Source organism: Neofelis nebulosa, chromosome 7 (assembly GCF_028018385.1).
Source record: "Neofelis nebulosa isolate mNeoNeb1 chromosome 7, mNeoNeb1.pri, whole genome shotgun sequence".
Taxonomy (NCBI): Eukaryota; Metazoa; Chordata; class Mammalia; order Carnivora; family Felidae; genus Neofelis; species Neofelis nebulosa.
In genome coordinates this window covers 7,078,421-7,650,430 of record NC_080788.1, presented here as the reverse complement: position 1 = coordinate 7,650,430, position 572,010 = coordinate 7,078,421, and the positions used below count along the sequence as shown (strand labels likewise).

The 572,010-nt window shown below is 49.4% G+C and overlaps 8 protein-coding genes and 2 long non-coding RNA genes across 32 annotated transcripts; 4 read left to right on the top strand and 6 right to left on the bottom strand.

Annotated features, from left to right (window-relative positions):
- Positions 1-14,880: 14,880 nt before the first annotated feature.
- On the bottom strand, positions 14,881-102,958 carry LOC131516055 (uncharacterized). The gene is made up of 3 exons (XR_009263829.1): positions 102,801-102,958; positions 26,308-26,362; positions 14,881-15,158 (listed from the first exon to the last, which is right to left on the bottom strand). It is a non-coding gene; the product is annotated as an uncharacterized LOC131516055 (long non-coding RNA).
- Positions 102,959-133,688: 30,730 nt separating this feature from the next.
- MRPL46 (mitochondrial ribosomal protein L46) lies at positions 133,689-143,496 on the bottom strand. The gene is made up of 4 exons (XM_058736643.1): positions 143,226-143,496; positions 141,740-141,929; positions 140,793-140,966; positions 133,689-134,069 (listed from the first exon to the last, which is right to left on the bottom strand). Exons 1-4 carry the CDS (start codon positions 143,451-143,453, stop codon positions 133,816-133,818), a joined length of 846 nt encoding a protein of 281 aa, XP_058592626.1. The 5' UTR covers positions 143,454-143,496; the 3' UTR covers positions 133,689-133,815.
- A 273-nt stretch (positions 143,497-143,769) lies between these two features.
- On the top strand, positions 143,770-154,803 carry MRPS11 (mitochondrial ribosomal protein S11). Its single transcript, XM_058736644.1, has 6 exons — positions 143,770-143,910; positions 144,037-144,159; positions 149,663-149,761; positions 152,536-152,665; positions 153,659-153,724; positions 154,419-154,803. Exons 1-6 carry the CDS (start codon positions 143,846-143,848, stop codon positions 154,524-154,526), a joined length of 591 nt encoding a protein of 196 aa, XP_058592627.1. The 5' UTR covers positions 143,770-143,845; the 3' UTR covers positions 154,527-154,803.
- DET1 (DET1 partner of COP1 E3 ubiquitin ligase) lies at positions 153,354-221,845 on the bottom strand. Of its 12 annotated transcripts, XM_058736637.1 has the most exons (9): positions 221,721-221,845; positions 220,818-220,876; positions 215,662-215,809; positions 211,099-211,138; positions 204,824-204,947; positions 203,855-204,705; positions 200,875-201,062; positions 192,105-192,296; positions 182,147-182,559 (listed from the first exon to the last, which is right to left on the bottom strand). In XM_058736637.1, the coding sequence occupies exons 3-9, from the start codon at positions 215,664-215,666 to the stop codon at positions 182,367-182,369; spliced, it is 1,593 nt and encodes a 530-aa protein (XP_058592620.1). In that variant the 5' UTR covers positions 215,667-215,809; positions 220,818-220,876; positions 221,721-221,845; the 3' UTR covers positions 182,147-182,366. The 12 variants fall into 12 exon arrangements, 10 of the variants coding, with proteins under 10 accessions (XP_058592622.1, XP_058592621.1, XP_058592619.1 ...); XR_009263828.1 differs by lacking the exons at positions 182,147-182,559; positions 215,662-215,809; positions 220,818-220,876; positions 221,721-221,845 and adding exons at positions 155,891-157,105; positions 160,028-163,785; positions 165,814-166,032; positions 170,598-170,736 and having other exon boundaries at positions 203,855-204,947; positions 211,099-211,134; XR_009263827.1 differs by lacking the exons at positions 182,147-182,559; positions 215,662-215,809; positions 220,818-220,876; positions 221,721-221,845 and adding exons at positions 159,129-160,169; positions 163,623-163,785; positions 165,814-166,032; positions 170,598-170,736 and having other exon boundaries at positions 203,855-204,947; positions 211,099-211,134.
- Positions 221,846-261,448: 39,603 nt separating this feature from the next.
- Positions 261,449-270,263, top strand: AEN (apoptosis enhancing nuclease). Its single transcript, XM_058736631.1, has 4 exons — positions 261,449-261,531; positions 266,406-267,018; positions 267,464-267,664; positions 268,216-270,263. The coding sequence occupies exons 2-4, from the start codon at positions 266,455-266,457 to the stop codon at positions 268,450-268,452; spliced, it is 1,002 nt and encodes a 333-aa protein (XP_058592614.1). The 5' UTR covers positions 261,449-261,531; positions 266,406-266,454; the 3' UTR covers positions 268,453-270,263.
- A 5,088-nt stretch (positions 270,264-275,351) lies between these two features.
- Positions 275,352-285,999, top strand: ISG20 (interferon stimulated exonuclease gene 20). Of its 3 annotated transcripts, none has more exons than XM_058736629.1 (4): positions 275,439-275,608; positions 275,895-276,146; positions 284,375-284,575; positions 285,737-285,999. In XM_058736629.1, exons 2-4 carry the CDS (start codon positions 275,919-275,921, stop codon positions 285,857-285,859), a joined length of 552 nt encoding a protein of 183 aa, XP_058592612.1. In that variant the 5' UTR covers positions 275,439-275,608; positions 275,895-275,918; the 3' UTR covers positions 285,860-285,999. The 3 variants fall into 3 exon arrangements, with proteins under 3 accessions (XP_058592611.1, XP_058592612.1, XP_058592613.1); XM_058736630.1 differs by lacking the exon at positions 285,737-285,999 and adding an exon at positions 284,713-285,524 and having other exon boundaries at positions 275,446-275,608; XM_058736628.1 differs by lacking the exons at positions 284,375-284,575; positions 285,737-285,999 and adding an exon at positions 282,634-284,338 and having other exon boundaries at positions 275,352-275,608.
- LOC131516048 (uncharacterized) lies at positions 285,909-425,331 on the bottom strand. Of its 2 annotated transcripts, none has more exons than XR_009263825.1 (4): positions 425,160-425,331; positions 323,334-323,439; positions 291,917-292,396; positions 285,909-291,810 (listed from the first exon to the last, which is right to left on the bottom strand). It is a non-coding gene; the product is annotated as an uncharacterized LOC131516048 (long non-coding RNA). The 2 variants fall into 2 exon arrangements; XR_009263826.1 differs by having other exon boundaries at positions 285,909-291,626.
- Positions 425,332-425,348: 17 nt separating this feature from the next.
- ACAN (aggrecan) lies at positions 425,349-492,688 on the top strand. Of its 7 annotated transcripts, none has more exons than XM_058736621.1 (20): positions 425,349-425,518; positions 453,545-453,621; positions 455,999-456,382; positions 457,470-457,644; positions 459,742-459,869; positions 461,158-461,451; positions 463,082-463,483; positions 465,527-465,701; positions 466,209-466,336; positions 467,339-467,632; positions 469,473-469,682; positions 472,142-472,693; positions 472,808-473,064; positions 473,179-475,852; positions 486,194-486,307; positions 489,333-489,491; positions 489,870-489,952; positions 490,562-490,706; positions 491,637-491,819; positions 492,249-492,688. In XM_058736621.1, the coding sequence occupies exons 2-20, from the start codon at positions 453,552-453,554 to the stop codon at positions 492,323-492,325; spliced, it is 6,504 nt and encodes a 2,167-aa protein (XP_058592604.1). In that variant the 5' UTR covers positions 425,349-425,518; positions 453,545-453,551; the 3' UTR covers positions 492,326-492,688. The 7 variants fall into 7 exon arrangements, with proteins under 7 accessions (XP_058592604.1, XP_058592602.1, XP_058592605.1 ...); XM_058736619.1 differs by having other exon boundaries at positions 472,142-472,750; XM_058736622.1 differs by adding an exon at positions 476,704-476,817 and having other exon boundaries at positions 472,142-473,064.
- A 2,312-nt stretch (positions 492,689-495,000) lies between these two features.
- HAPLN3 (hyaluronan and proteoglycan link protein 3) lies at positions 495,001-513,060 on the bottom strand. Of its 2 annotated transcripts, XM_058736627.1 has the most exons (5): positions 509,828-513,060; positions 501,283-501,456; positions 497,691-498,059; positions 496,076-496,378; positions 495,001-495,430 (listed from the first exon to the last, which is right to left on the bottom strand). In XM_058736627.1, exons 2-5 carry the CDS (start codon positions 501,395-501,397, stop codon positions 495,144-495,146), a joined length of 1,074 nt encoding a protein of 357 aa, XP_058592610.1. In that variant the 5' UTR covers positions 501,398-501,456; positions 509,828-513,060; the 3' UTR covers positions 495,001-495,143. The 2 variants fall into 2 exon arrangements, with proteins under 2 accessions (XP_058592610.1, XP_058592609.1); XM_058736626.1 differs by lacking the exons at positions 501,283-501,456; positions 509,828-513,060 and having other exon boundaries at positions 497,691-499,732.
- A 12-nt stretch (positions 513,061-513,072) lies between these two features.
- On the bottom strand, positions 513,073-527,104 carry MFGE8 (milk fat globule EGF and factor V/VIII domain containing). Of its 2 annotated transcripts, XM_058736623.1 has the most exons (9): positions 526,942-527,104; positions 524,304-524,429; positions 523,805-523,936; positions 521,048-521,229; positions 520,419-520,574; positions 519,574-519,718; positions 515,166-515,350; positions 513,874-514,029; positions 513,073-513,756 (listed from the first exon to the last, which is right to left on the bottom strand). In XM_058736623.1, the coding sequence occupies exons 1-9, from the start codon at positions 527,012-527,014 to the stop codon at positions 513,619-513,621; spliced, it is 1,293 nt and encodes a 430-aa protein (XP_058592606.1). In that variant the 5' UTR covers positions 527,015-527,104; the 3' UTR covers positions 513,073-513,618. The 2 variants fall into 2 exon arrangements, with proteins under 2 accessions (XP_058592606.1, XP_058592607.1); XM_058736624.1 differs by lacking the exon at positions 524,304-524,429 and having other exon boundaries at positions 513,074-513,756.
- Between the last annotated feature and the right edge of the window lie 44,906 nt (positions 527,105-572,010).

The following is a 572,010-nucleotide window of genomic DNA, read 5'->3' as shown; positions in this document are numbered from 1 at the left end:
ATGCTTATGACGGCACACATTGCTGTCTCCCTTGCATTAGCTCAAGCTGGTTTAGCACTGTCTTGTCTCTCCCTCTAGAAGGTGGGCTCCTTGGGGGCAGAGTTCATATCCTATCAATACTCAGACACCTACATACACACACCACCTCCAGAGTCCACAGGGAGCATCTGGAGCTTGCTCTAGAAATTGGGCCGTGGTCCCGCCTTGCCTAGACCGGTTGGGGGAAGGGGGAGACAGTTAAGAAGATTCAACAAATCTCTAGCAGGGAGGTTGGGATGCTGCCAGGAAGGCTTAACTAGGGGCCAACGGGTCTCCCAAGGTAACTTCTGCCCCAGCCAATTCACCAAAGCATAAATCGAGGGGCTCAGAAACCTGATGTGTTAACACACTAATAATCAGTCTGTCATTTGGCAACAACTAACATCAGCTGAGTTCTTCAAATGGCTATTCAAACTGGGCCCTGTTAATTCACATTGAAAAATGTGTCAACGTAATGGTAATACAGACTAGAGCGCCTGAATCTGGCTGACAAGTGTGATCGTTCCTGGATAAGGTCCTTCCCATCAGCATTAAATAATGCTCAAGCCTCTCTCCTCTGAAAAAGAACAACAGAAATAATCTACCCCCCACCACACACACATACATACTCTGGGACTCATATCTTCCCATTTCTGCCTGTCTCTTCAGAAATGAAGTTCTATAAAGAAGTGTGCATTGTTATTATTGCTGTTTATTCACTTCTCGATCCACAGCAGTGACATTCAAGACACTTAGTTTCCAATATGGCCTGGAAACCTACCAACTAAACCTAGGGTTCAGGCAGGGTCCTTGAGAACCCCTGCTGGAGGCTGACTTTGTTAATGGATTGTGCGGAGATATTGGAGGGGGGGGAGGGGGCAGAGAAAGGGCCAATGGGCTGGGATGGTGGAGGATCATTTAAGGGGCTCGGGTGGTAGCTATTTACCAACCAATACATACATATTTCAATATTCTAATAACCAGCACGACTCTATTAGGTATGGTGTACACACCAGCCGTGCTCTGTCACTCCATGTAAATAGCTCCTGCTAAGGTCATCGGTGACCTCCATGTTGCTAACTCTGGTAAGGATATTTTTCAGTCCTCACCTCACTTGATCTGCCAAATGTGTCTGACACTCCTGACCGTGCCCTTCTTCTTGAAACACTCCTTTCTCCTGTCTTCTCTCACCTCACGCTTTCTTGGGGTTCTCGTGCAGTTTGGGCAGCTCTTTTTTAATCTCCTATTCCAGATCATCCCATCCTACCTGGCGAGTAAGTTCGATAAATCCTAAAGTCTCCATCTTCAGCTATGTCCTTTTTCAATGCTATTCTTCCTCCTTCAACAACTGTACCCATGCCCATGTTTTCAATTTCAATTTACACAACAATTATGCCACAATTTATGTCACTAGCCTAAGACATTCCTCACTTTAGTGTCTCAAAAGTACTTTAGGACAAAATATTTATAAGACACATATCTGATAAAGGACTTTTATCCAGAATATATATTTTGAAACCCTCAAAAGTCAACAGTAAAAAAACAAGCCTGGAGCACCTGGCTGGCTCAGTCGGCAGACCACGCGACTCTTGATCTCAGGGTCATGAGTTCGAGCCCCACGTTGGGTATAAGGCTTAGCTTAAAAAAATTTTTAATAGGCAAAAGATATGGACACTTTAAGAAGATATACAGGTGGTGCATATCAGCATATGAAAAGATGCTCAACATCATTAGTCACTAGGGAAATGCAACACTAAACCACTACATACCTATGAAATGGCTAAAATAAAAACATAATGCCAACACCCAGTGCTGGCAATGATGTGCAGCAGCTGGCACTCTTGTGAATTGCTAGCAGGAATGCAAAAAAGGTACAGCCACTCTGGAAAACAGTTTTGCAGTTTCTTACAAAGTTAAACATATACCTATCATTCGACCTAGCAGTCCCCCTCTATTTATAATCACTATTTATTCAACAGAAATAAAAACATATGCTTACGCATAAATCTGTATGTGAACACTTACAGTGACTTAATCATAACTGCCCAAATATCGGAAACAACTCAAATATCCTTCCACTGAACTGTATGAGCAAACAGCGAGACATCCATGTCACAGAATAATACTTAGCTATAAAAAGGAACAAACGATTGTTACATACAACAACAGCGATGCATTTGAAATTCATCACGCTAGGGCGCCTGGGTGTCTCAGTGGGTTGAGCGTCCGACTTTGGCTCAGGTCATGATCTCCCAGTTTGTGAGTTCAAGCCCCACATCGGGCTCTGTGCTGACAGCTCAGAGACTAGAGCCTGCTTCAGATTCTGTGTCTCCCTCTCTCTCTGCCCCTTGTCTGCTCATGTTGTCTCTCTCAAAAATAAATAATCATTAAAAATTAAAAAAAAAAAAAAAGCATCATGCTAAGTGAAAGAAGCCAGATTCAAAAGGCTACATTCTGTATGATTCTGTTGAAATGACATCAGGAAAAGGCAAGCTATGGGGACAGAAAACAGATCAATGTTGCTGCCAAGGGGTAGGGGGGGGGGACCTTTTTGGATTAGTGGGAAACAGGACCAGCTACATGATTTTCAGGGCCCAGTACAAAATGAAAATGCAGGATGCTTGTTCAGAAAGTATTAAGAAATTCAAGAAGGTGACAGGAAAGCATTTAAGGAAGCACAGGGCCCTTCTAAAGCCAGGGCCTTATGCCACTACATAGGTCGCATGCCCACGAAGCCAGCCCCTGATGGAAATGTTCTACTTCTCTATGGTGGTGACTACACAGTGCGATGCAGTTGTCAAACCTCACAGAACCACGCACTGAAAAGGATGAATGTTACTGTATGTAAATTAAGCCTTGATAAATCTGATATTTTTTTTAAAAACCGAGTCTTATCGAGAGGAAGCCTCACGCTAATGCAGTCTGAGGATCACCCTATGGAAGGACAGGTCTGTAACCTTCAAACTGCACCTGAACATCAGGGAAATACTGAGAGAATATTCCAGACTGGAGGAGAGTGAAACAGGGTAGTGGCCGTATGTGACATGTGTTCCTGGATGGGCCCCTGGGCCAGAACTGGGGAAAGACCTAGATGAGGTGGTCAGTATAATGTGAATGAGACTCTTGGTTTTATGTCCTGATTTGAGGTCAGGTGTGGTAGGAATGTGTCTTTGTGAGGGTGGATTTCAGGGTGATGGAACAAATGCGGTCAAGGCTAACTACTGGGGAGTCTGAGAGAAGGGGACACAGGAGTTCTTTGCACTGTTTGTGCAACTCTTCAAGTTTGGTATTATTGCAAAATACATTTTTTAAGTACTCCAGAATCAATAGGTGCAAACCAAGCCTCATGATATCTCCCAAAACCTCACCCCTGAACTTTGTCCCTCTCAATGTGCCCTTCTCACTTGAGAAATGACCCCACCGGCTCCTGGGGAAGTGAGCTGGAATCTGGAAGGTTCCCCTGGGGCTCCTCTTCTCCCTTGGCCCCTGCTCACCTTCCAGCTTCTTCCCACACCTTCTTACCTCACCTCTAGCCAGACTGGCCTCTGCCTCCCCCACCGGCGAATGCCACTTCCTCAGGAAAGCCCCAGGACTCCCGGCTAGGCCAGGTCCTGTGCTGTGCTACTACCCCGTGGCCCCCTGGCCTTTGGGCACACTGTCTCTCCTCGGGCGTCTCACAAACACCTGCGTGATCTACATGTGCTGGGTTCTTCCATCAACACTTGCCTCCATCACGAGGCCAGGTCTGGTCCTGCCCACCACTGTTCCTGGCACTGCTTCACACACGGGAGGGGCTGATCAATGTATGGGCAGTGAATGAATCCTCACACATCTCTCGGGGGGCGGGGGGCAGATTCTCATCAGAGAACTGCTCTGGTCGGTTTCAAGTCAGGAAGGAGAGTGAGCTGGCTGTGAGATCAGAAAGCAGAATAGACTTCTTCAGGTTTGGTTTCTCCATCTTTGCCTCCTAAACTCTGGTTTTCCCTCTTTTAGGCAGCCCAACCCCCTCCTGACGGATTCTCCTGTAAGTGTGTTAATTTACCCAGACCCTACTAGCCAAGCTTGCCTTGTCCCGGGACCTCTCATTTTGCCCATCATTCACAAGTGTACATGTCTTTTGTGGGGGCTTAACTCTTCCCAGGCAATGAAATTTTCCTTTACTAATAAGTTCCAGAATGCCATATAACAGGGCAAGACTTCAGATGGGAACCCCTGCCCCAGCTCCCCCTTCTCTTCCCACACCCACTCATTCTCACAAGGGGCCCAGGGCCCTCCTGCCTGTGGACTCTGAGTCCTGCACAGCCAGGCTCTGTCCATAGCCCCATCGTGTGCCCCAACCCTGGGACACCCCTGGAGTTGGAGGTAAACATACCAGGGAGCCCATCCTGGGGAAGTGGCCCAGGAACAGATGCCTACACCGGCCCTAGAAGTCGGCGCTGAGCATCCAGGCAGCGAGGTCAAGAAGAGAGTGTAGGGTTCCTGTATGTGTATCCCCTTTAGCGCCTTGGGAGGGGCACAGCCAGAAGAGGACCAGAGTGGGGTAAGGGTTGGGACAGGAGCCTGGGCTATCAGATCTAAGGACAGTCCTGCCGTTTGCTACCGGTATGCACTCCCTACCTCGGCAATTTGTGTTCTGGTCTATTTATTTAGAGGGTTGCCAGGGCATCCATTATGGAAGGTAAGATGCACGGCGCTGGAACATACATATCCCACTAATTGATACTGAACGCCGATACTTGTCTCAGTGAGTGATGAGGTCTGAATACAGAGCATAAGGAAAGACATAAAAGAAGGTTAAAATCACAGGGGCCCAGTCCAACTCCCTTATTTTAAAGAAGAGTAAACTCAGCCCCACAAAGTCGCAGCAACTCTCCAAAGCTGAGCATCTAAGTGGCAATGCCATGTCCAGAACCCGAGGCCCAGAGCATCCCTGGCTGGGCACCAAAGCGCCTAATACCTGGGGCCAGGGGGGACAGTGTCACGCAAGGGCAAAGTGTGGGGGCACCAAGCACCACGCTGCCTGTCTCTTGAGAGACGCCAGACCCTGGGACAAATGACTCAGTCGTGCTGAGTTTGATATGCTCATCTGTAAAATGGGTGTGGTGTGAGTCCTGGATCCACTTGGTTCAGATGCTGGAAGGATTAAAAAAAAAAAAATCCAGGCAAAGTAGGCAGCACAGTGTCTGGCGTAGAGAAGACAGCTAGAGAAACGTTGAGTCACTGTTAATTTTTATGACGGCAAGGAGGATGATATTAACCAAATATTGTTGTATCCACAGGCTCTTGGGAATGAAGGGCTGAGTGCGGATTGGGTTTGCTGTCACCACCCTTGGTGTGGGGAGAGTTCTGGAGGCTTCTGCATCTCAAGCACCTGCATTTCCAATTTCCTCCCCACCACCCCTCGCTGTGGCAGCTAATTTATGCCATCTCGATTTTCTCTCCCACTAATCTCTCTCCCTCCCCTCATCAGGCTCTCAAACCAGATTCACCTATTTTACCCGTCCTTTCAAGGAATAAGCTTTTGATTTTATTTACTCTTTCTTTTTTTTTTCTTTTTTTTTTAATTTTTTAACGTTTATTTATTTATTTATTTTTTTGAGACAGAGAGAGACAGAGCATGAACGGGGGAGGGTCAGAGAGAGAAGGAGACACAGAATCTGAAACAGGCTCCAGGCTCTGAGCTGTCAGCACAGAGCCCGACGCGGGGCTCGAACTCACGGACCGGGAGATCATGACCTGAGCCGAAGTCGGCCGCTCAACCGACTGAGCCACCCAGGCGCCCCTTTACTCTTTCTAATATACGTTTGTTTTTATTTCATTAATCTCTTCTCTGCTTTCATCCTTAATATCATTTTCCCTTTTTTGTTGTTTGTGTTTATTCAATGTTCCTCCTAACTTCTTAAGATGACTACCTAACAGCACACCTTTGTTGGGAGAGCAGGACGGGGGGCTCTTTATTGCTAATGAATGCATTGGAGGCTATAAATTTCCCTCTGAAAACAGCTTTCACCGTGTGTTAGATCTGGGGGCTTACACCCTTCGTAAAAAAAAAAAAAAAAGACTTCTGGACACAAGTAAACTTCAGCTCAGGCCTTCAAAAAAAACAATCACAAATTCAAAACTAATGAGACGCGTGGCTGATGGGTTAATGCTTGAAAGCCCATCCTCAAAGCTCTTCTTCCTCTTCCCACTGATCCCAGCCCGGCCTTGAAGGCCCAGGCCTGCAGCTCCCTTCCCTGAACTTGTGCACCAGCTGCTAATGACTTCCTGCCTCCAGCTCCTTCTCCACAGCGTGGCTTCTGTGACCTTTCCAATTCACAAGTGTGTTGTCATTGCTCCTCTGCCCAAAACCCTTTAGTAAGTTCCTCACTACAGGATGGACTTGGCATGGTGGATGGGACCCCTTGTGTGAACACCGGCCCATCTCCGGCCTCAAGCAGGCTCACCCTCCACTCCACCCACCCTTACCCTTCATCCTCGGGCAGAACCGTGGTTTGTACTCCCCCACACGCCCCGCTTGCTTCAGAGCTTCGTCTCTTTGCTCTGCGGCTCCCTCCGCCTGCCGTGCCCGCCACGTATCCCCTGCCAACCCTGCTCTGTGACCACCTCGTCTGGACTTGAGAGCCACTGGCTTCCGGAAGCTTTCTCTGGCACTCTCCCTGGGCCCTGGCAAAGCGCCACCGGCCTCATACAGCCACCTGGACACCGCTCTCCCCTGTGCCTTACCACACAGCATTAAAATAACGTTTGCTTGTTTATCCATCACTTCACCGTGAGCCAAAGACAACGTTCTCTTTAACCTGGGTCCCCAGCCCCTCGCTCAGTGCCAAGTTTGATTGCATCTGATCAGCGTCTCTTGAGCCATTGGCCATAAGGGGGCCAATCGGGGTTCTGGGAAGCAAACACGCACACTAGAGCAGATGCAGGTTCCCTTCCTAACCGAAGGCACGGCCTCTTGAGCACCGAAGCACAAGAGGTGGTCCCCCCCCAGTCTCCATAAAGCCTCATTGAGTCCTAGGGCTCAATGACAGGCAGACTGGCTGGTCCTTCCATTGGGGCAGATGACATTGGTTAGGGGTCTAGCCTCTATTGGGCATTTTCTGTTTGGCAAGAATGTTAGGGGCGCATGGGTGGCACAGTCGGTTAAGCGTCCGACTTCAGCTCAGGTCACGATCTCACGGTTTCGTGAGTTCGAGCTCCACATGGGGCTCTGTGCTGTCTGTGCAGAGCTCACTTGGGATCCTCTGTCTCCCTGTCCCTCTGCCTCTCCCCTGCCCACACTCTCTCTCTCAAAAATAAATAAACATTAAAAAAAATGAACGTTATATGGTGCACCTCATTTGATTCCACAAAGTATTCCCATTTTCCATGACAAGAAACTGAGGCTTACAGCAGTAATCCTCAAACTGTAATTTGCACAGGAACCACCTGGAATCTTGTTTAAAATGCAAACTCTGGCTCAGTCAGTCTGGGCTGCAGCCTGGGAGCCCGAATTTCTAGTAAGTTTTCGGGTCAGCTGACACTGGGATCCGTGGACCTCCCTTTGAGTAGCTAGGGCTTAAAGAACTGAGTGGAGGCAACTCCCTTCCCATCATACAACGTCCAGAACAACACTGACAGGACGTTGTGCAGAGATGGAAATGTTCTACAATCTGCACTGTCCAATACGATGGCCACGAATAGCTAGTGTGACTGAGGACCTGACTTTTTCAATGTTTGACTTCATTTGAATTCTTTAAATGTAAGTAGTGACATGTGGCTAAGTGGTAGCTACCATATTGGGTCAGTGTAGCTCTAGACAAAACTGAGGAGAGGAAGGGGTCGAAGGGGTCGAAGCCCTTCCCCAACAGGAGTCCAGGGGTGGAATCGGTCAGAAGCTCAGGCCTGGGAAGGCTCAGATGCAGGAACCACCCTGAGCTTCCGGCTGGCATCTGGGACAGGGTAGGGGCTGGCACTGCCCACCTGGGCACTGGGAGGGAAGAAACGTGCTTCACAGCATGCTCTGCTTCCATGAAGTAATAAGCTCCCTGCCCTGAGTGGTGCCTGCAGGAAGGCTGAGGAACGCAGGGGAGGCCTTCGCCCCTCACAGCAGGCCGAGGCCAGGGGCAAGACTGCTACTAAACACTCGTCTCTGTGCCAGGCACTCTTGCAGGCACAGCACATATTGGTTCATTGTAATCTCTACAGCAGCAATTTTCCCTTTGTGCAGATAAGGCACAGAGAGGTTAAGAAACTTGCCAAAGGTCACACAGCTTGTGAGTGGCAGAGCTGGGGTTCAAAGCCCAGACATCTAAGCCTTTGCTATTGCCTGCATGCTAAAACTGAGGAGGGGGTGGTCCATCTGGCTTGGAAATGATTGCATTAAGGAATGTCTAGACCTCTGGCATCCCAGTGTAGACCCTTTATTAGGGCTCCAGAGCTCTCCTATGCCATTTGTTCCAGTGAGATGGCAGGTCCTGGTGAAGACCAGTGGCCAGGACTGAGGCCATTACCAGCATCACCAGGGTAGGGAGCCCAGGAGCCCACGCCAGGGGGGCCCGGGCAAGTCCTCTCCTCCTCCTCCTCCTCCTCCACCACACTGTCTTCAGCTGTGTTCGGTCAGACAAGAGAGCACTCGGCCTCATCTGACTAAGCTGTAAGTTGCGAAGAAGGTCCCAGAGGAGAAGGGTGCAGGATCAAGTAAGGTGGTGTCCATGGGGTAGAAGATTCTATTTCATACCCACAGGGCACCCCAGGACACAGGTCAGAGAGAGGCTCCCTCCCTGGCCTGTCTCAGAGCCCACCTCAAAAGTACTCAGGCAGCTGCTGGCCCTTTAAATGGAGCCAGCTCCCACTGGGCACTCTTAAAGCTCACTTCATTCATGAATTAAGTCCCTGACATCCCATATCTGTATGATCAATATGTTTGTTTATTAGCAGCAGCTGCTGTGTTTTAGCGGAGGCGGTGGACCCCAGTGAGAGGGCTGCTCTGTAACCACAGAGCAGGGTCTGGGATGGGGAGCAGGAAGGCCTCCCACTGGCCGATGGGAGCTGGGGCTGGATAGGGTTTCATGATAATGGTCCTTTAATTGAAATCACTGGTTCAGTAGGACCATTGGGTCAGGAGCTGTGTTGATGGCTCCTGGCTCAGCCCCTCTTCAAGAGGTCCATTAACTGGTGGATGTGCTCCCAGCTGCTGGGCTAGGAGAGTAGCAGGAACATGGCTGGGGGGGCAGGGGGACAGGGGTTGGGGGGAGGCGGCTGCTCAGGCAGCCCAGCAGCATCAGCCATCAGCTTCAGAGTAGCTGCCGGGGGGGGTGGGGGGGGCAGAGGGGGTGGGACTTCGGGTAAGACCCGCCCACTGCGCCTCCCTGGCCTGGTCCCAAACCCAGCTCAGCCCCAATGTCCCTGTCCTGAGTTCATTTCTCCCCAGTGACTCAGGAACCTCACTCCCAGCTGACTTATGCTTTTCCAGAAGAGGACTCATCATTTTCCATTTCTGATATCTGCCCTGTTGATGATTCAGGATCCCTGCCTCTTGTGCATTTGTGGTGCTGGGAGGTCCAGGGAGCAATCCCCAAATCACTACTTCGTTCCTTCATTCATGTGCTTGAAGAACATTTAACAAGCAATATCTATATGTCAAGACCTGTGCTAGGTTCTGGAAACACAAAGATAAAACAATGTACTCTTGTCCTAGAGGGATTTAAAGTACTGTGGGGTAAAAGCATGTGAATATTGAGAATACAAGAAACTAGCAGTTTTATTGGGAAGTATGTGTGATGTATGGTGGGAAAACAGGAGATGGAACCTCTGACCCTTCCATCAGGAAGGTGAAAACCAGGCAGGTGTCAGCTGACCTGAAGGAACCTGTCCTAAGCTTTTAAGTTAGCAAATTTCCAGCCCCACAAGCCTCTTCCATTTCTTTAGACCCCTCCAACATTCCAGTCCGGACTAGCAGGTCTCCTCTACACACCATAACATGCACTGTGAACCACAGCCTGGCACAGCCTGAGAAGGCAGTGCTTCTCAACTGGGGGCAATTTGCTCCCAAGGGACATTCAGCAATGTCTGGAGGCATCTGTGGTTTCACACCCAGGAGGGTGGGAAGGGGGAAGTACCACCAGTATCTAGTGGGTAGAGACCAGAGATGCTGCTGAACATCCTACAATGCACAAGACAGCACCTCTCAACAAAGAATTATTTGGTCCCACATGCCACAGTAATGCCAAGACTGAGAAACCCTAGGCTAGGAAAATGTCTTCATATTTTATTCTGCGTGAGATATAAACACAAGCACCTTTACCATTTCTGCCTCATCCATCCATCCATTCATCCATCCATCCATCCATCCATCCATCCGTCCATCCCTACTTCCAACATGCAACCAACCCTTCCAATGGCTAGGCTTGCTGCCTATTCTGCCTTTCACATTGTTATCTTGACCTTTGGGTTTGATATTGGTTATCACCTTCTATGACAAGACCCTGGCTATTTCCATCTCTACCCCCGGAATCCTCTAATCATAGGGCTGTCCTCCTGAAAGTTGTTCACAATGAGAAACATTTCCCATTTCCCTAGACATGCACTACCTCCACTCCCATCCTTGCTCTCCTGCCTCCACCCCCTATTCAGCTTTAAGTGTGGACACATGGCTAAGAACACCACTCCCTATGCCTATCACCAGAATCCTATCCTCCCAAAGATCTTGTCTTCAGCCCTACAATTCACTTGGGCATGAACACAGGTCATCCTAGCACACAGACAAAGGTCAGGTGAATAGGTGTCACCAATTCATCACACCACATTTGCCAGCCCCTAACTTAGGGTACTGACCCCATGATATGCCTACACCCAAAAATTCTGAGTTACCTTCAATATCTATCTCAGTAAAATATGCTGATGCTGAGAGATTCCATCCTGATTTTTTCTGTACAGGATGCTCAACAGAAAATCCCAGGTTACCAACTCACTGCGTACTGGCCAACTTCTAGGAGGCTATAGAAAAGGTCAACTGTTGCCCTTAAAATTTCTAAACCAAAGATGACAAATAACCACCTCCAATAAACTGATGGTAGCTGCTGGGAGTAATGTGTTGGGAAGGATTCTGGGGCAGTGGAGGACCAAGGAAGATCCTTTAGAAGGGGCTTTTTGGAGTTCTTAGTCATTTCCTCCTCCACTCTTTAGCATAATTCAGTTTTGATCCCACAACTCACTTATACTTCAACGAGGCAGCTGGCCCTAAATCTCTCCTATTATAAAAATTCTAGAACCTTAACCATTTGAGGCCAAGTTTTGGGGAGAGTCAAGATCAATTAGCAATATTTTTACATGCATACAGGTGGGAGGAGTAGAGGTGCTAGGTGGTTGCCATTCTTGCATCTAAATGGAAAATGAATTGTAATACATTCTTCATGCTCTTTTCTTAGTAGGAGTAACTATAGTTTATGGTCAGTGTTTGGGTCTTCATGAGAGACCCAAACCAGTAGTGAGATTGATTACATATTAAATGAAGTTGACAATGCATTCTCATTGACTTTCACCCATGATAATGTACACAGAAAATAAACCTGTCTTCAGTCTGCACATTTCAAGGACCCACTCATTGGAGAGGCACCAAATCTGCGACTTTGTTTCCCTGACTGTCAATATGCATATACCATAGAATATCCCAATAATCAAGGATTTTGCAAGTCCCAAAGGACTAAATCAACCACTTAACCAATGTTTGAGTATACTCGCCAACATTTCTGCCAAGTTGTTGTATGAATAAGTCCACAGATGAGGATTCACAGTCTTCTGCCCAATGCAGCCCGTTTGGCCTGGGCTCAGCCAGAAGCTCTGGTTGGTTAAACATCTTCCTTAAAGGGAACAAAACCTATAGATCTATACTTTCTATCCTTCAGCCTCACTTCTCCCTCTTGAGGACCCTCAGAACAATCCAGTCCTCTTTCAGACATTCCTTCAGTTATCTCATGATGGGATCCTAGACTAGGGATCAGCAATCTATAGTCCAGGGCCAAATCTGGCCCTCCACCTGTTTTTATAAATAACCTTTATTTGAAACACAGGCACACCCATTCATTTATACATTGTCTACAGATGCCTTCACACTTCAACAGCAGAGCTGAGTAGCTGTGACCCAGACCATACAACATACAATACTTAAAATATTTACTATCTGGCCCTTTATAGAAATATTTGCCGATCTCTGTTGTAGACTACAACTTCTTCAGCACCAGCTGAACAAACCAGCTCTCATTGGTGATCATCCTTGGCAAGGTTGTGAGTCTTTTCATCCTTACCCTCCTGCTCACTCTCTTTTAACAGCTTCTTTTAATTTATGTTCATTTTTTTAAAAAGCAGATCCAAAAAAATAAATAAACAAATAAAATAAAAATAAACAAATAAAAAGCAGCTCCAGAACTATGCTCCTGCAGGGGCTGACCAAAGCTAGTATCCTTGCTTTTCCTTAACAGTAAGCCCTTCCTTCTGGAAGATTGCATTTGCTTCCTCATGGTCAATAGTCACTGCTGCTTTACAAGGTGTCCCCTGTTGACAACAAAATCACACCACCATTACTAGCTAACATGTACTGAGCACTTGCTATAAACCGGGCCAGTGATCAGTATTTATTTTATATCATTGCTTTGATTGTTTCCACCCAATTGCCTTACAACGGAACCCTATCATTATCCCCATTTTATAAATGAGGAAATTGGGGGCTCAGAAAATTTAAGTAAATACCCAAGGTCACACATTCTTAAATGACAAAGTTAGACCTTAAGCTCAGGCTCCACTGACTCCCAAGCTCCTCTTGTAAGAATGGCTTTTCCCTTCCCAGGGGCTGGGACTTTGTTGGGTGGGATTTGGCTGTGGTGCCCAGAAAAGTAAACCTTGACTTTGACTCAACAATTTAGTTCACTTGCATTCATTCATGCATTCAATCATTTATTTATTCAAGAGATGGCCCATTTGAACAACTACATATGCCAGGCCTTGTTCCAGGCGCTGGGATAATAGCAGTGGACAAAATAAAGAAAATTCACTACCCTTGTGGAGCTCACCTTCCAGCGGGGTGGGGGAAAGGGGAAGAGGCATAAATAAAATAAATATAAAAAACATATATCAGAAGCTGCCAAGTGCTATAAAAACAACAAAGCAAGGAAGGAGCAGCTTGCTGGAGTGAGGCAGGGTTACAGGTCTAAGCAGGGTGGTCAGAATAGCTTTGGTGTGAAGGGAATGCACAGGTGGTGAAGGGTTGAGCTGTGTGGGTACCTGGAGGAAGTGCCTTCTGAGCAGAGGAAGTGTAATCGCAAAGACCCCTGGGGCAGGAATGTGGCTATCACAGTCCCGAAGTGGCAAGGAGCCCACGTTGGCCAGAGCAAAACCAAGGGGATAGTAGTAGAAAGTAAAGTAAGTACAACAGATTCAATGTTTATCTCTCCTCCCTGGTCCACCCCCCAAAATTCATATATTAAATCCTAATGCCTAGTGTGATGGTATTTGCCTTCAGAAGATGATCAGGTTATGAGGGGAGCCCTCATGAATGGGATTAGTGTCTTGATAAGAGATCTCAGAGAGGTCCTTCACCCCTTCCCACCAAACAAGGATGCAGTGAGAAGACGGCCATCTACGAACTAGGAAGTGGGGCCTCGCCAGACACTGAACCTGCCAGCCCCTTGATTTTGGAGTTCCCAGGCTCCAGAACTGTGAGAAAAAAAATTTCTGTTGTTTATTAGCCACACAGTCTATGATATTTTGTTATCGCAGCCTGAACGGACTGGGACAGTGAGAGAGGTAAGAAGGAGCCAGACCCTCTAGGGCTTGAGGCTTCAGTAAGGTTTTCAGGCTGTAGTTTGAAAGGTCAGACGATAAGCCACTGAAGGGATCTGAGCAAAGTGGGGATGGCATCTGACTTAGGCTTTATTTTTTTTCAAATTTTTATTTAAATTCTAGTTAGTTAACATACAGTGCGATATTGGCTTCAGGAGGAGAATTCAGTGACTCATCACATATGACACCCAGTGTTCATCACGAGTGCCCTCCTTAATGCCCATCATGCATCTAGCCCATCCCCCACCCACCTCCCTCCATCAACCTTCAGTTGGCTCTCTATCGTTAAGAATCTCTCGTGGTTTGTTTCTTTTTCTTCTCTTCTGCCCCATTTCCCATATGTTCATCTTGTTTCTTAAAGTCTACATATGAGTGAAATCATACAGTATTTGTCTTCCTCTGACTGACTCATTCTGCTTAGCATAATATACTCTAGCTCCATCCACATCAGTACAAATGGCAAGATTTCATTCCTTTTTTTTGCTGAGTAATATTCCATTGTATCTTCTTTATCCATTCATCCTGACTCATGCTTTATTTTTTATTTAAAAAAATTTTTTTATTAGTTTATTTTGAGAGACAGAGAGCATGAGCAGGGGAGGGGCAGAGAGAAAGAGAGAGAGAGAGACAGACAGACAGACAGACAGAGAATCCCAAACAGGGTCCACACCACCAGCACAGAGCCTGACTTGGGGCTCGAACTCAGGAACCATGAGATCATGACCTGAGCTGAAACCAAGAGTCAGACACTTAACCAACTAAGCCACCCACCTGCCTGTGACTTATGCTTTAAATGGCTCCCTCTAGCTGCTGGTTTACAGTGGACTTTGGGGACAAGAGTAGAAGCAAATGGGGCAGTGAGGAACCTACTGAAATGCCACAGGAAACAGATCATGATGGCGTGGACCGGGGTGGATGTGGGGAAAAGTGACCAGATATGTTTTGGAGAACTCCTCATGGATAAAGGATGCCACCAAGAATTCCTCATGGATAAAGAATGTGGCATGTGAGAGGAAGAGGGGAGTCGAGTCGAGAATGCCACCAAGATTTCTGCCCTGAGTGACAGGAAGGATTGAGCTGTCTTTAATGGAGATGGGAGAAGGTTGTCCAGGGTCAGGTCTGGAGGGGACAACTGGGAGTCAAGTTTGGGCACACTCAGTGTGGGATGCCGATTACACAGCCAAGTGGGGGCGCTGAATAACCAGTAGGCTATGAGAATGGAAGTTCAGGGAGGATCTTCTAGTTCATTCAGCCCTTCATTTGTTCACAGCTGTTCATTGAGTGTCTACTTCAGTTCAGCTAGTTGCAAAGGCATGAAAATGTTTCTGGAGAAAAAATACACTTGTATTTATATTTAGATCAATGCTAAATGGCACATCCTACTATCTTAGATTATTAACACCTATCACTCCTCCATCAGCAGCACGAGCACGCCCTCTACACAAACATACACATGCACACGCACACACGCACACACACATGCACACACACACACACACACACACACACACACAAACCACAAGAGGATGGAGCCTCTGCAGAGGAAATCTGGAGTGAAGAGAAGGTGAGAAGATGAGTAGACATTTCCTGGATGGAGGCAGAGAGAGCTCTCTCTAAGAGCTCACTGCTTCTGCCCTCCTGTGTCTGACACTTAGCTCCTGCAACTTGGGAATCTCCCCACCCACCTCAACCTCTGCCTCCTTGCTCATCTGGCCTGGCCACCTTATCTAAGAGGAATGGCATGGCTGTCCAAGGAAGGTGTGTGGCCACCTTCTAGCACTGCAGTGAGGGAAGATCCCTATGGTCTTAGATGACATCTTTTCTTTCTTTCTTTCTTTCTTTCTTTCTTTCTTTCTTTCTTTCTTTCTTTCTTTCTTTCTTTCTTTCCCTTTTCCCTTCCCTCCCCTCCCCTTTTCTTTTCTCTTTCTTTTCTTTTCTTTTCTTTTCTTTTCTTTTCTTTTCTTTTCTTTTCTTTTCTTTCCCTGGTTTAATTATGGCTTCTGGCAGAGAGGGCTCAGCTGGTACAGAAATCCGTACTCCAAACTCGTTGGCACAAAGGTTCCAGCCAGACAGACCTGAGGAGGCTTTTCTCTTGGACTTAGGCAGGGAGATGGAGACTTTTTAATTAGAAGTTGTTATTAATGGGAAATGCTGCAAATTAAAACTAGGCCTCCTCCCTCTCCCTCTCCCTCCTTCCCCACTATATTTATCTCTGATCTCAATTAGAAAGTTCAGGGACTCTCTGCTGAATAGAATTTGCGGAGATGAAAGCTGCTGGAGACACCAGGGGTAGGGGAAGACATGGGAGCGGATTGTGGGGGTGGGGAGCGGAGGGGGAGGGGCTAGCTGTGACGGGGCGGGGCCGCGGAGTCCTGGGACCTCTGGCCAGCTCTGAGCTTGGGAGAGGGTCCTGGAACTGCCCCAGAAAAGGCCTCCTCAAAGCTCTTTGTGTCCCTAACACTGCTGACAAATATCTCCCCCACTCTCCCGCGAGGGAGTTACTAGTCACCAACACAGGGATGAGACATCAGAGACGGCTGCGCTCCGAAGAGGGCTGTGTTCAGCAACAGTCAGTGACGCCTTCGATTTGGGCTGGTGTACACATTTCCCAAAACTTTCAACTAGAAAACGACCTTATTTTTCCCACTGCAAAGATAGTGCATGGTTGTTACTTTCAAAAATTTCCATGTTACAGGTAAGGTTAAAGTGGGGGAAGAAAAGAAAAAATTATTTGAAATCTTGCCACCTAAAAAGATTTACACTGCTAATCGTTTTGGTGAACATCCCGCTTAGTCTCCATCTCTGTGTCTCTTTCATAATTTTGTATCTTGGGGATAATGCTATATATACCAAATGTCCTGAGGCAAGCTTTTCCCTCAACAAAGTATATTGTGAGGTATCTTTCTATATCAATCAACATAAATCTATGTCATAATTTTTAATGGCTACATGGCATTCCATTATGTGGGTGTACCATCATTTATTCAACCAGGCCTATCTTGGTGGCCATTTAGGTTGTTTCTAGGGCGCATTCTTGCAAACAGCACTGTGCCTCCCCTCTCCCCTTTTATTTTTTTTTTAATTTTTTTTTTAACATTTATTTATTTTTGAGACAGAGAGAGACAGAGCATGAACAGGGGAGGGGCAGAGAGAGAGGGAGACACAGAATCCGAAACGGGCCCCAGGCTCCGAGCTGTCAGCACAGAGCCCGACGCGGGGCTCGAACTCAGGATCGTGAGATCGTGAGATCGTGACCTGAGCCGAAGTCGGCAGCCCAACCGACTGAGCCACCCAGGCGCTCCTCCCCTCTCCCCTTTTAACACTATTTTCATAAACATTTTTTGGAGGTATAACCGACATATAACATTACATTAGTTTCAGGTGTACCGACAACGATTCCATATTTGTATACACTGCGGAGTGATCACCAAAATAGGTCCCTTACTATCTGCCATCATACGAAGTTACACATTTTTTTTGCTTGTGATAAGAATGTTTAAGATTCACTCTCTTGGTGACTTTCAAATACACACTACGATACTGTTATCAGTATGTTATAGTGATATGACTATAGTCCCCATGCTGTACATTACTTCCCCATGACTTGGAATCTTGTCATTTGCGACAACAATGGACCTAGATGGTATTGTGATAAGTGAAATAAGTCAATCACAGAAAGATGAGTACTGTATGATTTGACTTACAGGTGGAATCTTTAGAATAAAACAAACAAAACAAAAGGAGATACAGCTAACGGAATGGTGGTTGCTGAGGTGAGAGGGAGACGAATGGGTAAAGGGAGTCAGGAGGCAACAATTTCCAGTTACAAATAAGCCTCCCCTTTTACAGAGCTGAGCAGGGACAGACCGCCTAGCTCCCTCCTTCCGTCTACAACATGGGACTTCCCAGGGTCCAACAGCTCCACCTACGGGCTGGAAGACCCCAGAGCAGTAGAATTTTCTCAGCCACCTCAGCTGAGAGTTAGAAAGTCTAAGGGCAGAACCTCCAGCCCCTAACATTCTGCCTGGTGGCCGAGAGCTGTAGAAAGTTGCATGGTAAGAGGATCTAGAACAACAAGCAACCTCCCTTCAGGGGCTAAACCCTTAGATGGACCTTCAGATGGGTAATAGCCCAAGCTCAGCACATTCAATATGGTTTTCTCTGATTATTCTATCCAACCATGAGATATTTGGAAGCATGATCATGATAATCTAATTCTACCAAGGGGGTAGGGGCAGCTTCAGAGCTGGCCAGCCCAGGAGCAAATCCCCAGCCTCGCTGTAGGACAGAGGTCAAGTGACTTGGTCTGAGTGTCATTTCCTTCATTTCAAAATGGTAATAATGATCCCAACCTTGCAGGTTTGTTTGAGAATTAAAAGTAATGTCTTGAGAGGCTCACCATATGATCAGTGCAGTAGTAGCTTTAATTACGATTATTATTAGCATTAGTTATAGTAGCAGAATAACAAAGTATTAATACAAAATTTCTCTCTATCATGCCTTCTGCTGGTCTTAACCAAGGAACGTGTACAAGACATGGGCCCTGCCCTCAAAGCAGACACAAATCTCTCCGCAGGCAACTCTCTCAGGACGCAGGTCATTAGAGAGGCACAAGGTGGCTGTGGGGAGTGAGTGGCTTCCTGGAGGAGGCAGCACAGAAGATAGAAAGAAAGGAATATGTGGCACAATGAGGGAAATTTAGGAGTCAGGAAAGAAACGCAAAGGCCACGAGGTCTAGCTCCCTGTTCCCACACGCCCGTCAGGCCTTCTCTGTTTGCCCAACTGCAGGGATGAGCCACAACCACATCTGGGAATCAGCACTTTCCCTCCGCCAACAGCTCAGCGTTGGAAAATTCTCATGCTCAAAGCTGAGGAAGCTCTAGCATAGGATTGCTAAACTGTCAGGATGATTAAACGCAGACCTCTGCGGGGAAGAGAGATTGTGGAGCCATAAACACGCTAACCGACCATGGTCTTGGGTGGCTTAGGCTATCATCTGCCAAGAGCAAGGACTAGTACAAGTGACCAGATGACCTCCTGGCTACACCAGCCTTGTGCTCCAAATTTTATACACATGTTGCCCACCATCCGTGTTTCCAATCCATGCTGAGGACCTCAGAGCACACCCGTGACAGCCAGTGTGGTGGTGCTGGAGACGAAGCAGTGGATGGGGCCGGGGGTGCCCTCTCCATCCTACACCACTGCCCCATTTCAGACTCCTACTGCCTCTTCTATGGGCTACTATAACCATCTGTGGCTGGATCCAGCAGTCTTTGCCTTTCCACTTCATCTTCCCCCACTCTGCTGCCAGATTACTCTATTGCAGCTACTCCCCAGCTCAGAAACCATCCATGGCTCCCAACTACCTGCAAATTGACCCAGCAAACAAAACTCTCCATTATCTGACCCCAACTCTTCCCCCAACCCAACTTCCTCTCCAGACATACAGAAAGGCCCCATGTCTCCCGGACACATCCCGTGCTTTCCCACGTTCCTGTCTTTGCTCAAATAATACTCTCTCTTGACAGTCTCTTCCTCCAGACCTCTACACGCCCAAATCCTCCAAGGTGATACCTTTGCTGGTCGGCCATTCAGAAAGCCATTGTGGCTTTCGTTTGTATCTTCCATATGGAAGTTAGCATTTTAAATCTTTCATAATTATTAATGATTCTAGAGTATGGGCTTCATAGACTCATCCTGGAGGACAGGGACAATGGCATTCATATCTGTCTTAATACCCTAACAATGACCTCTATCTGGCAGATGTTCAGGACACACACCCCCCCCCCCGGGTCTTATCAACACACCCCCTTTGTCTCATCAACTATGTCCTCAACTAAGTCACAGTCAAAAGCCTCAGGTTTCTCGTCTGTAGAAGAGGGGGCTCATATCATCTTCCCAGGGTGACTTATCCATCACAAAGCTAACAAATAGGATCCTACACTCCGTGACAAAATCAGTGCAACCGACAGGGCGATCTCTAAGTAGGTGTGTGGGATGGAAGAGAAAGAACTGAAATGGGGTTGTCTCTGTTCCTTCGCCCGGAATCCAAGCAAAGTTCACTGCCTTCCCAAAGGTGGTGCTCTGGAAGGTGTGGCCGGGAACCACTGGAAAGCAACAGCTTCATTTTATCTCCCTTCCGGAGATCCCGCCTCCTTGCCTGTCCCTCAGAGGGCAGATGCGGGACCTCTGGTCCCTTGCAGAAGGACACATCCCGGTCCCGTCCCTCTCCCTGCGAGTAGGAGTAGCCCTTCCCTTCCTCTCCCCATCCAGGGTCCCGGGCCTCTCCTGCCCTCTGCTGGGGGACTGGGCTCTCCAGGCAACAACGTCAAGGTGCTCACTCCCACGGAGCAGCCCAGACTCTGAAATTACCCCTCGGCTGCTAATTGCTCGCTGCTATCTCTCCCTCTCTGCAGGAATATCATTGCCAGCAATTAGCACAAAGATCCTTTCTCACTCTGGTTAAGATCCCAAGCTGCAGTTAAATGCTCCCAGATCCCATTTAAATGATTTCAAATGCAATTCATTCTGGCTCATTAAATAATTCCAGGGCTGGCTTTCGTCCTCTTACCACCTTAGGAATCTCTTTTTCCAGAGAAGAAAACTAAATGAGGGAGGGTTGATAACGGGAGAACTGCTCTGGCCTGGGAGAAGGAAGGAGAAGATTTTCTGTTCTGGCCTCTCCAGTGCCTTGTTTTGCATTTCGCTCCCTCCCTCTGGCTCCCGCCCCGAGCTCCCCCTCCAGCTCTCTCCCTCCATCCCTTTCTCTCGGAAATGACTTCACCTGACAGCTATGGATTTAGAGCTTTTTTGCCAATTACTTATGCCCAGTGAGAAAATAGGTTTTTAATGTCTGTCCTTGTTCCGCCCAGCCGGGCTACCTCACGGGGAAGTGAGCCCACAGCCCTCTCTCTCTGACCAGACTATGCTCGCTGCCCAAGCTGCCAGGCTGGGGAGGGCAGAGTGAGGATGGCTGGAAGGAGGGGCGGGGAGGAGTGTTGGTCACAGAGGCTCTGTTCATGGAGGCAATACCCATGCTCCTGAGGTCGTTCCAGCCAGTGCAATCCACACCCCGTGCAGCTTGGTTCATCGTGCATTCGATCATTCCTTCATTCTTCACTAATTACTATGTTTACTGAGCACTTACTATATGCCAGGTACCAGGAGAGCATTTTACATTTGTTACTTTGCTAACTCCTTGGAACAACCCCATAACATAGATATTCTTATTAAGGCAGTTTTACAGAGAGGGAAATTAAGGCTCCAGAGAACCTTCATAAATCACCCCAATTCACACGACTAGTAAGTACCAAAGTGAGGACTTGAACTCAGGCACTGTTGTTCCTAGATGGGCATGACCCTGTGCTGCAGTGACCTACCTATGCAGGGCTCTGGCACACCTTGGGGGGCCTGCCCCGGCTGAGCTCCCTGCCCCATCACAACTCACTTGCTACCTGGGGAGATAAATACTTAAACTACTTTTTCTAGAACACGGCGCACGGACTGTGAGGGCCATGATCAAGGTCTATGCAAAGTGCTGCTGGAACTCAGGGAACAGAGCCATCCGTTCTGCCCTGGGAAGGCAGAGTGCAGGCTGGGATGGGCTACTGGAAGAGGTGGCCTGTCATCCAGGCTTTGAAGGCTGAGGAGGAAATCAGCAGAGGAAGGAGAGAGGGGAGAAGGTATTCCCAGGAAAAGAGCGTGAACAAAAGCTGGAGGCTCAAAAGGGCCTGGCACGATTCCACAGCATCATCCGAGGCAAGACACAAGCTGTACATGACCGAGTGGCCTGGAGATTTGTTGCAAAAATGTTTCTCTATCTAGGGCAGGGGTTCTCTCTGGCAGGGGATTCACTCTGCCCTCGCCCTCCAGTGGACTTTGGGCCAGGTCTGGGGACATTTTTGGTTGCCACAGCCTGGTGGGGAGGCACTACTGGCCATCTAGTGGGTAAAAGCCCGGGATGCTGCTAAACTTTCTACAGTGAGCAGGACAGCCCCCACAACAAGGACTCATTCGGCCCCCAAATCTCAATAGAACACAGGCGGAGGAATCCTTCCAGAGTGAGGGTGCTATGGCACTCAGAGCCTAGTGAAATCAATTCTAGTTGAAGAAATCAGAAAAGCGTTTGTGGAGACGGGGCATTCTTGGAAACAGGCATGATGGACATGTGGGGATGGGGATAGGAGAGAGCATGAGCAGGACCCAGGAGGTGGAGAGTGAAGGACACATTCAAGGAGCTGGCCAGACTGGCTGGTACAGGGTCCGTGAGGAGCAGGCCACAGAGAAGGGCTGAAAACTAGCAAGGGTTAGATCCTCGTGAGCCTTCAAGCAATTGTGAATGATTCAGTAAGGCAATGGGGAGCCGTGGAAGGGCTGTGAGCATCAGGAGACAGGGTCGGAAATACACTTTAATTCATCAGGCTCTGATTAATTAATCAGGCGATGTAGGTAGAAGCTAGAGGATGGGAGAGCAGTTGGGAGCCGTTTCCATATTCCTGGCAGGAGTTCTGCCAACCTGACCTTGGCTAGCGGCAGCGGCAGCCACGATGAGGAGAAAGGACAGTCCCATGAGACTCTGCGAGGGAGGGGAGGGCTGGGACCCGCAAGGCCCTGGAGACCGACTGCATGCAGGGGAGGAGGAGAAGGAGGAGGGCAGGAGGCTTCAGGGAGGGATCTGCATCCCCGGGGAGCAATCAGCAATACAGGCCACGCAATGGCAGACGCTGAGGGAGTCTGCAGGATCGCTTCCCCCCGACCACCACTTCTGCCTCCAGGAGAAGCTGGCAAGTGGGAAACGCCAGCCACCTTGCTCACTGGCAGTCACAGGGGTGGCACAAAGGGTGGACCCAGGAGGATGCAGCAGAAAGACCTGCTTGGCAGGGCCTCAACAGCATCCCGCTGGCAGAGAAGAGCAAAGACTGAGCGTCCAGACGTTGATGGGGACGGTAATGACCACAGAAGTTACCATTTGCCAGGAGTTTACCCTGGGCCAGGCCCGTCCTAACACAAAACACAACACTGAGGCATAGCTGAGCCCCATTTTACCCACCAGACAGTCCTCTAGGAGATACAAAAACCAAGCTCCTATTAATTACTTTAAAATTTAAATGTAATTTGATATTTTAATTTGTTAAAACAAGCATGCATTACTGTTGCAATTAAAAAATATAAGGATTTAACGGGGCGCCTGGGTGGCGCAGTCGGTTAAGCGTCCGACTTCAGCCAGGTCACGATCTCGCGGTCTGTGAGTTCGAGCCCCGCGTCGGGCTCTGGGCTGATGGCTCGGAGCCTGGAGCCTGTTTCCGATTCTGTGTCTCCCTCTTTCTCTGCCCCTCCCCCGTTCATGCTCTGTCTCTCTCTGTCCCAAAAATAAATAAAAAACGTTGAAAAAAAAATTTAAAAAAAAAAAAAAAAAAAAAAAAAAGAAAATAAAAAAAAAAAAATAAAAAATATAAGGATTTAAGAGGCACATGGGTAGCTCAGTCCGTTTTGATTTTAGCTCAGGTCATGATCTCAGGGTCATGATATCAAGCCCTGCATCGGGATCTGCATTAGGCACGGAGCTTGCTTAAGATTCTCTCTCTCCTTTGGGACGCCTGGGTGGCTCAGTTGGTTAAGCGTCCAACTTTGGCTCAGGTCATGATCTAGCAGTTCACGAGTTCGAGCCCTGCCTCGGGCTCTGTGCTGACAGCTCAGAGCCTGGAGCCTGCTTCGGATTCTGTGTCTCCCTCTCTCTCTGCCCCTCTCCCACTTGTGCTCTATGTCAAAAACAAACAAACAAAATTTTTTAAATGAAAAAAAGATTCTCTCCTTCTCTCTCTGCCCCTCTCCCACTTGCTCTAGACAAACTTTTTTTTAGACAAGCTAGGTTTTTTTTTTTTTAATATGAAATTTATTGTCAATTGGGAAACCAAGATTTATGGGCAAATATATTCACTACAATATTTTCTAGAATGGCAATGTGTTTGCCATCAGTGATTCACCAACTACGTGTCAGACATTGCATGAAAACAAACAGCTATTCTCTTTATAAATAAATAAATAAATAAATAATAAATAGAAGTTTGCTAATTTTTTAATGTTTATTTATTTTTGAGAGAGAGAGAGAGAGAGAGAGCAGGGGAGGGGCAGAGAGAGACAGAGTCACAGAATCTGAAGCAGGCTCCAGGCTTTGAGCTGTCAGCACAGAGCCTGATGCGGGGCTTGAACTCACGAGCGGTGAGATCATGACCTGAGGTGAAGTCAGGCACTCAACCAACTGACCCACCAAGGTGCCCCAATAAGAGTTTGCTTTTAGTGAACTAGCATACAGTAGCAGGTCAATAAAATGTGTTGAATGGATTATTCAATTCACCCCAATTAGAACAGAAGGGCACCTGCCTGGGCCTAGGCCTCAGGTATAAGCCAGAAACAGCAAGTATAAATCTGAGTGCCACATCATGCTTGGTTTGCCTCTAAAGTGAGGAGACCTGGATAATGGGAAGTGGGGTGAGAGCCACCTCAAACCCTCTTGCTCCAGATCAAGTCCTGGAGCTAGGGGCTGAGTCTATGACAGGGGAGCAATGCCCCCAGGGAGTCAGGAAGAGAGATGCTGAGGAAGGGACCGGTGAATGACAGGGCAGGTGAAAGGTTTTGTGAAGTGCGGAGAGCTTTATTGAAGAAGCACTGTAGACCTCGGCTGCCATGAAACAGGGCACCTATAAGTCTTGGTGGCATACCATAACTAGCCTGACTTTGTCACTCGTGAGTCAATGGGTCAGCAAAGGGGTGGGAGCAGGGAGCCCCCCAGCCAAGTTTTTCTCAGGGCAGTGACAGAGATCAGGAGGGCAAGGCCAGCTGCACAAGGTATTCCAAGCTCCTTCTGGAATCCGCTCTGCTAATATCCAACCAGTCAAAGCAAGCCACATGGCTGAACCCAAAGTCAGAAAGCAGAGAAACACACTTGCCCTTTTGTGGAAGGAATTACAAGGCTTCAGAGCAAAGGATATATTCAGTGACAGAGAATTAAGGGCAACCATCAACTACGCAGTCTCAGCTCAGAGCCCGTTTGCAATTTCTTACTCTTATGTACCAAATTTTCCCAAAGAGGGCGCTCAGAGAGGGGCTCTTTGTAATGGGTGAGTGCTCTCTGCCCTGAGCAGAGAATCACAGAAGAGAAGGAGGGCATAGGGAGAGATCTGGTCCATGAGCTGGAAGCCTTGCATCTTTTCACTGCTCTTGGTGCTCAACCCTATTGAACTTTAGCTTCATCTGATGCTAACCTAAAACCAACCTTAACCTTAACTCTTAGATATTGTTGATCACCTAGTTCTTTATGAAACTGAAGAATGTCATTCTCTCGCTGTTTTTATCCTGCCCCCAGCCCAACCCAAGCAGTTCCTTCTCAATCTTCTTTGAAGGTTTTCCTTTGACCACCTGCCCCTGAAAATACTGGTGTCCTCCAGAATGCTGCCTTAGATTTCATTTCTCTCTCCACACCATGGATGAGCTTCAGAGCACTTATAAACCCCAAGAAAGTTATTTAAACCCTTTAAACTTTTTTCTGTTTGTAGATTTCTGAATTGAGGGTTCATGGGTTTCGAGGGATTTCAGATTACCCATAGGCTGCCCCACCACTGCTCTGTACTCTGACTCTCATCTTCCTTCAGTCTTTGAATAGCATCTAGACCCTAATACCTCCCCTCCCACCCTTGATTCCACCCAAACCTCCCATCTCTCTCCACGCAACTGCCCACTTAGTCCCACAGGTACCTCAGAACAAACCCAAGACAGAGTTCCAAGACAGAGTGTATTATCTCCTCTCCTCACAGATTCCCAAACTCAGTGGCAGCATCAGACTGCCCTATCCTCTACAAAGACTTTGCAGAGTTGTGTCTGCCTTTAGCCTTCCTTTCCAATTATTTCTTAAATCCATACTTTCCCCTCCTTCCCAGCTCTCCTCAGTGTGGGCCCCAACACCTCCTCCCTAAAATGCACCAAAGGTTCCCCACTGCCTTCAGGATAAAGAACAAAGTTCTTGGCCGGCCATAGAAGTTCGACTATGTGAGCTGGTTCGCACCCACAGATGCAGCCCAGGCTCTCCCAACAAGCACCACGGCCGATTACTCACAGCTCCCAGAGCATAGCATAGTCCCTCTAGATTTTCATACAGGCTGTGCCCTCTGCCCTGCTCCCAAACTTTCGTTCTTCCTGTAAGATTCAGCTTTGACATTATCTCCTCCAGGAAGCATTCCCAAACCGCACACTGGGCAAGTGCCCTTTCTTTGAGGTCACATAGAACCAAGGGGTGATTCTGTCATAGCTCCAATGAGATCATACTATCCACTGATTTATAAATACCACATGAGCAGGAATATTGTGTTTGCTCCTCAAAGGCCTTATAGCATATGATACAATAGCAGGTGCCCTATAAATGTTTGTTGAGTGAATGAATAATAATAGATAAATGGATGAAATGTTGGTTGTGCCTCTTACCTGTCTTGTGATGTTGGGTAAATCTCATATCTCCTATAGACCTCAGTTTCTTCATCTGCAAAATAGAAATAATAGTCTAAATATTAGTACTGAACAATGAATGGTAGCCCAGTCGCACAACTGAAAATTACATAATCAAAAAATGTTTATCAAGACTATGTAGTGACATGGACAATGTGTATGATGTTAAAGCAAAAGAAGGACAGAAAAGTAATTTACTGTGATTACAACTACATAAAAACAACAACTGTGCACACAAACACATCCGCACATACACAAGATGGAAAAGACGTGTCCTTGGGTGATGTGCCCCTGCGTGATTTCTCCTTCACTTTATATCCCCATGTTTTCCACATTTTCTTTAGAGAATGTGCATTATTTTTATGATGAACATTAAACCTTATTACGAAAAGAAAAAAGGAAAGAGGTTTCTAAGAAAAGAACTCCGCATCCTCCTCACTTGGCAGTGTGTCGAATGCCTCCCGCACACTCAGGGACGCAACTCACCACGTCGCTCCCAGGTCTTCTTACTCCTGTGCGGAAGCATGTCCCTCCCCCGCACCCCCCGGCCCTCCCACGGTGCTCACAGGCAGTGCCTGGCGCCTAGACGCATGTGCGGGGGTGCGTATGAGCACCACGCCTAGAAACGAACTCTGTCCCTGGTCTCCAGACGGTGGGAGGAAATGCAATGCAGCCTCAGATACTTCCTCTGACCTACAATTCAGCGCAGGATGGACAAACATATTTCTGAGCCTTGATGTGTGAGAACACACCCCTGGAACCAGCTCTTTGGGACTGCCTGTTTTCGGGGTCTCAAGCTGTGCCCTTAAATCCCAGGAAGGGCAGCCCATTTCATCTTATTTAGAGCCATGGAACTGCTAAAGTCAAAGGTATTGGTCTAACCCGCATTGGGGAGGCTTCTAGGAAACCCACAGTCTCATCCAGTGCTGGTGGAAGCCAAAAATGGCACAGTCTTCCTGTTGAGTCATTTGGCAAGATGTATATGACCCTGATTTCCACTTCTAAGCGTTCATTCAGGAATGCGGTGAAAGGCAAAACTCAAAGGATGTTCATCAGACACTATAATATTAAAAAACTGGAAACAACGTAAATTCCAAAATAGGGATTAAATAAATTATGATATACTCATTAAATGGGTTGCCATGCAACCATAGCAATATAACAAGGTAGGGAAATCACCCACTATTTAGAAAATTTGTGGAATACCGTTAAGACTGGAAAATAGTCTATACATATAATCCGGGTTTGCGATATGTATAAATGTATCCTCAATGTATCTATAAGCATAGAGAAGAGACTGATAGGATAAACAGGAAACTGTGAGTGGTTATTTCTGAGTAGTAAAATTTCAAATGGCTTTTCTTCTTTTGGCTCATTTCTATTTTCTACATTTTCTGCAATTAGTTTGGATTGCTTTTGTAACATGGAAAAATATTTTAGAAGATTTCTATTTTTAACAATCTTCGAATTCCCTTGAGCCATCTTATTTTCTAAGTCTTGCGTTATGGATTTGGCCACCTTTTCTTCAGTTCTACTCAGCTCTACCTTCTTACGGTTTCTGATTATGCCCAGTTTCATCCACTCTCAGATAGACTGGGAGCTTCCCAAAGACACTGGCCATTTCTTCTTTATCAACCAATTTCTGTTTATCAGTTCAAAGACTAGAGTCCTAGGACCCCATGAGTTTCCACCTGTCCAACAGATGAATTTAACAGGAAGGGAGTTCTAAAGGTTGTCAGAGACTCGGCCTGTAGTTGAATGGGATTTCAAGCTGGGTGGATTTCCCCATCCAGAGCTGCCTCACTCTTGCACAGGTTGTTCACTGCACAAGGCACCCACACATCCAAGGGGGCAAGTGGAGGCTAAAACCCCAGCCTTATTCTGCTCACTGAGTCTCATGCTCACTGGGCTCACAGGGTACAAGGGGTCCTTTTTAAAATTCAGAGGTCAAGGGGCGCCTGGGTGGCTCAGTCGGTTAAGTGGCCGACTTCGGCTCAGGTCATGATCTCACGGTCCGTGAGTCCGAGCCCCCCATCGTGCTCTGTGCTGACAGCTCAGAGCCTGGAGCCTGTTTTGGATTCTGTGTCTCCCTCTCTCTGACCCTCCCCCATTCATGCTCTGTCTCCCTCTGTCTCAAAAATAAATAAACGTTAAAAAAAAATTTTTTTTTAATAATAATAAAATTCAGAGGTCAAATACTATATGATCTCACTCATCTTTGGAATTTAAGAAGCAAATGAGCAAAGGAAAAAAGAGGGGTGGGGGGGAGAGAGAGAGAGAGAGAGAGAGAGAGAGAGAGAGAGAGAGAGAGAGAGAGAGAGAGACCAATAAACCGACACTTAACTATAGACAACAAACTGATGGTTACCAGAAGGGAGGTGGGTGGAGGGATGGGTCAAATAGGTGATGGGGATTATGGAGTACACTTACCATGATGGAAAAATAAATAAATAAATAAATAAAATAATTTTTTTTTAAATGAAAGAAAGCAGGTGATCAAATATGAGGGGAACACGTCAAAAAGGCAGTCCTGCTGGCCAGATCTGGGACAATGTAAGCATCAAATAAATAATAAGGGTAACAACAGATTATAAGCCGCCGAATAAACTATGAATCGTGTATACCTCCTGATATCAATGAAAAACAATTAAAAATAAAAATAAATAAATGTTGTTAAAAAACATTCTTGGATATAAGTGCAGGTCTCTCTAAATGTCCATCCAGAAGTAATATTTGCATCTTGCCAGCAGTACCTGATGGTCAAAACTTGTTTGTTGTGCTTTTATAAGTTCTGCCAGTTTGATGGGTGTGAAAGGGCATCTTACGTGAAAAATCTTAGAATATTGCCTGGTTCATAGTAGGGTCTCAGTAAGGTTGAGTTACCATTTTAATTAACATTTCCATAATCAATATGGACATGGGGCACCTTTTCATTTGCTTGCTGATCATGAAAGTTTCCTCTTTGGTGAAAAAATTAAATTTTAAAATTAAAAAATAAATAAAATTCAGATGGGCAACCATCCTCCTGCCAATCATGGCACCTACAGGGCTGAGTCTTTCTAGAGGGGATGTGTTTCTAATTTGCACCAAAATGCCGTGTGCTAGCAGTGGCCTTGTCCCCAACACAGTCTGCATCGGGAAGCCAGTACTGATTTCCTTCGTCAGGCTTCTATACGGATATTAGATCTCTTCCTTTGTCCTATCATCTCCTCGAATGCTTTCTAATTTGTTTCTACCCTGAGTTCCTCGACTCTCTCCTGGAGCAAGCAACAGCCTTGCACGCCACCCCATGGAGGGGGAGTGGGGCCCTGCTCAGGTTCTCGGCCCTGGCTGCATATTAGAATCCCTCAGGGAGATTCGTAAAGTCTAGATGCCTCGGCCACACCTCAGACCAATTAAATCAGAAGGCCTGACGTGAGACCCAGCCAGAGTTGGAAAGCACTATAGCACTGGAAACAACTTGAATTAAAAAAAAAAAAAAAAAAAAAAATCCTGGGTTTAAGGCTCAGCTCCTCTCTGCTTCTCACCACACAATCCTGGACAAATTACTTTACTTTTTTCTGGCCCAGTTCTTCAACTGTGAATCCACCAGGTCAGTGTCTTCCAGTCAAAGTTAGAATGTGACCTGGTAAACCCTCTGACTGTCCTATCGCTGACCCCAGAATGAGACAGTGAAAGAGATCCAGCCACCGTGACTGAGAGAGAGGGGTGCAGTTGGGAAACGGGGGGAGGGTACGGGCATGAGGTGCTAAAATTTCGGCTCACCAGGCCATAAAACAGTGGTTGAGAATTCTAAGTCTAGATGCTCCCTGAGAGTCCTCTCCTCCCTAACAATTGGTATTCTGTACATGTGTACGAAGCTGGCAGGAAGATAAAACTGTGCTTCCACATGGCTCAGAGGGGATTGTGAATTGCCTAAATATGACACCATTTATTTCTCCCAGATTCAGGTCATCAGGCTCAGAGAATTTGCTGCTCCTGCCACTCCCTCCCTCCGCCATCTTGAGTCCTCCCTCCCCTTGTACTGGGGAAAACCTTTCAGCTACTGCCAGCCATTGCCAACCAGCTGGCTCCACTGAGAGATCACCAAGAGAAACAAAGTCACCGGGCCAGGAAAGTAACAACCCTTCAAGGAATTCGTCAAATCTCTTAACCTTTTCCCACTTTTTCAGCTCCTCCCACAAAGACAAGCCACATGCCATTTTCTCCACACTGAGAAGCTACCCTGTCGGATGATGTGATATAGTAGAAAGAATGGTGGGTGAAGCCCCAAAAGACTTGAGGTCAGGACAGAGCTCCACCACTTCCTAATTGCTTGAAGAAGCATACCCTCCATGAGCCTCAACTTCCTCATCTGTAAAATGAGGTTGATAATATCTGTTTTACTTTTCTCACAAGGTTTTGTAAGGATCGGTTGAAAAAGTGCAGCTAAAAGCAATTAACACACTCTTGTTATTGCAGCCTAGTTTCCCAGCCTACATCCTGCCACCCTTAGACTCTGTGGTTCAGTGGGGCCAACAGCATCCCCCAACCATGCTCACTGGACAAGGGATGGTCATATGACCTAAGCTGGCCAGTGGGCCTTTTGCCGGTTCTACTACAGAACAGTCCTCTCTGCTGGGAGCCATCTTGTCCCCCCACAGGAAGAGGTATTCCAAAGAATGCAAGCAACACAGAGAGAAGCAGAACAGGAGATGTTTCAGAACAAATTTCCCATGATGTCATTTGAGCACCTGCATGAACTCATTCATTCATTCTTTCATTCAACAACTAGTCATTATGTCCGTCCTATATTCCATGTCCATTTCTGGATGCTTGGCATTTTGTGGTGAACAAAAGAAAGACTCTACCCACCTGGAGCCTGCATGCCAGTAGGAATCCCAGGCAGTAAACAAATACCAAGTATATACATAACATAATGCCAAGTAATGATAAGTTATGAAGGAAAATTAAAGCAGGGTAAGTGGATGAACACAGAAGGGAAGATGCTGTTTAGATAAAGTGACTGACTCCAGCTCTCCCTACGGATTTTCAAGCTCCGTGAGCCAATAAAGCCTCATTGTGTTAAGCGAGCTTGAACTGGGTTGCCCTCGGTGCCACCAAGATTCCTCATGAACACAGATTTACAGATGTAAGCATTGGTAATGCTGCTGCTGCTGCTGATTACTATAATAGCAACAAAACAGCCTCTTGAGAAGGAACTGGACCACACCCTTGGGAATGCATATCTAAGATATTTATGCCCATTGAATAACCCAAGGACAGGAAATTATCAATCGATTTCCAAAAGTATTGTCTGTGGAATTAAACACATACAAAGGTCATTCCTCTAGATTCATCCACTCCATCAGTTGACTTAAAAGTCAGAAACTTATGGGGCGCCTGGGTGGCTCAGTCGGTTGGGCGTCCGACTTCGGCTCAGGTCACGATCTCACCCTCTGTGAGTTCGAGCCCCGCGTCGGGCTCTGTGCTGACAGCTCAGAGCCTGGAGCCTGTTTCAGATTCTATGTCTCCCTCTTCCTATGACCCTCCCCTGTTCATGCTCTCTCTCTCTGTCTGTCTCAAAGATAAATAAATGTTAAAAAAAAAATTTTTTTTTTAATTTAAAAAAAAGTCAGAAACTTAAAAAAAATGTGTTTAGGTCAACTACACTTGAATTAAAAAAATAATAATTTTAAAAACGTGCTTAGAAAATTGGAGTTGATCATTGAGTGAAATAAACTGTTAGGTTGGTCCATCTGTGGCCAGTTGGCTATCGAAATATTGCCAGCACGAACACCTACCACTTACATAGATTTAAGGGACACTCTAAGGGCATGAGGAATAATTCAGTTACAGAGCATCCACAGCCAGTATTCGCGGGGAGCTGACTCCCTGTGGTTCTTACAGAGTAGTTAGAGGCTGATAGTTGCAAACTCTGACCTCACATAACCAGTTGCCAAGGGTAAGAATGCAAATGCCCAATAATATCAGCATTCCCACAAAAGTTTTCAAACTTTCATCCCTTTAATTTTAAGTTCCTAAAACGCAGGACATTTTTCATGCCTTCTAACTCACCCCATGCCCCCTCACATACATAGACACATAGGCACACAATCTCTGGAATTCTGATGTGATGATTAGTATTTAAGGGGAGCTCCAAACATAGGGTCTCTTAGCTTGAACTCTTAGAAGGACTTGGGAGCATCCTATATCACTTTGATGCACAGGATGTATAACCAAATAAAGAAAAATGTGAAACTGGAACTTCTATCATTGTCCTCCTGGGCTGCCACACCCACACTGTGAATAATAATTTGCTTTACTCAGATTAAGACATGTGCAAGCCAAGATGAGCCTACTCAAAAAAAAACAAAGAAAGTGCTTCAAGCCTTCCTGTAGCTGCTGGAGTTTCCTCATGTTTCTCTTCCACAAACTGCAACCATTGTGGAGATATCACATTACCTGCTGGGGAAAGGTGTTCAGTAGCACTGAACTAGACAGCATGAGGACCCTTTCCAGAATGTCTAGCAGGCATTGTCTTCTGTAACTGGGCTGGTTTAAAGTATTGCACACCAGGACTGAAATGAGCTTTGCAAGGGCGGTGTTCTGTCAGAGGTGCTGTGACTATGGTTTTGGCTCCTTTTTGTACCTGAATCTTGACTCCAAGAAACGTTTATAATCTACCTGATAAATATATATCTCAACATGTCCCCAAAAATGTTGGAACACAGGCTGTTACATGAGGAAAGAGTTCTATGGTCAAGGAAGTTTGAAAAACACTAGGTTTTCTTTTTAAAAAAAGACTTTTTAAGTGATAATACCCATTGGTTACCCAGAGCCTTTTAAATGGTAATACACATTGTGACTATCCCAGAGCGAGGTATGCCAGCGCTCCTAATTTTTTTTTATCACAGATATTTTTTAGGTAGGAGCACCTGTTAACACCCCGCAGAGCACAATCTGAGACAAAGCGAATTGTGACCATATTCAGTAGAATTCTTTATTCCCAGACATTGGGGCTTCAACACAAAGGGATAAATGAGAATGTTTGAACTAACACACTATGGAAAGAGATTAAAAAGAGATTATACTCTGGTTTTAACTTAAGTATAATTAAATTCAACAAATTACAGATTAAAAATTTTGAAAACTTCTCTACTTATGAATGTCCAAGTTACAAACTTTCATGGAGACAAAGCTGCAACACATCAGCTCAACCTCCCACCAGCAGATGGCAGTAGTTGTAGTGCAAGGTCCTTCCAGTTTGGACCATAGAGTCCTTTGATAGCAAGCAGCAATCTTGCCAGGGTTCTACTTAGTTTTGCAAACGTGGTTAATCCCACTCTATCCAATGAGTACAAGAACAGCAAATGTTTTAAATAAAAGGTGTGCAATTGCAATGGAACTGAAAGAAGAGATAATAAAAGACTGAAAGTGCAGAGAAAAAATAAGGACTGTTGTGCTCCTGGCGCTGTGATTCATCCCAAGAGGAGGCATGGTTTGGGAGAATGCTTAGTATAAGCCCCGCTGCACATACAACTTCCATGACAATCAGCAAGAGAGGAGGGGAAAGAACAAACGCCAGGGGGCTTGAGAGCAGGGGGCTGCAAGATGAGCACCGACATGGGCTTCCCATAAGCCAGATGTCAATTCAGAAGAAAGCTGGGACTTGGCTCAAGGACCCAACGGCAGAGCATGGTGAACGTGCTGTTGTTGAAGTGTGTATTCATTCATTCAGCACCTGTTTTACTGAGCGCCTAATACGACCCAAACATACTTGCTGGCTACTGGCAACACATTAGTGACTAAAACAGATATGTCCCCACCCTTGAGAAACATACATACTATGGGAAGATGCGGAGAGAAACAGGCAATAAACACACAAAAACATAAAAGTGTACATGTTGGTGAGTACTATAAAAGAAGCAAAATGGAAAACAGTGGTAGAAAGCAAGAGAAGTGAAGGTGGGGTGCTGGTGGTGTAGATGTGGTCCTCAGTGGATAACTGGGGGTGGACCCTAAGTTTCGGTCCCTCCAAATCTTCACAACATCACATTGAGTGGGGAGGTGGAAAATGTAGCTACCATGGCAGCTTAGGGGCTCCACAGGAGGCAGGTGGAGGTGGGAGAGTGTCACCCAGATCCACAGACCTCCTAGTACACTGCACTGATCTACTTTGGAGAAAAGATGGCCCAGGAAATATTTATCAGCACAAAGAAGAAGCATCTGCTGGTTTTCAAGTTTCACAAGACTCATACTCCAATTAAGTGGAAATGGTCCCAGGGCCTTGGTTCCCCTGGACTCAAACAAACAGACTCACAAAGAACGTAACCCTCTCTCTTAAGTAGAGGAACTTCTGTGCTACCTAGCAAGGCTGTGGTGTTATTTTTTAACTTCTTATCACTTAATAACTGAAGACATGTTTTAGTGGATTTAACTAAAAGAACCATCTGTTAACCTGATCTGGATTTTTTCTTATCTTGTGTACCAAGGAGTCTGCTGAGCCTCTTCTATTCTTCCTACACTGATCTTGACCCACACTTGTCTGCACTTCCTGTGTCACAGCCTTCTATTTGCAGACAGCCCCCGGTTTTTATTTCACATGTCAAAATCACATTCAGCATTTATCCATTATGATGCTGTGTTTGCTAAGATTAGGTTTGGCGATGAGTAGTAGCCAATTCAGAATAACAATGGCTTAAAAAGACAGAAGTTTATATTTCTCTCTCAAATAAGCATTGAAAGACAAATAGTCCAAGGATAATGACAGCTCTGCTCCACAAAATCCTCATGAAGCGAAGCTCCTTTTCTCTTATAGCTCCAGCAAGCATGGCCTCTGTTTACTCAGGAGCCAATATGGCTGCTACAGCTCCAGCCACCACATCTGCATTCTCAGATAGGACAAAAAAGGAAGAACAGTCCCTTTGTGGACCCTTCCCAGTAGTTGCACTCACCTCTTCCACTTACATCCCATTGCCTAGTCATATGCCCAGACTTAGCTGCAAGGGAGTCTTGGAACTTATTCTCCATCAAAAATAAAAGGGCTGTCTCAGCCAACAAGCTCTACAAGTTGTCTGTTACTAGTTTTGATGGCTCTGCTGTGTTGTTTTTCATCTGTATTCCTACCTTAGCTCCTTCTGGGTTCTGTGCTCTATGAGAAGTCATATCTCCCTCTCCTCTGAGGTGAAAAGACACAGTGTGATTTTCACAGGGCTAAAAATGGCACATTGGGCAAACACCCAAACACCAGGATATACCCTAAGTATTATAAGAAAATAATTTGTCTAGATTGCAGCAGCTTACAAATTTGCTATTTAAAATCATCATGTCCAGGGTGCCTGGGTGGCTCAGTTGGTTAAGCATCTGACTCGATTTTGGCTCAGATCATGATCTCACATTCATGAGTTCGAGCCCTGTGTTCGAGTCTTGACTTGGGCTCTGTGCTGACAGCATGGAGCCTGCTTGGGATTCTCTTTCTCTCTTTATCTCTCTCTCTCTCTCTCTCTCTCTCTCTCTCTCTCTCTCTCAGTAAAATAACTTAAAAAATAAATAAAGGTAAATAAAAATAAAATCATCATATTCACTGTTCTAAGGACTGAAGCAGTAATTTTAGTAAAGGGTCTGAACAAGGAGGCAAAGATGGGAAATAATTTTAATGAAAAAAACCACGTTATACCACACATAAGCTCAGAAGCACTTTACCCACTTACAACCTCCAAGAAATAATTATTGCCTCAGAGACATTCATTAACTGTATTACTTCATTCAACACCTACTTCTTGAGCACGTGCTATGTGCCTGACACTGCTCTAGCCATGGGGCATGCAGCAGTAAACAAGACAGGCAGGGTCCCTGTCCTCATGGTTCTTGTATTCTAGAAGAAGAGAGGAAAATAAGAAATAAGAAAATAAAATAATCACACATTCTTGCATAGTGGATAAGAGGACAGAATGGCAGGGGTTAGTGAAGGTAACATGTTATTGACTAATAGTAATAGCTAACTCTTACAAGAACTTACATGGGATGGGCATTATCCTGAGACTTGACAGACACTGACTCATTTAATCCCCACAACAATTCAGGCACATCAGGCACGTGGAGCCATTACCATGCTCAAGGTGGCAGAGCTTAGATTTGAACCGAGCCTGACTGGCTCTAGAGTTCTCGCTGTTAATTCTACATGATAATATCCTCCTGAAAGAATGAGTAGAAGGCTGCCATGTGAAGAACTGGGAAAGAACATTCTAGAAAATGGAATAAACTTCAGTATGGGCCCTGAGGTTAGACCAATCCAAGATGTTTAGAGAACCATAGGAAAGGAAGCAGGATTAGAGACTGGAGGTGGTGAATGAGGTGGAGAGTGACATAAATAGGCCAGGTCCACTGACACAGGGCCTGGAAAGCCAGCCCAGGTAAGGAATTGCCAGAGAGTCACAGAAGCAGGTCTTTGTGCCACTTTCTTCACCACCACTCATCCTCTCTCAATGTGACACTGCCCGAGAGATGCTGAGCTGTGCTCAGCCAGAAAACACCCATCTGCTTCTAGTCGAAAGCAAGGTCATCTACAGAGGGACATTATGCCAACATTGGCTCAAAAGCCCTATTGTTAAGCTCTTGGAGTTAAGAAGAGTCGCCATTTTTTTCTTTTATAATCTGTCACATTTTTTTTAATGTTTATTTCTTTGTGAGAGAGAGAGAGAGAGCACAAGCAGGGGAGGGGCAGAGAGAGCGGGAGACACAGAATCCGAAGCAGGCTCCAGGCTCTGACCTGTCAGCACAGACCCCGACATGGGGCTCGAACTTGTGAACTATGAGACCATGACCTAAGCTGAAGTCAGACACCTAACTGACTGAGCCACCCAGGCACCCCTGGAGCCTTGTACTAAGGCTGATAGCAGGCACTTTCAGGGCTCCTCAGAAGAAGAACCCACAGCTCCTATCCATTCCTCTGTAGGTACTGCAGAGTCTCGGCATGGTATTTCTGCCCTCTTGATGACGTGAAGGAGAAGCAGTGGGAGGCAGGAAGTTCTGTGTGATGGAGTGGCCTTCTCCCACACCACTGGGCCTAGGACAGGCCTCTTCCCTTGGAAGTGCTGGCCATGGCCATGGAGTTTACCTCCTCAGGTGGGTTGATAACACCACACAATAATGCCCCTGAATCAATACTCACTGAGGTCTGGGGCTGGCTGCCGAGAAGTATCCTTAGAGAACCTGCCTGAAGGAGTCAAGCCAGTAACAAGGGCTGTCTGTCCACAGTGGCCTCTTATATTGGGAAGTCATCCACATGCTTGTTCCACGAGACAAACCTCACCTTCTTTTTTCTTTTTTTTAGTGTTTATTTATTTTTGAGACAGAGAGGGACAGGGCATGAATGGGGGAGGGTCAGAGAGAGAGGGAGACACAGAATCTGAAGCAGGCTCCAGGCCCTGAGCTGTCAGCACAGAGCCCGACGCAGGGCTCGAACTCACAGACCGTGAGATCATGACCTGAGCCGAAGTCGGAAGCCCAACCAACTGAGCCACCCAGGTGCCCCAAACCTCACCTTCTTTCTCATCCTGCTACCTCAAAACCTTAAAGGCTCCCATTCCTATAAAATAGAGCAAACACTCCCATTGTGTGTACGTGGCTTTTTAATGACTAATTGCTGCTTCACTGTTCAGGTTCATCTCCCCCCCCCACCCCCCCGTCCTCCATCATGCCCACTTTCCTCCCTCATGTCAAATACTCTATTCCTCAAACACATGTCCATTGGTTCAGGCTCTGCTCTCTACCTAGACTGTCTTCCCATCTTCCAGAGAACTCCATCCTTCATGGTTTTCATTCGAAGTCCACATCATCTGCAGAACCTTCTCTGACTTCCCCAGGCACAGGGGACATTCCTTCCCCATCCTGGTCAAATAGCTCCTTGCACACTGCACTATCAAGTTTATCTGCCACTGCCTCCACATGCACTGGTTGAGACAGGGTCCAGTTTTTACTTACCTTTGTCCCCCAGTAAAATTTTAGAATTTTCTCCATAAAGGTCTGGCATATATCCTGTTTAAGATTATTCTCAGTGTTGGGGCACTTGGGTGGCTCAGTCAGTTGATCTCACGGTTCATGAGTTTGAGCCCCACATCAAGCTCTGTGCTGACAGCTCAGAGCCTGGAGCCTGCTTCAGATTCTGTGTCTCCTTCTCTCTCTGCACCTCCCCTGTTCTCTCTCTCTCTCTCTCTCTCTCTCTCTCAAAAAAAAATTTTTTTTTTCCTGGGTACCATTATAGAAGTTTTATTTCCCTAGTGAATGGGACTTTTTTTCTGTATTATATATTCTGGTCAATGATTACTCATATATTAGGATTTTTTTTTTTGCTTTTACTTTTATCAATCTATCAAGCTATTGTATTCATCTATCAATCTATATTGGTAAACATAAAAGTCTTTGAACAGTCATCTGGTTCAAAGACTTTTTCTTAAAATAAACATGAAGCTTCAGTCTTCCTTCTCCCCTACCTCTTTAACCCATTGCCACAGACAACTTTTCATTTTTTTAGATGATTCTTTTGGTATTTACCTTGCGATCTCTAAATACCATGTTTCTACTGCTATTTCTTGATATTACTTGTAGAAATTATCTGTTAACTTCCCCCTAACCTTCCCCTGACCAATATGCACATACTCCCCATCCACATTAGTTTACTAGGGCTGCTGTAACAAAGAACAACCAACTGGGTGGCTTAACCAAGAGAAATTTATTGTCTTGTGGGTCTCGGGGCTAGAAGTCCAAAATCAGGATGTCATCAGGGGTGGTTCTTTCTGAGGGCAGTGAGGAAGAATTTGTCTCATGCCTCTCTCTTAGATTCTGGTGGTCTACCACCCGTCTTTGGCATTCCTTGGCTTGTGGACGTAAAATTCCAATCTTCATGTGGCATTCTCACTGTGTGTTTGTCTCTATGTCCAGATTTGCCCTTTTTATGAACACACCAGTCATATCAGATTAGAGCCCACCCTAATGACCTCCTCTTAATTTGATCACTGCAAGACATTATGTCTAAAAAAGATCACACTCACGCATAGTAGGAGTTAGGACTTCAACATATTTCAGAGGAATACAATTCAACCCATAACACCATCCTTTCAAAACTATATAATTATATCATCACACTGTTAATGTTCAGTATTTACACTGTAATGAACCTATAGCTAGGCAGAGCTAAGCCATGTAGCTCTATTCCCTTTCCTGAATAATTTTGTTATATCCCTGGAGTTAACAATTATATTTTATTCTGTTTGATTATTTTTTTGTGTGTTCTTATCCCTAGCTCAACTGAAAACTCCCTGCCAGTTGGCTAATTTATTTTTCATCATATTCCCCCACCTCAGCTACTGTATCAATTTCATCATGATGAATTTCCCCTTCCCGAGCCTTCTGTCCGGCACTAATGTGGCCAGATTACTCTTTGGAGGATGTCCCTTCACCACTATGCTAGAGATTGTCCTTATTTCCTGTTTCTTGGATCAGATATCTTCCCTTTTTTAGCTACTCCCTTGATTTATATAGTCTCCAATAGTTTCCTAAGAAAAAGTGTGCAAGAGATAAATATTTGAGGCCTTTTATTTCCAATAATATCTGTATCCTACTTTCACATTCAATGGATAGCTTGACTGGGTATAGAACTGTAGGTAAGAAATCATTTCACTTCAGAATTATGACAGCAATAGCTCCAATACCGCTATTCAGAAGGCTGAATCACTCTGCTTCCTATTGTTTGTGTGAACCTATTTATTTATAAGAGCTTCTTTTGGTTTTTTTTCTTTGTTTGTTTGTTTTTCAGTGTAGTTAGAACACAGTGTTACATTAATTTCAGGTGTACAATATAGTGATTCAACACTTCCATATATCACCCAGTGCTCATTACAAGTGCCCTTCTTAACCCCCATCACCTTTTCCCCCCATCCACCCACCTCCCCTCTGGTAACCAGCAGTGTGTTCTCTATAGTTAAGAGTCTGTTTCTTGGTTTCTCTCTCTCTCTCTCTCTTTTCTTTTCTTATCTTTCTTTGCTCATTTGTTTTGTTTCTTAAATTCTACATATGAGTGAAATCATATGGTATTTGTCTTTCTCTGACTTATTTTGCTTAGGATTATACACTCTAGCTCCATCCACGTTGTTGCCAATGGCAGGATTTCATTCTTTTTATGGCTGAATAATATTCCATTTTGTATATATACCACATCTTCCTAATCTATTCATCTATCAGTAGACACTTGGGCTGCTTCCATATCTTGGTTAATAATGCTGCCATAAACATTGAGGTGCATGTATCCCTTTGAATTAGTGTTTTTGTATTTTGAGGGTATGTAAGAGCTTTGTTTGATCAACAGTTGTGGTAGGCAGAATTCTAAGATGACCACCCAGTGATTTACACCCTTATAGAATCTGAATGTGAGTAGAACCTGTGATTTACTTCTAGCCAATAGATTATGGAATGGTAACTTCCTTGATTAGATGACATTCTATGACAAAGGTGAGGGGCTAATCACTCGTGATTGTATTATATACATAGAAGGTTCTGTCTTAGACTGGAATGGGAGATTTTCCCATAGGCTCTGAAGAAGTAAATTGCCATATTGTGAGAGGGCTTGTGAAAGGGCAGTGTGGCAAGGAACTGAGGGATATCCAGGAGCTGAGGGTGACCTCTAGCTGATGGCCAGAAGGGAAGCAGGGATCTCAGCCCTATGATCACAAAGAACTGACTTCTGTCAACAACCACATGAGCTTGGAAGAGAACTCCAAGCTCCAGACTGGAATGTGGCATAGACTGCAGCCTTGGGAGCCCCTAAGCAGAGGACCCGTCTAACCCATGCCCTAACCCCTGGAGACTGTGACATAAGTGTACGTTCACTTGAGATACTTACGTGCATGGTAATTAACTACAGAGTGATAGGAAACTAATACAATAGTACTCTAAAATTTCATGATGAAAAGCTTTTAGTAATGGTTTATTTTCATTTTCTTAAGTAATGAGAAATTTTCTTGAATTATTTCACCAATTATTTTCTCTTGTCCATTTTCTTTGTTTCCTCCTTCTGACTCCTATTATTTGGATATTGAATATCCTAGGTTGATTTACATGTAGATGTATATATTATTTCTCTTCTACTTTGCATTTTTCTGTCTTTTTGTTATACTAGCTGAGAGATCTGCTCAGCTTTATCTTCTAACCCTTCCATTGAGTTTTTCATTTCTGCTACCATGATTTTCATTTATAACAGCATATTTTGTTATTTGAATATTCTTTCTTCAGAGGGCATTATGTTCTTGTTTCATAGACGCAATGTCATCTGTTATGTCTCTAAGGATATTTATGATAGCCTTTTTCATTGACATTTTCTTCTCCCTTCAAAATTTCTATTTTCTCCCTGTTGCCTCCCTATAAGCTTGTTGGAGTTTCAGTCTTTCATATCAGAATCTTTTCTCAGATCTCTGGTGGCCATATTTAAGAGTAGGGGCCTAAAGCACTGACTGGAAGCTCTGAGCCCATTGGTGGAACTTGCTGGTTGTGAACAACACTGTCAAATGATATGGCTGAGCCATTTGCTAGGGAACCTCAACATCAGTCCTTCAATGTTAGCTTCTTCTGGAGCTACTCAAATTTCACAGAGAAGAGTTTTCCAATCTCCTGCTATGCAGTTGAAGGCCTGTGTTTGGGGATTCAAGGAGGGCAAGGTGTAGGAGAGAAGGCTGGGAGTCTTAGCATTTGGTTTGTGCTCAGTTATTTTTGTCCCCCTATTTTCAGTATGTACCCCTGAGTTCAACTGTGTCTGGACCCTCTCTTTTACCTGTCCATAAAATAAGCCACTTGTACTTTGGCCAGGATGGGAGAACTTCCTACCCGGCAGCAAGAAGAAAGGGAGGGGCTGTAAACGTCTGACTACTTCTTTTATTATTGTGGTAAAACATATATAACATAAAATTTGCCACATTAACCATTTTTAAGTGTACAATTCAATGGCATTATTTATATTTACAATGTTGTGCAACAACTGCCCCTACCTATTTCCAAAAATTTTCATCACAGAAATTCTGTACGCATTAAGCAAAAACTGTCATTCCAACTGCTTTTTAAACAGCTTTCCACCAACCCTCTTTATTCCCCCTTCTACCTCCAGTCTCAAAAGTTTCCAGTGCCACTGATCCCTGAGTCTTTGAGGATGCTGCAGTGTAAATGATTGGTTCTTAGGACTTTTCTTTGTTATGTTAGTTACAAAAGCTATCATTTTCCCATCTGCTTTCTAACTTCCAAAGTGATGTTGTCTCCACTCTCACTGTAATCCTTGCAGATTTATGGCAAAAAAGGAACTCTTTACTGGTAGTTTTAGTGGCATTTCAGGACAGTACAAGTTAGATGAGTGTGCTTAACCCACCATTTTTACTAAAAATTTGATTGGGTATGCAGATCTTATATCTGACCACCTTGCCAAAATGCTCTGATTTCCAACTACTTTCCAGTCCATTTCTTAAGTATATGATCATGTTGTGTACAAATAGTGAGAGCTTTAAGATTTCTTGCAACATGGTCTGCTGAATTGATGCAATTCCCCCATCAAACTACAAATATGTAGAAAATTCAAGAGCTGTACTTGAAAGAAGGAGAAATGCCATGGTGTCAGAAATCAAGAGAAAAGTCAGAACTAAAAAAGTACAGGAAAGGTAATAACCACCCACAGAGGGCTTGGGGTTATGGCCCAGGGTCAAACACTCACATAAGACAAAAGATGCTGCCTTAGCTCTTGAAGTGGGGACTCTGGAACTGAGCTGTAAGAGGTGCTTTTTGTGTCCTGTGTTATATTCTTTGGCCAGCCCCTGGTTTCCATGTGACAACATGACAGTGTCCCATGTCTAGTGTGCACCTAAGAGCAGAAGCCAGGTCATGTGGGGCCTAATAGACCAAGATAAGAAGTTTGGAAGGTTTTTGCATTGCAGAATGATAGTATCTTATCTATGTTTCCAAAACATGCCTGTGGCTGCTATTAGTGGGAGCAAGAAAATAAGTTGGGAGGCCACTGTAGTTGTCAAGGGGACTGCTCTGATCTATTATCTATTGCTGGATAACAGACCAAATTTAAGTAGCATTAAAACAATAACCATTTTATTATACTCACGGATTCTCTGCATCAAGAATTCAGAAAGGGTACAGTAAAGAAAGCTTACTACTGCTCTGTGAGGTCTGGCTCCTCAGCAGGAAAGTCAGATGAGTGTGGATGATTTCAAAGACTAGCAACTATGAAAGTGGGACTTAGCCAGAATTGTCAACTGGGCCACCTACATGTGCCTCTCTTGGGCTTCCTCACAGCATGGCAGCTCAGTCAAGAGGGAGCATCTGAAGGGAGAATCCAAACAGGACCAAACAGAAGACTCGTATGATCCATCCTGAGAAGTCATGTAGCATCACTTCTGCAATACTCTATTGGTCACCATAGTCCTAGGCCCATCCAAGTTCAAGGGGAGGGAACATCACCACCACCTCTCAATGGAGAAGCATCAAAGAATTTGGAGGATGTGTTTTTAAAGCACTAAGGGAGAGATGACTGTGGCTACCACTAATACAATAGCAGTGGAGATGGTGGGAGAAATCAGATTCAAGAGACATTCAGGAGCCAAGCCAAGGAACTTGCTATTGAATTGTGTGCCAGAAAAAGGTGGAGTGCTATTTTAAAAATGAATCAAGGGTAGCTCCTATCCTGGGCATTTGGGTAAATGGCAGTGCCATTTATGAGATGGGGGGTGGAGTTATCCCAGAAGGTTTTATTTCATTCCAAAGGAAAGGTTAAAAGAAAATTACATTTTTGACCACCTAATATACACAGATTTTGCGCTTGAAATGTGTCTTTTCATTTAATCTTTGAAACACCTCTGCGAAGTAGGAATATTTACTTACATTTTTCAGATGTAGTAACCAAAGCCCCAAGGATAAGCTACTTGCATAAGGTTGCGTGGAAAGTGAGGGTCAGAGCCAGGATTCAAACTTTAGACTCTACTCTCTCCTCAACAATCCTCCCTTAGCCAAGCTCACATAGCTAGGAAATGGAAGAACTAGACTTTGGAATAAATTCTAGCCCTAAAGCTGCTGCTCTTAACAGTGCAGGTCGTGACTGAAGGCAACACAGCAGGTTTACCACTGGGACCCAGCCCATTCATGGAAGAATGCTAACTCTCTGAATAAGAATGTCAAGGCCCCACACGATGCCCAGGGCTCCCTGGACAGTCCCATGCACACCAGGATGCTCTGTGGATCGTAGATGATTTTCCATTTCAAAAACAGAGAAAGAAGAGGAAAAGGAAGAAAAATGCCTGCCCTTGAACACCTTGACCTAGAAGTCACTACCTAAAACTTGCCCACAGATCATCCATCCACCCAGGGTATGGTCTTATGGACGTTCTTTGAAGACACAGAGCTGTATGGGTGTTAACCCAAAGGGAACAGCAGTATCATCAACTTTTGAAATGCGAGAGAAGAGGTGTTTGTTTTGCTTAAGTCCCAAATCTTTGATCATCTGCATCACAAATTTTTGATGCTTCTGGCAGTCTGCAATTGGTGAAAATTAACACTCAGGTAGGAAGCAGGTTAAAGAAGCTGCGAGAAGTGAGATTTAGGTCTTAGATCTGAACGGCGGCACCCTTTATCTCCACCCTCTTCCCACTCAGAAGCTGAGGCTTGTTTATTGTCTCTCTCTTCCACTGGAAGTGAAGTTTCTTGAGGTCATGAACTTACCTGCCATGTTCATTCACTCTCCAGCACCTAAAAAAAGGGATCTAGTATGGACTATGTCCTCAATAAGTACTTGTTAAATAAATGAATCAATAACCTAGTTACTTTTCTTTCCTCCTACACTAGAGAGTAGCATCTCCTGCCTATGGGTGAAATCTCAGGGCGCCAAATCAGTGCCAGACTTCCCATCCCGACTGCCCACAGCCCGAACCAGGATAACTTCAGCCCAAGAACAGCACTAGGCTTCCTGATGGCTGGCACACTATCAGGCGGGCATCCCTCCATGCATGATCCTGTTGGAGCCTCCATGTAACCGGCAGTCCCCAGCTCAGGGAGTGTCAGAGGAACCAGGAAACCAGAGAGGGAAGTTCCACCTGTGTCTCTCCAGGATGCCAGTCCTACAGCGAGAAGCAGACGGCACACATCCTGTGCTATGTCCCCAGCCTATCCCCATCCTGCTCACCCCATCAGCCAGCCTTGGCTTCATGCCCACAGCTGACACCAGCCTACCCAGAAAAATGCCTACTGGGCTACTGGATTCAGTGTGATATTCAACTCAGGATATTTGATAACCTTAGACAGCAGTAAGGGTGAAAAGAGAAAGCAAAGGGCAAGAAGGAGGAAGAGAACAGGGAAATTAAAAATGGACATTGGTTTCAAAGGGAATGGGTTTCTGAGGGAGGAGAGGAAGAAACGAAGTGACAAATTCTTCCTCCTTATAATGGATTTTCCCAAACCTAGTAAAATTCTTCTCTAGAAACTTAAATAAGTTGTGATCAAAAGGTCCTCATGAGTTTTGGAGGCAGACAGACCTGGTTTTGATTCCTGGCTATGGCATCTGCTTGTTCTGTGGCTTCTGTGGCTTCTGTGGCTTCTCTGGATCTATTTCTTCCCCATGAAAGTGTGGAAATTACTTGTAGGGGGGCTATGAAGATTCAGTGAGGGATGGGAGGTGAACTCGCCCCGTGCACCTCATAGCCACTCAAAAAGGTATTTAAGTTTTTTCTTTCCTTGCTCTCCGCGCACTCCCCACCCCACGTTGAAACCCCGCCTTTGGTTGTCCTCTATTTTTGATTGTGGGTTTGCCTGTTCCAAAGTCTCTCACAAGCATCTGACCCTGGATTGTGAGCTCAGGAAATAAATCCGTCTATGAAGAAGCCCTGTGATAAATAAGTTGTTACGCCCCAAGCCAGCAGTCAGCTGAAAATGGTCCCAGGAACATACCTGCCTTCAGTGGGACTGCAAGTCTCGTGGTGAGGTAAATCAGGAGGCAGCACGGGGACAGTGAGGTCTTGGGGTGGGGAGAAATAGGGGAGGAAGAGGAAACTGAGGCCCAGGGCGGTTAACAAGCTCACCCATGTGAGTTAGTAGGTGGCAGAACTGGGATTCCCAGTCAGGCCTGTTGAAACCTGAGCTGACCTCATAGCCTCTGTGCTGGAGGCCTCTGCCATGTGTGATGCAGAAAGAGAAGTCCACGGAGGACCAGGAGGCTGTGTGTGTGCTGTACAGGGACAGACACCAGACGTCCCCATGCAAGCAGCAGAGCCTTCGGGGATGCAGGGAGGAGAAGTGGCAGGGCAGACTGGGTCCCGGACCACAGTCCCAGGGGACCCTGGGAACTCTTCGGGAGGGATTTGGGGGTGGGGATGGGGGTCAGAGTGTGACTGTCCCTGAAGTTCTATGGACGGGAGCTGTACCCTTCAGGTCCTTTGATGCAGATAATAAAAGCCAGCTCTGATTAGCATATCTTACACAGGAAAGGAATGTGCTGGAGGAGATCAGAAGAACTAATATGAATCCTCGAGAACTTGGCTCAAATCACTAGGGGCCTGGCAGCCATGAGTTCCTGTAAGTCCACCCAAGTGAAAAGCTGATTGGGACCATGCTGATGGAGCATCCATCCGTCACCCCAGCACCCACAGACGACAAGTGATGCTGGGCTCTCCTCAGCTGCCCGGCCCCGGTGACTGATTCCAATACTCCTATGTCACCACTCTGTCCATGTTCGCAACTCCAGCAGCATCCCCCAGGAACCCCCAATAGAAGCTGTGTGTTGGGGGTGCCTGGGTGGCTCAGTCGGGTGAGCGTCCAACTTCGGCTCAGGTCATGATCTCGCAGCCTGTGGGTTCGAGCCCCGTGTTGGGCTCTGTGCTGACAGCTCAGAGCGTGGAGCCTGCTTCAGATTCTGTGTCTCCCTCTCTCTCTACCCCTCCCCCACTCACGCTCTGTCTCTCAAAATTGAATAAATGTTAAAAAAAGAAGTTAAAAAAAAAGAAGCTGTGTGTGTGTGTGTGTGTGTGTGTGTGTGTGTGTGTGTACACGATGAGGGTAGATTTCAGGAGAGGAGATTCCACAGTGGCACTCTCTGCCTCCCACAGTGACAGGTTGGTTCCTGCCTCTCACCAAGTTCCTCTCGATGCACGGATTTTCCCAAATAAAAACGTGTCTGGATAGGTGGTAGACAAACCAGGACAATGTCCACCTCAGATACTGACCCACCTTCCATCCTAGGCTGTGACTCTGCCACAGAGCTCACAGAAGATTTTCTCAGACAATCACTTCTGGGAGGTAGACAGAGCAGATATTAGGATTTCCAGCTCTGGATGGAGACACTGAGATTCAGCTTGCCCACAGGCACCTGGCCAGCTGATGCAGGGCAGGAAGGAGGACCCACAGGTCCCCCAGTGCCCAGAGCAGCAACCCTGCCTCTGTTCCACACAATGCCTCTCCCACAACAGGGGCTGACACGTCCACCTATAACCACAGCTCCCCCGGAAGCTCCCTGATGTCACCACAGGGTGCCTCCGAGGAACCTGCCCATTCAGTCACCTGGCAGACAGGCCAGCCAGCACATGGCAGAGGGCAGAGAAGACCTCCTGGTTCCTCTCTTTCTTATGACAAGCTCAGCATAGTTCCCGGAGACCCTCTCCTCCATCCCCTCTGAACGCTGGGAAATGCAAAGAAAGGGGGCCATGGAGGTCAGAAAAGGGAAGTCGGCTGTCACGTGACACCACGGGCTTACCCGCTCCCGTATTATATCTGTGGTTCATGCCGAGATGTGGTGCCAGACCCAGAGAGCAAATGTCAGCTCCTCGCCAGATGTGTGACCTTGGCATGTCACGTAAGCGGCAGCCTGTTATGTCAAATGTGAAACAGTAAAACCACCGTTCCCCTCACAGTGTTGTGGCGATAATTGAATGAGGGAAAGATGCACCCTGGGTATGACCCTGAAGGGCACGATGATTGTAACCGGCTCCTCGGACTAGCCTCATCTGGTGGTTTATAAACACAAACAGCTTTGCTTGATCTTTTTCTCCTTTCTACTGTCTACTCTCCTTTCTCTGTCCCTGATATATTGAGCAGTTCACATATATTTTCTGGGGTTTTTTTCCAGGTTTTAACAGTTCTTAAATGTAGTAAAAGTGTGGAGGAATCTAACAGAAAATCTTCGCTCTCATCTGATCTAAGTGGCTCCCTTCCCAGTGGCCGGAGGCCACAGTGGGAAAGAAGACATCTTGGGTTTCTCCATCCTTCTTGTTCAGTCTCTACCCCATTCACTCAACTGCTTGCACCACATGTAGGAATGGGGGCGAGTTGTGCGGAAGGAAGGGAAATAAAGGTCACAGAAGCTTTCACTTGACTTGTACTGTTGCAGTCTGTCATGGATGCCCTTCTAGGGCTTCCTGGCTCCCCTCCCCTCCCCTCCTCTCCTCACCTCTCCTCTCCTCTCCTCCCCTCCCCTTTTCTTTCCTTCCTTCCTTCCTTCCTTCCCTCCTTCCCTCCCTCCCTCCCTTCCTTTTGTTAATTATTCCAGTAAGGACATTTAAATATTATGGCATGAGACCTATCCTTAACAAAATTTTAACTGCACAGTGCAGTATTGTTAACTATAGGCACGATGTTCTACAGCAAATCTCTAGAACTTATTTGTCTTATGTAACTAACACTCATATCCACTAAACAGTGACTCCTCACTTCTCCCTCCCCTCACCCCTGGCAACCACCCTTCTATTCTTGGTTTCTATGAGCTTGACTATTTAGATTCCTCATATAAGTGAGATTATGTAGTATTTGTCCTCCTGTGTCCAGCTTGTTTCACTCAGCATATCCTCCAGGTACCTCCATGGTGTGACATATGGCTGGATTTCCTTCTTTTTTAAGGTTTAATAATACTCTATCACACACATGCACATGTGTGCATACACACACACACACACACACACACACACACACACACACATCTTTTATCCATTCATCCATCAGGGGACACTTAGGTTGTTTCCACAACTTGGATCGACTTGAACAGCGCTGCAATGATCATGAGAGTGCAGATAGCTCTCTGAGATCTTGATTTCAATTCTTTTGGATATATACCCAGAAGTGGGATTGCTATATCAAATGGCATTTCTATTTTTAATGTTTTTAGGAACTTCCATTCTGTTTTTCGTAGCAGTTGCACCATTTTGCCTTCCCACCAACAATGTGCAAGGGTTCCAATTTCTCCACATCCTCGCCAACACTTATCTTTCGGTTTTGTTTTGTTTTGTCTTGTTTTTGATAACAGCTACCCTAACAGGTATGAGGCAATATCTCATTCTGGTTTGATGTGCATGATTAGTAATATTAAGCATCCTTTGGGGTTTTGTTTGTTTTTGCTTCCAAGTTGTAGGAACCTATAGAGATTCTGTGAGCCCTGTCCTCCCCGTTTGGGAACCTCTCTGTGCGTGGCATCTCTGTGCAAGGGAAGTGCTCTCAGGTGACCTCCTTCTAGAGCCCACATCCAGTGACACAACCTACACAACCTCTTTTTGTTGGGGAAGTCCTCTTGCACAGGGCCCTTTCCAAATGCCATCACCCTTCTTAAAAACTCAGAACCACTCAACTGAAAGAGGGAAGAGCCCCACCCACTCAAGAAAAGCCCAAGGAAACTACAAGCTTCCCAGAGACGTGTGTCCTCCAAATGCTCTGCACGTCCAGGAGCACCTCCCCAACCAGGACCCATGGATGGAGCGCAGCAGGGCTGGGGTGACACACAGAGCTGGGCTTCTCCTCCTCTCAGATGTGCTCAGTGTCTAGGAGTAGAGATGGCCCCTGGGCTCCTGCACATGAGGACCTGAGGAGCAGGGCAGCTCCTGTGGGAAAGTGCGGAGCAGGGGGCAGGGGCGGGGGTGGGGTGAGCCATGAAGCCAGAGACAAGGCACTCAGGAGCCCTTGAGTTTTCATCCCCCAGCACACCTGCTGGTCCTCACAGAGGGCCCCCCTCAGGTCCTCACTGTTTCCCTTTCGCAGAGCAAAGAAGAGAATGGGGGAAAAAGTGACCACATAATAATAATAACAATAATAATGGCAAAGCAGCTGTAATTTGCTTAACTCTTATCACAAGTCAGCACAGGCCCAGGCTACACGGACTGTCGCATTCAATGTTCATGACATTCTGAGGCAGTGGGCAGGCAGAATAATGGCCCCCAAAGAGATTCCTGATCCCCAGAATCTCTGTATGCTCTGTTACATGCAAGAAGGAATTAAGGGTGCATATGGAATGAGGGCTGCTAATTAGCTGACCTTGAAATAAAGAAATTATCTGAGTGCCCCAATGTAGTCATGAGGGTCCTCAAATGGGGCAGAGGGAGAAGAATGAGTGTCAGAGTGATGTCACGTGAGAGACTCAACTGGCTATTGCCGACTTTGAGGACAGAAGGGGCCACGAGACAAGGGATGGGGGTAAGGAAAAGGCAAAGAAACAGATTCTGCCCTGGAGCCTTCAGATGGGAGCCCAGCCTTGCCGACACCTGAATTTTAATCTAGTAAGACCTCTTTTGGACTTCTGACCTCTAAAAACGTAGAATGAGAAACTTGTATTGTTTTCACCCATGCAGTTTAGGGTAATCCGTTGCAGCTCGTGGGTACTCTTATCAGATGGGAAAACTGAGGGTGGGCTTCTTCCAACTGTGGGCCCAGGGCCAAAGACTTCCCCCCTTTCAGGTCCTGTATCCAAGCCTTCTCCTCCTCTTTCAGACTCTGAGCTTCTCTCCCTGATTCAAGACCTAAGACTGTGTTGGCAAAGGGGAAGATGCCACCTCGTGGGAGAGAAAGAGGAGAAGTGAGGGGGGGGGGCCGGCCAGCACAGGTGTATGAAAGGAAAAAGGAACATCTCCCCAGGGCTCTGCAGGCTGTCTCTGAGCAGATGATGCAGAGTGTGTGAGGGAGGCTGCTGCCGCCCCCCAGCCCATCACCATTCTCCCTTCTGCCTCCCTGCCCCCTCCCCGCCTCCTACTCAGAACCAGTGACTAATTGCATTGCATTTCTCTTTGACTTGCGTCACCCAGCAGAGAGTGTGTGGTTGTTTTTACAGCTTATTCTTTCAGGGATTCTAAGTGACATTTTTAAGTGCCCTTCCCCTGTCTTGGAGCCGTACACCCTCCTCTGCTCTCTCCCCCTCGCTCCTTCCTTCTTCCGGGGGCTGCAGGTGAGAAGAGGCCTGCCCCCAGGCCTACAAAAGCAGCAGAGGGGCTCTCCTGCTCCCTGATCGTTGGGAGAGCCTGGCAAGGGTGAGCCCCTCAGGAGGCACACCCCACCCTGCAAGAGAAAGCCCACACCTGGGTTCCTTCTGTCCTTCTTCCCCTCTTTTCTTTTTCCCTCCCTCCCTCCCTCCCTCCCTCCCTCCTTCCTTCCATGAATGTTTTCTGAGCACCAGCTAATTGCCAGCCCCAAGTACAGAGTGGCGAGCAAAACAAACATAATTTCTGCCCTTGAGGTGATAGGCGGAGGGGGAGGTCCACTGTTATCCATCAGGAAACTGGCTGTTCTAACACAGTGGGTATATATATGCTTCAATCTGGAAGGCTATAGGGGCCATTGCATTGCATTGAGTAGGGACCAAACCAAACCCAGGAGAGGAAGGATGATCAGGGGAGGCTTCTAGGAGGTGATGTTACAAAATGAGGATGAGAGGGGCGCCTGGGTGGCTCAGTCGGTTGAGCGTCCGACTTCGGCTCAGGTCGTGATCTCACGGTGTGTGGGTTCGAGCCCTGCGTCGGGCTCTGTGCTGACAGCTCAGAGCCTGAAGCCTGCTTCAGATTCTGTGTCTCCCTCTCTCTCTGCAGCCTCCCCCCCCCCCACTCACACACTGTCTCTCTCTCCTTCAAAAATAAAATAAACATTAAAAAAATTAAAAAAATAAAACAAAACAAAATGAGGATGAGATGTTGGAGGAAAAGGGGAGGGAATGAACAGAAATAAAACCCCCAAAACTATCATCATGGTTAGAATACGATAGAAAAAGCAAAGGAGTGAGATGAACAGTTCAGTGTGAGCCATCAAGCAACCATCTGTGGTCCTCAAGTTTCCTCCCCCACAATGTAAAGAATTTAGGCCAGATGACCTCTAAAATCCCCTCTAGCACTAAAACTCTGGTAGTCAGGACGTTCTACCATTTAAAAAAAAAAAAAAAAGGCAAATACAGCAAATGACAGAGAGCTGTAGAGTGAAAGGCAGTGGGTGGGCTTTGTTTCTGAGGACCTGTATTTAAATCCAGGGCACTTGCTACCTGTAAAACTTGGGCAAGATCGATATGCTACTTGAGCCTCACTTTCCTCATTTGTAAAATGGGATGAGAATGTTACCTGTTTCACAGGATTATCAGTAGAATTATCCTGTGAAGTGATAATGAGAGACTGTTTACAAGTGTGTATTGAGTGCCCAGTGACTAAGTTCTCAGCACCTGGTGACTAAGTTCTCAGCACCCGGTGACTAAGTTCTGAGCTACCACTGCCAGGGGTGTGCCTACTGGCCCACACAGAACGTTAAGGACACGGGGATCTCTTTTTTGTTCGAGTTTCAAGCAGAGACTCTTCACATCAAAAGAAAGGAGGTGCTTAAAACCCCAAATTCCAGTCAGAGAGCCCAGGAGTACAGTCAACAAAACATTGCTGATCCCAAAGGACTTTTTAATTCCTGCCAGAGAAGCCACTGATGGGGCGGGGAACTGTAACATCACAGGACCCTCCACAGATTAGATGACCAAAGACCTCCCACTCCCAGGGCCTAACGAGCAGGCATCCCAGCACAGAGCAGACCATAAGGACAAGAATACAGAGGGGCACTCAGACCAAAACCCACTGCCAGTCTCGAATCTGCTAAGCCTTACCCGCTCCTTCGTGAGGAAGATGCAGAGACCAACATCGGGACCTGCGTATGGGGATCCCTGGTCAACCGTCACAAGAGTAAGCCCTTCCCAGGAAATAGTTTGGACAGTATCCAAAAGTCCCCAGTGGAAGAAGAGCTCTTGTTCCACATGCATACCTGAGCGTGCCAAGAGGGAGTAAATCCAGGTAGGCCACTCCCTTCCCGAACTCTGTCTGGGGGTGTGCCGCTCTGACAAAACATCCAGCATAGCACTCAGCACACAGTAGCACACAAATGTTACCTGAACAACATCTCACTTGTGTCTGCTATTTGCAAAGTGACTTTGTATCCATTACCCCCTTTAATCCCTACAGTAACCCTATGGGGAAGTTGCTATTATAATACTCATTGTAGGAGCCAGTGGTGCTGTTCACCAAATGCTTCCATATCTCCCCCTCTCTGGGCACATGTTAAGACCGTACTTCTCTGCATCCTTGGAGTTAGAGGTGGCCATGTGACTTGCTCTGATCAATGAAACATGAACAGAAATGACTTGTGTTACCTCCAGATGGAAGTGGCGTGAACCACTGTGCCATTATTTGCCCCCGTTCTCTTTGTCCAAGTGTCACAAAAATTGGAAACATTTCTGATGATAAATTTTTTTATCAATCTGAGTCCTAGAATGAAGGCAACATGTAGCAAAGCCATACATAAGTCCAAGATGGACATGAAAAGTGAATAAGAAATAAATCTTTGTTGCTCAATGTCACTCATCATCAGGGAAATACAAATCAAAACCACATTGAGATACCACCTCACACCTGTCAGAGTGGCTAAAATTAACAACTCAGGAAACAACAGATGTTGGCAAGGATGTGGAGAAATGGGAACCCTCTTGCACTGTTGGTGGGAATGCAAATCGGTGCAGCCACTCTGGAAAACAGTGTGGAGGTTCCTCAAAATATTAAGAATAGAATTACCCTATGACCCAGCAATAGCACTGCTAGGAATTTATCCAAAGAATACAGGAGTGCTGATTCATAAGGGCACGTGTACCCCAATGTTTACAGCAGTGCTTTCAACGATAGCCAAATTATGGAAAGAGACTAAATGTCCATCAACTGATGAATGGATAAAGAAGATGTGGTTTATATATACAATGGAATACTACTTGGCAAAGAGAAAGAATGAAATCCTGCCATTTGCGGCAACATGGATGGAACTGGAGGGTATTATGCTAAGTGAGCGTGAGCTAAGTCAGAGAAAGACAGATATCATATATTTTCATTCATATGTGGAACTTTAGAAACTTAACAGAAGACCATGGGGGAAGGGAAGGGGAAAAAATAGTTACAAACGGAAGGGAGAAGGCAAACCATAAGAGACTCTTAAATACAGAGAACAAACTGAGGGTTGATGGGGGGGGGGGGCAGGGGAGAGGGGAAAATCGGTGATGGGCACTGAGGAGGGCACTTGTTGGGATGAGCACTGGCTGTTGTATGTAAGTGATGAATCACAGGAATCTACCCCAAAACCAAGAGCACACTGTATCCACTGTATGTTAGCCAATTTGACAATAAATTCTAGAAAAAGAAAGAAAGAAAGAAAGAAAGAAAGAAAGAAAGAAAGAAAGAAAGAAAGAAAGAAAGAAAGAAAGAAAGAAGGAAAAAAGAAAAGAAAAGAAAAGAAAAGAAAAGAGAAAAAATCTTTGCTATGTTAAGCAATTGAGATTTGGGATTATTTGTTACTGCAGCATGAGCCTACACTGACTGATACACCCATGTCACAGATAAGAAAACCAAGGCTGAGTTAGGTTAAGTGAACTAACTTGCCTTAAGTAACACAGCAAGATAGGAGCAAACCCAGAATTTAGAGGGTGTTCTTGCTGATCTTAAGTCCAAAATTGCAAAACTGTTTCGAATCTTGAACTTTGTCCCTTTGGAACTAGAACCACAGGACTTCTTTATCCTTGTCATCAGTCCCTAGGATCTTGGCTTCTGGTGAAAAAGAACACATGAAACAAGTCAGTTCATGACTACCTTTTCTGGGTTGAAATTTCCAAGAGATTTGGAACCTCCCAATTGTAGTCAAAGCTCATGCCAACAGTAAGATGACAAGGATATGCCTCAGTTTCTCTACTAATGACAGAGAAGATGGCTTAGGTCACCAGCCCTTTCCTATCTAGAGCTATGAGAGGAGATAAGTATAGGCATATGGGAAGAACCAAGTAATGACTTAAGCAGGGAAGGCCAAAAGTCCCACCCACAAAGAATAACATTCACCTGAGCCCCAGACCAGACCACCAGACAACTCTGGAGAAGACTACCAGGTCGAGGATGGCTGGGGGATAACGGTCAGTGGAGCTCACCGGTGACAAAAGTGGACTAGGGTCTTAGATGTACAGCTGCATCCAGCATGGATTATTCTTCTAAGAAGAGAAATAGATACAGCTCCATACTTGGAGTTAAAAATATCCCAGAGTCACTGCTCTTGGCTTAGGCTGCTAGCCCAAGACTTTTAATGGAGGACCTTGGTACACCGCATAGCCAGCCTCACCCCAGCCCAGGCCTGCATAATGACCTCCCAGGCAGCCTGTCGGACCTGTAGTCCCTTATAATGTCCTTTATAGGTGCTCTGGGTTCACTCAGCCTTATCCAGCAGTCCTAACATACTAGGGTAGCAGGACGGCCACCCAGGAGTGGCCAGACAGGAAGGGTCTGGTGTAAATCGAGCATTTACCAGGTGTCAGGCACCGCCCTGGACATTTTACTTACTTAAATCATCTAGACTTCACAGGCTCTCTGTTGAACTGATGCTGTTTTGTTCATTTTGTGATGAGGAAACTGAGGCTCAGAAGACAAGTAACTTAGCACAGTGGCCTCCAAGAATGAAGTATTCACATAAACATTCATTCTTATTATTGTTACTGTCATCATCCTTGTTTTCATCATTCGGAAGATCCAGACTTCAAAGAATTCCATGGTGTCTCAAACTCCCTCTTTTAGACATCAGTAAACTCTTTAGATCAAAGTTTCTCAAACTTGGATGCAAATCAGAACTATTTCAGAAGTTCTAAAAAATTGCATATTCATGGGTTCTACCTCAGTCCAACTAAATAAAGATCTACAGGTTTGGGTCACAGGCCATGGCACTTTATCTTACCTTCCCTATAACTGTAATAGCCCTCCTAGATTGGAGAACCACTGACCCGGTGGAAGAAGTTTTACAGCCATCTGGCTACTCACCGACACCTCTACTGTCTCACTCTCCAATGCAGTGGGGTGGGGTCTCTAAAGTCTGATTTCTTCTGCCTGAAATCTTAGAAGCCTAATCTCTGATCATTAGAGATTGGTCCTTCGGTAGGGAAGTGGTGTGTGTGATTGCTGAAGTAAGCAGTCTCTAAAATGGCCCCCAAATTTGATTCCCTCCCCCCACTGCCGCATTCCCAATAGTCACACCCTTTGCAACCCCCCTCTCCATGAGTGGATTTATTCATTCATTTCTAACAAAGAGAACATGGCAGAAGTGATGGGATGTCATTTCCAGTACTGGGTTATAAAAAGATGGGGGCTTCCATTCTGGGGGCCCTCTTTTGTTCTCACACTCCCTCACTAGGAAGGAATTCAGCTGCCCTTAGAAAGCAACTCACCCACTCCCCCCATCAAGCCTTGAGATGACTACAGCTCCAGTTGACCTTAATTATAGCCCTGTGAGAGACCCCACACCAGGAGTAACTGAATTTCTTACCAACAGAAACTGTGAAACAGCAAATGTTTCTTGTTTCAACCATGAAATTTAGAGGTAATTTGTTAAGAAGCAATAGATAACTAATACAATTACCCTTAGGGTGACAGTATCATCGTAGGCAGAATAACAGCCCCCAAATGGCACCCACATCCTACTCCCTGGAACCTGTGAATATGTTACTTTACATAGCAAAAGGGATTTTGTAGATGTGATGAGTTAAGGACCCTGAGATGGGGAGATTTCCCCGGATTATCCTGGTAGGCTCAGTATAATCACAAGTGTCCTTAAATGGGGAAGAGAAGGACAGAAGAGTCAGAATCAGAGATGTGCATGGCACAGTAAGAAAGGCTCGACTGGCCATTGCTTGCTCTGAAGACAGAGGAAGAGACCACAGGCCAAGGAATTTAGGTGCCTCTAGGCAAAGAAACAGATTCTCCCCAGAGCCTCCAGAAGGAATGTGACCTTGACAATACCTTGATTTCAATTCATTGAGATCCAATTCAGACCTGTGACCTCCAGAACCATAAGATGATACAACTGTGATTTTTTTTTAAGCCACCAGGTGTGCTAATGTATTACAGGAGCCAGAGCTGTAATACAAGCATGTAATAGAAACTAACGCAGGCATGAACAGCACTGGGAAGTGTTTTTCTACCCAAAAATGTTAGCCTTGACATCCCTGTAGGAAGCCAGGCTTCGGCTAGCAAGGGTACTGGGATGAAGCTATGGGGCACAGGAAGATAAGGATGAAGTAACTAGTCTGCCCTCTTAGGGGGAGACCAACTAGGCACTGGCCTGACACACACCAGCTATCACTCAAAAGCACGCCCCAGATGAAACCTTTGAGAGACTTACTAAGAGGGTAGGACTCATTCAGGGTAGCGTCTGTGCCTTTCAAGGTGTCTACACCACCATCTCCGGGTACCAGCAAGGCACAGAGCTGCCCGTGAAATTCTCAGCCCAGTTCCCTACTGGTACCACTCACTCCCATCCCGACTTCCAGAAAATGGAGGTCAAGAGTAATGGGGCAGTATTGGGGACCCCCTAAACCTCAAGTCCACTGAAATTTTCACAGCCATGTCTGACTTTTCTTTACTCAGATAAGAAATCTCCCCACCCCCACCCCAGATGGCCAGGGAGTCTGCCCAGTGGATTGCTGTTATTGTAAGATCTCTCACTTTACTGATCTAACTTTGTCCCTAATCAATCAATGAAGTAAGTGGAGAAACTAAGGCTCAGAGAGGTTAATGGATTTCAGAGCCAAGACTAGAATCCAGATTTCCTGATTCTGGCCCTACGTTCTGTCTAACAGACCACACTTTTGCCCACTTTTAGCAAAAGAACTCGAATTAAAATCTAATCTATAGGGCTGTGAGACAGACCACTAAGTTCCAAGCCTGGCTCAGTCACAGAAGTGCTGTCTGTCACTTCCCTGTGCCTCAACTTCCTTGTCTATAAAATAAAGATCTACGGGGCACATGGGTGGCTCAGTGAGGTAAGTGTCTGACTTCCGCTTAGGTCATGATCTCGTGGATTGTGAGATCAAACCCTGCATTGGGCTTGCTGCTGTCATACAGAGCCCACTTCGGGTCCTCTGTCCCTCTCTCTCTGCCCCTCCCCTGTTTATCCTCTCTCTCTCAAAATAAATAAATAAACTTAAAAAAATAATAATAAAATAAAATGAAGATCTATGGGGCCCCTGGGTGGCTTAGTCGGTTGAGCATCAACTCTTGATTTTGGCTCAGGTCATGATTCCAGGGTCAGGAGATGGATCCCCGCATCAGGTTCCGTGCTGAGTGTGGAGCCTGCTTAAGATTCTTTCTCTCTCTCTCTCTCTCTCCCCCTCTGCCTCTCCTGCCACTGTGCTCTCTCTCTTTCAAAAGTAAAATAAAAATAAATAAATAAATAAATAAAATAAAATAATAAAATAAAATAAAATAAAATAATAAAGATCTAACAGGAAATATGAAACAGAGTGTGTGGTGATGTCAGGGAGCTGAGGAGGAATACAGAAATACCCAAAAAGTCAGTAGTCACCCCACTCAATTTTCCAGACCCAAAGCTAGAAACCATGAGGAAAAAAAAAATTCTCCAAAGTTTTTTTAGAATAAACTTTGAAAACTAGAATGTGGGTGTGAGCACTACTTTAAGGGTTTATGAAGTGACACGTGGATCACCTGTCAGGGAGCCAGGATTAGAATGCTGGGTTTAATTACACCGAATATTCCGCTTTCTTATGCAGAGGCATAATCAATTATCTTATTTAAAGGCATTACGATAATGTGTGTGTAAAATGGAGCCATTCCCTGTATTGCATTAGATTCTACTAATTATAGGAGAATGTTTGGAGCTAAAATGTCAGCTTGTCATCCGGATGGCTTGTAATTCAGGGTTTGCATTCACAGGTGAGAAGGGAACTATGACAAAAATCGCATTCAGCCCGAGTCTGGCCTCCGCCCTCACTGGCTCTAGCAGTGTGGGGAGCACTGGTCTTTGCTCTGCCCCCACCCCGCCTTCCGGGTGTGGGGAGGGGGGGCTCCACCCCCTTTCTTCCCCCCAAAGGGCAAGACAGTGAGGAAGGCGTAAGGGCAGGATCAGAGCACAGCAAACCACACCAGCCACAAAAATGGAAGAGCAAAATCCCCCTCAACCCCCTCCTCTCCTATTTTGTTTTTTTCCTAGTAACCGAAATTCCAAAAGTGGTGGGTGCTTAAAGAGATTCGGGTTCCAAAGAATTTGTGATCTTTGGCTTTCTTGGGACTAGCAATCTGATTCGATTTAATTCAATGCAACAGGCATTTCACGAGCACCTACTACATGCAGCACGCCAGGAATCTGGCTCAGGCGGCACTGGCTACTAGTGCAGGCTCTGGAGCAGGCTACTGCTGCCACATCGGCCTCTAGAACTTCCTGGACATGAACTGTGAGCCGAGTTAGCTCTCATTCATCTGAGTCCCTGTCTGTAAAGTGAGGATGGCGAGGTCACTATCGAGGTGGAGATAGATGATCTCTGTGGGATGCTTAGAAGGAGGCTGACGTCAGTCAAGCAGTCAGCAAAGCTTAGCTGTTACTGCATCATGTTACGTGACCATGACAGTCCAGGAGGACAAACAGGCACTCAGCAAGGGAGGGCTTCCTGCCCTCGTAGGGGTAATCACACTAGTACTCACTTTCTCATAACCATCTGCTTTACAGCGAATTATTTCAATGCCTGTTTCTCACTTTATCCTCCCAAAACTCAAATGATGACTCCTCCTCCCCCCAAAATAAAATGGACCTTCCTGAGCAGTGGAATAAGTGGGTTTTCCTTTCGAGAGAACCCCTCTGCCAAGGGGGAGCAGGATAACAGCCCATCTGGACAGAAGCGGGTTTCCATTCAAAGTCTCCTTCCCGTGGTTGCATTCTCGCACATCTTGTCCCAAGCTATCTGGAGGGTGGAGAACCAGGGCTGGGCCACACCAGGAGTCCTGCCCCCAGTGGCAAGCAGAGGACAGAAACAGCCTGCCCCAGCTGGCTGACGTCAGGGGGCCAGAGGGCCCTCGAGGGGGGATGTCAAGCTCCAGTGTCCCTCTCCACAGTGGGCACTGCTCCTGGACCCACTCCTGGTCAGTGGGCTATTGATTCCTGCTCAACAGGCCCTTCTCACCTCCCCACTCCTGCCCAGGACCCCGGGCCAGCTTCCTTGGCACCCATCCCCCTCTCGGGACTCTGAGCAAAGCTTCAGACTTTCACCTGACTGCCACATGAGACGTCGTGCCTCCATGCCTCCCCACAGGACTCAGGGACTTGGTCGACTCAGTTGACTTCCATTCTCTTGATTGAAAAGCCCAGCCCCATGGATTGGTCACTTGGACATGATCTGCTGCTGCCTAAGAACTCCCAAAATGGTCAGGCTGACTATGACCAACTCAAAACTATGTACCTGGGGCGCGTGGGTGGCTCAGTCGGTTAAGCATCCGACTCTGGTTTCAGCTCAGGTTCGATGGGATTGAGCCCCACGTCGGGCTCTGCACTGACACCGTGGGGCCTGCCAGAGACTCTCTCTCTCCCTCTCTCTCTCTCTCTCTACTCACGTGCGTTCATGCCCTGTCTCTCTTAAAATAAATAAATAAACATTAAAAAAAAAAGTTAAGTGCCTAAAACACCAGCTTGGCCAAAAAGCCAATCAAGATCAGGTTACTTTACCCACCCTTTCCCAGATGCTGTCACTGTCATTCCTCAGCTGCCCTTAGACTCTCAGAAGACCCATCCGAGTCCTTGGGCTCCAAGGAGAGAGACCAGCTTCCCCCATTCTGTCTTCCCTGGGCTTCACTCTTTCATGGGGTCCTGGTGTTTGGAAGCAGAACCATATCTGGGGCACCCCTTCTCCTCAAAATGAAACTCTTAATCTCTGGTCTTAAACCTTCTTCTTTTGATTTGTTTTTATAATTACTTTTTGTTCTTTAAAAACTATCGTATGCCAAGAAAAGTATTAAATGCTCGCTGTAGAAAATTTGGAAGGTCCAAAAAAGTAGAAAAAAGAGGGGGGGAAAGTCACCATCACTCTTTGGCCAGGAGGCCACTACAGTTAGCATCTCCTTGTTGAGTTTTATAGATGGGCTTTCTAAAATTAAATCAGATCACAGACTGAGGTTGGAAATTAGCTGCACTCAGATCACTGTGGAAGTGTGGGATCCACTCCCCTGTGAGGACCACTTGATAGTTTGCATTTCTTCCCCAGACAAAGAATTTCCCGTGGTCCGATCGCCTGTAACAAATCTTTAGGGATGGTTAGCCAGGCTGCTCTTGAGCTATACTTTACTTTTGTCCCTGGAGAAACCTGGTGCCTGTGTCCCTAACCTAGCCCTCTTGAGTCATCGCTATGGTCCCAATGTTTGTGGCCTGGCTTCAAAATTCATATGCTGAAAGGCAATAGTATTAGAAGCTGGGACCACTGGGGGGCAATCAGGTCATGAGGGTGGGGGTCCTGTGGATGCCCTCAGTGCCCTTCTGCCACGTGTGGACACAATGAGAAGATGCCAGGTGATGATCCAGGAAGCAGGTCCCCACCAGACACACAACCTGACTGTCCTGGCACCCTGATCCCTGACTTCCAGCCTCCAAAACTGTGAGAAATAAATTTCTGCTGTTCCCAAGCCAGCAAGGCTATGGCACGTCGTGATGGCGGCCGGAACGGACGAGGGCGGCCACCCTCCAGGTTCCAGGGGGCCCTGCTCCATTTGAGTCCCACGCCCTCAGCCCTGGCCAGGGCCCCTCCCCTGAGCCCAGATCCACGTGTCCGAGTGCACCCCAGTGTCTCCTTGTCACACCCAGCTGCGCAAAGCCCAACTCGCTCATCTCACCCTGAGACCTGCCCCCCCACCTTCCTCGGCAGCATTGTTTACTCAGCGCAGCTGGCAACCTCCAAGGCATCTCTGACTCATCCTTCTTGCTCGTACCAGTCACTCATCAAGTCCCAGTGTTTTGTCTCGGAAATATCTTGCACGTCACTCCTGTCTCCTCCTACCGCCACCACTGCTGTCACCTCTCCTGTGGCAGTCAAGGCCCTTTCTCAGCAGCCTCAGTCTCCCTTCCCAGTCTCGTTGACAGTACGTCTCCCCAGACAGACTTCGTACTTTCCAGGTACAGTCCCAAGCGCCTGTCATTGGCGTCCCCTGCCCTGTGACAAGGTGCTCCTCATCGGGCCCGTGCTACATCTGAGAATCCAAGGGTCAGAGGAATCAAACGTCTCGGTTATCTATGAGTCAGTGACAACAGATCCTCAAACTCAGTGCCTCGAAACGTCAATGATTTTTTTTCATTTCCCACAATCCGGGCTTACAATCTGGGGGGTCCTTCTGCAGGTCTCACCCGGGGTCACTCAGCTGCCAGCTCCCCCGGAGCTGGAAGAGTGCCTCACTCGTGAATCTGGCAGCTGGTGCTGGCTAGGAGCATGGTGTCTGGTTCTCTTCCACATGGGCCCTCACCCCTCACCAAGCTAGACAGGCTTCCTTCCATGGTGGTCTCGGGGCAGCGTTCCAAGACAGTGGAAAGCAAAATCTACAAAGTCTCCTGAGGCCCAGGCTCCAGGACTCACCTGAAGACTCATCCACCATATTCCAGTGGTCAAAGTGATGAGCCACGGGCCAACCCAGTGGGAGGGAGATGGAGAAGTGAACTCTTCTCTCGGAGGGAGGAGTGGTGACATCTCAGTGCAGAAGGGACACAGGGAGGCCTGTCTCTTTGGCCTGTCCAGGACCATTTTTAGAATAAGCTACCATACCAAAGAACCTGTCCACAGTCGCTCACTCAACCCAAAAGCCCCAGCATATGAGCCAGGGCTTTCTGATGCCTATGTGCTCCCATTTTCACATCTACCGCCAAACCTGCTTTCTACCAAGAGGAGGCCATCAGGGGACAGGCCACCCAGAGGAGTCACCGTGGTGACACTGCCCGCTTTGCCACCCTGGATGAGAGTGGCTGTCCAGTGGGCCGGCACCACCTCACCTTCCAGTGGCACTGGCTATGACAGCAGCTGCCCATCCCGCCTTCCCACCACCGCATCCAGCTTGGCTCCAGCAAGCAGCATAATGCGGGGCTTGAGATCTCCCCCAGGTCCCCAGACTCCATTAAGGAGCTGATTAAAGTTTGATGCTCCCATTTAACACCTATTAGCAAACCCAGTGCCCTCCTGCTTGGAGAGAGAACTTGGAAGAGGGGGCCTCCCCAGCTCCCAGCGGCACCCTTCCTGCCAAGGTGGCAAACCATTAGATGGAAGAAAGCAGAAGCAGAGCTGGGGGGCGGGGGAGGACCAGCCCTTCCTGAGCCCCAAAGAGGGACTGAGAGCTTAAGTCCTCAAGTGCAAGTGTCCCACAGTGGATGGTGGGACTGGGCAGAGATGAGACATTGGCATCCGAGAAAGTGAAGCATAAGGCATAGTGAGAGGCCCCCTTCTCTCCCCTGCCTTACCACAAGGAAAAGATCTAAATTGTCCAAGATCATGAAAAGATGCATCACGGGAATGAGTGTCATCAGGATACAAATGCTCCAGCAGAAAGAAGTGGATCTCTGTTCCCAAGGTCAGGTATGGGAACTCCTTGCAAAAACTTCCAAAGGAAAGGGGATCTGAGAGAAAATGACAGCATCCCGTCTCTCCCTCCTAAGCAGAATGACTTAAGGGCAGCGCATGTTGAATCGGGGCTAGGAGGGAAGAGATAATCAGCCGAGTGTTGACTGAGCACTTCATATGTTAGTCCCTGGCACGAAGGGGGGCTTGCACAAAGCAGAAAGCAATCTCTACCCTCAAGGAGTGTATAATTTCACAAGGCTATAGGTGCACACACGCCTGCAGTTAAGTACCACTACAAGGTGTTGAAAGCAACAGAGAACCAGGATTTGACACCCAAGCTTTTCACTTACTAGTTGTGCGAAAAGCTTCTAAAAAGCTAATTCAAGCCCTTCTGGTTAGCACTTGGCAAACACAGTGCCCTGACGCTCTGAAAGGGAACTCAAAAGGGGGCTTCCCCAGTGACCTTCAAGGCCACAGTGCCAGCCATTAGGAGAAGCCTAGCAACTCACACTTCATCTCAAACCTCAGCATCCTCATCTGTAAAATGGGCATGATAATACCCATTGAATAGGGGGTGATTAGGATGATGGGATGATATAATGCACACGAAAGCACCTTGTGAATGTTCGAGGGCAATTCGAGGTCACTGAACAACACTTATGGTTGTTATGACAAGTGCTTGGAGAAGAACCCTTCTCCAACCCTCCAGGTTGTGGACCTTCCTGGGGTCACTGTAATAACATGGAAATTGAGATGTTTTAAGGTTTATCCAGTTAACTTTATTCCCTATGAGGCCCTCTCCCTGAGATATGAAACCTTTCCAGTCCTACCCAAAAACTGTGGCCTTGGCTATATGCCATAATAGGTGTTTTCACAGCAGAGCCTGGAGGAACCCTGTGATGACCCTTGTCCATAATATGTATGTGCCCCCAACACACCCACCTCCCTCCCCCGCAGGATCCTGTGGTTGACCCATGGCTCCCGTTATCTCTGCTTCCTCTTTTGGCCTTTTCCTCTATCCAGGGCTCTTTTGCTCTGAGACTCAATGCCCTTGGCCTCCCTTTTACCTTGGCCAGCCCTCAGCACCACTTCCTGGGGGGTCAGGCTGACTTCACATCACTATGGCATCAGGGGAGGGCTGGCTGGCCAGGGAAGGTCCGGAGAGAGGCAAGGGCCTGGTGTACCTTGAGGAACACATCTCCTTGAGTTTGGAGGGATGGGGTGGCCTCGGCAGAAGGGCTGTTGTGCCTCTCTGGGGGGCCAGGACAGCGGAGGTTCTGTCGGGAATGGTATCAAGCGGACTTGAAAGAGAAGCCCAGGGCCCTGTGGTGGTCGGACCTTCCCTGCCAGGCTGGAGAGCTACGTGTGCTCTGTAGATAGTGGCAACACGGGGTGCCCGGGTGGCTCAGTCGGTTAAGATAGTGGCAACACACTGCAAATCGGGCACGTCTGAGCAGTAGAGGGATGGAATGGAATCACAGCGGTCCCCCTCATCCACGAAGGAAACGTCCCAAGACCCCCCAACAAAGCCTTCCCTGTACTCCCAGTGGACTCTACTGTTTTTCCCTCTATGCCAGGGGTCTGCAAACTACAGCCCAGATCCCGCGGACCACACGCTTTTCTCTGGAGCACGAGCTGAGAATGGTTTTTACGTTTGTAAGCGTCCGAAAAACATCAGAAGAATCGTATCAGGATACAAGAAAATGGTGCCGAGGTCAACTTGCAGTATCCATAAACAGTGTCGTCAGAGTCCAGGCACGCACACTCGTTCACATGTTCTCAGGCTGCTTTCGTGCAACCGGGGGAGAATTGAGTAGCGGTGAGAGACCACGTGGCCCACAAACTCAGAAACATCTACTCTCTGACCCACCCCCACCCCCACTCTGTGTTGCTATGGTTTTCATTCGCAACAGCTCCGGTCCTAGGAACCAGCCGTCTTTTCCGTGGACCGGGAGCAACTTGAGGAAGAATCCGGTTCAACTCTATCCCCGGGGCCTGTCCCAGTCCCTGGCAACAACAGACACTCAATGTTCTGTTCCCACCAAAAATACCTCTTCAACGGCCCCGGCCCCTGCAGGCAGGCCCGTGTGCCTGGGGTCTGGCGTTGCCCCTTGCCTTTGGCCCTCCAGCCCCGGCAGTGGCGAGGTCTGCTGAAGACCCTTACGGAAGCAGACAGCAGAAAGCGTTCCGCTCACCGGGACACGGAAACCGCAGCCTGACGGAGCGAGCCGGCTTTCCTAAGATCACACAGGTAGAAGGGCCAGAGCAGAGACCCGAGTCCAGACCCTTCCCCGCAAACCTTGTCCGAACACGGCCTGGGGCCGCGCGGAGGGACCCGGAGAGCCCTTCAGCTCTGGGGAGCCGGGATTCCCTCGGCAGCAGAGTCCCGGGACCGCAAGCAAACGCCGCGGGAGTGTTTGTTGCGTGGGGTTTATAAGTAGCATTTGTCTAATAAAGTAATTTCTGAACATCTCACATCCCCTAATTACTTGTCACAATAATGTGAGGCATCTCCCGGCATGCTTGTTTTTCCCGTTGCTGGCACAGAGCGGGAGCTCCTGGGCCCAGGAGGCGGAGATAAATATAGCCACTCATTTACCCACCAGTTGGGTTGCCGGAGCGCACAACCATCCACGTGGCCACCCCACACACGCCAAGCCCGTGCGCGCATGCACCAGGAGTGACGCTGCTCGCGACGCGTGACATCACTGTCGCTTCCTGGACCAGCCCTAATGTGGAAAGGGGCGCAGACTTGTCTGCCCAGCATGGCGCCGACTGGCCACAACTGGGACCATTTTGGGGGAGTTACTGAGGGCAGTGATTTAAGAAGGAAACTCTCTCGTGATAGGAGACACTTAGTGATGCCCAACCAAGGGCATTTGTCACTAGGCAAGGACGAGTTACCTTCTAAGGTTCTCAGAGTTCTCAAGCCCAAGTCCTCCCACAACGTTTACCCAACCCGTGACTTTCTTTAGGGTCTGCTGAGGATCCTGTCACTAGCTCTGCCTCTTGGGAGGATCAAGAGCAGGGCCATGAGGTGGTGATGCACGTGGTCTCAGTTCTTTCCTTTCTGGGTCCACACTCCCATCCTCCCTCAGCGACCCCTTTCTGGTGTGCCCAGTGTCCCCACAACTCTTGAACTCCCAGCAGCCCCTCCCCAGAGTCTTGACCAGAGCCTTTATTTCCCCACATCATGGTCTGGAGGCCCCAGATAAAGTGCTTCAGAAAGAACGTATGTGTTCCCCCTCTTTCCACGCATGTGCATGAACAGAGCTGACCCCAAATTGTCTAGAAAACAGCCCCAATCTAGAAAGGCAGAAAACTGCTTCCTGCGGGCAAATTCTCATTTCTCTCAAATGGTCTTGCTCAAAGGGTCCTTCTTGCTTGCAAGTCTCCAGGTGGATACAGAACTGAAATACCTTGTTGCATGGTATTTGTCCAGCTCCTCCCAATGTAGGGATCATTCCCGGGGTGGGGGGGAGGTCACAGGATTCCCCTGCTCTCTGGTGTCATTCTGTGAAACTCCAGGACTTGTGTGTGTTCAAAGCACCCTGTGAGCCCAGTCGTGTCAGGCAAAATACAATGGCATTTGCCAAACATTAAGACTGGCTGGAAGAGGCTTTGGGCAAAACAGACAGGTAGTGCCACTTGGAACAGATTAAAGAGGCCAGGTCTCTTCAGTGTAGATGTGTCCCTCAGACAACCGTGACTCCCAACACTTCTGCCCAACCACCTGAGGTCCATCTGAGGTTTACCCAGTCAGTGGCTTTTTTCTCACTGGTTATTCCAGAAGACCAGATTTTTTTTTTTTTCTCATCATTCCCTACCCTGTTCCCTTCTACTCCCTGAACAAGCTGAAGTTTCCTGCAGTCCCCTGTCAAGCCTGAGAATCAAGGCAGAATGAAGAGTGAGCCCAATGTGGATTGACATTGCATCTCTGCTAAATCTTAACTGTGTTAACCTGTTACAAGCCACTTAATCTCTTTTAGGCTCAATTTCTTCATCTATAATATGGGGGTTGCAATATCTATCTCTAATACACAACTACCATTTTTGCCTATCCAAAAACCATTCTCCCATCTTCTGGTGTCAACCCCATTGTTTTCTTTTGAGGAAACCACATCTTTCTCACTCTAAATCCACGTAGTTTAGACGGGGCAGGCACCCCCATCACCGTAAGAGGGCAGATTGCCCTGGGTTGGCAGTGAGAGTACAGCCAACAGCCTGGCCATAGTGATTGGCTCAGGAAAGGCCATGTGACCAGGCCAAGCCAATGAGAGTCAGCCCTGGGATTTTTGCTGAGGACACTGCTACAAAGACAGAATGGAAATGTAGAGCTGGCAGTGGTCACCTTTGCCACCATGTGAGGCACGCCTGCCAGAGAATGAAACCAATACAGAAAAAAGCAGAACCGGGAAATACAGAAAGAAATTCCTCAGGACACTATTTAAAGAGCTAGACCTAGGGGCGCCTGGGTGGCTCAGTCGGTTAAGCGTCCGACTTCGGCTCAGGTCACGATCTCGCGGTCCGTGAGTTCGAGCCCCGCGTCGGGCTCTGGGCTGACGGCTCGGAGCCTGGAGCCTGCTTCCGATTCTGTGTCTCCCTCTCTCTCTGCCCCTCCCCCGTTCATGCTCTGTCTCTCTCTGTCTCAAAAATAAATAAACGTTAAAAAAAAATTAAAAAAAAAAATAAAGAGCTAGACCTAGCCATATCTGAAGCTCATCCCTAAGCCTCCCAGTGACGTGAGCCAATTTCCTCTATGCTAGTTTAAGTTGGGTTTCTTTCACCGCAACTAAAAGTCCTGACTGATATTCTACCTCCGGGCTTTTGTCAGAAGCAAATGAAACAGCATATGCAATCACCTCGCAGACCTGCTGGCACATAATAAGAACTCATTAAATATTAGTCACCTTCCCAACAAGAGGAGGAAGGGAAAAGTGCCAGTGGACACAAGACTGAGAAGACAAGAAAGATATATCCTCAACAGAACAAGAGCCCAGAAGAGCCAAGAAGGGATGAGATCAATGCACGGGTGGAAGGCTTAGCCTAAGCAGGGACAGAGCAGGGAAAGGGACACTCCTTTTGGGCGGTGAGGTGAAGAAAGTCCAGGGAACTCAGAAAGACTGAGGCAGGGAGCAAGGACAGCAGCCTGGTTTGTTCAAGCTCGGGTTTGGGGTCCTCTGCTGAGTGGCCACATGGGTAGCCTCAAAGGCTGGAGGACAGTGGGGACAGGCTGGATGGACTGCTATAGCAAGAGAAAAATGGCGGACTGCTGCAGAGCAAGAAGCCTGCTGCCCGTGGCTGCTGCCGACCTGATCCACACGGTCTTGTGCCTTTTTTCCTATAACGTTTCTTTGGTTCTCATCCTGTCTCCCTCTTGATTCTGAAAAGAAGAAACTGCACCTTGCTTCCCAGGAGACGAGCTCTAGGACCCACGACCAGGAACTCCCTGCCCCCAAAACACACAGCCCTTGTTGGCGGGAGGGCCCTCCTCTCTTCTGCTCCTCTGGGAAAGAGAGAAGTTGGTTCTTGATGGAGGTCGCTCCTCCACTCAAGCTGTCTCTGCTCGTGCTCTCTTTCACTTGCCTACAGTAACCACCCTCCACTAGAATCCAACACATCTAAGACCTCCGGCCTCCTTATCCTCAGCCCCTCACCCGAGGTCGCCCATGGGAATCCTACTCAGCACTCAAGGCCAGACCCACAGCAAATCCTTCTGAGTTCCCAGGGCAACCTCTTTTCCTCCAAATCAGAGGTTGGCAAATTTTTCCTGTAAAGGTCCACAGAGTAAATACTTTAGGCTTTCTGGGCCCAATGGCCTCTGTCACAAGCAACTACTCAACTCTGCAGTTGTGGAGCAAAAGCAGCATAGACAACACATAAACAAATGGGCATGGCTGTGTTCCAATAAAACTTTATTTATGACACCGAAATTTGAATTTCACACATAATTTTCACGTGTCATGAAATATTACTCTCCTTTTGATTTTTTTTTTTCCGAACCATTTAAAAATGTAAAAATCAGGGGCATCCGGATGGCTCAGTCCGTTAAGCATCCGACTTTGGCTCAGGTCATGATCTTGTGGTTCGTGAGTTCAAGCCCCACATAGGGCTCTATGCTAACAGCTCAGAGCCTGGAGCCTTCTTCAGATTCTCTCTCTCTCTCTCTCTCTCTCTCTCTCTCTCTCTCTCTCTATCTCTCTCTCTCTCTCTCTCTCTCTATCTCTCTCTCTCTCTCTCTCTCTCTCTCTCCCCCCCCCTCCCCCTCTCCTGCTCACGCTCTGTCTCTCTCTCAAAAATAAATAAACATTAAAAGAATAATAAAAAAGTAAAACTCATTCTTAGCCTTTGGGCTGTACAAACCTGTCAGTAGAATGGTAACAATTTGCCAACTCCTGCTCTCAAAAATGAATGCCAATGGCTGCCATTCATTAAATTCCTGCTCCGCACAACATCTACTTATATTTCCTTATTTAATCATGGCCCCAGCCTTATTAGATGAATAGGATTATCCCTATTTTACAGTTTAGAACATCTGAGTTTCAGAGAGCTTCTGTGACTTGCCTCACAGTATCCAATCCAGCCCACGGGTGGCGAATCTGGGGTTACAAACCAGGTCTGCTGTCCCCAAAGTCTGCTCCTTCATCAAGCTCTTTCCAAAGCCCCTTGCATCTTTCTGAACGCTCCTCCCTGCGTGGTCCCATTGGTCTGATTTATAGCTGTTTGTTATCTTGACTTAATTCCCCTGCAGAGGTATACACTGCCAGAGGGCAGGGACACGACTCATTTACACACACATCCCCAGGCATTACTGCTGAGCCCTTGGCCAACCCTTCTTAGTCACTCAACGAAGCAAACCACATGGTGAGGCTGGTGTTCCTCTAAATTCAAGACCACAAAGCATCCTCAGCGCTGCCCAGCAATCCTAGCATGTTTCTCTAGAAACTTCTTTTCTCACTCTCTGAACTGATCATTGAATACCTCTTCTTCTCTCCACATCCCTCCATCCCCTGCTCCCTAAGTCCCCCTCACTCTCAGCAGCTGATCTCACCTGGTGTTTCCTGCTTAGTTCAGAAACAAAAGCCACACCTGGGTACCCTCTTAGCTGCCATCACCAAATCCACAACCGTCCCTCTATCCAAACCCAGAATCTCTTCCACGAGCCCCTTTAGGATCTGGCACTGGCTCCCTCGCTAACCCCATTTCCCCACCTCTCCCCACACTCATGCTCTTCCTTGAACAGATGGTGCACATTCCGCTGGGGCAGGGCGGGGTGGGGGAGGGGAGGGGAGGGGAGGGTCTTGGCCTCTCTGCCCTTCCCCCGCCACCTGCCACCTGCCTCGTTCACTCCTTCACTCCCTCCAATCTTGGGGCAAAGGTCACTTGCTTGAAAGTCTTCCTGGGCCTAAAACCAACCTCCCTTGTCTATCTCTTAATTTGGCTTTATTTTTCCTCTTGCAGGTCCTACTCCCTGACAACATACCACATATACACCTGCACACGTGCTTCTTTTGTGTCCCCAAGGCAGAGTGTGAGCTCTGCAAGGGCAGGGAAGGCCATGCTCCATTTTGTTCAGTGGTGGACCTCCACCATCTAGAACAAGCAGCCACAGCAGGTGCTCAGTAAATATTTCTGAATGCACTAAGAAAACTCAGAATCCTGGAAAAACTTCTGCCAAATCCCCTTTCCTAAAACTTGCCATCTCTATGGGGGCCTGGGTGGCTCAGTCAGTTGAGCGTCCGACTTTGGCTCAGGTCATGATCTCGCGGTCTGTGAGTCTGAACCCCGCATTGGGCTCCGCTGACAGCTCGGAGCCTGGAGCTTGCTTCAGATTCTGTGTCTCCCTCTCTCTGCCCCTTCCCTGTTCACACTCTGTCTCTGTCTCAAAAATAAATACACATTTGGGGCGCCTGGGTGGCGCAGTCGGTTAAGCGTCCGACTTCAGCCAGGTCACGATCTCGCGGTCCGTGAGTTCGAGCCCCGCGTCAGGCTCTGGGCCGATGGCTCGGAGCCTGGAGCCTGTTTCCGATTCTGTGTCTCCCTCTCTCTCTGCCCCTCCCCCGTTCATGCTCTGTCTCTCTCTGTCCCAAAAATAAAAATAAAAAAACGTTGAAAAAAAAAAATTTTAAAAAATAAAAAAATAAAAATAAAAAAATAAATACACATTTAAGAAAAATTTTTTTTAATTAAAAAAAACTTCCCATCTCTAGAATTCTCCTTCTGGTGTCCCAGAGGCCTCCCTTCCTGGTCCCAGGGGTGCTGACAGGGATGGGAGACTCCCAGGGATCCTTCAGGAAACACTCTCCTCCCTCCGCTGCCCTGGTCCACATCTCCAGAGCCTGATGCCATCAGAGCTATTTCCGGGGCCTTGTAGACTTTCTTTAACTTGGGAAGCCCAGGGTGGTGCTAGAAACCAACAGAGCAATTAGAGGGCTTTTAAACTGCCAGGCTCCTCTGTGCTCCCTTCCCCAGGGGCCTCTCCGAGGCCAGGACGGGGTTAGGCCAAGAGGGAGGAGGAGAGCACGCTCATCTCCCCCAGGGCAGAGCATGTCTTCAGCTAATGCAGCAGCTGCCTGCTCAGGGCCTCAGAGGATGGGCACCCAGGGAACGGCTCGGACCGGGCAGTGGATCCAGGCTCCCACACCCCCAAATTGGGACCCGGAACTGGCTGCGGTGGGAGGGTCTCCACCAGACCAGGGATAGTTGGGGGCGGGGGGAGGCACTGACCTCAAAGTTAAACCCGTGTCCTTGGCAGAAAAGCCTGAACTGGCTCTGCCTACCTCTCTAGCTGCATCCCTGGGGGGCCATCTGGCCCACCAGGCACAGGTCTGTCCGTCAGACGGCCAATGACACCGAAAAGCTCTTCCTGGCTTACGAGTCTGCCTGCTTCCTCTACAGCCCCCTTGATGCTCATGGGCTGTGACTTTTTGTCCCCAGAGTGGGTGCTTAGTCAATGTTTGCTGAATAAAGAAATGGCCCAGGAGAAGCAGGTGGGGTAGGAAAGGGGTGCCGAACAAGTCCACCTCATATACGGCCTGGTGTATCACAGGCCGTGAACTGCTCTGCAGCTCACCAGTCTTCAAGTGGGGTCCGGAAGGTGGGGAATTTGATACGGAGCCAGCTAGAGCTCACTCTTGCCTCGAGCCCAGTCACCTCCTGGAATGCAGGGTTAGATGTGGCCCCCGGAACAATAGCCCCTCAGCTCCACCGTTCTGGCCTACCCTCCAGGACAGGCTTATCTGTGCCACTAAGAGCTCAGCCACCCCAGGACACAGCTGAGTGCCACTTCTCCTGAAAGCACAGAGTGTCAGAGCTGGAGGGGCCCTCAGGACTCCTCGAGGCCAACTTCCTCAATCAGAAATGCTGGACGTGGGGACACCTGGGTGGCTCAGCCAGTTCAACATCCAACTTCAGCTCAGGTCGTGATCTCACGGTTCATGACTTCGAGCTCACATCGGGCTCTGTGCCAACAGCACAGGGCCCACTTTGGCTCCTCTGTCCCCTTCTCTCTCTCTACCCCTCCCCTACTGGTTCTCTTTCTCTCTCTCTCTCTCTCTCTCTCTCTCTCACTCTCTCCCTCTCTCAATAAACAAACTTAAAAGCAAATTGTAAAAAAGATAAAAGGAAAGAAATGCTGGAAGTGAATCCCCAGAGCTCCTGGTACCCTAGCAGGACCACCGGGAATGGGGTGGCCTCACAGAGACCATGGTGCCGGGGGAAGAGGCTTTCATCCCTCGCGGCTTGAGCAGCTCTGACCCTGTGGGTCTGGGGCAGGCCCCCAGAATCTGTAGTTAACAAGCCCCTCAGAAGAGGCTGAGGCAGCCCGATCCACCTCTGTTGGGGGATGTGTGCCACTGGGTTCACTCTCTTGTGAAGACTGATAAACCGCCTAGAGACACCGAGCGATGCCATGCTAGGAGGCTTGCCCTTCCTCAGCCCCTCTCCTGGGAACCATGTGGATGGCTCCCGAGGTGTGAGTAGGGGCACAGAGGAACTTCCCCAGGCTCTCTCTGGCTGAGAAGACAATGTCCTTTGGAGGGATGGGGCAGGAGCCTCTCTGAAGCTGCCATCCTCTGGGGTGACCGAGTGGCCCAGTCTCTACGCTTGGGGACGATGTCCCACTGGGACTCACACCTTCACACAAGGAGGAGGGCCTTATCCAACTCAAAGCTCTGTGCTGGGCGGGGGTGGGGGAGGGGGAAGAACAGAGGAAGCCCTTACTAGGCCCCTCTGAACCAGCTCTCAGTGAATAGTCACAACCACCCGGGGGAAAGGCTGTTACTGCCCCCATTTTACAGGTGGGCAAACTGAGGTTCTGAGAAATGCAGTGGCTTCCCCCATGCCATCCACCTGGCATGCGGCAATGGCCAGAGCCCAGAGCTTCTGGCCCAAGGCTGGTGCGCTCAGCCTCCCCACTCAAGGCCTAATGGCGATCACCATTCTGACTGCGGATGAGGCTGCTTCCCCCTCAAAGGGCTGAGAGACAGCCGAGACTGGGTAAAAGCTGTGGGTTCTGACCCCAGTGGAGCCTCTAGGGCAGTATCTAGATCACCGCCTCCGGCCACACCCCTGCCACCAAGTGAAGAGGGAGATTTTGCTGGTGCGGCGGATCTCCCCACGTCCGGCTGTGAATCAGGGAAACAGAGCTCACGAGCCGAAAGCGCAGGCTGAAAGCCCATTAACAACCCTCCTGGCAAGGCCTGACCTAGGCTGCACAGGGGGGTGCCATTCATAAGTCTCTGGCTTGGGCTCCAGCTTCTGCACCACAGCCTGTAGGGAAGGGATGATTTGGCGTGAGCAGCCTCCAGAAGCGACTGGGAGAGGAGCCAGGGGTGTGCTGAGCCCCCGGAGGGGGACCTGAGAGCCTCTTGTCCCCCACACCCTTCTCCCCAGACTCCACAGCAGCGGGAACCAGGAGGGACGCCTGACCATTCTTTTCCAGGCTATCCAGGGAAGCTGCACGCTTCATGGTCGAGGATGACCTCCAGCCTGGAGCTCTGGGACCACAGGCAGGTGCTGAGCTGATCTCGTCCAGGACTGGTGACAGCTAAGACCCTTCCCTTCCAACTCCACTATCCTCGGTGCTTACACAAACCTAACTGTGAAACTCGGTTTCCCTCTTGGAGGGTAAGGAACTAACATTTCCAGAATAACCACCAAGATCTAGGCACCCTGCGTGCTCTACTTCAGGGAGTCTCCCCAATAACCTGATGAGGCAAGTGCAGAGGTGAAAACCGAGGCTCACAAAGTAAAAAGAACTTCCGCGGAATCACAGATCTATTAACGGACTGGCTTAGCCACTCAGATCCTTTCGGAATGTGACAGAGAATCAAAGAGAAAACAAAAACTCACACGGAGGTAGAATTCAAACCCGGCTGCTAGGCCTGCTAGCCCCTGTGCCGCCCCAGAGCTTCTTCCTCCTCACCAGTGGTCCTCGGCAGAGACATGGGGCAATGTAGGGAGATGTTTTCGATTTTCACAGCTCAAGAGATATGGTGTACAACTGGCATCTAACGAGTAGAAGCCAGGGATGCTGCCCCAAATCCTCCGGTAAACAAGACAGTTCCTGTAATAAGACCACCAAAACCAAAAAGTACAAAGCACCACAGTGGAGAGACCCAGACCTAGAGCCCCTGAAGACAGGACAGAACTGTGCTCTGTCTGGGCTTTCACTGCACAGATCCTCTGAGACAGGGCCAGAGAGCCCCGACCGACGGTTTCCAGAGTATCCTGTGGGGTGCACTGGGTGCAAATGGGAACGCCTATTGTTGGCAGATTCTTGTTCGTGCAATTTTAGGAAACAGAGGGCTCACCAAAGTGAGAGTGACTTTGGTGTAGGACTTCTCAGTGTGTTTATTTGTGTGGTCAGTTTTTATACGTCAACATGCCTGGACAGAAGCCCTGGTTATTCAATCGAGCATTAATCTAAGTGTTCCTGTGTAGGTATTTTGTAGATGAGATTAAAATCCATGATCAGTTGCCTTCAAGTAAGAGACATCATCCTTGGCCATCTGGGTGGGCCTGAGTCAACCAGTCCAAAGGCCTCAGGGGCAAAACTGAGTCTTTCACGAAGAACAAAGAAGAACAAAGCCTGCCCAACTGAAACTGCACCCAGTGCCCGAGGGTTCCAGCCTGCCCTTCCTGACAGCCAGCTTGCCCTGCAGCCTTTAGACTTGCCTGGGCACCCCTAAATTGTGCAAGCCGATTTCTTGCAATAAATCTGTCTGTCTGTCCGTCTATCTGTCTGTCTATCCCATCTATCCATCCTCCTGGTCCTATTTCTCTGGTTGAACTCTGCCTCATCCAATTTTTATCATGATTCATAACCTCCAAGAGTAGAACATAGTTTTACGACAATTCTGAAACAGATTTAGCCAGTGGGGCCCTGAGCTGGGGAGCATCTCATGGGATTCATGCTGGGCAGATGTCTCTCTCTCTCTCTCTCTCTCTCGGTCTGTCTCTCTCTCTCTCTCTCTCTGGCAAACCCTGGTTTAGGCAAGCTGGACGAGCAGACCACAAGGGAACGCCAGCTCCCCATGACAGCTGGCATGATGGTGTTGCCCCCACAGTGGGCAGGGCATCCTCACCGCTGTCATGTCAGCCTCCAGTCACGGTCCCGGTGGCTAACAAAGCACATCCTCCACATCAAGTCAGGTGGGACTCCCTGGGACACCACTGGGCCCAGATGTTTCTCTCAGTCAAGGACCTTGTCTATAAAGCAGAGCTAACAGCCCCCAGCCCTTCGTGGAGGGCACAGAGACAAAATGAGACCGTGCATGCAAAGGACCTGGCACACAGAGGGTGGTGGGTGCCAATCCCTCCTCCCTCCTCCCCCTGACAACGCACTGTGCTAAAACAGGCCTCCTACTATATAAGGTATGAGCAATGTTTCAAAACCACTCAAAATGTTCAGCAGTTGCCAAAAGATGCTACGGAGCTCTCCCAGGCCCGTGGCCCACCCTAAATTTAACAGGCCCGTGTTTACAAACCCAAATGCATGCATCTCCGAGGCTCCCACACACAGCCCAGCTGCACTTCTCAAGAACTCCATTTGGAGCGTCTGTGACAGCGTCACCGCCAGCTGGTGCCTCTCAGAGTGTTCCTGACACTCAGCCTGGGCTCCAGGAAGCCACTCGCGGGTGGGAGAGAGTGGGAACCAGGAGACACTTCTGCTGTCTAAGGACCACTGGGACCCCACGCTGGAGGGTTCGGGCCAGAGCTCTGAAACCAGGACACGGGGTAAACCCTAGCAGCTAAGCGCAGGGAGTGGAGCAGGAGACCCACATCTCTCTGAGCCCTGGTTTTTTCTCTTTCTACCCTTCCTTCCTCCCTCTGCATGCACACGGGCACAGGCGCACAGACTCCATCCTAGGACTCAGCCACCCTGCAACAATCCAGTCACACTGCACAAGAGCTGGGACCCAGGGAGAAGCCCCTTGCTTGGACAGAACACAGATTAAAGTGCCCGCAAGTCTGCACACAGCAGAGCACCTCAGCCCTCGCTGGACCCTATTTATCCTTCCTCACAGCACTGGTCCTCCGCCGGCAGGGACAGCTGCACCACCAGGACAGCTTGTTAAATACAGCTCCTGGCCCCACCCACAGAGTTTCTGACTCAGCAGGTTTGGGAGGGAGCCCGAGAATTTGCATTTCTAACAAGTTCCTAAGTGAAGCCCAGCTGCTGGACCAGGGGGCTGGCTCTGAGGATCATCCCTTTCCAGTTTAGAGAAAACAAGTCCACTGACTCCCCAGCACTCCTGGCCCAAAACACCAGCAGCTAGAAAACTGGAGCACAAAACTAAGATGAGAAAACCGTGCTTTCCATAGTTGATCGGTTTACCTGTAAATAGAGGGCATTAATGAGAATCAGCCTGAGCTACTGGTTGGCAGGAACCGCCTCTGGGCTGGCAGGGGAAGTGGAGAACTGCTCCCTCCTGGCACAACGGGCTGCATTAGCCAAGCAAGACTCGAGGACATGGGGAGACTCCCCGCCAGGCTCCCCAGGCTGAGGACCCATCTTCTTCTCCCCAGCTCCATCACAGCCTTGAATCCATTTCTTGAGAACTCTACAGAACTCCTCAACTTGCCAAGAAGCCCAGCAATGTGGACATGCAAGTGTGCTATAACCTAGCAGCTGCCTCACCCACGAAGACAGTTTTCCTCACTTCTCCTCGGGCGAGATTCAGATGGGTTCTGATTCTCCCAAAACTTCTCTCAAGGTTTTTCCATGGGAGAGTAAAACTTTTTAAGGCGGTAGTTTTCCCTATTTACCACCAGTCCGAATGGCACGTTTCTCAGACAGACTTCCTTCTCTCACATAGAGCCAGGGTGTACTACATTATGCGCTGGTAACAAACTCCCTAAAATCTCCTTGACTCTCGATCACAAGATTATTTCCCACCCCTGCAGCATGTCTGTCCCAGGTCAGTTATGGTTCTGCCCCAAGAACCAGGCTGAAGGAGCAGTCACTCCTGGAGGCTGACGATCACCAGGGAAGAAGGAAAGTGAACTTGGCAGAAGCACCTGCTGGCTTCTAGAGCTTCTTGATTGGCTAGAGCCAGTCCCATGGCCATGTTGAGGTTCAAAAAGATAGGGATAGGGGGCGCCTGGGTGGCGCAGTCGGTTAAGCGTCCGACTTCAGCCAGGTCACGATCTCGCGGTCCGTGAGTTCGAGCCCCGCGTCAGGCTCTGGGCTGACGGCTCGGAGCCTGGAGCCTGTTTCCGATTCTGTGTCTCCCTCTCTCTCTGACCCTCCCCCGTTCATGCTCTGTCTCTCTCTGTCCCAAAAATAAATTAAAAAAAAAAAAAACGTTGAAAAAAAAGAATTCAAAAAGATAGGGATATATAATCCTTCCCCAGCGAAGAGTGCTAAAGAGAAGGACACCAAACAGGAGTTACATAGTTATACAACCCACCACACCCTTGACTTGCCAGGCTGCCATCGTCCTTATAATAATTTATAACCCATCACAAGCACACAAACACCACCCACACCATCATCACTCTGCACCCCCACCACCACACTCACCCCCCTCATCACACCCACATCAACACCCTCCTCAACAACGCGCTATTGTTATTACTATCTGTCTTCACCCAGGGCTCCTGGAGAAGAGATCCTGCCTGGGAGGAAAGCTTACCTACTAACATTTGGTTGGAGAGTGCAATACCAGGGAAAAGGAGACTGAGGCAGGGAAAGTGGGGGAGCAAATAAAAGAGGATATTTAAGAAGCACACCACATTTCACAGCAAACGCAAATGATTACTGATAGGTCAGCCTGTTTGTTTTTTTTTTTATGTTTATTTTTGAGAGAGAGAGAGAGAGAGAGAGAGAGAGTGAGAGAGAGAGAGAGGGGGGAGGGACAGAAAGAGAGGGTGACAGAGGATCCAAAGCGGGCTCTGCACTGACAGCAGTCAGCTGGATATAGGGCTCGAACTCACGAATTGTGAGATCATGACCTGAGCCAAAATTGGATGCTCAATTGACTGAGCCACCCAGGCGCCCCCCAATATTTTAGTCTTTCAGGTCATCTTCAGATCTTTTTTGTTTTTTCATTCAAGATAGTTAACGTACAGTATACTCTTGGCTTCAGGAATAGAGCCAGGCGATTCATCTCTTACATGTGACACCCAGTGCTCATCCTGAAAAGTGCCCTCCTTAATGTTCATCATCCATTTAACCCCCCCCCCCACACACACACACACTCACCTCCCCTTCCAGCAATCCTCAGTTTGTTCTCTGTATTTAAGAGTCTCTGATGGTTTGCCTCCCTGTTTTAAATTATTTTTCCTTCCCTTCCCCTATGTTCATCTGTTGAGTTTCTCAAATTCCACATGAGTAAAATCATATGATATCTGTCTTTCTCCGACTGACTTATTTCACTTAGCATAATACCCTCCAGTTCCATCCATGTTGTTGCAAATGGCAGGATCTCATTCTTTTTGATCGCCGAGTAGTATTCCATTGTATATATACCACATTCTCTTTATCCGTTCATCAGTTGTTGGACATTTGGGCTCTTTCCACAATTTGGCTATTGTTGATAGCACTGCTATAAACATTGGGGTGCATGTGCCCCTTTGAATCAGCATTTTTTTATCCTTTGGATAAATTCCTAGTAGTACAATTGCTGGGTCGTAGAGTAGTTCTATTTTTAATGTTTTGAGGAACCTCCATACTGTTCTCCAGAGTGGCTGCACCAGTTTGCATTCCCACCAACAGTGCAAGAGGGTTCCCCTTTCTCCACATCCTCGCCAACATCTGCTGTTTCCTGAGTTGTTAATTTTAGACATTCTGACCTGTGTGAGGTGGTATCTCATTGTGGTTTTGATTTGTATTTCCCTGATGGTCACCTTCAGATCTTAACAGTTGCTCTGCCGCACCTCTTCCTGGTTCATTTGTGGAGAGGAATGGAAAATAATGTATCTATTGACTCCCTCCTGGCCCCCATATCCCATTGGTCAAAGTCAACTCTGTGAAGCATTTATCCACTTGCTCTTCTAAGATGTGTGACCTGATCTCCCCAGGAAACCTCTAGAGAAGCTTCTGGGGATCTGGGGCACAGCAGTCAATATCATTATGCAGTCTTGTCTTCAAGGATCCTCCATCCATAGTGGTAGTGATGACACAGCCAGAGAACTGGCTTCACTGTTGTAACAACATGTGAGGCTCTTGCTGACTCTGCTTGACTGGAGAACAAGGCAAGTTACCAAGGCCCAGGAAGAGGGAAGCTGTGGCCACATGGGCCTGGGGTGGCATACAACCAGAGTCCAGTACAATCCACCCCTTGTGCCTTTTGGATCTACTCATTCCAATTTATAACAGGTATCTCATATCAGAAAAAGATACCTTCAACTCATCCCAAGAAGTGAGATGAAATCCAGTTCTTCAAGGTGACAGCAGTTTTCAATCTCCTAAAAAGACTTAAAGAGGGTTAGTAGGCCAAACTTGCTACATCTGCATTATGGCAGCTGCTCCTGAGTTGTTATAACTGATACTCACCATCACTTCATTCAGGATCCATTTCTGCTTGCCTGGTGCAGTGACCTAGACCTTCTACCCCCAAGGAGTCTGAATCCTTAGTTGCCCCAACCTTGTAGAGCCACCATTGCTAGGGTTTCCCACAAGCACAGTGGCACCAAAATATGCCCCCAGTGAATTATCTAAATTCCTGAAATACTCTTCCCTGTCCCCATTATGTAAGAGCAAACCTGGCCCCCATGACAATCAGAGTCAATTACTCCCCCTACCCAGTGACTTCTTGCTTTTCCTATTGATTTCATTGCCATAAGGACCTGTGATGCTTATTGCTAAAAAATACTAACCATTATCTGAGCTTTAGGTGAGTTATAACCACTGATCACAGAATACCATAACAAATACAATAAAGCAAAAGTTCAAAATATTTCAAGAATCACCAAAATATGAAAGAGACACAAAGTGAGCAGCTGCTGGTGGAAAAATGACACCAACAGAAGCTCAATGCAGGGTTGACACTAATCTTCATCTTGAAAGAAAAAAAAAAAACCCACAATATCTGTGAAGCACAATAAAGCAAAGCACAATGAAATGAGGCATGCCTATATTTGTCCTTGCGATTCACTGATCTTGAATCTGTCCATTTATGTCTTCACAAAATGGAAATTTTCAGCCATTTGTATCTTCAAACATTTCCTTTTCTGCCCCATGTTCTCCTTCTGGGACTCCAATTCTACAGATGTTGGACATTTTGATGTTGTCCCTTGGGTACCTGATGCTCTAGTCTATGTTTTATTCAGTCGTTTTTCTCTATCTGCTTCAGATTATACAATTTCTACTCATCTGTCTTCAAGTTCACTAACTCTTCTGTTACCTCCATTTTCTTGGACTCTTTTTACTTCATTGATTTCTACAATTATGTTTATTATTTCCTTTACACTATTTACTTTAGATTTAATTTACTTTCTTTTTTCTAGTTTCTTAAGGTGGAAGCCAGATAAATGATTTTAAGCCTTTTCTTAATATGAGCCTTTCAAGCTATCATGCTTTATTTTTATCCCACAAATTTTTACATGTTCTGTTTTCATTATCATTCAATACAAAGTACTTTAAAATTTCCCTTGTGATGACTTCCATGACCTATGGCTTTCTTAAAAATACAGTTTAATTTCCAAATATTTGGGGATTTTCCAAATATTTTATTGTTACTGATTTCTTTTTTTTAAGTTATTCATTTATTTTGAGAGAGGCAGAGACAGCACAAGTGGGGGCAGAGAGAGACGGAGAGAGAGAATCCTAAGCAGGCTTGGTGCTGCCAGGGCAGAGCCTGACATGGGGCTTGAACTCACAAAACTGTGAGCCAAACCTGAGCCAAAACCAAGAGTCAGAGGCTGAACGGACTGAGTCACCCAGGTGCCCCAGTTCTTACTGATTTCTAATTTAATTTCACTGTGATCAGAGAACACATTCTGTATTATTTCATTGTTTTTTTATTTAAATCCAAGTTAGTTAACATATAGCGTAATAATGGTTTCAGGAGTAGAATTTAGTGATTCATCACTTACATGTAACACCCAGTGCTCATCCCAACAAATGCCCTCCTTAGTGCCCATCACCCATTTAGCCCATCCCCCCGCCCAATGCCCCTCCAGCAACCCTCAGTTTTTTCTCTGTATTTAAGAGTCTCTTATGGTTTGCAGTTTGCCTTCTTCTCTGTTTTTATTTTTCCCTTCCCTTCCCCTATGTTCATCTGTTTTGTTTCTTAAATTCCACATGAGTAAAATCAGATGATATTTGTCTTTCTCTGACTGACTTATTTCGCTTAGCATAAAACATTCTAGTTACATCCATATTGTTGTAAATGGCAAGATTTCATTCTTTTTGATTGCCAAGTAATACTCCATTGTGTGTGTGTGTGTGTGTGTGTGTGTGTGTGTGTGTGTGTATACATATCACATATTCTTTATCTATTTGTCAGTCGATGAACATTTGGGCTTTTCCCATAATTTGGCTATTGTTGATAGTGCTGCTGCTTTTTGAAATTCATTAAGACTAGTTTAATGGCCCAGTATATGTTCTGTATAGTGCACATTCCATATGCACTGGAAAAGAATGATTGTACATTCTACAGATGTTGGATGCGCTGTTCTACAATTATCAGTTAGATCAAGTTAGTTCATAGTGTTTAAATTTTCTATACACTTACTTATGTTTTAGTTATGGTTCTCGAATTACAGTGCGGTGATATTAAATATCCAACTACAAATATTGATCTCTTTTTCCCCCCTTTATTTCCATCAATATTTGCTTCATGTGTTTTTCCAGCTTCTTATTAGGTGGGTACACATTTAAGATTATTAGATCTTCTTGATGAACGAGACCTTTTATTATTATTAAATGATCCTCTTCTATCTGTAATATTCTTTAGCTTGTCTGATCTTGATATACTAACAGAGCATCTTCTAATGCTGAGTGTCTACAATTTATATACTGTTCCATCTTTTACTTTCAATCTGTCTGTCTTTAGATTGAATGTGGTTTTCTCATAAACAGCATATAGTTCGGTCTTACTTTTTTTTATCACTCTGATGATCTCTTTTAGTTGGAGTGTTTAGGATTAGTCCATGTACATTTGACAAATGTATTGATACGGTCGATTTAGTTCTATCATCTTACTATTTTTTGCAATTGTCCCTGTGTTTTTCATTTCTCTGTTTTTCCCTTTCCTACTGCCTTTTGAGTTAATCAAATTTTTTAGTATTCCATTCTGTCTCTTTCACCTCTTTGCATTACTTTTAAGCCATACCTCTTTGCATTACTTTTTGGTTCTCATAGAATTACAATATGCATACTTAATTTATCACAGTGTACCTTGAATTAATGTTATGCTACTTCACATATAAGAATTTATAACAGTAAAGTTCCATTTACTTTCCCCCCTTTGTTGTCATATATTTCCCTTCTACATAGTACATGGTTGTTATTTTTATGCTAAAGAATTATCTTTTGGGGAGCCTGGCTGGCTCAGTCAGTCAAGCATCCAACTTTGCTCAGGTTGCGATCTCACGGTTCATGAGTTCAAGCCCCACATCAGGCTCGCTGTTGTCAGTGCAGAACCCACTTCAGATCTTCTGTCCCCCTCTCTCTGCCCTCCCCCACTTGTGCTCTCTCAAAAATAAAAACATTAAAAAATAACTCACTTTTAAAGTAATTTAAGAAAACAATCTTTTCCCATATATTTATCATTTCAGCATTCTTTATTCTCTCCCATAGATTCAGATTTCTACCTGATATCATTTATCTGATAATACCTTTATTTTTTGCCTTCATTTTTCTCATTTATTTTGTCTTCATTTTCAAAAGATTTTTATACTAGACATGGAATCCTAAGTTGATAGATTTTAATATGTCATTACATTCTCTTCTTGAATGACTTTTATGAGAAGTCAGCTGTTATTCTTATCATTCCCCTGTATGCTGCCTCTCTAGACTTTTTACCGGGTTGCCTTTAAGACTTTTTACTTATCTATTGCTTTCATCATTTTGATCATGTGTGATTTTCTTTATATTTACCTCCTTTGGGGTTGGCTCTCCTTTTTAGATCTGTAAATTGCTGTCTTTGATCAAACTGGGAATTTTGGGTCAATATCTGTTCAAATATTTTTCCTGCCCTATGCTTTTGGGCTCTTGGTTTTGTTGCCTCCCCCACCCCCACCCCCATCCCCACCCTGCCACCTCAGGACTCCAAGTACATGTTTTCTAAACTCCTTAATATTCCTTACAAAGGTTATTGAGACCTTATTATTTTATTTTCATTTTTTTCCCTCTTTGTTTCAGTTCAGATCATTTCTATTGGCCTGTCTTGAAGTTCACTCATCTTCTTTTCTGTTCTGTCCAATCTGCTTTTAATCTCATCCAATAGATTTTAATATTTTATTTTTGTAGTGTTAGCATTTCTATTTGGTTTTGTTTTATAGTTTTCAAATATGTTTTGAAATTCTCCTTCTTAGGGAGCCTGGGTGGCTCAGTAGGTTGAGCATTCGACTTTGGCTCAGGTCATGATCTCACAGTATGTGGTTCGAGCCCCGCCTCGGGCTCTGTGCTGACAGCACGGAGCCTGGAGCCTGGAGCCTGCTTCGGATTCTGTGTCTCCCTCTCTCTCTCTGACCCTCATGTTCTGTCTCTCTGTCTCTCAAGAATGAATAAACATTAAAAAAAATTTTTTTAATTCTCTTTCTCATCACCATTATATCATCTTTTACTATAGATTCTAACATACTAATTACAATTATTTTGAAGTATTATTTACTAAAGCTGACATTTAGAGCAACTCTTGATCTGTTTCTATTGACTTTTTTCTCTTCACTATGTGTCCCATTCTCCTATTTCTTCTCATGTCTAATTTTTGTTTAGCAAGCATTTAAACTACTGGCAGATAACCTTGGTCTTTTGGAGGCTTTATTTTAAGCTTTGTTAGGATAGGTCTTTTCAGTTTTTCATTTTTCCCAAGGAGCAGCCCATAGTCCTTGTACATGGCCCTTATGCCTAGAGTTTTACCCTTTGACATTTTAATAGAAAAGCTGAGGCATTTGTCAAACTCTTTTAACTTGGCAGAACTTGAACTCTAAACTGTGTATCCACAGAACTGGGGAATTGCTGTAATATCTCTTATAGGAAGTTCCCTAGAGTTTTCTTATAGGGTTCCTTAGAGTCTTGCCCTGTGTCTTCACAGTTCAGGGGTCAACCAAGAATTTGAGAGCAGACTGTATGCAGATTTAGGGGTTTGCTCTCACATAACTCTCTCTTTTCCTCAATATCACCCTTCAATTTTCAGCCATTTAGCAGCCCTGACCTCCAACCTCTGTCTCCTCAGTCCATTTGGAATTCTATACGAGCTCTTGTACATTAAGCAGACTGGGGAATGCTCTCAAGTAAAAACAAAAACAAAAACAAAAAAAACACATCTCACCTAGGATGTTTCCCTTTTTCCATGGGTTGTAGCCCCTCCAGTTTCTACCTGCTTTTGGTCACTCTATGGTGCCTTCAAACAATTATTTTTTGTATTTTCCAAGAATTTTAAGTTATTGTCACTGGGAAAGTTGATCTGATATAAGGTCCTCTTCCATTTGAAGCCAGAAATCTCTTGAAATATTTTTATTATACAAACTGAGAAACATTCTAGTCAGTTGTCCATATATCTTACTACTTGAAACCCAGCCTTTAGATTATCTGTCATTTATTTGGGCAGCATGTCAATATCCTTGCAGATAAATCCATTTTGGTTTGAATTAGCCAGAGTAAATTCTATTATTTACAATCAAGGGCTGGGACTAATACCTCAGGTTTATATTGACTGGATGTTGCTCAAATCTTGCCTACATATGTGGCTTCAAAGACCTCTCCACAACCACTGGCCATCCATGACCCTTTGAAGATATTATCCCAGATCACTGCTGCCTTTAATTTTTTCAATTTTTCATTTTCTTAATTAACAGTTCGACTTAAAATATTTTATTTTATAATAATTATATTCCTGCATATGACTAAATTTATTTCTCCCTGATACTATGAAATCATTTTACCCCCAGGTGTGCATAGTGCTTCACTAGCCCCTTCAACCTGTACCTTATTGGTCAGAATTCCCCTCCTTTACATGAGTTCTAAGGGCCTATAACACCCTCATTTAACCATCTGCGTTGCTCTCCACTCATGCATACGCATGCACGTGCCCACACACAGACACATATGTCAGATGCGTATGTAAAGGCAGATGTTCCAAATTTTCACACCCTCTCCTCCCAGTGACAGGCAGAGAAGACTTCCAGACAATTAGTAAAAGAGAAAAAGAGATGTATATTTGGAACATGGTGTATGACATCAAAGGCAGAAGTCAGGAGTGAGAAAGAATACTGTGAGTGCAAGAAAGCTGATCTAGGGAATTTCAAGAAGTCCTCATGAGCTCATTTGGTTGTGCACTGTCCAATCATTTTCAGAATTCCAAACAAAGTGCTGCACTTGTTAATGAGTATGTTAATGACCCTTCAATTTACTCAGTGAAGACCAATTTATAAAATATTCATGCTCCATTATGCAGGGTTTCCTTTGTATCTCTGAAGTGAATCTTTCTCTCCTGAGAGAGACCAAGAATGGGAATGGGCAAAGTCTTTTAAAAACTGGGTTCCTGGATCACTCTTCCTGCTGAAGTCAAGAATGGATGAAGAAGAGGAGAACAAATTTTGGTAGTACCAGGCCTAAAGTTAAGTCTCCACTCAGCTTCTTACTAATTTTGTGGCCTTGGGCAAGTCAATTATGAATAATAATAATAATAATAATAATAATAGCTAACATATACAGAATATTGAGAGCTATGTGTTATTCAAATACTCTAAAAGCTTTTCTTTCACTTAATCCTATAACTATTGAGGTAGTTACCATTACTATTCCTACTTCACAGATGAGAAAACAACATCATAATAACATGTTATCTGAGCCCTGCCAGAACAGACAGCTTTTATTCACAGTGTTTGATCCTTGGTTTCATAAATGCTGTGCATCAGATGAAAGCAGCAGCAGGATTGCAGCTATAACGGTTTCATCGTATGGTTGGACATACCTCCCGGTTGTGTCGATTCTGGCTTTGTAGCTTTCAAGCTTGGATCCTGGACCTTCTAAAATTCTGTAAGCGTGCTAGTATACTGCATTGGTTTTCCATTGCTATGTAATACACTGTCGCAAACTTAGTGGCTTAATACAGCCACTAACATTAAAACATTAATTATTTCATAATTTCCGTATATCAAGAGTCCACCATATTTTACCTAGGCCCTCGGCTCAGGACTTCATAGAAATCAAGGTGCTGGCCAGCTATATCCTCTTTAGGAGGCTTGACTAGGGAAAGATCAACTTTCACTCTCTCAGGTTATTGGCAGAATTAATTTCCCTACGGCCATGTGATATGGTCTCTATTTTCTTAACTGTCAGCTGGGACCATGACCAGCTCCCAGAGACTGCTTTTGGGTCCTTGCCACATGGCCATCTCTACAATATGGCAGTTTGCTTCCTCAAGGCTGACAGGAGGGCATCTGTTATTTCTTCTCATATCTTTCAAGGGATTGGGAATTGAGTGAACTGTTTTGGTTTTGGTTTGGTTTTTTTAATAGTCTTTTTTTTTAATAAACTTTATTTATTTTGAGAGAGAGAGAGAGAGAGAGTGAGCACATGGGGGAGGGGCAGAAAGAAGGGGAGGCAGAGAATCCCAAGCAGGCTCCACACTGTCAGCACAGAGCCTGATGTGGGGCTTGAACTCACGAATTGTGAGATCATGACCTGAGCCAAAATCAAGAGTTGGGCACTTAACCAATTGAACCACCCAGGTGCCCCTGGTTTGGTTTAAATGAAATGTTTTAAAACTCAATGGATGACCCACAGCAGAATTGGAAGATAATAATATAAAGGTATTAATTCTCATCAAGTTGATCTACAGGTCCATTTAAAATCCTAGCAGAAATTTTCATAGATATAATCAAGTTAATTCTAAGGTTTATACGGAAGGCAAAGGAATTAGAATAGCCAAAACAATTTTGGAAAAGAAGAATAAAGTTGTAGGAATCACACTACCCAACTTGGAGACCTACTGTAAAGCTTTGGTAATCAAGGCAGTGGAATAATGGTAAAAGGATAGGCAAATAGGTCAGTGGAACAGAACAGGGAGATGAGAAATCAACACACATATAGGGACAATTGACTTTTTTTTAAACATTTAAAAAAAATTTTTTTACATTTATTTATTTTTGAGAAACAGAGTGAGACAGAGAGTGAGCAGGGGAGAGGCAGAGAGAGAAGGAGACACGGAATCTGAAGCAGGCTCCAGGCTCTGAGCAAGCGGTCAGCACAGAGCCTGATGTGGGGCTCGAACCCACGAACAGTGAGATCGTGACCTGAGCCGAAGTCGGACGCTCAACCGACTGAGCCACCCAGGCACCCTGGGACAACTGATTTTTAATAAGGATGTAAAACCAATTCAACAAAGAAAGTATCTCATTCAACAAATTTTGTTAGAACAACTGGAAATTCGTGCTCAAAAAAAATTTTTAACCTCATTCTAAACCTCACAACATACCAAAAAAATTTTTTTTCAGTGGAATAGAGATCTCAATCTAAAACTTAATACTATAAAACTTTAGAGGAAAACATAAGAGAAAACCTGGGTTTGACCAAGATTTCTTATATCTGACACCAAAAGCATGATCCGTAAAGAACAATTTACTTCATCTAAATCACAAACTTGTGCTCTTTGAAAGGCATTGTTGGGAGAGTGAAAATACAAGCTACAGACTAGAAGAAAATATGTGAAATCATGTATCTGACAAAGGACTTCTTTCCAGAATACAGATATCTTTAAAAGCTCAACAGTAAGAAACCAGACAACTCAATTTTAAAATGGGCAAAACACAGGGCGCCTGGGTGGCTCAGTTGGTTAAGGGTCCAACTCTTGATCTCAGCTCAGGTCTTGATCTCAGGGTCATGAGTTCAAGCTCTGCATTGAGCTCCATGCTGGGCATGAGGCCTATTTAAAAAAAAATAATAAAACAAAATGGGCAAAACATTTGGACAAAGGAAATGTATGGATGACTAATAGGCACACAAAAAAGATGTATATCATTGACCATTAAGGAAACACAAATTAGAACACACCTATTAGAGAGGCGGGCATAAAATAAAAACCTGACAGTATCAAGCAAGTTGGGAAGAGTGGGGAGGAAGTAAAATTTTCATACGTTGTGAGCAGAAATGCAAAATAATGTATTCACTCCAGAAAACACTTGAACAGTTTTTTAATAAAGTTAAACATACACCTACCATATGACCCAGCAATCCCACTCCTCAGGTATTTACCCTAAAGAAATGAAAATTTATGTTCACACAGAAACCCTCACATGAATGTTTAGAGGAGCTCTAGTCATAATTGCCAAAATCTATAAGCAACCAGAATGTCCTTCGGAGCTGAGTGGGTGAACAAACTGGCACATCCACACAATGGAAAATTCACCAATAAAAAGGAGCAGAGTACTGATACACACCAACAATGTGGATGAATCTCAAGTGTGTTAAGCCAAAGAACCCAGTCTGCAAAAACTACATACTATGCGATTCCACTTATATGACATCATCAGAAGACAAAACTACAATGATGGAGAGCAGATCCATGGTTTCCAAGAGTTAGGCGTGGGGGAAGTGTTAAGACTGCACAGGGGTAGTACAAAGATTTGGGGGTGATGGAATTATTCTGTGACTTGATTGTGGTGGTATCTACATGAATCTATATGTGTATTAAAACTCATAGAATTATACGCCAAGAAAGTTCATTTTGCTGTATGTTAATTTTTAAATTAAAAAAATATTTATGAGGAACATGTGTGGGAATGGAGCCTCGTGGACCTGGAACAGGGAGAGAGGAACTTAATTTTAGATTAGGTTAAATTTTCAATGTGTGAACACCTACTAGAGACTCTGGATGCAAAATATTGACTCAAGCAACTGGGAAGGATTCCATTTATTTGCCTGGTTGATGGACTAAAACTAGAGTCAACAGTAGCCTATGTGAATTTGAAATGCCAGAAAGAACTTGATATAATATAGAGGAAAGAACCCTAAAAGCTGCGGAGATGAGACTATAAGAGCAGATTTCTCATATGTTCACAATTCCTACCCTGAAAATAACCCACACGAGGGCCCAGAAGACAATCTTTTCACCATAGTATTGAAAAATATGTTGTCAACAAAGAGCAGCAACATCCTTTAGAAGCACGTTAGTAGCTATCCACTGTAGATAAAGTATAAAGGTAGGAAAAGCTGCCATTATAATGATCTCCTTAATTTAGGTGACATGATGGAAACTTAGAATAACAAAGATCTAGCAGGTGTACTCAACTACCCAAGCAAATGTAGAGTAGTTCCCAAAATACACAGCAGAGCCAAAATAACAAACGGATTGGTTTTACCTATAGGGATGTTTGGAGATAATTAGATCTCTATGACTGAATTAAATGGGCTACCGAAGTTTTACTTAATGTGCATGACCAAAAAACAACAACAACAACAAAAACCAACCAAAAAACCAAAAAACAAAACAAAACAAGAAACCCTAGGCTTAGTAAGCAGAAAAGATTGATTTGAGCCACCACTCTAGAGACTCACTACATCACTACTATAGAGACTCCCAGACCTAAATCAGTTCAAGGAGCCAGAGCTTTCTGATTGAAAAGGAGATTGGGTATCCTTTAAAAGAATTATGTGGTAACATCAAAGCACATACCATCAAACGTTACCAAAGGGACATAAAATACATTTCAGCATAACTGTACACTAGAGAAAAAACAACTCTTAGGACTTTGGGGGATTATTTGATCCTGGCTCTGAGCTAATACTAATCTCTAGCAACACAGAATATTGCTCTGGTCCACTGCCAAGGTAGAGGCTTGTGGAAGTAAGGGTGACCGGAGTTGGGTGTGAGTCCCACCTCAGCTATTCCACCAGTTCATGACAGTGTAGTTGAAACAGGTAAGACTTACCCACAAGGCTGCCTGCTTTGTGTGGAATACAAAGCAAGAGAAGGCTGTGTGGAAGGCTCTGGATGAAGTGCAAAACTATGCCACTAGGCCTGCATGTCTTGGCAGATTTGTGGCTGACTGAGAGCTGTGTGGAGCCGGTAGCCAACCCCAGTAAGGGAACCACAGCTGAGGCAGCTGGAGTCTTGAAACAAAGCCATGCCCTTTCAGTGGGCAGATTACACTTCGTGGCTTCCATGTGTTCTTGTCAGCCTTTCTATTCAGATGGGCGGGCTACAGGTGCCTGGTCAGACAGCACCACTGACTTCGTTCTGCAGATGAGCAAAGTGCTGGTCAGGACACTACTTGAGCTCTGCAGGGAGGAACCGAGTCTGCTTAGGTCTCGGTGTGGGTTGTTCCAACCCTCTGCTTCTCCAGCACAGTCAGATTCCCAGGGGGAGCCCTGAGGATCCCCTGCCATCCCTATGGGGCACACCTGGAGTGGAGACCCCAAGAAGCAACCCACAATGTTAGGGGAGCTGGATGTCCTCCAGGGGTGCTCTTTTCCCACTGGAAGGACTGTGGGCTCTAGGAGACCTCTCTATTAGGTGCTGAACCATTCCCTGCTGCCGTTCCTCTTCCCTTCCTGCAGTCTGGCTAGATCTCTGTGTGCAGGGGTGCCTCAGCCTCACCCCATGTTCTAGGATTCTCTCAGGGGTGTCTTGCCCATGAATAGTTGTTAATTGTTCTTGTGAGGGAGAGCAAAGTCAGGATCTGTGACGCCATCTTGTTGATGTCACCTCAACCGTTCATGGCTTGCTATTGGCAGAGGCAGAAAGTCCAACCATGAGAAAACTGGAGGCCTTGCAACTAAGCTGCCCATCGTGAACTAGAGATTGCCAACCAGTGTTAGGGTGGATCCAAAAACACTTCATGACCAGATGGAAGTGGTATGCAATGTATAAACTTAGCTGATCCAAAAGACACAAGAAATTTGCATGATCTCCCAGGGTATCTACCTTCTCCACATTTCCATCCTTTATTCAACCCATGCCATAGCCTTAAGAGGTGCTCCAAATGATGGGGCACCTGGGTGGCTCAGTCGGTTAAGCACTCAACTCTTGATTTCAGCTCAGGTCATGATCTCATGGTTCATGAGACTAAGCCCTACATCAGGCTCTGCACTGTTAGCTTGGGATTCTCTCTCCTTCTCTCTGTCCCTCCCCTGCTTGTGCGCTCGCTCTCTCTCAAAATAAATAAATAAACATAAAAAAAAGAGGTGTTCCAAATGAGCAATTGACTATAAAGGTAAAAACGAGTACCTGATTTTGAGGTAGCTCCGCACACTCTGGGGGCATCAGATGAAAATGGACTATCACTCCACATAGAGATACAGTAAGGAAAAGAACAGAACAGTACAGTAAGGAAAAGAACAGTATAGAACAGTAAGGAAAAGAAATCTCCCCCACTAGGCAGACTTTTAAGGGCACATCTCAGCCTCTGCTGTGTATGGAAAGAGAGATGCCCTGGAATAGGGATCGTCTAGGTCTCATGGGCAGTGGCTAATGGTTTGAGCAGACTTGGAGCTAACAATATTGAAGGATTGATGACAAGTACTAGAGAAGAGGCATGTGGATGGACCTCTCAGAATGGGCACAGGATGAGAATACTCTGTGGTTCCTACTGAAGAGGAAGCTCATAATATAAGGATGGATAAAATAAGCTGTTCTGTGGATATCAAGGCCTCTTCCTTCAGCCACCCTTAATTGCTCGACGGCTCATAAAAAACATGACCGTGGTGACAGAGATGGATATTATGCATGGGCTCAACAAGGACTTTCCCTGATTGAGAAAATGACACTGGTAAGCACACAACTTGCCAGTGGTAATAACCACCTGGGATCCCTGGACAAGTCACATACCTTGACAGACAGCCAACTACCTTTGGGCAGACTGATTGCATTGCAGTCTCTCCTCCATGGAGGGGGCACTAATTTGTTCTTACTGGAACAGATACTTATTCCAGTTTGGGCTCAATTGTGTATCTCCAAAATTCATATGTTGAAGCTGTTAACACTCGGTACCTCAGGTTGTGACTCTGTTTGGAGACAGGGCCTTTTAAAAGGTGACAAAGATAAAATAAGACTGTTAGGGTGGGCCTAATCCAATGTGACTGATGTCTTATAAGAAGAGGAAATTTGGACACACAAAAAGACACCAGAGATAGGTGAACACAGAGGAAAGGCCATGTGAGGACACGTGGAGAAGACGGCCATCTGCAAGCCAGGGAGAGAGGCCTCAGAAAAAAGTAAACTGGTTGACACTTTGGTCTCGGACATCCAGCTTCCAGAACTGTGAGAAAATAAATTTCCATTGTTTAAGCCACCAGTCTGGGGTATGTTTTTATGGTGGTTCTAGCAGACTAATACATCTTCCTTGCCTACCATGCTTCTGAAAATCACAAAATTCATGGACTTACTGAATGCCTTATTCAAAATCTGGACACCTTTTAAACACTGCTCATCACCAGGGAATTCATGTACAGCGAGTTAATTGCAGTGACAGGCTCATGTGTGTAATATTCACTGGTCTTTCCATGTATTCCACTGTCCCAAAGTAACTGGCCTTATAGGACAGAGGAATGCGCTGTTGACGTGATGGCATCAGCAGACAGACATCTGGTGAGGTTGAGGTGTTGTCCTACAAAATTCAGTCTATTCTTTAAGTTAATGATGACTGTCTCACCCCAAGAAACAATGGTAAAAGTAGGGGTAGCTCCCTTCATTATGTTACCTGATCAACCACTTGCTAAATTTTTGCTTTCTGTGACTTTGGGCTTTGCAAGTTTAAAGGTCTTTGAACCAATGGGAGGGATACTTTTACCAGGAGACAAAATAATGGATCCATTGAATTGGAACCAGAGACTTCCACCCGGACATTGGAGACTTATCATGCCCTGTTGGACAAAATGACTGATCCAGATTATCAAAGTAGACTGCTGCCATACATGTAGGCAGAAAGGACTATTTCTGTAAACCGTAAGGGATTCCCTGGGGCACCTCTAAAATTGCCATGTCCGGTGATAAAAGTTAACAGAAGGTAACTTCTAACCCCATACAGGCAGAGCTAGGAAGTATTCAGATTCCCCAAGAATGAAGATTGGGTCACCCCTCCGGATAAAGAATCATAGCCAACGGACTCTTCTGCTGAGGACAAAGAGAACATGAATCGGTAGCAGAGAAAGGACATTTATAAAGACCAGCTGCAACCTTGTGGCCAGTTTCATACATAAGTTCTGCAGTAATTATCCATAATTGCTTCTCTGTCTGCTTTATCACGTACATATCTATGTATATTCAACAAATTTTCTTTTTTCTTCCTCCTCCCTTTTCTCTACTGTTTACAATTTAGCCCACAGGCTACAGAATATCAATGTGCTAATATGGCAGAACTACAGGAGAAATGCCTATCACCCACTTGTTTCTGGAATCAGCAACTAATGAAACTTTGGGTCCTTCCTTTGGGGAAGTGGATCATCACTGCATAAGGGATAGTTGTATGATGTTGGGCAAGCACAGGTTACCGTTACTGCTGTCGTTGGAAATGTAAGTATGAAAACAGGGCCCATATTGACACTAGGGGTGAAGGAGTGGATTATAGTGACATCTGTAACTTTTGAACACTTCCACACTACAAATTCTGCCTTTCTAAGATATAATCAAAAAACAGTGCTTTCCAGCCTCCCTTTTAAGTAAGGTACAGACATGAGACTAGCTTCCTGCAAACAGACACCTTCGCGTGAGACCTAGAAAGCAGAGGGAACAATAGTGAGGTTACAGTTATTACGAGGTCTTAGGCAGATCTGCAGGAGCTATATCAGAAGGAGGTGCAGTGGAGGGCCAATCTGTACTTTTGTAGGAGCCGAGCAGAAGGTCACAGCATCTGCAGGATTTCCAGATGAGAAAATAATCGAGATCTTGCTATATCCATCTCTACCTGCAGACATTGCTTTCCTCTGCACCGGACTTCCTTGGACTGGGTTTTTCATGTGGGTTCTCCCCCCACAGCGGCTTCTGGCAGCTCCAATCCAGGAGAAAGAGAGTTTCTATTTCCAAAAAAAAAAAAAAAAAAGTCCACGGATTGGATCTCATTGATCCAATTTGGGTCACATCACTGAACCAACGGCAACAGCCAAGGGGACAGAATATGCCAGACCTGGGTAATGTGCATACCCTGAATGCTGAGAACAGGATGAAGTCCGAAGGGAAGAAGAGATTTCTCCCATACATATATCTCCTCCCTTATATTTTATCACCCAAAAACAACTGGCCATAGAATGAAGCAACAGCCTACGCAAGTTATGTCACCAGCAGTGCGGCTGAGGGATGGCCCCACAAAATGTGCCATATGCTTTGGGTTCGCAATGACTAACCTAAAGGTAGCCCTCAAAGTCCACTCAGGATGTAACTAAAAGCAAAGATAATGGATGGTGGGCAGCAGAAATGGCAGCTGTCCACCAGACAGGAAGCGCTGGCTGCTCCCTTTGGCTACGAACGGGATAGCGACTGGCAAGCCTGCAAGCAAAGACCCTGACGCTTCTCACCATGTGATCCCAGCAGCACTTTCCGTTTGCTGGACTAAAATTCAGAGGCCCTCATTGCCAATTCTGTTGTCTGTGAACTTGGGAATCTCCCTTAACTCTTCTGGGCCACCATCCCCTTCTTTGCCAAGTGAAGACCTAACAAAGCCTGCCTTTTGAAGATTCAACAGGATACAACTTCTAAAACTGACTCGAAATCTGTAAAGCACTCTACCTATGTAATGGATCGTCTTTATTGCTCCAAGGAAACCAAGGATGACCCGAGCCTAGCTCATCCCATTTGCTAATAATGGGGAAATTGAGGCAGATGGAAGAGGTAAGACAAACAGAGGAGCTTAGATCGGAACCACTGTCCCCACGCCCCTCACCCACAGACGGGGCCGATCCACCTCTTGCTAGGCTGTGATCACATTTTTCTGAGCTCTTCCCCTTTCCGGGATAAGAGTGAAAATAGCAGGTGGGCTCCCACCCAAGGCTTACACAGTAAATAGGTTTGACACAGAATTCCTCAATGCAAACATTTCTTCTAGGAAAATAATTGGGTAAAAAAGCAAAGATTCCTACAGAAGGAAATCTATTGCGGTAATTATTAGGAACACAAAAAGTTTGAAAGTAAATGCCCTGCGGTGAAGGATTGATTATATAGTTACACAAATGATGGTATTATCTCTTCAGTGGCATACCAGGAGGTCAAGTAAAATATGGATATTATATAGAAGGATATCCAGGATATAACAGCTGAAAAGAGCACATACACTATGATCCTGTTTTTATCAAACAATCACAGATGTATTCATATGCATAGACAAAGATTCAAAAGATATATAGTGGAGTCACATCATACATGCATTCAATTTCTCTGAATTCAATGCTGTGCCTATGCCACACAGTGGGGGAGGGGCAGGGGAGAAAGAGATAGAACAACTTCAATAGTGTACCTGTGATCTGCCACCCTCCTTGCTAAGATGGGGACACGAGGCTGCTGAAATTTCAGTCCCTCTCAGTTCCCATCTGCCTTCCAGAATGTGAGCATCCCCCCATGCTGAGTGTGACTAGAATGTTTCACGACGTGTATTTTCCATGCTATCTGTCCCCTAAATGCAAGCCAGCTACTTTTTCTGGGGCTCAACCAACAAAACAGTGATCTGGTTCCATCCCAGAAGAAAGTGGTTGGGTTGTATGGATTAAGAGGTCGTATGTCCACTGCTAATGCAACACATTCCTTAAGGAAATGTCCAGGGTAATTTTCCTCCTGGTGGAGTACCCCCCTCCAGCCCCCAATGCCAAATCCTATGCAACAAAGTGTGGACAGTAGGGATGTCTGGGTAAGGCTGGGTGTTTTTTTCAATTTATGATAATCTATATCACCAAGTTTCCTAAAACGAACATGTTACTTATGTGATATATTTTTTAATGTTTATTTATTTTTGAGAGGGAGCATGAGCAGGGGAGGGGCAGAGAGAGGGAGACAGACAATCTGAAGGGGGTTCTTTGCTGACAGCAGCCAGCCCAACGCAGGGCTCGAACTCGTGAACCGCGAGACCATGACCTGAGCCTAAGTCAGACGCTTAACCAGCTGAGCCACTCAGGAGCCCCTTCAAGGATATCCCCTTAAAGGATAGGGAAGGCCCCCTGTCCCGGTGGGTATTTGACCAAGCACCCTCCAGAAAGTTCCATCTAGGCATCTCAGCTTTGCCAACCCACAAGGGCAGCTTCCTGTCAGGTGTCTGTAGGCCGTCCTGCTGTGGCTGCAAAGCTGCTCTCCCTTTCTCATGGCCCTTATCAGTGAGGATCTTTGTGGGTGATAGCATTAGGCCAGGCGGGGAGCCCTGGATGGCTGCAGGGCCCAGGGTGCCAGGCTGCTCGGGGCCATCTCGGCCCATTGCTCCCAGGCTCCATCAACCCTTGTTAGTCCTCATTACCAGCCCAAGCCCAGACAGGCTGCCTCCACGCTGGGTCCTTGATTTTTCTATTTTGAGAGGGTTACTCAGGCCAAATCATCAAATCGAGTTATGTCCCTGACGTCTTCGGTTGGCAGTGGGCTGACAGTTCCCCTCCCCCTGTCCCCATAGGCTGGGGGCCCTCCCTGGTCCCCCGGCAACCCAGAAATACACTCTCTCACGACACGGCCTCCCACATACTCACACACACACACACACACACACACACACACACACACACCCCTCACCAGCTCACAAACACACACTTTCACCGGTACTCACACAAATAATCATAACAACATGAACATCCACACTCGGGGGTCCTCAGAGGTCATGAGAGACCCAGGCCATGTGCAGCTTTGAGGCTTCCAGAATATTACAGAATGAGAAATTGCTGCAACCGAGTCCCCATATTTGTAGCTGTTCTAAATGTTAACATTTAACAAATTATCATCATGTGTTTTAAATGCAAAATAATTGTGTTATCCACAAAATAACCATAGGATTTATGAACTATTAATTCTCAGGCCACTACAGGCAGCGCACTTTGGTAACGCAATGTGCTCAGAGCCGTGTGATGAATGTCTTCTCCTCTCCATCTTGTCAGCGTATCTCGGACCGCGAGTGTAACCTCATTTGGGGATAATATCAAGAGCCCATATCTGAAGCCCTCTGAGAGTGTGAGGCCCACAGCCAAATGGCTCCTGTCAACTCCTGAACACACACTCACACCGGGAGGCCACGTGCCCGTGCTCACTAACGCCCCCCGTGCCCACCCACGCCGGCCGAGAGAAAATCCAGAGTCCTGTCGCTCGCCAGTGATCTCCGTTACCTTGTGACAGTCATGGCAATGTCTCAGGGCCAGGAGGGGCCCCTTGTGCCATCTGCTCCAGCCCCTCTCAGGACAGAGGCTTCCCTGGTCGCCCCCCCCCCCCCCGGGTGGCTGGCCACGCTGCTCTTTCAGATCATTCCTGATGCGCCAGCCTAGACTGGCATCTAATGGGAAGGTCATCCTAGAACTTCCAAACATCAGCATCCTCAACCTCTTCCATCAGGCGGCCCGGGACAGACATTCACCATCCACTCCATCCGGGGCTTCTGTTCCACCTGCCTGCATCTGGGCAAGTGTGCACACACGTATATGTGCTCACACACATACCTGCATGCACACACTTTAAAAGGTAGCGTGGCATTAGGGGAAGACCCTGAAGCAAACAAGCCACTACTTACAGCTCTCTTCCTCATGAGTGGTCACTTTCAGAGTCATTTGTCCTCTCTACACCTCACTTCTCTGTATCTTTAGAGTGGACACAGGAAAAACCTGCCTCAAAGGTCATTGGTGGGATCTCCCCGAGATGTTTCCAAAAGCACGTAGCAAACTCCCTGGCATGTCATTTCTTTGCTATATAGGATGCTCTTTTCGATTTGTTCCTCTGCTCGGGACTGACATTAAGAAATGACGATCCCTCTCAGAGCAAAAATGTTTTAAATTCGAAGAAAAATTTGCTTCTCCCTGTAATATGGGGCAAAGAGCATCAAAATGGAAATCTAATGCCTGAATGCTGGCTCCAGTTCTTCCAAAAACGAGTTGTGTGCAATCGCCAGGGCATCAAACACACTCAACCTCAGTTTTCCTATCTAGGAAAGGGGTACATTGGAGTAAATCCCTCAGGCCCTCTTCAGAGTCAGTGTTCTAGAACTCTTCTCAGAGGCAACTAACTCTCTTACCCAAAGTGCACACCGACTTTCCCAGACTGGCCCGGTGAAGTTGGTAAACTAGACCTGAGAGCAGGCGTATCTGATCCTGTCCCCACTTCCAGCCCCTGAGCACAACCACGCCTCTGTCCCGGTAGGGGGCACTGTACCCTTTCCACCGTATCCTTTCCAGTCCTGCCTGCTGAGCCACAGTGAGCCTGGTGGGAGTGAGGGGCACGCGGACTGCACTGAGCTGGAGGGTCCCGGGAGCAGGGTGGCACGGGCAGTCAGGGGCAGAACCGGTCAAGCAACGCTCCAAATGGAGTTGAGGAAGGAAGGAAGGTTGAGTTTGCAAAGTCAGAAGTGGAACCTCAGGAGCGAGGACGATCTGGAGCGAGCTGGCACGCGGCACGGAAAGTGGCAAGAGAAAACGGCTCCAGGCCAGTTTTAGGCGGTGCCAGTTTACGGCACAGGGCAAGCCCCAAACCACAGAGAGGTCGGCAAACCCTTGGCCATGGCCCTGGAAATCACTAGGGCCGATGCGTGCAGAGCGAGGCTGGAAGGGGAAGGCAGAGACGAGGGAATGACAATGGTCTACAAGCCGGTCCACTTCTCAGCCTTTCCTAAGACATTCGCAAGGGAGAATCGATACTGCACTTCGCCCAGGAGCAACTCTGTCCGCACCCAGGGAATGAGGAAACAAGCACAGAAGACACAGAAAAGCTTGCCATTCCTTAAAATCTGTTCTGGAGGCTTTTGCACTAGAACCTCCAAATGGATGCTTTTCTGCTGTTGGTCCAGCGAGAAGGTGCCCACAAGGATCCATCACTGGCTGTAGTGGCTGGACTGAAGAACGGGACGTGTCAAGGCCTTGCCCGGCATCCCCAGCCGGTGAGACCAGGACCAGCCTCAGGCTCTGCACACACTGTCCAGCTCTTAAATCATAGAGGGGCCACTTAATATCAATTTTCAATACCTTCCGTAGAACAGATATGTATGCCCTTTGAAGCCAGGGGGACTTGGGTTCAAACCCCAGCTTCACCTTTACTAGATGGGTGACCATAGAAGATCGTCTTAATCTCTTTGTTCTCTACTCTCATCGGTAAAACAGGCATGAATAATGCCTACCTCTCAATGTTTCTGTGAGGTGTTTACGAGAACCTAGCTTATGTCTGTCACATAGTAAGGACTCAGTAAATGGTGATCTTCTTTCCCTCTCCTCTTCTAGCCCCATTGGCCCCATCACAAGTTTTAATGCGGCTGGCTGCCTCGCACACGTCAAAGAGAAGTCTCCTGGGGTGTCCCTGAGTCTCTCAGGTGAGCACACCTGAGCATTCACACTGTTTGTCTTTGGGTTTAGGGTGTCATGGGAGTGGGTGTCCTGGAGGGGTCAGGGCCCCTCCAATTCTCAGGTCAACTGGGTCTCCACCTCTTTGCACAGCTGAGGGCAGGGAGTCACTGGTTGTCCTGGGAAGCCATCAGCAACCAAGGTCAGCACTGTGTCTGAGCACATAGCCAGAAGCCACCTTTCAAGGCCATTGATTAACCACCGTTGTTCAGGATGACTCTGTTTTTTTCTGGCATGGTTTGCTGATAAGAGTATCCCCCAGACTTAGCTGATTCCCCCCATGTGTATATTAAGTGGCACATTATGCCATCAAGAAACATCTGAGCTCATTGGCCAAGCCCTTGGGTCAGAACCAACAGGACTCCCTGTCCTCTCCTCCTGGTGAGAAAAATCTTCTGGACTAAGTGTCCCCCCAGGATCTTCCTGAGCTTTGGGGAAATCCATGGGCCAACCACAACCTGATCCACTCCCATCTTGTATGAGCACCAATTCAAACACCCAAACAGAAGATGTGGTCCATATCCCGTGGGTGGCTCATTATCATCCTTGATCTAGCCAGATATTAGAGAAGCATCATATCCTGGGCAAAGTGGGATCCTGGACTCTGCCTACCTCTTCCACCTTCTATTCACCTCCACTCATTCTCATGATCTACGTTCAGAGCTTGCTGAAACCCTCTGCCCTCAGCCCTGTACAGTCTCCCTAGGCTTCATGTCTTGTTCTCTCTGTTTGGAATGTCCTCCCTGTCATTCCCCAGCTCCTCCAGATCAGGGAAGGCTTCCCGGAGGCAGTGAGTCCAGGGATCAGTCTGGAGGGATGAGCTGCATCACCATTTACCTGCCTAATTCCCATTCGTTCCCCCAAAGCAGCGCACATAGCTCCTCCCCCAGGAAGCCCTCCCCGACCAACCCCCCCTCCAGGTAGTTAGATGCCCATCAGGTAGCGTTCTTCAGTGACTGCTTTGGCTTCGGGGTTGAGACATGTATCGGGAAACAGATGGCACACTCAAACTAGCTAATTGAGAAGAGTTCAATAAAGGAACTGTTTACAAAGGTATAGACAGGGTTCAGAGAGAACAAAGAGAGACAGAGCCCACACATGGGACCAGCGGCCGAGGGCAGCCTGAACCACACACAGGGGCGACAGGAGACCAGTGGGGAGTGGTGAGCAGGACCAGGACAGGAGGGCAGAAAGGAAGCAGCGGGGGCTCGTGGGGGGCAATTGCGCATATCAGAATGATAGCAGAATAATAATGTATTCTCTGTGTTCATACTTTAATTAATACTCTTGGTTGACGTTTTGTAATCTGTTTATACATAGTTTATATTTGAAAGGTATTAAGGTTTTAGTGTCACTGATTATTTAAAAATGAATTTTAAATACTTGATTTTAAAGTACCAGTATTCACACTAGCATTTCAGCATCCCATGAAATAAATACTAAGCCACAGTACTATCATTTTGTCCCGATATTGAAAATTAGCATTCTTTTAATTGGAGGCAGTAAGAACCCAGCCCAAACTGGCTTCCCCAGTCTGATGGCTCCAGGCCCAGCTGGGTTGCAAGGGCCTGAGCAATGTCACCAGAGCTTGGGTGACTCCTTCCTTTCACCTGGCTCTCTCTGTTCTCCTCCATGGTTGTCTTAATACTCAGACAGTCTCCTCTTCGGAGTCACGAGGGGGCTGTAGCAGCTCTAGACGTCCGACCCACTCACCTTCACGTCCAGCGGAGAGAAGCCTCCTTCCAGGAAGTCCGCCGAAGGCTCGCTGCCTCTCGCGGGCTCTGGAGGGTAGACTTGTCCATCACTACAGCAATCCTGTGACCTGGCTGTGAGCTTTGACCATCCTGGGGGCCCAGCATGGGCTCAGCTTTTTCTGAAACCTAAACATTGAGGATGAGAAGGAGGTGGTTCTCCCAAAACATAAGAAGCTATCCCCCAAAAGTGAGGTCTGATGTCGAGTGAGAAAACAACAGATACCCACCTCAGCCACACCTCTCTACACTTCCACAGAATCCTGGACTTGCCTCGTAAGTGACTCAAATCACACTCTTAAAAACAAAAAACAAATAAGCAAAAAAGCCCTCTCTCTTGGACTGAATTCCTAGAGGACAGAGACTTTCTTGTATTCCCAGTCCCTAGGAAGTGCCTGGCACTCCGGGCTTCCTCCACACTTGTTTGTGGAGTGCACACATGATCACCAGTGCTCAGTAAGAATGCCTTTGCCTGTGGCCATCTATCCAATAGGCTGGAGCTCCGTATGTAGACTTGAGCATACCTAGGAATTTCCGGGGCAGTTTTTTCAAACACCAATTTCCTGGACCCAATCCCAGAGATTCTGATTCGAGATGTCTGCAGTGAGGCCTGGGATTCTGCATTTCCAGCGAGCTCCCCGGTGGTGCTGCTGCTGGTCCAGGACTATATTGGAGCAGCATTACTCCAGGGAACCTGCAAGGGAGGCCCTGAGCATCAGGGCAAGAGCACTGTTCTGGCCAAGAGTTGGATTCCCCTTTGTGATAAAACAATATATTCAAAATGATGCTCCAGTGACTGCTACATTAAGCGAGCATTTTCAAATGGCTTTGCTTGATGGGGCTTCTAATGAAAGGACTAGAATTTTCAAAACTATCTGGTAAAAGATTTATTCAATTAAAGTGATTCCATTTTTAAAGGTATTTGTCCCTTCGTAGAGGCAAAGACATGCTTTTCTAATTAAAAGCTAATTACTGGCTAATATGCTGGTCTCACTGTGTTCAGCACAATGAAGCAGAGGAGGAAGAGGGCCTGGGGGCGATGTGAGAAACGCCAAGAGTAAAGAAAGATGGGCACTCCTCCCCCATGCCTCAGAGGTCTTGCAAAACAAACCTACACCACTTGTCTTTATTCATTCAACAAATGTCTTAAGCCTTTTTTTTTTTTTAAAGTTTATTTGTTTATTTTGAAGGAGAGAGAGAGAGAGACAGAACTAGCAGGGGAAGGCAGAAAGAGAGAGGGATCAGAGGATCTAAAGCACAGATCCTCTGTGCTGTCAGCACAGAGCCCGATGCAGGCCTTGAACTCAAGAACCATGAGAGTGACCTGAGTCAAACAAAGTCAGATGCTTAACTGATTGAGCCACCCAGGGGCCCCAAGCCTTTTTTAAAAAGAGATTTTAAGTTCCTGCATAAACCAAATCATGTCACCCCTTTGCTTAAGACCCTTCAAAGCCTTCCAATTGCATAAGATAGGTACAAAAGCTTTCACATGGCCATGAGGACTAATCAGGCCCCTCCCCATCTCTCCAGCCTTGTCCTGTTCCATGTGCTTCTTCTCTTGAGGACCAGCCGCACCAGGCTTCTCTCTTTTGGTTCTTCCAGTGCACTCTTTTCCTGCCTCAGGGCCCTTGCACATGCTGCTTCCTCCACCAGAACAGCCCTGCCGGCCTTTCCTGAAATGTCATACTCTTGCATAGACCTTCCCTGATCACTCCTCCCTCAGTCTATTATTTTAGAGAATCCATCAGTGAAACAGATTTCAGATTCCAGAAACATACCCAAATACAGGTAAAAATATAGTACAAGGTCAACATAACATTTTGAATCAGTAGAACAAAGGATATAGTATTTAACAATTGATGTTGGGATAAACTGTGTCTCTGCCTGGAAAAGAAAAGTTTGATCTCAACCTAGTCCTTACACCAAAATAAATCCCTGATGGAAGAAAAATTCATATACATAAAACAAAATCACAAAGAAAAACTTTTACATTCTTGGAGGGAGAAAGGCCTTTTTCAAAGTATGATACAAACCCAGAAACTATGATAGGAAAGACTATTACGCTAACTTCACAAAAATAAATATTTTCTTTATGAGAAAAATAGTCATTAGAAGAGTAAAAACTGAGGGAAACATTTGCAACGTGAATCACAGACAAAAGGCCAATCCCTCAATATACAAAGAGCTTCTACAAATCAATAAGATCAACACTCCAACAGGAAAATGTGGACAAGACAAAAGCTACCAATAACCAAAGTGGAATGGATTTTAAACATAACAAGATGTGAAATTTTAAATGAGATACCATTTTTACCTATCAGGTTGGCCAAGCTGACAAAGCTTAATAACAGACTATTAGCAAAGGTGTGAAGAAACTAACGCTCATTCTCTGCCTGTGACCTTTCTAGAGGCAGTAAACCATAATATTTAAAATGTGTGGAGTCACTAACCCAGCAATTGCAATTGCAGAAAATTATCCTACGGATATTCTTACACACGTGTGAAATGACATATGTATTCGCTGCAGCATCGTTAAAAATGTAAAAGACTAAAAACAAACTAAGTACTCTTCAATATCAGACTAGTTAAATAAATCATGAAACAATCCATATAATGAATAGTATATAGCCTTTCAAATGAATGAGGCGGGCCGCTCCCCTGAACGGATGTGGAGCCTTCTCTAAGACATATTACTATTACGTGGAAAAGCAAGCTATTGAAGAGGGTGTAGACCGTGCAAGAACATGTTTTAAAAATAAAATGTGAGGCGTGCATATACTTACATATACACTGATTAACTCTGGAAGGAAGCACAAGGGCTGGTAACTGAGGTTGCCTTCCAGGAAGGGAACTGGGCGGGGGGCTTCTGTTTCCCTGCATACCCTCTGTAACTTTTGAATTTTGTATATACAATGTATCAAAATGAATTTTTGATTAAGAATAAATGAATTAAAAGCCATTTCACAGTAGAAAAATACCAAAAGGCGGGGAAAAAGCAGAAACAAGATGTTACCAATGATTGTGTGGTGGTACCGGGAATGCCTTTTACTTACTCTTTGTATTTTTCTATATTTAACCCTGTTTCTTTAATGAGCATGTACTGATTTAAAATGGGGAAAAGAATCGTTTTTAAAAAGCATTGGCAGAGTCACTAATCACCATCTTTCCTGTTGAGCTGCATGTGTTCCCAGCTGGATGTGGCACGAAATCCCCCAGCCACATCTGTTAATCCTGAGCCATCCTTGTAAAGACCCTCTGAGCCTCTGCATGTGGCTTTGGGGAAACAGGTCACCCCAGCTGCTTTTCTGGCCCACCCCAAGCAGGCCGGGGGCGGGCCTTGTGCATGAAAGACAACAGAGTTCCAGGTCCAAGAGCCACCGTGGGTCCCCCAAATTTGGAAAGACCACGAAATAACAGTTAACATCTGAACAGTGCCCCGGAGTTTGCCAAAAGCATCTTATGTGACATCTTACTTGATTCTCACAACTGCAGTGAAATGCAGCTCTGATTATCTCCCCCTTTCGAAAGAAAGCTGGTGAAACCTCTGTTCTTCCAGAGAAAGTAACTGGTCCAGGCTCACACAGCATCGTGTCCTGGGGTTAGGAGTTCAGTCCAAGTCTTGGATTCCAAACCAGAAGCTCTCTCCACTTCATTAAGTTGCTGTGGTATAAACACTCAGTGTGCTCCCCAAAATTGATCTCTTTTCCCTGGGCAAACAGCTAGATTACATTTCCCTGCCTTTCTTACGATCAACTGTGTCATTGAATTAAACATGTCTCCTTAGTCTGATGTTTCCACATCTGGAGTTTTAAGATGCTGGGGAAACTGCCCTCCCAGACTTACCAGATTTCTAGAGACAGGCAACTCTTCCAAGAGTATGTCTGTCACCTGAAAATTAACCAGCCCAACCCAAGCCCCTACTTTCTCCGCTCTAACACTGCAGGACATTATTTCTCTGCCCAAATCACACCAGGGCCATGTATTAGACAACTAGGGTCAGCCCCTATACCTTGAACCCCTAAAACTATTCAAAGTAGCCAATTCTAAAGCAGCTTACCCTGCCTCACCCATCCCCCTCCCCATGAAAAATACAGTTAAGGCTTTTCACTCTCCCTCTGCCTCCTCACTGACCCTGCTGCTTCCCTGTGTGGTCCCCAAGGTGCGGCATAACAAACTTGACAACTATGGGCAACAAACTCTTTTCAATGGCAGCCTGCTCCTTTACCCCTTATCTCTTGGCCTCACCGATGAGATGTGATCAGCAGTATAAGATAACACACTTCCAGGGCTGATCCACCAGAGCCCCCCTTATAAGTCTCTCTCCCTCTCTCTGTCTCTCTCTGTCTCTCCCTCCCTGCCTCCCTCTCATTCCCTTCCCCTGTCTATTAGCTGGATATAGAGCATCCCAACCCAGCAGAGAGTACTTTGAGGCCCTAGGGGATGGTGGGGCTGCAAAATGGAAGGTGTTTGCATGCTTGAATTACCACATGGGAGGCCACCTGTCAGACACACATCAATACTGCGATCTAAGCAAAAACTAAACCTCTATTGTGTTAAGACATTGCAACCTTGAGCTTCTCTACTACAGCAGCTGGACTATCCTGACAAAATATGTTGCTTCCACCTCCTACCACATCCTGGCTTCTCAAACCTCTGCCCCCTCCTCCCTGTTCCCCCAAGGCCTTGAAGCTCCTCAGCTCCCCTCAGACTGTCTAAGTCTCCCTAGAAGAGCATCCAATTATATCAAGTATATTCCCCCAAATTCAGCTTCACAAATGCTGCCTAAATACCTATCCCATGCAGGGCACAGAACAAGACATGAGACCAATGTCACAGTCCTATGAGAGGGCTGGCTATCAACTCCTGGAGATCAGGAGGTAGGATGTGCCCCGAGGACACGGGGCTGAAGCAGAGAGTATCTGCCACCTTGTATTATAGACTCTTTGATTGCTAGGTGTACAGATCTCAACATCAAAAGAAAAGGAGAAGGAGGAGGAAGAAGAGGAGGAAAGAGTAGCAGTGCAATTGATTGAGACTCAAAGAATAGAGACAAGACCAATCAGGAGCTAAGGGGGGCTGGGAGCAACATGAAGAACTCCAATCACAGGAAAAGGGGGCCGTAGGGGCTCTAAAAGCGTAGGTAAGAACAGTGTAGACCGGCAACATTCCAGTCCCATGTGGTTCTGGAGAGGACGCTAGAGCTGTTTGCTTTCTGTCACTGAAACCAAGCCTTCCACAGGAAATCCTGGACGCATCCACAGCTCAGCCTTCCCTGGCCTCCCCTGTCCAGTTAAGAAGCACTTGTGTCTTCACCCTGAGTCTCCGCCTTGGGCCCACCGGACTACCGAGGCTCCTCCGCCGCAGCCACACGGCACTCAGAGGCGCACGTTTGCCTTTGGCAAACAGGCAGGGTCTGCTGCAAGGAGCTGGGGGTGCAGGAGGTGTGAGATGCTGTCCTAATTGAGGAGCATTTGGCCGCAAGAAACAGAAGTGCCTCGACTAAGCTCAACTACTAGAGGGTTTTATTGAAGGATGATCAAGAAAACTCAAGGAAGTACCAAGCAGGAAGTGAGTCTTTTTCACAGGAGCTGGAAAATCGTTCCTCCCATTCAGAGCTTCTCACTGCCTCCCTCTCTCTTGTTTCTAGTGTCATCACTGTGTGTCCAGTTCTCGCTGTATTACAGCTTCATCTAGCCACCATGGCTCAGACTCACCCCCAACACAGGTTTTCCATGGGCATCCGTGTGCCGGGCCCACTCAAGCTTGGACTCTGCAGGACTCCCCGGCTCAACGCCCCAGAGCTCATCAACTCAGCCCCTCAGAGTCCTCATTTCAAATTCTTGAGAGCCGATGTGATCACCTTAGGTCACGTGTCCACCCTTGGTCTAATCAGTTAAGGTCAAGGGAGAGAGACTGCATGGAACAAATGAGGTGCCCCTTCCAGCGACTAGGAGCCCCATGAGATGAATAAGTAGATTACAGAGGCAGAGACACAAACCCACTCACATGTCCACTACAGACTGGCTCCAGCTCTCAAAATCCTCACCATCTCCTGGGAGAGCTTGAGCTCAAGTAGATTCTCCATCAAGGAAATGAGAGCGAGGCATCAGTCCCATTTCCCAGAGAGGAGCAATGAATCCAAAGCAGGAAGTCCCTACGGCAGGTGAGGAATTCAGCTGGACCCTTACTGGCTCCTTATTGGAGCCATCTACCCACACTTCACACAGACCTAATCTTTGTCCCCCAGTGACAGCCTGACGTTTGGTCCACCCGGACCTGAAGCCCAAAAATAACCCCCTCCCCATCTTCAGTCTATCGTCAGAAACCCCTGCTGTACTCTTACGTGAGCAGAATGCCAAATTAGAGGTGGCCTTCTGACCCAACCAAACAATACCATGCCCGCTCCCTAGGGGCATAAATGTCAGTACACGCCACACGAATCTAAAAGCATCTGAGATGTCACGATGTAAAAATACAGAATGTAAAGGAAGAAAAGCTATTAACAGTGGTGGCAGGAGGGTTGAACTAGAAATGCAGAGACCTGGTTGCCTGTCCTGACCCTGAAACTAGCTCACCAAGTGAAGGTGGACAAGGTCCTTCTTCACTTTGTACCTAGATGACCTCTATGGCCTGCCCTTGCAGCTTCTTTGGTGGAGGGTCATCTTGGACAGGGTTAGAGGGGTGGTGTGTAAAAAGGAAGATGGTTCATGCTTTCCCCTGCTTAGAAAAGCGTCCCTGCATGAGGTCGGGTCCAAGAATTGGTTACAAGAGAGAGGGAAGAGGGCAGTAAACTGGACAGAGTTTTCAGGCCTGGTGCCATCTGGGAGCAAGGAGCTGCATCGCTGTCATGTACATGTGGCTGAATAGCGGCCTGGTATCCTGCTGTTGAAAGATATGGTCAGTTGTTGGGGGCACCTGGGTGGCTCAGTCGGTTGAGTGTCCGACTTTGGCTCAGGTTATGATCTCACGGTCTGTGAGTTCGAGCCCCACGTCGGGCTCTGTGATGATGGCTCAGAGCCTGGAGCCTGCTTCAGATTCTGTGTCTCCCTCTCTCTGCCCCTCCCCTCTCATGCTCTGTCTCTCTCTCTCTCTGTCTCTGTCATAAATAAATAAACATTAAAAAAAATTTTTTTTAAGATATGGCCAGTCGTGAAAAAGAAGGAAATCCTACCATTTATGACAACATGGTTGGATCTTGGGGGGTGTCCTGATAAGTGAAATAGGTCAGACAGAGAAAGACAAATACTGCATAATCTCACTTATATGTGGAATCTAAAAAAAGCCAAGCCCATAGAAACAGAGTAGAATGGCCGTTGCCAGAGGCTACAGAGTGGGGGAAATGGGAGATGTTGGTCAGAGGGTACATATTGCCTATTATAAGATGAGTAAGTTCTGGGGTCTAACGTACAGCCTGGTGACTATAGTTGACAATACTGTATCGTATGCTTGAAAGTTGAAAAAGTGAGCGAGAGTAAGTGATCTTAAGTGCTCTCACCACCACCACAACAAAAAAGGGAAGTATGTGAGGTGAAGGATGGGTTAACTAACCTTATTGTGGTGATCCAATCACCACATTGTATACCTTAAACTTACACAGTGTTTTACATCAGTTATATCTCAATAAAGCTAGAACAAAAGGTCCCGATGCTACCTCGGGTCGCAGGTATGGGTATGTACAGAGAGGAGCTAGAGTAGTAGAAAGCACACATGAAGTGAAATATTTGGTTTGTGTGGTCTTCTCTGTAGGGTCTCCAGGGAGCCTACTGGCAAGTCTTCATGGTATTCTAGTGTGAGTTAGGGTCATTTCTGTCACAAGGCACAGAAACCCCACCCAAATTGTCTTAAGCCCCAGAGAGAATTTAGCAATACATGTAACTGAAAGTTCAAAAATTCAGGGCTAGTGCTAGCTTCAGGCATGGCTGGATACAGGCGCTCAGAGTATCACCAAAATTTGGCCTTCCATCTCTGCTTTCTCTGGATAAGATCCATTCTCAGAAGGGCTCTCCTGACAGTTACCACAAGATGACTACAGTGCCTCCAGCACCACATACTTCTAGGTTCAAGGCCTACAAGACAGTGTGAGTCTACTTCCCCAGTACTGAAACCAATAAAAATCCTAGAGTTCAATCTGACTAGCCTGCCTTCAGTTATGTGCCGGTTCCTGAAGCAATTACTGTCAGCAGGGGAATGAAATGTACCCATGATTCAAGCCACAGCTTTATGCTCCACCCCTGGGGCTGGGGATGGAGTCTACTCAAAGTGGAAAGAGAGAGAGAAGTAAACCCTCAGAGGAAAATGGGAAAATGCCATTACAAGAAAAATGGGGAATGGATGCTTGAGCAGCAACCCGAACTGGACATACTGCTAACAGTGCGTTTCCACTGCAGACATAAATCCACGTGGAAAAGAATTCCATCACCGCTACTTTTGACACGTCGCAGCCTCCTCCCAAGAGCTGATTCTTACTCATCATTCTAACACCTGAAGTGCATAATACAGGACCCGCCTGGTAAACAGTAGTGCTTACCACCTGCTTCTTGAATTGAACTGAGTATCTGCAGTGGACGTAGTCACCATTAGCACTGTCTGCAACCTTTAAATAATTTCCCAAGCTCTCTTGTATCCGTTATCTAAAAACCCAGTAAAAATGGGCATTACTGGCCTTGTTTTATAGATGAGAAAACTGAAGATCAGTGAAGCTAAGAAACTTGTCAACTCTAAGTGACTTGCCCAGCTAGCGAGTATTGGAGCAGGATCTCACCCCAGGATTTCTCAGCCCCAAGTATGGGCTCTTTCCCCTCCACAGTGTGGTCAGCCAGAGGACCAAAGACAGGACACAAGGGCCAGAGTTTGGGTCCCTGCCGCCCCAGCCCAGACAGATTCAGACATGATAAACCACTTTTCCCCACCAAGCTGGCCAACAGGGCCTCCTTCCCTAGGGATGGTCCTGCTGCCATGTCATGTGGCCTGGGGACAGCAATAAATACTCAGCTGAACTCTGTGATGCCAAGTGACCTAATGGATCCTCTCTTAGTGCCCCCACCTCCTGCCACCCTTCAGGCCTCTACTGAGGCTGGGGCCAGGGCAAGGTTGAGTTATAAAGCCCATTTAGTGACATATAAAATCCAAAGGTTTGTTTCCTCAAGATTCCGCTGAGCACACATTTTTAAAATAATGACTCCAGCCACTGGAAAACATGTCTCTCCATTTGGTGACTGCCTTTGAGAGGACTGATATGCTTCTGAGCATTTGTTGACTTAATACTTACAAATTAAATTTAGAATTTTTACAGCATTGATATTAAATATGCGTCACCTATTTTGAACTGTATATAAAAGTGTTGATAAGAACTGTACGCATTTCCGAGTATTTACTTAATCTCCTAAATTAACCTTTGAATTTCTGCAAAGTGCCTCGCTAAGCAAGTCACTTTTTTTCCTCTTAATGTAGTACATAAAAATATGCACAAGAATTGCATTGTTTTTGAGCATTTATCTGCTTAATCAAAATTTGTGTGTTGGCGCATTCATTTGACTAATTGAAGGTTTTTAATTCTCAAGGAGGGTAAAGATGGCTAGCCAAATGTAGCAACTCTGAGCAACCACAGAGTAACTGCTTCTACAACCTTGGAGCAGCGAAATAAATGCTAGCGCTGACACGAGGCGAGGCAGGGGAAGTGAAGGTGAGCAGAGGCCTGGGGGTGGAGGGGAGAAAACGAGAAACAGAAGAGAAGACGCTGCAGAACTGCTAGACAACGAGACGTTCCATTGATAAGTATCAGTAAGTGTTACGGGCCAAACAAAAAGCATTTATGTCCTCTCCAAATTCATGTGTTGAAGTGGCACCCCCAGTGTGATGGTATGAGGAGGTGAGACCTTTGGGAGGTAATCAGGTGTAGATGGGGCCATGAGGATTGAGCCACCATGATGGCATTGGTGCCCTGATCAGAGGACAAACACACACCAGAGCATCTTCTCTCCACCCTATGAGGACACAGCGAGAAGGCCGCCATCCGCAAGTGAGAAAGAGGGCCCCTCACCAAGAACCAAATCTGCCAGCACATTGAACTTGTACTTCCCAGCTTCAAGAACTATGAGAAATCAACGTCTATTGTTTAAGCTCCCAGTCTATGCTATTTTGTTATAGCGGCCTGAGCTATAATAAGCATGGTTGGGCCCAAGATAGGAAGTGTGTAATAAATAATGAGTGTCACAGTGAACTCAGACACTATTCACCTCTGACTCCCCCTGTTGCCCTCCATATTCAAAAGGACAGGTTCCTGGGTTTTTCTCAATGATCACAAACCCAAAAGAAAAAAACTTTTTGTAGAATTTCAAATCATGGAGAATAATATGCTCTTTCAAGACCTCGGTCATTGAGCTCATTAAGAGTTATATTTGAGGGATGCCTGGCTGGCTCACTTGGTAGAACATGTGATTCTTGATCTCAGGGTCATGAGTTCAAGCCCCATGTTGGGTGTGGAGTCTATTTAAAAAAAAAAAAAGTTATATTTGAGAAGAATAAGATTAACCTTTCACAATGAGGAAGATAAAAATAACATGGTTTTATTAATAGCAGGTGAGATCTGCTAGAATGAAGTATGTTTGTTATACTGGGTATGGCTCACTTCCCATCAGTCCCTGCCCCTAGAGCCATTCTCTACCCTTTGGGTCCTTCTGACAGACTTCCTGACTTCACTAGACTTGTAGAAAGGATGGCCTTGCATTCTTTCCGGGTCTGTGGGATTATACAACACATTGGACTTGGTGATTTGGATAGCCCTACCCAGCTAATTAGTTTCTCCAAGTGCTCCCCACCAACACATAACACACACACACACACACACACACACACACACACACACACACACCCCTAGCAACTTCAGTTCCTTCTCCTCTTCACTCCGGGAGATCCCATCCTGTTTGTATTCAAGGTAATGCTTGCTGTGATCCAAGGATTTAAGTGATTGAAGCACTATCAACCTCAAGCACCAACAGCACAAGCAGATTTATCAAGCCAATTCTTACCATTTTCACCATCATAACACTTGTGAATGATGTGAAGAACTTAAGCATGATAGAGTTTAACAAAACCCTCAAACTATTTTTCAGGGAAATAAGTAGGATATTATAGTAATTTATAATTATTCCATCAATGATTTTTTAATCAATATATAATTTTAGATCAGAGCTATAAATGTAGGCTAGAAGGGGTCTAGCTCACAGAAGTATTTCCATTAGCCTTCATAACATTTTTTTAAATATTGCAATTTTTTTTCTACCTTGAAAATGAGATGATTTCACACTAAAGGAACAATCATCCGGGCTTCCAGTTAAGATGGAGAAGGTCAGGAAATACCATCACTCTTACCATAACAACGAGAAAACATCAGGTAAACCATAAAATCGTATCTTGTAAACCCAACGAAGAGCTAAGGATGCAAAGAAATCTACATGAACTAAATTCTAAAGAGAGACAAGCCTTTAATAAGTGAACAGAGACTAGTGGCTGCTTTTATTCTTGGGGACATGGGCAGGCAGAGAAGCAAATCTGCAATAGATAGGGGTACTTTGCTGAATTAAGAGGAAATCGGATTAGCTCATAATGACCATAAAGCCTGGCATGATGGATTGGATTCTGACTGAGCCCTCACATAGAGATGGCACTTGCTGCCCACCAATTCTCCCCCACAGGATGTTTGTCACGTGCACAGCAGCATGTGATCTGGGCTGGAGAGCAGAGCAAGAATCTCCCACAGAATGAAAATGTGAAGGCAGGAAAGGAAATCAGAGAGAGAGCTTATGATCATTTACTATTTAGATCCCAAGGAGAAGCATCATCCCATTCTCAAGGCATTTGAAACCAATGGTGATTAAACCATTATTTTACTGCTGAAGGAAGAAAGGACATCGTGTTTCTGGGGATAAACCTTACTCACCTCAGTTTCTACTGTCTTTTTACACACAATATCTAGTTTGTGATCCAAAATTACAGTGAACACAAAAGAATGACAACTCTCAGCAACAGAAAAATGGTCAATAGAAGCAGACCTATAGATGACCTAGATAATGAAATTAACAGATAAGAATTTTTATAAACATTTTAAGAAATAAGTGTAAAGTATAAACATCATGGGTAATAAGATGAAGAATTTCATGAGAGAAACAGAAACTCTAACTAAGAATCAAGTGGAAATTTCAGACCTAAAAAAGATATATATATATCTGAAATGAAATCACTTCATAATGGACTGAATAAAGTAGAGGAAAGGATCAGTAAACTCAAAAATAGGTCAATGAGAAAAATTAAAAAACTGAAGCACAAAGAAAAAGAATTTTAAAAACAGAATATAGCATCAAAGTTCTACAGGGAAAAAAGAAAAAGACAGTGTATACAAATACAATTATACAAAAAGAAGTAGAAAGAGAGAATTGGAGCAAAAGAAGTATTTGAAGAAATAATGGCCAGAATTTTCCAAATTTTGTGATATATACCAACCTACAAATCCAGGAAGTTCAGTGAATCCCAAAGAGAGTAAATACAAATAGTACCATTAAGCAAGTTATAGTAAAACCAGTGAAAAATAAAGATGAGAGAAAATTTTAAAGTAGCCATAGAAAAAAGGGACATTAAGTTTAAAGGAATAACCATAAGATTTACAGCAAATGTCTCAACAATGTAAATACTGTTTACAGCAAACAATGGAATGCAAAAATAATAGGATGACATTGTTTAGACACCACAAGAAAAAATGGTCAATCTATAATTCTATATGCTGTGAAAACATTATTCAAAAATGAAAGCAAAATAAAGCCATTTTCAGAAAAACAAAAGAGAATATTCATCACCAGCAGATTGCACTAAAAAAAAATACTAAAGGACGCTCTTCAGGCTGAGAAACAGATGGAGGCCCAGATCTTCAGGAAGGAATAAAGAGTACAAAAAAAGGGTAAATATTGGCAGTCATATACTACATATATGCCTATTGAAAGCAAAGATATAATAGCACTGAACTGTGGGGTTTATATCATGTCCAGATGTGAAATACATGAAAAAATAGCACAGGGGCACCTGGGTGGCTCAGTGAGTTAAGCATCTGATTTTGGATCAGGTTGTGATCTCATGGTTCCTGAGTTCAAGGCCCACATCAGGCTCTGTGCTGACAGCTCAGAGCCTGGAGCCTGCTTCTGATTCTGTGACTCCCTCTCTCTCTCTGCCCATTCCCTGCTCATACTGTCTGTTTCTTTCTCAAAAATAAAATAAACATAAAAAAAGAAGAAAAAATACCACAAATGGTGGGAGGTAAAGTAAAAAGAATCATACTTTCTAAGATTCTTGCATTATTAAATGTAATAATACTGATTATATATATTATTTATTAAATATGAAAAATTAAAGATGATTATTATAATTTCTACAACAGACATTTAAAATGAATATGAGACAGGCAACAACAGATGTTGGCGAGGATGCAGAGAAAGAGGATCTCTTTTGCATTGTTGGTGGGAATGCAAGCTGGTGCAGCCACTCTGGAAAACAGTATGGAGGTTTCTCAAAAAACTAAAAATAGAACTACCCTACAACCCAGCAATTGCACTACTAGGCATTTATCCAAGGGATACAGGTGTGCTGTTTCGAAGGGACACATGCACCCCCATGTTGATAGCAGCACTATCAACAATAGCCAAAGTATGGAAAGAGCCCAAATGTCCATCGATGCATGAATGGATAAAGAAGATGTGGTATATACATACAATGGAGTATTACTCGGCAATCAAAAAGAATGAAATCTTGCCATTTGCAACTACATGGATGGAACTGGAGGGTATTATGCTCAGTGAAATTAGTCAGTCAGAGAAAGACAAAAATCATATGACTTCACTCATATGAGGACTTGAAGAGACAAAACAGATGAACATAAGGGAAGGGAAACAAAAATAATATAAAAACAGGGAGGAGGACAAAACAGAAGAGACTCATAAATATGGAGAACAAACTGAGGGTTCCTGGAGGTGTTGTGGGAGGGGGGACGGGCTAAATGGGTAAGGGGCATTAAGGAATCTACTCCTGAAATCATTGCTTCACTATATACTAACTAATTTGGATGTAAATTTTAAAAAATAAAAAATAAAGTTAAATTTAAAAAATAATAAAATAAAATGAATATGAGAAAGTACAGTTTAAAACTCAAAAAAAGAATAAAATGGAATAGTTAAAAATGCTTGGTTAATTCAAAAGGCAGCTGGAAATGAGGAACAAATATATAAGAAAGAAATGGCACACATATTAAAAGGGCAAACTTAAAGCTAGGTATAGCCTTAATTATACAAAATGTAAATACATGAAACACTTCAATTTAAAAAAAAAAAGAATGTCTAGATAAAGAATCAAGCTCAAATTATTCCATTTACAAGAGACAAACTTTAAATATAAGGACATAGTTTGAATGTAAAAGGATGAAAAAAGACATGCCATATAGAGGTTAATCAGAAGAAAGCTGGTATAGTTGTATTCATATCAGACCAATAGATTTCAAAACATGGAGTATCACTAGGAGTAATAGGAACATGTTATAATGATAAAAGTGTCCACTTATCAGTTAGACTTATCATAAATGCATGTGCACCTAATAAGAGAGCTTCAAATTATATGAAGCAAAACCTCACATATATAAAAGGAGAAATAGGGGCGCCTGGGTGGCGCAGTCGGTTAAGCGTCCGACTTCAGCCAGGTCACGATCTCGCGGTCCGTGAGTTCGAGCCCCGCGTCAGGCTCTGGGCTGATGGCTCGGAGCCTGGAGCCTGTTTCCGATTCTGTGTCTCCCTCTCTCTCTGACCCTCCCCCGTTCATGCTCTGTCTCTCTCTGTCCCAAAAATAAAAAAAATAAATAAAAAAAAAAAGGAGAAATAAACAATCCACAATCATAGATGAATATTTTCATAGAATAACTAGTCAAAAAGTCAAGAAGTATAAAGATTTGGGGCACCTGGGTGGCTCAGTCGGATAAGCATCTGACTTCAGCTCAGGTCATGATCTCACAGTTCATGGGTTCAAGCCCCATCTTGGGCTCTGTGCAGACAGCTCAGAGCCTGGAGCCTGCTTCAGATTCTGTGTCTCCCTCGCTCTGCCCCTCCCCGCCCCTCTCTCAAAAAAAATAAACATTAAAAAATTCAAAAAAAAAAAAAAAAGAAGCTTACAAAATTAAAAAAAAAAAGTATAAAGATTTGAAAATATTATCAACTACTTGACCTAATGAATATCACAGAAAACAATATTCAACACTACAGAATATAACTTTTGTTAAATTCATATGGAACAGTCACCAAAATAACTATATGCTGGGACATAAATCAAGTTTTGATAAGCCTCAAAGGGTTAAAATCATACAGAGTATGTTCTATGACCACAGTGGATTAAAATAGAAATCATTAACAAAACAAAACCTAAAATATATAAATATGTAGGAATTAAGTAGCACTCTTTAAAACCACAATAATAACAACTCCAAGAATCAAAAAATAAATTTCAAGGAAATGAGAAAATATTTTGAACTGAAAATACAGCATACTAAAATCTGTGGGATGCAGGTAAAGCAACATTTAGAGGAAAATGTATAGCTTTAAAGCCATCTATTAGGAAAGAATGAAGATGTATAGATCAATGGTCAATGATCCTACCTCAAAAAGCTTTAAAAAAAAAATTAACCCAAATAGAAGGAAGAAAATAAATGAGCAAAAATTCAATGAAATAGAAAAGAGGAAAATAACAGAGAAGTCCAACAAAGCAAAAATGTATGTTATTTGAAATTAATAAAATTGGTTAATGTTTACCAAGAAGGAGATAAAAACACAATACCAATATTAGGTATAAAAAGGAGAGTATTATGATAGATCCTTAAGATGTTGAAAAGATAATAGGAGGATACAATTAAGAACTTTATCTTAATAAATTTGACAACTTAGAAGAAATAAAAAATATCCTTTGAAAACACTACGTTATGAAACTCATCCAAAAAGAAACAGAAAATCCCATATTTGTTAGTTGTAGTTAAAAACCTTATACAAATTAAACTTCAGGCCCAGATGGCTTCACTGAGGGATTCTTTTATTTCTTCCTTTTTTTGGGGAGTGGGGGGAGAGAAAGAGTGTAAGTTGAGAGGGGGGGCAGAAGGAGAGACAGAGACAGAGACAGAGAATCTCAAGTAGGCTCCACACTCAGCATGAAGCCTGACACTAGGCTCAATGGAGGGCTCGACGCAGGGCTCTATAATATGACCCTGGGAACATGACCTGAGCTGAAATCAAGAGTCGGTCACTCAACCAATTGAGCCACCCAGGCGCCCCTTCACTGATAGATTCTACCAAACATTTAAGGAATGAAATAATAACACTATGAAGAATGTGAAAAGGTAAGCAACAGACTGGGAGAAAATATTCGCAGCACACATATCTGACGAAAGGCTTGTACTCAAAATATATGAAGAATAGAGAATAAATATATATAATACATAAATACATATATAACATAATAATAACTCATCCCAATTTAAAAAAGAGAAAAGGGAATTGAAAAGGAACTTCATAAAAGAAAACACTGAGTGGCCAATAGATACATGTAAAGGTGCTCAATATCGTTATTCATCATGGAAATGCAAATTAAAACCATAATGAGGTACCACTCTACACCCACTGGAACAGCCAAAAGTGCTGGTGAGGATGTCGAGCCACTAGAACTTTCATACACTGCTAATGAGGATGTAAGTTGATATAACTTTTATGGAAAACTGTCCATTTCTAACAAAGTTTCATAGACCTATTTAATGTCCTAGCAATTCCTCTATGTAGATACATATTAATATATATATTAATATATGTACATACATACATATGTACAAATGTCCACATACAAAGTACATATGTCCAGAAAAAAGACTTATACACGAAGGTTCATAAGCAGTTGTATTCACAACAGGCAAGAAGTAAAAACAATCCAAATATCCCTCAATAAGAGCATGAATAAATAAAATATGACATTTGGTACTACCCAGCAATAAAAGGAATGAACTACTGATAACATGCAAGATGGACAATCTCAAAAGTATTATATTGGGAAGCCACATACTGTTAAGATTTTATTCATAGGAAGTTCAATATAAGACAAAACTAACTTATGGATATCGAAGTCAGTGGTTACCTTTGGTGGGAAATAGGAAACTATTGACTTGGAAAGGAGCATAAGAGAACTTTCTGAGAGATGGAAATGTTCCCTATCTTTATATGGATGGTGGTTACAAATGTAAAATGTATACATATGTAAGAATTCATTAAAATTTGTGCATTTTCGGGAAAAAAACAGTCTCTTCAACAAATGGCATTGGGAAAACTGGACAGCCACATGCAAAAGAATGAAACGAGACCACTTTCTTTCACCATACACAAAAATAAATCCAAAATGGATTAAAGACCTAAGGTGAGACCTGAAACTCAGTACCAAAAAAATCTAAATAATCCAATTTAAAAATTGGCAGAAGACATGAACAGACATTTCTCCAAAGAAGACATCCAGATAGTCAATAGACACCTGAAAATATGCTCAGCATGACTCATCATCAGGGAAATGCAAATCAAAACCACGAGATATCACCTCACACCTATCATAATGGCTAAAATCTACAACACAAGAAACAACAGGTGTTGGCGAGGATGCGGAGAGAAAGGAACCCTTGTGCACTGTTGGTGGGAATGCAAACTGGTGCAGCCACTCAGGAGAACAGTATGGAGGTTCCTCAAAACATTAAAAATAGAACTACCCTATGATCCAGTAATCACACTACTGGGTATGATTTTTTACACAAAAAATACAAAAACACTCATTCAGAGGGTTACATGCACCCCAATGTTTATTCCAGCATTATTTACAAGAGCCAAACTAAGGAAGCTGCCCAAGTGTCCCCTAATAAATGGATAAAGAAGATGTGGTTTCTATATACAATGGAATACTACACAGCCATAAATAAGAATGAAATCTTGCCATTTGCAGCAACATGAATGGGGCTACAGAGTATTAAGCAAAACAGGTCATATGTGGAATTTAAGAAACAAATGAAATGAGCAAAGAAAAAAATAAGAGACAGACCAAGAAATGCATCTTATCAGGGAACAAACGGATAGTCACCAGAGGGGAGGTGGGCGGGGGGATAGCTGAAATAGATGATGGGGATAAAAGAGCATACTTATCATGACGAAAAAATTAAAATTAAAAAGTACAAAATTAATCATAAATATTGTTCGCTTTATTGTACATAAACTATGTCTCAAAAGCAAAACCCAGCATACATCTTGTTTCTTTTGAAAGCATGTGAAAATCTGGCAACGCGGAGCCCACACTTGGCCACAGTTGGTTGAGGGAGTGCACATGCCGCTTCACCACAGACCCCACCACTCTCTGTTGCACACCCCCAACACATCACACTCACTTCCACTACCCACTGGGCCCAGATCCAGGCACCTTAGCACACAAGTTCAGGAGGGGAGCCTGGATGAGGACACCACAGCCACCACCCACCCAGACTGCCAGCGAGCAGGCTACTCAGACTCTAGTTGTTGTTCTGCCTGGTATTTGGAAGTAGGTCTCCGTCCTTCATACGGAGCCAACAATTCAATGGGGGCAGGAGGCCTCTAAAGGGAGAACCTGAACTTCTGAATAATAAAGACTGCTCAAGCAATTAATTGGAGAAATTAAAGAAATGTGACAGCATTTTCATTCCAACCTCGTGAAGCAGTTCGTATGGACTGCATTTTTCAGTCATTTCAGCAAATCATGCACAAACTGTTTTAAGAGAAATGTGCACTCCCTGTAGCCCAGTTCAACCTCCAGACACAGAGATCCGTCTTTGTCTAGTGGGTGTGCTGGGGAACACTACGGGCAGGAAGTCGGACAAGGAAGACAGTGGTGGGCCCGGGCATCAAGTCCACAAGCCAGAGCCACTCAGCTCATTGGCCGGGCACCTCTTGGTTGCAGACTTGTGATATTCGATTAATTCGCCGCCTGGTCTGGCCCAGGCTTGACCTATCAGAACAGATTTTGACCAAGTGATGGGAACTCTTTTAGTTAATGGGCCTGTGGGAGGTCTGGGAGGAGCCTGAGGGAGAGGCCAGAGCTAACAGATCAGGAGGTCTCTTAAGTCAGGGTCTATTTACCAGCCGGTATGAAAATTTTCTAGTATTTATTAACCAAGCTTATCACACCAGTGGTGCCGGGCCGGGGCTGTGCTGTGACTAGCTCCCGTCACCTCCGGAGAGCCAGATGTGGGCACCTCTTCCCAATTCCCCATTCAGTGACACCACAGTAGCGGCTCAACACCGGCCACAGTGGGAGTGTTTACACCACAGAAATCGGCGAGTAGTACAAAACAGCACTCCCCACCGACTGCCCACACCTCCAAACACCTGTTGGCCAGCACATTGCTGGGACTAAGTATCAGCTACAACCCCACACTCGGGACAGTCTCTGGACTCACGGACCCTGGTGCCAGGCAATCTTCCAAGTGCTTTAAATACATACTTTCACTTACCTTACAGCAACCCCACGGGTATGTCCTATTTAGATTCCCATTTTGCAGATGAAGAACGGAGGTGCAGAGAAGTCAAACGACTTGCCCAAGGCCGCTCAGCTACTGACTGAAACACAGCTGAGTTCAAACCTGACCGTTTGGAGCCAGAGTCTATAGGCCTCACCTGTACGGGACACGCCCTCCTTCACTTCTTCTTTCCTCAAAAGCTTAAGTGGGCTCTGGGCTTTCGGTCAGCCATGGAAGCAGAGCCCAAATTACTAGCTCTAGAAAATCTGACTTCCCATTCCTCACAGGCGGGGAAAGCCCGGGCCTCCGGAAGCACACTCCATTCCTCAAGCTGCACCCCTTAAGGAGGCTGGGAGATATTTGCATCCAATTGAGAAAAATCCCCCTCCAGCCTCCCCAACCCCAGAAATGTGCCCAATGATCCCTTCTAAAATGAGTTTCCACTGCACACACAGGTGGACCATCCACACACAGTATTACAGGCAATGAATGGGTATCCACATCCCTGCCTGAGCTCCAGCTGCCCCGTTCCTGCCTTCCCCCTCACCAACTCAGGTACTGGGTGCAGAGGCCCATCCAGGCCCCTTGGAAAATCCTGGCCTGGCCTTGGGCACAACGATCTTGTCCAGCCCTGGCCCCAGCCCTGCGTGGGGACCTGAGAAGGTTTCTGGGAATTCTGGCTAATGGCGCCAAGACCAGATGGCCAGGGAGATTACTACAATTTGATTTCCACAAAATCCATAAACTTGGATGAGCTAATGTTCCTTCATATGCCTTATCTTGTAATCCCAGGGAAAGCTGTGCAGAGCCATCAGTCTGGCTCCTCTCTACCTCCACAGGCCGTGGTGTGCTGGGTAATCCCTGCTCTCCTGGGAGGGGGTCATGAAGACCAAAGAGCCCTGACAGGGGGCTGAGGAAAGCCCATCACCATGGTCATGCTGGCTCCTCAGAGCCTGGAATTTGAGGACAAGAGGAGAGGACCCTAGGTTCTCAGAGGCTGCCAGAAGGTCCTGGATCTCAAGCTGAGGCCTGGCAGACTCCACATGGTGTCTAAACAAAAGCCCCAGGGGTCTCTGGCCTTTGCCTCTGGCCTCTTGTGAGGCTCAAGACAAAAGACTCCTCCTCTGGGCCTCACGACTCTAAGCGTCAAAGAGCTCCATGTGAGAGTCAGGCCAGCGCCACCTCCTGTCACATGTCAGGAGCTGCTCACCAGCTAGAACCACTCGAGGCTGCCCTGAGGCACGCGACCACCCTATTAACTGTGCCCAGTTCCCAGGGGTGGCCCTCGCAGCTCCTAAGGACTTGGATTGGAGCCCCAGCTCTGCCACTTCCCAGGTGTGTGACAAGGGTCGTGCCACTTCGTGTCCCCAGCTCTCGGCTCCCCTCGTCTGTCAATTAGGAATATTGACACGGCCCTGCCTTCCTCAGGCACATTGTAAAGCCCACATAATTGTAGGCCACTGGGCAACAGAGGATGTAGAGTAACAGTTGGCTCAAAGCAAAAATATGTTAAATTGAATCAAATACCTGTGAAAGTGTTTGGATGCTGACATTATTACTTTTTTCCTTGGCTCTGTCTTCCCTTTCAAATTTTCCCTCCCCTGGGTTCCCACAAACTCTTCATAATTCTGCCTAATCCTCATGAGCTCACTCGAATGTGTTAATGCCTTAGTTGGTGACTTCTGCCTCACCATATCATTGCATGTTTGCCTTGGCCTTCAGTGCTTTAAGTCAATTTGCAACAGGCAGATGGCTACTCAGAGGCACTCACACGCAGGGAGGCTCGGCGGAAGGACACCACGGGCTCTTGGCCCCCAGAGTCCGGGGCTGTGTATGCATTTGCGTGTAGAGCCTCCCTGTGGACAACGCATGTACTGCCTGCGACCCACCCCAATCACCAACACCTAACCACCAGCCCGTGGCAACCCGAGCAGCATCGTGAATCCAACCTCCTTATGTTGCAGATGGGAAAGCCGAGGTTAGCACGGAGGCATATTACTTGTTCAAGGTCAGGCAGTTCTTTTGACAAGTTGTAGACAGGAGTTAAGTGATGGGTGACAGTTCCTCATGATTCCATAAGCAAGGAAGCTAAAACAAAGAACACCTTGCCCCAGTTTCAGAACGAGGAATTTAGATTTGGGGGTCGGTGCACCCAAACCATTAGAGAAAGAGAGACACCTCCATCCTCTCTATTTATCACAGGCACTGAGAGTCCCCTTGTTTCTGAAACCATGTCTAGCCTGCTGATGCAAAATCTGGTTACACATTAGGCTCCTTGAAAGTTTCCATGACTCCACTCTCCAAATGGGCCCTGGCTGAGATATTCTGGATCCCATGAGACCGGGCTCACTGCTGTCATTTGTGATCGCCCAGAGAGGGCTGAAGATGCCCCTGAGCCACTTAGCTCAGGGATACAACATGCTCTGTCCCAAAAACCCTGGAACAGGGAGGAGAGACCGCCATGCTCATTCATTCAACAAATACTGAACACCTACTCCGTGCCAGGATTTGATCCAACAAAGATCTGAGCACAGTTAGAAGAAAATCTGTTGGCCACAGCAGAGAAAATCCTAACATGTGGACACCAGCCGAGTAGCCGTCGGGTCCAGGTAGGGAAAAGTCGTCCGTGCCAGGTAGTTTAGAAGAGGGACTGTAATACAGGTGACTACTGACACAAGTGTTTGGAAAGACTGAACAAAAACAGGGGAGGGTGAAGCCACCCAGAGATGAATGGAGGGACACGGGAAGGAGGGGGTGCTGTCTGGAGTCTTGGCCATCCTGCAGGAACTGGGATCAACAAGGAGGCTGCTAGTGGGAGGGAGTCCACAGAAGTGATGCTGGGAATACCACCAAGGCAAAGAATATGGAGAAATACGTGGCCATCCCTTTTACCCTCCCATCTCTCACCAGTACCTCCTACTGGACAAACCCAACTGGAACCCAGAGGCAAGAAGGCTTGGAAGATGCAATTTTCAGGGGGCAGCACCTGCCTCGATGCAAATGAGCACATGCGTGTGTGCAGGCGCTTGCACGCATGCAAACACACACACACACACACACTGTAGAGCACAGCAGGGAAAGGGTGAGGAGCAGATCTGAGAGCAACAGGCAAATGACCCGAACAAGCATGTGAGGTGAATACTCAAGTCTGTGTGTGATGTGAATGCTCAAAAATGTGCATGTCATTATCAGTTTCAAAGGTGCGTGTGTGCATGTGTGTAGAGTGTGTGTGTGTGTTAGTGTGACTGTTCGAGGGTGTGTGTGCATCAGATGGATTTCAAGGTTTTGTATAATGTGTAATAGAAGCAAGCATCCAAGGGTTTGTGTGTGATGTGAACATTCAAGAGTATGTGTATGTGTGATAAGAATATTTAAAGCTCTTGGGTGTGTGTGTGTGTGTGTGTGTGTGTGTGTGTGCTGTGAACACTCAAAGCTGTGTGTATGTGTGATGTGAATCCTGAAAGCTGTGTGGCATGATGTTCAAGGGTGTGGTATGTGTGGCTGTGTGAGAGACTGGTGAGAAGTGGGGACAGGAAGGAGGAAGGAAGTATACAGAAATGTTCTCAATGGACATGGGAGGAAAGGTGGCCGTGTGTCTTTGTCGGGGATGGATATGCAGGCAAAAATTTTCATTGTCTTGTATGCACACAAAAAGGCTAGGAGGACAGTGTTCGGAGAAGGATGTATATGAGGTGGGACTAGAGGACACGTAATTTTTTTTAGCAAAAAATAATTCTTAATTTATTGATGGAACCACACAGCTCAGTGAAGCTTTGGGACCTGCTTTCCGCCAGTTTGTGTGCCACACATAAAATCTACAATCATCGCTACAGTCGCCCCATAGTCTTAGAGGCTGAGGCCAGAATTACCTTAATCACTTAAGCACTCCCATTGCTGGCTTAAGAACTTTTCCAAAATGCAAATTTCTCTTCTTAAAAAAGAAACGAAAAGAGAAGAAAAGAAAAGGAAAAGGAAAAAAGAAAGTGCTAATTTGTCACCTTTAAGGCCAAGCCTCTTTGGGGTATGAGTTAAAACACAAGTTTTGTTGTTTAATAATGAGTCACTGCCCAGGAGATTGCTCAGGGAGCTACGGAAACAATTGGGAACCAAATAAATACGATGGAACCGAACCACATGCACCTGACTTTTAAAAATTAAAATTACTGGGGCTCAGTCAGTTGAGTGTCCAACTTCAGCTCAAGTCATAATCTCACAGCTCGTGGGTTCGAGCCCCACGTCAGGCTCTGTGCTGACAGCTCTGGAGTGAGCCTGAGATGGGTGAGGAAACACCACCTTGGATCCTGAATGCCTAGCTTTGTGGGAGCACCTCCTGATGACTGAATGTGAGTCTAAATCCCTTTTGTGTTCTTCCAAATTGCCCCAATTTGGGCCTCTCCTCAGGAGACATACACTTGACTCAATTTCCCGTTGGCAAGAGGTACAGGAGTCCTAGTATTTTATTTGACCTAGCCCCTAAACACAAGCCATTGGGCAATCTTAAGCTCAACCAAATCAACCATAATTGATTCCATTACTGGAAGAAACACTAGCCGTGTTGGATTCCCCTAATGTGACCTCTTTCTAAAGGAAAGTTCCTAATGGAACTTTGTCCATGATTTGTGCACTGACTTTACAGTTCCAGCCCCCAGGATGGATGTGGCTTCACTGTAATAAGAGATCATGGAACCCATTCTCCTGTCTGGAAGGATGGAAGTAATGAACATCCTTCCAACAATGCAACTCTTAAGCTGTCTTTAAGACACTGTAAGATAACACCCACATGTACTGCCCTCCAGCCCCACAGAACTTTAGGGCCTCTGTGGGCACCTGCTCGCTACTCCCTCCCCCACCCCAGCTCACATGCCTTTATTCTTCAGGCCTCAGCTTCATCGTGTGTGGCCCGGATGCCCTCCCTGCCCCAGATCAGGCTGGGTAACAACCACTCGTGTTCCCATGGCAGTTTCCCTTCGCTGGTGGATGAATCTGCTTCCTGAACCCCACCCGCAGCACTAAACCATCAAGAAAACGTTGGCCAAGAGTATTTTGATCAACATTTTATTCCCGGTGCTTGGCAGTCAAACCACCCCCTCCAGAAATATTTGTTGAACGGTCACTGGAATGTTTCTGGAATTCACTTTGATGTTTAATAAGGCTAAATGTCAAGGAACTCTTCTCATGTTGTAGTCTCCCTAAAATTCCTCCTCCTGCATTTCAAGCTCACCACCTCCAATCCAAAGGAGACTGATCACCTTCCCTTGTAGAAGTAGCATGCAAACTTGAGGACCGTGACTCTTGTCATTCTCCGAGTTCAGTGGCTTCAACCTCTGCAGTCTCATTGTTCTCAACTCCAAATCCTTTCCATATTCTCCCAAACTACACCAGTTCAGGCCTTTCCAGGGCTCCACGGGTCTGCAGCAGACTGCCCCTGGGCCACAGATGCGGGAACTAGATGACGCAAAGGTAACTGTCTGGGCAGCATGGCTGTGGGTTCAATCATGGCTCCACCACACATTGGCTACGAGACCTTCACAGAGTCCCTTCACCTCCCCAAGCTTTTCTGCTGATCAAAACGTGGTGAGAATACAAGTTGCCACGTAGGGGTGGGTGACAGGAGAATCCAGTGAGGCAGAGTGGGAGAACATGCCCCACATCTGTGCTAGCCGGTTGCATGTCAGCTTGAGGCTACCCCCCTGATCCCAGGGGACATGGCACTGGGGGTTCTGCAGAGCCTGGGCAAGGAGCCTCTCCCAGGTAGTAGCCTAAGGCCAGGCGCAGGGAGATTGAGGGACAAAGTGGTTGTCAAGCAAATTCTGCCACCTTGTGGTGCTCATGCAGAAGATCCAACCCCAGCTGAATCCCAAAGCCCTGCCTTACTCCTCTTCCCCTCCACCCACTCCACCTCTCCTCAGCCCCGTCTACCCCAAGACTTCCTGACCTGGAGGTGTCCTCCCAAACCCTGTACTTCCAGGATGTTCCCAATTTCGTCCACCAGTCCTGTTGTCCTCAGTGGTCCTCATCTGACTGTACTAGGGCCATTTTCCCCCTTCTGGGCCAAAGGAGAACCTGGGGGTCTCTCCCCGCTCCCCTCCCCTCAAGCCCCTTCTTCAACCGCTCAGCAGCTACTTGGGGCCTGGGTATCTGATTCCTCAGCAACCAGTGGTGTGTCTGTACTGCCGGATCCCCCAAACAAAACCTGCTGCTGTCTCCTTCAGCCCATCTGAGGGTGACTTGAGACAAGGTAGCTGATGTGTGTGTGTGTGTGTATGTGTGTGTGTGTGTGTGCGCGCGCACCTATCCCCTGCTCTGGACTAGTGCCTCCCTGGCGGTCCCCAGCCAGACTCACAGGGCACCTCCAGCTTCAGGCCCTGGGCTGTGGCAGTGATTCAGCTGTCTGGACCTATCCCTGAGCCCGTGTATACGGGACACCTCTCCTGGAAACAAGAGCAATTCCCCCCCTTCACTTCCTGTGGTCTGAAGCACTGACATTCCAAGGTGGGGTGGGGGGTGGGGGTGGTGACTGACAGCCTGCAGTGACGGGTTATCCCCAGGTTTCCAGGAAACGCAGCGAAGGGGGGTACAAGGCCACCCCAAGATTTTAGGCAAACGGCCTCTATCTTGCTGTGTGTACTTGCAGCTTAGTGACCCGTGAGCTCTTAATAACTGGGTTGCTGACCTTTTAAGCTGTGTTTTCCCCCTGCTGGGGTAAGAGGATGGGCCCCCAAGTCCACTCTGTTGGTGCCCCACAGGCCAGCGCCTAGCAATAGCTCCGGATTTCCTGGCCCGGGTGGGACAGTGCTGGCATGCCCAACCAGTCACATGTGCGACCCACCCAATTTGAAAAGGGCTACTGGAATCCATTAATCTCCAATTTCCCATGTCCCTTTCCAAACAGGTCAGAAACGCTTGGTTGCCCCAAGGTAGCACCTGGACAAGGTAGGAAATGGGAGCTACAAAAGCTAAAGAGGACACAGGGGGCTCCAGAGAATTCAGGAGCCTAAATACAATGGAAAGGGGAAACATTCTTACTTAGTGTTTACGAGCCGTGCGCAGTGCTAAGTATTTTCACATGAAGTATCACACTACCTGAGAAATAATACCGTCTTCCTCTGACAGATGAGAAAGGTAAAGTCAAGAGAACTTAAGAACTAGCTTGGTGCACAGATCGGAGTTCAGGCTCTGATCCCACGATGCACTAGTGAGTCACGCTACACACATTAACCAGCCCCTTGGAGTCTCATTCCGCATCTATAAACCAGGGATAATGACGCCTGCCCTACTGGTTTAGACAGAAACGGATGCTGTGGGTACAGACACTAGTTCAGTTTCTCCACTCTGTCAACAGAGACTTGTGTAGACTTCAGGATGGAGCAAGCCAGCCTAGCTGAGAGAACGTCCTTTCAAATAGGGTCGGCGGGGGGGGGGGGGGGGGGGGGGGTGCGCCTGGGTGGCTCAGTCGGTTGGGTGTCCAACTCCTGATATTGGCTCAGGCTGAGCTGTGATCTCACGGTTGTGATACGGAGCCTGATTGGGATTCTCTCCCTCTCTCTCTGTCCCTCTCCTGCTCATGTGTGCAACGCTCGCTCTCTCTCACAAAACAAGCATTTTAAAAATGAAATAGGGTCGAGGTGCAGGCCCGTCCTCATGGGAGAAACTGGGAACTTTCTGCCAGCTACAAGCCCTCAGCGGGGACTTCACTTACTCATCACCCCACTCTTCACTTTGAAAAGAACCAATTCAATCCCTCATTTGCATATTAACCCAAGTAATCCCAGCTAACCTAGCATTAATCCCTGTTTTGCATAAAGGACCTGAAGGAGAGCTATACTTGTGACCTTTCCCCTTTTTCACTCCGCCCCTCTGTCTTCCTCAGGACACAGTCAGGTTTTTGACCTGAGACTGTGTATCCCAAGTTGCAGAACTAATTGCCCAAATAAAATGCCTGTTTGCTTAAATTTTCAATGAATTCCTTCTTGGCTGACACTTGCCTCAGGTCATAAGACAAATCCAAACCCAGGTTTCCTGACCCCCAGGAGGAAGTTCAACACTTAAGGGGAAGGAGGCTGATTCACTTAAAATATATTTTTTTAAGTGTGGCCATGAGGCAGTCTCTGTCCTGGGATTTGGAAGTTCAGTTAGGTCTTGGAGCCAGACATACAACTCCTTGTCCTATAAAGTGCTAAGTACAGAAGCAGGAAAGGCACAGGAGGAACTTACTCGTGACGATAAATTACCAGGAAAACAAGTTTATAAGAGTGGTAATATTTCCTCCATAGAACCAGCAAAGGTAAACAAAAATGAAGTGACTGGAAATCACTTGGGGAGCAATGACCAGGTCGGGGCTCAACTTCCAGAGAGGCTTCTAAGGGCGTTCTCGCTTCTAAGTGGCATTTTCTTCTAAGGGTGCACAAACATACCTCAAACAACTCCTAACCCCCAAAACCCACAGCTTACTTTTAACTTCCTCCTACCATTTTCCTGGAAGGTGCTCATCCCCTAAAACACAGAGAATACCACCTCTTGGCTCCCTGGAGATCTTGTCCCTAAGGATACACTAGCAACAATTTTCTGGTCATGTCTGGCAGCCAATGGAAGATTCAGGCTGGCATTCAGCATACACAGTCATTTCAACTCTAATGCCAAAAAAGCTTGCATTTTGTAAAATCACACTCCAAAAATAACAAGGCTTCTGGGGAAAGGGGGTTAGGGCAGACCACGCAGAAGCTATGGGATTTTGTAGCCAGAGCACAAATAAAACAGAACCAAACCCAGTGATACCGCTGCAGTTAAACTCCCACTGGCGTGTGCACTGGGTCCTCGCACCTTTACTCCCCGGCCTCATGCTTCTTCCTGACGTGCAGAGACTACTTCCATCAAAATAAAAAACATGATCCAGGAAAGGGCTTTCTCATCAGTTTTGTAAAACAAAGGGGATGCCTTCCCACCATCTTTCTTTCCGCGCCATTTCCCCAGACAGCCTAACACGGTGGAAACGCTAATAGTGCTTTTTGAAGCTACTAAACCAGCCACTATTCGTAATAAAAGAAGGCACTTCTATATAATTCGTAGCTTTTTTCTTAAGGTAATTCAATCCTGTCCCTGAACACTTCAAAATATTAATGCTCTGGGGAAAATGTTATAGGAGCTAACCTAATTTTGGGTTATCCTGACACCATTTCTCTATTTACCAATTGTATATATGTTACTCCCCATTAAAGAAGCAACTTTATAACAAAACGGAGCACCTTAAGAACAGTCATTAAGATTCTGGTACCAATTCCAACGTGTGAGTTTTTCCCCAACACAAAGCAATTCCTCAGACACCAGCTGCACGTCCTACAATTCAGCTCAATTCTGATACCATCTACCTGGAGGGAACATCAGATCTCACAGGTTAAGGGCTCCATCCTACCAGATTCCCCCACCCCACCCCACCCCCTCCAATCCCTGAGATGCCAATCTCCTGTCCAGGTACTTGTGCTTCCAGACAACTGGTTCAATCAGATGTTCCAAGGACCTCCCATCTTGGGTTCCCTTAATTTGCTAGATTGGCTCACAGAACTCCAAGAAATACGTTACTTTTTAGAATACTGGTTTATTATCAAAGGACCTAACTCAGGAGCGCCCAGATAGAAGAGATGCGCTGGGCAAGCTACGGGAAAGGGTACAGAAACACCATGCTGTCTTGGAGTGCACCACCCTCCCCAAATTCCCATGTGCTCACCAACCCCAGAAGCTGTCAGAAGACCATCCACTATCCTTTCGGATTTTTATGAAGGGTTCATTTCATAGGCAAGACTGACTACATCATTGGCCACTGGTGATTGAACTCCAACTCCTGCCCTTCTCCCTCCTAGGTCACGGGGTTGGACTAAAAGTTCCAACTCTCGGTCACAAGGTTGGCTTCCCCAGCAATCAGCTCCCATCCTTAGGTTACCAAGGGGCTTTCTAAACCTCACCTCGTTAACATAACAAAAGACAACTTGATTGCTCTCAAAACCACTAATTGCATAGGAGTTCTGTGCAAGGAATAGGTACAGAGAACAAAAATATACATTCTTATACACACGCACACACACACACATATAAATCATGACATCACGGTCTTAAAAACAGTCTCCACCTCACCCTGGGGATCCCTTCCCTTCTAGGCTGGAGTTCCCTGAGGTGGCAAATATGTTCACCTCTACAACTCACTCCAAATCCCAGAAAGAGAAATGCACTCCTGGTCCTGTCTGGACTTACCCTCTCCTGGTGGCCAGGTTTCACTCCCAGGGTGGCACTACTGCCCATGAAATCAGCAAGCCTCAGCTAGGGGACATCTCCATCTGCAATGAGGGGAAAGAGCACGTGCAGGAGGTACATGGGAAGGAGGGCATTGTCAGGAGGAGACACCTCAACTTTGACCTCGGAAAGCAATCTCCCTGACCCCGGGGAAGAACACAAGGCTATGTCTGAAGCAGAAACAGAAATCCCAGTCCGCTAGCTTACATCACACGGGCCCATCTGTTCAACCCAGAAGGCTGTGTGAGAGGAAACCAGGGAGCTGGGAGCCAGGACTGGGAGCCAGGGAGCCTTGCTAGTGGAACCACTATCCTGTGCAGACACAGGCAGGCCTGAGACGCTCCCTCTCTTCCACTCGTTTAGCAAATGTTCCCTGGGTGCCCTCCGTGTGCCAGCGACCAGTGATGACTCAAGCAACACAGGGAGGGATCAAGAGCCCCAACGCAGAGGCAAGAGATCAGCATTCTCCTCCTGCACCCTCAGTGCCGTTAAGACTTGGGGCCAAGTCCTGTGCGGCCAAGATCCCACCATTGATAAAAGGGAGATAAGTCCAACCTGCTTATTCACATGACTGTCTCAGAACAGATATGATTAAATTCTGCTTAAATCTAAAATGTTTAAAAAAAATGAAAAAAGAAAATAAAAACCAAAAGAAAAAAACAAAGGAAGAAATTATTTCCTAGGCTAGACTTTCATATCAAGTACAAAGGGAGAAAAACACAAAATGGATAGAGGCTAAGACACTGCACAGAACTCGTTTTTTCTTTTTTTGCCTGAGCCTAGAAGCTTTCACAGACCTCAAGGCTTTTAGAAGTTCAGTTTCCTTCCCTGGGTTCTCTTTCTGGGCCCAGGGAGCCAGCTGATTCACTATGAAGTAACGCAACACTCAATTATCAGCTTGGACACAAGCGAAAGGCGCCCTAAGAGACGGCCCTCTCTTCACAGGGAAAAGCCAGTCATTCTCAAAGGAGAAATCAGCCAAGACCCACACAAGAATAAACTCGTTTATTTCTGAGTTGGTTGCACGATGTTCCCTGCAAAGACGGAGCCAGCACATAGTGTCCTTGAGGCCCTGGTCGCAGGCCTGTTTGAGCACTGTCCACAGCAGCACTGTTCGTCAGAGGTCCAAGAGAAATCTCCTAACCTGGGCCAGGTACTTCGGTTTCAAATAGTCGCCCAGCTCTTCCTTACAGACCCAGACATGCTGGCCCTTCTTCCAGGCCTGGGAGAAGTCTCCTCTGGTTAGGAGCAGTGCTTTGAAGAAGAATACTCTGGCCCCGAGGCTACTCTCGGTCCGCATTGCCTGAGGGAACTTGAACTTGTAGTGGCCACAGGGGGCATTTCCCAGGAACTTGGCTTCCACTTTTTTTTCTGAAGGGGGGGATGGGGAAGAAACAGAATTGGAAGATAAGGACACACCCACCTGTTCACTCTGGCTCCCCAAGTCACAGGGGGTCTCTGTGAGAGCCATTTCCCATGAGAGGTAAAAGCAATCCCTGGGAGTGAGGAGTGAGGAGTGAGGAGTAAGGATGAGGGTCATTCCTGAAGAGCCTCTTCCCGTCTCCATCCAAATGCTCCTGGCCCGTGGCCTCGGGCTCCGGCTCCAGATGCGCTGGGTCCATCACACTTGCCAGAATACTGCCTTCAAACTGAAGTCAGCAATGCAGTTCAAATGCCACTACCTGGAGTCACAGCACCAAGCTTCTAGACTCAGCCCGGCCACTGTCTGCTGATGAAGGACCAAAACACTTGGTATCTGTAAAGCAAAGCTCATTAGCCTCTTAAAGGGAGGGTTACTTGAAAAGCATGAAAAAGACCCAATTTGACTTCCGTAGGGTGAAAACATAACCAAAGTTAAAAGACAAAGACAGATGGATAGATATTATCTGCAATCTATAACGAAGGGTTAACCCCAACCAAGCATTAATTACTAAAGGGCATCTGGAGAACTGGCTGAAGAGGAAAAATAAAGCTGGATTCCACCAATCTCAGTCCTCATATCAAAACTGACACCATACAGATCCAAGATTTAACAACAGACATTTAACTTTCATAAAAGCATTGTTCATTCTGGATCACGGATGTTTAATACTTCCTGAATTGTTCTGTCTCTTCAAATTTTTCATTAATGAAAAAAGAAGCCAAAAGAGTACTAGAAAAAACTGTGGGATACTTTCCGTATCATTTTCGAGAGGGAAAACCCTAACCAAGACACAAAATTCAAAAAATCCGTAGAACAGAAAACTATGTATTTACATAAAATTTCTACCAGGAAAAACAAAGCATAAAAGTGAAAGATAAAAATGACACACTGAGAAAAATATTTTTGACACGCTCCACAATAGAATATCTTCAGGTGTAAGAAGTACTTAGAGATCAATGAGGAAGAAGCCAACAAATCTAGAAGAAAAATGAACTAAGCATATAAACAGGACCTTCCACACAAAAATAAATATCACTGACCTATAAACTCTTTGAAAGATGCTCAGTCTTATTCAATTAAAGAAACGTAAATTCAAACAACAACGTGTCATTATTACCCAAGTCCCAAAAATTTGAGCTATACGCTGCCTGTCAAGGATAAGAGAAAAACCAGCACTCTCGTGTATGTTGCCAGGGTAGAAATTAGTATTAACCGTCACCTTTGATGAGAGTTATCAATTTCAAGTAGGCGTACCCTTTCATCCAGAGACTCTGCTTCTAGAACTTGATCCCCCCAGATGGCTTCTCTGCGCACATGAGCAAAGGCGAGTATTAGTGGATGCTCACTCCAGCTTATTTGTAAAAAGCAACAGACTGGTAAGGAGAACTGCGGTACAAGCCTATTATGAAACCGCTGGCTGGTGTCAGAAAGCGTAAGCTATGGCTTCCCGCGCTGATACAGAGATGCTTACGAGCTGAGAAAACGGAGGCATGGAACCGTGTTCCTACTACGTGGAGAACAAAAACCGGAGAGGATATGTATGTGCTTGTGATTTCTTTTTTGTTTTCTCATTTTTTTTTTAATGTTTATTTATTTTTGAGAGAGAGACAGAGTGTGAGCAGGGGAGGGACAGAGAGAGAGAGAGGCACAGAATCTGAAGAGGGCTCCAGACTCCGAGCTTTCAGCACAGAGCCTGACGTGGGGCTCGAACCCACAAACTGAGAGATCATGACCGGAGCCAAAGTTGGACGCTCAACCGACTGAGCCACCCAGGCACCCCTGTGCTTGTGATTTCTAACAGGATACACCAAAAAGTGTTAATGGTATAACTGCTCTGAGACAGAAAATTACTTCTTATCCTATATTACATTTACTAGGCACCATATATAATGAATTGCTTCTCTCAATACTAAAACCAAAACAAACAAAAAACACTATTAGCATCACATGAGGAATTTATGTATGAGGTGAGCTCACCTGCAACACACACACACACACACACACACACACACACACACACACACGTCAGCAATGGGTATCTACCGGTGATGGAGTTATTAGAAAGTTTCTTTATACTTTCCTGAATTTTTCACTTATTTCAATGAATATGTATTATTTTTCTATAATCTGGAAAAACAGATTAAAAATATAAGCCAAACAATATGAAAAAAGAAACGGTTCATTATAAAATGAGCAAAGAATCTAAATAGGCACTCACAGTGGAGCCGTGGTGCTCAGTAGGTTAAGCATCCGACTTCGGCTCAGGTCACAATCTTGCAGTTGGTTAGTGAGTTCAATCCCCACATCAGGCTCTGTGCTGACAGCTCAGAGCCTGGAGCCTGCTTTGGCTTTTGTGTCTCCCTCTCTCTCTGCCTCTCCCCAACTCAAGCTGTCTCGCTCCCTCTTCCAAAAATAAATAAATAGGGGCGCTTGGGTGGCTCAGTCGGTTGGACATCCAACTTCGGCTCAAGTCATGATTTAGTAGTTCATGACATCTGAGCCCTGCACTGGGCTCTGTGCTGACAGAGCCGAGCCTGGAGCCTGCTTCAGATTCTGTCTCCCTCTCTCTCTGCCGTGCCATGCTCGTGCTCTGTCTCTCTCTCGCTCTCTCTCAAAAATAACAAATAAACATTTTAAAAATTAAAAAAAAAAAAAAATTAAAAAATAAACATTAAAAAAGTTTAAATAGGCACTCACAAATAATAAACACTTGAAATGCCAATAAACACTTGAAAACACGGTCAATCTCACTAGCAATCAGAAAAACCCTAATCCAGAAGAGATGTTTTACTAAGATAGGCAAAAATTAAAAAGAGATGATTACATATGTTGGTGGGGTCTAGACAAACAGACGCTCCACTACACCACTCCTGAAAAGGTCAAATGTTACGGACACTGCAGACAACTGGGTCGTACTTATCAAATAGTTAAGTGGCCATCCTTGAGCATTTAGCCCACCTCTAGGAATTCCATCTTGCAGAAGGACTTGGGAAGGGAGGTGCCAACAAGCAGGAAATAAATGGACTCCGACTTTTACACGTACATATACTTTTATATTTCGTGAGCTTTTCTTCGCCACTTTAATCATTTTGTATTATTTACCATTTTAATAACTTCGCAATCAACACATTTTGTTTGTTATGCACCCATTTAATGTCAGTACCTCTTTTATACGTTTCCCCTCACATTTAATTATTGCAACAGGAATATTAAAAGGAGGAAAGTGGGTGCCGAGATGGAAGCCTGTCCACGTGGCTCACAGGAGGCAGAGCTGAGCCAGCATCAGTCATGACTGTGTGAGAGAAGCAGAGGATCTGAACACAGTGATCCTGGCGAGAAACCCAGATGCCACCTCCTAGGTGACAGCTGAGGACATGGGAGCACAGCTAAGGTCCCCACCCACTCCATTCTGTCTCACCCCCTCTCTTGCAGATTGGGGAAGGCCCGACGGGGCTGCTGCTTCGTTAGCACGTGCTTGTGCCGGTGGCAGGGCAAGTAAGGTGACTGGGAACCGATCCTGCCAAATCTACATCCTCGGTAAACACGCGAGCAGTGAGCCAGGTACCTGATGGGAGCTGGGATGATGGGGAAGAACAGATACTGTCCGTCCCTCCAAGGGAGTCAGAATTCTAGCTGGGGAGAGAAATGTGTCGATAAACAATTGCCAGGCGATGGAGGAAGTGAAAGGGCGTATTCTCCACTAGAACACAAGCTTGCACAGAGCTGGAGTAGTGTCCTGTTCGTCGCTGTGACCCCACTGCCTGAAGAGCATCCGACAAACGGCAGGCTCAGAGTAAATGTTTGTTGCATAAAATGAATAAAGGCACACACAAATTCTATGGAAGCCTAGAAGGAGGAGTAGCTCTGTCTACCAAGGGGCTTGGAGAAGGTTCTACCACGGAAGGTACAATGTACAAGCTGAGTCTTCAAAATTGAGCAGTCAGACCAGGGAGGAGTAAACCGCTCCGGTCAGAGACCAGCATGCCACAAAACAGAGACGCACACATGACCACGTTATTCGAGGAACGCAGAAGGTCTGCTGGGTTGGAATTCAGAATATACGGCGATGTGCGGCCAGATGGAAGACCGGCAACCTCAGGACCAGAGCAAACGGATTTGTGGGCCATGCTCCAAAGTCTGAACCTTTATGGGAAACCCAGGCAGAGAAGGGACAAGGGACCTGTGTCTGAACGCTCATTCTGGCAACACTGAAGAGCAAGACATGAAAGCAAGGGGGAACTTTTTGGGCAACTATTTCAAAGGTCCAGTGCAGTGGTTCTCAACCACCATGACTTGACTCCCCAGGTAATACGTGGCAACATCTAGGGACATTTTTGGTAGTCATGGCTGTCACACTAGGGGGAGTGGGGGATGGGCGAGTGCTACTGGCATCTAGCAGGTAGAGGTCAGGGATGCTACTGAATCCTACAACGCTCAGAACAGCCCCCACAAAGAATTACCCAGCCCCAATGTCAACAGTGCCAAGGCTGAGAACCCCTGATCTGGTGAGAAGCAAAAGGGGTGACAGCTAAGGCTGTGAGAATAAAAAGAGGAATATTCAGACCAGACAGGACTCAAGAAGCTCTGGAGGTCAGACCGAAGCCAAAGAGAACTCTGAGGTTTCTAGCTGGGTAACTGAGTTAAGTGTCGGGCCAGTAAGCAAGGCTGCCAGGATAAGAAGAGGTGCAAGCTGAGCGTGGCAGGATTCTCACTTTTGAAAGTACACACTAAAATTTTAAATGGGGGGGGGGGGAGCAGAGAAGGAATAGGAATGGCGCCTGCCAGCGTCCCCAGGGGGTATTTGAGCAGCCCCCTAGATTTGTGTTGAATTGAATGCTTGCCCCTCAAGCCAACTATTTGAAGATAAGCAAGTAAGCCTCTTTCATAGAAAGTCTGGGTACTTTTCAATTGGCTGCCTCTGTGCTGGGCCCTGAGGCAGAACCTAAATCTGAGGGGAAACAGCTTCATCAAGGATAATACAGTCTGTCAAATACTGAGCCACCAAAATATCTTCCTCAAAATGACAGCAGACAGCCAAGGAAATGAAAAATGTCCTCATTTTCAAAGAGACACTCAAACTTCAAAGCTAATTTTAGAACACAGTGACTTAGAAACAGAGGTTCTAGAAGGCTGAGTACTTCTTCAAGATCTGAAGTATGGGCTAAAGAGTGAATCTGTGACAGACCATATTCTAAATATGAAAGAGCTAAAGACACTTCATGTCATTTAGCCTCTCAGCACAATGCTGTAGCTTAAAAAAAAAAAAAAAAAAAAAGAGGAAAAGATAACTCTACACAAAGCAGATCAGGAAAACATCCATCCTATGCAGAGATTAAAGAAAATCCACTTCCTCAAGAAATCCAGATTAAAATAATCAAAAACGTGGGAAAAGAGAAAGCCAAACAGCAACTCCTGATCTGTTTTATGAACAATAAATAATGAACCTTTCAGTGGTGTAAAAACTGAAAACCATTTTACTGTAGATATTGATCCTGCAAATACTGTGCACTGTTAGTTTCACTGGTGTTCCAAACGGAGACAGAAATCCCACCGAAGGCAACGAGTAGGACCCACCAAGACGGCAGGATCCGTCGTAGCTACCCACTACGATAAAGTATTTCACAACAGTGGGCTCAAGAAAAGATCTGGGCCAACGAAACCAGGAAAAGTACTAGAACAATCCATCCCTGTGGAATACGTAAAAGCGTGGAAACCTGAAGATGAATGTTTTATACTCTGTTGGGAAGACAACGAGTCTTACTGAGAAGATGAAGCTCTCCGCTCTTCAGCTACGAAAGCAGTTGTTAAATTTACTGATGAAGGGCAACCACGAAGAAGCACCACTTTGCAACAACGGCCCACGGAAACAGAGGCATGTGGAGAGGAAGGACATACAACCACACTCCTGAGTTCCGCAGACGAGGTGAAGGCCAAACAACAAGATCCACTCGGCCAAGCCAGCAGTTTCTCCAACCTTTCTGGTTTGGCACTAAGACCCTCAGAGTCTTTATAAAGAAAAGGGCCACTGACTGAAACTTCAAGATCCAAACCTGTAGATGGACCTCTTCCTTTCCCTTCAGAAGCAACTGCCGGGGCGCCTGGGTGGCGCAGTCGGTTAAGCGTCCGACTTCAGCCAGGTCACGATCTCGCGGTCCGTGAGCTCAAGCCCCGCGTCGGGCTCTGGGCTGATGGCTCAGAGCCTGGAGCCTGTTTCCGATTCTGTGTCTCCCTCTCTCTCTGCCCCTCCCCCATTCATGCTCTGTCTCTCTCTGTCCCAAAAATAAATAAAAAACGTTGAAAAAAAAAATTAAAAAAAAGAAAAGAAGCAACTGCCATGTGGATGTTAGTAGTTAGAGAATGAAAATGTAGATTTTAGGGGGGAAAAAATTCAACCCACACAAAGAGTAGAAAAAAAATATATAGAGTTCAATAAAGCGAATACATTTTACAAGTGAAAGAAAGAATTGTTTCTTCTGCCATCAATAAGACCGATGTGCTATAATATAAAGTAAGAAAAGAAAACATAAGAATTCTTTCTAGCTGAAATGTTTAGCGACATCAAAGTTTCCATCAATGACCCACCTCCAACCCTTAAAGCCATCCTCGTAAGTCAGCCTGGGACTGAGTCAGAAGGGAGTCTTGTGAGGTTCAGAGGAGGGCAGAGAACTCACCTGACAGTGTGGCCAGGGTTCGCTCAGCTGTTCCTCGGAGGGTCTCCCCAGGCTGCCACTCGGCCTGGGGAAGTAGCCACACATCCTTGTCTCCAAGCTTCTCTTTGACCAATAGAACAAGGTTCCTGTCTAGCTTCCGGTGCAGCGAGGTTCTGTCGTTCTTTTCATCAGCTTCTGTGAAGAAAAGGGGGTCAAAAAAGACAAGAAGTCTGTGATCTGCCAGAACCAAGGAGAAAAGAATTTTACAATCTTCCTTTGAGGCAGACTGTACCTCGAAGCCACAACCTCTGTCCTCTTACAACCAAATTACAACCCTGACGCATCTAATTTGTACCTCTTTCAGGGCAGGGTCTCACAATCTTGAGAAAACTACAATGTAAGAAGAGAAGACCAAAAGCTGAACTTCTCCTTTGAGGAGCACAACACAAAGTTCTTTGAGCCTTTGGAAAAGAAGCTACACCCACACTACTTCAAACACCACAACTTCGCTGGGTTTGACACTATTACTGACTTCACTAGGCCCAACTTTCTCTGTTCTTCGGTCTTCACATATGAACTAAGATAAGAGAGCTCAATCCTCTGCTTTAGGAAGGATTTCAGATAAAACACAGGAAACTAATGGGAAAGGTTTAATCTCCCTCCCATTCTCACTCCCAAACTGGAGTTAAACTCAGGTAACATTCATGAAGTTCAACTGAGAGAGAAGAGGCTATCCCACCAGCACCCTTACCTCCCGCTCAAAAATAACAAAGGCCTTTAAAAATGATATTAGCATAGATGTGAGGAACAGGGAAAATAATTTATTCTTCGCCAACCTGAAAGAAGTTTTGCAATTACTTGTTACTTACAACACAAAGTAACGGCTAAGCAAATGTTCTCTGTCTGGGAACCAAAATACCTAACCACCCCCTTCCCTTGTCTCTTGCTGGCCTGAAAAGACCACAAACCTGTTATGCGAGCTCCAGGTTTGAACTGTAGGAATTTCTGCTCCCATACATCTTCCAAATCCTGCACCAACAGTACATTCTGTTCATCTGCTTCTTCATCATACAAGTCAGCTTTCCTCTTTGCCAGTCGCTGGGCTTCATCCAAAGCACGAAGCTCATGGTCTGAATACATACTTCTCTCTACCTCAATCTGGGAAAATTAAAAGGACAAAAAAAGAAAACCACAGGCAGAGTAGAAAACAGAGCTATAGCACGCTTGACAAAGAACTTTACCACTCATCATAACCAGACATACAATCAAAACACCATGGAAAAAGAACCAAAGAAGAAAGGTCACCTGCACTTTGGGCTTGGGCTACATTTGCTACAATGTTAGAAGGTGACTGAAGGTCAAGCTGCTTCAAAGAACAGAAAACTGGGACAGGCATTTCCTGCCCACTTACTATGCTCCGGTCCTGTCAGTCTTCTATCAAAATCTCATCATGGGTTTTCCTGCCTCACAGAATTTGTACAGGCACTGTCCCCTCTTCCTAGAATGTTGTCCCTCATGTTTTTCTAAGAAATTCCTGCTTATCCTTCAGATTTCAATTTAAATATCACTTTCTTGGGGAGATATTCCTTGACACCGCCCATAAAATCAAATTAGATACCCCTGTTAAACCTTTTACAGTATCCTGTATCTTCCTTTATGACACTTAACAAGATCTGCAGTTATACAGTCATGTGATTATTTGGTTACCGACTTGGTCCACCTCCGCTAGACTGAATAGTCTGAAAACCAAAGGCATGTCTGTCTTACTTACTACTGCGTGCCTACCACTTAGCACAGTGTCTGTACAAAGCAGGTGGTAATGGATTATCTATAAAATGATTAATAAAGTGTTTGCAGAATAAACTAATAAACCAAGTAAAAAGCACAAACTAAAGTTTCGAACTCTCAGTAGCCAAGACGCAAAACATCTCAGACTCTGGGAAAAACAACCACCTTCAGTCAGTATCTGAAGGGATTTAAGCCCCTCACAGCCACTACACTGAATACTTGCCCTTGTTTTCTCACTTGGCCCTCAGACAGCCTTGATTGCACCATTTTAGCGATGTGCCCACTGCCTTCTCCTAAAACATCACATCAGACTTTCTCCTCTCTAAATTATTGACGATCTAGGAGAGAGACGTCCGTCTTCTTCACCACCGCATACCTAGCGTGTGCAATGAAAAGGGAAACCATTCTCCAAGAGCTGCCTAACGTGACAATAAAGAACAAGGAAAACAAACTATCTTTTAATGAACGCCTTCTATGCACCAAAACAACCAAGGAAGGTAGATACCAGTGCGCAGGTAAATACCCTGAAGTTCTGAGAGGAGATAAGACTTGCCCAAGGACACTCGGAGTAACTGGTGCCGGAGTCGTGATGGAACCCAGGCCCACGTGTCTCTATTGGTTCCCCCAAGAACCTCCTAGAAGCCGTGAGCTGCGCCTCAATCCTACCTGCTGTAGCAGAGCCGCCATCTCTTCCTGCAATGGGGTCAGCGGCTTCGAGACCAACGGTGGCCGCTGCAGGCACAACGCGCCCACCAAGCGCCATGGAGACCCGCTGCTCAAGGGTGCGGCCGCAAGGGCTAGGCTGCGAGAGCCAAGGCTACCGGCCCAGTGCCCCTCGAACCGCCGCCAGCCCTTCGCCGCCTCTAACAGAGTCCGCCTTACGGGCGCCGCCATTCTTCTGCTCTCCCACAAGGTACCGCGGCTCCCCGCGGCATCCTAGGCCAATCCCATGCTCCCACAAGGCAGCGCGGCAGCGGCAAGACGGAAAGAGCTCCGTCCCGGGACCTACTAGAACGAACCATTCCAATATGGGGGGGAGGTGAGCGAAGATATCATGTTAGACGATTAGGGAAAAGGGAAGACACTCCCAGTTGGTACTATAAACTGAGGTTATTGCGGAGTATTTAAATTGGAACAAAAAAAATCTTTAATGAACCCTTCGAAGAGGAATGAGATGACTTTCCTTCTAAGCCCCCCCCCACAAGCGCTCGTGGTGCTGGCGCCGCTCCAGCTACGCCAGTTTCCGGGGTCGCGCGGACGGGAGCTGACAGGGGTCAATTCAAGTCATGCAGGTGGTTCGAAAGACGGGGTCTTGGCTCTTGTGGTCTTGGGCTCGGTCACCGACGCCCGGGTAAGAATGATCACCCCCTCCGAACCCACCTCTACCCCCGCGACTGCGCTGCTGCCCGTGTCCCTGAGCCGTCCGGACTGCAGTAGCCGTTAGGCCTGGACCTCACCGAGATTTCCTTCCCCGCAGGGTCGTGGCTGGGGCGCCAGCCTCCACCATCCGCACCGGCGCCCGGCAGCTACAAGATGCGGCGGCCAAGCAGGAAGTTGAGGAGAAGGCGGCCGCTCCGGCTCCGAGCCGCAGCAGCTTCAGGTGAGCGCCACTTAAGTCTAGCCCACGGAAGACCCATTCCACCGACCAAAGTCAGAGAACCAGTCAATCCCCAACTCTGCCACTTGCCATCTTTGGGACCTTATGCAAATTAATCTCTCAGACTCAGCTTTCTCGCCTACGAATGGAAAGGATACCGAGAGACGCTGTGAGGATCACATGAGATGCGCCTGGGCACAAAGTGGATGCTCTGTTAACAGTCTGATGAATGAATGAGTGAATGTCGGAGGTGTAAAGTAGATGTCACCTTGTTTCCCTCTGAGGGGTATCCCGGCAGACTAACAATTTTCCCTGGGCTCGGATACAAAATAGAAAGCGGGGGAGCGGGGCGGGGGGTTGGGGGGACAGGAGGCTCTAGGCTGTGGTGTAGATTGTTGCGTTGGTGCAGGGTGGCTTTTGTGCTGAGCCCTAGGGATTGGCACCTTGCTTTCCATCAGTGCCACCACCCCTGTGTGCCATCACATGCATTTAACACGCGTTTACTGAAAACCTGTTTAGTGCCAGGCACTGTGCTAGGTGCTGAGAACACAAATACAAAAGATCATTCTTCCGCACAAGCAGTTCCCAGAGTACTAGGGAAGACAGATGTGCAAGAATTTTCAGCATAACGTGGTCAGTAGTGTACTGGAGGTAAGAAATGGTTGCTTGGAAGTGTGAAGGAAGAGATGCCCCGCTCCTGAGGAAATCAGGCAAGTTCTGCCAGGAAGATAATATGGGGCTAAGAACTGAATTGAACGGGAGTTCAACTGGACAATGTGAAAAGGATCATTTTAGGCAAAGCTAATATTCTGTGTAAAGGCATCGGTATGAAAGGACGTGGTATGTTCAGGGGCGGGGGAGAATGATGGCAGAGGAGGGCAGCAAAAGAAGGAGTAAGAATGCTGAGGTCTTCTCTGTAACAGTGGGGCTTTCACCCTGAGCTGCTGAAAGAATTTAAGCCAGGATCCTGCTGGAGTCTTTCAGCAACATCAGGCATTGTTTGAGGTGTTGGGACACATCAGTGACCAAACACCCCAAAACCCTGCCCCCATAGAACTTAAGTTCTAATGGATAGGGGACCAATAAATAAGAAATATATACAACACGAGGACATGACATGGCGAGAGTGTGTCTGTTGTCCAGGAGGAAGAGTAGGAAGGTCAGTGTGGAGTGAGGAGTAATGCAAGAGATGGGGGAAGGGGGTGAGTGGTGCAGCAGGCATGCAGGGCTGCATCTGTATGGCCTTGGAGGACTTCGTGAGGACTTCAGTCTTGACACTGAATGAGTTGGGAAGCCGCTGGAGAACTTTGAGTACAGGGTTGACATGATGTTTCTTCATTTCAAAGAGTCCCTTTGGCTGCTGTGTTGATATTGAACTATGGGGAAGCAAGGATGGAAACTGGGAGGAGTCCTGTAAGCGATTAGAAGATTATTGAAATAATCCAGGCAGGAAATGATGGTGGCTTGGACCAGGATGACAGCTGTCTGGGTGGAACACACAGAAAGTGACGCCAACAGGATGTGTCCGTGTAAGGTGTGAGAAAAGGAGAGGAATGAAGGAATGCTGTAAAATTTTTGGCCTAAACGGCAGGAAAGGTGGAATTGTACCTAAGACAGGAAGATTGTAAGAGTTTGGTTTTGGGTGGTTATGTTTGAGGTGCTTAATTAACATCCAATGGAGATACAGTGTAGGCTTTTAGAAATGGAGTTCAGGGGACTGCTGGAGCTAGAGACACACATTTAGGAGATTCATCGTATAGATGGTGTTTAAAACCACAAGACTGTACAAGGTCATCAAGAGTATAAGTGTAGGTAAAGAGAAGAGGTCCAAGGACTGAAACCTGGAGTCTTCTTATGTTTAGAAATTTAGGAGATGACGAAGAACCAGCAAAAGAGACAAAGAAGGACATTCCACAGAGTAGTGAGAAAACCTAGAGGGATTTTTTTTTTTTTAATGTAGTTTAGGGGCAGAGAGATCAGCTGTGTCAGATGTTGTCCATAGGGTAAGTCACTGTATTGACGGCAGATCTGCTTATGGGATTTAACATCGTGAGTTGGTTAGTGACCTTGCCTAGAGCATTTTTGGTGGAGTCATAGGGCTAAAGTCTGATTGGAGTGGGTTCAAGGAGAGCAGGAGATGGAAAAAAACGGCAAGTACAGTCAGTTCTTTTAAGAGGGAATCAAGAGATGGGCAGTAGCTCCGGGAGGCTTTGGGATCAAGAGGTTCTTGTCTGTTTTTAGGTTGGGGAAATGACAGCATGCTTTACCGACGGGAAGGATACGGGGTGGAAACGTTGCTGGAGTGGTGTCCTTGAGAGGCTAACACAAGTGGAGCATCCAAAGAGGAGAGAAGGCAAAGATTGTGGGCACAGATGTTTGGTAGAGGAAGCTGGCAGAAATTCTGATTGCCTGTATTTCCCTGTCAAGGTCATCAGCTGGCTGTGAGGAAACAGAAAGCAGGCGGAGGTTGAAGGAGACAAAGGAAGGTATAAAGCATCATCCAGGAGAGTGGAAGAAGGATAATTGAACTGGGGACATGCATACAGAGCCGGTCGCCAGGCAGTGCTGAGGGCCCACTTGATGTCAGAAGTCATTAAAATAAAGCGGCGGCTCTCAACTGGGGCGATTGGGCCTCCAAAAGGACTTTTAGCAGTATCTGAAGACATTGTTGATTGTCACAACTCAGGACACTGGAGGGACAGCGGGTAGAGGCCGAGGACGCTGCTGTACACGCCACAGCGTGCAGGCCAGCCCCTCACAACAAAGAATTGTCCTGCCCAAAATGTCACTAGTGCTAAAGTTGAGAAACCATGAAACGTGGAGAGGCCAGTCGACACTAGTGTGTATTTTTCTCTAGTCAGCTGTGCAAATGCACGCCCAGGCTCAGAATGGCTGCAGAGATGGGTCGGCCGGGGTTAGGGTTTGCCAGGAGGGTACGATGGAGAGGAGGCAGAGGATTGAAGGGGTACGCAAGGGAGTGATTGTAATGATTGGCCGGTGGTGGAATTTACTGGAGGCCAGGAGAGAAGTGAAGGCCTTGGTGGGAGGAAGCATACGAGTGGGGAGAATCAGTGGGCTTGAAGGGTTCCCGGCGTGAGGTTCTGCGGGTGTGCCTGCAGCCGGTGGCCTGAGTGGTGCTTGAAACCGAGGTGATGAGGCTGCAGACGTGGTAATGACAAAGGCCAGGTATGACCACAGGAGTAAGTAGCCAGGCTAGGATAGAGGACACAGCGTCACTGGAGAAAAGGAGGTCAAGAAGCAGAAGCCGTATATACCATATATACAATTATGATAGGAGTGGTGAGCCAGGAGCTATGACCTCTGCGTTTTTCTACATTTATTTACATTTAAAAAAAGATCGTCTCCAGCCGCAATGAGAAAGTGGGCTGAAGAGCAGGAGGCCAGGCCTTCTTTATCCAGGAGCGGAACTGCAGACTCCCCTGCCCAGGTTCCAGCACCTGCCAGGCTGTCAGGGTCAGTTTGGGTTGGTGGCATGCAGGGCCCAGCACACACCCATGCCTCAGGTGCTTGCAGTGGAAGTCAGACCCCCCCCCCCCGCCCCCACTTTCCAGCCCTTCAGCAGAGAGAGCAGCGGCTGTTTTCAGTCCTCACCCTTCCAAAGAGACGCCGTGTGTGCAGGCCTCTCTCCCTCTCCCTGGTATGAGGACGGGTGTGAAGAGGCTGCAGACCGGCGCCCGAAGGCTTTGTCTTTCCTTTGTCTGGGCTTCCCTGCGGTGAACCACTCATTCATCTGTACAGTGGACCTGGTTGACTTAGAGGCCCGATCTTGTCCGTGCCTTCGATTAAAATGGTTCACATTCCAAACCCTCCCTAGCTGAGAACCCTTGCTGTGTATAAAAGGCAGTGCACGGGGCGCCTGGGTGGCTCAGTCGGTTAAGCATCCGACTTCAGCCAGGTCACGATCTCGCGGTCAGTGAGTTCAAGCCTCGCGTCGGGCTCTGGGCTGATGGCCCGGAGCCTGGAGCCTGCTTCCGGTTCTGTGTCTCCCTCTCTCTCTGCCCCTCCCCCGTTCATGCTCTGTCTCTCTCTGTCTCAAAAATAAATAAACGTTAAAAAAAAAAAAAAAAAAGGCAGTGCACTGGTACGTTCAATCTTGGGTAGCTTTAAGTTTTTGGACCCCAAGTCAGTAGGGGAAATGATGATGTTTTAAACATTGATGTCATCGCAGAGCCTCATCCACATTCTACATCCGTCTTGGCTTGTAGGTTGAAAAGCCAGTGACCTGCTGAGGGGCTGAATCACCTCCAAAGTCTGCCCTAGCAGGAGGGAGCACACTTGTAACTCTTGAATACCGTTGTGTTATTTTCTGTTTTGTTTTTTGAAACTATCTAGGAAAGCAGGTGGGGCTCCGGGGCAGGACCGTGATCCTCTAGTAGAGTATTTTCTAACCCAGCATCCACTGGATTTCAGGAGGCTGTGGGAGGTACAAACACCGTCTGATTCCTGCGTGTAGGCGGGATACAGCAGTAGGTTTACTCAGGTCTGGAATGTTGAGTCACAGCTGTGTGTGTTTGAACAAAGAAAGCACAGCATGGTGAACAGAGCTTTGAACTGAGGCAGGTCTCCTAAGCCCAAAGCCTGGCTTCCCTTGCTCACCCTGCTCCCCTGTTTGTACCTCCGTGTCTCCACCTGCAAATAAGAGTACTGACCTAGAGATGGCCAGAGGACAGATTCGACTGAGCTAGAGAAAGAACTTGAGCCCCACACAACGTCTAGGTCACTGCTCTCAGCCTGAGTTTGTATCTGCTTCACCAGGGATATTTTAGAAATAGATTCTCGGCCCCTTCCAGAAGTCAGGCGTGGGGCCTAGGCATCACAACCACGTGATTCTGCTATTCAACCAGCTTGGAAAACTGGGCCCCTGCTCAAATCTGGCCAGTTTCCTGGTTTTTCATAAATAACATTTTACTGGAACATTGTCCCACCCATTAATTTACCGTGGTCTGTGGCTGCTTTTGTACTCCCAGCGGCAAAGCCGAGTAGTTGCAACAGAAACTTCATGGCCAGCAAACCCTAAATTGTCTGTTATCTGGCCCTTTACAGAAAAGGCATGCTGATGTCTCTCGTGGGGGATACTGGCTTGATTTTTTTTTTTAATAGTAATGATATTATATTGTCTTTTTTTTATTAAATAGAGAGTCAAGATGCCACCTAAAACCAGAAATAGAGATTTTACCTTATTTTTTTTAATTGCAGAGAGTGGCCCATAGAGAATTGAAAATAGAGATCCGATCGTACAAGAAGGGATGGGGGAGGGTCAAGAGCGTGGATGAAATTCTCTTTTCCTAGCAGAAACTCACTAGGAGTGTCCAGAGTCAGCACACAAGAAAAGACCACTGAAGCATGGTGTTCACCCATAACGGCAGTGGCACTGGACGGATTGGGGGCAGCTGCCACAGGAGCAGGTCCGGGTGGCAGACTGCTGTTTTTTGTTGTCTTAAAACAAAAAAATCAGGATTCACCTAAAGTGTTTCTTTAATTGCAGCATTTACCCTCCAGTTCCAGGACAGGAGAGCCCTCTGAGGTGGGCAGGAAAGAAATTCGAGGAGATCCCGATCGCACACATTAAAGCATCCTACAACAAGTAAGTGGTAGGAGCGCCTGGGCAGGTCTCGTGGGGGCTTCTGTCCCCTTCGTGGGGGAGGGCAACCCCGGCGGGGAGGGAGGGCCGAGTTCCACAGGGCAGTGTTGATGCACACGCCCCCCCCCCCCCGGCACTCCTCCCTCCTTTTTTGGGGGGAATCCACCTCTGTCTTTATATAAAGTTTATTCAGGGTGCCTGGGTGGCTCAGTCATTAAGCTCTGACTTCTGCTCAGGCCATGATCTCACGGTCTCATGGTTCGAGTCCCATATCGGGTGAGATTGAGCGTCTCTCTCTCTCTCTCTGTGCCCCTCTTGGGATTCTCTCTCTCTCCCTCCCTCTCTCTGCCCCTCACTCACTTGCACCCTCTCGCTCTCAAAAAAAGTTTATTCAGATTTCACGAGAGTGTGAACTAGGTTGGGCATACTACGTTGATAAGCTTTCTTTGCCTTTCTTGGGAGTAGTATTTCCTGGTTCTGCTCCAGAGCTGGAGAGAGTGTTTATTGAGGTGTTTGTTTAGTGTTACTGTGCAATGGGGAACAGCGAATGGGTGATACATAAATGAGAGAGGCGGTTGAAGAGTATGCAATTTATTTACAAACTAACCAAAATGTCAATCTCCAAATAAGCATTGTCCCTTTGAAGTACTCGCCTTGGGCCACTGTGCGTTGACCTCTCACCTTGTAGGGCTAAACAAGAATAGTGATTTAATGTGACAAGACTAGTATTCTGAGTGGCTGACGGGTGGGTGCCCAGGAACTTCCTGGCTGTGTAATGGCAACAGAAGCCTTGCTGACATTGAGGACAGCTTTGCAGGCCAGGCCCCCACATGGAGGTGGGGTCACTGTTTGGTCTCAGCCTGCCCATGACGCGATTCAGAGAACCACACGGGAGACTGTTGGTGGTCAGGGATGGGGCGTGGGGCACACGTGAGACGCTGCAGGATTCACCCAGCATTCGTCTGATAAGCTCAAAATGAGAGCAGCCGGATTTCTGGCTCCCCCTCTCAGGCTAATAAGGACGTGGGTTAGCTGTGCTTGTTCGAGCCTCTGTGGCCCACCCTGTCCGTCTGCTGAAGTTGTGTCGGGGACAGGCAGCTCTCTTGCGCTCTGTTCAGTACAGAAAACCCAGGAAGCCCTGCCAGGGGAAATGGCAGTTCGTAGCCGGGCCAACAGGGTCATAGCCAGGCCAGCAAACAGACTGTCCGAACCCGGGGCCGCCTAGGGTCCCCTGAGCCCCTTCAGGCCAGAAAGCAGAGCAGTGTTGACCGAGGGGAAATAAGTATGTCTAAGTATTTCTTTTTTTTTTTTTTTTATGTTTATTTTTGAGAGAGAGAAAGAGAGCGCGCGTGTGCAGGGGAGGGGCAGAGAGAGAGGGAGGTCGGCTCTGCACTTACAGCAGAGAGCCTGACACAGGGCTCGAACTCATGAACCGCGAGATCATGACCTGAGCCAAAGTCGGACACTTAACCAACTGAGCCACCCAGGCACCCATGGCTATTTCTTGAAGTCAATTAGAGATGACTATAAAAAAAGTTTCACTTCTCTAAAAAAAAGTTTTTTGGTCATGGAACAGAGTGTCATTAGCATTAAAATTGTCCAACAGGAGGGTCGCCTGGGTGGCTCAGTTGGTTAAATGTCCGACTCTTGATCTCAGCTCAGGTCTTGATGTCAGGGTCATGGGTTCAAGACCCACATTGGGCTCAACACTGGGCATGAAGCCTACTTAAAAAAAATTATCCAATATGGTAGTATTGCTCACTTTTTAAGGTATGATCATGGTTTTGTGGGATTTTTTCAAAGTCATTATCTTTTAGAACTAAATACTGAAATATTTACCAATGAGATGTTGCGTCTCGGATTTGTTTCAAAATAACCCATCGTGGGGGAAGACCAGAGTGGAAGCAGGATTTATAGATGAGACTAAATTGGATATGAGTTAGTAATTCCTGAAGCTGGGTGTTGGGCCCAAGGGTGTTCATATACTTTTCTATTGTTTTTGTGTATATTTAAAACTTCCCCTAACAAAAGCCTTTTTTGTTGTTGTTGTTTTTTTTTAAGTTACCTGATCTAAAACATCTAACTTCTTAGGGAAAAAAGCCAAACAGGGATATCAAGTCTAAACACTGGCCACAGGGAAGACACTAGGAGGGAAACGTTCCGCCCTTCTGGATGACACTTGCCCACTCCAGACTGTGCAGCCTGTGTTAGCTCGGCCTAATAAAACCACCACAAACAGGGGCTTAGACGGCAGACGTGGATGCCTCACAGTTCCAGAGGCTGGAGTCGGGCATCAGGGAGCCAGCGCGGTGGGGTTCCGGTGAGAGTTCCTCTGAGTCACAGGTGGCCGGCTTCGCGTTGTGTCCTCACACGATGGAAGGGGTGAGGTTGCTCTCCGGGGTCCCTTTTATAAAACAGAGCACTGACCCTGCTCGCGGGGGCTGTACGCTCGTGACCTACTCACCTCTCAAAGTCCCCTCCTCCAAATACCGTCACATTTGGGATTAGGATTTGAACATGAGTTTGGGGAGGACACACACATGCAGTCCATACCTGAGCTGTCCTTAGATTCTGTGACGTGTCAGATTTTGATGGGGTTCAGGGGGTGATTGGGACCCTTCCTGACGCCTCCTGTAGGAGTTCAGAACATTCATCTGACAAGTTCAGAGGGCAAGCAGTCGAGTGCCTTTCTCTTTCTCAACCAGGCGTGCAAGGGCCTGGCTTAGTGTTATTTCCCTGACCAGTGCTGTGTCCTGTGTGCCTCCCTGCTTTCCCAGCACGCAGATCCAGGTGGTCTCTGCCGCCCACCAGCCCCTCGCCCGCGCGTCCTGTGGCACCGAGGGATTCCGGAATGCCAAGAAGGGCACCGGCATCGCCGCACAAACAGCAGGCATAGCTGCGGCCGCGGTAAGCGTGTGTCTCTCTGGCGCCCCCTGCGGTGTGTGCTGGTTTGTGCAGGCCTGATCCCTGGGAGGGAGCTTCTCCTTGAACTAGTCCCCCAGGAGCAGTGCTGTTTGCCAACTGCTGTTCGATACCCTAACATCGGGGGCAGTTTGAAGGGACCTCTTTTCTCTCAAGTACCAATCTGATTGTGAACTGCTGCAGACCTTTCTAGAAGCAAATTGGCAGTGTGCGCCTATTTGTATATTTATTGACCATCTGCTCTACAGCGGGCACTCTGCTTCCATGATCCTTCCTCAGAAGATGCTCAGTATTACCCACGTTTTTAAGAGCCAGTTAAGATCCAGAGTGAGGGCCTCGCTCAGAGTAATTGGTCTAGGACCACGGCCTGTGCCCGGGCTGCCATAGCACGGGCCTTACAAAGGTTCACACTCTGCCAAACTGGAAGTATTTCCTGAAGGAAAACTTCAGCCTGCAAACAAAGCTGGATGCCCCAAAATAGTCTTTGCTATGTATAAATGACCATCAGAATGTGTTAAGTGTCCACCACTGGACAGACTGTATACACTAAAATATGCCAGCATTAACAGTGACCTCTGCGTGGAGGTCTTGAGTGGACTTCTTTGTGTTTTCCAGTCTTTCTATAATGAACAGGCTTTATAATCAGGAAAGAAACTTTCCAATGATAACCCTTAAAATTTAAAATACACTTTTTAAGTGGGTTACTTAGTATTTAGGCTCAACCTTAAAAATCTGCATTCGCTCCCCTGAGAACACGGAAGCGATATTTAGAAATCTCCATCAGGTGGCAGTGCTGACCTAGGGTTTCACAAGTTCCATGCTCTCTGCCGGTGTCTGCCCTGCACTGTGGCCTTTGCTGCCTTCCCTGTGTTCTGCCTCTTCCCTGGAGCTCATAACCCTCTTGGTCCATAGCAGTAGCAACAGGTCTGATGGAGCAGTTCTCTCCCTGGAGCACTGACACTCTTTCCTCCTCTCCAGAAAGCTGCCGGGAAGGGCGTGACCCACATCCGAGTGATCGTGAAAGGCCTGGGGCCAGGGCGCTTGGTAAGTGAGCTGGGGTCTCCGCAGGGTGTGCGCTTCCTTCCTGAGAGAAATGGGGCTTGAGCACAGAGTCAGGAGACTGGGAAAACCCTGTGGTGGATTTCCATGAGGGCTTCAGTTTCTTTCTGGTCTTCGAACCTACTAAGCTTCTCAAAAGCATGCCCAGATCAATTAGTTTAACTCATCAGACACTTATTGAGTGCCTGCTGTGTGCCAGGCACTGGGAATAGAAAGGTGCTCCCCGGGGGCTGTCACAGACGGACCCCTCGGCACAGACAGCAGGTGCAGTGGTAAAGCTTGTGCCCAGCGTGTTGGGCGCCCACGGGGTATTTCCCCAGAGGTGACATCTTTACTGACTTTTCAAGAATAGCAAGGTATTAGCCAGGTGTGGGGGGAGAGAGAGGACGTTCCAGGCAGAGGAAACAACAAAAGCGTAATGCTTACAGGGTGTTGGGGTTTACAGATACTCTTAGTTGTCAGATTCCAAAGCACACGGTGGGAAGTGGTCGGTGCACCTAGAGAAATGGAAGCATCGAGGACGTGGTTAAGGGGTTTGGTCGGGAGTCCTTTGGGAGAGATCAGAGTCAGGATTGTAGGTATGAAAGCCCCACCCCGGCCCTCTCCAAGGCCCGTCTGGACATGCTGGGTCACCGTCTCTGGGACCATGCCATTCTACTGTTCCTTCTGCCCCTTCTAGTCTGCCATCAAGGGACTGACCATGGGGGGCCTGGAAGTGATCTCAATCACAGACAACACTCCCATCCCGCACAACGGCTGCCGCCCCAGGAAGGCTCGGAGGCTGTGACGGAAAGGAAGCCTGCCCCTGAACGTGACCTCAAGTCCTGCCTCCAGCTGGACCTCGTAGAAAGCACACTGTCAGAGCTCTCTCCAGAGGAGGGCTTGCCCGAGACCCTCAGGGAGTAAGACAGAGCTTTGCCCCCTTATGTGGTCTTCTCACTTGTTCCTTCGACTGGAGACCGGTACCCAGAAGTGACTCAAGAGGAGCCCCAGGGTGGCTGATGCCCAGACTCCAGGAAATGCCGCCTCTGCTCTGCAAAAATAAAAATGTCTCCACACTTGCAGTGGTTCGTGTGTGCTCTCTTCCAGAGTTGCAAATAGCGTTCCCCGCTGCCTTCTGACAGTGAGAAAGTGATCGTGGATGGAGGTGAGAGCCTAGACAGAGGCTGAAAAGGGAAGTCTGAGCTGTTGTGTATCAGATAGCCTCCTCATTGGTTTCAGGTATTTCCTTTCGGGCCCCAAACCGAGGGCTTTTTGCCTCCTACCTCTGGAGTATCGTGGGAGTAGAAGATCCCACTGTTAGCAGACACGTCTAAAGTTTGCGCCCGTGGTGGAGGACCCTGCCTGAGCTCAGGTTCCGTAACTGTGGACGGTCCAAGCTTCCCCACAGCGAAGTCACCTGACGCCCACCCAAGCCCTTCAGCATCCCCAGCACCCAAGATTGGGGGACCCTAAAGGGAAGAGATAGAGGGGTGTAAGATGGGATTCTCTAGAAAATCGGGTGGGTGGAGGGGTGGGCAGGAGCAGGAATTGGTGGGGAGTCCAGAAGGTGTGGACACCAGTGGGCTCAGCCTGGGAGCCCCAGGCAGGACTGGCTGCTCGCTGATGGGCTCTGGGCTCCCCGGATACCACGCAGAAGCTGAGGGTGAGGGGTCTAGAGACCCTGGGGCTCTGGATCCCCCAGAATACCACATGGGAGCCGAGGGTGAGGGGTCTGGAGACCCGGCAGGAGGGACCCGGCCTCCCTGGACAGCCGGCCAGCGTCCAGAGCGTCCACACACGCCGTTTCTCCCATGTGAACAAGGCTGCAGGAAGGGCCTGCCGAGCACAGAGAGGTGGGCGCCGTGCAGTCCCACATCTGGGCCCAGCCGGCCAAGCAATGTCATCTGCCTGAACTCCTAGGACTTCATCCACAGGCGCTGTCTCAAACAGGAAAGCACCTGTGATATGCGGCGTTAGAGGGGAGAAAGACCACAGGCTGGGTGTGAGTTTAGAAGGAAAAACTGTCTCCCTACTGCCTTCTCTTCTGTCCTCGGAAGGACCTGAGGCTGACTTGTGACCCTTGACTGAAGAAACCCAACCGGAGGCTTGTCGGGTTAAGGCCATTGCTGGAAAGTGTTCTGTTGTCTCAGCAAAAGCATGTAAACAGGATTCATGAAAAAAACGAGCGCTCACACAGCCCTTGAGAACGGCTCTGTGATTTGTTGGGGTTTAGCCTTTATTCAGGTGGGCAGAGGACCGTCGGACGGTTTATCAGGCAGGGCCCAAGCAAGAAACAAATGGTTCCAAAGGTTTAAGAGAGAAGTTTAACGAAGGTTCTCTACAGAGGTGTGGGCGGGGTTGAGGGAACGAACACGGCCGCGTTCCCATTCTGGCAAGAGCCGGAAGCCCTCCCACCCGCAGCTGCCAGGGGCAGGGGGAAGCACGGTTCCCAGAACCTGGCCGCGGGGAACGCAGCCTCGGTCCCGGAGGCTCAGCCTCACAGGCCACAGTGGTGGTCCCCATCCTTCCTGAAGAGCAGTCCTCTGTACACTAGTTTTAGAAAACGTTCTCTTAATCACAGCGGGGCTTTGAACAGGAAGATCACGCCCAGGAGAGCCTGCAAGCACAGACAGGACACCGGGGCCCTAAAGGATCAATGGCTTTGGGTCCAGAAACAGATGCCTGGCACTGCCTCCAGAGCCCACGGTCAGGGTATGCTGGAGGGTGCACGTCGCGTTGGTGTGAGCGCTCCGTGCACGCCGTGGTGTGCAGGCTCTGTGAGGCCAGGCCAGGCTCCGGTGCTCTCTTAAACTGTAGTATGGTCTTGACCTCTCAAAGACCTGCTCCCCACCCCTCCCTCCCCCCACCCCCGAGAAGACTAAAGCGCCTGCACCCAAGTCTGACTTAGTAAGGCAGTTAACCATTGACCTGAACTGCTGGCCGCCCCGTCCCCTGCGGCTGCAAACCCTTCCAAGCATTGGGCCCCACGGTCCTGAGAACACAGGTGGGCCGTGTGCTCGCACCTTCCCGGGGGCAGAGAACAGGCAGAGCTGGGCGGGGGGTCCCCACTCTGCACCAGCAGAGTGTCGGCATCAGCTTGTGTGACGACTTCCTCGTTTCCGGGCAGCAGGGCCCCGGGCTCTCTATGAGGCACCTGCAGTTTTGCTCCAACCGGCTCCGAGCCGGTGGCACAGGACTGGCTCCGTCACGGAAGCCTCTCTGCTCCCACGCAGGCAGAAAGGCAAATACGACTTCTCTCCTTTCCGCAGAGACCCAGTGTTTTCCCTTTTTCCAGCCAAGGTCATCACCTGACGCTGACATGTACCGTCACCGCCGAAATAAGCCTGCTTCACGCTAGAGCACCTGGACGCTGGCAGAACATCCCTGCACGTTAAGGAAAACCATTCTCCAATTACCTCTGCCTGCAACCTTGCCCTGACACGTCCATTCAAAAAAACCCACAAAACACGCATATATACCTTCCCCTGGGCTCCCTTATTATTTTTCTCTATTCGTTTTTCCTCTAGTGGATAGACACACTGCTTTTTAAATCTGAGTAGTATCAGCCCCAAGCAGAAATTACCCATTCAACCGAATTAAGCAAACATAGGTTATTTTTTTTTGCACAAACAGGTTGGGCACCGGGGGAACAGAAATGCCATGACCGTCCTGCATGAAGCTCACAGTCTGGGGAAGCTAGACAGACACGGGGCCAAATCAGAAAGAAGTTCCAGAAAAGAGGCATGAATGGTCTCGGTGTTTGAGTGTAAGAATGGCCCCCTCAGTTTCAGGGACGGAAGGGAGGGCTTTATGGGGGAGATGGCAAGCAAGAGAAGCCACCGGACCGGACTGTGTCCTTAGGATGGAAAGCTGGCAAGGCAACACAGCCCAGGTGGAGGGGTCAGAGATCATCGGGTTACTGGGTGTAGCTTGGTTGGCATGGAGGGGGTGGTCCCCGGGGTTCAGACCGGATAGGAGGACAAACGGAGGGAGAAGCTTACAGAAGGAGTCAAACACCTTGTGGCTACACCAAGAATAAAGGGTAGGTTCAGCAGATGCGGAGAAGGGGAGGTGGGTGTGGAGAAGACAGGAGACAAGAAGGAACTCCAACATTAGGAACTTTAACGCTCGCTGTTTACCGGCGATGAAATTGGGTAGGTAGGCATCGTCTAAGATCAACTGGAAATAAGAATCCCAGAGGTTTAAGGCAGGAAACTATGAGCTGCAGACAGAGTTGTCCGTCTTAATGCTGAAGCCACAAAGGGAAGTCGGAAGGGGACACAGAAGAAGGCTGTGAGAGCAAAGGTCCCTAAACGAAGCCCAGTGGCCCAGAGAAGAGGAAGAGCAACCCCCTCCCGTGGCCACCGCTGTGTGTGTGAGGTGCAGGGTTGGGGGAGCGGAGCTCTGGGGGCCAGGGAGGAAAGGGAGGGGTGGCGGGAGTCCCGAAGCAGAAAGCAGGCTGTGCACTGGGATTGGGGTGCGGGTGGGGGGGAGGGGTGCAAATGGAAGGGGCCTGTCATGCCTGGAGGAGGCAGGGACAGGGACCCACCATAGCCCGGGTCTGCACGGACAGAATCTGGGTCCAAGGTCTGCTCTGCTTCTAACCTGCTTTTATATGGAATATAAAAGGTCAGAAAGCATGAAGAGATGCTCAGTCTTACCAGCAAGCAGGAAATGGGAGTTAAAATACATGACCTTCCTTCCCCAAATGATGCTAATCAAAGCCATGGTGGGGCAGAGACTGCCCAGGAAAAAAGTAGAGAATGAGGAAAGCAGGAGGCTGAGTTGTAAGAGTTGTAAATGCTCCAGGAGGACAAGGCTGCAAAGCTCGGGGGGGGGGGGGGGGGGGGGCGGGCGAGGGGGGTCAGAGAGGCAGCAGGTGTGGTGTCTTGGGAGCCAAGGCACAAAGTGCAGGCTGTGGCTCAGAGCTCTAGCCAGGTGAGGACTGGGCAACAGCCACCTGGATCTGGCAACTCGGAGGTCACCGTCCACCAAAGGGAGAGTGGCTGGGGGAGCGTGGGAGGTGGGGAGAGAGGCAGAGGATCCTGGTAACGTCTGTGTCGTGGCTACAGGGAGCGTGCCAGAACACCCGCACTCTCCCCTGAGAAGTGGCGGGCCAGGAGTCGGGGTGTGGAGGCGCCCCAGACCTCGGGGAGGAGAGGGAAGTGGCTTGGAGCTGGGGAGAGGCAGCCCTCAGCAAGGTGGCAGGAAGCCAGGCCTCAGGGGAGAGGCAGCCCGCGTGGGGCTCCCTGTGACAGGCGTGCCCACTGTAAGTTGGGGACAGCAATGCTTGAATGGTCACCAGCAACTGAAACAGAACGTCCTTGCAATCAGCACACAGGGAACGTTTCTCCCCCGCCCCCCCCCCCCCCCACCCCACCACCACTGCCCGCACACGCCATACAATTGTTCTGAAGTGAAATAAAAGCACTATTCCTCTCTGAGCCCTTACTGGGGGGACTAGAAATGGCTAGAGCCTCTTCAGAAGGAAGTTTGGGAGTATCTGTCAACACTTAAGATGCACAGACCTTTGGCTTCAGAATTCCCTTCGAGGAATACATCCTGGGGAGCGAGCGGCGCTGTCCCAGAGCACATTGTCCCTGTGCAATACAAATGCTCCACCCCCCCGCTGGCTTGTTGGCCACTGGCCCCATGTGGCTCTTGAGAACCTGAGATGTGGGTAGCATGACCAAGGAGCTGAATTTGGGGTTTTATTCAATTCGGATTAACGGACACGTGAATAGAAACGTGCTGGTGGTACCTACTACCTTGGACAGTGCAGTTTAGATCCTGTTCATGGGTGTGGCAAGTATATGCAAAGATACAGATTTCCTGAAGCACCGTGAGCAAAGGCCAAAAACTGCAACCAAAATGTGCATCAATAGTGGGCCAGTAAAAGACATCACGGTGCATCCATCATAATGGAGCATTAACCCTGAAACAAGCCAACATGTATCGCTGAGTGAAAGATAAAAGGGTCCAGGGGACAGTGTGCATAGGACAGTCACTAATTTTCGTACAAAAGGGCAGGATATGGGGCTCCTGCATGGCTCAGTCGGTTGAGCATCTGACTTCGGCTCACATCATGATCTCGCAGTTCACGGGTTCGAGCCCTGTGTCAGGCTCTGTGCTGACAGCTTGGAGCCTGTTTTGGATTCTGTGTCTCCCTTTCTCTCTGCCCCTCCCCTGCTTGTGCCTGTCTGTCTCTGTCTCTCAAAAATGAATAAACAGTAAAAAAAAACATTTTTTAAAGGGCAGGCTAGGTGTACGTAAATGTATATGCATTAAGAACCTGAGAAGACATACCCCAAAATGGCAGTGTCTCTGTAGGGAGAGAAACGGTAACTGGGAAACAGGCGGAGAGGAGTCTTCACTTTTTATCTTTTTCATCCTTAGGATAGGGTGCCTTGTAAACACTGGTGCTTGTTCAGATTAATTAATGAACCAACTACAATAAAATAGAAATAAAAGACTGGTTTGTAAAAAAAAAAAAAAATGTATAAAAGCTGAGAAGTTAGACATTATATATAAATTATCTGCTAAAGTATGCACACAACATCATTAATGGATATTTTGACCCACTCGGACCCTGTAACGCACCCCACCCCCATCCTGCAGGTGGTCCGGTATTTGAGGGAAGACATCTGACTTGGCTCAGAAATGTGTTGTGGTAATTAATCTGGCTTCTCCCCTCTGCCTGCCTGGGTTCAAATTAAATTGTGCACACGCTCTGCGATTTAGCATAACAAGTCTTGCCAGAGAAGCCAGCCTCTGTGTCATTATTGCTGGGCTGGAAGGAGGGGGCAGACAGAGCGAAGTGCTCTGTTTCCATAGTGCCCCGTGGCGGCTTAACCACCATGGATTTGCGTAATCCCCTTGAACGGAAACGAAATGTCAACGAAGGGGCAGCCTAGTGTCCAGGGGGCCCTGGCCGGCAGAACAAATGTCATCTAGACCCAGATGAGCACAGACTCGGCACACAGGCTGTCAGGCCACACTCCCCACCCCACCCCCTCCAGACCTCAGGGTCCCCCTCAGGTCAAAGAGGGGATGAGTGGGACGCAGCTCCGGCATCCCAGGAGCCCACAGCTCATTCATGGAAGGCCCAGGTCCTGACACACTAGTGGCCACACTGGGGGAGATCCTCTGGGGTGTGACAGAGGCCTGACTGTGTGTCCCAGAAATGCATTTAGCCCTTCTCCCCCTAATCCCGTCTCCCAGGGGCCTTCAGGCTCCTCCAGCTGCCCGTCCCTTCCAGCCTGCTGAGGTGGGAAGGGCTCGGTCGTTGGAGACCAGCTCTGCCTCAGTCTGAACCTCAGCCTCTCCACCTCCCAGGGCTGTTAGGGGCATTCGCTAAGACCACCGTGTCTGCTGTATACAGCAGGTGCTCATCCAGGGTGCCTGCGTCCCTCTGACACCTCCCGTGAGCTCTGGGCAGTGTGGGCACCGGCTGGGAACACGGTGGTGAACACAGGTGTGGGTCCAGCTTGCTGCCATCATCATTATTACTTTTTAAAAGCTTTTTTTTTTCCTGTGATTTTTTAATCAGAAAATGTTCTGTAGGAGCCAATCACCTGTCCTCCTGCTCCCTTAAATCCACTCAACTGTAGATTAAGCCAGATTGTTAAAAATTTGCAGCCAAAAATTAAATTAAAAAGCCAAATGACTCAAGAGTCTATCCCTCAAGGGTTTTTCTTCCCTCCTTCCTTCCTTGAAAATCTATCAACACTCAGACACAATATGCCTAAAACCTGGTACCTGCCCTAAGCAGCTTTGAGGAAAAGACCATTGTAATACCACTGGTGCTACCACAGAACAGGGGCACCTGTGTGTGCGTGTGTGTGTGTGTGTGTGTGTGTACAAGCACGTGCATGCGGGAGCATATGTGTGACAGTAGGTATCAAGGAACACTTCCTAGAGGAGGTGACATCTGAGCTGAAGATAAGAGTAAGAGAAGGCATGGGGCACCTGGGTGGCTCAGTTAAGCGTCTGACTTCGGCTCAGGTCATGATCTCACGGTCCGTAAGTTTGAGCCCCGCGTCGGGCTCTGTGCTGACCGCTCAGAGCCTGGAGCCCGTTTCAGATTCTGTGTCTCCCTCTCTCTGACCCTCCCCTGTTCATGCTCTGTCTCTCCCTGTCTCAAAAATAAAAACGTTAAAAAAAAAGAAGAGTAAGAGAAGGCAAATGTTGAGGGTGAGGGTGAGGGGGACGTGTCGAGCAGAGGATGGCATGAACCAAGGGCAGAGTGCGGAGATGACAGCCTGCAATAAACTGCACACTGTTCAGAGCATAATGTGAGAGAGGGAGGCTGCAGGGGGCTGCATCATGGTCCCCAGAGGTATCAGATCTCAACCCTGGAACCCGCACTTGTCACCCTATATGCAAATAGGGTCTTTACAGATGTGCCAAAGGATCTTAACATGGGAAGATGACCCTATCTGGATGGACCCTAATGAGATCACATGTATCCTTATAAAATGGAGGCAGCGTTGGGGCGCCTGGGCAGCTCAGTCAGTTAAGAGACCAACTTTAGCTCAGGTCACGATTTCACGGTCCGTGAGTTCGAGCCCCGCGTTGGGCTCTGTGCTGACAGCTCAGAGCCTGGAGCTTGTTTCGGATTCTGTGTCTCCCTCTCTCTCTGCCCCTCCCCTGATTGAGTTCTGTCTCTCACCACCACTACAGCCCCCATATTCCATACGATTGTTCTGAAATAAAAGCAATATTCCTCTCTCTCTCCAACTCTGACTCTCTCTCAAAAATAAATAAACATTAAACAAATAAAATGGAGGCAGCGTCTGATTGCACAGACAGAAGAGGGGAGGCCGGGTGGCCACACAGGCAGAGATTGGCAGGGATGCGGCCACAGCCAAGGACCACCTGGGGTCACCAGAAGCTGGCAGAGGCAAGGAGCGGACTGTCACCCTAGAAATGAGATGAGAATCTGGTAGAAAACAACAGCAGTTGAGACGGTCGGGCAGGGCTCATCCAACAGAGGTCCAGGAGGCAAAACTGCTATTTCCGGATGAAAGAGGGCCGAGAAGCACCAAGCTGTCACAGGTAATGTCTCACGGAAGGGACCTGGAGGGCGGCAGTGGCCCCAGCTCCTCACAGGCACCCAGGAACAGATGGACCCCAAGAGGGCCCTGCACGGGGGGGGGCAGAAGGGGCTCCCTTCTCGGCCTCTACTTCCCGGGCCCTCTGAAAATGAGCCTCAGCCATTGGGATGACCCATCTCCAGCCCCTCGGTGGCGCGAGCTGAAGACAAAGCTGCTTCTGGGGGAGGAAGGACAGTCAGGGGATCCAGACAACTGTCCCTGGGAGCAGGCACATGTTTTCGTCCTGCTGGGATTGGGATAATGGGGGCACTAACAGAAATGCATTTCTCGCCTATTTCCTGTCTGATTGAAAAGTACTTTGCGGTCATTTAGAGCCCTCACACCCCCATAATCAGAGCTCAGTCGCTCTGGCAGAGGCAGGAAACTGGGTCACCACGTGGGCTCCGGGACCTCCCAGGATGCAACACCCACAGAGTGCAGGCCCACCCACCCTCCAGACCCCCCAAGGACATGCCCAGCTCTGTGCAGGCCCTGGGTGAGGGACAGGTTCAGGAACGGGCTGGACTTGGATGGAGTCTAACAGGGTCCGGTTTCCTTTTTCTCCCATCACTGCCTCAAATCGACTATGTCAGACCTCCTTTTCTATAGCCCTGAACCCCATCACAGGAAGATTCCATGGCTTCCTGGTTACTTTTTTTTTTTAGTTGGCATACAGTAATATTAGTTCAGGTGTACAATATGGAGATTCGGCACTTCCATACATCAGCCGGTGCTCATCACGACAAGTGCCCTCCTTAGTCCCCATCCCCTATTTAATTGTAAGAATAAGTCCCATTTGGGGGCACCTGGGTGGCTCAGTCAGGCATCCAACTCTTGACTTGGGTTTGGGTCATCATCTCACGGTCAAGGGTTCAATCCCCACATTGGGCTCTGTGCTGACAGTGCTGAGCCGGCTTGGGATTTTCTCTGTCTCTCGCTCTCTGCCCCTCCCCTGCTTGCTCGCTGTCTCTAAAAAATAAATAAAAATAAAACTGAAAAACAAAAAAAGAGTAAGTTCCATTTGGATAGTTACCACTCCCTTTCAGAGACTCAAAGTCCAGCCCAACCCATAACAAAACTTCAACCTCATGGCAGCCCAGAGCTTCTCCCCCACCCTCCACGCTGTGTCTGCAGCCTGTCTCCACTCCCCCGAGCACAGGGTTGAGGGGAATGCAACGTGGGGGCGAGGGGCTTAGAGAGTGCCTTGTCCTCCTGTCTGGGGTTCTCTTGGCCGACGCTAGCATTCACACCTCCACAGGACAGGCTGGCGCTTGTACAGGTCCATGGGGGCTCTTTGGAGACCAGCCCCATCCACCCAGCCACCGATGCAGGGACCTCAGCCCTGGGCCCGTGGTGGGCATGGAGTTGTGCTGTCCAGACCCCCTCAAGGAAGGGGGTTGCCCAGCTGCCAGGAGCTCCATCAGCCTCAGGGTCGCCTGCAGAGAGCTGCCTTGAACCAGTCACACCCTTCCAAAGGCACACCCACCCACAACGACCTATCTGACACGAGTGAGCGCGTGTGCACCTGGCCCCCTCAGCTCCAGGCTGTGGGGCCTGCACCACCTCTGCTCGACCCTGCTCCTCCCCTCCCTTCCACAGGCCTCGATGCTGGGCCACTCCCTAATGAACAGTTTGTACCCAGGGCTGTCACAGAGTCTGCTCCTCAGAGAACCCCAACACGACTGCTTCAGCGACAAGCATGTGCACCCCGTGACTGACCTCTCCCACCATCTCAGCACCCAGCCTCCTATGGCAGGGACCCCCCTGGGCCCCGGCGGATGAATGGGGTACCAGCAACGGTGGCTCAGGCCCAGCTCTCTCCCCAGTGCCCACTGAGCTGCAGGAACCTTGGGGATGCCCCATTTAGCCCAGCCCTACCAGATGCCAGCAGCGTGGCTTACCCAGCCACCACCCCCCTGCCCCTGCCCTGCTCCGCCAGCCTCCCACCGCCCGGCTTCTCCGGCAGGAAGCAAGACTGGACACTGTTCTCTATGTCCACATATATGTTCCACCTGAGCTCCTGGAGACACATCAGCAGGTTGCTCCCAAGAACCTTCTTGTAAGACCCTGCCTTAGAGGTGGCGTGGAGCAGGTTCACAGGGTTCCCGCAGCTGGGCACGCTTCCCGCCAAGGCACGAGACCGCACCCTCCTATTCCGACAGGCACCCTGAACTCTGCAGCTCCCCCCATCCCTTGACTTCAAAGCCCAGTCCAGGTCCTAGATAAGGTGTCACCGAGTAGAAGATACGGAAGGAAGATGAGGCCATCCCCTCCCCGCTGCTTTGGTTAGGGGGATACTAGACATTTTCCAGTTCTGCAGGTGTTGAGGGGTGGTGTGGCAGGGGCGGGGTCCCCATCCTTAGGTCAAGGAGAGACAGTGGTCTGAGGTCACCCATGCCTGGGCCCTTCCAAAGGCACTGTAAACACCTAATTTCCAGTAACAAATCCTTTTCAACTTAGAGCAGCCGGAGTAGTTTCTGTTTCCCGTGACTGTACACTTTTTTGAATTTCTAATCTCTTCCTTTGCCCGGATGGGGGGGACAGTTATTGGGTTGGTTCTGCTATCTTTTATTACATCCCACGTGGATGTGACTGGTCCTCCTCCAGGACCGTGTGCGTGACTCTCCAGGAGACCCTTGTTAAAATGCAGGTTCTGATTCTGTCGGTCTTGGATAAGGCCCAAGAGTCTGCCTTTCGAGCAAGTTCCTGGTAACAATGCCTTTGCAGTAACCGGACCCCTGGCCTGCTGAAGGGCACAGCTGCAGACTGTGAGGGAACCTGGCATCTACTGTCCTCAGCTGCGGGCCTTTATCACAATTCCAAGGCAGCAGGAAGTAGCCCCCTTACTGTCCCGCACAAGCGGGACCAGGCCAGGTGAGTGGGGGCCACAAAGGTGAGTCAGACACACTCAGGAACCTCGAGGATCACAGCCAGCAGTCTCTACTGTGCACAGAGCCTGGTGAGTGATGGGGACACAGCCGCCTGCCTCCTCCATACCTTGTGACGGAAGAAGTCTAGCTTCCCAGGCACAGGTCAGTGGTGCTTCCTGATGGGACCGGGGTTTCCGGTCGTCAAAGGACCAGCACTGCAGAAGCACAGGGGAGAAAGCAGGCCTGCCGGCTGGGGCTGGGAGGAGGAGCAGGCAGCGACCGGGGAAGGAAGGCTCAGAGGTGGCTCTGAGCTGGACCTCTGCAGCTGTGACGGTGGAGAGCATCACTGGGGGGGGGGGGGGGGGGGGGGGGGTAACAAGGAACAGCAGAATAACTGAAGAGAAACAGGGAAAGGGCGCTGGCCAGCCAGGTGCCCCCTGAGAGAGGATGGCACAGAGTGGGGTGCTGGGGCAGGGGTAAGCTGGGAATGCTGACAGGAAGGACTGAAAGGGAGATGAGACCACCCAAAGGAAAGCCATGCAGAGGAGTTTGGGGTGCACCTGGTGGTTCTGAGCAGGGCTCTGTCAGAGGCATGACAACATCCCGGGGCAGAGGAAGGTGGCAGCCTGAGTGGCCTCCCACCAGCCTGGGTCACAGGGGCCTGGCCTCGTGGGCCTTATTAATTATATTTTATAAACAGACCCATTCATTCATCTGGCTTTCACGTTTCTTCAAAAGTTAGAATACTAAGGGGCGCCTGGGTGGCTCAGTCAGTTAAGCATCCGACTTCGGCTCAGGTCATGATCTCGCGGTTCGTGAGTTCGAGTTTCATGTCAGGGTCTGTGCTGACAGCTGGGAGCATCGACCTGCTCGGATTCTGTGTCTCCCTCTCTCTCTGCCCCCCCGCCCCCGCTAGCACTCTGTTTCTCTCTCTCAAGAATAAACAAACATTAAAAAAACAAAGTTAAAATACTAAATGGAACAGAAGTGGACATGTTGTCCGTTTAGATTGTCATAAACATGTGCCTTTGAGGGGCAAATGGAAAACACTCAGCACAGCACTCAATAAACATGTGCTGCATGTGCCAAGTGAATGAATGAATGTACAAGAGCGAGCTGCCGTGGGCGGGGGGTGTTCCAGAAGAGTCCGGGTTGCCCCCGATCGAGGCGTGGGACAGCCTATCCCTTTGGGACCATCCCCTCTGTTCCTGCATGTCCAGACCACACTCAGTGAAGTGGTGACCGATCACTAGAAAATTATAGATCTGTTTTTTTTCTTTTCACTGAAATGACATCTTGACCTCACATGGCCAAAATAAAACTCTTTCCCTCTCCTTGTCTTACCTAAGGTACCTGATACACTGTGGGCCCACTTCAGGCCAAAAATCTTTGGACGCAGCCTTGCTTCCTTTTCCTCACGCCCACACCACATCCATCAGCTGGTCCCGGTGGCCTTACCTCCGAAACAGACCCCATTCTGACCGCTTCTCCCCATGTCTGCTACCACCCTGCTCTTGCCCGGCCCGCTGTCTTGGCCTCCTGATGGGCCTCCCTGTTCCCCATCACCCCTTCCCTCAAGCACAACCCATGTGCCCACCAGCAGCCAGAGTCATCTTTTTAAACCTTAAACCAGATGATGTCTCTGGTTTTAGTTTCCCTGTTTAGATTCTGCTTCATGGGCAGGAATGTAACTCCGTGAACGTAAAGGTTTGTGGATTTGGGGGGACCCAGGGTGGAAGAGAGAGCGCGCACATAAGGAGTACTCAACAACCACTCACTGAACAAAGGCCACTAAGCCAGCATCTGGGTGGGGGGCTGGCCTCTACCTCAGTTCCCCGGGGGCTGCCCCGACCGGCTCCACACTGCTGAGCAGTACTACCCGGATGCTGACTGAGCTGTTTTCCAGAAAGATGCCATGAGAATCGTTGGAGAGCATCACATAAACTGGGTTGTTTTTTTTTTTAAGTGGTTTTCTAGAATGTTTCCGGAGAAACATTTCCAAACAAGAAGTAGAAAGACTCTGGATTACCAACTAGATGAACAATAATACTCAGGAGTGGATTCCACAGTGTTACCTGTGATTCAAAACACTCGCCAGTGTCTGGTTCGGAAAGGGCACCACAGCAATGTTTCCAAAATGTGACAAAAGAATTTAGGAGGTGGGGGGTGGTTTTTTAAGTAGGTCCTTAACAAATATTTACTGAACGAATCGACTGCTAATGTAATACTAAAACTTATGCCCAGCATGTCATTCATTCTAAGCTTTACAGTGTAAGAAGCAGTGATCTGGAAAGGGGTCCCTAAGGGGTCCTAGCATTCCACACACACCTCTGGTGGCTTCCCCCTCGAATTCTTCTGGCCCTGAGTTATGCAAATATTTATTGTCCTATTGTTTTGAAAGCGTTTTTGACAGCTGCTTCAACCCCTCTGTGAAATGAGGCAGGAAACACAAGGGCAGACAAAACAAATGAAATCAGCAGACCAAGTTGGAGGCGGCACAGAGGCCGGGGAAGAGAGGAGAGCTGAGAGCAGGCCAGGAGAGACGGTTCACTCCAGTTACGGACTCTGGGTCCATCACTGGAGATTTACATCTTACTTTCTAGAACGGAGAAGATTCTCTGATCCAAGGTTCCCTGGCCGTCAAGAGGCGGGAGATGCCACGGCCTGAGCGATGGCCCTGTCACCTCCTGCTGCCGTGAGGACAGAGATTAGCAAGCACTAAGCTCCGAGGGCTGGGAGGCACTAGAAGAGCCAGCCAGAAGGGCCCACTCCGCGTGCCGCACGCGCTCTGTGCCTCTCCACCTGACTGTCCCTGAGGTTGCTGGGTACACCTAATCCAGCTGTCACCACCCACTCTCCCTACTCTGCAAACAACAGCTGGTCAGGGCTGGGCCCCATGGCTGCCCATCTGCCACCCGCCCTCCCTGGCCAGAGATTCATGGCTCTCTTTAAAGGCCCTTATCCCTTGGAGCATCTCTCCTTGTCCCCCTGGCTTGCATCTATGGCCCTGTTGGGGATTTTCCATCCTTCCCTCAGAGTCGCCTGCCGGCAGTGGGAGTCTCAGACACGCCACGTGCCCTCCTCTACCCCACGTCCTTCCCCAGGGCCCCTCGCCACACGCAGGGACTAGGGAGAGACTTAGCTGCAGACTCTGAAGTCCAATTTGAATTCCAGCTCCAGCTTTGTGACCTTCGGCAACTTGCTCAGTCTCTCTGTGTCTGAGTCCCTCATCTATAAGATGGAGACAACAACAGTAGGCACTTCGGGAAGCTCAGAGGATTAGCCGAGAGGACTCACTAAGTTAACACACAGGAAGAATTTCATCTGGCTGAAGCGCCCAAGAAAATGGCAGCTGTTTTTAGCTCACCTGCATTCCCTCTGACCTTCCAGAAGGCCCCCTGGGCAGCAGATATCCCCTTTAACTCAAGCAGGGCTATCAGCTCTGTTCGTGTGCGTGCTAATAATGATGGCCAAAGCAACGGCTTTATAACCCTCTTCAGAAAGTATCCTGACACCCACGGAGGGAACTTAAGAATCTAGAGAAAGACTATAACATGAAAGGTCTGCACAGAGACCCCCATGTTATTCTTTTTTTTTTTTAAGTGTATCTATTTATTTTGAGAGAGACAGACAGCGTGAGCAGGGAGGGGGAGAGAGAGAGAGAGAGAGAGAGAGAGAGAATCCCAAACAGGCTCTGCACTGCCAGCCTGGAGCCCAGTGCAGGTCCCAAACCCACGAAATCATGAGACCATGACCTGAGCCGAAATGAAGAGTTGGAGGCTCAATCGACTGAGCCACCCAGGCGCCCCACCCCCATGTTATTCTTAGTTACTTTCCCATTCTATAAAATGGGAATTATTTTGCCTAATCCTCGTTACTCCAGCAGTAATTATCCAGATTCTCCATAATCGTATGCTACTCACGGTGTGCACTGTATTTGGAACAAGCAGTTTTGATAGTAAAACTTGAGTCGCTGCCCACAAGTGTGGCGGGGCCAGGGGGCGGGCAGAGCCTCAGCCGTGACACCCCTGCCAGGGGGCTGGTCTTGGCTCCCGATTGGGACTCGTGCAGTGCAGGATCCCGCAAACCCAAGAAGAGGTCCAAATGCCGCGGGAGCCAAAGAAATGACAATGTCACTCGATGGCATGAAAAGCAGAGCCGTGGGGGTGAGCCCACGACCTCACTCAAGAGTGAACGGAAGGAGGCTCTGAATTCGGTGCTGTGTGAGATTGCCCTCAGTTCTGTGACACCGAGTCCAGCCACAGCTTTGTTTTTCCTGGAGAAGAAAGACTCCATCTTCCACAGCCTCCCTCTGCACGGCCACCCCCGAGCCAGGCTTCCTGTTGTTCTGTGGCTCACACAACACCAAGCATGCACCTAGAAGGTGCCTGCGGGCTGGGACAAGCCGGCCTTTGCCTCCACAGTGGGGGGACCCTGAGGTGATGGCTTCCTATTCTCACTTCATCAATAAGAAGCAGCTGGAAGGGAAGCCAGAACCAAGGGTCATCGTCCCCCATGGTCTCTCTAGAAATGGGAAAAGCGAAGCCTTCCCTCTCATGGGCAGAAGGACGTGAAAATGCCCGGTCAACCCTTCCAACCCTCCCTCGCACCCACCACTCCAAGAGGGTGCCTTCTGCCACGTGTGTTGGGCACCGCGTCGGGCGTGCGGTCTCCTCCTTCATCCTCCTGACCCTTACATTAGTATTCGTGTGCATATTTATAGGTGGAGAAACTGAGGCTGAGAAGGGGTGGAGTCAGAATCCTAGACGCCACACTCTCAGCCCTCACTAGACTCCCTCCCTCGGGAGTGCCGGGTGAGTCTGCCCTCCAGCTCTGTCCCTCCCTCACTCTCCCCTACACTCAGGCCATCTGAACACCCACTCCCACCTCGGTCTTTCATGGGGTCCTCACCTCCTTCGCTGTCTGGCCTGGCCGTGCAGGAGAGAAGCTCAGGCATCGGACTTCGAGAGAACTGGACTCACACCCTGACTTTCCCATGCACTGCGTGTGATATTTGGAGCAAGTTAAGTCTCCGGGCCTCGATGGGCTCCTGTGAAAACAGGAGTAATGTTACTTCCCACACGGCGCTGCTGTTTAGAGAGGTGGGATTGCACAGCAAGGCAGTCACGGGTGGAGCCCAGGACAGTCAGTTCTCAACACAAGCTTTGGAACCAGGCCACTCAGGCTCCCATCTCCACTCTCCCACCCAGTGACCAAGGGCCAGGGGCCGAGTGATCCGGAAATGCCTCCTAATCTCTCCTTCCTGGTCTTCCAAGTGCCAACCACAACAGTTTCTGCTTCATGAGGTTGTCGTGAGGATTTAAGGAGTTAATGAACATGTAGTTTAAATACCATGCTGGGCACACAGTGACCCATCAATTGAGTCTAGCTATTGTTGTTGTATTTTCTTCTCAACAAGAACACTCCCCTGGGTGATCTTGGCCCTTCGATCCTGACCTGCAGGCTAGAGCTCTGGTTCTCCAGGCTCATTACGCACCCTCCTGTGGATGCCTCACTGGGCGTCCCACAGCCTGCCAACTGTGTCTGGTACTTTCCCTTCCACAACCGCCTCTTCCTGGGTCCCTGGTCTTGGTCGGGCACCGCCCCGTCCCACCTGCCTAACTCATCCTTACCTGTTCTTCCCCCAGCCCCCACGTACAACAACTGCTCATCCCCTCCCCACCCCTGGGTCACTGCCAGTCCTCCAGTGCTCCTGACTACCCCCCACAGGCCACAGGGCACAGAGGCCTGGTCAAGTGTGCTGGGTGGGCCCAGGACCGGGGCCGGATCAAGCACAGAGATGGCCCTCATCTGAGAGGCAGCAACTTGGAGAGAAGCCAAGTTTTCAACCGGCTTTGCCATCCAACAGGAGCTGTCACGGCCTGAGCGCTGACTCTGGGCCACACGGCGCCGAGCCTCCACCTGACGTTCCAGGGTCAGCCGCCAGATGTACGGAGCTAGTCAGGTGGGAGAAGGCAGGAACTGGGTGGGCAGGAGAAGCCGTGAGAAGCAGGCTGGACGCAGAGGACGGGAGGCCCACCCTGCAGGGTTTCTGCACCTATGAAGGCAGCTCTGTTCCCCGCCTGGGGTGTGACAGGGAGGACCCCAAAGAGCCCTTACACAGATATTTCACTTCCTCTGTCACCTCAACAGCCTGTTCCCCAGCCCTACCTCCCTACCTCCTGACTGCCCTCACCAGGTCAAATCCACTCTGCAGCCGGAGTGGTCAGGAAACACAAATCTGACACATGGTTTCACGATGACACTCCTCAGGGCCAAGTGCAAGCCCTCACCAGAACCACCCCCTCAGGTGCTCTTGGCCTTGGGAAATTGAAGGTCTGCTGTGCCAGTCCCCAGACAGGCCAAGCTCTGTGACTCCAGCCTCTGGCGGGGTCCCCTCCTCCTCCCTCTCCCCTCCTCTCCCCTTTCCTCACCAGGCTAACCCCCATCTTCCTTTGGAATTGGGCTCAGGCAGCATCTCTGCCAGAGGCCGGCCCCGTGTGGGTCAGGCACCCAGGGTGTCTGCTCCCAGGCCCCTGGCGCACCCGTCTGTCTCTCAGCTGCTTTCAAGGAATCCCGCAGCCTGTCTCCCTGGGTCTGTTCAGCCCAGCGCCCAGCTCAGCTCTGACACTCAGAAGCAGCTCAAGAAATGTCTGTGGAACAATGAGTAAATACAAGGGGGGCCCTGCAGGTGCAGCCTCCCTCACCACTGTGGGTGCAGAAAGGCGTGGGGCTCACACACACAACGGCCGATGGATGGGCAAAGTGGGGTTACACAAGCCAGCTTGTGGGCCTCCTGATGGCAACATGGCTATTTTACAAATCCTCAAAACTGTAAAAACACCACGTATGCTACATAAAGCGTGTCACTGAGCAGCACCTCATCTCAAAAACGTCCAGTCTGTGGCCTCTGCGGAAGAAGCATCTGGGAGGAACCAGGCCTCAAGTCAGGCTGCTGAGCAGCCACCTCTCAGACCCCTTAAGGAATGGCAAGTTCAGGTTCAGGGTGGTGGCTGCCACTGACCTCTATCTCCCCATGCCCTCTTCCCAAAGCCCCAGGAAACCCAGAGCAGTTAGTGGGCCAGTTGGAGTGAAGCTTTCCTTTTGCCCTTGTCCAAGATGGGGTGCTCCCAGGGCACCCCCAAGTCCATTCTGAAAGGCAGGCTCTGCTTACTATGGGGTGAGATCATCTCTCTTCCCCAAAGTCTCTCAGCTGCACTTCATAATCCTAATGGACCTTTCTAGACCATGTTGCTCTACCTGTGTTACAGCTGGTGATTTTCTTGCTGTTTGCTCTGATCATGCACTCGAAGGATGGGTGGGGTGGGCAGTTCAAGGGTCATGAGGTTTTAGCACCACATCTGGCTTTGCAGGAATAACAGGTTCAGATCATTTGCTTCTTTTAGAGAATTAGCCCTGGACCCAGGGACCCTTTGCCCCATGCCCCCACCCCAGGCTGTGACAGCAGGTGGACTGGCCAACCGCCACCCCCCACTTGTCTGGAGAGAAGCAATCCGATGTGAGCACTGCATGTTGCTAGGGAGCCACTGGCAACAGCTGGCTGCGAAATAAGTCGTGTCCTTGGGAAAGCATGTTCCTGGCTGCTAATTAAATGCTGCTGCAGCCTCTTTCTTCAGGGAGCTATAGAAATGTGCTGAATTAATGCAGGCAGGAGCAGGCAGGGAGCAGCAGGTTCACCATCCTGCTAAGGCCCCTCCTGGCTGTACAGGGAAAAGGCTCAGGGGGCTGCAATGAAATTGCCGAGCCCCCGGGGGCTAGTAAAGAAAATCCTGGCTTCAGACTATGAGGCTCAACTAGCCCACAGAGTGCCTACCTAATACCATCCCAGCTGCTACAGGTGAATTCACTGGCTAAACGCTTTTTTTTTTTTTTTTAACTCTTTAAATCCCACTTCTGAGTATATATCCAAAAGAATGGAAAGCAGGATCTCAAAGATATATTTGTATACTCATGGTCACAGAAGCACTATTCACGATAGCCGAGAGCAACACGTACGTGTCCACACAGGGGTGAATGGGTAAACAAAGGGTGGTATACACGTACATGTAATGGAATATTATTCAGCCTTGAAAATGAAGGAAATTCTTTTTAATGTTTATTTATTTATTTTGAGAGAGAGAGCATGAGCAGGGGAGGGGCAGAGAGAGAGGCAGACAAGAGAATCCCAAGCAAGCTCCCCTACTGCCAGTGCAGAGCCTGACGCGAGGCTCAATCCCACAAACTGTGAGATCGTGACCTGAGCCAAAATCAAGAGTCTACACTTAACCAACTGAGCCACCCGGAAGCCCCGAAAATGAAGGAAATTCTGACATAGGCTACAACATGGACAAACCTTGAGGACATTTTGCTAAGTGACACTCACCAGTCACAAAAAGACACCAGGAAAGGGCAAATACCGTATGATTCCACTTATAGGATGTAACTAGTCATACTCATAGAAAGAAAGCACAACGGTGGTTGCCAGGGGCTGGGCGAGGGAGAAATGGGAATTATTGCATAATAGGGACAGAGTTTCAGTTTTGCAAGATGAACCAACTGCAGAGATTGATGGCACAACAATGTGAATATATTTAGCAATACTGAACTGCACGTAAATAAGTACGCTGGTAAATTTGATGGTTTGTGCTTTGTACCCCAACTAAAAATTGAACAAAACTCATTAAAAATGTTAAGTAATACGTGTTCACAGTTAAAGGATTACAGAGATAAAAGAAATAAGCTAGAGAGTAAATGTCCACATTCCCTTGCCCCCACGTCTGCTCTCCAGAAGTAATTATTGTTAATAGCGTCTTCAGTATGTTTTCAAAAGTGTTCTATGACTCCATGACTATGGATATATTTAATATCTATAGTGACCTCAATTTCAGCACAGATTTTTTTTCAGTTTTTTAAAAAAATATGTTTTCACATTAAATACAGTTGTTCAATTACTACAGCTCAAAGAGCTTTCCAAATCAATATGTATGGACTTGCCTCATTATTTTTCACAGCTGTATCAGCTCCGATTTTATGGACAGAGCTTGTAATTCATTTTGTCTGTCCTCTATCAATGCACATCAAGTAGTTTCCACTTTTTCACAGTGGAAAAGTTACAATGAAATGGCCTTGTGCATATGTCTTGCTCACATATGCAAATGTTTTGTCCTAATGCACAGAATTTAACTGGGTTTTCAAAATATGAATATTTACGAAGACACTGCTCTTTTGTCCTTCAAGAAGTTTCAATCAGTTTACTCCCCCAACAGTAGGGGAGAGCACCCTACGCTCTTGACAACATGGCATCATCAAACACTTAACCTTCGCTATTCTGATGGGTGAAAAATGTCATTTTTTTATGTAAGTCATAATGGTTTATTGATAGGATGCCACTATCATATATTCTCTTTATAGGTTATTTTGTTTCTTTTCTTGTTTTTAATTCTTTTTTTTCTGCTTTAAATTTATTTTTTAAATTTACACCCAAATTAGTTAGCATATAGTGCAATGATTTCAGGAGTAGATTCCTTAATGCCCCTTACCCATTTAGCCCACCCCCCCCAACCTCTCCAGTAACCCTCTGTTTGTTCTCCATATTTAAGTCTCTTATGTTTTGTCCTCCTCCCTGTTTTTATATTATTTTTGCTTCCCTTCCCTTATGTTCACCTGTTCTGTGTCTTAAAGTCCTCATATGAGTGAAGCCCTATGATATTTGTCTTTCTCTCATGGGCTAATTTTGCTTAGCATAATGCCCTCTAGGTCCATCCACATAGTTGCAAATGGCAAGATTTAATTCTTTTTGGTTGCCGAGTAATACTTCGTTGTATACATATATACACCACATCTTCTTTATCCATTCATCCCTCGATGGACATTTGGGCTCTTTCCATACTTTGGCTATTGTTGATACTGCTGCTATAAACATTGGGGGGGGGGGTGCCTGTACCCCTTCAAAACAGCACACCCGTATCCCTTGGATAAATGCCTAGTAGTGCAATTGCTGGGTTGTAGGGGTAGTTCTATTTTTAGTTCTTTGATAAACCTCCATACTGTTTTCCAGAGTGGCTGCACCAGCTTGCATTCCCACCAACAATGCAAAAGACATCCTCTTTCTCCACATCCTCGCCAACATCTGTTGTTGCCTGAGTTGTTAATGTTAGCCATTCTTACAGGTATAAGGTGGTATCTCATTGTGGTTTTGATTTGTATTTCCCTGATGATGAGTGATGTGGAGCATCTTTTCATGTGTCGGTTGGCCATCTGGATGTCTTCTTTGGAGAAGTGTCTATTCATGTCTTTTGCCCATGTCTTCACTGGATTATTTATTTATTGTGTGTTGAGTTTGATAAGTTCTTTATACATTTTGGATACTAACCCTTTATCTGATATGTCATTTGCAAATATCTTCTCCCATTCTGTCAGTTGCCTTTTAGTTTTGCTGATTGTTTCCTTCGCTGTGCAGAAGCTTTTTATTTCGATGAGGTCCCAGTAGTTCATTTTTGCTTTTGTTTCCCTTGCCTCCGGAGACGTGTTGAGTAAGAAGTTGCTACGGCCAAGATCAAAGAGGTTTTTGCCTGCTTTCTCCTTGAGGATGTTGATGGCTTCCTGTCTTACATTGAGGTCTTTCATCCATTTTGCGTTTATTTTTGTGTATGGTGTAACAAAGTGGCCCAGGTTCATTTTTCTGCATGCCGTTGTCCAGTTTTCCCAGCACCACTTGCTGAAGAGACTGTCTTTATCCCACTGGATATTCTTTCCTGCTTTGTCAAAGATTAGTTGGCCATACGTTTGTGGGTCCATTTCTGGGTTCTCTATTCTGTTCTGTTGATCTGAGTGTCTGTTTTTGTGCCATAAATGTCACATTTTCATATAGCTGTTGACCACGTGTATGTATTTTTTCTGTGAACACTCTGCTAATAAGATTCTTTGCCCATTTTTAACTGGGGATTGTTCATCTTTTTATATTTTAAAAATGTTTTACACTAAAAAAATCAATCCTTTGGTAAATGTGTTGTCACTTGTCATGTGATTTTGTTTTGATAATTGTTATGCAAAAGTTTCCACTTGTATATGTTCAATTTGTTTTAATGTTATTTTTGAGAAAGAGAGAGAGCGAGCATGAGCAGGGGAGGGGCAGAGACCGAGATGGAGAGAGAGTATCCCAAGCAGGCTCCATGCTCAGTGTGGAGCCCAGTGTGGGGCTCGATCTCACCAACTGTGAGATCATGACCTGAGCTGAAATCAAGAGTTGGATGCTTAACTGAGTCACCCAGGAGCCCTGAAAACCAGTATTTATCTAATGCAATGCTCTTCAGCCTTCCAAAGCTAATCCCCCTATCTGATAAGCAGGAAAATCTCATGTCCCTCCAAGATTTGGGGGAGATGTGTCTCAGTTATGAATCCATCTTCCGCATAACCTCATCAGATAAGATTTTTTTTAACTTTCTGCAATTTATAATGTGAAAACTTACACACTTTTTCATTCTCCCAATAAAAATCTCAACTAATTTTTTCAAAATTTCTGTCAAGATTCTAACATGCCCACGACCTCAATTTTATCTGTAACCTACCCTGAGTTGATAATCACTTTTCAGATAAGCTATATTCTTAAAAATTTTAACCAAAATGACATTAAAACATTTCTTTAAAAATAATTGACTGTGGAAGGGGTGCCTGGGTAGTCAGTCGGTTGGGTGTCTGACTCTTGATTTTGGCTCAGGTCACAATCTCATGGTTTGTGAGACCAGGTTCCACATTGGGCTCCGCACTAAGCGTGGAACGTGCTTAAGATTCTCTCTCTCCCTCTGCCCCTCTCCCCCATTCACGCTCTCTTCTCTCTCTAAAATAAAAATAAAATAAAACAAAATAAACTGACTGTGAAAAACAATCTAAAGGTAATTTATTTTCAATAACATATCCCTCCTTAAGGACAGACTTCAAACCTCATAACACATGTCCCCCCGTCCCCCAAAAAACCCCTTAAAGATGAGGGAGAAGAAACTGAGTTTGAAAACCACCTTTATTTTACTTCTGGGTTCCCCCATTCAGAATATTTCCATTCCCTCCGTTTTTTAAATTTTCCTTTTAGCAGAAATATAGACCCCTCTCTGTTCTTTCAACAATTAATTAAAGCGAAGTGACAGTCTCCTCTCCTAATCCTGGGAAATTAATACTAAGTTTGGAAGACACACAGTAGTTGAAGACCAGGAGATCTCTCTCTGGTCTCAGGACGATGAATGGGACGCACAGCATGGGGCCTGGGAACTCGGCTTCTGCTGGCAGGCTTCTGCTGGCAGGGCCAGGCGGCAGTTTCAGGCAGCTGTCCTGTGGATCTGTAAGTGCTCCCTGGGGGGGGGGGGGGGGGGGGGACGGAACTGTAAGTGCTCCCTTGGGGGGGGACGGAACTGTAAGTGCTCCCTGGGGGGGACGGAACTCCATCATCAGAGTTAATAAAGCAGGACACAGAGAAGCCCGGGCTCCCACCGCACAACCCACCCCTCGGCTCCTTCCTCCCACCTCCGCATTCAGACACTGGTTATCTGGAAGCTTCCCCGATGGCACGACGACACCCCTCCTTTTACGGGATCTCTCGCACACCGCAGATTTTACACGGCAACCTCATGTCTACAAGCTTGTCGACTCCATTGTTCCAGTAACATTTTGCTCACTTTGAGTCTCCGTGTCACGTTTTGGTAATTCTTGCAATATTTCAAACTTTTCCATTGTTGTTATATTTGTTGTGGCAATCTGTGATGAGTGATCTTTGATGTTACATAATTGTTTTGTCGTGTGTTCTGACTGCTCCATCAACCAGTTGTCCCCCTCTTTCTCACTCTCCCTGATCCCTGAAACACAACAATATTGAAATGAGGCCAATTAGTAACCCTACAGTGGCCTCTAAGTGTCTGTGTGAAAGGAAGAGTCACACATCTCTCACTTGAAATCAGAAGCTGGAAATGATTAACCTCAGTGAGGAAGGCATATTGAAAGCTGAGAGAAGCCAAAAGCTAGGCCTCTTGCCCCAAACAGTTAGGCAAGTTGTGAATGTAAAGGAAAAATTCTTAAAGGACATAAAAGTGCTACTCCAGTGAACACACACATAAGAGAAACAGCCTCACTGCTGACAAAGAGAAAGTCTTCGTGGCCTGCAGAGAAGATCCAACCGGCCACAACCTTCCCTGGGGGCAAAGTCTAATCCAGAGCAAGGCCCTCACTCTCTTCACTTCCGTGAAGGCTGAGAGAGGTAGGGAAGCCACAGAAGACAGGTTGGAAGTCAGCAGAGGTTGGTTCGTGAGGCTTAAGGGAAGACAAGACACCTTCTCCATAACATGAAACTACAAGGCGAAGCAGCGAGTGCTGACGTAGAAGCTCCAGCAAGTTCTCCAGAAGCTCCAGCTGTGATCGTTAATGAAGGTGGCTCCACCAAACAACAGATTTTCAGTGTGGATGCAACGGCCTTATATCAGAAGAAGATGCCATCTAGGACTTTCTTAGCTGGAGAGAAGTCAATGTCTGGCTTCAAAGGACAGGTTGACTCTGTTGGTAGGGGCTAATGCAGCTGCTGGCTTCAAGTGGAAGCCTGTGCTCATGTGCCACTCTGAAAATCCTAGGGCCTTTAAGAATTATGCTCAGCCTACTCTGCCTGTGCTCTGTCAGTGATGTAACAAAGTCCGGACAGTACTTGTGTTTACAACATGGTACACGAAATACTGCAAACCCAAACACTGTTGAGACCTACTGCTCAGAAAAAAAAATGATTCCTTTCAAAATATTGCTGCTCGTTGACAATGCATCTGGTCACCCAAGAATTCTGATGGAGATGTACGAGACTGATGTTGTTTACACACCTACTGACACAGCATCCATTCTGCAGCCCATGCATCTAGACATAATTTCAACTTTCAGGTCTTATTATTTAAGAAATACATTTTGTAAGGCTATAGCTGCCACAGATAGGGATTCCTCTGACGGATCTGGGCAAGTAAATTGAAAACCTTCTGGAAAGGCTTCACCATTCTGGATGCCAATAAGAACATTCATGATTCATGAGAAGAGGTCAGAATACCAACATGAACAGGAGTTTGGAGGAAATTGACCCCAACCCTCCTGGATGACTTTGAGGGGTTCAAGACTTCAGGAGAGGAAGTCACTGCAGATGTGGTGGAAACAGCAAGAGAACAGGAAGCGGAGCCTGAAAATGGGATTGAATTGATGAAATCTCACGATCAAACTGTAACAGATGAAGAGTTGCTTCTTGGGAAGAGCACAGAAAGCGGTTCCCTGAGACAGTGCCTCCTACTGGCGGAGGAGATTGTTGAAATGACAACAAAGGATTTGGAATATTACCTACACTCAGCTGACAGCGCAGCGGCGGGTTTTGAGAAGACTCCAATTTTGAAAGAAGCTCTGCTGTGGGAAAAAGTCATCAAATGGCATCACCAGCTACAGAGAAATCGCTTGTGATAGAAGAGTCCATTGATGTAGCAAACTTCTCCGTTGTCTTATTTTGAGAAATTGCCACAGCCACCCCAACCTTCAGCGGCCACCAGTCAGCACCGTCGACATTGAGGCAAGACCCTCCACCAGCAAAAAGATTACAGCTCACTGAAAGCTCAGGTGGCAGCATTTTTTAGCGACATTTTTTAAATTAAGGTATGTGCATTGTTTTTTTTAGACATAATGCTGCTGCACACCTAACAGACTATTGCATGGTGTAAATACAGCTTTTATACACACAGGGAAACAAAAACATTCATTTGACTTGCTTTATTGTGATATCCATTTTACGGCAGTGCTGGGGAACCAAACTGGCACTATCTCTGAGGTACGGCTGTATTCAGAAACATTTTCAGACCAGAAACGGTTGGGGCTATGACACGAATTCTTATATTCCTAGTTCCTGGCACTTAGCAGGTCCTCAAAACATTTTTAATACATAAATGAACAAATAAGCCAACCAACATACTAGTGTTAAGAGGGAGAAATATGTGGATTTTCAACCTTAATAAAAAATATCCTTATTGGTCATCCCCCTCTAAGGGAGGGAGTGGATACAGAGGCACTGAATCGTAAGAATTCCCTGTGAATGTTATTGGTAATCAGTGAAACCCCAGTTTAGATCTCTATAAATCCAGGATTTAAGTGAATTCTGACACAGGCTGGATTAGTTTTACCTGCTATTAACTAGTAATGATGGGCAAATCACTTAGCGTCTCAGAGATTAGTTTCCTTATTTATAAAACGAGGGTAATATGGCCTTTTTCAAATATAAGGTGTCATATTGCAAAACACGCCATTATTTATGTGTGTTCATCAGATATTGTTACATAACAAATTGCCCCCCAAACTCAGCAGCTTAAAACCACATTTATCTCACAGGCTTTCTGAGAGTCAAAAATCTGGAAGTGGCTTGGCTGGGTGGTTCTTGCTCAGGGTTTCTCATGAGGCTGCAGTCATCCGCAGGCTTGACTGAGGCCGGAGGACCCGTTTCCAAGATATCTCTCTCACATGGCTATTAGCAAGAAGCCAAGCGGGTCCCTCCAGAAGGCTGTCCGAATGTCCTCACGACAGGACAGCTGGTCTCCCCCAGAGTGAGTGGTTGAAGCGGGGGGGGGGGGGGGGGGGGGGCGGCGGGTAGAGTGGATGTAGAAGCCTGGCCCCAAGATGCCGTTTATAAACCGAGGCTTGAAAGTGACACACTCACACTTCTGCTTGTGTCGTTTTGGTCACACAGACCAACCCAGATACAATGTGGGAGGGAACTACCCAAAAGCATGAATCGAGGAGGCGGGATCACTGCAGGACATCCTGGAAGCGGGCTACCAACCATGCGGCACTAACAAAGGAACCTAGATAATCGTACCATGACGACGCTTAGTACTTAGGACATTTTGTACTGTGTTAACCGTACCTTTTATTTTCTGATGCTTTGACCTATTAGGACCTCACTGACCTTACAGGAACTGCCCCTCCCAGGGTCAGCTAACTCCTAGAGACAGCAAACAACTCCCTGGGAGTGTGCCTTTACACACACACCAACCAATCCGGAGCCAATGCCCCAACCACCTCCTATATGGTGCTCTCACACTCTGGGCCACTATCCAGCTGCCCTAATCACCTCAGAGCCAGGTATCAGACAACTAGGGGCAGCCCCTATGTCGCAGAGCTCACCGAAATTATTCAGATTAGCCAATCCCAAGCCTTCTCAGCCTGCCTTGCCTGTTGTAGAAACCACAATAAAGGCTCTCACCCACATTTTCCCCTGGCTCCTCGACCTCCCGATTGACCCAGCTGCCTCCCCATGGGGCCTGATATGCCCTGCCCCGTTTCTAGAGACGTGTAGGTAAAACAGACTTCTTCCTTCATGACAGTCATTTCCATCTCTGTGTGTCTTACCGTATCGAGTTAAAACAAACCCTACTAGTACCCTTAAAACATATACATATTCAAAGAGCATTTTAGGCCTTTTTTTTATTTTTTTTTTTGGATTTAGAGGTATTAGGGGGACACTGAAGAACATCCAGTGTCATTAGTATTTCTCATTCGACTTAGGCTCTAGTTTTCATTTTCTTCCTATTTTGAATCACGTGCCCCTGGAAGTCAATCGGCTTCTGTTCAGAGTCAGCAGGAAGTTTCTGACCAGTTCACACCTTAATGATTAGTCCTGCGCTTTGCATGAATTGGTCACACAAGGCCTCTCGTTGCATTACAACTTCTTCCATTTATTCCGAGGCCTGTGACAGTCTCCCCTTCCTTCACTTGCCTTGTTGGTTGTGTGACAGGCGGTCCTTTTCCACGAAACTCAGTATGCCAGTAAAACTTCGTTTGCCAGCGGTTATCTTTCTCTCTTAGTTCCAAAAAGCACTCGGTGGCTGCTCTGCAAAAAAATGTGGCCTCACGTTCATTCCTTCAGTGGCAAACCTTTGCTTCGCTGATACCAAAATTAACCACACTGCTCGGCTTCCGCACCTTTCTGTATATAAAATAACCTTTCAACACCAAATCCTAGGATACTCTTTTTGAAGACACTTCAAAGAGCATGGACATTTAACACATGTGGTATCCCCAATGCACATTACTCAACAGCAATGAGGACAACGTGAAGAGCATGCTCAGTGTGAACCCGCACAGGCGACGACAGCGGTGACGTTGTGGTTGCCGACTGACACTGACGAGATCCCCATATTGGATACACTCCAATTTTGAAAAATGCATCTCAGAATCGATGAAATGAAGGAATACCTTCCAATATAAGGTGCTTACTAGCTCCTGACCCCAGAGTGAGCACTTAGTAAACGTTCATGATCAACGACAACAAACTGTCAGCAAACAAGGCTCCTTTGAATCCAATGTATTTGGCCGCAAAGAGGGTTAGGGATGTTCTGGTCTTCTCAGAACAGAGACTGTGGTGGCAGAATGGCACCCCCTCAAAAGCCACCGGTGTCCTGTGTAGGGGCTGGGCCTAGAGAAGGCGCAAGCTTGTGTTTCTGGATCAGCAAGGAACAAAGAGGCACCACCAGGGCTGGATGCGGTCTCTGTGACATTGAGGCGGGGGGGAGCCTCCCCCACAGGCCAGGAAATCTAGGGAGAGAATGGAAGCTAGGATTTATTGGCTACTTCCTGTATGAAGAGCTTCAACTAATACTCATTTACTGCTCACATCAGCCCTGCCGAGCAGACGTGACCCCATTTTACAGAGAAACTGAAACTCGGTAAAATTCTTATTATCAAGCAAGCCCAAGGATACAGAGCTAGCAGGTGACAGGGACAGGCCCTACTCATAAGCCTGACCTGTTCCCATAGTTCTGTCAGGACAATGTGGGTAAAGAATGAGTCCTACTATGCATCTCTCTATCCTCCCATGTTATTTCTGCCTCTGGTAATCAAATGTTGTATGATGGAGAGAGTCTTCAGAATTTTTCCTTTCTTTGCTTTCTTTTTTTTCTTTTTTTAAACAACAGAGGGTTATAGCTATAAAGGGTATACACTGAGCAGATTGATGTTGTAAACAAAATTGCCCTCTGGAACATCAAAATCATCTAATATGCTCAATTCCTTTCGAAGCACGTATTGCAGAGAACCGTTATGCTGATTACCAATAATTATAATCCATTCATTAAGAAAAGTCTCCAAGGGTTTCTACAAAGGAACACTTCATGGCTGAGATGCAGTTACTCTGTGTACTTGAAAAATAATGAAGCTACCGTTCTTTTAAAAATTATCTAATTTAGGCTTTTCACTGATTTAATACTGTGCTTCTCTACAAGGACTCTGAATGAAAGAGACCAAATTTAAATAGAGCCTTTCTCTCAAAGGCCCAGAACGGCTTGGCCCTGATCACTGACACATCAGCCCCTGCAGAACAGGGATGAGAAGAGAGTTCCAGGCAAGAATTTAGATCTGAAAGATAAATCCCCTGAAGTCTCTGCTTTTCTTAAACATTTTTGGTTCCAAAGAGCTTGATTCTCCAAAGATTCTTGAAGTTCACTGGATATCTGTAGAAAGAAGGCACTAGAATTTACTGAGAGGAGCCTAAAATCCTTTAGAAACAAAGTTAATATAAACACACAGGGGTTGTGAACTTCATATGGCTCAAGTGCTCAATGAGCTCAGTGCTTTATCGCTCATTTTAGTTACATCCTTTTGGCTATAAGAAACACCCAGGCCAGTACAGGTATGGCTGAAGGGGGCTATCAGAGAGCCAGGAATCTTACTGAAATCAGAGAACAGGAGTCATAACTGGGCCTTTTCAAACCCAACCTAATAAGATACCCAGCCAGCAGGAATTTCCTGACTCTTTCCACGGAGTACCTGCCTTTCTCTTTGCATCTATTAATTTGCTTTCAATTATAAGAAACAACAACAACAACAACAAATCAATTCAAAGTGGCTTAAACAGTATGGAAGCTTATTGTCTCTCTCCCAGAACCGGAAACCCAGATGTAGGATGGGTTATAGGGTTGAGTGATCCAGCCAACCAACTACGTTATCTACGATCCGGGTTCTTTCCTCTCTACTCTGCCATCCAGTTCAGCTCCCTCCTCAAGGAATTTTTTTTTTTTAATTTTTTTTTACCATTTGTTTATTTTTGAGAGAGAGAGAAAGAGAGAGAGAGCGAGCGAGCATGAGCAGGGGAGGGGCAGAGACAAAGGGAGATACAGAATCCAAAGCAGGCTCCAGGCTCCGAGCTGTCAGCACAGAGCCCCATGTGGGGCTTGAACTCACAGGCCACAAGATCATGACCTCAGCCGAAGTGGGACACTTAACCGACTGAACCTCCCAGGCACCCCTGGCTGATTCTTTTTGAATAGGATCATTGGGTGGTGGGCTGTGGAACTGTGGGCCACATGGTTCCTCACAGACATTTTCAAAAGAGAAATGTTTCCCCCACAGTTCCAGAAACCTCTACCTTACAGTATCATTGACCTGACAGAAGTCACACGACATTCGTAAACTAACCCTTTCTGCCAGCTGGTCTTGACCTAGTTCTAGTCACTAACATGGAGTAAGGGATCACCACGGTTGGTAAGGCAAAGTCAGATATGTGGGCGCTATGGGGAGAGGTGGGGGCTGGAAAAAAGGAAAACGGGAAATAGTTCCTAAGTTATTGCCTGCAGTAAATGGGTAAACGCTGAAGCCATCTGGAAACTGTGGGAGGAAAACAATGGGTTAGAGGTGGGGAGTGAGACTCAAGAGCCCAGTTTTGGAGATGCTGGTTTTGAAATGCCTATTAGATATTCAAATGAAGATGCCAGGTAAGCCATGGGATATATGAATTTGGAGGTCCAGGAAGGCATCAGGGCTGGGGTTATAATTTTGCGAATCATCAGCATATAGCTAGAATATAAAACCAGGGAAATGGACAAAATCAATTAAAGAAATGGTATACAGAGGAAATGAGGAGAGAATCCAAGGCCAAGGGCTGGCGCACTCTAGCATCTAAAGGTAGAGCCGAGAAGCCAGCAAAGGGGACTAACGAGCAACCATCAGCAAGGCAGGAAGAAAACCAGAAACTCGTACTGTCCCGGAAACCAAGAAAAGCAAGTGCTTCCTGACAGAGAGAGAAATGAATTATGCCCGATGTCGGGCTGCTGAGCACAAAAGGGATGAGAGGTGTGTGAACTGGCAACATGGAGTCCCTGGTGGCTGGGACAAGTACCGTGTCAGTGGAGGGGGGACTAAAACCCATCTGGAGTGGGCTGAGGAAAAATAGGACGTGGTGGGGTGAAAACATTTAATTTAAACAACTCGTTTGAGAAGTTTTTCTGTGAAGGGTAACAGAGAGGTGGGCAGTAACTGAAGAGGGAGAAGAGGCCAAAGCAGGAGGTTTTAAAGAAAAAAGATCTGGGGCACCTGGGTGGCTCAGTAGGTTGATAGTCTGACTTCGGCTCAGGTCATGATCTCACGGTCCGTGAGTTCGAGTCCCACATTGGACTCTGTGCTGACAGCTCAGAGCCTGAAACCTGCTTCAAATCCTGTGTCTCCCTCTCTCTCCCTCTCTCTCCCTCTCTATGCCCCTCCCTTTCTTGCACTCTGTCTCTCTCTCTCTCTCTCAAAAATAAACATTAAAAAAAAAAAAAAGATAAAGAAGATCGTATGGGTGCCTGGCTGGCTCAGTCAGTAGATCATGCAACTCTTGATCTCAGTGCTGTGCGTTCAAGCCCCTTGTCGGGTGGAGAGATTACTTAAAAATAAAATCTTTAAAAAAAGATAAAAGAAAAAAAGAACATCCTAGAGTGTATCTAATGTGCTAGTAGAAATGACCTATCAAGAGGAAGATACAGTAAAGAATAATTGCAGGAGTGAAGAAGTTGAGAAGTCTAGAAGAGACAGGATTCAGTGAGCACGGGGAGGAGTTGGCCTTTTAGGGAAGCAAGGGTTCTGGACTCCGGAGGAAAAGCAGGCAAGGAACATAGACACAAGTCATGGGGTTGACATGGTGAAAGAAAGATAAGGCAATTCCCCCACGTGATTGTTTCCGCTTCCATCTGGAAGCGGGTGGCAAGGTGATCAGGGAGAAAAGGAAGGTGGGCTTTGGAAGAGGAATGGTGTCAAACGGCAATTTCAGCGAGTGGGAGAGTAAACAGAGCAGGAAAGCGTATGAGAATTGCTTGGGGAGTTAGACAAGATGGAAGATAGAAGATATGACCAGGAGAATGGAGGAGTAAGGCGACAGGAAGTACACATTAAGCTTCAGAAAGGCTAGGACACCGCCCAGGGTCACAGACCTTATGGGCAGAAGGGCGGGGATTCCCACCGCGGCCCGAGTGACTCCACACTCCCCAGTCCCTCAGGTACAGTCCAAGCAACCTGGCACAGAAGAAAGCTGCAGGTGAAGGGCTTCAACCACGGAAGATTGGTTGAGTCCCCACAAACGTGTGACTGCTTTGGGATCCTGATTTTGTCATGACCTACGAAGAATCTAGGAGAATGCCTCAGTATTTCATCCTTCCAGAAGCCCAGTGAGGTCATTCAAACCCTCCTCTTCTCCTCTGGATTACCACCACTGGCTTGTCGGCCCGCCTCCAAATCATCTTCCAGACTGCTAAAGACAGTCTTTGTGAAATCTGGATCACGTCTTCCACCGCACAAACCCTAACACCACACACAAGACTTCTCTTCATGATTCGGTCACACTCCCCTGGCCTCCCCTCAGCCTGTGCCGCAGCCGTATTCGTTACCGTTCCACGGCCCTGACGACCCTGTTCACGCTTCCGCGCCTTTGTGCATGCTGGCTCTCTCCTCGAAACGTCCCCTGCCCTGGTCCACACAACAGACTCCCGTTTGTCCGGCTCCAGTGTCCCTTCCCCAGTATGGCTCTCCTCCTCCACCTCTCCTTCATCCTTCTCCACTGTTCCCAGAGAACCACTACTGGGGCTTCTGCCATTCTGCATTATAATTCTCTTTATTGGTCTAATTGTCTCATCCGCCAGATCTCAGCACAGCATCTACCCGACCCATAGCTGGCGCTCAAATCCTGTGCTGCACGCTGAATGAGAATGAATGCAGCCGTTCGATATTGAGGATGAGGAAATTAGCTGAACTGTTTTTGGTGGGACTCTGTATCTCCTATCACATTTGTTATGTTCCCAAGGGAGGTCGATCTGGATGGCGGAGGGATACGGAATCCATCTGTTCGCATCCGTGACTCCACAACCTGCTCTGAAATCCAACATTTCAAGCTGCTTTCAAAGTCAGGTGCTACTAAACAAGCAGACTTCATAAGCGGGGGATACGTTGTGCGGATGAGACAGAAGCAGCCTCACGAGCCCGCCGGAGGACACCGGCTGAGACCGCACAGAAGGAGGCTGGCTGGGGGCCAGCAGGTGTTCGGAGGAGCCGTGACAGCCGGGCCATCCAGGAGCAGTCAGTCTGATCTCTTTAGGGACACGTGGAGCCTGCCAGCTCTCACGACCCAACTGCCGTGCGTGCTACACAGTGTCTGTATCCGCTACAGCCCCAGAGAACGGATCACTCTCCCACCTGCATGACACAGACCGTGCAGATGGGAGCGTGCTTCCACATGACAATGTGCATTTATGCCCGGCCCCTCCAGCTGTAACGACTACCAGGACAAAACCCCAGGGAAGACGACAATCCTGACAGATAACGGTCTTCCGTGCTGGCACATACCACTCCGCTCTCCCCAGGGCAGCTGCTGGAGCCATGGCCTCCAGTCCCTTTCACAGTCCCTCCTGGAACCACAAATGTAAAAAGTATTCGGTGCGATCGGGACAGAAGGCAGTCAGCAAACAGGATATATTTAAGTAAGAAAATACCAAGGCTTTATTTGTGTTTTCTTTATATAAAGATAGCCCTGCTGTCGGCTGCATGGAAAGATGGACACAGTTCCCGTGAGCAAAGACGTACCCACTTCAGACCGCATGCCATAATGCCAAAGAATGGACGTGAAGGGGGGGAAAGGTGTGATGCTGTCATCTTCATATAGCAGTAAAATGCAAAAAAGAACAAAAACTAACTGGACTTAATTAATGCTGGGCATTCCCACAGGGAAAGGACCAGAGGACTTGCAATCAATCAGTAGTTGGATACGATAAAAATTCCACTTGGCTGGGCCCCCCTCGCTCCTCTCTCCGGCTCTCCCCAACTGAGGTATAACCATCTGGAACCAACAAAGCCGGGAGGCAGGAGCTTTTGCTTCAGAGTCCACTGAGACAAGAAGGGGGCAACGTTTCGGAAGACCAGGTAACGGGGCTCTGGTGAGGCACCTACGTGCAGCAGTGTCGCATGTGGAAGTTGACAACGTACTCGGCATTAGTCCTCTGCACGGAAATAGCAAAAGGCTCAAAAGGGTGAAAGGTGAATGCAACAAGGCGCCGCACTGTGTGGTTGATGGGGCGGCCCAGTAAGCCTGCCTGGATCTCAAACTTGAGCAGACCAGAGTCCCGGGCATAGAACCTAAACGGAACAAGGAGAGAAAGAGAGGATGGTACAGAGATATTCACCACCACTTTGCAATCCGCTCAGCACAGGAACGCGGCAACTCTAACTCAATCTTACTCACGGGATCTCCTCTTACATCCGCCTCAGGGTATCACAATTGCGAAACCACCTTTGTCCGAGCTGCTCGTTGCATGCACGGGGTCGCTGTGAATTTTACTGTGCTGTCCGGAGTCACTGGCTCCTTTCTCTTTCCCAAGATAACCCTTAGTTACAGCCTTAACTACAGCCTCCTCTTTTCCAGACACGCTGCCCCAAGAGTATCTAGACCAGAGCTAGAAATGAAATGCAAGCCACGTGTACACTTTTAAATTTCCAAGTAGTCACATTTAAAAAAGGTAAAAAGAGAAAGGTGAAATTAATTTTAATAAAATATTCTGTTTAACCCAATATTGGCATCCAAAATACTATCATTTCAACCTATAATTCATGTAAAAAAATATTAATGAGCTATTTCATTCTTTTTTTTTGTATTAAGTCTTTGAAATCTGATGTGTGACACTTGAGCACATGTCAACTTGGACTAGTCACATCTGAAATGCTTAACAGCCACATGCAGCTAGTGGCTCCGATCTAGACCCATATTTGAGTTGTTAAGAACAAACTCTTTTGAAAGGTTCTTCTTTTTCACACCCGAAAACAAAATACTAACTAGTCTGACATTTTTCATCGAATAATTCCATTCATCCCCATACTTAAATACATTTTCCCATATGCAAAGTAAGTGTCCTCTGGAATCAGGAACTAGAGATGTTCAGGGGGGTTGGGGCTGAATTAGGGTAAGTTCCAGAAAAATGAGAGCTCTGAAATAGAGAGCTCTGTAATTTCCCTTTTGGAAAACAAACATATGTACCCATAAAGATACTCATAATCCCATTTCCAAGAATTTCTATCCTCAGAATTTAATCCAAATGAAGTTAATAGTGATGTGAATAAAGACGGCTACTCTATCAAAGCTCTAATGTAAAAATGCAGACCGAGAATAAAGGCTCAGCAACAGGGGAAGAGTTAAATCAACTGTGGTGCATCTAACTGAGGGAACAATATGCTGTCATCAGGACTGCTATTTGGAGGACTATGTAACAACACAGAAAAACATTTATAAAATACAAGCCGACTACAAAGTATTACGCTAACCAGGATGACAACTTGGCACGTGCAAACCTGCAGAACGACAGAGACGAGACTGGAATACACAATACAGGTGTTCAAGTCACAGCATTTCCTCTTCCAGTGCCTCTAATATCCTTACATTTCTCATTTTAAATTAAAAATAAGTGAAAAACCCCTGTAGTCAGGGGCAATAGCCATTTCCAAATTTGTCACTTAGGTTAATCTTTTCAAATCAGAGGCAGGTCAGAAAGGAGGGGAGTGTATCTCACACTAGTTGACAATATCAAATGAGGCCCACGATATGCTTTTATGCGTGAAAACCACATTCACCTCACCCACATAGTCCCCAACACACAAAGGGCCTGTAAGCAAAGCCAGTTGTCTGAGCTTCTAAATCTAATTACCAGTTTACAGGAAATATGAGAGACTGAGAAAAATAGTAAATACTACTCCAGGGATGCGGTGAGCAAACTCCAAAATGTGGGAAACACTACAGGACAAGCAACATGGTTTCTTCAACAATTTCACTGCAAGGAAAAGAGGAAGGAAGCGGAACATATAGAATAAAACGGACTTAAGGGAGAAGCAACCAAATACAATGTATGAACCCTGTTTAGATCCTGATGGGAACACGTGGAACCATAAAAGAATATTTACAAGACAACAGGGAAATGTGAAAACTAGGTATTGGGTGGTCTTAATAAATTTTTGATAATTTTCTTAAGACAGAATAATGGTATTGAGGTTGTATTTTTGTAAGTCTTTCTCTTTTAGACATTACTAAAATATATATGAGCAAAATGCTATGAAATCTGGGATTTGCTTCATCATATCAAGAGTGGCATTTGGGGCGAGGGGGAGTGGTGGTGGTGGAAAAACAAAGCAACACTGACCATGGGATGGGATGGCAACTGTTAAGACTGGGTGGTGGGCAAAAAAAAAAAAAAAAAAAAAAAAAAAAAAAAAAAAGACTGGGTGGTGGGTGCATGCAGGTTCATTACACTCTTCCACTTTTATGTTTAAAACGTTCTGCAATTAAAAAAAAAGGTTAACTGTTTTTTGGAAACTGACTGAAATTTCCCAAAGGAAACGCCATGAATGGTGATTAATCGTACAGCATATGTTACACAGGCCTCTTTAATACACAATGAAGCCGGACTGTGAAATACCAGCTACCACTGTTTCTATGTTTCTACGTGAAAAAGAGCTTCCACTCTCCAGCCCAGGGTTCCAGAACATACCTCCCCCGAAATAACCTCACGGGTGGCGGTGGTGCCCAATCCTCTCCCTAGTACCCAATACATCACACAGAACAACACAAGCTCCCAACGGAGAGAAGGGGGGGGGGGGGGTTCTGTGAAGAGGACATTTGTGAGGGAGGGACTGCCTGTAAGAGGTCAGTCTCAGGTTTCTAGCAACAATACAGTATCAACATTCCAGAATTTCTTCAAGTGAGGAAGCCGGAGTTTCTCCAAAACCTGCCTGTTCCCCAAACTATCTCTGCTGGCTTTTCTACTAGATAACATGGGAGATAAAATGATTTGAGTGAAATAAATTTAGAAAGTCTCAACCTACTGCTATTATGAAATGGCATGTGGTTTTATACCCTGGATACCTTCAAAAGGGAACAAAAACTCATCTGAATTGGATGTTTTCAGGAGAAGCAAAGGGCAGAACTACTGAGACTAGTAAGTACATGATCAAAAGCACTCACCACATTACAGAAACAGCCTGTCCCTCCAACTGAAGCCATGAGTACAAGCGGACATAGTCACAGTGAAATGATGTCCAAGAAGAAGAGAGAGAGGGTGGGCCACCCGTAGCCCTGAGGCTACAGTGATGGTGTACCTGATAGGGTGATCTCCACAAGTCTTGGGTCGCTCCATGACGGACACCCACTTGTCGTCGTAGCTGAAGAGAGACAAATCAAGGTAGGGGCTACCGCTGTAAGACTGGGCACTGATGGGGAGCTGCCCCAGCAGCCGGCGTACTGCCTCCGTGTGCCCTCCGTACTTGGCGTTTACAATAGTGTCTTTAAACCTAAAATAAAGCACCAGTGAGGAAGGCTGTGTTAGTGGACACACCAAGCTGCCCTGGATTTTAAGCTGATAAGACATGTCTAAAAACAACTCATTCTGTACACAGAAATCTAGGTAATGCAGGAAGTCAGAGCTCTCACACATCCCCAGTCGCCCCGGCTACAAATATTCTCAGAAACAGAAAAAAATTCGCAATAGGAACATTAAATTACATTAGAAGAGTTAACAAAGACTTTCCAAACAAGTTTAAAAGGAGTGTGACTACTCTGTGACAGCACTTCCATTCAATTCTACTTCCCCCAAATAATAGCCTAGGTTTGCATCAAGAGTTCTAGAGAGCAAAGAACCCTGTAGAACAGAGCGGCCTCTCTGTGACTCTCCTTGGGATCAGTTATAAGCCAACCTTCCATCAAAACTCTGGGGGGGGCCAGGTGGCTCAGTCAGTTAAGCAGCCGACTTCAGCTCAGGTCATGATCTCTCGGTCTGTGAGTTCGAGCCCCATGTCGAGCTCTGTGTTGACAGCTCAGAGCCTGGAGCCTGCTTCCCATTCCATGTCTCCCTCTCTCTCTGCCCCTGCCCTGCTTGCTCTCTGTCTCTCTCTCTCAAAAATAATAAACATTAAAGCAAAACAAAAAAAACCTTGGACGAACTACTCATTCTGTGTTCAAAGTTTACAAGCTAGCTACCTGTGCTCCTGCAGAAACACCAGCGTCTGAAGAACTGTAACGCGGACACAGTCGCACATCTCACTTATTTCTTTTTTTTTAATTTTTTTTTCAACGTTTTTTATTTATTTTTGGGACAGAGAGAGACAGAGCATGAACGGGGGAGGGGCAGAGAGAGAGGGAGACACAGAATCGGAAACAGGCTCCAGGCTCCAGGCTCCAAGCCATCAGCCCAGAGACTGACGCGGGGCTCGAACTCACGGACCGCGAGATCGTGACCTGGCTGAAGTCGGACGCTTAACCGACTGCGCCACCCAGGCGCCCCTCACTTATTTTTAATAACAACAACCATGGGGCAAATTCTCACACTTGTAATGAATACCAAATTTAATACCCTTTGACCAAGCATTTCTCTTCTTGTGGAAATTTACCCTAAGGAAGCAATCCCATACTTAGAAAAATCTCTCTGCCCCTTTAATAAAGCATTGCTGATGATAGCAATAAATTGACGGAAAATTAAGAACCTAATGGAAAACCGTAATTTTCAAAGACTGCATAGTAACAGTGGAAACATTTATCATAATGGTAAGTAAAAGAAACAGGCTACGCTCTATGTCTACACAGTATGATTAAAAAAAAGAAAGAAAAAAACAGAGAAAAGAATTAGTCCTAAAAATCAGACTGGTGGTGGGGGTGCCTGGGTGGCTCAGTCGGTTAAGTATCCGACTTCGGCTCAGGTCATGATCTCGTTGGTCGAGCCCCGCGTCGGGCTCTGTGCTGACAGCTCAGAGCCTGGAGCCTGCTTCGGATTTTGTGTCTCCCTCTCTGTCTGCCCCTCTCCCACTCACCTTCTGTCTCTCTATCGAAAATAAACATTAAAAAAAAATCAGACTGGTAGAAATATGTCAAAATAATTGTGCCTGTGTAATCACATTTTGTTTTTACTCTTTTTCACTTTCCTACAGTTTCTTAGAAAGAATGTCAACCATCAGTATGTATTTCTTTAATCTCTACATCAAAGTATATCATATGGTTTAAAATACAAAGGGAAAATAATTTAGTCCAGGGACAAAATATGACATCTCATCCCTGAAATTAATGGCATGAAAACCAAATAAAACAAATTTAAAAACTTAAACGTTCCTGACTTTGAGGAGACCAGAAAGACTGATGAGATGGGTTCTGTATTTTGTCTTCACCATTAACCTGTGATTCTAGATGCACATTAACACCTCGTTTATGAGCCTAGCTATCAATACTGCTTTTCCGTTACTCTTCTTGACAGTAATTTTCACCACCTCAGTGTAAGTCATAAAATTAAATCTTGGGCCAAAGAGAACTTATTTCTTTCCTTTTGAAGGAGCAGGAATCATCGTTTTCAGCTCCTTGTCAGCCAAGATCCAGCATGACCTCTCACAACCCGCCCCACGGCCTTGCCTGGCTCACTGGCTCCCAGTGACGGGGGGCCGGCCCACGGTGAAAGCAGTGCTTTTCCAGCGGCACCACCACCTCCACTCGCCACGCTCCCCACGGACAGAAAGATGAAGCCGTCCTCCCTGTGACAACTTGCAGCGTTTAAATCCTGGCTCACCGTCACTCTGTCCAGCTATGCCTCTCTCAGTTCGTGGGGATTTCTAAATTCGTAGAGATTATCCTTCCAGCACCATGGCCCCCTGGTTCCTGAACCTCCTCTCTGCCTCAGCCCTCATTCTCACCATTACCCATGACTGCGACCTCTCTGTAACATCAGGGTGAGGCACCGCTCTCTCCAGCCTCCTCCTCTCCTATCTTTCCAGCCCATTCCCTCTACTCCCTAGACCTACAGTCCACTGATTCTACCAGTTTTTGTCACGCCACACCTTGATCGTATCCTGTGTCCTCTCTCTTTCCTCAGGCCATGCTTCAGTTCCACACTTAATCCACTGCACTCGTCCTCCACACCTCGGCCTTCTCTCGCTTGGTGGCACTTCCCTGGAAAACCTACAGCCCTAGTCAAGCTCAACTCTGCCCGTTCCATGCCTGTATCTGCTCGGGGTTCTCCACGGCTGGAGGGAAACATACAACGCTCACTTAAATGTATAACCATGAACGTCGTGGGGCCCTCCTGCTGCAGGCACTCAGGCTGCAGTCCCCGGTCCAGCCAGCCCTCCCACTCCCTCTGATGCCTATTTCGTACCTCCACCAGGCCCACCCTCACCGAACGGCATCTCCTGCTTTGTTCCGACAAACAGAAGCAAGGAGAAGAGAACTTTGTGAGGCCCCCATCGGCGATCTGCACTATACTACTGTCTGTGCTGCGGTGTGAGACCAATCTCCCCGCTTGGGCGCTAGGTCCCATCGCCTCTCATATGCGACATCAATTCTTCCCCACCTTTTCCTAAACCGTGAGCTCCCCCCCAGCTACACAGTCTCATCTGCACACAAACACACCATTTCCCCCCCTCTCAGTCACAAAATAATAAAAGCACCACCACTCACCCTCTCCAGTGCAGGCACCATCTTCCAGCCCTCCCTGACAACAAAACTCTCAGAACACTTCTTCCGGTACTGTCTCCAAGCCTTCTCTTCCCACTCTTCCTTAAACCCACCCCAGAGAGGCTTTCCCCACCATCCCACGAAGCCACTCTCATGGAGCTCACCGATGACCTCCATGCTGCTAACTCCAGAAGCTGATTTCTCTCTCAGGAGATACAGACCTGGCCTGGCAGAAGCATCTGACACTTCTTCCTGAGAAACTACCAGACCTCTCCACTTACAGAACCTCCAACCTTCTCCCCTGAACCTCACCCACAGCTTCACCATCACAGTTTGAGAGTAACTCTCTTTTGCAAGACAAAAACGTTAACAATCGTCTTTGACTTTGCTCTTTCCACGGCCCAAACCCCATCCTCCACTAATCTTCAGGGTTCTATTTTCAAAATACGTTGAGCACACAATTACAGCTGACCCATGAACATCACAGGGTCAGGAGTACCAACCTCTCCCACAGTCAGAACTCTGCATGCAACTTTTGACTCCTCAAAAACTTAATAGCCTACCGCAGACTGGAAGCCTTACCAGCAGAAAACAAACAGGGGATTAACACATATTTTGTATGTTACACGTGTTATAAACTGTATTCTTACAATAAAATAAGCTAGAGAAAAGAAAATGTTATTAAGAAAATAAATCATGAGGAAAATACATTTACAGTTCTGTATTTACTGTAAACAGTCCACATGTAAGTGGACGCATGCAGTTCAAACCCAAGTTGTTCAAGGGTTAACTGTTCCCACCCTGATCCAAGCCAATGTTATTCAATCAACAGATACTTACCAACAGCCTAGTATACGCCAGGCATGCTTCTAGGTCCGTAAATATATAAATATATATGCCCTGTGGCAGGAAACATATTTAGCGAATCCTTGCACCAGTCTCCTAACTGGTGTCCCTGCTTCTACCCCACCCTCCTACAGTCCATTGCCAACACAGCAGCCAGAGTGACCCTGGTAAAATAACAAGTGAGAATGTGTCACTCCTCTGCTCAAATGCTACACAATCTCATCTGCAGTTACAGCCAAAGCCTCAGAACAGCCTCAGGTGTCTGGCCCCACCTCTGACCACGTCTCCAACTACTGGGCTTCTTCTCACCCCAGCCCAGCCACTCTGGCCTCCCCGGTGTTCCTCAAATGCATGAGACCCACCTCAGGACCTTCAGAACTATACTACCTTTTTTGGGGATAATGTGCCCCCCAGTATCCACATGGCCTGCTCCCTGACCTCCTTCAAAAGCTCTGCTCAGCTATCACCCTCGTGAGGCCCACAATGACAAGTCTACTGGAACAGAGCTAACAATCTCTTCTTGATCCACTCAAACCCACCAGACCTCCTAACAATTACAATCTGGCCCTGGACACTTGCCTCTTGGAACCCTCTACCCTCCTGCCCCCAGCTGGCCCACCTGGTATTCTGCCACCCCCAGAACTTCCCTTTTACCATCATCGTCAGAGTGCTCTTTGCTTCTCTCTGGTTTCAGACTATTTCCTGTACCATACTTTTGTGTTTTATGTGGAAAACACATCTTCCAGAGGCTTCCTTAGAAAAGGTACATGAGAAGTAATCTTTCAAGAACTTACATGTCTGAAAAAATCTTTGTTCCACCCTACTGGATAGAAAATTCTAGACTCGGTATCATTTTTTTCCACAGACTTCTGAAGGCATGATTTTAATGGCTTCAAGCTTTCGGTGTTATTATTGATAAACGCAATACCATTCTGCTAACTTATTTTTTAACATGTGAAATGTATGTTCTTTCTGAAAGTTTTTACAATTTTCTCTTTGGCCTCAATGTTCCAAATTTTCATGATGGTATGCCTCCATACAGGTCTTTTTTCCATTGGGTACTTGGTGGAGCTGGTGATACACTAACAAAGACTTAAGAAGTATTTATCTGGGGAAAGAAGCCATGATTTGCAGCGCTTGCCAATTTCTGTGCTGTAAATCCTACTGCTGTGGTCAGTTTCAAGGTACCAACATGACATCAGTGAATGTGGCATTGTCGAAAGATGAGCAGCAGCAGATTTTCAGTACAGAGTATATATATATCTATATATATCTATATATAGATATATCTAGATATAGATATCTAGATATCTATCTAGATAGATCTATCTAGAGATAGATATCTAGATATCTATCTCTAGATAGATCTATCTAGATATATAGATATATATAGATATATATAGATATATATATATACAGAGAGAGAGAGAGAATATACAGTATTTTCACCACACAGAGGAGATAGACACAAATACACTCAAGACCATAAATAATAGTAAAATAGTTAGGAAATAACTAATTTTTAATAATCACCACGTTTAGCAATAGCTTGCAAAAAATTCCTGCCATGTTTAACAACTGGCCCTCGTGAGCCAGTACAAGCCAGCCCCAGCACATCACTGAAAGGTCCTGCCAACCTGGAAGTTGGGAAACTGTCTTCACTACTGGGAAACTGTCTTACACTATTTCTGTAGACTGTAAAATTGAGCATTTAGAGGCATGTGTTCACAAGAAATGAAAAATAATTCCAATTTATATACACATTGTACTTTCAATGCAGCAAAGCAGGATAAGATGGCTAACAAAATATATTAGGATCTATTAGGAATATATATTAGGATCTATTAGGATACAATTCATATAAAATGTTATATTAGGATACAAATACGAATTTGAAGACAAGAAGAAACAATGTGAAATTTCAAACAGTATGGGAATAACTTGCTCTCTACTTTTTATATCAAATCCTAACACCAAATTACTATTGCAACTAGGTTTCCCTGGCTATGTTCAAAAGTGTTACGTTATACACCATAAATGTATATGATGTTATATGCTAATTGTATCTCAATAAAGATGGGGGAGAAAAGCTTATAATATTTTTAAAAACGAGTATTTAATATACACTGAAAATTGCATCTTCTGCAATTATTCAAATTTAATAGCAAAAAAATGTTAAGATCAACTTAAAAATTAATATGTAAGGACATCTACAGTTGTTCAAAATCTTTTGGTGGTATGATCCCACATTTTGAGAATCACAAAGCTAGAACACCACCTTTCTCTTCAAACTTTATTTCTCCCGGGACTTCTTAAAATTTCACTTAATTCCAGATGCATTCTGAAATAATTAAAAAAAAAACAAACAAAACATAGCTTCCTCTAATTACTGGGTGACTTCATTCACTCAACAAATACCTAATGAGCTTCTCCCACATGAAAGACACTGGCCTAGGTGCTATGGATATGGCAGTGAATGAAACAGACAAAAATCCCTGCCCTTATGGGAGTTTACCTTCTTTCTGGTGACTTCTTTTGATGTTTTCACTCAGCCAGCTGTACCCAGCTTTGTAATTAGTTGATAATGATCTGCCTAATTTTAAAGTTAATTTTAAAAGAAGGAAATTTGTTCCAAAAAGAAAAAAGCACGATCTGAGCCACATTCTGTCTCCAAATATCCTTCCATAACTGAACAGAAATGCTTAGAAGGCAGAAAATTTGTGTGAACCAGAGAAAAAGGAAAAGGCAAGTTAGTTGTCTGAAAACCAATACCCATTTCTAGTTGATTACTATCCTTTTATATAAAGATGATGCCACTGCATTAATGTACCTACTCTGCTCCTTTTTCCTAGTGGCAGTAATGCTTATTCTGATTCTTCTGTTCACTCCAGTGTGATCTATCTTGAAACCTAAAGCAGATCTTTTCCCTAACTGGCCAAGGTTGGGGGAGCAATTTAAAGTGGCATCCAATGAGGCACTGACTACAGTAGGATTCAGCTTGGGCCCTTGGCCCAGAGTAACCATTCATTTCACAATAATGTTGTACTCAGATAATTATATCAGAAGCTCTGGTTCAGAGAAAACCCTGTCTGATGATGGGGGGGGGGGGGGGGGGTATTAATTTAGGGTGACCTAGGTGTTTGTAAATGTCAGTATCTGAAGGTGTCTTCTTTGGGTGACCTAGGTGTTTGTAAATGTCAGTATCTGAAGGTGTCTTCTTTGGGTTGGTCAGTTTCCCTAGTGAAAAATCTCTAATCTCCTGCATAAGGAGTATAAGCCTGTCTGTCATATCTTACCTTTCAGTTTGTTGGCTTTCATTCAATTCTTGTTTTTAGCATGACAATCTCATCCCTACTCTCAGCTATGCCTCATGAACATGAAACCAGGGCCTACATGGTTCCGTTTCTCAGGAGACTGAACCTCCAGCCTTCTGCGGAGGTGGAGAAGACACAGTCAGTTGGCTAAGTAGGCTTAGAGAAAGGGTCTAAAGGGCCTGATTGCTCCTTTTCTTTTTTTTAATTTTTTTTTAAGTTTACTTATTTATTTTGAGGGAGAGAGAGCACACACAAGCAGGTGAGGGGCAGAGAAACAAGGAAAGAGAATCCCAAGCAGGCTCCACACTGTCAGCACAGAGCCCAACGTGGGGCTCAATCTCATGCACCGTGAGATCATGACCTGAGCCTAAACCAAGAGTAGGACGCTTACCCGACTGAGCCACCAGGAGCCCTCTGATTGCTCCTTGCAAGAACTTCACCCAATCCTCTGAGTTTAAGCCCACATTACAGGTATCTTCAGAGGTACCCAGGGCCTCCAGCCAATCCTCTGAGTTTAAGCCCACATTACAGGTATCTTCAGAGGTACCCAGGGCCTCCAGCCAATCCTCTGAGTTTAAGCCCACATTACAGGTATCTTCAGAGGTACCCAGGGCCTCCAATTCTCTGACCCTTTCCAGAGTTCTCTGGTGCAAGGCAACTTGTTTCTTGATGGCTAAGCTCTGCAGTCTTGTTTCTGTTCTCTGAAGTGTGTCAAGTCAGTTACCACTCATCAGTTAGCTTCTCAGCTCCCAACACTGATTCCTATCCCGTCGCCAATCATCTCCTGCCTCTAATGTCTCTCCTTTCCCATCCTCTTTGTTTTTGTTAAAGTTACACCTTTTACTTCTTTTTGTCACTTTAATAGGATTTGGGGATGAAGCAGAGATAAATGCATGTGTTCAACACATCGTATCCTGTTTAACCAGAAGTTTTAAAATTATTTCCTTAAGTCGTATCACTCCACAAATACTTAAATGCAATACATATAATAAACGTATTCATGAGAACACAGCAATAAATAGTAAAGACACAGTCTCTATCTTTCCGTAGCTCACATACATTCTGGGAGGAATCACAGACAGTGTACTAGTAATTCCACAGGTGCTGGGAGACAGAAAGGAAAAGGTCAGGGTGACCCAAGGGTTTACCACAGGCAGACCTAACCAAACCAAGGTGGGCGGAGAGAATACAGGAAGAGTTTTTTGGAGGAAGCAACTACTGGCCTAACACCAGTGAATTGTCTAGAGAGATTAAGCCTGTTAAGCCTGAAAGAGCTTACCGGCGCTGGATCTGCCTTGCAAAATTGTTGCTAGAAGCTGAGCAGGGAAACTGGACTTCACTGTGCAGGGTGGCGTTACGGAAGAGGTCACAGAAGTTCTCAAAGAGCTCTAAAAGCTCATCGGATGTATTCTCAAACACAGCAATCACCTCTGTTGTCACCATATTGTACACCACAAAGAAAGATGCCTGCAGAAGAACAGAGAGAGCTTTGAGACAGCGGGTATGAGGCCATGCCTTGGAAACTTCTCACTTGGCTGAAAATTCAAACTACCCAAGGAAAACAAGCGAACCCTTCCACTCCTGCACTAGCACAACAACGTGGTTGCATGTGGTTCTGGGAAAGGAGGAGGCCTCGGTGGACTTGATCAGTCCAGGGCCATCAGTCATGGCCAGTGTCGCGGGATTTACCACTGGATCTGCTGCTACAATTACTGAGCTGGCCCGCGTATGTGTGTAGAAAGGTTTTCAATCTTTCATTTAAGACTGCAAATTCAACATTTTTCCTTCCTAGTAATTATTCCTGACTTGCTCTCCAACCCACCCTGAAATAAAAAGCACTTTTTTAAAATGCCAGATTTAATTCTCCCTCCTGCTGAGAAAGTAATTGGTAGCCTGTAGCTGCCTGTTGGCAAATTATTTTCTCTTGTATACGTACAGTTGAAAGTCCAATTCAGGGGCATTTATTTTCCCTCTTAAGATTTCTAACATGCAGAGAGACACCTTAAGTACACTGTGTCCTAAAACTGCCCAGGCAAGTTGTCACCAAGCAGGGAACTGCCACTGAACAAATGGAAAATCAGAGTCGCGTTTTCCATTTCTTCCTTCACAAATGTTCTTTCAGCCAAGAGCATTTGTAAGACACATTTGAGATCTGTAGCAATTAAGATCAGAGGGGACATCTGAAAAGCATTCAAATGCCACAGGTGGCAGGGTTACTGCTTTCTCTGAATGGGCCTCTGGAGGACAGGCCCTCTTCCTTTAAACAACCAGTGCTCTCTGCTCTGCCTAACAAGGAAGCTCCAGGAATCCCTGGGTTTTGTCACAATGAATGTGGCAGTGTGAATCAATCTGCAGGCTTCCAACAGGACTCTAGAAGTTTTCAGAACATTAGGATTAGTACTCCCCCTCCTATGACTGACTTTGAGTCTCCATCACCAATTCCTGGAGCCACGTGGCCCACCTGTTTTACTAGTCATTAGTCCTTCCAGAGCTTTCATTACATGACTTTTTCGGTCACCTGGAAATTAAATACGGCTGTAAATTAAAGAGGTTGGAGGGTAACCTGAGAATAATACCCATAATATTAGCAAGGCTTTGTGTGTACATGTGCCTTTTACTCATTAACTTTATTGAAACCTATCAAATTAAACTGGGGAAGGAGGTGGGAGGACAACTAGGGCAAACTGGGTTTAAAGTTACAACCTCTGTCAGCAAAACACCGAGCTCCAGTACTGATTCCAATTTCTTACAGCTACCGGAAATAAGTAGGTCATGTTTTTTAGCAAAGGCAAGAAGGATAATCTCAAATGCAGCTACCACAGATGACTTAGTCCTTCCAAAAGAAAAAGGTAATTATAGCTCAAACCTAAATAAAAGATTGAGTCATGTCCTTTCTATATACGTGGACATTTGGATCATTTCAGGACTTCACCAGGATCCATCACAATTATATGAATATAAAATTACACAAACCTTTACTAGGCTTGCCTCCAGGGCAGACTGGGAAGTACAAGACAGAAGGGTACAGAAGTCAAGGGCTTCACTACCAACCCCCCATGACACATAAGATACACTAGATGCTCCTTCGTGATGGCTCAACGGGTGACTTCATCATTAATAGGGAAGAAGAAGAATCCAGAAAAAGTAACATCCAACCGTTATTACTCACCGCTCCCCCTCCCCGCCACCTTGAAGAATACACAGGCTATGATTCAGAAGAAAAATACTGGAAAACATTTTACCACGGATGCCTGGTAAGGTCTCAGGAAACAATGCCCTATACAGTCTCTCCTATGATAGAAGCAACTGCAAGTCAGTGGGAGATACCAGACTCAGCCCCCTTTGTGCTTTACTGGTTTGCTCTCTATTCTCAATTCCCAAACTCCTATCTAAGGAGAGATTCTGGAAATAGAACAGAGGGGCAAAGGTATAGAAAGGTAGGTATCTTACTTGATCAACACTAAAGTGGAGAGCCTCTCAAAGAGAAATGCCCAAAATACCCTGAATTTCAACATGGTGTTTCAACCCAAGAGTCTTACAGGTTTCTGTGCCCTTAACACCATTTTATTCCCATCTGAGAAATAGCTATCTCCCCTAAAGAGATCTTTTATCCAAAGTGAAAAACCCTAATACTTGAAGTCCTGATGATTCACTTGGGGGATAAGAAACTCTGGCTTCCTTTTAATCTTTTCACTGCCCTACAATCTATGCATGGGCAAGGTCAGAGTAAAGTCATAAAACTTAACTGCCAGATGAGCTTACCTATTAGTTACCTTCTAAAGGCTTTATGAAGAAGTATATTGACATTAACCATCTGGGCAGGAAAGAGAGGCTAAATTTTTAGAAAATGTTTCTGGTATGGTGGGCTCATTCTCAGTCCTAGAACTAAAGCAGTCAGATCACTAATCACAGCCTCACAAAATCAAGGCAGGATTATCCACAGGCAGTCCAAACTTCAACCCTGTAGCATTTGGGCTTCTATCTCAGGGGTACTGAAAATGCTCTGCAGAAGAATCAGGGTAATAATGACAGAGGTGACTATCCACATGCCAATGGCTTGAGATTTAGCTCCCGTTTGTCCAAATGAATACACGTGGCCAGAGAAAAATGGAGTTGTTTTGAGTTTGAGGCCTAGGAAAACAAAAACTCAAGACTACATGAAATGCCAATTTCGGAGAGGCTGGCTATAGGCAAAGACAGAAATGTTCCCATCTTCCCAAGGGGATGGGAGGAGCAAAGAGCAGGAGAGCACCGCATACCTGTGATGGATCCGTGACCCGCAGGGTGACCACGTCCTCACTAGTGTACTTGATAAACAGATGGTTTTCGTCCAGAAGCTGCATCTTCCACATGCGCAGCTGCCGCAGCTGGTCAAAGTACTGGAAGAAGCGCCTCTTGGCCATCGCACTCCCGTCCTGCTCCGCCCGGCGCCACAAGTACACCAGCAGCCGGTGTTTGAGGGAGTTGATGAAGGGATCTCGGAAAGGACTGGCCATGCCCGTCTGACTGTCCCGCTGCACCTCAGGGAAGACAGCTGACACGGTGAGGAGGTCATCCTCGTAGCAGAAGCGGCCGATGGTCCTCACGTCAATGAAAGTGCCTTCAGGGGTCACCTGGAAGACGTGGATGGTCTGCTGCTGCACTGACAAGATGGCCAGGATGTTTTTGTACAGGTACAGCCCTTGGTTGTGCGACAGGACCACTTTATCACACTTGAAGGTGCGCGTATCACATAGGCGGCCGGTGTGAAGGTCAATGATGTGGAGGGAATAGTCCTCCAGAGGGGACCGGGGGTTGGGGGTCACGGACTCACTGTTGCGATACACCTCGTAAAAAGGAGGATGCGGCTCATCCGGGAGGTAGGCAGCTGAGCCCACGATGACACAGCGACAGTCGTCAGTGAAGAGGCTGCACTCCCGGTTCAGGTGCTCACCGTTGGCGGCCACGTTGGTGATGTGCAGCAGGACGAAGAAGCGTTCAAAGAGCCGGCCGCGGATGCTGACCGACCGCTGGTCATTGCCGTTGGACAGGATCTCCCCCTCATAGCCCTGCAGTAGGTCCTCGGCTGCCTGGCAGCCCTGGTACTCATAGATCTCGAGAGACGTCTGGTCTGAAGAGAAAGCAATAAAGTAGCGTCCATCAGGTGAGAATTTACGCAAGAAACAAGGAGGCTTTTCAACATTGACGACCGTGAAGTTGGGGAAGACATTCTGGTGGAATACTCGGACCTGATGCCAATGGGTGCCTGCCTTGCCCGAGCTGATCCGTCGGCGTTCCAGGCGGTGAATGACATTTTGGTTCTGGATCCTTCGAGGTTTGATGGTGGAAACATGATGATCCATTATCACATCTCTGCACGGAAAAGTGAAGAAGTCACGAAAACAAAACAAAATTGGCCGAAATACAAATATAGAAAGGTATAGAAAGTATAGAAGTATAGAAAGTCAAAGCTTTTCCTCCTTATACCCTGGACCCAGGAACTCCCAAGATGACAGTGATCAGCACTTCTCCTTCTCAGATTAGAGTCAGAAAGTGGTCCCAACATTTCTGAGTCTAAAAACAGGTTTGAGGGAAGGACCTGATTCACTAGGAACACCTGCAAAGCACGCTTAGATGTTGGGAATATTCAAGAGAATAAACCTAGAACTACATCAGAGTTGTACAGTGTTAACAGCCACATTCAGTGCACATTCATTAAAGAAATCTATTTACTGGGCTGTTAAGATGTCCATACTACCCAAAGCAATGTATAAACACAATGCATCCCTATCAAAATCCCAATGGCGTTTTTTACAAAAATAGAAAAATTCATCCTAAAATGCACAAGTGATCTCAAGGCACCCCAAACAGCCAAAACAATTTTGTGAAAGAACAAAGTTGGAAGACTCAGACTTCCTGATTTCAAAACATATTACAAGGCCAAAGTAATTTTTTTTTTTAAGTGTGGTACCAGCATAAAGACAGACAAATACACCAATGGAATACAATAGAGAATCCGAAAGCAAACCCTCACAGATGTAAACTCAAGATTCAGAAGTTCAGAGAACCCCAAGCGTGATAAACACAAAGAAATCTATGCCCAGACCCATCACAGTCAAACTTAAAAACGGAAACACAAAGTAGAAATCTTGCAAGCAACCAGATAAATGATATATTGTCTGGAGGGGAACAATGCAATCATCTGTGGATTCCTTGGGAAACTGTGGAAGCCGGAAGGAAGCAGAAAGTTTCTGAAGCGCTGAGCTGCCTCTGTGTCACCATTCAAATCTCAGCTAAAAGAGCAACTTCTCAGATTCTCCCTACCTTCCCATCCACACCAACTGTCATTTCACCCTATTTTGTTTTCTTCAGCCCTTCTCACTTTTTAAATTATCTTGTTTACCTTTTTAGTATCTGTCACCACACACAAGACCCCAGGTACCCTGCCCAATTCCTTGCTGAATCCCCACCACCACCTGGGGCAGAATCCGAGGCACAGCAAGTGCTCACAAGTAGGTTAAATGAATGCATGGAACAACATTCAAAATGGGCCCTGCAGGGTAAAGAATTCACAAGGCAAAGTAAAAGAGGAGCGTTCACTTGGATGAAATACACTTGGAAGGAGAGAGGCGTGATACATTTGGGAAGAGAGATTCCAAGTGATTAGAGCCCAGGAAGCACAGAGTGAGTAATAAAAGAGAAGCTTAGAAAAGCAGACTGGAGGCAGACTAGAAAACACTTCACACGTCACGCCAGGCCACACCAATGCCACACCAGCTATTGTGGGTTTTAACCAGGAGTGACTGACCTAATCTATATTTTAGAAATAAAAACATATACACAGTGTGGTATTTATTTATACCCTGCCTCCTTCTAAAAGGGATCTGAAATGCTGTACATAAGTATAGATACTATCTGGTCCAGTGAAAGATGTGTGTATCTCTATGACTGAGCAAACTAAATTTCTCAAACTGTTAGTCAAAACTCATTGATGAGGCTTTGAAATAAATTTAGTGGATATACCAGACATTTTAAAAAGCGGAACTGTACCACATACAGTAAGGGTAAGGACGATTTCATGAAACTTTTGTTTCAAGTATACATATGAGTTACACGCACTGGGTGAGGATATAAAATATATTCCCTACTGATGTAGATTACAGCAAGAGAGCGCATAATGGCCTCAGGCCAAATCTAGTCTGCCTGCCTGTTTTTAAGGAAAATTTTATTGGGACACAGCCATACCCATCTATTTACAGGTTACCTATGGCTGCTTTTGTCCTACAGAGGCATAGATGATTAGTTGAGACCAAGGACCACTGGGCCCACAAGACTGAACTACTTACTATCTGACCCCTTGCAGAAAAAGTCTGCCAACCACTGATCTTGGGCACTGGTTCCTCACTGGAGCATCTGGAGACAATGGTTGGTTGTCCTAACTTGGGAAGGAGGGGTGTTATGAGTGTCCACCAAACAGAAGCCAGGGATGCTGCCAAGTAAGCAGGCCGGCCCCCCACATTTGGACCAAGAGGTCAATAGTGCTAAGGATGAGAAACCCTGATCTAGAGAAATATCTGCACGTAAATAACAAGAATGTCTGCGGCAGGACCGTTAGAAACAGCACAAACTGACGACACTCCAAATGCCCAGCAACAGAAGACTAGATAAATTCTTCCAGGCATATTCATGCATTGGAATCTCATGAAGCAATAAATTAATGCTTAGCTAATTAATGTTAGCTACACATAACAACCTAAATGAATCTCAGAACACAATGATGAATGGAAACAGCAAGCAGCAGAGTATTTTGTGTGTTTCTCTCCACATAAGCTTCAAACAATTTCTAGTTTAAAAGCCATCAATAGGAGCACCTGGGTGGCTCAGTCGGTTGAGCGTCCGACTTCAGCTCAGGTCACGATCTCACGGTCCGTGAGTTCGAGCCCCGCGTCGGGCTCTGGGCTGATGGCTCGGAGCCTGGAGCCTGCTTCTGATTCTGTGTCTCCCTCTCTCTCTGCCCTCCCCCATTCATGCTCTCTCTCTGTCTCAAAAATAAAATAAACATTAAAAAAAAATTTAAAGATGGGTATTGAGGAGGGCACCTTTTGGGATGAGCACTGGGTGTTGTATGGAAACCAGTTTGACAATAAACTTCATATATTGAAAAAAAAAATAAAAATAAAGTCTATTTTGTCTGATATAAAAAAAATTTAAAAATAAATAAAAGCCATCAATAGATATGGAACACAAATATCAAAAGCAAAGGTATTATAAAATTAGAACAGTGGTTACCTGAGAAAAGTAAGAAACTGGATACGGGTTGGGACACACTGGCAACTCCAAGGTTACATTTTTTTCCTAAATCAGCACTCACTGTACTGTCATTCTTTAAAGATTACATATATTCAAAGTATTACCTGTACTCAGAATTTTTAATCAGAAAATAATTGTGAAGAGAAAACTAAGGTAGGACAATAAGACGAAGCCAGACGTACGCAGAAAGGCACACCACACGGACCTGCAGCACTGCCAACCGTCTCATTTGGCCCTGATTTTCTCAGCAGCCAGAGCAAAAAGGAAAACACAATCAGTTACAGAATGTGCACGGCCAATAAGATACAAACTTAATAACAGATGCTTGGAAGAAGCGGTGGGAGTTTAAAAGCAATCTCATAAGTTTTCTCAAAGACCCTTGGCATGATCAAGTGAGCAAAATCCTCCACAGCTGACAACAATACGGTATTAAATCACACACAGCTACTCCTTGTAACAGTAACATTATTGATGTGGCTATTCTGATTCAGCCTTAAAAACACAGTATTAAGGTTGAAGCATTTTAAAATACCAAACAGCATACAAAACTGCCTCACTCAATCCCTGCCGAGGGCAATCCTGCCAACCTAAGACTGGGTTGGAGTCAGAGGGAGACCAGACTGGGATGAGAAAGGCAGACGAGGCCCAGGAACAGGTGGAATAGGGACCAGACACCATCTAACAGACGAACTGCTGAGTCGGATAAAGTGCATACTAGAGTTGCTCAGCTAAGAAAGAGCCACTGATCATATTAAGCAAAACAGATGCTTAATTCTAAGAAAATTGGGATACACTTTGCATAGTCCCATCTGAAATTCTCCGATTTGTCTTTTATATATATACATATATATTTTTTTTTGAGAGACAGAACGAGTGGGGTACAGGCAGAGAGAGAGGGGGACAGAGAATCCGAAGCAGGCTCCATGCTGACAGCAGACAGCCCGATGTGGGGCTTGAACTCATAAACCACGAGATCATGACCTCAGCCCAAGTCAGATGCTTGACTGAGCGATCCAGGAGCCCCTCTCTGATTTGTCTTTTTAAGAGAAAGACACCAGTAACTGGGGTGATGGGTGTGAAGGGGTGGGGTGAGTGGAGCTGACGACCTGTTGGCTTCAGCTCCAAATCGTACAGGAAATCGTCACTGAATTTCCTTCCCTCAGCGTGCGTGCTCTCTCTCTCTCCCTCTCTGTACGTGTACACACACACACACACACACACACACACACAATTTTATATCACACAATTGTGATTTTGAGAGACATGGAGTTTTTCAAGGATTTTTCAATTTGTTCTCTCACTGTTCTGATTATAAAAGTACACGCTCATAAAAATTCAAACACTATAGAAAAAGTATGTAATGAAAGTCCCCTCAAGTCAGGGTGAGACTTAGGAAAAAAGAGAGGAACTTACGAATGTCCTAAAATCTGGCCCTCTCCCAGCTCCCTCAGGCCAGTGAATGGCCTAGCAACTCTCCAGCTAGCAGGAACCAGAAACCTGACAGTCTTCCTTGATCCCTCTTTCCCTCAGCCCCCTGATCAGTCACCAAACTCTGGAGATTCTACCCTCTAAAGAGTCCTCTCTAATCTTCCACTTACTCCAATCACAAGCAGCCGGCACCTTCTCCGAACTTTTACACTTTCACGTCTGCGTTACTGCACCAGCTTCCTACCTAAATCCACTCCTTTCAACAGCCAGAGTGACCTTTCCAAAATGCTTTGGTGACCGCGTCCTTTCCCCTGTGGACTAATACAGGTCAGTATCTCCCCACTGCTCTTAAAGAGAAGAATCAAGCCCTCAACATGCCAACCAGATGCTCAAAGGTCTCAGCTCTGCCTCTCCGGCCTCATCTTTTCCCGTTAACTCTAACCATTTATTTTCTTCAAGAGGGACCCTACCTCCTGTCTCGGAAGCTTGGCACCTGCTGTTAACCAAATCTAAAAAAGCTCTCCTCCTCCCTTTGCTGCGTTAACTCCCAATTCAGCCATCAGCCTCATAATCACTTCCTCAGAGGAGTCTTCCTTCGACTCCCCATTAGCTAAAATATTAACTTACTGGCCACACCTCTCCTTCACGGCACTTACCACGCTTGCAACTTTGTCCCTGCATTTTACTCCTATCTGTGGCACTAGGTGGTGGGTGTTCTGCACGCCCATCACACTACGTGACACCTCTCAAGCTTCATCTCCTGCACGTTGGACCGGCCTCACCCCAAGCTCTTTGCCAACTCAGGTATCCACAGGTGCTGTTCCCTCTGCCTAGAACGTCTTTCCCCAGGCCCTTGCCATAACTTCTCAAGTTGCAGCCTAACTGCCATCTCCTCCAGGAAGTCTTCCCTGACCATTCTCTCCAACACAGGGCTCCCCGTTTATTTTTTGTCTTCTCCACAGTAACGGCCACGACTTGAATACGCACTTGTACTTGCAAGGTTGTGCGTTTAATAATTTAGTCCCCCCACTAAACGGTACCCCCCGGATAGGAAGCAACCACGTCCACACCAGTCACCTAAGTTTTCTCAGAGCCTAGCGATGGGGCTGGCCCCTCGTGTGCGTTCGGCACGTTTTTTATGGAACGAGAAGAAAGCCTGGCTGGATAGGGCCACTAGCTCGTCGAGTGGCACTAGAACTGTCCTTTTCCTCTGCTGCGTCTCGGCTTCCCCACGGGGGCCGGTGCACCCCCCCCCCCCAATTCCTCGTGACAGCTCCCAAAAACGGTAAGGGGATACCGAGGGGCGGGCACACACACCCAAGGGGGCGCCCCCGGAAAGAGAAGCCCGGGGCGGGGCCTCAATGGGAAGAGACGGCTCAGGGAGGGCGGGGGCCGCGGAGCCTCGGCGTCTGGCAGGGAAGGGGCCGCCCCGCGGCGGGAAGCCGGGGAGGCCTCGGGAAGGGCCTGACGGGCTTGGGGGCTGGGCCAAGAAAGGAGAGGTCCTCACCTGTACGCTCCGGGTTCAAAGGGCCGGGGAGACGGACCCCCCGGCCTGCTCGGCACGCGCCTCCCCCAGCCCCGCCCCCGCCATGCCTCTGGCTCCGGCGGCTGCGAGTCCCCGCTTCCGCTTGCCGCCGGAAGTGCGGCTCAGCAAGAAGTGGGGAGAGCGCGGCGTCGTCGTCAGCCGGCACCAAGAGAAGATACAGCGCACCCTGGTGTCTGGAGGGGGGATCGAAACCACAGGGGCCCAGTGGCTGTGAAGGAAAAATTAACAGGGAGCACTAACCTGGTCACGTTGGTGAGCTCTTACGGTGAGGTCTCCGCGCCTGCAGGACACGTTTGCAAAAACATGGGTAAAATTAATGTTTCAGAGGCACCTGGGTGACTCAGTCGGTTAGACGTCCTACTCTTGATTTCGGCTTGGGTCACGATCCCAGGGTTCATGAGTTCGAGCCCTGCATCGGGCTTGGAGCCTGCTTGGGATTCTCTCTCTCTCCCTCTCCCTCTCTCTGCCCCTTCCCTGCTTATTCTCTCTCTCTCTCTCTCTCTCTCAATAAATAAATAAAACTTAAGGGGCACCTGGGTGGCTCAGTCGTTTAAGCGTCCAACTTCGGCTCAGGTCATGATCTCTTGGTTGGAGCCCCGCGAAGGGCTCTATGTTGACAGCTCAGAGCCTGGAGCCTGCTTCGGATTCTCTGTCTCCCTCTCTTGCTGCCCCTCCCCCACTTGCTTGCACTCTTTCTCTCTCTCTCTCTCTCTCTCTCTCAAAAATAAACATTTAAAAATTCCAAAAAAATAAATAAAACTTAAAAAAAAATTTTTAATTAATGTTTCGCCTCGTAATTAGATGCACCCATTCATCGGCCAAGAAATGATCTGCTGTGTGTTGTCTCCTCCCTTACAGCGAGCACTTGGACCACTGAACTGTATTCATTTCTGAACACTCTGCCCAAAGCAGTTGCTGGCACAGAGTGGAAGTACAGAGAAGCTTCTTGCACTAACCTAGTCCCATAACCTCTACTTGGAGAGTCTGCTCCCAGATTTCCCTCTCTGCCTCCTTTGGATCATTCAGTCCTCTGTGCATGAGTCACCTGATGGCTTCCTGGCTGCTTTCACTCCACTGCCACCCGCTGTTTTCTGTTAGCACTCATCACTGTCTGATATTACCTGATGTGTGTGTGTAAATTTCTTTCCTTGTTCTGTTTCCCTTCCCCCTTCTAGAATGTCAACTCCATGAGAGCAGGGATTTTGTCTTGTTTTCTGTTCTATCCTCACCTACAGCTGGGTTTAGCGTCTTGTAAGTGCCCAGTAAGGATTCAGTCCACGAATGAAGGGCTCTGCCCACATTGCTCACAGCAATCGTAGGAGGAAGGAACGTTAATTAACCTTTACAGATAAGCACACAGACTCAGGAAGGGTAGGTAGCAGAGAGGAAACAGGCTGGGTTCTCTGTCCAGCCTTGACATTTCCAGACTGTGTTCTCAGGTACTGACTGCACAGTTTTCATTTTCTCTTCTGGGAAAGGAAGAGTTGCCTGCCTAGTAAGGTTATTGGAAAGATTAGAGGTGGTATACTTAAAGCGGCCTGCACAGAGCCTGGAATGTGGTAGGTGCTCATTAAAGTATTATTCTAATTACCCAAGATCAACTCCCTTGCCCACCCATGATGCAGTTGAGACCCCAACAGGTACCTGACTTGTACAAGTTCATACAAACACAAGCGGAAGAACTGAGACCATGACCCGGGATTTCCATCGCCCCTCTCCCCTCTTCCAGGGTTATCTCCTCTAGTACCAAATTCTGACTCTAGTACCAAATTCTGATTCAGACTTCTCCAAGTCTGTATTCTTACACCTAAAATTGGGGAGGGGTGCCTGGGCGGCCCACTCGGTTAAGCATCCAACTTTGGCTTCAGTCATGATCTCACGGTTTGTGGGTTCGAGCCCTGCATCGGGCTCTGTGCTGACAGCACAGAGCCTGCTTGGGATTCTCTGCCTCTTTCCCTCCCCTACTTGCTCTCGCTCTCCCTCTCTCTCAAAAATAAAATAAACATTTAAAAAAAAAACAAAATAAAATCGGGTAATTATCTGACTTGATTATTAGAGAGATCACATAAGAGAATGTAGTTTAAACTATCCAGTGCTACCCAGATGGAAATGTTTGGGGCCTGCTGCCTCTGTGCTGAGCCTGGTAATTAAAATTAGGAGCTTCCCTGGCAGCAGGTGTTGAAGAATAACTCAAAAGAAGCTTCACACCTCACACCATCTACAAAAACCAATTCCAAATATACCAAGACTTAAATATAAAGGCCAATCTATGAAACTCTTAGAAGGAAACATACGCATAATTCTTTATGACCTTGGCTTAGGCAACAGTTTCTTAGGTATAACACCAAAAGCACAAGCAACCAAAGGAAAAACATAGATAAATTGAGCTTCATTAAAATTTTAAAATGTTTGTGCTTCAAAAGACACTTATGAGAAAGTGAAAAGACAATCTGCTGAATGGGAGAAAATATTTGCAAATCATATGTCTGATCAGGGTACAGCATCAAAAATATTTCTTAAAAAAACCCTTGCCACTCAACAACAAAAAGACAAACCAGTTGAAAAGCAGGCAAAGGACCCAAACAGATATTTCTTCAAAGAAAATATACAAATGGCCAACAAACACGTGAAAAGCTGCTCAACGTCATTAGTCACCAGGGAAATACAAATCAAAACCATAGTGAGATACCATTCCTCAGCCATTAGGACAGCTATAATTTTCAAAAAGGAAAATAAATATTAATGAAGATGCAGAAAATGGGAATTCTCTTATACTGCTGGTGGAAATAAATGCTACAGCCATTGTGGAAAATAGTTCAGCAGTTTCTTAAGAACTTAAACACGGAGTTCCTGTATGACCTAGAAATACTTCCTTTAGATATATGATCAAGAGAGATAAAAACATGTCCTCATAAAAACTTGTATACAAATGTTCATAGCAATGTTATTCATGATAGCTACAAAGTGGAAACATCTCAAAGGTCCATGAATGGATGGGTGGATAAACCAAAGGTGGTATATCTATACGATGGAAGATTAGTCATGAAAGGATTGGAGTGCTGATATGTGCTATGACATCAATGGACCTTGAAAATATTATACTAAGTGAAAGAAGCCAGACATAAAAGGCCACATATTGCCTGACTCCACGTATATGAAAAATCCAGAATCCCTGAAAATAGAAAGTAAATTAGTGGTTGCTGGGGGCTGAAGAAAGAGGGGAATATGGGAATTTTGCTGATAAATACAGGGTTTCTTTACAGGGTGATGAAAATGTACTGGAATTAGATGGGGGTGTTGGTTGCACATCTCTGTGAGTATACTCAAAACCACTGAATTGTACATTCTTATTTTTTTATGTTTATTTATATTTGAGAGAGGGAGAGACAGAGCATGAGTAGGGGAGGGGCAGAGAGAGAGAGGCAGACACAGAATCCAAAACAGGCTCCGGGGTCTGAGCTGTCAGCACAGAGCTGAACGCAGGGCTCAAACCCACAAACCGTGAGATCATCACCCGGGGCTGAAGTCAGACGTTTAACCGACTAAGCCACCCAGTCGCCCTTGAACTGTACATTTTTAAATGGTGAATTCTATGGCATGCACATTATATCTCAAGTTGAAAAACAAGTGGGAGGAGCTCTAACCTTCAGGTCGTCCCCAGCTCCGTGGCTGGGGTGGTCTGTAGAGACAGCTGTGAGTGGGCTGCAGGCCTTCCCCTTCTCTATTCAGCCCCTCTTCAGGGGTCAGCCCAACCTCCCCCCCCCCCCCGCCCCTCCACAGCCCTCCCTATCCATTCCCCCCCACCATGGAGAAGGCAGGACTTTCTGGAGCTCCTCTTATTTCTTCCAGGAAAGCCTTCCCTGTGGGACAGAGTTTAGACCAAAAGCATTCTTGGACATTGAGTTCATCACAGTTTTCCCTCCACTTTTGTATATGTTGGAAATTTCCCATAACAACACCAACAACAGCAGAGAGTAAAAGTCCCCTCCACCCTGTCTGGCATCCAGACAGCCTGTGTCTGTCTTCACTGATAAGCTTACTCTCAGGCTTTGCCTACATGAAGACAGAGCAATAGAAGGAATTCCCTTCCCCTGGAATGTGGACTCCTAGTGCCCTGTCCCTAGCATAACACTGCATAGGGACAACAGGACAATAGGGCCTTGCCTTCTTTTCTCTGCTGACCTCTGGCATATAAGTTTTCCCCAAGAGAAAAAGGGGGTGTTAGGTTGCAGTGAAACTGGTTTCATTTGACCTCCAGTACTTCCTACTTACTCACTTAATCTATCTGCACCTCAGTTTTCCCATCTGTAAAATGGGGATAGTAATTGTAGTACCTATATTATAAGGTCAGCAGGAAATAAAATTAAGTATTGCATTTAAAGCTCTCAACACTCTGCCTGGCACATCTTCCATGACTTTTAGTGGTGTTACATCCAGATAAACCCATCATGAGTTGAAAATATAAGTTGAGGGTAACCTGGGTGTCTTGGTCAGTTAAGCATCTGACTCTTGATTTTGGCTTGGGTCGTGATCTCATGGTTCGTGAGATCGAGCCCCACATCAGGCTCTGCGCTGGGAGTATGGAGCCTGCTTGGGACTCTCTGTCTCCCAATCTCTCTCTCCCTCTCTCTCTCTCTCTCTCTCAAAATAAATTTTAAAAAAGATAATATGATAAGTCAAAAATGCACTGGACAGCATAGCTTAGCCTTGCCTACTTTACACGTGCTCAGAACACTTACATTAGCCTACAGCTGGGTAAGATCATCTAACACAAAGCCTACTTTATAATAAAGTGTTGACTACCTCATGTCATTTGTTGAACACTGTGCTAAAAGTCGAAAACAGAATAATGGTCATTTGGGCACAGAATGGTTGTCAGAATATCGGTTGTTCACCCTCGTGGTCCCATGGCTAAGCACCACCAGAGAGCATCGTATGGCATGGCGCTGACCTGGGAAAAAACAAGAAGTTAGAATCGGACGTGTGCTTTCTACCGAATGCATATTGCCTTCCCGCTGTCGTAAAGCTGAAAAATCTTGAGCCCAACCATAGTAAGTTGGGACCATCTGCATTTAGTCTCCATCAGTGTTAACGTGGTAATTTGGCTCTCACCATGCTGGGCCACCTTGTCTTGGAACCTTGCAAATTTTCATCATCAGTGAGGCTGTAAGGCCCTTGAAGATAAAGATTGTTTCCTACTTCCGTGTGCCTACCCCAGGCTGACCACTCTAATTTCTCTGTGAGTATCCGCTTCATCCTGCAATCCCGCCACTGGCTTGTTGTGTGGCTTTGGCAAGTCATTTCTCTCTGCCTGCTTTCCCATCCGTGAAATGGGTATACTGGGGGGTTTGGATGTGGGAAAGCCATTGTGTGTGTAAAAGAGACTTAATGTTTACATGAATTTGTAAAATCAACCAATAATATACAAATGCATTTGTGCACAACTTGTAATTACAAAAATAATACACAAACACAATTCTCTGGTAAAAGTCTGGCAAATGATGTCAAAAGAGAGTAAAAACTGGAACTCGCCTTCACATCCTCAGTCCCACCCCTTCCACCTCGTAATTACACATCTATCCTTCCAGGCCTTTCTATGCATTATTGGTACAAATGTATGAACAATCAGAGATCTATAAATAGGATTTCGCTTCACTTTTTTCTTTAAACACGAATGGATATTGCCTTGCGTATCGTTTTGCAACTTGCCTTTTGCATTTGTCAGTAATATTTTTGAGATTGTTCTAGGTCAGCACCTAGAGATCTAACTCTTTCCACACTATGAACGCCCTTCATTTAACCATATTCCTATTTATGGGCATTTAGGGTTCTTTCAATTTTCACCTGTATAAGCTGCCTCAATGAATAATCTTTTATCTATACCTTAGGGCACAAGCATAAACATACAAGACATATATTAAACAGTAGAATTACTAGGTCAAAAGTTAGCATATCTTTTTTTTTTTTTTTTTTTTTTTTTTTTGGAGAAAAACAGAGAGACAGAGCATGAGCCGGGGAGGGGCAGAGAGAGAGAGGGAGACACAGAATCCGAAGCAGGCTCCAGGCTCTGAGCTGTCAGTACAGAGCCCCATGCGGGGCTGGCACTCAAGAACGGTGAGATCGTGACATGGGCCGAAGTCAGATGCTCAACTGACTGAGCCACCCAGGCGCCCCGAAAAGTTAGCATTTCAAAAGTCAGAGTGCTAATTACAAAAAGGTTGTATCGGTTTGTATTCTCATTACTCTGCACCCTCACCTGTACTATGTGTCATCAATCTTTCTTAGTTTTGCCCATGACATTAGCAGCAGATGACATTTTATTGTTTTAATTTAGATTTTCTTGATTACTGATGAGGTTGACTAATTTGTTTTTTCAGATGTTTATTGGCCGTTCATGCTTTTACGCTGACCTGCCTTTGCATACCCTTGGCTCATTTTTCTCCTGGGATACTTTTCCTTATTGATTTGTAGGAACTATTTATATATTCTGGAGATGGATCCTTTAGTAAGACTGCAAACACCTTCTCCCTGTGTGAGGCTGGTCCTTAATTTTTAACTTGTATTTAATATCTATTTATAGGGATGTCTTTAAAAGGCTCTGCCTTCCCATGACTGATTCTTGCTGTTTGTCAAGTTAATGCAGAGTCCCACGTGGGGAGGCTGTCACACTGTGCTTCCAGGAAAATCTGCCAGGGGTAAAGGAGGCCCAAGGTTGTGTTTCCTCCCTACCTTTTCCAGGAAGTGGATTTCGTTTTGTTGCTCTCAGAGTCTGATGTTAAAGAGGCAACCAGAAGCAAGACTAGGACTGCCTTCTGAGTCTTTGCAAGGACTTGCCTTCAATGCAGAATGAAATAAAGAGCAACAGGAGGGCTCTGAGCAGAGGAACAGCTTAAGCAGATTTGTGTCTCAGAAGATTCACTCTGAGGGCGCCTGGGTGGCTCAGTCGGTTGAGCATCCGACTTCGGCTCAGGTCACGATCTCACGGTTCTTGAGTTCGAGCCCCACGTCGGGCTCTGTGCTGACAGCTCAGAGCCTGGAGCCTGTTTCGGATTCTGTGTCTCCCCCTCTCTCTGCCCCTCTCCCACTCGTGCTCTGTCTCTCTCTGTCTTAAAAATAAATAAAAACATTAAAAAATTAAAAAAAAAAAAAAAAAAAGAAGAAACTAACAGAGTATTTGGATCCGGCTACGTTTGAAGTCATCACCGTGAAAACAGGAACCATTTCTGTTTTGCACCTACTGATCCCAGAGGCCTAACACAGTGGCAGGCATATGGGCATGCAATAAAGATTTGCCCAGTGCTGATACCAGCCTTCTGCACATGCAGGGCAGTGCCTCAGATGACACATGTGATATTTCCGCAGCCTTCTGCCTGCCTCTCCCAGATGTTCCAACTTCTAATTGCCCGCCGCTCCCTCCCACTGTGCTCCCAGCCGAGGAAGAACATTGAGTCCTGAGCCCCCATGGCAGCCCGTACTCCTTTGTCCCTCTTGGGAGTCCTAGTGCACACAAGGTCCCCAAGTGAGTGGGATGATGGAGTGCTAGGGAGGGGGGCCTGGAGGACCTGAGAGCTTCCTCTCCGGTCACTTCAGTCCTCCTGTGGCTCTTCTGCCAGGGCTTTTAGCAACTCTGCTCGGTATGTGCATTAGCCACGAGAGGAGGAGATGGGAACAAAAGCAGGATGAGAGGCTCTTGTTCTTTCTCCCATTCTAGAAGAGGCTGGCTGCGCTCTTTTCACCTCTATATTCAGTGGCACACATTTCTTACCCTAAGTATTATACCACTGCCGCCATGGTATTATCACCATCATTATCATCATCAATCTTTTCATGAAGATCATCTCACCGTCGCCATGTAGCACATACTTACTATGCCAATCATTTCACCTACATTATGTCATTGATCCCCTGGGACTTAGAGATTGTTATCCCCACTTTACAGATGCAGAAACTGAGGCTCAGTTTCACTTGCCCCTCGTTGAGATTTGCCACTCTATTCTCGCCCTACAAGGCTCACATCTTTATAGTTAAGTCCTTTATTGCTAATTCCAGGAAATGCTCAGTTTCTGCTTATAGTTCCTCAGCCTTCAGATTCCAAATCCAAATTCTTACCAACTGTTGGAAGATGTACCTTCCCTCCATGCTCTCAGCAAAATGCTTCCTGTCCCAGCAGTGGTTTTTCTTTATCTTCGGTGATCCTGCAGCCCTGTCTTTCTTGGACAATCTTCCCACTGTCTTGGGTACCTATGCTCAGGCAACAGGATGAGGGTTGCTCTGGCCAAAAATCACTCTCTCTCTCTCTTTCTCTCTCTCTCTCTCTCTCTCTCTCTCACACACACACACACACACACACACACACACACTAGAGTTTTCTTTTGACTTAGAAATGTTTAGGGAGAATTGCTCCTGTTCACTGGCAGAGGAGAAGAGTATGGGCTTCAGAAGGAGGACTGCCCTGGGGCACCTGGGTGGCTCAGTTGGTGAAGTGTCCGACTTTGGCTCAGGTCATGATCTCACGGTCCATGAGTTCGAGCCCCGTGTCAGGCTCTGTGCTGACAGCTCAGAGCCTGGAGCCTGTTTCCGATTCTGTGTCTCCCTCTCTCTCTGACCCTCCCCCATTCATGCTCTGTCTCTCTCTGTCTCAAAAATAAATAAACGTTAAAAAAAATTAAAAAAAAAAAAAAAAAGAAGAAGGAGGACTGCCCTGGGTTTAAACAGGCCATCCCTTGCTGTGTCTGAGCTGGGACTCCTGGGCAGCAAGAAGGGGGCTGAAATCTTGTCCTTGCTCTGGCTCAACCAAGCTGGGACCCTGGCACAGAGCTGCAGCAGCCAGGGATGGAGTGTCTTTTTCTCACTGGTCCATGCAGAGGCTTGCCTCTTTTTGCAGTCCATCCACTCAGAGAGGGAGCTTTGTCCTAACTCACATAAAGGCGCCTAACAGTAACAACAACTGTGGTTCCAATCTCATTTTGACCCCATGCTAGCAGTGCAACTTTATTTATTTATTTTTTTAATTTTTTTTTCAACCTTTTTTATTTTTAGTTTTGGGACAGAGAGAGACAGAGCATGAACGGGGGAGGGGCAGAGAGAGAGGGAGACACAGAATCGGAAACAGGCTCCAGGCTCCGAGCCATCAGCCCAGAGCCCGACGCGGGGCTCGAACTCACGGACCGCGAGATCGTGACCTGGCTGAAGTCGGACGCTTAACCGACTGCGCCACCCAGGCGCCCCTCAGTGCAACTTTAGACAAGTGACTTCACCCATCTGTTATTTTCAGCCGATCTTTCTAGAATTCTGGCTCTGTACCAGGCTCTGGGTGGCACGTGGCAGGACTGGGGCGAATGAGTCACAAGTCCTGCCGTGGAGAAGCCTACCGTCTAGTTGGAAAGACACTCACGCTCACAGCTAATTTCTGTATGATGCGGTGAGCACTCAAGTAGAGGTCTGTGCAAGGTGGCTAGATGGGCACTCAGCTCAGCACTCTGAAAACGAATGCTACAGAAGATGGTGAAGGAGAGGCAGGGATGGTGTTCCAGGCCGTGGGGACCACAGGGGCCAAGGTCTGAAATGCAAAAGAACCTGGTGTCTGCGGGTTCGGCAGTACTGAATCACAAAGGGTAAAGCAGGCAGTGAGAGGAGGGAGGGCTACAGGCTCCGAGGTTCACTTGTCTCCTCTCTGAAACAAGGATAACAGTATTACCTCCAACAGTGCTGGATCCGATCAGCTATTCAATCTACAACCGTCTCTATGTCCAGGCAGGTTTGAAATTTCTCAAAGGCAGCTACCATGTCCTAAAATTATGTCTATGGCCACGCCTCACCTGGGAACTGTGCTGAATAAGCCTGTGTTAAGTAAGTAGTCCTTGATTGCCAACTGCCTACTACATATTAGAGTCCTAACGAGTATTTGTTAAAATGGTGAATGAATGAATGAATGAATGAATGAATGAGTAAAGCCAAACCTGAGCTCCACTGCTCTCCTCCTTCTAGATGTGCTTGAGATCCAGGGTCAGAAGAAGGTCTTTGGGGAGGAAAGAGAGGTAAGAAACCATCAGCACCTTCTCTCCTGTTTCAGTATCTGTTTCAGCCACAGAACAGAGCCCCATGGAGTGTGTCCCTCAAGCTGGGGGTCCCAGAAGGGCCTGAGGGCCTTCCTGTCCCACCCTCCTCTCTCTCTCGGGGCAGGACAACTGTGGGAGAATGGCTGAGGAGTGAGTGGCCAGGGTAGGGGTGCGGGCAGAGCTGGGGTGGGGGGAAGGATTGTTCATGATGCTTGTTGGAAATGAGGAGAAGAAGCTGGGGGCCGAGGAGGCAAAGTCCAGGGAAGGTGAAAAATCTTAGCTGCAGGGAAAAGCACTCTTCTTCCCATGAAAGCAATGAAATTACAGGTAATTGTGAGACACAGAGATTCAATAAAACCTAGGGAGGCTATCAGGTGAGGGGACCAAGGCTGGCTGGTCTTCCCCTCCAGCGCCGGTAATCACCCCTCTGTTATGAAGACTGAACAAACAGTCCTTCCTGGCCCCTGTATATGGGGGCAGCTGGGATGGCTGGAAGAGGGGGGTGGCCTGGCCACCCACAAGCACAAGCCTCCTCCCCATCCACCACCTAACTCCTGGGGTCTGGCAGCCCAAGCACTGTGGAGTGGGGGGAGGGCCTGTTCTGAGGGCAGGTGTGATGGGGTGGGCGAGCTAGAATGGACCTCCTGTCTACCTCCACCAGGCACCAGAGGGCCTGGAGGGAGCCAGAGGGCAATCTGTGGGAGGTGGACCGGGCATTCCTTTTTGCCCTCGCCCCCAACCTCCTCCCATCCCCCACATTGCCCTCCCTTTCATCCACTGAGGATCCATTGGTGAGTAATTCACACTGTCAAACAGAGAATGGGTGTGGAAGCACGGGGCCATGTGGCTACACACAGCAGATGACAGCAAGCCTAGGCGCTCCTTTGTCAGGGAAGGTCTTCAAGAAGTAACCTCTAACTGGGTCTGGTGAGCAGCTGCCGGGGGAGGAAGCAACAGAAGAGAGAGTAGGTGAGAAAGCACACAGAGAGAGACACCTTCTAGAACACGTATTTCCCTTTGGGAGGCAGGTATTGAAGGAAATTACTGAAACATAGAACCGGTGATAAGCATCTTGGAGGAGAGCACCATCACTCTGACCAGGAATTATTATTTTTTTTAATGCTTATTTATTTTTGACAGGGAGAGAGACAGAGCGTGAGAGGCGCAGAGAGAGAGGGAGACACAGAATCCCAAGCAGGCTCCAGGCTCTGAGCTGTCAGCACAGAGCCCACCGCAGGGCTTAAACTCATGAACTGTGAGATCGTGACCCGAGCAGAAGTTGGATGCTTAACTGACTGAGCCACCCAGGCACCCCTGACCAGGAATTATAATTACAGATCTTAGGAGAATGGAAGCATCCTCACCAGACTGTTCATCACAACCAAGATGCCCTGCAGCAGGGCAAGGACTGAGAAAACTCTGTACAGCCCCCTCAAGGAATCTAAAGCAGCTTCCAAAGCCAACAGTCAGGACAACTGACTCCTAATATGGTATAAGTTCATGGTGAAATGAGTGTCAAAGGAGGATCCAAATTGCCTACACCCTGAGTCTAAAATGTTTTAGCAAAAACATACGGGAAGAGATATGCCCAGAAGTAACTATGGCCAAATAGTTGGGTGAGACACAGTGAGTGAGTGCTGTTGCTTTTTGTTCCCATTTTTTTTTCATGAATTATTTCTAGAATGTACTTTTTCACAAACTACAAGTGATACTTAACAGCTAGAGTTGGGAACAATGTAACAGTCGACCAAGAGGGGACTCTGGTTTAACAAAGGGAGGTGGAATATCAGACAGTGGTTACATGAGATGAGTTTTGTGTCAACTGGAAAGCACATTCATGACTATGGTTCATTGATGACAAGCGGTATGCAGAGCGTGGACCCACTTGAGGGAGGAAAGAGTTTACACAGATAACAAAAAGTCAGCAAGTTTAGACATGGATCTGTTGACAATGGTTATTCCTGGGCAGGGTAACAGAGAGAGATTTACTTTCTACTTCATATGTATCTCTGGATTTGTTTGTTTGTTTTTTTTTACTTTATTAAAAAAAATTGTTTAATGTTTATTCATTTTTGAGAGACACAGAGTGCAAGCAAGGGAGGGACGGAGAGAGAGGGAGACACAGAATCCGAAGCAGGTTCTGGGCTCTGAGCTGACAGCACAGAGCCTGACGCGGGGCTCGAACGCACGAACGAGAATATGACCTGAGCTGATGTCAGACGCCTAACTGACTGAGCTACCCAGGCGCCCCTATATTTCTGGTTTTTAAGACTTATTAACGAACATGTTTTATTTTAATGATCAGCAAAATCAGTACAGATATTTACGCTGAACGTGTTCAAAATACAACACAAATAACGGCCAAAAATGGTAGGTTGAGAAAAATGCTTGAACTTTCAAGCTACTTATAATCTGCCTTTTCCCCTCAGAATAGGCCATCTGTGGCCAGAACAGCTCAGCAAGGACAAATCATGTTTCCTTCATTCTACAGCCCAGAGACACCGCTCAGTTCAGCAAAAGGAGCCCTTTATGTGAGCATCTATGCACGGGTCCCCTGGCCAGGCACTGGGGGTGGAGAGGGGGTGCAGGAAGAATAAGATGAACTCCTACCCTCAGTTTGACCAGAGTATTAGGGCCAGGAGAAGAAATTCGTCTAGACAGAAAAGCATGGGGATCTGTTGGAGAGTCTCCACAGCTGCTCTTGGTCTGCAGTGGAGGGCAGGGATTGGAGTGACAGGATTGGAGGCAATCCCTAGGAAGATCAGCTCAGGACTGTGGAGGACAGGCAGGGAGGGTGGAGACAGGGCCATGAGGGAGGGAGACACTGGCCCACCTTTCCAGGTGATGAAGGCCCAGGCCAGGGGGTGTATCCAAAGAGCCCCCTTATTGAGGGGAAGGAAAAAAAAAGAGAGAGAGGTTAGAGTGGGAGAGAGCCAAAGCATAAGAGACTCTTAAAAACTGAGAACAGGGGCGCCTGGGTGGCTCAGTCGGTTAAGCGTCCGACTTCGGCTCAGGTCATGATCTCACGGTCCGTGAGTTCGAGCCCCGCGTCGGGCTCTGTGCTGACAGCTCAGAGTCTGGAGCCTGTTTCGGATTCTCTGTCTCCCTCTCTCTCTGCCCCTCCCCTGTTCATGCTCTGTCTCTCTCCGTCTCAAAAATAAATAAACGTTAAAAAAAAAAAAACTGAGAACAAACTGAGGGTTGATGGGGGGTGGGAGGGAGGGGAGGGTAGGTGATGGGTATTGAAAAGGGCATCTTTTGGGATGAGCACTGGGTGTTGTATGGAATCCAATTTGACAATAAATTTCATATACTTAAATAAATAAATAAATAAATAAGGAAAAAAAGAAAAAACAAAGAGCCCCTTTATTGACCAGCAGCCTTCTCTCTGTTGGAACAAGCAGTGAATGGGCTGATCACCCCTTCCCCAATGTCGGAACAGTGTGTCCCTTTGATCAGCGGTTCTCAACCATGACCCCCCAATGAATGCAGTTAGGGAGCTTTACGACAGCTGGGTCCCAGGTCCCCTCCCCAAGTATTCTGATTTCATCGCCCAGGGGTACAGCCTGGGCATGGGGTATTTCTGGGGATTCTAGAGTGTCACAGAATTTGAGGGTCGCTGATGCAGAGCACCATCAGACACAACAGGAGCCCCAGGGGTCTGTCCCCAGAGGAGCTCTTCCAGCTCCTCCTAGAATAGAGGTCAAGCAGCTGGCCACTCCTTTCCTCGGACTCTGCATTTGGAGCTTTTCCTGTCCTCTTGCAGCACTGAGAGTGTTCAGCTACTCCTGCTCAGTATTACCCATGACTTTCTTCCTTCTGGAAACTGTTAGTCACTTAATGCACAGTTGACCCTCTTCCTGTTTCCCTCGTCATCATGGGTACCCTCTGTACATGGGTTCTTCTCTATATCCCTGGGATTTGGAGTGGGCAGGAGGGAAACACATGTGTGCAGGAGGGCACCCTGACCTGGAGGCTCCTTTCTATCTTTTATGGGAACAGGGGTGCCAGGAAGGATTGTGATCCTGGGGACATCTAGCCTCCCTAGTCTCCAAAGGCTGAATATAGGCAAAGGACATCATTTTAGGTATATTCAGAAAGAACTGGGCTCTGTCCCAAGATGGCTGGGGTGGGCATTTGCAACTGGAGATTGACACTCGTGATATGTAACCAATAATCAGAGTAGTTGGGATGTGAAGCTTGGCCACTTCTTCCACGGGTGAGGCCACCCAGGGTTACTGTCTTCTCCCCTCCATCCCACTGATAAAAACTGAAGCCTGGAGGCTCGGGGCTCAGTGCAGGAGGGCAGAGCAGTCAGGCCGTGGTAAGATACGTCCCCTTCCACTCAAACAGGAATCCTACCTCACAGCCAGCCACGGAGTGATTTGTCACACGTGCCAGTCCATAACTGGTGAGTTTGGGAGACAGCCAAGGTCCTTGTGGGGACCTGGCCAGCAGCCTCTGGGGACAGACTGACAGTCAGCAGCTAAGAACCAATGGATGGCCTTGCGACCAATGTGGGACAGGTTCAAGAGATGGGAAGAGGGAAGGGAGGAGTGGGGACACTTTCTCTTGCTGCCTTCACAAAACATCACTGTCTGCTGAGGGCTGGGCCCCTCGGGGCATCTGATAAGGTTGTTAAGTCAGCTGGAGCACCTGCCCAGCCATCTGGCACTTTCCTTCTCCAGACATGGCCACCCAGGCCTCCTTGCTCACCTCTTCAAAGCCAGGGGGCGGCAGGGGCCCCACACACCTGCCAGGGAGAATGAACCCCACCCCCCAAGCTTCAAGGGCTATAAGGCAGTGTTCTCAGTTCCCAGGTGACACTTCGGAAATTCTCGTTTGACTTTGTTAAGAGATGGGTTTCTATCAATCACTCACCTTCTCTAAGGTTCCCGGTAGTTTAAACACGAGTTAATTCTGACTTCGCTGAGATAACAGAGTAGCCTGGTTGGTGGGGGGCGGGGGAGTGGCTGGAACAGGGAGAATTTAAACAAGGCTGCCCTCTTTCCATATCAGACTAAAAAAGAGCGCAGCCCAGGGACCATTAATCATCTCAAATGCTGGGCTTCAGGATCTTATCTGCTGTACAATTGTCTCATCCCCTCCTCTTCTGAGCTCTGGAAACCATAGCGTTTGCAGAGAAAACACAGCACCTATGTTAGCAAATCTTGTTAGGGTCTATCTAGTGGCACATGACCCACTAATGTATATATTTAGCTGTTCCGATAGAGTTCTGAGTTGTGTTAAGAAAAACACACAGGGGCTGATGGAAGTGTTCTGTATCCTGGCCTGGGTGATGACCGGACAGGTGTATGCATTTGTCAAACGTCATCCAGCTATTTGCCTAAGTGCCCTTGATGCACATGCTCTCTCTCTATTATCCCTGTACTTACACATTTACTGTATTTCTATTTGATTTTTAGAGAGAGAGTGTGTGAGCAGAGGAGAGGGGCAGAAGGAGAGAGAGAGAGAGAGAGAGAGAGAGAGAGAGAGAGAGAGAGAGACAATCTTAAGCAGGCTCCACACTCATCGTGGAGCCTGACACGGGGCTCGACCCCATGACCCTGGGATCATGACCTGAGCCAAAATCAAGAGTCAGACACTTAACCGACTGAGCCACCCAGGCACCTCATCTGCTTATACATTTAAAAGAAAAAAATCTACGGGGCGCCTGGGTGGCAGAGTCGGTTGGGCATCCAACACTTGATTTGGGCTCAGGTCATGATCTCACGGTTTGTGGGTTTGACCCCTGAGTGGGGCTCTGTGCTGATGGTACGGAACCTTCTTGGAATTCTGCCTCCCTCTCTCTCTGCCCTCCCCCCATTTGCTCTCTATCTCTCTCTCAAAATAAATTTTTAAAATAAACTTAAAAAAATAAAAGAAAAATCTATTTTTTTCATGGAATGCACAACTGAGTGATGTTAAACTCTCAGGTTTAACACCCCTATGACCAAGGGACCCAGGCTGTGTGTGCACAACTGTAGCTTTAGTGCCTGATCCCCACCCACTGTGGGGCAGGGGTGGGGGGTGGGGGATGGCAGCAAAGTGGAAAGAGGTAGAATTCGAAGGAGACACAGCTGTATTTGAATCTCTGCCGTTTCCTAAGTCACTGAGGGCAAGTCACTTGGCCACTCTGTGCCTCAGTTTCCTCCCCTATAAAGTGGGGATAGTATTTCCTGCCTTAGCAATTGTTGATGAGTAAAGATAATTAATTAAGTGGAAAGCCCGTGGCACATCACAGGCACACACCAAATGGCAGTGCTGGTCCCTGGGTAACAGCTGGTCCCTCAAGAGCCTTTTCCTGCTTCCTTGTCCCTGTCTCAGCTTCACGCTCAGTATCTGAAATGAGCTTCCACGTCACTTGGCATCAACTTCTCCCTCTTCCCTGCCCCGTCATGAGCTCCGTGATTTTCCCATCCTTACTCCCACTGTGGAAGTCCCACTCGTAACCCCTGCCCCGTCCCCCGCTCACACAGCTGCTGCCCGCTTCGGCAAGAGTGGGCCAAGCCTTTCCGCCGTCCGTCCCACGAGACTGACCCAACTCACTCTGTGTCAGTGCCCCCAGCAGCAGCCTTGGCCACAGAAGCTGTGGCCCCAACCAGAGCTGTGGATTCAGGAGATCTTGGGCTGAAATTCCCATGGTGTATGAGGAGGATGTCAACAGCATACCCAACACCTGGCAATGGAGACCGGAGGACGGCTGGTTCTCGGAACTCGGGGTACAGGTGGGGCAGACTCGGTGCCCACACTGAACCACCTGTGTCCACTCGGGAGCACAGACCCACTGAAAATGGGGTGTCATAGCTGGAGACCGACACATCAGAGGCTTCAGTGCTCACCTGTGCACCGCCTCTCCTCAGTGTGCATCCCTGTGCTACAGGGAGCTCACTGCCTCCCCAAGACAAACCCTTTCCTCTATCAATGACTTACAGCTTTACAAAACCACTCCATCCTCATGGGTGCACGTGTGCTTCCCTCTCATGCCAACTAGAACCAGACTAATCCCTTTTCTGCACTCTTGGCTTCCAAATATGTAAAGACTTCCATATCTCCAATCCTTCTTTTTTTTAATATTTACGTATTTTTGGGAAAGCACAAGTCGGGGAGGGGCAGGGAGAGGGAGACAGAGGACGCGGGGCTCGAACTCACGAACCACAAGATCATGCCCTGAGCTGAAGTCAGATGCTCAACTGACTGAGCCACCCAGGTGCCCTGTTATTTTACATTCTTGTTAATTTTGCTTCATGTGATATAAATTTAGTATCATTTTCTGGATGTGTGCGTTCCTTTAAAAATTTTTTTAATGTTTATTTATTTTTTGAGAGAGAGAGACAGAGCATGAGCAGGGAGGGGCAGAGGTACAGGTGGAGAGAGACACAGAATCCGAAACAGGCTCCAGGCTCCGAGCTGTCAGCACAGAGCCCGACGCGGGGCTCGAAATCACGAACCACAAGATCATGCCCTGAGCCGAAGTCGGACACTCAACCCAGGTGCCTCCCAATCTCCAGTCCTTCAAAGGAGTCTTCTCCAGATTCAAGGTGCCCTATTCCTTCAACCGTAGCTCAGACTCAAGCCTAAGAAGTTCCCGCTTGTTATAAGCCCTGCCCTCGGTTCGTCACGGAGGCAGGAAGAGATAAAATGAAGAAATGATGGCTATTTTCACACTGGGCCCTCCCCTGTGCTCTTCACACCCTTTTACCATCTTGCACCACCGCTCCCAACCCCTCCATGATTGATTCCCTGGTTCACACTAATTAGGCCTTGCTTGCGCTGTAAGGGAAAGAGAGCGTTGCCATTTTCTTCAAGGAAACCGTGAGAGAGGCCGACCTGCTGGTGGTTGCCAGGCAACCTTGATGGTCCTACAGGAAAGACAAACTCGGGAGACACTGAGCCAGAGGGCCTAGTTAGCAGCTATTCAGCACCGGGCTCTCTGCTCCACGGAGAGGCACAAGAAAGGCCTGGCACCCATTAGTTCAGCTGTCTTTTTAAATGGAATGCACAAGAGTGTGTGTGTGTGTGTGTGTGTGTGTGTGTGTGTGTGTGTGTGTTGGGGGTGCACACACAAAGTGAGCTGGGAAAGAATAAAGTAGCCTTAGTCTTTAAGGTGGAATCATAATGACAGATGCCATGGCAAAATAATTTATGAGATATCACCCTTTATCTGTTCACCCTTAAATTTTCCTTTCTGTCTCCTCAACTCTGGGAGACAAGCAGGACTTGGAATTCCTTACCTCAGAGTAGGACAGAAAGCAGACACAGACTGTAGGCAAAGGCCTTTCCCCTTTTATAAAGTATTAAACCACAGAACAAGGGATAAGATGAGGAGTCTTGGAGGGGGCTAGGGAAGACGTGTGGTGCTGGGGAAGGGGGGTTTCCAGGGGTCGGGGAAGGAGACAGAGGTCTATGACCCTAAGGACCTGACCTAGGGTGATGGTAAGATTTCAGTGGGTCTGAGCACCTGCACTCCCAACCTCGTCAAAGGGCTCCTTAACCTATGCCTGGCACAGGGCTCCCTGCAGGAAGGAAGTACACAAGTGCGGTGGGGGGGGGGGGGGGGCTGCTGCTGGCACAGCACACGGCTCCAGGCAAACCCACGGGAGCCAGAAGCCAATGCCTTAGCATCTCTGACAGCCCAGAACCTTTGCACGACCCTGATGGAGGGAGAGGAAACAATGGCTCAGACTGCCTTTCCCTGTCTCTGAGGACACATGGGGACTCAGAGCCCAGTGGGTTGGATAGAGAGCCATTAAAGCTTTTTCAGAAAATTGGGTGTCTGGGCTATTAAAGAGTCAGGAGAACATGCGACTCTTAATCCCTGGGTCATGAGGGATCCCTGGGTCACTACATCAGGTGTAGTGATTCCTTAAATAAATAAACTTGAAAAAAAAAAAGCTCTTTAGCTGACCAACGTGGTAATATCTACCAAAGTTTTAAATGTCACACCCAGCGGGGCACGTGGGTGGCTCAGTCGGTTAGGCGTCCAACTCGGTTTTAGCTCAGGATCTCATGGTTCCATGAGTTCCAGCCTCGAATGGGGCTCTGCACAGAGCATGCTTGGGATCCTCTGTCTCCCTCTCTCTCTGCTCCTCCCCCACTCACGCTCTCTCCGTCTCTCTCAAAAATAAATAACCTTTAAAAACTTATTTCACTAAGTGAAATAAGCCATACAGAGAAAGACAGATACCATATGTTTTCACTCTTATGTGGATCCTGAGAAACTTAACAGAAACCCATGGGGGAGGGGAAGGAAAAAAAAAGAGGTTACAGTGGGAGAGAGCCAAAGCATAAGAGACTCTTAAAAACTGAGAACAAACTGAGGGTTGATGGGGGGTGGGAGGGAGGAGGGGGTGGGTGATGGGTATTGAGGAGGGCACCTTTTGGGATGAGCACTGGGTGTTGTATGGAAACCAATTGGACAATACATTCCATATATTGAAAAAAATAAAAATAAAAAAATAAAAACTTTAAAAATATAATAAATAAATGTCACACCCAGTGATTTCACTTGTAACAAGAAGTAACATTTGTTGCACCTCTCTAACACAGCTGCCAGGCAATGAACGTTCTAGGACCTTTCATACATGCTTGCTGTCATGAAATGTTACCAAACTTTCAAAAATGTTGCTCTGTTATTGGGAAAATGGCATCTTGTTGCTGCTTTAATGTTATAAAGCTGAGTAGTGACTTTGCACTTCTGCTTCTGTTTGTTTGCTTTTTACCCATGAGACATATTTATGTATCAACTGGTGGTAGAATTAAGGTAAATAAAAATCATGATCCTTTATGCTCTTAAGAACATGGCTTTGGAATATAGAGAGCAACAATGGATAGAAAAACAAGGTGAAATTGGGGCTCGTGGGTGGCTCAGCTGGTTAAGCATCCGACTCTTGACTTTGGCTCAGGTCATGATCTCACAGTAGTGAGATCGAGCCCCGCTTTGGGCTCTGTACTCACAGAGTGGAGCCTGCTTGGGATTCTCTCTCCTTCTTTCTCTGCTCCCTGCCCATCCCACTCACACACTCTCTCTCTCTCTCAAAATAAATAAGTAAACATGTAAAATAAAGAAAATCAAGGTGAAATTAATAAATCTACATGGTGGAAGGTTTTGGCCACATCTCTCAGATATTAGGTAAAAGTAAAATATTTGATAACGTAATTAAAATTGATCATATATAAATTTCTATTACATATGTGAATACATACCAATAAACACAAATACACACAAAATCCAATGAAAGTATGCACACACACACACACACACACACACCATGCAGGGAACAGTCTCAAAAGATGGACCCTGATTTAAGCTACAAAGGAAAACTCAACAAACTCTAAAAATAGAAAAATCATAAAGAGGTCACAGTCTGTGAACACAGTAAAATAATATTCAAGATTAATAATATTAAAAGGACAACTAAAACATTATCTGCCTAGAAAAATAATTAAAATACAGGGGCACCTGGGTGGCTCAGTCAGTTAACCGTCCAACTTCGGCTCAGGTCATGATCTCACAGTTCGTGGGTTCAAGCCCCACCTCAGGCTCTGTGCTGATGGCTCAGAGCCTGGAGCCTGCTCCAGATTCTGTCTCTGTCTCTGTCTCTCTCTCTCTCTCAAAAATAAATAAACATTAAAAAATAATAATAATAAATAAATAAATAAACATTAAAAAGTTTTAAAAACATAATTAAAATATTCTCCTAAATACTCAAAGAAAAAAAAGGAAAAAATCAAATTACGATGTATTTAGAAATGAAAGACAACCAACTGGTTTAAAGATTTAAATGTAAACAAACACTAGACAAATTATGAGTAATTAAAATATAATCTTGGCATAGGAAAGGGCCTTCTAAATATAACACAACCTTCAGAAACCCCAAAGACTAATACATTCAACTACTAAAAGTTAAAAAAAATTAAAAAAAAAATCTGTCTATATGACAAAAACTACAATCAGCAAAATCAAATCATGAACTAGGAAAGGATATTTGCAACTTATATCACCAAGGGCTAATTTCCTAATATATAAACATTTTTCATAAACCAAAAAGAATAAAGACTACTAGCCCAAGAGAAAAATGTCCAAGGGATATGAACCATGAATTCACAGGAAAAGGAATTTAAGAAATGGCTGTTAAAACATATGATGCGATATTCCATTGCACATGAAATAAATTTAATTGCAAAACAAGACTACACTGAATTATAGAAAGAAGACTCACTAGGGGGCACCTGGGGGGCTCAGTTGGTTGAGCATCTGACTTGGGCTCAGGTCATGAACTCACAGTTCGTGGGTTCAAGTCCTGTGTCAGGTTTTGTGCTGACAGCACAGAGACTGCTAGGGATTCTCTCTCTCTCTCTCTCTCTCTCTCTCTCTCTCTGCCCCTCCCCTGCTCTTTCTCTCTCAAAATAAATAAATAATTTAAAAAATGTTTTAAGAAATAATGTGTCTGTAATAATACTTGTTGCAGACAAGATAGAGGCTAAAATCAGGGGACAAAAGTTTGAGAAGAAAGAGATATTAGCGTCATTTCAAAGTAGCTCTCCCAAGATATTTATCAATTACAAAGGGAAAAATAACTTTATAGTGGAGAAATCTGGCAGACACTGCTTTGTTAACATCATCAGTAATAAGAAAACGTCATGTACCTTCAGATAGAATCCACTGAGGGGCGCCTGGGTGGCGCAGTCGGTTAAGCGTCCGACTTCAGCCAGGTCACGATCTCGCGGTCCGTGAGTTCGAGCCCCGCGTCGGGCTCTGGGCTGATGGCTCGGAGCCTGGAGCCTGTTTCCGATTCTGTGTCTCCCTCTCTCTGCCCCTCCCCCGTTCATGCTCTGTCCGTCTCTCTCTGTCCCAAAAATAAATAAAAAACATTGGGAAAAAAAAATTAAAAAAAAAAAAAAAGAATCCACTGAGAAGGACACACGACCTCTTCTGGAGGATTCTTCCCAGGAATGCATGGCCTCAGTCCAGTCAATGAGAAAACACCACACAAAGTCAAATGGAGAGATATTCCACAAAGTTATTGACCAATGCTCTTCCAAAGTGTCAAGGATGTGAGAGTCAAGGAAAGAATGAGGAACCACCACAGATCCAAGAAGACTGGGGAGATAGGGCAACCAAACACAATGTGAGATTCTAGAATAAGAAAAAGGGGCATTTGTAGGAAAACTTGCAAAATTCAAATAAAGTCTGTAGTTTTATTAGTAGTATTGTAAAGATGTTAATTTTCTGGCCTTGGTAACTGCCTTGTGGTTATATAAGTAGTTGACATCAGGGGAAGCTGACTAAGAGATATACATTAATTCTCCCTTTTATTTTTGCAACTTTTCTGTAAGTCTAAAATTATTTAAAAATAGGAAGGAAGGAGCAGAAGGGAGGTTGATAAAACGTAATAAACAGAAAAGGAAAAGAGCTGAAAATGCTCCTTTGGTATCTCTGTTTGGTGAGCAATGTTATAATTTCAGAAAATGACTCAGCCTACTGGGAGTTTTATTTGATTGTAAAGATAGAAGTAGGGTTTTTGTTGTTGTTGTTGTTGTTGTTTTGTTTTGTTTTCCCAGCAAATGGTGCTATACCAACTGGACGTTCACATGAGTGAATCTAGACACAGACCTTATAAGCTTCACAAAAATTAATGCTAGACCTAAGCGTAAAACACAAAGCTATAAAGCTGCTGGAAGATCACACAGGGGAAACCTAGATGGCCTTGGGCAGGGTGAAAACTTTCTCACAACACCAAAGGCATGATCCCTATGAGAAATAATTGATCAGCTGGACTTCATTAAAGTTAAAATGTTCTCCTGTGCCAGGGGCGCCTGGGTGGCGCAGTCGGTTAAGCGTCCGACTTCAGCCAGGTCACGATCTCGCGGTCCGTGAGTTCGAGCCCCGCGTCAGGCTCTGGGCTGATGGCTCGGAGCCTGGAGCCTGTTTCCGATTCTGTGTCTCCCTCTCTCTCTGCCCCTCCCCCGTTCATGCTCTGTCTCTCTCTGTCCCAAAAATAAATAAAAAATGTTGAAAAAAAAAAAATTAAAAAAAAAAAAAAAAAATGTTCTCCTGTGCCAAAAATACTGTCAAGAGAATGGGAAGACAAATCACAGACTGAAAGAAAATATTTGTAAAAGAAACATCTGACAAATATTTTCTAAATGTCTGATAAATATCTGTATATTCAAAATATAAGTGAACTATTGGGACTCAAAAATAAGAAAAGGAGAGGCGCCTGAGTGACTCAGTCGGTGGAGCGTCTGACTCTTGATTTTGGCTCAGGTCATGATCGCACGGTGGTGAGATTGAGCCCTGCGTCAGGCTCCATGCTGGGCATGGAGGCTGCTTAAGATTCTTTCCCTCTCTCTCCCTCTGCCCCTCTCCTGCTTGCACTCTCTCTTTCAAAAAAAAAAATTTTTTTTTTTAATAAGAAAAGGGAAAACCTGAGCAGACACCTTATCAAAGAAGATACACAGATGACCAATAAGCATATGGAAATATGTCCCCACTGTATGCCATTAGGGAAATGCAAATCAAAACAAAAATAAGGACGCCTGGGTGGCTCAGTCGGTCGAGCGGCCGACTTCGGCTCAGGTCACGATCTCGCGGTCCGTGAGTTCGAGCCCCGCGTCGGGCTCTGTGCTGACCGCTCGGAGCCTGGAGCCTGTTTCAGATTCTGTGTCTCCCTCTCTCTCTGACCCTCCCCCGTTCATGCTCTGTCTCTCTCTGTCTCAAAAATAAATAAACGTTAAAAAAAATGTTTTTAAACAAAAATAAGATACTAATACACATCTCTTTGAATGGCTAAAATCTGGAACGCTGACAACACTAAAGGCTGGTGAGGATATGGGAGCAACGCGAACTCTCATTCGTGGCTGGTGGGAATGCAAAATGACGGAGCCACTGTTTGAAAATAGTTTGGTGGTTTTTTACAAAATGAAACATACACTCACCTTAAGATCTAGCAACCATGCTCTTTGATATGTACCCAAATGAGTTGAAAACTGATATCCACACAAACCTGCATACAGGTATTTAAAGCAGTTTTATTCTAGTTGCCAAAACTTGGAAGCAATCAGGATGTCCTTCAGTAGTGAATGGATAAACTGTGGCACATCCAGACAGTGGAATAGTATAATTCAGCCCTAGAAAGAAACAAGCTATCGAGCCATAAAAAGACATAGAGGAGGGGTACCTGGGTGGCTCAGTCGGTTAAGCAACAGACTCTTGATTTCAGCTCAGGTCATGATCTCATGGTTCATGAGTTCCAGCCCCACATCGGGCTCTGTGCTGACAGCTTGGAGCCTGCTTGGGATTCTCTCTCCCCCCCTTCCCCTCCCTGGCTCTCTCTCTCTTTCTCTCTCTTTCAAAAGAGATAAATAAACATTTGAAAAGACACAGAGGAAACGGAAATGCATATTGCGTATATAAAGAAGCCACCCTGAAAGCTCTACATATACCTGACATTCTGGAAAAGGCAGAATTGTGGAGACAGTAGAAAGACTAGCGGTCGGCGGGGAGGGAGAAATGAACAGGCAGAGCACAGAGGATTTTTAGGGCAGTGAAACTATTCTTTGGGATACTATAATGCAGGTCATTATGCATTTGTCAAAACGTACAACACAGAGTATACAACACCAAGAATAAGCCCTAACGTAAACTATGAACTTTGGGTGTTAGTAACGTGTCAGTGTAGGCTCATCAGTTGTAACAAACGGCCCCTCTGGTGGGGAATGTGGCTAGAGAGGAGGCTGTGCATGTGGACGCAGGGGAGATCAGTGAACACCGTGTACCTTCTGCTCAAGTCTGCTATGAACCTAAAAGTGCCCTCAAATGTAAAATCTATTTTCAAAAACTTTTACATTTAATACAAATTCTGAATGGTTGGATGGGGCTCTTGGTAGTTACAGAAGGAGTCCCCACTTCATCTTGTAGGTCAACTAAGAGATTATATGTAAACGTCCTGCAGTTCACCCCTGGGCCTCCTTGAGGCAAAAGCTCATGAAGGTCATTGAGCCCAAGTGCGTGGAGCTAGAAGACTTTGTAGAGGAAATGTTATTTTAGAATGAAATCCCAGCTAAGGTGCCAGGGGCTGTGGAACACAAACCCGTAAAACCAAGCTCCTTGGAGTGCTTAACAAGAGGGATGATGATGGGAAAACAACGATTTTACTGAGATTTGTCCAGGAAACTGGTTTCTCCCAACCTACCTAAAAGGCTGAGATCATTTTAGTAATAATAATGCGAATCAGAAGCAGTTGGTTTCTTGCCCAAAGGTGGGAGAGATTGAGCTGCTCACAGGCAAGTGTTGCTGGCCTTCCTGTCCCAAGAATGCCAAGAATGCACCTGTATCCTCTCTCCAATGACTCCCCTCTGTGACTAACTAATCACTTCTAAGAGCTGGCTTCGATTGCTGCCTCTGGCATTTTCCACTAAAAGGCCCCTCTGATAGATGGTCTGGTAGATTGCCAAAGGAGTGATTTATGCTTACAGTTAAGCGCAGGACCTTCTCACCTGCCTCCCTGGGAAAGCAGCCGTTATCTGCACTGCTTAGAACACCCTGGGGAAACATGAAGGGGAAATGGAGTACCTTCTCTTTATCTATAACCTAATTCAAAATTAGTGTGTGCTCTAACTGTAAATCTCAGACTGAGCCGTTCTTAGCTAATTATGTTTTCGCCATTTCATTTTATGTGATAACAATAGCTCAGCATTAAGCAGAATTTATAGTTTTCCAAGTGCTCTCTCGAGTGTGGGTGTATCTGCTGCTTCACCCAAACCCTATCAGGTAGCAAAAGAAGGGTCACCATTCTCATTTGAGGAAAGAGAATTTCTGACCCAGGAATTGAACGGTTCCCCAAAAATCAAACATCAATTTCTACCATCAAACAACCTGGTGCAGGGATTGTGTCTACTTTAAAAGCAAATTGTTAAATAGTTCAAAGATATGTATAATACAGAAAATACAGAAGATAGCCACTTATCTATTTCCTGGTTGTAACAACTTTTAACCTGCTTGCCTCAGATGCTTTTAAATCAGAAAGAAAATGATACAGGGGCGTCTGGCTGGCCCAAGCAGTGGACCATGCCACTCTTAACCTCAGGGTTATGAGTTGAAGCCCCACATTGGGTGTAGAGATCACTTAAGAAAAATAAAATCTTTTAAAAAATGATACAGATACACTTCCTCTCTTCCTTGCTAGAGGTGATTGCCATCCTAAAGTTGTGTTATTAAACCCATCCTGGGGGGTAGGAGGGAGGGGAGGGTGGGTGATGGGTACTGAGGAGGGCACCTGTTGGGATGAGCACTGGGTGTTGTATGGAAACCAATTTCACAATAAATTTCAAATAAATAAATAAACCCATCCTTCTGTCTGTTATTTAGCATTTACCGCATCTATATTTGCTCATGATAATCTATGGCATTACGTATGCTTTACTTCTGATATTCACTTTATAGCTTCTGAATCTTTTTGTAACTTGCTTTTCTCCCTGAACAAGTTTTCTAGACATCCAAGATGATAAATATGGAGTTATAAATTAATTGATCTATGTATTTTTTTTTTACTGAGCTAGTATTTCATTGCACAAATAGGCCACAGCTTACTTATCCATTCTCCTACTGATGGATTTTTAAGTTGCTTCCAAGATCAAGGGTTCCATGGTCTCCCAACTGAGCCAGCCAGACACCCCTATGTCTTACTCTTCAAACGGTGCTGCAGTGACCATTTTTCTCATGCTTCCTTGTGACCAAGTATGAGAATTTCTCTAGAGTATGTACCTAGAAGGAGAGTTGTTGGGTTGAAGGATAGACACACCTTCAAATTTATTAGATGTTGCTAAATTACTCTCCAAAGTGACTATAGCAATTTATACCTCCAACAAGTGTCTAAAAATTCCTGTCTCCCCATATCTTCACCAACACCTGGAATTATTACTCTGGTTAATTTTCCAATTTGATGGGTGTGATTGGTTGTTTTAATTGTTTTCATTGCATTACCCTCATGACTAGTCAGTTTGGGCATCTTTCATAAGTTTATTGGCCATTGGAGTGCCCTTTTCCTTAAAAAAAAAAAAAAGTTTATTGACTGATTGATTGATTGATTTTGAGAGAGAGAAAATGAGGGAGAGGAGCAGGGAGCGAGGGAGAAAGAGAATCCCAAGCAGGCTCCATGCTCCAACGTGGGGCTTGATCTCACAACTGTGAGATCTTGACCTGAACTGAAATCAAGAGCTGGATGCTTAACCAAATGAGCCACCCAGGGGCTTGTGGAGTGCCCTTTTCTATGAATTGCCTGGTTATGTTCTTTGCTCAGTTTTCAATTATTTTTTTTATCTTTTTCTTACTTATTTATACAAGTTCTTGAGGGATTCTAGATATTAATTCTTTACTGATGATACACTTTGCAAATATGTTCTCCTAATTTTTAAATTGATTTTAACTTAGTTGATATATTTTGCCTCTACTAAAATTTCAAAGGTAAATGTTATTGAATTTTTTTCTTTTTTATTTGTGCTTTTTGGGTCTTGTTTAAGAAATCATTCATTGTCTGTGTGCCTGGGTGGCTCAGTCGGTTAAGCGTCCGACTTCGGCTCAGGTCACGATCTCACACCTCATGAATTCGAGTTCTGCATCGGCTCTGTGGGGACAGCTTATAGCCTGGAGCCTGCTTCAGAGTCTATCTCCCTCTCTCTCTGCCCCTCCCCTGCTCATGCTCTGTCTCCCTCTCTCTCAAAAATAAACATTAAAAATTTTTTTAAAAAAAGAAAAAGAAATCATTCACTGTCATGAAATCATAAAGATATGTTTCTATATATTTTCCTATTTTTTCCAAAACTTTACCACATTTTTACTTTTACTTCCAAATGTAAATTATTTTAGGGTATGGTATGAGGTTAGAAACTACTTTTATTTTATTTTCCTTATAAATGTTTTCATATAAATGTTCCAACTGCCAAATGCCCGTAGACCAGTTTTCCATATACCCGTAGGTCTGTTTCTGAGCTCTCTATTCTATTCAGTTAGCCGATTTTAACATTTCTGTGCCTGTTCCACACAGTACTCATTACTATAGCTTCATTATAAACCTTGATATTTGATAGAGAAGTCCCCCTCCTTAATCCTCATATTCTTGGCCATCTTCATATAAAATTTAAGATCAGTTTGTTAAGTTCACACAAGAAAATCTCCTGGCTTTTTATTAGAATTGCAATAAATTTATAAATTAATTAAGGAAGATTAACATTGTAATGTCATTGCCATATCCACAAACACATCATGTCTCTCCATTTACTTACATCTTCTTTTATATCCTTCAATAAAATTTTAGGATCTGCTCAATGAGTGCTCTATCATTATGAGATTTATTCCTTGTTATTCTGAATGAGCAGGGGAGAGGGCCAGAGGGAGAGAGAGAGAATCTGAAGCAGGCTCCAAATTCAGCATGCTCAGCATGGAGCCTGACACAGGGCTCGATCCCATAACCCTGGAATCATAACCAGAGCCAAAACCAAGAGTTGGACACCAGCTAACTGAGCCATCCAGGTGCTCCCCAAATCCATTTATTAAAGAAACTTTCTTTCTTCCATTGAATTATCTTGAGACCTTTGTTGAAAATCACAGATGATAAATGTATGGAATTACTTCTGGACCCTCAATTTTATTCCCTTGATTTATATTTATCTTTATAATGTCTTGATTATGGGAGTTTTGCCATAAGTTTTGAAACTGCAAAGTATGAGTCCTTCCAACTTTGTTCTTCCTTTTCAAGAGTGTTTTGGCTATTGCGGGTCCCTTGTATTTCCATATGATTATGAGGATCAGCATATCACTTTCTGCAAAAACAACACAAAACACAGCTGGAATTTTGATAAGGAGTATGTTGCATCTATAGACCAAGTCGGACAGTACTGCCATTTTAACAATATTAATTATTCCAATACATGAACATTGGATATTTTTCTACTTACCTAGACTTTTAAATTCCTTTCAGCAACGCTTTGCAGTTTTCAGTTGTACAAGTTCCACACATGTCTCATTAAATTTATTCCTAAGTATTTTATTCTTTTCGATGCTATCGCAGGTGGAATTGTTCCCTTTAATATCAGTTTTGGATTGTTCACTGCTAGAAATAGAAGTGATTTTTGTACATTGATATTTTGTGAACTTGCTGAATCTGTTCATTATGCTAATGTTGGTGTGTGCATGTAGATTCCTTAGACTTTTCCATACAAAAGACCATGTCATCTGCAGATAAAGAAGTTTTACTTCTTCCTTTCTAATCCTTTGATTTCTTTGTCTTGCTGAATAGCCCTGAATAGAAACTCCAACACAACATTGAATATAAATGGTGAGAGTGTACTTCCTCATCTTGCTCCTGATCTAAGGAAGAAAGCTTTCAGTCTCTCACCATTAAATGTGACGTTAGCTGTGGATCTTCTGTAGTTGCCTTTTATCAGGTTGAGGAAGTTCCTTTCTATTCTTAGATTGTTGGGAGTTTTTATCATGAAATGGTGTGGAATTGTGCCCAAAGATTTTTCATGTCTATCGAGTTGATCTTATGGGTTTCATCCTTTATTTGATCAATATGGGATATTATTTTGATTTCTTGCATTCCTGGAATAAATCCCTCTTGACCATGGTGTATAATCCTCTTAATATATTGCTGGATATGGTTTTCTAGTATTTTGTGGAGGATTTTTGCATCTATATTCATAAGGGCTTTTGGTTTATAGTTTTCTTATGATATCTTTGTCTGGTTTTGATGTCAGAGTAATAATAGCCTCAGAGAATGAGTTTGGAAACACTCCATCCTCCTCTATTTTTTATTTGGAAGACTTTGCAAAAGATTGGTATTAATTCTTGAAATGTTTGGTAGAATTCAACAGTGAAGCCATCTGGTTCTGGGCTTTCCTTTGTGAGAAGTTTTTTGATTACTGATTTGGTCTCTTGTTATGGTCTGTTCAGATTTTCCATTTCTTCTTGAGTTAGTTTTGGTAATTTGTGTGCTTCTAGGAATTCTCCAGTCTCATTTGGGTTATCTAATTTGTTGACATACAGTTGTTCATACTATTATAATGTTTTTTAAAATTTCTGTAAGGTTAATAATAACGTTAATAAAAATAATAATGTTTCACTCCTGATTTTAGTAATTCGAACCTTCTCTCTTTTTCGTAGTCAGCCTAGCTAGAGAATTGTTAATTTTAATGATCTTTTCAAGGAATCAACTTTCAGTTTCATTGATTTTTCTCAATTGTGCTGTTGATTTTTGACAATAATACTATAGCAAACAAACTTATTAGTTCATAGCATGTCTGTAGATGCTCTTCCATTTTCTATCCAAATGATCCTATACTCTGAAATGGGGACAGTTTGGTCATTTTCATGGTGCAATCCAGTACTATGTTGATTACAGTCATAGTCCTGTCTTCAAAGAGAATGCTTCTCATACTTCAGTGTTACATGTGATGCTAGCTGTGAGTAGATACGCTTTATTAAGGAGTAGTAATATCTTTTCATTCAAGGTTGACTAAAAAGTTTTCTCTTAAATCAATACTGAATTTTATCAAGTGCTTCTAGATGTATTCATTGCTCATAAGATGTTTTCCTTTTCATCTATGAAAGTTGAATGAAGTTACATAAATAGATTTTCCAAATGTTAAAAATTCTTAACACGTAGAATAAACTTTACCTTCTTATTATATAAATTCGGCTTACTAAAAATTGACTTTCTACACCTATGTTTATAAATTAGATTGCTCTATACATTTATTTCCCATATTTCTTGTGATGTTGTTGTTCCTTTTCTTTTCTCTTCTTCTTTCTTTTTTCATGGTCAAGTTTGTTCTGTAATATAGAGAAATTTTGTTCCTCAAAGTTATGGCAGAATTTGCAAGCATAACCATCTGAACTTGATGTCCTATGCATTTTAGGGCAGAGCATGGTAGATTTTGTTAAAGATTCACCAATTCAGGGGCGCCTGGGTGGCTCAGTCGGTTAAGCGTCCGACTTCGGCTCAGGTCACGATCTCGCGGTCCGCCAGTTCGAGCCCGGCGTCGGGCTCTGGGCTGATGGCTCAGAGCCTGGAGCCTGCTTCAGATTCTGTGTCTCCCTCTCTCTCTGCCCCTCCCCTGTTCATGCTGTGTCTCTCTCTGTCTCAAAAATAAATAAACGTTAAAAAAAAAGAAGATTCACCAATTCAATTATATTTTCCTGACCAATTACTTCCTATCATTAAAATCATTAAGTCATGCCTCATGTAATACTTTTTGCTTTAAATTCTACATTAGTTTTTACACCAGGTTTGTTTTAGTTGATATTGGCTACATAGACTTTTTCCTCAACTCTTGACTTTCAACGGTTCTATATTTGTGTGACTATGTATGTCTCTTGCAACAGCTGAATTTTTAAAGCCGTCTGAAAATGTCTGTCTTTTAGCTGGAAGATGCAGTACTCTTAAATTTCCTGTGATTAGTAATATTAAGAGTTTCTACCGTCTTATCCTCTTTCCTCTGCTGGTCGGGAAGTTAAACCTATAATTTCTATCATTTTAGCTGCTTTCTTAATACATTAACACACATTTGATTTAGCATGATATCAAGCTAATAATAAAATGTACTGGAATAAGACAAGAAATGTCAAACTCTTAGAATCTGTAGCTACCCTTCCATTTTCCATGTGGTCCTATTCATTCTTCACAGTATCTTGAGATTTATTTTCAGATTTTGGTTCCACCTTCCAAATTAGAAATTATTATTGCTGTATTTTGTAGTCAGTGCTCTTTGGATTTGTCAACATATTGTCTAATCTCCAGTTGTCATCATGGCTTCTTTCATCTCATTCCTTCCTTTTGCCTTCGATACTTTTATTATCCAAGCCCATTCTTTTGTGGCTCTCGCAATGAAAAAAACTGTTAGGGACACCTGGGTGGCTCAGTCGGTTAAGTGTCCGACTTGGGCTCAAGTCATGATCTCCTGGTTCATGAGTTCGAGCCCCACATCAGGCTCTGTGGTGACAGCTCAGAGCCTGGAACCTGCTTCAGATTCTGTGTCTCCCTCTCTCTCTGCCCCTCCTCCACTCATGTTCAGTCTCTCTCTTTCTTGCTCTCTCTGAGAAATAAACATTAAAAAAATTGTTTAAAAAAAGAGGAAAAAGAAAAAAAACTGTAAAATGCTCTATAGTTTTAGGTTCTTTTTTTTTTAATATGAAATTTATTTTCAAATTGGTTTCCATACAACACCCAGTGCTCATCCCAACAGGTGCCCTCCTCAATGCCCATCACCCACCCTCTCCTCCCTCCCACCCAGTTTTAGGTTCTTTAAAGTAGTCTTTCTTTCAAATTTACACTCAGGGCATCTGGCTGGCTTGGTGGGTGGAGCATGTGACTCTTGATCTTGGGGTTATGGGTTCCAGTCCCACATTAGGTGTGAGGATTATTTAAAAATAAAAAAAATCTTTAAAAAATTTTAAAAAGCCAAATTTACTCTTGAATTGTTTAATTGGGTCTAGAATTCTGAGTTGACACTTATTTCCCTGTAGCACTTTGAAAATTTTGACCTTAACTGTAGCTAGGTAAAAATAAAAACAATTCTTTTTGTGTTTGATTTTCTGTAAGTTCACTATTAGGTTTCTAGGTATAAATTTATTTTTATTTATTCCCCTCAGAACTAGTGGATTTAACTGAAAGAGTATTTTACTTTTGTTTGTTAATCAATTCCAGAACTTTCTTAGGCATTTTCCCTTCTAATACTGCCTCTCTCCCTCTTCTATTTTCTCCTTCTAGAATAGCTAATAGAAATACCTTAGGCCTTCTCATTTACTCATTCTTGCCTCTTAATATCTCTTTTTTATTTTCTATAAATTTATCTACTTGCTAAATTCAAGAGGGTTTTTTGGCACTATCAAAGAGTTTACTAATTCTGTCTTCTGCTGAGGTAATCTGTTGTTGAATCTATCCATTAAATCTCATTTAAGAAATTCTCTCTCTCTAATCTACGTTTTTTTGTATAAAATTTTTTTAATGTTACTTTTGAGAGAGAGAGAGAGAGAGAGAGAGCATGAGTTGGGGAGGGGCAGAGAGACAGGGAGACATAGAATCTGAATCAGGCTCCAGTCTCTGAGCTGTCAGCACAGACCCCGATGCAAGGCTCGAACCCATGAACCTCGAGATCATGACCTTAGGTGAAGTCAGATGCTTAATTGACTGAGCCACCCAGGTGCCCTTAATCCACCTTTTTAAAAAATGATCACCTATTCTTTCATCATGGTTCTTATTCCTTCTTTTGAAGAACTTACCAAAAGTTAAGTATATTTATTCTTAGACTTTACTGATTATCCCACTACCTTTGTGTTTCTGGCTCCAGTGTACTGTCCAGTATATACCATGTACTCCACAAATATTTGTTGAACAGGAGTGAGATACTCTACTGACTGAGCAAGCCAGGCACCCCTAAATATTTGTTGAACAAATCATTGAAAACAAATGCAGCGACGATTAGCATTTGTCCTCCTGAGTCTTTTTTTTTTTTTTTTTTTGCCTCCGAACAGAACAACTCAAAGTTTGCTAGACAATATAACTAACCACCTTCCTTAAAATATTTTTTTAAATTGTGGTAAAATGCATGTAATATGAAATTCACCATGTACAGTTCAGCGAGATGAAATATATCACACTGTTGTGCTACTATACCATTGTCCATTCACAGTCCTCTTTCGTCTTGCAAAACTGAAACTCTGCACCCATTAAACAATAATTCCTCATCCCCATCCCCCTGCCCTGGCAACCAACCATTCTACTTTCCGTTTCTATGAATCTGACTACTCTGGGTACTTCATGTGAGCAGAATCATACAGTAGTTGTCTTCTTGTGACTGGATGGTGATCAACGAACAATATAAATTTTAAGTGTTTCCGACACCTGAATATTTTGAAATGTGAAAATGTAAGAGGAAAAAGAAAAACCAACCTTATTAGCAGGACATACCTTACTCCTGAATGTAGGAAGCACAGATGTCTGTTGTCAGTCAAAGGTTGGACCTGCAGGGCACCAGCCGGCAAGTAGTGAAGCAAGAATTTCAGCCTGAGTGAAGCCCTTACCAGCTCCTGCTGGACACAGGGGGAAGAAAACTCACATGATTACACGTCCTGACAGGTGACATTAAGGAAGTGAGCAGGTGAGAAGGGGACAAAAATATTTCACTTTCCTCTTTACTATTAAAAAAAAAAAAAAAAGGAAATGGCTGATGATTAATGGCCTCGGTGACACTGACAAATAGGCGAGGAAGGTTTAGGTTGGACTGGACCCCAGCTCTTTCTACAGGGGTCAGTGCTATGCCACTGCATGCAGGAGACATGGGATGCCTAGATTCCTATGTGAACATTTTCAATCTTGTTGACAAGTACTTCCAAAAAAAATTTTTTTTTTAATCTGTGAGACCCCAGTTAACATTTCCGTGCCTCATTGGGCTCCCTGGCCACAAGCATGAAACCCTAGATGCACACGGGCTCCGTGGTGGATTTGCTACTTTGTCATCCGTTCGGCTACTCTCTGCAGCAATGGAGCCTTGGTTTATCCGTGCACCGATGAGGATGCGGGCAGGTGGATCTGTGTGCGCGCTCCCTGGGTGTGCTCACTCAGGCACGAGTGTCGGTGAAAGAGTGGGTGACAAGGGTGAGCGATCACATTCTTGAATTCAGGAAGGACAATCTGTCTGTGGTCAAGTGGCCGGGGGTCGACCTGCCAAGGCGGGGCGGTGGGAGGGAAGGGGACGGATGCGGAATGTCCCTGTGGAAATGAAAGTTTCTGCGTGATCTCCCTCTGGGAGTCTCCCGGAAGCCAGGCGGCCCCTCTGCTCACCTGCTCATCAGCCAGGACCGCGGAACAGGGGTGAGGACAGAGAGCTGGACCCGGGACTAGCTCTAGGGCCTCGTCCGGGGCGGGAAAGGTTGGCTTCTGCACTAAAGCCGGACACCGCCCCCCCGCCCCCCCCCCCCCCACAACTTTCTACCGCAGCGGAGCGCGGGATCCCGGGATTCCGGAGCCCAACAGCGAGGCAAGAGACAGAAAAGGGGGCGGGCGGGCTGCCGGTGCTCGGGCCTCTGCGAGCTGTTGCCATGGCCACAGGGGACTTTTGATGTGAAGCGCGGTGACCACCCCCAGCACCACCAACTTCCCTTCTCCACTCGTCCTCTGGATGACGTCATGGACGTCCGTGGCCCTGACAGGCCACCTGTGGGTTGGTCTCGGCTTTAAAGCAGCTGTTCTCCCCTGGCCCCCGCAGCCCTGGCGACTGTGTCTGCACCCGGAGCACCTGGAGCGACTGCTGACCTGCCTCCCGGCCTGGCGGCGCGACCACCGCTTGGGACAGAACAGATTGTCCGAGAGAGGCAAGTAGGGGTGCTTCACAAAATACCTTCCTCAAACCCCAACCTCCCCCCACCCAGCCCGACCCTGCTCCGCAGTTCTTGGGGAAGAAGCGACGAGCCGAAGGCGGGGTGGGGAGGGGGCTTTCTTCGAGAAAGAACCTTCCTGGCGGTGGCGACCCAAGTCAGGTAAAAACCCCGATCAGTGTCCGCGGTCCAATCCTCCCCCTCAGGGCCAGGACTCGGGACTGGAGGAGCCCCCAACCGGAGGTGAGATGCGCGAGGCTGAGCCCGGGGCTGCTTCCTAGGGCCGGAGGAGGGGGGCCGGTGGGCTCAGCATCTGCCACAGGTGCCGTGCCTGCTGACAAATTCAGCAGGAGGCAGGAACGCGGCCAGGGCGCCTGGGAAGGTGGAGGCGGCTCCGCACCCCGGCAGCTGAGCGCTCCTGCGGAGTGCTGCGGCCCCTAGAGTTGCGGGGGCGTTTCGTTCTCGCACCCACCAGCCCGGCGACGGCGACATTGGCTTGTCAGGCTGAGTCAGGCGTCCGCTCGGCGAAGGGCAGCATCGGCCTTGGGAGTGCGCTCTCTCCGAAGCCGGTCTCCCCAAGCCCACCCTACAGTGACCTGGTCTCGACTCTGATCGCCCTTCAGAGTGCAGGTGCAGCAGACCTGTTACATGCAGAAAAGCGGCGGGGTTCGGTGTTCCAGACTTCCCTTCGCAGCCTTGCCCGCCACCAGATCTGAGCGCCAGGAGTCCCGGGATTCTGCCTGCCGATGCTCAGGCAACCCAGTGCCCAAGGGGAAAACGTGGGGATTGCCGGGAGGCCACTGGATAATTACCCCAGGGCAAGGGGCTCTTTCTACACGCCGCGATTGCGGCGAATTACACTAATTCGGGGAAGGGAAGGGAGAGGCGCAGGGGATTCCGCCTCAGAGGCAGCCCGGTCTGCCGAAAAAGCATTTCTGTTGCAGAGACGTCCTAGTCTCGCCTTTATCCCCCGCAAAGGGTGCCTACCCTTCGGGTTCCGGCCTCAGGGGTCAGAATCCGGCAGCTGGAGGGTCTCCAGAGCCCCTGAACGGTGCATCCGAGCCTCCAGCTTCAGCACCAGAGGCTGGACAGCGCCCGGGCCGGAGAGCCCCTGGAGTGGGTGGGTTCCCGCGCGCCACTTGGCTTCCCAGCCCGACTCAGCTTGAGCTGAATTCCTCAGACCCCACACGGTGGAAGCCAGGAGATGAGGCAGGGTTCGCCGAGGGGTGGTGGGGGGGGGGAATCACCTTTCCCATTTCTCCAGGAGGTTAGGTGTCAGATTCTGGGAGGGCATTCTATCCCCCCTTCGCGAAGAGCAGTTGGAATACAACTTGGTGCAAAGTTGCCGGGAGGGTGCCTAAGCGAAAAGAGGCGCGCCTGGAAATGGTGAGTTCAGGGGCAAGCTAGAAAGTGGATCTACCGGGAACCCCCGGCACTGTTGTGTTGTGACATATCGCTACATCCAAGCCGTCTTCTCTCTCTCGCCCCCGCCCACCCCCACTTCTTCCTTCTCTCTCACTCCACAATCTCCGAATGCCCCAACACAGGTGAATGAAGGGATGGGGTGGGGGGAGATTTGAGATATTGAGGCCGAGGTAAGAAAGCCTATTTAATCTGAATCTGAATATCTGGGTAGGTGAAATCTGTGCAAAATGAACATCAAGGTCCTCAATTTTAACCAAAGGAGCCCAGAGTGCCCTTTGCACGAGGAGCAGGATGACTCTTTTGCCAAGGAGGAAAAAAGCCACGGAGGGGAAGACATTATCACAAAAGGGCTAACGGAGATGGGGGAGGAGGGGACAGGACCGAGGCCCTAGTGTAGTTGCCAGGCAACCAGCCCCAGCCTCCTGTTGCCTTGGTTACAGTGAGTGGAGGGGTTTGGGTCACTGATTATCCTTGAGCACCTGGATTCTTTAAATTATCTGCTGGAGAGCCCCTGCCTTCCCCGTGCTGGATGGGAGACACAACCGGTCCTGTAAGATCTCAGGGGTTTAAGAGGAAATCCTGGAAGGTGAATTTTTCTTTTTAAGTCAAGGTTCACAGTGAAGCAGCTACCTTTCTCCAAGGCAACACTTTCCACTCTCTCCCCCACCCCCTTCACTGAGGTAATCGTATCCTACCCTGCCATTTCTCTGGGATTTGCAATTAGGGATTTCTTTCTCTCTCTCTCTTTCATTTAGTCCCTTAGACGGAGGGGCCAATCTTCCTCCCCCCTCTTTTTTTCCCTTTAAATGAGTAAAACATATTTGTTCTTTATGGATGAATTCAAGGAACTCAGAGAAATTATCCAAAGGTGTTTCCGGTACAAAGAGAGGGTTTCTCCTTGGCTTGGCAGTGGTTCCTTCCTCCCTAGACAACTCCTCCATGAGAGGGAAACTGAATTCTAGATCACCCTGTCTTCTCACTTCTCCCCACAGACCACACAGCACAGGTTGGTAGAAAGGCAGCCCTCTTAGCAAATTTCCACTAGTGTTCCACCTGCATTTGATTCTTCAAGATTCTCTTCCCTTTATTCCCTCTCCAGCCTGCCTTCATAGTGAGCAAATCAGCACTTAATATTTCCAATCCTCCGATCTTTTTCCCTTCCCTTGATTGACAAACACTGATTCCGTGTTTCATCTGTCGGCTTTGCCCACCTGTGTTCACTTGCAATATCTGTGGGAAATCATTTTACCCATCCTTTCCCAAAGGCAGTTGTAACAGTCTCAGAATGATTTAAAGGGACATCACTAGTAAGTTAATAGGACAACTTGTGTTCTGTGGACTATTTCACCTAGAATACTTTTCCTTCAGAACCTTGAACTTTCCCTTTCCAAAATAAAACCTGGTTTTAAACTGAGCTATGATTTGACAACAGGGAGATCTCTGTTTCAGACAGGAACTATCCTATCAATATCTGTGATGCCCTGCATCAGTAAACACACACTTCATTTTCTCTTCCTTGCCTTTTCCTTCACACATTGCTAATATAAAAAAAAATTAGTCATTATAACTTCAATCTAAATTGAAGGTCAAAATTACTCTCCGTTGACTGGCTAGTTTGGAGATTTACATTAAAATTCTTTCCCCTCACATGTTACTATAGAAACTTCTTTTTAATACAGACCAGACAGCTGGTCTGCTTTTTGTACTTTTCTTCCCAAAGAAGTACCTCCTTTGTGATTTCTCTGGGGCAGCTATCATTGATCACATCAATAATGTCCCATAGCCCCATGGCAACAGTGTTTTGTTTTGTTTTGTTTTTTAATTATTATTCCTTTTCTGCTCATTTTCTTTATGGACAAAGGGTCTGCTTTCCTTTCAAGAAGAGAATTGAGATCTTATTGGCCAGGAAAGGAGAAGCATTATTTCACTGGTTAGTTTGCATTGCTTTGTCAACCAATCAGAGGATGCCATTTATCCTTTTCTGACTAGCTGAGTGAACAGGGTACCTAGAATATTTGAATCTGCCTTAGTTTCTTCCAGTAGCAAAGGATGGAATTCAGAGTTCTAGGACCCAAGAACTTTGGCTAATCCAGATTGCATTTCACTTGCAAGAGCGAATTTTGCTACCTAGTTATTTGTAGCTTACTTGAACACAAAGTACGTTGTTCTATGCACTTTTCTTTTTATTTAAAAATGTACCTTGATCATCTTTCCACATCGGTGCATGTGACTGGTATCAGCATACCAAGGGTCCAGGGAATTTTTGTGATTTCTCCTAGAAGTTCAGAATTGGTTCCCACCTTTAGGGATTTAGGGAAACTGTCAGGGGCGAGGATGGGAAGCTAGAGGAGGGAAGAGCTCTGTTACCTACATGATCAACATACATCCTAGCTTTTGGATTCATTCTGTCCAACTTTGGTGCCCCTGGTAGTTTTGTTTGATTTTCTACTTTAATTTTTCAGAGCTGCTCCTTTGTCTTGCATTTTCAGTGACAAGTAAAAAATCTGGATGGATGGAGATGATGACCCTCCAATTCAGTGTAAGAGCAGACACATCACTTCCCAGGAAGGCCTGTGGCAGGTAGGTGATGGTGATCCCTGGAAATGGAGATCATTCCAGCCCCTTGTGGCACTGGAGTTGGGCAGGTCTGTGTTTTTCTTTCTCCCTGAACCAAATAGTCCTATTTAAGGATTCTGCCATTAGCCTACACTTCTGCAAAAGAAAGGGGCATTAAAATTCCACCCTTTCCAAGACAGAAACTCTGATGGCAGTTTGGAAGAAGGTTTAATGTGAGTACCGATCCCCCTGGTCAGTCTTTTCTTGGTTCTTGGCTGGAGGGAATGTTTGGAATGGACAAATGCTTGACCGTGATAGTGCTCTCAAGGGCCACCTCCTTTAGTGGCCCCATCTGTGGGCCACTAGTGCCAGAGTTTCAGTAGCATCATGAGCCCCAGCACTAGACTATAAGCCCTTCAATATTAGGGGCTATGTTTTGTATACCTTTGTTTCCCTGGAACTTTGTCATGCTTAAAATAGAGTCTCAACAATGTTTGAACTGAATCCTACAGGCTAGTATCAAGACAAGTCCCTTAACTTCCTCTTTATGACAAGGGCAGTTCTAGCCCTGGACCCTCCCCCAACTGTCCTTTCCAAAAGCTTCTATTCCCTAGCTCTCTTCACAAAAGATACACGAAGGCTCAGCTCATCGTTACCATGGTTACATGGAGTGGCCACACGGAGGATCCCTATCACCCATTGCTGTCAGGAGGAAAGAGAGAGGAGGGGTTTGGGGAATCATTGTCACGGAGGAAACCATGGAAACAAGCGTTGCCAAGGCAATGACTCTAAATTCAGAGGAAAGAAACTAGAAGTGGGGAGAGGGAGATGGGGGGCTCAAGGGCAGGTCATGGTTTCAAGGTACATTTCTCTTAGACTGTAACAGCCTCCTTTGCTATTTGCATCTTTTTTTAAATAAAGTATTTTTCATTTTATTTTTTTAAAGTAATCTCTATGCCCAGTGTGGGGCCTGAACTCATGACCCCGAGATCAAGAGTTGCATGCTCCACGATTGAGCCAGCCAGCCACCCCTCTATTTACATCTTCACCTAACCCAGAAAGAGCCCAGAGTTAAAGAATTTAGGAAAACAGGGCTTCAAGTCCATTTTCATTGGTTCTGCAAGGAAAAGGCCAATGAAAATGAGTCTATTCACACTCATGATCAACTGTCTCTGAATTTTGCCTCTTTGCTAACCAGTTGCATGAGCCAGACTGTGTGGTAGGCACTGGAATATAATAATGAGCAAAAGCCCCTGTTCTCATGTTGAGCTGATCACAGGACAGCCACTTGGTGGCTTTAGGTCAGGGTTGCTCACAGGGCTAGACTGGACAGTCCTGAATGTCAATGTCCAAGGATCTGCTAGGATTCTCTCCAAGCTCTCTCTGTAACATTTTTTAGCTTTATCTATTACCACCAGAAGTTTACCTGGGAACTCCCTGAGAAAGGCCTGTTTTTCCTAGGAGTACCCCTTCAGTTAACATCTTGTATGTTACTTAGCCTTGTTCTCTAATATTAGCACTCAGATCTTTGTCTCTGAAACTATGCTAAGGATGATGTACCAAACCTCTTTCAACAGTGCCAAAGAGACATGAGGCCATTATTAAGAGATTAATGACAACAAATCCCTTTCTCTTCCTTGATGGGTTAGATGCTGGGGGTGGGGTTCCTCAGCCCCTTGTAGCTTAGAGTCCCAGAGCAAGCACCCCACTGGGGAGTGGAGAAAAGGGGGTCTCAACAGCCTCCTGGGGAGGGCTATCTCTCCCCTGTACCCTCCACAGAAGAGCTTGGGGTTTTCTCAGGCTCACCTGTCTAGGGCTAACAGTTGGAAGGCCTTGGGCCTCGGAGCTGGGCACTGCCAGTCTTCTCCATGTCCCCCCTCTGTGTCTCCAAGCAGGTCCTGCCCCGTTCCGGATGGAGAGACTGGAGAGAACAAACTGAAGGTTGGAGAGCTGGGCTACAGAGGAAGACGTCTCAATTTGAAAGAGAAAGAATTGAAAGCAGCACCGATAGGGAAGGGTAATTATCCCCCAGCTGCTGCAGAAATAAAATCAGGGCGGTGCTCTCTGAGCCACCAGGATATTGTGGCTTTTGCCAATTAAAAAGCAGATATGCCCTGCCAGTGCAATTAGAGTCTGGGCTAGGCATGGGGGGGGGGGGGGAGTGCGCTGGGCTAGGCATGGGGGGGGGGGTGGCTAGCCTTCCCTCCATCAGTGCCCCGAGGTGGGCTGGGGCAATTCCCTGGGGAGCCCAGCACTGGACCTAGGAGGAAGGGGACCCTGGGCTGAGAAGCCATCCTCCCTCCCTGCCCACAACTGGTTCCCCTTTTCCTCTCTTGTCTATACTGCTTGCCCAAAGCCTCAGCCCCACTTCATTCTGAGCTGTGGCTCAGCAAGCCCTGGGAGGGTTTTCACCATGGGCCTTGACTGTAGACCTGCAGGGCTTGGGGAGGGGGGGAACCTGATAGAGAGGGGTCACCATTACCTGGAGTCCTTCCTTTTTCCTCATCTCCAATCACCATGATAACACAACGCTTTGTGATTAACGAAGAAAGGTAGAGAAATGAGCTGCCCGCCTGCCTCCCTTTACTAAATAAGATCTCTTTATTATTAAAGCAGGGATTTCAGTTCATTCTAGAAAATAAAACACTCTGGAGGCAAGAAAGAGAATACAGGACGTTCCCGTCCCTCCTCACTCTGAGCAGAGGCTCCGGAGACTTCGGAGGTGGGGGAGGGGTGGTGGGAGGGGGCGCGCTTGGCGGTGGGAGCCTGGCGGAGAGCGGTCCCCCCACCCCCCTGCAGGAGCGCCGGAAGTCACCTGCGGAACAGGCCTAGGTGAGGGCTTGGAGCGGCTCGCCCCATCTGGAAGACTAGTGATTTTGTTGTTGTTTCGCTGCACCCAACAACAAGTCCCAGTCTGCCTCATGGTGCTGGCCACCGCAGCGGGAGGGTGGGCAGGGCCGCGCCCCCATTTCTGGCTCTCCTTCCAATGTTCTTTTTGTGCTTTCTCTATGTCCTGGAAAACACCTTCGGGAACCGCCCCGAGCACTCCCAGGGCAGCACACCCTCAGGCCGACTCTTCCAGAAACAAGGACAGATGTTAGTGTGAGCTGAGAAGCATGGGGTGGGGTGCGGGGATGGGGGTGTCTGTCCTCGGGAGCGCTGGGCTGTTTCCACACCCCTAAAGGGCAAGGAGAGAGCATCCCCCTCTGTTATCACGGGTCCACCCCACGACCGTTTATCGCTGGGCACCCACGGCTGGGTCGTGTTTGTCAGGAGAGGGCCGCCATGTGCGCTGGCACAGAGGGGCAGGTGCCCAGGACGGAGGCGCCTACCACGCTGAGTGCGCTGGCTTAGCAGTACAGAGAACACGCCGCCCCCTGGCTCATCTCGAGCTTGTCTGCTGCCTCCCCCAGGCCTGAAAGAATGGACTCCTGTGTTTGCAACTATTGGCCCCCAGAATCTGCCTCGGTGCTGCTGGGTCCAGAGGCGTCACCAGTGCAAAACTTTGGGGGGGGGGCAGGTAGCTGTGCTTGGGGAGCAGCAAAACATTTCCCAGCCCCTCTTCATGTCTCTGCGTATGGGGCAACCTCCTCCAAGGTGGTTGTCAAGTCCCTGTGATGAGACCCTCAGGGGAGACACAGTTTTCAAGCGACAATCCGAAATGCCTTCTCTGGTCCTTTCCAGGCATAGTCCCACCCTTCTTCTTCACCCACACAGTAGGCACGAGGCACCCTGGGGTCCCCCTGCCGAAGAAGGGAAGGATTAGCTCCCCAGCAGCTCGGGGAGGCAGAAAAGGCTGGAAAAATCTTAACACGAAAGAGAGCACCTTACCCACTTAAGCTGGGTTGGGAGTTGTCGTCCTTTAGGAAACGCTAAAAAGGCAGCCCTTCGTGGAGCTCGCCCTGCTTCTGTCACCTGTGTGACCTCTGGCAAAGAACTTAACCTCTCAGAAGAAATCAGTGTTTCACTCTCAGCAGAGGCTGCTGCCGTCACTGCTTCAGCTGCTCCTTCAGCCCCTCCAAACCAGCTCACTTCTCCCCCATTTCCTGCCTCTTAAATTTCTCTCTAATTCCTAACCCAGCCTGAAGCCAGTGGGCCACCGACCCTATTAGAAATCTCATTCACACTTGAGAAGGGCTGCAAATTGGTGTCACTCAGCAGGTGTCTGCCCTTCGTTGGGGGCTGAGCCGGGGAACTAGAGAGGAAGGAAGTCACATCTCTCCCTGACAGTCGTCAGCCTCCAGGCCTGGAGTAGACACGGGAGGGGGAGGGATCCTGCGTCAGTGAAACAAAACATGGGGGGGGGGGCGGGAGGGAAGTGGGGTGCACTCCGGAGGTGAGAGATGGATGGGAGAGCCCAGAATGAAAAACAGAGGCAACTAGGCATTCATTCCGAAGACGTGGGGGCGGGAAGGGAATTGGGGCTTTGACGTGTGGCACCCTGTTCTAATCCTGGCTCTGCCACTTACTGGCTGTGTGACTTTGATCCAGTCACTTAACATCTCTGAGCCTCAGCTTCCTCACTTGTAAAATGGAACTTATCACAGCTACCATGCCAGGTTGTTCATTTAAATTAAGTGAGAGAAGTGTCATAGTACATAATGGCATATGTAAATACTCAGCAGTAGTCTCTTTGCCTCCTCTTTCATGGTTTGCCTCTTCCCTGACCTGGGGTACCAACCGACCGACAGTCCCCCTTCCCTGAAGTAGGAACAAATGAGAACAGCCATCTCTGGAATACAGCCGCCCCCATCAGGTAGAAGTTTTATCCCATTCGGATGTTTATCTCTTCCTTCCCCAGATCACTACCTTGTCCATTTCAGGAGGCTCAATATATAATGAAAGAATGAATATAAGCCATAGATCCCCCCCTTCCTCCCTGCCCCCACCCTGTTTTAAAAATGTAGAAACCGGGGCACCTGGGTGGCTCAGTCAGTTAAGCGGCCGACTTCGGCTCAGGTCACGATCTCACCGTCCGTGGGTTCGAGCCCCGCGTCGGACTCTGTGCTGACAGCTCAGAGCCTGGAGCCTGTTTCAGATTCTGTGTCTCCCTCTCTCTCTGACCCTCCCCCGTTCATGCTCTGTCTCTCTCTGTCTCAAAAATAAATAAACGTTAAAAATTTTTTTTAAAAAATGAAAATGTGGAAACCAAGGCTTAGAGAGGGTGTGTGACTTATCTCCGGGTCATTCAGAAAAACAGATAGCTTACTACTTCTTAATGTAGCTTTATAGGTATTTCAGAACACAAAAGGGTTGGTGATCCAAGGGTCAGGGTGTCTGGTCCCTTCTCCTTAACCGCATGTACTCTGTTTGTGCAACCAGCAGCCAGCTTTCCAGCACGCACATCAGGTTCCCTGGATGAGCAGGGACAGAGCGCCCTCTGCTGGGGTCTCTGGGTAGCTGCGCTTTAGCGGTGATTCTCTGGAATCCCCTGAGGAGCTTTAAAAATCTGCGTGTTCAGGGGCGTCTGGGTGGCTCAGCCATTTGGGTGACCGACTCTTGATTTTGGCTCAGGTCATGATCTCGCGGTCCTGGGGTCAGGCCCTGCATCGGGGTCCCCCGTCGCGGGAGCTTGCTTTGGCTTCTCTCTCCTCTCTCTCTGCCCAAACACCCCTGCTCGTGTCCGCGCGCTCTCTCTCAAAATAAGGAAATGAACATTAAAAAATATCTGCATGTTCAGGCCTCTCTCTGGACTACTTAAATCAGCATCTTGCAGTGTGACCAAGCATCAGTAGTTCTTAAAGCTCTGCAGGTGATTCCAATATTTAGCTGAGACGGAGGGCCACAGATGTAAGGGTTTTAATTTCACATGTGAAGGAAATTACTAGTCTAGACTAGAAACAATAATGGTGGAGAATACAATTCCCCTGGACCGTATCCCCCTCCATTTTCTATACAAAAAAAAAAAAAAAATCAGTCATGTGAGACTTGACCTGCGTTTAAGAATCCTGGAAGTTCTTGGGGACACCTGGGTGGCTCAGTCGGTTAAGCGTCTCTTCAGCTCAGGTCATGATCTCACAGTCTGTGAGTTCCAGCCCCGCGTCGGGCTCTGTGCTGACAACTCAGAGCCTGGGGCCTGCTTGGGATTCTGTGTCTCCCTCTCTCTCTGCCCCTCCCCTGCTCATGCTCGCTCTCTCTCTCTCTCTCTCTCTCTCTCTCTCTGTCAAACATAAATAAACATTAAAAAAAAACTTTTAAAAAAGAATCCTAGAAGTTCTCAGAAGGTGAGGGAAGGTATAAGGGTACGCTAAGTGTCATGGTGACAGGCTATGTCCAGGTAGGTCCAAAGTCACTATTGGATCAAGAGTGCTATACAGAGGGAATCTGCTTGAACAAAATGAGTACATTATTTGCATCTGGTTCCCAGGGTTTTGTCAGCTTCATACCCTCCAAATAAGGACTCTTAAACTTGAACATGAACCCAAAAGCTGTTAATCAGCTCATTAAAGCAGATTTCTGGGCTCCAATTCTATGGAATTCTGCCTCAGTAGGTCCAACCAATTTCCAGGTGATGCCTGGGCTGCTGGTCTAGGACCACACTTAGAGAACCACTGCTCTAAAAAATGACCAGATTGGTACCCCCTTTCAAGTCTGCACCTGGTCCAGCAGCATGAGAATCTCACAGCATCCCACATAGTCCTCAGAACAGGTACATGAAGCAGGCAGAACAGTGCTTTGTGGCAATGATTTGTCAGTGCAACGCGGATCAAGTCCTATGTCTCAAATGCTACAGGATTCATAAGGTGGAAGGAAGAGGAAAGGGTGGGGTCCATAGTGACAGGGCGTGGGTTATGGGCTTTTTCCTACCAAGCCCAGCTCAGAGGGGTGCTGCTATATAGAAGCCCCAGTCTCCATGGAAGGAGGAGATATTTTCACTTCAGGATTGAGAGGGCGAGGTCCCTAAAGGTGGGGTTGTGGATACTGCCATCCCAGTCAAGAAGCCAGTATTGGCCCATCTGTATTATATACCTGGGGACCTTCAACTTTTTTGCTTGATATTATTTTTTGTTGTTGTTTTGCTTTGTTTGTTTTTGGCTTGAACTCACCACGCTGAGATCAAGAGTCGCATGCTCTAATGACCGAGCCAGTCATGCGCCCTCTGCTTGATAATATTTTTAATCATAAGCATAAGTAGTTATAAAGGATGTGTCGTAAATATTGACATCTTAAAAAAAAAATGTGGGGGCGCCTGGATGGCTCAGTCGGTTGAGCGTCCAGCTTCGGCTCAGGTCACGATCTCGCGGTTTCAGTTTTGTGAGTTCGAGCCTTGCATGGGGCTGCTTGAGATTGTCCCTCTTTCTCTGCCCCTCTTCTGCTCTACTTTCTATGTCTTCTCAAAAAAAAAAAAAAAAAAAAAAAGACTCATGGATTCCCCCTTTGTTCACCTGTGATGAGGTGACAGACATTCCAAATTCCCATTCGCGGACTCATCAGCGGTTAGCTGCACTGCGGGGCACTGACCAACTGCAACAAAATGCTTATTAACTGAACATTGGCTAAGCTTCTCTTCTTCCTCTAGGTCCCTCAACCATGGCCCACGGCCAGCCAGAGCCAGTTTACTACCCCACCTACCATTTGGATGTCAGCCCATACTGTTCAGTCCTCCTCCCCATCCCCATTCTCTCTAGCCTTGTTTATTCTTCCCTATAAAAGAAAACCTTTTTTTTTGCCCAAACTAGCGGATCTTGTGGTCAGAGCACTCCCCTATGGCAATAGCTCTCTGTGCACCTCTCCCTGCCCCCAATAATCCCTCCAAATAATGTCTCTCCTTAATAAATTGCACATTATGTGCAACATTCTTTTTCCTTCTTGAGCTTCTATTTCCATGCAGCGGGTACAGAGTTAATCGCTGCATAATATATTTTCAGGCTTGGCAATATTTTCTGGATCAGCCAATCATACATTTTTCAAAAAATTATGTATATAAATTTGATCTTGTTCACTCTAAAAAAGTGTTCTGTGACCCATGAAGTTCTGGGTGTTATTTTTTTCCTTCTAAATTGAGGTATTGTTGCAAGGGTTTGCAGTATATGTGATCAAATAACAAATATATAGCATCCCATTATACGTCAGAGAGCATCTTTTTTTGAGAGAGAGAGAGAGAGAGAGAGAGAGAGAGAGCAAGCGAGGGAGAGGGGCAAAGGGAGAGAGAATCATAAACAGGCTGCATGCTCAACACAGAGCCAGACACGCGGCTTGATCCTCTGACCCTGGGATCATGACCTGAGCTGAAGTCAGGAGTTGGACACTCAACCGACTGAGCCACCCAGGCGTCCCAGAGAGATCCTCTTTACACATAAAAAAGTACATTTTTATTAGAAGTGCTGTTGAAAATCTGTCTCTTAAGGAGGTAGATTGAGCCAGTTATTTTTCCAGTAAGTTTATAGGTCCAGGGATGAATATTAATTTTTCCAAGAATGAGATAGAGTTTGGACCTTTTGTAAGCACTGATGAACACTGTTCACATAAGAGGTAGAGAGAAGTACAAGGAGGTTTGTTCTGTCAGTGTCTCTCGGTTCTTTTAATTCCTGATAATTATCTAGCTTCAAAACAAAATATTTTAAATGACCTATTAGCTGACAACATAATTAATTAAATCTTCCTTAGATCACAGTGGAAGCAAATCAGAAACCACCTGACTTGTAGAAGGGTTTCTTGCCCCTTCCTCGGTAATAACCCATCTGTGGTAGAACTGACTTACTGTTTATTCCTCCTGGAGGCTACTTTTATTTCCCAGGGTAATACAACAGAGCAAGATTCAGAATGAGTGTGTGCGGGGAAACTTTCCTTCGTAAAGCTGGAGACAGCTGGCTACACAAGGGGAGAACCACAAGGCTGAACCACAAGGACTGTAGGCATGTGCTCAGGTCCAGCCCCATGGGAGTTGAATATCCTGATACTGAGTCCCTGAAAACCCTCCTTGCCTCCAGAGTTAGCTCTCACAAAGTCTCCTTGTCTGGAGACCTTACATCCCCTCTCCACCCCCTTCCCTTCCACTCTCTGTCCTATCACTGTTGCCTAAGAAGCTCTGGAATCTGTCCCAAGCTCTTTATCCTCTCTCCCACTCTGGCCCCCAGGATCTTATCTTACCTGAATGTCCACAATCACCCCCAACTCCTCTTTCTCCAGACCTAATCCATTCCTCTCCACACTGCAGCCAGAGAGAGAGCTTCCCCAAATGCAAATGAACCAGCTCTGGATTAAACTCCCGGCTCCCCGAAGCCCTCAGGAGACTGATTAGAAGGACTTACCTCTCTAGTGGTCTCGTCTTTTGTCCTGCTTCCCTCAAATCTACTCTGGTCAGAAGTAGCAGATTCCTGAGCACATGTACCCCTGGCCTTCTGGGTATTTTGCAACGTCACTTCTGCTTACAAGACGGAGCTAGGCGGAGTCAGGACTGTTTTGGTAAGGGTCTTTGTTTGGACCCTAGCTGTTTCCTCTTAATTTCTTTAAAGTGTCCATTTCCTTGGGGCGCCAGGGTGACTCAGTCGGTTAAGCCTCTGACATCGACTCAGGTCATGATCTCATGACTCAGGTCATGATCTCACAGTAGGTGGGTTTGAGCCCCTGCATTGGGCTCTGTGCTGACAGATCAAAGCCTGGAGCCTGCGTTAGATTCTGTGTCTCCCTCGCTCTCTGCCCCTCCCCCGCTCGCACTCTGTCTCTCTCAAAAATAAATAACCATTAAAATAACTTAAGTGTCCCTTTCCTTAACTGTAAAACAGAAATAATAATAGCACATATTTTATGGGATTCTTCTACATATTATATATGTATTGCCTGGCATACAGTAGTGCTTGCATAATAAATGTGAACTGTTTATTATTCTTGCTATTTTTTGTATATATCCTTTTTATTTTTTTAACCTTTTATTTAAATTCCAGTTAGTTAATATACAGTTTCAGGTGTACAACTGAGTGATTCAGCACTTACAAACAATATCCACTGCTCAACACAAGTGCCCTCCTTAATCCCCATCACCTTTTTTTAGCTTGTTTTACTTTTAATTTTTTTTAATTTACGTCCAAATTAGTTAGCATATAGTGCAACAGTGATTCCAGGAGTAGATTCCTTAGTGCCCCTTAACCATTTAGCCCATCCCCCCTCCCACAACCCCTCCAGGAACCCTCAGTTTGTTCTCCATATTTATGAGTCTCTTCTGTTTTGTTCCCCTCCCTGTTTTTATATTATTTTTGTTTCCCTTCCCTTATGTTCATGTTTTGTCTCTTCAAGTCCTCATGTGAGTGAAGTCATATGATTTTTGCCTTCCTCTGACTGACTAATTTCACTTAGCATAATACCCTCCAGTTCCATCCACATGGTTGCAAATGGCAAGATTTCATTCTTTTTGATTGCCGAGTAATACTGCATTGTATATATATACCACATCTTCTTTATCCATTCGTCCATCGATGGACATTTGGGCTCTTTCCATACTTTGGCTATTGTTGATAATGCTCCTATAAACAAGGGGGTGCATGTGTCCCTTCGAAACAGCACACCTGTATCCCTTGGATAAATGCCAAGTAGTGCAATTGCTGGGTCGTAGGGTTATTGTTCTTGCTATTATTCTGGTCGCACTGAATTCTCTGTTCACCGTTCTGTTTTCCAGCCAGACCTCGAGCAACTGGAGTTTTAGGGATTGTGCTTATTCTGTGTATCCCATTGCTGAGGCCATAGCAGGAACTTCGTACTTATGAATAAAGTATTGCGAAGAGATAAATGAAAGACTAGCGCCCCGAAGGAGCAAACCTGACTTTAAAAATCTCTCTTTAGTACCCCTCACGTATATTATTTCACTGAATCCCTACGACCCCCAAGGGGTAGGGGCTATTAGTCCCATTCTGCAAATGTGGGTGTGTCTTCTGTAAGTCATTCGGCCTTCGGGGGTACAGAGCTCGTAGGAGGCCACATCCCGACCCAGGGAGCGGGGTGGATCGGGGCTGGGGGGACACAGATCCGAGGAATGCGACCCCGGAAAGAAGAGGTCACGGTCTCCTCCGATTCGTTTAAAATTTGTCGCCAGTCTGGCCCGCTCCGGACCCAAACCACACCCCTTTAGGAATCCCCGCCCCCTCTGCCGCTCTGCGCCTATCCGCCGCGAGCCAGGATTCCGGCCAATCAGAAGAAGGGTTAGGCGGGCGCGGCCGTTCGGCGAGCCAATGGGTGGGGAGCCGGAGCGGGGCTTGCCCGGGCATGTGGGAGCTGCAGGCTGTCTGAGCACCACGTGCGGGCGGGAGGACAGACGCCGTACTTCAGGTGATCTCGGGACCCTGTTGGGGACGGCGGGCTGGGGCGGGCTGGTGCGGCGTGTTCCCGACCGCAGGGCCCCGCGCGCGGTGTTCGCCCCCGGCCTGCGGCAAGGGGCGCCCGGCCGACCGGCTCTCGCGGCCCGGCGGGCGTGGAGGCCTGGCCCCGGGCGCAGCCTGTGCCCGGTCCCCGCCCTGCTCGGGGGTCCGGGGCCTGTGGGGGGCGGCGTTGGGCGCTGGGACTCGGCCTGGCAGGCTCGGCCCGGCCGCCGCGGCCAGCGAGTGACCGCCTTCCGAATCCTTCCCTGGCAGAAGTCGGGCCTCCCCCGCGGGGGGAATCCTCAGGGATCGCGGGCGGCCGGGGCCGACCGTACGGGGCCCTCGGGCTCTCGTTTCCCTGCAGGGAACTTGGGAGTCCACGGGGGTCTCAGCGAGCCACACTTGCTCAAATTCGGGCGATTATTCGTAGCAGGGCTTGGGGGTGGGGTCGCGCGCTCGGTGAAATACAGATTCTCAGGCGCCCTTCCCCAAAATGGCAGTTAGAATGGGGGGGGGGGCAGGTAGGCCTGGGAATAGGCGTTTTAAACAGACGTTCTACCTGCTTTTGGGGAAGCCCCAAGCCTAGTTCAACCCTCGGTTTTAATAAACTCTCCTTTTGTGGCGAGGGGATGGTGACTCGGTCCAGGTCGTCTAGCTTTTAATGCCCGAGCGCTAAGTGGGCCCGCACCCGCCCTGTCTTCCTGATCTGCCAGCAGGTTGGTAGCCCCCTCGGCGATTGGGACTTCGTGGTTCCTTTGAGGCCTTGGCTCCAAGGCCTCTGCTGCTGGGGTGCTGGGGTCCTTCCCTTAGGCCACAAGGCTCCCTAACCCCTGCAACAAGAAGGCCCTGTGGCTGCCGAGCCCCGAAGAGCTGGTTCCAGACTGGAGGGGGATTAGACCTTGTCTTTACTGAAACAGTTGTGTTATTTGAGCAAAACTTGTCTCCATCCTGGCTGAGCTCCCATCGGGGGCCCAGGATAGGGGAGGCAAGTCCTAGATAATTAATCGTTGTCTCCGACGGGTCAGCAAGGTCCCGGCATATGGAAGAGGGCTGCCTCCACCTCTTGAAGCACGAGGCCACTTTTTCTCAGGCAACTTAAATTTCTGGTTTCTTTGAAACCATCTTGCCAGAAGGGTCAGGGAAGCCACTCCTGACCTGCAGGGCCCTGAGCCCTTTCAGAAGGGAAAGGGCCCTCCTCCCCCCGACAGAGGTCAGTTTCTAGCAGCATCAGAGTTTGTCCTCCTAGGTCCCGTTCTCCCCATTGCCGGGCTGAGGCAAATTGAGGTTCTGTGTTTGTCGGCTCTCCTATGTGACTTGTCGAGATGAAGAAGCAGATTATGGCTAAGTGCACGTCTAAAAGGGAGAAGGCTTCTTGGGGAGTAGATGAGCAAGCCAGAGGGACGATGAGTCAGGATGGGGCACCGTGCCTCGCCCTGGCCCGGCATCGCGGAGTAGCACTCCTCCCCACGCCTCTTAAATCTCTGCTCCTGTTCAGACTCTTCTCCAGAGCTCCTCCTATAAGGCAGTCGTGCTCCTGTTCCCGCGTCAATCCCTGGACGCAGCCCATGCTTTCAACACCTTCCAGACACAGTTCTCTCTCGCCCTCCACTGTCTCCTCACCCCCTACCTCCTTTTCACTTGCTGCACCGCCTCCTTGCCCTCTCACAGTGGACGTACTCTGCCTCCTGGACTTAGTGTCCGCATTTTCTCTGGATGCCCTCCCCTTTCTGTACTCCTGGCAGACTTTCCTGAAACTCTTCAAAATGTGCTTTCACTGCCAGGCTGCACTAACCCAGCGCTTCTGTCTGTCCAGTACTTGGCCCGGTGAGTCACCTTGGCCAGGCCAGCCTGTCCTTAGTTCACCTCTCCCATCCCTGAGCCCACCCTGGTGGGTGTCTGGCTGCCTGTCTCCTTGCCACACCGGGAGCTCCCTGAGTTCCCAGTCACCTCCAGCTCCGGCATCCCCACGGTCTGGCAGATAGCAGGCCTGGCTCCAGCTCCCTTCACACACTTCTGAAGAGGACCCGCTATATGCTGGGGCCTGGGCTGGCTGATGGGGAAGGGGCGGAGACCCACAAGGCTCTGTGCCTGCCTTTCAAGCACTTTAAGCTGGACCGTACGTAACTACTGCCTGAAAGTGTAGCAGACCCTTCTCTGGTTGTGCTGTTAGGAGTAGAGGGATGACTTTCTTTGCTCCCCAGCTAGACTATAAATGTCTGGGCTTAGGGCTACTGTGCGGCATTTCAGTGACTTCGCTGGGTGCTCTGGGACTCCCTCAGTCGATCAGCAGAGATCAGCCTGGGGACACCAGCTTAGGGTAGGGCCACCGAAGTGTACGATAGCCTTCTCAGAGTGGGGACAGAAGGTTGAGTAGTAGAAAGGGGGGAGGGACAGTTCCCCCAGCTGTGATTTACCCACCAGCGGCATCGTCTGCTCACGGGCACCTCTTCCTTCCCCAACCCTGGGCTCCTTCCCTTTCAGGCCTTTGCACCAAACATGGCCACTAATTTGTCTCCCTGTCACCTCGAGGGTTACTGTTTTTCCTTCACTTAGATTTAATCTCTTCTGGCAAGTCTTCCAGAATCATCCTCAGTGTGTTCTGCTTCCCTGGCACTTCTGACCCAGCCCTGCACACACCCTGTGCTTTGTCCCTGTCTCTGCAGTGAGATGAAACTTCTCGGAGCCCGGTTGGGACCCCAGGGAGCCTCAGGCAGCCCAGTGGAATGAAGGGCTGCTCCAGCAGGACTTCCTGAAAGATGTAGACAGGACAGGGGACGTATGTGAAGGGGACGGGAGGCAAGAGGAAGGCCTGTGGCTGGGGATGGGCAGTGAGTCCAGGCTGAGGCAGCTTTGACCTTGGAAGAGCTCGTTACCAACCAGGAGAAGAGTCTTAACGTCTCTGGGGGAGAGGTACCTGGGTAGCTCAGTTGGTTAAGCATCTGACGCTCGATTCGGCTCAGGTCATGATCTCACGTTTCTTGAGTTCAAGCGTTGGGCTCTGTGCTGACAGTGCGGGGCCTGCTTGGGATTCTCTCTCCCTGTCTCTCTGCCCCTCTCCCTCTCGTGTGCACGCACGCTTTCTAAATAAATAAATAAATAAATAAATAAACGTACAAGAAAAACCTCTCTGGGGGAAAGGAAGCAGGCAGTTATTGAGCCCCTACTGTATAGGGTGTATGCAGATCACAGCACACGTGTGTCGCGCCTTCAACAGGAAAGGTGGTAGGGCCATTGCGCATGCAAGCCGCCTGAAGCTCAGCAGAGCTCCATTCGGAGCTGAGTTAAATCCTGCTCTGCCTGCTTGAAAGTCCTGGTTTTCTGGTCTGTTAACAATGTACCAGCTGACTTAGCGGGTGAGGTGAAGCTCTCCGAGCTAGGTCCCCCCTAGGTCCCCCGCTCTTGGGCGGCTGCTGGCCTTGTTGCATGGGATTTGCAGCCCCCTGTGAACTGCAGGCCTTTCTGGTGTTCAGTGACAGAGAGCTTGGGGCCCCGGAGACCTGCAGACACTGCTGCTCAGGGCCTTTTCCGTTTCCCCTTTGTAAGCTGAGCAGGTTTACCATCATGCTGCTGCCCACAGCCTATGGTGACCTTACAACGTGCCCAGCTGTTGAAAAATGTTTGCGCGTGCGCTTGTGATTTGTGAAGTAGAAAGTCATTTAATAAATGACCATATTTTGGGGGCACTTGGGGGGCTCAGTCGGTTAAGCATCCAACTTTTGATTTCGGTTCAGGTCATGATCTCACAGTTTGTGGGTTCGAGCCCTGTGTTGAACGGCTTTGTGCTGACAGCACAGAACCTGCTTGGGATTATCTGTCTCCCTTTCTCTCTGTCCCTCTCCTGCTCATGCTCTCTTTCTCTCAAAATAAATAAATAAACAGTAAAAAAAAAACCAAAACAAACAACTGGGATTATATATACACACACACACATACACACACACACACACACACACACACACACACATACCTACACACTATTTTTGGAACCGTTATTTTTCTCAAAAGTATACCTTTCTTAACAAATTTTAAGTTTGTTGTTTTTTTTTTTTTTTTTAATTTTTTTTTCAACATTTTTTATTTTATTATTTATTTTTGGGACAGAGAGAGACAGAGCATGAACGGGGGAGGGGCAGAGAGAGAGGGAGACACAGAATCGGAAACAGGCTCCAGGCTCCGAGCCATCAGCCCAGAGCCTGACGCGGGGCTCGAACTCACGGACTGCGAGATCGTGACCTGGCTGAAGTCGGACGCTTAACCGACTGCGCCACCCAGGCGCCCCTTAAGTTTGTTTTTAAGACAGAGCATGAATGGTGGAGGAGGGGTAAAGAGAGAGAGGGAGAGACAGAATCGGGGGCAGGCTCCAGGCTCTGAGCTGTCGGTGCAGAGCCCGATGCAGGGCTCGGCTCGCAAACCTTGAGATCATGACCTGAGCTGAAGTCAGATGCTGAACCAACTGAGCCACCAGGGCACTCCTAGCTTTCTACAAATTTTTGATGCCAATGCTTACTGGAGGTAAGCTATGGCTTGGAAGTTGAGACCTTGGACTCTGGGTCCATATCAGTTCTTGTCTCTTATTAATTGAGCAGGTTACTTAGTCTCTCTGCTTCAGTTCTCTTGCCTGTGATTACGAGGATAATAATACTTGTTCGGGTTGGGAATATTTAGTGATTCCCTGTAAAGTACTCAGAACCGTGATTTGCATGTGGGATTGACCTGAGTGCATTGCTTATTCGTAAAGGTCTTCGACTCGGCCTGGGAGCCTGAGACAGCACAGGGCTGTAGGGCAGCCCGGCAGAGGGGCACAGTTCTCACCCAGTCCCTCTGCCCCTTGTGTTCTTTCTGCAGAGCGCTTGCCTCCCGGGCCTCGCTGGACCCCGGCGGTGAGCTTATTGGGATGGTACCCCGGGAAGGCCCTGAGTCTGCCCAGCGCCTGTGCCCTTCCCTGGCTGGCCTGAATGCCAAGGATGTGCTTCGGAGAAAGCACAAGACGAGGAGCCGACAGCACCAGCGATTCATGGCCCGCAAGGCCTTGCTGCAGGTGCAGGGGCTGCTGAGCACGCCCGCAGGGCCGGGATCCTCCCCACTGCCCGCACGGCCGGAGGCACGGCCGGAGGCACGGCCGGAGGCACTGCAGGGCTCCGAAGCCACCAGCAGCAGGATGCAGCGTCCAAGGAATGAATCTGGAGGTGCCTCGTGCAGCCGAAAGCCCACGCCCAGGGAATCCACAGCACCCAGGCCCAGCAAGTGCGTGGCTATCGACTGCGAGATGGTGGGCACGGGGCCCCGCGGGCGGGTGAGTGAGCTGGCCCGCTGCTCTGTGGTGAGTTACCACGGCGACGTCCTCTACGATAAGTACATCCGGCCGGAGATGCCCATCGTGGACTACCGTACTCGCTGGAGTGGCATCACTCGACAGCACATGCGCACAGCCATCCCCTTCCAGGTGGCCCAGAAAGAGGTGAGGGCAGAGGTGGGGGCTTGTGTGATGGCTGATGGCCAGCGAAGGGCAGCCCTGGGTTTGAGCCACCACTTAGCCAGTGGAAACAAAAGACTTCGGGGAAGTTACTTAACTTGCCTACACTGTGGCTTCCTTCTGCAAAGAATCCTGTGCCAGCAGGAAGGGGTTGCTCGTACTGAGGAGCTAGAAGACGTACCCCACGCGTGCCTTCCCTTCATGCTCCAAACCACCCGTGGGGAGAGCACCTGTACCGGGGACAGAGCTGAAGTAGGTCCTGGGTCGTAGTAACTGGGAGGGCCTGGGTTCAAACCGGAGGCAGCTTGGCTGACTGGAGCTCGTGGCTCCCCCGCCCCCCATGCTGCCACCCCTCGGCGGGATCCGGGCACCAGCGGTGAGGCTGGCAGCATGACCGTGGGGACTTCCCACCTCCCTTCTCCGCTCCCAGATCCTCAAGCTCCTGAAGGGCAAGGTGGTGGTGGGGCACGCGCTACACAACGACTTCCAGGCCCTCAAGTACGTCCACCCTCGCAGCCAGACCAGGGACACCACCTACGTGCCCAACCTGCTCCAGCGGCCTGGCCTCCATACGCGCACCCGGGTCTCTCTGAAGGACTTGGCCCTGCAGCTGCTGCACAAGAAGATCCAGGTACGTGGCACGGGAGCAGGTGGCCGGTGGCCGCAGTGAGCGGGGGCCCCAGCCGGGGCTGTGCCTCCAGGCTCTGGTCCCGCTTCCTCCCCCCTCCAGGGCACACGGGTAAAGCGCGGGCTGTCGCGTCTGCAGGCAGCCCCGGGGTGCCCTCTCCCCGTCCTTCCCCAGTGTCCACGCTCTTGCGGGCTGCTGTCTTCCAGACCCGCCCCCTGCCCACCTCCACTCTGTCCCCATGCATGTTGCATGTAGAGCTCCCATCGCGCAGCTGGGATGGGATGCCCTTCCTTGGGGGCAGCCAGTGACCCTCGCTCCCACTGCCCTCTGCGTTTCCCCACCTGCCCTCCAGGCCTTTGGAGTCGGAGGTCTTTAGCGGGTGTAGATCTGAGGACATGGTCTCAGCGGAGCGGGGTGGCGTGTGGCCCGTGCGATGGCTGAGCTTTTCTGTCTGAGCGGCACCCTTGCCCTCCGCCCAGTCCCGAGCTGCGCACAGCCGCTCAGAGAGTACGCGTTCGGGGCCCGCGGGCAGTGACGGGGACTGTCGTCCGCAGGCTGGCCGGCACGGCCACTCGTCGGTGGAAGACGCCGTGACGGCCATGGAGCTCTACCGGCTGGTCGAGGTGCAGTGGGAGCAGCAGGAGGCCAGCAGTCTCCCCGCCTGCCCGGAGGACCGGGAGCCTGACAGCGGCACAGACACGGAGCAGTACATGGAGGACCGGTACTGGCCGGAGGACCTGGCCCAGGGCCCCAGCGGAGGATCGGGGGACGCACAGGACAGAGGCGAGTGAGGCCAGGGAGGCTCCCGGGCAGCCTCTGAGGGCGGCGAGTGGTGCGTGGGGGCCAGGCGAGCCCCGGGCACCACGTCCTGGGCAGGACAGGGTGCCGCTAGCCTGCTGCCGGCATCCGGGGGTTGGGACCACCGGTCCTCCTGGCTCCCTCTGCCCACGGCGTGGCCCTCCCCTCCCCAGGGCTACTGCGGGCACTTTGTCCCCACTCCTGTGGTCGCTAATGGTGCTTCATAGACACCGTGAAAACGTCAGGTGGGCAAGCTGTGAGGACCCAGCCCGAGGAGGGAGTGTGCCACAGACGGTCCTGGCTGTCACTGGCCTTCCCCACCCTCAGGCTGCGCTGTCTCTTCCTTGGGGTGTTAGTTCAGCTCAGTGACTTGGTAAAGCCCTCTTGTTGTCCTCTGCCCCGTCCTCCACAGGCACGTCAGGTTCAGAAGGAGTATGCCCTGAATCCGTAGAGTGAAGGCCACTCTACGGGGCCCTCCTTCGCTTTCTCTCGGAACTGGAACTCTGGCTGTAGCCGTAGTGGGAACCCAGCGCGAGGCTACGATGGCATGGCAGGGCTCTCAGGCTCATGGGGTGTTGGCACCAGAAGTCACCAGGCACTGGTGGGAGGACAAAAGCCAATAGGCTTTGGGTGGGGAGTATGGCATACTAATTTTGACCCAAATCAGGCATTTCTCCTGCCCATCCAGCACGAGGCTCCCTTAAGCACAAGCCTGAGGAACAAGACAGCAGCTTGAATCCCGGGACCCCTGTGCAGAACCGCACCCAAGGGACCTTATTTATTGAGAGCAAGGCCAGCGGTGTGCAGGGGAGCAGAGTGGGTGTCCCCCGGGGATAGGGCCGGGCAGTGGCGGCCGTGCAGTGCACCCGCACCCGGGCTGGGGTCCCCTCAGGCACTTTGATCCACAGTCATTGTGGTTATTGGGTTTTCTCCAAATTTCTAGAACTGCTCTCTGTCAGGATTTCATCTCCCACCCTTCTTTCCTTGTTTCCTAAGGGGCAGTTTGGGGGTATTGAGGTTCAACCAAGAGCTCAGGTCCACACAGACTGTTGAGCCCCATCTTGGCTTGCCACTTAATAGCTTTGAGACCTCAAGTCTGTGACCTCACTCTTGAGCCCGTTTCCTTGTCTGTAAAATGGGGATAATGATATAACCTACCTCACAGGACTGTCACGGGGGGACGCTAAGTGCTTAGCGCAGTGCCTGGCACTTTGCAAACCTAGGTCGGTGGGAGCAGCTATTTTTTCTTCAGGGCTCACTGTCAGCCTCTTCTGGGTCACACCTGAACACGCCCCTTGGCTTGAGTGGCTTCGGCCCAGACGGGGACTGTCCTTCCTTGCTTAGCTGTTCCAGCAGGTGGGGCACCGGGCCAGACCGTGGACACAACCTAGAGGTGCTGGGTTCTCCCTGTGGCCGTGTGACCTGTGTATAGTCTGCGTCCCTCTGTGTGCAGGAAGCTCACGATGGCTTCTGTGCCCGTCTGGGCCAAGCAGCAGGGCCAGGAGCTGAGAGACGCTGCTGAAACCACACTACTTTGAACTTGTCTGTCACCAGCTCCCTCGCTGTCTGCAGAGTGGGGAGCTGGCTGAGGCGCTGACCTCAGCTGGCCTGGCTCCAGGGCTTTGTTCTGGAGTCCTTAAAAGTCTGTAGCTGGTGCCAGACTCCCAGCTGGGGCGTAGCTTCGATTCTTGGGGCTGTGGGTTGAAGAAAGATGGAGCTGTTACCAGCAGGGAAATGTACTGGCTTTAAAATCAGCTTTGTTGTAAAACCAATTGTTCTGGAATAAAACTCAACAAGAAACGTGGATGAAGTGGCCCTTTCTGAATTCTCCGACTGGGGTGGGAGGGTGGCTTGGTGGAGAGACCGGGAGGTGTGGGAGCACTGAGTCTTGCTGGGTGCTTTGGCATTTGAGGTGGGGGCTTTCCAGATGACGCTTTGGGATGTGGCAAGAACATTCTAAAGCTACAGAATTTATGTCTTTCAAATACTTTGTTGAGCTTATTTATTTTGAGAGAGAGAGAGAGAGAGAGAGCATGAGCCGGGGAGGGACAGAGAGGGAGAGAGGGAGAATTCAAGCAGCCAAGCAGGTTCTGCACTGTCAGTGCAGATCCCGACGTGGGGCTTGATCTCATGAAGTGTGAGGTGATGATCTGAGCCACAACCAAGAGTCGGATGCTTTACCGACTGAGCCCCCAGGCGCCCCTATTTTTTAAAATTTTATCACTGCCCTATTGTAGAGCATAAAGTTTATTTAATTTGCTTTTGCTGAAGCTGTGTACTCACTTTTTTGAGACAATTTTTGGTTTTGATTGTGATTAAATACACATAACATAAAATTTACCATCTTCACCGTTTCTAGGTGCACAGTTCAGTGGTGTTATGTATATTTACATCGTTGTACAATCTCCAGAGCTTTCTCATCTTGCAAAACTGAAACTGCTCATTTCACACTTAAGTCCCCATTCCCTCCTCCCCCCTGCCCCTGGAAATTGCCATTCTGCCTTCTGTTTCTATGAATTTTTTTTTTTACTAAAAAAAATTTATTTTAATGTTTATTTTTGAGAGAGAGAGAGAGAGATTGAGAGAATCTGAAGCAGGCTCCAGGCTCTGAACTGTCAGCACAGAGCCCGACGCGGGGCTCGAACCCGCGAGCCACAAGATCATGTCCTGAGCCGAAGTCGACACCCAACCGACTGGGCGACCCAGGCACCCCTGTTGCTATGATGTTTACTAGATGCCTCATCTAAGTAGAATCGTCCCGTATTTGTCTTTGTGATTAGCTTATTTCGCTTAGTGTAAGGTCCTCCAGGTTCATTCATGCTTAGTATGCAGGAGGATCTCCTTCCTTTCTTTAAGGCTGAATAATCATTTGGGTGCATATACCACATTTTGGTTATCCAGTCACCCCTCAGTGAATACTTGGCTTTCTTCCCCTGCTTAGCTGTGAGTAACGTTGCTGTGAACACAGGTGTGCAATGTCTCTTTGGAATCTGCTTTCAGTGCTTTGGGGTGTATACCTAGAAGTAAGATTGCCGGATCGTATCATAGTTCTGTATCTGATATTTTGAGGAACGGCCATACTATTTTCCACGGCGGCTGTACCATTGTACGTTCCCACCACCAATGCACAAGCTTTCTAATTTCTTCACATCCTCACCAACACTTGTTATTTTCTGGGTTTTTTGGGTTTTGTTTTTGTTTTTTGGTTTTACTCATTTATCTTTTTTGGTAGGTATCCTAGCGGGTGTGGAGTGATAATCTCATTCTGGTTTCAACTTGCGTTTCCCTGATATCTAGAGATCTTGAACATCTTTTTGCGTATCTGTTGACATAATAGGAGTTTTTTTCACTTTTTGTGTCTTTAAAAAAATTTTTTTTAACAGTTATTTCTTTTTTTAAGAGACAGAGACAGAGTGTGAGCGGTAGAGGGGCAGAGAGAGAGGGAGTCGCAGATTCAGAAGCAAGTTCCAGGCTCTGAACTGTCAGCACAGAGCCCGACGAGGGGCTTGAACTCAAACCATGAGATCATGACCTGAGCCGAAGTTGGATGCTTGACCGACCGAGCCACCCAGTCTCCCCTCACTTTTTGTGTCTCGTAAAATATTTTTTTTTATTGTTTTGTTTTAGAGAGAGAGCGCTAGTGGGGGAGAAGGGCAGAGGGAGAGTGATTTATTTGTTTATTTTAAAATGTTTGTTTTTGAGAGAGAGAGCATGAGTGGAAGAGGGGCAGAGAGAGGACAGAGGATCCAGAACAGGCTCTGTGCTGATAGCGAGCCTGATGCAAGGCTCGAGCTTGCAAACCGTGAGATCATGACCTGAGCCAAAGTCAGGTGCTCAACAGACTGAGCCACCCAGGTGCTCCTATTATTGTATTGTATTGTATTGTATTGTATTGTATTGTATTGTATTTATTTTTTTTATTTTATTTTATTTTATATTATCTTACTATTTTATTTTAGAGCACGCATGTGCGAGCAGGGCAGGGGCAGAGAGAGAGAAAGAATCTCAAGCAGACTCTATGCTCAGCACGGAGCCCGACTCGGGGCTCCATCCCATGACCCCGGGATCATGACCTGAGCCGAAATCAAGAGTTGGACGCTTAACCGACTGAGCCGCCGAGGCGCCCTATGTTTCTTTTGAAAACCGTGTTCCATTCGCAGTTTTACATGTATTAAATTGAACCACACCAAATTGCTGCCATTTGGCTGAGCTGGTCCTACCTGCCACATACACCTTAGAAATCCACACAGGTACATTTTTGAGCACACGCCCGCTGAGACAGAAGGTCAGGGTGCCTGTAGGGAGCGGTGTCCTACCTGCCGTTAGGAATCATCCACTCTCAGCCTGCAGCCCGCGCTTGGTGCCACCCAGTGGCAGCCTCTCCACCCTGTACGGTCACAGGTGGGTCGACTGAGGCAGGATGTGTGACTTGTAAGGTTGAGAGGTTTGCCTTGAGGGACTTTCCTGCTGTCACTTGACCTGAGGGCTGCAGCCTTCGCCTGGCCGACGGGTGACACCGGTTAAACCCGGGAAGCCTCCCTGCCAAGCTCTTCCCCCTGCCCATCCCCCCGGCTGGGGCCAGGGGTTTCTCCCCTAGGCTGTCAGAGGGCCCCTGTCTGACCTCAGCGTGCCCAAGGCCTTGGGAAAAAATGCAACACAGATCCAGTGGGTTCTCTCGGTGCAGGTGCCGGGGGCCCTGCAGCAAAACAAGCGGAGGGGGAGGAGGAGAGGATCAAGTGAAGTACATGGGATTTCAGATGATGCTAACTATTCCTACAGAGGAAACCCAGAAGGGATTGGAGGTACAGTTGTGTTTTTTTTAAAACATAATTTATTGTCAAATTGGCTAACATGTAGTGTATACAGTGTGCTTTTGGATTTTGGGGTAGATTCCCGTGGTTCATCGCTTACATGCAACACCCAGTGCTCGTCCCAACAAGCGCTCTCCTCAGTGCCCACCACCCGTTTTCCCCTCTCCCACGCCCCATCAACCCTCAGTTTGTTCTCTGTATTAAATAGTCTCTTATGGTTTGCTTCCCTCCCTCTCTGTTTGAAACTATTTTTCCCCTTCCCCTCCCCCATGGTCTTCTGTTAAGTTTCTCAAGATCCACATATGACTAAAAACATATGGTATCTGTCTTTCTCTGACTGACTTATTTCACTTAGCAGAATGCCTTCAAGTTCTGTCCACATTGTTGCAAATGGTGGGATTTCATTCTTTTTCATTGGCAAGTAGTATTCCATTGTATATAAACCACATCTTTTTTTTCTTAATGTTTTATTTATTTTTGAGATAGAAAGAGACAGAGCATGAGCAGAGGAGGGGCAGAGAGAAAGGGAAACACAGAATCTGAAGCAGGCTCCAGGCTCTTAGCTGTCAGCACATAGCCCGATGCGGGGCTCGAACTCACAGACTGTGAGATCATGACCTGAGCTGAAGTCGGACGCTTAACCGACTGAGCCACCCAGGTGCCCCTATAAACCACATCTTTATTCATTCATCAGTTGATGGACATTTGGGCTCTTACCGTAATTTGGCTATTGTTGAAAATGCCGCTATAAACATTGGGGTACCTCTGCCCCTATGCATCAGCACTCTTGTATCTTGTGGATGAATTCCTAGTAGTGTCATTGGTGGGTGGTGGGGTAGTTCTATTTTTAATTTTTTGAAGTGCAGTTTTTAAATTTTTTTAAATCTTATTTTTGAGAGAGAGACAGAGTGTGAGCGGTGGTTGGGGGGTGGGGGGGGTGGGGGAGACACAGACAGAGAGAGAGAGACACAGAATCCGAAGCAGGCTCCAGGCTCCAAGCTGTCAGCACAGAGTCTGATGCAAGGCTCGAACTCATGAACCGTGACATCATGACCTGAGCTGAAGTCGGCCACTTAACCAACCGAGCCACCCAGGCGCCCCCCGTTTTTTAAAAACATTTTTAACGTTTATTTATTTTTGAGAGAGAGAGAGACAGGGCAAGTTGGGGAGAGGCAGAGAGGGAGACACAGAATGTGAAGCAGTCTCCAGGTTCTGAGCTGTCAGCACATAGCCAGACACGGGGCTCGAACCCATGATCCTTGAGATCCGTGACCTGAGCCCAAGTTGGATGCTTAACCAACTGAGCCACCCAGGTGCCTCGAGGTACAGTTTTTAAATAGAAGCCAGAAAAGGCCTCAGTGGGAGGCCAAGGGAGAAGGAACAAAGGGATAGATAACTTGGGGGCAGAGCTCCAAGGGGCAAGAATCTCACCGCAGAATATGGTGACGACTTCCTCACTGAAACTGGCTTCTGTTTTTGTCCCAGCTGTAACTCATTTGTCTAGTCAATAAATACTGAATGCTCTACGTGGCAGGCACTGTTGTAAGAGGTCAGGAGCCTGGGAGTGGGTCTAGCCCTAGGAAGTATGGCTGGGCTGCTGGGGGCTCCTTCCAGGCTTTCTATTCCTTGTCCTCAAATAGTGTCAACCCAGCTGGAGGCAGAGCCCGTTGAGGGCAGGCAGATGGTCATTTCTGAGGCATCCCCAAAACACTGGAACCTCTAGGGGCTCCCTCCTTGCCTGCTTGGCTTCCCTGGGTCGGAGGGTGAGGCTAGCCCTACTCACACCACAACCTTCTATGCCCTTCCTATGAATAGCCTCAATGTCCCACAAGCCAGCTCCCCCTGCCCCCATGGGAGACCTCACAGAGTGTCAGATTGGTAATGGCCCCGGAAGCTGTGGGACATTCCTTGGGCTCCCATCCTGGGGATGTTTATTCTACAGGCAGGCGGAGGGTGAGAAAGGAAAGAAAAATGTGGCAATCTGCTGCATCCACGTCAGCAGCATCATCTGAGGAGGGGAGGGCTCTTCTGAGCACTTAAGTGTGTGTGTGGGGGGGGGGAAGGCGAGACATGGGGACATGGAACCTGCCAGCTTTGTCCGTGGTGACTCAGGCCCTTGGGCCCCCCACCTGCCAGCAGCCTGAGGATAAGGAGCAGCCCTGCCCTGCCCTGCCCCGGCCTCCCACCCCTGACTTCGCCTGATGACAAACCAGAAACTGAAACAGAGTCAGGATTCCCGGCTTGAAGTCAGAGATGAGTCACAGCTAAGAGCAAGTGCAGTAGCTGAGAAGTGGCACCAGAGAGGCAGACGTGAGCCCAAGGCACCAGAGGCGGGCAGGTGAGTGGGGGCTGGGACGGCGAGGCCAAGGCGCTTCCGCAGGGCCGCGGCCAGGGGAGCGGGTGGGAGGGGTCCTGGCGGTCCCAAGGCTGCTGGGCCAGACCAGAGCCCCTGGGACCGCCGGGCTGAGGAAGCCGGGCAGGGTGGCAAGGGGCCAGCTTCCCCTGTTGCCAGATGGCGTTCATGACAGACAGGGCAGAGGGGACAGGCTGGCTGGGTGGTGGCCGAGGACCCCCGAGGCCTCGGTCAGCCCTCGAGTGATGCCCCTCCCGCCTCCCCTGTCCAGCGCGTCTGCGGGTCCTGGTGACACATGGAGAGTGGCACCGAGGTGGTGGCCATGGACTGCGAGATGGTGGGGCTGGGGCCCCGAGGGGAAAGCGGCTTGGCTCGTTGCAGCCTCGTGGACCTCCACGGCACCGTGCTCTACGACAAGTTCATCCGGCCGGAAGGGGAGATCACTGATTACAGGACCCTGATCAGTGGGATCACACCTTGGCACATGCAGGAGGCCACACCATTTGCCGTGGCCAGGCTGGAGGTGAGTGGAGGGCGGCGTGCCAGCCAGGCCGGGGGGAGGGGGGAGGGGAACCTGCGGACAGCCGCCCGCCATCCGCACACACATTTCCCGGCACCTTGTCCAGGTGCCACATCTGGGACCTGTGACCCCAGCCGTGGAAGATTCCCCCCTCCGCCTCTGCATGACTAGGGCACGGAGAAACCTGTTGGTGTCTTCTTCACGTCCCTGAGAAGCCTTCCTCCATCAGACAACCTTAGACTCACGTCTGGGAGCAGCCTTCAGGGCATCGGGTCCACCTTGCTGGTCTTGTGATGGGGGGAACTGAGCGCCCCTGATGCCCCCCACAGTGTGATTCTTTGCTCTGCCCTGAGGTGCCACTGGCGAACCCCGTGAGGAAATAAGGAAAGTGAGGCCCTCGCCGGCTGGGCCCTGGTAGGAGGCCCCAGGTCTTGAAGAACAGGCCAGAGCCCCCCCCCAGGCTCTGGGAGCTTGTTCCCAGACCGCACAGTAGGGCCCTACCGTCGGCTAGAGGTCAGCGTGTGGCCCCAGGACCTCCCACCCTCCTGCCTCACCTTGTTGTGATGACTTTTCCAGTCTCCGCTTTCTGTTTCTGTTTCTGTTTCTCTGAATCACCAGACAGGAAGCAAAGTCTAGCACCTGCTTTAGTCCCTTCTGGGAAGGTTTGGAGGGGCGAGTGAACTCATCAGTATCTAGGCTGCCGGGGCTCGGGGAAGTCCCCGAAGAACAGAGGGGACTGCGGTCCGTCCCAACTGTGCACACCGCGTGCGTGCCAGGCTCCAGGCGCTGCAGAGAAACCCACGGCGGTAGCTACTGTTTACTGAGCGCAGGCTACTCGCCGGGTGCAATCCTGGGCACTGGCCGCCCGGAGCTCACTCACGCCTCCCGAATGGCCTGCCGCGAGGCCTCTCAGGAGCAGGCAACTCACAGTTGGGAGGGGCCGGTTTTGAATCTCGGCCGGTGACTTAGCAGCTCCTTGGGCCAGTTACCTGGGCGGCCTCTCTGCACCCAGTTTCTCCCACCTGGAAAAGAAACTGGGTACGATAACAGCAGCAACCTCATAGGATTATTGTGAGGCTTGAGACAGCGCCTAGAGGGAGCGCCTGTTTTATGTAAGGACTCCAAAAATGTTAGCTATTACGAGCGTCTGTTATCCCCATGTTGCAGATGGGGAAACCGAGGCCTGCTTGAACTAAGTGTATTGGTTTGCTCGGGCCACCATGGCGGAGTAGCACGGACTGCGGGGCTCAAACAACAGAAATGTACTGTCCCAAAGTCCTGGAGGCAGGAGGTCTGGGCTCAAGGCGGTAGCAGAGATTTGTCTCTTCTGAGGCTGTGAGGGAGAGTCCGTTCCACATCTTTCTCCCAGCTCCTGGGGGTCTGCTGGCAGTCTTCGGTGTTTCTCGGCTTGTAGAAGCATCACCCTAATGTCTGCCTTCTTGTTCGAATGGCGATTGCCTTGTGTGTGTGTTTTGTGTCCCCCACTTCCCGTTTCTGGAGACACCAGCCATATCGGATTAGGGCCCACCCTAATGACCTGATGACCAGTACTTACATCTGCAATGACGCTGTTTCCAAATAAGTCACATTTTGAGCTATTAGGGGTAGGATTTCAACAGAGGAATTGTTGGCAGGGGCGGGGGCGGGGGGACACAATTCAACCCACAAGACTAAGTGACTCACAAAGTTTTAGGTAACTAGATGTGGTCAGGACTCAGAACTCAGGCTCAAAAGTCTAGGGCTGTGTGTCCAACAGGGGGCTGCCAGCCACACGTGGCTGAACACCACCAGTGTTCAAATACCTCCCATGGCTCCCTATTGCCTGAGGTCCCCCCAGCACACACTCATGGCCGTCCAAACCCTACCCACCTGCCATTCCTGCCTGCCCTTACAGCTCAGCCATCATCCAGCCAGTGCTCTGCCAAGCCCCTCCCCCTGCCCTCTCCCATCCCTGCCCCTGGTCCAGGCCAGAGGAGTCCTTCCTGATGCCCTTCCCCACCCTGTCCACCACCCCTACCTCCCCACACTGGACTCTGTAGGGGGGGGGGCTCCAGTTCTCCTGGCTGTGGCCCCTGTGCTTTATTTATTTATTTTTGTGTATTATTTTTGAGAGAGAGAGAGAGAGAGAGAGAGAGCAAGCAGGGAAGGGGCAGAGAGAGAGAGAGAGAGAGAGAATCCAAAGCAGGCTCCTTGCTGACAGTGCAGGGCCTGACACGGAGCTTGAGCTCACGAATCGTGAGATCATGACCTGAGTGGACGCTTAAGTGACTGAGCCACCCAGGCGCCCGGGCCCCCACCCAGGCACCCCGGCCCCTGTACTTTAAAGCTTGTCTGTCCACACACCTGGTCTGCCTCGTTCCACGTTCCTGCTGTGTACTCTGTCTGCCCCCAGATTGAATGGTGTGCTTTGCACACAGAAGGTACCCTGAGAATGTTTGTGGGACTACAATTGAACCGATTTTCACAAAATACAGAGTTCTGGCAGCGGCATGGAACGAAATTGCCTCTGGCCTCCTGCTGGCCTTTGCTGTTAAGATGCAGTGATACGCACACAGCCTGGGAGGTGGAGAGCAAGTGCACTGTCTTTAGAACTTGTCTGGACGTGGCTCTGTGTCCTCTGGCTCGTTGCTAAACCTCTCTGTGCCTTCAGGAGGCACATCTACAGCACAGGGGTGACGAAGCAGCATGGGCGTATCCAGCACCGTGTCCTGGAGCCGTTCTAAGTATTTTCCACATGCCACTGCCTTTACTCTCCACAACAACCCTGGGAAGTAGTTAACCAGTATCATTACTCCATTTGACAGATGAGCAAACTGAGGCACAAGGCTGAGCCAACTGTCCAAGGAAGGAGTAGAGCAGAAACTCAAATTCTGGCTCCAGAGCTTGCTCTGGGATGTTCCGATCCCATGATCCACATGTATACACGCTCCGTGAATGCTGAGCGTCCAGTATATGCGTGGGACAGTGCTAGGCACCCCATTTTTGAGCCAAGGCGGGAGAAGGCAATGGCTGTCATTTGTTTGCATGAACCAGGACACAAAGGCCGCTTGATCCCACTCCATCGCCCATAGCGTTCTAATCCCAGAGACAGAGACCGGGCTCACGGGCCCCAAGATGTGAAGAGCTCCCAAAGGGAAGAAGCCTATCATTGCCTCCCGCGCCGGGTGACGCCTCTCAGGTGAGATTAGGGCTCGCCAGGCTTTGGTTTCACGCAGGCAACTTTCAGAGGCTGCTCACCAACCTGTCTCTTCCTCCCCTAGGAGTGGTGACTGGGTCCCGCCAGTGGTGAGCCATAGACCGACCCGTGGCAGCCAGCGGGGTTCTGGGGATCCACTAAGCCGCCCCACAGTCCACCCTGGAGGGTTGTTACCATAGGGCACTGAGATTGTGCAGGGGATCCCCCCTCCTCTGTTTTTTATTCTTATTTTTGGTAAAGTGGTTACATTACCTTTTTTTTTTAATGTTTATTTTTGAGACAGTGAAAGCGGAGGAGGGGCAGAGAGAGAGGGGGGACAGAGGATCAGAAGCAGGCTCTTCGCTGGTAGCACAGAGCCCAAAGTGGGGCTTGAACTCAGAACCTGAAGCAGGCTCCAGGCTCTGAGCTGTCAGCACAAAGCCCGACACAGGGCTCGAACTCACGATCCGTGAGATCTTGACCTGAGCCAAAGGTGGACGCTCAACTGACTGAGCCACCCAGGTGTCCAGTTACATTACTTTTGTAGTGGAAAGTAATCGCTTGTTACCTTCCGAAATCTCTAGGTCTGACATCATCTAGAGCAGTGGTTCTCAGTGTGGAGTGGGTTTTGCCCCCCAAGGGACAAATGTCTCACTATCTGAGACATTTCTGGTTGCCACAAGTGGGGCAGGGGGCCTGCTACAGACATCCAGGGGGGTAGAGGCCAAGGACAGTGCCAAACATCCTCTAATGCACGGGACGGCCCCTCCCCCAGCCACACACACACCAGAGAAAGTGTGGAAGTTGAGAAACTGGTCTATAGAGCCCCATGAATCAGGCTGCCAGCTCAGAAGAGAACAGAGGAGGAGACTGAGGTCCAGAGAGGGGCAGTGACTTGCTTAAGGACACACAGCAAGCCGTGATACAACTCAGTGTTCAGATTCAGGGCTCTCACCTGGTGAGTTAATTAATGCTGTTTGTTTTGTTTTGTTTTGTTTTCCTAATTGTAATTTTTGATGGCGTGTAACTTACTTTTGTAAATTAATGCTCCTTTCATGTTAACCCGGTACACTGAGTCGCATCTACCCTCTGACCAGGCTTGGGGAGGGATAATTACAGTTTTAGTTGGCAAACAAAACAGCTGAATCCCATGAAGCATCCCGGTTTCGGAGGGAAACGCAGACAGAAGAGAGGCCACAGTAGCCTGTGAACAAGGAGTTACTGGGCCAAGTGCCGCCTGCTGGGGCCCCGCCCCCGCTCAGGTGTCTCTGGGGCAGGTGTCTTTGGGGCTTGGCCAGATGGAGGAGGGTGACTTCACCGTCCAGGTTTCCCCTGGCATAAGCAGTCTTAGGGGGTGCGGGGAACAGGCTGGGCTAGGGCCACCTGCAGAACTGGGCAGGGGACAGGAGGAAAGGGGAGACTGAGGCCACTCTTGAAGATGACAGTAAGGCCTGGCCCTCTAGATTTTTCATAAGGGCCCCAGGTGATTTTTCCGACCAGGAACATCCGGGGAATACTTGGAACAAGAGTGGCACTGCAGTAGAAGGACCCTCCAGGCAGACACAGGCCACTGGTCCTGGTGCTACCCTGCCGTGTGACACGGGTACGCGCTGCTCTGTAGCCCCCTTTCCCTGTTGGTAAGATGGTGTGATCATCCCGGCCTTGTAGGGGCCACGTCCCCGATCCAGGAAATCTGATGAGCGCTGCCCCGGGCCCAGCATGGCTCTCCGCTCCGCCATTAATGACGCTGGAGCAGGTTCTCAGCAGGTGGTAATAACAACGATAATAACAGTGATGGGGTCAGGCAGGTCTGGACACCTCACTGCAGCTCTCAAGTCACCAGCCCTGTCACCTGGGCAAGCCTCTTAACCTCTCTGGTCCCCAGGCCATTCCTCTGGGACATGGAAATCAGAATACCCGGGTTGAGAGGTCTGGCCTGGCGCTGTGAGAGCAGCAGATGGGTGATTGTCCCTCCTCCCCACTCAGTTCTTTCCAGGAATTCGAGTCTCCGCCCCCTGTGTTTGGCACTCCTGACACTGACTGAGGGCAGGTCCCGCGGCCAGCAGGTCACAAAGCCCTGAGGTCCTGCCAGCTGGCACCTTCTCCCCATCCCTGGCTCTGGCAGGCCCCCCTCTTCCCTCCCCGGCCCTGTCTCAGAAAGTCGGGGGAGCCCTGGCTGCTAATGGGCCTCACCTCTCCAGGCCTTTGCCTTACAAATGGGGAAACCGAAGCCCAGAGATGGCCTGTGACCTCCCTGAGAGCACACAGCAAGTCCCAGCAGTCCCTCTCTGCCCAGTGCCCAGTGCCCAGCATGTTTTTGGCCTGAAACCTTGCTGACATCTCTCTGCTAAATAGACTCATCTCTTTTTTTCCTGATTCCTTCTGCTTGTCTACCCCCCCCCCCCCCCATTTTATTTGTCTCCTCATGAGCCCAGCGATGCTGACTGTTGCCACCCCCTGCCAGGACCCTGGGGCTCAGGAAGTGATTAATTTCCCAGGAATCTACCTCACGATGACTCTTGTCCTCTTCCACCTAGGAACAGTGCAGCGGTTTCTGGGATGGCAGACAGTCCCTCAGGGCTTTGTGTGAACTGGGCCTGAGCCAGCTCCTCGTTGGGGGAAACAGGCCAGATTGTTCGGGAACACAAAGAATGTGAGCAAGAAAAGGTGTGTGACCCACAGCTGCCCTGTGGGGCCTGTGAGCACCACCCCTCTGCCACGGGCTGGCGGGGCCCTTTCCTCCACAGTAGGACTCGAGCTGCTGGTGAGGGCCGGTGTCCTCACTGCTCAGGTGACCTCTAGATCAGCAACACCAGCCCCACCTGTTAGAGACGTGAGATCCAGGGGCGCCCGGGCAGCTCAGGGGCTTAAGCATCCAACTGTTGATTTCGGCTCAGGTCATGATCTCACGGTTAGTGGGGCTGAGCCCCACGGCCAGCTCTGAGCTGGGTGTGGAGCCTGCTTGGGATTCTCTGTCTTCCACTCTCTCTGTCCCTCCCCCACTCTCTTGCTCACTCTCTCTCTCTCTCAAAGATAAATAAATAAACATTGAAAAAAAAAAGTGAAATCCAGAGTTCTGGGTTCACCAGGTGACTCCCACCCCAAACATCCACTGGAACCAGCACAATCCATTCCTCAGGAGAGCTTCCCCAGGCCCTAGGCCTGGGCTCCGTCCAGAGGAGGCCCTGACAAAGCCGTGTGAACAGGGTGGGGTGACGTTGCCTGTTGACGGTAGATGGACGGAGCCCTGCTTCCACCACTGTGGCCAAGGACAAGTCGCCTCATCCCTCTGAGCCTTGGGTTCCTCTTCTGCAGAGTGGCCACAATGATCCTGTGGTCGCCAAGGGAGAGCATACCAATGTCCCCCATGAGGTCTCAGAAGGCCACCAGAAACAGAAGCAGGGCACGGGAGGGTGTCAGCCAGGTGGCAGTCTCCTTCCCCAGGCACAGAAGACAGGCCAGAAGTTATGGGAGAGCTGTCCAGACGGGGGCCTGAGCCCCAAGATGCCCCTCCAGCTGGGGCCCGACACAGCTCCACCCCAGAGCCCCCGTCCATCCTTCTCCGGTGGCAGCCCAGGTGAAGAAAGGGGAGCCTGTGTGGCCGTAGGTAGGAGGCTGTCCCCAGGGCCACCATGGGAGGGGAGTGGAGACGGAGTCCAGACGGGAGGCTTGGGTACTTTAGCGGTCACTCCCCGAAGCTCGGCCCCTGGGCTGGTGGACGCCAGGAGCAGGCCTGCTCTTCCTAAGTGTGCTCGTGACGGGCAGTCCGCTGGCTCTGAAGGCTGGCCCTGCCACTAACCAGCTGTGTGGCCATCCCAGTTATCTAATGGTGCTCAGCAAATCGCCTCCAAACATAGTGGTTCAAACAATGTCAATATTTACTTTGCTCCTGCACCTGCAGTCTGGTCAGGGACGGATGGGGACAGCGGTTGGGCTGAGGCAGAGGCACCCGGCAGGCCCAGAGCCGGAACCTCGGGAGGTTGGCTTGCCTACCCATCCCGTGGCTGGCGCTGGGGCCCCTCAGACTCTGCTCTCTGCCTCCAGTGCTCCCTCCAGCACGGTGGCTTCGGGGCAGCTCTGGGCTGCTGGGACACCGGCCCTCAGAGAAGTCAGAAGTCACACGGGCCGGCCCATATTCAATTCAATTGGACTCCATCTTTTGCATGAGCCAGAGTCAAGGAATCCGCAAACTTGCTTTAAGATCATGAAGAGTAACCTGGGGCAAATTATTTCACTCTCTTAGTGCTTCCACTTTTTTGTTTTCATCCGCAAAACATGGGCTGCGTTAGCTTTTTACGGCTGCTTTCTACAAAACCACAGGCTTAGTGGTTTAAAGCCACACGAACGGGTTATCCCTCGATTCCACGGCTCTACGGTCTGACCCGGATCTCAAAGGCTGAAATTGAAGTGTGGGGAGGGCTGCGTTCCGTTCTGGAAGCTCTGCGGGGGAGTGCCATTCCTCGCCTTTTCCGGCTTCCCCAAGGCCGCCCGCCCGTGTTCCTTGGCCCGGGGCCCCCTCCTCCTCCTTCAAGGCCAGCAGGAGCAGGTCAGGTTCTCAGGGCAAAGTTTCTTAGGGCCCTCCACCTGGAAGGGCCCTTGCGATTCCATTGGGCCCATGCGGGTAGCCCAGATCACCTCTCACCTTGCACCCCAAAGCCCACCTGCAGCTTTAACTTCTCTCCGCGTGTAAGGTGCTCGCGGATTCTGGGGTTAGGGCGCGGGCAGCTTCGGGAAGTCATTCACCTGCTTGTCACAGCAGGCTTGTTGACAGGGTTAAATGACACAGGTGACGTACTTAGATAAGTGTCTGGCACACGGGCGTGCTCAGTAGGTGCCACTGTCGTTACTCGTGCATGAGGAGAGGCCCGGTCCAGCCTCCTCATTATACAGATGATAGAGAGGGTTGAAGCCCAGAGAGGGAGGACAGCTTGCTCAGAGCCACACAGCAAGTCGAGGAGGGACTGCTTCCCTCCGGTACCGCGAGGACCCCCAGTCGGCCCAGACCCGCCCGGAGGACCCCGTGTGATGTGCCGGGCGCGCGTCTCCCTGGCCACAGATCCTGCGGCTCCTGAAGGGCAAGCTGGTGGTGGGCCACGACCTGAAGCACGACTTCCAGGCGCTGAAGGAGAACATGAACGACTACTCCGTTTATGACACGTCGGTGGACAGGCTGCTGTGGCGGGAGGCCGGCCTGCAGGGCTGCGAGCGCGTCTCCCTCCGCGTGCTCAGCGAGCGCCTCCTCGGCCGGCGCATCCAGGTGAGCACCTGCCTGCTTTGGCGGGGGGGGGGGGGGGGGGGGGGGGGGCTGGCCCCTCCCCCCAGGGCCCGCCCACCACCCCCAGGGGCTCCAGAACCAGCATTGGACCCCGAAGGCGCTCTGCGTCTCCCCCACAGCCTTGAGAGGCCGTGTGCTTGCCAGCGAGGAGGGGCGCTGGCCTCGGGGTTCCCCAGCAGCCGGCCCTGGACGAGGACCCGAGCGCAGGAGGTTCATTCCAGAGGTGACCCCGGGACGTGCTGGTGGAGCCCAGCGCCCAATATAGGTCTTGTTTGTTTTTAAACTCCAGCCAGTTACTCTGTGGATAACTGAAGTTTTTTTCTTTAATGTTTATTTATGTTTGAGAGAGAGCCAGTGTGAGCGGAGAAGGGGCAGAGGGAGAGGGGGGTAAGGGACAGAGGATCCCAAGCGGGCTCCGTGCTGACAGCAGAGAGCCCAATGCGGGGCTCGAACTCACTAACCTTGAGGTCCTGACCTGAGCCCACGCTTAACCAACTGAGCCACCCAGGCGCCCCAATAACTGACGTTTAATCCCACTGCCGGCCTCTGGAATAGGGTAAAACGCAGCCCTCAGATCTTTTCCAGGGAGCGGCGGTATTTACACACAGCTCCGAGCAGGCAGGGCTGCTGCTGCTCCCGGAGCCCCCATTTCTCGGCACTCGTAGTCTCCGGCGAGGCCCAGAAGAGGCGGTCCTTGGGGGCTCACGGAGGTGGCAGGGCCGAGGGAGGTGGGCTGGACACCAGCAGCCACGGGTCCACGTGGGGGAGGTATTTATTAGCACCTACTCTGTGCCGGGCTGGTCAGGATGCTGGAGACCCAGGGCTGAGCAGGGCTGGCTTGAGGAACTCCTGGGTTGAGGGAGGGTGGCCCGTTAGCCCGAAGGGATGAAGGAAAGCAGGTCTGCAGGAATCTGAAGGGCGAGTCTTAGTGGAGGAGGGCGGGGAGGGGAGGGCACCAGGAACTGGGGAGGGAGCAGGGGACGAGCCTGATTTTGGACCCCTCCGTTAGGCTTGTGGCACGCAGGACGGAGGACAGAATACACAGCACGTGGATTCACCCAAGTGCTGAGCAAGTAGCATTTAGAAACATCGTTTTGGCATTTAAAAACAAAATTTTTTAACATATATTTATTTTTGAGATAGAGAGAGACAGAGCATGAGGGGCAGAGGGAGACACGGAATCAGAAGCAGGCTCCAGGCTCCAAGCTGTCAGCACGGAGCCGGACACGGGGCTCGAACCCCCTGAACTGTGAGATCATGACCTGAGCCGAAGTCGGGGCTTGACCAACTGAGCCATCCAGGTGCCCTCGAGTATTTCGCCTGGTCCCCTGGAGCTCCCTCTGTGTCTGTGTGTCTGCAGCCCCTCCTCCCCTCAGCAGATTATAAGCACCTCGAGGACACAGCCTGGTTCTCCGGATGCTGGAAGCTGTGCCTGGTCATGCCTGGGCCTAGTGCCCCAGTTCTGGGTCAGACAGGAGAAGCCGGGCCTGCTCCAGCCACCTGCAGCGTCCAGGGTGTCAGAAGGCTGGGGCTGCTCACCCACTGACCCCCCTCAGGGCCCGGGAAACCGGGGTGCAGGTGGGGAAGGCCCAGGTCACAGGGGGTCTCTGCATTCAGCCTTACCCCAAGTCCCCCCCCAACCCCCCCCGCTCTGTCCATGTGTCTACAGAACAGCCAGTTTGGACACAGCTCGGTGGAAGACGCCAGGGCGACGATGGAGCTCTACCGAATCTCCCTGCAAATTCGGGCCCGCTGAGGGCTGCCGGCCCGGTGGTGGGTGACCGCAGCTCCAGCCGGCCCCTTCCGCAGGGACTCCCCCAGGGTCTTCTTCTCTTCGGGACAGCAACTCCCCTGCTTTTGGAAAACACGTCTTTAGTAGTAAAATGGCTCTATATTTTTTTCTGCTGCCCCAGTGGCTACTCCTGTTGCCTTTTTCGGAGCCGGGTCATGGTGACGGGCCGTGGTCCACGCGAGGCTTAGACAACAGGGAAGACGGGGCTGGAATGGGGGGCTGGGGAGCATATGTATGTCAGTCTCTTTAATAATCTGGAATCCTTGAAGAATCTAGGTGGTATGCAGCTAAGTAATGCCCTTGCCTCTGCCTCCCTTTTCCTGTTGTGCTTATGCCCAGGGGAGTGGCACCAGGCTCAGAGGTCCGTTCGTGTCATCTTGGAATGGGTGCCAAGGCCCTTGGTGAGCCCGGAAGCCGAGGTACAGAGACTGTGGGGGGTGCTACCCGAAGTGACCTTCAGCAAGTTGCCCCTCCTCTTGTAAAACGAGGAAGCAAAGGCAGGGGACTCTGAAGTCAGAGAGAACGAGGCTGGACTCCGGGCTCTGGCATTTAGGAGCCGTGTGACCCAGAGCGAGTGACTTAATGGCTCTGTGCCTCAGTTTCTCCACCTGTAAAATGGGGGATTCTAACAATTCCTAGGGTTCTCCTGAGACGTTGCATACAAAGCCCCTAGCACCACGCCTGTCATAGCTTGAGCACTCAGCAAATGTCAGTAACTGGTGGTTATTGTCTTGGGAGACCCCAGGGAGAGCAACTGCACTCTGCTGTGGGTCCCTGACCTCTGATGGAAGGGCGTGCATGGCGTGTGGGGAGGAGGGTGCACACCAGAGCAGTCACTGCTCATCGGAAGCAGCAGATGCAGAGTTGGTACTTTTAATCCATGGCGGGGTCCCTCCAAACCAGAATTACCCTGGGGGGAGGGGGGCAGGCGATTCTGGTACCGAGGACACTTCAGGCACCTGAGATGCTTTTTAAGCAACCCCAGTCCCTAAGCACCGTGTTCTCACACTTGACCAAGCATCGGCATCACCTGAAGGGTGCCGGACCCCACCCCCAGACTATCCAACTCAGCCAGACTGGGGTGGGGCCCCAGAATCTGCATTCCTAACAAGTTCCTCACTGATGCTGGCGACCCAGGACCACGCTGTGAAAGCCACCGCTAAGCATCAGGTGATTGAACGTGCGGCTGCAGCTGAGAGCCACTGGCCTATGGTCCGGGTGCCACCAGGCTGGACCCCTGCCATCCCCTCTGGCCGCCAGCTCATGCAGAGAGAGGCCCACAGCCCTGAGAAATGTGTCCCAAATGGCCCCACCCCACAGATGAGGGACTTCAGGTAAGGTTAAGGACACAAGGGACTCAAATCCAGGCCCAACTGCCTCATAATGGCAGCGCCCCCCACTCGCACACTGACTTCTGGGGACCTGGAGGACTCCCTCCCCCGTCTGGGAATGCGGGGAGGTGCAGCTTGCTCTCTCCTGCCCTGGCGCCCACCTGACTTCCAGGGCTGTGACCTGGCCCTCTGCTGGGATGATCTGGGGGAGCCTTCAAAGCAGCCGGGTGCGGCCGCCTTGCCTGGCTGAGACTGGCCAGCAGGTGGTGCCCTTGGGCCGTCCGCTGGGCCTGAGGCCTTGAAGGCAGAACCGGCTGGAGGAACACTTGGGCAAGAAGTGTGAGGGGCTGTCTTTAAAAATGGTTAGGGGGCTGCAACCGTGACCCTCTAGGCCGCCCTCACTTAGCCCCTGAGCTGAGGCTCAGAGAGGGGCTGGGACGGTGAAGCAGCCTGGCCTAGAAGGTGAGCTTGGGCTCTCGGACTCCCAGGTCAAGGTCCTTTCCACGCCTTCAGGCCTCCTTGGAAGGAGGGGAGAACCAGGACTCCCAGAGCAGCGGCACTCCCCAGGGAAATCCGTACCCAGCTTCCCGCTTCCAGCTGTGGTGCTAGGATGCCCCCCGTGGGGAGGTGCCCACCCTACCTCCCAGGCGGACGCCGAGGGGAGGGTCAGGACCCCAGAGGGGGCGTGTGCCGTGGGCTCTGGCCCCGCTCAGGAGCCCCCATCTTCCGTACAGCCAGTTCCCCGGGAGGAGTGACACAGTCACATGGGAGACTCCGAGGTGGTCCTCCAGAGAGCACCAGCTTCAGAGTCAGGCTGACTTGGCTTGCGGGTCTCACCCCTGAGAGAGCAGCCGTCCCACGAGGTGGGCCAAGAAGGGGGCTGCGACCTCATTCGCAGGGTGCCCAGCACCAGGCCGGAGCGGGGTGAGGACCTGTGAACTACCGATCGTCAGTAAAATAAAGGCCCGCCTCTGAACTCCCGACCTACCTGGGTCCCAGCACAGCTGGAGTTCTTGCCTGCAAATGTCAGTGTCATTCGATGAGGCTGTGAAACGTGGAGGAGGAGGAGCTAATGCTTGCTGCGTGGCTGCTTTGCAAGTTGTGTCGTCCGCTCCCAGTGGCCTGGACAAGCAACTCAGAAAGCAGAGCTGGTGAAAGCAGGAGCCCTGCTCTTACCCGGGGGCTAGAGTCTTCCTTGCACAACTTTGCCTCAGTCTCCTCATCTGTAAAATGGGTATGTTAGTCCCAACGCCCGTAGCTGTCCACGGGAGCAGATAGGGCCGGGGAAGTGAAACCGCCCTGCAATCTGCCGCCGCCTATACAGGCTTCGGGTGGAATCTCGTCGCCCAGCGAGGCCACTGCCGCCTGCCCTTCTGCCCTCGGTTCTGGCAGGTACAAGTCAGGGTCCACCCCAGACACACAGGCAGAAGGTGGAGCTGGGCCTTGCCTTCTGCTCCCTCCTTCCTGAGCCCTTTAGCCGCCCCACTTTACTCCCCCGGCTAGTTTCCACTCCCCAACCCTGCCCCAGCTTCCTTCAGACCCACAGCCACTGGCATCCTCCCCGAGCGCTGCCCTCCTGGACCCGGGGTCGGGCGTGTCCGTTCTTACTTTGTCCCTTCTATCTCAGCTCATGGTGCATCTGCCCCTGGGTGCCCTTCCCAGACCCTAAACACCCTGGGGAACTGTCTCTGCTCCAGGGCAGGATGGCCAGGTGAGTGAAGCTACTGTCCAGTCCCCAGAGACCATGATAGAGCCCAGCGTAATGACAGCTCCAGGAGAGGGAGGGGGAGTTTGCAGGGGTGCTGGTCTCTCGCCAGGTGAGCGCTCTACCTGGCGTCCGGGCCAGGGCGGCTCAGGACCTGTGGTCTCACCTGAGCCCGCCTCCTCCCGCCCCAGGTGGGCCTACAGGGTGAGCTAGAGGAGAAGGGAGAGTGTGGGCAGGTGCTCCAAAGCTCCCAGGCGTAAACGCCTAAGGGACCAGTCCAGGAAACAAAGGAGGGACTCAGGCCTGACGTGCCCTGCAGCACGGGCCGTGCGTAGATTGTGTGGACTCAGCTGATGGTGGCCGTGCAGAAATGCTGACCGGTGGAAACATCTTCAGGGCTGTGTCTGGCCCCCGGGCCACCAGTGTGGGACCTAAATGAACACCAGTGTTCATTTATTTATTTTTGAGAGAAAGAGAGCAGGGGAGATGCAGAGAGTGGGGGTTGGGGAGGGGGGAACAGAGGATCCAAAGAGGGCTCCGTGCTGACAGCAGAGAGATTGGTGCAGGGCTCGAACTCACAAACTGTGAAATCACAACCTGAGCGAAAGTCGGATGCGTAAGCGACTGAGCCACCCAGGTGCCCCGAGAATGCGCTGCCTTGAAAGCACTCCTCAGCGGGTTGGGGCCCTGATTTATATGCTCAGGGCTTGCCCCATCGAAGTTCCCACCCAGGATAAATCCAATCCCACTTCTACGGGGTGACCTGTCTCCTACCTTGACATCATTTTCACGTCTCTCACTTCTACTACCCTGAGTCTTTTAAGCTTAGTTATTGGAGAGAGAGAGAGAGAGAGAGAATGTGAGTGAAGGCAGGGGAGGGGCAGAGAGAGAGAGAATCCCAAGCAGGATCCACGCCGTCAGTGCAGAACCTGAAGTGGGGCTCGAACTCAAAAACTGTGAGATCATGATCTGAGCTGAAACCAAGAGTTGGACACTCAACCCACGGAGCCAGCCAGGCGCCCCTAGCCCGAGTCTTTGACTTTCCAGGTTGGATGCCCCAACGTCATCAGCGTTTTCCCCTCTCTGTGGGGCCCCTCCCACTTCCCCTCTGTCCCACCACCTGCCCATCGCCCGGCCTGTCTGTCCCTTCCCTGCCCACTCCCCGCAACCCCTAGTCAGCGATTCTTAGCAAGTGGGGAGAGGGTGGGAAGGGAACCAGGACCCCCTGAGACAAGGGTGCAAGCAGCATCCTCCGGCCCGGGGCTGGCTTGGGGAAGACCTGTATGTTCACACGGATCCGGCAGAATGAACTGAGGCACTGAGGATGGGGTCCCTTTTTGCCACCTAACCCCGAGGCATCGAGGAGAATTTGGGGGTGGCTGGAAATGACGGTCTAAAAATGGCCCTGTCTCACTGCACGTACCTGAGTCACCTCTGACTCAGGCCCGTTTGCTGCTGGGGTGAGGGGATTGGGAAGGTCTCTTTCGCCTCTCACACCCCTCGGCCTTCCCTCCCTCCTTCGCCCACCCCGCCTGAATGGAGAAAAGCGCTTCTATTCAGGGAAAGGATTCTCTGCCCTGCCCTGGCCGGCTAGCTGTCTTCGGGCACTCGCCCAGCCCCCGCTCCCCACCACCCCCGGCCCCGTCCAAAGGCCCGCTGTCTTCCAGGGTGAGGATCCAGCCCGGTCTGGTTCCAAGGGTGGTAAGAACGCTGCCCGCTTCCTGCCCGGCGTGCTGCGGGCTGGGCCGGGCTCCGCGGCCAAGAGACTTACTCACTCGTGGAACAATTTCTCCTCTATATGGAAAGAACATATGCTTTTCCTGCTGGGGGAAGAGAGGGTTTTGAGCAGCTTTGCCAAGACGTGTAGGAAAAGGCAAACGTTGGCCTGGCCCCAGCACCCTGCTTTCAAGCCATGTGCTGCGTGGTCGGTGGCAGAACACGTTGGCATCCGATCCCAGGTGCGGGGGGGGGGGGTGGGGTGGCGGGGAGGCCCCGGGAATACTGTTCGGGACCTCCGACTTAGGACACTGAGCTAGCGGGTGTCGTCACGTCTTCATTTTCCTGTTCTGTCCTCCAGCGTTCGGGGCTCAGCCAACCCAGCAGACCCCCCACCCAAGACCCTCAGTCTGAAGGAGGAGCTCGAGCCGTGGGGAGCCGGTAGGACCTGGCTGTTCAGATCTCACTGCACCCAGGACTGGCTGGAGTCTAAAGAAAGGAGAGGCAGCTGTAAAATAAAAATTCTTTCTCTGTGAGCTAGCATCTTTCCTCTAAGGGACAGGAAAAGGCTGGAAGCAAGAGATCGAGGCTGGCGCTCCTCTGCAATGAGGAAACCCCAGGAGCCTGGACCGCAGTGCAGCCACAGGAAGGGCAGGACCTGGCCGGCAGCAGGCTGAAGGCCAGTCACTCCCCCCCCACCGCCGCCCCCCCCCCCCCAACCAATTGCTTCCGGGCTGGGCACTCCTGAGCAGCAGCCCCTCTGAGCTTCTGTTCCTGACCTGCAGACTGGGGATAGTGATAACCACCCGGTGCAAGGGTCAGAGACAACGACGTGAAGTGATGGGAACAGACGGACGCTCAGAGAAACACGGCCTTGAACCAAGATGCATCCCGGCTCTGAGCAGGGGCCTGGCTGCTGGCCAGGGTGGGGGATGGGCACCGGGCCTGGAAACGCCTGCTGTGGCCGACTGTTTCTGGGTCCTCCAGGAACCGGGTGCCTTTTGTCCCGCCCTCTCGGGCCTGCCCCTTATTCAATTTATTCACGTCAATAAATTGCGCCTCCTGGTGTACTGCCGGTGTGTTAATGGTCTGGGCCCCTATTACGGAGTATCACAGACTTTGATTTTCACAGTTCTCGAGGCCCAGAAGTCCAAGCTCAAGGTGCCAGTAGGTCTGACATCTGGTGAAGGCTCCTCCTGGTTTGCAGACAGCCATCTTCTTGTGGTGGAGACAGAGGGCACCTCTCTTGCGTCTCTTCTCTTCTTTTTAAAAAAAAAAAATATTTTTTTAATGTTTACTTTTGAGAGACACACACACACACACACACACACACACACACACACACACACATACACAGAGTGTGAGCAGGGGAGGGGCAGAGAGAGAAGGAGACACAGAATCCGAAACAGGCTCCAGGCTCTGAGCTGTCAGCACAGAGCCCGACGCGGGGCTAAAACTCAGGGACCGTGAGATCATGACCTGAGCTGAAGTCAGACGCTTAACTCACTGAGCCGCCCGGGGCACCCCTCTTGTGTCTCTTCTAAGGGCACAAATCCCATAAGGGAGGCCCCACCCTCATGACCTGACTCCCTCCTACAGGCCCCACCTCCAAACACCTTGGCACTGGGGATGAGGGAAAGGGGAAGCCAGCCAAGGCCCAGGGAGGTTAAGTAACTTGGCCAGCGTCGCGCAGGGATGAAGTGGTAGGTTTGGGACTTGAATTCATCTTAGGGGGAAAGATGCTTGGGATTCGTCACCCGTGGAGGGGAATGAAAAACCCGATCTTTCCTCCTTCTATAGCAGCACAAGGCCCGCCCTGGTGTGGAGAGGAAAGTGTCCCAGGACAAGGGGAGATTGGGTCAGGACTCAGGGTTCCTGGCCTTCGGCAGCAGGCACTGGAAAATGGAATTTAACCGATGTTATTGGCACCTACTGTTTACAAGGCACACCATAGCGTCTCCCAGTTTAAAACCAAAGCAAAGAAAACCCTCGATCCTATACTTTCCCACCTATTGTCCCAGCACCCTTTCTCCCCCAAGCATCTCAAACATCATCTACACCCCGTCTCTCCTTATTCTCACCTCTCGTTTGCTCTAAACCCCAACTCGGCCTTCTCTTCCTGCCTCTCCACGGAAACTGTTCTCACCAGATTGCCAGCGAGCTCCATATTGGCAACTTCAAGATATCATTAGGTTCTCGTCTTGTTAGATCTCTCCACATATTTCAACTTTCCTGGAGTGAGTTTCCTCCCTCATTGTCATTACCACCAGTCACCGTGCCATACTGCGGATCTGCAGAACTTACTTATCACTGGAAGTTTGTGCCCTTGGGCCAATGTCTACTCTCTCCCTCTCTCCCACTCCCCCAGCCCCTGGTAACCACCATTGTAGTCTCTGTTTCTGTGAATTTGGCTTTTTTAGATCTCACCTGTAAGGGAGATCATACAGTATCTGTCTTTCCTCTTTGTGACTTGTTCCCAGACATGCTCTAATCTGAAGTATATGGTTCAACAATTTTGACAAATGCCCATATAACCGTATATATCCAGATAACCTACACTTCTGTACATGTAAACATTTTCATTGTCCCAGAAAATTCCCTCATTCTCCCTCTCCAGTATCCACTATTCTTTTTTACTTTTTTAATGTTTATTTACTTTTGAGAGAGAGAGAGAGAGAGAGCATGAGTGGAGAGGGGCAGAGAGAGAGGGAGACACAGAATCTGAAACAGGCTCCAGGCTCCGAGCTGTCAGCACAGAGCCCGACGTGGGGCTCAAACTCATGAACCGTGAGATCATGGCCTGAGCCGAAATCGGACACTCAACCAACTGAGCCACCCAGGCGCCCTGGGATTGAGTCTCTAAACTTGATTTCGTTTTAATTTGTTAAAAATCAAACAGCCACATGTGCTTACTGGCCACTGACTACTATAGTGGACAATGCAGATGTAAAAAAAAAAAACACTGAAAGAATTAGGAGGAGAAGTCAACCAAGCAGTGATAATAGTTGGAAATATTCATGGACTCCCGTCAGAACTGGGCTGATAGAGCAACAGGGAAGGACACATGGTCATAAAAACCTTTACCATTTTTGTCTTTATTTCTGTTTTGACCCCAAAAAAGTTGGACTGTTTACACTGTTTGATAACAAATAGACATACTCCACTATGTACATAACTGATTTCATCCACTGTCATCATGATTTATGTTTTGTCACGTTTTGGGCATTCAAAAACATTTCCCCCTGTGGAACTCAGGGTTGATATTTGGATGATCCACTGTATTGAAGGCAAGAAGTAATAAAGGGCCCTCTGCACACCCATCATCTACATTCTCGTGACCCTGGGCTCCTTTCCAGCTCCTGCCATCTCTCTCCTTCTCCTCCCAGCCAGTATTTGCCCCAGGAGAAGCAAGACTTTACTGTCCTCTCCTTGTCCCTCTCAATGGACTGGCTGGCTCACGTCCTAACGACTTGGCTGGAGGAGCTCTAACCAACTCTCTCAAGATGCTTCCAATGGCCAAATCCGATGGATACTTTTCAGTGCTGATCCTCAGCCCCTTCTCTGCAGCTTTAACAGTGTTGGCCACACCCTCCTGGAACTCCTTTTTTTTGTTTTAGAATGTGAGCCTCTCCTGATCCTTTCCAGCCTGCTACCTATTTCTCTGCAGGTTCTTTTTTCTGCCCACCCCTTCAACAGCAGTGTTTCCTTCAAGCTCTTCCCCCTCAGCCATTGCCTGGTCTCCCTGGGCAATTTTACTTCTGTGCATAACTTCAATTGTCCCTTTTAGGTGATGACTCACTAGCCTCTTTCTTACACTCGAAGCTTGTCCAACTGGACTCTCCACGGGCACATCAAAGAGCACGCCCCCAAATTCTGCCTAGTGTCATCATTCCCTTGTATCTTCCTCATGTATTTCAATCTTGCTCTCATGATTCCATCATCCATCCATCCATCCATCCATCCATCCATCCATCCACTTAAGCCAGAAACCAAGACTTTTCTCGGCCCCTCCTTCTCTCTTCCACTTCTATATCCAAACACTCTCCAAACCCTAAGGATTCCATTTTCCAATTTCTCCTGCATTCCCTGGCATCTTCGTTGCCTTAGCTCATGACCACACCATCACTTTCCTGGGCCAGTTAAATTTTCTTCCACTGGACCCGTATTTACAGTCGTGCTCAGCTTCACCCCTGATTTCACACTGTCGTCCTAAAAGCCAAACAGGTGCCATTCTCCTGTTCAAAATACCTTTCAGTCAAGTCTGGTGGGTATTCATTGTGCAGTATTCATTTCTCCTTCTTTTGGAAATGACCCTTCGATATTTCTTTGAGATCTACTTTTCTCTACAGTGTGCGGGCCTGATGGGATCACAGATCAAGAGTTCCTGGCCTGCCCAAGCTAGACCAATCGGTCTCTGTATCCAAGAGCTTTGAATCTTGTGTGGATTGATTCGAGGCTGCCGGAGTATTGCTCACTGATGCCAGCAGCAGCAGCCTGACAAACCAGAAGCTCTCACTTACCTAGACTCTTGGCACCTCCCAGTTCCTGTTCTTTTCCAGACCTAATTCGTGAACCATTTTCTTTTTTCTTTCTTTTTTTTTCTTTCAGGTCTATGAGTTACCGGATATTCTTCAAAGAAGTCCCTCTTCTGATAAAATTAGCCCAAATCTATTTCTGTTGCTTGTAACTGGGAAGACTGATCCAAAATCCAGACTCATTAATAAGGCATTGAGTGGCCTCCACCTTCCCCCGCATCACCTCTGTCACGGTCCCCCTGAACCATTCACTCCAGGCTGCAGAATAACGCACCCTACCCCGTGCACACCACACCTAGAAAATTCTTCCCCTTCTTCCACCTTTGAGTCTCCACTCTGTGAAGCCTCCCTGCCACCCCCAGGGGCTCTACCTTCGGTGGCCCTCTGTATACCCCCCACCACGTTTTACTGAAACTGCCCCCTTATGTGTCTAGCCCCCTGAACTGGGACTGAGCACAGCCTGGCACACAGTAGTACTGTGCTCAGTCAACTCCCCTACTCTAAGCCTGGCTCCTCAGCAGAAAATGGGGATAATGGCATCAAGGTTCTTGATTACAACCTGCAGAAAACATCTCTGGCAACTTAAGCAGAGAATATCTCTACTAGAAGGATGCTGGGTAGCCGGGAGAATTGCCGGTGAGGGACCAAGCTCAGCTTGCGCTCCGACCAGGAAGGAGGGGCAGCCAGGGCGCGGTCCAGTCACCGTGGCCATTGGCAGGGCATGCTGGATAGTACTGGAGGTTCCAGCAGAGTGAATTCTGACCCGATCTATCTGTGTGTCACCTGCTCCTTAGATGTGTGCCCAGTCCTCCGTGTGGGGGCGGGTCAAATATTTACCTGGCCTTTTAAGCTTAAACAATTTTTTTAAACATTTATTTTTAATATTTTAAAAATTAAGTTTATTTTTTTTTTATTTTTATTTTTTTAAATTTTTTTTTTCAACGTTTTTTATTTATTTTGGGGACAGAGAGAGACAGAGCATGAACGGGGGAGGGGCAGAGAGAGAGGGAGACACAGAATCGGAAACAGGCTCCAGGCTCCGAGCCATCAGCCCAGAGCCTGACGCGGGGCTCGAACTCACGGACCGCGAGATCGTGACCTGGCTGAAGTCGGACGCTTAACCGACTGCGCCACCCAGGCGCCCCTATTTTTTTATTTTGAGAGAGAGAGCATGAGCGGGGGCGGGGGGTTGCAGAGAGAGAGGGGGGGAGAGAGAGAATCCCAAGCAGACTCTGAGCCATCAGCGTGGAGCCCAGTGCAGGGCTGGTACTCATGAACTGTGAGATCATGACCGGAGCTGAAACCAAGAGTCGGACGCTTCACTGACTGAGCCCCCAGGTGCCCCTGGCCTCTTAAGCATCTTATGGAGAGTGAAGCCCAGGCTCTTACCAAGACTCACACAATGGGGACATCCTGAAACATGGGGGGCAGTTCAGGTGCTCAGTGGTTCCCTCAGTGAAGACGTCCATCACAGAATGATGTGGGGTCGTTAGGAGGATTGAATGAGATGATGCCATGACCCAGTGGTCCTCAAAGGCATTGTCGCCTAAAGCCAGAAGCGATAGAAGGTGTCCCAGTCAGGAGGCCCAGCCTGGAGCCTCGGGCTATACGCTTAAGTTATGTGCATTCATCAAACCCCTGCTGTGGGCCAGGCCTTCTCCTCAGCCCTGAAATACATCAGCAAACAGAAGAGACAAAGCCCCTACTTGCCGGGTCTATATTCTAGTGTTTATCTTTGAAGCCTCATGTCTTACTTAAACATGGGTACAGACTCTTGCACTCTGTTTTCTAGTAGGACCATAGCAGCATACTCGTAACATCCAGTGCCCGTTTCAATACCAAAGTAACGGCTCCCTACTAAGGGGCTGGTGGCTGGCTGCTATTTGTTGGAAGATACAGAAAACTGTGCCTTTATGTGCCCGAATTTGAGCAAGTTCTGGTTGACATTAAGAACAAAGCTTCAACCAAGTTTGAGGGAGGAAGGAAGGAAAGCTGGGGAGCCCAGGCCCTGTGGGAGTGGGGCAGAGGGATCTGGGGCCTTGCCAGCCTCTGCCAGGGTCCAGGAACAGTCTGGGACCCACCCTCCTTCTCTGTCTGCCTAAGGCACCAGAAAGAACTACACACTCTTTCTTCTAAGGGGTTCATGTAACAAGCAGTCCCAGGCTGGCCGCGACAGTGCTCTTGTGGGGCAGTGGTTCGGGGCTGATGGGCAGCTAGACCAGCACGGACTTAGACCCCTGTGGTCAGCAGGCGACCCGGGGGATGGTGTGCTGTTGCAGCTGTGGGCAGCCCGGAGCCCAAGGGGCGGGCAGGCTACGGCCAAGACAAGGGAAGTGACCTCCCTGGGCAATAGTGCCGAGGGTGGCCGTGGCCCTAAGTTTGGTCAGGGCCAGATGTAGGGTGGGAAGGAGGCCCAGAGGGACCCGCCCACCCCACGAGCAGCCTGGTCACCCAGCTGGGTGGTTTGGGAGGGCTTTGTTGCCTAAGGAAACTCACCGTCCTTCCCAGGCAAACTGCCAGAGAGATTTATGAAAAACGGATGCTGGTCGGAGTAGGGTGAGGGGATGGGGTTGAGCTTCCCTCCCCTCCCACCGTGGTCAGGAGCAGACCCAGGAAAGACCAACTGGGGTGAGCTGTCCCCAGCCCAGCCTGGCTCCAGAAGAGACCCTCAGATGAGAGCTCACATGTTTCGTCAGCTAAACAAGCGTCCCAAGGACTTGCTGCAGCGAGGCAGTTGTGAGAGTTGTGTGAGAACAGTTACGAGAGGTCAACACGTATAGTGCTCACTGCATGCCAGGCACCGCTCTGAATTCACGGCTCCTCCCCGTGTCCACTTCCACAGGCACAGAGAGGTTAAGTAAGTGGGCCGAGATCACAGAGCTAGTAAGCGGGCAGAGTTGGGATTTGAAGCCAGGCAGTTGAGTTCAGGATCTTAAACCCTGCCTGGCATTGGCCTTGTACTTCATACTCAAGACAGAGAGGGCAGCCAATATTTTTTCAGCACCAACTGTCTGACTAGTGATGTACTACCCCCCTCATTTCATTGTCAGGGACGTTATCGTCATCAGGCCCGTTTTCCAGATGATGAGGCTGAGGCTCAGAGAGTACATCACGGAACTCGCACAAGGTCACATAGTGATTCTATGACAAGTTATGGATTTCAATACAAGTCTGTCTCATCACAAAGCTCAGCACATAATAGCACCTCAATAAATGCAGAGTCCCTCCCCTCTTCTCTGAATCCAGGAGTCTGTCCTGGACTCATGTCTGTCCTAGTCTGGCTGCAGTGTCCCACCCAGAGGTCCTGCACAGCGTCCCCATCTCAGCCAGACCACTTCCTGTTGGTGAGCCAGCCAGAAAAAGCCAGAATGAACGCAGACCTTAGACAGGGGCTGCCTGGAGCCTCCGCAGCACCCTGTCAGCCCACCCGCCTCCCTTACAGGGACCTTCGGACAAGGAGCCAGCCTCACAGACAAGGGCCGCATGGATCAGCAGCCGGCGGCTGGCCCCCGGGGCGGGAAGCCAGGTGCCCGCAGGCGCAGGAGAGAAGGGCCCCTCTTCTCTGCACTCAAAGGCGGATTGAAGAAGGCTGGCTCCGTGATTTTTCCAAGAAGCTTGTCCAGAGCCAGAGAATGGGAACATCTGTGCCCTGAGCTCTGTTCTGGATGCCGCTCAGGCCACAGTCTGGGGCTGGCGTCAGCTGGAGACAGCCCTGCGTGGAGGAGGTTCTGGCTTGCTGGCTGGCGGGTGGGGCCGGTCTGGCTGGCCAGCTGATGAGGGCAGCCGCTGGCCTCCACCCCAGGAGACGGGGAGCCCAGGCCCGGGGAGCAAGGATAGGGCGGGAGGCTTGGGCACCGGGGGCCTTCGCCATTGAGTGTTTGTGCAAAAGGGCTGTGGAGGCCACGGCATCCCAGCAGGTGGACCTCGGGCCCTGGCTCCAACTCCCCAGACCTCTAGACCCAAGGCACCTCCCTTCCGCCTCTGCCTCTCGAGACAGGGATCTGCGAGCGTCTCTTAGCTCTTTTCTAATCAGCCTCCTCATCAAGGCTGCAAAGGAAGATAGAGGTCATCTGGCCAACTGCGTCTTCCTCTCTTTTCACACTTGGTATGTTTTTTAACTTTAACTTCACTTTCTTGAAAATAGAATATCTTGGCACGCTTCAAAGTCAAGGTGCTATACAAAGCCATACAGATCTGCCCCGACTTCCACTGGAGTTACGTCCTGATAAACCCATCGTAAATGAAAAGTACCATCTAATGAAAATGCACTTAATACACCCCACCTACTGAACCTCATAGCTGAGCCTCACCTCCCTTGCACGTGCTCAGGACACTTACATGAGCCTACAGCTGGGCCAACTCGTCTAACACGAAGGCTCTTTTGTAAGAAAGTGTGGACTATCTCATGCACTTTATCGAACAGTGTCCTGAGAGTGAAATGCAGAACGCCTGTATGGGCACAGAATGGCTGGCCACGTCTCAGTGGTTCACCCTCGTGGATGCATGGCTGGCGGGGAGCTGCCAGGACTCCGGCTGCCCAGCAGCAGGGGAGAGGATCGCACTTTATATCGCCCCTACCTGTGGCTGCAGCCACTCCCCCTCCCCCTCCCCCTCCCCTTCTTCCTCAATACCAGGTAACTACTCCATTAGGTCCGGGTGTGCCTTTCTGGAGCTTCCTTATGCAAAGCCAGCATGTGCAGATAATTTGTTTCCTTCCCCTTTCATTGTATTAAAATAGATTATACATCATTCCGTATCTTACTGTTTTTACCTAAGATATCCTGGAGACATTTCGTTATTTTTGACAATATCCTCATTTTTCCAGTTGTATAGTAGTCCATCTCATGCCTATTCTTATTGAGAGAGAGAAAGAGAGAGAGAAAGCGGGGGAGAGGGGCAGAAGGAGAGAGGGAATCTTGAGCAGGCTCCATGGTCGGCGGCCCCATCTCGTGGCTATGCTATAGTTTATTAGCCAGCATCTTAAACACGAGCACAGGGGTTATTCCCAGTCTTTCCAACCTTATTTTCAAGTGAGATCTTGGGCGGCAGCTTGATTCATGCCAGGCTGCTCTGGTTAGAGGCGTGGTGGGTGAGGCTAACACCCTCCCGGCAGCCCCCCGCCAGGCCTTAGAAGAACCTCAGCACTCCAGGGAACATCACTTAAGAACCCCAATCTGCTTATTTTATAAATGGGAAACAGATGCAGAACAAGGACAAGACTGACCCACGGTCACAAGTTCGCCGGTGGCAGGACTGGAATTAGAAGCCAGGTCTCTTGGGCTCTGCCCTCCACACCAGCCATGTGTCATTCCCCAGGGGTATCCGACCAGGGCTCTGGGGCCACATAACCAGAGTGGGAGGCAGACGTCACCGTGAACCCAGCCGTGGATGCCAGGCCTCGTCTCTCTTACTCTCGGCTTCCATTTTCCCTCCCACCGCTTGGGGTCAGCTCCTTCCCACTCCCAGCAGAGGGGGTCTTTGGGTGCACTAACGATGAGCCACCCAAGCAGGACGAGGGAAGTCAGGCTGCTGAGCCAATCCCTTAAGTAGTGGAGAGTCAAGTGACATGCAGGAGCAAGGAAGTCTGGGAGGCCCCCCCCCCCCCCCGACTTCCGAGGCAGGTGTAAGCAGTTTGTGTTTTTGAAAAGAATCACTGGAGAGTGTTACTACTGGTAAGTGATGGAGGAAGTACATTTTATGAAAGAGAAAGATATTTACCGCCAAGCAAAAGTTGAGGGGAGGGAGGGTCTGTCGAATCAGGAAGGGCTTAACCACCCAACGGGATCCCAGCAAGCCAACAGGAAAACAAGCAGAGAGGGTGGACGGAAGCGGAGGGAGGCCAGTTCACCTCCGAAAGGCCAAATCTCGGAGACACAGGGAAGAGGCAGGGTTTAGGGGGGGGATTGGGGGTCTGTGGCACCACCTCCCCTCATCCTGCAGACAAGGAAGTAGACTCACCCAGCAGTAAGGTGACCTCCTCTGGGTCATGTGGCAGGTTTGTGGGCACAGTCCGAGCCCCGAGGACATTGCTGCCACACTTGTAGTAAGCAGGGTGCAGCGGCAGAAACAGAGCCAGCCTGGGAGCCGGGACACCTGGGTCCTATCTTAGACCCTACCACACGCTGAGTGACTCTAGACAAGCCACGCCCCCTCCCGGGGGGGGGGGGTCCAGTTGTACCTCCTTTAAGACCAGAGGGTTAGACTGAATGGGGGTGGCTTTTAAACTTTCTTTTGAGCTCCAAAGTGGGGGGGGGGCTGAACCCCATCTTGAAGTTGTGACAAATGGCCCTTAATCCCCAACAGCCGGGGATGGGGGGGGGGGCAGGCGGGAGCCGCCAGCAGGAAGCATGAGTGCTTGGACATGAGCGACTCACGTGAGGCCATCCCTCCACGCTTCTCTTGCTAAACCTCAGGATGGCCCGAGATGGAATCCCTCATCATCCTGGGAAGCAAGACCCAGGGTTGCATTCAATTTCATTTAGTTTAGTTTTTTGTTGTTGTTGTTGTTTTTTAAGTAGACTCCACGCCCAGCATGGAGCCCCACGTGGGGCTTGAGCGCACAACCCTGACATCAAGACCTGAGCTGAAATCAAGAGTCAGATGCCTCACCGACTGAGCCACTCAGGCACCCTCAGTTTGATTTAGGAAGACGTGATGAACGTCAGATTCCTTGTACCCAGACTTGTGGAGCGAAATATGTGGTAAAAAGCCAGAAAAATCTTGCTTAAGGTTTGCCCACCACGGGGGCACTTCCTTTAAACCCTCTCCATCCACCCAGTCTGCCGCTCTGTGAAGAACGCATACCTCACGCCCACATGGAGATGAGTGGCAGCCGGGTGGGTGCATCCCCTGTCCCTAGCCCACGGCTCTGTGTGCTGTGCCTTCTGGCCCTGGTGACCCTGGACGCTGTGCTCTGAGGCTTTGTGGCTGGGAGTTAGAGAGGAAGAGGCTTGTGGTTCTTTCCTGGCTACCAGGAAAAGGGCCTTTGGTCTCACTGCATGTGCACACACACACACACACACTGTACATGCATGCAGGCACACACCTGTAAAGAGAGACAGGAGGGTGCTGACGGGGTCCCTTTTGGAGTCGGAGGGTGGGGTGTTGCGTGTAGGGTGCGGCTGGCGGGGCAGGTGGGGTGGAGGGAGGGGCTCACTGAGATGCTGGTGTGGGTGAGGACAGAAATGCCTAGACACCTGCTTGACAGTTTCTGCCCTCGAGGCAAATTTCCCTCAATCAGGAGCCATTGATTCTTGAATGCTAATGGCACAGCCTTTCCAGAATCATTCTCCCCACTCACCACCCTTGGCCTTGTCAAGAGACTTGTTTTATCCCAAGGCTCGCAGCTGGGTTTGGTCTGGCCTCAGAGCCATGAACACGTTTTATCTCTTTCAGCCGGGTGCCACTACCCACGGAGACACAGATCGTCCTCATCTACAACCCCAAACCTCCAAGGCTCTGAAAACTGGAAAAACATTTTTGAAACATTCATTTGGTACCAAAATTTGACCTGAACAGACATGGGGCAATTACGGTCTTCATCGACTTCACTTATGTTCAAAAGTTTAGCTGCAGAAATACCAATGTATTTGATGACAAATGTGCTTTCGGACCCCCTTGGGGTGTTAACATAATACAGAAGACATATGCCACGTTACCCGTGTGAAGCTGAGAAATTCTGATTTCGGAAACATATCTGACCCCAAGGGTTTCAGAAAAGGGATTGCAGGTTATATGCTGCGAATCCCATTTTACAGATGAGAAAATGAAGGCTCAGGGAATTTAAGTGCCTTCCCCGATATTGCACGGCTAGGAAGTGGGAACACCAGATAAAAACGCCAAAGCCATGGCTCTAAACCCTTCGCTCTTTAGCCCAGCGTTCCGGCAGGCCTGGTAGGTGGGAGCCCGGGACCAAAGCTGGGGGCTATGGGAACCCAGGACATGCCACAGAGCCCACTGCCGCCAGCCCACGGCCTCCTTCCACAGGACTCTGATGAGACATGTGCCTCGCCCTTTCCTCCCTGCAGCCAACACCAGAAAAAACCGCCATCTGAGGCGGTACAGCCCCACCTGGAGGAGGGCAGCCTCGGAGGTGAGCAGGCATGCGGTAAGAGCGTCGCAGTGGTAAGAACACGCTATGTGATAGAGTGACTGTTTGGAATCGTCTCCCCCCGCCCCTCCCCCCCGTTTTGCCTTAACATATGACCTTTTGCTCTCTGGGAAGGGAGACACAGACCCAGCATTACCCTAAGGCGGAGGTCATGGAGGAACCACAGAACAGGACACAAGGCTTGATTTTACGTTTCAAAGCTGTCATCCAGGTGCTGGTCTGGAAAGGTTGAGGAGTGGTACTTAAGCACCTCTTACCACCAGGTGAGGACTTTTCCGGCCCAGGAGACTGATTAGTAGCTTTCAATCCAGGGAGAAGGAGGGAGTTGGAAAGGAACAACGCAGTGGTACCCGGATGCTGATGTGGGAGGCCTTTCGTGGCATCCCGGGGGAGGGGGGGCACGGACGGACCATAGGCCCCCCCTCTTTAGGGGCAGGGCCTGTAAGAGAAGGACACCTGGGCCTGGACCTCCGGGAGGTGAGAGCCCTGAGGACGTAGCCAGGACTGGGCTGGGAGGAGGCGGCGGGGTGGAGGCAACCGAGTGGGATTCTGGGGTCTGAGTGGCCCTGAGGCAGCCCAGCAGATGTCTTCTAATCCGGGAGGGACGGTGCATCCTTCTGCTGCAGGAACATAGCCAACTTTCCCGATGCTGGGAGGGGGCCTGGAATGTAACCGAGGGAGACGGCACCGAGGGCCTGACGGGGGTTTCCAAGTCATGACAGGGGACACCATGGCAAGAGCGGCAGGGACCATTCCTTTGGAGGCCATGGCATCACCCAAGGCCACTTGCCTGGGAGAGTCCACCAGCCTGGGGTGCAGTCGTGCCTCACACAGTGGCCTCCTCCGAGGGGTGGGGGACACCGGTACCTCCCCCAGCCCTGCTCCCTCCGCAGGAAGAGCTGCCCTGGTCCAAGGAACTATTTGCTGAGAGGCGCCTGCAGGGCTTAAGGGTCCGTACTGCGAGCCAGCAGCCAGCCTCCAGCCATTAGAGGCTTTGTCATTTTTGCTAATAATAAACCCTGGGGAGAAGCTGCGGCTGGAAAGAGAAACACAGAGCAAAGCCTGAGAATCTGCCCGGGATTCACAGAGTTCCTTCACAGCCCCCAATTACCAGCGGAGCCCTGGGGCCGCCTGGCCTTCTGGTGGGCTGTGCCAGGGGTGGGGGGCAGGGGCGCCGTCAGGGAGGCTGTGGGGGGGGTGTCACACTGTCTGTCCAACACCCCCCCTCCCCCGTTCCCTGCCAACCTCCTTGAACCCACCCTGTGACTTCCAGCTGAGACTTACAGACTCTGGAGCCATTTAATGCCCCAGAGGAAGGGCTTGGGGAAGGAGAGGCATGGGATTTCCAGCTGTGTGACCCTGGGCAAGGCACTCGCCCCCTCTGGGCTTTAATTCTCCCAGCCTGAGTTTCTAGAGGGGCTCTTGTCCACGCTCATCTAGGAGTAGGTAAATGGTGCCCCCATCAAAGCACGTCCTAGATTTGGCCAAGCCCTGCCTCCCAGGTGCTGTGCACGTTGGACCTGGAGGACGTGAGTGGGGACGTAAGGGCGGGGGCAGGGAAAGGAAGGAGGGCAGAGAGGGAGAAGGTGAGGAGGAACACTCAGAGTTACAAGGGGGCCGAGGGGCATAGAGGAGACACTAGCTGGATGATCAGGGGCAAGCTACTCCACAGAGCCTCAGTTTCCTCATCTAGGCAATGGGCTTAATACCTACTCTGTGTCGATTCAATCAAAAGCATATAAAGGATTTCTCAGAAGGCCTGGCACATGGCAGGCTCAGCACCTGTCCCTCCCTCTCCCCTCGCCCTACTCTGGTCATAAGCACGTGCAGGCCTCGATCTGCACCAGCTCAGGGGCTGCAAACCTGTGTGGGTGCTGGAAGCCGCCCCGGGTGGGTCTGCTTTCCCTTCACAGCGTTTTCCAGAAGAGATGATGTAGAATTGGTATCGTTTCTTCCTTAAGCGTTTGGTAGCTGCGCGGTGTTTCAATTTCACATGCACATCCAGGTTTCCTTCTTTGGAAGCATCTGGAGATTTGGGGACGCTGTGCCTGCCTTCCCTTAGGACGGTGGCGGCTGGCGGGAGCCGAGCAGCTCCCGTGCGCCTTTACTCGACGTTGCTTGCAACCTTCATCTGAGCTTATTTTTCTCTATTTTCCTTTTCCCGTACGCAGTTTGACACAAAACAGGAATACGATCGTGTCGCACGTGCTCGGTTTCCCTGCCGGCTGGCTCGTCTTCCCGCCTGCCCCCCCTCCATCCAGGCGATACCCATGCCACCCACCTCCTCCACAGCCTTCACACTATTTCACATGCTCTGAAGTCATATCCTGACATACGTGTGCATAGGTACACACGTTTGCAGGGGCTGTCTGGAGATTCCCCCCCCCCCCCCCCCCCGTCTCACAAATATGAGGTTATGTTAGGGAAGCATTTCTGCATCTTGTCGACAGTCGGCCAGAGAGGCAGCTTGCCCGCCCCACCCCCCGCCCCAGGTTGGCCTCGGTCCCTCAGACCCCTTTACTACTTTTGTTCCCTCAGGGGCTCCTGGAGGCCTCTGCACTGACTGCCCCTTCTCTAGATCAGTGCTTCCCACCCTGCGGTCTCACACACTGGGGACCACGGGTTGTGACAAGGGGCCCTCGGATCCAGGTGAGCACTGTACATGAGAGCAGGGGTCTGCGAATTTTTTATAGACTTTAAAAAATGTGATAAAGACCATACTTTTCATTTCTGGGTATTCATTTTGGCTTTTTAGAGCAATAAATCACCATCACCTTGGTGGCGTAAGACAACCAGAATGTATTCCCTTGCAGAATCAAAGAATCAGCAGGGCTGGGCTCTCTCTGCAGGCTGTAGGGGGTGGGGGTGGGGCGGTCCTTCCTTGCCCTTCATTTGTGGCTGCTTCACCCCAATCTCCGCCTCCATCTGTGTGTCCAAATTTCTCCTTTCTGCAGCTGTTGGATTTAGGGCCCACCCTCAACCCAGGATGTTTCCATATCGAGATCCTTAGCTAATTACATCTGCAAAGGCCGTCTTTCCAAATAAGGTCATTTTCTGAGAGTCAGCATAGGCATGAATTTGGGGGGTACACTTCTATTTTTTTTTAATTTGTTTAATGTTTATTTATTTTTGAGAGAGAGACAGAGACAGAATGTGAGCAGGGGAAGGGCAGAGAAAGAGGAAGACACAGAATCCGAAGCAGGCTCCAAGCTCCCAGCTGTCAGCACAGAGCCTGACGTGGGGCTTGAGCCCACAAACCACGAAATCACGGCCTGAGCTGAAGTTGGATGCTCAACCAACTGAGCCACCCAGGCGGCCCTTGCCTGGACACTTTTCAACTCACAGTGGTTCTCTTTAAATCTTTTTTTTTTTTTTTAATGGTATCTTTTCCCAGTGTGTGTAATCTAAGTGTATTTGCTTGCTGTCTCTTTCAGGTTGGCGTCTGTCCATTGGAGTTCTCGTGGCCCAGTCCCTTGACCTTCATTCATGGTGAACTGTTTCCTTGTGTGTTTTATCACCTTTTAACATTCTTTTTTTTTTTTTTTTTTAAACATTTATTTATTTGTGAGATAGAGACAGAGCATGAACGGGGGAGGGTCAGAGAGAGAGGGAGGCACAGAATCGGAAGCAGGCTCCAGGCTCTGAGCCATCAGCCCAGAGCCCGACGCGGGGCTCGAACCCGCAGACCGCGAGATCGTGACCTGAGCCGAAGTCGGACGCTTAACCGACTGAGCCACCCAGGCGCCCCACCTTTTAACATTCTTTAAGCTCCGTTTGGGCAGGACTCCTGTGAAGATTCCTTGCTGCCTGGGTTTTGGGAGCATTCATCCAGAATAGCTGCACCTGCTCCCTGCTGCTGGGCCCTCCAGGCCAGTCGACTTTGGGCACTAATTTCGCTGATTTCTTAGATGGGGAGCAGCTGTCCCTCAGAGATCACATATCTTTGGGCCTAAATCCACAAGCAGAGCAGACTTGACATTTTCATTTCTTCTGCGGAGACTTTTTAAATTTAAATCCAAAACTCATGCATGCGGCCTTGTGCTTTCCTCTTGCTGGTGGGCGTGGTCTTTCCTTGTCTACCAGTGTCTTGGCTCCAACTCCTTCCCTTGTGCCATTCCAAAGCCTCAATTCCTGACCCTAGTGGACATAAAGCCTGGCCTCCCGAGTGCCATGTTCTATTCTCCCTTCCACTTCTCCACAACCCCCTCCAACCCCACCTAAGCAGAAGAAACATCAACTCTGTCACTTAAGATCCACGAGATCCTTGAGCAAAGGATTTAATCCTAAAAACCCTTCCCGTCTTCTTTGCTTTGTTAATTCTGACTTTCCCTTTAAGACTTCGCTCCAAATCACCTCCTCCAGGAAGCCTTCCTGGATTCTACCGGTTCCATCTGCCATTGCTCCCAGATTGACACTTCTGAGCCTTTGCCTTACTGTGAAGCAACGTGGCATGGGCAGGCCACTGCAGGTTCCTGGGTCTCCTGAACATGACAGGTGGGTGTTAAGGTGAGAGAGAGGGTGGGGACGAGGGAGGTGGTACAGGAGCAGCAGGCGTGGACAACTGAGCCCCAGGAAGGAAGTTGGATTGTAGCTGTAAGTGATGACGTTTTCTAGCGGGGGCCACTCCATCTGATGCCCACTCTAGAACAGTTGCTCTGGCCACTAGGCATAGAATCGAATGCAGACTGGCCAAGAAGTCAGGTGGACGGTTTGGAGGCCCTCCAATTCCACAGTCCAGGTGAGTGGTGACAGCCCTTGAGCAAAGGCTGTTCAGGGGTGGAGGGTGGGGACAGACGGATGAATATTTGGGGAGCAAACATTCAACAAGTGCCGATGATGTGGAGGGGCCAAAGTGCCAGATGTCTGAGCTCCTAGGGGCAGCCATGGCCTCCCCTCTCTCTCCCGCTCCCTTAACCACCTCGGACCCCCTCCTGGTTGCTCCCACCCTGCCCGCCCCCCCCCCAGCCCTGATACAGGGGGTGCTTTGGGTAGGAAGTCTGAAAGGGTCTCAGAGACGCAGACAGGGCTCCTGCCTTCTGCAGTCTCTCTGAGGAGCCTCCCTAATAAATGTATTCACCCTTTTCCTACCTGCTCCTGGACACTTGGCTTGTGTGTCTCAGGATGGTTTGAATTTTTTAAAAAAAAATTAAAATTCTCAGCCAGGCAAGCCAATTCCAGTGAATGACCACACAGTAAAACATGACAAGGGCCCCTTTCACAGGCCCCGACTGCACCGAGCTGGCCAGGCGACCAGAGGCAGCTCTTGATGAATCAGCTTGTGTTAGAAGGTCAGTGACTCGAAGCCCCTGGGAGTCTGACTGCACAGTGACCCGTGCATTTATGATGGTGGTGCAAGGAGAGCCTAGGTTGTCCTGGATGACAAGACCCCATGATGATAGGTTGATTGATTGATTGATTTTTAGTAATCCAGTCACGTATTTCTTGGTAATTTGGGTCCACACAAGAACTTATTTTTACATTATTATAATTGTAATATGTGATTTTGTCTTCTTAAATGTTTAGACTCACTTTTCCATGTTGCCATGGTAGGGTTAATAATTACCTTTTTATTTTGTTTTTAATTCTTTTTTAAACGTCTATTCATTTTTGAGAGTCAGAGCATGAGAGGGGGAGGGGCAGAGAGAGAGAGAGAAGGAGACACAGAATCTGAAGCAGGCTCTAGGCTCTGAGCTGTCAGCATAGAGCCTGATGCGGGGCTTGAACCCACAAACCGCAAGATCATGACCTGAGCCAATAACCCACTGAGCCACCCAGATGCCCCTTTGTTTTTAAAACCCTGTTATCAAGGTGTCATTGACATGTAAAAAGCTGTAAATATTTAATGTGTACAACTCAAACTGGGGGCAAATATATGCCATGAAGTCATCACCACCATCAAGGCCATGTACATATATATCACCTCCAAAAGTTTCTTCCCACCCCCTTTATTATAACTATTATTACTGCGTGTGTGTGTGTGCATGTGCGTGGCAAGAAAACTCTCCCCAGCCCCATGACTGCTGATTTTAAGTTGTTCGTTCAACCAAAATCTACGGTGTCCACATCGTGCCAGGGACTGTTTGAGGCCCAGAAACCCAGTGGTGAGTGCAGAGGCCAGACCCTTGTTCTCACGGAGCTCCCCTCAAGCCGGGGAGCCAGACAGCAAGCCCATAAACTCGTTCAATACTCTAACGAGGTAACTTTGAGCAGCAACGAACACAATGAAGAAGATAAAACCGGGTGGCAGGATGGAGCGCCGGATGCTACTTTTAAGAAGATCCTTCTACTCAAGTGACATGTCACTTGAGAACTGAGGGACAAGAGATGGCCATGCCCCAGACAGAGGGAAGAAGCACAAAAGACCTTGAGGGGGGGACAAGGTGGCCATGGGGAGATTGTGTGCTTCAGGGTCGTAGGATCCGGGAGGGTAAGAGGGTCCTGGGGACAGCGAGCACTTGAGATGGCAGGTCACAGGAAGTACGGGAGCCAGTGTGTGGCTGGATGGTCACCAGCGAAGGCGGTGACCGTGCAGCCACCCTACCTACCAGCCACCCTACCAGCCAGCAATTCCACTCCTAGGTCTTCTCTCAACAGATATGAGGGCATACTCTACAAGACTTATGCAAGAAGGTTCACAGCAGCTTTTTAAATTTTTTTTTTAACATTTATTTTTGAACAGAGAGAGAGAGAGCATGAACAGGGGAGGGTCAGAGAAAGAGGGAGACACAGAATCTGAAACAGGCTCCAGGCTCTGAGCTGTCTTCACAGAGCCTAATGTGGGGCTCAAACCCACGGACTGCAAGATCATGACCTGAGCCGAAGTCGGACGCTTAACCGACTGAGCCACCCAGGTGCCCCTCACAGCAGCTTTTTAAAAAAAAGTTAAGTCATTTATTTATTTATTTTAAAGTTTATTTATTTTTGAGAGAGAGAGAGAGAGAGGGAGAGAGGGAATCCCGAGCAGGGTCCGTGCTGTCAGCGCAGAGCCTGATGCAGGGCTCGAACTCACTCACCGGGGAGATCATGAGCTGAGCTGGCCGGGTAACCAACCGAGCCATCCAGGCACTGCTACAGCACCCCCATTTTTCATGAGGATCAAATGCTGAAGCCAGCCAATACAGCCATCAACAGGAAGCCAGCTAACCAGATGGTGGCAGGCTCAGACATAGACTATGACTCAACGATACAAGAGAATGAAGTGTGTGTGCACACACACACACGCACACAAGCACACAACCCGCATGCATCTCAAAAACTTACGCTGAGCGCAAGCCAACACCCAAGATATACACTGTAGGATTCCAGAGCAGGCGAGGCTAATCTGGGGGGAAAATCCGAACAGCGTCCCCTCTTGGGGAGGGGGCATGGACTGATTCAGCAAAGGCATGAGGAAGCTTTCTGGGGCGATGCTATCCCTCCAAATTGTCATGGAGGTTGGCAACACATAGGTTTCACATCTCCCAAAACTCACTGATGGGTACTCTCCAGACTTGTGCCTGTCACTGTATATAAATTTTACCTCAGGGACACCTGGGTGGCTCACTTGGTTAAGCGTCTGACTCTTGATTTCAGCTCAGGTCACGATCTCACGGTTTGGGAGTTCGAGCCTTGCATTGGGCTCTGCATTGACACTGCAGAGCCTGCTTGGGATTCCCTCTCTCTCTCTCTCTCTCTCTCTCTCTCTGCCCCTCCCCCACTTGTGTGCACCTGCACTCTCTCTGTCTTTCAAAATAAATAAACTTAAAAAAATTAAATTTGGGGACACCTGGGTGGCTCAGCAGGCTGAGCATCTGACTTTGGTTTAGGTCATGATCTCATGGCTCGTCGGTTCAAGCCCCACATCAGGCTCCATGCTGACAGCTCAGAGCCTGGAGCCTGCTTCGGATTCTGTGTCTCCCTCTCTCTCTCTCTCTGCCTCTCCCCCACTCACGCTCACACGTGCTCGCTCTCTCTCAAAAATAAATAAAGCTTAAAAATTAAAAAAAAATTAAAATTTACCTCAGAGAATAGAAAAGAACCAGAAACAAACACTGAGCTCTGGAATGCTGAAGGCTTTAAGGGCTGGAGTGCACTGATGTTTCAAGTACATAAAAAAAGACACATGATGGCAATACGCATGTTAACTGAAGAGTCTGGGTGGTGGGTGGATGGGTGTTCATGTATAATTTTTTCAAGTTAGAAAAATTTCACTTCCCGTATTAACCCCCAATACACACATTCTGAACAAAAATCTTATGTATCTGGGTTGGACTGATGACAATAAGAGACAGTGTATCTCTAAACTCTTTCTGTGTTTTGTTTTAACAAAGTCCATCGTACAGAAGCCAGTCTCAAAGAAGTACGGTAGGGATGGGCCAAGAAATGTAAAAATTTCATCAAGCTCAGGATATTTATTTTTTTAACTTTTATCCAAAGCGAGGTAAATGATGAAGTTAAAAAAAAATCATCTTCAGGGCTAATTCCGTCACCATTTTCTTTCTTTCTTTTTTTTTTTTTTAACGTTTTATTTATTTTTGAGACAGGGAGAGACAGAGCATGAACAGGGGAGGGTCAGAGAGAGGGAGACACAGAATCTGAAACAGGCTCCAGGCTCTGAGCTGTCAGCACAGAGCCTGATGCGGGGCTCGAACTCATGGACTGCGAGATCATGACCTGAGCCGAAGTCGGCCGCTTAACCGACTGAGCCACCCAGGCACCCCCCGTCACCATTTTCAACAACCATCCTGACAAATTCTAGTTAAATAATCTTTCAGTGAAAAAAAATGGACTCTGGACCCATGATTTTTTTGTGCATGGAGTTTTTTTTGGATGGAAAATAAATTCCATTCAAATTCAAGATTCCATTCCATTCAAATTTATTCAAAATTCAAAGTGTTTCATCTTTCTGTAAACTGATAACTTTTTACAAATGTGCAGCATTAAGATATACATATACTACCTTGTTGGTAACTGTTTTAAATTATGGAACATATGTTTTTTTAAAGATGTTATCTTTAATCTCTACACCCAATGTGGAGCTCGAAGATTGCAGCCCTGAGATCACGAGTTGTGTGTCCTACCAACTGAGCTAGTCAGATGCCCCAAATTATGGAACGCGTTATAACCATCTGCAGAAATTCTATTTTTTCCAAATTTCTAATTTTTTGTTTTTGTCCTTTGATCTTATTTGATATTAGAAAGCATGGTGATATAGAAACAACCTTAGTGTCCACTGATGGATGAATGGATAAAGACATTTATACACATACATATACATCCACACACACACACGGGGATATGACTCAGCTCCCCAAAAGAAAGGAGACCCTGCCATTTGCAACAACATGGATGAACCTGGAGGACAGTATGCGAAATGCAGTAAGCCAGACACAGAAAAAAAAATCTGCATGATGTCACTAATATGTGCAATCTTAAAAAAATCAAATTCATAGGGGTGCCTGGGTGGCTCAGTCAGTTGAGCGTCTGACTCTTCACTTTGGCTCGGGTCAAGATCTCATGGTTTGTGGGTTCAAGCCCCGCGATGGTCTCTGTGCTGACAGTGTGGTGCCTGCTTGGGATTTTCCCCTTCTCTCTGCCCTGCCCCTGCTCTCTTTTCTCTTTCAAAAATAAATAAATAAACATTAAAAAAATAAAATTCAGGGCACCTGGGTGGCTCAGTCAGTTAAGTGTCCAGCTTTGGCTCAGGTCATGATCTCATGGTTCATGATTGAGCCCTGCGTCGGGCTCTGTGCTCACAGCTCAGAGCGTGGAGCCTGCTTCAGATTTTGTGACTCCCTCTCTCTGACCCTACCCCGCTCATGCTCTGTCTCTCTCAAAAATAAATAAACATTTAAAAAATTTAAAAAAAATCAAATTCATAGAAGCAGAAGGTAGCACAGTGGTTACCAGGGGCAGGTGATGAGGGTAGTGGGGAGATGTTGGTCAAAGGGTATATAACACTGCAGTTATGCAGAATGAATAGTTCTACAGATCTAATGTACAACATGATGACTAACTTAAGACTGAACTGAATCCTGGAAATTTGCTAAGAGTAGATTTCAGGTGCTCTCACCACACACATGCGCACACACACACACACACACACACACACACACACAACTGGGACATGATATAGTAGCTTGATCATAGTAATCATGTCACTACATATTTATATGGCAGGTGATCATGTTGTACCCCTTAAATATATACAATTTTTATTTATTATTTTTTTAATGTTTATTTTTGAGAGAGCGACAGAGACAGTGCATGAGTGGGGAGGGCAGAGAGAGAGGGAGAATCCGAAGCAGGCTCCAGGCTCCGAGCCGTCAGCACAGAGCCCGACGCGGGGCTCAAACTCACAGAGTTTGAGCCAAAGTCGGACGCACAACTGATTGAGCCACCCAGGTGCCCCTTTATTTCTTTTTTAAAAAAGCAGTGAGTACTAAGCCTGGAAAAGTGAGTTAGTCCCAAATTATAGGGGATCTTAACTGTCACATGGAGAAACTTGAATGTTATCTCTTTTGCAAATGTTTGAGATATCTGAGAAGGTTAATGACATGGTTTAAAAAATAAAGTTTCAGGAAGATTCATGTGACATATGTGCACAGCATGCCTAACGTAGTAAAAACGATTTAACATGAAAAACATTTTAATAAAAAGCATGGCACACACATACTTTTCTGACACGAAGTCCTCAGGTCCTCAAAATACTGAGCATATTGGAGAAATACGCAAATCTGCTTGTCCAATTGACAGATTTAAAAAGTTGGGGAAAATGTATCTTGCAGAAATCTCAGTCGTTTGAATATTTCTGCAGGACCTTCTGCCTAGTAACCGTTTTGCTCTGTATGTGATAGTAGTTGTCTATACCTACCCCCCTTCCTATCACATAATAAAGACAAGAATTTTCAGCTTCATGTGTTGGCCTTTCTGTAATTCATACTTTTCTCTCTCTTCACTAAGCCTGTCTAGTGTTGCCATTTTTTTTTTTTTTTTTTTTTTTTTTGGCAAGATGTTCTCCATGAAGGGAAGCAGTGCATTGATTCACATTCTGGCTCGGTCTCCTTAATCGGGATAATTACTTTTCCTATCCCGGCAGCTGTTCCGTCAAACACGCTCCCACACAAAACACAACTCCAAGCCACATTTGCTGACTCTGGTCATTCTCTTGGACCTTGTGACAATGTCCAGTCGCTATAAAAGTTTCTAAATGTCTACTCTGATTCTCTGTCTTCATCTCACTGTGGACCAGGAACAGTCTGCCACCAGCACGAATCTGCAAGCCCCACTTGGACTGACGTTGCACAGAGCCCACCCGGGGAAGTACGTGACGGGAGACCCATGGTAGGGTGTAAGGTAGAGAAACGAACTGAAGCTTGAGAGGTCCCGCAGCCCAGGGGTGCTCTGAGGCTGCAGTCCAGGAAGGAGACAATCTGGGGAGAAGAAATGCTCAGAGAGGCTACCAAATATTTCCCCAAACACTTCTCCTGGCACTAAGGGATGGCCAGCCCAGACAGAAGCTTAAATCCATGCTCCTTGACCTACTCTGTCTGGTTCGGTAACATTAGGAAACTCCGCTCGTTTGGGAATTCTGAGAGGGTCCCTTGGAAGCTCCTCACCTTTTGTTGTTCTCAAAATCTCTTTGAGAATATGACTGTGAACGCTCATTTCAGAAATATGCATGCACACCCCCCCAAAAAAAAATATTGCATTCGGGGCGCCTGGGTGGCGCAGTCGGTTAAGCGTCCGACTTCAGCCAGGTCACGATCTCGCGGTCCGTGAGTTCGAGCCCCGCGTCAGGCTCTGGGCCGATGGCTCGGAGCCTGGAGCCTGTTTCCGATTCTGTGTCTCCCTCTCTCTCTGCCCCTCCCCCGTTCATGCTCTGTCTCTCTCTGTCCCCAAAATAAATAAAAAACGTTGAAAAAAAAATTTTTTTTTAAAAAATATTGCATTCAGTCTCAGGGCCTTTATAGACCTCCTATAATCCACCCCAGGACTTTCAAGGGGCCCTAGGAAGCTTGCCTTGGAGGAATAAGTCAGCTGGTCCGCGAACTACCTGTACTACCTTCCCCTCCGGTGTGGGTAAACAGAGTCCTGGGCTCACACTCAGGGCTCCCCCTTGTGGTGCTCCCCCCCCCCCCGAGTGCCAGAGGCCTCCAAGCAGGCAGGAGAGTCCTCATGAGGACAGGCAAAGAGTCTGAGTCCTATTGATGACGCCTCACAACCATCGTCATGGTCCCGCCTTCCTTACGTGACTCAGGTGGTTTTGGAAACCCCATCGTGCGACCCTCCAGAAAGTAACTACTGGAACCTTTGGGGAAGGTGGATTGCTGTTCTATTCTTCAACATTTGGATTAAAAGACTTCCCAGAGAGGTGGCTGTGGTCTGCTGTATGCATCCTGAGGAAACGGGGGGGTTACTTTCTGAACCAGGGCTCTGCTGGGGGCCACCAGGAGAAGGAAAGGGCCAGGGAGAACTGAGCAAGAGAGAGAGAGAGAGAGAGGGAGAGATCAAGGTGCGGAATCTGGCAAGGACAGGCCATTCGCAGCCTGTGGGCTACATTAAGCATTTGGGACTTGGTGGGAGCCACTGTTGAGTTGTAATCAGGGCAGCAACGCTCACTCACAGAGAAGCCTTGGGGATTTTATCCCCTCATTGGCAGATATCCAATGAGGGGTGTTCCAAAAAGCGAGAGGGGGATCCTGAGCTCAAACACTAAACACTCATCTACGGTGGCCACATCGCGTATCTGTTATCAGTAAGTACAATGTGACAGACGAGAGTCACCCATTTCAACTTTACAGTGACTGTAACGTAGGGGAGATGAGGGTGTTCTGAGAGAGATTTAGCCTGTGTGTGTGTGTGTCCTAGCAACAGGGGAAGTTACCTCGGGTTACCTCGGCCACCCGTGGGAGATCATCTGTGATATCTGTGATGCAATGTATAGAGGAGGCATGTTGGGTCCCCCGGAAGCACTCAGGTTACTCGGGGGGCTGGCAGTGGCTCAAGAGCCCTACTTCCTGGAAAGGCGGCGTTTCAAAACTCAGAAAGGAAAGGTTGTGGAGCCCCGGTGCAGGAGTCCCCACGAGAGGGAAGCGTCAATTCCCAGAGCGCACAGTCAGCCCCACCCAGAGAAGGGCTGCTTGTCTTTATTCTGCCCAAATTGATTTCGTGAACCCCGGCTCACGGGTCACAACTTTCAGCGTTCGAAGATCCGGGCTGTGTCCCGCCCCTGTCCTTTTGGGACGGATGCAACAATCCACTCAGGAGGACACAACCATCTAATAGCAGAGTTGGGACCTGGAACCAGGGCCTCCAGCGTCCAGCCCCACTGATCCTTCCGCTTTGGCACCTCTAGGAGCTCCAGAAAAGACTTTCCACTTTCCACTCTCCCAGGAAGCTGACGTCCTGGCACGTGTCGGGAAGGGGTCCCTGCACAAATCTGGACTAAAAAAAGCCATCACGTCCCAACCACAGGTGCACAGACAAAGCACCCTCAACCCCTCTGCGGGTACAATGGGCAGAGGAGACCCTCGGGGATCCGGGAAGCACCAGGCATCCAGCTCAACCCAGGGCAACGTGATGCAAGATGAGGTGGTCCCCAAGTGACAAGGGCATTCGCAGCCTCCTTAGAGGTGCACGGACATCTTACTGGGTAATAAGGTCCGGCATGTGCATGATAGAGAATTCACACCTGAGGGAAGGTCCCCTTGGAAAGCCGTGGTGTGTCTGACGTGCCCCACGCCCATGGACACGTCCTCTGACAATGAGATGCCACCCCCACCACCTCACCGATAGCCCCAAGTTTCAATCCTTTGCCTCACTGTGAAGGGCCCCCAGAACACCCCCATGCCCTTGGGCTATCCCTCGCGGGCATGACAGAGCCAGCCTGGCCTCCAGGACAAAGTGTGGTGTGAAGGACTCATGCCAGGCCATTGAGCCAACAAACCTCCAATCTGAGGGCCGGAATAACAGCAATTATTTACGTATTCTTGGAAACCCTAAAATTTTCTTTCTTTTAGTCTGTACTAATTTTTTCCTCTGGGCTTCAGAACAGACTTGCAATTGTCAGCACAACAGTTGATCCTCCCTCCTTCTCCCCTCCCTTCTTCCAAAACACCACACACACACACACACACACACACACACACACACACACACACACGAGAAACCCATGCAGGCAGGGTCCTCTGTGGATTTACAGACAGCCCACGATCCCAGGGAATCTGAGCCCTTCCTCTGTGACATCTAGTCAGTGTACGAGAACCCAGTCCCCCCCCCCCCCCAACCCCACCGCAAGACTCAGCAGGTGCATGAGTCACAGTTGGTGAAGGGTGGTGTTGGGGATAGGGCTGGTGAAAAGGCTCCTCTTCAAACAGCTCAAACCCCTGGAGAAGTGGCCCAGCAAGGTTAGCCACAGTCGCTTTGCCCACAGTGGATCCAAACCAGGAGCCCCTTGATCTCTGCAGTCAGTAGGCGGCGCCCTTGTGTCTGGTACCCAGTTTGGCGGAGACAGAGGCTCCCACCTCTACCTGAGCCTTGCCACTGACATGCCTCTCCCATAGTGGCCCCTGATGGCCAGTGAGTAGCTGCCACTTAGAGCCAGCTGCTCCAGGAGAAGCACCCTGCATGCCCCTCCGTCGCTAACCAGACAAGCGAGGGCTCGTCGTCACGTCGCCGCCCGGATTGTACTTGGGGTCTCCGGTGACATCACTTCCTCAACCCTCACTCACCCATTTTCCAGTAAGTGTGCCCAGAGCACCAGAGCTAACTGAAACAAGACGTGGGCTTACACGTTAAAGTAGCCTTCAGTGGGGAGGCCAGGGCTGCTTCTGGAAAATGTTAACGCTTTCCTGTTGGATGCCAAGCCCTCTTGGAACTAAGCTTCAAACGAAACCTCATCTGTAAAATGAGGGGGTTGGACGATCCCAGGGAGCCATTCTGACTCTGACAGTTTATGCCTACTATGAAAAGAAAACCCAATAGAGCCCTGGGCGGGGGAGCCGGGGCGACTTCTGGTCGGCGTGGGATTGTCACAAACAAAGTGGTTGTGAATCAGTTTTTATTTTAGGCCTTGCAGCTGATAGATTAATTTCTTTTTTATGGGCCACACTCTGCATAATTCCAAGAAACTCACTCCATCAGAGGCTCCAGTGACATCACCAACCACCAGATAGGAGGCCCCGATGTTCAAACCTCAGGCTGAGGGGCTGTTCGAAGACTTGGCTCCGGGTGAAAAGAGGCTGTTTTGGTTACCCGATGGAGTTGCCACGGAGACCACGTTTCTCCCCCTCCATCCACCTTCGGGAAGTCAGATCATCAGAGGGTTTCCCACCTACCCATCCCCAGACTTGAATTTAATGGCTCCAATCTTGGGTCAGGCAAATCCATCATCCTTGAAGAGATCTTGAAGACAGACGGACAAAAGCTCTGTTTTCTGGACAGCTGGGCAAATTGAATTTGGCCATATAATTTTGGCTTGGAGGTTTATTGCTTATTTGTTTGTTTGTTTAATTATTTAATGATTTTTCATGGAATTTCTCCATTTGGGTCCAGTCTTCCTGAGACCTCCTAAGCTATTTATTTGGAAAAGAAAAAGTCTTTTTTTTTTTTTTTTTTTGTAAAGACAGAGAGGAGAGCGGTTTATAGTCATTTCAGCTGGAAGGCCAAAACCGCCGAATACAGAAATGTGTTTCGAGGACACCAGCCAGGAATGAGATGAACCACAACCAGGACCAGAGGGCAGTTTCTAAATTGACAAAGCAAGGAGCTTTCTCTGTACTCCGGTGCTAAATTCTCTAGAATCCTGGGGTCTCCACACTGAAAGAGACCTCACGAGCCACCTAGTACAACCACCCGATCTATGGCAGGCAATCTGCTTTCCTTCATCCTGGGCTGATGGCATCCATTCTCCACCTTACTGGGCAGTCAATTCTGTGTTCATCTACTTTGGATGAGAAAAATCTTCTGAAGTTCTTACATGGAGCCGAAAACGGCCTCCCTGTAACCAACTTTGCATCCCAGGGGCAGGTCTGTTTTCAGGAGGCCCCTGCAGGGGAAAAACTACAAACTCTCGTCCAAGTTGGCTTGGACAATACCCTTAGTAACAACCCTTCAAGTATTCTCAGCAGCTATGATGTTTCCCTCCCTTCTGGCTTGTTCCTCCAGTTCTTTTAATGACTCTTCACTTCATGGTCATTTCCAGACACTTCACCATCCTGGCCACTTGCCTCTGGATGCTTTCCAAGTTGTCAGCATCCCCTCTGCACTGGGGCTGGGGCCTGGACGTGGTGCTTCCTGATTCTGTGTTGACGGCTGATGGATGTAGGGACAAGCCCAGGCTTGAAGTTACAAGGCCACATGCAGACATCACACCAGAAACTGGCCACGGGACACATCCTGTCCTGTCATCAGGATAATCCTCGATCGGCCGGCAACACGATGGCACGTTGTCTACCATGAGAACTACGTGCCGCGTAGCCTTGAATGTGTCTCTGGAGGATCAAAGTATGGTTGGAAGTGACTGGCTTTTTCATTCAGTGAATACTTAGCGTTTATCTGCTAAGAGCTTATATTTCTGGTCATGGAAATGAGGCTTTGGAGCTGTGACAATAAATGGCACAGTCTCTACCCTCAAGGAGATTAAATAATCTACAAAAGCCTAATTGGCCCAGATGGGCCAGCCCTAAGCAACTTTGGAAGAACACTGTTTGTGACAAAAAATATATATGTATAGTCATAGATGATTGGACATGGAAGGAGCCTCAGGAAGCTTGGATTCATATCCTCTGTTTGGAGATGTACAAACTGAGCCTCAGAACCTGTTCATCCACCTCGCCATCCATCCACCCATTCACTCAACAGAGGTATTTACTGAACGGCCACCATATGCAAGGTAACATGTTTGCGGGGAGTCCAGTGCAAATGGCAATAGCAGATAAGACGTGGTAAGTGACATCGCTGGTCATGGGATACGAGCTCCAGCTGAAAGATCTGAGAAAATCCACTTGGCTGGATCAGAGGCAGGATCAGAAAGCAGATCTTCTGACACCTGGCACTGGGCTTTTCCCAACGCACCGTGATACCGCTCGTTAATGACTAGATGGTACATGACAGAGCACGTGCTCTATTTGGGGGAACTCTGTCCTGATGGAATCCTATGTGGACATCGCAGGCAGTATTTCTGTAACTGGTGAATGTGCCGGCTGTACAGAAATAATGTTTCACCTCTGCAAAGCACGATGCAGAAGCCAGAGGCATTCCTGTCTGTCTTCCAGGAGCACAGACAATCCGTCCTTAGCTCTTGCCAAAGGTCTACTAAAATTTTCTCCCAGGAGCCACCAAAGAGAAAATCCAACTTGCTTTCCTGCTCTTTGAGCTCCACGAGATTGGATGTTATTGATTTTCTTAAAACGTTCTCCTTCCTTGGTTCCCGGGGTGCGTCTCTCTCCGCCACCCCCTTGCCGACTGTTGCTTATTGGTCCCTCAACCACGAACATCTTCAGGAATGTCACCTTACACACTGTGGCTGCTCAATAAATAACTTGCTGGGCGTGTCTGGGGGGCTCAGGTGGTTGAGCTCAGGTCTCGATCAGGCCAGCTGAGGACTTCAGCTCAGGTCACGATCTCACGGTTCGTGGGTTCAGGCCCTGTATCGGGCTCTGCACTGACAGCCTGGAGCCTGCTTTGGATTCTGTGTCTCCCTCTCTGACTCTCTGCCGCTCCCCTGCTTGTGTGTGCACGTGCGCACTCTCTCTGTCTCAAAAATAAGGAAATAAGCATTTAAAAAGAATGAATGAATGAATGAATGAATGAATGACTAACTAGTTGAGTGGATGAGTGCATGGGTGGCTAGGTGGATGAAAGACAAGTTCCACAGCTCAGTTTGCCCATCTGTAAACCAGCGGGTATGAACTCGAGCTTCCTTCATGGTCTTCTCACCTCAGTGTCTCCCCTTGAGGACCCACCCACTCACAGAACCTCTGCTGTCACCTCTATGTCCGAAATTTCCAAATCGACAAGGGCCCCTTATTCCACTTGGCTCTGCTTCCCTTGCTCCAAACTCAGTAGGTCTCGAATCATGTCACCCTTTCCAGACCCTACTCTCCTCCACGCCAAACCTGCGCGTCCTTTCCACAACCCCAACCAGCATCCGTTCCTCTAAGTCCGTGCGGCTCAGAACACTGAGATAAAGTTTTGCTTTCCCCTCTCACTGTAGGTCTTAGACATCTACAGAACATCGTTAGGGATTCCTTCCTTACGCTCGGTTAATTTTATCCATCCATCTATCCATGAATCCATCCTTCGTCCTTCAAGAACACTCCAGCCTACTCTGGGATGACTAGGTCAAGTTCTGGGGAAGCCAGGGCCCTGTTCCCCAAGCCCGGGGTGACGTCACACCTCGCTACGACTGCTGGCACACTCATCCACCAGGCGTCTAGGCTCGGCCCAACCTGGGTGATCCCGGCCTCTCAAAGGCCCCCACCTTCCTTTCACCCTTGAGTACAAGATCAAGCCCAAGAGCATGTGCCAGGCCACCCTACCCACAGAGGTGATTTGCTCGACAGCAAATGGCCCTCTTGCTCCTCTGTGAGGGAGGCCTCTCTCCCCTGAGATTGGGCCATAACCCGAAATCAGACCTTACTACAGGATAGGCAGTTGGGAGCAAAAGGCTCCCCAGGGCTGAGCAGGGCCCCTTCCCATGCAGCCCAGCCCCAATGCCTTCCCTCCTCTGCTTCCTCTCTCCACTACCCACCTCTGCTCCAAATGCCAGCATTGAGCCCTCCTCCATGGCTCTTTTCCAAGAGGAGAAGGGATGAGGAGGGCTGTATATTAGCCAAACATCCTTAACCTCCCCAGGAGCATGGATGCAAATGGCCAGGGGAAAACCCCTTTCAAGCCGTGTTGGGGCACGTGGAGCTGTCATGTGCTCCCAGCTGCTCGTGACCCTCCCCGCGCTCACGTAAAGATTTTCCATCTGATCCCAGTTACATGTGCATCCAGATTCCAAGGCTTACAGAAAATCGGAGCTGAGAGGGCCCTCGGACACCAACCGATGTAATCCTCTGCTGTGCAGATGAGAAAACCACAGCTTGGTGAATTCCCGAGGTCACTTAGTGAGGCAGGGACAGGACTGGAACTAGAAGGCAGAGGGCCGGCCCAGTGGGCGGGATGGTGACAATGAGCTACCCATGGTAGCTGGGGGCTCTAGTTTCTGCCCCTCAAATTCGGGGTCACACAGGTTTGGCTAGTGGAGCCAGGCAGACAGTGTGAATACAGAATAGTAGAGAACCGGGTGGGGGCCCTGAGCAGAGGTGGGGAGCGCGTCCAGTGACAGGCAGCCCATGCTTGACCTGAGAGCCTGGCACAACGGGAGAGGCCAGGAACAGCCCAGCAAGGACTTGAACTTCGTGTTCCCTACCAAGGGCCCGATCATCTGGGGAGCCAGCCAATTTGGAGGAAGGACCCCCTTCCTGGCCTCTCTGCCTACTGGCAGGATGCCTGGCCAGGACGCAGCTCCTACCACCCAATGTTCCCACCACTGCCGGAGACACAGGCACCCTGCCCGCTCACCTCACCCCTCGTGTCCAGACGTGCTCAAGATGCGGGCTCCCTCTGCCAAGGGCCCTCAGGTCCAGAAAATCTAGGTCCGTGTTCAGGGACTGAGGCTCCCAGTGTACTAAAAAAACAGAGAAATGCCAGAACAGGGTTACAAAAATCGAGGTGTGTTCAAAACATTTCCTGTGAACAAATTAATACTCTACACACACGCACACTCCCCAAATATAATGCAACATGGCTGTGCTATTCACAAAATCATCACAGAAGTGAGTTATACGCAAATTCAGAACATGCATTTGAAGCTGTACGGTGAAGGTCTCCTTCGGCCAATCTCTGGGGCTGGGTGTGAAACCTCCCTCCAAGGTAACATCTCAGGTAGAAACGTGAAGTCCTTCCAGAATGTGGGACAGGGACCAAACAGCTCTCTGGAGTCCCAGCGCCGCCCCCTCGGTCGGCTCCGCCTCTGAGAAGCACAGCCCTGGGGGGGGGGGGGGTGGGTTCCACCTCCAGGCGAAGAGGGGTGCCTCCCAGCCCCCACGTACACACCCAGCCCCGAGCCCCTACCTCAGACAGAGAGAGGGAAAGCGGGCAGCCCCCAGGGACAACGCAGGAGTGGAGGGCTGCCGTGGGCAGTCAGTCCTGACTGAATGGGGCCTTTTTTCTGTCACACCACCCAGGAGGGGGACGTAATCCCTCCCCAGCCACACAGAGCCTTCTCAATCCTGGTGGCACAGTGCACCGTTCACACAGCTCAGGAAACAAAATAAATATATTCTCCCTCAAAGACCCCACAATGGGGCTTTTTCATGGCAGAGAACCAAGAACAGCCCCCTCCCCTCCACATGGCTGAGGGGCTGTCCTCCTGAGCCCTTGCCCAACCCTTCCCGAGACTCAGGGGCCACCTGCCCTGGTCACGGCCTGGTATGGACAGTGGCCCTGTGGGTAGGTGCCGAGCAGAGCCCGTAAGTGTCTGCAGAAAGGACGGAGGCAAGAGAGGAACCTAACATTTACGGATTTCCTACTGTGTGTCACAGAGACGCAGCGAGGACACTCTTTCTTGATGGATTAAAGCACCAGCAGATTACGTTCCTCAGGACTGAAGACGTGGGCACTTACTTAGGGTTACTCTTGAGACTCTCGGTGGGCCATGCAAAGCTCCAACCATGGTGAAGGGGGGCCCTTTATCACACCAAGCCCAGAACTGTCCTGTGTCCCCATGTCTTTAGGGAGGCTTACTTTCAGGGGGATGTCAATCAGCCCTGGGAAGACTTCCCCTGTAATCTGCCCTATTCCCTGGCCACAGCCAAACCAAATCAACACGCCTACCTCGGCTCTCTGACACACCCACCCGCCAAGCCCCTCTTTCTGGAACTCCCTCTTTTCTTTCTACTTTCCTTTCTCTAAGATCATGGGAAGCCATGATAATAAACAGATAATACCCAGCAAGTGTTTACTCTGGCCCAAACACCTCTGAACTCAAGCATCACCTCTTACAGGAAGCCTTCCCTGACTTCACCTAGCTTTGCGACCATCTGTCCAAGGGCCTCTCCCCATCTGGGTGGGAGGGCCTAGAGGTTACAGCCTTGCCCCACCCCCCACCTCTGAGTGCCCAGGGCCTTTCCTAGAGATGACCCTAGGGCTTGGGTGAACGCTTCCACCAAGTACAGGTGCCTGCAGAACACCTTGAACTGGTGCAAGTTCTGACTCAGTGTCATCGTGACCGTCTAGGAGTCCGCATCCCAGCTGTGAGGCCTGGGCATGTCATTTAACCATCTAAGCTTTATTTTTTCTTTGTTTTTGGCTTTCGTTAGCTTTTATTTTTTTAATTATATTAATTTAATTTTTTTTGAGAGAGAGTGAGCAAGAGGGAGAGGGGTGGAGGGAGAGGGAGAGAGAATCTGAAGCAAGATCCATGCCCGGCACCGAGCCTGACTCAGGGCTCCATCCACGACCCTGTGATCAAGGCCTGAGCTGAAATCAAGAGTCGGATGCTCAACCGACTGAGCCACCCAGGCACCCCTGTTTTTTTGTTAGCTATTAATTTCAGTGGCAACAAGCTGGGTTAATCACACCCTTTAGTTGAAGGTATATTATCATCATCAGTTAATGCAAAGTGCTCAATCTATCGACATGAAACAAATTGCACATAAAGTGTGCAATTTGATGAGCTTTCGCAGGTGTACACATCTGAGAAACCAGCCCCTTAATCAAGACAATGCACAAGTCTGTCACCTCCCCAAAATTTCCTTGAGCCCTTTGGTAGTCCCTGCCTACCACCTCTCCCCTCTCCCTACCCTCTGCTTTCTGGATGCAACCACTCATCTGCTTTCTGTCATTATAGACTAGTTTGCATTTTCTAGGAGTTTATACAAGTGCATTGTTGTGTATATCGGTGTTTTTTTCCCTCTTTAATTGTAGAGTCGTATTCCATTGTCTGGTTAGAGCATAATCTGTTCATCCATTTATCTATTGATGGATATTTGGGTTGTTTCCAGTTTGGAGCTATTACAAACAAACCTCCAGGAACATGCATATTGAAATCTTGGTGTAGACATATGCTTTTATTTCTTGAAGTAGGATGGTTGGATCGTGTTTTATCTTTCTCCTTCATTCCCAATCTTTACTCTCACACTCCTTTAAGCATCCACTCGGATGTTTACCATATGCCCTTAAGTATGCACATATTCTCATAAAATATGCAGAGTTATTGTGTGTGTTTGTGTGGGGGGTGTTAACTTACATGCACAGTACTATGCTGGAAATCTAGTTCTGTTTCTTGTTTCAGTTGATTCTATTTTTTGAGATCTACGTATGCACATTCTGCAGTCAGAAGTTCATTGCTTCTAACTGCTGTTCAGCATCCCACACCTGCTGTGTGTCCCATCACCTGACAGAGCCCTCCCTTTGATGAACACCAAGGTTGAGTTCAGAGCAGCATTCCCATAAATAACGCCCCAGTGACCATGTTGTCCCTCTGACCCCCTTGCCAACCTGCACAAACACGAAGAGTGGCTCTCTGAGTCCCAAGGTGTGCAACTTACATGGTATCACCAAGGGTGGCCGACTTGACCGCTCCCCCTTTGCCTGAGCCAGCTAATTACACGCCCTCCAGTCACGCGCCAACCCCCAGCCACCCCACATCCTGGCTGGCACTTGGTACTGTCCACTTTGCTAATCTTTGTCATTCTAACGGGTGTCGCCTGATAGGGTGTTTCGGTATATATTTCTCTAACTACTAATGAGATTGGGCGTCTTTTCAAATATTTGCTAGCGCTTAGCACTTCTCTTTCTGCGAATGACCAATTTACACTCTTTGGCCATAAAACATTTGTACTTCCTAACTTTCCCTTGTGGATTGGCAGGAGCTCTCTGTTTTGTTTGAATTGAGATATAACGTACATAAATTGAAGCGAGAGATCTTCAGTGTGGGGTTTGCTCTGTTTTACACATGCTTACACTAGTGTAACGCCTGCTCAGATCAAGATTTAGAGCATTTCTAGCCCCCACAAAGGCTCTCTGTGTTCCCACAGTCAGTAACTTCTCTTTTTATTAAAAAAAATTTTTTTTTCGAAGATTATTTTTGAGAGAGAGAGAGAGAGAGAGAGAGAGAGAGACCAAGCAGGGAAGGGGCAGAGAGAGAGGGAGGCACAAAATACAAAGTAGGCTCCAGGCTCTGAGCTGTCAGCACAGAGCCCGATTCGGGGTTCGAACTCACAGACCACGAGATCATGACCTGAGCCATAGGTGGCCACCCAACCAACTGAGCCACCCAGGCGCCCCAGTCAGTAACTTCTTAACGTAACCACTATTCTGATCTCTGTCCCTTTAGATCAGCTTTCCTGTCCTAAAACTTCATATGGATGGGGTCATACAGTATGTTCCCCTTCGTGTCTGGCTTTTTTCACTCCATATTATCTGTGAGGTCCACCTAGGCTGTGTTTGCAACACTAGGGCATTCTTTTTCATTGATGCACAATACTCTACTATGTGCCTACACCCCCATTTATGTATTTCTTCGTTGATGAACATTTGGGTTGTCTGAGTTTGGGGCTAGGATACATGGATAAAGCTTCTATGACCATGAACATGACTGAACATGTCTTTCGGTGGATGGAAGCCCTCAGTGCAGTTGGGAGTGGAGCTGTTGCATCATGGGGATTTTGCAGGCTTAGCTCTAACGGGCACTGGCCAAACATTTTTCTAAAGTGTTTGCAGCGTGTTGTACCAGCAGCGTATGAGAATTCCGGTTGCTCGTCTCTGCCAATACTTGACATTTTCAGTTTTTGAAATTGTAGCCGTGCTGGTAGGTTTTGTAAGCGATCTGTGTATTCTAAGAGATTTACCTCTTTAGGGTTTTACATAAATGCAAATGTAAATTTCACTCATCTATTCTCTTTGTCTACCCTGTATGGTATCTGTCTCCTCCTGATCTTAACAGACCTGGCAAACAATGGGTGCTGAATTCATGCTACTATGCATTTCTGTCTCCACCACCAGAGGGGTGCTCTTCCATGGCAAGGACTGGATTTTAATTTGTGTTAGGGCCTGGCCCAGAGCCAGCAAGGAGTTTTTCAGTAAAGTTTGTTGACTGAATAAAGGCCAGAGCCTCCTAGGATCCGAGCGCGGGAATGAGGGGCTGTGGCAACGAAGTGGGATGGGGGGAGGCATTTCTCTGCAGGAGGCCAACAGGTGTCCAGTGGGTAGGGGAAGGCCCCTCCTCCAGGCATCTAGTCCTGGACCCAGAGAGCAGGGGCAGGGGTGAGTGGGAGGGTCAGGCAGTGAGAAGCAGCAGCTCTTTCTCTTGAGCACTGGCCTGCCTCTGTGCTGTCCCTGTTTTCCAGCTGCTCTGAGGGAAGGGAGATAGGGAAGAGTAGAGGGGGAACGGGAGATTGGGGGGTGGGAAGGGCAGGGGGAGGGGGGGAGGAGGAAGATATGGGGAGGGGGTAAGGAGGAGGGAGGCGGGGAGGAGGTACTGGGAGGAGGACAGGGAGGAGAGGGAGGAGAGGGAGGAGAGGGAGGAGGGGGGAGGAGAGGGAGGAGGGGGGAGGAGAGGGAGGAGGGGGAGGAGGAGGCGGTGACTGACGCTAGTCCCGCCCCCACGCCCGCCGGCGCCTCCCCCGGGTTCCCACTGCCCTGGGCGGGCGCCGCCGGCAGCAGAGCGGAGGCGCCTCGCCGCCCCGCCGCCTCGCCACCTGGCGGCCCCAGGGGCCGCCTTCCCCGCCGCCGCCGCCGCCGCCGCCGCCGCCGCCCTCGGAGCGGTCCGCAGGCCCGGCTGGGCAGCCACAGGGGCGCCCGCCGCCTTGGGCATCACCCTCCCCTGGCAAACGGCACTTCTCAGCCAGAGGGGTCGCCAGTCCCGCACCAAACACTTTACAGCCTCGCAATTAGAGTCGGTCCACCCCTCCCTCCACCCGCCGGAGCCTGGGGACCAAGGCGGGGAAGCAGTTGGCCCAAGGTCACAGGATGAATTAAGAACAGAGTCAGCTCTGGGCTCTAACTGCAAATCCGTGGCCTCCCTTGTCTCTGATCCCTGTCCAGCGCGCAGACAATTCACTCCGCTGTGCTTCCCAGACCCCGCTTGACTCTGCAGACTCTAGTCCTTCTGCTGGAGTCGGGGACTCGCTCCTGTGCATCACCGGGAGGCTGGCCACAGCCCCTCGAGGGTCCTCTGCCTGTGTCTGGCTCTAACATCTCATTCTCCAACCAGCAGCCAAAGCTGTCTTTTAAGATAAGAGATCCCGTCAGGGGCGCCTGGGTGGCTCACTAGGTTGAACGACAGACTCTGAATTTGCTCAGGTCATCATCTCTCAGCTGGTGGGGCCGAGCCCCACGTCAGGCTCTGTGCTAACAGCGCGCTTGGGATTCTTTCTCTCCCGCTCTCTCTGCCACTCCCCTGCGCATGCTCTCATTCTCTCAAAATAAATAAATAAACGTTAAAAAAATACAACAGAGATCTGATCTCCATACACCCTGTTTAAAAGCCCCAGTACAGCCTGTACAGCCAGCCACTCGGCCACAGGCCCCTGCATTTGCCCCCCCTCCACCCACTGAACCCAGGACCCTGTCTTGTCCTCCAACTTGTCAAATTCACCCCAAGGCCTTTGTATCGATTGTTCCCTCTCCCCCAAGCACTCCTTCCCTAGGGGCTCTTAATCAGGGGGTCTATGGGTTGAGCTGGCTTTCTATTTAATCATTTCCCTGTGTAACCCTGTGTGTATTATGCTATGCGTTTAAAAACATCACTTTGGGAAGGGCTCCATAGGCTTCACTAAACTGCCCCGGTGCCTGTGGCACAGGAGAGTTTAGGAACCCCTAGAGTTGGCATGACTGGCCCTTCCTTGTCATTCATGCCCCAGCTCAATGTCACCTCCTGGTGGGGGCCAATGGGGGCTTCCCTGGTCCCATCAGCTAAAGCTGCTCCGCTTCTCATGTAGTCACTGCCTGGCACAGTGGCCCTCAAAGTGGGGTCCTGGACCAGCAGCATTAGTGTCACTTGGGAACTTGTTCAAAATGCGTGTTCTGATCTACTGAGTCAGAAACTCTGGAGGTAGGGCCCAGCGCTCGGTTTTAACAATCCCTCCAGGTGATGCTGACGTTGGGATGCTCAAGTGGGAAAAAAGTGCTGGGCTAGCATTTTATCCCTGTGCTGTCTCAGCCATCACCAGCCAGAGGAGGGAAGCTGGAACCCCCGGGCCTAGAAAGGGGAAGGGCTGTGGAGGCAGAGGTGGAGGGGAGAGGGCTGAACCCTAACGTGGAGCTGCATTAAGACAAAGCCCCCAGAGGGCCGGGCTGTGTCACAGAAGGGGCCCAGTGAGATTTCAGTGGGGGTGGGGCTCGAAGAGCCCTGTCGGTTAGCCCGGGTCAGCAATGGAGTTGGAGAGAAGGGGGCCCACTTCTTCACATATCACACGTGGAAGGAAAGGAGTTGCATTCCCCTGGACACTCGTATCTCTGGCCTGGTCTGAACATTAACCAGTGTCTCTGAGGTCCTATTTGGAACCGGTCACAGTCACTCCCAACTCCTACCAGCCTGGTCTCCTGGCCTCTGCCCCATTGCCCACAGGAAGTCTCAGGGCAATCCCAGGGCCCTCCCATCCTGAGCTGTTTCCGCTGCATTTTCCAGGAGGACCAGATGTTCCTGCAACCTGAGCCTGAGCCCATTCTCCAGACTGGAGAGCTGGGTTCCTGTCGCCAGTCCCCGGGAGCCGCCTCATGTGGTCTGGAGAATGCCTAGGTCCGGCCTGCAGCCCCTGGCTTTGATGGAGTTGTGAAGGGGAACTTAGGGCCTGTTGGTCACTGGTCTCTGGCTTCTGTGCAGTTCCCAGGCCCCCGGCGTGGGGGTGGGAGGAACGGGACACTTTTAATTGACTTCCTCAATCTGATGATAGAGTATTGAGTATCAATAGACCGCAGGCAAGCTATTTTCATCCATGATTTCAGACGGGAGCAGAAGCCCAGGCTGCCACCGCGATCCTGCCACACCACCTCGGGGGATGAGCTCACCCCCGTCTGCTAGCACAGCAGCATTTGCTGTGGCCAGGCAGTCTGATTCAGGATCTCCCAGGGAAAGTTCTAGGAAGGGGTGGAGGGGTATAAGCAGTTACAGCAGTGTGCCTGAACTGGAGCCTGCCAGAGACCAGCCCGGAGTCAGCAGGCCTGGCCACGCTCCTGCAGCTCAGCCTCTTCCCAGCTGGGGAACACGGAGCAGGTGACTTGACCGATCCATGCCTCAGTTTCCTTGCCTTCAAGAGGAGGTTGAAGGAAATGACAATATCGGCTCTGGAATTCTACAAGGAGGCCCGGGTGCTCGTCTTCCCCTGTCTCATCTTAGAGTCCTGAGCCTTGACTTTGTGTGCTGGGCTCAAGAAAAGAATCAGCAACTTGATAACATTCCTAGGTCGTGGGCACAGGATTAGAGACGTCATCTCCAAAGTGTTGAGAGCACCTCACAGGCTTGTCTACACTCTGGGTCTAGTGTGAACAAGCACAGATTGAAGGTGGAGACACGTCCAGGATGCTGTGGATACTTCTTGTCTTCACAACTCCCTGCCAGACCTCTACCTGAGACCTGTCATTCGGCCTTGTCCTATCTGACCTACGTGCCACCCCTCTCCTCGCAGACTAGGAGTTCAAGGGCAGGGAGGGGATCCCATCTCCTTCGTGTCTATGGGACCCAGTGGGGGCTCAATGAGCAGTCACGGAACAAACGAATGAGTGAGTGAACGGGTGGGTGGACGGATGCATGGATGAATGAATGAAAGAAACCCACGTGAGGCATGCTTGTTTGATACCCTGTGTGTATGTGTGCATTGTTGCTAGGTGGGGAAGAGGACAGGATTAGTCACAGCCCAACCAGGAGGGGGCTCGATGGCTCTACCTGGAAACCTTCCCTCTCAGTCGTGGTCTGCAGACTCAAGACCAGGGAGAAGCTTTCCTCCATGAGAAAAACCATAGAATCATGGAATGTTGGCTACAAGCAAAAACCACAGGTCACTTCATCCACACCCCTCCAATGGGGAAATGAAGGCCCAGACAGGTTCAGTTCCTGCCTCTACACTGAGCTCATCATGGAAACTGTTGTTTTTCCATGAAAAAGGAGCCGGGGGGGTAGGGGAGAAGGGGCAAGGGGGAGGAGTCAGTATTGAACAGACCCACTGTTAATCACAGAGAAAGCCTGTGTCTTCCCAGGGGCCTGACCAGCCCCGGGCAGGGGGCTCCCAGAGTAAAGGGGGCTTGCCAAGCTCCAGGGCTACCAGCTCGCCTGGGCTGGGCCATCGGGCATTATGTAACCAAGCCAGAGGCTCCAAGAAACACCTAAGCTGGCCTGGTGTTCATCTTGGACCGCGGTTTCCAGCTATTTCCTATAGAGGGAGGTTTTGCTGAGCACAGGGTTTTCTGCATTTTCCATCCGTTTGCTATTAAAGAAAAGCAGGAGACAAAATATCAAATCCTTCCCTGAGGTTGCCAGAAATCTCCCAGTTTTGAAGAAGGAAGAGCTTAAGTTCTGTCCCGTGGTCCCTGGACGCCTGACACATCTGAGGCAGAGTAGGAGTTGCTCCCAAGGTGGAACCGGCTCAAACCGGCAGCTCCCCAGGGGGCCTGGCAGGGATGGGGGCTCAGCCCCCGTGCTGGGGCTGGGCTGCCGCCTGGGCACGCACTTCGCCAGGAGGAGAGGTGGGGAGAGGATGGGCAGCAGAAGCTCAGAAGCTTCCAGAGCCCTGGAGGAAAGAGCTCTAGTTAGAAGGCTTGAGTCAGCGTTAGGGTGGTTGATACAAGGCCCTACTAAAAGTCCAGTTGCACCAAAAAAGTCATCATTAAAATTCTCATCTCAGTCTTTTTATTTTTTATTTTTTTTAATTTTTTTTTTTCAACTTTTTTATTTATTTTTGGGACAGAGAGAGACATAGCATGAACGGGGAAGGGTCAGAGAGAGAGGGAGACACAGAATCGGAAACGGGCTCCAGGCTCTGGGCCATCAGCCCAGCCCAGAGCCTGACGCGGGGCTCGAACTCACGGACCGCGAGATCGTGACCTGGCTGAAGTCGGACGCTTAACCGACTGTGCCACCCAGGCACCCCTCTCATCTCAGTCTTAATGCCATGTGTCCACGACGCCCCACATGGGGAAGAAGGACAGACAGACGTCTTTAATACATCCCTGTGCGGAGAGCACCTTGGGAAGCCAGAGAAGCTCTGGCAGGGGTGGAGGATGGGTCAGGAAAGGTCTGGAGCACAGAACCTTCACAGGAGGGCAAACCTGGGGACGTCAGCTCTCGGGTACCACAAGATGGGTGTAAGGGGTCTGCCTGGACCCCCACCCAAGGATGGGAGCAGAAGGACCTCATGGGGATGTGCCTACACTCTGGCTCCAGAGTGAGCATAAGTGCAGGAGGCGGAGCTATGTCCAGAATGTCCTCACATCTGTCCCTCCTGAGTCCGCCCCCAGGCCCCCGGGCCACTCCCCTGCACCCGTGGGAGGCAGTACAGAAAGTCTGATGACCGAGTCAACCACCTGCCATCAGGCTCAGCACCGCCCCTTTAATCTGTGCGATGCAAGCAGCGGCTGCCTTCTCTCTCTGCCTCTGTGACTTCATCTGTGAAATGGAAATAACAGCAGCATCTCCATGAAGGGGTGAGGGTGGCGGAAGTGAGGGTTGAGATAGAGCAGCCAAGCGAACACGGGAGCACGTCAAGTGCTCGATCAATGTTAGCTGTCAGGAAACTAACCGATGTTTGAGCAGCTGAACAAGGACAGCTCTGGGGCATTTCCGTCTGCAGGCGGCATGTGGGGCCCCAGTAGTGGGGCGAGGCAGGGCACTACAGGAGTGGGTGAGGAAAGAGCCCTGCCCCTAGGGGTTCAGAGTAAAGCATGCCTAATGGAAGGACAGCTGCTGGAAGGGGGGAGGCGGGAGGGAGAGTGCAGGAAACGCTGCCTGGAGGGGGCTCCGGTTTCCCAGGGGGTTCCTGGGCTCTGTGACCACAGGAACTGTGTCAGACCAGGCAGCATCACCCCATCATCCCAGGCCAGGTGCTCCTACGGGACCCCCATGGAGGAGAACCAAGTGGACGAACCTCGAACCTCGGGGGGATCTGGATGATGGGAGGATCTGGCTGAAATGTCCCCTCCCTCTTCTGGGTGACTTCCCAGAGCTTTGTGGGAGCTCACGAAGCACTGTGTCCCCAAAGCACCTTCATCATTAAGCTTCTACACAGCATGCCCCACGGTCCACGGGGTGCTGAGTCCCCTGAGGGCAGAGGCTCTGTCATCCCCGTACTGGCTCGGCCTCTTGGCACATCAGCACAGCAGAGGCACACAGACAAGATTTTGGGGGGCGGGGAGGCACCTGGGTGGCTCAGTGGGTTAAGCATCCGACTCTTGATTCTGGCTCAGGTCACGATCTGATCTCACAGTTGGTGAGATCGAGCCCCATGTTGGGCACTGCGCTGGCAGCACGGAGCCTGCTTGGTATTTTCCCTCCCTCTCTCTCTCCCCCTCCCTCACTCACTCTCGAGCTCTCTCTCAAAATAAATAAATGTTTAAAAAAAAAAAAAAAAAAGAGCATTTTGCGGTGAGACCTGGGTTTGAGTCCTGGCTCACGGCTCAACCAAATGAGTGCTTGAACAAGTCTCGGTACTTAATAGACTTAATACAGTGCAACTCCTATGAGCCCTTCACTTCTTCATCTAGTGGTTCATTCATTCGTTCGGTTCGTACTACTGAGTGCTTACTGTGTGCAAACTCCTGGTGGTGCTCACATTAAGGATAGAGCAGAGACAACAAACAACAGACATAATCAATAAATAAAGTATATGGTTAAGTTAGGGCAAGACGAGTACCATAGAGATAAAAAACAGTGGCAAAGGATAAAGGGGATGGGGTGCTGAGGGCGGGGGCAGGGACGAGGGCAAGGCGGAGCATGAGATGTTTTTGCATATAAAGCATCTGACGTGATGGTTAAGAGAACGGATTCTAGAGCCAGAGTTGGGTTTAAATTTTTTTTTAACACTTATTCATTTTTGAAAGACAGAGAGAGACAGAGCATGAGCAGGGGAGGGGCAGAGAGACAGAGAGACACAGAATCCGAAGCAGGTTCCAGGCTCCGAGCTGTCAGCACAGAGCCCGACGCGGGGCTTGAATTCACGAACCGCAAGATCATGACCTGAGCCGAAGTCGGACGCTTGACCAACTGAGCCACCCAGGTGCCTAGTCCAGTCTTGGGTTTAAATCCTAGCATGTGCTAGGTGTGAGACAGTGGGTAAGTCACTTAACCTCTCTGTGCCTCGGTTTCCTCATCTGCAAAATGGGGGTGATAATGATAGCAGCTACCATCAGGGGATTATTACAAAAACTGAGGTAATACACATCAAGCGCTTGGCACAGTACTAACACATTGTGAAGGCTGTATGAGCATCGGACAGAAGCAACCAGAAGCACCAGCTAAATGTCAGTGTTACAACCGACAATCCTGGGACTCGCCTTATTTCCCTGGGCCCCCTTAGGCGGTGGGCATGGGAAAGGGTAGGCAAGGTGGCCCTCAGCAACTTCAGCTCAGGATCCAGTTGGAACCCCCTTCCTCTTGGCCGTGCAGAGTGGGACAAGCCCACCAGCTCTGGACGAAGCTGGTCTGGGATTGAATCGCGTCTCTACCGTGGCCTGGCTGCGGGACCTTGGGCAGGTCCCAGGACCTCCGCAAGCCTTGGTCCCTCTTCTCTAAGGTGGGAATAATAATTGATTGTTTGCCAAGCCCCAGGCACTGTTCTAACTTCTTTGCAAACATCACCTCATTCCATCCTTGTCACGACCTTCTGAGTTGGTTCTTTCGTTATTCTCTCATACGGGTGAAGAAACTGAGGCACAGACAGGTAAGAAGCTTGCCTGGTCTGGTGTAGCCAGGATTTAAACACCTATCTGCCTGACCCCAGAGCTCACCCATCCCTGGCTATAATGCCACCCAGGATGGGTGCATAAGACACACATGCCAGGCTCAGCGTCTCAACTGGCACTGTCCCTGCCATCACCAGTTCCGTCCCCATGCGTGGCCAGAGGGAAGGTGGGTAGTTTGGGCCCTGGGCCATTTTGTTGTCATCTGCACTTTATTTTTTAATTTTTAATTTTGTTAATGTTTATTTATTTTTGAGAGAGAGAGAGACAGAATGCGAGCGGGGGAGAGCAGAGAGAGGAAGACACAGAATCGGAAGCAGGCTCTGAGCTGTCAGCACAGAGCCCGTCGCGGGACTCGAACCCACGAACCATGAGATCATGACCTGAGCCGAAGGCGGATGCTTCACCGACTGAGCCACCCACGCGCCCCTCATTTGCACTTTCAGTTCTTTCCGCCAGGTGGAGAGTGATCATCTTGGGCTCCAAGTCTGCAGGTGGCCTGTATTTCACACCCTGTGCCCACCCTGCATGCCACTCCCCCAAAACAATCCTGGTCTCTGCTACTTGGTGTCATCAAAACAGTTAAATTTTAGGGGCGCCTGGGTGGCTCAGTCGGTGAAGCGTCCGACTTCGGCTCAGGTCACGATCTCGCGGTTCGTGAGTTCGAGCCCCGTGTTGGGCTCTGGGGCTGACAGCTCAGAGCCTATGAGCCTGCTTCGGATTCTGTGTCTCCCTTTCTGTGCTCCTCCCCAGCTTGCACTGTCTGTCTGTCTCTCTGTCTCTCAAAAACAAATAAAAAAAACATTAAAAAAAAATAAATTTTAAACATCCATATTTGGTCGGAACGCAGACCTCTCAGAGAAACCATGTTTCAGAAAGAAACAGCAACAAAAGACCGAATAGCCTAGGCTATTTGTTTTTAACAAAAAGACCCAGAAGAGACTAAAATGTCTGGGGATGGGTGGGCGTGGGGGGTTACTTTGGGTCACTAGGGAAGCGGAGTCACTCTTCAGAGAGGATCCCAGAGGGCCACGTGGACAATCAGCAATAGACCTACCTGTGCTTATTCCAGTGTGCGGGTCTTTAAATAGAGCCCCGGGGCATTTTTGTCAATGTGGGACAAGGTGTCCCTTCGGCAGGCTGTTTATGGGACTGGGTAGTTCCGGCCTTGGCTCCAATTCTCATGCTCCTTCTGCCCGCTTTCCTTAAACAAACTCAAGAAGCAACGGTCAGCCTGGGAGCGAGGCTTGCGTAAGAGCGCACAGAGAGGTGGCCGTGGCACAAGGGACCTTTCGAGGCTCCCTGGCAAGGACTTCCCTCTGGGGCCTCTGAAGGGTACCGGAGCAGCTGCAGGGGACGGCGGGGGGCGGGGGGGGGGCAGGAGGAGGACCCAAGGAAAAGCCTGGCCCCCTTGGTCCCTGAGTGCCCTGCCCTTCAGAGGCTCACCTTGTTCCTTGACCCCTAACACAGTGCACTTTCTGCTGTGGGGACATGGGGTCCCTGTAGAAGGCTGTGATGAGTCCGGCCCTGCCAGGCAGGGGACAGGGAGGTGTCTATTTGTTCAGCCCTGTCCCATCCGTTCAGTCACTCACGGTGTGTGAGGCGTTGTTTCTATAGTCACAGTCACGGTGGCTCCATCTATGGGACGTGTACCGCCTACCCAGCCACGCGCTAAGCACCCCACGTGTGTTCTTTCTTCAATCCCCACAGCTCTGAGTGGGATTAGCCTCACTTTATTATCCCCATTGCAGAGATGAGCAAACACACTCAGGGAGGCCAAGTTCCTGCCGTCGGTCAAGGGCAGGCTGGGGCTCTGACCCAGGTGTGCTCGATTCTGAGGCACATGACCTTCACCGCCAAGCGCTCCCACTTTGCCGATGCAGGAGGCACAGACCCTGCCCTCCAGGAGCTCAGCCTGGTGGGCAAGGGAAGCGAGAAAACAGACCGTTACAGAAAAGCTTTAGGGAATACCGGCCCAGGTGAGAAGGGGCCCCTAAGTCTAGCCCAAAGAGAGCCAGTAGGTTATAAAGAACTTAGAAGAGATCTTTGAGGTCAGTCTTTTAAGAAAAAGGTAAAAGACAGGGGCGCCTGGGTGGCTCAGTCAGTTAAGCCTCTGACTCTTGATTTCAGCTCTGGTCACGATCTCATGGTCGGTGAGATTGAGCCCCGCGTCAGGCTCTTTGCTGACAGCGCAGAGCCTGCTTGGGATTCCCTCTCTCCTGTCTCTGCCCCTCTCCTGCTCTCCCTCTCTCTCTCTCTCAAAATAAATGAATAAACATTTAAAATAAATAAATAATTTAAAAAGGTAAAAGCCAAATGGAGGAAGATTTGTTCCCCCACCTAAACTGAAAGACTTCTGGGACAGGAGGAGGGGTATGTGTGTGTGCACTTACGTGCGTGAGCCTGCAAAGTGTGTGTGTGTGTGTGTGTTGAGTCTGAGGGTTGATAGAGGGGACAATGAGGCAACGCTTGACACTAGAGGCTCACGAGCCTTCAGTAGATATTGGGGTCTTGCCATCGGTATCATCAACCACTGACCTTGGTCATTCCACAGTCACACATATTCACTGAGACCCTCTGTTCGTGAGAGCCTTCTGTGTCAGTAGAGCCTCGGGGCTGTCAAAGCACGTTGAGTCCCCACCACGATGCGGCCTAGACAAGTTGTTTTTCGGATCGGGAAACTGAGGCTCAGTGCTATTAAGACCCTTGTCAAGGTGCACGTCACTGTCAAAGCTACTAGGACTCAAAAGCTTCGAGGACGGGGACTTAAAGACTATCTGTGTGAGCCAGCCAGCCAGTTGGTGACTCCTCTCCAGACATCTGTCCAAAGCGATTGCCGTAGCTTTTGTTTGAGTGCGTTTAAAAGGAGATGATGCCCCGTGTTCCAAAGCACATCATCTGTCCTCAGAGAAACTTCACAATTACCAGCAAGTTCTTCCTTCTTTTGAGTGTAACTCTGTCCCTATCACCCCAGTTCCCTCTGGGGGGCATATGCAGTGGCACCTCTCTCTTCCAGAGGCCAGCCCTCTGGAAATTCGGAAAAGACCCCCAAGTCTCAGCCAGGAGGCCTCCGACACACAGGGAGGCTGCCCACTGAGGCTCTTGTCCCACTGCCCTGGCATCAGGCCAGTCTGTGCCTGATTCTAGCACTCAGCAGGGGTGGCAGGGTGGGGAGACAGTGGGTGCAGACCCCAGAGCCTCTGCCTAGTGACCAGCCCTCAGGGCTTCTGCCCAACCAGGTCCACAAACTTGCTCCGGCCCCGTGGGGTCCTCCACCCTTGTGCCGACTTTGTCTGTCGAGAATTCTGTCCTCTCTTTCACGGAGCTGGAGAGACAGTAGCGAGGAGGCAGCAAAATGCCCTACTGTTCGTGCCTGCGACCCGCAGGCATGAATCTCTCCCAGGACGCGTGGCCCCCTGACTCACCCGGGGCCCGCCCTGGGTAAACGTCCCGTGCTGCGCTGTCCTTTCAGGGCGTACATTTCCATGAGGCCCAGGTTTGGTTCCCAGAACAGCAGTAGAGGAAGGACCCACACATTCCCCCAGCCCCCCTCGCTCAGCCGGTGTTGACAGAAGGACCACATGACCCGGGAGTGAGTAACGCAGGGGCCTGGACAGAGCGGGAGGGGGACCAGGAGCAGGAGGGCAGGGGCCGCGGCTGCCCATCACCTGGGACAAAGCCTGGCATTGTCCACACGCCCCTTCCCCAGCTGCCCCCTGCGGGGCTGCGGGAGGCTTCCAACCTAAGCCCGAGTTGTTGGGGTGAGTCCTCCTCACCCCCCCACCCCTACCATAAGGGCCCATCCTCAGGGAAACGGTTCCTGCTTGGGCTCAGAAGGCAGCAGGTTAAGAATACCAGGCCCTGGCACTTTCCTTCCCTCCATCCCTCACCCACCTCCTTGGACGGAGCCTGGCAGCGGAGGGAGGCCTCTGCATCTGGAATCTTCCAGCCCTCCTGTTCCCTTGGCTGGGTATATTTGTCTTGGCCGCCTTCACCTGGGCTTTTTACAACAGATTTTCTTTCCTTTGCTGCCCCCCTCCCACCCCCACCCCAGCAGCTGGCCTCACGGTGCACAGAGCGAGGCTTGTTTTCGAGGGGCCACAGAACCCCACTCTGAGCAGCAGCCCACCCGTGTCTGAGCCCCCAGCTGCCAGTTCCCTCGAGGGCTGCGGAGAGCAGCCCTGGACAGAGTGGCAGAGGCAGGGCCTGGGATCAGAGCGCTGGGAAGGGGGGCACGGGGAGGCCCGCGTTAGCAGCAGGGGTGGGAGGAGAGAGACCAACCCACAGCTGGCACAAGGCAGCCTTACAGAGACTTGCTGGAGAAGATCAGGGATCGGATGGAGAGAGTCCCAAAACCAGGTGGAGAGAAGGAGAAGGGAGAGCCTGAGCCGGTCTAGGGGGGGACCCTAGGAAGAGGGGGACCTGCATTGGAGTCCCCACCTGCCCCTTATTATCTGTCAGTTTGGGGCCCCTGCCCCCTGCTCCTATTCTGTAACGTAGAAATGATAATATTTTACTTGCTCTAAGGTAAGGAACTGGACTTCTTGAGGTACTTTCCAGTTTGAAAACCTATGACTTAATAGTTGGGTTGTTTTTTTTTTAATGCCAATAAAAGGTTATTTGTGTGCAAACAGAACGTTGACATAACAAGACGGGCCTCAGGTGGGGGAGGGGAGGAGTTTTCTGCCCGGTGACGTCCAGATCCGGCGGTAGGGATGAAATCCGTTCTAAATCACAGCCAGTCCTCCTCAGGGGGGTGGTTTCTGAATAGAGGGGCCTTTATGGTTCCCTCTCCACGGCCCCTCCTGGGGCAGACTTTCCCCTTGAAGCCCCCAGCCTTGGCCCAGTGTCTCCCCCCACCCCACCCCCGCCCCTGACTCCCTGCTCTGCTAAGGCCCCCCTGCCCCTGACCTTGCCCATGGCCAGCTGGCCTGCAGAGCAGGCTTGGCACCCAGTGCAGGGCTCCTCTGCTCCGAGGGCAACTCGGGGCATGGGCTGCAGGCATGCACCTTCACGGGTGCCCGTGCCTGGTTCGGGAAGCCTGGAGCTGGCTGAAAGTTCCTGTCCGCTCTGTCTCCCATGCCACGGAAGGATGGACAGACAGCCTCTCAGCCTCGAGGCCCACCCTCCCCCCACACACCTTGGGGTGCTCTCCTGGTCCCAGAATCCTCTCCCAGAGGTGTTTGCCCACACCACATCCCCATGGGACCAGGGGGTCACCCTCTCTTATCTCCAGTTGTATCTCTGCGGGTCCTTCTCTGTGCAGGTCCCTGGTCCTCGCTGTGGCCTCTGGCTCAAAGTGTTGACATCCCAGTGGTTGTCCCCACAGCCTCATGGCTGCCGGCCCTGGCACACCCCAAAGAATCCCGGCTCCTTGCCACCACCCAGTCTGCACCCCACACCTTCATCCCACACCGTGCCCCTCTCCGCTCGGTCAGTTCTAACGGACTTTGTTCCTTGCCGCTTACTTGATCTGTAGGCAATTCTCGTCATTCTCAGTAATGTTCTATAAAATCGCCTTGAACTGTGAATTGGCAAACACAGAACTGTCATTCTTAGGAGAGAACAGGGTCAGTTCCCACCAGGTTCTCTGGTCACAACATCATCATCAACCCATCAGTACGCAACTTTGTCTTACACGCGGGTCCGTTTAAGGACGTCTTATTTAACAGATGCCATTGGTTCATCAACACGGAACCTCGACTCCCACCTGAACCAAGCTTATCTGACCTGTATTTCTTCCACGAGGCCCATCACACCAGCCAGCACTTCAGGACTTCGCTCGCGGGCCATTTTAAACAGTGAAATCAGGGGTACGTGGGTGGCTCACTGGACTAAGCATCCGACTCTGGCTCAGGTCATGATCTCATGGTTCGTGGGCTCAAGCCCTGTGTGGGGCTCTGTGCTGACAGCTCAGAGCCCAGAGCCTGCTTTGGATTCTGTGTCTCCCTCTCTCTCTTCCCCTCCCCAGTGTGTAATCACTCTCTCTCAAAAATAAATAAACATTAAAAAAAAAAAACAACCCAGTGAAATCATCCACAAAAAGCACAAACTTGTAAAAAAAAAAAAAACGTGGCACTAAATAGACCACGAAAAGGACACTTGTTGACGGTGTGGAAGCAGAAAAAAGCAGGCAGCATGTTGCCTCTTGCAAGCCAGGGGGGCAATTCAAAGTTGTCACTGATCTGTGCACGTCTACAAATGACTGTGTCACAGTCAGTGGGTTTTGGATTGCAAATAAATCTTAGCAAGTAGGCAAAATCACAAAGACGTGATCGACGAGGATTGACTGCCTGCCTCTTGCTCTCCCCATCCTTCCTCCTTTCCTTCACCAAATCCTGGATCTTCTCTGCCATGTCCCACCTTTGTCCACTCTGCCCCTGCATAGACACTTCCTTACTTGTTCACAGAGCAAATATTTATTGAGCACCAAGTACATATACCAGGCACGGTGGTAAGGACTTTGGGGCTCCAGACAATGGACGGGAGTCTAGGTCAAGGGCTGGCGTACTTTTTGTGTAAAGGGTCGAAAAGCAGGCTGTATGGTCTCTGCCACAACTACCTAACTCCGCCAGGATAGCCCCAAAGCTGCCACAGATGATATGTAGGTGAATGAGCTGTTAATCCAATCAGGTGGTGGGTGGTAGTCTGTCCACCGACCCCAGGTCTAGAAGAGTCCTGACTCCTTACCACAGCTCTTTCCCCCGGGCTCCTCACTCTCCACTCCCTGATCATCATCCATTTGCACCTAGCTCCCCTGGAAATCCTACCCTAAAACTGCCTGGGACCCAAGGGCAGGGATCACGATTGTCCTGCTCCCTGGCACGTCAGGGTCTAGCACAGCAGGGGATCCATCAATTTGCTGCAATGACAAATAAATACATAAATCAACATCCCATATTTATGACTGTGCCCATTGGACCCAACTTTTGGCCCCAATACTCTTTAAAAAATATGTCGAGACAACTCCATGATCATACTTAAAGGTAGAGACCTCGAGGCCCTTTCTGGACGCAGCCCCTAAAATTGCAAGTGCTTCTTCAGGGATGAGGTGTCCCCCAGGCTCCCATCTGGACATTTTCCTCAGGCAAGGGTCCAGAAGGGCATACAGCCTAGACAATGAAAGGCAACTCTTCTTCCGTCTTTCTTCCTCCTCCTTATTCCTTTCTTTCCTCTCCCGGTTTCTCCTTGCCTTTCTCTCCACCGGGAAAGCTGGCTGGCCAGGTGGCTGCTGAGGGTTGCCTCTGGTCTAGGGTTTTTGGAAGTAGGGTAGAGGAAGTCCCTGACTCTGGGCTGTGTTGGCCAGTTCTTCCTCACCCATGATGGGTGTCCCAGTGGGCATAACATTCCCCTGCACTAGGCTGGAGACCCCCTGGGACTGTGTCTCTTGGAGTCTTCACAAAGCTGCAGGCAGCTGGGTTCAGATCCAGAGAAAGACCAGCCCTCCAACAGAAGGTCTGTCACCAACACAAAGCAACAACTCCCCAGGAAAGGGAGTTGGGCCAAGCGAGTAGAGAAGAAAATAAATTCCCAGCCCCCCTGCCCTCGAATCCCACAGCACAGATTTGCCCGGAAGCCCCGTGGCCCGGACCCCGTGAATGTGTACGTACACACGCGCGCACACACGTACAAACCCGGCCTCGTGGTCCACAGGGCGGAAAAGAAATCTCAGGTTGGTGTAGAATGTCTTCTCAATGTGTCAGTTCTATCTATAAAGTCTCCGCCCAATGGGGAAAGATTGAGCAAATCTGGGACATGAATCCTGGGCCTCGGAGGGTGACGGGAACTGTGGGCGTGTGTGAAGGTGAGTCATCTCTCACACTTGCTCACGAGCCTTCTATAGGTCCGTACAAAATGTAGCCTCACACCACCCTTCAAGACCGGGCTCTATAAGGGGAGCCCCGAGGGGACTGGCCCCGTACAACACAGAGCACAGAAACCCTAAAAGATAGAGAAGAGAGGAGAGGAGCACCATAGCGAGCTCTGAGCGAGCGCCCTCCACACCTGCACCCGTGGAAGTAGGCTCCCATATGAATGTGGCCAGAGAAGGCAAGGAGAACTCACAGGGATGCTGTGTGGTCCAGACCCTCCCAGAACAGGAAGGCCCTACTATTCGAAGGACCGCGTGAATGCTAAGGTCTATAACAAGCAAATGTTTGAGAAATGGAAGCCCTTTCCCTCTCTCTCTGCCCCTCCCCTGTTCATGCTCTGTCTCTCTCTGTCCCCAAAATAAATAAAAAACATTGAAAAAAAAAATTAAAAAAAAAAAAAAAAAAAGAAATGGAAGCCCTGGATGGGGCGCAGAGTGGCAGGGGATAAAGACTCGGGCAGCCCTGAGTCAGGCAGACACGGCTGTCTGGCCTGGGCCTATCCAAGCTCCAAACTCTTCATCCGTACCATGGGCTAACACCAGCACCTCTCACCCCAGGCCCATTGGATTAGTTAGATGATGTTTGCCCAGTGCTTGGCATGTAGAAAATCCACAAAACCTCCGCAGCCACAACGACACAGATGATAAGGGTGATGCCGGAGTTCTCTTAGCTCTTGGGAGCAAAGGCATACGTTACTCCGAGCTTCCACGTCTGCAGCCCCTGTCTTGTGGTTGTGTCATCTACGAAATGAGATGGCTTGGCCAAACGAGTCCCAAGATTGCTGCAAGAGCCCAAGTCTTAGGACGCTGGGACTTGTCGCATTCTAGGACTCCACGGAAAATAGCCGATGCCCTGATATGGTCCTGCTCGGAACAGGAATGGGAAAAGCCCAGCTGAGACACAAACCGGTAACATTACTCTGGTGGCTTATGTCCTCCCTTGGCCTTTGCAGCCAGGGTAACTGTGCAAAGAATAAAAGCAGCAGTGCCTGGCAACCAGCCCACCCAGTCAACACACTCCCGCCCTTCTGTGAATGTGGTGACCCACTTTTCTGACATGATCACCACGCATTCATTTTGCCTCATGTAAATGGAACCAAACGGTACAGAGTCTTTTGTCTCTGTCTTCCTTTCCTCAATGTGTTTCTGAGATTCATCTATGTCGTCGTGCCTATCCACAGTTCATTCTTCTTATTGCTGAGAAGTAGTCCGTTGTGCGGATATACCACGATTTGTTTATTCATTCATGGCCATTTGGGTCGTTTTCCGTTAGGGGTTATTACGAATAAAGCTGCTACGCTTTACAACAAAAGCCCCATTGGTGTCCGTGGGAGAAAACTGTCCTGAAATAAAGGATACTGGAGCAGCTGGATATCTATTTGGGAGAAAAGTAACCTTTACGTCTAGTTTACACATCACACAAAAATTGACACAAGGTGGACAGGGCTAAAGTAGGGAGGTAAAACACTTTTCTACGAGAAAACATAGGAGAATATTTTCATGACCTTGGGAAGAGCAAGCATGTTTTAAACAGGACATAAAAGGCATTACCCATTAAATAAAAAATAAAAAGAAAGTGGGCTTCATTAAAATTAATAACCTTTTCTGGGGCGCCTGGGTGGCGCCGTCGGTTAAGCGTCCGACTTCAGCCAGGTCACGATCTCGCGGTCCGTGAGTTCGAGCCCCGCGTCGGGCTCCGGGCCGATGGCGCGGAGCCTGGAGCCTGTTTCCGATTCTGCGTCTCCCTCTCTCTCTGCCCCTCCCCCGTTCATGCTCTGTCTCTCTCTGTCCCCCCCAAAAAAATAAATAAAAAATTAATAACCTTTTCATCAAAAGACATCATTAAGGGGGCACGTGGGTGGCTCAGTCGGTTAAACATCTGACTCTTGATTTTGGCTCAGGTCATGATCTCATGATTTGTGAGATCAAGCCCTGCATCGGGCTCCGAGATGACAGTGCAGAGCTTGCTTAAGATTCTTTCTCTCTCTCCCTCTCTCTCTCTGCCCCTCCCACACTTGCAGTCTCTGTCAAGTCTTTGCAGTCTCAAAAAGAGGGGGAAAAAAAGGCTTGGGGCACCTGGGTGGCTCAGTCAGTTGAGCGTCCGGCTCTTGGTCTCAGCTCAGGTTATGATCGCACAGTTTCATGAGTCTGAGCTCCACATCAGGCTCCAAGCTGACAGCGTGGAGTCTGCTTGGAATTCTCTCTCCCTCTCTCTCTGCCCCTCCCCCACTTGTGCTGTCTCTCTTAAAATAAACTTTAAAAAATTTATAAAAAAAAAGATTTCATCCTCAAAAATAAAAATAAATGTTAAAAAAATATTAAAAAAAAAAAAGGGGGGGGGGCGCCTGGGTGGCTCAGTTGGTTAAGCGGCCGACTTCGGCTCAGGTCATGATCTCACGGTCTGTGAGTTTGAGCCCCGCGTCGGGCTCTGTGCTGACCACTCAGAGCCTGGAGCCCGTTTCAGATTCTGTGTCTCCCTCTCTCTGACCCTCCCCCATTCATGCTCTGTCTCTCTCTGTCTCAAAAATAAAAATAAACGTTAAAAAAAATATTAAAAAAAAAAAGATTTTATCAAGTATCTGAATAGATAAACCAAAGACTCGGAGATGTTTGCTATATACGTGTGTGTGTGTGTGTGTGTGTGTGTGTGTGTGTGTGTGTGTATACATATATATACATCTGAGAAAGCAGTGCTATTCATAATGTTTACTTTTAAAACGCCACAAGTCAAATATAAGTAAGGAAAGAAATAACTCAGTTAAAAAAGTATGTAGCAGTGCCTGGGTGGCTCAGTCGGTTAAATGTCCAACTCTTGGTTTCTGCCCAGGTCTTGAGCTCACAGTTCATGGGTTGAGCCCTGTGTTGGGCTCTGTGTTAACAGTGTGGAGCCTGCTTGGGATCGTCTCTCCCCCTCTCTCTCTATCCCTACTCTGTTTGTGCATGCTCTTGCTCTCTCTCTCTCTCAAAATAAATACAATAAAATTTTAAAAATTCTTTAAAAAATATGTGAACTATTTGAACAGAAACTCTTCGAAGGATATGCAGGATGGCTGGTAAGCCTAGGAAAAGATGCCCAACATCAAATTCACCAGAGCAACGTAACTTAAAACCACAATGAGACCCTACTGCATACACGTCAGAAAGACTGACGTTAAAGACACTGAGGACACCAAGTGTTGGGGAGGATGTGGAGCACCTGGAACTGCCGTAAGCGGCAGGCGGGAGGGTGAGTTGGTTCAGCCACTTTGGAAAAACATTTGGTAGAGCCTACTAAAGGTGAATAGCACCCTGTGTCCCAGCAAGTCCACCTCTAGGTATATAACCAACAGGAAGCGTGAGTATTCACGAACAAGAATGACGAGAGCAGCTTTCCCCATAATGCCCAGCGTACTTTAATCCAGATAAAATAGAAATGTCACTTCTAGGATGCCTTTGGTCCTAGGTTTGAGAGGACACAGGGTCAGAAAGGGCTATGCGGAAAGCTTCGAGGCTCGGCTCAGGAAGGAGACTGATAACAAAGCAGGAAGGGAAACAGGTGGTCCCTAGAAGATCATGAAGAACCTGCAGATGGGGGTGACTGTGATCTCAGCTAGCTAAGGGGGCCCCGTGGAGCCAGCCTTGAGCTTGGGATGGGGAGCGAGAAGCCAGGGGGAGTGAGGTCTTTGAGGGGGAACTTCTCCGTTTTTCACGTCATGAGTGGGCACCCACTGTCCGGTGAGACCCGTGAACACTGGGATCCAGGTCACCCGAGCCAAGCCGCAGGTGGAACCGGTCCTGCTTCCAGAGAGCCGGACCTTCAGCCGCTCTGCTTGCCCAGGCATATCTACCAGCTCTTCTCCTCCCAATGCCACTGCCACTGCCGGGGAAGGGCTGTGCCAATGCGGATCCGGGAAACCCCTGGACCAGGGGCCCTGTATCTACCCACGTTGGCTTGTGTGCCCAACATGACATCTTTCCTGAGAACAGAAATAACCTCATCCCGACACAGAACGGAAGGCACATTTGACAAGGAGACACGTAAGCATTTCCTAGAGCAGACACCATGGCTTCAGAGCCCGCAGGCAAAGAACACACGTGGGGCTTGGTCCTAAGGGACCTGGATCTTACACAGGAAATATTTGGGTAAACCTCCCACCTCAACACCCACACTTGCTTAAACTTCACCTCCTGGTGATAGGGGAGAACCAAAGAAATGTGTCATTTTTAGCAAGAGGAACTCTTGAAAAATATTGTTAGGAAAAAATAGAAATAAATAGAAATTTCACCTGCTTTCAAAGCAAATAGCCCACAGGAAGCCACAGGACTATTTTAAAATCTCATATTGAAAGTCCAGGAGAGACTTGAGCTGGGGCTCCAAAGAAGTAGCTGCTAAAAAATGAACCTGTTTTGCTGGGCTGGTGAAATGGCCCAGGTCATTAGTAGAGGAAACATGTCATTTCAAAAATGGGAAGGGAGGGGTGCCTGGGGGGCTCAGTCGGTTAAGTGTCTGACTCTTGGTTTCAGTTCAGGTCACGATCCCAGGGTCGTGAGATTGAGCCCTGCGTCGGGCTCTGTGCGAAGTGTGGAGCCCTGCTTAAGATTCTCTCCCTCTCCCTCTGCCTCTCCCTCCCCGTTTGTGCTCTATAATTTTTTTCATTTTAAAAAATGGGAAGTGAGTCTAAGGAAACACTAGAACGCAGAAGTCCCCGCAGGAAGGCAACTGGTCTGCCCAGCCAGGGCGCTGAGCCTGCCCCTGCCTGGTCACAACTGTACCGCTTCCTGATCTGTTTAAGGCCCTGCACTGTCCTTCTCTGTGCATTCGAACTTCTTCTTACAGAAGCACCGAGTTCTCTCTCCCATAAGCCTTTCTTCTTCTTCTTCTTTTTAATGTTTATTTACTTTTGAGAGAGAGAGAGAGAGCGAGTGGAGGAGCAGAGAAAGGGGGGTGGACAGAGGATCTGAAGCAGGCTCCATGTGCACTGTCGGTACAGAGACCAACATGGGACTCAAACTCACAGACCGCGAGATCATGACCTGAGCCAAAGTCGGACGCTTAACCAACTGAGCCACCCAGGTACCCCCATAAGCCTTTCTTTTATGGGCTGTCTTGATAAGGTTTCTGGGTCAAAAGTGTGATTCAAGGAACTTCTTACATGAGACATCTCAAACCAATAACACAAGCTAAACTGAGTGGGTTAAATGCTCTGAGTGAGGGAGTGCAGGGGACTTTGGGAGCCCAGAGGAGGACACCCAGCCCCTCCAGGGGTAGCAGGGAGGCCTTCCAGTGACCCAGTGCTTGAGCTGGGTCTTGAGCCAGAAGAAAAGAAGGAAGGACCTTCCAGGGGCAGAAGCCCCACATGCAAGAGCACAGAGCTGTGACTGCTTAGCAGGTGGCAGAAGGCCTGAGGGAGAGAAGCCGGACGGGAGGAGAGAAGGCCAGACCTGAAGGAGACATTTATGCCTCACTCCTCTTTTCAATTTACCCCGAAGGCACACACGGGGGTATAAGGAGTTAACAGGCAGCATGGGTCTCATGCTATGGGGCCGCGCCGACTCCCCTCCCCCAGGGATAAAGGCACTGCTACAGGAAGGGAGGTTCGGAGAAGAGCAATTACACCTATCAGGGCACAGAGAACCTAGTCTGCAAATAGATGTAAGTATTTGTCTCGTTCGGTCTCAAGAGAATCGAGAAGAGACAAAGTGTTCACGTCAAGGGGCACACGGAGAAGGCTCGGCACTTCCAAATGGTGGCAGTGAGGGGTACCCCCAAGAAGCTTAGAAAGGGGTGTTTGGGGAGGAATGGCAGCGAGCAGTACTTTACGCAGGAAGCTGCAAACATCTGGAATTAATCCACCCTAGGGATGGTAGGGAGGCAAACAGAAATCGGTTCAAGGAGGGTTTTGATGATTTCAGGGGTGGGAGGGCACAGTGATTATTAAGGGAAGCTGGGGATGTTTGGGACTTAGGCCCAACCGCTTGAGGTTGGAGTCTTGGAGCACCAGCATGCTTTCCCAGCAAGCTTTGCAGACGGGGCAGACCAAGGGCTGGGTCAGACTGACCACTCACCCAACCCAGCTGGCACGGCCACTACTTCCTGCATCACTGACCACAAGCCCGGCTGACCCTGGTTCTGATAATGATGGGGAAGCAGGACTCAGAGAGGGAGGGGTCGAGCCTGTGAACTCACCCTACATAACCCACCCTATTCTCTTCCCTAGTTGCACACAGATGGTGCCAACCTCCAGTTCCTGAGAAGGGCTATGGATGGACGCCCCGTCCATGGGCTTTGAGCAGCATCTGAGCTTGCTTTCTTCGTAGGGGTCTCTTTATCGCAACAGGAGAAGGCCTATTGTCGCATGGATATCACTTACGGGTGCCATGAGGGCCAGGTGTGAGGTTTCTCCGTTCAGCGTCAGGGGTAGGGACACGGAGACAGTAAAGAAAACAATCCGATAATCATAAGGAGGAGGAGATGCCGAGAATAGGGGACAGAAAAATGGAGACAGCAATACCGCTATAAGCAGGAGCAGTCATAATGGTGAGGCTGACGGATGAGATTGAGCCCTGGAAGGAAAGGTGGAGAAGGCAGAGTGGAGGTGTTGTAGGAGATGAAGCCAGTGGAGATAAAGATAAATCCGTGGTGTTAGTGAAGGCAGAAACGATGGAGGCGTGAAGGCACTGGAGGTGATGACGGGGGTGAGGATAAGTGGAGACCGTCAGGGATTCCCGGAGTGTGTGGGTCTTGAGCCAGCATTTACACACTCGTAGAGTTTACATAGAGAAGACAGAGAAGGACATCCCAAGCCAGGGAAATGTTAGTGCGAATCTGAGGGGACAGAATAAGTGGGTTGTATCTGTGGGGCAGGGAAGACAGCGTCCAGGAGCGGGGCACCCGAACGCTGGCCTGGCATGGGGAATGGATTGCAACGAGGAGAGTAAACCCAGACAGAGGCGTTCAGATTCTGGGTGGTGAATGGAGAGCCCTGGAAGCCTGGAGCAAGGCAGGGCTGTTAGAGAAGAAGGTGTGCTGTGGGTGGTCTGGAAACGGTGAGCCGGCTGCTGGGAGGTGCGGCTTTGGGCTCAGAGACGCCGAACCCTCCGGACTGCAGCAACGAGCGCCAGGTTCCTGCCAGGGAAGGGGCTGGCTCCGGCTGGAGGCTCGCTGAACCCCAAGTCTGAGTTTATTTTCTCCTTCTTTCCTGAAGTCCAGATTCGAACCACTCCCATACCTTAACTCTAATTCAGTGACACCCGAGAATCAGGATGCATTTCGTCACATCTGACCCTTTGTCGGGCTGGATGGCGGTAGCGTGCTGTAGCCAACTCGAATGGGCCTGTGACAGCTGATTGTGCAAATGTCTTCTCAAATTCAAGTTCGGTGACATAAGCGTTGGTAGCTTGATATCAGCTGTGGGAGCATTTTATACCACAGACACTGGCAAATGCTCTAAGTTGGCTTTTCTGTTCCTGGAGATCCATCCGATTGTTAAACATTTACCACCACCCCGCTGACCGCTCTCCGGGAACCCCAACAAGAGCGAGGATACTCCCCATGCCAGGCCTGGGCACACAGCACATCCCTGCATTCTAATGTCATTTTTGATGTTTCAAACCGAACTCGTGTTACAGTAATTTCGAACCCCCGATAGGCAGGGAAACTCATCAGGCAGGCCTGGATATTTTCCCCAGCTTCTTATTATAATAAAATTCAAAATGTGCACGGAAGTTGAAGGAGCACACAATGACCATGCATACACTTTCCAAATGCATAATCAAATTTTTGCCCATTGTCTAGAGAATGGCTTTTTCTGTTTTCTCTCCCAAACAAGGATCCAATTAAAGTTCCCCAATGCATTTAGTTGTTTTGCTCCTTAACTCCGTGTTTCTTCTTCTTTAGTCTCTTTTCATTTAGAGCAAGGGTCTGAATTTTTCTGCAAAGGCCCAGATAGTAAACATTTTATGTTTTGCAAACCAAGAAGCAAAATCAAGGTCGGTACTCAGATTAACAACCATTTCAGGCCGGGGCGCCTGGGTGGCTCGGTCGGTTAAGCATCCGACTCTTTGATTTCAGCTCGGGTCATGATCTCACGGTTAATGAGGTGGAGCCCTGCATCCGTGCTAACAGTGCAGAGCCTGCTTGGAATTCTCTCTCCCTCTCTCTGCCTCTCCCTTTCTCTCTCTTAAAAATAAATGAAAATTAAAAAAAATTAAAATGTGAAAGGCTTTCTTAGCTTACAGCTGAACAACAACAACAAAAAAGCAATGAGCTAAATCTGCCTTTTGAGCTGTAGGTTGCTAACCTCTGATTTAGAGCCCTTTGTCCTCATTTTCTGCCCCGTGACCATGGATGTGTGACCTGTGCATTTGAACAGGGCCCTGGGTGCTCAGAAGGACCCAGTGCTTGGTATGATGTTTCTCCTTGAAACTTTTTTTCCCCCTGAAATTTGATCTTTAACTTCTAAGTGAAGTCTGATGAACAGACCGTGGATAATGTGCATGAGCAGAGGAGACGTACACAGTATGCACGAGTGGCCATTCCCAGCCACCCGTCTGTGCACAGTGTCCCCAGTACCCCGTGAGCACACCGTTCCAGGGGACCCAGGATGTATGTTACACCTACAACAGAGTAAACAGGGCACCTTTGTTCAAAACAGGGGCTTTCTATTCAAACCAGAACTAGCTTCAAATGCAGAAAGAAGGCAAGAGGGTTCTAAGAAACACACATGGCCAAGGAGCTGTGTCACACCCATTCCTACTCACCTGACTTCCCAGAGACTGGCTTCCTTGTAACTTACCCCACAAATGAGGACATTCAAGGGAAGGAAAGGATAGAGCAATCTTTTCCTTCCAAGACCTCCTTACTTATAAACGCATGGATGGTAGAGAGGGTTGGCAGAGTATATCAGGAAGTGATACAAAAGCAGCTGTGTTAGTTTTGTGCAACATTTCCATGGTTCTGGTAAGAACCAAACACATATGCATGTACAAAGTATGAGACATGAAATGTGTAATTTTGGTGATTCCACATATGAGCTAAATGCTTTTATGTTTGTGTTTACAAGTGGCATTGGGGTGCCTGGGTGGCTCAGTCCGTTAAGCGTCCGACTTCGGCTCAGGTCATGATCTCGCAGTTCATGAGTTCGAGCCCCGCGTCGGGCCCTGTGCTGACAGCTCAGAGCCTGGAGCCTGCTTTGGATTCTATGCCTCTCTCTTTCTCTGCCCCTCCCTTGCTCATGCTCTGTCCTCTCTCTCAAAAATAAACATTAAAAAATTTCTTTTTAATAAAAAAATAAAAAATAAAATGGCATTGCACACAGGGTGCCTGGGTGACTCAGTCAGTTGAGTGTCTGACTCCTGACTTCAGCTCCGGTCATGATCCCAGGGTCATGGACTGCTTAGGATTCTCTCTTTCTTTCCATCTGGCTCTCTCCCCTGCAATCAATCCATCAATCAATCAATCAATTGAATGATATGCCCATTCCAATGTATTTTTTTGATGTTTTTAATTACTTTTGAGAGAGAGAGAGAGAGAGAGAGAGAACAAGAACACAAGTGGGGGAGGGGCAGAGTGAGAGGGAGACACAGAATCCGAAGCAGGCTCCAGACGCTGAGCTGTCAGCACAGAGCCCGACACGGGGCTCGAACTCATGAACTGCGAGATCATGACCTGAGCCGAAGTTGGATGCTTAACCCACTGAGCCGCTCAGGCGCCCCGATGCCAAGTTTTTTGTTTTTTTTTTAAGTTGTTTGAAATAATTATTCTCTCCTGAAAGTAATATCAATTCAACAGGGAGCTGGGTTCATTCGCTTCTGCTTGTATTCAGTTTTAGGGTTTTATTTCATTTTATTTTCAAATATGTAAAGCGTTTGCACAGTTCAAAAGTTAAAATGATATAAAAGGATGTACTCAGAAATGTCTACCCATCATCTTTATCTTCAGCTCATTCCGCAAACTATGTCAATACCTAGTTACTATTTTCACTTTTTCCTTACACAGAAGGTAACACTATGTACTCTTTTAGGCATCTTGTTTTTTTCCACTGAACAATATATTCTAGAAATCGCCCTACGTGTGTTCACAGGGGCTTTCCTCATCCTGTTTGAGGCCTGCCTGGTGCTCACGAGGTGGACCCACCACAGCATATTCAACCAGTCCCCTACCGATAGGCATTTGGCTGCTTCCTATCTTTTGTTTTACCCACAATGCTGAAGTGAGTAACCACGTACTTGTTTACCGACTTGTATTTTCAGCGTTAGATCCCTGGAATCAGATGGTTGGTCCAAGCCTACCCGCCTACGCCACTGGCTTAGACGTCAAGCTCCCCGCCATTTTGCACTCCCACGGCGCGGCCTCAGAGAGAATTGCCAAGCTTTGGGATTTCTGCCGACTTGATAAGGGAGAAATGATGGTTTAATAAAGTCTCAACATGCATTTCTCTCATTGCTTGCGAGACTGAACATGTTTGAGATATTTACCTTCCCTTTTTCTGTGAATGGTCTGCTGGCGTCATACACCCATTTTTCTATTATGTTTTTTTTTATTTTTTTAAATGCTTTATTTATTTTTGAGACAGAGAGAGACAGAGCGTGAGCAGGGGAGGAGCAGAGAGAGAGCGAGACACAGAATCCAAAGAGGCTCCAGGCTCTGAGCTGTCAGCACAGAGCCCGACGCGGGGCTCAAACTCACAAACCGTGAGATCATGACCTGAGCTGCAGTCGGACGCTCAACCGACTGAGCCACCCAGGCGCCCCTATTACGTTTTTGCTCCTTTTCTTCTCAGTTTCAAGGTGCGATTTACATGCCAATGTTTTACCTGTGATACAGACTGCAAATATCCGCCTCCACCTCCCCAAGGGTGTCATTTTGTCTTTTGACTTGGTTTATGGTGCTTTTGGAGAGATTTTGTTTTTAGGGGAAGGGGGAAAGCAAGAGGCAAAATCGACCAGCACTTCCTCGGCTGTGTCCTCAGGATCTCAGGCCACTATTGCCCTTCCCAGGCCATGAAAACTACCTGGAGTCAGATGTGCAAACACGCAGGAGCTGGTGAGACACCGAGCCATGGAGATGAGCGTGAGCACGGTGATGACCACCACACCTCCTCCCCTCCAAGAGCTTAGGGGGGGCCAGCAGGCGGCGGGGGACCAGCCCTAAGGGAGAGGCCAGGGTCAGTCCCTCCACGGGCTGGGTCTGTCCAGAGGCTGTGAAATTCCTCCTGAGCTCGACAGGACGTGGCTTTTGGACTCTGGTGAGCAAAGCATTCCACACCCCACCCAGACTGAGGCATGAAGGAGGCCAGTCATGAGAGGGGAGGGGCAGGACCCTGAGTCAGTCCTTCTGAGTGGGACCCTTGCTGACTCACCCAGGCTGTGGGCCCTTCCCACACCTGGAAGGACAGAAAAACACCAGCGATGCCGATTCTAGGACTGGGGGCACAGTGCTCATTCCCAGCTGCCTCCCTCTGGGTGCACGAAATACAACGACTAAAATTATAACTGATAATACTAAGTGTTAATATCTCTCAACACTCACACAGTCCAGTTTGAATGAGATGAAATTTCCACCCTCGTGGGCCCAGACGGCTTGAGTCCTGGCAGTTCCGTAAGGCCAGATCCGAAACGTAGCAGGATGTCCTAGGTATTTTCTATGTATCGTGTCATTTGATTCGCACACCTCTACAAGGTAAGGGTCTCACCTGAAGAATCGAGGCCCAGAGAAGGAAGACCCACCCTCAGCACCTGCCTCTTCTCTCTTCCTGTCTGTCTTCAAGACTTTTCCCAGACCACGGCTCGTTCACTGCCAAGAGCAAGCCTCAGCCAGTGGGGACAGGAGCTCGTGGGTTTGTGCTCCAACCCCCTGCCCTGGGCAGTCGAGGAGGACGCAAGTCTGAGCCACGTTCTACATGATTTCTCAGACCTCAGTCTCAAGTGACACGGAGCCTCAGTTGCTCAATCTGTCCCCAGCCCATTAACATAGTCTGTATGGGGGGCGCCTGGGTGGCTCAGTCGGTTGGGCGGCCGACTTCAGCTCAGGTCATGATCTCACAGCTCGAGAGTTCGAGCCCTGCATCGGGTTCTGTACTGATAGCTCGGAGCCTGGAGTCTGCTTTGGATTCTGTGTCTCCCTCTCTCTCTGCCCCTCCCCTGCTCGCACGCTGTCTCTGTCTCAAAGGTAAATAAACATTAAAAATTTTTTTAAAAACATAGTCTATATGGGTTTTCCTCTCTTTCCTGTCTCACTTTGCCCACTCCCTTATTAGGATGACCTATCAAATAAGCCACCTGCTTCCAATGACTTGTCTCGTGGACACTTGGCTTCCGGTTTGGACTCTACTTATTAGTTACACGGCACTCCCTCCAGGTCTCAGTTTCCCTGCTGGAAAGGGGGGGCTACCATCTCTCACGGCAGAGAACGCATGGTGCGAGATCATGGTTTCTCAGAGGCAATGAACATGCCCTGCCCGGCAAAGGGGTCGACACGAAGGATGTGTCGTATCACCTATCAACTGTGCCAGAGTGAAGACACCAAAGTGATTCTGTGGAAGCCAGGGACACACCCCAGAATAGTAGCAAAAATTAAAATAATGGCCCTCTCCCCTTCTGTCCTCTCTCTAGGCCAGTTTCTCTGACTTCTGACCTGGCCATTTGTCTTCTGCATCTTCTAACAGGCCCGTGATGGCTATGAGAGCTTTGATGACGCCAGCCTGCTCGTGTGAGTGTTGTCCTTCTAAACGATGTCTTTTTAGGAAGCAAAGGGAGCGTTGGCATTCACGGAGTGGCTACCCTGCTGAACGCTTTACATAAGTGATCCTTTTTAGTCCTCATAAGAACACTGCCACAGCAGTGTCAGGAACTCCACTTTATAGATGAGGAAAACAACGCCCAGAGTTGTTAACGTCTAAGGTCGCTCGGCGAAAAGCGAGACAGCCGCCATCCAAACCCAAGGCCATCTGCCTCCCAAAGCCTGAGTTCCTCCAAGAGTCTACACATTCCTCATCAGGAGGCCAAGCACCGTGTCCAGTGACACTGTCATGGGTCACAAACCTTCCTTAAGAACTGTCTTCGTTGCTAAAACAACTAGGCTCATTGGAATTTGGTTGTTCTTTATTGGTTAGCCTTTTGCTTTCTCCTCTTCTCCCTGGAAGCAGCACGGTGTGGAAGTTAAACTGGCAGACTCAGGTATCAGACCAGCGGGTCTGAATCTGCTTCCCTGCTGTTTGACCCTGGACAAGCTACTTAACCTCTCTGCGTCCTCATATGTAAACTGCGGACAAGGGAATCCTACTGGGTCTCCCTAGAAGGGCTGTGAGGACAAAGCAAGATAATCAATGCTTGTAAAGTGCTTAGCACCACTGCATAAAGGGTGTTCGGTAAACACTGGTAATTACTATCCTTCCCAGGAAAGCCCTGGAAGATTCCCCATCCCTTCCATGTGTGCTTAGGGCTCCCTCGTCTGCACCCCAGGCTGCCTGTCATTGTCATTTAACCCTTGGGTATTGTCTTGTCTGCCACCTTATACCAGGCATAATAAGTTCTGTTCTCTGCGGGCTGGGGTCATTCCCAGACCCGGTGGGCCAGGGGGGTTCTTAGCATGATGACCGCCAACCTGCTAATCACCCTTAGCAAATGATGAGCACCCTCAGGATATTCTCTTCCCCATGCACCCAGAACAATGCCGGGCTCATAGCAGACCACGGACGAGTGAGGTCCAAATGGCCATTAGCTATTTTTAATTTTAAAACATCAACCATCTCCGCTGAGAAAATTCAAGATCGTTTAGAGAAGGGGCTGGGAGTCGTTCCTCAAATAGTGGCAGCCTCACTGGACATGTGAGAATCCAGCCTCCCCGGGGAGTGAACTCTATTTGCATGGGTAAATTCTGATCTGTGGTTTTTCAAATCAGTGCTTCTTTGTGTCCCTCGCAGCGCTGTGCACACAGTAGGAGCTCAATAAATAGGTGTTTATTTATTGAAGTACTCCAGAGCCCCCGAATTTGCAAACAGAAACCAAAATCAGAGCCTCCTCCCTTACAGGCCAGGCCTTGGTCCATCTGGGCAGACAGATGACCATTCACTGGCCTGCTCCCTCTGGGAATACTGTCCTGGCTGCAAGCAGGGCTGCTGAAAGGGGGCCATTCTCTCATCTCAGAAGGGCCTCAGACACTTCACAGTGAGCATTTTCTTCTCAACTGCCTCGCTTGACCTTCAGGCCTAACGGGCAGTGGGCAAAGCCCAGGAAAGGCCTGTAACGAATGGCCTTCCACCAGTCCACGACTTACTCTGCTCTTTTGGACTTCCCATCCGGCACTCTCTGGGCTTTCTGGGACCTTGGAAAGCACAGAAGACCACAACATTCCCTTCCTTCCCACTGGGGTGGGCGTTGGTCTGCACCAAAAGTTAGGAGGCTCCTTCCTGTGGCCACAGAACCTGCACCTCCATGTTCTCCCTTTCCCTGTCTCCCTCCGCCATGGGAGGGAATCATGGTGCTCAGGTATCTTAAATTGAAACAAAAGTACCGACTAACCAGTATGAGGATTCCAGACAGCCCAGGCAATTACAGCATACCTCCCCTTGCAGACTGGCATGCTTGGGAAGGGCAGGTACTGCTGGTCACTGGCCTAGAAACCTGTGCCCCCTTGAGTAGGTCTGGGGGTGACTAGCGGAGAAGGTGGGACATAATGGAGCCAGGTGGGAGGATGTGGGGCGTGTGTATTTGGAGAAGGAAGAGAGCTCTAACAGGAGACACTCGGGGGTGTCCTGAGAGATCCAAGTCAACTGGTGTCATCTCTTGCTTTTGATATCTCTCCCCAACCTTCTAGCATCTTCATAAGGTCATTTACTAGAGACCATACAGGACAGAGCACCATGATCCCACCACAGGTCTAGGTACTAGTCAAGGGTTTAGGTTCTGGGGATTCGGAGGCCTGAGTTCAAATTCCCATTTACCAGGTGACCTTGGGCAAGTCAGGAACTATTCTAAGTGTCAGTTTCCTCATCTGTCAAGAGACAGAGGCTAATACTTCCTACCTTGTAGAACTGGGATATGGAAAGCACAGAACCTAACACAGCGTGAGTTCTGAGCATGCATGAGCTACCATGATTATCAAATGCAAAAACAGAAGGGTGCACAGCCAGCAAGAGGTTGTCCTAATTGCCTGGAGCTGGGGGCAGGTGTGAAATGTCATGTGAAATGGCACAAAAGACAGATTGCAGGCCATGCTACGGCTGTGGCGGGTAGGAATTTTATACTTCATTCAGTAGACATGGGGAGCCATCGAAGGTTTGTGAGCAGGAGAGAGATGAGAGCCGGGCTGGGGCCAGGGAACACGGTGAGAACGGAGAGTTTACCGACAGAGGAGGATTCAGCCTGTGGCCTTGCCACCAATGCCTGTGTGTTCAGATCAGGCCAACCCCACTCCCCACCCTCAGCCAACTCAGCAAACAGAGGCAGCCTTGCCATTGAAGATGCTGGCTGTCTTCTCTCCTGCCCCTGGATGTGAACGTGAAATCCTGCTCGAATAACAGGACTCAGTGAGAAAGAGCAGCTCTGCACGCCTCTCTAACCCGGCCCTGGTTTATTTCATGCTGATCCAGGGTGAGCGCCTCATTTTCACACATGTTTCTTCTCACTTCCCTGGGATTTCTTCCCCCCCGCCCCGGGCTCTGCAGTTCTCTGCCAACCTCCGATAAGGCGATCCTTAGCAAATAACTGCCCAGGCCTGGCGGTCTGTCCCATGTACCCGTCATGTTGAATCTGTAGGTAGGGAGAGCTAGGGCCAGTGGGGAGCCATCTGCCAAAGCCAATGTAATCACAGCGAAGGAACAGCCTTTGGAGTCAGGCCACAGGACCCCTGAGGGCAGACACTGGGTCTGCCTTGTTCTCTGATGTATTCCCGGCACTTGGAACAGTGCCTGGCACACAGCAGGCGCTCAATAAATGGATGCTAAGCAGAGCAGTGAGTGAGGGACGCCGCCCACTTGCTGTGCAAGTGTAAGGAATACTGTGCAGGGTCTGGGGACATCCAGCTCACAGGAGCCTTGCTGCCCTTCGCCAGGCGTTGGGAAAGGGCAGCCGCTCCTCGAGGTGTGCGGTGGGGGGTGGGTCGTGAGCCCGTGCTGGAGGAGAGGGCAGGTGGGCAGGGGCGTGTTGGCACAGCCACCTCTTCGGAGGAGTCTGGCCAGGGAATGCGTAGGGAGAAATGCTACGTCCAAACAGCTCGGCGCCCACGTCCTCGTCGGCCCCACCCTCAGCCAGCACCCGCATCCACGCCCACCGCGGGGGTGATCACGAGGAGGGCACCCTCGCTGGCCTCCGCCCGCGGCGGGTGCCCGTGACCCACCGGCAGGGGGCCAAGCAGGCGGGGTCTGCGGGCCCGGCCTTGCAGGGCCGCGCGGAGCCCCGGGCAGGCCCCCAGGAGCCCTGGCAGAGAGCCCCCCAGCAGGCGTTCGCGTCAGGCGGCACGTCCCCTTCCCGGCGCTGTCGGGACGCCGGGCCGCGCGCGCGGGACGGAGAGGACCCCGGGAGGTCTGGGCGCAGGGCACGCGTCCGAGGCCGCCGAACAAGGGCGGGCTTTGTGCAGCGGGCGGGCGGCAGGACGGCCAGTCCCCGCGCCCCGCCCGGCCCCGTCCCGGCCGCTGCCCGCGGATTCCTGCGGCCGCCGGGGCTTGGCGGCGCGGCGCGGCGGGCGGCGGGCTGGGCCCCGAGCCCTGGCGCTCCCCCTCTCTCCGGGACAGCAGCTCCGGAGCCGAGAGAGGCGCCCGGACCTCCGACGGAGGCACATCGTCCACCGAGTCAACAGACTGCGGCGGGCGATCTCCGCACGGGCTTGCTCTCCGCGCTCCGCGAGCCGGCGCCAAGGCCAACCCGGGGCCCACCTGGGGCGCCTCTTGCCCACCTGACGGGCCCCAACGTACTACCCCCCCGCGGGGGTTTGGGGTGCTAGGGAGCCCTCCCTCCTGACCCCCCGCGCCCGGCCTCCCATGGTCCTCAGGAGTGAGGGGCGTGCACACCTGAGACACCTGAGTGAGTGGAGCCTGGTCCTGCCGCCCGGGGAGTCTGTGCTGAGCCCACGACCGACCAAGAGGAGCAGGTGGGAGCCAGAGAGAGGTCTCTCACCCAAGCCACACCCACCAGGTGCTCCCAGAGCCGTGGCCACAGCCTACCTGATCCCCCGGCTCTCTCCCCGACCCGACTGGGGTCCATGTGACCTCGGGAAGGGAATTGTTGGAATGTTCTCTGGGACTTCCTACACTGCTAGAAAATGTCCACACAAAGGAGTGTGACATTTTGGGAGGCAACTTGGCAACATCCGGCAAGGCCTTTAAAATGGTTCTTCCTTGTGATCAGCAGTTTCAAGGAAGTGATACTAAGGGAGGAATTATAAATGTGCACAAAGATGTTCACTGTGGCATTACTCATAATACCAAAGCAACTGGAAACAAATTTATGGCCAACGATTAACTATTATATACACATTGCAAGGCATGGACATGAGAAAAACTGTCATGACATACATTTGGTGGGGAAAATGTAAGCCACAGAGCCATATGTTTTCAGTTGTAAGAGCTCTGGTAGGTCCTGAGGAAGCCAATGTTCTGCGTGTGCAGAAGCTGAACACTAAAATAAAAAGAAACCAGGATTTCCAAATACACACCCATGCCTAACAACATATTATGCAGGGATTTCTAGACGACCAAATAAAATAGGACTAGCCAGCATTCACTAAGTGTTTATGAGGTACAGGGAAATTTTAAAAAATTAGATGAAGACACTAGAAAAGCAGAAAAGGGGTAAAAGATGCATAGGAAATGCAAGATAAATAGAAAACATACAGTAAGATGGCAAAAATAACTAATCATTACAGACGGTAAAAGTTTAAACATTTAAAGGTTTGCTGACTCGGTTAAAAATACACGTAAATCAAAAAGTAATAGAATTACAAGGAGAAATTTATAAATCCACAATCCTCTGATATTTACAAGAGAAACAATCAAAACATGAAAGAGAAAGGCTAAACTAAGGCTGAAAACAATATACCAAGAAACAAACCCTTCCTGCCCCACATACAACGCTGCTGTGGCCATGTTAAACTTGAAGGGAAAAGCTATTGTTGAGAATCTCAATAACCGCATGATTATAAAAGGAGTAATTCACCAGGAGGCTATAACAATTGTAATAACACAATACATTTAGCATCCAAATCTATAAAACAAAAAGTGATAGAGCTACAAAGGAAAATGTATAAATCCTCAATTATAATGGGAGATTTTATTATGCTTCTCTGATACATCAAGCAGACAAAAATTTTGGAAGGACAGAGTATTTGCATAATACAATTAATATTTAATCTACGAACATCTATAGAACCATTCACTTCTACGTGTACCCAACACTTAAAAATACTTTCCAAGAATACAGAACATATTTGTGAAAATTAATTACTTACTAGGCACAGAGAAAATCATAATAAAAACTAGAATCGGTATCATATAAACCACATGCTCTGTATGCAGGGCAGGTAAGACAGAAATCAAGAACCAAAAGAAAACAGGTATGATCCTGTGCATTTTTGGAAAATTTAAAACACACTTCTAGATAACTCACGCGTTACAGAAAAACCAAACTTGGAAGTTAGAAGTTATTTAGAACTGAATGACATTGACAATATTATGTATCAAAACTTCTGGGATGCCCTTCTCCTTCCTTTCCCTTCCTGACCCCTTCAGCCCTAAGCCACTTAGGTGGACAGAGCAAGGTAACCGATAGATGCCCATCAAGAGGTGACCTGGAACGGGTGTCGCAGCCCGAGAAGAGTGAGGAGCACGTCCGTGCAGTGGGGAGGCTTGGCATGGGGAGTCAGAGCCTGAGCGGGGACAGGAGGGCATCTGTGTACGGAAGCAGCCCGGTGTGAGGTGCTAAAGCCCAAACCTGGTGAGGACAGCATCCACCAGCCTATGGGGGGTGCCTGATGGGAGGTGCCTGAGTCCAAGCTGCTTGAGAAGGACACCCACAGACCTCACACTAATGCCTCCAGTTCTAATCCAACATCAAGGATTCATTCAGTTTTCTCCTCTCCATAGGTACAACTCCCTTCTCCAACAGTGAGAAACCTGGCTGGCTCCCGTCCTCCCTAATATAGTGACACGTTTTGTCCATCTCCCTTGAAAATAGTCTCCACCACTGCTGCCTTCCCCTCCCCACCACCCCCCCCCCCTTCCAAGGGACAGACCTTCTTACCTGGCTTGGTCTCTGACACTTTTCCATACGTTACTTTAAAAAATGCTATTTTTTTTTTGGACTTTACCTGAAAGGACTGATTTTTTTTGGTACTTTACTTGACCCTTTTCTGTAAGTTGGAGACTATGTAAAAAAAAAAAAATTATTTAAAAACCTTGCATCTAGAGCAGTAAAGGGACATTTTATAGTCTAACTACTTACATGAGAAAAGAAGATTGAAACTCAATCAATAAAACTACCAAGACATTTGAGAAAGAAAACGGAGTAAATCTAAAGAAAGGAGAAGGAAGGAAATAATAGAGATAAACGTTGCCAGTGTTATAGGGTCACGTCAGTGCTTCCACACTTATGGACAGAATGTAACTCGATACAACCAATTTAAAAAACAATTTTCCTTTAGTAAAGTGTTAGGTGCACATAACCTCTGACCCTTAGAAACTTCTTCATATGCCCCAAAAGACAGTACAAGAATGCTGTTCGCGGTGTTGTTCGTAATAGCAAATGAAGTGCCGATAGAATGGATTTTTAAAATTGTGATCTTGGGGCGCCTGGGTGGCTCAGTCGGTGAAACGCCCATCTTTGGCTCAGGTCATGATTTCATGGCTTGTGAGCTGTTGTGAGCTGACAGCTCAGAGCCTGGAGCCTGCTTTGGATTCTCTGTCTCCTTCTCTTTCTACCCCTCCCCCACTTGTGCTCTGTCTCTGTCTCTCAAAAATAAATAAATGTAAAAAAAAAATTTTTTTTAGATCATGATCTGGGGTGCCTGGGTGGCTCAGTCAGTGAAGCGTTTGACTTCAGCTCAGGTCAAGGTCCTATAGTTGGTGAGTTCAAGCCCTGTGTTGGGCTCTGTGCTGACAGCTCGGAGCCTGGAACCTGCTTCAGATTCTGTGTCTCCCTCTCTCTCTGCCCCTCCCCTGCTCACACTCTGTCTCTGTCTCTCAAAAATGAATAAGTGTTAAAAAAAGTAAAAATCAAATCAAATCAAATCAATTAAAAATGGTGATCTATTCTTACAACATAATACCATAGATCAACACGAATGAAACACAGCTACACTTCTCACCACAGAGGCAAAAAATCACGATGGTCAGCAATAACTGGTGACAGAAGAATTCATGTTTCTGAAAATATTTCAGGAAAACAGGCTAATGTATTTATGCCCTCAGGGCTGGGAAGAATGTCTTACATAAGACATAGAAAGACATACAAATAAAATATGAAAGACTGATAAATTTGACAATCTTCACACTAAAGCTTCCTGCATGACAAGACATTATAGACAAAAGAGAAAGACAAGCCACAGGCTGGGAGAAGATATTTACAGCAGATCAAGCTGACAATGGATTGGTCTCCGGAATTTATAAAAGAATTCTTAAATATCCACAAAAAACCACGCTCCATAGTAAAAGGATATGAAGATCCACTTTTAGAAAAGGAAGGTGGAGGGGCGCCTGGGTGGCGCAGTCGGTTATGCGTCCGACTTCAGCCAGGTCACGATCTCGCGGTCTGTGAGTTCGAGCCCCGCGTCAGGCTCTGGGCCGATGGCTCAGAGCCTGGAGCCTGTTTCCGATTCTGTGTCTCCCTCTCTCTCTGCCCCTCCCCCGTTCATGCTCTGTCTGTCTCTCTCTGTCCCAAAAATAAATAAAAAACGTTGAAAAAAAAAATTTAGAAAAGGAAGGTGGAACGACTACCAAGGTTGAGAAGATGCTCTACCGCTCTGGGGCTAGGGGGATGCAAATTAAAAGTCAGTGCTTACAGCTTAGCTCCCTGCCCCGGGAGCTCAACACAATGCCTACCATCCTGTGCTGTCATACCCCACTCTCCACCACTCATCTTCAGTCCCAAGGGCTGCTGACCACAGCCCAGTGCTCTCTACTGCCCCTCCAAGGTGCCACAGCTCTCCTGTCTCCCGCCCAGGGGTATGCTCTGTTCCAACTGTCTGGGTCCCCGGGAGTGAGACGCGCACAGCCCCTTCTTCCTCAAGCCGCTTGTACACTTCAGCGGGGCTGGGCTCTGGCAGGTTCACCTCACAGCCACACAGTGTGACTGACGAAATGCCGGTCCCCTTCAAAACTCCAGCCCGTTGCCGAGTCCGACTCACCATGGCTGGTCCTCTTTTCTCCGTCACAGATTTTCTTCCAGGTTCTCAAACATTCATCTCCCTCGCCATTAATTGTCTGTTGGCTTCCCCACCCCATTCCTGTGTGTTTGAACCCCCAAGTGTGGATGTGGTTTGGAATCATTCCCAGAAGGCTACCAGTCCCCATCAATATCAACGGATGCCAAACGTAATTCATGGTTTTCTTCGTTTCTCTTTTTCTGAGACAGGTACAAATTGCTATTGTTTTCATCAAGGCAGAAGGTAAAAACAAGGAAGTCTGGAATAACCAGGCGTTATCACAGGCTTTCACTCCTGAATTGTTCTACTTTGGCCAAGGTACCACCTGCAACACGCTTGACACTCCTCCGTTGTGCCTGGGAGAAGAGTAAAACCAGTTGATCTCGGTTCAGGTCATGATCTCATGGTGTGTGAGTTCGAGCCCCGCATCGAAATCTGTGCGGACGGTGCAGAGCCTGCTTGGAATCCTCTCTCACTCTCTCTCTGCCCCTCCCCACTCACTCTGTCTCGCTCTCAAAAATAAATAACTTAAAAGCTTTTTTAATTAAAAAAAAAAGAAGAAGAAGAAAACCGGTCGAGGAAATACATGCTTCTTCCTCAACTGGCTGTAAATGAAGTCATACTGGAGAATTGGTAAGAGTCACCTGCCATGTCACAGGAAGCCGGTAGTGGTCACCCAGTTCAGGCTCTCACCCATGGCCAGAATGCCCTCTGCGACTTTCCTGAGCTGATGACAATGAACTCTGCCTGTCTCTCCAGAGGACAGAGAGGCGAAGTCACAATACCAGAGGGGGCGTCTCCAGACAGGGACAACAGCCCTGCGGCACTCAATATATGCCAAGCAAATAAGTGAGTTTGTCACTCACTGAAGTATCTATTGAAAGCTTCATTCGAATGTGGTCTTTGACCTATTAGCTGTATTTTGTGCCTTGGGATGACATTTCTGTATTTTTACACGAGAGTTACATTTAGAATCTAACCGCCCTCAGAAAATAGCTTTTTGTGAGACTGAAACTTCTCAAGCTTGCTGTTTCGATGAGTGGAAACAACATTTCTGTAAATGGTTTCTTTAAAAGCAGACATAAATCAGCACCACTTTTACTGGCTACAAAAATATGGATGCGACTAACGGATTAAAAGTTATTTGCAGACGTAGCATGCTAAATTTGTCCCGAAAATCTACTCATGTCACCAAATATGGGTTTCTCTATACTACTGAAAAATAAAGTTATTTTTAAATGTAATATAACCCAAATGTCAACGGTCCCCTCATTCCTCCTCATTCTTTCCTCTCCTATGTCCACTTCAGCAGTGGCTGGAAATAAAATGTCTTCACATGGTTATATTAATATTGCATAAAATTCAGAGAATAAAAGGAAAACATTAGCAAACTAATGAAAGAATTTTTGTGACTTTCTTTCTTCCTTTTTTTTTCTTTTTGTTGTTGTTGTTGCTGTTCACCCACAAATATATCACATGGTTTGTTCGCTGACATAATTTTTGTGCCCCATTCTTTACTTTCCTGAAAATGCCCCCTGCCCCATCCCCTCAGTGTCACTAGTTCCTTCCCTCTTGTCTCTCTGTAATCCCCTCTAGGGCACAGGTCATGTCTTTGCCTCTCGGTGATCCTCTGGAGGGCACAGCACAAGGCCCATGGCTGTGTGCTCTAAATAATGTTCACGAAAATTCTCAGTAATATTCACTGAAATCACCGAAGAGCAAAGAACACTCTAAATCTTCAGAATTACGGTGCATCATGCATCAATGTCACGGCATTATTACAAGGAAGATACTGCTGAATTCCACAGTTGATATATGAGAAGGTTCAGATTCAGAGAGTTCAAATAACCTGTCCCAGTCCACACAGCTGACAAGCGGCCCGGCTAAGATTCACTCACGGGCCTAATAAATCCCAACTCCAGACTCCTACCCAGCTTACATGATGACCGTCAACCAAATGCAGAAGTCTCTCACGTTAATGATGGCTCTATTCCAAAGCTGGAGAGCCTCTACCATTGGAGAAAAGCCAAGTGTACCTTTTGATTACGGCTGGCTTTGCTGTTAGTGTTCACATCCAACCCTGGTCTTCTCTACTCCAGGCCGCTTATCACCATGTTTCTTTTTCTTTTTAATATTTCTTTTTTTTAATTTTATTTCTTATTTTTTTAAATTTACATCCAGATTAGTTAGCGTGTAGTGCGACAATGATATCAGGAGTAGATTCCTCAGTGCCCCTTACCCATTTAGCCTATCCCCCCTCCCACAACCCCTCCCATAACCCTCAGTTTGTTCTCCATATTTATAAGTCTCTTCTGTTTTGTCCCCCTCCCTGTTTTTGTATTATTTTTGTTTCCCTTCCCTTATGTTCATCTGTTTTGTCTCTTAAAGTCCTCATATGAGTGAAGTCATATGACACTTGTCTTTCTCTGACTAATTTCGCTTAGCATAATACCCTCCAGTTCCATCCACATAGTTGCAAATGGCAAGATTTCATTCTTTTTGATTGCCGAGTAATACTCCATTGTTTATATATATATGTGTGTGTATATATATATATACACACACACACACATACATACCACATCTTCTTTATCCATTCATCCATTGATGGACATTTGGGCTCTTTCCATACTTTGGCCATTGTTGATAGTGCTGCTATAAACATGAGGGGGCATGTGTCCCTTAGAAACAGCACACCCGTATCCCGTGGATAAATGCCTAGCAGTGCTATTGCTGGGTCATAGGGTAGTTCTATTTTTAGTTTTTTGAGGAACCTCCGTACTGTTTTCCACAGTGGCTGCACCAGCCTGCATTCCCATCACCATGTTTCTTAAACTTTCCTTCATTGAGAAGGTTTCTTGTCTTCCTATCATTATCAGCCTTTTCTGGAAGTGTTCGAGTTTCTGCATATATTACTTCAAATATGGTGTCAGAAACAGCAAACAATCCACAAAGTAATTGAGAAAATGATCCTACTTACAGTAGCATCCAAAAGAATGATACTGAGGAGTTAAGTTAACCGGGGAGGCCAAGGACTTACACACTGAAAATCACAACACAGCGCTGAAAGAAATGAAAGAAGACACAAATAAATGGGAAAACACCTGTGTTCATGGGTTGGAAAGTTTAATATTGTTAACACGTCCACACTACCCAAAGTGATCTTACAGATCCAACGCAATCCCTGTCAAAATCCCAATGGCATTTTTAAAAACAGAAATAGAACAAAAGTAATCCTGAAATTCATATGGAACCACAAAGGAACCCAAACAGCCAAAACCACCTCAAGAAAGGAGAACAAAGCTGAAGGCCTCACCCTTCCTGATTTCAAAACATATTATTTCAGGTTTTCAGCAGTGCCCTCGTCTTTTGCCACACCTAACAATTCCATTTTCTGGGAGTGTATCCTAGGAAAATAAGCAGGAATATGTGGAAAGATTTAGCATTGAGGATGACATTGTTTGAAATATTACTCAGCGATCAAGAAGAATGAAATCTTGGGGCACCTGGGTGACTGTCGGTTGAACGTCCGACCTCAGCCCAGGTCATGATCTGGCAGTTTGTGAGTTTGAGCCCCACCTTGGGCTCGCTGCTGTCGGCCTGTCAATGCCGAGCCCACTTTGAATCCTCTTCCCCCCTCTCTCTGCCCCTCCCTGGCTGGCGCTCTCTCAAAAACAAATAAACATTAAAAAAAAAAAGAATGAAAGCTTGCCATTTGCAACAATGTGGATGGAGCTAGAATGTGTTATACTAAGCGAAATTAGTCAGAGAAAGACAGATCATATGATTTCATTCCTATGTGGAACTTAAGAAACAAAGCAGACGAGCACAGGGGAAGGAAAGGGAAAATAAGATAAAAACAGAAAGGGAGGCAAACCATAAAAGACTCTAAAATACGTAGAACTGAGGGCTGCTGGAAAGGAGGTGGGTGGGGGGATGGGCTAAATGGGCGAAGGGCATTAAGGAGGGTGCTTGCTGGGATGAGCACTGGGTGTTATATGAAAGTGATGAATCACCAAATTCTACTCCTGAAACCATTACTACACTATATGTTAAGTAGCTTGGATTTAAATAAAATTTAAACACAGAAAAAATTGGAAAAAAAAAAAGATGACGGTGTTTATAAAGGAGAAACAGCATGTGTCCAGCAATAGACTATTAGCTCTAAATTTTAAATAAATAAATAAATAAATAAATAAATAAATTTTGATACCTCCATCAAATGGAATAAATGCTAAGTAGCCATTAAAAATCATGCTGTAAAAAAAATCATGCTATAGCAGAACATTTTATTGATATGATTAAATGTTCAAGATATGTTATGGGAAAAAACCTATTACAATGTAGTGTTTATACTATGATTCCAATGCTATAAAATATTTCAGTATATATAGAAAAAAATGGCTAGGGGCACCTGGGTGGCTCACTCCATTAAGCGGTCAGCTCTTGGTCATGATCTCACGGTTCATGGGTTTGAGCCCTGCGTTGGGCTCCACACTGACAGGGCAGAGCCTTCTTGGGTTTCTCTCTTCCCTCCTTCTCTCTCTGCCCCTCCCCACTCCCATGCTCTCTCTCTCAAAATAAATAAATAAACTTAAAACAAAAGCTAGAAGGATATATATGAAGCCATTAATTGTTATTATAGGGGGCAGGATTACATACAGGCAGTTTCCCTTTTCTCAATTTCAATATTTTCCTATTTTTCTGCAATAAAAACATAGTACTTTTATTTTTATTTATTTTTAATTTTTTTAGTCTTTATTTTTGAAAGAGAGAGAGACACAGCGTGAGCAGGGGAGGGGCAGAGAGGGAGGGAGACACAGAATCTGAAGCAGGCTCCAGGCTCCAAGCTGTCAGCACAGAGCCCGACACGGGGCTCAAAACCACCAGCCGTGAGATCACGACCTGAGCTGAAGTCAGACGCTTAACTGATTGAGCCACCCAGGCACCCCATATGACTTTTATAATTTAAGAGAAAAAGAGTGTTTGTTTTGTAAGTGATACCCAGAACAGAGTACAATATTCTATGATAAGCGTAGAGAGCAGGACAAAGTACAAATGCCTCCTTGATGATCCCAGACACTAACTCTGATCATATTAACACTGCAGCTCCAATGCTGTAGGCACATATTGAGTTCAAGGTTAATTACATCCTCTTTGTCCTTTCCTCTTGGATATGCGCAGTCATGACCTCAAGTGTAACTTGTTAAAACAGGACTCATTTTCCTCTGGCTCCCCATCTGTACACCCTCCCCCCACCTGCAAACACACACACACACACACACACACACACACACACACACACCCTGCACCAGATCTGTACACCCTCCCCCCACCTGCAAACACACACACACACACACACACCCTGCACCAGACCTTCCGACTCCTCCTCCCCTCACACCCAGACCTCCAGATTTTCCTCCAGAACACCCTGCGCATTTGCCCCCTTCTGCCAACACTTCAGGTTTTCCAATCTGATAAGATATCTCAAACTGTCGGCCTGAAAACCAAACCTTGGTCACAAATCAGTTTTGCCTGGCCCACGACCTACTGAATTAGAGACCCACAGTGAATAACTGAGAAACTTCACACAAAAATATAGATTTCTTGCTTCTCACACACACACGGAGTGACACTGATGCTCACTGACTTCCCCTTTAGACACAGATGGTTCTTTCCAGTTGTCCAGGCTCCATCCAGAACTCCCCACTGTACCTCTAACACTGAGAGTTCCAGGGGTCATTTAATGTCAAGATTACTGAGTTGTTTCTCTGGCACAGTCCCTATGACCATTTGATTCTGTGACTCCAGCCTAGATTCGTGGAAATGTAATTATAAGCAGTCTTCAAAATCCTTTTAGAGAAGGAGCATCTTCTATATATTTTAAAAATAGTGTTTCCCGGGGCGCCTGGGTGGCGCAGTCGGTTAAGCGTCCGACTTCAGCCAGGTCACGATCTCACGGTCCGTGAGTTCGAGCCCCGCGTCAGGCTCTGGGCTGATGGCTCGGAGCCTGGAGCCTGTTTCCGATTCTGTGTCTCCCTCTCTCTCTGCCCCTCCCCCGTTCATGCTCTGTCTCTCTCTGTCCCAAAAATAAATAAAAAACGTTGAAAAAAAAAAATTTAAAAAATAGTGTTTCCCTCTTGCTCTAATGAATCCCAAAGCGAAAGACTGCCTACAAATTAGTAAGGTAGAGAAATGCATACTACCTTTTCTCTTTTCTTCTCGGAGCAAACAGGAAGAGGAAGCCTGAGTTGACCACATAATGCAACATTTGCAGTCCTGGCTGAAGAAACCTAACTTTTCTTTAAAAACCATACATTTCAGCTTTCCTCTATACGTTGTTATTTAAAAAGAATTGGGTCTCGGGTGCTGGGTGGCTCAGTCAGTTAAACGTCTGACTTTGGCTCAGGTCATGATCTTGCGGTTTGTGGGTTCGAGCCCCGTGTCAGGCTCTGTGCTGCCAGCTCAGAGCCTGGAGCCTGCTTCGGATTCTGTGTCTGTCTCCCTCTCTCTCTGCCCCTTCCCCACTTGCTCTCTCTCTCTCTCTCTCTCTCTCTCTCTCTCTCAAAAACAAGTAAACATTAAAAAACCTTTTTAAATAAAAAAATAAATAAATAAAAAGAATTGTGTCTTTCATGAAAGAAAATAAACAAAATACACTTATTGCTTTCCTTACAAACTACTATTTCTCACTTCTTAGCAACTGCCTCAGCAGCATTTGTGGAGAAAGAAGATATTATTCAATTTTCTTTTTCTTCCTTTCTTTCCTTCCCTTTCTTTCTTCCTTCCTTCCTTCCTTCCTTCCTTCCTTCCTTCCTTCCTTCCTTCCTTCCTTCCTTCCCTCCTTCCTTCTTCCTTCCTTCCTCTCTCTCTCTCTCTCTCTCTTTCTAGGGTGCACACATGAGCTTGGGAGGGGCAGAGAGAGAGGGAGAGAGAGAATCCCAAGCAGCCTCTGTGCCCTCAGCACAGAGCCATACGTGGGGCTCTATCCCACAAACTACGAGATCACAACCTGAGCCAACATCAAGAGTCGGACGCTTAACTGACTAAACCAGCCAGGCCCCCTCAATTTTCTGTTGCAGATGCAAAACGAAGCATCAAAATAAATCACTGCTTAAAATTCCCAGGTCCATCTTCAGAATAGGAAGCCTATCTATCTCTTACATGATAGAGAAGATGTAACAAAGAGCGAGTATCCCAAGGACAAAAGATTAAGATTAGAACAAGCCTTCTCAAGAGAGATTTCTGAACTGTGGTTCGAATGCTCTTGATTGGCTTTGAATCAATACAACCTTGGAAACTATGCTGTGTTCTGATCAGATCAAGAGACTCGGAGTGTCTCTTAAATCCAATAATAAAATAATAGAATGATTGTAAGTCTATGACCTCTAGAATGCATTGGCCAGGAAGGGAGACCAGTGACCCGGCAGAGCCAACTCATGGACCTGTGCCCCAGAGGGAGAGGCAGCAAGACAGAACATGACAGTGTCCTTTGCAGCCCTGTCAACTCTCCCTCCCTCTGAGAATCAGTGTGAGCTGAACCGTCTCTGACCACCTCTGCTCTTACCTAGTCCCCACCTTGAGACAAGTCTAATATCATTCCCCTCCCCCAAAGCCCAAGTACAAAAGGGTTTGAAAGTAATTATAGGTTTACTGGGGGTCCCTGGGGAGACAGAGAAGGGACTCACACCATATTATATCCCACCCAACAGAACTTTATCAAGTCTCTCTTAGTCATGTCCGTTTTCTCTCTCTAGTCCCTTTTCAGGACCACCTTGTACCTGTTTCCCCCCCCACCTCCCCCTACTCTGGCTTCCTCCCACCGCCTGGACTATTCTTTCTGGATCCTGCTACACCGGCCCTTCTCCACACTGGTTCGCCTCAGGAGCCCCTGGGGGAGCTTATAAAGCAAACCAGTGCCAGAGCCCCACTCCCAGAGACACTATCCAACCCATCCTGTGGTAGGAGCTGAACCTACTATCGTCTGAATGCTACTCAGGTGTCTCTGCTATGCTCCCAGGGCCTCTGCCCTTCAGATTTGCTCACATGGGGCATCTGACTTTCTCAGATAGAGGTCCTTACCCCTCACACAACCCTCTGAGGAAGGCCATGGGGAGGTTTTCTGTTGTCATATTAAGAGTCAACAAGCTCGTCTCTTGTAAGCTTAAAGCATGAGAATTCATCCCGTCAGAGCCTAAAAACTTGTTTGGAAATTCTTTCCCTTTGGCATGATAATCAGAAGACCACCGTGGGACATAATCATAAATGTGTGCTATGATTCCATTCCAAGGACGCTCACAGTTTATAACAGTAAAAATAGATGATCCAGCAGGAGATCTGGTTAAGTGAATGGCAGTATATTTCTACAGTGAAACAGTATGCAGATCAAAATTACAGTATTTTGTGAAGGAACCTATCATAATGTAATAACTTCCTCTTTGCATTTGAAAAACACCAAACCGGCAGAAATTTAAATTGTACGATGCCTACCAATATATCTTTCATCTACATCCATCTATTGCTAACATTCACCACATTCTCTTCTTCTCCTACTGTATTCTTATTTGGGTGCATGCTTTTTTTTTTTTTCTCAGAATCCTTTGAAAGTCAACTGCAGACATTCTCCCTCTAGCCCTAAGCCCCGCAGCATGGGTCTCATCTCCAAGAACTAGCACCGTGTCCTTTGTAAGCCCAGTCCCATCATCACACCCAACATGGCAGTACTAATAGAATTATATGATCTCACACAGCGTCCATATTCGACTTTCTCTACTTGTCCCCAAAATGTCCTTCACAGCTATTTTCTTAAATCCGGCTCCCATCAAGGATCATGTGTCCCATCTGGTTGTGACGGCTCCTTAGTCTCCTTTTAATCTACAGCAGTCACAAACCCTGTTCGTTTCTTCTTTCATGAAGCTGACTTCTTTTTAAGTTTATTCATTTATTATTTGAGAGAGAGAGAGAGAGAGAGAGAGAGAGAGAGAGAGAGTGAGTGTGTGTTCAGGGCTGGGGCAGAGAGAGAGAGAGAGAGAGAGAGAGAGAGAGAGAGAGAGAGAGAGAGATTGAGAATCCCAAGCAGGCTCCGTGCTGTCAGCACAGAGCCAGATGCGGGGCTCAATCCCACCAACTGTGAGATCATGACCTGAGCTGAAATCAAGAGTCAGATGCTTAACCGTCTGAGCCACACAGGCGCCCTTTTTTTTTTTTTTTTTTTTAAGAGTTCAGGCCTGTTTTGCCCAAACTGCCACAATCTGAATATCTAAAGGTTTCCTCATGATTGTGTTTAGATTAGATCCTTTCAACAAAAATACCACCCGGGCAAGGTTGTGTTCTTCCCCTCCTATCACACCAAAGGCCCGTCAGCTTGTTCACTACTTTGATCCCTTCCCTAAAGTGATTGCTGCCAGACCTGTCCAGTGTAAACGTGCTTTTATCCTTTTTTGCAAGTAGTAACTATGTGTTAGGGTGATACCTTGGCACGGCGTGAATATCCTTTCCCCAAAAATCTTTCATCCGAGGCACCCACCGATAACCTTGTCTGAATCAATTATTACAATGATGGATGCATAATGGTTCCCAACATAATATTACATGGAAAAAAAAACCAACATCAGGGCACACGGCTACACCGCATTCGATCTCAGCCAGTGGCATGCCACAGCTGATTCTTACAGGCCGACAAAAGCCAAATGTTAAGATCTTTAGGAATTTCTAAAGTCAGCTGTTCAATTACTGGTGGCTTGAAATCAGCCACAGTAAAAGTACTTCCAAGATAGATGTAGGCTGACTCTATAAACAAAGAGCCACGGGCCCACTTCCTAAAAGGCTAAATCAGAACCTTCTGGATGGGATCCAGCTTCATCTAGTGATGTCTAGTCAGGAGACACTAACATCAAGGTATGCAAGGTGGGACAGGAACACGCCTGAAGGAGAGGCTGTTGGCAGAGGCCCCCAAGGCTCAGTCTTTGGTTACTCCCACTCTCCTTCACCCATTTTGCCCATCCCCCTCTCCCCTCTGGCCACTATCAATTGTTTTCTGTATTTATGGGTCTGATTCTGCTGTTCGTTTGTTTGTTTCTTCATTTGTCTTCATAGATTCCATGTACAAGTGAAATCATATGTTATTTGTTCTTGTCTGACCTATTTCACTTTGTCTAGGTCCATCCATGTTGTCATGAATGGCATGATCTTATCCTTCTTTAGGCCTGCATAATATTCGTGTGTGTGTGTGTGTGTGTGTGTGTGTGTGTGTGTGTATACACCACATTCCTTATTCATTTGTCTATCGGTGGACACTTGAGCTGCTTCCATATCTTGGCTACTGTAAATAATGCTGCAATGAACACAGGGGTCCATGTATCTTTTTGAGTTAGTGTCTTTATTTTCTTTGGGTAAATACCTACAGGCTGCTGCTTATATATGTTCATTTACACTCTGAGCACTGTGGCACATGTTATCACATCCTGATCCTCACTATACCTTGCAGCCAACAGGCCAGGCTGCATTATGCATTTCCAAAGGGAAATCATCTAATGCTTAGAGAAATAAAATGAGTTGCCCGAGGCTCACAGTCTCTGATATGCTAAGACTGGCCGCGGGTGGACCTCAGAGTTTCTTCGCACTCGGTTTGTCGGGAGAGGGAAGTACCAACGGATTCCGAGGACGTGGCCTGCCCAAGAATGGCTGTCCTTTGCTGGAGCATCCGGAGAACCAAGGTGGCTGGATGAATTTGGAGCCGGACACGGGAAGCAGATCGCCTGGTTGTAGATCTGGCTACTGGCCAGCGTGATCCTGGCAAATCCCTCCCCTTCTCCCACCCCAGGTCTCCCATCTTTTAATCCGGGAAGAACTGAACAGGAGGTCTCTAAGGTAAAGGCTGGCTCGAGGGTGTGGATTCTTTCTGTTCATCTTCACTCTGTTTGCTATTCTATAGTTAATGCTTTTGGAAAGCAAATCCATTTGATTTCTTATTATAAATATTTCACCTTCCTTCATATAAACGTTAGTGAATATGAAGTTATACGTCCCCAGAGGGACTTTATTTTCCATGCCAAACCACAAAGCCTGTTACATGACCAAAAAAAAAGCTACAGCTTTAATCTCCTGATGACAGCTCTGAGAGATAAATGCAGAGGGCAGGGAGGCACTAGGCCAGCAGTATCAGGACATCATCCCAAACCTCAACCATCTTTGAATCATCCTCCTGAGCAGCCTTCCGAGGCTGCAGCTGAGCCCAAAGACCTGACACTCCATAGTAACAGTTACTATTTACTGAGCACTTATTATGTGCTAAGCACTGTTCTCTGGGCTTTCTATACATTTGTTTATTTACTCCTCACAACACTTCTATAAAGTTGTTTTTATTCCCAATGCACACATGAGAAAAAGGAGGCCCAGAAAGGGTAGGTAACCTTGTACCAGGTCACACAGCAAGTAAGTGGCAGAATCATCAGGATTCAAACCCAAGCATTCCGCCTCTAGACTGGTTTATCACAACACGTTAACACGATTATAATCAGTAAGATCAAGAAATTTTACTCTGGGATAAGCATATTGCCACCGTGCTTAGATAATATTCTGAAGTGTTAATTGTGGTGTTTTTTTCCCCCTTTGAATCTTCTATTCCCAAGCCCTTTCCCTATTCCAGCAGACTTACCGTATAGCATCCTGTGCCTCAGAGAAGAGATAATGAAGCAGAATGACAGAGAAAAATGAGAGAATGAGTCTTTTCCTGGCCTCAAAGTTGAGGCCCAGGAGATAACGAGAAGGGTTTGGCAAAGGCATTCGGTCTGGGAGGATGTCTGATGTCAGGGCAAGGCTTGGAGCCTTGACTACAGGCAGGGGACCCAGACGGGAGGCAAAAAGCACGGAGACACAGGTGTGTCCACAGGCAGTGAAACCGTTTCTGTCCCACCCCTGACCGGGTGGGGGTAACAGAACCCAGACAGGTTCAGGAAATCTGAGGGCAGTGGAGAGATAGTAACAACCTCAGGCAGAAATGTGCGATCGGGACGCCTAGGCAGCCGGGATGCGGTGAGACTGCCCAGCTGCCGAGACTCACGAGGGCAGCCAGACACCTGTGTGTGCGACGGGGACTCTAAAGGACAAGGACAGTCATCCAGCCTGAAGGGCCTCTTATACAGGGGCGAGAATGACACAGGAAGGGCCCACAGTGCCAGCCCCATCCCTCAGCACCAGGACTCTGGCAGGGAAGGGAGAGGAAGCACAGGCCGGCTGAGACCATTCCCACCGCCCAGCAGAAGCAGGGATAAGTCACGAGAAGTTCTCTTTGTCGAGCACATTGGATTGTGTGGGCTGAAATCTGTACCCATTCTTTTAAACAACAGGACTCTGCAAGCATGAAATACGGATCCTCTTTTCGAGTTACTCCCAACCCGGGCAGGAAGCGACTGTGCCTCGGCAGGAGGTGAGGTCTGAGGGCCTGCTCTCAAGTGTGGCTCTCACTTCCCACACCAGCCTGAGCCTCAGGGCCCTTCGCCTGGAAAACTCACGCATGGGCGCTAACTGGCTAAGTATTGGGTATATTCAACGAAAGGCAGGTGGAGGAATTTTATAAAACCTTGGGGTGCCCTACGAATGAAAGAAATTATCCTTATAATTATTATCATCGCCCAGAACCATAAAAGAATTCGAGAACTCAAGACAGGCCATCATCCCAGAAATGCCCTGGGAGCTCTGGGAGCTCATGCTCGAGACAGGCGGTGCATGGTGGGTGCAGAGGAGGTCAAGAAGGACTAGATAAGCCACCACGTATGAAGTGGGAAAGCAAAATGCCCTCTTCACCCTGCTTCCAAATTATTGGGATGTCACTACACTGTTCCTCTGCAAAGGAAAGGTCACAACAACACATGTACTTCCCAGGCACTTAGCCCGGCCTCTGTGCCCTTGGCAGCCCGGCCCCAGCCCGGCCTGTGCGTCTTCTTCACAAACCGGCTCCTGACTGCCCGTGGGCCTGACCTAGTGCGTCCCCTCAGCCAGGCGCGTGGTGCCCCACTCATCCAGCTCCAGTTGTCCAGACCCCCAGGGCCATGCCCGGTGCCAGGCATGGTGAGAACATAAGCTCAACCTTTTCTTGAGCGATGTGCGGCCTCTGCTTCCAAACCCACTCTCAACGCCATTTCCTTTGTGAGACCCCTCCTTTCTGCTCTTTTACTGCTTCCCCCCGGGAGTGACTGTTGCCTCGTTTGTGACTCTATCCAGACTCTCGTCACCGGAGCCTCTGTCACAGTCTACCTCTCTTACGAGGCAGCATCCTTGCAGGGGGGGCCAGGGGTCTGCATCCACCCCATCCTTACAAGGCACGACACAGACCCTCCCACTTAGAAGGCTGTTGAGAAAGAGACAATGGAGGGAAGAAGATATAAAAACACACTTGTGTCATTAAACCAAAAGGTTAAGGATGTGTTTGTGGTAAATATTCCAATGACAAAGGAGATAAATGTAGAAAACAGAGCTTCCCTGACTCTTTTCTCCCAGGCCCAAAGGCAGCCACTGTTGTCATTTTCTTGTGTATCTTTCTAGAAATAACCCTGTGGTCGTGTTTTTGTGTAGCCCCTGTACCCAGTGAATGAAGACACATAATGACAAATTACCACGGAGGACGGAGAAAGGGGGCTGAATGGATGCTTAGGTGAGGGCCTGGGAAAAATGCTCTGGGAGTCAGGACGAGATTGCACAGGCACTGGCAGAGCCTAGAACTTTCTCAAGCGACCTGGGCCTGAAGCCAGGAAAGTCCCCAAAGCAGAGAATGTTCTCCAAGAGAAATCTGTTTACACAAGGAAGGGGCGGCCAAACCCATCCTTTCTCAAAAGTGTGGCCCTAAAGGAGGTTCCCAGGAGAGACACGGGTATGGGCTTCGTGAATTCTCAGTTCTCAACTTTCCTGGAAGTTTTTGAAGCGCAGAAGATGGCCGTGCCGCCATGAAGGCAACACTGTGAAAGAACAGAATGTCCTGAATGGGTGTGTGGTGTCGGGGAGGGAGACGGCTCAGGGCTATCACAGGGAGACAGAGCATACGGAGGGGCAGGCCAGCGGAACCTCCAAGAGAAGGGGCAGAGGTGCATGATGGTGCACGTGGGAACGTCAGCTGGACCGGCCCGAGAGCAGCCCAGCGTGGAAGAGAGGCCAGGACTGCAGGGTGCTTTGGGGAGAGCACCGGCCAGGCAGGCGTCGTGGGCACAGGAAGGCGGCTGCCAGCTCTGGACAAGAGCAGACAGAGGGCAGATGCAGAGGGGCAGGGATAGGTCTAAAGAGGGAAGCTCGGTGCAGAACTGGGGGTTCGGCAGCCACCCTCACACTTAAGCCCACCTGCCCTCATCTGCAGTCCCAGCCCAGTGCGGACTCCTGTCCACGCCCATGGGAGTTAGTTAATAGGCTCTAGGGGCACCTGGGTGGCTCAGTCGGTTGAGCGTCCGATGTCCGACTTTGGCTCAGGTCATGATCTCATGGCTCGTGGGTTCGAGCCCTGCATCAGGCTCTGTGCTGACAGAGCCTGGAGCCTGCTTTGGATTCTGTGTCTCTGAATCGCTCGCTGCCCGTCCCCCCCCCCCCCCGCCCCAAGTAAAACAAAAAAACATTTTAAAAAAAGAGGCTGTACACACTTTTTGGGTATGGAAACCCCCAGTCCAGTGAAACAGGTTGTTGATCCTGCTCTGACTTGGCACCTTGATCTAGGGGCTGCCCTGATGATCACTGGCTTCCCCAGGCCGGGACCTATGGGATGTCCTTCCGAGAGCTCCAAGGGCTGGGCGTCCAGCGCCTTATGCGAGCCTTGCTATTTGCCACCACCAGGCCTTTCTGATGCACTGGCCACTCAGATCTCTGGGCAGGGCCTCCTGTAGCCCTCCCAGCACTGAGTTCTATGCACCTGCTGAGGCGCCCACCTGCTCCATGCTGAGGCTCCTGCCCTCAGAGCCCATCCCCCACTGAGCCCTCCCCCCAGACACCACACCGCCCAGAAGATACGGGCACCTGCCCAGGCGGCCTTTTCCGTGCACTGCCCACCACACTCAGGTGGATGTCACCGGTGCCTAAGTTCCTGGTCGCCCGCTTGCTCAGCAAATGTCTATGGAGCCCCAACTATGCCCAGGCACTAAGGACACAGATGAGAACAAAATCAACAAAATCAACTCTCTTTCCTCAGTTTCTCAGAGCCAAGTTCTGCATTTTATTTTATTAAGTTTATTTATTTATTTTGAGAGCGAGCACGTGCATGAGTGGGGCAGGGGCAGAGAAAGAGGGAGAGAGAGAATTTCAAGCAGGCCCCACGCTGACACAGCTCAGAGCCTGACGTGGGGCTCAAACTCACGAACTGTCAGATCATGACCTGAGCTAAAACCAAGAGTCGGACGGTTAACAAGCTGAGCCGCCCAGGCGCCCCTCCCTTCACCACTTTATAACTAGATTTTTAATTTCTTCCTTTGGGGATGAGGGTGTTCCAGTGGAAAGAACAGGAATTTTACGCCAGAGAACTCTGTGTTGGAATGAGGATGGGCTCCGATACTCTCCGAGTGGAATAAGCTAATTTTCCTGTCTGGGACTCTGTTTTCTCTTCTGTGAAATAAGGACACATGTGTACTTCACAGGCCTTTTCTTTTTCTTCTCTGAGAGTTAAGTAAGACAATGTACGTAAAGCTCTAGTTACAAAGTAGAATTTCGATCAACATTAATTGCCCTCTCTTTAAAGATTTTTTAAATGTTTATTTTTGAGAGAGACAGAGAGAGACAGCGTGCGTGAGGGAGGGGCAGAGAGAGAGGGAGACACAGAATCCGAAACAGGCTCCAGGCTCTGAGCTGTCAGCACAGAGCCTGACGCAGGGCTTGAACCCATGAACCGCGAGATCATGACCTGAGACGAAGTCGGACACTTAACCAGCTGAGCCACCCAGGCGCCCCTTGCCTTCTCTTTAAAAATATCTCTTTGGGGGCGCCTGGGTGGCGCAGTCGGTGAAGCGTCCGACTTCAGCCGGGTCACGATCTCGCGGTCCGTGAGTCCGAGCCCCACGTCGGGCTCTGGGCCGACGGCTCGGAGCCTGGAGCCTGTTTCCGATTCTGTGTCTCCCTCTCTCTCTGCCCCTCCCCCGTTCATGCTCTGTCTCTCTCTGTCCCAAAAATAAATAAAAAACGTTGAAAAAAAAAATTAAAAATATCTCTTTGCCCATCACAGATAGCAGACACCATAAACGCTCCATGCCTTGTCCCTTTATCCGTTCTGTGAGCCCCTCCCTAGCTTCTGTGTGCTTTGCTTTTAAAGATTCACATCTGTGATCTTCAGAGGTCTGTAGAGCCATTCCCCAGAAGCAGGAAATACCTGGGAATTGATGTCCGCTCCTAAACACACACACACACACACACACACACACACACACACACACACACACACACGGGAAGGGGCAGCCAGCAGCCAGTGACTGATTCTTACAGAAGGAAAATTCTGAGATGTAATGTGTGCTCCAGAGCTCCCCTCAGGATCAGGCTGAGGCTGGAACCGGGCTTCACGCAGTCCCACTGCCTGACTTCTTCCCCTTCCCTGTCTTACACCCTCCTGTCCACCCCCACCCCACCTCCTTCCAGTTCCTCAGGAGGATTTTCTCAATCAATCACTTACACACACATCCTCACCTCCCAGCCTGCTTCTGGGAAACCAGACTAAGATACTCAGTGCTATAGACTGAATGTTTGTGTCTCCTTCCTCAAATTCCTATGCTGAAATTCTAACCCCTAAAGTGATGGTGTTAGGAGCTGGGGCTTCTGGGAGCTGACTGGGTCATGAAGGTGGAGCCCTCAGGAACAGGATCAGTGCCCTTAACCCCAGACAGCTCCTTCACCCCTTCCACCAGGTAAGGACACCGTGAGAAGAGGCAGTCTATGACCCAGGAAGCAGGTCACCAGACAGAATCTGCCAGTGCCTTGATCATGGACTTCCCAGCTTCCAGAAGTGGGAGGAATAATAGTTTGTTGTTTAAGCCACTCAGCTTATGTTAGTTTATGACAGCAGCCTGAATGAATGAAGACACTCAGAGAGCTTTTGTTCTAGTAATGGAGACGGACAGTAGACAAGAGAAAAAAGGAAAACGTGCAGTATGTTAGCGATAAATGTAGAACAGGAAATAAAGCAAGGAAAGAGGGAATACAGTATAGAGGGGGACTGAATTTTTTTAAGTTTATTTATTTTTGAGAAAGAGAGAGTGGGAGAGCAGGGGAGGGGGAGAGAGAGAGAGAGAGTGGGAGAGCAGGGGAGGGGGGAGAGAGAGAGAGTGGGAGAGCAGGGGAGGGGGAGAGAGAGAGTGGGACAGCAGGGGAGGGGCAGAGAGAGTGGGACAGCAGGGGAGGGGCAGAGAGAGAGAGGGAGTGGGAGAGAAGGGGGGGCAGAGAGAGACAGAGTGAGAGAGAGTGGGAGAGCAGGGGAGGGGGAGAGAGAGAGAGAGAGAGTGGGAGAGCAGGGGAGGGGGGAGAGAGAGAGAGTGGGAGAGCAGGGGAGGGGGAGAGAGAGAGTGGGACAGCAGGGGAGGGGCAGAGAGAGTGGGACAGCAGGGGAGGGGCAGAGAGAGAGAGGGAGTGGGAGAGAAGGGGGGGGCAGAGAGAGACAGAGTGAGAGAGAGTGGGAGAGCAGGGGAGGGGGAGAGAGAGAGAGAGTGGGACAGCAGGGGAGGGGCAGAGAGAGTGGGACAGCAGGGGAGGGGCAGAGAGAGAGAGGGAGAGAGAGTGGGAGAGCAAGGGAGGGGCAGAGAGAGGGAGAGAGAATCCTAACAGCATAGATTCTGTTAGGAACAGCATCCTAACTGACAGCATAGAGCCCAACACGGGGCTCGAACTCATGAACTGTGAGATCATGACCTGAGCCAAAATCAAGGGTCAGACGCTTAACTGACTGGGCCACCCAGGCGCCCCGAGGGGGCCTGAATTTTTGATAGAATGACATGAGTATGTGACATTCGAATGCCAACTGGGAGACAGAGCATGTGTTTGGGCAAGTGAGCAAAGAAGACAGAGCTCAGAGGAATAACACACATAAAGGCCCTGTGGCAGGAGTGTGCCTGGCATGTTCCGGGAACAAGGTGGAGGAGAGCAGCTGTAGTGGAGTAAGGGAGTGAGCAAAAGAAGACGAGGACCGTGAAGGAAGGGAGATGATGAACGGTTCTGAGTAGAGAAGCATCATGATGTGACTTGGGTTGTAACGCTGGCCTCTGTGTTGAGACCAACGGGGGACAAAACAGAACCAAACATACCTGCTAGAAGGCTACTGCCTGAGCCGTGACAGTGGTGTGGACCACAGTGCTAACAGGAAAAGTGGTGAGACGTGGCTGGATTCTGGATACATTTTGAAGACAAAGTCAAAAGCATATCCTGATAGAAGTGAGAGAAAGAGGGGCCAAGAAGGACTCCAAGATTTTGTGCCGTGGGCACTGGAAGGCTGGGGTTGCCACTCACAGAGATGGGGAAGATTCTAGGAGGAGCAGATTTGTGAGACAGGATCAGGAGTTCATATCTGAGACGCCAGTTAGATACCTAAGTAGAGATGTTAGGTGGGCGGGGGGCATCTAGCTCAGAGCTGAGGAAAGGCCCCTCTTCTGCCTCATCTCACCATCCCATCGTGTACAGAGCTCCTGGGCTGACTGACGAAATCACAAAGTCTAAAAGGAAGTCATGATGCCTGGTACCTTCAAACCTGGGCTTTTGGGTGACTCGGCAGGGGGCCTTGGGGAGCTTGGATCTCTGAGCGCTGCTGCCCGAACATCACGGAGGCCAGCCGAATCCCTCGTGATGCAGCAGAGCCCAGTTACACACCCCAACTGTTGTGTGGGATGGAGAAGGTAGTGGTCCAAGTACCCATCACTGGGCAAGATAGCGTAGGGGGCTGGGCAGAGAGGCCGGGATGCTGGAGAAGCTTCTCTAAAAGAAATCTTTGCTTACCTCTTCATTCCTCTTGAACTCTGGGTGTTAAACACCTGGACAGAAGCAACGGGGGAGCCATTCATGGCTTTTGCAGAGGAAAGTGATGTAACTCAACATTTGTTTCGGGAAGTTGGCGGCAAGGGTAACGGGATGCCCTACTGGAAAAACCAGGGACAAGAGAAAGGAAGACTTGTCAGAAGAGTATCGCAGCGAGACTGAAGACAGATGATGAAGGGCAGTAGCAAGAGGGGCAGAAAGTATTGAACTGTTGTAAGATAAATGAAAAGGGCAAAATAAACAGAACCTGGAGACTCACCACATGGCTGGGACCAGGTATAAGGAGGTTGGACCGTGTCGGTGTTACGGGGTGTTTGGAAGAGGGAAAGAGGAGGAGGAACACATTTGGGAGAGAAGGTAATTCACTTTGGATGAGTGGTGTTGACATGACAGCGAGATACCCTGCTGTGTCAGTCAGCTATTGCCATGATAATGCTCTGTAACAAACCACCCTAAAGCTCAGCGTCTTAAATCCATAGTCATTTATTCTCATTCACATGTTTGTGTGTCAACTGTATGTTGGCGGATCTAGGCTGAGCTGTTCCATGTCTCTCTTATCATCCTTAGGCCGATGTGTTATCCAGGGTATGATCTTCTCGGGGCACTGACAAAAGCTTCAGAGGACAAACCCAACCACACAAGCACACTTCAAGTCTCCGCTTGTGTTACATATGCTGATGTGCGTTGGCCAAAGAAAGTCACATGACTGAGCCCAAAGTCAAGAGCCAGGAGGATGGGAGAAAGGAGTAAATAATTGCCAAAAGTAATCCAATCCAGGGCTCAGCTGACTATAAACTGTAGGCCAAACACAGTCTATCACCTGTTTTTGTAAATAGAGTTTTATTGGAACACAGTCATGCTTGTTTGCCCGTAGCTGCTTTCATGCTAAAATCACAGAGTTGAATAGTGCAATACAGACTCCAGGGCCCGGGAAGCTGAAAATATCTATGGTCTGGCCCCTTCCAGTAAAAGTTTGCAACCCCCTGATCTAATCTATCACACTGGCCAATGTACAATAATTGGACAGTCTTGACAGTCTAGCCCCTGAGTCCCACTGGGCCCCACTGAAAGCATGTTATGTCACTCAGCCTACTTCTTAGCCCTCCGCTCCTGAGATGTTTTATTATATCTCAAGCAAAGAAAAGAATGGGATCTTAACAGTAATGAGGGATACTAGGATGGTTTACGAAGTCTGCATTTGTTCCACAGGAAGCTCTGCTTTACCAAGGCCAGCACAGGTGATGAACTTTTTAAGATGCATTTCTTATCAGCACTGTCAATTACTACATAGAAACTTAGATCTCACGCATGGACTCGACAGTCTAGGATACAAATTGACTGTAGAGCTGTGGCTTAGGTCTATAATCTCTGCCCAAATTTGAGGATGCAAGGTTTACATTCTGCAGGTCACAGAGCCCCCTGGAGGGAATGCGCTGTGGCAAGAAGCACGGGGCCAGCTACAGTGCCCCACCAGCCCGGAATCAGCTAGGGAGGATGGGGGAAGCCTCAGAACATAGTTCTATTTGCAAACAGCCCTCACAAGTGGCCATGAGTTCAAGATGGAAATTTACTAAGTGCTGGGCATCAACCACCAGGAAAGAGACTTTCTACTGTGTTTTCTCCTAAGGCCCTTTGCCAAGTTTGCTGAGGCCGCTAGGCACATTCCCCAGATCACATTGTCACTTAGCTGCTGCTGCTGAATGCAGCACTCGGAGAGGCCAGCCGGCTCTTTTGCTCAAAGAGGTTCCACGTCTATCAATAGATATTTACCGAGAGCCTATCATGAGCCAAATACTGACATGGGCACTGCGTATAAAGCAGTGGACAAAACAGACAGACACCCCTGTCTGCATGGAGCTTACATTCTGGTGTGTGCAATGGGAGAAGGAAAGGAGAGACAGACAGCTGAAATAAGTAAGTGAAATACGTGGCATGTCGAGTGTCGGTAAGTGTAACGGAGAAAAAATGGAGAAAGGAGAAGAAATGCCAGCGTGGCAGTGGCCTGCGGTGTTAACACAGGGAAGCCTCACCGAGCAGGTCGCAGATGAGCAAGGACTTGAAGTGAATGAAGATGGGAGGTAGGTAGGTATTTAGTGACACGGTGATCCAGGAGGAAGAACCAGCAAGTGCAAAGGCCCTGAGGTGGAAGCATGCTTGAGAAGAAACACTCATGTCCTCAGAATCTGGTCCCAGACAGGCCTGCTCTTAAACCAGACTGAAGACAAGAAGTTGTTTTTAGGGGAGCCTGGGTGGCTCGCTTGCTTAGGCATCCGAATCTTGATGGCTCAGGTCATTATCCCACAATTCATGAATTTGAGCCCCACACTGGGCTCCTCACTGATTGCATGGCGCCTGCTTGGGATTCTGTCTCTTTCTCTCTGTTCCTCTCACACTCTATCTCATGCTCTCTCAAAATAAACAAACAACAACAAAAAAGAAATTGTTTCTAAATTAGAGCAGCTCCTCTCCTCAGAGTGACCAATTATTCCTTTTTTCTGGATTGGCTGGATATGTTTTCAGTGCAGAAATGTCCTCCCTGGCTCCTCTCCTGCTGCCTGCCCAGGTTACTGGTGGCCACTGCTCTCCTGGGGCTCCTGAGTTTGGCCTCGAATTCACCCCAAGGTCACTGTGTGGGGCAATGGGCACACCCAGAGCACAGGCCCCATTCCAGTACCAGCACGTACCCACAATGGAGGGAATTCTGGTTCCTACACCCATCTGTCCCACATAGCCTGTTTAACACCAGCTTTCGCAGCCACAGCTAAAGCCAGCAGGGCAGACTTTGGGGAGGCAGTCAGGTCTGTGGACGTGGGGCCTGCTTCCCCAGGCTCACGTTCAAGCCCACCTCTCCATTCTCCCTCCTCTCCCCTCATCCTCCAGGATCCCACTGGCAAGCCACCCCATCCAGGAAGCCTCCTTCCAGATGAAAGAACTTCTCTCTTCTTTGGATTGACATAGCAATTCTCTCCCTCCTAAAATCAGAAGCCACAGCCTATTATATAATACAGTTGGCTGAATCCACTTCCCCACGAAATGTAGACTCCTTGAGGCCAAAACTGGACTCACTCTTGCTTCCCCACTACACCTGAACAGGCCCTTTCACACGGCTGTAACCCGATAAAGTCTTTGAGGATTGACTTGAAGATGTTCCTTGTCACAGGCTATTTAAACACCTTCCTCCCAAGCCCCAAGGCCGCATTCCTCCGGACCCAATATCCGACCTCTTCTGGCAGGGTAAGGCCTAAGGGGCATCCTGCAGTGTGTTGGCCTTCCCTCTCCCAGAAATCTACAGAAAATTTGCTGCCTACAGGCCCAGGGTGCTGCAGGTCAGAGGGTGAGGTCACCCCTTCAAAACTGAATAGGCTATAATCATAAAAAGATTAAACATGAATTTTTTTCTCAAAACACAAGGCTTTGGCCATCTTTTGGCCTCACAGCCAATCTGAGCTCTTCTCTGGCATTGATTGGACCGGGCTCAGGAAGGACAGCATGTTTTACAACTGTTTACAGGAGAAGGGGGAAACTCAAAGGAGCCAAAGAAAGAAATACTGTTAGGAGACCAGGGGAACTGAGGTGCAAAACGCGGGAAGGTCAGCATGACTGGTCAGCTCTAGGCCAGGGCCACAAGGTCACACAGAGGAGCTTGTTCTTTGGGTAAACAATACTGGGCAGTTTAAGAGGTACTTTGTGACCAGAGCTATGCAAATGTGATCGGGAGGTGACTGGAATGGGGTGAGCCCAGAGATGCAGCACAGAAAGGTCATTCAACCTGGACTTCAAATTCCAGTAAGTGCTTCAAACTCACACTTTTACAATTATCCCCAACGAGACTCTTCATACAGTCACAGACACCAGCTAGCAGCACGGATAGAAGAGGTCGACCATCACTTGACTCGAATGTCCCAGGACAGAGCCATGTAGCACTATGAAATAACAGGGCTTTATAAACCCCATCATCCTCTTGCAAATAGAGCAATTCTACTATATTGTGTTTTCGTAAAAGCATTCATTTTTGCCAATACTTAAAATATTTTAAACATGCCATGACTCCAAGAAGCAAAGATAGCCCAGCAGCAATGAGCACACCTAGTGCTCAGATCTTGGTCTCTAATATCATCCTCCACTAAAGGGAACCAGAGCTCCTCAAGAAAAGGCTGGTTCCAGCTGGTACAAGATGAGTCCAGAATATCCTGTTATGCCAGAAAATAGGTGCCCAAAGAGTGATGAGCACATGTTATAAGGACATGGGATGCAGCTTGAAGAGACAGCCTCTGATGACATCCATAGCAGTTTGAGCACCAAGGTAATTAAGTACAGTGCTGGGCAATTAAATAGTAATGAATTATAAACCAGTGTAAAAGACAAGAATTCATGAGTCCATGCTGATAATAAATAGGTACATAAATAAACAGAAGACTGGAAGAACTCTTGGTTGAAACAGGACTCTTGAGGGTTGACTATTTTTTTATTTTTAATTTTTTAAATTTATTTTTGAGAGAGAGAGAGAGAGAGAGAGAGACAGTGCAAGTCGGGGAGGGGCAGAGAGAGAGAGGGAGACACAGAATCCGAAGCAGGCTCCAGGCTCTGAGCTGGCAGCACAGAGCCGGATGCAGGGCTCAAACTCATGAACTATGAGATCATGACCTGAGCCGAAGTCGAATGCTCAACCGACTGAGCCACCAGGCGCCCCTTCAGGGTTGACTATTAAATGTGGTGGGATTGGTGAATTTGGACAATCATCACTTTGCAACCATCCTGGTAAAGACTACATCAGTGGATGCTAAGTCTAGGGGGAAATTGAGATGAGGAACAGGATATTTACGTGGTCTTAAACTGTTCTTCCACAGATTGTATATTAGTTGCAAGGGAGAAAATAATGATTATGCAAAGAAAAAATCAGATAGCACCTAGAGTGGGTGATTAAAATTAGCATCATCGTTGAGAAATGGATGGGTACCATGTGCCTCCCAGACATGATACCCAGAGAAAGACACATGATCACCTATGCAGTATTCCAGTCAAGAATATAAACCCCAATCTAATCATCAGGAAAACATCAGGCAAACACAAAATGAGGCACATTCCATTAGAAGGGGGAGCCAGGGCATGCTGTATTCCTTCAAAAATGTCAATGCCATGCAAGACAAAGAAAGCTGGGGAATGTTCCAAATTCAAGAAGGCTAAAGAGACATGGCATTTAAACCTTGACCTTAATCTGGAACCTATATGGTGGGTGAGGGGTGGGGTGGGAACACTATGAAGGGCATTACTGGGTGAACTGAGAAAACTGGAATACAAACGGTAGATTTTACAAAAGTACTATATCAATGTTAAATTTGCTGAAGCTTATAACTGTAGTACAGTTATGTACAAGAATATCTCTATTTTTAGAAAATACAAACCGAAATATTCAGGGACAGAGGGCCATGATATAAATAACTTAACTGCAAATGGCTCAGAAATTAGGTAGGTGATAAATGGATATATCATAGATGGATGGATGAACGGACGGAAGGACGGACGGACAGATGAAAGAGGAAGACAGAGAGGCAAATGATAAAGCAGTTGGGTAAAGTGTTAACAGGAGCTGAATCCGGATAAAGGGTTACAGGTATGTTTGTACTAGTTTTATTTGTGTGTGTTGTCTGTAAGATTGAAATTATTTCCAGATAAAACAAATTTTTAGATTTTTCCACAACTGCTCTAGCCATGTTTTAGAATCTATTCATTTTTTTTTTAATTTTTTTAACGTTTATTTATTTTTGAGGCAGAGAGAGACAGAGCATGAACAGGGGAGGGGCAGAGAGAGAGGGAGACACAGAATCTGAAACAGGCTCCAGGCTCTTAGCAGTCAGCACAGAGCCTGACGCGGGGCTCGAACTCACGGACCGTGAGATCGTGACCTGAGCCGAAGTCGGACGCGTAACCGACCGAGCCACCCAGGCGCCCCAGAATCTATTCATTTTTAATACAGCAAAAGTCTCCAAAAACGCAAAAGAGGCCCAGATCTCTTGTGATCTTTCAGTCACAAGAGGCTCTCACTTGACCCCGCATCCTCTCTCTCCATAGAAGGGGGAAGGGCAGGGAGCCCTCAGAGGGACTGGTCCATGCTCGAGCACCAGCTGAATGACCAGAGACACAGCCGGCTCCATCCAGATTTTGATGAGTTGGAGACCCTCAGGGTTTTGTCCAGGTTCTTAAGCTGAGACCATGCTAATATGGAATGCTTTCAAATGGCTAGGTACGTCCTCAGTGCCAGGTCCCTTTCTCCCCTCTCTGTAGCCCTTCCCTGGGCAAGGTCATCCTCCCCACCACTTTCGCTCACCACGTCCAAGGTGCTGACTCCAGGTTTATGAATCTAGCCCAAGCCCCTTAGCTTCAGCCCTTCATATCCAACTACCTCCTTGACAACTATGTCCCAGAGGTGGCTCAAGCAGGTCCCTCTCCCACATTCCCCCTGACAGAAAAAGCACCATGCAGTTGCCCAAACCAGTTCCCGCCTCCTAAGTATCTGCCCAAGCCACCCACTTCTTTCCATCTCTAGGTCAACTCCTAAATAACCTCCCGGCTGTCCACACTCGCCCTCCATTCTCCAGCAACACCCAGAAGGCTCTTTTCAAAATAAAAGTCATCATCAAGCGCATCTCTCTTTGAAACACTGCTTCTGGTAACTCTTAGGATAAAATCCAAAAGCTTCAAGGGGGCCTTAAAGACCTCAGTGGTTTATTCCAAGCGCTTCATCTCACATCTCTCCGTCGTAGCCCCGTCCCCCCCCCCCGCCCCCAACCACACACAGACTATGTCCAAGTGCCTGGAGTTTGCCCGGCAGCTTGACATCTCAGCATCTTCCCAGGGGCTATTCCTGCACCTGGAAGGTGCTCCCCCTCCCCCTGCCCCTCCCCCTTGCTCACCTCCATCCATCCTTCAACTTTATAGCCTGAGATGCTCTATGGGTCCGCGTGGGGGCCACATGGCAGGGAAGGAACAAGGTCACGGGCAGCAGGGGGGCACCTGGCACTGTCTGTTTGGGCCTGAGTGTGAGGAACAGAACAGAGGTTTGGGACCCAGAGAACAGAGTCCTGGAGGGATTTCAGGTCTCAAGCACTTCTTAGAAGCCTTCGGAGTTTTAGCCCCCATTTCCTGTAGTGTGGCAGACTGAATTTTCCCAAGATGGCTACCACAATGCCTCCCATCCCTGAGCCCTTCTTAATGTGCCTTTGACACTCAAAGCTAAGGCATAAGAGGCACACAGCCTCTGCCTGGGTCTCAGCCCTGAGCCACCACGTAAGGAGTCAGACTGTGCTGAGGCTGCTAAGCCCTAGGCACATGGACAGGCCACATGCAGGTGTCCCAGCTCACAGCCCCGGCTGAGGTCCCAACCGCAGACAGCATCATCCACCAGGCACATGAGCAAAGACGACCTCCAGCCACAGTCACCCTAGCCTTCAAGTCTTTTTCGATGAGGCCCCAAACAGCATGGAAGGGAGACAAGCCATCCCTGCTGTGTCCTGTTCGCATTTCTGACCCACAGGATCTGTGGGCGTAATAAAACGGTTGTTTCAGGCAGCTGAGTTTGGGGATGGTTTCTCATGCAGCAGCAGTCAGTAGAACACACAAGATGTTAATAGATATTATTATACAAAGAGCGGGGAGAGGGGGAGGGTTCCTGTAATTAAATGTTTGGAAAGTACTTCGTTACACAAATTCCAAGCCAAACAGGGTTTCATTTTACTACAGGGCTCTTCATAGCCTCTAATGTATTATGTGTACTGTGAATCTCCAAGAGGGGGATACGGTATTGGGTGTTCCCCAAATGTTTTCTTTTCCCCAGGGGCTGTCATTTATGCAAAAGGCTGAGGGTCCAGCCCTAGTTTTTCGTGGGGAAGCCATCTGAGGCCCAGAAATGTTCAGGGGCCTGTCCGGAGGTACCCAGAGTCAGGACCGCGACCCTGGTCACTGGGTGCCCGCCTGAGGGGAAGCTCCGGGTCGGGCCCAAGGATTGTGCGGAGTCACGTGGGAGGCCGCGGTGGCTCTCTGTGCCACGTCTCTTTCTCCGCCTCTCCTGTGGCCTGCAGCTCTCACCCCTGTCTCCTTCTTCACCCCCTACGTGGGGGTAGCAGCCCCCACTCCTTTTCGACCCTGCTTCCCATCCCCAGCACACCACACGCACACAGCGCACACTGCCCACCTCCACGGCCAACCTCGGCCCCTCACAGCTGGGCCTGCCTCCGTGAAAGCTGCTTCTCTGCCCCGAACACTGCCTGTTGTCTCATCCCCGGAGCTGCTGGGCTCCTCCTCCTCCTTCCAAGCCCCGGCTGGAAGAGGAACACAGCCCTCCCTTGTCCCTCCTCTTGAGATTTCCAGTAAAAGCACCTCGAACACAATCTCACTGCCACAGCCCTAATTATGTGTGAAATCATTTTTTTTTTTAGCTCGAAACCAAAGCAAACAAGCGCACACAGAGAAGCCCATTCTCTGCGGCCCAGGAGGAGCGGCCTCGCTCCTGTCGGGTTACCTCAGGGCCGCACAGAGACCCCGCTGTGTTTCGCAAGCTGCCCGCCAGGCCGAGGTGCCTCCCGGCCCGACCGGGGAAGCGGGCCGCCCCCTCAGGAGAAAGAGTGGGTTTCAGTTTGTCCTGCACCTTCCACGCAGGCTTACAGGAGCCTCACACAGGCCGGGCACGCCGTGAGGCCCCCAGGAAAACGCCTCTTTGAGAAAAGTGGGGTCCTCAGGAGGGACGTGGGGGGCAGGGAGCCTTCCCCAGAGGACAGAGACTGTTTTCCTGATGCAGTCAAATCCTTTTGCACCTCTGGTGAAATTTTTGTCATTTTGTTTTCTTTCACAGTTTCGGGTGGAACGTCGAGAAGATCATCTGTGGCATCGTTCGCGTGTGGCCACCATTTCGTTTCTAGTACTCCTCTTTCCAGACATCCACTTTCATCCTTTCTCCACTGACAACTGCATTCAGACTTGCTGAACACGCATTCTTTGATACAGATGTGTGCCCTTTGAGAAGACAGTGCTGTGGTGAGCGTATGGGATTGTAATTTATGTTGATGGGACTGGCAGAAACGTACCCTACTCCTAACCTTTTCGGCCCGGTCCTGTGTTCGGAAGCTGGGCCCCTGATGCCATATAACCCTTCTACATAGGACCACTGTGTCACAGCCCACACCTGCCCCGTCTCCGTTAGTCCGCCTGCCTGGTGACGGATGCCTGGGTGGGTTGTCTCCACCTCCTGGCTACCACAAATCAGGTGACGGTGGACATCTATGTGTGTGTGCCTTCATGGATCTTTGCAGGCAATCTGTGGGCCTGCATACCCAGGATTGGGACTGCTGACTTGCAAGATACACACCCACTTGGTTTCACGAAGCACTGTTGGGCTGGCTTCCAGAAGAACACCTGTAACCAGTTTATACTTCAACCAATAGGGTATGAGGGTTCCTGTTTCCTCACCATCTTACCAGCACTTGATATTATCCAACTTTCTAATGATTATCAATATTTGAGTATAAAATGGTATTGCTTTTTAAATTATATTTCTTATGGTTATTGAGGTGAAGTATCTCATATACAAACATATATATATATATATATATATATATATATATATATATATATAATATATATATAATTGTCAACTTAGTTAACATACAGTAGTGTTCTTGGTTTGGGGGGTAGATTCCATGGTTCATCGCTTACACACAATACCCAATGCTCATCCCAACAAGTGGCCTCTTCAGTGCCCATCACCATTTCAGCCCCCCACCCCCTGCCGCCACCTGCCATTAACCCTTAGTTTGTTATTTAAGAGTCTCTTATGGTTTGCCTCCCCCTCTGTTTCAAACTATTTTTTCCCCTTCCCTTCCCCCATGGTCTTCTGCTAAGTTTCCTAAGTTCCACATATGAGTGAAAACATACGATACGTCTTTTTATGACTGACCTCTTTCACTTAGCATAATACCCTCCAGTTCCATCCACGTTGTTGGAAGTGCAGTATCTCTTTAAAAAGTCCTTATTCAGATTTCATTTTCTGTAAACTGCTCACTTATATCCTTTGACATTTTTCCATGTACCCTCCCCCCCATCACCACCAAAACAAACAAACAAAGAAACAAAATCTAGAAAAACAAAAACCCTTTGCTGGAATTGTGATTGAAATCGGGTTGGATAAAGATTAACTTAAGGGCAGTTTACATCATTACAATGTGAAGCCATCCCATTCAGAATTATGGTCTACAGTTGTCTAACAGAAATATAACATGAGGTGCATATGTAATTTTAAAAATTTTAGCAGTGGGGTGCCTGGGTGTCTCAGCCAGTTAAGCATCTGACTCCCGATCTCAGCTCAGGTCATGATCTCGCATTTGTGGGATCAAGCCCTGCGTTGGACTCTGCACTGACAGCTCACAGCCTGGAGCCTGCTTGGGATTCTCTCTCTCCCTCTCTCTCTGCCCCTGCCCCACTCACTGCTCTCTCTTTCTCTTTCTCAAAATAAATTAATGAACTTAAAAAAATTAGTATTAACTTTCTTTTGAAAAAAATTAAAAGATGCAGGTGAAACTAATAGTACATTTTGTTTAACCAAGTCTTTGAAATGGAGTGTGTGTTTTGCATTTATACAACATTTCAACTCAAACTAGCTACATTTCAAGTGCTCAGCAGTTACATGGGGCTAGTTGCTATGGACTGGACGGCATAGGCCTCGTGCTTAATTTATTCATGTATTAAGCCCTTCATTTTATTTTAAAAATTTTATTTATAAACATCTCAGGAATTTTTCCATTAAAATCTTTGTTTCGATTGCAAATGTTACCCTATTTTCTGGTTGGTCTTTCCAGAAATGTTTGTGATTTTCTTCTCACATTAATCTTGAATCTAGTAAATGTGCGAAACTCTCTCATTAGTACCAGATGTTTGTAGATTCTGCTGACTTTTTAGATAATTGATCATCTTTATCTATAAATAATGATAATTTTTACTCTTCCTAATTGTTCTATTATCTGTTTTTCTTAATACATTAACAACACCTCAATTGCTATGCTGAATACCAAACATCCTTGTCTTATTCCTAGGATTAAAAAGAATGCTATTAACATTTCTCTTTAAGTATGAGATTTGGGGTAGATAAATTTTATCAAGGGAGTGTCTATTCATTCTTAATTTTCTAAGAATTTTAAAAATTATAAATTTTAAAAATTATAAATAGGTGTGTGCTTTATCAAAAACCCTTTAGGAGGTGCCTGGGTGGCTCAGTTGGTTAAGCGTCTGACTCGAGTCATGATCTTGCACTTCGTGGGCTTGAGCCCCGCATCAGGCTCTGCACTAACAGTGAGAAGCCTGCTTGGGATTCTCTCTCTCCCTCCCTCTGCCCCTTCCCTGCTCTCTCTCTCGCAAAAAATAAACTAAAAAATTACTTTAAAAGACATATATAATACATATGATATATATACATCAAATACAATAGACAATTATCTTGTCTTTGGTGTGCTTTCTTTTCCTTTCATCCATTAATATGGTAAATTGCACTGACTTTGTTTTTCTGATGTTGAACAATTCTTGCTTTCCTGGAATAAACTCTTTTTGATCATAATTTCTTATCTTTTTAAAAAATACATATTTGGATTAGTTTAACTGAGATCTTAAGATTTTAAAAGAAACAGGTCTACAATATTCTTTTCTTGTGATGTCCTTTATCAGTTCTGGAATCAAGGATATGTTAGCCTCATAAAATCATTTTATTAATTTCAATTCTATTTTCTGGAAAGTGTGTATAACGTATAATAATAATGTTGTCTTTAGGAGACATCATATTGCTTAGGCCTGTTTTGTTTATAATCCAATCTGATCAGTGAGTTTAGCTCATTTACATTTATTTTAATTACTAGTATATTATGACTTATTTCAGCCATCTTATTTTATGGTTACTCTTACTTATTATATAGATTTTCTCTTTTCTAGTTTCCATTGCCTGAATCAGATTTTTTTCTGCTGGACTGAAAGTAATATATTTCGTCTTTATTCTTCTAATGGTTTTGCCTAACTTTTTAAGAATCATGTTTACTTTCTACTATTAATTTCTTTTTCCTTGGCACTCACTCACCTCTTTCTTGTCTCCATATCCCCTCAACATCATCCCCACTCTGTCATACTAATATCACCTAGAATTGGTTCTTGATTGTTATAAACAATTCTTCTCTCTCTATTTAAAACTTCTTTTCTAGTGGTTTGCCTCCCTCCCTCTCTGTTAAGTACAGAGAACAAACTGAGGGTGGATGGGAGGGTGGGGGAGAGGGGAAAGTGGGTGATGGACACTGAGGAGGGCACTTGTTGGGATGAGCACTGGGTGTTATAGGTAAGCCAATCTGACAATAAATTATATTAAAAAAATAAATAAATAAAACTTCTTTTCCAGAGAATGACAAATCTTATTATTTGTAAACCCTTATTTCTCATGCCTCATTGCTTCCTCCTGTTGAGAAGTCTGACATCAATGTAATTCTTACAGATCTGCTTTTTTCCTTCCGTAAACTTTCAGAATTTTCTCTGGGGTTTGGTGTTCTGAAACTTCTCTGCCATGTGTCCCACTTAGTATTTGTTTTGAGCCCATCTGTCTCATTTGGTACTCCATGAACTTTTAAAATCTAAGTTCTTTGTTTCTTTAATACTATGAAATTCTTAGTCACTATTTCCTCTTTTCCATATACTCTTTTCTCTCTCTCTCTGGAATTCTCATGTAATGAACTCTACTAAGTGACAAGCACTTTTCCAGGTGATGCCGTTACAGTACTGAACAAAGCAAAGCCCTCGTGGAGCTCGAATTATGTCAGCTGGTTGGGGGGGGGTGGGGAGGGTGGAGAGAAAATGGGCAATAAACAAATGGCTGTGTGATATGTTGAAGAAGAAAATGCCATGGAGACAAATAAAGAAGGATAAAGGGGTTAGGGAGTCCCAGGTGGGGCTGGGGTTGGGAAGGCATCTCAGAGTAAAGGCCTAAAAAGAACTAAGTGAGAGAGCCATGCAGACATGGAGGAAAAGAGAATCATAGACAGAAATGCAAGGGCAAAGGCCTTGGGAGAGAGGCACACTCGGCTTGTCGGAGGACCAGGAGAAGGGGGAAGACGGAACGAGTAGGGAAGGGGCAGAGCAGCAGGGAGAGGTAGCGAGAGGCCAGAGCAGGTAGGTCCTGTAAGACCTCGGGTTATAATAAGAACTTGGACAGAGAGGGAAAGCTGTCAAAAGATTTTGAACGGAAGAGTGATAGGACCTGAATTTGTTTTTGAAAGACTCACCCTGGCTGCCCTGTGGATAATGAGGGGAACAAGGGAAACAGAAAACTCGGGAAAATATCGCAATAATCCAAGTGAAAAATGATGGTGGCTTGGACTGGGTGGAGAGTGTGGAGTTGGTAAGAGAAGGTCAGATGCTGGATAGATCTTCACAGTAGAGCTAATGCGATCTCTGACACGTTGGATGTCGAATGTGAAAGGAAGACAGGAATGGAGCATAATTCACGGGCCTAGGATGGCTACAACATTCAGGGCATTACATCCAGTTCCAAAACGGACCAATGGAAGAAGTGGTTATCTCTTGTATTTCACTCTTCAGGACGAGGAGACCCAGGTTTCCTAGTGAGCACCTCCTTAAATCCTGTGCTCTGGCCCCTTGCTCGTCTCACCCTCGCCCCAGCCCTGATGGGGCCATCTAAGCTGTAGTATCATTTTAAGACCAGAAGTTAAAGAAAAACAATGTAAGTATTCCAAATGTAGACATTATGAGCTCTTCAGAAGCCAAAAATTAGTTGTTACAGCTCTCCAAGCTAGAAATGAAAAAAAGCCACAGAAGCATCTTACGAAAAGTCATCAAACTGCATTCATTGAAAGACTAATAAAGTCTTGTACAGTTGACCCTGCTGAGTCCACCTACTGAATGAGAAGTCAGTGAAAGAAATAACACAGCCGCTTCCCAATGATACAGCAACTTGCCAAATGCAAGATTTAGCTGCAACACGAAGACTGAGCTGATTGCTCTTTGGCAGACTTGTATTTCGCCTTACAAATGGATGAATGTACAGGTGTGGCTGGAGAGCTGTCTGGCTCCTATCTGTCCAGGCTCAGCGCTAACTAATCATTGGAGATCTTTTATGTGAGTGCTTGGCAGCAGACACAAGCAGTGCCGAAATATTCAAAGTGCTGAAGAACTTTTTTGAATCTTAGGGTTTATCCTGGAACAACTGTGTTGACATTTGTGCTGATGATACAAAAGCAGTGGTGGGTAAAACCGCTGAGGTCTTAGCACCCAGACAGGGGCAAATGACACCCACAGCCATCGTGTGCTTCGCTGCCACGCATTGCCAATTAAAAGGAAAAATCAAACACCCAGTTTCACTTTAGACTGTCCTGGAGGAAGCAGTAAGAGTTTGTTAGTTTTGCTAAATCTCAATACTTCAGCATGTCTTTTTTTTTTTTAACATGACTTTTAATATCTTAGGCAATGGGATGAAAAGTATACGTAAAGCATAAAAGCGTAAAGCATGTCTGAGGCACCAAAGAAGATGGTTCCCAAGAAAAAAAGCACTTGCACAACCGTTTCAGTTGCAGACTAAACTAGCTGCTTTTTTCAGAAAACGTTATTTATTTATTTTTTAAAAAATTTTTTTTCAACGTTTTTTATTTATTTTTGGGACAGAGAGAGACAGAGCATGAACGGGGGAGGGGCAGAGAGAGAGGGAGACACAGAATCGGAAACAGGCTCCAGGCTCCGAGCCATCAGCCCAGAGCCTGACGCGGGGCTCGAACTCACGGACCGCGAGATCGTGACCTGGCTGAAGTCGGACGCTTAACCGACTGCGCCACCCAGGCGCCCCAGAAAACGTTATTTTTATGAGAAAGAACAATTGGCAAACCATAGTTATTCAAACCTGGATGTTTGGCAGAAAGTTTCTTGAACATGAACAAAGCGATCCTGCCATTTCAAGAAAAACAACCGTGACATTGTTTGTGGTCAATAAGAAAACCTAAGCTTTCAAACAAAAATTAGGAATTTGGGAAAACGTGAACTTGGCGGCTTCCTAATAAAGACTTTTTGGTGGAAAGATTGATAAATGTGATTTTTTTTTTGATGTGGTATAACAAGATGTGTCAACATTTGGAAGATGTGCACACTCAGTGAGCTACATTTTTCAAATGATTGTGGGTGGGGAGAAAATCCATCCAAAGTGCAAGATACACCAATAGATTTTAATGTAACAGAGTATGAAAAGTTCATCGATCTAATTTCAGGTATTGCATTACACCTAACTTTTTTTAAGTTTATTTATTTGGAGAGAGTGAGAGAGAGAGAGAGAGGGAGAACGTGGAGGAGGGGCAGAGAGAGAGGGACAGAACCCCAAGCAGGCTGTGAGCCATCAGCACAGAGCCCCATGCAGGGCTCAAACTCAGGAACCAGGAGATCATGACCTGAGCCGAAATCAAAAGGTGGACGCTTAAACAATTGAGCCACCCAGGCGTCCCACATTGTACCTAATCTTTATTTTTTTTATTACAATTTTTTTTTAATGTTTACTTATTTTTGAGAGGGAGAGAGAGACAGAGTGCAAGTGGGGGGAGGAGCAAAAAGAGAGGGAGACACAGAATCCAAAGCAAGCTCCAGGTTCCGAGCTGTCAGCCCAGAGCCCAATGCAGGGCTCAAATACACGAACCCACGTAAGGTCATGACCTGAGCCGAAGTTGGACACTTAACCGACTGAGCTACCCAGGTGCCCCTGTACCTAACCTTTAAAAAACATCTTTCTCATCGAGTTTTGGTGTAGTATCAAAAAAAAATCCAATATTAAAATATTCCTTTTTAAAAAATTTTCCCCCGGCTTCGCTGAGATAGGATTTCCAAATAAAAATTATTTATATTTAGGTTGTATAACATGAGATTCTGATATAGGTATACACTACGAAAAGATTACTACAATCAAGCTAATTAACATATCCATCAACTCACACAGCTATTTTGTGTGTGTCTATGTGTGGTAAGAACACTTGAGATCTACTCTCTTAGCAAGTTTTAACTATATGGTACATAAAAATACTCTCTTTTACAACTAGATATTCCCACAGAATATTTTTGTGTTAACAAAAATACTAATTTCTCATTAAAAAATGTTATTTGTGGGGCACCTGGGTGGCTCAGTCGGTTAAGCATCTGACTCTTGATTTCAGCTCAGGTCATGATCTCATGCTTGTGAGATCGAGCCCCATGTCAGGCTCTGAGCTGGGTATGGAGTCTGCTTGGGATTCCCTCTCTCCCTCTCTCTCTGTTCCTTCCCCCCTCGCACGTGCACTGGCTCTCTCTCTCTCTCTTAAAAAAATAGTTATTCGTTGGGGCGCCTGGGTGGCGCAGTCGGTTAAGCGTCCGACTTCAGCCAGGTCACGATCTCGCGGTCCGTGAGTTCGAGCCCCGCGTCAGGCTCTGGGCTGATGGCTCGGAGCCTGGAGCCTGTTTCCGGTTCTGTGTCTCCCTCTCTCTCTGCCCCTCCCCCGTTCATGCTATGTCTCTCTCTGTCCCAAAAATAAATAAAAAACGTTGAAAAAAAAATAGTTATTTGTGTTAACATGCACTGTCTATTGTTACTTTTTAATGAATTAATTTAAAAATTTTTAATTGTCAGATTTAATTTCTCATATGGAAATACTTCATTAATATGACACATAAACAAAAGCTCTTTAGGGGTCCTCAATTTTCAAATGCCCTGAAACCACAGATTTGAGAATGGATGGCTTAAACCCAATCAGGATTCACCCTTGGGAATCCAATGGTCTGCGGCCTCCCCCGAAGTCCATGGCTGTCACGATGTGAGGAGGGCCTGCAAACCTTCAAGGTTTCATGAGGAGGGAGGAACGAATGTGGGTAACTGACCAAACCATCTGCCACCGTGGCTGCAGAGTAAATCCGGACCTGGACCGGGGGCTCCTGGGACAACGCTGGCCGGCAGCGGCTATGCGAAGCCCAGGACGCGCTGCGGCAGACCGTCGGAGGGAGAGACAGGGAACCTTTCTCCTCAAGGACAAGGAGGCTTTGTGAGGCATGTGGCACCTTCTCTGCAGTACTTCACGACCTCTTCTGCGAATGGGAGACCCACGGGCTGTTGAGGCCCTTCTCTACCAAGAGCAGCTATTTTGGCTCTCCTCACGACACCCTGCCATCCCATTTTTCACCATATTTGTAAAGTGAAAAGCCACAGTCAACAATTTCATTCTCCTGCCTAAACATACAGTCATATCACTTACCTAGTCAAAACTCTGAAGAATCCAGTGTGTGCAGAATAAAGCCCAAAGATTTTTTTAGGTGTTTTTTTTTTTTTAATATGTATTTTATTTTTAAGAAAGAAAGAGACAGAGCATGAACAGGGGAGGGGCAGAGAGAGAGGGAGACACAGAATCCAAAGCAGGCTCCAGGCTCTGAGCTGTCAGCACAGAGCCCGACGCCGGGCTTGAACTCACCAACCACAAGACCATGACCTGAGAGTCGAAGCCATATGCTTAACTGACTGAGCCACCCAGGCGCCCCATAACGCCCAAAGTGTTAACGTGCGCTGAAAGATTTCCACATTGTGGCCCCAGCCTGTCTTTCCAGACTTTTGAAATAAGTTTGACTCGGTGGTTAGGAATATGCACTCAGGAGCCAGGCTGTCAGCGTTCAAGATCCAGTCCTGCCAACCACTTACCAACAAGTGACCTGACAGCGGTATGCTGTGAGTGTTTAACAACCGGCCCTCGGGGGGACTTGACACCCTCATTCGTAGCCTTTGCCAATTTCTTTGCTATTAATACTTCCAACTAAGGCCAACTTCAAGCTACCGATGTGACGTCACTAAACTTGGAGCTAGGAAGAGATGCTCCTCATTTGCTCTCAGTAGTGTCTATCTATGGCATTGTCGTAAGCATCGAATTGTGTAGCGTAGTGATTCTAAAACGCTGGCATGCATCAGAGTCGTCTGGAGGGCTAAGGGAAATACAGATTGCTGGGCCCCACTCCCAGAGTTTTGATTCAGTGAGTCTGGATACAGCTCTAGGATTTGCATTTCTAGTTAACTTCCCAGGTGATGACATCTTGGGAACCACTGGTCTAGTGAATGTAGCAGACTGAGCTCAGTGGCTACGTGGAGATGCCTAATACACGTCAGCTCTCAGTTGTATGATACAGCCTCACGCATCCCACACCATGGCCACACAGCGTCTCCCCATCCCGTGACCCCATGCTATACTTTCCTGTCCCTGTACCTTTGCTCCCCGCTTCTCCCTGCACCTAAATGTCCTTCTCTCCACACTACCAATCCTTCCATTGAAATCTCAATTCATCTTAAACACCATGTCTCTGCTTAAGCCCTCCTTGAATCTTCTACTGAGAAATACCTGTTCCTATGTATCCTCTCTTAAATTTGCAGGCTCTCTTGTTCTTCTCTTCAGTGTTTGCCTCCTATTGAAAGTATTGGCTCCATACCTATCTCTCTCACTCAATTGTAAGCCCCTGGTGTGCAGAGTGTCATCATATCCATCCCTGTCACCCTAGCCCAAGAAGGAACTCCATCAGTGATTATCACTTCCAACCACACCCCCGTGAACAAGTCTCTCCCCAGCAAAGGCAGGTGCTCCGTTCAGGGATGGTTGACCCATCCCCACGTTACAGGCTTCTTCACGTTTGGTGGGTTTGTACCAAGGAAGCTCCCAGGTATCTTCTGGTGTTGAGTTAGTGATACGTATGTAGAAAACACAGCAATCAAATGAAAATATCATAAAGTCCAGGGGAAACAACAAGTTCTGTACAAAAATATACGACCATATGCTACATGGCTCAGCTGTGAAGCACATGTCCATAGTCATAGTAATACAGTGTCCTTGTCCAAAAGTTTGACTTAACTCTATGGGAAGGTAGAGGGAACAAAAAGTGTGCACATTCACACACACTCCCCTCACAGAGGGGAGAGAAAGCTAAATCCTCATTTCCAATACCATAAGAGAGCAATAGATAATGCCTAAAATTTACGAGCCAGGAAGTAATGTCTGTATTATTTAAGTACAGAAGGATGAACTCTAAATGAAAAACACAAAGACTTGAAGTGGTTGCCTCAGGGGAGCAAAAAATGGAGAGGGGCAGGGTCTTATTTCGGCAAGAAAAAAATAAGCCTCATAGAATTACTGCCTCTTTAAATTGCATTCACGGACACACACACACACACACGCACACACACACACGCACACACACCTGTGGGGAAAAAAACTAATTTTTTTTTTTAAAACAACAAGGAGGAACTAATGGCAAAGCTCTCATAATCATCAGAACAGCATGGTGCTGTCATAAAGACAGACCCATAGACCAATGGAATAGAATAAAGAGCCCGGACATAAACCCTCGAATAGATGGTTAAATGATTTTCAACAAGGGTGTTGGGACCATTGAGTGGAGAAAGGATAGTCTCTTTCTCCAAAAGGGCAAAAGAATGCAGACGGACCCTATGCCAGAAACAGAAATTAACTCAAAATGCATCAAAATTGTAAAACTTATAGAAGAAAACATAGGGAAGAAGCATCACAACCCCGGGGTTGGCAAGGATTTCCTGGATATGACACCAAAAGCATAGGCGACAGAAGTGAAAATAAACAAATTAGATTGCATCAAAATTTGAAATTTGTGTGCTTCCAAGGACACGACAGAGCAAAAGGTAACCTAGGGGATAGGAGAAAATATTTATAAATCATGAACTGATAAGGGGTTAATAACCCAGAAAATATGAAGAGCTCTTCCAATGCAACTACAAAAACCAAATAACCCAATGGTTAAAAAATGGGCCAAGAACTAGAATAGACATTTCTTCAAAGAAGATATCCAAATGGTGGACAACCACATGAAAAAGATGCTCAACTTCACCAATCATTAGGAAAGTGCAAATCAGAAAACACAATGAGATGTCACCTCACACCCATTAGGACAAGTACCATAGAACAAAACAAAACAATGCAAAACGAAACAGAAAATAACAAGTGTTGTTAAGGATGTGAGGAAACTGGGACGCTTGTGTACTTCTGGTGGGGCTGCAAAATGGTGCAACTGCTTTGGAAAATAGTAAAGAGGTTCCCTGAAAAATTGAAAACAGAGCTACCATATGATCCACCAATTCTACTTCTGGGTCTATATCCAAAAAAAATTGAAAGCGGGATCTCAAAGAGATATCTGTACATGCACAGCGTGTAGTGTTCACAATAGTCAAAAGGTCGAAGCAACCCAAATGTCCATCAGTGAATGAATGAAGAAAACATGCGATGTACATATAATGGAATATTATTCAGCCTCCAAAAGAAAAGAAATTCTGACACATGCTAGGACATGGATGAATTTTGAGGACGCTGTGTTAAGTAAAATAAGCCAGTCACAGAAAGACAAATACTGTAGTATTTCACTTCTACAAGGTATCTGGAGAGTCAAACTCATGGGAACAGAAAGCACAATGGTGCTTACCAGGGTATGCGGGAGAGGGTAATAGGGAATGGTTGTTTAATGAGTATAGAGTTTAAGTTTTGCAAGATGAAAAATTTCTGGAAACTGGTTGCACAACAACGTAAATATACTTAACACTACTGAACTGTGTTCTCAGAAACGGTTGAAATTTCAACCATTTAAGGCCAATTTTATGTTATGCATTTTACCCCAATTGTTTTAAAAAGGGGGCAAGAAGGCAGTTGGATATATATGCCTTGAGCTCAAAAGAAAGCTCTAGACTGGAGGTGAAACAGGTGGAACATCTAAGACCTGGCAGTCATGAGGGCTCAGGGTGTGACCGGCTCTGAGCAGAAAGATAAAGGCACCCAGGACCCAGCCCTGGGAATGGGTAGAGTTAAAGGCTTGTGGGAAAAAAATGAGTCTACAGGCAAAAAGAAGCAGGCAGAGAGGTAGAAGGAACCAGGAAGGAGCCAAGGGAGGGAGCACCTGAGGAAGGGAATGGTCAACTGTTCCTCCTGCTGCTGAGAGGTCAAGGGGGAGGTCTGACAGAGTGAGCAATCCCTCAGATTCGGTAACACGGGAGTCACAGGTAACACCAGCCAGAGGTGCTTCGTAGCATGGTGGAGGGAACACCAGTGGTTGAACGTGCACAGGAGAGAGGAGCCCATCGAGCGTGGGATCCTGAGAAGATGCGGTGGAGGCAGGGGCGCCCCAGGTGAGTAGGGGATTGGCCTCGGAGGGGAGGGAGGCCCCACCGGGCGACAGGAAGGTCCAGGAGAGGATGAGCAAGCAGGAGGACTGTTGGCAGGCCGGGTTTGACGGTTGTGGGATTCTCGTCTACAGCTTCCATTTTCTCTAGAGCAGGGGTGTGGGAATGCGGCCATGGCGGGCGGAAGCAGAGGGGTGTGGTCAGGGCCGCTTGCCCTGAGGCACTGCGGGGATGACAGGCCCACGGCAAGAGGCAGGGCGTGAGGGGGTGAGGTGGACACGGGAGAGGCCAGAGTGGGGCCACTCAATGAGCGGGCTCTCCTGAGGAGCTGTCAGCACCCCTGCCTGGCCCACTAGCTATCCCCAACCCAGGAGATCACAGCAGCATGCTGATGGGCAAAAACACAGAGCCAAACAAATCCTGTGCCCCCCACACGTGGCTCCCCTGCCCTAGGGTGTATACTTTGCACTCAACAGGTGATCCTGGAATCGGACACTGGAAGAGTATCAGTCTAGGCTGGAGTAGAAATTTAAAGAAAGAGGGGTGATATCCCTTAAATGTTTTAAAAAAATTTTTTAATGTTTATTTTTGAGAGAGAGAGAGAGAGAGAGCATATGTGGGTGAGGGGCAGGGAGATAGGGAGACACAGAATCTGAAGTAGCCTTCAGGCTCTGAGCTATGAGCACAGTGGGGCTTGAACTCATGAACCATGAGATCATGACCCGAACCGAAGTCAGATGTTTAACCAACTGAGCCACTCAGGCACCCCGATACCCCTAACATTTTAATCACAAATACAACAGAGGGTGGCATGTTTGGTCAGAGAGGCAAATCGACCAACGGCAACAGTGTGCTGCAGGGGTTTCTGGAGAACCACAAACAGCCTCCCCTCACCTTATAGAACTGCAAGGCTTTGGTCCAGGTCAGAATGAAAAATCATGCAAAACTGAGCTTGGTTAATGCCTCTGGGACCCGAGTACCCTGCCTGTTTCACTGGGTTTGCGCACCGTGAGCCATCAGGCTGGACAACGTTCCCAGAAGCACTGATCAGGTGGAGGAGGGCAGGGAAGAAAGGCCAAATGGCTTCAGGTGTGGTGTGAAATTGGGCAGGAGGGGCAGTCAATCCCACTAGGAGAAGCAACCCAGACGGCAAACAAACAGGGAGGGTGGAGTGAGACCAAGTTATGTGGACAGCTCAGCGGTCACAGAACTCCCACAGAGCCAACATAGCTGCCTCCTCTCTGCACCTCCAGAGACCAAAACTTTCCACTAGGAACAGCATTTGGAGACAGCATGACGTGGCTGTCCCAAGACAAAGCCAGAACGTCCACCTAAGGAATGTGACATGCAGTCTTAACCGCAAGAAGAACCCTCACGTTCAGACTCTAGCCAGCACGGGGTATAGCCAGGCCTCATGGTGTCTTTGTAGGACAAGAGAGGCCCCCCTCGGTCCCCAAACTGCAGCATTCACAGTGGCACTCAGGACCACCACATTCACCCACTCTTCCCACGAGATTTTGTTGACCTCTCTCTGCACCCCCTACGGGCGGCCACACTGGCCTCTACCAAACCTTGTTCACTGTGGCACCTCAGAGCCTACTAGAAGGGTCAGTCGTGATGTTTCTAAACAACATATGAATGAAAAGGACAGGATGGACCCACTGTTCCTAGGCAAAAAAATCAACAGCTCTTAGTTCTTAGTCAAGTTTTTTTCTGGGGTCTACTCTGTACCTGCTAAATCAGATCCTCTAAAGGTGGAGCTCTGGCATTCATATTCCTAATTAGGAGCCACTGTCCTACAAGAGAAGGGTCTCCTACTTTAGCGGGCATAAGAATTACCAGAGGTTGGGGCACCTGGCTGGCTCAGTCATTGGAGCGTGTGGCCCTTGACCTTGGGGTTGTGAGCTTGAGCCCCATGTGGGGTGTAGAGATTACTTAAAAATAAAATCTAAAAAAAAAAAAATCACCAGAGGTACTTGATAAAAATGCAGGTTTCAGCCACAAACCATTTGGGAAAGGAAACGTAAAAAGTATTATTACTCAGTACCATCAAAAAACATGACCCAACCACGGATGAGTGGATAAACAACTTACATGTTGATTTCCAACATAGATGCCAAAGTAATTCAACAGAGAAAAGAAATCTTTTCAACAAATGGTGCTAGAAAGTTGAATATCTGTAAGAAAAGAAAAATGACCTTGACTCTTACTTCATACCAAACACAAAAAATGGCTTAAGATGTATCCCAGACCTAAACATGAAACGTTAAAACTACAAAACTTCTAGAAGAAAACAGGAGAAAAAGTTCTGTGACCTTGATAGGCAAAGATTCTTAGGTGGGACCCTAAAAACAGTAACTATAAAGGGGAAACAACTGGAAATCTGGACTTTCTCAAAATTAAAGTCTTCTGCTCTTTGAAATTCATTGTTAAGGAAATGAAAAGGAAAGCCCCAGACTGGGAGAAAAATATTTGCAATACTTACATTAAACAAAGGACTCGTATCCAGAATATATAAAGAATTCTGAAGGCTCAGTAAGAAGTTGAACAACACCCACTACATACACAAAGCTTTGGACAGACTTCTCAAAAAGACGATACACAGACAGCCAAGAAACATACCAAAAAATGCTCAACACTGTAGTCATTAATGCAAAGGAAAGCCACAGTGACGTACCTCTATATATTCACTTAAGGAAGTCACGTTTAGAAGGCTGACAGTTCATGCATATTAAAATCGAATTGACGGAGACCAGCAAGCCTTCTGTGCAAAGACAGCACACCTATCTGTGAAGCAGTCCACATTTTTAAATGACAAGACAGGCTTGGTAGGAATTGTGAAAGAACATTCGAAGGCTTACTTTATCTCTTAACGCTTCTAAGTCAAGAAAGTTAAGATGGAGATTTCAGTAAGTTTACAACTCTACATTCAGCTAAACATCTACACTGTATACCATCATGTGGTTCATACTCAGGTATTTCTAGAAATAAAACTACTCGTTGTATCTTCTGATCTTCCACTGTTATCACAGTGTCATCTTGGTGCATCAGTTATTGTGAACTTTTTTACTTGTGCTTTTGGGGGGAAGAAACATTTCTTTACAATTAAATGTCTTTCGATCAAAGCTGAATATATACTGTGTATATAGAGAGAGACCCTTGAGCACCATGGGTTTGAACTTGTGTGGGTCCATTGGTACCTGGATTTTTTTCAATAAATACAGTCCAGCACTGTAAATGTGTTTTCTCTTTCTTACGATTTTCTTAAAAATGTTTTCTTTCCCTAGCTTACTTTATTGTAAGAATACAGTATATGATACTTATACAAAATAAATGTTAACCAACTGTTTATGTTATGGATAAGGCTTCCAGTCAACAGTGGGCTATTAGTGAAGTTTCTGAGGAGTCAAAAAGTTATACACAGATTTTTAACCACACTGTAGGGTCAGTGCCCTTAACCCTGGCATTGTTCAAGGGTCCACTGTCTATATAAATCTATTATGTATCATATATTTCAAAGTTGAACTACCTGTTTTTATTTATCATATATATACATAATACCTATATGTACATAATAAAGAAAAGACTGACAAAATCAAGTGTTGTGTGGATGTGATGTAACTGGAACTCTCATACATTGGTTTTGGGAAATCAACAGGGAACAAGCCCTTTGGAAAAGTATTTGAGAATTTCTTATTCAATTGAACATGCACGGTATAACCCAACAATTCCACTCCTTGATATTTATCCCAGAGAAAATATATTATATACATGTACAAACTTGTTCATAACAGCTTTACCCATAATAGCCTAGATGTAGGAACGATGCAAATACTCATCAATATTTGAAATGAAGAAACAAATGTAGTATATCCATCCAACGAACTACTACTCAGTAATATTAAAAAAATGAATGACAGGTACAAACAACATGAACAAATATTAAAATCAGGCTGGGCAAAAGAAAGCAGGCACACACAATTTTATCCCACATGCATTCATTTGTTCCCTAGGGCTGTGGTAACAAACTCTCACAACCTTGGTGACTTAAAACAACAGAAATATATTCTCTCAGAGTTCTGGACACCAGAAGTCCAAAATCACGGTGTCCCCAGGGGGGCTGCACTCCCTCTGGGGGCTCTGGGGTGGGTGGGGGGGACCCATTCCTTGCCTCTTTCAGCTTCTGATAGCTGCCAGGATCTCTTGGCTTATGGCCACATCACTCCAGTATCTGGGTCCATTTCCCACTCACTTCTCCCTCTGTGTGTGTGGTGTTGAGTCTCCTTGTTATTTCCCTCTTATAAGGGCACCCATGATGGCGTTTAGGGCCCACTTAGAGAATCCAGAATTATGTCCTCATCTCAAAATCCTCAACTTAATCCCATCTGCAAAGGCACTTTTTCCAAATAAGGTAACATTTACAGGTTTCAGGGATTAGGACATCATACCTTTGGGGCCACCATTCAACCCAACACATTGAATGATTCCATTTATTTATTTTTTTTTTTAATTTTTTTTTCCACGTTTTTATTTATTTTTGGGACAGAGAGAGACAGAGCATGAACGGGGGAGGGACAGAGAGAGAGGGAGACACAGAATCGGAAACAGGCTCCAGGCTCTGAGCCATCAGCCCAGAGCCTGACGCGGGGCTCGAACTCACGGACCGTGAGATCGTGACCTGGCTGAAGTCGGACGCTTAACCGACTGCGCCACCCAGGCGCCCCTGAATGATTCCATTTATAGGAAATTGTAGAAGGAATAAAACTCATCTGTAGTAACAAAAAGAAATGTTGTCTGGGGCCAAGGGAGTGGTTAACTGACGGGCCTGAGGGAACTGTCTAGTGTGAAGGAAATACTATATATCATGATTGGGATGACGGTTACATGACTGTGTAAATTTATCAAAACTCATCAAACTTTGCCCTTACAGTGGTAACATTTCATTATACATTAATTTGCCCCATAAAAATTAATTTTATTTTATTAAAGTTTATTTATTTATTTTGAGAGATGGAGAGAGCACGAACCGGGGAAAGGGCAGAAAGACAAGGAGAGAGACAATCCCAAGCAGGATCGTCAGCGCTGAGCCCAATGCAGGGCTCAATCCCACAAACCGTGAGACCGTGACCTGAGCCAAAACAAAGAGTCAGACACTTAACCAACCTAGTCACCCAGGTGCCCTCAAAATTAATCTTAAAAAAAAAAAAAGCATAAAAGTGTAGCTTTTGGGAGCCACTCTCGGCCAGGCAGATTTGACAAGTGTTGGGTGCATTCGAAACAAACAGCCCAGGTTCCCGGAAGCAGGCGGTCCTGGAACCCTACTGGAGAAACAGCACTCTGGAAATTGGGGAAAAGATCTACCTCATCCCGCTGTCTTCCCTTTGGCTCCTCAGATACCTCAGAGCCAGGTGCTGAGCTGGAGGCGCCCCACAGTCAAGTCCCGTTCACACTGAGATCAGGGTATCAGGACAGACACCCACTAACTCACTCCAGCACAGGCAGGTATGACAACACCCGACAGCTACTGAATCAAAGAAGAAGATGAATGTGGACCCCTGATTAAGCTAACACTCTCCGGACAGGGTAGCATGTGAGCTGGGCCTTGTCAATGGAATAGGATTTTGACATGTGGGATCATAATGCCAGTTTCTTCCTGCTCGTGTCCTCTTAGTGCACTCCGGGTCCTCTGTGCCACCCTCCCCATACATGTCAGGTCTGCTCAGGATGGCCTCTCCAGACATTCTGTTTGCCCAAGCCGGGTTCGACGCCAGGCATGCCAATCCCTTCTCTAGATTCTTCATCTACAAACCCCCAGAAACAAGACGTGGCCTTCAATAAGGCGTGCTGGGGAGGCCCCTCCTGTAGAGAACCAGCCTCCTTGTCCCTTCTCGTGACTATTCTACCCCCAGGCTCCCATCCACGGCTCCAGCCAGGCCCTCGTGTTCCAAGGGCTCTACCTCTTTGACCTGACCCCTTGGTCCCTTGCAGCATCTGCTCTAACCCTGGTTTCTCATGAAGCCTTTCCCGATTTCCAGGTGGCCCCTGCCCTGCACAGCAGAGGGGCTCCGTGGATGGCGAGCTCTTCTCCTGTGTCCTGGCGTCTGATCCCCGCCTCCGTCCTGCATCCCTGGCTCTTCCCAGGCCTCCACCGCTCAACTCCTAGACTCTCGGGAATGCGCTTGGACCAAGGAATCCAGCAATTTGAAGCTTCTCGGACCTACTCACAGCGCCATCCCTGGATTGCATCCTGTGTGTTTGCCTAAAGAAAGCGGCTTAGAATCTCTCAGCCTATATGGTCCTCATCTCCCAGTAAGCCAGGGAGCTTCTCCCCTGCCCCTCCCCACATTGCTAAGTGTGGAAGGGCAGGCTTCCAGGAGCCAGGTCCGAGCTACTCTTCCAAGTGGGAAAGCTGAACCCCGTGTGCTCCAGGCGGGCCTCCCTGTATCCTTGCTGTCACCACACGAGAACGAGATGTTCCATTCTCTGCGCACACCATCTTCACGGAGTGAGCACAGCTGCCCCCCGACTGCTGAGCAGGTAGACCTGTGACGGGTCCCCAGACAGGAAGTGTGCGGCCTGCAGGGCCACAACCAGCTCCAGTGAAGCCTCCACCTTTTGGAGAGCTCTGTGGCCTCCGAGAGTGGGTCCCAGCAGCCAAGGAGGGAAGCCACGGGGCAGGAATGGAGACTTCTGAGGCGCTCACAATCCTCGAGTGATGAAAAGCCCTCAGCCTGACAAGCACCCTGAATCCACCACCTTGGGTCCAAGACGTGGACCCAGAATGTTCTTAAGTGGGACTTCCAGGTCCCAAATGCTCTGGTGAGGAATAGATTCAGGAAAGAGACTGCCCTCCTCTCTTTCCAGAAGAACAGGCCTGGACCTTGGGCAAACTGGACACCAAATGGGGCTCCAATAAATGTCCAAGTCCTCCATCAAATCTGACAGGCTGTTCCAGCAGCAGGTACCCAATCATGGGGCCAACAGGCCCCCCGGGACACCATTAGCATCCCCACCTACTCTGGGAAGCATTCTGACCCCTGAGGAAGGGATCCCAGGGATTACAATAGCCAGGTGGAGCCCAGAGCTTACTCTATCGAGAGACTGACGGGAGATAGTAATATCAGCTGTTCCTAATATTTCAGCTCTTCATCCTCCCAGCACGTGGGATTATATTCCCTCTCCCACTTTAATTGGATGGGGTCACGTGAGTAGTTCTAGCCAATGAGTTGTAAGCAGAGGTGACACTGTGTCGACTCTGGGTTGGATCACTCGGGTGCTGGTATGTGATGCTCCAGAGCCCTCTGTCCCCTCTGCCATGGCACCCGGCAATGGTCCAGACGGTGGCTACGCCGTCAGCCTGATGTGATGTGATGTGACGACCTGGTGCAAAGCTCCCAACCTATCCGCGGTGGATATGCGCATGGGCGAGAATTGTATCTTTGTTCTTTCTTCCTTTCTTTCTTTTTTTCTTGAGAGAAAGACGGTGGGGAGGGGCGGAGGCACAGGAAGAGAGAGAATCCCAAGCAGGTTCCACACTCAGCACAGAGCCCGACACAGGGCTTGATCCCAGGAACCTGGGATCATGACCGGAGCCGAAATCAAGAATCAGACGCTTAACCCCCTGAGCCACCCAGGCGCGCCGCCCCCGCCCCCATCGTTGTTATTTCAAGTCACTGACATTTGGGGGGGCCTTGTTACTGCAGGGTAAACCAGCCCGTGCTGACTGAAACGGGGGTCAGAGGCCAACCGGCTCTGCCCACGATCAATACCACCTACTCCCAGTGACCCTACACAACCTTGTTTGTTTCCCAGTCGCCCACTTTTCACTTTGGGTCCAAGCCACCGTCCTGACACAACGTGAGGGTAAGAATGCCAGAGTCCTGTCCAGCCTGAAGATTTGAGACGATGATCTTTCTCTCTGAGACCGAGATGCCAGCACCTCAGGATTTGGCGGATTCCCGGGCAGGGTTAGGATGGGGGGCGCTAGGCAGCCGCAGGTGCCAAAGCTCAGGGGCTGACCTGCGGCATGTGAACTGATGTCTGCTATCAGACCCGGGAGCTCCAACAGCTTGTGCCCGGTTTGACGAACAGACTTTTCCTCTTCCCTGACTTGGGAAAGAGGCCAAAGGGAGCTCCCACCTGCGGGTCCCACCCTGCCAACTGCACCGGGCACCACCTTCAGTGAGTCCTAGTGGTACTTCCGTTCAACCACCGGTCTGCTGGTTTGCTAGCTCGTGGAGGTGCGGCTTGTAGCCTCACTTCCCTGCTTCCACCCCTCACCAGCTCAAGCCGCGGGCCTTGGCCTGTCACACCCTTCCCTCTCATCATTTAAACCAGGAAGGTTCTCCTGACTGAGAGAGGCTGTCGGGTCAGCACCGAGGCCTCACCCTACCCACCCCTACAGTGCCTCACTCATTCGAATTCTCGATTGTACATTGGATTGCATCTTTGTTGTCTTACATAGACCCAATTTTACCCTTTCAATCGAGCGGGTAGGGAGGGGGGAATAAATGAATGTTTCTGAACCTTTGCGATGAGCTAGTCGTTCTTCACTCACTCGTTCGTTCATGCTGAGAGGTTAGGGCACAGGCTCCGCCATTGAACCTGCTCCACCGCTCACGTGCTGTGTGATCGGTGACATGGTGCTTGACCTCTCTGGTCCTTATTTTCTTTTCCTTTTCCTTTCCTTTCCTCTCCTTTCCTCTCTTTTTCCTTTCCTTTCTCTTCTTTCCTTTTCTTTTTCCTCCCTTTCCCTTTCTCCTTCCCTTTCTTCCGTCAACCAGGAATAACATGAGATGGCCATTAACAAATAAGATCGCTATGGCTACTGACTGAGTTGCTACACAGAAAGTGCTGAGAACAACGTCTAGCTCAGAGTGCTCCACGCATGTGAGCTGCTGTGACTCACTTACAGAACATCTGAGTGTGCCAGACACAGGAGATACACAGGAGAACAAAACAGACCTATTCGTTCATTCAACAAATATTGACTGAGAAGCTGCACGTGCTACACTGTGGTGGGAGCTGGGGACACACATCTCCACCCTCATGAAGGTCACAGTCCAGGAACAGAGGTCAGCAGACACGGCACGAGTAAACAGATCAAAATATACACCAGGGAGCCGTGGTCCCGGCTAACAGGGGAGGGACCAGGTGCCGGAGGAGAGACCGAGGGAGGCAGAGAAGCCAGGGTGGTCAGCAAAGTCCTCCCTGATACTGAAAGCATGATCCAAAGGGGAGAGGGGGTCAGGCCGTTCAGAGCAAGTGTAAGGGAGCCCTGTGGGGGTGAGGAGGGGAGGTGGGAGAGGTAGGGGCCAGGCCATTCAGGCCCTACCGGCCACGGTGCCCTGAGTGCAACCAGAAGCCGCCGGGTGGTTGTAGGCGGATTAGAGGCAGAGAAGCAGCAGGATCTTTTGCCGAGGAGGTCACTGAGGCTCAAGGGCGCTGGTAAATGGTGCACCTGAACTAGAACGGGTCCCCTAAGCCCTCGCTCAGTGAACTGGCCGGTTCACCCTGCACGCCTCACTCACCCCGTCCCGCGAGGCAGGGGCCAGCTGCCCAAGGAGCGCCTTGTTACCTCCAAAAGCCCTTCGGGGCGCCTGGGTGGCTCGGTCGGTTAAGCGTCCGACTTCGGCTCAGGTCATGATCTCGCGGTCCGTGAGTTCGAGCCCCGCATCGGGCTCTGTGCTGACAGCTCAGAGCCTGGAGCCTGTTTCAGATTCTGTGTCTCCCTCTCTCTGACCCTCCCCCGTTCATGCTCTGTCTCTCTCTGTCTCAAAAATAAATAAACGTTAAAAAAAAAAAAATTAAAAAAAAAAAAAAAAAAAAAAAAAAGCCCTTCACAGGTTCACGGGGTCAGCGCGCCTGTCTGGGCTTCAGGTCGCGCCATGCCCACGGCTCCGCCATGTGCCATTGGGTGTCTCGTGACCGTTTCCATGCCAATGGCTTCTGGAGACGAACTGCTTCCCCGCGCTTCTTTCCCGCCACTGTTTCCATCCCCCACAACCACGCCAGTAACCACAGGTAAACGTGCTTCTCCCCGGGACACAGTTAAACACACGACCGCAGAGGTGTGTCTCGGGCCCAGAATGGAAGGGGCCAAGGTGCCAGGGATGACAAATCCCCCGAGAATCCAGCTTGAAGCTCCCCTGAGAGACACCCCTCCCCAGAATAGGCAGAGAGGGTCAGGAACACCCATGCAAACAGCTGATCCACAAAACCCCCACCGTACCCACAACTTTCCCCACCTCAGCCCTTTCTATTTTTATCAGGAGAGTGAGAGGGGGTTGCCAGGCGGGGCCGGGCCGCTGTTTATGTCTGAAATTTGAAAAGATGCACAGTGTACTTGGGAGAAGGTGTTTGCAGTTAAAGGAATTTCGGAGAAAATTTTCAAACCCAGCGGGGTGAATAGGTGCCTTGTGTTCTGGTTTTTGACTCTGGAAAAGCCACGTTTCCAACCAAGGCACGCAGAGGGGCTGGGATGGGGAGAGAGACGCTGGACTGTGAGATTTGGGCAGGCAGCGGGACCCAGCTCACCTGGGCACAGGGAACAACCAATTTTCAAGTTGGAGGGGTGGGGGCGCTAGGGGGAAGTCCTTCTGCCCTCCAGCGTAATTTCTGTTTATTTGCCCCCTAATTAAAAAAAAAAATTTTTTTAACATTTATTCATTTTTCAGAGACAGAGACAGAGTGTGAGCGGGGGAGGGGCAGAGAGCGAGAGAGACACAGAATCCGAAGCAGGTTTCAGGCTCTGAGCTGTCAGCACAGAGCCCAACGCGAGGCTCGAACCCACGAACTGCAAGATCATGACCCGAGCCCAAGTCGGACGCTCAGCCGACTGAGCCACCCAGGTGCCCCTATTTGCTCCCTAATTAATTCATAGACTTTCCTGCCCTCCTACCCTCACCTGCTTAACCCCCTCTCGGGCCTAATCATTCCCTCACTCAATTATCTGCTTTCTATCTCCTCTTGATCAGTGAGTTGCACTCAGTATTGATTTTTCTCATATAGCCGTATTTTTTTGTCAGGGCTTTAAATTGCTCTAATTTGACAATTTTCTGTTTCCCACTTAAATTGTTAAGTGTCCCTTTGGGAGCCGTATGGCTGCTATTTCTTTGACACACACACAAATTAGGACCTGGTCGAATGCTTTACTCTGTAGGCCCATGGCTGGGACTCCCTGACCCTATGCCATCAACTGGAGAAAACGGGAGGCCAGAAGTAACAATGAGGTGACACCCACACACACGCACTGAATGCAGTTCACCCTCTTTTCTCTTCTTCATCTTTCAAAGGTTAAACTGGCTCTGGGACAGCTCTCCAGAGAACTTCTAGCTCAAGCTGGCCAGAGCCCTTATTGAGCCAGGGACGCTCAGGAAGGCTGGGGTGGTGACCTTTGGAGGGCTGGACTTCTGACCTGATCTGAAACCAAGGTGGGCCCGGTGGTGCGACCTGGCCAGCGTGTATAAGAAGATCAGAACTGTTTATCTCCTTTCTTTGTGCCTAGGGATACATGCCAAGAGGCACGAGCCTCATCTGTACCCCCGGCGGCAAAAATGCAACAGTTTTTAAAAGTCATTACCCACAGAGTCCTAACAGGCACAGGATGAAATGGTTATGCATCTAGACCATAGCTCTATGTTTCGTGAAAGTTCACTGCTCCACACTTGTCCATGTTTCTGTGTCTCTAGAACCCCCTTCTATGTATCACTTTTCCTTGAGCGTGTCAGGGTCTCTGGCATTCTCTGTACTTCTGGATGTCTCTGTTTCAGCATTCTTGCATTTCTATCCAACAGCCCGTCTTCTTCCATCTTTTCTGCCCTTCTTCATTCTCCCTTCAACGGTTACAGCATGCAATTAAAGTCTATTTTAGCATTTGTTGGATAGAATTCAATGTTCCCTGCTTTTATATGTGCGGAATCTCAGGCCGAGCATTTCCCCAATTCCCAGGCCCACAGTTCTCTCAGCCTGCTGGCCACCTCCACCGAATGTCCCTCCAACTCCGTCTGAACACACAACTGTCTACCACGGAACTTGCTGTCTTTCTCCCAAGCCAGCTACTCTTCCTGACTCCCTGGCTGCTGTCACAGGGACTCCCCATCTCCCAGGCATAAGGTTCAAAAGCTTGAGGCCATTCCTGCCTCTTGCTTCTCCCTTTCCCCCAAGATCCAACGTCGCTGATTTTTCCACCGTAGTGGCTGTCCCCTGGGATGGGGCATATGCTCTCCAGTTTGTCTCCAGCTTGAGTGAAAGAAGCCAGAGACAAAGGGGGACTCACAGGATAATAATATTTCTATCAAGTTCAAGAACAGACAGACTTAGGGCACCTGTGGGGCTCAGTCAGTTGAGCCTCTGACTCTTGATTTCGGCTCAGGTCATGACCTCTCGGTTTGTGCAATCGAGTCCCGCATAGACTGCACTGAGCATGGAGCGTGCTTGAGATTCTCTTTCTCTCCCACTGCCCCTGTCCCCAGCTTGTGCACTCTCTCACTCATGCTCTCTAAAAATTTTTTTAATGTTTATTTTTGTGGGGGGGAGAGAAAGAGAAAGAGAGCAAGCAGGGGAGGGGCAGAGAGAGAGGGAGACACAGAATCTGAAGCAGGCTCCAGGTTCTGAGCTGTCCGCACAGAGCCCGATGAGGGGCTCAAACCCACAAGCCGTGAGATCATGACCTGAGCTGAAGCTGGAATGTTTAACTGACTAAGCTACCAAGGTGCCCTCTCTAAAATTACGTAAAAGACAACAACAACAACAAAATAGATAACATTGGTTTAGTGAGGTCAGAATAATGGTCTCCCTGAGTGAAGTGCACCAAAGAGAAGGGGCACAAGGGAAACTTCTGGGGAGCTGGAAATTTCTGTATCTTGACTTCATTGTGATTACAATGGTGTCTATGTGTGTTAAAAATTCATCAAGTTGTACGCTTAAGATGCACTTTATTCTATGCAAATTATGTATCAAAAGAAAGGGAGGGAGGAAAAAACATGCATACGATGCCTAGCTTAATATCTGGCACATAGCAGGTGATCAATAAATAGTCACTAGTAAAAGTTTTTTTGTTTTAAGTATGAGGGCTCCAAAGCCAGGTGGCCTGGGTTAGATGCTTGGTTCCATTTAGCAATGAGGTGAACTTGGGCTGAGCGTCGCTGTTCCCAGTCTCTTCATCAGTGAGATGAAGTTCATGAGACTTCATAGAGTCTGAGGCTTAATGAAGCACTTAGCACAGGGTCTGGCACATAGTAAGTGCTCAACAAATGTTACTGCAAAATAAAGACAATTCCAACACACGCTCTAATTTGTATGAACCTTGACGACATTATGCTACGTGAATAAGCCAGTCAATAAAGCACATAAATACTGTATGATTCCACTTATGTCAAGTACCTAGAGTAGTTAAATTCATGGAGACAGGAAGTCAAATGGTGGTTGCCAGAGGCTGAGGGGGTCAGGGGATGGGGAGTTAGTGTTTAAGGGATGCAGAGTCTCAGTCTGGAGAGATGAAAAGACTCTGGAGACAAATGGTGGTGATGATTGTAGAACACTGTGAATGTATTTCATGCCACTGAACTACACACTTAAAATGGTTAAAATGATTGACTTTGTGTTATGTATATTTTACCACAATAATAAAGGTATATGCGTATTTTACCACGATAAAAGAAAAGGAAGGAAAGAGGGAAGGGAGGGAGACAGAAGGGACAGAGGAAGGGAGGAAGGGAGGAAGGGAGGGGGAGGTGAGAGAGGGAGGGAGGGGTTCTCTGCTTGGGATTCTCTTTCCCTCTCTCCCCGCCCCTCCCCCACTCGTGCTAGCTCTGTCTCTCTCAAAATAAATAAATAAACCTAAAAAAAAAAAAAAAAACCCAGATCAACAGCAACAGCTAACATGTCAAGATAACTATTCCCCAGGATTTTGCATCAAATAAGTGCCAGGTTTCCTGGGGAAAAGCCATGCCCGTGTTTTAACAGATGATTTTCAAACTATGGAGACGTTTTCTGTACCTCTTACATTTCATCTCTAGCAAGTGACTGTGGGATGCCATATTTGTTCATTTAATAGGCATGTATTTTGCTATCTCTACTGTAATGGGCAAAACATGCGGATGAAGTTTGCATCAAACTTCGGAATGATCCGATGTCTATCAAGGAAAGAAAATAAAATCATCAAGCACAATGTGACAAGAAGGGCTGGGCAGGCAGTCCCAAAAGACCCCAGTGGCAAGAATAAGAGAAAGAGATGGGCTCCAGGTGTGGGAGGGAGTCCCTTAGGATTCAGGGTTGGGGACAGAGAAGGTGAGCAGGCTTCTAGGAGCTGCAGGGGCTGAGGCCATCGGGGGGGAAGGATCCTTCTACCTCTCCTCTGACCCCAGGTGTGCGGCTGATGCTGATTCTGTACACCAACACGGTCCCCCCCGCCCCCCCCAGTGTCGTCCCCCGCGTAGTCTCAATGATAAAAACACTAGTGAGTCATGAGTAAAACGCTGCCATAATTTCCTCTTTTATAAATGGCAGGGTTTCACTGAAAATAGAATCCGCTATAAATTCAGGGGGGGGGGGGAATCAAACTTAGTCTTCAAGAACTGAGTGTTTCCTTAAACGTGCCCTTCAATTTCTTTGTCTTAAGTGACACAGCACTTTTGTGTTACTGAACGTCATTATTCCATACGGACCTGTGGGGAATTGTAAGTGTTTCATTAACTTACCCCATGTTCTTTATTATTAGAACACTTTCCTCTGAGTTTGTCACTTGAACAGTATAAAGGAATAAGACAGCACTTTTTGAATGTTCTACTAATTCTCAGAAGACCACTCCCTCGCCTCGGTCTGCAATGAGAAGGCTTTTCTTTTTTTTTTTTTAATTTTTTTTTTTCAACGTTTTTTAATTTATTTTTGGGACAGAGAGAGACAGAGCATGAACGGGGGAGGGGCAGAGAGAGAGGGAGACACAGAATCGGAAACAGGCTCCAGGCTCCGAGCCATCGGCCCAGAGCCCGACGCGGGGCTCGAACTCACGGGCCGCGAGATCGTGACCTGGCTGAAGTCGGACGCTTAACCGACTGCGCCACCCAGGCGCCCCGAGAAGGCTTTTCTATATCCTAATTCTGTGGCCCTTTGCTTCCAGAAATGATCGCAATCTCTCTACACACATTGCCTATAGTATTTATCATTGCCACACTCCAAGGAGGTGAGGATTTTAGTTTCTTTTACAAACCCAGAGAGCAGCACACACTTACTCAGGGGCATCAAACTGTAGCGGGGAAGAAAGGGAAGAAATTTCACCATCTTGCTCCTGGAGCCAGATCACTGCGTAGGTGCTGACATCACTTAATTCAAATCCTACAATTCCACACAATTCCGTTACACCGATGAGAAACCCCAGGGGTGCCTGGGTGGCTCAGTCGGTTAAGCACCTGACTTCGGCTCAGGTCACGATCTCACAGTTTGTGGGTTTGAGCCCCACATCGGGCTCTGTGCTCACAGCTCAGAGCCTGGAGCCTCCTTCACATTCTGTGTCTCCCTCTCTCTCTCTGCCCCTCCCCTGCTGGTCCTCTATCTCACTCTCAAAAATAAACAGAGAGAAAGAGAGAAAGAAAGAGAGAAAGAAAGAGAGAAAGAAAGAAAGAAAGAAAGAGAGAGAGAGAGAGAGAGAGAGAGAGAGAGAGAGAGAGAAAGAAAGAAAGAAAGAAAGAAAGAAAGAAAGAAAGAAAGAAAGAAAGAAAGAAAGAAAAAGAAAGAAACCCAGAGAGGTTAAGAAACTTGCCCTCATTCTCTGTGCCAGAACTGGGATTCACTTCCAGTGTTACTGCACACACAGGGAACCTGATGGTTTTAACTGTCCACAAGTTTCAATATCAACCAAAAGTGTGACAGAGCTCAGCAACTCAATGATCTCTGGTGGCACCATCAGGAGCAGGATGATGAAGGCTGTCCTGCAGAGATGGGGGCAGAGGTGTTGTCCCAGAGAACAGGCTAGACTGCTTGCTCGTATAGGGATATTGGAAAGATGCTTCGGAGGAATTCTGCAAACACCCTACGCTGGGACTTAGCAAAGTACATGCGTGGCGTCCCCACGTAAGGGACAGAAACAAGCAGTCTCGATGCCACATTTAGGTGGACTGGGAGACTGGCCGTCCTCTAAGAGCCAGTCTACCGGAATGTAGAAGCCAACCTCCAAGAGGCTTCCCAGCAATCCCCAACCCCTGGTATTCACACCTTTGTATGTCCCCTCACACACTAATTCAGGGCAGGTCCCGTGTGACCAATAGACTATGGCGGACGTGGCAGTGCGTGACTTCCAAAGCTAGGACATCAGACCACTGCAGCGTCCACTCGGCCTCCTGTGTCACTTGCTGTGGCAGAAGCCGGGTGCCATGCCATGAGGCAGCTCCACTGGCAGGCCAGAAGGAGAAGAGCTGGGGCCACTGGCCAACAGCCAACACCGACTTGCCAGCCGCCTTAGACCTGGACCCTCAAGCCCCAGTCAAGCCTTCAGCTGACATCCGACTGCAACCCCATGAGATAACCCAAGGCAGAACTGCCTGGCCATATTTCTCCCAAAGTCCTGACACACAGAAACCATGAACAATCATTGTTTTAAGCCACTAATGTTTGGGTTGATGCATTACACCGCCATTATAATTGCGGTATGGAGCATGGCATCCTATAATTGCCTTATGGAGCCATGACACTAAGGTTTGGGTTGACGCATTACACAGCCATTATAATTGCAATATGGGGCATGGCATCCTGCCTGCTCTAGAACTCAGCCCCAGGATAAGGGAAGACACAAAAGCGGGACACTAGTCAGCTTTGTAGAAAAGCTGCTGCTAAGAACAACAGCAAACAAACTGATAGAAATAAGATCCAGGTTGAGGAGGGCACTTGTTGGGATGAGCACTGGCTGTTGTATGTAAGCCAATTTGACAATAAATTATATTTAAAAAAAAAAAAAAGAAAGAAAGAAATAGGATCCAAGATGGTCAGGAGTGGTGAGCTTAACTTATTAGGGAAATTTTTAGGAGAAGCAAAGATAAAGTCCCACACTTGGATTAGAACAACCCATTATACCAGGGAAGACACTGGGCCATAGTAGTACATGTGGAAAGGGGATCTCAGTCAGCTGCAGGCTCAAAATGAGCCACGATGACACTGCCAGAAAAGCACATAAATGTAGGCTGCATTAACAGAAGCATAGTACCCCATCAGAGGAGGTGAGCTCTCCCCTGGGTTGAGCACACTAACAGGTCTGTGTTTAGGTCTTGACACAGGACAAGGAAAGTCCAGACCTGCTGGGAGAAGATTGGTGGGAGTAGGTGGAGTCCACTGATGGAGAGAGATGAGGAAGGACAGTGTGAAGTGAGAAAGCCCAGCCCTAAAGGAGAAGAGAGGGAGGGTGAGAACAGTGAAATCACTGGTTACAAACGCAAAAACATCCACCATGTGGAAGGAGGTCTGGGGGCCAGGGCCAAGAGCCTGTTATGTTCATTTCTCAACCATAGTGATGGGGACCAGTAGGTGCTTCTGTGAAATCTAAGAGCTGCCTAAATACTAGAATCACATGAAAATGGGACATGGCCTCAGAAGAGAGTGAAATCCATGGCAATATTCACGTGGAGTAAATGTTCCAGTCGGTCAGGACACGGTCCTCAACGTTCCCTAAGAGCCCTTCCGGGCTCTGAGATCCTCTCGGCTGGTAATTTTGCGATTGAATGAGTAGAACCTGCTGAATGATACCAGCACAGTGGCCCTTAAACTTCAGAAGGCATATAAAACACCTGGGGGATCTTATTAAAATGCAGATTCTGAGTCAGAAGGTCTGGAGCAAGCCTTTGGCATTTTCCATTTCGATTTTTGCATTTCGAATAAGCCCCCAGCTGACACCACGCTTGGACAGCCAGAGGTTAAAGGTTGCCCACCACAGCAGATAGGGTCAGGCAGCCTGGAAAAGGCATTAAGCAAATATTAAAGTATCTGAGCAGAGCAAGAGTGACCAGCATCAGAAATACCACACAAGGAACAGACTCTGCATTGAACAGGGGAGCATCCATATGCCACAGAGGGCTTTCTGACCTTGATGTCCTTTGATTTTCTGAACATGGTCTTTAGAATTGTCCAAGCACTTCTCAATCATCCTGGGTTTTCTGTAGCCTGTAGGGGCAGCAGTGTGGAGTTATGCCAACCCACACTCATTCACTACCTGGGTGGCCTGTGAGTCTCAGTTTCTTAGTGCATAAAATGGGAGTAATATCCACCTGAAAGGCTGCTGTATCAAGCAGTGGGCACGTAATCGGTGCCCATTGTATGTTTCCCTGCCTCATTACAAGACTAGATGATCAAGAAGCATTCGCTCCCTTCATTACAAAGATTAATTACCGAATTAATATTTGTCCTTGAATCGAACTGTCCTTCACTAACCCTGGGATGTAAGTCAGATATGACCCCATTTTACAGATGAGAGCGCGGTTTGTACTCACCTAGAGTATCAGGCAAATCCTGGCATGAGAACCCATGACTCCTCCTGTTGGAATTTTAAGGATTTTTTTTTTTTTTTCTGGAAGAGTCACTTCCACTAGCCTAGGCATTGGAGTCAGTAACAAGATTGCATCCCACTTTTTTGTCTGAGAAACAAGATGCTATTTCCCCTTGAGGGGCTCTGATCACTATCAAGCCAGCCCTGCCCAAGGTGCTCTGTAGCTTGGATACCTGACCGGGAGAAGCCAACAGACTCAGGCAGAAAAGGAGTGAAGCCAAGAGGTGTCCACCAGTGGAACACCTCAGCCACAACTCCCGGGGACCAGTGGGTAGAGTGGGAGCCACGCCCTCCCCAGGCGTCAGTGCCCTGAGCAGAGAAGACACAAGAGAATGTGCTGGGCCAGGGCCAGTCCTGCCCCCTAGCAGAGATGACCAGCAAAATACCCACACGATTCCAGAGTTGTCACCCTGGGGAAACGGAGCCACTTCCGTGCCTTTGGATCAAGAAAAGGCTGAGTCTATTATCTCTGTAATGGGCAGCCTACAGAGATGCCACTTCTTGTTCTTCAGTCCATGCCCAGTGAGGGAGTCAAGCGGCTTCTACCACACCGACCGAGGCCACTAAACCTTAGCGTCAAGCACCACCAGCTCCCTCCATAAGGACCCCGAAGGCCACCAGCCCAGCCCGGGGCCCCCAAAATTTCTGTGCCTAACCAGCAGCTTGTGTAGCGGAGGGAGCAGGACTGTGGATTTGAATTCGGACCCCACCAACTCCATCACTCTCTGAGCCTCAGTTTTCACATCTTTTGGGGGTGAGGGAATCCTAATATTTATCTCATCGGGGTTTGGGGAAAATCAAGTGAGATATGAATGTATGTTAACCAGCTAGCTCACAGAAGGTGTTCAAACGCCGCTGGTTCCTTTACTCTCTTGCCTGGAAACAAAACTCTTAAGGAGGGTGGTCTCGGGAGCTACAGAAGTACTGGAGAACTCCTGCTTCGTTGGAGATGTCCTCGGTCTCTCCGGGATTGTGAAGACCCTCAGCCTTTTGCCCCGAGGCTCCCGGTCCCCGGCACACCTCCCCGCCGCCGCCTAACCTCCTTCTCTCCCACTCCTCCCTGCCATCCCGGCGCACCCCATCCCCAAAAACTTTCAGCCGGCTCCTCCCGAGGGTCCTTCCAAATCGCGGCCGGGGAGCAGGGGGCGCGCCCTGCCCTCTCGCGTCTCCCCGCCCCCCCTACCCCGGGCGTCGGCTGCACACCCCGCGCCGGGAGCCCGGGCGCCCCGTCCGGCCACCGCGGGTGCGGGTGCGGGCACGGGCACAGTCCTCCGGGGCCCCTCTGCGGAGCCGCCGACCGCATTGCAGCCCTTCCCGCGCCTCTGCCTCCCGCCGGCCCCGGAGCTGCCGGCTCCTCTCGCGCCCTGCGCCCCGGGCGGCTTCCCCAGCGGCGCGCCGGTCCGGAGCCGGGGTCCAGCGCGCTCCAGACGCCTCCGCCCTCCCCTCCCCCGCCGGCCGCCCCTCGGGTCCCGCGGGGGTGGGGTTTCCCTCCCCTCCCCCGCCCGCCCCTATGTATGTGTCACCGCGCGCCATGCCCGCCCGCCCGCCCGCCCACCTACCTCCCCGCCGCTCCAGAGGGGGCTCGCAGAGCTGAGGACGCGCGCCACGCCGCTCAAGGTCTCTCTCTCCGCGCGCTCGCCGGCCGGCATCTGACGCGGGTGCCGGGGGCTCCGGGCACCTTGCAGTGGCCCTTCCCTCGGCCAGCCGGGACTCCGCAACCCAGTCGCCGCCGCGGCGGCCACCGCCTGAGGGGACCCGCGGACAGGACGCCGGCAGGCGGAGGGGTGCGCGGCGCGCGCGCAGAGCGTCTCCCTCCGCTGCGCAGCGAGACCCGGGCCTCGCGGCCCCAGGAGCCCCCGGCTGCCTCGCCAGGTGCGCGGCACTGAAGTTCTCGCGGAAGGGAGTCCAACTCTTCGAGGTAACTGTCTCCTTCCCTTCCGGGGCGCCCGGCGAGCCGGCAGCGGAGCCGCGGCTGGGGGGGCTGCGCTGCCTCGGTCTCCCCTCCGAGGAGGCGTGCGCCGGGGGCTCCCGACCGTTGCGTGCGCGGTGCAGTTGAGCAAACTTTCCGGCTGTTGCAGACTCCGCGTGAAGGGGGCAAACGAACGCGTGAGGAGGGGCTCTCGTCTGCCGCCCCCCCTCCCCCCGAGATTCAGGACCAGAGGACAGGGAGCTTTTACTCCAAACTCCCGTGTGTTTTCAAGCCGTAGGGTCCGGAACGAGCCCCGGTTGACAGAGCAGCCGCTTTCGCGTCGGGGGTTCAGATGCCCTGTGCTACTTTTGAGCTGGAGAAGTTGCTTCATCTTTCTGAGCCTTGGCCTGTTCTACCTAGAGGGAAAGGGGAGGCTCTTTGGCAGGATGGCTGGGGGATAAACGAAGTGACACGGGCAGCGTGTCAGGTACGCAGCAGGTGCCCAAGCAGAGGCTGCGCGAACCCATTGGTCCCACTTGCTTGGCCACTTGGCCTGCCCCAGGAGTCGCAGGGTGCCCAGACGGGTATGGGAGAGCTAGGGGGGGGATTGGCAGAACCCATAACCGGGCCACTGAGCTGCCAGCAAAGGAGACGAGCTCTGAACATGCCACCAAGAAGTGACATCTCTCAAGGAAGAAGAGGGGAAATGAGGACACATGACCATGGGCAGTTTTGCTGTCTCTGGGTCCCTCTGCCTCTGAAGCCAGTGATGGTGGAGACTTTCTATCCCTGGGGTTGGGTGGACAGTTGTCGAATGAACCTGTGTTCTAGGCCAGAGCAAACTGTGGGGCGGGGGTTCGCCTCCTCTTGGGAGACAGGACCCAACCCAAACTTTCCCATCATTCTACTCCTTGCAGTCCTGAGCAGGGTTGTGATAGGATTCTTCTAGGGTCTCACCACTGAGGAGCCCAGGTCCCAGCATTCCGATAGGTGCATATGTCCCTGTTATGTGGGGGTGGTGGCCAGGAATAAAGGAAGATGCAAAGCTGAGCGGGTTAGTGTGGTGTTTCAGGTCCCAGACACTGAAGCGGGTGGGTATCTGACAGTCTAGGGGAACCCCAGACCTTGGAAACACATTGGAGAGAAAGTGAACCCAGAAAGATGTGATGACTTTCTAAAGGTCACCCATGACTTACCGGAAGGGCAGGACTCCTCCAACCCGGGTTTTCTGAGGCCCTCGTCAGTTGCTTGTCCTGATTTAAGAGTTCGGAAGTCTGGGCTCTTATTCTTGTGCCTTCCTTGCCTCTGGGTTGCCAAAGGAGAAGAGGCGATAGGATTGCCTGTGCCCCTGGGCACAGTGGTTTCAGGAGGTGTAGATCAGTGTCAGTCACTGAGCCTGGAAGAGACTGCCCAGGAATGGAAGGGCCATCAGGGAGAAAACCCCCGAGGCCACGGGGGAGAAAACCCGAAGGAGGGGGGTGTTTCTACCCCGAAGGAAAAGAGCCCTCCGATTTAAAAAGTTTCGGATGAAGGCATTATCAGAAGGAAGAAAATGTCTCTCAAAGAAAATGCTGGCATGTTTCAGGTTACATCGAGCTTGAGTTTAAATTAGATGTATTTCTGTGCAGCTTCTCGTGCAACACCTGGTTCCTTCATTCATTCTCCGGTAACTAGTGAGCGCCACCTAGGTGCCAGGCTCTGTGCTCAGTGCTGGCCCGTAGCGGGTCCTCAGTTAACGGTAGCTGTGATGACACAAGCACTTAGCACGGTGCCTGCCACGGGGCAAGTCCTCAGTAACTATTTGGTATCACTATTATTACGACTACTAATTTTAATATTCAGGAGACATTTTTCTTTTCCTAGAATTGTCCGTGAAAATCCTACTTAAGTTAGGATTCTTTCTGTATTATTTGAAAGCCCTCTGGTCAATATAGGAGTAAAGAATCCAGAGCGGGAAATGACAGAAATATTCTTAGTTATTTGCAAGGCGTCTCTGTGCGCTCGAGTGGCGAGACCCTGTGCCGTCTGGTGTGGGCCGCACCTGACTCCATGCCCCTTCTCACACCCACGCACACATTTCACCCCTGCGCCCCCTCTCACCCACACCCCTGCATGCTGAGTGGGGCACCCTCCATCCCCACATGCCCAGAACAGATTGTCCAACTCCCCAGTCAGAGAGAGAGCTCCAAGATAGTTGGTGGGGGAGAGCTGTGAGGGTGGAAGCCTGCCAGGCAAGGCAGACCTGCGTTCACATCCCAACTCAGCCACTTACTGGCTGCATGGTCTTTGAAGAGGTCCTTGCCCAGATCACAGGAGGCACCAGAAACCTGAATTCCTCCCCTCTACGGTTTCTAGGCCCCCTTAGGGTCACAAACTGTAAGCTCAGGAGATTACTGATTTAGAATATTCTAAAACCGTAAAAGACTGTGTGTCCTAACTTTTTGTGTGGAATTTTTTCATGATGCCTTCTAGAACCTGGTCCCTCCCAAGCCCCTTCTTGTTGGGCATTGGGAGGGCCTCAGCTGAGCCAGGGGAGGCCCACGGGCCCCCGCTTGGAGTCTCACTTTCAGTCTGTCTCTACTCCTGTAGGGACATGTAGCATAGAATGTGTCCATCGGCAGTTTAGGGGGGTGTAATGACATAGGAAAGAATAATCTCATAGTGCCTCTCATGCAGTAACAATAAGTATTGTTTCTGGAAGCTTCTATTTCTGTTATATATTTCGCAGTCCTCTCTAAGTGTGTATGTGTGTATCATATACACACAATATATACAAATTTGATGTTTATGTGATGTATTTCTTACTGCGGGTTGTGGTCAAAAAAGTTGGAAAGACACTGATCCTGATAACGTTTCTGTCTCTGAGAAATGCCAGCCTCGTGGCTCCGGCCGGCAGGTGCCCGTATATTCACACCTGGACTGGACCATTAAGCATCTTGGGAGTGGAGACAGGAAGGGGTGGAAGCTGGGGGTAGGAGTGAAAGTCAAGTTCAAGGCAGAGGGTCCAGAATCAGAGAGGAAACAATGCATGGAGGACAGACCTACTTGTAAGTGGAGCAGGAAAGGTGACAGGGCCGATGGGCTGCCCTGGGAAAGGGGATCTATCTGTGGGAACATCTGGAGACAGGAGTCATCCTCTCTGCTGTCACCAGGCGGCCTCTTGGCCGTGCTGTGGGCCTTGACAGGAGCTTCACTGCTACCCTCCTTCCTTGAGAAAGCTCTGTTCTACCCATTCTTTTGGGTGAAGGGGGGCTGTGGCATCTCCCCTGGCTACTCTCCTCCCCCAAGACCCGTCCTGAGAGGAGGTCTGGGCCCCTGGGTGTGGTTGCAGATGGAGTCAACATTGCAGGGGAGGAGCTGCTGGGGGGTGGGGTGTAGGGCAGGGGTGGGGTTAGAGGGAGAGCTGGAGTGAGCTGGAGTGAGGCAGAGGGAGGACCAGAGAGAGGGGGAATTTGTAGGGAAAACGGGAAAACGGTTCCTTTTTTCAAAAGTTGAATCCAGGGCAAGGACGGAAACCGTGGAGTTTACTTTTAAAAACTCAGAGCCTCCTTGTAAGCGGCTGAGTGTGTGTGTGTGTGTGTGTGTGTGTGTGTGTGTGCGCGCGCACGAACATACTAGGAGGGCGGGCCCTGCGGGCTGGCCTGGACATATGAGAGGCGACTTTTCTCCCTCTCAATGGCCTTATAGTGTATCCTAAAGAAGCTTTTTGTTAAACTCATGAATCGGTGGATTTGGGGTGTGCGATGCTGGCCATCACGATTTGGATATTTGGTTACCTTTGAGGTTACATGTTTTTCCTTTTAAGACACACACCCAAAAAAGGAGCCACCTCTCCTGCGTCAGGTCTGTTTGGTGCAGGCCTTGCTCGTCTGTCTGTGATTGATTTGACTTGAGGGGTAAGGGTATGAAGGAGAAACTCAGGACTGGGCGGATATGTAATCTCCAGCCTGGCAGACTGCGCCCCCTCAGCCCCACGACTCTGGGCCTGTGAGGTGGAACATGGAAGTTCCCAGACCACGGACATCCAGGGCCTTCAGGGCCTGTGATGACCCTCATGGAAGAGATCACGAAGGGGATGGAGGCCCAGATAGGAGAAGGTGCACGACCCAGGCCGGCCCAGAGCAGGCCAGAAGGATCTGGATGGGAACGTAGGCCATCGGGCCCTCATCCTGAAACATACCATGTCCATGGAAACCGTTCATTCATTCTGCCTCCAGCAGCACTTGCTACGTGCTACAGGCGTTGCAGTAAGGGTGTGTCGAGAATTCACTCTCCCTGCCCTCCAGCTGCTCATGGTCTAATGGGCAAGACAGGCTGTAATCAACTTGACCCTGACCCCGCATTCCTATCAAGCAGTGGTTCTCAACTGGGGAGCTGTTTTGCTCCCCAGGGAACATCTGGCCTTGTGTGGAGATATTTTTTGTCGTCACCCCAGGGGAGGCGTGATGGTATTGGCATCTAGTGGACAGAGACCAGGGATGTTATTAAATATCTTAAAATGCACAGGACAGCACTTTCCTCCTACCGGTAGGGAATTCTCCAGCCCAAAATGCCAGTAGTGCCAAGACTGAGAAGTCCTGCTCCTGACCTCCATTTACTTATTGGGCCAGACTATGCCCAACTGTGTGCGACAGCAGGAAGACTGGAGGTGGGAGGGCAAGAAGGGAGGGTTTGGCAGGCAGTGAAGAGCAGACAACAAGAGAAAGAAAAAAGCCAGGCCGCAATGGTAAAGTAGAAAGAACGTGGACCTTGGTAGCCCAGATGTAGGTTGAAATCCCAGCTGTGCGCCCTTGGTCAAGTCACTTGTTCTCTCTGAGCCTCAGTTTCCACATCTGGGAAATGAGGCTTGTCTGATGATTGAGAGAGTTCAAGATAAAATGAATAAAGGACATGGCACAAAGTAGACTTACAATAAAACAGCAACTGCTGTTATCATCTTTGAGGCTTTTCAAGGTCCCACTGTGGAAAATTACAGCATCAGCAGGTGTGGACGTGGGATCACGAGGCCAAACAAGGTTGCTGTTTGGGGCACGGTTGCCACAGTAATGCCTTCTGGTTGGTGGGGGTGGGGGGCTGCTGTGTGTGCAGCACCTCCCTGCCCCCCTGCACACACAGCTCCCAGCAAGGGGTGAGAATCAGGGGGAGGGGCTTGCTCCAATGAGAAGGCCAATGTGTGCATCCTACAGTGTGGGCAGTGGGAGAAGCGTTGGACTTGAAGCCGCTTGAACCGGGCACTGACTGGCTGCATGATGTGGGCAAATTGCTTTGCCTCCCTGAGCCTCAGTTTTCTAATCTGTAAAATGGAGACACTAAGGCCTGCTTTCTCAGGGCAAGATCCAGGGAGAAATTACTTATAGGAAGGTGCCTTGTTGGGGGGGGGGGGGGCGGGCATCTATGAAACCTAAGCAGGAATATTTTCTTTCTTTTTTTTTTTCTTAATTTTTTTAATGTCTTTATTTATTTTTGAGAGAGAGAGTGAGTGGAAGAGGGGCAGAGAGAGAGAGAGAGAGAGAGAGAGACATAGAATCTGAAGCAGGCTCCAGGCTCTGAGCTGTCAGCACAGAGCCCGATGCGGGGCTCAAACTCATGAACTGTGAGATCATGACCTGAGCCAAAGTCGGACGCTCAACCGACTAAGCCACCCAGGAGCCCTAGCAGGAATCTTTTCTATCTGGTGTGCACTGTTCCTAATCCAGTGCCTGGCACACACAGGCAGCCTGGTTGAATGAATGAATGAGCAGACCCTCGCACTATAAATTCCTTGCAATGCTTGAGAGAAGCTGTCCCACACTTTGCCTCTCCTGCATCCCAAGCAAGCCTGAAGAAGCCAGGACCTATGTAGTTCCCAGTGGGTACCAGGCTCAGATTACAGCACCGACAGCAGCGCCCTCTAGAGGGTACTGCAGTTACAGCAATGGAGTTGTGCCAGCCACCAGGATGGAGCCCCACTGGGAGTGGGGGTAACGGGGAGACATCAGAACAGAGGAAGCCCAAGCTACTGAAAAGAAGCTGATCCAAATCAGCATCAGGAACCTGGAGACTTACCTCAGTGCAGGCACATCCATTTTCCCATCTGTGCAACAGGGCCTTTGCTCCACCACGTGGAGTGGAGCTTACAATATATCAAGGCCTAACTGAAAGTCACTAGCCAAAGGAGTGGATGTGGGAATTGCCAAGCTTCCCTGAGCCTCTGTTTTTAAGTCCTGAAGCATTAGATCAGAAAGGGACCCAGGGGACACCTAAATAAATCACCCATGTCCTTCATTATGCAGATGAGGAACCTGAGTCCTAAAGAGGGAGTTCGGGCTGCTCTCAGCAGAGCCACGGCTCCCATCAGGGCTGCTTCCATGTCACCTGTCACATTCAAACTAAAAGGAGGCACCTGATCACAGAAGCACTGTGCCCACCAGAACCCAACTATGGACACACTTCATCCTGGGGCCACCCATTGTCTACCTTCTGACTCGGCACCTCCCGAGCCCTTGCTGGTTCCAGGGCTGCTCTGGGGAAGAAAGCTCCTATAGGAGAAACCTCCAGGGTGAGGAGAAGCCCAGCCTCCCAGCTCCCTTAGAACACCTGGACTTCCCGATCCCAGCCTCTGCCCTTGATCACATCCAGGGGGTTTTCCCCAACCAAACCTGGACCTTGGCCTGACCTTCCCCTCCCTACTCCCCTCCTCCATCAGGTGCTCCAGGTGGCTCGGGAGAACACCTGGATTTTAGGATGACTCAGGAATGTAGTGGATGTTTGTCAGCTTTACAAGACACTGACAAAGGGAAGCTGGGTGCCGTTATCAGAAGTAGCCTCTGCCCCTAGAATCGGAGGCATTTGAGAAGCTTTGGAAAAAATGAGATTCTGCTTGGGAGGGGAGGAGAGGGGAGGAGAGGAATCTGTGCTTTGCAAAATCACGCCAGGTGATTCCAATGCAGTCCAGTTTCTGAACCCTTCGTGTAAAGCCCAAAGCAGTTCCTCTGGGTGCATTTGGTTCTAAGCCATCTCCTTGTAGCCCTGCCTCTGGGGGGGGTGGGGGGGGTCACCTGCCCTTCCCCCGCCCCCCTGCAGGCAGAACTACAGCGTTTGCCCCCAGTGTGTCCTTTAGGGGAATGAGAAGGTCAAAGCCTGCTTCTCTGTCTCCTCCCTCCTGCCTGAGACAGGGGCCCTGCTTCCTTCACATAGTTGTCCTTGACCCTGAATTGAAGTACATTTGTCCCTAGAGGAGGATGAAGCTAGGCCAGGGTTCCCACGGTGGAACCCACAACATTTCCTGCAGAGATGGTCAATGCTCATTTCTTGGGAAAAGGGTCTCATCCCTGAGTGTCAAACAGAACAAAATGCACCCTTTTTCTGCAGGAATTCTCAGTATGCTGGTGGATGTTGGAAATCTCCCAGAGTTTCTTACACCGAATTTGGCCAGGGAGCTCTCCTTGCCTAGAGCAGACTGAGGGTCTACAGAGATGCTGATTTAAGCAATCAGCCAGGGCTGATCCTGCAGCAGGAATGAGGCAGCTGCACCAGGGCCCCAGGGGCAGACAGAGATGGGGAGGACTTAAAAACTTAAATCTCAAACACCCGTCACTGACCCAGCAAGCCGTCTCCACCCCCAGAGCAAAGCGGTGCCCGCCCTCTCCTTTTTCCACCTCATACCTGCCACCTTCTCTTTAAAGGCTGGCCATTTTAGTTCCATTGTTTCCCGGATTGAAAAACCTGGGAGGGAGGTGGAGCACCCAGTGTGGTCTCCTTGGGGATGGGAGAGTCCTGCCTGCAGACACGTTCTAGCGCGAGGGCCAGTGGCCAGCAGCCTGACTTGGAGGGCCAGTGCTCTACTTGCTGTGAGCCTCCAGGGGGCGCCAGTATAATGGACGTTCCATCCCCTGTGGAGTGAACTCCCGGCCCCTGGAGCTGAGTAAGGAAAAGCTGTGTCTGCATGCTTGTCTCTGTCCCCTGTCCTCATCGCTACAGCCTTGAGTGTCACCCCCAACCCAGCCCCACACAGTTCATCAGGGGGCTGCTTCACCTTCTCTGGGCCATTGATTCCCCTTGAAGCAGCCTCGTTCTGGGACTCCCCCTTCCAACCCGCAGTGACTTCTGCTTTTCTTGCTTTGCTAATGTTTTAGCAGAGTGGGTCTCCCTGGTGTGGGGGGACCTGACTGCATAAAGGGTCTCCACACCCAGTCCTGATGGAGAAGAGTGCTGTGGGGCTAGGTTGGGGGTGGAAGCAGCTTTATTAGCCAAGAAAAGACCTAGCACTGGCTTAGACCCCACCTCCTACTTCTTCCCCTGCCCACCTGCCCCCCCCCCCATCTGCTCTTCTCCAGCTGCCATCTCAGTGGCCCAGGGGCCCCAGGGGCTTACCCACAGGGGTCAGTGAGACTCACCTATGCCAGGGAAGGCTCCAGCAACATTCAGTGGCTAGAAACTTGTGACTAGTCCAGCCCCCTCCTTAGTCACTGCAAGTGCGGTGTGGAGTGCCCGACCCTTAGATGCCTGCAGCAATCAATCAGGCGATTTGCACATCCCTCCTCAGCCTTCTGGGGATGGCAGAGGCTCTCGGAAGACCTTCCACACTTGGAATAAAGCCCAGTCCCCTTCCTTGGCCCGGAGGCCCTCAGGCGCTTGTCTCCCCTTCCCCCTCAGCATCCTGATTCACCTTCCCCTCACCCACCACCCTCCAGCAGATCCCACTTAATTCCTGCCTTAGGGCCTTTCGCCTCCTAGCCTCTCCCACCTGAAGCTCTTCCCACTTGGCTTTGCAAGGTTGACTCATCTTGGTCATTCGGGTCCAAATATGACCTCGTCCGTGAGGCCTTTCTTGACCACCCAGTTGAAAGAAGATGAACACACCCCGTGTCCCAGCAGCCCTGAGTTGCACCGTCTTTGCAGCTTACCACCGTCTAAAAGGTCCTGGTTTGTTGGTTTTCTTGGAGGTTATCTGCCCCCCCCCCAGCCCCACCCAACCAAAAGCTGCACAGGACATCATGCAGATCATCTTGCTGTGAGACTCCAGAAAATGCTTAGCACACAGTAGGTGCTCAGTACAAGTGTGCTGACCAGACAAATGACTTCAGTACTTTTCAAACTGTGCTCCAGAGAGTCTAGAGTGGTGATGGGGTGTCTGCGACACCCCACAGGGGCCACAGGGGTGAATAGAGAGGTGGCAGTGATTGTAGGGGTCCCCATGTCAGATTTGATCAGAGTGACCCTGATTTTATGCCTTTTGGAAGCCACTGTTATGGGGCTTTCTACTCTTGTCAGAGATAAGAGAACGGACATCTGAAAAGGAGGATGTCCGGTAGAATGCTGAGTGAAATAAGCCCATCAGAGAAAGACAAATACCATATGATCTCACTCATAGGTGGAATTTAAGAAACAAAACAAGCAAGGGGAAAAAGAGAGGCAAACCAAGAAACAGGCTCTTAACTACAGAGAACACACTGCTGGTCACCAGAGGGTAGGTGGGGGATGGGGAAAATCCGCGATGGGGATTAAGGAGGGAACTTGTCGTGATGAGCACCGGGTGATGTATGGAAGTGTCGAATCGCTATATTGTGCACCTGAAACTAACGTAACGCTATATGTAACTATTCTCGAATTAAAATTAAATTAATATGTCCTGCCTAGGGGCATATGGCACTGGATAGTGTCAGAGCTAGAACTTCCTAACTCCCAGTGCTCTGTCCAAAGCAGCCCCCACCTATCCCGGCCACCTCAGCAGCCCCATCTCCCGCTGGCCGTGGCTCAGAACGGCCACCAATGGGATCCAGCTAAGGAGAGAAGAAGCCACGTTCCATATGCCCGCCTCCCCCCTGCCCCCGGCCTCCCTTAGTAGTTCATGATAACTCGAACATCAAGGGGGAGCAGCTGCTTTTAGGAATGAATTTATATTTTTAGGTTCTATCACTGGGCTACCCAACATGGGCCATGGGCCTTCTGTCATTTCATTTCCAAGCTGCGGTGTCCCAGCACTCCCTATGACATGGAGGAGGCAGGCCAGACACCAGGGATAGGACGGAGATACGGTTCCCTGGCCTGGCAGAGTTCAGGGTCTTCATGACCCTGAAGATCTCAGTGGGCAACCTTTCTCAGCCTTCCCCATCCACACTGAACGCTGAATGGCGTCTCTCCCCCCGCTGTCCTATGCGCCTGTCCTCTCAGACTCCCCCACCGTGGGCCTCCATATCTCCCTCCAGCCCTATCTTGTCTTTCTTTTGCGTTGGAGGGTCCAGCACATAGTTGCCTACGTTTTATTCCCAGCCTCCTTCCTGATTGTAGCACTTGCACTCCCAGAAGAATCCATCAGGCTCTTGTCTTGTACGAGTGGAAGTCAGGCAGATGAGCTCAAGGTCCAGTTTGGCCAATTCACCAGTGGTGGGAGCTTGCCAGATTTGACTGGTCTCAGTTTCCATATCTGTAAATCAGGTATACGGTCTCTTACCTCTTGAGTTTGTTGGGAAGATAAAATAACAGAGGTTAACCGAGGTACCTGGCCCAGAGCAAGTGTCCTCGAAGCAGTAACTGATGTTAATCGTGAATATCCCCGGGTCATTCCTGGTATCTGAGAACGTGGGTTGGGTGGTCATGTGACTGCCTCTTTTTGCCCAACCTGAAGTTCCTCAGCTCCTTTCCTGACCACTTAGGCTCTTTTTTTTTAATGTTTATTTATTTTTGAGAGAGAGACAGAGCATGAGTAGGGGAGGGCAGAGAGAGAGGGAGACCCAGAATCCAAAGGAGGCTCCAGGCTCTGAGCTGTCAGCACAGAGTCCGACATGGGGCTCGAACTCACGAGCGGCGAGATCATGACCCGAGGTGAAGTCAGATGCCAAACCTACTGAGCCACCTAGGCGCCCCTGACCACTTAGGCTCTTAAGGCAGCCATGCAAACTTGGAACACAGAGGGATGTGGGGAATACAAGAAGAGGCTTATGCTTTTGCCACCCTGAAGCTAACTGGGGAACAGGGCAGGTCCCCTAATCTCCCCCCCGCCCCAGCCCGGGTAGCTGCAGCAAGCCCTGTTGTACCGAGGGGCCCCCACCACACCATTCCAGGGGGTGTTGTTCCATTATGTTCCATGTGTAGGATGCCCTCCGGAGTGGGGCAGCACACAGCCCCTTGCAGCTTTGCACAACAGCCCTGATCGTACCCATTCCTTCTGCTGCCCCTTGGGACTGCACCACACCTACAAAGCAAGAGATTCCTTTTCAGGTGTTCTAACTGCCACCAGCTTTCAGGAGGCAGGCAGCTTTCAGGAGGGAGGGAGGGGCTGGTATACTAGGACCAGGAGCCGCTTCTGGCCCCTCTGATCTCCTGCTCCAGGCCCTGTCGTTTCCTCCTGGAACTGGGGGAGCTAGGAAGTCTAACTGTCCTGGGAGAACCTTCGGTGGTTCTGAGCATGTTAAGACAGCTGAACAGCCTCAGTTGTGCCTCTGTTGAGACATCAGCCTTTCTTGGTCCTATGTGGACACTAGGAGAAAACAGGCTCTGAGTCTCGATGGGCCAGAAAACTCAAAGAAACCTTCACTTCTGGGTTTTTGTTAATAAAATCCAGACCAGGATCTGGGATAGGTTTCTCCCCTCTCCTGGCTCCCTAGAATACAGAGAGCCACATTGTCAATCAGTGAGAACAGAAAGGGAAATGGAAGGGTCTGATGATGACGTCAGGGTCAAGGAGCCAAACCAAGAAAGTCACAAAGATTGAGTTTAAAGGGGGCTCCTGGGTCACTCAGTAGGTTAAGCATCTGACTTGATTTCAGCTCAGGTCATGATCTCACGGTTTGTGGGATCGAGCCTTGCAGTCAAGCTCTGTGCTGACAACGTGGAGCCTGCTTGGGATTCCATCTCCTTCTCTCTCTGTCCTTCCCCTGCTCACATTCTCTCTCTCTCTCTCTCTCTCTCTCTCTCTCTCAAAATAAATAAATAAGCATTTTTTTAAAAAGTTAAAAAAAAATATTGGGTTCAAAGGGCAGTTGAGAAAGATCTAGAAAAATCCATCAAGAACAATCCTGGTGAGGCACCTGAATGGCTCAGTTGGTTACGCATTTGACTCTTGATTTCTGCTCAGGCCATGATCTCACAGTTCATGGGTTCAAGCCCTGCATTGGGCTTCGTGCTGTCAGCCTGTGGAACCTACTTGGGATATTCTCTCTCTCTCTCTCTCTCTCTCTCTCTCTCTGCCCCTCCCCTGCTCATGCTCTCTCTCTCTCTCTGGCTCTCCAAATAAATAAATCAAAACTAAAAAAAATAATAATAATCCTGGTCTACACTTGCAGAGCCTGCTTGGGGTTCTCTCTCTCCCTCTGTCTCTGCTCCTCCCCCTGCTCGTGCTCACTCTTTCTCTCAAAATAAATAAATATTTTAAAAAAGAAGAAGAGGGGCGCCTGGGTGGCGCAGTCGGTTAAGCGTCCGACTTCAGCCAGGTCACGATCTCGCGGTCCGTGAGTTCGAGCCCCGCGTCAGGCTCTGGGCTGATGGCTCGGAGCCTGGAGCCTGTTTCCGATTCTGTGTCTCCCTCTCTCTCTGCCCCTCCCCCGTTCATGCTCTGTCTCTCTCTGTCCCAAAAATAAATTAAAAAACGTTGAAAAAAAAAAAAAAAAGAAGAAGAAAAGAAAAAAGCAATCCCAGGGATCCTGGCTGGCTCAGTTGGTAGAGCCTGTCACTCTTGATCTCAGGGTTGTGAGTCTGAGTCCCACATTGGGTGTAGAGATTACTTAAAAATAAAATATATATATAAAAAAAAGACCAATTCCAAGGCATGACGCCTGAGTGGCACAGAGAAAAGAAAGGCAGGAGAGGGGTGCCTGGACGGCTCAGTCGGTTAAGTGTCTGACTCTCGGTTTCAGTTCAGGTTGTGATCTCACAGTTCACAAGTTCAAGCCTGGAGTCGGGCTCTGTGCTAACAGCGTGGAGCCTGCTTGGGATTCTCTTTCTCCCCCGCTCTCTCTCTCTCTCTGCCCCTTCCCCGCTCATGTGTTTTCTCTCTCTCTCAAAAATAAATAAGCATTAAGAAAAAAAGGCAGGAAAGATTTAGGTCAGACATGAGAAACAATTTTTGAAAGAAATCGAAATCATCCTGAGGTTGACTACCAAGTAAGGTTTGGCAATCTCCTTTTTCAGAAGTGTTTTCAGGAGTAGTAGCAGTAGTAAAAAAGTTACCTATTAGTTTCCTGGGCTGCCACAACAAAGCACCACAAAGAACCACAAACCGGTGGCTTAAAATGACAGAAATGTATTGTCTCACTTCTAGCCAGAAGCCCAAAGTCAAGGTCTCTTTGGGGCCATGCTCCCTCTTAAACATGTAGAAGAGGCTCCTTCCTTGCCTCTTCCCAGCTTCAGGTAACAGCCCGGCCAGTTTTTGGCATTCCTGGGCCCGCCTTGTCTCACTCTGGCCTCTGCCTCCGTGGTCACATGACACTCTCCATGCGGGCCTGGGCCGTCACTCACCGTTTCCCCTTCTTCTGAGGACGCCAGTCGTACTGGATTTAGGACCCATCCTAATGACCTCACCTTAACATGACTACGTCTGCAAAGACCCTATTTCCAGATAAGGTCACATTCACAGACTGGGGCTTAAGGCTTCCACATCCTTTTTGGGGGGTGGGGAACTTGGTTCAACCCATAACACCCTTATTGACATGCTACTGTATTTTGTACTTGGCTTCATTTCTGAGATGTACGGGAAGTTCTATCAAATTAAATAAATGACACGTCCTCTGATTCATCAGTGCTTTTATGTAACCAGAGACTGGGCATGTTGGGTAGAAAGGATTTAAATGTTGTCACATAACCTGGAGCAGCAGGAAGCTCTATGAAGTAGGTCTGATTATCCCCATTTTGTAAATGGTGAAACCGAGGCACGACTGATAAGCGATAGGGCCAGAATTCGAACTCGTGACTGTCTGATTCCAAAGTTCATGGTTTCCAGCTATTTCATGCCTAGAGAGAAGGTGAATTTCTCAGATTGGACCCAGGCAAAGAGAAGCAAAGGGGCTTGTCGCCTAGTCTGGGGCCCATCCATCACGGTGTATGTCCAATAAAGTTCTGCTCATTCTGGCATGCCATGCCTGTGAACGTCATGGGCATTCATTGGCTCACAGACAGGACCACCTTTGGGAGAGAGTCATGAGCTGGAGAGACCTTGGACCCAGAGTCTGTTGAACACCTAACTGTAACAGGAGAAAATACTGTCTCTCAGTACATTCCCCAGAGTTTTAATACATAGAGAACTTTCTCCTCTCCTCCAACCCCCACCCCCGCTCCCTCCCCACCCCCACCCCCTGCTGGCTATCACCTTGGTCACTGGGGAGTTTATTGGCTTTGACACACAAGCTCCAGTTCTAATGGCCTGCCAGGGCTGGAATTTATTTTCTCCTGTGGTTGTCCTGAATGCAGATTTTTTTTTAAAGGATATAAAATTTCATTTTATTTTTGGAAACACTTTTCCTTTGAAAAACAGTAAAGGGCATCATAGAAAGTTTAGGAAATATAAACACGCAAAAATGGAAAAAATAAAAATCTACCATAAACCTAACACCCAAAGATAACCAGAGTTAAATCTATGTATATCTTTTGGGTCTTCCCCGCCCCGTGAATAGACACACACTAAAAGGGAATGGAGTTGTGTTCTGCGTAACATTTTGCAGTTTGCTTTTTCGTGTGAGCGCGTTTGCAAGTCAGTAAGCGGTTTTCCATAATTAGAACATTCTATGTGCCAGGCTGTCTATGGGACACAGTGGGGAATACACAAGGCAGAGGAAGTCTGCCCTGCCCTCGAGGAGAGCCCATGGTCCCGGTGGGAGAAAGCCATGTCTGCAATGAAAACTAAGTATGAAGCAGACAGCCCCAGGCCTTGTCCCAGCACGACAGCTGTCTGTGCAGCTGTGGGTGGATTTTTCCACCCTCCTTCCAGCAGGGAAGGTAGGCACTGCTGCTCTACCAAGCTAAGATGGGTATGAGGCTCAGCTACCGTGCAGTGATAGTTACTGAGAGAGAGCACGCTTCCATGAGGAAGTCTGCAGGTGCCTGGGTGGCTCAGTCGGTTAAATATCCACCTTCGGCTCAGGTCATGATCTTGAGATCTGTGCGTTCAAGCCCCGCGTCAGGCTCTGTGCCGACAGCTCGGAGCATGAGGAAGTCTGCAGGCTCTCCCAGGTCTGGGGCATCTGTACCCTGCAAGCCGGAGACAAGAGACTCAAATTTGCTTCTCCCAGAGAAGGCCTCACTTCCCTTGTGCCTCTCATGGTATGGGCCTCTTGAAGAGCCAAGCATGTTTCTAGTTTTAATAAGTATTGCTCACATAAGATAGCCCTTCTCACAAGCCAATTAATTCATCTGCTGCTCAGATAAAGAAATAGCCCAGGGGCACCTGGGTGGCTCAGTCGGTTAAGCAAGCATCGGACTCTTGATCTCAGCTCAGGTCTTGATCTTAAGAGTTGTGAGTTCAAGCCCTGAGTTGGGTTTCACACCCAGCGTGAAGCCCACTTTAAAAAAATTAAAAAACAGGGGCGCCTGGGCGGCTCGGTCAGTAAAGTGTCCAACTTCGGCTCAGGTCATGATCTCGCCATTTGTGAGTTCGAGCCCCACATCGGGCTCTGTGCTGACAGCTCAGAGCCTGGAGCCTGTTTCGGATTCTGTGTCTCCCTCTCTCTCTGCTCTCACTCTGTCTCTCTCTCTCTCTCTCTCTCAAAAATAAACATTAAAAAATAAATAAATAAAATAACCCAGCCCAGAAATAGAAAAAGACAATTGTATTTGATTCATTTAGAAAGAGTGCGAGGGGGTCCCAACATGGCGCCCTCTGAAGAAATTTTCAAGGGAAATGTTGATCATACCTGGTTTCCACCTCCTCTGGCTTTGGAGCCTACCCCCGTGACAAAGCAGGCCCCCCTAAATGCTGAAGGCAGTGTGGTACCTGGCAGGGCCCTGAGTGCACGAAGTTCTCCTTGAATATATAAAGCACTCCAGGAAAAAAAAAAAATGGAATCTATCCAATTGGACTAGCGCATGAAATCTCTAGATAGTGTGTTAGATAGGGATATTGATTTTCCTCGTCGAAAGGACAGACAGTCATCAAATTCATAGGGACAGAAAGTAGAATGGTGGCTGCCAGGGACTGAGGGAGGGGGAAACAGGAGTTACTGTCCAATGGGGACAGAGTTTCGGTTTGGCAGACGGTGGTGAGGGTTGCACAATAATGTGACAATGTGAATGTACCTCACGTCACAGCACCGTAAAATACGCACAGAATAGTTACGATGGTGAATCTTGTGGCTTGCGTATTTCACCACAATTCCCTTTAAAAGAATTTAAAACAGCAGCAAAAACAACACAAAAGGAAAGGTAGCTTTCTTGTGAGGCCCACGTGGCTGAAGAAACACTGGCGGGAAGAGCCGGGAGGCAGCAGACAGAGTGAGTCCCTAGAAGGCGTTTTCTGGAAGGCAGCTGCGCTGGCATCCTGTCGGGAGGCTATTAGGCACTGTAATCCTGACAGCCTTGCAGGGCAGAGTCACACAGCCAGAAAAGGCTGGCCGAGGACTAGGGACACGCCGGAGGCAGCTGGAAGGGGAGGAAAGAAGGCCAGGTGTCACATCCTATGTCAGTTGCTTCACAGCTCGTCGCCAGCTATTCCGGAACAAATTGAGAGTCAGAGGGGGTCTGTGAGGGACTCAGAGAGCAAGCTCTTTGGGGTTTTCAGCCTTACTCTGCAGCCCCAAGGTGCTCTGAGTCAAACTCTGAGGCTTAACCCGACCCGTGGGAGGACTCTTGCAGCAGGCACGCGGCAAATGTCCGCTGATGGGATCCATGCTTTCAGGCTGGTTCCGTAGATTGTCAAAGCCTTCGTTCGGATGATGAGAATAAACTGACAGGCTCCATCCTCGACACCTGCCCCCATCGCCAGCATCTGTGTGGGAAGCAGAGCCCTGGTGAGGAGTTAGACCCGCTTGGGCTTGAGTCCTGGCCCCCTGCCACTCCCTGGCTATGGGTTTGAGATAAGTTATTGACTTGCTCTGAGCCTCTGTCCCCTCCATTCCAAAATGACGCTAGCAGCAGTGTGCCCTCCCAGGCCCAATCGTGAGCATTGAAGGAGATGATGCGTTTGTTCAGACTGCTGTTGGACATCATGCTGGCTTGGGGTCAACTTTCAGTACGTGGCAATATTTAGGGGAAATGGTGGTGGTGGGCGCTCAGGCATGAGGGAGACCCAAGGAAGAATGAGCCTGGTCCGCGCCCTGGTGGGTGCGGTGTCCTCACAGAGGTGGACAAATGCTGCAAGCCGTGTGTGATCCTGCTCCCACGGAGGAGGGTGAACTTGGTCATGATGGGGCACCAGGGAGACTTCACAGAGGCGTAGCCAGCCAACAGCTGGAGCAGAAGCTTCAGTTTCCTTCTGACTCACCTCAGATCGGGTCTTTCCTGAACCCCCGAGAGCCTCCCCATCACCTACAAAATGAAGCCAGGTTCACTAGCCTAATTATGAAGGTTCTTCAGAATCTGGACCAGCCTTGTTTCTGACTTTATTTGATCCTATACCACTTGGATCTACTCCCTTCTCCATGCCTTTGTTCATGCCTTTCTCCCTCCTAGAATGCCCTTTCCCTCTACCATAGGGTCTTGTCTGTCAAGGCTCAGCTCAAATGTTACCTCTTCTTCAAAGCCCCTCCAGGCCCTCCAAACAGGAGTGATTTCTGCATTTTCTTAGCTCTGGAACTTTCTCATTGAGAGCAGCCCTTCCTGTCATTGTAAGGTTTATTCATACATCGTATCTCCCATCCCACACCATCCATCTTATCTCCCATGGATTCACACGGGCCCATCCTTAGATCCCCCTCAGCACCTACTACAGAGGTTTCCCTGTGGTGGGAGTTTGACAGAGGAAAGGAGGGAGGGACGTAAGGCAAGAAATGGTTGGAGCTTTTCCAGATGAGAGGCAATTATACCTTCCACAGGAGAGCTAAAAAATAATCCTCAGCTCTTCAGAGCACATGCCCCAAGAAGTGACAGCAGTGTGGGTGACGGATGGCCATGGGCTGAAGGTGTCTTGACCACTGTCCCATCAGCCAACCCTGAACCACGCTGGGCAGGACGGGCTAACCTGAAGGAGCAGTTTCAGGAGGTCTCCAAGACCACGTTCTCATTCAGTAAGTTCTTTAGAAGGATGCTCAGAAGTCAGCAGAGCTGTTCTACTCGTGGTTTTGGTGTTTTCTAGCAGAAGAATACAGATCAATGAGCAAAGCAAAGAGGCCCGTAGGAAGGCATCCCAGGGTGACCAGCTGTGTTTGCCCAGGGGAGTCGTGTGGACAGCACACAGGGTGACGCAACACGGAGCACTGCCAACCAGGGAAGCTCACCAAGCCTCGGCGTCCGGAGTTTTTATGGGGGGGGCGGGGAGTGGTCACGTGGCTGACTGCCCAAATGGTTGACCTTCATCTCCAGCACCTCCAGAGGTCAAGTTGATACCGTATGACCCAAGACGCATAGGTCACATTGTTAGCATAGACTATCCAGTGTGCCCTAAGGCCCCCAAGAAAACTTAAATGTCCCCTCCTGAAAGCTGTGTCCACAGCTCCCATTGTCTCTCAAAGTGGAGCATGACCCAAAAGGAGTTAATGGCTGTTCTCCAGGAGTCTTTCCCAGTCCTGGAACCGAAGCATGCAAACTAGAATCAAAAGAATGAGGTTTGACTCCAGTAATCCATTTTCCTTCTTACCCTTGACTAGACCCTGGAACAAAACTCATAGAACCTGATCATCTGCCCCACAAGTTTAAGGGGTTGGGTCAGCTGCTCCCCGTTTCCTGCCTGCCACTTGCCAGGCATCTGGCCCTCTGCCTGCCCAGGGACTCGACTCTAACCCCAAACACCTGATGGCCCTTTCTGACAAGCAGACATTTCCAACAGGACTCTCAGCTTCCAGAAACCTCTACCAAAGATCATTTTTGAAACCTGGGCTCCATTCTCAGTCAGGGAGGCCACTGAGGAGTCACACTGGGTCCTCTAGCCCCTTTCCCAAACCCCATCAGGAAGGAGCTCTCTGTTCTGCCAGGTTGGCGGTCAGCACCACGCGGAGGAAAGTCAGCTCTTGGCCCAGGATCCCTGCCCCAAAAAGGGTGCTTGTGCTTGATGGAAAGTTTGGGCTGAAGGACACTCCTTTCCAAAATCCCAGGTTCGATATTTACACAATGTCTGAAATTAATGCAGAGAAAACCTCTAAGTGCCCGGCTGGAAGGGGAGGCTGAGAACAGGAAGGGGCGGGGCCCAAACCCTAGGTTTTTTTCCACAGAGAGAACAGGGCAAAACTAAATGTCCCTGGGTGAGTGAAGAGGAACCAATAAGCATGCCATGTACCCCTCCACTTTAAACTGGTTTTCCTGGGAATTTGCAATGGAGAGTGGGGAGAGGGGGGCATAACGGGGAAAGGTTGGTGGTGTTGAGCTGAATTCTGCCTTCAAGTGCCCCCACCCTTGTCCAGGCATATGCTTCAGGGCCGGGGTGGCCACAGGCACCCAACCCTTAGGAAGCACCACCCATGGCCAGCCTTTCTTCTCAGCTCCTGGACTTAGCCTCCCTCCCAGCGCCTTGGAAGTACAGCCTTTGTCGTGTTCTGTTTTGTTCCTGGATGCTGTCTCTGGAGTCGCTCACCACTCCCTGCCTGGCCATCCTGCCCCACTCTTGGTCCCCTCCTAGCAGGAGAGGAGCATGAACAGATGTTTCCATGGGCCATGTATGGATGTTGCCATGGGCTACGGGAATGCTCCAGACTCCCCTGACAGCCCCTGCTCACAGCTGCCCTTTCTCCTAGGGCTTCTGGCAGTCTCCAGGACTGAGGAGGCGGGAATGCTCTACAATCAGGTGACATTCAACAGTTACGATCAGTCTTAAGCTTTCCACGCCTTCCACTCCCAACCTTGATCCGGAAGGGGCATTGCCCATTCATTAACAGCCATCCGTCCATTTATTCAGTGACTATTTCTTGTTTACCTACTACCGTGCCAGGCATTAGCACTGGAAATACAGCAGTGAGCAAACCAGACAAAAGTCCCTGCCCTCACGGAGTGTATATTCCAGTAGGGGAAACAGGGAATAAGCAAGAAAGGACATTAATTTCCAATAATAATAATATCGATAAACAACATCAGGGAGGCACGGGGTGGTGGTGAGAGAACAGGGCGCTCAGGGAAGGGACATTGGGACTGAGCCTGGAATGCTGAAAAGTGGCCAGGTAGGGAAAGATCCACAAGCGTGTGCCAGAAAGAAGGAAGGGCAGTTACAAAAGCCCTTACAAGGAAACAAGTCTTTGTGTTTAAGGAACAGCTAGAGGGGCGCCTGGCTGGCTCAGTCAGAAGAGCTTGTAACTCTTGCTCTCAGGGTCATGAGTTTGAGCCCCACATGGGGTGTAGAGATTACTTAAATAAATAAAACTTAGGAAAAAAAAAAAAAAAGGAACGGCTAGAATATGGCTGGAAATAGAACTCTGAGATGTGGCATGAGCAGGAGCAGAGGCAGATCGTGTAACGCCTTGTAGGCCGTGGCAGAGGGCTGGCTTTCACGCCAATGACATTCATCCTGCTTTGCCAGGACGTACATAGGGCAAGCTTCCCTTTGCCTTAGCCATCCCTTCTGACCTAAGCTTCCAACGTGATACAGGCTCCCTCCCTCCCCATTCCTGTCACCTCACACAAGAGGATCTGACTCCCTGGGGGACATAGAAACTTCTGTTTTGTGATTTGGAAGGAACAAGAGGAAGTTTAGAACGTCATTCGCTGCCTCTCCTCCTGACTGGAAGTTAGCCATTTCCAGAGGCCTCACCCATAGACTTTCTGGCCAGAGATGCCAAGACGCTTGCCCAAGTTCACCCAAATAGCAAGTTATAGGTCAAGGGTGTGAATTCAGGTTGCATTCTTAAGGTATCCACCTTCTCCCATACCATACCATAGGTTTCCCATATTTGAGAAATGTGAGAAGAGGCCATTTTAGGATATTGCAAAGAGCCTGTGTTCAAAGTAGACCCCAGAGAGCAGATAAGGAACAGCATATCTCTTGTCACAACAGATCCAAGCCAAACAGTGATTACTAGCAAGGACATTTATCAGTGGGTGAAGGAAATCAAGACAGGCCAGAGAGGAAAGAAATCGATGTCTTCTAAAGTCTTATATGTGCTCCGTGCCCTGACCAGGGTCTCCTCCTTTCTGTTCCATGTTGTGCTCACCACCCCCCTCCACAGGCAGGACCTTCACCTACAAGACCACATATGCCTTCAGCAAAGTGAGGGCAGATTTGTTTTTATTGTGGAACCAGCATCCTGCTAGGCCCCTGGTCAGGACGGTGAGGTTGGCCACCGATCGGCATTGGCAGAAACAGCTCCTTGGGCTAATTTCTGAAACTGACGTTCAGAAAGGGCTTCCTCCCCTTAGCTCCCCTGTCCCTGCCCCTGTGGGATCAGCAGCACAGGAAGCAGCAAGGAGTTGGCCAGCTCTTCCAGCTGCCGGAGGCCAGGGTCCTCCATGGCAGAGTGGGACAGTAAGAGAGACCCAGAAGACCCAGGTCAAGGGAGGGCTCTACTGGCTTTCCTCCTGAGTTGGCTGATGGGAATCCAGCTACACCAAGTGATATTCATGTTTTTGCAGGTACACTGGCTGAGACAAGACCCGTTTGATCAGGAATGGCTCGGTTAGAGCTTTTTACTTTTGAATTTTTATTAAAACAATTTTTAATGTCGGGGCACCTGGGTGGCTCAGTCAGTTAAGCGTCCGACTTTGGCTCAGGTCATGATCTTGCAGTTTGTGAGTTCAAGCCCCATGTCGGGCTCTGTGTGGACTCCCAGAGCCTGGAGCCTGCTTCAGATTCGGTGTCTCCCCCTCTCTCTGCCCCTCCCCTGCTTATTTTCTGTCTCTCTGTCTCTCAATAATAAATAAACATTTTTTAAAAACTTTAAAAAACTAAAAAAAAAAAAAACATTGAACTTTTTTTAACGTTTATTTATTATTGAGAGACAGAGAGACAGAGCTCGAGTAGAGAGACACAGAATCTGAAGCAAGGCCCCAGGCTCTGAGCTGTCAGCCTACAGCCCGATGCAGGGCTTGAACGCGCAAACCGCAAGATCATGACCTGAGCCAAAGCCAGTCACCCAACCAACTGAGCCACGCAGGCGCCCTCTGATTAGAGCTTTTTAAAAACCCACCTGAAAATTCCTGGAAGGAAGTTAGCAAGGACCACCTGCAGTTCCGCAAGCAGAAGTGGATTTGTGTCGCGGCCATCCTTCTTCCTCGAGCATCTTCCCTGACAGGCTTTGGGGAGGAGCCGCCATGTTGGGCTGCAGGAACCAGTCCTCCTTGGGTTTCTGGGGGCACAGGGAGAGCCAGGACTGGGGACACCTGCAGGACTCCTCCCTGCTGATGGATGGTCCAGGAATGGGTTAGGGCTCTCACTTGGGAACTCACTCCGTCCCCCAGACTCGACCCTGCATGAATGGTTGTCAAGAATTTAAGATGCGTCAGTGACAGCAGAGCAAATAACAAAATAGGAAAAAGGAAATCAAAGATATGGAAAAAGACACGGGTAGAGAGAGACTAAGGAATGGGAGGAAGAGGGAGAGAGGAGAAAGAGGAGGAAATACAAAAAGAATATTCACATGCACAAAAAAATACCTTCACAATTCTCATGGGGGTGAAGCTTGCGTTGTGATTCCAGTTTACAGATGGGAAAACTGAGGGCTTCCATGGGTTCCCCCGTGAGTTAGGACAGAGCTAGGACTATAATCAGCTTCCTGGCTCCCCCTTTCCATACCTTCCCACCATGTCCGGTTAGAGTATATGGAAAATTAGGAGGTGTATTCGGGGTCACTCTGGCTAGATGTGTCCTTGGTGTGGGACTCCTGCCCCTTTCTCTATGCTGGGTTTGAAATCCCAGTGTTAAGTGCGTATGCCAATACCGTTATGCACAGATGTAGGAAGGGGCTTGTCCATGAACAAGAGACATGGTTGTGAGATTAGCCTGCAAATAAGTGATATGATGGAGGCCAGTGGCTGGAGGAATGGGTGACCTTGGTCCTTTTCAATCCTTTCCTCAGGACTTAAGTCACGGACATAGAGCTGCTTAGTTACTGGCAAATCTTACTGGTCAATCAGTCTACCAAATTCCAATGTCCACTGGTTCATCAATAAGTAGTATCGAAAATCATTTTTGTTGTTCCCAGCGCTGTGTGAGTTAACACGGAGGGAATTCTTTTTTTTTTTTTTTTTAACTTAAAACTTGTCTTTCATCCTTAAGGAGGTCATGATCTGCATGATGAGGCAAAGCTAGCATCTATAGGAGAAAAAAGAAAGTGCTAACCTGGCTGTAGCCCAGTTGTGAGAGGAGAACCAGCCTTGTTCTTTATTTAGTATTAGTTACTTCCAGTAGTGTGCTGATAAGCCCACTCCCAAAAAGGGAGAGCAAGACAGAAGTCCCCGTTTGTAGTGTTCCCTCATTTCTGTGCCAGAAATGTTCCCATCATAACCAATTTCTGGCTACCAATGTGATGTCATTGAAAACGGAGTTGGGAAGAGATACCCAAAATTGTCTCTGGCCAGCCAGTGCAGGCTGGCTGTGGCATCCCAGTAGTTCTCCCTGGGGCCCTGGGAAGGGAAGACCCTGTTTGTTACACCCCTGAGCTGCACATGGGCTGTGACCTTCCCAAAGTCACATGCCATTATTGGGACGCTGGCATGAATCAACACAGCCATGTACATCACAAGCGAGCAGTATGTATCGCTCTAGCTGAGATGTGCTGAATGCAAAATGGGAGCGGTCTACCCCCAAAAGCCATGCCCCTCATAGATGCTTAGCCTCCAGCACCCCTTCTCCTCCTTCAGAGGCCTAGGGTGCTTAGGCCTCCATTTATTCATTCATTCATTCAGCAGATATTTCCTGATTGACCTCTCTCTGGGCTGGGTGCTCTGCTGGGGGCCGGGGAGACAGGGAGGCACAAGACAGATGTGGCCACTGCCTTGTAGAGCTTACAACATGGGATGATGATGACCACGCCCCTAGTTCTGGCCCTGGTTCCATCTTCAACTTACTATGTGACCTTGAGCAAATCCCTTAACTTCTTTGGACCTCCGTTTCTTCGCCTGTAAAATGAAGGAGTTGAACTTGACATGCACTAACGTCTGTGGCTCCAGGAAGGAGGGTGAGATCTGGAAGGTACATGAGGAAGAGTTGAAGGAACTGGGCAGCTCTGTGGGAGAAGACAGGACCCCTGAAGATCTGGCATGAGTCCCTTGCAAGAGGAGTGGACATTTTTATTGCGGTCCCTGAGAGTAGAGCTCCTGGGTCGAAAGTATAATGGGGGTGGGTCATTCAGACCCCAGCTTGGAAGATATTGAACACCATCCCAGCTGCCCAGCCATGGAATGAGCCACCTTGTGAATGGGCACCTCCTATTCAGTTAGAGACTGCAGACCACGTGCCTCAGATGCACGTGGACAGGATCCCTGGCAGGGAGGTCATGGCTGTGAAGCCCCAGCCGCTGGGTGCTCTTCCAGCCCACACATCTGGAGAGGCTCACCCAGTCCTGCCACCAGGGACGTGGGGGGCAGTGGTGCTGACGGATGCCTACTGAGTTCCGAGCTGGAGACACGGCCCCCACCCTCAAAAGGGAACCTGACTGTCACATTATCTCTCTCAGTCTTGGAACAGCCATGGGGGTGGGTCCTGTGTTATTAAAGTAGGAGGTGGCCACGCCAGGACCAGGACTGGATACCTCTGGCCTAGGTGGGGGGGAGCAGGGTGTGCCTCAGGTCCGGGGGTCTCCACTGCACGGTGCAGGAACAGAGAGATTCAAGGCAAGCGGGTAAGCTGCCCACCCAGTGTCTTAATCGGGTGGAGTAAAGGCTAAGGCCACGGCCAGGTTGGCACCCGACCACGTGACAGAGGCTAGCTGATGAGGAGGCGGAGGGTTTCCCTATCTACACGCACACGCACACGCACCCACACCCTCAGCTCAGTTTAAAAGCCCCGCTAGGGGCGCCTGGGTGGCTCAGTCGGTTGGGCGTCCGACTTCAGCTCAGGTCACGATCTCGCGGTCCGTGAGATCCGCGTCGGGCTCTGGGCTAATGGCTCAGAGCCTGGAGCCTGTTTCCGATTCTGTGTCTCCCTCTCTCTCTGCCCCTCCCCTGTTCATGCTCTGTCTCTCTCTGTCCCAAAAATAAATAAACGTTAAAAAAAAATAAAAATTAAAAAAAAATAAAAATAAAAAAAAATAAAAGCCCCGCTAAGCTTACTTTCCCCCGTCGGGTCTCCTAGCACTTCTCTCCCGAGGAAGCCAGCTCCTTGATGACCAACCCAACCACACATGGAACCCCTCGCACCCCGGCCTTCATCCAGCACCCACTTCCTGCTCCCCCAAACTCCTCTTTCCCCTTCCTTTCTGACGCCCCTGTCCCCTTGCTCTGCCCCGGCCACACATTCCCCCCTCACCTCCACCTGGCTTTGCTTCCCATGGAGAAAGGCCTCCCTGTTGACCATCTGGCAGTGCCCACCTCCTCCCATGAAAGACTCAGTGAGTCCTGGAGACACTTGGAACCCAGACAGAATGGAATTTCTCCCTATTTTCTTTACAGCTGAGAAAACACACACACACACACAAGAGCATATTTATTGCGATGTTTCTAGCCCAAAGTTTGTCTTTAAAAAAAAAAAAAGAAGAAGAAATAAAATTAGTTTCTCTGCCCAGTCCACCCCTACCCCAAGTCTCCACCCTTTTCATTCCTGGTCGAGGCCAAGGAGAAACACAGAGCGGGCCCAAGCCCCACAGAGAAGCACTGCATCCCAGACAATATCAGTCTTGTTCACAGAGTTTGGGAAGAAACACACCTCCAAAAACACACAAAATTTCCCAGTGGAGGGTGTTCTGAGGGAAGAACAGGCGGGCCCTGTGTCTGGACACAGTATCCCTGAGGCTCTGGGAAGAGAGGAGCCCACAAGTCTAGCCCCCTCCCCAGACCGGAGGGGACACCTTACCCTTTTAGCCTCAGTGGGGCCGGGGGTGTCATACTGGGCCTGAACAGGAGTGCCCACAACTCAGTGGCCCCTCACGGTCCCAGCACCTGGAACCCCAGAGATCGTTTTTTGAAGGCAACATCGGAGAAAAGTCCCTGAGGAGAGAAGCAAGGGGCTGCTTGTTAGGTCTCTGGCATTTTCCAGACTTCCTATGGTGTGAGGGAAACGTGCCTCACGCATTTGTCTCTGCCCCCCCAGCAGGGCCACACAGACAGCCCTTCCATCCCTCAGGTGACCAACGTATGTGGCATGAATGACAGATTGTGATGGAAAGAAATGTCACTCAAAACAACAGGCCAGGTCACCCAAAAGGGTTCCTCAGAGTCCTGTCCCCTGCCCGCCCCTCCCCCAGGCATTCCTGGGATGGCAGCCCAGGAGCCCCCCGCTGATGGTGACTGAGCCAACAGCGACACCTGCTGGGCCATCAGACTCTGACCCAGCAGAGAACCCGGGGGCGTCACCCCAGCTTCCCAAAGCCCCCCGGAAGCTCCATTCTTGTCTTTAGTTCCAGATCCTCCACCCCCTCCCCCTCCAGGGCTGCCTCTCTCCTCCCCAAGGAGCATCTGTGATGCAGACACTTCTCAAACCAAAATTGAATGCTCCCACACCGGAGAGGGCAGGGTGGGCCCCAGCACAGGACCCTCCCGCAGGAGAGCTCAAGGGACATCGTGGGGCACGTGTCAGGGAGTGCCAGTCACAGGCCTCCGCAGTGTGACTGCACACCCTCTAACCAACGGTGCTCATCTAGGCGGCACATTAGAAGCATCTGGGAGCTTCCGAATGCCTGAAGACCAGGCTGACGCCCAGATGATTTCAGTGCACAGCCAAGGCTGACAGCCACTGCTCTGGCTGACCTCTTAGAAATTTAATGGGGTCTTTTGAGGGTCTGTGCACGGTCCACTTGGAGTCAAGAGCCCAATTGTGCAGGGAATGCCTTTATGATGTGATTGTTACATATCTGTATACTTGGCCTGACAGTTCTCCAGCAGAAAATGAAGGTTTTTCTGATGCACATGAAGTCATTGTTGAGGCCAGCAGGAGGGCTCCGGGGGTCCCGGACTCTCATTGCCCTCCTACATCATTAACCTGCCCATCCCTGAGCCTCCTCAAGAGCTCTCTGGGTGGGCATCCTTCCCCTGGCTTGAAGCAGGCCCCTGAATTGTGCACGAAAGCTTGGAGCATCCTTCATCCTAAATACACAAGATTCTTGAATTTGAAGCTGGTGACAGGTCTGGATTTCATCAGGGAGGTTGGCTAACTCATTTCATTTCTCAGGGATTCTAACAGGGTTCTCCAGAGAGGAAGAGGCAACTGGAGGTATGCATACATAGAGTAAGAGATTTACTAGAAGGACTCAGCTCACATGATTACAGAGGTATCAGGCAAGCTGGGGGCCCAGGAGAACCAGGGTGTCGTTCTAGCCTGACTCTGAAGACTCGAGACCCAGGAAGAGCCACTGTCTGGGTTCAAGTCTGAAGGCGGTTTGAAGGTCATCAGGGAAGAGGAATTCTCTCTCTCTCCTGGGGGAGGTTCAGCCTTTTTGTTTTATTCGTACCATCAACGGATTGGATGAGGCCCACCCATATTAACAGGCTAATCTGCTTTAGTCTACCAACTTAAATGCTCATCTCGCCCAAGAACACCCTCACAGACACACCCAGAATAACATTTGAAGACATACCTGAGGACCCCAGGGCCCAGTCAAGCTGATATAAAATCAACCATCACAGGGATCCTTCCACATCAGCCTTTGCAGATTAGAAGATGGGAGGTTGCCTAGAAAAGACAGGAGGTTTCCAGCCTGCCACGTGCAATGAAACCGAGAAACCTGTGAAGGCTTTGTGAAGAGAGGATTCTTGCAGAAGGCATCCCTCCAACCACATGTAGCCTCTTTATCTTGATGTGATTTCAGATCCCTGCATGTGGAATTTATCACCTTGCGTCCTATGCCCACGTGACCCTCAACCTCACTGTAGCTGAACCTAACTCCTCTGCCTCCCTTCTTCCAGGTGAACTATGACCACTTTACTCTTGGTGTTTGTGACTCTGAGGGTCATTACAGCAGCCAGCGCAATAGAAGCTTCAGGTGAGGACACTCCCGTGCGTGTCTCATGTATCCAGCAGGCACTGAAGACTGGATTCTGGGTACTGGGTCCCGAACTTAGTGCTGCTACTCCCAGGGTTATGATTTCCCCTTTCCTGGCCTTTTCCTGGCCTTTTCCTGGCCCTGGCTCTTTCCTATCGAATGAAGGCAAGGCTAACCACAAGGGATGAGGGCGACACGCATGCATCCAGGAGCCCTTGCTTGGGTACTGCTTCTCCCGGCTGCCCTCTAGGATGGACAGACAGCATGAGGGGGAGAGCTCCTGGCAGGTGCCCATCTTCCCAGTCTCCCCTCTGTGGACCTTACCCCAAATTGCCACATACTGAGCTTGGGGTAGAGGCAGGATATAGATAAGCCAAAAGAGGAAATGCCAGCAAGGGAGGATCAACTGGGATATCAAAGAAGAGAAACTTGCTTGAGAAGTGGTCAGAAAGAAGCCACCAACAAATCACACAGGTCTTTGTTTATCTAGGCAAGCCATCCTCAGGGAAGACCCCCCCCCCCGCCCCCCCGCCATGGTTTCTTTCATGTGGCAGGCACTAAGTGGGTTTCTGGTCATCAGGCCCTAAACCAAATGAACAAACTATCCACTGACCCCAGGACAGGTTTGCCCCAAAGTGGGCTGTATCTCCCTTAGACCCAGGCCAGAGAGGCCCCTGCTCTGGGCCATGCACTGTAGAGGCCTTCCTCTGGCCCTCCTCCAGCCCCAGTGCTCCTTAAAGGATGAGGAATCTGTAGGGCCAATGAGACATGTCCACACAGATCTATGCTCCCCCTTTAGACCACACTGGGCACCTAGGATGCCCCTAATTCCCTGCCCAATTGGACCCAAGCCACTTCCAGAGACACATAGGTGTCTCCTCTGGGCCCATCCTCCTAGACGGGGGACCATTCCCCTGGTGTGAGCTACCCCAGGCCCGTGGGAGGAGTCAAGGGGTGGCCGTTTGTATGGGGTGTGGACGGAGCTGGGGCGTGAGGGCTGGGGTAAGCACGGAGCCCTCACGGGGCAGAGACGTGGCAGAGAAGCCGGCCTCCTGCGTGGCCACCCAATCCCAAACTCCAAGGAATCCAAGAATTCTAAATGTGAGTCTGGCTTCTCCTTTTGAAAGGTATCATTGTCCAATAGCAAGATAGAACGGATTTTATTTAACAATCTGTGGCCTTGATTTATAACTTTTAAATATTTATACGCAGGCTCTATGGGTCTCCATCTGTACTCCTTCTCTGGGACCCATAGATACCCGGCCCCGGGCCGTAACCTGGGTGGTTTGTCCACACAGGCAAACCGGTTCCTAGGGTTGGTTGAGAGCTTTAAAAACTGCAGGGTTGGACACTGCTGTCACTCTTAGCTCTCCCCAGAGAACCGCCAGCGCTAAAACCATGCTGTGTTTACGGGGCATGGGCTGAGCCCTCAGAGGGAGATTTTTGTGGAAGGACCTGGTGGTGGCTGCCCAGGACATCAGAAGGTTGGGTCTGGACCCCAAACATTCCTGGCACCCCCTTCCTTGCCCTGTTGTGTGTCTACCACCCACAAATATCTGGAAGATTTTTATTTTCAACCTGTAGGCTCTCCTGGAAAAAAAAAAGGGGGGGGGGGCCATAAGTGTATGACATGCCATGAAAGGTGCTATTTTTGCAAAAGCTGTTTCTTTCCCGTCCCAGGAGGATCTTTTATTTCGGACAGGATTTGGTCAGGATTTTGGTCCCTACTAACACTCTCCATGAGTTTTTGTGGAGCTGATCATCCCCCCCCCACCCACCCCCCACCTCGGTCTGATTCTTTGCAGACATATGTAAATGTCCGACACCCCCCCCCCCTCCGTTCCCCAACAGCAGAAGAGAATGCCTTATCCCTCAGCAAAGTCGGGATGGAGTCCAAAGTGGACCCCCTCAGCTGGGACACGCCTTTGAAGTTTCGCATCGGAGCTTTAAACATTGTGTGGATTTTTTTTTCTTCCCCATAATAATTTTTCCTGCCCCAACATGATTTTTTTCCCCAAAAATCTTTGAGTCAAGCTGTCACTCCAGGAAGATGGTCCTGTTTGTCTTATGGCTTGGCATCCCCCGGGGTACCCCAGTTTGAGGAACAGAGAGGAGGCTGTCAGCTCTGGAGCTTTCCTTGCCCTCCTCTGCAGCCCTTTTCCAGCTCCATAGTTCCTGTCTCGTGGCACAGAGACCAGGGGGCTTGAGGAACGCTGCTCTGGAAAAGGTGTAACAATGCTTCCCGGGAATTCCCGATGGCACAGGAACGGCCCCCACCATAGATACGGACACGCTCACGGGCTTTTGTCAATTCCAAAATGACAGGGAGGCTGGGCGGTCCTCTCTCGGCACTAACAGCTCTGTCTCTCCCCCACAGACCCTGACAACTCGCTGAGTGTCAGCATCCCCGAACCGTCCCCCCTGCGGGTCCTCCTGGGGAGCTCCCTCACCATCCCCTGCTACTTCATCGACCCCATGCACCCCGTGACCACCGCCCCCTCCACCGCCCCCCTCTCCCCAAGAATCAAGTGGAGCCGCATTTCCAAGGAGAAGGAGGTAGTGTTGCTAGTGGCCACGGAAGGGCAGGTGCGGGTTAACAGTGCCTACCAAGACAAGGTCTCGCTGCCCAACTATCCGGCCATCCCCAGCGACGCCACCTTGGAAATCCAGAACCTGCGTTCCAATGACTCTGGGATGTACCGCTGTGAGGTTATGCACGGCATTGAGGACAGCGAGGCTACCCTGGAGGTCGTGGTGAAAGGTGAGGACCTCCCACGGGCATGCTGCTTCGCCTGGGGAAAGAGCGAGAACAGTATCCTCACAGCAGTGGACCCAGACAGGCTGGTTTTCAGATCCCAGCTGCCCCCCCACCCCCAGCTTGCAGCTCCCTCAGTCAAGTCAGTTAAGCTTCAGCTGCTGCCCCTGTAACACGGAGCTAGTACTGTCATTCTCTCTGGACTTTGAGGGAATTAAACACGTCCTAACCATAGTCACCTGTAAATGAAAGTTTGCGTTGCACAGCAGTCCCAGGATTCAGTGGACCTTGTGCTCCTCCCCATCTTACAGACTAGTAAACTGAGGTTAAGTGACCTGCCTGAAGTTTCCCTGGAAGTGACTCTTCACCCAGGTGTCTTTTCCCTCCCCCAGCCCCTCCCCCAGCCCCATTCTGTTCCAGAAGCCAAAGAAAAAGATGAAGTCTCTCTGGTTCCCTTCTCTCGATGGCCCACAGGGAATGGTTGTGGCCTTTCGGTTGGCTTGAGGACAGGGCTCACACTAGGATGCCCCTGGGCTGAGGATACATGGGGATCGAAGTGTCCCTCTCCCCAGAGAAAATATGAGGCCTGGGGTTCCAAGAAAAAATTAAAAGGAGGCAGATTTTAGTTGAATTCAAAGAACTTCCTGATTATCAGAACTATAGAAACTCAAAAAAGATACCTTGTGAGGTAGTGAGGTCCTGTTACCGGAGGTGTTTCAGCAAAGGCAAGAGGGCCACGTGCAAATGTGGAGAGGAGGTCTAGGCATCAGCTAGAGGCCCGGGGCAGATGTCCCTAAGGCCCCTTAGGGACTATGGCCACAACTCTTCGAGGTCTTTGACGTGCGAATGTGGAGAGGAGGTCTAGGCATCAGCTAGAGGCCCGGGGCAGATGCCCCTTGGGCCCCTTAGGGACCACGGCCACAACTCTTCAAGGTCTTTGACGTGGGAATGTGGAGAGGAGGTCTAGGCATCAGCTAGAGGCCCGGGGCAGATGTCCCTCGGGCCCCTTAGGGACCACGGCCACAACTCTTCGAGGTCTTCGATGGCCAGAGGCCGTGCCTGACTTGCTGTCCCGCCCACGCGTGTCTTGCAGGCATCGTGTTCCATTACAGAGCTATCTCCACACGCTACACGCTGGACTTTGACAGGGCACAGCGGGCCTGCCTGCAGAACAGTGCCATCATCGCCACACCCGAACAGCTGCAGGCTGCCTACGAGGACGGCTTCCACCAGTGCGATGCTGGCTGGCTGGCCGACCAGACTGTCAGGTGAGCCCCCCGGGGCCACCCGCGGGGCGGGGCGGGGTGGGCGATGGACCGGAACACCGACCGGCACGGAGCTGGTGCCAGCCCGACACCGCAGCCGGCCTCGGCGGGGGCTGGAGTAAGTGCCTTGGCCGACTGTGACAATCCGTCTATCGTTACGCAGAAACAGGTGGATTTGGGGCTGTTCGTTTATCCTATGCGGTAAGATAGAATAAGGTCTCAGGTATTTTGTTTACAGAAAGCTCATCAGGTGCTTTTCTGGATAGCTCCAGTGCTACCGTGGAAATACTTTTATTAGCCGATAGGAATTCTAAAATAATACAGAACTTGCCACAGAAGGCCTTTATGTGCCTTACTTTTAAAATGTTTTTAATGTTATTTATTTTTGAGAGGGAGAGAGAGAGCGTGCATGCAAGTGAGGGAGGGGCAGAGAGAGGGAGGGAGACAGAATCCGAAGCAGGCTCCAAGTTCTGGGCCATCAGCACAGAGCCCGACGCGGGGCTCGAACCCACAAACTGTGAGATCATGACCTGAGCCGAAGTTGGACACTCAACCGACTGAGCCATCCAGGCGCCCCTGTGTGCCTTACTTTTTTTTTTTAAAAAAAGGGGGGTTTATTGTACTCATTTGAATATACAGTGTAATTTGCAAGACGGTAAATGTGCCCAGGGCAATCCGTCTCAGACATGCTCATGTGGGAGCTCCCAGGGAGCCAGGACATGTCCTGGGGTGTCTGGGGGTTCTGCTCGTGGAAATCCCATGGCACCACAACCGGTCCAAATCCTAGCAGCTTTGCCCTACACGATCATTTTCTCCGTGCAAATTACACATCATTCTCCTTTCTGCCCACATTCCCCTTTGGCATGATGTCTTCACTGGTCCTTTAAACTTTGGTGTTTCGGGGGCGCCTGGGTGGTTCAGTCAGTTAAGGGTCCGACTCCGGCTCGGGTCATGATCTCACGGTCCGTGAGTTCGAGCCCCGCGTCGGGCTCTGTGCTGACGGCTCAGAGCCTGGAGCCTGTTTTGGATTCTGTGTCTCCCTCTCTCTCTGACCCTGCCCCGTTCATGCTCTGTCTCTCTCTGTCTCAAAAATAAATAAACGTTAAAAAAAAAAATTTTAACTTCGGTGTTTCGTGTATTTTTTTTAGCTGCTTTATTTTTTTGTTGTTGTTTTTAATAATGCAAGACATATATAAATTAAGCTTTTTGGCACATTTTCCCCCCTACAAGTACAGCTGCTGAGGGATGGGTAGGCCAGCAGGACAGACAGAGCTCTGCCCTCGAGGGATCTCAGTCTGTGAGAGCAAGCCTGTTCAGGCGAGAGGAGACATCCATTCACGATGGATCCGAGCTCTCAACAGAAAAACCAGAACCACAAAGCCTCCAGAGGAAAACATCTTTGCAATCTTTGAGATTTTAGGACACAACACCCACTAAAAGGAAAACAAGATGAGACAGCAGCCTCACGTAGTCCAAGAGCCCACATCCCCAGCTCACAAACAGCTGGGCTCAGACCACAGCTCTGACACTTAGCCGCTGTGTGACATTGGACAAATTGCTTAACGTCTCTGGGCCCCAGTTTCTTCCAGGCTAAAATGGAGTCTTTATAGCACTTGCCTCATTAGGTTGATGTGAGACCCAAATGATACAAAGCAGGGGTCAGCAAGGGACAGCCCATGGGCCGAATCCAGCCATCCTCGTTTCTGTGCGTAAAGTTGTGTGGGAACCCTGTGGTGGTTTCACACCACGGTGGCAGGGTTGAGTGGTCAAGTTGAGACCCCAGAGGCTGCAAGCCCCAAAATATTTACCATCTAGCCTTTCTACAGAAGAGGTTTGCAGGCCCCTGATACAATATGTTCAGTACTGATAAATATTCGGTAAAGGGGGCTGCCTGTAGTCACCACAAACTGTGAAAACACGCATCTCGGTAAAGCTTGGGAAAAACTGTAAAAACATGTGGTCCACGTACCCAGGGCAGATGCTGGCAAACACATCAGTGAGTCACTGTTTCCTCCCACGTCGGAGGGAGGGTACAAGGGCACAGGCCACAGGCCCCTTCTGTTTCCTGAATGTCACGCCCCCACTCTGGGTTCCTGGCAGGTACCCCATCCACACTCCGAGGGAAGGCTGTTATGGGGACAAGGATGAGTTTCCGGGCGTGAGGACATACGGCATCCGAGACACCAATGAGACCTATGATGTGTACTGCTTCGCTGAAGACATGGAAGGTGAGGCCCCACCCCCGTCCCCAAAGCCCCTGCCGGTGCCCTTCTCCCCACTGACACTCGGGATCACACGGGCCTCCTCTGGGGCAGGGCTCTAGCCCAGCTGCACCCCATACTCAACCCCTCTGCCATGCACAGGGAGAATGAGAAGGAGGGAAAGGGCCTGCAGGCCCCTCACTGTCCACTTGGGAAAGGGCCTCAGGGGCCCCAGGCACCTGCCAAATGTCTGGCACCGCTACTGGGCCCGAGAATGCTTGTCTCTGTCTCTCCCCTGGGACCGCCCCTCCCAGCCAGGATGCCCCACCGCTCAGTGCTCGGACCAGCCCGTCACCGTCCCAAGGTCCACTGCACCAGCCCAGCCCAGCCCCCCTCACCAAGGACACCCCAGGCTGCTCCAGGGTGGGCCGAACAGAAACGTAGTTCCCAGGAGAGCTGGCTGCCCCCCCCCACCCTCTCTCGGCTTCTCCGCTGTCTGCCCCCAGCCCCATCCAGGCAGTCTCCGTGGGCTGGTTCTGGAGGGCCCTGGAGCATAGCAGGAAGGGACCTGGAGTCTTTCTCTGCTTTGTAGAGGGTGCTGATTTTGGTCCCAGTCAGAGCTTCCCAAGTTACCCAGGCATGTGGATGACAGTTCTCCCATCTGTACCCATCACCCCTTTGGACATTCCAGACCGCAGCCGCTGCCCCCAGCCCCAGCCCCAACCCAGCTCGCAGCTTCTCCCAGGAAAAGACCTGACAACCTGACTCATTGGAGGCAGGGACAGTCCCCCGCTTTCTCACCTCTGTGCTCCTTTTCCTCATTCTCATGCCTGGGCCCAAAGCCTATTAAGGAGCAAGCAGCTGTGTCCCCATTCTTGGGCATTGCCCATCAGAGCTGCCCCTGAACAGGGCCAGCCAGCACCTTCCCCGAGAACAGGTGCCCACCACGCACCCCTAACCCCCCTCACATAACTTTCTTAGGTTTCTGCAAATAGTAAAAAGAGCTCAGAAGCCCCCACTAATGCCCTTATGGATGCTGCAGGCTAGAGACCCCAGTTTAAGAACCACTGCTCTAAGGGTCAGAGTTCAATGCCTGCTTGTCCCGTCAGAATGGGAAGTTTTGTAAAGGATTGCTTGCATAGGCAATGCTTAACTTGTAGGAGAGATGCCCCGGGAGGAGGATGTTCCACAACAGAGTGCGTGCAAGGATGATTTGGAGCAGGATTTGGGATCCTAGCAGCCACATGGATTGGCTGGGGATGCAGGGCAGGAGCGGGGAGGGAGATCCTCACTCTGCTGGCCCCGTCCTTCGCAGGCGAGGTCTTCTATGCGACATCTCCGGAGAAGTTCACCTTCCAGGAGGCAGCCAATGAGTGTCGGCGGCTGGGCGCCCGGCTGGCCACCACGGGCCAGCTCTACCTGGCCTGGCAGAGCGGCATGGACATGTGCAGTGCTGGCTGGCTGGCCGACCGCAGTGTGCGCTACCCCATCTCCAAAGCCCGGCCCAACTGCGGGGGCAACCTGCTGGGCGTGAGGACCGTCTACCTGCATGCCAACCAGACGGGCTACCCTGACCCCTCATCCCGCTATGACGCCATCTGCTACACAGGTGGGGCTGGGGGGGGGACTGGGGGCCGGGAGGGGGGTCGTGCCACGGAAATTGTGGCCCAGAGGAGGGGGGCTTGGAATGGGGGTTTGTTTCTACTCCTTCTCAAGGGGCCACAGGGTGCCTGAACTTCATGTTTCAGCAATCCCACCTCTTTCTTTCTTTCTTTCTTTCTTTCTTTCTTTCTTTCTTTCTTTCTTTCTTTCTTTCTTTCTCTTTCTTTCTCTCTTTCTTTCTTTCTCTTTCTTTCCTTCCTTCCTTCCTTCCTTCCTTCCTTCCTTCCTTCCTTCCTTCCTTCCTTCCTTCCTGAGAGGGAGAAAGAACAAAAGAGTGAGAGGAGGAGAGAGGCAGAGGATCCAATGTGGGGCTCCAACTCACGAACTGTGAGATCATGACCTGAGCTGAAGTCGGAATCTTAACCGACTGAGCCACCCAGGGGCCCCAGCAACTCCCGTTTTCACTAGCTCCTGGAAGAGTCACGTAGAACCACTGTAGGCACCAGCATCCAGCCCTGTCTCATCGTCGGCTCAGAATAGGGTTAAAAGCACGAGCTTTAGAGTCTGCGCTTTCTCAGATTTGAATCACAGCCCTGCCAACGTTTACTGTGAGGCCGGGGAAAGCCTCGCCTTCCCCATCTGTCTGAGGGGAAGGTGGTGGGGCCCTGACCCGGAACCATGCCGCACAGGCGGGCACTGTTACCCACCCTCTTAAAGCAAATGCGCTTAAAAAGACGGGCTTTTTAAAGACGCACACTTAAAATGTGCTTTAAAAGACGCACACTTAAAAAGAGTGCGGGGGGAGAGGTTTGACAGGCAATTTATTTTGAAAATTTAGACTAAAACCTTTAAAAATGAGATTTTTCTCTTATAGTCCACACAGTCTAGGTTAGAATCACAATCCCATGCTAATTCTTAGAGGGGGAAAAAACCCCCAGTAATATGGGGCTGCATCACTTTATGACAAAATTGATGACGGTGCGATGGCATAGCTCACTTCACGTTTGACCGTCATAGCTGGTCTTACATGAAGATGGGTATTTTTGCAAAAGTAATGAGGATTTCCCCCAAAGCCTCTCTTAACCGTTCAGTATCCTTAGCAGCTTTTTCAAAGTGGTAGCACCCTTGTGGATTTCATCTTTCTTAAATTATGGGCTGGTCGTTTCTGCCAGACCCTCGTTTGCTCACGACAGAGACACGCAGGTGCCTTATGTCACTTTTATCCGTTTCGTGAGCTCCCACATCTTTGGCAAGGTTTTCCAGTTCCACCTTGTAACTGATTTACAACGTCCTGTTGGCTAGTTACAACGTCAGATGGTCAACAAGGCACCTGGACGACAGGTAAGGAGGCAATGGGTGTTGATCAAGAACGGATCCTGGAGCTGGACTGGTTTTCTGAGCGGTGAGCTGCTTGGTCAATATCTCGTGCTATGATGATGTCGCGTTCTTTTGCAACATGGAAAGGCCTCCTAGAATGAGCGCGCGCAGAGTTGAAGCCGCCTGCAAAGGGTCCGGCAAGGTGCCGAGGCACCGTGAGTTTTCCTCCCCTGGTGGGGGAAGCCGGTGGATCCGATGCCCGTCTCCCTCAAGCCAGCCCCAGGCTGAGCGCCTAAAGCCGGTCTTTCCCCCTGCCCCAGGTGAAGACTTTGTGGACATCCCAGAAAACTTCTTCGGGGTGGGTGGTGAGGAGGACATCACCATCCAGACAGTGACCTGGCCTGATGTGGAGCTGCCTCTGCCCCGAAACGTCACCGAGGGTGAAGCCCGAGGCAACGTGATCCTTACTGTGAAACCCATCTTTGATGTCTCCCCCACTATCCCGGAGCCCGAGGAGCCCTTCACGTTCGTCCCCGAAGTAGGGGCCACTGCCTTCCCTGAGGCTGAGAACAGGACTGGAGAGGCCACCAGGCCCTGGGGTGTCCCCGAGGAGTCCACGCCTGGCCTGGCCTTCACCGCCTTCACCAGCGAGGACCATGTCGTGCAGGTGACCGCAGTCCCAGGCGCCACCGAGGTTCCCGGGCGGCCACGATTGCCAGGGGGTAAGTGCCTGCCCCTCAAGGGGCCGCGTGGGGGCTAGGGGCAGGTGGAAAGAACTTGGCCTTAGGGATGTAACTTCAGCTTAACTTGAGACCTGGGCCGAGGCTTTCTCCTGTCAGACTCGGTTCTCCTTGTTTGTAAAAAAGGGGGATGGGCCAGAGCGGTGACCTCCACGCTTTTTTGCCACAGAGCATTTCCTTCGAATGAAGTTATAGGTAGAAACCAGACTATGTGTCAAGCAGGTAAAGATGCCACATGGGTCTAGGTGAAATCGAATAAAGAACTGGGCCTCTTTTGTCCAGGGGTCCTTCTTGCCCCATCAGACACCCCCAAAGAACAGAGCCACTTGAGAACTTCTACAAAGGTGACCCCAGGGCTTCTCACAGCACTGGCCTTCCAGGACAGGGGTCAGCAAACCAAGTTCCGGCAGCCAAATCCAGCTTGCCACCTGTTTTTAAATTTTTTTCAATGTTTTTTTATTTTATTACTTTGAGAGAGAGAGAGAAAGAGCAGGGGAGGGGCAGAGAGAGAGGGAGACACAGAATCCAAAGCAGGCTCCAGGCTCTGAGCTGTCAGCACAGAGCCTGATGCAGGGCTCCAACTCCCAGACCGGGAGATCATGACCTGAGCCGAAGTCAGACGCTTAACCAACTGAGCCACCCAGGTGCCCCGCCACCTATTTTTATAAGGCCCACAAACTAAGGATAGTTTTACAGTTTTAGATAGTCGGGGCACAAAGTCAAAATAAGAATAATATTCTAATATTCTGTGACGTATAACAAAAATTATATAGCATTCAAGATTTAATGTCCACAAATAACGTTTGATTGGAACAAAGCCACACCTATTTGTCCACGTGATGTCTGTGGCTAATTTAGGACTGTCATGGCAGAGTTGAGTAGTTGTGACAGAAACCATTCTTCACATGAAGAGTGAAATGTGTCCTGTCTGGCCCTTTCCAGAAAATGTCGGCCAACCCCTGATCTAGGATGATGGTGTTCCAGGTGTTTAAGGAATGTCTGGAGACTTTGGATGTCATGTCACATAGAGCTCAGCTGTTCCCCATACTCCAATCCAAGAACCAGAAGGACATTCTGGGGTGGCTTTCCTAAGGGCCTTGGTGGTGTCCCCTCCTGGGGGAAGAGCAAATAGTCACTGTCTTCCACCATCACACACATGATGCCACCAAGCAGGATTTCAGCCTGAATTGCCCAGAGAAATACAATATGTTGGGAAGGAGAAATTGTTTGGAAGTTCCGGGGGGTAACGCCAACAATGGCCGGGTCTGAGGGTTGGCCCGGGACTGGGAAGAGCCCCACTGGCCACCATGTGAGAAGGCGCCAATGGACGGATGGGCACCTGCCACAGGACAGAGGATGTGGGATTTGCAGCTGTGATATAACCTGGCCGATCACCCAGGGAAGTGTGTGTGCGGCTGGATACAACAGGAAAGGCTGAGTAAATGGGGGGCTCAAAGACAGGGCCCCTTTGGGCACCTGGCCAAAGCCATGAGGACACTCCCCAGAATGTGCCCGGTGCACACCCACAAAAACTCTCACAGCCACTTTCAGAGAGGCCGCCCACCCCCTGGCCCCTGGGCCAAGTGGAAGAAATGCTAATGGTTGGTGTATTCCTTAGCCTTTTCTGTATTTTCTGAATGTTCTGTAATGAACGTGTATTCTTTTTGTCATGAGAAAAAAATGCGTTTGTTTTAAAGGGTAAAGGCACAAATGAGCAGTCTGGGAGTGAGGGGCCCAAAGAGGAAGGTTGGGGACACCCAGGGCAGAAGAGTCATCAAAGGCTTTCTCAGGGAGATGGAGTTCAGGAGCAGCTTGAACAAGCGGAGGGAACCAGCTTGGTTGAGAAGAGGATCAGAAGCAGGAAAGGAAGGAGGGGGTGAAGGGAAGTCACTCCTCAAGGAGCCAGAGCTCCCTCCACGCCCTCAAAGCCATGAGGACCCGCCCCATGGGCACCGGCATGCTGGTATCCAGTCCCTGCCCTGAGCCTACCTCGTCTCTCCTTCTCTCCCTCCCCTCCCCACCCAGGGGTTGTGTTCCACTACCGGCCAGGCTCTGCCCGCTACGCCCTGACGTTTGCGGAAGCTCAGCAGGCCTGCCTGCGCACCGGGGCAGTGATCGCCTCCCCGGAGCAGCTCCAGGCCGCCTATGAAGCAGGCTACGAGCAGTGTGATGCTGGCTGGCTGCAAGACCAGACTGTCAGGTGAGGGATGAGCCCAGCCTCGCTTCCAGCCCAGAACCGTGAGGGGTCGGGCTTGGGGAGCCAGCCAGTGCACAGTGGGCACCCAATACACTGTGCAATAATGAACGAATTCATGACTCCATGGCTGCTCCCCTAATTTCTCCCCCAGAACCAAGGCATATTATCCTGAGTCGGTGGCGAAGGGCCCCAGGTGACATTAAGTCCTTGGTCATTTACCCCCAAGGAACAGGGAGGGAGAATCTCTCCTCAAGGCCCCCCCGCCCGGGTCCCCTCCAGCTTGACCCAATGCCCTTCTATACAACCGGCTCTCTTCTGAAGCCGGGAATCCCCCCAGGGGCCTCCAGACCCTTTCCTCAGCCACACGGGGAGCTTGCCACATAAGGGGACTGCTGTCACTGAAGATGCACCCTGCCAGAGTCCCAAGAGGCCTGCCAGCCTCACCCCGGGCCCTGCCTCTCCCGGCCCCTGGAATAGGCTTTCAGGTGCCCCTCCTGCCCTCCTTTGCAGATACCCCATCGTGAGCCCACGAACCCCATGTGTGGGTGATAAAGACAGCAGCCCGGGAGTCAGGACCTACGGCGTCCGGCCACCGTCAGAAACCTATGATGTCTACTGCTACGTGGACAGGCTCGAGGGTACAAGCCACATTCTCACATTTGGGGCCCCAGCCAGGCAGGGGGCTGATGGGGAGACACAAAGAGGAGGGGGAATTACCATCCCCCCGGCTCTCTTCCCACCCAGGGGCAGAAAGGCCGGCCCAGCCCCTCTCTCGGGCCAAGCTCCCTCTCTCCCTCCGGAATGGTTCATACGGGTCCCCCAGGATTGCAGGCGAGGCCTCCCCCATCTGCCTCTTGGAGAATCTCGGTGCCTTGGAACAAATGAAAGCCTCTGAGAAGTCCTGCAATAGAAAAACCTCTTTAACTGTGCTTAGCCAAGTGCCCAAGCTTACTCAACCACAGACATTTTATTTTGCTGCGTTTCACGTCTTTTCGTTTCAATTATAATCATCAAATTACTATCCCATAGAACCCAATTTTGGAAATGCTGGCATTATTCTGGAAAGATTTTGGTATAGCCACTCACCTGTTTTGGGGACCTGGGGCAGGTTACTTAACCTCTCTGGGCCTCGGTTTCCTCATCTATAAAATAGGGCTGATTGTGCCTCATATCAGAGATTTCTGTGAGTATCAAATGAGATGTGTATGAGAAGGGCCCGGTACAGTAGGTGTCCACTAAATGTGAACCTCCTGCCCCCAATTCAGACAAGCAGCTGCGTACAGTTCTGGGTGTGGGGACCGAAACCCCAAGAGTGGCTACAGGACCCACCCCTCCCCTCGAGGAGCCCCCAGGGTGGGGGTGGGGGTTGCAGGTCCACAGCGTTCGGGTGCTCCATGCTTAAGTGCTGTGGTGTAGGGAGCACAGGGGAGTTGGAGGGAAGGTGCCCAAGGGAATGCCTCTCTTAGCAGAGGAGGGGGGCCCCAAGTGTGACGGGGCAGTCTAGAAAACAGAGAAGGAGGGAGGCTGTTTCCATGTAGAGTGACCAACTGGCTTCAATTCTCTTGCCCCGCCCCTGGGTGAGCTGAGGCTACTCTGGCTGTGGACATGAGGGTCACACCTGCACCTGCCTCTGCCCCCAGGGGAGGTGTTCTTTGTCACACGCCCGGAACAGTTCACCTTCGAGGAGGCCCTGGCATTCTGTGAATCCCACAACGCCACACTGGCCTCCACGGGCCAGCTCTACGCCGCCTGGAGCCAGGGCCTGGACAAGTGCTATGCTGGCTGGCTGTCCGACGGCAGCCTCCGCTACCCCATCGTCACCCCGAGGCCCTCCTGTGGCGGAGACAAGCCAGGCGTGAGAACCGTCTACCTTTACCCCAACCAGACAGGCCTCCCAGACCCACTGTCCCGGCATCATGCCTTCTGCTTCCGAGGTACGTGTTCTCACCTCTCCTCCAGCCTCCCTTCTGCCTGGGGGTGACTCCTCTGGCTTCACCCCTTCACACCTTCACTCCTGCCCGCTATCCCCATCCATCAGAGCAAGGAGGGAAAAGTCAGTCCCTCTTGGGCAGGGCCAGCTCCGGAGCTAGCATGATCTTGAGCGTTGACCCCAAGGCATGTACATCCTTCTCAAGTTCCTCCGAGACAGGCAGAGAGAGGCGAGTGAAAGCTTGGGCTCTAAAACCAGGTTGACCTGAATTTTGATTACAGTTCTTCTGCGTAATAGCTGTGTGACCCTGGGCAAGTCACTTAACCTCTCTGTTCCTCTGTTTCATCTATAAAATAGTGATGTAATAGTTCCTACCTGAAAGGGTTGCTGTACCGATAAACTGGGATAGTGCACACAAAACACTTGGCATTGTGCTTGGGACATAGTAAATTCTCAGCAAATGTTAGCTTTACTGTTGTAAATAACACCCATATACACATGCACACAATATATATACCGTTTTAATTTGCAACCCTTGCCAAGGTTTCTCCTGCTTCCAGATATTTTTGTGAGGAGTTGAGTCCAAGTGTTCTATTACGCTTCACTAAACACCAGAAACTCAGATTTTTAATTGACCTGTGCTGAGGACCCAGTGCGGATCAAACCACTTTACTAGCGGGAGTTCCGAGAATTCTGTCATCAAACGGCCCAGGGGGTGTGGCTAGGGCGTGGCTAGGGCGTGGCCAAGGCTTAGGGCGGGGCTCTGAAGGGATGAGATCGGCGGGTCTGAAAGCACTGACTGGAACCTACATTGTAGTCGCAGCTTGAGCCGTGTTTTATATATGATGCATCAAAGCTGAGTGTCTTTGTAGCTTCCTGTGAATGTAGAATTATTCCAAAACAAAGTTAATGAAAAATAAGACCTGAGCTTTGCCAAGTTTCTCAGACTTCCAGGGTCACCTTTTAAAACCCAGCTCAGAGAAAGCTCAGCCCCACACCGCCAGCCTCACGAAAGCCAAACCCCTCCCAGAGGATGATGTGTCGAGGCTCTTGTGCCAGTACCGCTGTCGGGGGCCCCCGAGCAGCAGAAGCTGCACCAGTTAGTCTCCCTGTCAATGTTTACCCATGCACCCCCCCGTGCACAGTCCCCGACCTTCCGTGAACTCGGCCTTTTCTGTAACTGCCGAGAGGTTTTGGCCTCTTTCCCGACCAAGCCCACCTCCGGTTTCCCCCAAACCAAAACAGTTACCCCCAGTCAAGAAGTCCCTCCTTCACCCTCCAGTGCTGGGGTGACTTCATGGATTTTAAATCACAGCCTCCTATTTTTGACCCATAATTTCTGTCCCCAGGAAAGGCAGCGTCATGCCGTAGGTGAGAGCGGGGGCTGGTGCCAGATGCTTTTCTTCAAAGACTAGATCTGCCTCTTATAAGCCACTGACCCTGGGCGAGTCATTTAACTCTGTGCCTCAGTTTCCCTAGCTGTAAATGATACAGTACCTATCTCATAAGGCTGTTGTGGGATAAAATGATTTTATATACATAACACCTTTAAACAATGCCTGGCATGTATAATAGATTCTGCAGAAGAGATGTCCCAGACCGCCCTGAAATAACCTGTGTGCTGATGGTGTGTGCGTATCGAAATTGTGTAATTGATGCAGACAGCTCTTATTGAGGAAGACAGAAACCATCTCACTGGGTTTGGGGGCGGGGGGGCTGTCGAGGTCTAGCAAGGTTTTTGCACCAGCCTGGCCCCTCTCGGAATCTTCTAGTCCCCCTTGAGAAGGGCCAACCTGGGATGGGTCACTGGTAGGAAGGAATTCTTAGCACCCTCATCTCTTTAGGTGTCTCAGCAGCGCCCTCTCCAGAAGAAGAAGAGGGTGGCACAGCCACGCCCTCTGTGGAGGACTGGATCGCTACCCAGGTGGTGCCTGGTGTGGCTGCTGTCCCCTCCGGAGAGGAGACCACGACAAGCCCAGAATTCACCACTGAGCCAGAAAACCAGACGGAATGGGAACTGGCCTACACCCCAGTAGGCACTTCCCCATCACCAGGTCTGTGTGGCTAGGGCTCTGGGGTGTGTCCTAGGGTGGGACATGTGCTCTGTGTCCCCTCTGTGTCACACTAGCTGAATGTGCTGCTCTGGGCAACGTCAGCCCCCGCAACTGGCCTCTAGGACAACGGTCAAGAGAAGAAAGGGGCAGCCTTGTTCATAAAGCACCTCTCACTCTGTCTTCCTGCATTTACACCCCTACCTTCCAGCCTTTTAAAAACTCTCTTGTGGGAGGATCTCTAATAGAGGGGTGAGGACCCAGAGGGGTAGTTGAAAGTGTGACCGTGACCTGTCTCCTTGCTTTGTTCCTCCTTCTATGTGTCTCTTCTGGGCCAGGCATCCCCAGCCAGAACTTCCTGAGCCCCATCTGTCCTGATAAAATCAGATGGGACTTGATGGGATGAAAGCTTCTAGGCCCCTCACCCTGTTGGAAAAAGTGTTTTGTGGCCATAAGGGAAATGCTGGCTTACAGAAAGATTAACAGGTTTCCTCACTGCAGACCTTCTCAGGGCCGTTGGATATGCTAATATTTACTTATATATTTATATTTTGAGAGAGAGAGAGAGTACCAGCAGGGGAGGGGCAGAGAGAGAGGGAGAGAGAGAGAGTCCCAAGCAGGCTCTGCACTGTTAGCACAGAGCCCGATGTGGGGCTCGAACTCATGAACCGTGAGATCGTGACCTGAGCTGAAATCAAGAGTCGGACGCTTAACCGGCTGAACCATCCAGGCATCCCCGCGTAAGGCTGAATTAAATGCACAGTAATGTGTGTGTGCTTAGTAGAGTCACCTCACCCAGGGGCACGTTCATTTGAAGGAACGAGTCCATCAGAGCTTCCCAGTTCGTCATCTAGTCACTCAGTGCACTGTTCCCCAGCAATTCAGCCGTGCTCGGCGCTCCTCTGGCTGCTAGAAACACAAAGCCTGGCCTCCCTCCATGCCAGAAGGTGAGGGTGCATCAGTGGAGCAGGTGGGATTCTGGCCCAGAGACCTCACCCAGCAGCCACACCCGCCTGTGACCCTTTCCTTACCTCCCCCTTCACCAGGACAAAAATAACTGAGTCCTCTTTGGCTTGAGTGTGTGGCTTGGCACAGGATCCTGGCAGCAGCTAGTGGGAGTTTCCACGGGAAGTCCTCTTGAATGCCACGACTGCTATCCTGAACCCCCTACCCACCGCCAAGATTCTGCCTGGAGGGATAGCACCCGCTGTGCTCAGGCTCTCTACCTAAGAAATGAGCCCAAAGGAACATGCGAGGTCCAATCCCAGCTAGGTTGTTTTTAAATGCCCATGGAAAAAAAAAAGAATGCCATCATGATTATTTAGCATGATGGGGCTTCTTTCCTCTGTTTTCCAAATCCTCTGTAATAGCACTCTCAGAATTGAAAAAGTTGATGTACTTGATGTATTTTTGCAAACAACACCAGCTGGCCTCCCCTGCCTTGAAGGGATGGTTTGGATGAATGATTCTCAAACTTGAGGGGTCATCAGTGTTGTCAGGGTTCGGGGGTGGGGGAGCTTATTAAAAGATAACATGCTGGGGCACCTGGGTGGCTCAGTGGGTTGAGCGTCCAACTTCGGCTCAGGTTATGATCTCACAGTTCGTGAGTTCGAGCCCCGTATCAGGCTCTCTGCTGTCAACCGGTCAGCATAGAGCCCAGTTCAGATCCTCTGTCCCCTTCCCTCTGCCCCTTCTCTGCTTGTGCTCTCCCCAAAATAAATAAATATTTTAAAAAAAGACAACAAGCTGGGGTGCCTGGGTGGCTCAGTCGGTTAAGTATCCAACTCTTGATTTTTGCTCAGGCCATGATCTCATGGTTCCTGAGATCGAGCCCTGTGTTGGGCTCTGCACTGAGTGTGGAGCCTGCTTAGGGTTCTCTCTCTCTCTCTCTCTCTCTCTCTCTCTCTCTCTCTCTGTCTCTCTCTCTTCCTCTTCCTCTTCCTCTCCCTCCCTCCCTTTGCCCCTCTTCCCCACTCGCACTCTCTCTCTCTCAAAAGAAATAAATAAACATTAAAAAAAAAAAAAAAAAGACAACATGCCGCCCCCACCCCAGACTCCCTGAACCAGTGGGACTGGGGTGAGATCTGAGAATCTGCTTTTCTATCAAGCTCCCAGACAATGCTGGTGTTGCTGGTTCAGAGACCACACTTTGCAAATCGTGGATTTAGATAAAAGATCCAAGTATGGAGGTGCCTGAGAGGTGCCCTTGATTACTTTTCATGGGAGCCAGGCCCCTACTTCCATGGGGATGGCATCCCCTGGAGCCTCACAGAGCACAGCGGCCAGGTGAGGCGCTTCCTGGTCCCCTCCTTCCTTGCCTTCCCCAGACACTGAGCAAGGCTCCACTAGAAAATGTCTAAACACACCTCTCAAGCAACATTTTGCTGTGGAAGGAACGAGTGAGCTTAAATAGGGCAGGGTTACTAAATCCACACCTCATCTTTCTTCTTCCTTTCTTCCAGGGATCCCTCCAACGTGGCCTCCCACCAGTGCAGCAACAGAGGAGAGCACAGAAGGCCCTTCTGGAACGGAAGTGCCCTCAGCCTCGGAGGAGCCGTCCCCCTCGGAGGAGCCAGGCCCCTCGGAGGAGCCCTTCCCCTGGGAGGAGCCATCCACACTTGCCCCCCCAGTGCCCAGTGGAACTGAGATGCCAGGCTCTGGGGAGGCATCCGGGGTACCCGAAGTCAGTGGTGACTTCACAGGCAGTGGAGAAGTTTCAGGACGTCTGGACTCCAGTGGACAGCCCTCAGGGGAAATTTCAAGTGGACTGCCCTCTGGAGATCTTGACTCCAGTGGTCTCACCTCTGCAGTGGGCTCAGGCCTGCCTGTGGAAAGTGGACTGGCCTCCGGGGATGAAGATAGAATTACAGGGCCCAGCATTCCTAAAGTTGGAGGTGAGGGCCTGGAGACCTCTGCCTCTGGAGTAGGGGACCTCAGCGGGCTGCCTTCTGCAGAAGGCCCAGAAGTCTCTGCCTCTGGAGTAGAGGTCCTCAGCGGGCTGCCTTCTGGAGAAGGTCCAGAAGTCTCTGCCTCTGGAGTAGGGGACCTCAGCGGACTGCCATCTGGAGAAGGTCCAGAAGTCTCTGCCTCTGGAGTAGGGGATCTCAGTGGGCTGCCTTCTGGAGAAGGTCCAGAAGTCTCTGCCTCTGGAGTAGAGGTCCTCAGCGGGCTGCCTTCTGGAGAAGGTCCAGAAGTCTCTGCCTCTGGAGTAGGGGACCTCAGCGGGCTGCCATCTGGAGAAGGTCCGGAAGTCTCTGCCTCTGGAGTAGAGGTCCTCAGCGGGCTGCCTTCTGCAGAAGGTCCAGAAGTCTCTGCCTCTGGGGTAGAGGTCCTCAGTGGGCTGCCTTCTGGAGAAGGTCCAGAAGTCTCTGCCTCTGGAGTAGAGGTCCTTAGTGGGCTGCCTTCTGGAGAAGGTCCAGAAGTCTCTGCCTCTGGAGTAGGGGACCTCAGTGGACTACCTTCTGGAGAAGGTCCAGAAGTCTCTACCTCTGGAGTAGAGGTCCTCAGCGGGCTGCCTTCTGGAGAAGGTCCAGAAGTCTCTGCCTCTGGAGTAGAGGTCCTCAGCGGGCTGCCATCTGGAGAAGGTCCAGAAGTCTCTGCCTCTGGAGTAGGGGACCTCAGCGGGCTGCCTTCTGCAGAAGGTCCAGAAGTCTCTGCCTCTGGAGTAGAGGTCCTCAGCGGGCTGCCTTCTGCAGAAGGTCCAGAAGTCTCTGCCTCTGGAGTAGGGGACCTCAGCGGGCTGCCTTCTGGAGAAGGTCCAGAAGTCTCTGCCTCTGGAGTAGAGGTCCTCAGCGGGCTGCCTTCTGGAGAAGGTCCAGAAGTCTCTGCCTCTGGAGTAGAGGTCCTCAGCGGGCTGCCTTCTGGAGAAGGTCCAGAAGTCTCTGCCTCTGGAATAGGGGACCTCAGTGGACTTCCTTCTGGAAGAGAAGGTCTAGAGACCTCTGCCTCTGGAGTAGGGGACCTCAGTGGGCTGCCTTCTGGAGTAGAGGGTCATCCAGAGACTTCTGCTTCTGGAGTAGGGGACCTCAGTGAATTTTATTCTGGAGGGGAGGGTCTGGAGACCTCTGCTTCTGGAGCTGAGGAACTCAGTGGGTTGCCTTCTGGGAAAGAAGACTTGATTGGGTCAGCTTCCGGAGACTTGGACTTAGGCAGAATACCTTCTGGAACTCTAGGAAGTGGGCAAGCTCCAGAAGCAAGTGGTCTTCCATCTGGATTTAGTGGTGAGTATTCTGGGGTGGACCTTGGAAGTGGCCCATCCTCTGGCCTACCTGACTTTAGTGGACTTCCCTCTGGATTCCCAACCGTCTCCCTAGTGGATACTACATTGGTGGAAGTGGTCACAACCACCACTGCAAGTGAACTGGAAGGGAGGGGGACTATTGGCATTAGTGGTGCCGGAGAAACATCTGGGCTGCCCTCCAGCGAGTTGGACATTAGTGGGGCAGTTAGCGGACTCCCGTCAGGAGCTGAACTCAGTGGCCAAGCCTCTGGGTCTCCTGACATCAGTGGGGAAACATCCGGATTCTTTGGTGTCAGTGGACAGCCGTCAGGATTTCCTGACATCAGCGGGGGAACATCTGGGCTTTTTGAAGTCAGTGGGCAGGCATCAGGGTTTTCTGGGGAAACATCTGCAGTGACTGAGCTCAGTGGACTGGTCTCCGGCCAACCAGATGTCAGTGGAGAAGCTTCTGGAGTTCTTTCTGGCAGTGGTCAACCATTTGGCATAACCGACCTGAGTGGGGAAACATCTGGGGTCCCTGGTGTCAGTGGCACGACCTCTGGAATCCCTGACCTGGTTCCCAGTGCCGTGAGTGGCAGCGGTGAATCTTCTGGCATTACGTTTGTGGACACCAGTTTGGTCGAAGTGACCCCAACTACATTTAAAGAAGAAGAAGGCTTGGGGTCTGTGGAACTCAGTGGACTCCCTTCAGGGGAGGCAGGTCTGTCAGGCACATCTGGGATCATGGATGTCAGTGGACGGTCTTCTGGAGCAGTTGACTCCGGCGGGTTTACCTCCCCGCCTCCAGAATTCAGTGGCCTGCCAAGTGCAGTAGCTGAGGTCAGTGGAGAATCCTCCGGGGCAGAGATCGGGAGCAGCCTGCCCTCAGGAGCATATGACGGCAGTGGACTTGCTTCCGGTTTCCCCACTGTCTCTCTTGTAGACAGGACTTTGGTGGAATCTGTAACCCAGGCTCCAACAGCCCAAGAAGCAGGAGAAGGGCCTTCGGGCATTGTGGAACTCAGTGGTGCCCATTCTGGAGCACCAGACGTGTCTGGAGACCATTCGGGATTTTTGGACCTGAGCGGGCCGCAGTCCGGGCTGGTGGAGCCCGGTGGGGAGCCATCAAGTACTCCGTATTTTAGTGGGGACTTTTCTGGCACTGTGGATGTAAGTGGCGAATCTTCTGCGGCCACGGGCACCAGTGGAGAGGCCTCAGGACTTCCAGAAGTCACTTTAATCACTTCTGAGTTCGTGGAGGGTGTCACTGAACCAACTGTGTCCCAGGAACTTGCACAAAGACCCCCTATGACACACACACCCCGGCTTTTCGAGTCCAGTGGAGAAGCCTCTGCGTCTGGGGAAATGAGTGGAGCCACCCCAACGTTCCCCGGGTCTGGGGTAGGATCGGTCCCGGAATCCAGCAGCGAGACACCTGCCTTTCCTGAGGCTGGAGCGGGGGCGTCTGCTGCCCCTGAGGTGAGCGGAGGGGCTTCCGGGTCCCCTGATGTAAGTGAAACCACCCCCACCTTCCCCGACGCTGATGTGGAGGGAGGCTCAGGCCTGGCGGTGAGCGGCAGCACCTCAGCCTTTCCGGAAGGCCCCGGGGAGGGCTCGGCCACCCCGGAAGCGCGGGAGGAGCCAACCACCACCCACGATGTGGGCACAGAGGCATCGGGCTGGGCTTCGGCCACTCCGATGGCTTCTGGAGACAGGACTGAAATCGGCAGAGACCTGTCTGGTCACACGTCAGGGCTGGACGTGGTCATCGGCACTAGCGTCCCAGAGTCTGAATGGACCCAGCAGACCCAGCGCCCTGCAGAGGCACACCTAGAAATCGAGTCCTCAAGCCCCTTGCACTCAGGAGAAGAGACCCAAACAGCCACCTTCCCCACAGATGCTTCCATCCCAACTCCTCCAGGAGGGACAGATGAATCCGCGGCAACCGTTGGAGGTATTGTTGGGATTTTTTTTTCCTTAAATGTGTTCGGGGAGTTCAGGCTGTAGCATAGTAGGAGGCGGTGTAAATTCAAGCTTCACTACAGATTAGCTGTGCAGCCTCAGGTAAGTTTCTTAACCTCTCTGAGCCTCCCCTGTAAAATGGGAATAGTACCAGGGACTATTAAACAGGATATAAATATATACCGAGCAAGCACTTAGCGTCCTGCTTCTCACATGGCACACACTTAGTGATTAGTGGTTGTTACTGTTACAGTGGAGTTACATCACAAGAACATTGATATGTGAATTCGACTATCTGTACTTGGCAGAGGGAGAGAGGAGGATGACTGTTTACACGATGCTAGAAATTCTACTCGCGCCCTTTCCCCATGGAGTTTCTCTTTCTTCGTGAGAGGAGAGAACGAATCTGATGACATCTATGCCCAGATATTTATTTCGTGTAGGGATAAGACCTGCACAATTTAGGAAAGTATGAAGTGTCATCTTGGCTGTCCTAAAGTGTCATTTAGTCCCCACCCCAGTACAGGTGACTTCTCTGTACAATGGTGATGGTCTCACCTCGACGCAGCCCAGGCACCAGGCACTGGAAGCCGATGATTTTCCCCTGCTTTTTGCCTTGGGATCCCTTGCCCCTCCCTCTGGGCCGAGAGACCTTTCCCGGTCAAAGAGCCCCACCCCCTCCCCCAGGATGCTAGGGCCAGGTGCCCAAGAAGGACAGAGACCCCAAAAACATGCTGACCCAAAGCAGCCTTGTGGGCTCCAGGGGTCCTTGTGCCCTGACCTTGAGGTCACAACCCCAGGCCGCTGTGTTCTTGACGCTCAGCCTCTCCCTGAGAGCCGCAGCCCCTGCCAGGTCCTGTGCCAAGGAGCCCTGTGGTAGTGCAATCTGCCAGGAGACAGAGGGACACATCACAGGCCTGTACCCCCCTGGCCCCACCGGCAAGAACTGCAACATAGGTAAGACCCTCATTGGCCGTGGGGGTGCAGGCAGGGGCAGGAGGGCGACTCCTTCGTCCCTAGAAGGGGCCACAGGTCAGAGGAGGCAACCGAGGCCAGTGGAGGCTCGGGCTTCTCAGACCAGAGAGGAGAGGTATGCAGTGACGGGTCAGTGTGGAAGCCACAGGGTAAACATTCTACTCTACGTGGAGTTTAGGAGATAAAGTTCAAGTAGTTAAACTAAAAGGTAGTTCATCTTTTTGTTAAGCCAAAGATTGTTTTTAAATTTTTTTAATGTTTATTTTGAGAGAGAGACAGACAGGGCATGAGCGGGGGAGAGGCAGAGAGAGAGGGAGACACAGAATCCGAAGCAGGCTCCAGGCTCCCAGCTCAGAGCCCAACACGAGGCTCGAACTCACGGACCGTGAGATCATGACCTGAGCCAAAGTCGGATGCTTAACTGACTGAGCCACCCAGGCGCCCCAAGCCAAAGATTGTTTTATGGGTCAAACACAACATATGCTTGAATTTTGAAGGGAAAACATCACTTCCGAGAAGTGTGGAGCGAGGATGTAGACAGGAAAGAGCAGGTCATGCCTCCGAGAGGGCTGTCTTGCATCGGGCCGAGCCACCCTCTCTGGGAAAGCGCTGCAGACCCCTCCGTGCCTGGCCCTGGGTGGGGTTCGGGTCCCCTTCTTGCCCTGAGGGAAACGGCAGGCAGTACTTACTTGTCACCCCCAGCTCCAGGGTTCACGGTGGCAAGTCGGCCGTGACCTGGCAGCCCCCTGCCCCTGGGCACCCACCACCCTGGGGCCCTCTGTCCTTAGCCATGGGTGAAGCAGCTTGTGGGACAGGTGAGGAGCCTGGGGAGTCCTCTGACTGGAGGTGGCGCCCCGAACGAGATGGTGAGAATCTACCTGTGTTCCCTGAACACTTGGAGGTCTGTGGCCATGAGAACACTCCATCTTGTCAGATCGCCACCCGGAAGGGAAGAGATGCCCAGTTACCTCCAAGCTCATTCTCTTGGGTTGGGTCTCCGCACTGCCCCCACGCCCTTACCCCAGCCTCTGTCCCAGGGTCTTTCCTAGGACATGTGCAAAATCAGAGCCATGAGTCCTGGGGGGAAGCAAATACTACTAGACAATTAGGGCTGGGCACCTATCCTCCAGTAGCCATTACATCGTGCACAAGGAAAGATTTTTGTGTTTGTATATATTGACATATATGTAAATACCTCCTAATATAGGCTCATGTAATACAAATATGCTGTTTATACACAGCATACACAGGAAATATTCTGTATAAACAGGCACTAGGTTGACTATGAATTCACTCTTTTCTCCACTTGGGTCAGCCTCTGGCCAAGTGTCAAGGCCGTGACTAAGAGCACTGGGGGCCTCTGTGGCCAGAGGGGTGGGTTCTTCTAGGACGGTCCTGGCCCTGCCACCACTGGCCCTGCAGTATGTCACAGGGCCACAGTCACCTCAGGGGTTAGAGTCACATCCCTCGTCATCCACCTCGATGGGAGGGCAGGGCACTGCCTCTGTCCTGAGAGAGGCTGCCCCTGCAGGAACCCTGGGGAGACCCTGTGTGTGTGCTTTCCAGCTAGTGGGGCTCTGACTCCTGGGTCAGCAGTGGGAATGGCTCTGTCTGTCCTGTGAGTGGCAACCCTGGTGGACATCATGTCTGGTGCGCAAGCACTTCCTCCCTCCGGGTGTGCAGGGGGGAGGACAGCAGGGCCACCTGTCTTGAGTGAGGTGTTAAGGGAGCTCAGCCTGAGTCGGAGAGGAGCAGACTCGGAGCCCAGCAGGACTTCCTGGACAGTCGCCAGGACCAGAACGCCCTCGCCCTCTTTTCGTGTCTTCTGACACCTCCCTCCATCCTTAGCAACTCCTTCCCTAAGCAAAAACGGGACACTGGGATCAGAAGTCACAGCAGGGCTCACGAAATGAGAAGTAGGTGGCAGTCGACCCTAATTGATCTGCTGGAAGGACAGCCCTTCTCTGACCGGGTGCATTTCCAAAGGGCTTTCTTCCCCACGACTTCCTCCCAGACAGCTCTGTGGGTAGCTTGGCAGTTATCCCCCTTCGAAACGGAAGCACAGAGCGGTCAAGTAATTTCCCTCACCCCTTTGAGTGAGTCAAATGCAGAACAGGGGTCTTCATTCACTTGTTTAACACGCTCAGCCAAATAGGAAGCTCCCTCTTGAACATAATAATCAGTTGCCGGTCTTAAAGAGCCGGAAGATGAACTTCAGGGCGACCAGAATGGAGAGAGGTTTTAGAAGTGGGGCTTGGCCCGTGAGAAACCCACAGCCAAGCCCTTAGTACCTCGTTTGTAATAGGGTCAATCAAAGGTAGTGGTTCTCAGCTTTAGAAAATTCTGAGGCCTGGAGTCCCACGCCCACAGATTCTGATTGAAATGGTCCTGTGACCTTGGCACTGGGTTGTTTTCTTTTATTTATTGTTTTTAATGTTTATTTGGGTGGGGGGAGGGGCAGAGAAAGGAGAGAGAATCCCAAGTAGGCTTCTTGCTGTCAGCGCAGAGCCCGACGCAGGGCTGGAACTCAGGAACGGTGAGATCTGGCACGGGCGGGGGTTAAGGCCACCCAGGTGACTCCACTGTGCGGTCAGTGCTGAGAAACTGAGGAATAAGGAACACCTGAGTACAGCATCTGGCCCCAAAAAAGTATTAATAAAAATTACTTCTGGGGCACCTGGGTGGCTCAGTCGGTTAAGGGTCCGACTTCGGCTCAGGTCACGATCTCGCGGTCCGTGAGTTCGAGCCCCGCGTCGGGCTCTGTCCTGACTGCTCAGAGCCTGGAGCCTGTTTCAGATTCTGTGTCTCCCTCTCTCTCTGACCCTCCCCCGTTCATGCTCTGTCTCTCTCTGTCTCAAAAATAAATAAACGTTAAAAAAAAAATTACTTCTGCTTCCCCATCTCTTACTCTGCTGGTTAGGGAAAGCTTTACCATCCCAAAGAGCAGGTGTCGAGGATGCTTCTGAAAGGCCAGAGGAGCATGCTAATCTCCACAGGTGACCCACTGTTGTCCTGTGCTGGGACTGGGAAGCACAGGCTGTTGAAAGACCATAGGTCAATGTTCTCCAGGCGCCAGAGGGAGCAAGCTACAGCATTATTCCTGTGGCAGTGTTTGAATGCTCAGGGTCAACCTAGTAAGTGAGGTTGGACGCTGTGTGTCGTCCTTAAAAGAAAGTATCTGACAGTTGCCATCAGCTTGTTTCGTCAACATGCCGTAGACAAGTTCTTGACAAATTATTCATCTGTACTCTTGATGACTATTCACATTCTTTAGCGATTAGAAGCAGGGCTATGCCACTCCCATCCACTTAAAAAGCAGCAGCGGGGCCACCTGGGTGACTCAGCCGGTTAAGCGTCCGACTCTTGACTTCGGTTCAGGTCACGATCTCATGGTTTGTGAGATCGAACCCTGTGTCAAGCTGTGCACTGAATGCAGGGCCTGCTTGGGATTTTTCTCTCTCCCTCTCTCTGCCTCTTCCCCTGATCACACTCTCTCTTTCTCTCAAAATAAGTAAATAAACTTAAAAAAAAAAAAAAAAAAAGGCAGCAGCATCCACCCCACCTATGTTGCTGATATTTGCTGAGCTTTCTGGCTCTGAGGTTTTAAACCCTGTTGCTCCTTGGAATCACCTGGATGCTTTTTTAAAGTCACTGCACCTGGGCCCCACCTGGAGCTACTCTGATGCGATCATTGGTCTGAAGAGGGTCTCTGGCATTGGTATTTTTTAAAAATCCTTTTTAAAGACGTGTTAACTACAGGGTGTAACTACGTGTACACCCAAGGTAGGAACATGCTACCTCACGTCCAATTTCCCGGCCATCCCCGGTGCCGGGTGGATTTCTCTAAACTCTGGGGTTGGAAGGGCGTGAACTTAAAATTTAATCAGCCTCTTTTCGGTCTTAACCACCATTCTCCGTTTTGTAGGCTTGAGACTCTGATCTATGGTCTGACACGGTCTCTTCCCCTAGAGCAGAAATGTTTGAAGTTCAGTGAAATCTTAGCCCTGGGTGGGGAAAATGCTTTCAAAGCAAGTGAAAATACAAGGTTACAAGTGAAAACACAAATCACACCTTCATGACTTGATGTAACTAAAAAGTCTACAGGCAGGTTTTGTTTTTTTTTTTACGTTTTATTTTTATTTTTTTGAGACAGAGAGAGACAGAGCATGAACGGGGGAGGGTCAGAGAGAGGGAGACACGGAATCCGAAACAGGCTCCAGGCTCCGAGCTGTCAGCACAGAGCCCGACGCGGGGCTCGAACTCACGGACCGTGAGATCATGACCTGAGCCGAAGTCGGCACTCAACCGACTGAGCCACCCAGGCACCCCAATGGGCAGGTTTTAACAGGGAACCAAGGTTGACCCTTGAATAGCACTGGGGGTTGGGGGTGCAGCCCCCATATGGTCGACAATCTGCATATAAATTCTGACCCCCCCCCCCCCACTTAACTACTAATAGCCTACTGTGGACCAGAAGCCTTCGTGATAACATAAACAATCAATTAATACTAATTTTGTATGTTCTGTGTATTATATGGAACTCTTTTTTTTTAATGTTTTATTTATTTTTGAGAGAGAGAGAGCATGAGCAGGGAAGGGCAGAGAGAGAGAGGGAGAGAGGATCCGAAGCAGGCTTTGTGCTGACAGCAGTGAGCCCAATGCGGGGCTGGAACTCACGAACCGTGAGATCACAACCTGAGCTGAAGTCAGACGCTCAATCGACCGAGCCACCCAGGTGCTTCTATGTATTGTATTCTTATAATAAAATAAGCTAGAGAAAAGAACATCATGGGAGGGCGGGCACCTAGTTGCCTCAGTCAGTAGAGTGTGTGACTCCTGAGCTTGGGGTCATGAGTTTAAGCCCCACGTGGGGCATAGAACTTAATTTAAAAAAAGGAAAATTATAAGGAAGAGAAAATACATTTACAGTACTGTACTGTAAAAAATCTGCATGTAAGTGGACCTACACACAAACCCATGTTGTTCAAAGGTCAACTATAATTGAATTTAAGAAGCAGGATATTGGGGTGCCTGGGTGGCGCAGTCGGTTAAGCGTCCGACTTCGGCCAGGTCACGATCTCGCGGTCCGTGAGTTCGAGCCCCGCGTCAGGCTCTGGGCTGACGGCTCGGAGCCTGGAGCCTGTTTCCGACTCTGTGTCTCCCTCTCTCTCTGCCCCTCCCCCGTTCATGCTCTGTCTCTCTCTGTCCCAAAAATAAATAAAAAACGTTGAAAAAAAAAATTTTAAAAGAAGCAGGATATTAAAGTCACATTCAGGATCAACCTTTAGAAATATAAGACTTGATTGTACAATTATAGCATACTGTTTAGTGATGTTTATTTTTTAAGTTTGTTTATTTTTGAGAGAGAGAGAGAGTAGGAGCAGGAGAGAGACAGAGAAGGAGAGAGAGAGAAAATCCCAAGCAAGCTCCACACTGTCAGTACAGAGCCCAGCATGGGGCTTGAACCCACAAACTGTGAGATCATGACCTGAGCCAAAACCAAGGTTGACTGAGCCACCCAAGCGTCTCGTTATGGTTTTTTTTTTTTAAGTTTTTAAAATTTATTGTGTGTCAGAGAGCAAATGGAAGGGGCAGAGAAGGGGGGAGAGAGAATCCCAAGCAGGCTCTGCACTGTCAGCACAGACCCCAATGCGGGGCTCGAACTCACGGACCATGAGAACATGACCTTAGCTGAAACCAAGAATCCGACGCCTAACTGACTCAGCCACCCAGGCATCCCCTATCATGTTTATGGTAAAAGCAAATTGGAACTGATAAATATGTTCTTGCAACCCTCCTATCAATTGTGATAGACCAGAAAGCAAATGTGTTTACTCGGGTCTGTCCATCTGGTTGATCCTAGGTCTTTGCAGGGTGCAGAACATCCACCGGGTTAAGAAATGGTCTCTGTGCTTCTTGAGGGGATTTTCTCCCATCTTTGTCCAGGAAAGTTATGTCCAGGATCACCACATATAGCTGCACAGGTTGTACACTGAACAACTTGAGGGGTACCATTCATATCACAGTCTTTATGATTGGCAACCCCTTCAGTTGGGTATCACTTGAGTAAAATACCTGCTGTCACTCAGCCTCTATGAGCCAAATAAAGTCCGTCTCCCTTGGAGGGTCTTAGGCTCTGACACGAGCGAAAACCAGACAAGACCTGTTCAGCATGGAGGCCTGAGGTCTCCAATTCAGATGCCAAAGTGATCACTTGGAAATATCTTTATTCCCCTTGCCTTTACTAGGGGATTCTCTGTTATTTTCTCCCCTAAGCTGGAGGTATCTCTAGAGGGCCTGGTTCCGGAACAAATCATCGCTTTTGGTTATAGTAGTAGGGAGAGGACTCAGTTCTGACACTCCCCAAGGTTCCTGCTCAGAGATGACAGGGGAGCCCTTGGCCGGTGCAGCAGAAATGGTAACCAGGCGCTGAGATCCAAGACTTCAGTGTCCCTCTCCCTCCCCAGGGGACAGAGGCCCAACTTCCAGCCTCAGTGTCGGATTCTTCCACCTCTTCTAGTCTGTCCCCCTGGCTTACCTACGTGGGCAGGCCACTTCTCGTGTTCCCCTACCTGTACTGTGACATGTGACACCTGTGCCCCATAGGGCTCCTGGGAGGGTCACATGTGGGGAACACTTGGCATCTGGCTCAGGGAAGATTGTGAAAGACCGGTTCCTTCTCTTTCCTCTCTTCCTTCATGCAGTCTGCCCATTGCCCAAAGCCCTTCCGTCCCCCGCCCTCTGTCACCCTGTCTGGGGTCCCCCATTCTGTGCTCAGCCCAGCTCAACTCCTCTTGCGGTTCTAGAAGATGAGCAATGTCCCAACTGCCCTTCACAGAAAGAGGTGGGCACTGCCAGGCTGTGGTGGCTCTTCCAGCCAGAGGGAGAGGAGATGGGGCAGGACAGGCCTGCGGGGCTCCCGGGAAAGCCCCACAGGGGACACTCAGCCCTCTTCCTCCGGCTGAAGGCCCCCGCTCTAAACTGCCCAGCTGGCACCCACGGGCTCTCTGGTCTTCTCATTGGTGAACCCCGGGCTCTCCACAACCCAGCTTCTGAACCCAGGAACTGGTTCCCTGAGTTGCGGTCTCTCACCCTGCTCAGATTGTGTGCCAAAGCCAGGAGGAAAAGGACACTGCTGACCCCCCACCCCCACCCCCCGGGGCCTCAGGCCACCTGGGGGCCAATGATGTGAAGGGAGCCACCTGGCCTGACTTCCTGCCCCTCCCCCACGGTTGGCCAGAGGCCCCAGGGCCGATGTCTGGCTCTTCTCCCACAGGCCACTCCTGTCCCCTGCTCTGTAGAACTGCTTTAGCGCCTACATTTGCTTAATCCCCCTCGCCCAGGTGCTTCCTGTGACCCATAATGACGCTTAGTGGACAAAAGAGAACAGGGGCTCTCCTGGAGCAGGAGAGCAGCCCCAGCTTCCGCCCAGCCCACCGGCCTGACCTATTGCTGCTACTGCTGCTGCTGGGAATCCTGGTGCATGCTGGGAATCCAAGTGCATGCTGGGACTCCGGTCAGTTCCTCCATGCATTTTGGTTTCGCTTGGAACTGTTGGTTTCTAGTCCGTGGTGTGCACTCCCCGAGATGAAGGTAAGAACTCCGTGGGAACAGAGAGACACCTGAGGACTGGAGTGCGTGGGAACTGGCCACCCACTGCACAAACCCAACTCTGATCCTGAAGACGTGTACTGTGCACCAGCTAGCAAAAAGGATCCACAAGAACGTGTTCTTGACTTCTTAGGAGGGGACTGACTCTAAGGTCTAGGCTGCTGCTATGAGAGGCGAGAACTAATCCTGGAATATGTGCAAGACGCTGCTCACGTGGACGCCACCCGTGGATACGTCGGGTCCTGAAAGTGGTACAAACACAGCTGCACACACTGAGGCTTTGCCATACATCGTGATGCCCCATGAGCCAGTGGCACCCATTCATTGAAGCATCTTATTGACCCCCTGGGAAGAAGAGCTTCATAAGACCTTTTAGCAAGTTCCCAGGGGAAGTACCCCAGAAAAAAAAAACCAGCAGCGGCCTTTATGATATAAATACGAAGAGAGTAAAAGATCCCCAGGTCTCTGGCTTCTCAGAAAGACACGGAAAAACTGGATTAGGAGATCCAGTTCTCACCTTGGCTACTGGATGAAAATTTGAGGCGAAGACCAATGACTTAACAGTTCAAGTCCCACAAAGAGCTTGGATCAGAAAGAACATCTTGGGCCCGAAGAACAGAAGGGAGGAAGAGTGTGCCTGGGAGGAATAAGCCTGCCGTACCTCAGGGTGATAGGTGGCCACTTATTAGTGGCTCACCAACTTTATTTATTTATTTATTTATTTATTTATTTATTTATTTATTTATTTATTTGAATTAGAGAGAGATTGCAGGGGAGAGGGGCAGAGGGAGAGGGAGAGAGAGAGAGAGAGAGAGAGAATCTCAAGCAGGTTCCATGTTCAGCATGGATCCCCATGCGGGGCTCGATCCCACGACCCCAGGAGCACGACCCAAGCTGAAATCAAGAGTCAGATGGTCAACCCACTGAGCCACGCAGGTGCCCCAGTGGCTCCCCAGCTTCAAACATTGGTTTCCCACTGGCCAGAATGGAGCCCCTCTAGAAACTGTGACTCACTGGAGGTGTCCACGTTCTAAGGCCCTAAGCTGGAAGGAACATGGGAAAATGTTGGGCTGGTTTCTCTTCCTCCCGTGAAGAGAATGATGCTGGCTTCATCTTTGTTAGATACTCTGGAATCGGATTTACTGAAGACAACGAGGGTATCTGCAACCCCCCAAAACTGAAGGAGTCTCATGAGAATATCCCATGGTGCCGTTCTCTCCTGGCTCAGTACTCTGCAGACCACTTCTGGCTTTTTGTCCTCATGCTCCATGCATGGCCTTGCCCTCTTGCCTTGGTTCATAACTACAGAGAAGATAGGAAAAGAAAAGAGTTCTAACCAGACTTCAAGAACTTGACCTCCAGGGTCCTCGCTCAGCACCATATTCAGAGCCAGGTTCAGACCCCAAGGCCTCTTGAAATATTCACCGGAGAAGGCATCTTGGAGGAGCCGTGCAATGGGTGTTTGCCTTCAGAAGCACCAGATCTCTTCACCGCTGGGAAAAACCCGGCTGCGGTGCTCCCCGCTTGCCCGTCGAGAATCACACACATCCAGGAAAACCCTTGTTGGATCTTTGGCTCAGCACTCCAAGATGGCGGCAGCAGCAGCAGCAGCAGTTCTTAGGAAATCCAGCCACCCCTCCCAGGGCTCTGGAGAGCAGCAGGGCTGGCCACCCGTAAAGAACCTACGATGCTTTCAAAGCTGGAGTTGCTGGCAGGAGTCCTAATGGTGGCCCTTGGTTTCTTGCAGACATTGATGAGTGCCTCTCAAGCCCTTGTCTGAATGGAGCCACCTGCGTGGACGCCATCGACTCTTTCACATGCTTATGCCTTCCCAGCTACCGAGGGGACCTGTGTGAGATTGGTACGGCCGTCTCGGCTTCAGCTAATGTTACTAACTGCTGCACCCCCTCCTTCTCCTTCACCCTTCCCTTCTAACCACAGGCTCTGGGCCCTGGCTGGGGGCCCCCAAGGCCCATCCAGACAGCCATTTCAGGGGCCACGACCGAGAAGTCTGCCTCACTCACTCCCACTCTTCCTGCTGTTCCTTGTGGCAACCCTCCTCCGGGGCATTGGCTGATCTGACCGCAGGAGAGACACGCAGGCCGGGCCGGCCTGCACTTTGGAAGGTGGGGCTCTGGGGGACCTTTAAAACACTAACCTTCTTCAGGGCTTCCAGACCTGCTGAGACCGCATCGAGGTCGGTGCATGCATCAGACTAAGAGGACAGAGCTGATCCCGTGCCTTTGTCTTGAAGGAAGCTATGGGTGGGAGTAATTAATTGGTTCTCGCTCCAGATGACACCAAAGATCTTCCAGCAGTCATGAGCATGTGTCTGCCCGCTGTATTGCCCGTGGGACCTCCGCGGCCCCTCTGTGGCCTCGGGAGCCACCATGCCGCACTGGCCACGCTGCCTCTCTCTTCTGTGGCAAGAGCTGTGTTCTGTCTGCCTGAGAGCTCCCGTGTCACCAGCAGGCCCAAGTCATGCTTGAGCAGGGACTGCTGCCCATCACCTTGTCACCACCACCATGACAGCTGCCATGTCAGTCAGTGCCATTCCGGCCCATGCTTCCTTTCCCCCCACTCCCGCAAGGCAAAAGGCTGGCCAGAGACGACAGAGCCTCACTGCAAGGGTAGGGGCTGAGTTTCCCCTCCTGGGCCTTGCCAACCCCCTGCTCCTGCACCTGGGCCAGGCTCTGCCAGGGGAGCTGTGTGCCCGGAACTTCCCAGGGCCGGCTGGAGCCCTCGGCTCTCTCGCCTCTGGTGCTCCTGGTCTGCCCCCTTCCCTCCAGGATCTCAGGGCCATCCCCACTCAGAAAGGGGGAGATGGGGCTTGTAGTTACTAGTTGCAGTAACCCCCACAGAACTAGAAGCGTGCCGGGGCTCAAAACCATTTTCTATGACCCCTCAAGCTAAATGTCCCAGAGACTTCAGAAAGCAGATGAAACTCCTGGGCAATCTCCCTTTGGTCCTAAGCAGGGTGGGGAGGAGTTTCGGATTGCATGTTCCTCGGAGGCACTGCTAAGGTTCCAGGCCGGTGGAGGAACTTAAGGCTTCTGGAAGAAAAGGCCCGGACCCTCTTCTTTCCCTGCCGCCTCCCACTCTCCACCTCTGCCCCAGGAAACTGGTGCATGGGGTCTTGGCCGGGGGGCTGGGAGGGAGGGGAGAGTCATAAGGCTTCTCTCCCCAGGATGCCAAAATATTTGCGCAGAGGACAAGCATCTGGCGCGTCCTCACAGACAACAGCTCTTAAATGCCAGACCAGGAAAGGAGGTGCTCTGCCACACTGGAGGCAGGGTCTCCACGGGGCGCTGCACTCTGGCGGGGCACAGAGACGGTGCCGGGTCGCCCAGCTAAGCCAAACCAGGCTCCGTCTCTTCTCCCGGTTCAGTCCCGCGGGTGTTTCATGGCTCGGCTCCCGGCCCTGCTGCTCCTTCCGGGCTCCCTGCAGTTCCGTCAGTGTTTCCCCAGAGCCACCCTCCTGCATGCCCCGCACCCTCCCAGAGCAGCTGCGGCCTCCAGGTTTGCCTGCTCAGCTCGGCGCTCAGCCCTTCCAGCCCTGGAATGAGGTCTCTGGTCTCCCCCGGACGCCGAGCTACCTCTTTGCAGGCACCTTCTTTCCAGACCTTGGCCTCGCTCCGTGGAGAAGCAGTTGGCTGCAGGGGACCGGTGACCTTCCCCCCAGCCCTCCTGCTGCTTGACCTCTTCTCCTCAGGCTGCTGGCTTCTGCGTGTCCTCTCTTTCTGCCTTCCCCTGCGTGTCTGTCTTTCAGTCCTGCCAAGCACCCACCCCTCAGCCTAAGCCTCCTTGCCCTCAGGTCCCGGTCCCCCCCATCCTGGGTCAGCCAGACTATCGGTAGCACCCAGTAAAGGAGGCTCCATTCGGCCGGAGGGGTTCCCGGCCCTGCACTTGGCCCCCAGGCCTGAGCAGCAGCCCTCCCCACCCCCAGGAGAAGGAGGAGGAGGGGGTCTTAGAATTCCCTCTGTCTGCTGGTGTGCTGGCTGCTGTTTAGCAACTGGCTCCTGAAGAGGAAGCAGGAGCCCTGACGCATAGCGCCTGCCAATCTCCCAGGTTTATAACGCTCCCGCCAGGACCAATTTATGGCTACCAGTGAGATGTTGCTGGGGGCAGAAATGGGGAGACGCACTCCCAAGAGCCGGCTCCTGCCCCTGCCTCCGTCCGTCCCCTCAGCCTGCTCCAAGATCTCCAAACCAGTCCCTTCCCCTGAACTCAGAACCCATTACCCACATAGGTTTGTGAGGAGAGAAGCTCCTCCCTCTTTTCACTTGCTCTCCAGAAATTGAATAAAAAGCCGGGGCCCCTGGGTCACGGACCCCGGGTTGGCTACCTCCTCCTCTGAGAAAGAGGCAGATATCCTGGGTGCAGCTCAGATAGACAGACTTAGAGCTTTGAGTCATCTTTAAACCCAAAGCAGACTTACTTCTGTCCCTCTGTCCCCACCCGAGGTGCTATTTCATGCCCCCGGCGCTGCCTGCAGCTCCCTGCCTCCCTCACACACTCCCTATAGCTCCCTGCTTCCCCTCCCCGCGGCTTCTGGGAGCCTCTGACCCATGTTGGGCCTCAACCTCAACACCTCCCACCTCGCCACCTCTTTTCTCCAGCCCTGCAGAGCAGAAAAGCTCTGGGGTGGGGTGGGGGCGGAGGGCGACGTCAGGGAGAGAAAGAGTGGAGATGTGCCCAGAGGCTCTGGGGCTCCCGGGCCAGGCCTTCCTGGCTTCCAACTTCAACCTCATCCGTATGGGCCTCTCCCTTCAAGGACAGACACTGAAGGCCGGGTGGATGTAGGAATCTGGCGAAAGACTGGCGGCACTGGGCACGCCCAGTCGGCCCCGGGGCCTCTCTCTTCAAGCCCCCGACCTGTGTTGCAGACCAAGAGCTGTGTGAGGAGGGCTGGACCAAGTTCCAGGGCCACTGTTACCGCTACTTCCCCGACCGCGAGAGCTGGGTGGATGCAGAGAGCCGGTGTCGGGCACAGCAGTCACACCTGAGCAGCATTGTCACCCCGGAGGAGCAGGAGTTTGTCAACAGTGAGTGCGGCGGGGCCTCACCGGCCAGACGTCAGCAGACTTTGACCCAGAGAGGCCGCAGGGGTGGGAGGCGGGGGCGGCGGTGCAGGGAGGGGCGGAAGGGTGTTTCCGAAACCAGGGCCGCACCCGAAGCCCACCACGTGCCACGGTCAGTGCCAGACTAAGCCCGTGGCTGTCACCAGTCTTCACCAGCTTGGGTGGTGGCCGAAGTGCACTCCGGACATGCATGTGCGGAGAGCCTTGTCAGGGCCTTAGAAGTAGGTGACGTGCCCCCAGGAGCCTGCCTACCCCCTGCCACCCCTCCATCCTCTCTGCCTCGGTTTCCCAGACACCCTCAGGGTGTCCAGCGCCGTGCCCAACACCCACACTTCTCTCTAGACAACGCCCAAGACTACCAGTGGATCGGCCTGAACGACAGGACCATCGAAGGGGACTTCCGCTGGTCAGACGGACACTCCTTGGTGAGCCCCAGGAAGAGTTGGTGGCCCAGAGGAGGGGAGGGAGCAGAGACCCCCAGAGAGGGACATGGTCAGAGCACATACACTCACTGAGCAGCTGCTGGGCTGGGAGCCCTGGGGGCAGGGACCGTGTGTGGTTCATCTCTGCCTCTGGAGACCGGCCCAGGGCCGGGCAAGTCGAGTGAACACCGGCCTGGGAAGAGGGGGACGAGGAGGGCAATGATGGAATGAAGGCACGCCACCAGAAGGGCCACGTGGAAGCTTTAGAGGGCTCCCTTGCCCGCAGAGGACTCGAGTCTGCCTGAGGAGGCAGGCAGACGGAAAGCAATATAGATGCCAAGGCAGACGGAAAGCAATATAGATGCCAAGTAGACAGTACACGTAGTCAGCGCTGCAGGTCAGCCGAGGACATCAGGGAAGCCTCCCTGGAAGAGGTGAATGGCCACAGAGCCATGTCTCTACCGCCCAATCCTACCTAAGCGAGGCAGCAGTGAAACCAGCCCCTGCCAGAGGGGGAGCGGCACGGGCTCATGGTGAGGGACTGAGGAAGAAGGTGGTGTCAAGCTCCTGCCTTAGCCTCACCCCTGCCCCCCTCCACCCCACCCCCTGCAGCAATTTGAGAACTGGCGCCCCAACCAGCCGGACAACTTCTTCGTCAGCGGAGAAGACTGCGTGGTGATGATCTGGCACGAGAAGGGAGAGTGGAATGACGTTCCCTGCAATTACTACCTGCCCTTCACGTGTAAAAAGGGCACAGGTGAGCAGCCTCCTGGGAGGGGTCCGGCCTGGTTGGAGTCAAGACTTTCGGCTACTGCCATGGGACCTGGGGGGAGTCCCCCTGTCTCCTGGCTGCTGATGGCCCTTCACCACCGACCTGGGGGGTCTAGTGTCTCAGGGCCAAAGACAAGAGCAGGTCCACTCCTAGGGACCGTTGACAGGGACAGATGATGGTCACAGGCTAGAGGACAGACCAGCCCCTACACACACACACACACACACACACACACACGCAGTCCCCTGGGCACCAGCACAGAAGTCACCCACGGTGGCACGTGGGTGGGGAGCCCCATTCTCTTTGGTTGTCAGGCCCCCGTCCTCAGCTCAGAGTCTGGGGATATTAGAGGTGCTGGTAGAACATGCCCCTCCTTCCCGTCCCTCTTCCCTATACTGGCTGTTTTCTTTCTTTCTTTTTAATGTTTATTTATTTTTGAGTGAGAGAGAGGGAGACAGAGGTTCTGAAGCGGGCTCTGTGCTGACACCAGAGACCCTGATGCGGGGCTCGAACTCACGAACCGTGAGATCACAACCTGAGCCACCCAGGTGCCCTCCTATACCGGCCGTTTTCGTCAAGAAGTCGCAGAAGATCTGCCTGGCTTTCCCCGCCGTCCCCACCTTTCTCCGCCGTCCCTGTTGTCTTTTCCTCGCCCCCTCAAGACCCTCCTTCTATTCCCACCCTGCTGGTCTAAATCACTGAGAACCCCAGACATTATAACCAGTGGTTTCCAGATTCTCGGCACGGCGTGAAAATGCCCCTTTGCCAGCCACCAGGGCTGGTGGCTGGGTGTCCAGGTTCAGTGCCCCTTCCTTGGGCTCTGGGCTGTCTCATCGCAGCCACAGGGGACCATGCGGGCTCATCACTGGCCTGAGTCCCTCCGAGAGCTCTTTCTCAAGGGTGTTTGCCCCTCAGTGGCCTGTGGAGACCCCCCGGTGGTGGAGCACGCCAGGACCTTCGGGCAGAAGAAGGACCGATACGAGATCAACTCCCTGGTTCGGTACCAGTGCACTGAGGGCTTTGTCCAGCGCCATGTGCCCACCATCCGGTGCCAGCCCAGCGGGCACTGGGAGCAGCCTCGGATCACCTGCACAGACCGTGAGCACCACCCCTCTCCACCCTTGCCGGGCACAGCGTTAGATCCTGCCCCCCTGTCCTCCTTCCTGTTCCGGCAGCACAGCAGCAGCTGGCCCTCGCCTGGGGATCCTGAACACCAGCTGTCTGCACCATCCCTGGGCTCAATCCCACTCCCCCCACCCCTGCCGTCAGGGAGGGCTCGCTTTCGGGCGAGGATGAAGGAAAGCGCAGGTGGCCCGATTTCCCTTCTGACAGCACCTCAAAGCCCCTTTAGCCCAAGTTGGTGCCAAGAAAAATCAAAACCAGAGAGTGGGGAGGTCAGGTTGCCTCCTCGAGCCCATGCTTTCTGCGGGGAGGGGAGGCAACAGAGAAGGGGCGAGCGGGGAGGGGTGAGGCCGGCCCAGCTCCCTTCCAAGCGGTCAAGATGCTCCCGTCTCCCTTTCACTGCAGCCTCCACGTACAAGCGCAGACTACAGAAGCGGAGCTCACGGCCCGCCCGGAGGAGCCGCCCCAGCACTGCCCACTGAAAGCATCCCGGACGCGCCCAGGATGCTGAGCCCAGGAGCCTCGCCAGGCTGACATCCCACACGGATGGGGTCCTCTTCTTGTCGCTTTCTGTCATATAAGGAATTCCATTAAAGGAGGAAAAAAACAAATCCCACATTGTGTATGCACCCACCCAGCCCCCCGCCCCCTCCCAAATCGCCAGAACTGCATCTGATTTCCCCCCCAGTGCCAAAGCCAAGCAAACGTATTGTAACCCGTGGACTGAGTTTAGAGACATTTCTTCAATCTCCCGTTGTGCCTTTCCAGGGACCAGCGCAGGGACAGGGGGAGAAGGGGAGGGGTTAAGTTAAATAAAGAAGATTATTTTTCGTTTCCTGACTTTATCCAAGCGCAGTGCAGTCGTTGGTTCCTTCACCTCCAGGGAGAGCTAGGGAGGAGGGAGGGAGGGAGGGAGGGGCACGAAGAACTGGAGCCCAAACCGCAGCTGAATGTATTGGATGAGGACCCAGGAGGGCCGCACCATCTGAATCCAGGAGGGAGAAGCCTGGGAGAGAGGGGGCGGGTTCCGCCGAGGGTGAGGGGGCAGGAGAGAGCCATGGAGGGATCTTCCGCTGCGTGGGGGCCAGGTTCCCTCCCAGGGTCCCTCTTCCAGCGTCCTCCCACCCGGGTCTGCCACCAGAGCAGGTGTCGATCTCGGCAGGGCTGGGTGGGGGGGGCACTTCCTTCCCAGGGGGAGTGCCCCCCACCCCCTCTCCCCCCTCCCCCACCCCCCGGGACTGTGCAGGCACCAGAGTTCCGTGCACCTATTTATATTTTTGAAAACGAGATTATGATAATTATAATAATAAAGACATTGGAAGAGATCTATTTCTTTTCTTTTCCCTTCTTTTTTTTAAAGAGAAGGCAACCAGGGTCTGAGGACCACTGAAGGGGCTCTTAAGGAACGGAGGCAGTTGGGACACGTTTTGAGCAACTGATCCCGAGTTGGGTGAATCTTGTCTGTTCAGAAGGCCTGGAATAGTCACACCTGTTGTGCTTTATTTCTGTGAGGGTGCCTGTACGTTTGGTGGACAGTGTGTGTGTGAGAAAGCCAACGGGTGCTGTGTGTGGATTTGCAAGCTGGCACGTGGTCAAAGGACCATGACCATTAACTCACTTGAGCTAATGAGACATCTGGTCACTTTGCATAGTTTGGTTCTTTGATGGCACACTGCTCACACAGGAGTTGGTGGGTAGAGTAAGTCAAGAGCAGAGGCAAAATCAGGATTTATAAGAGGGAACGAAAACAGTTGACGACAGCCTGGAAACGGTGAATCTTTGCCTACACGTAGTTGTGGTTAGCTAGTTAGCTGGCCACTGGCAAAAAGGTTTGGGCATCCTGCCCTTAAGTAGGCTGTAGGATATCAACGAAAACAATTTCTTTTTTTTTATTTTTTTAACGTTTTATTTATTTTTGAGACCGGGAGAGACAGAGCATGAACAGGGGAGGGTCAGAGAGAGGGTGACACAGAATCTATGCAGGCTCAAATTTGAAAACCACAGACATAGTGGTGGGCTCGAACCCACGGACTGTGAGATCATGACCTGAGCCAAAGTCGGCCGCTTAACCGACTGAGCCACCCAGGCACCCCTCAATGAAAACGATTTCAATCGCTTACAGATTCCCCCAACAGACCTTGGGTGGGGACTGCATCAGAATCAAGAGGGTTTGTGACTCAGCTGGTCTGGGGCCGAGAAATTTGCATTTCTAGTAATTTCCCAGGGATGCTGCCTGGCCACACTTTGAGAAGCAAGGGCCTACGTGAAGAACAGGCTGTATAACTTACTGAGAGTGCCCGGGGTGTGCCCGAACAGGGGCAGCGGGTCTGGCTTCCCGAGGCTGGGGGAGGGGGAGCAGAAGGTGAGACACAGAGGGGGCTGGTCTCTGAGGTCCTCGGGGTGGGGCACAGCCTCCTCTGTCCCCTGAGAGGCACCTCCCTCTCTTCTGGGTCCAGACACACGGTCTGGGAGTAGAGGTGGCGGCAAAGCCGACCGGGGCCTCCAGCCGCAGGGCCAGCACCCACACAGGTTGTGCTACGGGGCCAGTGAGCCAGAACGAGCCTCCTCCAGGCTGAATGAGGCCGAGAGCCAGACACGGGGAGGGGCCGCGTCTCAGCACCATTCATCATCCCAAGAAAGTCCACACACGTGAGGGCCGCTCCCCAAACGGGGAAAAGTGAGAACAGGATGCAGGCTCTTTGGAACGAAGAGAGAAGGTAACACTGGGGAGGGAAACCGCTCCCTTTCCTGGGACTCCACACAGAAGCCGAGGGATCCGTGTCCTCCTCAGGGGTGCTGACCTGAGCCGGCAGCTCCACCGACAAGTGGGAGCAGGCAGGAGACCACAAGGCCCAGTGCCCAGCCCCCACCCCCCCCCACGCCCTGCCCTGCCCCACCCCGCCCCCAGGCTGAGGGGGAGGTGAGCCGCAGCCACCACGGGGTCATTGCCCCCTCTGGGTCCCGGCCTCCCTAGGGCAGGGACAGGGGCTACATTCAGTGATGGCAGAGAGCCCTCGTGAGCCCATGAACCTCCAGTGTCCTGGAGGAGAGGGGCAGAGGGATTCCTGGGGAGAGGGGAGAGCCTTGAGGTCTCCGCCAGAGCAACGGGAGGATTTGGAATCTTGGATTTACCAAAACACAAACAAACAAAAACTCAGCAATTTCAAAATTTGTTTTTAATTTGAGAAGTATAAAAGCAATACAAAAATGGCCCCAACCTGCAAGGAACAAGGAACCACTCAATAAATAGAGCCTGAGAGGGGAGGGTGCGGGGCCGTGCGGATAGCAGGTGCGCGGGGACTAGCGTGGGCGATAGCAGTAGACGCCGTACCTGCGGCTGCGCGGGTCTGGGAAGCCGAAGCTTCGGACGCCAGGCTCCAGGGGCCCGCAGTTGGGACGCGGGTGAACCACAGGGTAGCGGGCGCTGCCATCTGCCAGCCAGCCGGCATCACAGCGGTCCAGGCCACGGAACTTCCAGGCGGCAAAGAGCTGGCCCACCTTGGCAATCCGGGCGCCATCTTCCTGGCAGGCCTCCCTGGCCTCGGCCAGCGTCAGCTTCTCAGGGTGGTCCAGGTAGTACACCTGCCCTGTGGGAAAGTGGGGTGTGAGGGTGGGGCAGCGCAGGGGGCAGCCAGGGAGGACGGGGGGAGGCGGGGAGCTGCAGAAATGCCAGTCTCCAAAGGCCTAGCAATTAGGAGCCCAGGGGGCCGTGCCATGGATATTCAGGGGATACCTTCCCGGTTCTGACCCCTTCTCTGAGAGTCCCATCCCATCTGCCGTGGGGCTGGGGTCCCTCCAGTCCCTCCAGGCGTGTCTGGGCACCCTACCTAGGCTGGACCAATCGGAGTCTCTCGCCCACTCGGTCATTTACCGAGCACCTACTACGTGCCCGGACACTCTTCTGAGTGACCGTGAATCCATGTCTGTTTTTATCTTCCCATGAAATGATCCTCCTTGTGGGACAGACGATGCTGTATTTGTCTATGATGCCCAGAGCCTAGGCTGGGCCCTAGCACGCAGTAGGCTCTCAAACCGCGTCTGATGAACGAGGAAACCAGCGATTGGTGTGAAACAGCAGCAAGGCACTCAAACACTCAACCAGACGTGGCTTCAGTGTGGGCAGGTGCTCCAGACCTCCAGGCGAAGGTGCGGGCGGAGCAGGCAGCGAGGTCCTAACGTTCCCCCAGATGCCGCCCTCCCACCCCTGGCCTGTGCCTGGCCACGGCACTCACCCTTGAGGGCAGCGGAGAAGCAGAACACGTCATAGCGGTGCAGGCGGCGGTGACGCGGGCCGTAGCTGCGCACCCCGGGCGCCAGGCCCAGGCCACCGCAGGGCTGCCGGGCCAGCGTGACGGGGTACTGCACCGAGGCGTCCTGCAGCCAGCCCGCGTTACACCAGTCCAGGCCCTCCTCCCAGGCCCGGAATAACTGCTCGAAGGAGGCCACCACCGCGTCCTGCTCCTCACACGCCCGCTGGGCCTCGCGGAAGTTGAGCAGGTAGCGGCCCTGGGGGTGCTGGTAGGGAAAGACCACACCTGGGGAGGGAGGACAGAGGGGCTGGAACGGGTGGGCAGGGGCCCAGCCGGCTGGAGACCCCGGTCCCTGCCCCCGGCACTCTGAAAACACGTAGTAGCTGGTTAAGCTCATGAATGGATCAGCCAGTTAATGTCCCCACGTATAGAGTGGGAATGCCACCTAATTCACAGGGCTGTCGCAGGAACCCCAGAGCTGTGGTCTCCATTGTGTCCCCCACCCCCACCCCCCGTCTCCGCCCAGATCATATGTTGAAATCCTGAGGCCTGATGTGATGGGATCAGGAGGCCACCCTCAGGAGGCATTTAGGTCATGAGGGTGGCACCCTCGTGAATGAGATGATGCCCCCTCACCCCTTCCACCGTGGGAGGACACGGCGAGCAGTCTGTGACCTGGCCGAGGGCTCTCACCTGCCGGTGCTGGCATCCTCCCATCCCCACCGGGGATGAAGAATGTGACCCCTCTGGCCGCCAGGTGGGCTAGGGAGGCGGGTGCTGGTGGTAATAGCCCTTGACTTGCATTTTATTCAATTCCTCAGAAGGAGGTACAGGAGGCGCTACCCCCATCCCTCATCTCACGCGGGAGGGGACGGGAGCTCCAAGGGGATGAGGCATCTACCCAGGACGCCAGGCTGGGAGGGGGTGGATGTGGGGCCTGAACACGGTTCTCCGTCCGTCCCAGCCGTCTCCCTAACAGGTAGGAGAGGTCTGAGGACGCACAGCCCCGTCCTAGGGGCAGAGACGGGACTGTCCACTGGAGCGCGCACACAGGGCCTGGCTGGTTTGGACAGCCCTGGTTTGTGACTGTTGGGTTCTTTTGGTTTGGGGTTTTCGTTTTTTAGAAGAGCCTTACATAAAAATCCAGAGATTTCACGTAAAAATATACACTTCTCTTGTCAAATCAGAAACCCTGGCTGCACGGACTCTGCTTCCGGACCTGAGTGGGGCACTCCTTTGGGATGGGATGAGGGTTCAGCCACTGAGTGGAGGGTTCAGTCCCCACTGCTCCTGTCACTCGCACTGGGCAGCCTCTTTGGTTTTGGGAGCGTCTCAGCTCCGTCTCTAACTGGCTGTGGGGCCAGTTCCTCTAAAGAGCGTGTGAGCCAGAGGGAGTAGAGGGTTCTGGGGCCCGACTGCCTGGGGTCGACATCCTACGCTGCCATCCATGAGCTGTGTGACCTTAGGGAAGTTACTTGACGCCCCTGTGCCTGTTTCCTCATCTATAAAACCAGGCTGATGATGACAGCAGGGGTGGTCCTGAGGACTGCATGCTTGTCTAACGCACAGAGTTCTAGACGGTTTCTCAAGGCCTCACCCCGCAGCTCCAGCTCCACCAGGCCGCTCTCGTCCTCCAGCCCGTCAATGACCTCACAGCGGTAACGCCCGTAGTCCTCCGGCCGCAAGTCCCCGATCTGCAGCGACACTTCGCGCTCCCTGTCCTGCCGCAGACACACCCGGCCTCGGTAGTCTCCGAAGGAGCGGTGCCTCAGCCCGATGGCCACCAGCACATCCTGCTCCGGGGCCCCGTTCTCTGACAGTTTCCACCACTTGATGCGCACGGGCCTCGGGGACAGCAGGGCCGGCTCGTAGTGGTAGTGGCACGGCAGGGTCACATTGGCCCCTCGGTAGGAGAACAGGGTCTCCTCGGGCGTCTTTACCACCAGCCTCACCCCGTTGAAGACGCCTGCGGGAGAAGTGGGGTGCAGATGGGGACCCGTGGGGCACACGTGTACCCCTGCAGCGGCCACCCCCAGCTCATCCCCAGCTCCCGCCAGGCCCGGGAATAAACACGTTGCAAGAACTGCCCTAACACCACACCCGTCCCTGCGTCCACGCGTTCTGCAATGGGACTCTGCATCTCCTGTCAAGAGGGGACTCTGTGTCCCCTTCCCCTCGAATCCGTGCTGGCCTTGCCACTCGCTTTGACCAAATGAACTTGGCAGAGGTGACTGTCCTGAGCCTGGGCTCCAGGAGGCCCCGCTGCTTCGGCTCCTTCTCGGAACCTTGCCAGCCTCCATGAGAACGAGCCTGGGCTCACCTGCTGGAGAAGGAGAGGCCCACGTGGGGCAGAGACGAGCCCTGCCAGCTGAGGCCGTCCTAGGCCACGCAGCCCCCAGACGACCTGTCCCCCGACTGCAGGCACAGTCTGTGAGGAAATGGCGGCCAGCCCAAAATGCTGACCCGTGGAATAAGCAACAAAGCAAAACAGAAAAACCACAGCTGTTGTCTTAAGCCATTAAGTTTGTGCATAAGAAGCTAGCTGATGTAGTTAGGTGATAAGAGCACCCCATATCAGGTGGCTGGTTGGGACTCAGACCGCCCTGAGTGTCCTTCCCTACCACGCTGACCACGGAAGAGCACAGCTTGTCCTTCGCTGTCTGTCCACCTGTCATCCATGATTCTTCCCCAAATACCTAGAAACACAGGTGAGAGGAGGCCAGGACTTCTACAGGAGACAATACTCAGGGCTCACGGGTACCAATAAACACAGAGCCTAACAAACACCCCCCACCCCCAGAACCAGGTTTATGCTGAGGCTGGCTCATCTTTAACTTGGGACCCAGTACAGAGGCCTATCTCCTGATCTTGGGCCTGGACTTAGACCCCTGGAGGGACACAGGGTGGGGGAGGGGGGTAGGCTTGGGGCAAGCAGGAGATAAGAGGCTCCCTGCAGAGGACCTCAGGCTACACAAGCCAGATGCTTTGGTGCAGTGGTTCCCAAAGCGGGGGTCCCCGAGCCAGCAGCAGCAACATTCCTGGGAACTTGTTAGAAATGCAAACTCCTGGGCCCCAGCCCAGACCTCCTGAATCAAAAACTCCGGCGGGGGCGGGGAAGGCCCAGTGATCAGTGTTTTAACAGTTCTCCAAGTGACTTGGCCGGTCACTCAAGTTGGAGAACCCTGGACAGGCAGTGGGCACGGAGGTTTGAGACCACAGGCCCGGAGGCAGCTAAGCCAGCCTTGCATCTCGGCTCCAACTTTCCACAAAGCTAATCTGATCTAGAGAAGTCCACGGACTCTGCAAACACTTTCCTTATTTGTAGAACGGGGTAGTAACAGTACCAACGGCGGGCCGCGGTGAGGCCCAAATCAGGTGAGGTGGGAAACCTGGCACACAGAACGGGCCCAACAGACGTTGAGTCAGGACTCTCATTCCGTGGCTACATCCTTTGTGTTCCCCAGTGCTCTTTGGTCGAGCTGTGTTTGAAGCTGTAACCCGAAGACCATGAGAACATTTGGCTGAATCATAATGCATCTGTACGACTAAACACTACACGGCCAGGAACCAAACACACACACAAAAAACAAGAAACGCTACACAGCCAGGTAAAATAGCCTGGCAGCTGGATATCCACTCACTGACCTTGGGGGGAAGAGCTGTATTCTACGAAGTGATGGCAAGATTCCCAAATCACATGTATAGCAGGAGGTTGAAGACAATTTTCTTAATCTTATGTAAAAGGCTGGAGGGATACATCTGAAATGGCAGTAAGGGTTCCCTCAGGTGGGGGGAGCTCTTTGTGATTTTGCTCACACGTATTCAGAGACTGACGGGAAATGGTGAGATCACCGGTAGAAAGTTTCCGTTTGTAAGTTTCCTTGAATCTCCTTAAAGTAGCGTTTGTACAAAAAATAAGTTCTAAGGCAAAGGAGGGTGGGAGGTCAAGTCATGGATGCCCCAAGCCATCCATCACTGATTCCTGGAACTTGTGAGGGTCACCTTCTACAGCAAAGTGGAGTCTACAGGTGGGACTAAGTTAAGGACTGCAGCCACAAGTATCTGTGTAGAAGGAGGCCGAGGAGATGGGAGGATGGAACGGGAAGGCGAAGCGACCATGGAGGCAGGGACGGGGTGACGCAGCTGTAAGTCAAGGTCCATCAGCAGCCACCAGACAGCGGGAGGGCCAGGGAACGGATTCTCCCCAAGAGCCTGAGGGAGGCTCACGACCAGGGGGCTGGGAAGTGTTCGTCCCCTCTGGCTTTCCGCAAACCAATCTCAGCATGGGTTCTTAAGATCTGCATGCCCTGGGAAGCTGGCTCAACTCTGTGAGCGTCAGTTAGCTCATCTATGAAATGAAATAATCCACAGGATCTGCTTTCGGGGCTGCAAGGGCAGCCGGCATCAGCTTGGCCCGGTTGGTGCCTTCATTATGCTGGTTGTTAAGCTTGCCTATAGGTCAGGTGTTTGTGAGGATTATGAGACCATGTATAGAAGGCGCTAGAAGCATGCCTGACACATAGTAGGTGCACAACACATGCTAACTAAACAGTCACCTGCCCAGGGGCGCCTGGGTGGCTCAGTCGGTTAAGCGTCCGACTTTGGCTCAGGTCATGATCTCACAGTTCATGGGTTTGAGCCCTGCGTCGGGCTCTGTGCTGACAGCTCAGAGCCTGGAGCCTGCTTGGGATTCTGCATCTCCCTCTCTCTCTACCCCTCCCCACCTCTCTCAAAAATAAACATTTAAAAAAAATATTTTTAAAAGTCACCTACCCAAAGCCACGTAGCTAGTAAGTGGCAAAATTGAGATTCAAACTCTCATCTGTCTAACCTCAAACCCCCTTTCCACTGAGGAACTCCAAGGGGTGTCACATTTAATTTGGATCTTGGAAAACTGGCAACCTCGGGAGCATTCTTAAGCGCACCTGTGTCCCGCACAGGTGAGATTGTCGAGTGCTTTCGGCTCCAATGCGCTCAAGCCTGAGGGCCTAGCAAACAGAGTAACTGAACCAGCCCTTGCAGTGATCTTAGAAATGCACCTGGTCCCCTGCAGGGCCCGGATAGGGAAGGGGCTGCTGGCTCCGTGCCCTGTCCCCTGTCCCGGCCTAGAACCTGCATATCACAGTAGGAGCCAGGAGAGGTCTCGGTCACCCAGTGGAGCCCAGAGCCAGATCCAGGAGGCCGCCCACCTTCGCCGTGGCCGTTGCCCAGGTTCCAGCCATTGGGCTTGGAGTAGTAGAAGCCGTTGTAGAAGGGCAGCCCAGAGACACAGGGCAGCAGGTACAGCAGGAGCAGAGGGCGCATGGCGTCACGCACGGCCGCAGGGCCAGGGTGTCCGGGGCAAGGCTGGAGCCCGGGGCAGGCTGGGAAGAGGAGAAAAACCCATTAGAGAAGCCTGCTGCAGGGGGGATCAGGGTCCCCTGGGTTCCAGCACCCACTCGTTCGCTCGCTCAACAGATAATTATGGAGCATCACGAGCACAGGCACTGTTCTCAGAGTCTAGAAGATGTGCTGGAGCAAGGCCAGGTCCCTGCCCTCGGGGGACCGCACCCCACGGGCAAGATAGGCAGGGAGGAAGCCAGCAAGGTCTCGGGAGGAGCCCGGAGGAGGCAAAAGTCCTGGAGAAGATTTCACAGGGCAATAGGGCAGTGTCAACTTTTCAAACCGGACGTTTGAATTTGAAAAGCTGTGAGCAGCATTTCTCAGAGACTAGACTGGAAAATCTCGGGGTGCATTCGTGTTTAGTGAAGGGAGTCCTGCATCGTCGAGCTTTGGTTTCAGACCAGAGATGTCTTTTGGGGGGGCGGGGGGCGGGGAGGTCACAATGTGCCATTTGTTTCTGATCCCGAGTCAAGGTCAAAACCAATTTTAAACCCCATTCCGACCTCGGTGGACACACAAAATAGGCAGCTAGTCCGTGGCTGTTTTGTTTTTTTTTTAATGTTGCATTTAAATATTGTACCTTGATTACTGAGGGTTTTTTGATGCGCACACACACGCTCCTCCCCTGCATTTATTTCTGCACCCAAGGCTAACGCTTCACTCACCTGCCCCTCATCACCATTTGCTGAGCGCCTAAAGGTTTAAAAGACCGGCAGCCTTGGAGGAAGTCAGTACAGAGCCGGGGCAGAGGCGTGGGCTGTGTGGGGGGAGCAGAGGCCAGCGGTGGGGCCGCAGAGAAGGAGCGCAGAAACTATGACTGCAGACGTGGGGGTTAGCCAGGCGGGAAGGACACTAGGGTGTGCCCAGCAAGGGCAGGGCAAACACAAAAGCCCAAAGGCCAGAGAGAAAGGGGGGGGGGGGGCTGGGAATGTGCTGGAAGCTATCTATGCTCTTTTCTGCCCTGATCCCTGTGGTGGCTTCTCTTGGTAGGGGGGAGGACTGGCTTCCAGCAGGCTTCTCTCCCCAGCACCTGTTCTCACAGGACCTCTAACCCTACTTCCTCCCTCTTTCCCCCCAAGACCTGGGGGGCAGTGGCTGTCATTGCTTGTCTGTGTCTTCTTCCTTGTCTGTTGCCCCCACCCCCCTCTAGAAGCTAGCCAGTCCTTATTAGAGTCTCTTTAGTGGAACCACCTAGGGTGAATTCTGTTCCTGCCAAGACCCTGACTGATCTAGGGGAGAGGCCGTGAGCCGTTGGGGCCCAACAAGCCGCTTTTTCCCCTCTCTCCTTTGCCCCAAAGCCCCTGGGGTGCCAGGAAGGCTGTAAGCAGAGGGGCCACAGGATCAGACGAACCTCGCAAACTCCCCTCCCGGGGCTGAGTGGAAAGGGGAACGTGAGGCAGCAAGGACAGGGCAGCAGCAGGCATCTGGGAAGCATGCTGATCATGCAGCCACGTGGAAAAACACTTAGGGTGTAATTTAAAATGGACAAAGCAGATGTGGGAATTGCCACTCTGCTATGATTGTAAGGTTGGGCCCCTGTGAGCGCGTGTTGTATGGAAACCAGAATGGGAGGGGACAGCAAAAGAGATGGGAGGAGGGGGGACGGGAGGGAAGGGGAAGAGAAAAGGAAAGGAGAGCACGGAACCGTAAGGGTGGTCGGATTATGCAGGGAACCTTCTTGTTTCCAGAACAGTTAGGAACTCTTGGCAGGGGGAGCGCAAATGTGCAGGAAGGTGAGAAGTGGAATCTACTCTCTTAGACGCCTTTGCGGAGAGCCTGAGGCCCGGGCTTGCCCTCTGTGCTGGGCTTTACAGTAAGACCCCACCCTCCCGAGGTCTTGCCTCTTCCAAGAGTCCCCAGGTGACCCCCATAAAGCCTCACGGGGACTTGGATCTGGGCAGCCCGAGCACAATCAGGCAGCCTAATATGGAAGTCTGGGGGTAGGAAGATCTGGGTTCAAGTCGTATCTCTACTGCTGACAAGCTGTGTGATTGCAGGCCGGTTTCCTCACTTGGGAAACCAGGTTTGGAAAACTCCCTGGCCTATTTCTCCCCCATATGGTCTGCTTTTCTCCTACAGTAACAGAGCTCTAGACAGGTGTGTGCTCAGCTGAAAACTGTATTCCCAGCCTCACTTTGCAGCTAGGAGAGCCAGAGCTGGCCAACGGCAACAAGCCAAATGAACGTGCCACAGGCAGGCCTTGTGTTAAAACAGGGACAAGGGGCACCTGGGTGGCTCAGTCGGTTAAGCGTCTCTTGATTAGGGCTCAGATCATGATCTCTCGGTTTGTGGGTTCCAGCCCCATGTCGGGCTCTGTGCTGACAGTGTGGCGCCTGCTTGGGATTCTCTCTCCCCCCTCTCTGCCCACCGCCCCAGGCTCACACTGGTTCTTTCTCTCAAAATAAACAAAAAAAAAAAAAAAAAGGGAGGGGCGCCTGGGTGGCTCAGTAGGTTAAGCTTCCAACTTTGGCTCAGGCTGTGATCTCATGGGTCATGGGTCCGAGGCCCTCGTCAGGCTCTGTGCTGACAGCCTGGAGCCTGCTTCGGATTTTGTGCCTCCCTCTCTCTCTCTCTGCTGCTCCCTTGTTTGTGCTCTTTCTTTCCCAAATTAAACCTTGAAGAAAAAGTTTTTAAAATACAGTTAGGGATACTTCTTCCTGTATTTCCCTCAACGTGCTGGCACCCAAAGGGGCCACCTCATGTCTCAGATGTAAACCACAGGCTGAATGATAGAACTGTGCCCCTAGCCCTGGACCTCCCCCATCTGCACTAAGAGAAACAACGTCCTATAGTATTAAGCCACCACATTTTGAGTCTCTTTGTGATCACAGCTTAGCCTCACTCGGGCTATCATCAGCATAAAGTTAACAGCTGAGTTTAATGAGCACTTACTATCTCATTTAATCCTCACAACTCCTGGAGGTGGAACTTCTCAGTAGCCTCATTTTTACAGGTGGGAAAACCAAGGCACAGACAGATTAAATCATCTGCCCGAGGTCGTCCAGCTAGGACGTGGCAGAACTGGGATTCGAACCCCCTCCGGCTCCAAAGCACGGAAGGAGCATGTCACATTCAGGGAGGTAGTGTGTGCAGAGCACGCAGCTCAGTGCCTGGCAGGAGGAGGTAGGAGGTAGTTTCCTTTCCCTTCCTTGAGGTCCCATGTTTGGAACCCAGAAGGAGGTGGAATGAGGACAGAGAGGCTGTTGATAGGAGCTGGATGTCCCAGGGTCCACCCTGTCCCTGGGCGGGGCTCCAGCGGAGGGCTCGCCAGGCCAGGCTGTCTGCCGTATGCCCAGCAGCGCATCCGGCCCAGGTGCCTCCCAAGTGAGAAAGGGCTTCAGGATGAGCGAATGGAGGTGTTTCTGCTACAAAGTAATATTTGTGTGCTTGAAGAAAAATGCATATTTTTGCATTAAATGCATTAAAAAATAACCAGATCGGGGGGAACATAAGGTTGGGGCAGATTGCTCAAAACATACGCAACTTTGCAGCCAGAGTGTTAACAAAACCAGAAACAGTCCTAGTAAAAAACACCAGGACTTTTCATTCTCCTCTGACATTGGCACCCTGTCAATCAGCCCCTTGAAGCCTCCCCCACGGAGGCAAGTGCTTCCTCCCTTGAGATGTAGATCTTTTCGGGTATTGGATTCCAGTAGAAACCAGATTCACTGAAATTAAGAATCTGACCCAGGGTGAAGCCATCTTCATTTTTTTTTTTTTTTTCTTTTTAACTCCGGGGATATGTCTTTGCAATTTCTTCATGTGATTCCTACATTTATCAGAAAACTTTTGTGTTAAGCGGCCATCCAGGCATCCCTCCCTCCCCAAATCTATTGCGTCCTTGAGTTGACATGGTGCAGAGTTTGGGTCTTGAGAGGAGAAGGGATGCTGTATTATCCAAGTCCGTGGGGTTCCTGAGTTTTGGGCCCTGAACGGCAGGAGCCTAGACCGGGAGAGACCTTTGTACATGTACTAAGAAAGGCACTTCCTGAGGACTGTGATTCTCAAGGAATCCGTCGCTTGCTAAAGCTTGCTCTTTGTGAGAAATCCTGTTCCGATCGCTCCAATACATCAGCATGTTGAGAAAAATCACCATTGAACCGATGCCACTCGGTGTTACTACTGACATCAGTCCCTTGTTGTTCTTACCAACTGTGAGTGAGGTAATTCCTGGCTCAGAAACACGCCCTGAAGCAGGAAAGACTTCTAGCACCTTGTGGTGTCCTCCAGGGAGCTCCTAGGCACCCCTTCCCAGCCCCAAAGACCCCAACACACATTCCCAACCTCAAGCCTGAGAACTGCACTTACTCCCTGGGTATTAAAGGGCTTCCGTGGCCAGCAGCTCCCTTGATCCTCCCAAGAACACCCCCACCCCCCGCCAGCCAGCAAGAATTTTATTTTCCCTAATTCATAGGTAAACGGAGGCACAAAGCAATTCTCTAAAGGTCACATGGCTAAGACAGTAGAGGCAGGACTCTACTGAACCCTTAGGCCAACCCCATCACGGTCTGTCACATTTAAGGACTGCCTTCCACTTGTCAATGCATCTTCACGGATGTCCCTGCCTGTGGGTCTCAGTGTCAGAATTTTTGTCCCCACTGTACAAACTGAGGCTTGGAAATGCTAAGGTGCATGGCTAAAGTTACCCAGGGTAATAGACGAAGGAGCTGGAATCTGACCTCATTCGCTCAGCGAGGATTTATCACACATCTACCATGTGCTAGGCACAGCTCTCGGCCTGCAGGATACAAATCCGAAATCTTCCTGGAGATGACGTTCCAGCAAGGGAAACAGCACGATGCGGGACGCACATGATGTCAAAGCAGTGCATGTGGATAGAAGAGGCTGAAGCAGGAGAGGGGGGTGGTGTGCCTGGAGACAGGATGGGTCAGGACACCTCCCTGAGAAGGGGACCAGCTGAAGGTGTAAACTTTGAAAATCCTAGGGAAAAGCATCCCAAGGTAGGGAACAGCAAATGCGAAGGCCTCTGGCAGGAATAGCCTGAAGTCCAGTGAGGAGCGAGGAGCAAGAGAGAGGGTGGTGGGAAATGATGTTCACGCAGCTGTCACCGGACCACTGTGGACACGGAAGGGTTTTCAGCGGAGGACAGCTATGCCTCTGATTTACCTGATTCTTTTTTTTTTTTTAATTTTTTTTCAACGTTTTTTATTTATTTTTGGGACAGAGAGAGACAGAGCATGAACGGGGGAGGGGCAGAGAGAGAGGGAGACACAGAATCGGAAACAGGCTCCAGGCTCCGAGCCATCAGCCCAGAGCCCGACGCGGGGCTCGAACTCACGGACTGCGAGATCGTGACCTGGCTGAAGTCGGACGCTCAACCGACTGCGCCACCCAGGCGCCCCATGATTTACCTGATTCTAAGAGCACCATCCAGGCTATCTCCCTACCTCAGCTCAAGTGCATGGCCTCATCCTGGCTTCTCCTTTCCAGCTAAAAGCAGCCCTACCCAGTTCTCTTCATTACTTCCCGCTCCTCCATTCTGGACACACCCCTGTCTACTCTCTGGTTTAGGAACACTACAGCAGGGGCACCTGGCTGGCTCAGTCGGTGAAGCCCGTGAGTCCCGATCTCAGGGTTGTGAGTTCGAGGCCCATGTTGGGTGTGGAGCCTACTTAAAAAACCAAACCAAATTACAGCAAGTGGAGAGGTGTGATCTGGTCAACCCCTCTCTTTGCTAGAGGGTACCGAGAAAAACGAGTTCTGAACATCAGCCCTGTGTCCAGAGCTGTGACCCCGATGGAAGCAGGCCCCCCTCTTCCAGCCCTCTCTGGGCTGCACTCCTGTCAAAACATCTGACGTGTCCAGGCTGACAGATGCCCAGGTGACACCCGCTGGCGCTCTGGGAAGCCATTCGATTTCTCTGAACAGAAGCTTCCCTTCTCTGAACTGAGGTCTCCCCGTCCCCAGAGAAGACTAACAGGGAAGCTCGAGGGTTGAACCCAGTGGCCACCCTGAATGTTAGGCAAAAGCATAAAGCCGCGTCCTGATTGCAGGCCACGGGTGGAAGATGCTGCTTAGCTGTTGCCCGGCCCCAGGCCTGTCTCTGACCTCTCCCACTCAGGGGAGCGATGGGCTGCCGCCGCTCCCCTAACCTGCCTATCCTGGTCCCCAGCCCCTCAGAACCGCCACAGAGGTGCCACCAGCTTGAAGGCCCAAGATCCAGTCCAGCCCAGTCACCTTGGCAGCTGGGGGCTCCCCAAATCAGCTGGAGCTCTGCCTGGGCAAAGACCCACCCGCACCCTGCTGAGGGACCTTGAGCAAGTTATTCAAGCTCTCTACATCTCCACGACCTCCTCTGTAAAAACAAAGGATCAATACTAGCCCCTCACTCGAGGGCTGTGGTGAGGGTTATATAAGATGAATTATGTCCAGTCACAATATATGGCAGGTGTTCAACAAAGAGCCGCTAATACATCTTGGCAGAAGAACACAGGGGCAGATTTCGGGTCCTAGAGTCAGATTGGCCACCTGAATTCGGTCCTGGTTCCACCCACATACTAACACTGTATCAGTGGGGGCGCCCAGTTGGCTCAGTCAGTCGACCATACAACTCTTGATCTCAGAGTGGTGAGTTCAAGCCCCACGATGGGTGTAGAGATTTCTTAAAAATAAAATCTTGAGGCGCCTGGGTGGCTCTGTCAGTGAAGCGTTTGACTTTGGTTCAGGTCATGATCTCATGGCTTGTGAGTTCGAGCCCCGCGTCGGGCTCCAAGCTGATGGCTCAGAGCCTGGAGCTGCTTTGGATTCTGTGTCTCCCTCTCTCTCTGCCCCTCCCCCAGATCACACTGTGTCTGTCTGTCTCTCTCTCTCTCTCTCTCTCTCTCTCTCTCAAAAATGAATAAACATTAAAAAAAAATTTTAATCTTCAAAAAAAGTGTATCAGTGGGCAATTCACTGAGTTTCACTTTCCCCATCTGTAAAATGGGGATCACAATTCCAATCAAAAGATAAAAGGAGAGACTAAGGAGGGTGAGCACTCAAAAGATATTAGCTGTTATTACTAGGGTTAACAGTGCACAAGGTGAACTTTCACGTTACTTCAGTGGATCTTTCTCCCCTCTCCTTGCCTAGGAGAGAAAGCAGCCACCACTGCCTTCTCTTTACAGTTGGGGAAACTGAGGCTAAGGGCACACAGATGAGTGAAATACCCAAGGCTTTATCTTTGGTAACTCCGCCGGCAGAAGTTAGAGAAAATTCCAGTCTCCGGGCCACCCATCCTTTGCCTCTCCCAGCACCACTTGCCTCGGGTCCCCTCCACACACCAGAATAAGCTAAACCCCACCTTGGAAGGAAGATGGGCCACACGCCTCCCCTCAGACTATTCTCACCGCGCGACGGCGAGCCGAGTCCCCCAAACTCCAGCAGGGGGCAGCATTGCCCTCCAGGACTCCGTAAGCCCCAGCTCCGCGTGAGGAATTTGACTTCGGTGCCCCGTTTAGACAAGGCTGACCGGCGCCTTTGAAACCTGCGGGCCCCGTAAAGTGGAAGCCGGAGGTGTTTCCTACCAGCATTCCCACCCCGCTGGCTCATGCAGGGCGGCGAGAGAGGGGCCAGGGCGCCTCTCCGTCACCATCCCCTGCTGCTCCGAGCAGAAGCACTCCCCGGGGTCAGCGCTGGGCACCGCGGTCGAGGCCGGGTCACAGGCTGCTGAGGCCACCCAGCGAGTTGGTGACACAACTGGGTCCTTCCTGGCCGCTCACCAGACCTAAATTCCTTCCCGAAGGATCCCATCTCCCACCCATCTCCCTTCTCGCCGCCCTCTCTCTGTGCCTCTGGTCTCGCCGCCTTAAGGCAGAAACCCCGGTGAACCGAGGCCTGAACCCGACGGGCATCTTTGCGCTTGCCCTACGCAGAGGCCAAGAGGCGCAGGTCCGCCCGCCCGCCGCCCCGCGGGTCGTCCCCAGCCCCCCACCTCACCCCCGAGCTCCAGGGAACCCCGGAGCACGCGACACGTGCCGCGGGGCAGAGCCAGGCGCGCGGTGCACCGTGCTGGAGGCTGCAGGACCCAGACCGGACGTGACCGGCAGGGATCGGCGGGCCCCGGTGGCAAAGGGGCTGGACCGGGCGGTGGTCTCAGAGGCCTCGGGTTTCGCTTCCTCGTGGTGAGCCCAGGGGATCTGCGCCCCTCTCCCCGCACTCGCGCCCGCGGCGCGCCCCAGGGGCGATCAGAACCCAGCTCCGCCCGGCCCCGCGGTGCCCAGCGCACTCCTCCTGCCCGCTTTCCCGACCCTGCCCGAGAGGCCTGGGGCCCCGCGAGAGACCCAGGGCGGCGAGGGGAGAACCCGGCCCGCACGGGGGCCCGAGGAGCCCGAGCTCCCCCGAGCTACGCACCGTCCCCAGGCGGCTCCTCGACGGCCGGAGCACTCGGCCTCGGACGGTCCGGGTCCCAGGGATCCCGAAGCGCTTGAAAGGAAGCGGCTGCGGACAAATCCCCGCGCTCCCGCCTGGCCAGCCCCTTAAAGGAACAGGCGCCCCTTTCCCTCCCAAGGGCTGGGTCCAAAGGGAGGAGTTGTTGCCGACTTGCGCGCTGTCTCCAGCCTCGGCTGGGGACCACCTCCAAAACTGAGTGTCCACGAGTTGCCGTCACATCTTAGAAACGGTAAGTGGGAAATGGAAGAGGCGCATTAACTGAGGAGGGTCCCATTAATTAGATCACTCCCGTTTACCAAAAACAGTGGGACTGAACAGGGGGAGCCCCTCCCCAGCTCTCTGCAGGGGGGCTATGGCTGCCGCCCACCTTAGGGAGAGGAAAGGGTAAGGAATGTCCTGCCTGCCTACCTTTCCCCCCTGTAAGACAAGAGGGCAAGGACATCCCTCCTGCCCATGATTTTGGCCGTCATGAAATCACCAGACCGCTAACTCCGTGTCTGGAGCAAAGATGCTGATAGTGGGTGAGGCTTGAATCTGTGGTCTTGGAAGGAGGCAAGGCAGTTAGGGGTGCTCCCTGCAGCCAGCAGGGGCAACGAGGCTTCTGACTGGTGCTCCAACAGGGGGTAGGGCCCTCCCTTAGAATCCTGCCAGCAGTCTAATCAGCCATCGGGCATCACCTCCCAGAACTGTTTGGACAGAGTGTTTTGTTTCCGCCCTGGCCGACAGGAGTCCTGGGCTGGACAGTTTCCCTCAGCAGAGAAGCCGAAAGATCCTTCAACCCTAGCCGGAAGAAGGGCCACGGGGTCAGGGAGTCCAGAAACACCACAGCCTACGTTCATGCAAGCAAGCGTGTGTGTGTCTTACACAAGAGCCAGAAGCACATCAGAGCACCAAAAGGTGCAGCGAACTAGAAGGCACACCACATCCGAAGTGAATGCCAGGCTTCCGGGAGCCAGTGAAGGTTCCTACCCCAGGAGGAGAGGTCTGTCTGACCACTGTGCAGATGGATTGGAGGGGTGATAAACAAAACACAAGTACCAGTTAGGAAACTCTTGCAAGCTTCTCTAATGATGGCGTGAGCAAAGTGTTTGAGGCCTCCAACACACCAGGCTTTGCACCTGTACGTTCTCTCCGTTAGTCTCCACAAGGCCGTGGAGGCGGTCCTATTATCTCCGTTTTACAGATGAGGGAACTGAGGCCCAGAGATCTCAACAAGTTGCCTCAGGTTGCTTGGAGCCAAGATGTGAACTCAGATCTTCCAGCCAGAGGCCCTGCGTTCCTCAGGACTCCACCCTGCTTAAACCAAGGGATCCCAGACTCCTGGGAGAGACAGGCCAATGCATCCCGGTGCTGATGGCCACAGGTGAAGGAACAGGGGCGACATCAAGGGAGGGCAGTTTTGCTCCAGCAAGTTTCACACGCCAGCCAGGGCTGGCCCCCCAGACAGTGGTCAGGAATAAAACAATCTGGGGAGGAGATGGTGAACGTCTGCGGAAGTGGAAAGACTACCCAGGCGAGAGGAGCCGAGGGCAGGGGGAGCAGGAGTGAGGGCCCCAGGCTCTCCAGAGGGGGACTTCTAGAAGGCCGTGACCAACTCCTCCAAGGTCGCAGAGATGAGGGTCTGGGTGGCTTCAGCTACTCCAGAGTGACCTCGGGGCTCCTGGGCCAGGTGGGGGCCTCGTGACGACTGCTCACCAGCCCCCATGGCCAGTCAGCCGATGAGATTGGCCCACAGCAAACCTTCCCATGAACGGGGGTTGTGGACCTGTAAGAGCGAAGCTCTCCATTTCCCTTTATGGGCCTCCCGACTTCTAGCAAGGCTCATGGCCCAGTTGACTGGGGAGGTGGAAGCATCCCAGAGCACAGGTGCACTGGAAAGAAGCTCCTCCCACTGGCTGCTAGTCCCCAGGAGAGGCCGGAACAGGGTTGTCCGTAGGAAAGGCTCCCCCGAGGGAGTCCAGATGCCGCCAACCAGCCAGAAGGACTGACTCCAAATACAATCCATGCAGCTCCACAGAAGAGGTCTCGGAGACGGGAGGGAGTGACCCGGCTGAAAGACCCCCCCCAGGGGCGGGGAGCCCCAGTCCCCATTCAGAGACCACAGCCTGGGCCTTTTAGTCTGTTCCTGCCTGGCTAAAAATCTCTGGCAAGGGTAGCTCTCTGGAAGGAGCCACTTCCAGACTAATTTTCCTCCCCAGGTTCCAGCAAAGCCACACCCTCCCTTTGGCAGCCGTGTGGCCAGATCTGCTGCCTAGAAATGTATGTATATCACAGCAAGTCTCCCAAAGTTTGTTCCAGAAAATTCACCTTGTGTTCCAAGGCCTAGAATACTAGGGTGGTTTTACATACCTTTCCCAGCTACTCGGTCCCTCCTCTACCTGCCAGCCCCCTTGTCCCTGATCACCAGGGTGTGGCCGGCACTGTCCCCCCCAAAGGCTGCTTCCTGACTGCCCCTGCATTGGGGGGCGGGGTGGTGAGAGCAGAGCGGGTACCCCTGGAGCTTTCTGCAGCCCCACAGCCCTGCCAGTGGCCTCTCGGGAACTAGTGTGCTCAGCCAGGAGGCCTCGTGACCACTTGGCTGAGCCCTGGCCCCTTCTACCCACACTGCACCCCACCGCTGGAGCCTCACAAAGCTCTGAATGCAGCCCAGGTTCGCGGAGTTTCTAGCAGTTTCTCCAGCCCATCACTCTAGAAGCGGAGAAAATGCTGAAGGGGAAAACCAACAGCCTCAGCCTCTCCTACTGGCATGGGAAGAGAGCAAAGGCATTCACAGAGACAGGCTGTGTGTGTGCCAGGCATCCCCTGGGCCCCTCACTGGGCGGCAGCTGTGGACCCCAAGGCTGCAGGAGTCTGGGTCTGGGGTGGGGAGAATGGAGAAGAGGCCCGGGCATGAGGACTCCGTGGGACCCCCGACCCCCAATAGTCTCTCCCTTCTCCTCGTAAGTTCTCCACAACCAGCAGGTGATACAAGAATACTGGTGTCTGGAAGGCCTGAGGGGAGCAGGGAGGGCAGCCCAGGCCAAAGCCCATGTGGACGGAGCAGTGATGAGCCACAGCAAGAGTTCAGGGGGTGATATAAATATATTTTGGAAGCTGCCTGTGTACTCTGGGGTAAAGAACCAGCACAGAGGGCGCCCCCCCATGCCCACCCACCTCCACCCCTCTCTCCATAAGCCCGCCCCTCCCACTCCCCCCCCTCCATAAGCCCGCCCCTCCCACTCCCCCCCTTTTGTTTCTTCTCAGGCTTCAGGACAAGTGTCAAGAGGGGCGGGCTTCCAGGGAGAGAAGGGGCACGTGGGAGGAGGGCTAGGTGGCAGCAGGAGGGTGGCAGCATCAGGCTGAGGGACAGGAGACCGTTATCTCCAGCCTGGCGCCTCAGGGCCTTCCTCCAGGGCCGTGGGAACGCGGGGTGTGGGAGAGAGTGCGGGGAAAACAGACTAGAACCAGGGATCCGAGGGGTGCGGGTAACCCTGACTCCCTACTTCGCCCTTCCCTCTCCATCCCAGACCTACTCCACTCCCATGGTGTCTAAGAAAATGAGACGGCGTGAGGGCAGGGCACCAGGGCCAGGGGGGGAGGGGGAGGGGAAGGAGGGGAGAGGGGAGGTGACTGAAACCCCTGCCTCTCCCCTTCCCCTGTCACCTACAATCAGGAGGTGGGGTGCAGAAGGCCACAGGCCAACAGAAGGCCAGGAGGACGAGGTGAGGGCAGGTGCCCCGCGGCCCTTCAGGTGGCGCAGGCCGGGCCTACCGCTAGCAGCCCAGCAGCTCCACACGCAGGGTGATGCGGTTGTGCCAGGCTACGGGCAGGACGCGCACGAAGCGAGCCAGGAAGGGCATCTCAAACATGTTCTTCTTGTGGGAATTGTTGTCCAAGTTGCCAGGGAAGATCTGGAGGGGGGAGAGGGGGTGGTCAGGGGGGCCAGCCCCCACCCGAGCCTCAGGCCAGACTCAGAGGGTCCCCCCACCCCAGAGGGGTGACAGAGGGTCAGCCGGACGGACACTCACCTTGCTGTCCAAGGCCCCCTGGTCCCTGTACTCGGTCCAGTTCATGCTGTTGTTACTGTAGGCCACCTTGTAGGCTGCCACATATTGGATGTGGCCAAAGTCTCGGGCCCCCTGGGTAATGATGCCCGTCACTTGCCTCTGGGTGCCCAAGTCAACCTACAGGAAAAATGAAGCACATTTTCTTCATTTAGACCATTCTCCCAGAAGGTGGAAACAGGCAGACATGCTGGGGCATGACTTCTAGTTTCGGGAAAGCGATTTCATTTGGCACAACCTCAGTTACCCCATCTATTAAATGGGCATAAATCCTACCACCTACTTTGCCAGACACGGTTAGACGCATCGCTGCAGTGAAGCTACGTTTCAGAGCGGGGGCCTTGGCCAACCCGTAGCCCATCCTCCCCACCCCACCCCTCAGTACAATGAGAACAAGGACAGGAGAGTCCACGGCCGGTTCCTGGGTGCCCTGCAGGGCTGTCCACAGCCTGGCCTTAATCCCAAGGGCGTCCAGATGCAGGCAGCTCCTCGTAGAACCTGGCTGTGCAGGCTAATGGCTCCTTGGGACCTAGAGACAAAGTCCCTGTCCTCCCCTCCCCGCCCCCACCCCCCCCCCCCCGTCCCTGCCCACCCTGGGGAGCCTGCCTTCTGTACCCGGACAGGCAGTCCCAATGCCCGGGTGGCAGCAGGTGAGGCCCAGGCAAATCCTCGCCCTGCCAGGACTGTTTCCTCGTCTATAAAGTGAGCAGACAGTCTGGTTTTCTGTGACCCTCATGCTTCCCAATCTCCTGAAATCCAAGGGCTGCCCCACAGTGTGTCCTCACACGCCAAGTCAGAGAAATCCTGGGGTGAGCCTGCCTGGGTCAGATGGCCCTCCTCTGTCCCCTACTGTCCATGGGCTCAGCCTTGTCACCCTGGAGCAGCTGGTGGAGATGGCCCGACTCTCTCTCTCTCTCTCTCTCTCTCTCTCTCTCTCTCTCTCACTCACACACACACACACACACACACACACACACACACACACACACACACACACGTCCTTTCTGTGCCTGGGGCTTGGGGCCTTCGTGGAAATAGCCCTGAACTCCCCCACCCTCCCCCTCTGGAATTGCAGAATCAGAAGGTAGGGCATGTGGGAGAAAAAAGAACAAAGCAGAAGGAAAACAAGGCTTTTTCAGACCCTCCCTCTTGGGGAGCAGAAGCCTGGGGTGGGGGGGGGGGGTCAATGATCAGCAGCCCAACTCCAGCCCTTGCCCTTGCCCTTGCCCTTGCCCTTGCCCTGCATCCTGACCCACCTGCAGCCACTCAGAGGCATCATTGGTCTGGGCGGTCCAGGCGTTGAACTTGCCCTGCTTGTCCAGCCTCGCGTAAAAGGGATACCAGCTGAAGGCATTCAGGCCCCAGGTCTTGTAGATGCTGGAGGCCGTGATCTGCCTGTCGGGGATGGTGTTGTCCTTCATGCCCAGGGGTTCAGCACATCCTGCCGGCAAAGGGGTTTGCCACCCAGGTCAGCATCCACAGCCTCCCACAAGTGTGAGCAAGAGAAGACCAGGGGAGGAACTCCGGGGGTCCCGACTGGCCCCTGGCATCCTCTTGGACAGAGGGAAGCCCCTTCCACCTTTGAGAGCCAACTTTCTCTCTGCCCACCTTGCCCGCTCACCTCTGCCAGCTGTGCCCTCCATACCCAGTCCTGCCCTCACTTGCCCTTCAGAGGACCCACCACCTTTCCCATCTACACGAGGGCAGGCCCTGACACGACCTCCCTTCCCTCCTCTAACGCCTGCCTCATGAGACCCCTCCTCCAAGAAGCCTGCCCTGACCACCTCACTTGGGCGGGACTTGTCCCTCCTTTGGACTCAGCACTGCCTCTGTCACTCCTACGGTACAGCTGTTGTCTAGGAGGCTGAGGCCTGCAACTGTGGTCAAGAACCTCAGCAGCTGGCATCTCCATCCAGCGCTCACGTCTGTCATTCGATCTACCACGAAAAACCTGAAAGCCGCTATCAGCAACCCCGTTCTAATGAATGAATGAAACTGAAGCTGAGTCATTAAGCACTGTGCCCACGACACACACACACACACACACACACACACACACACACACACACACACACGCAAACTCATCACCACACCACTCTGTGCCATCATTGCCACCATCCACACCCCTTGGCAGAGCCAGGAAGGCCGGCCTGCTGGCGACCCAGTGATGGACGGGACAACACTATCCCCCTCCAGCAGGTGGCAGTCACAGAAGTCCTAACTCCTGGGGCTCACGGTGGATCCTGTATCCTGCCCCAGCAGCCCCTCCCTGAGTGTCCACCAGGGGGCCTTCCCACACCCAACACTGGGGGCCTCAGCACCCGGGCTCCGCGGTGCGCCCAGCGGCACTGCACTACTCCTCTGCACCTGCAGGTGGCGGTAGCAGTTAGGGACGGGCAGAAGATAACCACCCCCCTCCCCCAAAGAGAAGGATGGGCGTGTGTCACACCTGGCACAATCCTTACTCCAGTCAGTCCTCGTGGGGAATTTGGGGGTGGGGGGAAGTGGGTCTGGAAAGCCACGCCTCCAACTGGAAGCAGGTATATGGCTCTTTACATCCCTGTCTCCCCAGACACTTGCACATTTGCCACTGAAGACATTTGCCTCCTGGGGCGCCTGGGTGGCTCAGTCGGTTGAGCGTCAGTCAACTTCCGCTCAGGTCATGATCTCACAGTTCGTGAGTTCGAGCCCCGTGTCAGGCTCTCTGCTATCAGCGCAGAGCCCTCTTCGGAACCTCTGTTCGTTCTCTCTCTCTCTCTCTCTCTCTCTCTCTCTCTCTCTCTCTCTCTCTCTCAAAAATAAACTTAAAAAAAGAAATGGAAGTAATATATTTTAAAAAGACCTTTGCTTCCCAGGTGTGCCCACACCTGCTAACGCAACATCTCCTCCTGACGGTGGTGCCCCAGGGGACCCCCATGCTCCTCCCACAAAGAGAGCCCTCAGGGCTGGAAGCGGGTCGTTCCCAGGCCAAGGCCCGGGGCGGCTTTGCAGAGGATGCCGGGTTGGCATCCTATGCTCAAGGTGGACCCTCCTACAAAACTGCTTCCCTGCCATTCACGCCCTCTCACCTCTGGGCGTCCTGAGGAAGTCAAACAGCCCTCCGAGGAAAATGCAGTTGGGAGGGGCCCTGAGCCAAGGGCCCAGACTCTCTGCTCTGTCACTGACCCTGGGAAGGCCCCCCTCCCCCCCAGAGAAGTGTTCCTCCTGCATCAACCCGGGATCTTGTTAAAATGAAGACTGTTTCCGCAGGGCTAGGGCGGACTGGCACCCACATTTCTACAAGCTCCCAGGTGATGCTCCTACTGGGTCCACGGAGGGCACTTTATGAGCAGAGGACTGTCACCCACCCAACCCAATGAGTCTACAACCTGATCCAAGCCATCTTCCCCCCATCTCTTCCCACGGGGCTCCCCTCACACACAATGGCCCTCTGCCTTCATTCTCCCCATACAACCTAGGGGATCCCTTCTAGACACACTCCAGTCATGTCCTATTAGCACTCCCCTTACCCCCACATGGCTGCCCCTTGTTCTGAGCATACAGACCCGGATCATTAAAATGATCCATACAGCCCCTAAGTTGTCTGAGACCTCTCTCCATCCACCTCTCCAGCCTCCCCACCCAATAAGCTGCCCCTCACTCTCTAGGCTCCAGCCCCACTGGCCTGCCTTTAATCCTTAAACATGCCCCCGGGCCTTTGCACCTGCCAGCTCCCTACCTGCCCGGAATGCTCTTTCCACATTCTTCACGTGGCTTGCTCTGTCATGCAAACCTCCATTCAAAAACCATCCCGACAGGGCAATCCTCATGCCCAGGCCTCAGGGCCACACATGTGCACACAGGTACACACACCTGCACACACCAACATTCCAGCCCACTGGAATGCCGACTAGGGAAAGGAGAACTAGACCTCGAGGAGAGCAGACAGGCCAGCTTCCACAGCTTGCCAGGCTTACCCTCTCTTGGCCTAGGAGGGAGCCATCTGGGATAGGACCTTGCAGGCAACTTTAATAGCCAAAGGCTGCAGAGCCCCCAGCCCTGTCTGGTAGCAATAGCCTACGTTTCCTTTTATCAGAAGATTGTCTTAACTCCCCATTTAAACAAGAAGGCTCAAAAAGGCAATGACCCTGTGACTGGGAACGCGTGATGACTTAAGTTCATACTTTAAAAGGGTGGGTCTGGGGTAAGACCAGAAAGGCAGAGGAGCCTAGCGAGCCTTACAGTTCCACCAATGGCCAGCAGGTGGCGCTGTAGCTGCAAAGAGGGGGAAATACCCAGACCTCAGCAAGCACCCCAACCCCTGCAGCCTGGGGGGTCCAGACATCAATTTTTCCTGCTCATCAGAAACCTGTCCCTTTCTGGTGCCCCCCGTACCTCCACCTGGCAATATCTCTGGAAAGGGCAGCAGAAAGCACCAGCTCCAGCCCTATGTCCCTAGAAGCCTCCATGTTTCTCCTGAATGATGAGTACAGGAGATGGGGGGGGGGGGGGGGGGGGGGCAGGGACCACTAGGTGGGTGGGTGTCAAAAGCCCAGGGATCTAGACCAAGTTTTAATCCCTACCAGCCTGTGAGCCCTTGACAGATAATTTATCTGGGCCTCACTTTCCTTATTCATTCACTAGTTCATTAAATGAACAGAAGCACTTGGGTGGCTCGGGTCATGATCCTGCAGTTTGTGAGTTTGAGCCCCACACTGGGCTTTGACACTGACGGCTCAGACCTGGATTCTCTCTCTCCCTCTCAGTCTGCCCCTCCCCCACTCACGCTCTCTCAAAAATAAGTAAAACATTAAATGTTTTACTTATTTTTGAGCGAGAGTGACAGAACAGGGAAGGGGCAGAGAGAGAGGGAGACCCAGAATCCAAAGCAGGCTCCAGGCTCCGAGCTGTCAGCACAGAGCCCGACACGGGGCTCAAACTCCCAGACTGGGAGATCCCGACCTGAGCCGAAGTCGGACGCTTAACCAACTAGCCACACAGGCGCCACCCCCCGCCCCCCCACCCACATTTTTTTAAATGTTTACTGAACATCTATGATCCAGGCCCTGGGAATACAGAGAACAAAACAGACTTCCTGCCCTCATGGAGCCAACATCGGAAAAACTAGTGCTATGTGGTCTAGAAGTTCAAGGAACCAATCAGAAGAAGTGAAAGCCCTTTGTTTTTTGTTTTTTTGTTTTTTTGTTTTTTTTTTTTTTTTTCAACGTTTATTTATTTTTGGGACAGAGAGACAGAGCATGAACGGGGGAGGGACAGAGAGAGAGGGAGACACAGGATCGGAAACAGGCTCCAGGCTCTGAGCCATCAGCCCAGAGCCTGACGCGGGGCTCGAACTCACGGACCGTGAGATCGTGACCTGGCTGAAGTCGGACGCTTAACCGACTGCGCCACCCAGGCGCCCCGAAGTGAAAGCCCTTTGAAAACTGAAGTGGTCTTTTTTTTTTTTTTTTTTTTTCTCTCTCTAACCAACCAAGACGCCCAGGGTTGGCAGATAGCAGACACTTAGGCGAGACCGCCGAGGGCCCGGTGACCCGTCTAGTGCGCATCTCCTGTGTGAGCCCGGGTCCCCGGGCCTTGTGCCGCCCTACCCAGCTCATCCTGGCTGAGAAAAGACGGAGCAGGGAAGGCCATCTCTGAGCATTGACCACAGCCCCCAGCACTCACCATTCAACTCGCATCCAAGGAGCTCGAAGCGGAGGGTACAGCCCCGGTGGCAGATGATGGGCACCAGCCGCACATACTGCACCTCCAGAGGGAAGTCAAACAGGTTGACCTTCAGGCCGCTGTTGTCTGTATTACCCACAAACAGCTAGGGGGAAAGAAGATGGGAAGGATGGGTCGGTGGGGGCAGTCCACCTTTCTGGGCTTGCCTCACCTTCCTCTTCAGCCCTGGGAGGCAGAGGTGGGGCTGAGCAGAGCCGGCAGGGGGTCAGCTCTTCCTCTGGCCACCCACAGCTCTCAACACAGGTTCCCCTTCTCCCCCACCTTTCTTGGTCATCATGGGGCCTGGGCAGAAACCCTGGTCTTTCACACAGGGCCACCTGGAATCCCTAGGGTGCCTCTGCAAATTAGAAAAAGGCACTCCTGTCTCAAGACACTTTATTATAATAATTTCCCCACAGACAGAAGTATACAAACATGTCTACATTCTGAACGGTGTTCGCTTCATAATGACATCCTCGAGCAATGTACAACCTGCACAACTGCCCATGGTGGCCCTGAAGGCTCAGAATGCATCCCACCTCCACCACTCCAGCCATCCTCAACAAGTCACATTGAACCTTTCTGACTCTCCTTATTCTCACCTGTAAAATGGGGGGGGGGGGGGGGGGGGGGGGAAGGTATTGTAACCACAGAACCTGGGCATAATCCAGGTTTCCCAATATCTGGGAACCAAGGAGCAACGGCAGACCCACCTCATGGCTAATCAATCATCCAGGGTACACTCACTTCACTGGGAACCCTCAAACAGCTCTGGAGCCCCAGGGGGTGCAGACCACAGCCCTCACCTTGTCTCCTGACCCCTCTGCGCTCTGGATAAACTGGAACTTGCGTCCGTTGACACTGTAGGCCACCTTGAAAGTCTTCAGGTACTCGGCATTGCTTGCTCGGCTGGCACCCTGTGTCACCACGCCCGTCACCCACATCTTCCGTACCAGGTTCACCTGTACCCAAGGCGGAGACGACAGTACCCTTATCTCCCGGCTTCTTTATGCTCTCTCTGCTCCCCCCACCCAGAGTGGGAGCAACCAAGCAGGACAAAGGAGTGGGGACCTTCTCATCTGGGCCTCTCAGAGCTTTGGGCCCAGTGCTCAGAGGGGCACCCAAAGAGGGACGAGGCCCCAAAGGCTTCACCCAGTGCAAACAGCCCCTCCACAGCCTGGGGTCTGCTCCTCCTCGTCCAGCCCGCCCCCGCCCCCACCCCCACCCCCACCCCCACCCCCACCCCCACCCCCACCTCCACCCCCAGGCTGCCCTCCACTTACAGATACTTCACCTGTGGGAACCACTGCCTTGCTACCTGGACCCTGGTTATGACCCCAGCGTGGTGACCCCCCACCCCCCCCCATGCAGACATCCTCATCTCACCCTGTCCCCTCATGTGACTCTGTCCACCCTAGAGCCATTCTTTCTGTACCTGGATCCAGGGATTCTTGTCATAGTTGCTGGCTGTCCAAGCGTTGACAATGCCCGTGCGGTGCAGGCGGGCCAGCTCTGGGGCCCAGCGCTGTAAACCCATGAAGCCCAAGTACACAGACGAGGCAGAGATCTGCGAGTCGGAAATGGCACCCGTCTCCATGCCCAGCGGCATGGCGCAGGCTACGGGGGGGCGGGGAGAGGGGGACGTGGCTGTCAGGCGGCCACCCGAGCCCCAGAGGACCAGAAAACAACACAGTGTGGCCTCCGCTGAGACTCAGAGCAGAGACCCGGAAAGGACTACGAGGGCCCGAGAAAGGTGCACGGTGAAGAAGAGGGTGGGCCGGACGCTTGGCGGGGGTGGGGGCGTGGGGAGCCAGGGCTGCCAGAAGGTTCCAGGTCAGGCCGGCACTCGTGGCATCTCCAGAATCTCCTGCAAGGCTGTGGTAGGTGGTCTTGTCTTTACGGGGCATCTAGCAGCAACTATGGGGGAGTGGGGGGCAGGCAGGGACTGGACCAGCAGGAGAGAAGACCAGTATGGCCTGCTCTCCTTCAGGGTCCCCAGCCCACCAGGAGGCCCACCTGGTCCAGCCCCACCCCTGGCTCCCCCAGGATGGCTTTGGGAGGCAGGCACGTCAGGTGGCAGGGAACAGTACCTGTTTTGCACACAAAGCAGTAAACAAATCTGCCTGGACTTTTCTACAATCCCACTGGCAGGACTTTCTGGGTGGGGCATGAATGCCATTCTGTTTTCTCTCCTGTTCTTCGCGCCTTCCAACTACTGGTCGTGACCCAGCCATCTGCGAAGTTGCTCCCAGCCAAGGGGCTGTCACCTTCACCATTATCCCAGGGATGTGGTCCAAGGGGGCCGGGCCCCTCTTATCCCCCAAACAGAGAAGCCAGGGACAGACCTACTCTTGCTACAACACCCCAGGTTCATGCTGAGCTCAGTGCTATGACACTCTCACAGGAAAGTGAGACCAGGCAGCCAAAATCAGAGCTGGGGGGGAGGGAGGGATGTTGAGCAGGGATTTGCACCCAGGTCTGTCCTCACACCCCACATGTTCACACTCTAAGGGACCCAAACGTGCATTCTTTGGGCCTGTGGGGTCCTTGTGGGCTCCAAGAAAACCTACCACCTGACCAACAAGGAGGGGCTGCGACGGCCCCTGGGGGTCTCCCCTGCCTTTGTGGTTCTCTCCTGCCTCTGCCCCAGGAGCTGCCGTGTCCAACCTGGGGCAGACCCCAGGCCACGAAGCAGGAGGTTAGGTGTGCGTAATTCCAATTCAGGTACACCCATGGTTACCTTGGCTCCCAGCACGGTAATTAGTGGGCACACCTGACCCCACCCAGGGCTCTGTCTGCCTTAGCGACCCCCCCACCACGCATGCACACACGGATGCACACACGCACACACATTCCTCCACCCAGGATCTCAAAGACCTTAGCCTCAGCCCACAGACCCAGGGACAGCCCCTGGGTGCCACCTCCTCTAAGGTGAATGGAATTGAAGGCACTTGCCTGCTCTCCTCCAGGCCCCGCACCCCCCAACTGGCCCAGCACCCCATCCTCCTCCTCCTCCTCCTCCTCCTGCCGGTCAGCGAACCTCAGAATATCCCCACATCTGCCTGAAGGAGAACCACCTGCCCCTGTCCAAGACGCTTAGTGACAGGCCCACCAGACCAAAGAAACCGGACATCCCTAAGAAGTGGACTCCCCCACCCCCAGCAGGAGAGGAAGAGTCCCAGCTTGGTGGGAGGGACTCCAGCTAGGCCAGGAGGGAGGACGCGTGGACAGCCACCGCCAGCACTGCAGGCTGGGCACCCACCCAGGGCCATTCTGTGGCTGAGTGGATAACCAAGCAGGCCCGGCAGGTCAGCCCCTCTGCAAACGCCAGGCCTCTGACCGCCTGACCATGAGGGGACAGCCCAGCCTGCCCAGGCCTCTCCCTCCTCCCTGAGCTCTGTGATGAGGCCACAGTCAAACTTGGGCCAGGACCTATCAGACTCTAAGGCCCAAGCCTTACTTCCTGAGCTGCTGGGCCTGAAGATTAAGAAATGTGTTTGCTGGGGTGCCTGGGTGGCTCAGCTGGTTAAGCATCTGACTTCGGCTCAGGTCGTGATCTCATGGTCTGTGGGTTCGAGCCCTGCGTCGGGCTCTGTGCTGACAGCTCAGAGCCTGGAGCCTGCTTCCGATTCTGTGTCTCCCTCTCTCTCTCTCTGCCCCTCCCCCACTCACACTGTCTGTCTCTCTCTCTCTCTCTCTCTCTCTCTCTCTCTCTCTCTCTCTCTCTCACACACACACACATACACACACACACACACACACACACACACACACACACACACACACACAAATAGACACATAAAGAAACCAAAAAAGAAAAAGAAATGTTTGTTTTCCCCTCTTGGCAGAAAACTCTCAAGACTTAACCCTAATGCTACGTATCTGGTTCACGGTGACCTAGGAAACGGTATTGCCATGACCTCTAGGGTTACCACCACCCTTTCCACCCCTCCACCACGCCCCCTACAGTGACATCAGGCCTAGCCTGTGGTGGAGAACAGAAGGCCGAGCCGGAATTCGCCCGGGACAACAGGACGGCTCACTCCCCTAACATGGCCTAACTCTGAGGCTCTGTCAACCCCCATCTACCACACGAGGCCCTGATGCAGGGAGTGAGGCCAGCGTGTGGCCTGAGCTGCTCAGGATCCCCCCCCCCGCTCCCCATAAGAGCATTCACCCCCCAGATACTCACTGATCTCACAGTGGACACCTGTATAGCCATGAGGGCACTTGCAGAAGTACTGGGTGAAGATGTCCCCCCGGTGTTCATCCTTGATCACCTGGCATTCAGCATCATTGTAGCAGGGGTTTGGGTTACAAGGACCTAGGGGTGAGGAGGCAGGTAAGATGGGCAATGGATGAGGAAGGAGCTGGGGACGGAGACAGCAGCAGAAGGTGCCCAAAAGGACCCTCTGTGCAAACTCAGCCCCATGCCCCCCTCCCCCTCCCCCTCCCCCCTCCCCCCTCCCCCCTCCCCCATCTGCCTGAAGGAGCCTGGGCCAGCCTGGGGCCGAGAAGGGTCATATGTAGGCGAATCAGTCCAAGTGAGGGAAGCATCCAGCTTTCCAACTGGCATGGGGAGTTTCCAGGGAAGTGCCGGCTGACGGCGGGAGAGGTGCAGGGGACCACTGCCCGCTAGGGCTGCAGCCGGGAGCCAGGTGCAGAGTGGGGGGCACTGTCCAGGCAGGTACCTTTCTCGGTCTCATTGCAGATGATGCCTGTGAAGCCTTCAGGGCAGAGGCAGTAGAAGGGGGTGTTGTCCCGGCCCAACAGGCAGGTCCCACCATTCAGGCACTGGCTAGAGTCACAGAAGTCACCTGCAATGGCAGCCCGGACTCATTCAGTGAATACTGGGGTGGGGCGAGGGGAGAGCTGCTGTGTGCATGCCGCGTTCCTGAGACAGAGAACCCAGGTGTGGTCCAGGCTTCAAGGAGCCACTGGAAAGAGGGGGACGGTCACTAGGTGATGCGGAGGCTTCGGGAGCTCTGACAGAAGCCTGCAGGAAGGGCCACTGGAGGTGTGGTTCCTGCCAGAGTTGGAAGCTTGGCACAGCAGACATGTGAGCTGGGTCTAAAAGATGGAGTGGAGTGTGCCAGAACGGGGAGTGAGGAAAGAACGTTCTAATGATGAGCAGAAGCACAGGGGGGCATGGTAAGTGGGAAACAGGGAGACAGAGCTGAAAAGGTAGGGAGGGGCCCAGACCCGCAGGGACCTTAGGACTGACAAGCTCAGACTTGGCGTCGCGCAAACCAGGGGCTCTTAACCTTCCTTCAGCTTCCACCGTTTTCTACCGGGGCAGGGGGGAATCAGAGTCTCAAGTGTGAGGGGGCAGCAGGGAAGCCATTTCCCATCCTGGGAAGGAGAATGGAGAAAAGGCCATCTGCAGAGACATGTGGATGGGCTCCCCCGGGGCAGGCAGGTTTCCTGGGGCTACACAAACACCCCTCTGGCTCCGGGGTGGGAATGTGACAGGAGTGGGTAAGGTGAGAGGCCTGGAGAGCATCTAGGAGGCTGTCACAGGCCTCCTAGTGACAGAGGAAGTCAGATGAAGGGGTGAGGGGGCCGGGCAGCGTTGAGAAACACCGCTGACACAGGAGAAGGGCTGGAGAGGTCTTCACAGCTTCTGGCTGGGGGCCTGGGTGACAGATGTGAGCTTATTCGTGCAGCCACCAGGCCAGCCAGGCGGGTGGGGGACCTTCTAGCTGACCTTGGCATCCCAGAAGAGCCGACCCCATCATTTGGGGTAAAACATCAGAAATCACTTTTCCTCCCCACAGAGTCGTGCCATCCCAGACCAGGGGGCCCTCCTGAAATCTCAAAGCGCCAGAGAGTTGGGCCCAGCTCCAGAGAAGGGAACAGAGGGGAACAGGGATCAGCATTAGTGAGCACCTCAGAGCTCCACCTCAGCCCCCGCCTGGGAGCTTAAGGCGGCTCCCAATGAGCTATTAGTCACTGGCTTTAAATAGCAGGTTAATCCCTCCTGACCTGGCAGACTGCAAGCGCTGCCACAGACAGAGGCTTGGGAATGGCCAGAATCCTGGGCCCCTGTCCCAACACAATCCAACTCCTCCTGCCCCCCCGCCCCCTCTCTCCTTTCTGCTCCAGGGCAAAGCAGTCTGGTTCCCCTAGGATGAAAAGGAAAGTGAAAGGTGGCCCTGACCCCACATCGCCTGACTCACCTGCGCACAGCACGCAAGGTGCTTCCCCGTTCCGGGGAAAAGCCAGGTCACCCTGTACAAAGCTACCTTTGGGATTTCAGAGTCCTGCCTTCTGGGAGATTTCCCCAGGGACATTTTGTGGGGACAGAGAGGAGTAGAAACAGACTCTTCCGAGATCCAGCTGTCTCTCCCGGTTTCTGGGAGAGCCACCAGCGCCCAGCGCCCAAGGGCTTGGGAGCTTGAAGTGCCCTTAAGCCTAAGGCTCCAGGCCCTGGGGGTCAGACTGTCACAGGGAGGCAGCTCTAGGGCTCAGCTTTGTCCCCCCTTCCCCTTGCTTTCTTTGAGAAAACGATGCAGCGGGTGCCCGAAGAGCGCCCACCATGGGCACCTTTTCCCAGCCCTGGAGGAGGCTGTGCGGGCCCCTAGAGAAGGGGATGGTGCATCCCCGGGGCCAGCCTGGAGGCCCAGCTGTGCGCGGGAGGCCTCCTGGGCAGGGGCGGAGCCAGGAAGATACAGCAGCACGCCAAGGCCACGGGAGGGAGTCAGGAGCCACCAGCCCCGGGGGCAGCCCTCTCCAAGTCCCTCCCCGGGCTCTTAGCCCCCTTCGGGGCCCCACCTAGAGCCCCGGCCCTTCCTCCGCCTCCCCAGCCCTCGCTTATCCGACCGGACACCTACAAGCGGGGATGCAAAATTCCAATGAACAGACCGGCCGCCAGCGCTTGGGAGGGATTTGCCGGGGAAAGTTTGGCTGGACGAGTCTTCTCAATACAAGAGTCCTAGAAACTTCCAGGTGGAAGACGCGCGAAAGTCACGCACAGTTCAATGGCCTCATTTTACAGATGGGAAGAGAGAGGCCGTACACGGCAGATTCCTTTGTTATGTGTAAGCCGCATCCCTGGGGACCGTTGGGCTGTCACCCGGTGTCCCCGGTCCCCGCCCAACTCTCAAGCCTGTATCACTGGCCAAGAACGCCCGGGCGCCGAGACCGCAGGAGAGGCCGAGCGCATCCCCGCCGGCGGGCGGGACGCGGCCGGAGAAGTCGCCCCTCCGCACGGCCCCGGCTCTTTGCCCAAGTTTGTAAACAGTGGAGGTGGAGGGAGGGCGCCGCGGCGAACTTCCGAGCGGCGCGGAGAGGAGGGGCGAGGGCCAGAGGGCGGTGCGATCGACTCACCGGAGAAGGCCAAGAGTCCCGAGGCGCAGAGGAGCGCGCCGCAGAGCGCGGCCAGCAGGCGGGGGCCCGGCATGCCGTGGGGACGCGGGCGCGGGACCGGGCGCTTCGGCCGTGCACACCGCGGGGCTCTCACTCCGGCTCCCGGACGGGAATAAATCGGGCAGCGCCGCCCCGCCCCCGGCCCGCGTGCTCCGCCCAGGCCCTCGGGAGGCGGACCCGGGGCGGGGCTCCGCGGCCAGCGAGGGAAGGGGGGGCACCGGGAGTTCCGCGCCCCTGCCTCCTGCCCGGGGCCGCGCCCGGCATCCCTCGTGGGCTGGGCCCGCCGGGCCCGAGTCCTGAGCCGACTGGACAGGGAAAGGCTCAGAGGGAGCTGTTTGGTGTTACGTTTTTTAAGACTTAAGAAAAGATGCTTAGCCCTTATTCATAACGAGAAAAATGCAAATTAAAAGTACAGTGAGTGCCAGATTTTGCTTATCAGATTGGCAAGGGTCGAATTATTAGCACACTGTTAGTGCGAGGCTGTGAGAACAGGCCGAAGCATGCGTTGTGGGAGGCACTATAAATTGGTTCAGCCTCTCCAGACAGCTGCCTGGTAATACCTATCCAAGTGACCAACGCGGAGACCCTGAGACCTAGCAATTCCACTTACAGGATTCTTTTGATCCAGATTCACATGTGTATAATGCCATGCACACAAAGATGTCCTAGCATATCAGAGCAGCATTTTTTGAAATGATAAAAGGCTAAAAAGGGAAGCGGCAAACTTTTTCTATAAAGGGTCCTATAGAAAAGATTCTAGGATTTGTAGGCTGTAAGGTCTCCAGGGCAACTGTTCACCTGTTCACCTGTTCACCAACTTAGCAGGTAAGCGGCTACAGTCTCCGAGGACAGGAGCACAGTGGTTGCCCTTTTTAAGGGGAAGGAAACCAGGGGGTCAGGATAGGAAGAGACTCCTTTGTTACATTGCATTTTATCTAAATGACTCTTTTTTTTATCATATGTAAATATTACATATTCGCAAATAAATAATTTTAATAGAATTCCAGTCATATTAGCCTAAAAGAGAAAGAAAAAAAATCCAGACATCTCCCTTACCAGCTATGCTGAGACCTAGGTTAGGACTAGAATTAGACCTAACCACTGGCAGGAGGCCCTTCTTAAAACTGTTCAGAAACAAAAACCACAGGGGTGCCTGGGTGGCTCAGTAGGTTAAGCATAGGACTTTGGCTCAGGTCATGATCTCACGGTTCGTGGGTTCGAGCCTTGTGTTGGGCTCTGTGCTGACAGCTCAGAGCCTGGAGCCTGCTTCAGATTCTGGGTCTCCCCCCCCCCCCCCCGTTCATACGGTCTCTCTCTCTCTCCCAAAAATAAACATAAAAATTTTTTTTCTAAGAAATTAAAGACCTAAATAAACAGAAAGTCATCCTTGTTCACAAATGGGAAGACTTCTATTGTCAAGATGGTTAACACTCCCCAAATTGAGGTACAAGTTCAACATCGTCCCTATCCACATTTCAGCTGTCCTTTTTGCAGAAATTAACAAGCTGATCCTAGAATTATACAGGAATGGATGGAACCCAGGATAGCTAAAGCAATCTTGCAGGGAAATAAAAGTTGGAAGATTCATGCTTCCCAACTTCAAAATGTGTTACAGTAATCAAGACCGCATGGTCCTGGCAGAAGGGTAGACCTATAGATCAATGGAATAGAATGAAGCGTCCAAAAACAAATCCGTCTATCTACAATCAATTGATTTTCAACAAAGGTGCCAAGACAGTTCAGTGAGGAAAGAGCAATTTTTTCGACAAATTATTCTAGGACAACCGGATAACCACAAAAGTATGAAGTCGGACTCCCTGATCACACTTATTACAAAAACTCACTCAAAATAGATCAAATACCTAAATATAAGAGCTAAAACTATAAAATTCTTGGAAGAGAACAGATCTAAACCATTGTGACCTTGGATGAGGCAACGCTGTCTTAGATAAGACACCAAGGACACAAACAACCAAAGGAAAGAATAGATTAATCGAACTGCATCAAAATGTGAAACTTTTATACTTCAAAGGACACTATCAAAAAAGTGAGAAGACAACCCACGGAATGAGAGGCAGTACAATGCACATCGTGTCTGATAAGGGTCTATATTCAGAATATTAGAATGCGAATAACTTGTAATGTAACAAGAAAGGACAACCCAATTTTATTCGTTCATTTATTTATTTAACGTTTATTTGTTTTTGAGAGAGAGAAAGAGACAAAATATGAGTGGGGAGGGGCAGAGAGAGAGGGAGACACAGAATCTGAAGCAGGCTCCAGGCTCTTGGTTCTGTCAGCACAGAGCCCAACGTGGGGCTTGAACTCGTGAACCTTGAGATCAGGACCTGAGCTGAGGTCGGACGCCTAACCAACTGAGCCACCCAGGCGCTCCAGGTGCCCCAGGACAACCCAATTTTAAAATGGACAAAGAATTGGGATAGATATTTCTCCAAAGAAGATATACAAGTAGCCAAAAAAGCACATAAACAGATGATTAACGTTATTAGTCATCAGGAAAATGGAAATCAAAATCAAAACCACATGAGATACCACTTAACACACCCACTGGGAGGGCTATAATCAAAAAAGACAGATAAACACAAGTGTTAGTGAGGATATAGAGAAATTGGAAACTTCATGCATTACTGGTGGGATTATAAAATGGTGCAGACACTGGAAAACAGTTCAGCAGTTTGTTAAGAGATTAAACAGAAAGTTATCCTATGACCCAGCAATTCTCCTAGCTATATACCCAAGAAAACTAAAAACATATGTTCAGGGCGCCTGGGTGGCGCAGTCGGTTGAGCGTCCGACTTCAGCCAGGTCACGATCTCGCGGTCCGTGAGTTCGAGCCCCGCGTCAGGCTCTGGGCCGATGGCTCGGAGCCTGGAGCCTGTTTCCGATTCTGTGTCTCCCTCTCTCTCTGCCCCTCCCCCGTTCATGCTCTGTCTCTCTCTGTCCCAAAAATAAATAAAAAACGTTGAAAAAAAAAATTTTTAAAAACATATGTTCATACAAAAACCTATACACAAATACTCATAACAACGTTAATAGCTAGCAACTGGAAACCACTCGAAAGCCCATCCGCTGATGGGGGCATAAACCAAGTAGCACATATCCATATATCCCTACAGTAGAGTGTTGTTCAGCATACAAATAAATGAAGGGGGTACCTGGGTGGCTAGTCAGTTGGGCGTCCGACTTCGGCTCAGGTCACGATCTCACGGTTCGTGAGTTCGAGCCCGGCGTCGGGCTCTGTGCTGACAGCCCAGATCCTGGAGCCTGCTTTGGATTCTGTGTCTCCCTCTCTGCTCCTCCCCCGCTCATGCTCTGTGTCCCTCTCTCTCTCAAAGATGAATCAACGTTAACAAAAATTTTCAAATAAACTTTTTTTCAATTTAAAAAAAAAAAAAAAAAGTACCAGTACTTAGAAATCTGTCTCAGCTGGCAGAGAGGGCTGAGGGCAGAGTGTCCTTCTGGTTGTCGCTTGCTCCTGCAGAGTAGAAGCTCCTGATCACCCTCACCAGTTGCCTGGCACAAATGCACAGGTGCCCAGTTAAGTCACATTCAATCATTAAGTGATTCAACACGCATTTGTTGAGCAGTAACTGTAGTGAGCATTGAGGCTGGAAACCCTCACTGCACATTAGCATCGCTTGGGAAGATTTTTAAAAATACGGATGACCAGCGGGGTGCCTGGGTGGCTCAGTCGGTTAAGCGTCCGACTTCGTCTGGGGTCATGATCTCGCAGTCCGTGGGTTCGAGCCCCACCTTGGGCTCTGTGCTGACAGCTCAGAGCCTGGAGCCTGCTTCGGATTCTGCGTCTCCTTCTCTCTCTGTCCCTTCCCCATTTGCGCGCGCGCGTGTTTGTGTGTGTGTGTGTGTGTGTGTGTGCGCGTGCGCACGCTCTCTAAGTAAATAAACATTTAAAAAAAATTTTTTTTAAATACAGATGACCAGGATGCATTCCAAAGCAAATAAATCTCCATCCCTGAGGAGCCTAGGAATGAGTATTTTTTAACCTCCCCAGATGAAGCTAATATGAAGAACCATTGGCTAGACTCACAGAGGAAAAACACAAGAGACCTAGGCCTTGGGACCAGGAGCTGGCAGAGGGTTTTAACAGGTGAAGGAAGGATAGAGAGGGAGGGGATTTTCTTGTATGATCTGACCCGTGTAGAGTTCAGTGGGCTAGTAACACTAGTTCCTTGGTCTGAACACTCTTCTTACCTGATACTAGAGCATTTCAGTATTATTTGGTTGGTTTTTCTAACCATAGCATCATCCACGATCATCTGAAAGAGGTAGTCCACTTAAAGGCTTCATATTTTTGTTCATATACACGACAGGAAACCAGGTATACTTTTATTTTTTAGTCATGCCCCTACACAATCAGAGAAAAGTTTCTGGAAGACAGAATCTAAACAAAAGTCCGTTAAATTGACAAAACTCGAAGCTGATGGGGCCGTAGAGTCTAAAACTTACACCAAGTTGATTCAGTCTCTGAATCACAGTCTGACTATGGCAAGACCTACAAAACTTGACCTTGGATTCTGCTTTGGGCAAATTCACTGGAAGGAAATTACCCAACTAGAAAGTAATGTTCAAAGATTCGACCCGGTACCGCTACTTATGGTGTTGAAAAATTGATAACAGTCCAAACTGCCCCGAGGTGAAGAGCTAAATAAGCATGCCAGGACACAGCCTGGAAGAGCTGTGACAAGTGAAAAGGGTGTGGAAGTTTGCACGTGAAAGAACACGAAAAGCGGAATGCCTATCTACAGCCTCCATACTCCCCAAGAGCTCACCGAGGTGGTAGAAAAAAAAAATGCCTCCCACAGAGACGAGTGTACGTAAAAACAAAACTCGAAGGGGAGTTGAGTCACGAATGGGCAAAAACACATACGATCCCACGATTCTGCTTAGAGGAAGCATCTAAAGTAGTCACACTCGCAGACAGAAAGTAGAGCGGCGATTGCCAGGGGCTGGGGGGAAGGGGCAGGGGAGCTGCTGTTTAGTGGCCACAGAAAAGTTCTGGAGATCGTGGTTCACCCTAGCGCAAACACAACACCACTGAACTGCATACTTGATTAAGACGGTAAATTTTCTATGTTTTTTTACCACAATAAAAAAAGAATTATTAACTTTACAAAAGAGAGAGGGGCGCCTCGGTGGCTCAGTCGGTTGAGCAGTGGGCTCAATTTTTTTCTGCTCAGGTCATGATCTCACATTTCGTGGGTTCCAGCCCCGCCTCCGGCTCTGCACTGACAGCATGGAGCCTGCTTGGGATTCTCTCTCCCTCCCCCTCTCTCCGCCCCTCCGCTGCACATCCGTGTGGTGCCTCTCTCTCTCTCTCTCTGTCTCTCAGAATACATAAATAAACTTTAAAAAAATTTTAAAAAATAAAATGGGGCACCTGATTGGCTCCATCAGTTGAACAGCCAACTTCAGCTCCAGGCACAGTCTCATGGTTTGTGATTTTGAGCCCCTGGGTGGGCTCTCAGCTGTCAACGCAGAACCCGCTTCAATCAAAAATAAATAAACATTTAAAAATTAATTTGTTTCTTTAAAAAATAAAAAATAATTGGGGCGCCTGGGAGGTTCAGTCTGTTGAGTGTCCGACTTCGGCTCAGGTCACGATCTTGCAGTTCGTGAGTTCGAGCCCTGCGTGGGGCTCTGTGCTGACAGCTCAGAGCCTGGAGCCTGCTTTGGATTCTGTGTCTCCCTCTCTCTCTCTGCCCCTCCCCTGCTCATGCACTGTCTCTGTCTCAAATGTAAATAAACATAAAAAAATTAAAAATATATATTTCAGGTCCTACAAAGAAAACACCACAGGATTGTATGACCTAACACGAAAGACAGAAGGGAAACCAGTTTAGATAGGTGACTGGCACAGCCTTCTTCGAAAAGGTAACATTCGCACTGAAACCCTGGATAGTAAGAAGCCAGCCGTACAAATGACCTGAGGAAGGGGCATCTGGGTGGCTCAGCTGGTTAAGCATCCGACTCTAGATTTCTGCTCAGATCATGACCTCATGATTTGTGAGAACAAGCCCCACATCAGGCTCTGTGCTGTGAGCCTGCTTAGGATTCTCTCTCTCTCTCTCTCTCTCTCTCTCTCTCTCTCTCTCTCTCTCTCTCTCTCTGTCCCTCTCCTGCCCATGCTCTCTCAAAATAAATAAATCAAGATTTAAAAAAAAAAAAAAAGGAAAGCAGAGGTTCTGAGAAAGGAACAGAACAGAGAGCTCAGAAATTGACCAACACAGTCCACTGAGTTTGACGAAGGGGCCACACAGTATGGCGCAAAAAGGAGGGCCTTTGCAACAGATAGTGCTGGCACACCCGGATGTCCGTGAGCCAAAAGAATAAAATCAGAAACAAACTTCACACCTTCGACAAAATTTTAACTCAAAACGGATCATAGGCCTAACGGTAAAACACACAAAACTCTAAGACTTCTGGAAGAAAACAGAAGAAAACCTGCATGATCTTTGGTTCGGTGATGACTACCAAAAGCAGGGTCCGTGAGAGAAAAATCGGTGTAAGAAACGGGCTTTATTGAAAGTAAACCGTTGGCTCTGGGAAAGACACAGTTAAGAGAATTAAAGGACTAGCCACAGACTGGGAGAAGATCATTGCAAATCACTATCTAATAAGGAACATGTGTCCGGAATAAGTAAAGAAATCTTAAGACACAAAAACCAGAAAATATGAGGTTCATGGGGGGTTCTGTGGGTTAAGCATCTGACTCTTGATTTCCGCTCAGGTGGTGATCTCACAGTTTGTGAGTTCGAGCTCTGCATCAGGCTTTGGCCCAACAGCATGCCAAGCCTGCTTGGAATTCTCTCTCCTCTCTCCCTGCCCCTTCCCCGACTTGTGCTCACGTGTCCGCCTCCTCTCTCTCCCAAAATCAGTAAATAAACTTCAAAAGAAATTAAAAAAAAAACTTCAATGGAAAAAATAGTAAGAACGATGGTCCCTGGGTGGTTCAGTCAGTTAAGAATCCGACTTCAGCTCAGGCCATGATTTCATAGTTCAGGAGTTCAAGCCCTGTGTGGGGCTCTGTGCTGACAGCTCGGAGCCTGGAGCCTGCTTCAGATTCTGTGTCTCCCTCTCTCTCTGCCCCTCCACTGCTTGCACTCTGTCTCTCTTTCTCAAAAATAAATAAAAGATTTTTTTTAATTTAAAAGAAGGAGAAGAAGAAGAAAACACAAAACCCAATTTTTAAAACGGGTAAAAGATCTACCCTGATCATGGAACCTGCTTAAGTTTAAGTTTCTCTCTCTCTCTCTCTCTCCCTCCCTCCCTCCCTCCCTCTATCCCTCTCCCCACCCCCCGCCCCTCTCCCCCACTTGTGCCTTTTCTCTCTCTCTAAAATTAAAAAAATAAATGGGGAAAGATCTAAACAGGCAAACAAAGACATATGGCTGAAAAAAAGACCCATGGATGGCAAATAAACATATGACAAGGTGCTCAACACAATTTTCCGTTAAGGAAATAAAAATGCAAACAGCTATGAAATGTCACTGCATACCTACTAGAATGGCTAAAATCCAAAAAACTCGATCACACCAAATGCGGACAGCAATGCAGTGCGTTGGGAAGGTTCGTTCATTGCTCAGGAGAACGCTCGAAGGCGCAGCCACTTGGGAAGGTTTGGCCATCTCTTGTAAAGCTAACCACACACTTTACCACACGACCCCGAAGCAATCATGCTCCTAGGCTATTTGCCTAAGGGAATTAAAACCCGTGTTAACCCAAAAACCTATTTGCTGGAAAGAAAAAAAATGTTTACCACAGATCTGTTCGTAGTCCTCAAAAACTGGAGGCAACCAAGTTGCCTTTCAGGAGGGAAGTGGGTTGAGTGTGGAACAGCCATACAATGGGATACTGTTCTGTGAGAAAAGGACCGAGCTATTGATTCACACAACAACGTGAATAAATCTGAAATGCAGAGGGGAGGCAGGGGGAATTCTAGGTGATGGGATTGTCCTGTACGATCCCAGGCTGGTAGATATAAGATGCTAGGCAGATGCCAAATCCTAGAACTTTGCAGCACAAAGACGGAGCTTTCACATGTACACATTAAAAAAAAAAAAAAAAAAAAAAAAAAAAAAAACCAGAAGGCTGGGAGACTCCAGAATATAAATGCATTGCAAATGTATGACATAACTTAACTGTAAGTAGTTGGGAAGCTATGGTGGGGAGGGGAGGGGTGGGTAATGGAGAAGAATTGACCTAAGTAACTTTGGAAGACAGTTTTAGCCAAAACCGTGAGGTTAAGGCAAAAGGAACTGTGCATAATCACTGAAGCCTAGAGGCAGCGAAATTAGTCCTCCCAGAGACACGGGTTAACAATGCTGAAACTGCCGTGCCTGTGTCCTGGGGTCAGACCAGAAAGTGGAGGGTGGCTGGGAAGGCTCAGGATTCTCACTGCTGGAGAAGAAAGTCGTAGGTAAGCAAGGAGGACAAAGCACATCGTGCTGGGGTTGTCAGAGACATCAGTACGAATTCATGTTTTAAAAAGGGTTTTTTGTTTTTTGTTTTTTTTTTTAATTAAGCAGGCTCCATGCCCAACATGGGGCTCGAACTCATGACCCTGAGATCAGGGTCGCATGCTCTACCAACTGAGCCAGCCAGGCACCCCAGTATGAATTCATGTTTAACTCAATTTAGATACAGATGAAAGGTGCAGAAATAATTATAGATAAGTGCATATACACGCATAGGTATGTATACACAGGTTTGAATGCATATGCGTATTTCCTAGCTCTGCTGACAGGGACTAGAAGCTGCGACGGCCTAGTGCTCAGAATTTTGTCTGTATCACATGTTTCTAATGCAAGAAATCAGGGGCTTTGGAGAAATAGCCGATTCTACGGCTAGGGCAGAGAGAACACAAGATAAGCTTGGAGCTTCTAGAAAGTGCTTTAAAAAACTAAAGGACGGGGCTCCTGGGTGGCTCAGCCAGTTAAGTGTCCAACTTCGGCTCAGGTCATGATCTCACAGTTCATGGGTCCGAGCCCTGCATCAGGACAGCCCAGAGCCTGGGGCCTACTATGAGTTCGTTCGTTCTCTCTCTCTCTCTCTCTCTCTCTCTCTCTCTCTCTCTCTCTCTCTCCCCCTCTCCCCCCTCCCCCTCTCCCTCCCTCCCTCCCTCTCTCTCTCTCTCTCTCCCTCTGCTGCTCATGCTTTGTCTCTCAAAAATAAATAAACATTAAAAAAAAATTCTTAATTAAAAAAAGGATGAGGACATCTGAAGAGAATAAAAAAGCTAGGCCAAAAGAGTTCCCAATGGGCACCTGGGTGGCTCAGTCCACTTAAGTGTCCGACTTTGGCTCAGTTCATGATATCATGGTTTGGGAGTTCAAGTCCCTCATCGGGCTCTCTGCTGTCAACACAGAGCCCTATTTGGATCCTCTGTCCCCCTCCCTCTGCTTCTCTCCCACTTGCTCTCTTTCTCTCCAGATAAAAATAAACATTAGAAAACAATAATAAAAAAAATCTAAAGAGTTCCCAATCACCAAATTGGGAAAAAGGCAAGCAACCAAATAATGAGGTATTAGATTATAACCCAAAGTAAAAGATAGGTACCCATGAGTCCATAGCAGTATAAAGGACTGAATGAATGAATGAGAACAAATCTTTCTTACAGAAGAATTGCAAATAATTTAGGTACAGGAAGGATGGAAAGAGAAGTAATTTTTCAGTGGATCAGTGTTTCAGAAAAGGTACCTTCTCCTTTCCCCAGGCGATCAAGGTGAACAGTGTCAGTGAGGAGTCCCATGGCTAGCATTGTCCGAAATGATATCATAAGTGTTTCTCCCAAGAACCCAGAACCCTGGCCTAACCTTTAGAAAAACACCAGACAAACCAAGTTGCAGCACATTCTACAAAACCCTAGACCAATATACCGCAGAGCTGTCACGGCAAGCCTGGTCCCAGACCAGAGGAGATGAAAAGACAAGATGGTAAGTGGATGTGGCATTCTGGACGCCATCCTGGAACAGAGGGTATTATTGGAAAAACTAGTGAAATCCAAATAAAATATGGAGGTTAGTTCATAACGATGTGCCAACGTTGGCTTCTTAGTGGTAAGGTAAGACACGGACGACGGGGGATACTGGGTAAGGGATCGGTAGGCAGGGACTCTCGAACTTTCTTTACAAAGTTTCTATAGATATGAAAGTACTCTACAATTTTCAAGGTGGGCAGGGCTTGAGAGAAAGACACAGGCTTCTTGCTGATTAGCCAGGAGCAAGAGAGCCACCATAACTGGACTGGCAGAGGTGAGGGGAGTGAAGCCCAGAGAGGCTGCAAAGTCAGACCGGGATCAGCCCTGGCAGGGCCTTGTCAGCTGCATTCGAATCCTGGTTGTGCCTTATGTCAAGTGGGTGATCTTGGGCAAACTCTTTGCTTTCAAAAAAAAAAAAAAACCTAATGCCCTACATGAGGGCGGTAGGAGGTGAGGCTTTGGAAGGCGCTTTGCTCATGAGAGTGGAACCCTCATGAATGGGATTGGTTCTCTCATGAAAGAGGCCAGAGAGCTCCTTTCCCCCTTCCAGCACATAAAGGACTCAGAGAGAAGGCACCTACCATCTATGAACCTGAAACCAGGCCCTTACTAGGCACCGAATCTGCTGGTGCCTTAATCTCGGACTTCCCAGCCTCAAGAACTGTGAGAAGTACGTACATTTCCATTGTTTATAAGCTACCCGATCTCTGATGTTTTGTTATAGTGGCAAGAATGGGCTAAGACATGCTTCAATCTCCCTGAGCCTCAGTTTTCTCATCTGTGAAACAGAGCAGTAGTTAATACTTTCCTGATGGTTTCCACTTTGAGGCTGATATGGACATCTTAGTACATGTCTTTAGGTGAACATTTGCACACGTAACTGTTGGATATTTACCTAGGAGTTGCTAGAGCATAAGGCATGCACACAGTCAGCTGTGGTGGATACCTTCCAACAGTGTTCCAAAGTGGGGGTACCCCTCTGAAAGATTTCACATATTTAATTTTGTGCAGAGAATAAAATCCACAGTCACTTTACCAGTGACTTTACCAATCAGTCACTCAGAAAATGGGAAGGTGAGAAAAAGAAACCAAACACAAAAGAGAACATGTCCGGGCGCCTGGGTGGCTCAGTCGGTGAAGCGGCCGACTTCGGCTCAGGTCATGATCTCGCGGTCCGTGAGTTCGAGCCCCGCGTCGGGCTCTGTGCTGACCGCTCAGAGCCTGGAGCCTGTTTCGGATTCTGTGTCTCCCTCTCTCTGACCCTCCCCTGTTCATGCTCTGTCTCTGTCTCAAAAAAACAAATAAACGTTAAAAAAAAAATTAAAAAAAAAAAAAAAGAGAACGTGTCCTGGGGCACCTGGGTGGCTCCGTTGGTTAAGTGTCTGACTTAGGTTGTGATCTCACAGTCAGGAGATGGAGTCCCACGTTGGGCTCCATGCTGGGCACGGAGCCTGCTTAAGATTCTCTCTCTCCCTCTGTCTCTGTCCCCCGCCAAAAAATAATAAATAAAATAAATACATACGTAAAAGGGAAAGCACGTGTTCTGTAATTGTGTATATACAAAGACAAAACCAACCAACGGCCTGGAAGTCAGAATAGCGGTAACCCTTGGTGGATGGCTAGGGACCGATAGAGGCACAAGAGGGGCTCCTGGGGGGCAGCAAATGTTCCGTTTCTGGCTCTGAATGGCTAGCTGTGTGGGTGTGTTTCCTGTGTGAAAATCCATCAAGGTGTGTGTTTTGCATATCGGTTGCACTTTGGGAAAATTTTATATTAAAGAAGATTCTAGAGGCACCTGGGTGGCTCAGTCGGTGAAGCATTCTACTCCTGATCTCCGCTCAGGTCATGACCTCACAGTTCGTGGGATCAAGCCCCATGTCCGGCTCTGCACCGACAGCGAGGAGCCTGCTTGGGATTCTCACGCTCCTCTCTGCCCCTCCCCCACTCACGTGGGAGCATGTTTTCTCTCTCTCTCTCTCTCTCTCAAAATAGATAACTGTTTAAAGAGGATTCTACCGAAGGACTTTAGGAAGAAGAGTGCCATTATTTCTAAAGGTTGGTTCTGGCTGCCGCGTGGAGAATGGGTTCTAGAGAAATGAGAGAGAGAACCGGAGACCATCTAGGAGGCTAGTGCAGGGTGGGGGGCGGAGAGACCGTGGTTGCTGGGAGCAGGGGAGGGGGTGGGGAGCCGTAAAGGAAAGGATAAATACTGGAAGTATTCTGGAAGTGAGCTGAAAAGACTTGTGGGTAAACAGGACGCGTGGGGTTAGGCACGAGAGGGGTCAAGGATGACACCCAAGTTCCGGCCTGACCGACTAAGTGGACAGCACTGACTTTTACTGAAACAAATTGCCTGTTAGTCATCGCTCTCATCCACACCCGGGAGGCTCCTTATCTCCAGGCCTGGGCACGGTGCCCAGCAATAGAAAAGGAAGCACCCCTAAAGTACTTATGGGATGAATGAAATGACTCTCCCCGCTGGGCAGACCCAGAACCAGGGTGTGGAGGTGACGGCAGAGCAGATCATATACGAGAGAAGGAAGGGCTTAAGTCGCGAGAATAAAAGGCACAGGATAGGGAACATGATCGATGATATTGTGATGCTGTTGTGTGGTGACGGGCGGGGACTACACTCGGGGTGAGCACAGGGTAACGTGCAGAGAAGCTGAATCACTATGCTGTACCCCCGAAACTGATATAACATGGTATGTCGAATATACTCAAATAAAAATATTTTTTTAAGTTTATTTCACTGGGGTGCCCGGGTGGTTCAGTCAGTTAAGCGTCCAACTTCGGCTCGGGTCGTGATCTCACGGCTCGTGGGTTCGAGCCCCGCGTCGGGTTCTGGGCTGACAGCCCGGAGCCTGGAGCCTGCTTCAGATTCTGTGTCTCCCTCTCTCTCTCTCTGCCCCTCCCCCATTTGCACTCTGTCTCTCTTTCTCAAAAAAATTTTTTATGAAAATTTATTTATTTTGAAAGAGAGAGCGAGAACGTGCAGGGGAGGGGCAGAGAGAGCACATCCCAAGCAGATTCCTCACTGTCCACACCATGTGGTGATCGAACTCACAAACCATGAGGTCATGACTGAGCTGAAATCAAGAGTCGGACGCTTAACCGACTGAGCCAGGTGACCCTCAAATAAAAATATTTTTTTAAAAAAAGAGAGAGGGGCGTCTGGCTGACTCAGTTGGTAAAGCATGAAACTCTTGATCCCGGGGTTGTGAGATTGAGCCCCATGTTGGGTATGGAGCCACTTCAAAAAAAATAATAAAAGTGAAGATTTAAAAATAATATTCACTTCTCCCTGCTATTCCTAAAAATAAAGTAAAAATAATAACTAAAAAAAATATGGAGAGAGAGAGAAAGACATATTTCCCGGTGATGGTAGCTATGCGCGGAATGGGGGATGGGCTGCTGTCATGGGAGGGGGGGGGGGGTTGGGGACGGAGGGGGGGCTCCCTGTGCCCAAAGGGGTTGAAGCAAAGGGCATGTGTTAGGACAGAGTAGGAGAGGGACAGTGAGGACAGGTGACCTCCGAGGTCTACACCACCTCCAGGATGCTGGTTTATGATTACCGTCAACACTTCCCAGCCCTATCCAAGCTCAGAGGAGGGAAGGGGTTTCCGCTGTGGGCTCCCCTCCTCTGCTCCCCACTCCCGCCAGGAATGCAGGCATCACGTGAGCTGGAGCAGAGCTACCGACCGGCAGCCCCACGCTCACACCCTCCAAGCCCACACCCCCTTTCCCAAACCAGATGCTCCGAATACACATCATGATCTGTGAGCAAACATCCCGGCCCAGGGACCAAACAACCCCCTTTTGTTTTGAAGCCGGAGACCAAGGGCCGGGGGCCAGTGCTGGCGAATAAATATGCTTTGAGCTGAAAAACGTCAAAGTGTTTTCTCACTGAAACCAACAGGGCTTGGCCAAATTCTAAGGTTCCTTTATGTGACTTTCCGTCCTTCGGCTGGGGCTTCAGCTGACTACCGTCCTCGCTGATTTCTCTGGCGACTCCCTCCACCCTGGCAAAGTTCCCCTTCTCTGAATACTCGAAGCCCCGACCCTCTGGTCCCGGCCAAGATCTATTTATACCGAAGTGGAGCCCTGAGGTGTCTCCTCGCCGGGATTGTCTGCTTCTCTGAGACCGGCAGCCACGTATTGTTCAGAAAGACTTAGACCTGGGACCTGGCTCCGAGCCCCAGCCTCACGTCTCACCTGCGTGGTGACCTTTCCCAAGCTGCTTCCTCAGGCACAGTTACTTTCTTCATTTAAAGTCTGTCTCCTTTCCTCCTCTCCAGGAGGTCAGTGACACGAGCGAAAGTTGCCTCCTGGGCCCAGGGAGGTCCTAGGCATCTCCATCTGCTGTGGAACATGTTCACATCTGGGTTGGGCTATTTGGTCTGCAGAGTAGAAAGGATGTGGAAGAAATGCCTTAGAAAGATCTATTTTTATAGGGCTCTGCTCAAAGCCTTTCTAAGCGGGCCAGCCGGACATCTGGACAACCCATTGCATGAATGAAACCAGAGCGAGGCCATTTCCGGAAGAACATCAAGTCCTTCCCTGGAAATTGTTGAAAAACAAAATTAACCCGAGTCAATTTGAAGATCTAATTGGCTTTATTAAACGATTTGCCAATCGGGTACATCCCACCTAGCAAGTAGAAAGGAGCTCCCTCAAGCTACAGAAGAGGAAAGATTTTTAAAGGCAGAGTTGGGGGGAGGGGGGGTGGGAAGGAAAGTATTCGCCAAGAATGCCTTGTTTTAGGCAAGGTTGTCCTAAGGGGAATGGAAAGGGTCTATCGGTAAATTTCCTAAGTGCTGACCAGGAAATTCCACATTGCCTGGTTAAAGGTTACATTCCTGGGAGGGTTGAAAGTGCAGTTAGGTTAGGTATTAAGTCTCGGTTCACTGACGTGAGGCCTTAACATAAGTGACTCCATTTTGGGCCTGTGGCTTTCTTTTGAACAAAATCAAACTCAGAGAAGGCTGGAGCCAGAGCCCCAGATGGGGCAGGATCGAGAGGTGGTCAGCACATCGCAAGCCCAGGAGGGCTCATCGCTGGCTAATCCCCCCCCACCCCCACCCCCCCACCCCCCCACCCCCCGTACCACCCAACACCCAGTCTCCTTCTATCTCATCCCCCAGCCTGGGGGCCTCTCGTTAAGGATGTGGTAACCTCTTCTAAGCAAAGATCATGGACCTGTTGGGCACTGCTTGTCCTCCTTCTCTTACTGCCGTCTGTCCCCTTTCAGGCCGGTAGCCCTGCTTGTCAGACGCTCCTTCTGCCATTTCTTGCAAGAAAAGGTCAACCCTCTCAGTGAACCGAGTAGCAGACTTAAAATCTCTGACTTCTTGCTCCACACCTACTGCTCTGTGGCTCCGGCCTCAAAGCCTCCTAGAACTCAACCCCCGAGTCCCAGCGGATGTCAGATGAACTGCCACAAGTTGCCACGTGAGCAGGTGGGGCAGCCCAGCCTTTGATAAATTTCAGATGTGCCACTGTGCCTGAAGAGAGCCCAGTTTGGCTGTATGGGGCGACCTCTCCCCGGAAGGGGGAGTTCGGACTTGGTTTCCTACCCCAATTCCCGTGCCACATACTTGGCCAGCGGCCAACGGCCTCCCTACCGAACCCGGACTGTGTTCATTCATTCATTCAAAAATATTTATTGAGCAGATGCCAAGTTTGTGTGGTGTAAGGACCCACTCAACCCGAGAGTTGATGTAAAGAGTATTTTTAAATTTTGTATTTTAATTTATTTTTCTTAAGTAAACCCCATGCCCAACATGGGGCTCGAACTCACGACCCTGAGATTAAGAGTCATACGTTCTACTGTGTGAGGCACCCAGGTGTCCCAAGCATCTTTAAAGCTGAAGATATTTGAGATTCAACAGATGAAGGAAAAAGCCTTCTGAGAGCTTCCATATCTGACTCAAAGCAGACACTTCTAAGAAAGGAGGGTTGCTATAAATTCCTTCTTTGGGGCAAGTCAATTCCCAGGAAAAAGTGAACCTACTAAAAATCCCCTCTCTAGAGGAGTTTTATGGCCCTGAAGAAGACAGAAAAACCATTCATTCCTTGACAGACAAACATGATCACAAACGTTCTTAGGTCCCCCTTTGTTCTCCTAAAGAAATTTCTTCCCATTAGAGCCTTTTCTCCCCCTTTCCTTTCCCCTACTAATTTAGATACACGAGCCCCTAATTCTAACCCCCTCATTTGAGTTACTCATCATTAAGCACTCTGGTGTGTAAATAAATTCTTTTTCATTTGTTCATTGGTCTTTCGTCAGTTTAAGTCACAGGCCCCAGTGACTAAACTTAAGAGGGTAGAAGGAAAGTTTGTTTTCCTCCCCAACTGGGAGTACTGGTTTGTACTGGATCTTCCTTTACCCTTCAGTTCTCAGCAGGGCCTGGAGCCCCTAAACCCCTCACCTAGCATTGCCAACCTCTCGATCCTAAAACATTAAACCCTTCTCATGGGGCCCTTGGGGCTGTCCCTGTCCCTAGCCTTAACTCCCCTGCTGTCCTTACTCTCCAAGTATCTACTCACCTCAGCAGAGGTGCCTGGCCTTGAGCTCAGAATCTACTCCTTCCCTAGCACAACCACAGGCGTGGGCTATTTGCCTTTCTAGAAATCAGATTCTAGATTCTGTTTGTCTTTCTAGAATCTAGAATGTCGACTGATGCCCTGGGGGCTCCTGCCAGACGGCACGGTGACTTTTGGTGAAAGGAATTTTGGCAGAGTCCAGACGCCTTCAAAGTCCTACCAGCAAGGGGCTTGCAGAAAAGCCTCATTTTCCCCATAGTCCAGCTCATCGTTGCTGAAGCAGCTGCCCCCACGTTTCCAAAGGGCAGCATCTTCGGCTCAGGTCATGATCTCACGGTTCCTGAGTCTGAACCCCACATCGGGCTGGCTGCTGTCAGCCTGTCAGCCCGGCACAGAGCCTGCTTTGGATTTTCTGTCCCCCTCTCTGCCTCTGCCCAGCTTGTGCTCTCCCAAAATTAAATAAATATTTTTAAAAAACCATTAAGAAGTTCAAGATGACAACAGAACTATGTTTATTTTTTTTAAGTTTATTTATTTATTTTGAGACTGAGACGGCACAAATGGGGGAGGAGCACAGAGTGAGAGGGAGAGAGAGAATCCCAAGCAGGCTCTGCAGTGTCAGCACAGAGCCCGATGCGGGGTTCGAACTCGTGAAGCCGTGAGATCACGACCTGAGCTGAAACCAAGAGTCGGACGCTTCACTGACTGAGCCCCCCAGGTGCCCCGACAGCAGAGCTTTAAGTCAAGTGTGGGTCCTGCCCAGCAAGGGGCCCTGGGAGACAGATCACTCTCCCAGGAAGCCAGCCCTGGGACAATTTGGGGCAAGTTCCTTTCCTTCCCTCCGATCAAAGGAAGTAGCTGTGACCTGCACGAGGCCAGGTACCTAGATGGAGCTAAAATTTGGTTTGTTCCCGCATCCTGTCTGCATCCACAAGACTGTTATCTCTTGAGGGAAGTGACAATCTTTTCCAGCTTTTGTGACCACAGTGCCTGGCATACAGCAGGTGTTCAATAAATGTTCTCGAGTCCTTGCTCTTCCTAGAACCTCCCTTTCAAAGAGGACTGGTCTGCCAGTTGCTTCCGTCAATGTCTTATTTCCTTGCTCAGGTCACGGGGCCCTGGGGCCTTGGCTCCTGAGTCCCCGCCCCTACGCCAGGGATTGGACGGTCCACTTCTCTAGTCTTCTTCCACACGTGAACTCTCCGCCATCTGCTTGGCACTTTACCCTCCAGTTCCAACACTCAAGAAGGTGTTACAGATACTGCCCCTCACCTGGAAAAACAAAATCTTATTAGTCAATCATGAATTTCCGAGGATGGCACAAAACGTCGCTTTTCCCATCAGGGCCGGCCTTGGCTAGAGACCCAGGCACCCCTTTTTCTCTCCGCAAACCTTCTGTCCTCTTTGGATCCTCTCCACCCTCCCTGCAAGCCTGGCTTCACCCCGGCGGCTGCCCTGTATGGTCCGGACACCTGGGATCTTGTTCCTGGTTCCATGGAGGAAAGCCGGTGGATGGGGGCTCCGGGGGCCTCAGGCCTCTCAGATTCACGTCGGTGACAGTCAGCAGGGCAGACAGACCTTTCTGTCCCCTCCCCTGATGGGACGTTGCTTCATCATTACGCTGTAAGACCTCTTTCCGCTAGGATGGGGGGGAGGAGCTGAGGTGTGCAGGCACACGAAACCAATCAGTCCCCTGGAACTACAGGTCACAGTCGGTCCAGACTCTTCCCCCGAGCCTGCAAAGTGGCCCTGGAAAGTTACAGATGGTTCATTGGATTCCCCGTCCTCATACTGAGACTTTAGTATCTGCCAGGCCTGATGCCGAATGCCAAGGGGTGACGAGGAGGACCTCGAAGCCCAGGGGGGAAGCAGGCTCTTCCAGGACTAACAAGGCAAACGGCAGTAAGGGCTGTGTGACAGCTTCTAGCAAAGACCACAGTGGCTCTCAGAGATGGGACAGACAGCAGAAGGCACACTCCCTTCCTCTCTTTCGAAGGCCTCTTGCTGCAGTTCTGATGACTTTTTTTGTAAAGTTTGTTTATTTTTGAGAGAGAGCACGGGGTGGGGGAGGAGTAGAGAGAGAGGGAGAGAGACAGAGGACCAGAATCCTGCTCCAAGCTGACAGCAGAGAGCCCGATGCAGGCCCCCGACTCGGGAACCGTGAGATCACGACCTGAGCTGAAGTCAAGAGTTGGATGCTTAACTGGGCCAAGCCGTTCGGCGCCCCTCGTGCCTTTGGATGCCAGATGTGTCTGCAGAACTGTAAACCCGTTTCCTGCTTGAAGTAGCAAACGGATGCCCGCTCGTTGCGGACCTCCCTGGTGAGCGTGGAAGAGGGATCTCCCAAGGCCCTCTCCTTCAGAGTTAGCTCCCGGCACCTGACTCGTGAGCCCTTGGAGCGGCTGTCCCCGGTGGCTTCCCCCACACCTCCCAGAGAACTGTCAGGCCACCACTGCTGTCCTGGCCTCCCCCCACCCCGGGGGAGAACCACGGGCCCCTCTCCTGCTTACTCCAAGCACCCTGACCGGTTGCCCTGACTCTGCTGTTGAGATCTCAGCCGGCACCACCCCCTTGAGCGGGCTCTGACCCACCCCGTGCGGCCCAGTTCTCAGGCATCGGGCCCTGCGTTCCACACACCGCAAGCCCCTCCTTGCCACTGCTCGGAGCGAGAATGTCCTGTCCCCTTTGAGGTCCTTCTAGGCAGACTAAGGAGCAAATTGAGGTGAGACCAACTGACAGGAGAAAATCAAATTTAATTTCGTACATTCGGAGAATCCACACAGACGTGGGCATTCCAAAGATGATGAGGCAAAATGAGGTACGTTAGGGCATTCTGAACGGAGAAGGGGGTAGGGGGTCTGGGCTTCAAGGGGAAGAGATGCAGGAAGATGAAAAGAGTAAATGTTTGGTAAACAAGCGTTTGCTGAGAGGCTCGGAAACAAACAACGGCAGAGAGGACTTTGATCAAACAGGCCTGGCCAGTTCCGACTTCCTCCGTGGCTGCTACCTAGTTCATATTCTAATGTCGTCAGGTGTCCTTCCGGAGCAGCTCCTCTATCTGAATTCTTCTTGGACCACAAGGGAGATAGGCAAGGAGCTTTTCCGGCATCTGACAGGTTTTGATTGTTTTGTAATTCAAAATCCTCTTTATGCCAAAGTAGCCCATCTTGGGGCAACCTACCCTTTGGCCCCTACAGCATCCCCCAAAGGACTGCCCATTGCTAAAGTTGCCCTAGGTTGGGGCGCCTGGGTGGCTCAGTCGGTTAAATGACTGCTTTGGCTCAGGTCATGATCTCAAGGTTCATGAGTTCGAGCCCCACATCATGCTCTATGCTGATGTGCTCTATGCATCGTGCTGTATGCAGGAGCGCAGCTCCTGCTTGGGATTCTCTCTCTCCCTCTCTCTGCCCCTCCCCTGCTTGCTCATGCATGCACATGCTCGCGTGCTCTCTCTCTCTCTCTCTCAAAAATAAATAAACTTTAAAGACCCCCTGGGTCATGTCTCCCCAGTGCCGGGTTTAGGGGCTCACTTCCCCTTGGGGGCAGGCTGGACCCCGGCCAACACAAAGCCCTCTCCTCTCCCCACCCCTCAGCAGGCCCTTCTATTTCTGCTCTTCCAACAAAATTTCTCCCAGGAGAGACTCTGGCTGTGGCCTGCCCCTCTCCCTACTTCATCAGGGCTCCCCTCTTTGACCAAATCTCCTTACTGTGCCCATTTCACAGTCGGGAAGACCAAGCACAGAGAAACCTCTCTCACTTGCTGATTGCCCAGGGACTCAGCAGCTGGGCGTCTTGCCCGGAAGCCCAGGCTCTGAGGGCAAGCCGAGTGGATCCTGGCTCGGGAGGCTGGCTCTCCTGGGAAGAGAAGCCTTCAGAGCCAGAGCAGTGGGCAGCTCCCAGGCTCCCAGCTCTCCCTCCAGCCAGCCCGCCCTCCCTCCCTCAGCCATCGAGCTTGGACTGGGGGCAGGCGCCCAGGGGGCCCGGAAACTGCCTGCAGCCTCCCAGGGGACCTTTCAGACCCAGCTGTTGTTGAGGATCAGAGAGCCAGCCAGAGACCTGGCCACGGGGAGGCTGCAAAGGGGGCTGTTTGTAGAGGACAGCGGCAACACACACTTAACCACCGGTGACACTTCCTCATCAGCCCCCCCCTGCCAGCTCTCCCTCCCCACTACCCCCACGCAGTCCCAGAAGGCCGGCTGGCACGGAGCATGGGCACGGAGAGTTCCTTCCCAGCGCGGCAGTGAGCTCCAGCCATGGGAGCAGATGCACATTCTCAGGGAGGCCGGGTCCCAAGGCCTTGGCAGGGACCGTGCCAGCTGCCCATCGCCAGCGAGGCCATGAAAAGGAGGTGAGGCGTGGGAGCCGGTCCCTTGGAGGGGCCACCATGGGACCCACCAGGCAGCCATCAGGCCTTGGCAGGAAGAGAAAACATTTTTGCTCTTACAGAGAGTAAAGAGAAAAGGCAGTGTGGCCTGGCGGGGCCAACTTCGGCCAGTCTTGGAGGGGTGGAGAACAAAACCCTTTTTCTCCAGGTCCTCGGACCTTCTGCCAGCCTGGGCCGTCGATTGGTTCCTTCCCAGCTCTGGGGAGGTGTGGCGATCAGGGCCGCCCAGGGCCCATTGAGGAGAGGCCCTGAATAGACACATAGACAAGGAGACCCTGGCCCGCTGATGCTCCTTCCCAGAGCCGGCCTCACGGGCTTTGCATTCCGAGAGACCCACATTCGCCACCCAGGCCGCCTAACGTCTGTGAACGGCAGATGTTGAAAACCCTAAAGACCCGGTATCTGGGTATGTAAAGATCAGGAGCAGAGTGCCAACACAGTGTGCCTTTGCTCAAGGAGGTGGGGAGGGCAGACATCATGTTTATGCACCCTTGCTCGTGTGTGCCCAGAGTGTCTCTGGAAGGATAAACAAAACAAATGAACAAAATGGACTCTTTGGGTTGACTCCAGGAAGGGAAATGGGTGGCCGGCCGAGGAACATGGGAGGGAGGAAGGCCTTTCAGAGGGTACCTTTTGGAACTTTCAAGTTTTGAGTGGTTTCAATTACTGTATATTGAAAAACATAATTTGAGGGGGGCCTGGCTGGCTCGGTCCGTTGAGTGCCCGACTTCGGTTCAGGTCATGATCTCACAGCTCTTGGGTTCGAGCCCTGTGTCAGGCTCTGTGCTGAAAGCTCAGAGCCTGGAGCCTGCTTCAGATTCTGTGTCTCCCTCTCTCTCCCTCTGCCCCTCCACTGCTCATGCCTCTGTCTCTCTCTCTCTCTCTCTCTCTCAAAAATAAATTAAAAAATTATTTTAAAAAAATTAAAAAAATAATTTGAATTAGATAAACAAAGCACAAGGGTAGCAGTGAGGTCCCGCTGGATTGCTGGGAGGATGAAGCAAGTTAATATCAATGAAATGCCAGCAGGATGCCCGGTGCATGACGGGCCCTCAGGAAGCGGTGTCAGAGCCCTACGGGGTTCTGAAGCAGGTGCACCAGCCCGCACGGCTGGGCCAGGAAGAGCAGGCCCAGTGCTTCCTGCCACACGGGTGGGACCTTGAGGTCCAGAAGGGATGTGCCCAAGGTCACACAGCTGGACGTGATGGGTCACGGATCTTGGACTGGAATCCTGTTCCCAGGCTCCTCCTGGGAACATCTGTAGAAACTAGAAAAACGATTTAAGATCTCTGGAGATACCAACACCAGTGAGAATCAAACTCTTCAGAGATGGCATGAATTTCAAGGTCAGCCTTCAGAAGAGCAAGCAGCCCCAGCCTTGGCTGAGCAGGGCAGACCTTTGGGTTGGGGTCTAAAGGCGGTGAGGCCGGATCTAAAATCTAGTCTCCTGCCGAGAGCCAGTCCACCCAAGAGGCCCATTTGTCGAGGGACCACATGCTTCTATCTGTGGTTTCTCTTTCCAGCCGCAGGCTTGGCATCGGCTAGAGAGGAATCCCTTTCCAAAACACCCCCAGCCCTGCCCTCACCCAGCAGCCTCCTCCTCTACCAAGATGGCATGCCTACTGTATACGGGGCCTTCGGCAAGTCCGTTGGGACACCAGGAGGTCTAAGGAAACTGTTGGAGCTTCTAGTTTCATTGGAAGCTAAGAGCAGAAGTCCTGGCTCTGCCACTCCCTAGCTGTGTGACCTCGAGTCACGTACTTCTCAGTCTGCAGCCTCTGCTTCCTCATCTGGAAAATGGGCATTGCAAAAGCAGCTGCCTAGCTCGTTCTGAGGGTTAAATGAGAATCCACAGAAGACGTGTAAACTGTCCATTGGAAGCGCCCAACCCGTGGTTCTATCAGCCACTGCCGTCACGCAAGAGAGAAAGGGGAAAGATGCATTAAAAAAAAAATTTTTTTTTAAGTATTTGAGAGAGAGAGAGAGAGAGCGTGAGCAGCAGAGGGGCAGAGAAAGAGGGTGAGAGAGAGAGAGAATCCCAAGCAGGCTCCACACTGTCATCACAGAATCCAATGTGGGGCTCAAACCCATGAAACCGTGAGATCCTGACCTGAGCTGAAAATCAAGAGTCAGATGCTTAACAAGCTGAACCACCCAGGCACCCCTGGAAAGATGCATTTTAAGACAGACAGGACCAGGGGGGCCTGGGTGTCTCAGTCGGTTAAGCATCTGACTCTTGATTTCAGCTCAGGTCAGGATCTCACGAGTTTGTGAGTTCAAGCCCCACATCTGGCTCCTTGCACTGACAGTGTGGAGCCTATTTCGAATTCTCTCTCTCTCTCTCTCTCTCTCTCTCTCTCTCTCTCTCTCTCTCTCTCTCTCTCTCTCTCTCCCTGCCCTTCCTGCACATGCTTTCTAAATACATAAAGTTAAAATTTTTTTTAATTAAAAAAATAAGACCAGACCAGAGGTTGGATGAGTGACTTAAGCCTACACAGCATTATCACTATTGGGATTCCCAGAAAGAATGCCAGGCTGGTCTAGAAGACGCCAGGAACAAGTGGATCTTGCATTGGGTCTTGAAGCAGAGAAAAAAGGAGAGGACATTCCAAGGAAGAGGCTCAGTGATGGCAAAGTGGGGGCTAGGAATGAGGCCGGCATGTGCGGCTGGAGGAACCAAGACAGCAGGCTTTGTCTTTGGGGAATTAGCCCCTCGTCCTGTAGACGAAGCCCCGGGGTGTGAAGGCAGCCTCTGCCGTCCCCTCTGGCAGCACCCAGGCTAGGCCAGACGCAGAGTTCCTGGTCTCGCCTGGTTGGTATCAGTTTGCCCCCTCTGTCTGGGTCCAGCTGCCAGGGCCAAGAATGCCTCAGGGGATTCAAAAACACCTTTGCTTCATTCCTGATCCTGGGAAAGGCCAGTGCGGACAGATGACCTGACACTGTGCCCACTGCCCTCACCATGACTGTCCCCGTCCCGCAAGTGTGGCTCTGCCGTGATCAGGCTCCTTTGCTTGGGCAGTCGATAGAACCTAGCACCACCTGTTCCTGGTAACACTGTGCATGCTCATTATCAGAACTTTAGAAACGATAGAAGCACTTTAAGAAGAAAAGAATCAACACCTTCGTCTCCAACCCAGAAAGAACCTCAGCCATCATTTGGCCATGTACGTCCTTCCAACCTTTTCCTATGCATGCAGTCTTGACAAAGTCAGAATTTGTGCCACATGGGACAGACTTCTCAATTGGCCTCGGGGTGCCTGGGCGGCTCAGTCGGTTAAGTGCCTGACTTTGGCTCAGGTCATGATCTCGTGGTTCGTGAGTTTGAGCCCCACACCAGGCTCTTTGCTGTCAGCGTGGAACCCGTTCGGATCCTCTGTCCCCCTCTCTGTCTCTGCCCCTCCTCCGCTCATTCTCATTCTCTCTCTCTCTCTCTCTCTCTCTCAAAAACATTTAAAAACCAAATAGAATGGCCTCACTGATCCCCACCTCCTGGAAGTCATGCCTTTGTGTGAGGCCCTCCCTTTGAGTGTGAGCTTGACCCAATGACTTGCTTGTAAGGAGGAGAATGTGGCAAAAGTGATAGTGTCAAGTTTGAGGTGAGGGTCCATCTTTTCTTAATTTTTTATGTTTATTTATTTTTGAGAGTGAGAGAGCGCAAGCAGGGGAGGGACAGAGAGAGGGAGACACAGAATCGGAAGCAGGCTCCAGGCTCCGAGCTGTTGGCACGGAGCCCGCCGCGGGGCTTGAACCCACGGACCGCGAGATCATGACCCGAGCCAAAGTTGGACGCTCAACCGACTGAGCCGCCCAGACGCCCCAAGATGAGGGTTCATCTTCCTGGCACTCTTTCTCTCCGGCTCTCCTCACAGGCTGTGCTGATAGGAAGGACCACTTGGCAATGAACCAATGACAGCGTCTCCAACCTTATGGTCCTGAATCCTACCAACAACCGCACGGGTGAGCCTGCGAGCAGATCCTGCCACTGTAGAGTCTCCAACTAAGACCGCAGCCCCTATACGGCTTTGTGAGAAACTCAGAACAGGTGGACCAGCTCCACTGTTCAGGTTCCTGACGCACACAAAGTGTGAGATAATAAGTGTACATTGTTGGGGCCCCTGGGTGGCTCAGTCGGTTGAGCACCTGACTCTCGATTTTGGCTCAGGTCATGATCTCAGTCGTGAGATCGAGCCCCATGTCAGGATCCACACTGGGTGTGGAGATTTTCTCTCCCTCTCCTTCTGCCCCTCCCCCATGCGTGCACACGCACACTTGCACACTCTCTCAACAAAAACACTTCTTTAAAAAAAAAAACTTTCAAAAAAATAAATGTGCATTGTTTTAAGCCACTGTATCTTGAAATCATGTGTTATACAGCAATATACAACTAATAAATTATGTATAGAATTTTATAAACTAATTTTAAAGGCTGACATAACCACATTAGCATTCTCTTTCTTTATCATATCTCTCTACAAACATCATGCTTGCTTGTTGCCTAATGCTTCATCCATAATTTGTTTAACCATCCTATTGTGGGTCCTTTGAATTATCTTCCGGTTTTCACTGTGCAGTTAACATTGTTATGCTTAAAGCATCAACTATAAGACAATTTCCTCAGAACACAAGTCCATAAGAATTACTGTGTCTGAGACCATGATATACACCATCTAGCAGTAGGAGTTATGATAAACTCCCCACCCTACCTCTTTAAGGTACAGTTTATCCTTTTAAATCCTGGGTCTATACACCAGACTACTCGACAAAGTTGCCATAAGGTCATGCTGAGAGCCAAGGATTTGGCTGGGGTCAGAGGTTAATATCTTAGAGAAGCCATAAAACAAGAGGTTCAGGTTCAATTTTCCTTTCCAGAGCATTTGGTCCTGAAGGAGATTGAGGGTACACCTTCTAGATTCTGTTTACTACAAACTCAAACTGTATGTCTAAGCAAACCCCTTCTTCTCACTGTCTCTCAGGGTTCCCATTTATCACTGTGTGACTTTGGACAAGTACTTAACCTCTCTGTGCCCCCGTGTTCTCATATGTAAAAGTGGGGAATAAAAATAATACCCACGTCATAGTATTGTGGGAGAATTACATGATTTAAAATATGTAAAGTGCAGGGCACCTGGGTGGCTTAGCCGGTTGAGCGTCTGACCCTTGATATTGGCTCAAGTTGTGATCTTGGTGTTGTCAGATCAAGCCCGCGTCGGGCTCCATGCAGCCTGCTTGGGATGTTCTCTCTCGCCCTCTCTCTGCCCGTCCCCCCACTCATGCACTCTCTCAAAATAAATAAACATTTAAAAAATAAGGGGCACCTTGGTGGCTTAGTCGGTTAGGCGTCTGACTTCGGCTCAGGTCATGATCTCATGGTTTACGAGTTTGAGCCCCGCGTCGGGCTCTGTGCTGACAGCTGGGAGCCTGGAGCCTGCTTCGGATTCTGTGTCTCCCTCTCTCTCTGCCCCTCCCCTGCTCGTGCTCTGTCTCTCTCAAAAGTAAATGAAATTTTTTTAAATGTTCTAATAAAATAAAATATGCAAAGTGCTTAGAAAAGTGTTGTATATAGCGCTATTGTGTGCGCACTCTCATTCTCCAAGGAGAGCAAGGTGATGAAGAGTTGAGCAGACCCGGCTTTAAATTCCCCCTCCGCTGATTATGAGCTGTGTGACCTTAGACGAATGACTTAGCCTTTCAGAGATTTGATTTGTGGATTAGCCATGAAGCTAAGGAAGCTTTCGGAACCCTCATCTGCCAACCTCATTTCGTACAATGCTTAGAATTGTATCATTGCAATTTACATGTAATTTGCAACTGTGTAATTACAGAAGAGGGCCCCCAATTTTATAAGCTTCCGGGCCTCAAAAACCTGGGTTGATCCCTAAGAAAGGTGGTACCCTATGGCGTGGTTATAAAAATTGAACAAGGTAATGTGTTTAAGGACTGAAAATAGTGTGTGGCACATAGAAAGTCCTGACTTGTATATAGTAGCTACTTCTTTGGAACATTCGAAAATAGAACTTGTTTGCTTCTTTGTTGCGGGGGGAGGGGAGGCCTGTGTGGCTTAGTTGGTTACGAGTCTGACTTCAGCTCAAGTCATGATCTCAGGGTTCATGAGTTTGAGCCCCGTATCGGGCTGTGTGCTGAGAGCACAGAGCCCGCTTGGGATCCTCTTTCCCCCTCTCTCTCTGCCCCTTCCCCTGCTCATGCTTGTTCTCTCTCTCTCAAAAATAAACACCAAGAACTGGCTTTCTTCCTTTTCTTCATTCATACATGTAATCACTTCAAGAAACTTAATCTACAAAAACCAAATTTTAGAAACTAAAGCAGAGGATGATCATTCTAGTTGTAAGTTGACTCACTGACGTTACTTCCTTTGTTTTTTTGAGCAATCTATGCCCAGTGGAGGGCTTGAATTCACGACCCCGAGATCGAGTCACGCGTTCCTTGTACTGCATCAGCCAGGCACCCCTCTGGCTTGACATTTTTAGTTGATGTCTGAAAAGCAGGGATCCGTCCGCTGGCCAACCAAACATAGTCACTGAGACACAGGAAGTGCTTGGAAATCCTGAGAGGACGTCCCTGCGGAGAACAGAGGAATAAACACGCCTGGTACCCTGTGCGGCTAAACTTCATTGCCAAAGCTGGAAGAGGAGGGCGGTGGGTGGCCACACCCTCCCAAACCTAGATGACAGGACTCTGCCTTGTTTTTGTTTTTTGTAAACATCCAGACGACTTCCTTCTCTTTCTTTCATTAAAAAAAAAAAAAAAAAAAAAAAAAAAATTTTTTTTTTTTAAGACAGTAATGAAGGAAAGAACCAAAGCAGGTAGGCGTCCCTCTTGGCAAAGCCCCTGGCGATAACACAAGACAATAATGAGGAGGTTGAGACCAGGTAAATAAAGCCAGTGGTAAACAACAGTAAAAGGAGCAGTGGCTGGTGGAATGTGGGAGGGAGAGGATCCAAGACGGGGGCAGCCAGGCAGTGAGTCAGCCTGGAGGCTTGGCTGTCCCTCCTCCCGGCGGCCCCTTGGGGAGGCAGGGCTCAGACCAGGGACACGCCTGATAAGCCCGGTCAGAATCCAAAGGCCCCAGAATCCCCTCCTGGATCTGGTGTTATCTCTCCCTCCGTGACTGTGGCTCCGTCCTCCACATCCAGCCACCCCTTGCTTATGATTCCAACCTCTTGTATCCTAAAACAGAGCCTGTGTAAAGGACCCATCTCTTTCAACCAGGGGCGTTTCATACCTGGCACCCGGTGGCTTGTGTGGCCACCTCCTCACATGCCTACATGACCTTGGCTGCACCCGCATTTTCTAGACCAAACGGATCCCCCCCACCCAAGTAATGATTCTAAGCCCTGGCAATTCTGGGTAACAGAGTGGCAAGGGCACCGATGCCTTAGACTCGCACGGTGTTCTCCCTTGGGTGACTTTGACAGTCATGTAAATTCTTCCCTCGGTGCCATAAAATGGGGGGAGTGATAGCCACGTGGCCCGCCTTACTTGAGGGTCGTGAGGAGGAAGTGAGCAGCTGTGTGGGAAAGTGCCTTGCAAAAGGGAAGGTATGTAAGAAAGCTAGATCGTGGTAATAAACTTGGGAAATTTCCAGTCCCAGCCTGATGTGGCACATTCTCTTTCCGTGTCCTGCAGCGACCTGGAAATGCTGCCTGGGCCCTTTCCCCAACCCCCTCGGGGTCTGTCTGTACGTCCCAGGCCAGTGCTCAGAGAGGTCTCCTCAGTGCCAGCTTGGACAGTGCCTGGGCCTTGTGAGCATGTCTCACTGACTGGCCTCTCCCTGGGACCGATCTCCTCCACGTCTCCAACTTCCTGTTGATATCCAGCCCAGGACAGGAGGCAAGTCCCTGATGGCCAAGCATCCTCCAGGAAAGTGAGAATTCCATCTCCTCAAGTGTGGCAGGAGAAGGAGAAGTTCTATGGTTGAAAAGTTTGGGAAATTCTGCTGACCCAGATTCAACCTTCTCTTTCCCTTCCCTTCCCTTCCCTTCCCTGCCCATCAAGGAAACAAACAGTAACCTGTGGGGTTGGGACAACACAGTGACTAAGGGAGTAGTTGGGGGGTTTTAGTTTGCCCCTCCAGTCACCCTCTGTTTTGGGGATGTTTTAAAGGCAATTTTCAAATACATGGAAGTAAATAGTAAAATAAACCCTTCGGATCACCTCCAACAATTATCGATAATAAAGAACATGAAGGGGGGTGCCTGGGTGGCTCAGTCGGTTAAGTGTCCGACTTCAGCTCAGGTCATGATCTCACAGTTCGTGGGTTCGAGCACCGCGTCAGGCTCTGTGCTGACAGCTCAGAGCCTGGAGCTGCTTCGGATTCCGTGTCTCCCTCTCTGCCCCTCCCTTGCTCGCACTCTGTCTCTTTCTCTCCCCAAAATAAATAAAATTTAAAAAGGAACATGAAGGGGGAGAGATTCAGGGACCAATTCCACGGCCTGAATTCCAGTCTGACCACCAATTAGTGCTGAGATGCTGGGCAAGTTTGATCTTTCTAAGCCTGTTCCCTCACGCATTAAGTGGGAATGATAACTGAGAATAATCACCTTGATAACTCCTCGTTCTTGAGGCGTAAATGAAATAGTAAATGAGATAGGGTAGCCCTAAGGCACTAGCTGAACATCCCCAACAAGGAACGTGCTCGGTCATTAGTGATAATCATTGCCAGAGACCATGTGCTAGAGGCTAGGAGTGTGGGCCGGGGCAGGCCGCCCCAAGATGGGCCACTTTGGCAGGAACGTTACTTTGAGTCAAAAGCAATCAAAACCGCCCAGGTTCAGGAAAAGCTCTTCACCTCCCCCACAAAGGCCTGCTTGTACCAGGAAGAGGGCTATTAACAGAAATTCCTGTTTACCCAAGAAACATGTCTGTGTAATAGGGCAACCTTTGTTTAGCAAACAACTTCTCTCACCTTCCTGCTAATGCTCTTCCTCCCCCAGACCCCCACCCCTCTCCTTAGCTGAAATAAGCATCATGTTGGCTGCCTTTGGAATTTACGTGTCCCTGTGGATTCGCCGTATGTGCACTATGAAATTTGATTTTCTCCTGTTAATCTGTCTCCTATCAATTTGATTCTTAGTCCAGCTAGAAGGACCTCGAAGGGCAGAGAAAACTGTTCCTCCCCAACAGGGTTCTGGGGCCAGACTGCCTGTGTTTGAATTCCAGCTCTCCGTTTCTAGCTGTGTGACCTTGGATAAGTTGCTGGCCCTCTCTGTGCCCCAGTATGTTTTTTTTTTTTTTTTTTTTTTTTTTTTTTTTTGGGACAGAGAGAGACAGAGCATGAACAGGGGAGGGGCAGAGAGAGAGGGAGACACAGAATCGGAAACAGGCTCCAGGCTCTGAGCCATCAGCCCAGAGCCTGACGCGGGGCTCGAACTCACAGACCGCGAGATCGTGACCTGGCTGAAGTCGGACGCTTAACCGACTGCGCCACCCAGGCGCCCCTCTGTGCCCCAGTATGTTAACAGCATTACCTACCTCCTGGGTGTTTTGTTAGGCATGTGCAAGTATTGCATAGGGAACAGCATTTGGACCCATGGTAAGGGCTCCATAAAGGTTGGCTTTGGCACTGTTAACACAACCTGTCGAACTTCACTTATTTTGGCATTTTGTACATTCCATTCACACCTATATGCATCCTCTTTCAGAAGTGGAATCTCAAGGTAATCTTTGGGAAAGTCTGGAAGAAGGAAAGAAGGAAAGTCTCAGGAGTCTCACTTCCACTGGACCATGCCACAGAGGCCCCTGCCATTTTCCTAGCAGAAATAACCAGACCCGTGGGCCTAAGAGTTACATGCTCTGATTTCTTGCTCTTTATGTGGGTCACAGATTTTTCACAGGGCATTCAGAAATGCTTTTAGGTTAAGTTGACACAACCTTGAAAAGCTGGAGTCACAAACCAGGAGAGGCTTCACAGAGTTCTCTGTCCCCCAAGAGCTGAACAAAAAGAATCTCATTTCTTGAAACCTTTAAAATGCTGCCTGACCCTTCACAGAGCCCCGTCACCTGGAAACCCTGGAGTAGCATCCGGGGACGAGTCCGTTTCATTCTTCTCCCCTCATGGAGCAGGCACTCACCAGGTATCCCTCGGGTGCCAGGCCCAGGATGAGGGGACAGGGCGTGCCCACTTTTCTCTGGGGGGAGGGACCCTCAGCTGGTCACTTACCACATCTGGGCTTTCTTTTTTTTGATAGGGTACACCCAGATGATATCCAGAGTCCCTTGCAAACATTGCCTTTTGTAATTATGTAATTCTATTTTTTTTTTTTTTTTTTTTTTAATTTATTTTTGGGACAGAGAGAGACAAAGCATGAACGGGGCAGGGGCAGAGAGAGAGGGAGACACAGAATCGGAAACAGGCTCCAGGCTCCGAGCCATCGGCCCAGAGCCTGACGCGGGGCTCGAACTCACGGACCGCGAGATCGTGACCTGGCTGAAGTCGGACACTTAACCGACTGCGCCACCCAGGCGCCCCTGTAATTCTATTTTTTTAATGTTTATTTATTTTTGAGAGAGAGGGAGAGAGATGTGCACGGGGGGAGGGCAGAGAGAGGGAGACACAAAATCTGAAACAGGCTCCAGGCTCCGAGCTGTCAGCACAGAGCCTGACGTGGGGCCGGAACTTACAAACCATGAGGTCATGATCTGAGCCAAAGTTGGACGCTTAACCGACTGAGCTACCCAGGCACCCCTGTAACTCTATTTTTGACGTGAAGTGCTACTATTCGAACGATCTGATTCTTTTGCCCAAAGGGGGAGTGGGAGAGAGAAACTGGGGGGCCTGTGGCTTCTGGAGATGGGGGTTCACCTCTCGGCCCGCATCTGCCCACACCAGCTCTTGCATCCAGATATTTACAGAGGTGGAAACCACAGTTTTTTTGCAGCTTTCAGACGGTGTGGCCAGCTCATCCCATCTGACCCCCTGTTTTGTTTATTGGGGGAAAACACCAAAAAACCCTACTACCAGGGTCCCAGACAGGTTGAACCCATGACCTCAGGGAAGGCAGTGACCTGGGCTTCTGCCAAGAGGAAATCGCAGTGGCCTGAGGAGGGCTGGGCCTTCTGCTGATGCTGCAGATAGAATACCACGAACTGGCAGGAGACCCTCTGAGCCCACGTCCTGACCTCTTCACCCCACTGCCTGTTTCTACAATCGCGCTCCCACGGACTCCTCGCAGGGAAATGACTTCCTTTACTCTCAGTTGGATTAATTAAAGAATGCAGTTGGGACGCCTGGGTGGCTCAGTCAATTGAGTGTCCGACTCTTGGTTTCGGCTCAGGTCACGATCTCACGATTGGTGGGATCGAGCCCCAAATCGGGCTCTGCACTGACAGAACAGATCCTACTTGGGATTCTCTCTCCCTCTCTCTCTCTCTGCCCCTCCCCCAATCGCACGTTTTCTCTCTCTCTCTCTTTCTCTCAAAATAAGGAAATAAACATTAAAAAAAAAATGAGTTTAGGGGCACCTGGGTGGCTCAGTCGGTTAAACATCCAGCTTCAGCTCAGGTCGTGATCTCAGAGTTTGTGAGTTTGAGCCCCGCATCGGGCTCTGTGCTGTCAGGGCAGAGCACGTTTCAGATCTCAATCTCTCTCTCTCTCTCTCTCTCTCTCTCTCTCTCTGCCCCTCCCCCACTTGTGCATGTGTGTGTCCACTCTCAAACTTAAAAAAAATGTAAATAAATAAATAAATAAATAAAAACAAGCTGTTAAGAAGGGCAGTTGTCACTCTGGAAAGAAAGCTGACCAGGGGTGGTAGGTTGAATCATGGTCCCCATTATCCACTGTCCCTTCCAATAAGAGGAAAATTGGTCCCTGCCATGAGATGTGTGGCACCTCCCTGAGGACAGACCCTTTCCCACCCCCTTGGCATGCCCGGCCATGTGATTCAGTATGCCCTGCGACATGAAGGCGGAAATAGCCGAGGCAGCTCTGAGCAGAAGCTTTAAGAGCCATTGCACATTTCCTCCAGAGGTCTTACCCTTTCCTTCTGCCTTGAGAGTACGGGGTTCCAGACAGCGGCTCCTCCTTCAACCCGGGTCCTGGACTGGGGAGTCGCACCTGCAGCCACCGACATTTAATGGGACTGAGAAACGGGCCACGCTTGTTCTGCACCACTGAGATTTGGGAATCGTTTCCTACTGTGTCATGACCTCACAGAGACTAATCCAGCAGTGTTGCCCCAGATGGCGTCATGGCATCCCTATTTTTCTCTCCTGCCTATTGATGTTAAAATCTGAACACTGACGACACCAAAATAAAAAAGCTTTTGCACGGCAAAGGAAAACTATCAACAAAATGAAAACGCAACCAACCAAATGGGAGAAGATATTCACAGATGATATACCCTATGAAGGGTTAACATGTATGTTGATGTTATTAATGTTATTATTAATATATATCAATGTTAATGTTATTAACATATAATTATATTATGTATAACCAAAATAGATAAATAACTTCTATAGCTCAACACCAAAAACACAAATAATCTGACTAAAACCACAGGCAGAGGACCTAAATAGACATTTTCCCAGAGAAAACATAGAGATGACCAACAGACACATGAAAAGATGCTCAACATCAGGGAAATGCAAGTCAAAACCACAGCGATGTCACCTCACACCTGTCAGAAATTAAAAAAAAAGACAAGTGTTAGCAAGAATGTGGAGACAGGAACCCTCATGTACTATTGGTGGGAATGCAAACTGGTGCAGCCACTGTGGAAAACAGTATGGAGGTGCCTCAAAAAGTGGAAAATAGAATTCCCCTACGATCCAGTAATGACACGCTACTATATTTGCCCAAAGAATGCGAAAACACTAACTCAAAAGGATATATGCACGCCTATTTTACTGCAGCATTATTCACAATAGCCAAGATGTGGAAATAACCCAAGTGTCTGCTGATAGACGAGTGGGTAAAGAAGATGTGGTGTGTGCATAATGGAATATTACTCGGCCATAAAAAAGATCTTGCCATTTGCAACAACATGGATAGACCTAGAGAGTATGATGCTCAATGAAATAAGTCAGAGAAAGCCAAATACCATGGGATTTAACTTATATGTGGAACCTAAAAAACAAAAAAGAAGGAAAGAAGTAGGGAAGGGAACGAAGAAAGAAAGAAAGGAAAGAAAGAAAGAAAGAGAAAGAAACCTAAAAAAAAACAAAACAAGGAAGGAGGGAAGGGAACAGAAAGAAAGGAAGAAAAAGGAAGGAAGGAAGAAAAAAAGAAAAGGAGAGAGACCCATAAATACAGAGACTCTGGCAACTGGTGGTTGCCAGAGGGGAGGGGCTGTGGAATGGGTAAAACAGGAGAAGGGGATTTGAACAGAAAAAATTTAACCCTCCCCCCAAGAAAAATCTCTGAGTCCCCATTCCATCATTATCTCACCCCCGGTTGAACAGCACCGGTCACAGGAGAGCATCAGGACTTGTGCGAAACCAACTCTAACCAGTGTTCAGATCAACAGTAGCTAAACCTCAGGAAACCGCCAGACGTCGATTCAAAATGGTGAGTCATGTGAAGGCAGCACTCTTTCCCACTCCGCGGGATTCTCTGCTCTCTTGGGATATAAACAACACAAAATGTGGTCGTTCTGTTTTCCATCTTCCCAACTGCAGCGGCCCTGGGCTGGCCGCCCCCGGACCAGCCACAATGGCATATTGGTTATTTTGAATTTAAGTTACTTAAGGCACAGTCCGTGCGGGAACAACGCCCTGACTCCCCTTCACCTCCAGATGAAAGAAACAATCTCCCGTGTGAAAGGTACTTCGCTCCACAAGGAGGTAGACAAACGTCTGTACCATCAGAGAAGGGGAATGCAGAGCTGAAGTCCACATACACAGACCTTTTTACTTTTACTAATTTACTATCCCAGGCCAAATTCTGTCTAGAATTCCATTTTTGTTTTTTATTTTTATTTTTTTTAATTTTTTTTCAACGTTTTTTTTTGTTTTTTTTATTTTTTTTATTTTTGGGACAGAGAGAGACAGAGCATGAACGGGGGAGGGGCAGAGAGAGAGGGAGACACAGAATCGGAAACAGGCTCCAGGCTCCTAGCCATCAGCCCAGAGCCTGACGCGGGGCTCGAACTCACGGACCGCGAGATCGTGACCTGGCTGAAGTCGGACGCTTAACCGACTGCGCCACCCAGGCGCCCCTTTTTTCAACGTTTTTTATTTATTTTTGGGACAGAGAGAGACAGAGCATGAACGGGGGAGGGGCAGAGAGAGAGGGAGACACAGAATCGGAAACAGGCTCCAGGCTCCGAGCCATCAGCCCAGAGCCTGACGCGGGGCTCGAACTCATGGACCGCGAGATCGTGACCTGGCTGAAGTCGGACGCTTAACCGACTGCGCCACCCAGGCGCCCCCATTTTTGTTTTTTAAGAGAGAGAAAGGGAGAGAGAGAATCCCAATTAGGCCCCATGCTGTCAGCACAGAGCCTGATGCAGGGCTCGATCTCACGAACCATGAGATCGTGGCCTGAGCCAAAATGAAGAGCCAGATGCTTAACCAACCAAGCCACCCAGGCGCCCCTAGAGTTCCTTATTAATTGAAGCTTCTAAACATAAGGGGTTTGGAGTTGTTGCTTTGTTTGTTTTTACCCTGTCGATTTCTCACAGGATGTTGTTTCTCTAGGAAGTATAAAAGCCGTTTTCCTTGGAAGCACCTGGTTGGCTCTGTCCAGAGCATGCAACTCTTGATCTTGGGGTTGTGAGTTCAAGCCCCATATTGGGCCTTGACCTTACTTTAAAAAAAGAAAAGAGTGGGGGCACCTGGGTGGCTCAGTCGGTGAAGCATCCGACTCTTGGTTTCAGCTCAGGTCATGATCTCTCAGTTCATGAGTTCAAGCCCTGACTCAGGCTCTGCACTGTCAGTGGCTGGCTCTCTCTCTCTCTCTGTCTCTCTCAAAATAAAAATAAACATTAAAAAAAAAAAACAGGCTGGGGCGCCTGGGTGGCTTGGTCGGTTAAGCGTCCGACTTCGGCTCAGGTCATGATCTCGCAGTCTGTGAGTTCGAGCCCTGACTCAGGCTCTGTGCTGACAGCTCAGAGCCTGGAGCCTGTTTCCGATTCTGTGTCTCCCTCTCTCTCTGCCCCTCCCCTGTTCATGCTCTGTCTCTGTCTCAAAAATAAATAAACGTTAAAAAAAAATTTTTTTTTTTTAAAAAAGGCTGCCCGCCTTGATCATCTCTTTGGGTCTCAGTTTCGTCATTGTGTCCACCCACGGTGCTTAAGTTTTATGTGTCAATTTAGCTAGGCCGTAGTACCCCCTTATTTAATCAAACATGAACCGAGGTGTGGCCGTGAAGGTGCCTTGTGGACGCGCTGACTTCCAGTAAAGGATAGGATCCCTGAGTCTTGCGCGTGAGCCTCAAATAGTTGAACGCCGTAAGAGCGAAAACTGAGGTTTTCTGGGAAGGGAAATTCTGCAGCACCACTTTCTGCCCAGATTCCCAGCCGGCCCTACAGCCTTCATACTTAGCAACCTGGTCCTTAAAATAAATCTCTCTCCCTCTCTTTCCCATTCCTCCCCCTCTAGAACCAATCCAGGTTTTGCTGTAATCCTGGGAGGTGACCTGTTCTCACTGTCTGTGGGGCTTCTGGGACTGGGGCCCCTGGTCTCAGCAGGTACTATTCACACTGGGGGAGATGAGGGGGTCTTTGAGATGGGGGTGCTCCTCCTGACCAGCTCTGCCCAGAGTGAGCTGGGGAGCCCCTCCCCCTCTTCCCTGCCCCCCGCACCCCTGCATTGCCCCCACAGCAAGCCAGCCATCCTTTGCTGACTTCTTTTCCCCTTTAAATCTGTCCTTCAGTGTAACTTCAGCAGCATAAAAGCAAGTCTCTTGATCAAAGATTTATCGGCAGCCTTTATCCTTTTGGAGATGACCTATCCCTGCAGTCTCCGTTCTTTTTTTCCGTCTTTCCCGCCCTGCCCCACCCCCGATTCCCTCTCTTCCTCACTCTTTCCTCACATTTTCTCTCATTCACACAAAAGTGAGGACAATCAACACAGTGGGACAGAGAAGCTGAGTGCCCTGGGAGGTAATTATAAAGGGCAAGGGCAAAGGGGCGCCTGGGTGGCTCAGTCGGTTAAGCATCTGACTTCGGCTAAGGTCATGAGCTCAGGTCATGAGCTCGGGGTTTGTCTGTGTCTCCCTCGCTCTCTGCCCCTCCCCCGCTCGTGCTCTCTCTCTGTCTCTCAAAAATGAATACACATTAAAAAAAAAAAAAGGGGATGGGGCGCCTGGGTGGCTCAGTCGGTTGAGCGGCTGACTTCAGCTCAGGTCATGATCTCGCGGTCCGTGAAGGCTGTGAGTTCGAGCCCCGCGTCGGGCTCTGTGCTGACAGCTCAGAGCCTGGAGCCTGTTTCAGATTCTGTGTCTCCCTCTCTCTGACCCTCCCCTGTTCATGCTCTGTCTCTCTCTGTCTCAAAAATAAATAAATGTTAAAAAAAAAAAATTTAAAAAAAAAAAAAAAAAGGGGAGCACCTGGGTAGCTCAGTCGGTTAAGTGTCCGACTTCAGCTCAGGTCATGATCTCGCAGTCTGAGTTTGAGCCCCGCATCGGGCTCTGTACGGACAGCTCAGAGCCTGGAGCCTGTTTCAGATTCTGGGTCTCCCTCTGTCTCTGCCCCTCCCCCGTTCATACTCTGTCTCTCTCTGTCTCAAAAATAAATGAACGTTAAAAAAAAGAAAAGAAAAGAAAACAGAACAAAGGCAGGAACCAAGCCAGCCCCATGGCTTGGAAGGACAGGGACAGGCACAAGTGTAGGAGACACTCCAGAGACCCAGTGGGCAGAACCCGGGGCCTGGCAGTGTCTGAGAGCCTGGTCGGCTGGTGAAGCCATTTACTGACACAGGAGACAAAGGATACAAAGAGAGCTGGTGAAGGGGTCGTGTGGCACAGTGGTCTCTGATAAGAGTACACGTTTGGTTCTCACGGGTTCTGGCATCTAGCTCCTAAAACCCTTGGGATTTCCTAAGAAATGAGAGCAATCAAGTTTCCCTTTGTTATTCATGGCAAGAGGCTTTCCATCACACAAGTTTATGTTAATGAGTGACTTACGGAAAGCCCCTAGGGATCGGAAGGCTGGTAGCCAAGTTCAAACCTAAAGAAGGAGAGAGTTCAAACTTTGAGCCCCACTTGCCCACCTCTGGGGAAGGGAGAAGGGATGGTGACTGAGTTGAGTCACCGATGGCCAACGATTTAATCAAGAGGGACAATGTAACGAAGCCTCCACAAAGACCCTCCAAAAGGATGGGTTAGGGAACAAGAACGTATCCAAGAGACAGGAGGGTGGTGAGGTCCGAACTCCACAGGGACAGACGCCCAGACACCTCACCTGTGTATCTCTGCAGCTGGCTGTTCCTTTATCCTTCGTGATAAACCGGTGATCCAGCAAATACGCTGTTTCCCTGAGTTCTGTGAGCCACACTAGGAAGAGGTCGTGGGAGGTGTCCCTTGAGAAGGGGTCGTGGGAACCTCCGATTTAAACCGAAGGGTCAGGGGACGCCTGGGTGGCTCGGTCGGTTAAGCGTCCGACTTCAGCTCAGGTCACAATCTCACGGTCTGTGGGTTCGAGCCCCGCGTCGGGCTCTGGGCTGACAGCTCAGAGCCTGGAGCCTGCTTCCGATTCTGTGTCTCCCTCTCTCTCTGCCCCTCCCCCGTTCATGCTCTGTCTCTCTCTGTCTCAAAAATAAATAAACGTTAAAAAAAAAATTTTTTTTTTAAATAAAAATAAACCGAAGGGTCAGAATCACGGGTAACAATCTGGACCTGTGACCGGCGATTGGTGTTTGGGGAGGGGCCAGTCTCTTGGGACTGAGTCCCTAACCTTTGGGATCGGATGCCAGCTCTGGTTAGACAGTGTCGGAACTGAGTTAATTGTGGGATATCCGGCTGGTGTCGCAGAATTGTTCAGGGTGGGGTCTCCCCACCCCCACCGACACACACATATCGGGTGACCAAAACTGTCTGGAGTTAATGGTGGAGTAGTGACACCAGAGGAGACACACAAGGGTGTTTTTTTCCTTACAGGTGGAGAAAGTGATTGCAGTTAAGATTTTTTTTCCTTTTTAATTTATCGATTGATAGTGATCTCTATGCCCAAAGTTGGGCTCAAACTCCCAACCTCGAGATCAAAAGTCGCCTGCTGTACAGACTGAGCCAGCCAGGTGTCCCGATTGTGGTTAAGATTTTAAGGTGTCTGGGGCGCCTGGGTGCCTCAGTCGGTTAAGCATCCAACTCTTGGTTTAGGCTCAGGGCATGATCTCATGGTTCGTGAGTTCCAGCCCTGCATGGGGCTCTGTGCTGACATTGCAGAGCCTGCTTGGGATTCTCTCTCTCTCTTTCTCTCTCCCTCCCTCTCCCTCTCCCTCTCTCTCCCTCTCCCTCTCCCTCTCTCTCCCTCTCCCTCTCTCTCTCTCTCTCTCTCTCCCCCTCTCCCTCCCTCCCTCCCTCCCTCCCTCCTTTCCTCTCTCCCTCCCTGCCTCTGCCTTGCTCCTGCTCTCTTTCTCTCAAAATAAATAAATAAACTTTTTAAAGATAATAATAATACAAAACATTAAAAAAAAGATTTTAAGGGGCGCCTGGGTGGCACAGTCGGTTAAGCGTCCGACTTCAGCCAGGTCACGATCTCGCGGTCCGTGAGTTCGAGCCCCGCGTCAGGCTCTGGGCTGATGGCTCGGAGCCTGGAGCCTGTTTCCGATTCTGTGTCTCCCTCTCTCTCTGCCCCTCCCCCGTTCATGCTCTGTCTCTCTCTGTCCCAAAAATAAATAAAAAACGTTGAAAAAAAATTTAATAAAAAAAAGATTTTAAGTTAACTGTGAGACACCTGTGTGAACAGAGCAGGTGCAAGGAAACCTGGGGCTGAAGCTCAGGAGAGTTGTGCAGAAGGTATGTGTGGACACAAAATACAGGACAGGGAGGGAGAGGTATAGCTGTGGGGGTGGATGTGATCGGCCAGAGAAGAAGTCTCTTGAGTGACAGGAGGCCTTGGGGCTGGCTGCTGGGGACATTCCGGGCACTGAGAAGACCAGCAAATTAAGAGGTACCAGGAAAGAGGAAAAATAAGGGTCAGGAGAGGCAGCCCATGTGGAAGTTCCAGGGAAGGAGAAGAAAGGAAACAGAATGGAAAAAATAGAAGAAAAGATCCATAAGCTGAAGAAAGGCCTGAATGTTCAGACTGAAACAAACCCCAAACCCAGTAAAACCCCTAGACACAGCCTGATGATATTATAGCTCTCTAAGGATAGAGAAAAACATGCTAAAAGTTTCTGGAGAGAGAAAATCAGGTCACCTGCAAGATAAATATCCAACTAGGCTTAAACTTCTCATCCGCAGTATCGGATTCTAGAATATAATTGAAACGATGCCGTCTAAAGTCTCAGGAAATGTTGTTTCGACCCTGGAATTGTACGCCCAGCCGAAAGATCAAATAAAAAATTTTTCAGATGCAGAAGAACCCAACATTGACTCCACACGTGATTTTTCTGGGGGAAAAAAAAAATCCAGGGACATACTGTAGCAAAATGAAAGGGGAATTTAGGAGAAGGAAACTGAAATCAATGGAGGAACACAATATGGGGGGGGGGGGATCCCAGAGTGGCAGCTGTCCAGAGACCTGTAAGTTAGGGGTTCAACTGGAGCAGGAAGTCAAAGAGTCACATGAAGACTGCTTTCAGGGAGAAAGTAGGTTCAAATCAACGGTGAGTTTTAATCCGAGTATGATCTTCATTGTCCACCTCAATAAGAAAAGGGGGGCCAATGAAAGAAAAACTCTAGGAAAAAACAAAAGAAAGTCAGGACCCACATATGAAGCAAGCTACCTTTTTTCCTTAAGTTTATTTTGAGAGAGAGAGAGAGAGAGAGAGAGAGAGAGAGCGCGTGCGCACATGCACAGGAAGTGGAGTTGGGGGGAGGGAAGGGAGGGAAGGGGGGGAAGAGAGAATGAAAATTCCAAGCAGACTCCTCGACCTCAACACAGAGCCCAACACGTGGGGCTCGATTCCACAAACCGTTAGATGGTGACCTGATCCAAAGTCGAGAGTCAGACACTTAACTGAGCCACCCAGGGGCCCCTCTATGTATGTATGTATGTAAGATCTATGTTCGACATGGGGCCTGAACTCACAACCCTGAGATCAAGAGCTGCATGCTCCTCCAATTGAGCCATCCAGGTGCCCCAGACTTTTTACTTTTTAAATTAAGGTATAACGTACGTGAAGGAAAATGCTCAGACCTTACGAGGGCAACTTAGTTGGTTTTGACAAATGTGAATGCTTAGTTAACGTCATTCGCTTACACCGCCATCGAGAGGAGAAACATTTCTATCACCCGAGGAAATTCCCTCGTGTCTCCTCCCCGTGGAGCCTCTCCACCCAAAAGCAACCACTGATTCAACACAAGCTAATACCGAGAACTAGACAGAGCATCACAAACAAGAGTCCATTTGATCTTGATTCTTAGGACATCTCTCAAGCAACACAAGTGTAGTGGAAAGAAGTCCATGGACTTCTTGAGGGATCCGATAACAATTCTTTGTCCTAAAATTATAAATGATACTTCTGGTATTTATTTCCTGGAGTTGCTATAACCAAATTGCCATAAGCTTGGTGGCTTAAGAGAAATTTCTTCTCTCCCAGTCCTGGAGGCCAGAAATCTGAAATCAAGGTGTTGGCAAGGCCATGCTTCCTCCAAAGACTCATCTTTCTTTGCCTCTTCCAGCTTCTGGTGCCTTCAGGCATCATTCGGCATAAGTCATCACCTGGGAGGCCACCAGGTTGCTCATCTGAGACAGTGGAAAAGCCAAGAGAGACGAGCTAAGAGTCAAAGCCACGCATTCAGGCAAAGTGCTTGTGGCTGTGTGCCTCCAATCTCCGTCTCCATGGCCATGTTGCTTTCTCCTCCTCCTCTGTGTCTGCTCTGTGGGTCCTTATAAGGACACCTGTCATTAGAAATAGTGCTCGTCCAGAAAATCCAGGATGATCTCATCTCAAGATCCTTAGCTTAATTATATCTCTAAAGATCCTTTTTCCAAATAAGGTCACATTTACAGGTTTCACACATGAATATATTTGGGGGGAGGGCCACCATTCAGCCCGCTATAATGGGTTCTCATTTTTTTTTAAGTTTATTTATTTATTTTGAGAAAGAGAGAGAGGACAAGCAGGGGAAGCGCAGAGAGAAGAAGAGACAGCATCCCAAGCAGTCTCCGTGCCATCAGCACAGAGCCTAACACGGGGTCGAACTCACAAACTGTGAGATCATGACCTGAGCCGAAATGAGGAGTCGAATGCTTAACCGACAGAGCCACCAGGCACCCCTGGTTTTCAATTTTTAAAGCCAACATCTGGACTGGTGTTGCCATTAGAAATAAAATGTGAACAGTGTATGTAATTGTAAATGTTCTAGTGGCCACATTACAAAAGTAAAAAGAAAGAGGGGATATTAGGGACTGAATGCTGGTGTCTCCCAAAATTCACATGTTGAAGCTTCAACCCTCAGTATAGCTTGGAAATGGGGCCTCTAGGAAGTAACTAGGTTGAATGAGGTTCTAAGGGTAGGACTCTAATTCGACAGGATTGATCCCTTATGAGAGGAGAAGACACCAGTGCACTATTGATGAGAATGTAAATTGTGCAGCCACTGTGAAAACCAGTGGGGAGGAGTCTCGACAATTTTAAAATAGAGCTACCCTATGATCCAGCAATTCCATTTCTGAGTATTTATCCAAAGGAAATGAAATCAGTATCTCAAAGAGATACCCACACTCCCATGGTCACTGCAGCATTATTCACAATAGCCAAGACGTGGAAACAACCTAAACGTTTGTCAACGGATGAATGGATAAAGATGTGTTGTGTATACACAATGGAATATTATTCAGCCATAAGGGAAAAAAAGGACATCCATGAGGTGCCCAGGTGGCTCAGTCAGTTGGGCATCTGACTCTTGGTTTGGGATCAGGTCATGATCTCACAGTTTGTGAGTTCGAGCCCTGCATCAGGCTCTGCACTGACAGCATGGAGCCTGCTTGACATTCTTCCTCCCTCTCTCTCTCTGCCCCTCCCCTGCTTGAGCTCACGCTCTTTCTCTCAAAATAAATAAACTTAAAATGAAAAATGGATCAAAATCTAAACCTAAGAGCTAAAATGATAAAACTCTTTAGAAGAAAACAGTAGTAAATTTTTGTGGACTTGGATTAAACAATGGTTTCTCATGTATGACAAAGCATAAGCAACAAAAGAAAAAACAGAAATTGGGCTTTATCAAAACCAGAAACTTATGTACTTCAAAAGACACTAACAAAAAAGTGACGCCTGGCTGGCTCAGCTGGTGGAGCGTGTGACTCTTGATCTCGAGGTTGTGAGTTTGAGCCCCACATTGAGTGTGGTAATTAAAAATAAAATAGTTCTTAAAGTGAAAAACCTCACTGAATGGGAGAAAATACTTGCAAATCGCATGCCTGATAGCAGTCTAATATCCAGAATATAAAGAACTCTTTTTTTTTCTTTCTTTCTTTTTTTTTTTTTTTTAAGTAGGCTCCAAGCCCATCATGGAGCCCAACGCAGGGCTCAAATTCACAACCCTGAGATCAAGACCTGAGCTGAGACAGAGTAGGAGGCTCAGGGGCACCTGGGTGGCTCAGCCAGTTAAGCGTCCAACTTTGACTCAGGTCACGATCTCTCAGTTCATGGGTTTGAGCGTTGGGCTCTGTGCTGACAGCTCAGAGCCTGGAGCCTGCTTGGGATTCTGTGTCTCCCTCTCTCTCTCTGCCCCTCCCCCACTTGTGCTCTTTCTCTCTCTCAAAAATAAATAAGTAAACTTTGGGGGGGGGGGGAATGCTCAACCGACTGAGCCACCCAGATGCCCCAGAATATAAAGAACGCTTATAACTCAACAACAAAAAGACAATCCAAGTGGCATATGGGCAAAGGATTTGAATCAATTGATATTTCTCCAAAGAAGACCTCCAAATGGCCAACAGGCACACGAAAAGATGTTCAACATCATCAGCTATTGGAGAACTGCAAACCAAGACCACAGTGAGATGCCACTTTGCACCAACTAGGGTGGCTATCACCAAAAAGACGGACAATAGAAAGTGTTAGGATGTGAAGAAATTGGAACTCGCAAGACATTGGATGTGGGCAAATAAAATGGTGCAACCACTTTGGAAAACAGTCTGGAAGTTCCCCAAAAGCTTGAGCATAGAGTTATTATATGACCCAGCAAATCTACTCCTAAGGTCATACCCAAGAGAAATGAAAACATACGTTCATACAAAAACGTGCATACTGATGTGCACGACAGCATTACTCCTACTAGCCAAAAAAATGGAAACGACCCAGTTGTCCCTTGACTAATGAATGGATAAACAAAGTAGTACATCCACACAATGGAATACTATTCACCAACAAAAAGAAATAAAGTAATAATATGTGCTACGACACGCACAAGCCTTGAAAATAAATGAAAGAAGCCAGCCCCAAAAGGCCACATATTGTATGGTTCCACTCGTATGAAATGTCCAGAATCAGAAACCCATGGAAACAGAAAATAGATTAATAGTTTCCAGGAGCTGAAGGGAGGCGGGAACAGAGTGCTGCTCTTGGGTACAGGGATTCTTTTTGGGGTGACCCAGCAGAGGCTCTGTACCCAGCAGAGGAGGTAATGGGATGGGCGCCTGGGTGGCTCGGTCAGTTAAACTTCCGACTTTGGCTCAAGTCATGATCTCATGGTTCATGGATTCCAGCCCCGTGTTGGGCTCTGTGCTGACAGCTCAGAGGCTGGAGCCTGCTTTGGATATTCTCTCTCTCTCTCTCTCTCTCTCTCTCTCTCTCTCTCTCTCTCTCTCCCCCCCCCCATTCTCTCTCTTCCCTGATCATACCCTGCATCTCTTTCTCTCTCAAAAATAGTAAAAAAATTAAAAAAAAAAAGCAATGGGGGTGGGTGCCTGTCTGGTTCTATTGGTGAAGCATGTATTTGTGGATCTCGGGGTTGTGAGTTCCAGCCCCACGTTGGGTGTAGAGGAAAAAAAGGTGATGGGTTCTGCTGATGTAG

What these genes read in the sequence shown, in the direction of transcription:
- DET1 (XM_058736632.1), bottom strand. Translation starts at nt 204,937, where the DNA reads ATGGATCATCATGTTTCCACCATCAAACCTCGAAGGATCCAGAACCAA. An exon ending in GGGTCACGGATCCATCACAG is followed by an intron (nt 201,063 to 203,854) that starts GTATGCGGTGCT and finishes GTTCTTCTGCAG; the next exon opens with GCATCTTTCTTTGTGGTGTA. An exon ending in GCAAGGCAGATCCAGCGCCG is followed by an intron (nt 192,297 to 200,874) that starts GTAAGCTCTTTC and finishes GCTTTATTTTAG; the next exon opens with GTTTAAAGACACTATTGTAA.
- HAPLN3 (XM_058736626.1), bottom strand. Translation starts at nt 498,393, where the DNA reads ATGGAGGCTGGCAAGGTTCCGAGAAGGAGCCGAAGCAGCGGGGCCTCC. An exon ending in GGTGGAGCTGGAGCTGCGGG is followed by an intron (nt 496,379 to 497,690) that starts GTGAGGCCTTGA and finishes CTCCCTCCCCAG; the next exon opens with GTGTGGTCTTTCCCTACCAG. An exon ending in CTTCTCCGCTGCCCTCAAGG is followed by an intron (nt 495,431 to 496,075) that starts GTGAGTGCCGTG and finishes ACTTTCCCACAG; the next exon opens with GGCAGGTGTACTACCTGGAC.
- ISG20 (XM_058736628.1), top strand. Translation starts at nt 275,919, where the DNA reads ATGGAGAGTGGCACCGAGGTGGTGGCCATGGACTGCGAGATGGTGGGG. An exon ending in TTGCCGTGGCCAGGCTGGAG is followed by an intron (nt 276,147 to 282,633) that starts GTGAGTGGAGGG and finishes CCTCTTCTGCAG; the next exon opens with AGTGGCCACAATGATCCTGT.
- AEN (XM_058736631.1), top strand. Translation starts at nt 266,455, where the DNA reads ATGGTACCCCGGGAAGGCCCTGAGTCTGCCCAGCGCCTGTGCCCTTCC. An exon ending in TCCAGGTGGCCCAGAAAGAG is followed by an intron (nt 267,019 to 267,463) that starts GTGAGGGCAGAG and finishes CTCCGCTCCCAG; the next exon opens with ATCCTCAAGCTCCTGAAGGG. An exon ending in TGCTGCACAAGAAGATCCAG is followed by an intron (nt 267,665 to 268,215) that starts GTACGTGGCACG and finishes TGTCGTCCGCAG; the next exon opens with GCTGGCCGGCACGGCCACTC.
- MFGE8 (XM_058736623.1), bottom strand. Translation starts at nt 527,014, where the DNA reads ATGCCGGGCCCCCGCCTGCTGGCCGCGCTCTGCGGCGCGCTCCTCTGC. An exon ending in GGGACTCTTGGCCTTCTCCG is followed by an intron (nt 524,430 to 526,941) that starts GTGAGTCGATCG and finishes CTGCCATTGCAG; the next exon opens with GTGACTTCTGTGACTCTAGC. An exon ending in ACAAGAATCCCTGGATCCAG is followed by an intron (nt 520,575 to 521,047) that starts GTACAGAAAGAA and finishes CCTTGGGTACAG; the next exon opens with GTGAACCTGGTACGGAAGAT.
- MRPS11 (XM_058736644.1), top strand. Translation starts at nt 143,846, where the DNA reads ATGCAGGTGGTTCGAAAGACGGGGTCTTGGCTCTTGTGGTCTTGGGCT. An exon ending in CCGAGCCGCAGCAGCTTCAG is followed by an intron (nt 144,160 to 149,662) that starts GTGAGCGCCACT and finishes CTTTAATTGCAG; the next exon opens with CATTTACCCTCCAGTTCCAG. An exon ending in ATTAAAGCATCCTACAACAA is followed by an intron (nt 149,762 to 152,535) that starts GTAAGTGGTAGG and finishes CTGCTTTCCCAG; the next exon opens with CACGCAGATCCAGGTGGTCT.
- MRPL46 (XM_058736643.1), bottom strand. Translation starts at nt 143,453, where the DNA reads ATGGCGGCGCCCGTAAGGCGGACTCTGTTAGAGGCGGCGAAGGGCTGG. An exon ending in TGGCGGCTCTGCTACAGCAG is followed by an intron (nt 141,930 to 143,225) that starts GTAGGATTGAGG and finishes TAATTTTCCCAG; the next exon opens with ATTGAGGTAGAGAGAAGTAT. An exon ending in AACCCTGGCCACACTGTCAG is followed by an intron (nt 134,070 to 140,792) that starts GTGAGTTCTCTG and finishes CCCCCCCTTCAG; the next exon opens with AAAAAAAAGTGGAAGCCAAG.
- ACAN (XM_058736622.1), top strand. Translation starts at nt 453,552, where the DNA reads ATGACCACTTTACTCTTGGTGTTTGTGACTCTGAGGGTCATTACAGCA. An exon ending in TCATGCCTTCTGCTTCCGAG is followed by an intron (nt 467,633 to 469,472) that starts GTACGTGTTCTC and finishes TCATCTCTTTAG; the next exon opens with GTGTCTCAGCAGCGCCCTCT. An exon ending in TCGGATCACCTGCACAGACC is followed by an intron (nt 491,820 to 492,248) that starts GTGAGCACCACC and finishes CTTTCACTGCAG; the next exon opens with CCTCCACGTACAAGCGCAGA.